At 40.0% G+C, this 576,716-nt stretch overlaps 3 long non-coding RNA genes across 5 annotated transcripts; 2 read left to right on the forward strand and 1 right to left on the reverse strand.

The window, feature by feature from the left end:
* Positions 1-13,757: 13,757 nt before the first annotated feature.
* On the reverse strand, positions 13,758-48,351 carry LOC142829589 (uncharacterized). The gene is made up of 2 exons (XR_012904138.1): positions 48,256-48,351; positions 13,758-18,110 (listed from the first exon to the last, which is right to left on the reverse strand). It is a non-coding gene; the product is annotated as an uncharacterized LOC142829589 (long non-coding RNA).
* Positions 48,352-117,012: 68,661 nt separating this feature from the next.
* LOC102456034 (uncharacterized) lies at positions 117,013-349,777 on the forward strand. 3 transcript variants are annotated; one of them, XR_012903832.1, is made up of 4 exons: positions 117,013-117,343; positions 170,941-171,031; positions 176,252-176,347; positions 349,672-349,777. It is a non-coding gene; the product is annotated as an uncharacterized LOC102456034 (long non-coding RNA). The 3 variants fall into 3 exon arrangements; XR_331882.4 differs by lacking the exon at positions 349,672-349,777 and adding an exon at positions 337,039-337,694; XR_012903831.1 differs by lacking the exon at positions 349,672-349,777 and adding an exon at positions 178,105-180,277.
* On the forward strand, positions 199,213-259,398 carry LOC142829429 (uncharacterized). The gene is made up of 3 exons (XR_012903833.1): positions 199,213-199,321; positions 244,959-245,027; positions 259,171-259,398. It is a non-coding gene; the product is annotated as an uncharacterized LOC142829429 (long non-coding RNA).
* Positions 349,778-576,716: the final 226,939 nt, after the last annotated feature.

Consider the following 576,716-nt stretch of genomic DNA (forward strand, 5'->3'; position numbering starts at 1 on the left):
TAGAGACTTTACATTTGTTTCAAATAAAGCTTTGAAACAAAAGTTGGGGATACAAACACATTCCAATCAAAACCCCCAAAAAAGTTTGTTTCAGAAATCACTGCAAAGCCAAAACATACTGTTTTGAACATCTCTGTTACTGAGCAAAAGCATGTAGTCAACCAATCGTCTTGATTCTTTTGTAGAGAGACCTATTGCGACATTGCAGCCTACCATTACTGAAAATTACTATCTAGCATCCACAGCAAGCTGTGGGGAAGGAAAAAGTGAAAACAGAAATAACTTGATTGCATTCATTACACTGCATGTAGTTGGTCCTTGATTTGTCAGTAATTTTCATGGTGTATTCTATTCAGTTTCTTATCGCAGCTAGTCTATTAATGTGGCTTTAAAAGGCATCTTGTATAGTTCTATATTTTTAATCTCTTTCTGTATAGGTTTATTGGCCTTTCCGTATTTATAATTTTATCACATTTTCAGTTATTTGTAAAGCTTTTTGCTTCTGATACAAAGGTATATTTTTTTCTCAGGGAATATAAACTCTAGTTATTTGTCACTGTTGAAGGAATAAATATATTACTGTGACTATAGTATATGCTATGCAATTTAATCTCCATTCTGGTTCAGTACTGAGTCCTGGGAAGTAGACCAAAAATGTGTGGCAAATCCCAGTAAAACTCTAAATGGTTACTTTTATGGTCTATTTTCATTTGGTACATTTAATTGCTTTTTCCTTATTGTACAGGTTCCAAGAGAGGCAAAACTGATAGTTTGAATGAAGTTAAAGCTGCACTTAGAAGGTCAATTTAGAAAAAGAAATACAGGCCCCACTTATCTGTACTACTGGGAGTTTAAAACTGGCAGGGTGTTTACAAAGACTGTACATACAGTGTAGGTGATTACATGTACTAAAGGCCATTTCAAAGCTGAAACAATTATTTTCACATCCATATATCGGATTTGCATGAGCCATCATGGTAAGTGTGCACACATTGCAGTACAATCAGCTCAAATATATTTTGATTACAGCGCAAGCAGCCTAGCTTAACAGCCTATAATTAAAACATGAGAATGAAATCATAGGCCCAGTGAAGTCAATAACAAAACTGCCTGTGATTTCCAGAGGGCCAGGATTTTTAAACTAAATTTCAGTGCTGATTTGGTGCCTCTCTTGAATAATTATACTGAATCCTGAGCAGATGTATGGGGAAGAGGGGAAGAATCTTCCTGCTCCCGTGCTGTAGAGTGGTTTCACAAGAACTACAAGGACTTTTACAGGACCACCCACTCTTACATGAGATAAAGTCGATTCATGCAGGGACATGCATCCCAACCATGCCCCACAACATACTGGAGTGCTCCCATTTTTTTGGCTCCATGGTGTGATTGGGGTTTGTACTCCAGGGGTAATTTCCCACTGCTGCTTTGAATAACTGAACTATATTGGTTTCCTTGGGGAGTTTCTGCACCATAGAACAAGTAGCTGTATTTGTCCCTACCTGTTCACATTAGTGAGATATTGTTGGAACCATTCAGTTCAACTGAAAATCAGTTAAACTCTCTGGCAGTATCTCATCTCACTTTTCAATGTGGCGTGTAAAAATTCAAGATACTTTTGTTTTAAGTTTTCATAGCCTCAGTTGTGGCAAAATATTATTAGTCCAGAATAAGGGGGAAAAAATTAAGGAGATTATTAGAATAACAGTAGCTTCGGAGCCCACAAATCTGCAGATTCTGTGAAGTCAATCAAAGCTGAGTAAAAGTCCTTCTGTTTGACAATATAATTAACTCAGGGTATGTCTACACTACCCCGCTAGTTCGAACTAGCGGGGTAATGTAGGCATACCGCAATTGCAAATGAAGCCTGGGATTTGAATTTCCCGGGCTTCATTTGCATAAGCGGGGCGCCGCCATTTTTAAATCCCCGCTCGTTCGAACCCCGAGGAGTAACAGTAGTTCGAACTAGGAAGCCTAGTTCGAACTGCCTAGTTCGTGCTGCGTGTAGCCGCACGGCACGGGGTTCGAACAAGCGGGGATTTAAAAATGGCGGCGCCCCGCTTATGCAAATGAAGCCCGGGAAATTCAAAGCCCGGGCTTCATTTGCAATTGCGGTATGCCTACATTACCCCACTAGTTCGAACTAGCGGGGTAGTGTAGACATACCCTCAGTGAACAACTGAATGTTCTCCCCCTTGTCTCCTACTTTCCTAAGAAAACTTTTTAAATATACAAAAAAAGGTTTTAGAAGTACTATAATAGAACACCTTGCAGATGTTATGCATTAAGGTAATAAGAACTTGTGTTAACATACTAATCAAATTCTAACCAATATTCTCTCCTACTAAGTAAGTTGTACAGTAGGTCAAAAATATTTGACAGTGACACAGTTGTGTGCAAGGGTTTATAAATGACACCTCAGGCAGCAAGCCTTTAGAATCAAGAAAATCTTACTAAGAGCAAGGGCTGCCCTAAGATGTATGTTTTTCACATAACTGTATGCCAGATACGTTGTGTGTGTGCCATGAATCCATCTTCAGTTGATGTGTCATGCCACCTGCCTTAATATGAATGAATTGGAAACAGTAGGAGATCTATTGAAAGAGAATGAATATTATAAAGATGAGAAGTCCTGGTTTGTTTTATTTTTGTTTTGGTCACATATCTGGAAATCTCTGATCTTTACTACCTGACATTTTTCTCAGATGTTTGCAGTGAGTCGAAATACTGATGCAGCAACATCTGTTCCAACCCCAGGCAGATTATGGTTTCAGTAAGTGTGTGAAGGGGGGTGGGGGAGTGGGAATGGGGGGAAGTTGGGAAGGGTAATTTATTTCGCTACCAATGCATCCAAAGCAGTTAGTCAATTACTAAAGTTGCATGCTTAATTTTGATGTCCTTCTGGGTCCCAGTGACTCTGTTTAATCTCTCATTTTTATAATGTTGCCTTGTATGTACAAGCACCTGAAATTATTCACCAAGCATAAAAACAAGATATAATTTTAATTAAGCACCTAATTCTCCACTCCTGCACAGCAACATTCTGCTAAAAGTTGAAGAAGACTAAAATGTTCCTGCCAAAAATGAGTCACTCAATCTTAGTGGCAGGTGTAGTATCTTTAGAACCACTTTGGGTCACTGGTAACATATAACAAGCCCTGTGCCATTCCAGAAAATTTTTGAAAGGAAAGGCATCATTGTTAAAGTTCTCACGTATCAGGTGATTTCAGACCAGAGGCAAGAAAGGAGGGAGAAAGGTAATAGTTCAGCTATCCCTTACTATCCCTAGAACATGCTGCATGTTTGAACAATTTATGAAAATCCATAGATGCTTGGAATATATTCTTTCTCTCTTTTCCCCACTATGGTGCTAAATCTTATGACACTAGGATAGGCATTTTGCAGTGAGAAACTGGAGATGAGTTTATTTATCCAAGATACCTTTTTCTCCTTCCTTCCTCACTGTGTCCTGAACACAAGCACTATCTCTTTTCCAGCGCATGTTTTCTCCTTCAAAATAAACAGAAATTCTCTCCATCCTACTTCCCCTCTTTTGTCATGCTGAAAAGCAGAATCTCCTTCCTTGAGAAATTAGAGAGCCTTATTGTTTCCTGCCTCCTTTTGACATGCTGCCAGCAATACGACCAGACATGGTACAGTTCTGGCTTCTTGATCCTGTTTTACTGTTCCTGGCTTTGCTTTTTTTCCCTGATGGGAATGTGCAGCTAGCAGCAGGATAGATGGCGGGAGAAGAAGGGCGAGTTCTCCACAGGGAGGCAAGGCCTCAGTATTCCCTGTTGTTTCCCTGACATATCATCCTACTGCCCTCCCTAGACACTTGTCCCTGGAAAACAGCCAGTCCTCAGATAGCCTCCACCTATGGATTAGATGACTTCCAAAGGCATAGGGTACTTACAGAATGATTCATCACTGATCTGCAAATCTTTATTAAAAACACCGTTTTCATTCCATGTACAGAGCTTCTATTGATATCAATAGGAGTCCCATGCACAAAGCAAGGGCAAAATATGTACTAAAGATCTACGGTGCTGATAAAAGATCTGCACTGTGGATTGCAGGGCAAGATATTGCCATTAATATACGTATTTGAGTTATGATGGTGCCTCTTCTTTGAGCTACTTGTTAGAGTGACATAGGATTTGTTAGATATTTCTATTGAATTTTAGAAAAGGCAAAATTATATTTCTATTTCTATCTGTTTTCAAAATGTAACTAATATTTCTGGTGAGAATTACTGACTATCTATATTTATGGCAAACCACCATACATGGATATTAATGGTCATGAAGTGCTTGTTTTCCATACACATACAATATTCAGTAATTCTAATTAGTGTTATCTTTTAAATTTTAAAAGTTTATTTCATTACTGCTCAAACATATACTTACAAGAATAATTTTAATAAATGTACAACAGCTGTACTAAAAATGTTACCTAGTTTCCTTCACAAGTCTATAATATTAGTACATTATTGTTTAAACCTGAGCATATTTTGCTTTGGGAATACCTAAGAAATTCTGAAAGTATGGAGGCATTGCTATTTAGTTACTTCAGGGAATTGAAATGATGCTAAGGGCAACAACCATAGTAAAATAATAAAACATGAAATTAAATCAATTAATTTAAAATCAATAAAAACGGTTTTAATTAAGTAAACAATAAAGGAAAAAAGGAGTGGTTTTCACTCAAAAGTATGTGTATATTCAAGGGAAAATTTAATTATTTTCCTTGAAATGAAACACACCTCTAACTGCTTATAGAAATAGCAATAATTTCACTTTCACAAAATTATCATAAACTGGCATTTTTAGGTCACAGGCTGGCCTGCAATAAAGTGGTAAACATTTTTATCAAATTCTGATTATATTTGTTTTGTCATTCTTTTACAGCACTATGTTATATTTAGAAAGTTCCTTAGGAGATGACTGAGGAGAAAGATTCCTTGCCTATGCATACTGTGACTGAGTGCTGTACATTATAATACCTATCTAAGCATATATGAGTCATCCAATTGACTTCATGCTTAATGTTACAAACATGCTTAAGTCCTTTGCTGGAATGGAGTCTTGAAGAGAACTGATGTTAAAGTAGACATTTTGACTTCAGTGAGAATAGGATTAGATCAATGTGGAGTACTCTGGAAAATCTCATGATTTATAAGTACAATTTTAATAGTAAATAATACTTTGTAGTTATGGCAACTTTTCTCTGAGGCTCTCATAGAGTTTTATAAACATTTATAAATTAAGCTTCATATCAACTATTGTGAGACAGAAGCATTACTACTGTGTCTACAATTTTAAGAAAGGGCAAATGAAACTAAGAAATCTATCTCATAGCAGGAAGAGATACCAGTTTATTATATTTCTTTCGTACTAGCCAAAAGACCAGCCTGCTCATAGGTTAAAAACCACACACGAAAAACAGCATGATAATTTTTCATATCCTCTAAGGCAAAACATGATAAAGAGACATCTTCTGTTGTTTGTTTTGGCATGTAAAGCAAAATCTAAATGAAAGAGTCCTGGGTTTGTTAAAGTATTTAAAATCTTGGAAAGAAGAATTTTACAGCAGTGGGCCACCTAATTCTGTAAGGGTGTGTCTACAACCGCTTTCAAGAGAGGGTTGCAAATGAAGACATTTGAAATTGCAAATGAAGCCGGGATTTAAATATCCTGTGCTTCATTTGCATATTCGGGTTATGGCGCTATTTCAAAATAGCTCTATTTCGAAATAACAGATGCTGTTAAGACGCGGTTATTTCGAGAGAAAACCCTTCTCTCTAAATAACTGGTAAACCTCGTTTTATATCTCTCGAAATTTACATCCCAGCTTCATTTGCAATTTTGAATGTCTTCATTTGCATCCCTCTCTCAAAAGAGACATACCCTAAGAAATCCATGCCACAGGTTAGAGCCTTATCCTGTGCAAATCAACAGAACTCCACTGAAATCAATGGAGTTATATTAGTGGTTAGTGGCAGGCAAGGATCTGGCTTTACACCTTCCTGATTCCAATCGATGAATAAGAGCAAAATAAAAACAAAAATTTTTAGTAAGCAAGATGACATTTTAAAAGAAGATTTGGAAGACAACATTCCAAGAAAAACTCTACCCAAAGCCATATGCCATACAATAGTGCCGCTAGAGATGCTTTAGGGAAGCAGAAGAGAAATTATGAAAAACTAGTGCCATTGTTTTCCAAATTCTATTTGGCAGGAGAACCAAGAAACCCATATCTGTGGTTAGGAATTTTTTCTCCTCTTCACAGCAAAAAAAGCCTTCTGAGGTTATTTGTTGTAGCTGCCACAAAATGACAAATCAGAGTAAAATAGAAATCTATCATTATGCATCCCTTTTGGAAGATTGCACCCCAAGTGATTGCAGGCTTCAGGAATAGAACAAACCTATTGCATACAATGGATAAAATAGAAAAATATACAAATCTTATCAAAGATGTATTGTTTCTTGAGTTTTCCAGAATATCAAAATGAGAGAACTTTCCTTCTTCCAGAAAGCCAGGATTAATTGGAATGGTATAATTGGGCCCTTTTCCAATATGCATTTAGTAAAATGAAGATAATGGGGTAAGTACCATTTTCTGTGCCCACATCTACATCAAAATTTTTCTTCTAATTAGCCAATGCTGGGCTATTGTCAGTTCAGCACCATCTGTGGTAACAATGATGGGGATGGTAGTGTAACCTGGCTGCTGTGGTTTTAGCTACCTTGTGATCTAACCCTGTTCAGAATCAGTCTGACTACACTAGCATGCCCACTATTGTGACAAGTGATGAACTTACAATAGGGGAAGACTGAAGAAAAATATTAGTACAGAAAAGTCCATTTACACCAGTCTGCCTCTGAACTAACTCCACTGAGTTACTTGGAAATTAATGTGTTCAGTGTGCAATTTAGGGAGTATATTGAGAAAGTTAGGAGAAGTCACCTATTGCCATTACTGCTTTTGGTCTTCATGCTGCTGGGAAGTAAGTGGTGTACCAGGTGACAGTGTTTTGAGCCATCAAAGCTCTCATTGAACAGTGTCTTCACTGTGAGGAATTCATGCACAACTGCAGCTCTCATATCCTATCTTATTCAGTGGCCAGTTCAAAATACAATAGCACTTAGCCCTGTTCAAACCAAGTGAAATTACTGTGGTGGCGTGAATGATTGTGCACAAGGACTTTTGTATATGCATGAGAGTGCTGTCAAACAGCATTTACACAGCCCAACTTTATGTATGCTATATTTATGCTAAGGGATTGCAATGGTTCTGACAATACAAAAATGATATGTTAGAGAATGAACCTATGATAAAGAAATACTGTTATGGTGGATGACCCACCAAAGCTGACATTAATATATCTGCATCTGTGCCAGAAAAGCATATAAGTCCTGCTGATTGTGTAACCTTTTCATGACTTCCTGACAGGTATCCTATAGATCAGTGGTGGCATGATCATCAATATCATCAAATAACTGCTAACACTCTTCTCATCTTACCCACAAGCTACACTTTGCAGAATTGGTTTTAGTAACTTTTAAAGAGAGCATCTGATATTCACTATATGAACAAACTTAATGCAATGTCTATACTGCAGCTGGGAGCATGTTTCCTAGACAGGCTAGACAGCCTCACACTAACTTCACTCAAGCTAGAAAACTAAACACAGCTTTTAGCATCCTGGCTGTGTCACTAAAAGTCAGGCAGTGTAAATGCTGTTTGTCAGCACCTTTGCCAACAAAATACTTCCATCCTCTATGATCAGGACAGGAGAGCACTCCTGCTGACAAGGAGCCATTTACACTGCCATTTGTTGAGGCAAAACTTTTTGTCTTTCAAGAGCAATGGGGGCGCTAAGTACCTGTGAATAGTGAAAGTTTAACTGTTCAAATGGCAATATAGACAAAACCTCAGTCTAAGTTTCCTTACACAACATCTTGTGTTTTCTTTTCCTCCTCAACTTACTTCTCATTCTGATCCCTCTCCTTTTTTCTCTAATAAAAGAGACTGGCTTAGCTGTCCAAGACTGTATATTTTGCAGCACTTCTGTAAGACTATGACTAGAAAGGCAGATACATTCAACTTCCAGAGTGGTTGATAAGACTGTGTACTGTGCCTGTGTTTTAACAGCAGCAGCAGATCCAGCCAGCCCACTTGTACCATCTTCTCTTTTCCTCAAAAGGAGAGTTATTAGCACCTTATTATCATATATGAGACTATCAAACAAGTTTCTTTACATTACGTTTTGTTTTGTTTTCCCTTCCAAAATCTCTCTTCAACTTAATGAAAAGAGAACAAAGGATGTTGTCAAAAAGGAAAATATTTCTTAATATTTTATATTTCAAATACTTTATTTTCCATTCTTTTCTAAATCTTTAATACAAGGTATAAAGGATTTTAGTGGCCGGCCATGTTATTAAGCAGACTAAGATCTCTGTAAACAAAATCCTGAACCTTATTTAAGACTGTTTCACATTTGAGGGTTATGGTTTTTTTTAACACCTTTGACTCTTTGGGCTTGTTTATGCCATACATTGTTCATGTGATGAATAAATAAATAAAATGTTAACACAATGCACTTGACAACAGAATATCTAATGCAAAACCTATTCAGAGTATGAGGCTACATCTACACTACAAGGTTTTGGCACAAGAAGCTTTTTGAGGAAGAGATCTTCCACAAAAACTTCTTGCACAAGAACATGTCCACTCTACAAAAGCGCATCGTAAAAGCGATGCGCTTTTGTGCAAGAGAGCATCCAGACTGCATGGACGCGTTCTCGAAAGAAAGCTTTGATGGCCATTCACAGAATGGCCGTCAGAGCACCTGTGCTTTTTTCAATTGCCTCTTTTTGCCAAAAAAATCCTGTTGCCAGTCTACACACACTATTTTGCACAAGAACTCTTGTGCAAAAGGGAATTATTCCTCATAGAAAGAGGAATACCTACACTGCAAAAACCCCTCTGTTCTTTTGATTTACTATAAATTTACTTGCGCAAAAACACACTTGAGCTGTGGAGGCTCCGCGGGTTTTTGCACACAAAACCCTGTAGTGTAGATGTAGCCTGGGTTTGTAGCTCATTGTAAAAATACGTTATCAGGTACCTACTGTGTGTGTGTGAAACTAGGGGTGACAAAGCTTTAGGCTACAGTTCTGGATAGAAATTTACCATTAAGTTAGGATCAAACCTTTAATTTCCCTCCTATACATATGGGCTACGTCTGGACCGGCATGATTCCATTAAAAGCATTTGCGGAAAAGAGCATCTAGATTGGCATGGACGCTTTTCCGCAAAAGCACTTTTTGCGGAAAAGCGTCCATGCCAATCTAGACGTGGTTTTGTGCAAGAAAGCCCTGATCGCCATTTTTGCGATGGGGGCTTTTTTGCGCAAAACAATACCGTGTTGTCTACACAGGCCCTCTTGCGCAAAGGCATTTGCACAAGAGGGCTTTTGCCCAAATGGGAGCAGCATAGTATTTCCGCAAGAACACTGACAATCTTACATGAGATCGTCAGTGTTCTTGCGGAAATTCAAGCAGCCAGTGTAGACAGCTGGCACATTTTTTCGCAAAAGCAGACGCTTTTGCGGAAAAACTTGCCAGTCTAGATGCAGCCATGGTGACTAGGACAAAAAAGATTATAAAACAAAGTCTAAGTAGTTCTCATCTCTCATCAATTTGTCTGTACTGTTTCAAAACTATCTAAAGGGCAGATTCACTTGGTTGTTAATACAGCTAAGGTCTCCATTGCCTCCCACTGTATTCTGTGGCCACTACTGTGCAGTTCTAAAAGAATCTGACCAATGGGAGTTTGGTCTCCTTCATGAGACTTGTTTCTGGGAGGAGGGGGGTAGGTGAACCAGAAGACATCCATGAAAGAAACATCTCTACATGAAAGTTTCTTGTAGTTTCTTTCTCTTCCTAGAAAGTTTAAAGTTTGCAGGTAGATCTTCCTCTGAAATTTTCACTACAGAGAATATTCTGCCATGGTCACTGACCATGAGTTTTTTCATGGAAGCAGGAGCCCTGACTCACTGCAAATAGTGAGCTATGGTGTAAGTGGACATAATAACAATCAGCCTCACATGGATGTTGTGATACTTAATCCATTCACATTTGCAAATCACTTTGAGATTCTCAGAGGAAAGATGCTGCATAAGGGGAACATTATTAATAATAATTGTAATAAACAAAGCAATAACCTAATTTAACTTCATTGCAATTAGACCAAATGATTTAAAGCACATCTGTTTTGACATACATTTTCTTTTAGCTCTACCCAGAATTATTGACAGTGTTTTATGTTTCCCCCTGGTTTTTTTCCCCTGTGGACCTGCCCCTGAGCCTGCCTATGTGTAATGAGAGAGTTCTGAATGCATAGGGATTGCAGGATTAGGTTCTTTTTTAGAGAATTTTACTCCTTCTTGTCTGTACTGTAGCCAAAGATTTCCCTCCCACTCTCTCTCCCGCTCATAATTGTTGGGCTTTGCAGAACAAGAAGCTCTATAGGCTTGCACAGCAGTTTTTGTAGCACATTTTAGTGTTTTTTGGCAAAGCAAGGCAATCATCTGTCCCATTGAATACAGAGGCCACAAGGTGATTTGCAGTCAACAGGATTTATTGGGATAATCAAAGCTAATCAATAGCAACCAGAAGAATACATATGAAAACAATGGAGTTTGCAGAAATGTAATAAGTTTACTGATTTAATATCCTCACCTATCAAATCACTTCACATCATATTATGCAGCCAGAGCAATACAAGTCACAGATTCTAAAGACAAACTGGTTCTTAGCCCCATATTTGATTGACTGAAACCTTGCTGAAGAATGCACATGATTAGAGGAAAAGACTATTAAAGGCAGAACAGTCACCTTCTTGGTAGAATATGGATTTCTTACTCAGGTCACTTTGTGCTATTTTTCAGCTGTTAGCAGAGTACAGAATTAAAAGTGAGATTTGGCAGACATTGGAAGGAAAAGATATTTAGGTTTTGTATATGTGCAATCAACTTCTGCTAATAAAAATGCAGTGAGGTACTGAGGTATAGAAGTTATATCTATGTATAAAATCTATGTGTTCAAAGAACTATAGGGTTATTATAGCAAACTCTGAAATATATTGTTTCAAAATATTATGTCTATATTTGAGATAAGTGAATAATTCACAGTGAGTAGTTCACTGACTAAATAGCTCATTGTGTTATCCTGGAGTATGTTTGTTATTTGAATTTGCTTGATAACCTTCTTATGAATTGTTCACAAACAATTCACTGTGACTGCTCAGTAAGCAGGTAAGTAAGCAATTTTAAAATTAAAATTGTCTAGTTATGAGAGATCATATAAGTAACATGGAATTACTAATGTTCTCTGACTAGACGATTATAACTCAGAGTCAGGCAGGAGGATTAAATAGAATTTAGGAGTTACAATCTCTCAGGCGAACGTGCCATAGCAGTTTAGGAAGAGGAAGCAGATAAGCAGGATTAGAGAAATTTAGAAAATGTTAAGTCTTTTCTTTTCTGAGACATGTAGGCCTTGAACAAAGCATCATTCTACAAGCTGGTGGGTGGAGGGGATGGCTATGAAGATTTCATCTTTAAATGAGCAGTTTAAAATTTAATTTTCTCTTGCAATTTTCACAAAGAATAATTGCATATGTATGTGCATCTTTAGGCCCTGATCCTGCAAAGACTTATTCATATACTTAACTTTGCACACTTTGACTGTTCCCATTGCCTTAAATAAGAATACTATAAATTTAGCACAATTTTTTCCCCATGATCGGAATCCTTTCAGAGAAGAATGGTTTGATATCCTTGTTTGGCTTGAATGATAACTTACATGTTAGGGATCCGTTTTGGAGACATTATTCACATGCCATGTTAAATGATGTCCACTTCTCATATAGTTCTTTTAGATATTTGTACATGAAAGTTTAAAAAATCATTATTCACAAATATTTACGTCCTCAAGCTAGAAAAAAATGAGATAATTCAATTAAGTCAAAATCGATCATGAAATATTTTTCAAAAGTGATCACAAATGTGTGTGTTTGGTGCAGGAAAATCATTTTTATCTAATACATTTAATTGAATAATCCAAGATCGTCTTAGTTTTATTCATCTAGTAATGTTACAGTAATTTTTAAAGTGCCAGATTAGCTTAGAAGCTTGGTGCTACCTAGCACTTTCTAAAATTCTGGCCACATCAAGATATTTCAAGTAGGGCATCCAAAATCACTAGACTCTTTTGAAAACTGACTATATTTATATATTTATTTCCCAGTCCATGCATATTCCTTTACAGGTTCAGCCATATACTGTAAATACCTATGGACACCAGTATAATTATTTGAGAATACTGTAAAATGTGGCTGAAATTTTTAAGGTTTATGTAGTTCTCAAAAATATTTTATAAATATTCTATAATATACTTTATAAATCCATGTGATATGAAAAATGGTACATTTTATCCTTGATTTTTTTTGTCAAAGCTGTTCATAAAAATGTGTCTTACCAACACAACAGGTATATTGCAAAGAAGAATGACAAGAACTCTAGACATTTTTAGGATTAAATCATTCCAAGCTGTATGTGCAAAAAAATGGCTTGCTTAAGCACACTTGGCATCATTTTTCTCAATATGACCTTTGCATTTATAATATGGCAGAAGCTTGGCACCTTCCAGTCTCTCAGTATAGACTTGAATGGTTGCCAGTTTGTGTGCCTTTTGATGTATAGTCATGTACACTAATAACATTGCTGAAAATGAAGACAAATTCATTGATCCATGTGAACCTTTTCAAGCTTTGGAAAACTAGTAATTGTTTGGGTTAAAATCTACAACCAACTTTTTCTTTTCTGTATCCCACTTGAAGTAATTTCTAATATTGAAATTGAATTATGTAACACCTTTTGTAGTTATTTTATTACAATTATGAAATGGACATGTTAAGTAAATCTAGCTTTTTTCTTTAATAATCCATTCTTACGAAGGGTAGAAGCCTCCTGAACCTCCAGGGCAGTGCATTGAGGCGTGAGACTGTGTCTGCATTAACTCTTTATTCAAAATGATACATAATAACAGAAATGGCAGTAGTGAAAAAAGGATTAAAAAGAGTCAACACTTTTCACGTATATGTGATTTTATTATTTATCCTCCCATGATTTTCTTTTTACTTTTCAAATCATTATTTGGCACAAATACTCTGTTTACACTCTACGTGACTTGAATGATAGAATGATAGAATCCTAGGGCAGGAAGAGACCTCAGGAGGTCATTGAGCCCAACCCCCTGGCCAAAACAGGACCAACTCCAACTAAATCATCCCAGCCATGGCTTTGTCAAGCCGGGACTTTAAAACCTTAAGGGATGGAGATTTTACTAACTCCCTAGATAACCCATTCTAGTGTTTCAGCCCCCTCCTAGTAAAGTAATTTTCCTATTATCCAACCTAGACCTCCCATACTGCAACTTAAGAACATTGCTCCTTGTACTGTCATCTGTCCCCATTGAGAACAGCCTTTCTCCATCCTCTTTGGAGCCTCTGTTCAAGTAGTTAAAGGCTGCTATCAAATCCCCCTCACTCTCCTCTTCTGTAGATTAAACAAGCTCAAATCCCTCAATCTCTTCTCATAGGTAATATGCTCCAGCCCCCTATCATTTTTGTTGCCCTTGGCTGGACCACCTCCAATGTGTCCACATCCTTTCTGCAACAGGGGTGGGAAGGGGGGGGGGGGGGGAGGGGATAATTGAATGCAGTACTCCAGAGGAGACCTCACTAGTGCCAGATAAAGGGGAATAATAACTTCTCTAGATCTTCTGGCATTGCTCCTCCTAATACACCCTAATATGCCATTAGCCTTTTTGGCTGCAAGGGCACATTGTTGACTCATATCCAGTTTCTCATCCACAGTAATCCCCAGCTCTTTTTCTGCCAAATTGCTGCTTAGCTAGTCACTCCTCTCCCCCAGCCAGTATCAGTGTTTCGGATTCTTCCGTTCCAAGTACAAGACTCTGCACTTGTCCTTGTTGAAACTCATTAGATTACTTTTGGCCCAATCATCCAATTTGTCTAGGTCACTCTGGACCCTATCCCTACCCTCCAACATATCTACCTTTTCTCCTAGTTTAGTATCATCTGTCATGGCCCGTTGTGCTCTTTGACCAGAGTACATGTGGGTATATTATACCCCCATTGTTGTCATTTTGTCAGGGTTTTTTTATTCCTCTTTGATTTCTCTCAAAAACTGTACTCAGTAACATTGTCTTGAATTGATCCAGTTAGTACACGGCTAATATTACATCTTGGGATTTGTGTCCATACAGATTTAACTGAGTGGACTGCTCTCTAGATTATGAAGAATTCTTTGAGTATAATACTATTACCTTACTGTACTTTTCTACATAGTATATACCCAGATATTATGTTTTTGTTATTTCACATTTTTGTAAAACCTATTAAACCATAATCCTCTTTAATTGCAAAGCACTTTAGATCACTTATTTTTCTTTTTAAGCTTCTTGTATTTTAAGCTTTTTTTCTTGATGCTGTTGTGATGTGATTTTGTTTGCTTTGTTTTTGTTTCCAGGTTCCTGTTTTTATTTAACACCTTAATATGACACTACAGATTTCACACAGTTGTTGCTCACTAGTTCTTAAACAACCATCCAAAGACTTATTAATGCTATAACCTGATTTAATTCAAGTCTTTTCCTGTGGTATCCCTTTCCTCTAAAGGTGCCCCAGTACCCAATAAACCTAAAATTTCCTTTTCTTTATAGCATCTTGTCAAACACGTATTGAGAACCATAAATTCCTTCTGCCTAACAAATTGTGAGAGAACCTGGAAGCATTTCTGAGAAAGTTAAAAGAGAGATTCTGGAACCTCAACCTTTTACCTCATAATCTAAATTTAGCTCCAGAACCATTTTCCTAACAGTTGCCATTATCACAGGCTCCTTGCTCACCAGAAGATCTTTTAGGTGTCTTTTTGACACTCACCACTTTTCCACTTTACCCAGCTGACTATATTTCTAATGATTGAATACCCCCATTAACACAGCGTATCTGTATCTCCCGCTGTAACTCCATCCCATGGAGTGATGTCCTTGTTGAAATAGAGTTTTTCACCTTCACCTGTATTCGCTAAAGGATGTTGCCTTACGTTCCAGCTTGCTCACTTTCCATTATGAAATTGACTCCCTTAACTGGAGGACTGCATAACTCATTTCTGAGGTGGCCCCTCTCTACAATGTACCATATTCCATCTGTACAAACAATTTAATTTCTTTCTGCTCCTCTTCTTCACTGACTTTCGCCTCAGCTGCTGTTCATGGATTCTGAGGGCCATGAGCTGCTTGAACTAGTTGAGTGTGTATGCCATGTAGCCACAATGGAAGTAGTCACACATTCTACACTTTCTCCAATAAACTAAGTAACAAATTGCAAAACCAGGCTTGTTTCTAATTAGATCGTCTTTCAGAAGGCCAACTAAAGCCGTCTGAGCCATAAACATAGGCTATGGGACACTAAAAGACAAAAAAATGAGGGGAGAAGTGTGGGCTTCAGTACAGCATTCCCCAGCAGCCTTACATGGGAATTTCAAACAGTTCTCTTTTAATTTAAAGCAGTTTAATTTAAAGCTCCATTACACTCTCAGAAATGTTCTGTCTCATTCAGGGTACAACTAGACTGCAGAGTTTTTCTGGGTTATACTCAGAGGTGTTCCAGAAAAGTTCTGCAGCATCCAAGGAATGAGTCTGTTTTCTGAAATTTTTTTTGGAAAAGTGGACACTTTTTTTGGCATCCCTGTAAATCTCGTTCTACGAGGAAGAAGGGATGTTCCAAAGGAGGCTTTTTTCTGACAATTCCGGAAAAGGGATGCAGATTAGACACTTCCGAATTGCAAATCTGTGGGGGATTTAAATATCCCCCGCGACATTTGTATTAACATGGCTGCCGCTTTTTTCCGGCTTGGAGATAAGCCGGAGAAAAGCGCCAGTCTAGACGTGATTCTCCGGAAAATAAAGCCTACTTGGAAGTAGGAATAAGAGATCCTCCGGAAAAGAGACCCTCCGGAAGGGATGCCAGTGTAGACACAGCCATTGTGTCTGTAGAAACATTGCTTTTCTTTAGTAATATGACTCTATAAAGATGAGATTTAATCTTTTATTCTATATAACCCAGGTTGGTGGCTGTGGTTGGGTTTTTTTCTTCTTCTTCATAAAAAGGATACTTTCCCCTGCTAAAATCTATTTTATAGCCAACTATAAAGGATATCACAAAAAACAGTAAGTGATAAGAGCCTGAGGTGTATCAAAGAAAAGTGTTTGAAATAACCTTCTGTGAGAAAAATATAGTCAACTACTCCATTTTTTGGTGGGAGTCCCTAGGACTTACATCTTATGGGACTTTGGCAAGTCCGAGGAATTTACACAAAAAATTGAAGGGTTGACTAAATTTTTCTGCCAAGCAGATGGCCAGTTGTTTAAACTACTTGTCCAATGGAAAACAACTTAGCAATTTATAATCATATAGGAAAGGAACCAATGTTGTCCATTATCATCTATAAACAGATGTGCTGAGGTTTGACTCATAAAAAGTGTATGATGAAAACTAAGGGGACTGTGATCTCCCTTGTATGTCTTAGGACAAAGAAAGAGAGTAGAAAAGACATTTGAAAAATACAGAATTTGTTGTCTCTGAAAATGCCTTGCAAAATATTATAAATAAATCACCAGCACCTTCATTATTCTTTCACTTTATGGGACCATCACCCTGACAGAAATATAAGAGCCAAATTTCAGCACACTGGGACAGTAAAAATAAGTAATCATCTGAGACATCAACCTTCCTTCATGTCTGCAGACAGTAGTTTCTGGGAATAGGCATTTCATCAACAGCTTATTGATGACAATTATGTGGTATTTATAATACAAAAACAATGCAGATAGAGCTCTCAGTATAAAACTTTAATGAGCAGCATGTTTTGTTGGAAGTGTCATAAAATTTTCATCAAAGTTCAAAATATTCCCATGAAAACAGCTCTGTCTTTGACAACAAGATCAGAAATTTACAGTTTAGATCAAATAGAAAGAGAAATGTTGTCTGTTATAATTATTAGGATACGATAATTATACCTTTACAAGCTCAGAAAATTTTAAACAAGCATCTTAATAAAAAATATTGCAAAGGTAGTTTTTAAAGCTGGCTTTGTTAGTTTTCTCTTATAAATCATGTAAATAAAAGTATTTCTTCGAAGTCTGATCATAAAAAAGTTTAATCTTGCAATCAGGATGCTGATCATAGGGCACAATCATCACTGAAAATTATGTAGCCTCATGTAGTTCATGTAGCCTCTTCCTGGAACACCCTTGATTCACTTGCTTCTCCCACCTCAGGGACCAACACTTGTTCATAGGGATTGGCTTCTATCCCTGCTCAGTGGTTTCAATAATCAGACTGTTTCAGGAACAGCTGCTTGGAGGGAAAAACCTGTGAAGTTGGTGCCTCTGAATGGCTGGACCCCTCTGGTGGGAGATAAAATGGATATCTTTCTCTTATACAGAAGAAAGCAACAGAAAGGCTGTGTCTCCCTCTGCTACTGGAGTCTGATGCCAACCTGATGATTCCTTTTCCCCGTCATTGCAGTTTCTTGGCAGTATCAGTCATATGGAGTCTGCAGTTGGTTGCCTTGGACTATCAAACCAGCTTTTTGATCAGTAACACTTCTTCATTTTCTATTCCACTGTGCTACACTGGGTCTCAAGCAGAGTCTAGTCATGCAATTTCAAATACCAGCCTCTACATCTGCTCTTAAGTGCTGTCAGATCCATAGGGCAAGAAAAGCTTCCATTAATCTTTCCCTTTACTTCATGAAGGATGGAAGAATAATTGCAGTTCTGTAACTATATGCTCTCATGAGTTCCTCAAATCTGCTCCTAGGACACATAATGGGGGGACTGGGTAGGTTGGATCCTTAAATAACTAACACGATTTGCTTGTACTTAAACCAGTGCACCTTCTTATCATTCCATGCAGCTGTTTAGTCCCCTTTATGCCATCTGAATGAGTATCATCTGAAAAATAAATGATATATTTTATGTCAACTCCTTGGATTAGACTTTCTGTTCATTCCTTGTTCTAGCTCTCTTGATCTTGTATGATTGTATTTAAATAAATTTAGTTCTTATGCCAGTCCTTAGACACCACTGATCCACATTTATTCTTTATGTATTTATGTAGTTAATATGTTCAAAATGTGTGGCTTAACAGACTTGGGCAAGCAGTGTAAATATCAGCTATCTTCAACACACAAATTAAAATAACTGAAGTTTTCTGAACAACCATAGGAAGAATAGCAATAGTAGATTTCCAATAAAAATTGAAAGGGTCATCAAGTTCAATGCTGTTGTAGAATTCTACTTGTTTAATCAATAGTGAGGTGCAAATATATGCAGTTAATTATGCACAGGAATATGTAAAAGAAGGTACAGAATACTTGTTTCAAGGAAGTTAAGATTTCATAGTTGGAAGTTTATCTTTATTTGCAGAAATCTCCTTACTTACAAATAACAAAGACATTGCAATAGTTTCTGAAAACATCTGGTTGAATAATATCTATAAAATCCACATAAAAGAATAAATTGTTCAGTGATTGACAGAAAATGTTAAATAGGTTATTTGTAAAACATTATCTCACAATCTAAAGAGCTGGTCAAATAATGGAAATATTTTTTAGGGAAAAATTTATTCATGGAGTAATGTGAAATTCTATAGGACACTTTACTATGAATGAATAATTTGAGCAAGTTAGCTATTAATTATGATTCATTGTTTAATGACAGACATACCAGTTTTCTAAATGTTTGTACTTTTAACACATTTTCTTTCCTATAATATTTCAGTTGAGATACACTGAAGCACTAAAATACATAATTTATAGTAAATTATTCCCCAAAGATATAACACTATTTCACCATTTCTATAAAATAAATTACCCGTATAACAGTATGTATAGTTGCTGGCATAGAGCTTCGTAAGTGTCTCAGGGGAAGAAGGAGTTTTTTGGGAATGGGAGACAGGCAGCAGCAACACAAATATGTCCCTCTAGAACATCTTGGCTGTGTCTACATTGGCATCCCTTTCCGGAAAAGGGATGCTAATGAGACACTTTGGAATAGCAAAATCCGCGGGGGATTTAAATATCCCCCGCGGTATTTGCATTAATATGGCTGCTGCTTTTTTCCAGCTTGGGGATAAGCCAGAGAAAAGCAGCAGTCTAGACGTGATTCTCTGGAAAATAAACCCTTTTCCAGAGGATCTTTTATTCCTACTTTCAAGTCTACACATCACTTATTTTGAAATAGCTATTTCAAATTTGGCGTTATTCCTCGTAGAATGAGATTACCAAATTCGAAATAAGTGCTCCACTATTTCAAATTTATTTTGAAATAGCAGTTTGGCTGTGTAGATGCTAGGAAAGTTATTTTGAAATAACTTTGCTATGTAGACATACCCAAGTAGAATTTAGAATCATCTTCAGCGTGCAACTCCTTTAAATGTTTTTTTACAGAATCATAGAAGATTAGGATTGGAAGAGACCTCAAGTGGTCATCTAGTCCAAACCCCTGCTCAGAGCAGAACCAACCAACTTACTCATTCCAGCCACAGCTTTATCAAGCCTGGCCTTAAAAACCTCTAAATATGCAGATTCTACCATCTCCCTTCTTAACTCATTCCAGCGCTTTACCACCTTCCTGATGAAATAATTTTTCCTGATGTCCAACCTAGACCTCCCCCACTGCAACTTTTCAAAAGATTCTGATCCAGTTTTCTCCATGATTTATAGGAATTAGCTGATTTTGAATGCAAAAATAACTTTTTGTTTTGTTATGTAGTTAGAATGCATGAACAACCAGCTGAGGATTAAGCAAGAAACAACCCTTCTTACACTGATACCAAAGGGCATCCTGCTTATTTCTGATCCTTCCCAGAAGCAAGCTATGATGAACAGGGATAGAATCATAGAGCAGCAGAGGGTCAGAATAGTCTATAGAGAGCTAACGTCCTCCTATGGGACTGTAACATCCCATGATTCCCCACAGAGGACTATGATTTAAAGCTACAATTTAGCATTGTGCAGGATACAGTTATAGGTTCAGGGTTTCTCCTGAAATTTCTCTCTTTTCCAGCAGATTACTACTGAGGAGTTGTGAGGCTGGATTGGGATCAGGACAAATTAGCATTCAGTTTCCTTCAGATATATATTTTCCTTTTTTCCTCCTGCCTTTTCTGGCTGCTGCTAAAATTCTCTCTTTTTGTAGGCTGTGTTGTTTGATAAAGCAGAGATTAGGATGCTTGTCCTGCTAATGTCTTCCCACCATTTTAACTCCTGATTCTTGAGGGCATTGGCTAGAACTAAATTAAGAGTTCTTTCTAACGAAGAAACTCTAGTGAGTGAGGATAGAATATTGTCCTTAGATATAGAAAAGGTCTAACAGGCTTTAATGAGCATAAGTTCTTAAAAAGGTTGTTGTTGGTTAAATGAAAAGCAGACGGAATGTATTCAGAATCTCAATGAGAGATCAAAAATCCATCTTGAATGCTAATGGTCAGCATCCTTCTTGTTACAAGGAGAGGTTTCAACTTCCCTCTTTATTATTTGTTCTCATGATTGAACTATGATAATAATTAGAAGAGACCAAGAAAGTTTTGTGATTGATTTCCAAAGAAAATAAAATGTTGTCATTGCAGATCATAGACTACAGTCATGTACATTTGTTCTAATACTGTTCTATGTGGTTTGCTCTGACCTTCTCCTGCCCTCTCATTCAGACTATCTGTACTGCCAGATTTACTCTGACATTCATACCCACCTCCATTGTCACTCCTACTTGTTTCTTCCCTTTGACCATCTACCCCTCATCTCGTTTATTTATTTATTTATAATTGCAAGAAGAAAAATTCACTGTAGATACCCAAAATCCAAGTATCATTTAAGTGATCATTTCAACAATGCTGCCAGCCAGACATCTACAGTCACCTTTTTTATGTTATCCTGTTCCTTTTAACTCTTTATCTTGTGCTACTTCTCTCTTCCCTGCTCACTACCATACTATTACAGACACGTCAGTGTCATCACCATGACCCACTTTGCTTGTATGTTGTATCTTTATCTCCCATCTGCTTTATTTTTGTCTTATATTGTAAGCTTGTTGGGGCTGAGATTTTGTCTCAAAAGTACCTCACACATTTGTAATCTTGATGGATACAAACAAAAAAAATCCTCACATATATTTCTTTGACAGGATAATAAGCCTTGTGGATCAAGGGGGTAGTGGTAGATGTGGGATATCTAATCTTTTAGTAAAACATTGCTTGGCCTCATCAACAAACTAGGGAAATACAACCTACAGTGAGCTACTACGAGGTGGTTACATAACTGACTGGATAACCATTCCCAGAGAGTATTATCAATGGTTTACAGTCATACAAGAAGGGCATAATGAGGGAGTTAAACAGGGATCATTCTGGGACCGGTTCTGTTCAATATCATATCATTGTCATCGTCATCAATTACTTAAATAATGATTTAGAGAGCACACTTACAAAATTGTGAATGATTCCAAGATGGGAGGGGTTGCAAGTGTCTTGGAAGAGAGAAATATAATAAAAAATGATCTGGACAAAATGGAGAATCATCTGAAATAAATAGGATGAAATTCAATAGGGACAAATGAACAGATTCCATTTAGGAAAGAATAATTAGTTGCACACCTATGAAAAGGGAAATGAGTACTTAAAAAGGAGTATTGCAGAAAGATCTCTGGGGTTCATAGTGGATTAAAAGCTAAATGTGAATCAAGGATGTGACACTGTTGCAAAAAAACAAACATCATTTGGGGATGTATTAACAAAGAGCAGTGGTTACCAACCAGTAAATCAGGATCCACCAATAGGTCTTGGAGCCTCTGACAGGGAACCCTGACTGGTTTGATGAGGAAGCTATCAATCAATGGCACTTCAGTTGCCCCTCCCCCCACTGTCATGCTGCTCCTGCCCTCTGCCTTGGAGGTGCTCCCTCAGGAATCTCTTGCTTGTTGTGCAGTGTGTGGGAGGGAAAAAAGGGGGTGTACTGATATCAGGGTGTCCCTCTTCTCCCTCCTCCTGTATCCTATCTCCACACAGAGAGAAGGGGATGGAGGAGCTTGGCAGTGCAAATCTCTGTCACTCTCACACACCGTGGGCTCGTCTACACTGGCCCCTTTTCCGGAAGGGGCATGTAAATTTCACTAGTCGTAGTAGGGAAATCCGTGGGGGATTTAAATATCCCCCGCGGCATTTAAATAAAAATGTCCGCCGCTTTTTTCCGGCTTTTAAAAAAGCCGGAAAAGAGCGTCTAGACTGGCCCCGATCCTCCGGAAAAAGTGCCCTTTTCCGGAGGATCGGGGCCAGTCTAGACGCTCTTTTCCGGCTTTTTTAAAAGCCGGAAAAAAGCAGCGGACATTTTTATTTAAATGCCGCGGGGGATATTTAAATCCCCCGCGGATTTCCCTACGACGACTAGTGAAATTTACATGCCCCTTCCGGAAAAGGGGCCAGTGTAGACGTAGCCTGTGTGTGTTTCTGTCATTCTCATAATACAAATTGTCCTTCGTTCTCATCTCCCAACCCAACACATACGTGTATGGGGGAGGGGAGGTTGTTGTTTCTTCTTTTGCTGCTCCCTGCCTTAACTCCACTGCTCCACCATCTGGAAGCCATCTCAGTTAAAAGGTGCCCAGCCAGAGTCTGCTTCCTGAAACCCTGTCCCAGCCCTGAACCTCCTCCTGCACTCAAACTCCTGCCCAGAAGTGAGTCCTCTTGCACTCAAACTCCTTCCCAGTGCTTGTGCCCTGAAACCCCTCATGGACCCCAATCCCCCACCCTGGGCTAAGCCTGGAGCTCTTCCCACACTCCAAAATCCTTGGCCTAAGACCAAAGCCTGCAACCAAACCCCTACCCCAGCCTGGTGAAAATGAGTGAGGATGGGGGAGGAAGGAGGATGGAGTGTTCAGGGTGAAGCCTCGAAGAAGGGGCAGAGCAGGAACAGGGCCTCAAAAAATGGGTGGGAAGGAAGTGGATCAAGGGTATTTGGGTTTGAGGTAGATCTTATGTTGCACTTATATTGAAAAAAGTGATCTTGTGGTTAAAAAGTTTAGAGACCACTGAACAAGAGTGTTGTAAAGAAGATACAAGGAGTAATTCTTCTGCTGTACTCTGCATTGATTAGGCATCAACTGGAGTATTGTGTCCAGTTCTGGCTGTCACATTTCAGAAAAGATGTGGACAATTTGGAGACAGTCCAGAGAAGAGCAACACAAATGATTAAATGTCTAGAAAACATGACCTATGAGGGAAAATGTAAATAATTTAGAAAGAGAAGACTAAAAGTAAAGACAGAGGGTACATTATAACATCTTTCAAGTATCTCAAAGGTTACAAAGAGGAGGGAGAAAATTATTTTCCTTAATCTCTGATGATAGAAGAAGAAGCAATTATTTTAAATTGCAGCAAGGGAGATTGAGGTTGGACATGAGGAAAAATTGTCACTGTAAAGCAGTGTAATAAATTGCCTAGGAAGGTTGTGGAATCACCATCATTGGAGATTTTTAAGAACAGATTAGATGTACACTTGTCAGAGATGATCTAGATGGTGATTGGTCCTGCCATGAGTGCAGGGGATGAACTTGATGATCTCTTGAGGTTTCTTCCAATTCTATGATTCTATCATTCTTTTCCAGTATGGAGAAAGCTCAGGCTACCATTTGTCTGTATCTCCATGGAACTTAAAGTACTTACCTGTTAACCAACACACACACAAAAATTATGTTAAGTGACAGAGCGGTAGCCATGTTAGTCTGAATCTGCAAAAACGACAAGGAGTCCTGTGGCACCTTATAGACTAACGGTACATCTACACTAGCCCCCAGATCAATTTAGGGAGGCTAATGAGGGTAACCGAAATTGCAAATCAAGCCCGGGATTTAAATATCCTGCGCTTGAGTTGCATGTTCCCAGCCGGTCGCCATTTTAGAAATTGACTAGCCCAAAGTAACTGCCCACATCTACACGCAGCAGTGAAACGGGATTCTGATTTAAAGCCCCTAAATCGAATTAGCAGGTAAACCTCATTGCAGGAGGAATACTAGCTAATTCAAGCTTATGCTCCAATAAATCTGTTAGTCTATAAGGTGCCACAGGACTCCACATCGCTTATGTTAAGTGAGTTCATATGCTCTTCACATATTTGTGTTAATCCATTTTGAGTACCCCACAACACTTTGGAAGTCTGAAATCAGCTTTGGTATTAGAAAATATTATTAAAGGCAAGATATATGAATAGTGTATCCTTGGATAGGGTGAAATGAGCCTCTACACACAATTGGTTTGGAATGCAGTATCCAAAACAGAAACAATAAATGTACAGAATATAAAAAAAAGGAACAGTTGCAAACTGATGGGTTGGATTTTAGTGATGTGCAACTTGTAAATTATGTTCTAAATATAGCTAGCTGAAAGGCAAATATTTGAAGCATACCTTCCGTGTAAGTTAAACAGGCTGTGAGAATTTCACAGATGGATGGTATGTGTGTCTCCTTTTTGAATTGTATTTCTTTGTCTTTAGACAATAAATTTGGCTAAGTGTGATTATTTGGTCTCAAAGTTTATAATAGTGAATTGCAGTGTTGTAAAACAATTGGCTATACAGTTGGGTCTAATAATATTCTATCTTGAGGTCAGATGGAGCAAATTGTCCCTGCTAGGATTTGAACTAACTATTGTTTGAAAAAAATGATAGGTTAGCTTCAGAATTATCCCTTTGATTTATCAGATATAACAATTTTTTTATTTGTTCCATTAAGATGATTCCGATAAAACTCTGAATTTTAAAGAATAAAATTAAGGTTTTTCCATGGAAATTGAAATATAAATATTATTCATTCTTTTTGCACCTCAGTTTTCTTCCCTAATTCTGTCACAGATGGCCCCATGAATATGTTCATGAAGTATTTAAAAATTAAGATATACCAGTATTGATGAAATTGCAATATAAAATAGAGGGGCACCATTTATCTACTTTTATCAGATGAAAAAATTACAAAGACACAAAACATCTTTGTGGTTACCATACAATTTTTCTTTTTCCAACTTCAGTACTGATATCTGAAAATATTTTATAAAAAATTAATAGTTTTTCAGATTTCCAAATAGACAAAGACATTTTTATAAAGTCTCTGGCAACTGTAAGTCTCTCTGATGCTAGAGATGTAAGAGAGTACATAAAGTGGGATTTTGGTGCTCAGTCACTGCTGCATTTTTGTTGTTTCTGCTCTTAAATTTTCTGTAAGCTTTAGAGAAAATAAATACCCAGTGGCAAAATCTATTCAGTCTTTCACTTGAATCTGTTACATCTCTCTAAAGTAAAAATTGACCCCTAGTCTCTACATAAATATGTAGGATTAATGTACAGGACCTGAAGTAGGATTAATGTACAGGACCATTGGGTGATATACTCAATTGTCATACCTGAACATGGCTGCAATGGAATGATGCATGAATTTAAGTTTAAGGCTTGTGTCATACTTAAAATGTTCCAGAGGCACAAATGCACCTGAGTTCTGCAGAAAAGACACTACCTCTACTGATGGGAGGGGTTCTTCTGTAGGTGTAGATACTCCACCTCACTGAAAGGCAGTAGATAAGTGAATGAGAGAATTATCCTACCAATTTGGTATTGATTTACACCTAGGGGTCAGGAAAAATCCACACCCTTGAAAGACACAGCTATACCAACCTAACCGAGGGTATGTCTACACTACCACCCTAGTTCGAACTAGGGTGGTAATGTAGGCAACCGGAGTTGCAAATGAAGCCCGGGATTTGAATTTCCCGGGCTTCATTTGCATAAAGCCAGGCGCTGCCATTTTAAAATGTCATGAGGAGTAACGGTAGTTCAGACTAGGCTTCCTAGTCCGAGCTACCTAGTCCGTGCCGCGTGTAGAACTACCGTTACTCCTCATAACATTTTAAAATGGCGGCGCCCGGCTTTATGCAAATGAAGCCCGGGAAATTCAAATCCCAGGCTTCATTTGCAACTCCGGTTGCCTACATTACCACCCTAGTTCGAACTAGGGTGGTAGTGTAGACACACCCCAAGTTAGAATTGTCATGCTCCTGGAAGATGCAGCAGTATTGAAGTAGATACCTAGTACAGACCAGGTCTTAGTTTAGTGTTTTCTATCCCTTTCTATTAATTCAGATTACATTCTTTATGTCCAAGTAAGTTATCCTCTGTATCCATCTCCATCTTTCTTCCTTTTGTTCTCCTCCAGTCTTTATCTCTATCACTGTCTCAACACTGCAATGTTCATATTGCATACTCATAGCAAGTGCTCTGTAAATGCTTGTTGTATAAAGCGAAATTCTAGCCAGAGAAAAGGAGATAATTGGTTCTCCATTTTTAAGACGCAACTAGTGTTTGTAAATATCAAGTGATGATTTTCCCTTCTTAAAAATTTCAATACCCGTCTCTATTTAGAGTTTGATTCTAATTTCAGTTCGATAGGCCAGGTGCATATTGACGCAGATCTTGTAAAAACAGCTATTATTCCATAGGCATTTAGGAAAACAGCTGCTGATTTTAGAGGATAGAGGAAATGTTTTATGTTGAACTTGGATATGCAGTAATGAAACCATTTATTATGAAGTAAAAATGAAAATGTCTGAATGAACCAGTCAGTTCACTGTAATTCCATTTACTGTGAAATTCTGAATAAAGTGATTTTTCCCATTTACACTTTGCCATACGTTCTCTGCTCACATAGCAAACATTAAATGATTTAGTTCAACTTCAACTCTTAAAAACAGAGACCTTTTGGTGGATTTAGTTGTTTAATCACTCTGTCTATTCCGATTTAAGACCTCATCTTGGGGATACATATTGTTAAATAAGGAGAAATTTTACACCAGAGATAAACTTTTAATTGAGAAGCTTCATTTCACTCTCAAATATTTAATATATTTTTTATTCATTTCTGAAAAAAACCCACCTCTGCATTCATGGATTCTGACTAATAATAAATTTGGCCAGAACCATCAAAACATTTTAAGAGATACTGCTTCTGTGATATATCTGCTGGGATCACAAGCAGAAATTCCTGATATTTTACCCAGCCTCATATAAATTGCCAAGTCATTTTTTGCAAATTCTAAAAATAAAGGATCAGAGAAGCATCTGTAATGGTGATTGGCTAACTCAATCACAATGAAGTCCACTTTTCTTTGCCAGATACCCAAATTCTAGCTGTTTCTTTTCATTGTATAAAAAAATGTATAGCTAGCTAATTCTGCCCCATTCTTGTATCACCTATAGGAATAAATGTGGTGTGATTCTTTGCTGAACAGAGTGAGTTTACAACTTATCTAGAGATTATAAATGCATATCTAAATTATAAATGAGTAATTCCTATAAGTGTTATTTTTCAGAAGGTCTTATGTGAATTAGGAGCATGAGTTCCAGTGAAAGCCAGTGGTCTTTGTGCTTTTAAGTCATTTGTGGTAAGTCTAGACTACAGGCTTTTGTCGATAGAAGTTTTGTCGACAGATACCGTCGACAAAACTTCTGTCGACAAAGAGCGTCTAGACTATATTCAGTTCTGTCAACAAAGCAAGCTGCTTTGTCGACAAAACCCTGTAGTCTAGACACAACCCTAGATGCAATAACACCTTCTGTCAACAGAACTCTGTCAACAAAAGTCGTTATGCCTCGTAAAATGAGGTTTACCAGCGTTGACAAAACTGCTGAGTTCTGTCGACGTTCTGTCGACAGAATTCAGCGATAGTGTAGACGCAGGTATAGTTTTGTCGACAAAAGTCCACTTTTGTTGACAAAACCCTGTAGTCTAGACACACCCTTAGGGTGAAGCTACACAGCAGGGTTTAACTCAAAATAAGCTACGCAAACTGAGCTACCTCAATTACATAGCTTATTTCAAAATTGGGAGCTTCTACATAGCACTTATTTAGAAATAGAGTGCTCCTCTTCAAACTTCCCTTACTCCTCGTACAATGAGGGTTACAGGAGTCGGAGCAAGAAGTCCTCCAGCTTGACAGTATTTCAACATTATTTTTAAATAACTGCCTGCTTGTAGCCAGACAGAGTTCCCCCCCTCCCATAAAATCCATCTTGCTTGCCTCTCTGAGGTGCCTGGAGCACACAGGGCACAGAAAGCAATACAATCAGTATAGTCTTTGATGCCTTAACAGAAGGCCCAGATATGCTGGCTCATCGTGACCCTGGACAACTGTAAACATAGATAAAAGGGCCATCAATCCAGTCGCCGACCAAGAGGCTGCAAAAACTGCCCTTGGCTAGCACCAATATTGATACGATCACACAACCGTCCCGGGAGAAGAATCTCCCTCAGAGTAAAGAATGTCCAGTACTCCCAATTTAGTTTTCTCTCTCTTACACATGTACATTACGTTCATAACTCCCTTGTAAGAACTGGCATCACAAAGATGAACCAGCAAAATTTGGCATCATAAATAAGAAAGAGAATACGTGAAACCACGGGTATAAAGATGGACCCAGCAGCACACTCACTTTGAGCATCAATCTCCCATCTACCTGATGGTTGGGTTATGTGATTGTCTCCCGAGGTCCACACGGGGATGCCCAGCCTTGTATTCGTCTTTCCGAGGAATTGAGAGACCAATCCTGGCCTGACTACACTGGAATAGAGACACAGAAGGGGGTAAAAATTGTACCCGTATGTGTCCTTTTGTCTTAGTGCATGCATAGAATTAGAGGTCTATAAAGATTAAGCTGTCACTTGGTACCATTATTTTATTTTATTTTATTTTATTTCCTTTGTAACCACTTTAAAGATCTGTATTTGTTAGCAGTTAAGAAGTAGAACACTGTAACTGAATGCTTTATAAGTTTTCTTAATAAACCTGTAACTGTTTAAGCTTTAACCTGACTCCTTCTGTTGCTGTAACAGAACCAGACACAATTAAAAGAACTATAGCCGGTCAGGGTAGACGCAGTGAGAGCTGGGCGTTGGGGCTCTGCTGCCTCCATGGGGCAAACCCTTGGGGCACCCGTCAGCCTTCCCGGCTGCCCGCTGGAAGGGGACCCTGTCCTAGCAGCTAAAGACTCGGGTGTAAAACTTTGGGGCACCCGTCATCTTCCTGGCTGCCCGCTGCGAAGGGACCCTGTCCTTGCAGTTGAAGACTTGAGTGTTTAATAGGGCTCACAGACCACTCACTGCCCCGACCACCAGCTGACACTGCTGTGTAGACGTGGACTACATTATTTCAAAATAATGTTGCTTGTAGACGTACCTTTAGGTATTTCAGAGAATGCATCCTATATCTACAACATTTGGTACATTGTCAAGCACTCAATTCATGTCTAATAAATAAAACTGTACATAGCAATAATTGTTCTATGTTTGTCCAAGGAGCTATAGCTAGAAGTTAAATGATGAAATAAAAGTTTTGATTTGATATCAGGAACAGTTTTTTAGCCACTAGGTGTATAGAACTTTTGACAATTTCAGACAGAACATGCTGGAAGTTCCATTATGACATAACTGGACTGGACAAAATTCTCTTGTAGGTGCCAATCTTGAGAATATGACCTAAGAAGTCTTTTCCATTTTTGTCATTCTCTGATAATTTTGCACATCATCCTCTGGCATCAATGCATAAAGATAAGCAACAATGTGATGACTAAATTATTTTATAAGGTCATTGAATTGTCATATGAATATTTTCATTTTACAAACTAAAAATAATAATTGCAGTAATATTATGAAACACATGATTATAATGCAGAATCAGAGCTGTCTCCTCTCATTTTTAGGCAAACTTCCTAAGAAATAAAATCATATCCTGAGTAAAAATTCCAGCATTCATGTAAGGAATGACACTATAAAAAGAGACATAAAATTTGATGGGTGTTAATGTTCTGGAAGCACATACTTTTCAAAGGTGATAAGTACACATAGCTCCATTTAAAGTTAGAGATCAGCACCTCTCAAAATCAAGACATGTATGAATTGTATTCACCTTACTAGCTTAAGCATTTTAATATGCAAATTCAAACCATTAGGTAAGGTACAGTATTTATGGACTAGCTCATCCTCTTGCTGTTTTGGATACTGACTAGCATTCATTAAAAGTATTTTATTTTTGCATCCACAGATGTCTATGAAGAACATGGGAATTGTTTCATCATTTTCAGAAATGCTTGCCTGCCAACCACAGCCAAGAAGGGAATTAAGCCATAATTTTAGTGTACAATGTCTAATAGCATAGCTTCAAAAGACTCTCCTTGATATGATAAATGGTAACGTCACCATCAGAAAAAAGAACAAAAAAGAAGAAAAAAATCACCATTTATCTTGTATAGTAATAGGAAGCATGTATGATACAACTACAATCTCTCCCCGACTTATGAACCGGTTACGGACCAAGCAATTGGTCGTAACTCAGTTTGGGTATGTCTACACTACTCTCCTAGTTTGAACTAGGAGGGTAATGTAGGCATACCGCACCTAGTTCGAACTACCTAGTTCGTGCCCCGTGTAGCCGCGCTGCACGGGGTTCGAACCAGCGGGGTTTTAAAAATGGCGGCTCCCCGCTTATGCAAATGAAGCCCGGGAAATTCAAATCCTGGGCTTCATTTGCAAGTGCGGTATGCCTACATTACCCCGCTAGTTCGAACTAGCGGGGTAGTGTAGACATACCCTTAGTTCATAAATTGGACCCCATAGAGTTACATGTGACTATGCTGTTTGTAAGCGTCGATTGCATTCATAACTCGGGGTCTGCCATTTACAACAGCTTCAGTCATAAATGTGAACTGTAGTAAGTTGACTGTTCACAATCCGGGGACCGGCTGTATTATTTCCCATGTCCATTATAATACGGTCCCACATGCCCATTCCACATACATAGTGGAGGTGGTCAAAGCAATGGGGGAGTAAAGGAATTCATTTTATTTTTAGTATTTTTCCTTGGATGTGAAGGCATGGGAAAATGTGTTTTTTCACCCAACATTCTCTCAAAAATTATAAAGGAAAACACTTTCAATCTGCTCTAAAGTAGATGAGGGGAAATCATGACAATTAAGACTAATCTTTGCCTAATATTTTAAAAGTGTTTCACTTTGAAATTTCATCAAAATATTGAAAAAAAAAGTTTGAGCTGCTCTGATATTTGGTGACTGCAAGAAAATACAGATTTTTAAAAAGAAAGACTTTGTGCTAGTGTCAGCCGACGGTCAGGGCAGTGTGTGTGTGTATGTTTCCGAGAAAAGGTTTAACGTCCGTGCCTTTACTGCTAGGACCGGGGTCCCATCGCAGAGGGTGGCCAGCAGGCCAACAGACGCCCCGTTATATAGGAAGAGCTTATTACATCTTAGATTTCAGCTGCTAGAATTTCATAATTCCTTCGCAGCGGGCAGCCTTGAGGAAAGACTGAAAGATGCCCCAGTGGGTCCTGTCACCTGGGAGTGACACAGATCCAAACGCCCAAGCTCTTCCTATAACTGTCCCTTTAGACCGGCTGAAGTTCTTTTAAATTGTGCTTGGTTCTGTTACAGCAACTGAAGGAGTCAGGTTAAAGCTTAAACAGTTACAGGTTTATTGAGGAAGCTTATAAATCATATGGTTGCAATGGCTATTGCTCTATTTCTTAACTATTAGCAAAATATAGATCTTAAAAATGGTTACAAAGAAGATAAAGATAGAAAAATAGAAACAATGGTACCAAGTAACAGCTTACTCTTTCTATGTGTACACTTAAGACAGAGGACCACATCCAGGTACCATTTTTACCCCCTTCTGTGCCTCTCGACTCCAGCATGTCAGGCCAGGGCCGGTCCCTCAATTCCTAGGAAAGACGAAAATACGAGGTGGGCGTCCCCATAGAACCTCGGGAGGTCAAACACCTAACCCGACCAGCAGGTAGAGGGTAGAATGACACTCAAAGTGAGTGTGTGCTGGGCCCAACTTTTATAATCATGGGGTCACGTATTTCTCTTTCTTATCTTAATTGCCAATTGATGCTGGTCTGTCTGCTGTGAGACCAGTTCTTACAAGGGAGTTGTGAACTTAATTTACACTTGTAAGAGAGATTTGAGATGATTAAATTTTGAAGTACAGGACATTGTTTTCTCAGTGGGAAATTCCTCTTCCTGGGACTGTGTGTGTTCGAATCAACATAGATGCCAGCCGCAGCCTCGAGGCCAGCTTATTGACTTAGCTACTCTCTATCCACATATCTGTGTTTCAGCTTCTCAGGATCAGATGAGCCAGCATAGACTATGCTGATATTATTGCTCCTTCTCTGCCCTGTGCTTCAGAGAGGCAAATAAGATGGATAATATGGAGGCAGGCTGTCTGGCCACATTCCACCCCCTGATACGACACACCACAACCCAGGAATGCAAGATGGTGGCTTGCCAGTGCCTCTTGCCCACCTTGGAGGAATTTAAAAGTACCCAATGGCCTGATTAGAGGGTTCAGGATCTAGGAATTGACTGGGGACCTTTCCTGGTGCTGTGTATCAAATGTGCACACAAGAGATAGCTACATTATCTAGGCATTGCACAATACATAGGGTTATGCAGAAAAGGAGTACAACAATCAAAACAATTAAAACAGTGGTCATCATAGGGTGTAGGAAAGGAGTTAAGGAAAGTTCTAGCTGTTGGGCTAACCAATTTAGCCATGAGTTATTTACATTCTTAGTTACAGCATGTCTTATCCCATTCCGTTCATTGCCACTTCCCTTGCCTCCCCCCAAAGTTATTTTGAGGACTGCGGTAGTCGTTGTCATCGAACCATACCGGTCCCCATCTGAAGATGTCACTCTTGTTTCACCAGTCATTTGGGTTGAGAGGGACAAACTCGATTCCCAGTCCAGTGGAGGAGTCAAGTAAGGTGTTCTGGTACAGCAGTAGCAGTTGGGATGAGGAAGAAGACCATGGCGAATTGGAGTGCCATGTCTCATTTCAATAGTCTGTACCTAACAACAGTGGTTGCAAGCGCTACAACAGCAAGCGGTATATATATATACAAAAGTTCATGGTGGTTTCCCGGATCCAACCAGCATTGGGAGGGATCCATCCCACTGGAGCACTGTTCAGGGTCATTGCCTCAGTTTCCTGTGATAAAACATAAGGTTCGCCGGTCTTGGATACAATCCAAGCCTCAGTAATGGTTATTGGTGTTAGCCCAGCGTCTGCAGTTGTCCAGACTCCTTTTCCCTTATAGGAGTGCAGTACATGGGTTTGTGTTCCCAAACTGGGGTGTTGGGACAGGGCTATTAAGCCGTTTAGTCCCATGACTGTAAACAACCCTGTTGCCACTGGGGTTGAGTAAGTAAAACCAATTCCTGAAACAATTTCCACTTCAGTTAAAACATACTTCCACCCTTGCTTACTGGTGGGTAGTGTACCAATATAATCTACTTGCCAGGTTGCCCATAGTGCTTTTCCATCTCTTAGTCTGGCAAACCATTGCCCTTCTGTTATATGTTTCCTTGAGTTCAGCACATAGGGTGCAAGCTTGTACCAGATCTATGGCTTGTTTGTGGGTGATAGGCCACCCCCTGGCATGTGCCTACCGCACTGGCTCATCGCTTTCTGTGTGTCCCAAGGTTTCATGTAGCCAAATGTACAGGCGTTCCCAATCCACCTGGGCAGCAAAAATTTGTATTGCTGCATCTGCTAGGTTATTTAATTGTGCAGCTAGAGTATTATTCTTTTGGACACATGACTTATGCTTAAGGCATGTGGGGTTGCATGCTGGTATATCCATTTCCAATATTCCAATCTATGGTACTGGCCCTTGCCTCACAAGCTAATTGATTGCTGCCAGCTCTGCAAACTGAGCTGTTCCTTCTATGTTTGTGGTCAGGGGTGCAGCAGATATGTCTGCTGAGACAGCAACAGCCTTCCCTGTCCACTTTCCTTTGAAATAGCCAGGCAGCCTGTATTCACATATAATGTTGAATTTAAAAGCAAGCCAAAAGTGTTATCAACTCAGCCTTGAAAGAGACAGTTAAGTTTCAAAGCTTGAGTTTCTAAACTAATAATTTGGTTTCTAGAAAGTTAAATGTCCTTAAGAGTTGAATGCCCAACAGAAGCACTAACCAATTTGTACCTTGTCTGTTTGCAATTTTAAGCAAGAGGACATTATCCAAAACAAAATAAAACTAGTTAATTTGAAATCCACAAAATAGTTACAATATATAGAGTTCATTCTTTTATGCAGTTAACCAATTAAGTTTCAGTAGAATCCCTAATTTTTCCTTTGCAGATTTAACAAAGGTGTTTATAGACAAAACAATTACATTTGATTGCTTCTTTGCATAGATCGTTTGCACAGTGCTTAAGGAAGAGGCTGCAAAGAAACAAGGTGTCATTTTTAAAACAAGATTTCCCTTCACATATTACAACCATCACTTAATTCCTTCCACACTTCCACAGAGTCCACCTTTTATCTTCACATTCCCTCAAATCACTTGCTTTGTCCTTTCAAAGAAAATGTTTCTTATTCCTAGTAACTTTCCAATGTTTGCTCTACTTTCCTTATTCCTGCTAAATGACTTTTCCCAATGAGACAGGTTTGGCTACTATTAATTTGGTAAGGAGGGTGAGCTTGTTTACTAAACCTCATACCTCCTGGTTCTTTTCTTAAGCATATTCCTGAGGGAAGAAAAATAAATAAATAAATCTGAGAGTTGCTTTAACTCTCAGCACCAATCCTTAAGGGAATCTAGCTTTCTCTGGGTACTGAGGGACATGCATTTCTACCTCTCTATGTCTGCAGCAGAGGTATTAGCCAATTTTGAAGAACACCTCTTTACAGGTTTTCCACAGAAGACAAAAGCTGCAGCTGTTTCCCTCTCCTTTGAAGTTGAGGGTTTACATATACACAGTAAGTTAGTCAATTTGTTTTCTAGGTCTGAAATTGTATGGACAGCAATTAACACTTGATCAGACCAAGGGCTATGCCCGAATCTTTGCAAGATTTTGTTCAAAAGGGGTAACATCTTTTACAAATGCCAATTTTCTCAGTCTTCTCTCTGCCTTCTCAAAAGACTGCTTACATTTAAACTTTTCCTAGTATACCCAACCTCCTATTGGGACTAAAACAGCAATACCAATACCTCCTTTTTTTTTTTTTCTGGAGGGTTACAATTTGAACTTTCTGTTCTCTATTACCTGCAAAGCTTCTTTGTGCTGCCAGCTAGGTCATTTACATCACAAAGGAAATCACAACCTGTTGTGGCTCTTGGAGCTTTCACAGCATTTTAGTTTGTTTGCAGTTTTTACTCATTCTATAGTTTACAGGAAAATGTGCAATCTTTGTTTACAACACTACTTAGCCACATTAAACTTTGCATATAGTGTAACTCTTTCTTTATGCTTACAGTTTTCCTGTACCTTCATTAAACAACTTGGACTAAAATGGTCTTACTGAAAGTAAACCAAACCAATCTGTTTTAAACCTACAAACAAACAAGATTACTGGACCTTAAAACTTCATTTATTTACACACTATATATATATCTACACACAGATACACATACATTCTCTCTGAACCTTTCTTACACTATTTCTACATAGCTGTACAACAATTACAATTACATTCCCTTTTATTCAATGGGGTAGTTCAGTTCCAATAGAACCCCCTCCTTTTAGAGTTCTTTTAGCAGTCTCTCTAATCAAATGTACAGATTTGAGTCAAATTTGCCTGGATTACTTACAGACATTCATTTGGAAAAAGGGCCCATTTTTCCTTCAGAATGACTGTAAAGAAACCACAGTTTTCTATCTACACCATTTTAGCATTTGCACAACTGCATTTGCTCTCTATTCTCTGCAGAGTTTAAATTCTCTGTGTTTCTCTTTTCTTAAAACACTTTCTTATCTCTAAAATAAAACTGGCCTTGTTTCAGATATTACTCTTGTAAGTATGCTTAAGGATTTAGATTTCCAGTACTTACAGCCTTTTTCTCAGTTCTACCACAAGGCTTTCAATCTTATCTGTTACCTGCCTGCTTGTCTGGGCCTGATCCTGTTTTCCTTTTTCTGCCTGCTTGCCTGGGCCTGATCCTGTTTTCCTTGCTAAATGGAAAGTGGCTCCTTTCCACAGACTCAGGCTTTGTCCCATTCTTTAGCTTGCACACAGTTCTATACTTACAGAAGTGCACCCACAACTCCAGGATTTTCCCCAATCCTTTTCTAACATTTCTCTATCCCATTTTGGGTTGCCCCAACCTTCCTGGGCAAACCCTTTCCCGATACCACTAAAATCCATGTCTATCATGACAGGCTTCATGTTGCTGTATGTGAACCAATAGCACAATCCTGCCGACTACGCCAATTCTGTCAGCCGACGGTCAGGGCAGTGTGTGTGTGTATGTTTCCGAGAAAAGGTTTAACGTCCGTGCCTTTACTGCTAGGACCGGGGTCCCATCGCAGAGGGTGGCCAGCAGGCCAACAGACGCCCCGTTATATAGGAAGAGCTTATTACATCTTAGATTTCAGCTGCTAGAATTTCATAATTCCTTCGCAGCGGGCAGCCTTGAGGAAAGACTGAAAGATGCCCCAGTGGGTCCTGTCACCTGGGAGTGACACAGATCCAAACGCCCAAGCTCTCCCTATATCTGTCCCTTTATGACCGGCTGAAGTTCTTTTAAATTGTGCTTGGTTCTGTTACAGCAACTGAAGGAGTCAGGTTAAAGCTTAAACAGTTACAGGTTTATTGAGGAAGCTTATAAATCATATGGTTGCAATGGCTATTGCTCTATTTCTTAACTATTAGCAAAATATAGATCTTAAAAATGGTTACAAAGAAGATAAAGATAGAAAAATAGAAATAATGGTACCAAGTAACAGCTTACTCTTTCTATGTGTACACTTAAGACAGAGGACCACATCCAGGTACCATTTTTACCCCCTTCTGTGCCTCTCGACTCCAGCATGTCAGGCCAGGGCCGGTCCCTCAATTCCTAGGAAAGACGAAAATACGAGGTGGGCGTCCCCATAGAACCTCGGGAGGTCAAACACCTAACCCGACCAGCAGGTAGAGGGTAGAATGACACTCAAAGTGAGTGTGTGCTGGGCCCAACTTTTATAATCATGGGGTCACGTATTTCTCTTTCTTATCTTAATTGCCAATTGATGCTGGTCTGTCTGCTGTGAGACCAGTTCTTACAAGGGAGTTGTGAACTTAATTTACACTTGTAAGAGAGATTTGAGATGATTAAATTTTGAAGTACAGGACATTGTTTTCTCAGTGGGAAATTCCTCTTCCTGGGACTGTGTGTGTTCGAATCAACATAGATGCCAGCCGCAGCCTCGAGGCCAGCTTATTGACTTAGCTACTCTCTATCCACATATCTGTGTTTCAGCTTCTCAGGATCAGATGAGCCAGCATAGACTATGCTGATATTATTGCTCCTTCTCTGCCCTGTGCTTCAGAGAGGCAAATAAGATGGATAATATGGAGGCAGGCTGTCTGGCCACAGCTAGCCTTCAGATAGAGTGCTTTTATGAATGAAGTTGTAACAGCAAATTCTGACTCTTTACTCAGTCAAAACTTCCTTTGAAACTTTTGGGAATTTTTCCTGAGAAGTGGCTGAGTTAAGAACTGAGGGCCAACTTGCACCAGTCTGCCCTTCTTTTATGGTGGGTAATACCTAACTCTACAGATACAGCAGTTACTGGTACATTGGTATTAAATTGGCTTTCTTATTTGACTCTAGTAGATTTTCCACATTGATACATTGAGATTAATCTATTCAATGGGCTGTTTCAGAGACATGTCTAGTTATAGCATCAAAAAAATAGGACAAGTTGAGAGAGAGAGGGAAAGAAAAAGAAAGTGGTCTGTTCAGGCCTAATCGGTACAAGCCTATGGAAAGGCACTATAATGGTTGTTATGGTAATATTTAATGTGGTTATTATTAGGTAATAGATTAGTTTTCAACGGGATTGCCTTTAATGGTTATCTTTTCTAGTGCAGGAAGCTATGCAAATATTTTGATAATCTTAGCAAATAAGATTTATAAAGGGAGGAAATGTTGCCTAATGGCTAGGATATGGGCCTAGTACTCACAAGACATGAGTTCAGTTCCTGGCTCTGTTGATGGACTTGGGCAAGTCAGTGTTGTGACTCTGTTTACCTGTCTGTAATGTGTGGTTAATGATACTGACTTCCTTCACAATGTGCTTTGAGATCTACATATATAAAGTATTATATACATATTGGCTTTACTATAATCTTAAAATGTATTAAGCACACATGAAGTTTTGTGGGTAGAAGAGCTAAAGTGTCAGTTCTAAATTTCTCTTTATTCTGGAAACATACTATTGCAGTCTTTAAAAGCCCAGGTCTATTCAAGGGGTGCCATAATAAGGATAAAGTCTAGCTAACCGCTTTAAATGAACGTAAAAAAACTATGTAGGCATCAGCATGAAAAAATAAATATTCTTTGATGTGTGTCGTCTTTTCATTTTAGCAATTAAAATGGCTTTTGAAGCTATTTGGCATTTAATTTAAGCCTACAGAGTATAAAATTATGCATTCCCTTGCAGATAGTCCCATATTTAGCACAAACAAGGTCACAAAGATCAATAGGATTCAGAAAAAAATGTTAATTCAAGTTTTAAAATATATAAACTTAATTCTATCTGTCCAAACACGCATTTGTCCTCAATCAAATTCTTTAATTTCATGATCAGGGTTTGCCTGTCATGTTGTAATATTATTTTTATGAAATACCAAGTGGAAGATATTATTGTCACACAATTTTATTGAGAAAATATGCACAAATAAGTCTAAGAATGTTAGTCCAAGACTCTATCCTTTCTCCTCCTGAAGATTTCTCTAGCACATATTATAATATACTAGCTTTTGAAGTAAGAAGCTATATTTCCAAAGTAGTCATACTAAATTTGGTCCAAAACAGAGTACCCAGCTTTTTATATACCTCTAATAAAAACTGTTCATTTAAAATTACAGTTATTCAGTGGTGCTGGAACAATTTTTAAGATGGTGGAGCTAAACTGAGCCTCCCACTTTATTCTATCCATACCCCTCACTTTATTCTATTGGCTGGGGCCAAAGGGAGTAGCTAAGGTGCCCTGGAGGGGTGGGGTCAATGGTCAGGGCCTTGGGACCTGTAGTGGAGCTGTTGGGACCCTAGGTGGCAGTGTAATCCCTGGAGTCTGAGACCCCAGGGCTGACCGTGGAGCCCAAGTAGCTGGGACCCCCAGAGGCATTGGGGCCATTAACCAGGACCCCTGGAGCTGGCATTCAGGAGCCCAGGTGTGGGCTTATGTTTTGGACCCTAGCACAGTGTGCAAAATCTGGGGGATGCTGTAGCACCTCCTGCACCCCTACTTCCCAGGTGAATGCAGTTATCCATTAGAATATCTAATCAACACGATTCACTAATCATGCAAATAATTTATAGGAATATTTGTCGGTATCATTCTTTTCTCATGCAATGGTAAGGTAGCAAAAATCATTCCTGGCTTATTTTATTTGAAGCAAGTAGCGTACCATTGGGGATATGTTTGCCTACACTATTTCATCATGGCAAATAAAGTTGTTTAGATTATGTATTGTAAACCATAGTGTCATTGAGCTAAGACTGACACTAAACCTCTTCTATATTTCTGGCAAAGGCACAACAATTAATAATAAAGTTGCTGAACATATATTGAAAGTACTTTTATTAGTATTTATATCTAGTAGTTATGATTATAAGGATATTTTACTACTTCTCATTCTTGGTGCATAGACAGTTATGAAACTGAGCTGCAATATTATAAATTGGACATAGAACAATATATTATTTTCATGATCTCTTTGTATAATAATTGAAAGCTTCATATGGAGAAAATAACATCATGAGCTACACTACTATTTTTTGTTGTAAAATCAAGTTCTTACTTTGTTTCTTAACTACTTTATTATACCATTCTATAGTTTCACAGAGGTAGAAGCACTGTACTAAATCAGATTTGGCTAACAGGTGTTCTCTAGGCTGTGAACAATTACATCATAAAAATGTATTACTGTGCTCACTCTTGGGAGCAAAGACTTTTGCTATTATAGTGAAATGTGTTATATGAAGTGGAATTGCTAATGGACTTCAACAGAGCTGCTGGCCAGAATGCAATAGTGATATATCAGGGGTATCTTCACAGATGAAAACCTCGTTGGAAGAGGATACTTCATTTAACAGAAAACTTATACGTTCCATTCCATGTATTTACACTAGTATATTGTTTAGACAATATGTTTCTACTTTGAATTTACAGAAAGCATTTTTAACTGTTATTCACATTGTGTAGATATAGTTTTAAAGGTTAATTGGCCACTCTTACTTTCAGAGCTGAGAAAATGGAGGAAAATATCAGAGCTGTCACATTGAAATGGATCTTGTGGATGTTCTATGACATAATGAACAATCAAGAACAAAGTGCTTTTAGATTTTTTTGCTTTCACCTAACTTCACCATTACATTTGATTTTGGAAAGAAAGAAAGAAAGAAAGAAAGAAAGAAAGAAAGAAAGAAAGAAAGAAAGAAAGAAAGAAAGAAAGAAAGAAAGAAAGAAAGAAAGAAAGAAAGAAAGAAAGAAAGAAAAGTACTTGAAAAGTAATTTTATGTTCAGAGATGCCTTGGTTTTAGCCTTGAATCAAAGTCATCATGTTGAGGACCACAGAGCTTTTAGATCCAAAGCCTTACAAATTAGTAATATAATACTTTAGGTAGATCAATACCGAAAGGCCCCAAGCTGAGATTGATTTTATTCCAGTGGGATTTTTCATCTAATTCATCAAAAATTATTGTGCTCCCATGCCATAATAGTCTATTTTTGCTGCAGCGAGCAGAGCACATAATTCTGAAATTAAATGGTCTTTAACATCTTTGTTGTTAAAGTTATACTGCACGTATTATTTCTTGACTAAAATCTCTCACCTCATGGGGAGCAATTGCATCTGCCATATCTGCTGTGATGTGGAGCTAAATTTATGTGCCTCCATCTGAACTGTAGAATGTATTTCTAGTCATTCTTTGTTATAAAATCATCCAGTATCATGCTTTCCATATATCAATGTAATATTAACCTACATCCACATAAATTTATTACTCTTAACCTGTTTCTAGTGCCCCTTTCATCCTCCTGACTATTACATTCACTTGTAAAATGTGTTAGAAACAGGACTATGCTAACACAAACTAGGTACCTTTCAGTTTGTGCCCTCAGGGTCCACACAGGACAACTACAACATCACACACAAGTGCACTCTACAATTCTCACGCCATAGTCCGAAATGCACATTAGATCTGCCATTCAGACATGGTAAGTAGCTTGTCTAGTAACAATGTTTGGCACAATAGCCCTGAATCTCTCTGCACTATATCTCTGGTAATCTCATCCACAAACACAAATTGAGCTACCACAGATCCACCTCTCTACTCCAGACCTGTCTCTTCTGAACAAACTACAATATTGGTCTGTCTCCGTGACAGTGCCTCATGGATATCTAGCCACCAGCTCAAGCTTCATATTGCTAAAACAGGATTCTTAATCTTTTTTCCACCTAAATCTTTTCTCCTACTTTCTTTCTCAATCCTTGTGGGCAACACCATCAGCTCTCTGGTTACTCTGTTTCATAATATGGGCATGATTTTGGATTTAGATCTTTCTATATGTCATAACAGCCAGAATATTTTTAAATTTTGTGATTCAGGCTACATAACATCTCTAAGATAATAATGTTAACTCAGGGTAAATTTACCAGTAGAGTAATGGATGAAATTTCCATCAATTACTTGACTAGTTGATAGGAAATTCCACATTCCTCCTTTGAAATGTAGCACATTGGGGCTCTTGTAGATTTCAAAGGAGAAATGCAGAACTTACCGTGCAACCTGGGGCTAGTGGGAAGTCCTGCTGACTCTGGGCTGCATGTGGGTCAGCTTTGAAATGTACAAGAGTCCCCAGCAGAGGCTCTTGTACATTTCAAAGCAGAAGCACCCTCATGGAGCCCGAGGTCAGCAGGGGACTCCTGGGGTCAGTCCCTTGCTGACCCCAGGCTCCATGCTGCACTGCTACTTTGAATTGTGACAAGGAGTCTGGGGTCAGCTGGAGAGTTCCTAGTTGATTCTGGGTTCAGCATGGCACTGATGCTTTGAAACGCTGAGGCAGCATTTCAAAGGGGCAATGCCACACAGCTGAGTTAGGGATCAGCTGTGCGGTACTGCCACTTTGAAATACTCCTTCCTACCTCCCTGCCCCTTTCCTGCCTCTATATGATAGAGGCAGTGAGGGGGAAGAATCGATTAGTCGACTAGTTGACTATCTGATAAGCATTTACTTATCAGATAGTCAACTAGTCGACTAGTCCTTAACATCCTTATTCTAAGATGAGCTTTCACCAACTACCCACACAGTTCAAACTCTTGTCCAGGCTCTTCTCATCATCCATCCTGTTAATGCAACATTTTGGCTTCTAGCCTTGACCAGTGCAACCTCATCCAGCTCATATCCCTTCAGAATACTGCTGCAAATGTCATTTTCCTAGTATTGTATGCAGTGTTGTCCATGTTGGTCTCAGAACCTTAGAGACACAGAGTGACATGCCTTTTATTGGACCAACTTCTGTTAGTGAGAGGGACTTTCTTATGAGTTTACACAGACCTCTTTTTCAGGTCTGGGAAACAAATGTACAGTGCCACAGCTCAGTACAAGGTTTATTTATTTATTTATTTGTATGTTGCACTGACACACACAGTTAGTTTCTGAGACCTGAAGAACTTTGTGTAAGCTCAAAATCGTGTCCCTCTCACCACAGAAATTGTATTCCAATATAAGTTATTACCTTGCCATCTTGTCTCTTTTATTTTCCTGTTCTATTGTTTTGGTCATGTTAAGCCTCTCTTTGAATCATTCCACTGGCTCCCTTTCTTTATCCCATCATCCATCAGCTATTTTACTTATCCCTGCACTACATATCATCTTTCATTTATTCATTCCTGAAATGTAAGCTCTGGCCTTTGATAAACCCATGATTCCAGCCTCCAGTGCTCACTTCTGACATTTTCATATAAGCATGTTCATTCTTTATCCCGTACTGTCCCTCACAACTGGGAGGAGCTGCCCACAAATATCTGGAAAACGAATGCACTATCCTGCCTCACGCCTCCTTTAAATATTTCCTGGCCCAGTTTTTGGCAAGTTCTTTTCTTGCAACAGTTTGATCAGGATTTTTCAGGCCATGACTTAATTGTCAACTGTTCTTTTGATTTAGTTTCTACCTATACCCACATTACACTTTCAGTGTTCGAGTAATCACTGATGTAGTCAATGATGAGCAAATTGAAACAACTAATTGAATATATTTCAATTACCGTACTTTATACTCTTTTGTCAGATACTGTACAATAATGCCACATCTAAAAGACTGGTCATTAAGACAGTGTCAGCAGTATTATAATTGTTTTCGTATATAACAAATAGCATTTTTCACAATCTATACAGAGGTGTTTTTTTTAATTGAGATATGTCTTCTGTGGCTCACAGGCCATTGACATTATGAATCTATTTTGATTCATACATCTGTCTCATCATTTGGAGATTAGGGCATCAATGATGGCATGAACATCCTGGTTAAAATGTGGAGGTGATATACAATGAAAAAACCACCATTAAGGATTGCATAGAAACATTCCACTTATGTTACATCCTCTTCTTGGTTACTACAACAGCCTCAGTCTTCAATCTCCATCGTTTGCAAATTACACTCACCTCCCAATATTTAATGTACATGACCAACCTATCAAAGACATCACTTTTAAGAAGAGATTAAAACTGGAAATTTTTAAACCACAAGGCAGAAAATGTCAAAACTACAAATGACCAAAAACAGGAGATAGACTGGAATTATAGTAGATCTTTAATTATATTTCCATTGCTCCTGCTGTGAGGCTTGAGTCTCCATGTGAGTGCTGAGTGGGAATTATGATCACACACTGTCTGTATTAGGACTCTCAGGTTTTATATGTGAACTTTGTTAGCAAGGGGACATTTCACCATATGGTATAATCTTATAATGTGTTGCAAACAAAAAATCAGTCATCCCTATAGTTGGTCACCTTAAAAACAATGCAAGAAATGGCATTGTCATGTAACCAGCACTTTCCCCCTGAATCTCTACTGAACTACTATTTCAGCTAGAACTCATTGAAATTTTTCTAATAAAACATTCAAAATCATGGTCAGTGGGAACTTGTCTATTTCATGACAAATTTCAGTAGAAACCAGGAATCTTGACTGGCTTGTCAGAAAGTTGGTTTCCTGTCAATTTACCAGCCACCTGGATGGCTGGCTCCCTGTCCAGAATTTTTTGGAAACTTCTGTCACACAGAAAACCTTGCATTTCTGACCTTTAGTTGTTATTCCAAGTGGAAAAAAATCACGCATGCAAAATTATCTGAAGAACAGAAATGCTGTTTCCTTAACAGTTCTAATCCCAGCATGGTGCTAAGAATGTTTTACTGAAAGTATTTTCTCAGATGAGATTAACAACCAATCTCCCAGACACTCCAGCAGAAGAGTCTGTCTTGTCCCGGGGTCTCTCTTTCTGCCCCACGTCCCCCACAAACTGGATACAATTTTGTGGTGACCTTGAGGCTTTTTTTCGCCGCCTCCGTCTCCAAGGGTATGTCTACACTACCCCGCTAGTTCGAACTAGCGGGGTAATGTATGCATACCGCACTTGCTAATGAAGCCCGGGATTTGAATTTCCCGGGCTTCATTAGCATAAGCGGGGAGCCGCCATTTTTAAATCCCCGCTGCTTCGAACCCCGTGTAGCGCGGCTACACGGGGCTCGAACTAGGTAGTTCGGACTAGGGTGCCTATTCCGAACTACCGGTACACCTCGTTTCACGAGGAGTAACGGTAGTTCGGAATAGGACCCTAGTCCGAACTACCTAGTTCGAGCCCCGTGTAGCCGCGCTACACGGGGTTCGAAGCAGCGGGGATTTAAAAATGGCGGCTCCCCGCTTATGCTAATGAAGCCCGGGAAATTCAAATCCCGGGCTTCATTAGCAAGTGCGGTATGCATACATTACCCCGCTAGTTCGAACTAGCGGGGTAGTGTAGACATACCCCAAGAATATTTCCAAACCACCACTGAACATCAGATCCCCCCTATCAACACCAAAGGAAAAATAATTCTATATGGACTCCCCCTGACGGTCGGAATTACAATCTGGATTTCTATATACACAGCTTCCGCAACAACGCACAGACTGACATTATTCGCAAACGACAACAAGCGACACACAATCTTAGCCGCGCTGAACACCATGCCATCCAGAGTCTCAAAAACAACCTGGACATTGTAATCAAACCAGCTGACAAAGGGGGTGCTGTGGTCATTATGAATAAGGCCGACTATAGCCAGGAGGTAACCAGACAACTCTCGAACACCACATTTTACAAACTTCTCCCCTCTGATCCCACCTTGGAATACCAAAAGAAACTACACTGTCTCCTTAAAAGCCTCCCCACAGCTACTCGGGAACAAATCCACACAGAATCACCTTCTGACCCCCGACCAGGATTGTTCTATCTACTTCCCAAGATCCATAAACCTGGGCACCCCGGACGTCCCATCATCTCTGGTATTGGCACGCTCACTACTGGTCTATCCAGCTATGTAGACACTCTTCTCAAACCCTTCGTAACCAATACCCCCAGCTATCTCCGAGACACTACTGACTTTCTAAGGAAACTACAAAACATCGATAACCTCCCCAATAATACCATCCTTGCCACCATGGATGTAGAAGCTCTATATACCAACATCCCACATGAAGACGGATTACAAGCAATTAGAAACACTATCCCAGAGGACACTACTGCCAACCTGATAGCAGACCTATGTAGCTTTGTTCTCACCCACAATTATTTCCAGTTTGAGAACAACTTATACCTCCAGATCAGCAGCACAGCCATGGGTACACGCATGGCTCCACAGTATGCTAACATCTTTATGGCTGACCTAGAACAACGTTTCCTCAACTCCCGTCCCCTTTCACCCGTCCTCTACCTATGGTACATCGATGACATCTTTATGATCTGGACGCATGGCCAAGAAACACTGGAGATATTCCACAGAGATTTCAACAACCTACACCCCACCATCAACCTCAGCCTCGACCATTCTACACGAGAGATCCACTTCCTGGACACCACCGTACAAATCAACAATGGAAAATTAGACACCACTCTCTACAGAAAACCCACCGACTCATACAGTTACCTACATGCTTCCAGCTCCCATCCAGAACACACCATACGATCCATCGTCTATAGCCAAGCCCTTCGATTCAACCGCATCTGCTCTAATCCCACTGACAGAGACCAGAAGCTTCAGGATCTCTACCAAGCATTTATAAACCTCAACTACCCACCCAGAGAAATAAAAAAGCAAATTGAAAGAGCCAGACGAATACCTAGAAACCATCTACTTCAAGACAGACCCAAGAAAACCAACAATAGAACACCACTTGTCATCACCTACAACCCCCAACTTAAACCTGTCCAACACATTATCAATAAACTACAGCCTATATTGGAACAGGATACCATACTCCAAGAGGCTCTGGGAGACAGACCCATAGTCTCCTATAGACAACCACCTAACCTCAAGATGATTCTTACCAACCACCACAGGACATACCACACTAATACCAACCCTGGTACCTTCCCTTGCAACAAACCCCGTTGCCAGCTTTGTCCACATATTCATTCTGCTGATACCATTATTGGACCTAACCAAGTGAGTTATAAGATCAAGAACACATATTCCTGCGCATCCAGAAATATAATCTATGCTATCATGTGCCGAAAGTGTCCGTCTGCTATGTACATTGGACAAACATCTCAGACACTTTGCCAAAGGATTAATGCCCACAAAACAGATATCAGACAAGATCACAAAGAGAAAACAGTTTCTTGCCATTTTAACCAGAAAGGACACTCTCTCAATGACTTAACCACCTGCATTCTGCTACAAAGACCTTTTACATCTGCACTTGAAAGGGAATCCTCTGAACTGTCATTCATGTTAAAATTCGACACTTTCCAAAAAGAACTCAACAAACATTTGAACTATCTCACCCATTACCAAGATAGTTTCCCCAATTATCACCTCTAATACCATTAACTCTCCCTACCTCTAATATCATCAATTCACAGACACTTACCTTCCTTCCTCCCCCCCCCCCCCGCATCACCCTCCTGTACTGCAATGTGATTTGTCCTTTTAATATTTGTTCATTTTTTTTAATTGTATCCTTTGGTATATATGGTTGTGACTACTTTCTTCCACTATTTGATCTGAGGAAGTGGGTCTGGCCCACGAAAGCTCATCATCTAATAAACCATCTGGTTAGTCTTTAAAGTGCTACATTGTCCTGCATTGTGGTCACTAAAGAACTTATAGTATTTTGCACAAGAGTGGATGTGTAATCTTAGTGTGCTAGCCAATTGATAACCTGTGTAATTGCGTTTACTATATATTTTGCTCTGATCTTTCAACTGCTGTTTTTAGTCTTCACTGCTTATCATGAAGTATTCACTATATTGATTATTAACTTTAAAACATTTGCTGTATTTCAAAGGTGGTCAATATCTTAATGTCATTTACACATCAGTTTTCCATGTACTGTGGAATCATTTCACATATGTATTACCACTAATATGTGTATATAAACAATTACCACTGCTAATGACAATAACGTTTTTTATTATTATTAACAGTGGTAATTATGTATATATTTTAGTTTATGATATTTTCTATCCGATTCAAATAACTTCAAATGAAGCACAAATATATTCTTTAAAGTTTCACTGGGATATTTGAAATGCTAATTGTTCCTGGGAGAGTCATATATATCAATTCCATATACAATACATTTCAGTACACTTCAGGAAAACCCTAAAATGAAAAATATTTCTTTATAGTCATGCTGCATTTATATGACCATGATTGAATAATAGCCTTCTTACGATTCAACAAGTGTACATACAAAAAGACACCAAGGATTTGACACATCAGTACCTTCTGTTGACTGAACCAATAATTCTCTGAAACTCTAGTTCTTTGTGAATATAATATTCAAGAGCAAGTTGCTTCCTGTATACCCTGTGCTCTACAGCTAGAACTGAAACTCAATGCCAGATGGTAGCTAAAGGTCATACAGTGGTCTGCATACTAAAAATAGAAAATTACATTTTAGTTAGGGAAAAAAAAGAAATGATTATGCAAAAGGTCACTGAATGCAGTCAGCTAGATACATACTATCTTTAAAAGGGGATATTACAATATATATATAATTTAGGAAGTGTCTTCATACTGAAGATGGTTACTTATGTGCTCTAGCAGTATCCTGCTTACATTTACTATATCTATATATCTTGAGTAAATGTTAGCAGGATGACTCTAAAACATAAGGTGTAAGCATGAGACACAATTAATTGGTTTAGATTCACTATAACTGCTTAAAGAACTTTTAAAACTTTGTGACAATTCCTGTTAGCTTTGGCACTTCTTGCAGGGAGGTTGGTGATCAAAAATGAATGAATGCTGGATTTGATCCAATTAACTACAGACTGGGTGAGAAAATTAATTTTGAAATAGAGGATCTTCTCCATCCCTCATTTCGATAACTCTAGTATTCTTTGATCATGTATCCCAGATAATCTCAACTACCAGGTTGCAGGATAACAGAACACTGGACTCTAATCATAAAAATATAGAATGCTAGACCTGGAAGGATCCTCAAGAGGTCATCCAGTGCAGTCCCCTGCTCTCATGGCAGAACCATGCACTGTCTATGTCTAGATCATCGCTGATAGATGTCTTTCCAACCTGCACTTAAATATCTCCAGTGATGGAGATTCCACAACCTCCGTAGGCAATTTATTCCAGTGTTTAAACACCCTGACAGTTAGGAAGTTTTCCTAGTTTCCAACCTAAACCTTCCTCGCTGCAGTTTAAGCCCATTGCTTCTTGTCCTAGCATTAGAGGCAAAGGAGAACAATTTTTCTCCCTCCTCCTTGCAACCCCCTTTTAGATACTTGAAAACTGCTATCATGTCCCCTCTTGGTCTTCTCTTTTCTAAACTAAACAAGCCCAGTTCATTCAGTCTTCCCTCATATGTCATGTTTTCTAGACCTTCAATAATTTTTGTTGCTCTTCTCTGGACCTTCTCTAATTTCTCCACATCTGTCTTGAAATGTAGTGCCAAGAACTGCACAGAGTACTCTAACTGAGGTCTAATCAGCACAGAGGAGAGAGGAAGAATGACTTCTCGTGTCTTGCTCACAGCACTCCTGTTAATGCATCCCAGAATTATGTTTGCTTTTTTTGCAACAGTGTCACACTGTAGACTCATATTTAGCTTGTGGTCCACTACGGCCCCTAAATCTCTTTCTGCTGTACTCCTTCCTAGACAGTCACTCCTCACTGTGGGTATGTCTACACTACAAAGTTAATTCGAATTAACAGTCGTTAGTTTGAATTAACTTTCATAGGTGCTACACATACAAACCGCTAGTTCGAACTTAATTCAAACTAGCATAGCGCTTAATTTGAACTAGGTAAACCTCATTATACAAGGACTAATGCCTAGTTCAAATTAACTAGTTCGAATTAAGGGCTGTGTAACCACTTAATTCGAACTAGTTGGAGGCTAGCCCTTCCCAGCTTGCTCTGGTGGCCACTCTGGGCACAACCAGGGAAACTCTTCTGCCCCCCTCCCAGCCCCGGAGCCCTTAAAGGGTCACGGTCTAGTTATGGTGCTCGTGCCAGTTGCAAACCTGCCAGCACCCAGCCAGCAGACCCTGCACCTGGCATGGCATGAGCCAGCCACCCGCTGCCACCCAGCCCTCCCCCTCTTCCCAGGACCAGGCTGGCAGCTCCCAGGAGACTGCCCGGGGCCACAAGAGGCAGGCGCCTGCCTGGTCTAGTGCGGAGATGGTGGACCTCATCGAGGTTTGGGGGGAAGCCTCCAACATCCACGATCTCCACACTAGCCACAGGAATGCGGTCATCTACAGCCGCATGGCTGACAGCCTGGCCACCAGAGGACACATGCGGACCCGGGAGCAGGTCCGCTGCAAGGTCAAGGACCCGCGGCAGTCCTACTCCAGAGCCTCCCAACCAGGGGCTGACCTGGAAGCCTGCCCCCACTTTGAGGCCCTGGACCACATCCTGGGGGCTCATGCCTTCCATGTCTCCCGGGTGGTGATCGACCCCAGGGCAGAGGGACCTGTCCTGGACATGGAGGAGGAGGATGCCGAGAGCCAGGAACCTGCGGGGAGCCTGCCCAGGACCCAGGACTCCCGAGGCACCCCATAGAGCACATCGGATGTGTCGTCCAAGGCTGGGGAGGGCTCCACATGTGAGTGCCATCATGCTCCCCTTATGTGTATGGGAGGGTGGGGGGAGAGGGAGCCCAGGGACCATGCGCCTGGGCCTTGCCCACCATGGAGCAGCAGCTGGGTATCATGCCCGAGCCCATTCCCCACATGCCGACCTCACCTTGCAGAGGGGGGCTGGGTTTCACCCACCGTGTCCCCAGGGAGAACTGACCACCGCTCTTGTTTCACCACAGCCAGAGCACCTGGGACTGCAGGGTGCACCATCACGCCTGCAACAGCCACCCGCACCCAGGCCAGCAAGCACACCAGGAACCTGGAGGACTACCAGTGACGGCACCTTGAAAGTAGGAATAAGAAATCCTCCGGAAAAGGGCTTATTTTCCAGAGAATCGCGTCTAGACTGGTGCTTTTCTCCGGCTTACCCCAAGCCGGAAAAAAGCGGCAGCCATGTAAATGCAAATGCCGTGGGGGATATTTAAATCCCCCGCAGATTTGCAATTCGGAAGTGTCTAATCTGCATCCCTTTTCCGGAAAAGGGGTGCAGAGTAGACACAGCCACCCTGTGTGTGTGTGTGTGTGAAACTGATTGTTCTTTCCTAAGTGGAGTATTTTGCATTTGTTCTTATTAAACTTCATCCTGTTTACTTCAAACCAGTTCATCCAGATCATTTTGAATTTTGACCCTATCCTCCAGAGCACTTACAATCCCTCCTAGCTTGGTATCATCTGCAAACTTAATAATCATACTCTCAATGCCATCATCTAAATCATTGATGAACAGAACCAGTCTTAAAACAGACCCTTGCGAAACCCCACTTGTTATGCCCACCCAGCATGATTGTGAACCATTAATAATTACTCTCTTAGAACAGTTATTCAGCCAGTTATGCACCCACCTTGTAGTAGCCCCTTTTAGGTTGTATTTCCCTAGTTTGCTGATAAGAAGGTCATGTGAGACTATATCAAAAGCTTTACTAAAGTCTAAGTATACCACATCCACTTCTTCTCTCTTATCCACAAAGCTTGATATCCCATCAAAGAAAGCTATCACATTGGTTTGACATGATTTGTTCTTTACCGATCCATACTGGTTGTTACCTATCACCTTATTGTCTTCAAGATGTTTGCAGATGAATTCCCAAAATATATAGATTAAAATCAACAACTTTAATTACATCCGGTAATGAATCAGAAGCTAATGTAGTTCATGGGATTTTTACCAAATCATAAGCTCTGTTAAGTAAATGAGCAGTGACAGTATCTGAAAATTCATGAGATTATCAAGCATAGCTCTGTGTAGAGCACAGGAGTCCAATCTGGAGGACATAAATATGTGGTGAAGTCTATATGTAAGAGGAGTGATTATAACCACGTGGACCAGGAAAGATGGAAAAATCACCTTGGTCATACATCTTATTAACAAAAAGTTAATGAACACCCTCAGAGTACCCATAATCACTTTCACCTTCTTTTGGATCTGCTTTGTATACAACTTCTCTCATTTCAGAAGGTAAGGCATATATGGGTTATTTGAAATAATGATATGACAACCCAAAACATATTACAGCCTCTCACTGTAGACTCATCTACACTCTGAAGCGGGCTGACGGACATAGGGTACCCTGCAAAATGAAGCTGAAAGACAATAATAAACTTAATGACCACTGATCTTGTATCAAATAGCATTACTTGATAAGTGGTATTCCAGTTAAACTTCTTGTAATGGCACGTGTTCCTTCCCAAAATGCACAAGTTTCTCACACTATTTTCTTATCCTATAACTGACTCTTATAACTGTAAATAAATTAAATTACATTAAATTAAATGCAAAAGCCATAGACAACAGAAGAAAAATAGTCTTTTATCCTGTTCATTCATATTCGTGCCACAAAGGAGTCCAATTTGTGGTGGAGGCATTGTTTCTGGCTCAGACGAATCTCTTTATGGACCAGACAGTGCAGACATCTAAGGAATTCAGTCTCCATGTATTTCCTAAGGAAATCGGATTAGATAGCATGACATCATCATTTTGTGCATGTCAGACCAAACAATTTCAACATGTTAAAATTGTAGCATGGGGGGAACAATAAACGTAGTATCTATTTGATATCTTTGCTGCTGGATTTCTAATGTCTGCTTTCATTATACTTTTTCTTAGTGGAAAAAAAATAATGAAAAGGAACAGTAACCCCATCTTGAGTTGAATATGAATCTCGGTTTATTTTTGGAGCTTAGGGACAAACAATATGATGGAATTTCTGTCACATTCAAGTACCAGAATTTGAAGGGTTTAGATTGGAAAGATTTGTTCCCTCTCTCTCTCTCTCTCTTTCTCTCTCTCTCTCTCTATATATATAACAAAAATGCAAGAATAGACAATAACAATCCAAAGACTGATTTTTATTTATTTTGGCATTTACTCTAAATATATCATTTAGCAGCCAAATATGCACATGCATACACATGCACGCACACACACATGCACATAAAGCTTCTCGCTATCCTAGTTCTTCAGTCTTCATAAGCATATATGATGTGTTATTTTGGAATAAGAGCATGAGGAATTTCAGGTATTTTAGAAACACACATGACATGATTACTTTGTTGCATTAAAAGGTATAAATACCCTCCTGTTTCAAATTCTTAATAATATATTAAATATCTAAAGCAAATGAAAAGCAGTAGACACAAAGCCAAACAGCCTAGAAAACAGAAAAGAGAAAACTAACACATAAATAAATTACTTGGGCAGGCAAAGAACAAATCCACAGAGAGAGGTGGTAACATATTGTCAGAAGACAGCTTCAGGCAAAATAGGTGAAAATCACAAAGAAAAGACATGAAGCGGAGAAAGGGAAACAAAATTGCAGAGGAGTAGAAAAAGCAAAGGCCTAATAGTTATTGTGACTGGGACAAGTTGACAGCATGCCAAAAGAATTAGGATCTAATCAGTCTGGAGGGCTGAAGACTGTTTGGAAGAGGGAGGAGCAGATGAATGGAATGTATGGAAAAAAAAAGACTAAGGAACAAACTGATTTTGAAGTGAATATTATGTTCCTGCCAAAAGTCTCTTGACACAGAAAGAGAGAGACAGACAATTTCTACTGGTACATGACAGTCAGGTCATAATCTCCTCTTTATGCTCAGATAAGGATGCCACTATTTTCAAGACAATCTGTTGAAGACATTGGACAGAGTCCCTCATTCTGAAGTAAACAAATTCAATAGTTCATTGCGGGAATACAGGTAACTATGAAAAGCGGTCAAATGCAAAATGGTCAGATTAATAGTGGGACTATTATAAACTGTATGTTATCTCTATCATAGGAGGTTAGGGCGAAGGAACATAGATACCAACACTCTTTAATTTATGAGATTAGTGGGTATTTTATCTAATGTTTTCTCCTAGATATTTCAATTTAAATCCTGGATACACTCACCAATTAAAATTATTTTGGTGGTGTTCTCCTAGGCTACGTCTAGACTGCAAGCAGTACTTTCGAAAAAGCAAGCTGCTTTTTTGAAAGAGCACCCAGGCAGTCTGGATGCTCTCTTTCGAAAAAGCCCTGTTTGCATTCAAGAATGCCTTTTTTCGAAAGAGCACTTTCGAAAAAAGGTGTTCTTCCTCATGAAATGAGGAGTACCGCCGTAGAAAGAAAAGGCTACTTTTTTCGAAAAAACCTTGCAGTCTAGACACAGCCCTAGAGTCTAGTGGTCACTCAGCACTATGTCCAAATCATCAAGATTCTAAATTTCTGCTCAAGGGAAATTCAGGACTCAATATTAAACTCGTTTCAGGATAGCCCAAAGCTGCACTGAAGTTTGAAGATAAGTCAGATGTAATTTATCTTGTTAACATAATCAATTGCACATTTTGTAAGCACTGCATAAACATAAAAGCACTATAAACTAGAAGTAAATCCATAGAAATACTTCAATTTATGCATAAAAGTAATGTGGTTCTAGGTCATTGGGCATATGAATATTAGAATCACCTCAGATGTTTATATAGGACTTACAGAGAGCTTCAGGAACACAACCCTTCTGAAAATCATGTCACTTTTGCTTTGTTATCTAACTTTAGGTAAATATTCATTTTAGCATTTTTATTAGAATACTTTAGAGATATAGAACCAGATTTTAAACTGTGCTTTAAGACACACAGATGCAAGGAAATAGGATAGAGATGAGGAAAGATTAAAGGGATTTAGTAGAAGAAAAAATGTGAACTCCTCCACACACAAAGCCCCACTCTAGCTTCCAAGCCACACCCCCAGCACGTTGGCTTATTCAGTCTAATGAATGCAACATAGTGCAAGCAGGAGGCATGGAGTGAAATCCTTTATACTGGATAAATGGGTCAAAGTGAGGAAAAGAATCATTTAGAATTCCTTCAGGCTGGGGCAGGATTTCCATGGCACAGGCACTTCAGAAGACAGTTATAATTTTGCCCTCCAGGGATCTCCTGTCAGGCCATGGTCCACAGAGTGTACAGAGGTAAGCGCTGGGCTGGAAGAAGAGTGCTTGTGTGGTTCTACCATGCTCAATACTGCATGAATTATGGTTAATATTGAAACGTATAGGAAACTAATACCAGGAAAGAAGTTGTAAATTAGATCGAAACAATTATAAAAGTGATCTGACAAAACACTTATTTTCTATTCTCGGGGCTTACCTATACTTATAACTAAATCAGCACTGCTGTGATCAATGCAACAGGTTCTGGGAATACAAGCTAAGTCAATGGTGGAGGTATAAAGCATTTTTCATCAAGACAGTGGTATAGATACCATTGTCAGTCAACCTAGCTTATGATTAATTCAGGTATGTAACTTATGCAACTGAAGTAGCATAACTTAGGTTGACTTACAGCTTTAGTGTGCCTTTTACTAAGTCACAAAATTCACTTTACTACATCTCAGATACCACCAGTGTGTGGTAACACTGAATAAATGTTAGCATTTTAATGACTACCAGTTCAGCAGCAGAGACAAGGCACCTTCCTATATTTAGTATCAGAGATCCAAATTTATAGTGTAATCTTTTTTCTGATTCAATATTACTGGGCTAGACATATTTCCTGAATGAAATAAGTAAATTTGATACAGGCTACAGACCAATGTGCTGTTTGTACCTTTTTTGTGTAATTAGCAATCTAGACATGTAACTGACTAAATGCAAATATTCGCCCTTATACTAAGTGCTCTATGTCACTGCAGCCTTGGTGTGCACAGAAACATTTAAAAGGAGGAGCGAATTGTTTGGGAACAGTACTTATATAGGTTTAACTGTTCTCTTTGTTTTAGTTTATGGAAGCTGGTATCCTAAATAACTACCCTTGAATGAGTTAATAAATAGGCACTTGAAAACATAAATGCAATAAGAGATGCTCATTTTATCCTGAAAGTTGCTGCTAGAGAGAGTTATCACGAGTACTGTGTTTGATTTATGAGAGAAGCTATACAGTGAACTAAGTTGGAACAGATGCCTGAGAGCCAGCAGTGAAAGAAACTTCTTGTGCAACCTACAATCCTAGAAAAAGTTCCAACAGATCTTAAAACAGGGTGCTTTTTTCAGGTTCATAATGCATGTAAGTCAAGGCACATTATGTTGGAGAAACATTATACACCACCTATTAATCTGTGCCATTTTGTGCAAATACGTTTTGTTTCACCTGTCTTCTTGGAAGTGACAATATTTTCTCTGCGACTTTTTTTAGGATCCAGCACCTTAACAAATCACTCCCATATGAATTTGTTTTCTGTGATCACTATTTGCTGCCTAGAACAACTTCCATTTGATTTATGCTTTTATTATATTTTCCCCTGATAAGAACAGTCTTTGAAATTCTAAAAATGATGTTGTGAAATCCTGGAATATTTAAGTTTAAATAGCTTTGATCTTTGGGTTTATTAGAGTCAGAGCTCATTTTTAAAGGTTACAATGTTTCTTTGTTCAAAGATAATTTCTCAGAGTAGGCTTGCCTAGAATGCTTAGCAGACGAAATTGCACTGTTAGGGTTCTGATTGTTATTCCACCTACATTGCATTTACACCACTGATGTTAATGGATTCACTTCTGATTGAAAGCATTGTAGGTAGAAGAATAAGGCAAAAAGAGTTTAGGCTCAAACAAGATGAAGGGAAAACATGCTTGCACAGCATTGTTGTTTTGATCATCATTTTCCATATAAATGAAACGATATGGGAAGCTTGGCAATTCCAGTGACTGGTAATGGGACACAGGTCCTTTCACCTGTAGGTCAATAGTTTGATCAATCTGGTATTTCTTGCTCTTTAGTAGATGAGTGAAAAGCTTATCTCCTCACAAACCATGTAAGGCTAAGGTGAGGGAGAGGGGATTGCACTGAAGTCACTAAATATAAATAAAAAAGATTTAATGAGTTTGCCTGTGATCACATCATATTATATATCTGAGCTGGTTACTAACCTGTATCCAAAGTGATTATTCTCATTGAATTGAAATTACTACACTGGTTTTAAAAAATGACTTTTGATATTTAAATCACAGGATATTTAAATCCACACTTCATTTGCACTTTCCATCTGCCTAATTTATATTCCTCTTTCGAAAGAGGGATGTTGTCTAGATGAGCCCTTAGACAGTTAAATGTTATCATTGAGAACTGGATTCCATCCCTGACCCTGGACAAGTGACCTTAATTCTGGCATTTCCTCATCTCTGAGTGGTAGAATTTGCAACCTGAGTGTTCTTTTAATTCATTGTTTTGTGTAACATGAACATATACAAAATCCTTATGGTCTTATATGCAATTTAAATAAAAATAATAGATACATACTTTTCTATGTGGGAAAAGGATATTCCTCCTTAATATAAATACCTTATTTTTCAAAACCACTTCTACTAGAAATATAGGATAAATATGTACTTCAAAACCTCCCATAATTCAGAAATATCTCAATTTGATGAAACAGAAAAGTTTTTTTCTAAATTTTAAATTTTCCCCAATTACCTTTTAATTATACATGATTTTTCTACTCATTTAGATATGAGCAAGCTCTTGTCATGCAACCAACAGACTGTCAAGGACTGGCCATCTGCTAAGAGCATCTAGACATGTGTATTTGGATTGGCAAAGAACTTTGATTCCTCCAGGTACATTATATTAACAAAGCTGAGAGGGAAATTGACATTTTCTTTAACATTGCATCTTGCAGAACTGTCAAGCTTTGTAAAGTGAACACAAGAAGATGTCATAGCTGGCTTATTGTGACAGAGCACTCATATTTTCACCCTGTATGGTAGATCATCCTGGGATCACATCCCAAAATCATGTACTGGGTTAAGATGCAGTGTGCAGACCTGCTGTGGTAAAGAATACACTTTGGCTAATGAGCTGAACAGGAGAAAGAAAACAAGGTCTGACATTTCCTTGATACTAAGTGGTGTGACCTAAGCCCATAGCCATCAAGGTTTTTGCACTGCCTGGAGGGAGCCTGAGGTTTGGGGGAGCTGAAACAAGAAAACAACTATAATGATTCAGGCTTAATCTCAATGGTATACTCTAGTTAAACATTTTGATAAGTGAGAGAAATACAAGATACTGACCCCAATTTTCCATTGTTCATTAAAAAAATAAGAACGTTATTGTCAAAATTGCATGAAAATGTACCTAAAGTGGTAACAGTACCTGCATATAATTATAATCTAGGTAACAAAAAGGGGGGAAGCACATATATAGTAAAAGTTGTGACAGGCTGCTAGATAATGCATCTTTATGGAAGAGCAGATATGTTTTTCTAACTTCTGCAGACCTATAGAAAATATGTCAGGGGGCAGGAGCTAATCAGCCTAACAGTGCATCCATGGCAATAGGGCAGCAAATGGCTAAAGGCGATACACAAATACTCCAAGAAAGCAAGTTTATAGCAAGGAGTACAGTCAAGATTGAGATGCTCACTTACGAGTGTTAGAAATAAAAATAAAGATTCTGATTAAGTGGAGAATGGGCTTGAGGTGCCCAAACAGAATCAGGAAAACAAGTAAGTCAGCACAGGAAATGCACCACATAATATATATGTTCCAAACCATAATGGGTATGTCCTGAACTGTTGTCTTTGTGATAAGCATTTGTTGTCTATAGCTTCAAGCCACAAATCTGGCTCTGTAACTGGGCAGTGGTGACGATCTGGCCATTCTGCATGACAGATCTCCCATAGTGAGCTTGCTTGTTGAATCAGGGGTATGTAGACCTGAATTTGTGGGCTAAGGATTATGGCTCCCAACTGTCCACATCTGACCCGCAGATGTTTACATTCTTATCCCAATTCAGGTTACAGAGAAAGAGAGAGAACCCAGAGCGTACTATCTTAGAAGGGGAGTTCCAGGGCACATGGCAAAAACTGAAGATAATACCAATTAATTAAAACCTTTATTAAAATGAACAAAAGAGTAACAAACATCAGAAAGCATAAAATTATCAGAACGTAATACAGTTCTAGAACTTCCTCTGGCAACACTCCTAAGACAAAGAATTACTTAGCCTAGCATACGCATACCCCTCCTGAAGACCCGATGTTAATAGACATAGGACCAGCGTCACTTCTGGAATGTCTGATGAAGTTAATGGTCCAAGCAAGTAGAGTGTTGAATGGCTAAGCTAAAAGCTGATAGAAGGTTTGAGATGCTCCCAGCATGCCCATAAGAGGAGCAGACAAAGAAAAGAACAAACGCATTATTTCCAAAAGCATCTATATTTTATAGAGCCTTGGTACTACTTGATTATGGCCCAATCTACCATGTCCAATTATTATTTTATGTATTGTTTGGTAAAGGAGGGACTCTGGATCAAGGAGACTATAGAAGTGACTACAGAGGAGGCGTTTACTCATTTCATCACTCAGAACTCAGCTCTGTGAGGGCCTTTTGCATAGCAGCTTACAAGGGAAAGGAGAATGCCATCGATGGGTCAGGGGAGAGGTAGATGAAGTGCCAAAATATTTGCTTCTGTACACATCTTCCCATCCTTCCCCACTGTAGAGAACAAAGGAAATGCTCACAAAGGCCACTGCAGCCAGGTGTCATCCACTAATACAAGCTACTGATGTCCTACCTGACTGCTCAGTTGGGCACAGCTCAAGAGACTGGCTCTTACACGCATCTATTTATATGTATGATAGCACCTGTTGTGACATCTTCTGTTAAATGAGGGAAAACACAATTTTCTGAAGCCCATTCTTTAGACAACATGTATTTAAGAAGAAAAAAAATCAATATTATACGCGTTAAAAAATAAAAGTTTCTGCACATAGAATATTTTCTACATTATTATAGCTATTTATATTCTTTTAGACATTACCTTATCTATTCATAGTTCAGCAGGTAGGCCATGCTCATCAGTTTCCAAATTATTTGCTGGCTTCCTGGCACACCTCTTAGCTATTTTTATCTGATATTTCAAATAAATTACAAAATGCTTTGAATTGCATGATTAGTCCATTATGTATTCTGTTTATTACAATTATATGCGCTTTTGATTAACCTCCATAAGTTTCATGAATAAATTACCTGGATCATGAGAAATTGCCAGTTAATGTTAGACTGTTCCAGCAGGGAGTTTCCAACAGATTAATCTACCTCTTTTAGAGACTGCTCCTTCAGCCTAGCTTCCTTTAAAAGCTGCTCTGAGTGATGACAAATGTGTGACTGTATTCCCAACCCACTCAGCCTGGGTGGGTGCAGAATTTACTCACAGAACCAATTCTTTGGAAAATGACTTTTAAGTATTGATGGCAAAGTCACTCCAATGTGATGAGGATAAATTGTAGTAATCATATTAAATGTCTTTCTAGTTGTACAATAAACCAAGCCCAAAATAAACCTTCCTTCACTCCTGTGAAAATCCTGAATGTTTGCATTAACTGCTTATGAGGGAATCTCAAAGTTCTTAATCATTCAACCTACAGAAGACCCAAATATCTGCCTGGCCATCAAGACTCTCTTACTGCTTTCTTCCGCACACAAATATCTTCCCAGCTAGTCCAGTCCTTTACTTTAATGACTAATTTATCTAACAGTAAGTGTAATTTAAGACATAAGTCAAACCCTCTATTTGAACAGGTAAGGGGTTGATGTATCTAATCAGCCTGCTCTCCTTCTTTAGTTGCTAGCAGGTGGGTGACATGTCTGAGGAATCATAGAATCATAGAATACTAGAACTGGAAGGGACCTCGAGAGGTCATCGAGTCCAGTCCTCTGCCCTCATTGCAGGACCCAGTACCCTCTAGACCATACCTAATAGACATTTATCTAACCTACTCTTAAATATCTCCAGAGATGGAGATTCCACCATCTCCCTAGGTAATTTATTCCAGTGTTTAACCACCTTGTCAGTTAGGTACTTTTTCTTAATGTCCTGCCTAAACCTTCCTTGCCACAATTTAAGCTCATTGCTTCTTGTTCTATCTCAGAGGCCAAGAAGAACAATTTTTCTCCCTCCTCCTTGTGACACCCTTATAGATACCTGAAAACCTCTATCATGTCCCCTCTCAATCTTCTCTTTTCCAAACTAAACAAGCCCAATTCTTTCAGTCTTCCTTCATAGGTAATGTTCACTAGACCTTTAATCATTCTTGTTGCTCTTCTCTGCACCCTCTCCAATTTCTCCACATCCTTCTTGAAATGCGGTGCCCAGAACTGTACACAATACTACAACTGAGTAGAGCGGAAGAATGACTTCTCCTGTCTTGCTCACAACACACCTGTTAATGCATCCTAGAATCATGTTTGCTTTTTTTGCAACAGCGTCACATTGTTGATTCATATTAAGCTTGTGGTCCATCATAACCTCTAGATCCCTTTCTGCTATACTCCTTCCTAGACAGTCACTTCCCATTCTGTATGTGTGAAACTGATTGTTCCTTCCTAAGTGGATCACTTTGCATTTGTTCGTATTAAACTTCATCCTATTTACCTCAGGCCATTTCTCAAATTTGTCCGGATCATTTTGAATTATGATCCTATCCTCCAAAGCAGTTGCAACCCCTCACAGTTTGGTATCATCTGCAAACTTAATAAGTATATTCTCTATGTTGATATCTAAATAGTTGATGAAGATTAGAACAGAACCAGTCCCAAAACAGACCCCTGTGGAGGCCCACTTATTATACCTTTCCAGCAGGATTGTGAACCATTAATAACTACTCTCTGAGGGTATGTCTACACTGCAAAGGGTACGTCTAGACTACCGGGTTTTGTCGACAGAAGTTTTGTCAACAGTATCTGTCAACAAAACTTCTGTCGACAAAGAGCGTCCAGACACATTGAGTTCTGTCGACAAAGCAAGCTGCTCTGTCGACAGAACCCTGTAGTCTAGACGCAACCCTACAGGCAATAACACCTTCTGTCGACAGAACTCTGTCGACAGAAGGTGTTATGCCTCATAAAATGAGGTATACCAGCGTCGACAAAACTGCTGAGTTCTGTCGACGTTATGTCGACAGAACTCAGCGGTAGTGTAGACGCTGGTATAGTTTTGTTGACAAAAGTCCACTTTTGTCGACAAAACTCAGTAGTCTAGACACACCCAAAGTTAATTCGAACTAACAGACGTTAGTTTGAATTAACTTTGATAGGCGCTACACTAGCGCTCCGCTAGTTCAAACTTAATTCGAACTAGCGGAGCGCTAAATTTGAAATAGGTAAACCTCATTCTATGAGGATTAACGCCTTGTTCGAATTAACTAGTTCGAATTAAGGGCTGTGTAGCCACTTAATTCGAACTAGTGGGAGGCTAGCCCTTCCCAGCTTGCCCTGGTGGCCACTCTGGCCAACACCAGGGAAACTTGTCTGCCCCCTCCCGGCTCCGGAGCCCTTAAAGGGGCATGGGCTGGCTACACAGTTTGTGCCAGTTGCAAGCCTACCAGCACCCAGACAGCAGACCCTGCACCTGGCACACCATGAGCCAGCCACCCAATGCCACCGAGCCCTCCGCCTCTTCCCGGGACCAGCCTGGCGGCTCCCAGGAGCCTGCTCGGGGCCACAAGAGGTGGGTGCCCACTTGGTCTAGTGCGGAGATCGTGGACCTCATCGAGGTTTGGGGGGAAGCCTCCAATGTCCATGATCTCTGCACTAGCCACAGGAACGCGGCTGTTTACGGCCGCATGGCTGCCAGCCTGGCCGCCAGAGGCCACCAGTGGACCCGGGAGCAGGTCCGCTGTAAAATAAAGGACCTGAGGCAGTCCTACTCCCGGGCCTGCCTGCCAGGGGCCAGCCCAGAGGCCTGCCCCCTCTTTCACGCCCTGGACCACATCCTGGGGGCTCACGCCATCCATGCCCCCCGGGTGGTCATCGACCCCAGGGCAGAGGGACCCGTACTGGACACCGAGGAGGAGGATCCAGAGGACGCTGCGAGCCAGGAACCTGCCGTGAGCCTGTCCAGGACCCAGGATCCCCGAGGAACCCCACAGACCACATCTCCTGTGTAGTCCGAGGTCGGGGAGGCCTCTGCCTGTGAGTACCATCATGCTCCCCTTATGTGTACGGGGGGTGGGGGGGAGAGGGAGCCCAGGGACCGTGCGCCTGGGCCTTGCCCACCATGGAGCAGCAGCTGGGTGTCATGCAGGGGCCTTGGCCTTGAAGAGGGGGGCTGGGTTTCACCCACCTTGTCCCCAGGGAGAACTGACCGCTGCTCTTGTTTCACCACAACTGCAGCACATGGGACTGCAGGGCGCACAACCCCACCTGCAACAGCCACCCGCACCCGGGCCAGTAGGCGTGCCAGGAATGAGGAGGACTACCAGCGGCGGCACCTCCGGTTCATGGAGCAGCTGCTCCGCAACCAGGAGCACTGGGTCCGGGAGGACCTTCGGCTTCGCCACCGGAGTGTGGATGCGCTGGAGGAGCAGGGCCGTGGCCTCAGAGGCCACCTCCAGACCCTGGTGGACCAGTTCCTGCCTCCTCCTGCTCCGGCTCCTGCGGCTGCCCCAGCTCTCGCTCCTCCTCCCACCCCTGCTGCCCCTGCTCCCTCTGCTGCCCCTGCTCTCTCTCCCACTTTCTCCACACCCCCTGTCCCTCCTGCCCCACCCTCCACACCCGCTCCCCCCCGAGGCCTCCGCACCCGCAGTGTTGTGAGACGGGAGAGCCAGCCGGACCTCCAAGCCTGAGCTTTCCCTTCCCTTCCTCCCCTTCCACCTCCTTCCAGCTCCATCCTCCCAGGTTTCCCTCTCCCCTTTCCCACCATCACTCCTCCCTCCCCCCACCCCAGTTATGTAAAATAAAGAGAGGTTTTTTTTGCCAAAACAGATGTCTTTATTTGACATTAGGAAGGGAGGTTAGGGAGGGGAAAGGGGAAGGGGGGAGGGTGGAAGAAGGCCTCAGTGGGGCGTGCAGGGAGAGTTCAGTCCTCCTCCTCCACCTGGAAGCTCTCCCGCAGGGCTTCCCGGATCCAGACGGCCCCCCGCTGGGCTTCCCGGATGGCGGCAGTGCAGGGCTGAGCGTACTGGCCAGCCATGCGGTCAGCCTCAGCCATCCAGGCTGGCAGGAAAGCCTCCCCCTCCCTATCACACAAATTGTGCTGCACACAACATGCTGCCACCACGGGAGGGATGTTGTGCTCGGCGAGGTCGAGGCGGGTGAGGAGGCACCTAAATCGGGCTTTTAGTTGCCCAAAGGCTCCCTCAATGATGATGTGGGCCTTGATCAGCCTCGCATTGAAGGCCTGGCGGGAGGGGTTGAGGTGCCCCGTGTAGGGCTTCATGAGCCAGGGTTGTAGGGGGTAGGCCGCATCCCCCACCAGGCACTCGGGCATGTCCACGTCCCCGACCCTGATGTGGCGGTCGGGGAAGAAGGTCCCGGCATGCAGCCTCTGGCACACGGAGGAATTCCAGTACACCCTAGCGTCATGTGCCTTGCCGGACCAGCCCACATTAATGTCCATGAACTGTCCCCGGTGGTCACACACGGCCTGCAGGAGGACGGAGAAGTACCCCTTGCGGTTCACGTACTGGGAGGCCTGGTGTTCCGGGGCATGGATGGGGATGTGTGTCCCATTGATGGCCCTCCAGCCATTGCTGGCAGGCTTGTAGCAACAAGTCCATAAACTGCACCAGAAAGTGCAGGATGAGCTCTGGCTCCATGTTGCCACCTGCGGCAGCGTCCCCGAAGGGAAGCACCGACACAGATGGGCGCAGAGAAAAACGCTTTCCGGCCCCCGGCGAGGTAGGCAAGCAAACGGAAAAGCTGAGAACTGGCTGTCCAGGGGGGTCTCTTTAAGCACGAGCCTCAGACAGCAGCCACACAAAGCAACTACTGACCTGATGCCCTGCCAGAACCGGTTTCAGCCGCCTTTAAATGCGCCCCTGCGTCCAATCAGTGTGGACACGCTAGTTCGAATTAGCAAAACGCTAATTCGAACTAGTTTTTAAGTCGAGATGCGCTAGTTCGAATTAGCTTAGTTCGAATTAGCGCTGTAGTGTAGAAATACCCTGAGAGCGGTTATCCAGCCAGTTAGGCACTCACCTTATAGTAGCCCCATCTAAGTTGTATTTGCCTAGTTTATTGATAAGAATATAATGAGAGACCGTATCAAATGCCTTACTAAAGTCTAGGTATACCACATCCACCACTTCTCCCTTATCCACAAGACTTGTTATCCTATCAAGGAAAGCTATCAGATTGGTTTGACATAATTTGTTCTGTACAAATCCATGCTGGCTGTTTCCTATCACTTATTATCTTCCAAGTGTTTGAAGATGATTTCCTTAATTACTTGCTCCATTATCTTTCCTGACACAGAAGTTAAACTGACTGATCTATAGTTTCCTGGGTTGTTTTTATTTCCCTTTTTATAGATGAGCATTATATTTGCCCTTTTTCAAACTTCTGGAATCTCTCCTGTCTTCCATGATTTTCCAAAGATGATAGTTAAAGGTTCAGATACCTCCTCTATCAGCTCATTGAGTATTCTAGGATGCATTTCATCAGGCCTTGGTAACTTGCAGACATCTAACTTTTCTAAGTGATTTTTTAACTTCTTCTTTTTTGATTTTATCTTCTAAACCTACACCCTTCCCACTAGCTTTCACTATGTTAGGCTTTCCTTCATCAGACTTCTCAGTGAAGACCGAAACAAAGAAGTCATTAAGCATCTCTGCCATTTCCAAGTCTCCTGTTACTGTTTCTCCCTCCTCACTGAGCAATGGGCCTACCATGTCTTTCGTCTTCCTCTTGTTTCTAATATGTTTATAGAATGTCTTCTTGTTTCCCTTTATGCCTGTAGCTAGTTTGAGCTCGTTTTGTGCCATAGCCTCTCTAATCTTGCTCCTGTATTCCTGTATTATTTGCCTATATTCATCCTTTGTAATTTGTCCTAGCTTCCATATTTACAGGACTCCTTTTTTATTTTTATATCACGCATGATCTCCTGTTTGATTCAAGACAGTCTTTTGCCATATTTTCTATCTTTCCTATGAAGTGGAATAGCTTGCTTTTGGGTCTTTAGTAATGTCCCTTTGAAAAAATGCCAACTCTCTTCAGTTGTTTTTCCCCTCAGTCTTGCTTCCCATGGGACCTTACCTACCAGCCCTCTGAGCTTACCAAAATCTGCTTATCTAAAATCCACTGTCTCTAATTTGCCGTTCTCCCTTCTACCATTCCTTAGAATCATGAACTCTATGATTTCATGATCACTTTCACCCAAGGTGCCTTCCACTTTCAGATTCTCAACTGGTTCCTCCCTATTCGTTAGAATCAAATCTGGAACAGCTTTTCCCCCTTGTAGCTTTTTCAACCTCCTGAAATAAAAAATCACTCCATTAGCTCCCAGCACTGCAGCGCTCTTCAGCTTTTCTCTGTATTTAGTATATTTACATCTAAGAACATCATCACTTGAGCTCTGCGGGGTAGCTCGGCAATACTCTCCTGAGTATAAGGTGGAATTAATTCCTCATAAAAATGGAAAGCATAATGATGGCAGGAGAAATACAATGGCATTTAAAATTGAAGAGTTTTCAGGAACCCATGACATAAAAGTGTCACAAAATGAACTGTTCAGTTATAACATACTGGCAATGAACAGTGGGAAGATTTTGTAACTGATTATGCTGGATCTTTTGGTTATTGTAGATGTTTTGTTGATACAATGTCAGCATCAGAGGAAATTTTCATTGAGTGATTCTGTTATTTTGTCTCAGAATGATCCTGGATGGTAACATCGAGTGACAGTTCCTCATCATCAAAGGACCATGCAAGGCTCATAATGGTCATGTCTTCTGTTCTATGTGAAACAACTGGGAATAATTGCCTCATGATACTAGGCTTTGGCATTATTATTAACATACCGATAACATCCTGCACAATTTTTCTCTCTCATCTAAGATGATGCCATATTCTGTCAAAGTCTGAAAACCAGCTGGTTCTAGATCAGCTTGAACAACATGGAAATGATGTTGTTCAACAGGCAGAAGGGCTGTGAGGGGAGTACACAGCAAAAAGATTGCCACATATATTTACAGTGAACTCTTTCTTGAAATTCAGGGGAATTCAGATAATCTGTTGACCTGGGATGGCTTGCCAATGGAGGAAGACTATCCAAAGCCCTCTAGGGCTGTTTGTGCTAGTAAATAAGTGTACGCACTGGGGCAGTGGCGGAGCGGAATCCTACGTCACCCCGACAAAGAGGTAAGGATCGCCGGCTTGGGCCCGGAAACCACGGATTCAAGGGCGGCTAGGAAGCAGCCCAGGGCAGGGCCCTTCTGGTGCATGTGGGCTGATGTGTTATGGGGTGGGACCCCGTCAGCCGGGTGAGGGTCAGCACCCAATAACTTAGGGCCCCGGGCTGGAACCCAGAGGAGAAGGTGGGCCCGGGTCCCCCTAACTCCCTGGATTCCTCCGTGCTGCATCCAACATGGGAGAAAAGGGAGTAAGAGGGAGACAGGAGGCCCCGCCACCCCAAGAACCACGGGGGAAGGACCGAGGTGCCCGGTAGGGGAACCAGGAATGCCAGGCTCCCTGGACCCTGCTTCGCCCCTCCAGGGGGTGATCGGGAGCTCACACCCATCAAAATACTGAAACTAAGAACCAGGCAGTGGGCTTGCTGGGCCGTGACCCTGCAGAGGGGGTTGTGCGCTCGCGCCCAGAACTAGATCCGTCATACTTGCTCTCCCCCTTCCTCCCTCACTTTCACCAGTCTGGGCAGGGAGTTGTGGTACAGCAGGGGGTGGATGTGTGGGCTGTGGGAGAGGGCAGGGTTTGGGAGGGGGTGAGATGATGGGCTCTTGGAGGAAGCTTGGATATGGGAGAGAGTGCAGATACTGTCCTACCCTCCCCTTCAACCCAAAGGGACAGTGTTGGCCACTTCTGGGAGTGGCACAGAATGAAAGCTGGCAAGGAAGCCTGCTTTTCCTCCACTACCACACCACACATTTAGTGCCTAAAATCTCCTGGTTTGGCTGAGGTCACCTCTGAAAGATAGGGTGTGAATCTGGGATACTCCCAGCAAAAGCTGTGAGGAGTGAAGTGGGGGTGGTTGGCAAGAACCTCCACACATGTGTTTGCTTCACACCTCTTTTCCACTGCGGGCTAGGATCTGCAGTTAGTAGGAACACCCTGCATGCAAGAGAGTAAAGGGGAAATAAGGAGGGGCTCAGAAAGAAATAAATTGAAAGCACCATCCCATCCGTAGCAAATGCCTCTATTGTGATGTTATAAACCAAGTAAGACAGACTAGGAAAGGAGACAATAGTAGGTTTTCGGAGTAGCATGTTCCTGAAAGTAAATCCTGAACCGTAGTTGGTAAAGTTTATAAGAGATATTATGTAGGAGATAATGTCAGATGAATTAGGAGTGTAACGAGGCAGGGATTTGAATAAAGGAGCTATTTTTATAAAAATTAACAATGCCTGTAGTTGAAATTGAATAGTATAACTTTAGAGTAATCTTGGAAAATGAGAGAAAATGTACAGAGTATGTACAGGCCTTTTGTTGGAATCCCCTACTGATTTCCAGAAACAATAAAATATAAGAAAACAGGAGTTTTCATTTACCTCAGTGCAGTGACATTTTGCAAATGGTAAAAGAGTGCAACGCCTTCCAACTTCTCTAGCTATTTACAATGGGAAATGTCATCAAGCATTCAAAATGTCACTACCCGCTGGGATGACGTCACACAGTCTGCCATAAAAATGCTATTTCCCCTTCCAAATAGTACTTTTTTGAGTAATATCCTATAATCTAATTATGATAATCTACTTTTGATAGGCAGGTAATAACGAAGATAATGCCTACAAAATGAAGTAAGGAGCAAACAAATTTCATAGGACTGAAGAGATTTTCCCAGGAGTGCAGACAAATGTGTGCCAACATTGTCTGTTTCTTAAGCCAATTATTATTGCAGTGCAGACAAAGGTGTGCTAAAACTGCCTGCTTTTTAAGCCTTCTTATTACAGTGCTTTAAAAAAGTGTTATGCACACATAAAGAAGCATATATGTAATCTTTATCCTAGGTACACTTCACCTTAATTTAATCACCTCACGGAATAATACAAACAAATGGTTTTTTTTATTTATACTAGGGATTTTCCTCAAACTACAGAGTTGGGGTGTGCTTAGAAAAACAAAAAACACTTCTGCATCTCTTAGGCTGCATGGAAGTAGCTTATCCCACTACAAAGACAGTATTTATTTACAAAATCCAGATTCTCTTCCATTTCTAGCATGCTCAGGTGGCGTTAGTTCATGCCTATTGTTCAGCACTTTAGTGACTTTTAATGAAAGTTACAGGTTGGACCTCTCTGGTCCAGCACTGTTGGGATCTGTGCTTTCCCAGTCCAGGGAGTTTCCTGGACCACGGGAGGCCAGTGCTCCCCTATCCACTGCTCTGCTCCTGGGCTCCTCTTTCTGGAGCTCCCTGCCCTGTCTCTGGCCCCGCTACAGCTGACCTGGCACAACTCCCCACACTGCTGCCTGCCCACTGCCCCAGCTGCTGTAGGATGTTCTCCGGGGTTCCCAGCATGGGCTACCCAGCTCCTGGCCTGCTGCTGCTGGGGGTTCCCCCGCCTGGGAAGCCCAGCCACCCTGGCCCACTGCTAGGTCCACCCTGTTGCCACTGGGGATTCCAGCCACCCACCTCCATTAGCCCTGCTTCATCCAGGGGTTCCCTGGCAGAGTTGCCTGGTCATTCTGGCTCTGCTGCCACTGCGGGTTTCCTGGGATTCTTGGCCAGGGCCACTCAGCCACAGGCAGCCCAGTTGCAGCCGGCGATTTTCTGGCTGAGGCCAGGACTCCCCAGCCACGTGGCCCCACTAATGTTGGGGGTTTCCTGACCCAGGCAAGAGTTCCCTGGACACCACCTGGCCCTGTTGATACCGGGGGTTCCATGGCTGGCGTGGGGGCTCCCTGGCCACCACCTGGATACATTAATGCTGGGGGTTCTGATGCCACCTGTTCCAGGCAGGACTTCCCAGCCCCTGTGATGCAATGGGGGCTCTTTGGTCCAGCAACATCCCTGGCCCTGCTGGACCACAGATGTTGAGTGTCCCAGATTTGGGAGGTTCTACCTGTGCAACAAAATATTGACAGTTCTCAGGCAGAGATGGTAGTTCCTGTTTCCATGTGCATGCCTGTCATATGTTGCAATATTTATTTACTGACATTTGTAGGCATGACTAAGTAGTATTGCTGGATTTTTAATACTCTGCTATTCAATCACATGGGGTTACTGTAGAGCTACACAAATCAATTCTTATAAGATAAGAATAAATTTAAATCTTTCCCCTGAAATTGAAAGGTACACAAATCTAAACATTTTGTGAGATTTAGAAGAAATACAGTTATATTAATTACTATTTTTCATTTTGTGAACTGCTGAATTTACTAGTTTAATCTAGGATCAACAAATACATAACTAAATACAGTATAGCAAGAAGGTTCTCCCCACAATATTCCTGACCTGACTGAACAAAAAAATATAAGAAAGCTAGTAAGAAAGGATGATGATCATTGATGGTAATACTAATCCATAGAGGCCTTATTCAGGACTATGGACCAATTGGACCATGCGCTCTAAAAATAGGGAGTCACAAATAATACTTTCCCCTTATAAAAACATTTTCATTTAAGAATCTTTATCACATTTAGACTTCTTATACTAGTTTTAACAATAGGAAAAATGAGCCACAGGATAGCTAAGTACATTGTCCCAGGTTACTTTGGGTATATCTACACTACACGATAAGATTGAATTAAGATATGAAACTTCAGCTACGTTAATTGCATTGCTGAAGTTGACGTACCTTATCTTTTAGCACTGTCCACAATGCAGGAAGTAGAAGAGAGAACACTCTCTCTTCGACTTCCCTTACTCATTGTGGAAGCAGGACTACCGACATTGACCGGAGTGTCCTCTCAGTTCAGATTAGCATGTCTTTACTATACCTGCTAATTCAAACTCTAAAAGATAGACAGCAGCAGCTTCGATCTTCTCTGTAGCATAGACATACCCTTACTGAATTAGTGACACAATTGGTACTAGTTCTGTCTCCTACTTGAGTGCTTCAGCTCACAGAAAATCTGTCCTGATCTTGTGAGATTTCCGTACAGATTTCTAGGACAGATGTCCAGATTAAACTTATCCAAATCTCCTAACTTTTTGAAGATAGCCTGACACTGAATTACACAGGGATTTTTGGTAGCTATCTAGCTATTCAATGTGAACGGCACACCAAAAGCTCAGCAAAGTTTAATTCAAATCCTGTGTAGCTCTCAAGTTCTTCAAATCTTAAATCATTTCTTCTAGTAGTAGTAATAACTGAGATGGATTTTATGGAGCTCCTTGAGTGCTCATTTCAGTTGTATAAAATTAAAAAGGTGACTTCTATAGCTAAATTAAGATTCATCCACATGTTCCAGAAAATAAATGAGGAAGCTGGGTCCACTGGATTATCTATGGAATATATAAAAATGACAATGTTACTATGGCTTGCTCAGGCTGTATCTTTAATAATTCTTTTCCTAAAATATCTCATTCTTGTGCTATTATAATTAAGGCAGTTCTAATAGTGGTAGAAATGGTGAGAAACTAATATAAACAAGTCACTAATAGTTGTTGGTGTTTCACCACCATATCATTTAGAGCTTCTTAGTGCAGGTTTAAATGATGGAGTGAAATCCTGGTCCCTTTCTGTATGTCTACACATCATTTTGAAGATTGAAGGAATGAGCCTCCAAGCCCCAGTAAATAGACTTGAAGTATTTACACACTATTGCTCTAGAATATCATCATAGGGACCAGGGCTGAAGGGAGACTTGTCAGGCCCTTAGGCAAGGTGGGAGAGAGCCCCGTTCAATGCCCCCATAAGCCATGGCCCCAGCTCCTTCCCAGCCAGTCCTTTAGGGACACGTGGACCATGCTACATGGCGCTCCAATGGCGATTTAAAAAGCCTAGGTCTCTGGCTGCTGCTACAATCGCAGTAGTCTGGAGCCCTTTTAAATTGCTGGACCCTGGGACAGCTGCTTTTTTTGTCCACCCATTGGCAGCCCTGATAGGGATAATATTTTGAAGTTGCCGCTTAGGCTAGAAGTCTGACTCTGAAGACTATGGAAGAGCAGTGGGCTTCAGTGCCTGAGGTCTAACCTGAAATGTAACGTCAAAGCACTGTCTATACGTCTGTTTCTATAACACTAGCACATTCCTTGATAGCTAGACTCTGTATACTCAAGCACACTGGGAATCACACTCCAAAATGTTGTCTAGACGTACCCACTGAAATCCATGACAAAACCCCCATTGACTCCCATTGGGTCAGGATTTCACCCTTGGTTTTGAAAAGCATCAGGCTTTACTGTTTCTGCTACAGGTGGTGCTAGACTGCTGTAACAATGGAGAATTTTAAAAAAATTCCAAAGACTGCCTCAGATCACAAACTCATGTTTTGACAGGCTTGTATTTGATTGTTTTAACTAGTGCAATCACCTTTTCAGCATATTCTGTGTAATTGCAATACTCTATATTACTGCAGATAATCCAAAAAAACACTCAAAAACCAAATCCACTACCAAGCCTCTCCCCTCCATCTACATTCATTCTTGCAGAAATTAATTCATGAAAAAACATGTTTAAAATCTAATCTGACTCACATGCTAAATCCAAATTTTAGACAATTAATCTTAGAAGGGCTTTATTTGCTTTTCTTATTTATATTTATATTATACTGCCTTCCATGCAGTCCAAAACTTCTGAAGAGGGTACATTTATTTTTTCTGGTGCCAGATATTGTTTCCTGGTATATTATATTCACTTTGTTCAAGGTGAACAAAAATAAACCACGAATAATCAGAAAGCACAAGTTGCAGCTAATGTGAGGCAAACCTGCAGCCAGACCAGGCTTCCTCACTCAGCTACAAAAAACTCACCTGTAGGGTTTTCCTCTTGGTGTCTCTCTTTGGATCCCTGCTTTTGACCCTGTGATCCTCACCTGACCGCGTTTTTCATTAGTTGTCCTTCAACCTCATTAGGGCTCTGGTTGGGAGCAAGGTTCTTTAGATGAGAACATACAACAGACTCCCTAAGCTTTCAACCTTGTCCTCCATCCTGCCCCAGTTCAAGCCTTAAAAGAGGCTGTTTCAGGCTCTTCCATACCTTGATTAAGTCCTGCCCCGCACTCACCTTCCAACCCCCAGACTATTGGACAAACTCCAACCAATCTTCCTTTCCTTCAGCCTAGTTTTGGACTCCAACTATGTTCCTGATTTGGCTTTAGCACTGCCCTTGAGCTGGGCCCAACTCTTGAAACCTGTTCTTGACTACAACTCAAACTATCAGGCTTGACTGCCTAGAACCTGATTGTTTCACTTTCAAGCCTCTAGGGTAAAAAAAAAAAATCTGGATTCAAGTTCCAGACTCTAAATTCAGTCTGTTTCTTCTCTGTAGTAATTAATCAACTAGGAGCTGAAAATTGTTCCTAGGTAGCTAACAGCCCAGATTGTCAAAAACAAACAATGCATTTGGCTACTTTATAGTCTTTCTTTTTGAAAATTAAAAATTAGTTTTTGGTATTTGAGGTTATTTAATTAATAATGCAAGTGAGCCTATTCCCACCCAGCTACCCTAGGCATGAGACCAGTGTACCCACTCTAAGGGTGTGTCTAGACTACATGCCTCCGTCGACGGAGGCATGTAGATTAGCCAGATCGGCAGAGGGAAATGAAGCCGCGATTAAAATAATCGCGGCTTCATTTAAATGTAAATGGCTGCCCCGCTCTGCCGATCAGCTGTTTGTCGGCAGATCGGGGCAGTCTGGACGCGACGCGCTGACAAAGAAGCCTTTCTTGATCGGCACAGGTGTCAGCCGACGGTCAGGGCAGTGTGTGTGTGTATGTTTCCGAGAAAAGGTTTAACGTCCGTGTCTTTACTGCTAGGACTGGGGTCCCATCGCAGAGGGTGGCCAGCAGGCCAACAGACGCCCCGAGTTTATAGGAAGAGCTTATTACGCTTCAGATTTTAGCTGCTAGAATTTCATAATTCCTTCGCAGCGGGCAGCCTCGGGGAGACTGAGAAGCGCCCCAACTGAATTTTGCCACCTGGGTGTGACACAAATCCAAACGCCCAAGCTCTCCCTATATCTGTCCCTTTATGACCGGCTGAAGTTCTTTTAAATTGTGCTTGGTTCTGTTACAGCAACTGAAGGAGTCAGGTTAAAGCTTAAACAGTTACAGGTTTATTGAGGAAGCTTATAAATCATATGGTTACAATGGCTATTGCTCTATTTCTTAACTATTAGCAAAATATAGGTCTTAAAAATGGTTACAAAGAAGATAAAGATAGAAAAATAGAAATAATGGTACCAAGTAACAGCTTACTCTTTCTATGTGTACACTTAAGACAGAGGACCACATCCAGGTACCATTTTTACCCCCTTCTGTGCCTCTCGACTCCAGCATGTCAGGCCAGGGCCGGTCCCTCAATTCCTAGGAAAGACGAAAATACGAGGTGGGCGTCCCCATAGAACCTCGGGAGGTCAAACACCTAACCCGACCAGCAGGTAGAGGGTAGAATGACACTCAAAGTGAGTGTGTGCTGGGCCCATCTTTTATAATCATGAGGTCACGTATTTCTCTTTCTTATCTGTCATGCCAATTGATGCTGGTCTGTCTGCTGTGAGACCAGTTCTTACAAGGGAGTTGTGAACTTAATTTACACTTGTAAGAGAGAATTGAGATGATTAAATTTTGAAGTACTGGACATTGTTTTCTCAGTGGGAAATTCCTCTTCCTGGGACTGTGTGTTCGAATCAACATAGGTGCCAGCCGCAGCCTCGAGGCCAGCTTATTGACTTAGCTGCTCTCTATCCACATATCTGTGTTTCAGCTTCTCAGGATCAGATGAGCCAGCATAGACTATGCTGATATTATTGCTCCTTCTCTGCCCTGTGCTTCAGAGGGGCAAATAAGATGGATGATATGGGGTTATAGTCTGTCTGGCCACATTAGGTATGCCTCGTGAAACCAGGTTTACCTGTGCCAATCAAGAAAGGCTTCTTTGTCGGCGCGTCGCGTCCAGACTGCCCCGATCTGCCGACAAACAGCTGATCGGCAGAGCGGGGCAGCCATTTAAATTTAAATGAAGCCGCGATTATTTTAATCGCGGCTTCATTTCCCTCTGCCGATCTGGCTAATCTACATGCCTCTGTCGACGGAGGCATGTAGTCTAGACGTACCCTAAGAGACTCTGCCACTGAGGTGGGCAGCCCCAGGCTGCGCCAGAGGTGGCCCTATAAAATCTGCAGTTGTCGGGAAGATTTTGATGTAATCAGTGCAGTCTCTGCCCATGTGATTTCAGTCACTGGGCAGATTATACCCATGTGACTGCCAGGGTTTCCCACCACCATGTGGAAAGTGCACGAAAAGGAGAAGGAAGAAGAGACACCAAGATGGATTCCAGATGTTGTTTTACAGTCCAAAATGGCATCTGTGGCTAAAATGGCAGCTGTCAACTTACACCATCCCTGATGGATTTGCCCCAGATCCTTAAATGGCCTCCTTAAGGATTGAATTTATAACCCTGGGTTGAACAGGACAATGCTCAAACCATTGAGCTATTTCTCCCCCCTTGTAAACTTGTTTTCCCTTTGTCCCCTGTGCCACTGTGTCAGCTAGACTACCCTGTATATTGAGTGACTGAAGGATCTATACTCAGTTTATGAAAGCAAACATATATTCTGTATGAGTTATTTTTTTGTATGTGTCATTATCAAATGGGTAAGTGCAAAGGCAATTAAATAGTGACCACATTTCTAAGTTCTTCATTTTGGGATGTAGAAAAAAAATCTGAAATGTGAAAGTTGAGCAGGTTCATAAACCACATGACATAAATCATATTAGATGCTTTACAGATACCTTTCTCTGTGACTTTTAATTAGAGATCCTTCTCCATTCTGGCAAATGAGAATCCGACAAGAATTTATGAGTCTGCAAGATCACTCTACCTCTTTGGGTTGGAACTCAGTCAACAAAAATTACCTTGTTACCCTAGTATGTATAAATAATAACTTATATTTCTGTAGTACCTCCCATTTCAAGATCTCAAAGCTCTTAACAAGCTTTAATCATTTCAGCTTCACTATAAAAAGGTAAAGTATTATTTTTTCTGATGTAGTAAGTATCTGATTTTCACAAATGTGCATGTTCATTTATTCATGCAATTTGTGTGCATAATTATAACAATTGTTGTCTATTTGCATACACAATTGGTCAATTAGATGCATAACCAGTTCTTTGGATCTGCAAATACCTCATTTATGTGCAGGGACACTATCATTATATCTACATGCACAAATTAGTCATGCAATTGTACACATAATTGTATCACACATTTACAAAAATCAGGCCCCTAAACTAAAGCAATATATTCCAGGTATACATGAAATCTATGTCAGAACTGGGACTAGAAAACACATTGTCAAACTCCCAATTCTATTGTTTAATCACAAAGTCATCCCTTTCCTCAACGGAGAAGAATGAGGAAGCTAGATGAGAGGCAAAGAAATCCCATCAGCTCCTAGAGGATGATAGTGATCCATCTCAGACTCTTTTTCAGCTTAATTAAATTGTTTAGGTTTGGCAGCAAGGATGGTTGTCCAGGAAAATAGCTCACAATAACAGACTGTAGCCTAAAAATGATCATGATGGTATAGCTAGTGTGGCAGAGATTCAATACCATTGTTTGTAAAAGCTGACCAATATGGGTTTATCTCCACTAGAGATTTTTAATTGGCAATCCATCAGATCAAGGTAGTTAATCCCTTGCCAAATCTAGTTTGTATGCTCCCCAACTGTTTGGCCCTGGCAAGAAACTTTTGTAGTTATCCTTTGCTGAACCAAAAGTTTAACCACAAAGATTTGTTGCCCCAAATAACATATTTATAAAGGTTTTAATTACCTTGAGTTAATTGACAATGAGATCCCTCGATGAAAAAACTCCAATGTAGCCACAGTAGACTGTATAGTATAATTTGTTGAAATGGAAAAGCAGAGTGAATACTGGAATAAGAACAGGGAAAGGCTAGGGACAATAGAATCAAAAGATTATAAAATCACATTAAGTTCAGTTCTAATGCAAAATCCCTGAAAACTGAAAAAATGAAAATTGTTGAGGACATAAAAGCAAAAGAGGCATTTGAGAAGAAGCAGTGCCAGCAGGGCATCAGATGAGGACTTAGAGCGTGGAGCTGCTGTGTCAGGCTAGCCGAGGGCTGTGCTTAAAGGGACCCGACCCCCACCCCGGACAGACAGTTCTCAGGGGTGCCCCGCTTGCAAAGCAGTCCTGGCTTAGAGTGCCCTGAGTGCCCACACTAGGCACATCACAGCACTCGGCCATCAGACCGGCTGCACTTGCTGCAGGCTGCCATCTGGGGAGAGCGGGCAATTGGGGGGCTGCAGGAGAGCTTCCACCCCCAGAGGCCCACAGAGCCAGCCCAGTCCTCCTCATCGGGGGGCTCGTACCCCATTCCTCCCTCACCTCCTTCCACTTACCCTTCTCTAGCCCCCCTTCCTGATGTACAAAATAAAGAAAACGTGTGGTCAAAAATAGAATCTCTCTTTATTGAACAAAATTCGGGGAGACTGGGAAAAGGAGGTAGGAGAGGGGAAGAGAGAGGGTGGGAGAGGGGAGGGCAACTAAAATGATCAGAGGTTTGGAACAGGTCCCGTATGAAGAGAGGCTAAATAGACTGGGACTTTTCAGCTTAGAAAAGAGGAGACTGAGGGGGGATAAGATAGAGGTCTATAAAAGCATGAGTGGGGTGGAGAGGGTGCATAAAGAAAAGTTCTTCATTAGTTCCCATAATAGAAGGACTAGAGGACAGCAAAGGAAAGGAATGGGTAGCAGGCTTCAAACTAGTAACAGAAAGTTGTTCTTCACAAAGCAGAATCAATCTGTGGAACTCCTTGCTGCAGGAGGCTGTGAAGGCTAGAACTAGAACAGAGTTTAAAGGGAAGTGAGATCAAGTCATGGAGGTTGGGTGCATGAGTGGTATTAGCCAGGGGGTAGGAGTGGTGTCCCTGCCCAAAGTTTGTGGAAGGCTGGAGAGGGATGGCACCAGACAAATGGCTTGGTCACTGTCTTCGGTCCATCCCCTCCAGGGTCCCTAAGGTTGGCCGCTGTCATCAGACAGGCTACTGGGCTAGATGGACCTTTGGTCTGACCCAGTACGGCCATTGTAAGCTCAGGGCTCAGGGTCGGGGGTCTTGGTGGACCCCCTTGGTTTTCATGCACACCTGCCCCTGGGTGGCCAGGCTGGCAGCTCTCCTGCCCTAGCCGGCCACTTTCCTGTGCCTAGTGCGGAGGTCGTGGACGAGGTCCACGATGTCCGCACTAGCCCAGGCGGGTGCCCGCCTCTTGCGGTCCCGGGCAAGCTCCCAGGAGCCACCAGCCTGGTCCCGGGAAGAGGGGGAGGGCTGGGGGGCACTGGGTGGCTGGCTCGATCCGTGCCAGGTGCAGGGTCTGCTGGCTGGGTGCTGACAGGCTTGCACCTGGCACGGGCACCGTAGCCAGCCCGTGCCCCTTTAAGAGGTCCGGGGCCGGGAGGGGGGCATAGAGTTTCCCTGGTATTGGCCAGAGTGGCCACCAGGGAACCCTGGGAAGCCTTAGCCTCCCACTAGTTCGAATTAAGGGTCTACACAGCCCTTAATTCGAACTAGCTAGTTCGAACTAGGCTTTATCCTCGTAAAATGAGGTTTACCTAGTTCGAACTAAGCGCTCCGCTAGTTTGAATTAAATTCGAACTAGCGGAGCGCTAGTGTAGCGCCTATTAAAGTTAGTTCGAACTAATGTCCGTTAGTTCGAACTAACTTTGTAGTGTAGACATACCCTAAGTGGTCAGATGATTGATATGTGACTGTTCATTTAGGTCTTCATGATCCTCTCTCCCCCTACTCACACTATTCTTATGGCATTATTAGTTCCTCTTTTTAATCATGGATAGGTTTTTTTAGAAGGGTTGGACATCTGAACCTGCCAATGACTTCAATCCAATTCTAATTATATACTTGAGGATGGAGGTAGTTACTTAAGCTTAATTACTTGAGATTAAAGACATGTTAATGTAATAATTATTTATGACAATTTTAAGTAATAATACATTGTAAAAGTTAACTGCTAGTCATTTCTTTAAATATATTGATCTTGCTTTTCCACTTAGTTACATTGGTGCCTCTCTAAGGACATCAGGGGTATGACCTTAGATTTATTCTGGTCTGAGGAAGAATAGGACCTAATTATTCAATTGCAGAGGATTTGTGAGGCATTATGGAAATGAGATAGAATTGAGTGTATTGGTGTCTTTTCAGTAGATAGTTTATTGCTTTTTAAAGGGTTTGGTCTCTGTCTTCCAATACAGCACCTCCTTGTTTTAAGTTATAACCCATGGGTGATCTTTGATGGATAAATAAGGTTGTAAAATACACCAGTGACTAGCGCTGGTGTCACTTATGATTATGATAGCCCACTAGAAATAAATCATTTTTAATGCCTGGATTGGGTAGCAGGTATGTCACTACCTATGCATCTCAAACGTGTATGTGATTCGTGTCTTTTTATCCCTGAGGGGAGTCTTGCCTCTTTTTATCAGTGCTGCCATTTACTGTGAATTTATGGAATCCTGCAGGCCTAGTCTGTTTGAAATAAATTCCAGCTGCCAAAAGACTATTCCAGGTTGAACTATCTAGTGTATTATTGCCAACAACATGCCTGCCTCTCTGTCTCCCAACCACTCTCACTCACACACACTGCAAAATATTCTTCCAGATAGTGGTTAGGATACCATATATGGTCACTTTCTGGTCATTGACCAAATTACCTTATCATCAAACCAAACTGGAACTTTTTTGCCTGACTATATAATCTGGAATGTCATCCCATCTCCATTACTGCATATATAAGTAATGGCTATGTTAGGTGAGTTTCCAATCTGTTACACAGATGTACATCTGGTGTAATTGGCTTCAGAATCTGATCAGAACATAGAACAGCATAATTAGAAGCCCTCAAGTTTGGTGAGTGCAACTTTAGCAACTAACATGAAGGATAACAATAAATTCACTATCTAAAAAGACCTAGGATGCACTATTAACAGGAAATAGAATTGAATGGAGCAGATGAACTTATTCCCAAACCCTGGTAATCAGGGTTTAACTATTTATAATATCAAACTCTTCACATGGAGATGGCTAAACAAAGTGGTAAGGTGAAGAGCCCTGACTTGTGTTACAGAAGGCATTGTTACTTCCTGGAGAAAGTATCATTAATAACTTCACTAATATGGACACATCATATAGATTTCTTTGCACACACATTTCAGATTCACAGAAAAATGCACATACACACATACATAAGCCAGATTGAAATAAAAGCATTAAGGTTGTAAAGTCAAGCAAATATAATCCACCCTCCATACACACATACCTTGTGCATAAGCATTGTGATGCAATCTTTAATTAGAGAAATACATACTATTTTTTTTCCTACAGGATGGATAGTGTTTATTTAAGGAGCAGATATTCAAAATATTTGCTTTTAATTTTTGTTGTCTTTCCTTATTTGCTACGCACTTAAACATTCTGAAAAAAAACCCTTTTGCTTTGTTCAAACAATTTTTCATTTTTTCTCATTCAAAGAAAAAAGCAATTTTGAGTTGAAAGTAGCAATTTTCTGTACTTGAAACATTTTTCTTTGTTTCACATTGGTTTTGAGATGGTTTACATTTTCTTTTTTGAATTAGCTACATTTCTAAACTAAGCACTCTTGTAAAAGACAAGATTAAGTGTTCAATTTTCAGCTGAAATTACATGCCACATTTAGGCAGTTCTTTAATAATTTTGTTGGCCTCCAAATATTACTGTTTGCAAAAAAAAAAAAATCATCCACCACTACTGAAAATTTTATAATGTACGTGCACAAAGAGGCTGAATTAAGTTTGAATAGATAAAGTTATTTTTGACACTTCCTAACCTCTGAGTGCTTAACACTATAACGTTTAACAATGTTCTTTTAATGTGTATGTGTGTATGTTTTCTTAAAAAGGAAAAACAATTAAACAAAAAAATCACCACATGGCATCCTAGTAACATCCCCATAAGTCACTGGCAGGATCCGAATTTTTCAGTCCATTGCATATGCCGCCACCTGAATCAACATAATAACTGATAGCGATAGTAAGTTCTCATCCTCTATGTGGCTCAGCAGTATACGGGAAAGGATACTTTACCCGTGGGTTTCACAGATATTTCCTGGCAGCCAAGGGATGGTAAGAGTTAGAATTGAGTTCTAGCATTGAAGAGTGTGCTAGTGGAGACACTCTTTTGCCCATTCCCCCCTGTCTGGATTCTGTCTGCCTTGTCTCATTCACCCTGTCTTTTTTCTCCTTATTTATTTAATCCCAGTTACCATGTCTCAACTTTTTGTTCCCCATTCGAAACTTCTTGCCTAGAAAGTCTTAGTCTCCTGACTCTCTATCCCCGTTCCAGTTCCCCCACTACCAGTCCCACTCTTTCCTTGCCCAGACAGTCCCAGTTACTCCTCCTGGCTCCTCATCCTATATGTCTCCCCTACTGTCCATATTCTCTATCCCACTTACTCAAAATCCCCAGCTCTCTTCTCTGTGCTCCTCATCCAGTGTCAATGTCCCACACAACTCCCTGCCTCAGGCATAGATTTCCTCTGGCTCTTCAGCAGATCTTTCTCCCCTCCACTTTCCTCGCACCACCTCTCTGGTTCCTACTCTTTTCACATTCCATTTCAGGGTGCATCTACAAGCACCCTACACTCAAAATAAGATACACAATTTGCACTGCTAAAGTTAAAATCGTTAAGGTTTAGCTAAATAAAAAGTAACCGGAAACAGGAATTTAAAATAGAAAGTGGCAGGCAATCTCAGATATAAGCTGCATTACCAGTCAGGCTAACCTTCAAAGATCCTTTTATTTTATATGTTTACTACATATTTAGACTCATGTGATCACTATTAAAATGTTATTATTTATCCACATTAAAATGATATACATCAGCATTGTTCTAGATTTAGAATAGGAAATAACTGGAATTTCAGATATCCTTTGTAGGGGATTTAAAAGTAAACTGAAACTTTTTAAAAGCGAAAGTTTAAAATAGAGCATGTGTCATCTTTTATTTGTGTGGTGGAAGTTTGAGTCCTTTAATGGCATAGTGTCAAACTGTCATTGAGTTTTCAGCATTGCACAAGTATTTGAAGGCGTTGATAAGCACATTTATAAATTAATAACAAAATAAAATACATACAAATGAATTATGCAAAAGGGTTCAGAAAGTTGCATCAGTCAATGCCATGGGTTCCTTTTCAGTAGCACACAAAAAAGAGAAGACACATCCCAATATTTACTTTGTAACATACTTGTGCATTTTTTATGCAAATCATTATTAGAAGCAATTTGTCATCTTTCTGAAAGAATTCTCTACCCTGAGCCTACAAAAAGAATGCATTGTTATGTGGAGAAATGAAAGAAATGATACAGGCCTTGAAAGAACCCCTTGCTTTATGCAACATTGCCCTTCAAAAAATGCCCATGTAGCTGAATAATAGAGTTCTGAGGGGGAAAACTAATACATCCCCAAGCAAGGATATTGTTGAACTTGTTTTAGACAGAAATAGTAGGTGCCAATGTAATTTTATTGGCATTCCCAATCTTCTCATAATCCTTGGTAGCACATTTTTTCTCCCCTCTCACAGTAAAAAACTGACCTAATGTAAGGATTTTTAGATTAAAGAATCATTTGGGGACTGTACAGGAGAAATTGTTTTGTATCAAACTGCTTACTTTTCCGTTCCAATTTGGAGGGTTGGAGGAAAAGTAATGCCAATATAATAATGTTAAAGTTTTATGACCACAGCAACTGTTTTCTCCTCTCTTGGTCCATCAAGGGCATTCACTTACTACCTGGCTTCACTTCTCTCTGGAATTTAAACTGATATTCCCCACAAAGCAGAGTCCCTAAGCAGTCCAGTGACTGTGTTTGTTTTCTCTCCAAGAGGTGTGGCCAGGGAACTGACTACTGTTTTAAGCTGTGGCAGAGTTCTGTCTAAATAAGCAAATTTATTCTTAAGATAAAAGCTTAGGAGAAAACATTTAAAATGAAATGAAAGTTTAGAATGAAAGTTCCTATATGCATTCTAAATGGCTTACTGGACGATACCCCTCAACTTCAGCCTCTAGGCTTTGGTAGGTTTTAGTCCTTCAAAGCACACAACTGGGTTTGGCATAACCAAAGTTTAGTAATTTGCATTAACTTCTTAGGGAATCCTCAGGAGATGCACATAATACCTATTGTCTAAAAGTCCATACTTGTCAGGAACATTTTCAAAAGTTTTTGAACTTTCAACTCTGACATTAGCACACCTCCCCTTGTAGAAAGGTTTCACAGAAACCTGACCGACATAATGCATAAATTGAATAAATAAGGCCTTTTAAGGATAGTGCAAGTAATTGCTGTATCTGTCAGGAACAGCATGAGACAAAAAAAAAAGTTTACTGAAAAATGTAAAAACAGAAAATGTTTAATTTTAACACATGTAGCATCCCAAAGGAAGATGTTCACCTAATTATGCAAGATTCATAGAAATCATTGTGTTTTTAACCCAAGAATCTGGACAAAGGAAAATATACTTGGACATTTCAATACACCAGGGCTACATCTAGACTGGCCCCTTCTCCGGAAGAGGCATGCTAATTTCAAACTTTGGAATAGGGAAATCCACGGGGGATTTAAATATCCCCCGCAGGATTTAAATAAACATGTCCGCCGCTTTTTTTCCGGCTTGGGAAAAAGCCGGAAAAAAGCATCTAGACTGGCGCGATCCTCCGGAATAAAGCCCTTTTCCGGAGGATCTCTTATTCCTACTTTCAGGTAGCAATAAGAGATCCTCCGGAAAAGGGCTTTATTCCTGAGGATCGCGCCAGTCTAGATGCTTTTTTCCGGCTTTTCCCCAAGCCGGAAAAAAAGCGGCAGACATGTTTATTTAAATCCTGCGGGGGATATTTAAATCCCGCGGGGGATATTTAAATCCCCCGTGGATTTCCCTATTCCAAAGTTTGAAATTAGCATGCCTCTTCCAGAGAAGGGGCCAGTCTAGACGTAGCCCAGTAGTTTGTTAATGGCTCAAGTTAGAAATACTCTGATCAAATCTGCTTTTCCCCAGTATTCTCCCTGTATTAGTCAATTGCGGAAAAACTTTGTACGTGATAGTTTAGGGGTGGTGAGGCCTGCATTGTTTCCCCCTTTTCCCTTTTCCCTATATCTGATGAGCCAGAAGCAAGTATTTGGGAACATATGCCTTTTAAGATAAGCATTGTTGCCAGTATAGCAAGAATAAGTATGAGATATGGGTAAAGGACAAGAACGCATAAACAATTCTGTTTACCCTAACATACTGATCACGTAAACAGGGCCAAAGGACAAGAAGATCCAGATCAGAACCAGATCGATAACTAACAGCTAAGCTCTATATCAGCACTAATGAGTAAACCCTGGAAATTTCCAAACTGCCAAACAAGGCAGGAAAAATGTATTTAAGGCTGCCTCAGAGCCTAGCAAGCCAGACCTCACCGATGGGCTTTGGGTACCGGCGCCTCGGAAGCTGAGACAACCTCCCACTTCATCCACACTCTACCCGGGGTCCCAGGCTTGCAGGAAGGGACGTAAGATATGCCACTTCTTTGTCATGTTGTTCTTCCATTTATGGGGCACAGCTGTTAGCTGTCAAGAAATAAACTGTCTGGCTATGTCTACACTTGTAGCTTCTTGTGCGAGAAATATGCAAATGAGGCTAAGCATGGAATATTGCCGAGACTCATTTGCATACCTAATGAGCCACCATTTTTTTCAGAAGAGGCTCTTGCTCAAGAAGGAGCATCTACACTGCCCCTTCTTGTGCAAGAAAAACCCTCTTGAGCAATGCCGTTACACTTATTACTTGACAGGAAGAACGGCATTGCTCAAGAGGGTTTTTCTTGCGCAAGAAGGGGCAGTGTAGACACTCCTTCTTGCGCAAGAGTCTCTTCTGAAAAAAATGGTGGCTCATTAGGTATGCAAATGAGGCTCAGCGATATTCCATGCTTAGCCTCATTTGCATATTACTCGCACAAGTAGCCACGAGTGTAGAAATAGCCTTTGTGTTTGACAGATACCTGTGTAGCATCCTTTGTACTTTGGGAACTCAGTGTTGGACTTGAGACTTACTCTTGCCAACTACACTCACTATATCAGAAAATGTGTAAAAGGGCACAAAATAAAATTATTTATGTTCACTTTTACATGGACATTCAGGAGAGATTCCAATGCCACCCTGCTGATTATCAAAGAACCACAGCTATGTTTGTGTTTCCACAACTGGTATACATTCACACATGCCTCATTGCACACAAAAATATTTATTCCAACCACGTATGGTAGAAATCCACACACAGATGGAAAAAAGATTAGACAAAACATTGGTTATGCCAGTCTTGAATCTATCAGGTACCACTTCACACTGAAGATACAGTTTGAACCTCCCTGGTCCAACACCCTCTGGACCTGACCAGTCCTGGATGAGGAATTTTGCCAAACCAGGGAAGGTCATTTCTGACCCCCCAACCCTGTCATAGCCCTGTTGCTGGCCCTCCACTAGGGCTCTCTGGTCCTCCAACATCCATGCCAGACCACGGATGTTGTTAGACAAGAGAATCCCAGTTTAGAGAAGTTTAACCTATACTTCTTAAGCTACATTGGCTATGAGATTGCTTTATATGAATAGTCCAGTTATAGCATGTGTAATTGTCCAGAATCTGCCCCCAGATTTGCAAGAGCTTGTATAATAGTCTCCCTTTAACACTTATCAGTTCTTTCTTTAAGTACATATGGTTACCTCAGTATTTTCAAGTATCCCTGTTGTGATGGTTCTTGGGACACAAAAGAAGGTGAAGGACAATTCAGTCTTGAGTTTTCACTGAGTTATGTAAAATACAATGTGATTTAGGTAACAACATCTCACAAATATAGTTGTTTAAAAACAACTCTGAATGAATAAACATTTTTCAAGGCTCCTAGAACAATATGAAATGAAAGCTAAGGAGCTTGTGCATAACATAAATCAAAACAGAAAACTAACTTCTGGATCACTGTAGTTTTGTTAATAGCTTCTCACTAAAAATTCTCCCAATAGATAAAATAACCTTAATTTAAACATTAAGTATGTATATTTTCACTTAATACAGGGTTCCCTCATTAAATTTACTTCAGGAATGGTCCTTCAAGCATTACTGTGGAGTATATAAGCGGTGGGACAAAATAGAATGTCTGTCCCTTCTAGAGTTTGCTCAATAAAACAAATCCTGAACATTCTCTTCCATAAAAGAGGTGAGTTCATTCCATTGTTATCTGTGGTCTCATTCATATTATTTATTATTCAGGAATACTTGGACCTCCAGTTTATATTCATGAAAATGTGCAGGAATATTTATAGGTGTGCATCACTTTCTGGTATTCATTTGCAAATATATTCCAACAGTGTGTTCATCATTCATTTTTTTCCCTTCTTTCAGACATTTCATTGAGCCAGTCAGGGAGAAAAAACAATACTACGTGACATAGGTGACTAAGTATATTTTATAAAAGTGTATAATTAAAGTCTAATTAGAAAGTAATTAAGAATAATAAAATACATTTATGTGATCAACAAACAGGAAAAAATAGTCTCAATTTCCCCAGAATATTGGAATATGTTGAAAATATCAAAGGGAAAAACAAGTAGACAGAACTGGCAATCTATAAGCATCTGAAGATTGGATAGTTAAAAGAAAGCAGATAAAGATCAAAGGATAGCAATAGATAGGAAGGGTATTAATGCAAGAATCTACACAAAGAGCTGTTGGCACATAAATGGAAGGTTAGGTTGATAATGTCCCAGCCATCCCTTATCTCGATTGAGAAGGCCATCAGTATGAGAATTCAACTTGTGGATGAATTGTAATTCCAACACCTCTCTGTGTATTAGACTAGTGCAACTGGTTTGTGACAATACAGCCACCTGGAAATCTTTTAAAAGAGTGATTAGGTAGATTGAAGTACTCTCCAACAGGTTCCTGTATGTTCCCTTTATGTATATCTGATTTGTGTCTATTGATTCTTTCCTGTAGGGACTGTCCAGTTTGTCTAATATATATAGCAGTGAAGCATTGCTGGCATTTGATGGCATAGATCAAATTATTGGATGTGCAGTTGAATGATCCTCTGATTTGGTAGCTTATGTTGTTGGCTCCAGTAATGAATTCACTTGTACAGATATGTTGGCAGAGTGGCACCGTGGCTGATTGGAGGACTGGGTTCCTGGATGCTTATGATGTGGTTGTGTAGCATGGTTACCAGAAATAATTCGTTTCAGGTTGGGGGGTTGTCTGTAAGTGAGAATAGACTTTCCCCCCAAGGCCTCTGAGAGTGAGGGTTCATTTCCCATGATGGGTTGCAGATTGTGTATAATGTGTTGGAGGGTTTTGAGTTGTGGACTCTAGGTAATAACAAGTAGAATTTTATTATTTTCCCTATTGGGTCTGTCTTGAAGTAGTTCGTGTCTGGGTACTTTTTTGAATTTTTTTTCCACTTCTCTAGGTAGGTATTTCAGTTTTAGAAATGGTCTATATGGATCCTGTAGGTGTTTGCTTCTGTCTGTGGGATCGGAGCAAATCCGGTTGTATCTTAGAGCTTGGCTGGGACATTATCAACCTAACATTCCATTTAGGTGCCAACAGGTCTTTGTGTAGATTCTTGCGTTAGTACCCTTCCTATCTATTGCTACCCTTTGATTCTTCTCTGCTTCCTTTTAACTATCCAATCTTCAGATGCTTATAGATTTTCAGTTCTGCCTACTTGTTTTTCCCTTTGATATTTTCATACCCTCTGATCTTTGCTTCCTGCCCCCCTCCTTTTTTTTCCTTTCCCCCTCTCCTTTCTCCCCTATTTATTTTGGGTCTGCACATCCTAAACTCAAAACTCCAGTCATCTGAAGAAGTGGACTGTGCCCACGAAAGCTCATGATACCATCTACATGTTTTATAAGTCTATAAAGTGCTACCAGACCATTAGTTGTTTTTTTTTAAGTTTGTCTTGTACAGACTAACTTGGCTACCCCCTGAAGCTTATAAATATATAGGACTATTTGTTTTCAAATTTATGTGTATAACTTACTGATCTGCTAAGATGCTATGCTAATGAATTTTATTCTATTTTTTTAGTAGTCTAATATTTCATTCACAATATGGTGTGTTCCCCTATGAATATGCCAAAACTCTTTAACGGAAAACATTTCCTTCCCTCACCTAAGTGTTTCTGCCTTTTGTTGTTCTGTGTTTGTTTCTACAAAATGTTGATTTTCACAGTGTCTGCTGAAGGCAAGCCTATTTATTTTTCTCCCACTGGAAGGGTTAACCATGTTGATCTTACCTAAGGCTACAGTGTGCAGGTTTTACTAAACTACCATCTACTGAGAAAGTAAGGCTGAGAAAATTACCTTTATTCAACATTTCTGCTTTTAAAAGGATAATGATTTCATCTGGTTAGAGCTGTCTGTGCCCACTTAGTTTATTGCAGGAAAGAAATTGCCTGCTCACTCATGATAAGATAATTTGTCGCCTTGGAAATTAAATTACCCATCCTAGCTTACCTTGAGGAGGAATACAATATAATACCTATTTGTTCCATTACACCATCTAAATCAGACATAAGCTCTACTTTACAAATATGTTCCATGTAATCAGAGACATTAAGGTGAGTTAAAATAGCCCATGACTACTACTTAATAAGGCATCAAGCTCCAAAGATGTCAATTGTATAAGACCTGAATCCAGTGGAACTAAAGAGATATTTGAATAAATAATATTAAATAAGAATAAACTCTGCTTAAAATATATGTAAACCAGCTTTTTTAATGTCTCAAGAAGACTTACTTCAGGAAATGATGGCCTAGATTCACACTCAAAATACCAACTCAGGATGAAATTCAATGAGGCTCCACATATGCACAAAGATCTATTCACGTGGAACCACTAGCAGAATCAAGCTTCGCTTTCTATTTAACATTTTGAACACCCCAATCCATCATAAAATCAGGTAATCACGCAAATAGAATTGGTTTTCTCTCTTTGCTGGAAATCTTACTTCTAAGTCAAAAAATTAAGAGCTGGCCCTGGTTTGCAAGAGAGTGCAGTGTGATTAGCAGAACCCCATCGATCATTTTTTTGACTCAACTTCAGTGCGAAGGTGAATGAAAAGATTTTAAAATTAAAAAGCCTCTGTTTGTTTTCAAGTTTCTTAGCAATCAGCCACAGTCTAGGTTTTAGGCCAAAACAAGCAACAGAAAGTTATACTTACACAAACCAACAGATAAACAACTATACTAAACTGGAAGGGCACTACCTTTGGGGTCCTATTTTAACAATAAAGCTTGGAAAATCAGAGAAGTTGGAAGATTAATGAAATCACATGTATGGAATTGAGAGGTCTCAAGCAACATCCTCTTCCCCATAAGCCAACTGATTTATTCACAGCTTTTCATTTTTTTAAGTTAATACAATTGTATTTCCTGGCCCACTTTTTCAGATCGTTGATCAGTAACACGGAATAACTTTTCTTGTGATGATGGTGCAGGAACAGGAATCAGGGATTACATTCCTGGTCTAGACCTAGACTTTGTGAGAATCACTTAATTCATATGTTCTTGTTTCTGCATTTGAAAAATAGAACAATAATTCTCGCCTACCACACAGAATTTTGTGAGGATTAATTAAAATTTGTATGATACTTTGATTATGAATTATTTTATTTCAGGCTTTAATACATTTTTAAACTGTGTATGCAACTCTTTCACTCAGGAATAGCACTACAGTTACTGGGTGGTGGCAATATTTGTTCTTTTATGTACAGGGTTGACCATTCTAGACTGGCACCCTCAGGATCTGACTGGTCCCAAAAGAGGGCTTTTGCTGGACTAGGGGAGGTCATTTCTAGCTCCTCTGGGCAGCCACGAGCCTCCCCGGTGGCTCCCCACTTCCCACCGCCCCACCAGCAGCCCACTGGCGTGCTGGGCTCTAGACTCACCAACTCTGTCATGGCAGCCTACAGTCCCACTGCAGGAGCTCCCAGCCCCGCCACAGCTGACCACTGCCCCAGTACCAGGGCTGGCAGACCACTGCCCCACTAGAAACCACTGGTCCCTCAGATATCTGCTGCCAGCTCAGTTGGACTCCTCTGGCAGGGCTCCAGGTCCCCCTGCAGCCAGCCCAACTGGACTGGATTCCCAGACCTAACAGGGCTCCTGCCTCTGGCCCTCCACCAGGACTTCCTGCCAGACCATGGATGTTGCTGGATCATGGAATCCCAGTTTAGAAAGTTTCAACCTGTATTTATGTTTCAAATGGACACATAAGTCAAAGGAGCATACCCTGTTCAGGATCCAGTTCTTCACTGGGACTGGCTAGTTGAGATCTCAGCATCTGTGAAGTTCCAGACTCTGCACAGATATAAAGGCCCAGACTAGTTGTTTCCATGATTAATGGATTACTTGGAGAGCCAAGGGATTTAAATTCAACACCTTGGTCCCCCGCAACCACAGTGCTATTGAAGTGATCTCTCTTTGCTTCAGTTCCCCCTTGTAGAAAATGGGGATAATATATCCCTGCCTCATTAGGAAGTTGTGCAGAGGAAATCATTAATGTTTATGAAGGGCTCAAATATTATTTATTATTATTATTACTACTAATATAATAATAACAATACTAATTAATAATAATATAGTGACTAACATTAGCATGGTCTGACCAAATAAGCCCCTGGATAGATTAATTTGGGCCATGGCATGCAGTAGTAATGATGTAATTTTCATAACATATGGATATATTCTGCAGTATGGAAGTGGTGAAAAAATCCATGCAAGGCAAATGTGGGAATAGAAGACTATCTGCTGGTAGGTAGGGATGTAAAATCCCAAATAACCAGTTAAATGACTAAGTAGGATTCTGGGTGAAGGACTGCCCCAGCAAGGGCTGGATGCTGGCTCCTAGCCTGCACCCTGGGGCTGGGGCCTGCTCCCAGTTAACCAGTTACCCCTTTACATGCCTACTGGTGGGAAGATCTGAAAGAGGAAAAAGTTTGATAATAGTCAGAAAAAAACTTGTCCCCATCTACTCTATTTTTGAAGCAAGTTACTAGTGAATGTGTTTAATATGATTTTGGTTCATTTCTATTCATAGATGTTGTCACACTTTAGGGCAATTATACCTGCATTTTCCCTCTGTGGTTCACCCAATCTCAGGCTTCCTGATCCCCTGCTCATGTTTCTATTTCACTTTCTCCTGACCACAGTATTTTTTAAGCTGCACATTTCCCTGCCTACCCTGTAAATCACCCTATCAAGTCAGTCTGCCTGAAAAAATCTTTTCTTCTCAAAGACTATAAACAATATAATTGCAGTTATAAGGTACCACACAGTTTTTCCTTATCATGCATGTGTGATCTTAAGGTGAAAGCATCACACTGAAAACATATTAAAACAATAAAGAAAATCTAAGGGCATGTTAACAAGACTGCAAGAGATCACCAACTCCAGGAAGGACTCCGGCTGGTCCTTCAAAATCCACTGTTTTTGTGTGGTTATAAGTTCATAACACCCTTGGCTTTGAACAAGTCTATTCATGAATTGTCCTTTATACTGTTTAAATCTCCAATCTTGTCCTCATGTAACATGAGATCAGCAGAGGTCTCCTCCTCAGGGTGAAGCTTCAAGGGGAGCATGGGGAAAAGTGAACAGAAAAATCATTTAGTCTCTAATGGCCTTCCAGACATGGAGGCAGCAGACTAGGTTTCTTAAATCAGTCTCTCCCCTTCTAGCACGGGTTTTCTTCTCTCTGACTTCTGGGCCTGAAGGGGCTGTCTGCCGTTTGCTTTTGTACTTGCAGGGTTCCCTCCTGCTACATGACAGCATCTCTACAGTTCCTGCTCTCCAGCAACAAGCGACCTCCCACCCCTTCCTGGCACACACCTAAGCTAACTAAAGAGGAAGCTTTTAACTAGATCCAGCCAGTCCTTGATTGGCTCCAGGTATCCATTTAAACCTACATTTCTCGACTGGTTCTAGCAGGTTCTAGATTGCCTCCAGGTGTCTTAAGCTGTCTCCACTGGTTAATACAGATTTTTTATTGACTCTGGAGCTATGCCTACACTGGCGGGTTCTTGCACAAGAACGGCCATTCTTCCACAGAGCATCCACACTGCCCGCCCACTCTTGCACAAGAAGTTTTACAGTAAACTGTAGTAAGAGAGGGCTTCTCGTGCAAGAGCTATGCTCTTTTCTAACAAATGTAAGGTCTCTTGCACAAGAGCTCCTGCACAAAAGGGCAGTGTGGACGGCCATCAGAGCTTTCTTACGCAAGAGAGCATCCACACTACCATGGATGTTCTTGCGCAAAAGCACATGGCAGTGTGGACGTATACTTGCACAAGAGTTCTTGCACAAGAATGCTTGTGCAAGATATTCTTGCGTAATAACTCGCTAGTGTAGACATAGCCCTGGGTGTCTTAATTAACCTGGGGTAGACCTTGTTTGGTTATTAGGGAAATAGGGACCTAATATACTTGGAGCTAATATACCTGCTTTCTATTACTTTCTTGTAACCAACTGGCCTCACACTATCACATCTCCCATAATCCATTCAGGATTTTCTGGGGAATCTAGTTTAAACATTCATTCCTGTCTGGCATGTTGTTTAGGAGAAATCTGCTACTTGCAAGACCCTTCTCAATGTATTGTCATGATAGGTAAGGTAAGGCTCCTAGCTAACAGTCCTAAAAAAAGTAATAACAGGCTGACTAGTGATAGGACTTTCTTAGGAAAGTGAAATAGACTTTTGAATCCTCCACTGGTTTGACACAGCTTAATTTTGTTGACTTTTAAGACATAGCACAGAGAACTCTCTCTCTTTTTCACATTTTTTTTCCTGGAAGGGAAAGAGGAAAAAGAGGCATTTATTTTGGAAGAGATTTGTTTTAAATTTAATTCTTTGTCTTAAAAGTCATCTGTGAAATTAGATACATGCACAGAGGGCTTTTGATAGTGCCAGGATTTCATAAGTAAAAATAAATGAATAGTATAAGGATATCAGAAATATAATCGCAGGCAAAGCAGCACTTTGGCAGAATCAGTACATTTGCTGTACCTGATCCTTAAAACTGAATTGCCTAGCCTGTAATCTCTTCTACGGTAAGCTAGTACACTTCATAATAATCACAAATTTGATTCACCCATGAGGGATTGGCATGGGGTGAGGAAGGAGGCGGGAGATCACAAGCTTTAACAAGAGAAAAATTGAAACCGTGGGTCATCACAACAGGAAATGAAAAATGGATGCAAAAGAGCTGATGAAATGGAGGGCAATGTTCAAAGCTGAGTTCAGGGAAACATTATTGGCTGGAGGAATGAGCACAGTTTGGGTATCAGGAAGCTCCAGACCACAAAGGGACTTAGGCGACTATCACAAAAGTCTCAGTTTTAGGCACCGCTACAAACCATAAAATTGCTACTTGGCTGCCACATGACCCTAAGGTCATCTAAATGTGCTCAGAGCCTATATTTTATTTTTTCTGTAAAAATTCTCTAAAGCCACATCTATTGTGTAGATCTGTGTAAAGTGCTGGCACTTACAGCACCACTCACAGAAAACAGCAGTGAAAATGCTATTGGCTGTCCAAACTGTCATCTGACACCCCAGTAGTGTTATCATTCTTGTGGCACATGCTATCCCACAAAGCATCTCTTCCTCTTCTGCTGCAGAGATTTGTGGGAAGGCCGAGGGAAGGGAATCTGGTTCCTCTTGCAATGCCCTGTGGTGCATCACTTTGCATCCCAGCAGCTCTTGCATTTCCATCCACATTTGTTGCCATCTTCTGATGACTTCTATGCTGCTCACTCTGCTTCCTCTGTCTGTGGGAATGAATCTGCAGCTGTTGACAAAAATGCTGATAGGACTCACTACACAGCACAAATGGCATTTGAGATATTTCTGTATCTGCAAAGTGACAATGAGGAGTCTATGCAGCATTCCTATGATACAGTATTTCTTGTGGCATTCACAAAGGTGCTGACCACAATAGAATGTCACTTTTGGACGTGGGAAACAAGCAGTGAGTGGTGGAATCACATCATCATGCAAGCCTGGGAGGATGAGCTTTGACTGCAGAACTTTGGAATGAGGAAAGCTATTTTTATGTGACTGCAGTCTGAGCTTGCCCCCACCTTGAAACACAAATACACATAAATGAGAGTGCTTTGCAGGTGGAGAGGCAGGTACAAAAAGGACAAGTGCAGAGTCCTGCACTTGGGACAGAAGAATCCCAAGAACTGTTACAGGCTGACTGTCCAAGAGTAAGCATACATAACATACAGGAACCCTACAATGGTGAATTCACCAAGAAGAACCTTGGTGCAGCTAGGCAGGGATTCTCATTTGTGTCCAGAAGCAGGGGTTTACATTCATGCATGACCTGGGGAGAGCACTGTGAGGTGGAGGGGGACCAAAAGTTATTAATGCCACTCATTTTCACTGGCTGTGTTCATCCAAAAATTCCTGTGACTCTGCCTGAAACTTGGGATTTAGGCTGCAGTCCCCCTGCAACTCACTGTGTTCACCCCAGCATATCTGAACTTTGTTCATATCTGCAGTTTCACTCTTTCACCAGCACTAAGCTAGTGGTTTATTTGAGACCAGATACTGTTCATAAAGCAAAGGACACCCACTCAATAAGCCAGGAACCCTACGAAAATACATACATCATTTGCTGATACCAAAGATGTGTCTGGGTTCATCATATCCTATGCAATATGTATGTTCTTTGCATTGGTTTTCAGAGGACTAGTTAGCTTATGTACTTATACTTTGGCTATTGTAACAGGGTCAATACCACTCCTTGGTCCCAGACCCCTGTTCAGTCCACAATCTGCAGGCTAGGTACTGCAACATTTTGCAGCATTTATAAGGGGCTGTCCCTTGGCAAAAATGGCTGTCAGGACAGATGCTTTTGGTCAGCCTGGGCTGGGTTACCAGTTCTCCCCAGTTACCAGCTGGACTTTCTGATTGCTTGGGGGAAGGGAGTCCAAATACTCCCTGTTCGAGTGCCTTACCTTTCCCCTCCATTGGCAATACTGCTATTCTCTTTATCAGCCTCTAACCTTATCAGTTGTGTCGTGTCGTGTCGTGTCGTGTCGTGTCGTGTCGCGTCGCGTCGCCACGCCACGCCACGCCACGCCACCTCCCTCAAGCTCCTCTTCCACTCTCCTTCTCACCCTACCCCATAGGGAAGGCTTTTAAAGAGGTCCCATGGCAGCCTGAAGTCAGATCAACTGCCCCTTATTTGCTTTAGAAACACTCTGTCTCAGCTGCCCCTAATTAACCAGGGCCATTGCTATTTTCCAGAGCTGCCTTTCTCCCCCTTCTGATCAAGCCATATATTGCCTGTCACACCATACAATGCATTATGTAGTAATAGCAATGATTTTTGATGGATGGTCAAGAATAGAAAGACACAGTAATCCCTATGCATGCTATGACAATACTCTACTATTTTTTGTTCTTGTTATTATTCATATTGAACTCTTATATAGTGCTTTTCATCCATACAACTCAAAACAATTTACAAAGTGTTGAAGCATTATGCCTATTCTACATACAGAGAAACTGAGGTGAAGTGTATAGTTAAAGGTCACATAGCCCTACATTATAACCAAAAATAAAACCCAGTTCTCGAGAATACAGCTTTTGAGCTGGACCCCCTCAGGCCACCCAGATTCCCTATAGTGGGCAATATAGCATGAAGAGCTGAAGTAATATCACTTAAATGAAGCCAAATCAATATCTACAAAGCCAGTAGTAACTAAGAGCCTGTGGCTGAGGAAAGATGTCAAAGCTGATGGCTTTGATTCAAGTTTTGAGAAAATTGTGGAGGGTTATTAATACCTGGGTGCAGGTGATTCTTGTTATTCAAGTCCAAAAAATACAAAACCAGCCCTCATCTGTGTCAGACGTATACAGTTTTATGCCAACTTTTAGAGCAGGGCAAAGTATTTGTAGCAAATAATTTATCTGAGTATTCGAGAGATTTTTGTTTTCCTTAAAATAGTCTTTGGAAGAAAACATCTCCTGTATGAATGTGAACAGAAAAAAAATAGGCTGGAGAATGACATTAAAGGAAATTAATGACAGTTATTTGATTTCCCCCCTCTCCCCCCAGTACTAAGCTTTACTATTCTCCTAACTTCTACTAATGCAGTGGCAGAATATGCCTTATTCCATTTCCTTTATTTAGGGTAGGTAATAACAACCATGTTTTCTCTTTCTGGCCTTTTCTCTTCTCAGTTCAATACAGTATTTATCGACTCTAATTAACTTTGCACTAGAATGGCAAATCTAATGATGATCTTGAATAACATTTAACAATAACAAACAGAAAAATGATCTTATTTGCCTGCTGGATGCATTTTAGCACATTCTCACACCTCTGGGATAGAGAAACAAACATGTAGTTTATACAGTCTCTAAGTATATGCAAAATAATGTTGGTGAAAATCATCAGTGCAGCTGTAGTGCTTCTGGGAAAACACTACCTATGTCAACAGTAGTGTTTCTCCCATCAGTCAAGGTAATCCACCTACCCAAGAGAAGATACTTAGGTTAATGGGAAAATTCTCCTGGTGACCTAGCTCTGGCTACACTAGAACAACTTTACCCCACATAAGGTATATTTATTGCTCCTGATGTAATAGATTCCAATTCACCACTAATAAATAGTTCTAGTTCAAGACATTCACAAAACATTGCATTCTGTTTCCATCAGATTCTCACGGAGACCAAGCCATTATCTGAATATTGAATCTCTTGTTTATTTTGTCATGTTCTCTTTCATTTAGGAGATGTTATTGTGTGGGGGAGCAGGGAAAAACTTAATAAAAATAAATGTTCTCTGTCTTTTTGTAATGTTTCTGTAAGTGAAATTGCAAACTCACAATGACAGTTTTATGACTACAAAAGGAAGTGTTTCATAGGCAGGTAATGTAAAACCATGTCAACATACAATTCTGGTATTTTATCAGAATCACATCATTGTTATGAAGTCACAACGCTTTATAAGATATTTTAATTTTTCCTCTCTTTAATAATTAAAAGACGCTTCTTGAATTTCCACAGGCAACTTTCCTATTTTATTTTATTTTATTTTATTTTATTTTATTTTATGAAAAGTTTAACATCCATAAATATATCTAAAAGGCACCTAACACACACACACATATTGGATATGCTATGGATGAATAGCAATGAATATATAGATATTGAAATCAATGGGATTATGTACTGCCTACTCAGGTGGTTAGTTTCACTAAGGTTTATATTATTCTTTAACCATAGAGAAGGCACTTTCAGATTGAGTACATATGGTGGGAGATGAATTGGAGAGACATTGTGTAAAAACTACTGTTGCCGTGTTTTTTATCTGTCTTGTAGAGTATGTCTAGACTACATGGCTCCGTCGACGGAGCCATGTAAACTAGTTTACCTGGCATAGGCAAAGAAGCGGGGATTTAAAAAATCCGCACTTCATTAAAATAAACATGGCCGCCGCACTGTGCCAACGATCAGCTGATCCGGCACAGCACAGCAGTCTAAACATGGATCTGTTGGCTGGGGAAGCCTTTGCCAACTGATCCTGTAAACCTCATTTCATTAGGCTTCTTTGCCTATGCCGGGTAAACTAGTTTACATGGCTCCGTTGATGGAGCCATGTAGTCTAGACATACCCGTAGAGAAGTGCAATACTTCATTATTAACTAGTGTTGACTATCTGGTGACACTTTTTAAAATATGTAAGTATTGAACTCATATAAAATGATTTTAAAGGTAGGGGGAAAGGAAGAAACATTCCCTATTGGTAAGCTATCCTAAAATAGTCCACTGCATGTTTGCTTGTACCTATGTTGATCATATGATACCAACCAGTGTCAGAAGTTAGCCATTGGTATGATACAGGATGGCATACTTCTATATAAAAACATCAGCAAGTAAACATAGCACCCTACTTGCACTCAAACAGGTTCAAACTCCACTTGCTATTTTGTGCATTAAAAAAAATAGCATTTTGGATCTTTGCTTTGCTTTCTTAAGAATCAACCAAAGATAGCATTTAACTCTTGACCCACCTCTGATACATCCCTTAATAGCAATTTGTCTTTGTCATATGATGAGTGTTAAGAAGAAAGTTATAGTGGTTCCACTTTACCATGGTTACAGTGATTAACATCAGACAAAATGTCACAGTGGAGCGGCAAGGTGTCTAACCATAATTCAGGAGACACTTAGCAGGTCACTTAAATGTCAAAAAAACGTAATTCTCTCTATTTACAGTTAGTTTTAGCAAAACAATTGCATGCATCTCTGTAAGGGGTCATGAAGAGTTTCTGACCCAGAAAAATGAAGCCACTATAACTTCTAACTATAAAAAGATGTGAGGAGTAGGTGTTTTTCTCCTTTTTCATTTTGCCAGATCTCAGCAGCATCACATCATTTATAGACTAAAGTCTATTTCTCATCTGAACAGAAAGAGGCACCAATATGGAAAGTCCTGGGTAGAATTAGACCAGAGAAGTCTGAGTTGAAATTACATCAACAGCTATAACAGGAAGTCTGAGTAAATGTTAAGCCTACTATCACTTCACTGCCCAGACACCACTGCATCCACAAACCACACTCCAAATTGTGAAATAGCCATGGCCATAGAAGAGTTCTTCTTCAGTGAGCTAGAACATTCTCCCCAAAATTACTCTTAGTAAAGTATTCCCCTTCCCTATTGCCCTAAGTGTCAGAATCCTTCAGACCCTCAGCCTCCTGACTTCAATGCACATTCACTCAAACGCTTATACTTCTTTGGACTATGCTCCCATCACATGCCTGCCTTTATATTTTTTGGTTTAATAATAAGCAAAAGTGATTTTGTATAAAGTATACAAGACTGAAGTGTAAAAAGTAGGATTTATGTGGTTATAAGCGATAACAGACAGCTCAAAGTAAACGTCAGGGGGTAGCCGAGTTAGTCTGTACAGTATAGTCTTAGAAAAACAACAAATAGCCTGGTAGCACTTTAAAGTCTAACAAAATATCTAGATGGTATCATGAGCTTTCTGAAGAAGTGGGCAGTGCCCAGGAAAGTTCATGATACCATCTACATGTTTTGTTAGACTTTAAAGTGCTCCAGGCTATTTGTTGTTTTTTTAAGTTAGATCAAAGTAAGATACTAATCAAAATAAAACAAAACACGCTAGTTACACCTAATAAACTAAAAGAACTTGGTATGAATCATAATTTCTCACCCAACTACTTATTTCAGGTAAAGTCCTTCTAAAGCCAGAGATGTCTTTTTCTAAGATGGGTCAAACAGTTCCCCATTACCCCTGTCATTTCAGTCCTTTTGTTTCTGGGTATTTTCTTGTATCCTCTTGAGGAAGAGAGGTAGTATATAACATCAACTGAAAACAATCAGTTTTACGTCCTTTTCCTTACACAGATTTCCACTGAGCGGTGTCTGTTGGCTTTCTTGAGACATTCGAGGGGCAGTGGGAGCTATCCAGGGTTCTCTGCTCAGTGTCTCCATCTGGCTCCCTTGTTTTGACCCTATGACCTCACACCCATCCCTGTTTTCTCTTTATTTTCTCCTAGTAATCCTTTTGGCATTCTAGGCTCTGTGGATCCTCCCCAGAGGCTGGGGGAAGGTCCTTTAGATATGGGTGGGCTAATGCCTGCCCACCTCCCGGAATCCAATAGGACCAAACTCCTGCAGCCCAATGTCATCGGTCTGCCACATCAGATGCAGAAATGGTATACGCATACAAATAGAATATACACATTCAGGTGATTACAAGCTTTCCAATGATAGGTAGCATGCAATATTTTGCATAAAGCATATTCCAGTTAAGCATATTCATATTCATAAGCATATTTCCATAAAAACTATGGGGATGCAATATTACACTACCTTTTAAGCTTTGTGTTATATTGCATCAGATGACAAAAGTATTGGTGGGACATTTTACAGTAGGTAGTATGCATCCATTCTTGAATTTTTTTTACAACTGCTTCATTTTCTCAATTAGTTTAGAAATGTGTTAAACTACACAGAAAGAATTCAAATTGACAATAAAGTGTTTATTCTTACATTTGCAGATAATGTAAGAGAAAAACCTCCCTCAGGGGTTACTTTCCAGCCAGATTGCACTTTGTGAACTGTTAACTTATTATGAGGCTAGAGGAGCAAATTAACAAAGCTTATCACATGGTTATCATTAAAGAGAAACGATGTCTCTTTGCTTGCTGATATCCACATTTGACACATTTTCTTCTCTTTGGGGGGTCTGTTTGCACAGTATCTGCATCTCCCATTAACACCAATGACAGTTGCATGCATGAACTGAACTGAGAAGAAAATAGTTTTTGTCTTAATGTGTTGCAGTTTGATTTGGGAAAATATAATAAATTAAGGAAGAGTTAACTGATTAGGAAGAAAACTCCCATCATCTGAAGAAGTGGACCCTGCTCACAAAAGCTCATGATACCATCTACATGTTTTGTTAGTCTATAAAGTGCTACCAGACTATTTGTTGTTTTTTTAAGTTTATCCTGCACAGACTAACTCGGCTACCGCCTGAAGCTAGAAGGATATAAACATCAAGCAGACTCTACATATAAAATCAAAGTGTCTTTGAACTTAATTTTTAGGGCTGTAACTATTATTCAGGATTCCAAAGTTTTTATAGTATAGGAGTGGTCTATTTTGGATACCTTTATTAGTTTATGCCTTGTCCTAGTACTCACAATGGGTGGGTTTGGAGCTGCAAACTATACCATGTTATAGTAGCATCTATATGGGAGGTTTGGTCATCTCTTCTGCAGGTCCATAATAGTGAAATGCTGTTCTTATATAACATATGATAGAGAAATCTATTTTCTTCAGCATTTGGGGTAGTGTCCATGCACTCCAGAAGCTGGTGATTAGAAGTCATAGATCATTTTCTTGTGTGGATGGATACTGAGTAACTTTAGGAGGTTTTGAAAAATGTTTAAAAATAATAGAAGTACTTCAGCTGGTAAGTATACAAAATAGTTTCAAATTTTTTAGAGGCAGCTCCAATGTATCAACTATTATAAAGAATGTGATTTAGCTGGTGTCCTTACAAGTACATTCTAGTATTTGCTTTTGAAAGAGAAAAACTGAAAACCAAGTAAGTGAAACAGGTCAGATATTTAATTTCATTTCTAAAGATCCTTTGTGTTTGGTGGAGAAAAAAAATTAAAAGTTTAAGAGCAGAGAGATTTTTACACAATGCAGGATATGAGTATTTACAAGATTGGAGAAAATGATATGTTTGTTTTTAATAGATATAACATATGAACCAAATGTGTTTCTTTACAAACACAGGATTAGAGAATGTCAAAGCTGTAAATGAGGAGTTGAAGGGACGGTGATTAATCTTAGCATGCACCCTGATGTGACATGTACCAAACTTGTGAATTTTTTTATTTTGTTTTATTTTTTAGCTGGCTTGTGCTTACAAATACTAGCGCTGCTGCTGAAAACTTTTAAGAACATAAGAATGGCCACACTGGGCCAGACCAAAGATTCGTCTAGCCCAGTATCCAGTCTGCCGATAGGGGCCAATACCAGATGTCCTAGAGGGAGGGAACAGAACAGGCAATCCTCATGTGATGCCTCCCGTGCACCCATCTCCAAAGAAACAGAGGCTAGGGACACCCACCCTGGCTAATGGCCATTGATGGACCTAACATCCCTGAATCTATCTAGCTCTTTTTTTAACCCTGTTAAAGTTCTAGTCTTCACTGCATCCTCTGGCAAGGAGGTTGGTTGTGCACTGAGTGAAGAAAAACTTCTTTTTGTTTGTTCTAAAGCTCCTGCCTATTAATTTCATTTGGTGATTCTTAGTTCTTATATTGTAGAAATAGGTAAATAACTTTTCCTTATTCACTTTTTCCATACCCGTCATGATTTTATAGACCCCTATCATATCCCCCTTAGGTATGTCTACACTACAGCACTATTTCGAATTAGTTAATTCAAAATAAGCTAATTTGAAATAACGCATCTAGACACAAAAACTAATTTGAAATAGCATTTTGCTATTTCGAAATAGTGCATCCACACTGATTGGATGCTGGATCTCATTTAAAGTCAGCTGAAACCAGTTCCAGCAGGGCATCAGATCAGTAGTTGCTTTGTGTGGCTGCTGTCTGAGGCTATCTGAGGCTCGTGCTTAAAGGGACCCTCCCTGGACAGCCGGTTCTCAGCTTTCTCACTTGCTTGCCTACCTTACTGAGGGACAGCAAAGCATTTTCCTCTCTGTCTGCTTTGGTCGCTCTCATTTGGGACACCAGAGCACCCCATGGGCACTCTGGTGCTCATGTTGAACCTCTTGCTGCAAGCCTGGCAGCAATTGCTGGAGGCTGCCTGGCACCTTCTGCTGCAGGCCAGCCCCTTGGCCCTCCCCCTACCTCTCCTTGGGGCCCTGGAGGAGCGGCGCCCAGATGCCAGCATGCCCCACCGCATCTGGAGTCTGGACACCAGCAGCCACTGGTGGGACCACATAGTCCTGGAGCACTGGGGAGACTAACAGTGGATCCAGAACTTCAGGATGAAGGAAGACACCTTCCTCGAGCTCTGCGAGTGGCTCGCCCCTGCTCTGCAGCGATGGGACACATGCATGAGGCCCACCATTCCCCTCAACAAGTGGGTGGCCATCGCCTTATGGAAGCTCTCTCTGCCGGATAGCTACCGATCCATTGGCAACCAGTTCGGCACGCAGAGATTCACCATTGGAGCGGGGTTCATGCAGGTACAGCACTCACCGGCCACTGGGCCAGTGGCGGGGGGCTGCAAGGAGGACATGGTCTGCCCCAGGAAAACTGGGGGGGGGGGCAGGTGGTGTAAGTGCCCTCCCCAGGAGGGTTTAGTCTGTCCCAGCCATGCTACAGACTGCCCACGGTGGCCAGGATTGCAGCAGGGGTTGCTCCTGGGAGTGGGGGGTGGGGCAGTGGCAGGGAACGAACACTCCCAGCCACCCGGGCATCCCAGTGACCCTCGGTTTTGTGTGTCTCTCTGCAGGTGGTCAAGGCCGCTCCGAAGAGTCATCCATCTCACCAACCTTGACGCGGTCATCCAGGGGTTTGGTGCCCTGGGCTTCCCCAACTGCGGGGAGGGGGAAATTGACGGGACGCACATCCATGGCCTAAACTGCCAGAACTCCCTCTACATCAACAGGAAGGGGTACTTCTCCATGATCCTGCAGGCCATGTCTGACCACCGGGGCCAGTTCACGGACATCAATGTGAGCTGGTCCAGCAAGGCACACGATGCGTGAGTGAACCTCAACTCCTCCGTGTGCCAGAGGCTGCACACTGGGACTTTCTTCCCCAACCGCCACATCAGGGTTGGAGACGTAGTCATGCCAGTGTGCCTGCTGGGGGGTGCCCTACACGGAATACCTCAACCCCTCCTGGCAGGCCTTCAATACCAGGCTCAGAAGGGCCCACATTGTGGTCGAGGGGGCCTTCAGCTAACTGAAAGTACGATTTAGATGCCTCTGCACCCACCTTTACCTCCCCCAGCACAATATTCTGCACATGGTGGCAGCATGCTATGTGCTCTACAATTTATGTGAGAGGAAGGGGAGGCTTTCCAGCCAGCCTGGATGGCAGAGACTGACCGTCTGGCTGGACAGTATACACAGCCCCTCACGGCTGCCAGCTGGGAGGCCCTTCAGGGGGCTGTCCGCATCCGAGAAGCCCTGCGGGAGAGCTTCCAGGAGGACGAGGACTCAAGTCCCCTGGCATGCCTCAATGGGGCCTTGTGCCTTACATTCCACCCCTATCTCCTTCTCCTTTCCCCTCCCTAACCTCCCTTCCTGATATACAATAAAAACACCTGTGTTGCCACAAAAAACTCTTTATTTAACATAACTGGGGTGGGGAGAAGAGGAGAATGAGGGAGGGAGAGGGGAGGGGGAAAACCTGGGAGGAGGGAGCTGGAAGGGGGAGGCAAAGGGAGGAAGGGGGAGGGAAAGCTCAGGAATGGGGGTCTTGCCGGCCCTCACATCTTGCAGCACTGTGGGTGCGGGGGCCTCAGCATTCCCGCGGGGGAATGGGTATGGAGGATGGGGCAGTAGGGTCAGGGAGGTGGATGAAGCGGGAGGGGGAACAGGGGTGGGAGGAGGAGCAATAGCTGGGGGAGCAGCAGGAGGCAGCAATCGGTCCGCCAGGGCCTGCAGCTGCTCGCGGAGGGCACGGTCCTCCTTCCGCAGCTTCTGCAAGCTCTCCTGCCGGAGCTGCAGATCTTCTTTCACTCACTGCTCCTGGCTGTGGACCTGCCATCCCTATAACTGCAGCTACTGCCTCTGGAACTCCTCCTGGTTGCAGGTGCGCCTGCTGGCTCGGGTGCGGGTGGATGTTCCAGGTGCGGTGGTACATCCTGCACTTGCAGGTGCTGCGGCTGCAGTTAAACAAGAGAAGTGGTCAGTTCTCCCTGGGGACACAGTGGGTGTGAAAGAACTCAAGCAGATTAGTAAGGCATGATTTCCCTTTACAGAAACTACGTTGACTTTCCCCCCCAAAATTATGTTCCTCTATGTGTCTGACAATTTTATTCTTTACTATGGTTTCAACTAACTTGCCCAGTACTGACATTAGACTTACTTACTGGTCTGTAATTCCCAGGATCACCTCTAGAGCTGTTTTTAAATATTGGCATCACATTAGCTATCTTCCAGTCATTAGGTATGGAAGCTTATTTAAAGGATAGGTTACAAACCACAGTTAATCATACTGCAATTTCCCATTTGAGTTCTTTCAAAACTCTTGAGTGAATGCTATCTGGACACAATGATTTGTTACTGTCAAGTTTTTCAATTTGTTCCAAAACCTCCTCTAATAACACCTCAATTTGTCACCTAAAAAGAATGGCTTGGATTTGGGAAACTCCCCAATATCCTCAGCTGTGAAGACTTAAGCAAAGAATTCCATTAGCTTCTCCTCAATGAAGCACTCTTTGAGTGCTCCTTTAATATCTGGATCATCCAAGGGCCCCACTGGTTGTTTAGCTGGCTTCCTACTTCTGATGTATTTAAAAAACGTTTTGCTACTATTTTTTGAATTTTTGGTTAGCTGTTCTTCAGACTACTTTTTGACTTTTCTTTTTATATTTTTACACTTAATTTGATAAAGTTATCTCCTTTCTATTTTCCTCACTAGGATTTGACTTTCACTTTTTAAAAAGATATCTTTTTATCTGTCACTGCTTCTTTTACTTGGTTGTTAAACTACAGACACCCATTTTTGGTTCTGTTACTGTGTTTTTTAATTTGGTTTATACATTTAAGTTGAGCCTCTATTAAACAAACAATGTTGTGCTTAGATGCCAAGGTAAATATATAGATCCTAATTTATCTGGTGTAAACCACTACCAGATTAGAATAGGTTACTCACACTGTTCAAGCATAAATGACTACAAGGTACAAGGCAACTTTGAACAGGGCTCCAAGTTTCTCAAGCTACAAAATGTAGCCAGATACCATATAAAAACAAAGAAAAACAATGTGAAAGTCTGGATCTTTTTTGCTGAGGTTAACATGTATAGGAACTGACATTCCTGTGTGTTTCTCTTTCTTTTAACTTTTTTTTCTTGTTTCTTGTAAGAGTTCTGGCAATTCTGATTTTTGTGGAATTTTTTAAATCTGTTATAGGTGTTTCTACTATTTTTTTTCTGGCTGTACAATGTTAATAGGATAGGGAGGGATGTAACCTAAAAGATCTGGAGGTTGGTTTCAAAGGAGTTCACAAGCATGTTACCCAGATATCCATATGATTTACATGGTATAAGAGTTCTGCTTAGGCATCGCAGAACACTTAGGCTACATTACATTTCATCCCTTTTGCACAAAAGCTTATGCAAATTAAGCACGGATTAGGATATTGCAGAACTTGCTTCATTTGCATAATTAATTAGGGGGCATTTTTGCACAAATGACTTTTGCTCAATAAGGAGCCATCTATACAGCTTCTTCGTGTGCAATACCCCCCTCTTGTGCAAAAGCCGTTCTTCCTCATTTTTTCAGGAAGAACATCTCTTGCGCAAGAAAGTTTTTGCACAAAAAGGAGCCATGTAGATGGCTTCTTTTTGCGCAAAAGACTCTTCTGCAAAAACGCTCCCTAATTAATTATGGAAATGAAGCACGGCAATACACTAATCCGTGCTTCATTTTCATAAGCTTTTGCGCAGGAGGGATGCAATGTAGACGTAGCCTTAGTCATTTCTACTACTGATATTAGGCACCATAATGAAGCTTTTACAGGTTTATCTTATCATCCCACTCTACGGGCCCACGCCCCTGCCCGGCGTTTGTGTCGACCCTGTCTTCCATAGCCTGCCAGTTCCCTGCCAGGGGCTCTTTCACCTGCGCTGGCTTGCTGTAGCCGCCCTCCCACTTGGGCGTCTCTCCTGTCTACCAGCAGCAGCCTGCTGGCTCCGGGCAGCTGCGAGTGAGGGGTTCAGGTCCCTCGCCACATGTCGCTCCCGGCTCTATGCTGCCGCCCACCGGCGCTGGGCAGCCAAGAGCGCGGGTTAAAATCCTCCGCTACTCTCTGCTCCCAGCCCCGTGCTGCAGGACACCAGCTCCAGGTTGCCATGAGTGCAGGGGTTGGGGCCCTCGTCACAGTTGTGTAGTCTTGCCTTAATCTTTGTATTCATGCCCATCAGTGTAAAAAGCTATTTGCATATATATTTGCATGTATATGCAACTACATTTAAGTTGTGGCCCTCCACATGTGCTGAGAGTATCATTGTGGCCCCCAAGGTTTCCAAAGTTGAGTAGTTCTGATGTGAAGTATATGGGCAATGTTAAGTTTTTAATGCAAAGGTGACATGTAGACTATAATTAGGATTCTGAACACAATTAATCTTTGTTTTCAAATCATGCTGTGTTTAGGATAATGTTAGTGGGAGAAGGGACTCCAGGATATGCATTTAGAGGAGACCTACCAATTGTATGCAGTTCTTCACTTCACAATGAAAAAAATTGCTTCATTTGCCTCTAGCACAGTGCACTCACCCAATTTTCCTGGATCCTTGGGATTCTCACATGGAGTAAAATGGATCCTGGAACATGCATTTTGCCTATTGAAACTATACAGGGAGTCTGACAAACATCTAATGAAGACTGAGGCTGCATTCTCCTTTACTCTGCCCCGCACTCATAAAAGGTACAAAAGGGCTGTCCTGGAAATCATTCACTTAAGTGCTGCTTTGCTGCCTAGATGCTAGAGGGCAATAAGCAGGCTTCAAAGCTGGCAGTGAGGTATATGGCCTGTTCATAGGGGTTACCCTCAGGCTGTGTCTATACTGCAGGAATTTGTCGGCAGAGGCAATGCAAATGAAGCGCTCATTAGCATTTCTCATGCTCTCATTTTCATAATCTCTTCTGATCCATTTTACGGAAGAGGTTTTTAGACGGGGGCCATTTTGCACACACAAAAAAACCCTTTTGTGCAAGATCTCTTATCCTTCAAAAAAGGAGGTATACAGGTTTTTGCGTAAAAGGGATTTATGCGCAAAATGGTCCCGTCTACCCTGCATTTTTTCCACAGAAAACTCTTCCGCAAAACACATCGAAAGAGACTATGCAAATGAAAGCACAAGAAATGCTAATGAGTGCTTCATTTGCATTGCCTCTGCCGACAAATTCCTGCAGTGCAGATGTAGTCTCAGATCTGTGCATTTCTTTTGCCCCCAACAAAATAATTATGAGGAAAAATGCTTAAGATCCCTTTTCCCCTCTTTTTATATGGTAGAGAGTATAAAAATGTATACATTCACTCTCATTCTCACACCACTTTACAGAGGTATTTTAATTTTACAATATCTTCTTTCAGATTTTTCTTTTAAGGTAAGTCACTTATTCATCAGAATTTTCCATAAGAAAATGGAGGAGATTATTCATTGTTGTTTGTTTGTTTTTCTTTACCATGGGCAAACATTCAGTGAGGAGGAATAATGTGCTTCCATGACTCAGCCTCACTTGATCGCACTCCTCAATCTGCATGTACATTGCCTAGATGCAGCATGCAGGCACCAACTGAGTTCCTCACAGGATTCCTTTGATAGCATCTGTAGCACAACATAAAGAATTCCATTAAACTGAACAGGCTTAAATTGTTTAATACAACAGTAAAGGGCTTAAAACGAAATAAACATGGCACTGGCAAGCTGATCTATTCATAATTAATGATGACATAAATAATTATTTTTCAAGTATTATATAGAACATAGGAATAAACTGTGCTGTACGTGTTTTGTTTTCTTATTCTGTAAATCAAATGATAAAAAAATAGGTCTATCACAAGAAGAGCTGCCATCAAAACGTGGTAGAACATTAAAAAAAAATACTTTAGTGCTTATGATGAGGACAATGTATTTGACATGATCCCTCATAATGAAACCTCAGCCATATAGCGAATAGAGGCTTCCTTGTAGCTCTAAAATAATATTCCAAATGCAAAATAAATGTATATCTATTTATAATTGTCTACCTGAGTCTGCAAGCAACGAAATACACCAGATCTGTGAGTAAAGTGACTCCAAGGATTTACATGATATTTTCATTTTGAAAATCTCAATATAAAACTCAATTCTGTAATTTATGAATAACCCTACCTTGGAACAAAGAAGAGCTGCACTACCCGAGAGATCTCTGGTGCAGGACAGTCAGCAACCAGGAAGTGTAAGACCAGAAGCAGCTAACAGGGAGTTTGGAGAGGGAGTTCTCCAGGTATAAGTGGAGTAAATACGGGACCTTTGTGGTAAGTGGCTGTCTATAGTGTGTGTTTGTGTGTGGGGGGGGGGTGCGGGCGGGGTTATTTGCTATGTGCTGAGCTTGTGTTTGGCTGTTTGGTTTGTTTGTTTGAAGGAGCTTCTAAAAGGTTTGAAATCTAGAAACTTCTGTTAATTGGCTGAGCCTCAGTCAGTGGGAGGGGCTACTAGGGCTTTATAAGCCTGTGAGTCAGTGACCAGGGAGCTTGCGAACAGGAGTTGCTAACAGGGAGTTTGGAGAGGGAGGTTAGAGGGCTCTAGTGACTTCTGACCTTCTTTAAACATAACTTTTATAATCTATATTCTAGACATTTAATAAGCCCAGGTTAGACTTAAACTTACTCATAAGAAAAATGGAGAAAGAAGCCCAGCAGCAGAGTGGGGGCTATCCTGTTTATTGCGTCGAGTATCACATGTATGATTACCTGCCGTGTGGGTGGGTGGTGTATGTGTGCACCCGGTACAAGGAGCTCCTGACCCTCAGAGACCGAGTTAGCGCTTTGAAGGCCAGGGTGGTTGAACTGGAGGTAGAGAGATATGTTGATGAGACTTTCCCGGACACTGTAGTACTGTCCCACCTCCAGTCTGAGAGCCCCAGTACTCTTAAAGAGGATGAAAGTCTCAAGGGAACAGAGCATTCAATGGGAACAGAGGGAAACCATCCCGTCGTTGGGACCCTCCTTCCAGAGGACGTTGCGGTATCCTCTCACACTGAGGATACCTCTGAGGGGGAAAGAATGCCAGTTGTTAGGAAGAGGCAGGTGTTACTAGTGGATGATTGGATCGTTAGAAACATAGATAGTTGGGTTTGTGATGACCGGGAGAACCGTATGGTCACTTGCCTGCCTGGTTCGAAGGTTGCGAATCTCTCGAGGCATCTAGATAGACGTATGTGTAGTGCTGGGGAGGAGCCGGTGGTCGTGGTACATGTAAGTACCAATGACGTAGGAAAGGGTAGGAGAGATGTCCTAGAGGCCAAATTTAGGTTGCTAGTAAAGAGACTGAAATTCAGGACCTCTATGGTGGCATTCTCAGAAATGCTTCCAGTTTTACGCGCAGGGCCAGGTAGGCAGGCAGAGCTTCAGTCTCGATGCATGGATGAGATGATGGTGTAGGGAAGAGGGGTTTGGCTTTATTAGGAACTGGGGACACTTTTGGGAGAGGGGGAGCCTATACAGGAAGGATGGGCTCCACCTAAACCAGGGTGGAACCAGACTGCTGGCACTAAACATTAAAAAGGCTGTAGAGCAGTTTTTAAACTAAGAGATGGGGGAAAGCCGAATGGTGTGGAGATGCAAGTTAATTGGATGGAGACTTCTCTTAGAGGAGAATCCGTTGATAGAGATTCTCTAAGCTGTTGTCAGAAAGAAAGGAGGGGAGAGGACAAACCATGGGCCAGAGCAGACAAACAACCGCATATAAAGTAATCCAATGTATCAGGGAAGGGCAGACAAATAAGCAGTGGCAAATTTTTAAAGTGCTTGTACACAAATGCTAGGAGTCTGACTAATAAGATGGGTGAACTAGAGTACCTTGTATTAAAGGAGGAGATTGACATAATAGGCATCACTGAAACCTGGTGGAACGAGGAAAATCTGTGGGACACAATCGTACCAGGATATAAAATATATTCTAACAATTTATACATCTAACCAAATACCACAAAATATATATTTATTGAATAAGTATTTTAAAAATAACAATGTTCACCCTATAGTGTATGTTAATATTGGTCAGCTGGCTTTATTCATCGTTGTGGAATGCAGAAGGAGATTTGGATAAAAGAAATGATCTGTTGTTTCCACAGGTTGCGACAACAAACATGTAGGAGCTTAAAATTCTTAAACTCAAGTCCCATCCAGCCTTGCCCACAAGATTAAAGTAAAGGTGAATATGGTTCTTCTCTGTTGCCTAGAACCCCAACTGCCAAAACCCTAAATGGCATCTCATGCTTCCCAAGTTACCAACATTAGAAATAGTCTTAATTGTCCAGGACCTCCAAGTTCTCTTGAGACTTTACAACATCTTCACTGCACTTGTGTTTTCAAACCTTCCCTCCCTCCCACCCCCTGCAATTGTGTAAAACAGACAATTAGGGCAGCATCAAATTAATTGTTGTAATGGATTATATTAAATATTGTAATATTTAATTAAATAATAACTGTATTACATCTGAACTAATTCTCCTTCAGTATAATCAGGATGCCATAGGACTCAGTTCAAAGTGATACCTGAAAAAACCCAAGTCTTGCTGCAGAATTTAGATTTAATTTGATGCAATGTTCACGGGGTGTTACTCATCAGAGTTGCTACATTACATGGTTGTGAGCCCATATTGATGCACACAATTTTCAAAGGACAGCATGCAATTTGAGAGTATGTAAAAAATATCATTATATACAGTCTGCCAGAAAAAAAGTAAATAGAACACCTGATTATATTTGGTTAAGAACTATATAAAAGAAATAGATTTCATGTCAGAGATGCAAAATAGCACAGCATCCAAACTTTTCCACAAAATGCAGTGGGAAAATAATTCTGGGTGTAGATGGTTAATATATTCCTCAGAAGAAAAAAATTTTTGATTCCATGCAGGAATCAGATAAACAAGGTACTCTAGTGATTAAACAAGGGACTTGAATCTGGGAACATCTAAATTTTAACTTCAACTCCCCCTTTGCATCTGATATGTTGAATGGAGGTTCTAGTAACACTTTCTCCATTTACCAAGCCAAGGCATGATTCAAGCTTGGCTTTCTAGTCTACAAAGCCTGTTACCGAAAGGAAGATCCATGTCCCTAACCCTAACCCTTGAGTTCTATGTTTTAAAGAGTTATGATACTTATTTCCTTGATTAACTAATGAGTTAAAGAAAATATGGTGGATTCTTGGTCTCCACAGTTAGGCTCAGTTAGTTCTGTAAGTATTACTTTCCTTACTTTACAATTAGGGAAATGGAGAAGTAAATATTAGTGCCCTGACTCTACAAAGTTTCAGTATAACTATGATTTTGGGTATGTCCAGCAAATTAAAACCCATGGCTAGCCTATGGCTGATGATTGAGGGGCTGTTTCATTCTATTGTTCATTGCTGCAACCCATGGTTTGGGACCGTCCCAACTTACAGAGTACTATTCACTGGGCTCCAGACTGAGCCCAGGCATCTACAGAGCAATGAAACAGCTCTGCAGCCTTAGCTTTGTGATCCTGAGTCTGCTGGCCATGTCTAGTTGCTGTATAGATATACCACAGGGCTACCGTCTACACTGCAGGCTTCTTGCGCAAGAACTGTTTTGCGCAAGAGTTCTTGTGCAAAAAGTCTTCCACAAGAGCGCATCCACACTGCCATGTGCTTTTGCACAAGATATGTGCTTTTGAGCAAGAGCGTCCATGGCAGTGTGGACGCTGTCTTGCGCAAGAAAGCTCTGACGGCCATTTTAGCCATAGGGCTTTCTTGAGCAACAAATTCATGTTGCCTGTCTACACTGCCTTCTTGTGGAAGATCTCTTGTGCAAGAGGGCTTATTCCTCATGGGGAGCGGAATAACTTTTCCAGAAGAAGCCCTGTTTTCCGACGATGTACTGTAAATTTACTTGTGCAAGAACGTGCATGCAGTGTAGACACTCTGCAAGTTTTTGCACAAGAACAGCCATTCTTGTGCAAAAAGCCTACAGTGTAGACGTTGCCCCAAATGAATAGAACTATTATAGTCATTGGGACTAATAGTATGTTTAAAATTAAGCACATGCATCAGCTTCTGCAGTCTCCAGACTAATAGCTATAAAAGTCAACTTGTTAAGAAAATTGGCTAGGAAACCAAACAGTAAAAGTTCAAGCAAAAAAAAAACGTAGTTAATTTTCTTTAACAGGGTGAAAAGAAACTCACCCTTTTAGTATAGCAAATAGTATCCCACCGAGTCCTTATTTTTAATCTTAATTAAAATGCATCTATGCTTATGGAAACACACTTTGAATGACAGGAGACTTCCCTTTTCTATACAAATCAGTTCTCCCAGCATGATAACTGAAACCTGATAATCATTGATGGTTAACTTCAGATGAGGCAGCTGGTCTAGACTTTCTAAGAGACAGTGTTTGGGTACAATGATCATATTTGAAAGCAAAAGCCTAGAGCACTGGTTTCACTGAGGGCCAAACTGTGGAAGTCTGTGAAGTTACTGCATCTAAGGAAACCTAATTTCTGATGAACAAAGCCTCTAGTTACTGCACTTTTTCCTAATATTTCAAAACAGATCTTAAAAGTCTGCTGCTCCATTTTGCTCTGTAGAAAAGCCTCAGTTCATAAGGTTAGGAATGCTTCTCACTGAGAATAGTATCAACTCTATTGTATTTGGATACAGAGTTTAGTTAAAGTTAGTTAAAACTGAAATTTCTTTATAGTGGCTAGTATGACACAGTAGAAAGGGGCAGCAGAAAAAGTGTAGAAGACATAATTTTATTTCTGTTTTACTACTGGACATCTAAATTCACAGTAAGCAATAACATTTCCTTCATATATTAAAGATTACACATTGACTCTGGTGAGAAGTTTGTAAAGTGCAAGAAAATTTTGAAAATATCTATCAGCTGGAGATCTGATCCTTCTAAAAGGAATGGAAATTTGCATACTTAGAAGCCTCCAGAATTAGCCTCTATTCTGGGATGCATTATGATTTCATTTAAAACACACCTAAAAAGTTGTAGGTAAAGTTATTGTGCTGTTTCAGAGTTATAGACATTCCTTAGACAAGCCTCAAACATTGTGTGGGTGTGTATCCTCTATTTTGAAGTCTTGAATTGAATCGAATTATAACTATATTTCATGCCTCTTTGTCAGAGGAGGTATTTTAGAAATATTGCATTCTGTATATTTCATTTGAAATCCTATTATCAACTTAATTCTGAAGAACAGTGTGTAGTTAGAACTGATTAGCAATGTTCTCAAACATCACCTGGCTTCCTGACTAATTAAAAAAGCTTGGTTTTGACCTGCTTTTCAGTTGGTAAGAACAGCAGGGTGGCTTCAGAACAAAAATAATGAACTTCAAACCACTGCATCTGATCATAACAGGCTGCCAAATCCATTATTTTAAGACTGAAATTAAAGTAATTCTATGGCTGTGTCTTTCTCATGGGAGAATATTTTCAACAATAAAATAAATACTGGATTAAATCTGATTTTTCCCCCAAGAATTTCCTTTGTTTAAGTTTTCTTCTGGTTTTGCAAAGGACATTTCACTAATTTACAGAGAAGAGAAGGAAAAAGAACATTCTTTAGTTTAAACAGGGAAAGTGCACTAAACCAAAGGGTTCTTTAACATTGCTTGATACTGGATACTCTTTTCATGTGTAGCCCCACAGAAACATGGTGCCACAGAAACTGTGGTGTCTCCCTCTCCAATCAAACTCTGTCATAATTTCAGTGCATGACCCTAGTAGAGATATGGGTTATGATTTACTTTGCACTTATACCACAGAAATCATTGGCTCCACTGGAATCAATAGTACTAAATCAGTGTCAAATTGGTGTGAGAAGTGAATCAGGCCCATAGTCTCTATTCTATTTATCTGAGATTCTATTCTACATATTTTGTCTTTTGTTTCAGAACACAGAATACACTCATCAGGTGGTTTGGGAGTACATACAAGTCAGAGAGATCAGTGAATCAGTAAAAGGCGGTATCACAAGTTAAAATGATTTGGTAGATTTCTAGTATATTTTCTTCCCTGGCTCCTATTAACTTAGATGCATTGCTGGGACTTAGTGGAGACACAGAATATAGTTTTAATTAACGTTATCTAAGACTCCTTTATTCACAAACAAAATTGCTTCTCCACTAAATGCTTTCTGACATATGCAGGAGGAATAAGAGGTAGATCGAATTAGGGCTTTAATTCGAACTTCCAGCTCCTTGCCACGTGTAGCCGCGGGCAGTTAGTCTGGACTAGTGAAATTTCAAAATAGCGACCGGACAGGAAGATGCAAATAAAGCCCGGGATATTTAAAACCCAGGCTTCATTTGCAACTTCAAATACCTACATTAGCTTCCCTAGTTCAAACTAGGGGGCTAGTGTAGATATACCCGTAGGCTGCGTCTAGACTGGCAAGTTTTTCTGCAAAAGCAACTGCTTTTGCGCAAAAACTTGCCAGCTGTCTACACTGGCCACTTGATTTTGCGCAAAAGCACTGACGTTCTACTGTCCGAAATCAGTGCTTCTTGCGCAAATGCTTTGACGTTCCCGTTCGGGCAAAAGCCCTTTTCCGGAAATGTTTTTGCACAAGAGGGCCAGTATAGACAGCTAAAAACTGTTTTGCTCAAAAAAGCCCAGATGGCAAAAATGGCGATCAGGGCTTTCTTGCAGAAAACCGCGTCTAGATTGGCACGGAAGCTTTTCCGCAAAAAGTGCTTTTGCGGAAAAGTGTCCATGCCAATCTAGATGCTTTTTTCCGCAAATGTTTTTAACGGAAAAACTTTTCCGTTAAAAGCATTTGCGGAAAATCATACCAGTCTAGGCATAGCCGTAGGGAGTAAAACAAAGGAAGCAACTAAGGAATGTAGTGATGAGGGACAAGACTACAGATCTTAACTGCTTGTTTTAGGGTCCCTGGGCTTAAACCCAGTACAATGGGTGTGCCTCAGCTCCTCTACCATCCACTATAGATGTGGCACAATTAAGGGACAAGGAAAAAGGAGACTGACTAGGGCAGAGTATTTTGAGAGACTTTGATATCTGTGATTTCCACAGAAGTGAAAAACCATATTGACCTGAAAGGAAACCCAAACCATGAAGTAGGAACAGTTAAGTCCTGAGACAGTGGTGAATTGCTACTTCAAGAAGGGGTTGTCCTCCAGGAAGAGGTGCTTAAGGAGGGAAGAGAGTACTCTGTGACAGAGGGAGAAAGGACTAGTACAGTCCCTGGGAAGTATTTTGAGTTCTGTGTGTAAATGTAGAGCAAAGCAAATATCTTGAGTCATGTGATGATGAAAAAGACTGACGATAACACATCTTGGGTAAGCTGTTTATGGCTAACACCTCCAAATCAACAAAGCACTGTGTACCTCAATAAGTAACTCTTCTGAGGGTTGACCTGCATAACCTCAAATAGCATTGTTGTCACTAGTCTGAAAGTTGCAAAGGCATGAATAACTTAAGAAGGGTTCAGATTTTTTGGCTATTACAGTGCCTCAAAGAGACATACACAAGTAATAAACATGGTAATGGATTACTGTACTTTCATCCAAGTTACGTATTTTGTATGTTTTTTCTCTACATACAGCTTCAGTGAAATCAGTCATGCCTAGGTGTTTCATTATATTGCATACATCTAAACACTCAGTATATTTCATGTGGCATAATTAGCTAGCTGTGAGATAACACCACAACATATTCAGTCTTTTTACAAGTTCCCACTTTAGAGTTATGACAAGTCAATAATGCTCATGTGTCATTCAGCATCTTTTCTGCTCTTTTAAAAAAATCTGTATGAAACCTGACAATTTCTGTCTTGCCTCATCACAGTAAATGGGTAAATGGCAAAGACACTTAAAGTGCATTATACTTAAAGTAATGGGAGACTGTCAGCAAGACATGTATTGGACAGCTTGTGCCTGCATGACCTTCTCTAGGGGAAATGTAACTTGCATAAGTTACCTTTACTAGACTTTGTTCCTATTTGCTATTACTTGAAAGTTCATATGTCAGTCTGAACAATGGGAATACCCAGGAAAGCTTAGTGTTGTATCAAGATACCTTAATCTATATCAACAGGAAGTAATTATGGTTCCAGGTGCTATGTTTTTAATCTTAACAAAAAAGGTTTTGATCACTGATAGGGTAACTGACATCTTTAATTGATTCTGAGTGACTGATTAGCTGTCTCCTACCTGAGGCTAAAGCACCTAATGAAGAGCAGCTTCCCTTTCTAGAGTCTAGCAAAAACACAGCTGAATTGGGGAGAGTTTCAAAGAGCAGTGAGATTTCTAAAGCAATTTCTGTATTAGGGAAAAAGAACAGAACTCAGGAATGGCTGAATGTTTTTGAAGAGAGACACCTTCATAAAGGAAGGCTGTGCCCAGATTGAGGCTCAAGTGGAAAACTGCTGAGTTTTATCTTGGCTTGGACTTTGATGTCTTGGAATAGATGAGATTTTTTTTCTTCTAATTTAGCTAAAGGATCAAGTCACTTCTGCTACTAAACTGTGTAGGAAGATTGGTTGTCTCAACTTGTGTGACAGGAAAGTGAGGCAGTGGTTAATCTGGAGCCAGCTCAGGTAGGTGATGCTCATACAATTACAAGCATGTAGTTTAAACTCTGGATAGCTGGATTAGTGATGAATAAATTTCTCTGCTCTGAGGAGGATGCTAGGCTTTTCTCATACTGGATTCTTCCTTCTCTACAACCCCCTGACTTTTTCACAGGGGGAAAGATTTTCAAAGGATCTCAGTATTCAAGATATGTGAATGCTGACTTTGTTTTTCTTCCTCCCCACCACCTCCATCTCCCCTCCCCATCCCAACTTCTATTTCAGAGGAGAATGTTATTGACCTAGTCCCTGGAAGGACATGTTTGCTACAATTTCTTATCCAGCAATCAGTGCTATCATTTGAATTACAGTAATGCCCAGGGGCTCTCATCAAATCAGACCAGTGTTGTACTATATTTGGTACACATATAGTATTGTGGTGTAAACAGATAAGATGCAAAAGGGCAGGTGTAACACAAGGAAGAAGAGGAAGTGAACTTGCTTAGGTAGAAAGATGTGCAGTTTTTCAGATTAAGTTTTTCTTTGAAGATATGAGTAAAGACTCTCACAAGTAGAACTGTGCAAATAGATGGTTTACTTTTAAACATGGGGTTTTCCCTTCCCCCTCTCACTCTTTAACACTTTTGGAGATCATTGACAAACAACTTAAAAATTTTCAGCAAATGGAAAAAGCTTTAAAAAGAGCTTGTATTTTGACTTGGCGCCTTAAAGCTTTATTTAAATACCATTGAAGGACAAATGCATTTTGAACAAACACTTTTTAAAAGCAATATTGACTCTTTGGTGGATGTTTAACTTGGCAAAAGCAACAGGAATTCACAAACTGGTTTAGTGTTGCTGAATCTGCTTAAAGTCAGAAAAATTCTGTTCAGCTCTACTTGCTACTTCTGCTTAACTGCCTTGTTGTTGTGAGCTGACCACTTCAGGCAGTGTACTAGATATAGTTCTTTGGGGGTGCAATATGAAGGAGGCCAGAGATGGTATTCAGAGTATAAGTGATAATGCAGGAAAAAAGGTGACTCAAAGAGAAGCTAATGAAAGGGTAATAAATCCACCTGGCAAATGTGAGTGATGGCTAAATAGGTATATTTTGATGAGGTATAATGGTAAGGACCAGAAGAAGGGGAAAAAGGGAAGGTAGTGGATAATTGAGGGGTCAGAAAGATGATCCTAGCAGCAATATTTTAGATGGACTCAGATCCACAGTTCTGAAGATTAGAGAAAAGTCTGTGATCATCCCAACCTGCTGTGCATGCAGAGGCCAAATCATGCAGATTATAGCAGAAAAATAGCATGAACTGGTTATAGCTAGATAGGTGGTGCTAGAGAAAGGGCAGAGTCAGCTGTCCCAGCAGCTCCCTGGAGGGCATTGCTGGAGTGTAGGGGGACATTCTGTCCTTAAACTAATTGCAGGTGAACATGCTGATTTTGCAGTCCTCCCAGAAATTACTGATTCGGGAGCAAAGGACCAGCCATAGGCATTGCCATCTATCTTTTAAAAAATAGATTTCATTTCATTAAAGTCCTTTTCCTGCTTGTTTCTGACTGTATCTACTGTATACTAGAGAGTATGTCTGTGAAAGACTGAGCAAATCTGTCTGGCCATCAGTTGAAGAACTCCTAAATGGTAAGAAGTAGGGCCACTAAATTTGATATGCAGCTTCCTCTTATCATAACATAAAGCAAGGCAAGGGTTTTTTTTTGGGGGGGGGGGTGTCTAAAACTCCCTCCATGCATATAGGGATGCATAAAACCATAAAGAAAAGAGACAATCACCAACTAAGAGAAAGGGGTTGGCTGGGGGGTATATCCCCTCCCAGTCCTGGAGAGCCTCCCCACCCCCCCAGGAATCCTTTGGGGTGGATGTGGCTCCCCCCCCCCCATTTGAATGGGAATATTGCTAGTTCCCCTTTATCAGTGATCAAGGGGAAAGTACATAGTTGACTCCATTCCACCATCTAGCTGAGGAGCACAGGGGGCAGATGAACCTGGACCTGCCCCACCCAGAGAACCTGCTCTCCTCCCCTGGCTGTTCACGATGGAAGTGGAGAGGCACTGTGTTGAGAGACAGCTGGAGAAGTCCTCTCTCCCTGGAGAAGCCTGAATATTGAATTGCTGATCTGCAGGTTCACCCCAGAACAATGATTTAAATGAAGGAAAAAAAAGAGTTGACCCCAGTAGTACCCGGTGAACCTTCTAGTACTTCTATAATTGTGACTAAATTGAAAGAACTTTCTTAAATGTTTATATACCATAGATGTTGCTGGACCAGAGATCCCTAGCCACAGAGGTGGCCAATGGCTGGGATTTCATCTGACAGGAAGTCTCCAGGGCCAGCATCTGGAGCAGGGCCAGAGGCAAGGGAGTGCTGCAAGTCCAGAATGGTTTAGCAGCTGGGAGTAGAGTCCTGCCAGTGAGCAGGGGCAGCACGTTGGCTAGGCTGGTGGCCAGGAGGAGAGCCTGAGGCTTGACCTCCCCTGGTCCTGCAAATTCACACCTTCGGGACCACTCGGGTTCATAATATTCCTCTGATAAAATATACCACAAGATGGTAAACATTCTGGCTACATCTACACTGGTGCGTTCTCACACAAAAGCTCTTTTGCGGAAGAGTTCTTCTTAAAAAAACTCTTCCAGAAGAGAGTGTGTACACTGGCATGTGCTTTTGAGCAAGAGCATCCATGCCAGTGTAGACTCTCTCTTGCGTAAGAAAGCTCTGATGGCCATTTTAACCATAGGGCTTTCGTGTGCAAGAAATTCATGTTGCCTGTCTACACTGGCTTCTTGCACAAGAACAGTTGCGCAAAAGAGCTTTTTCCTGAGTGGGATCATCAGAGTTCTGGCACAAGAAGCCCTGATTTCATACATTAGAACGTCAGTTTACTTGTGCAAGAACACGCCTCCAGTGTAGACAGGCAGCAAGTTTTTGTGCAAGAGTGGCTGTTTTTGTGCAAGATCACGCCAGTGTAGACACAGTCTCAGGTTCAAACACTCCCTTAGTCTGATGTGGAGTAGAGACTTAAAACCAGATCTCCTACATCCCAGATGTGTGCTCTATAGGGCATATAATTGCCAACAGAGTAAGATGTTTTCTAAAATTAGAAACCAGGCGTGGGGCTTCAAGCCATAGTTAGTTTGGTTGGTCTTCCTCCAACTCAATGTTTTCTAAATGGTGTTCTGCGGAACCCTGGGGTTCCGCAAAGTGAAACTAAGGGTTGCATGAGAAAATTCTACTCCCCTGCTCCCTGCAGAGCCCGTAGGCAGTTCCCATTGAAGCTTTGCCGGAGGGGGAGTGCTTCTGGTTGCTCCACCACCTTCTTAGGCTGCCCCACCACTGTGCATGGCGTGGCCCCTTCCTCAGGTGCCACACAGCTTCCTCTTCCTCATGTGCAGGTGGTAGCTTGTTACAGTGGCCACTGCTGCTAGGAGGGGTAGGGGTGGCTGGGTCAGAGATGCTGAGTAGCCATTCCCGGACCTCAGCATGTTTAAACTGCTGTCCGTACCTTGGCAGGGGCTGCGTAGAACTCGGATGGGGCTCTGCGGCACCCTGGGGTGTGCTCAGGCTCGCTGCCACCTCCCCCCTAGTGCTGCTGCTCTCTCTCCCGTGCCTCTCCCCACCCTGAAGGGGAAGCAGTAGAGTCTGGCAGGGAAGGTTGGGGTTTCTACACCCCTGCCCTGCCAGTGGGAAGCCTGACCTGGTGCTGCAGCTGTGCTGGGATCCCTGCTGGGAGAATGACAGCATGCTGCCTGGAGTCCTTCCCTGCTGTAGAAGGATGCCAAGCCAGATAAGCATCTTCCTCATGCCCAGACCCCGCACCCAAATCCCCCTCACTCACTCCCCCTGCCAAGACCCCACATTCCTTGCGTGCTCTGACATCCTGCTCTATATATGACTGATAAGGGGTTCTGTGAAATTCGGTTGAGTTTAAAAGGGTTCTGTAGCCAGATAAAATTGGGAAACACTGATCTAATCATTGATGCTGCAACTGAGGCCTGGCAGAAAAGTTACATGGGTTCTAATATTATTGAACTAATATACTCAGCTGAGAATCTGTTTGTACATCCCCAGAAAGCACGTTGTTTCTATCACATCCTCCGGTGCATGAAGGCCAAACTTCCAATAAACATCTCCAAAACTATCATTTATGTTCCTTCAAAACACTCTTTGGTGTTACCTAAAAAACCTAGGCAAAGGTTGGGATATTTTGCTGAGGCCACTTCCTCAGTTATCCTATCCTATCCTATCCTATCCTATCCTATCTATTTACCAGTATCCATCTGGGACCATCTTTTACTTCTGTTGTACCATGCCTCATGCAGTGGGAGGAGAGTGGGGGAGCTTGTCTATAACTAGACCTCCTAGTTGCTACTGCAATACTAATATGTGGAATTCTCAATGAGATTTGACAAATTAATACAAAAATTTCATACTAAAAAAGCTTTATTTTCCCACTACAGAGCTAACCTGCATCTGTAAAAGATACAAAAGGTACAATATATGTTTCCCCTTGTGTGTCCCCTATTCTATCTAGAACTGCTGGTTGGACATGCAGGAGAGGAACTATGGTTCTACATACTCTTTTCTCTACTCCTCTTAGAATGAGTTGCTTCAAGGTGTTGAGAGTGTGTTGTTCAGAATTCCCTTAAATGCTTTCAGTTCTAGTTAGCTGTTATACGCCCAGGGGGACAGGTAAGGGAAGCCCCATTCTTCCCCTTTGCCCCTATTCCATGCAGCCACGTGTCCCAGTTAAATTCAAAACTCACACCTGTAGTATCAAATCACAATCCCCTACAAAAAAAAGAAGCTTGTTAAAGAAAACCTGTGGAGGATTTGCTATACAGGATGTCCTATAGAACAGATGTCAGTTCAATTCTAGCTCCATACTTCAGACTGACACAGGGCATATGTAAAATGAATTAATTGATTCTAGTCCCGTTCCTGGTGTGCATATCAAACTACCCTCTTACGTGCATCAATGTGTGCACACCAAGAAACTGATTCATGTAGAAACTACGACACTTAAAGGTAGGGTTGAGGAATTTCAGCAAGGCAGTGTGAGGAAACTTTCTTGGTAGAATTTCTTAAGTTACATAACCACTCTTAGGCTACATCTACACTGCAGCACTATTTCTTGATACAGGAGATATCCTGAAATAGTTATTCTGCATCTTTTGAACACTCCAGTTATTTTGAATATAACAGGCTTGCTATTCCAACATTCCTTTAAAGTTCATTCCCCAAAGTCTAAGGGACATTTTGGAATAGTAATTTGTTTTGAAATAAGTGCTATGTAGACAACACCACATTTCAAAATAAGCTATGTAGTGTAGATGTATCCTTAGAGTGGAGAAATTCCTCTAAGGCTGTCAACATGCCGTATAGAAGCATTACAGTACAAGAGGGGAAAAGGAATTGCACAGAGATGTGGGCTCATCTCTATAAATGGAACTGATAAAAATTCTGATGGAGTAAGATTTAGCCATCAAGATGAAACGTCATTAAAAAGCTACATGAAAATCAAATACATTATTTTTGGCCATTTTCATGGAACTTTAATGTCCTTTTAATAATTAAGAAAAAACGAGAGCTTATTCTTTTGTTGTCCTTTCACTGAATGTTTTTCAACATTTCTCCCACGGTGACAGGTAAACTTTGCTTACTGTCTGAAGTTGGTGATTAAAAAAAAACAGTTTCTAGAGCTTTAAAAGTTGTGTAACTAGATGAAGGCCAATTAGATAACTTTGAACTTCTGCATTTAGCATGGTGCAAAGGAATATACTACAGGTTGAACCTCTGTTGTTTAGAACTCTCTGATCTGGCAACATCCATGGTCCAGAAGGACCATGAATGGTGCTGGACTATAGAATCCCAGCCACAGAGGTTGCTGGGAGCTTATCTGAGCTGGATGCAGGCAGGGAGCCAGCCAGGAGGTGAGCCCCAACAGCTCTGAATCTACCACCAGAGCCCCAACAGCTCTGAATCTACCGCCAGCCAGAGCTGCTCATCTCTATAGTATAGACCAGGGCTGCAAAGGCCTGGCAGTAGGGACGGAGCTCTGCCAGCTGGGGGCAGGGAGACTTAGCAGCTGGGGACATGGAACCATTGCCATCCAGGGGCAGGGAGCCCATGTGTCCAGGAGTGGAGCTCTGCCATCCAAGGACAAAAAGGCCTTCTGGGTGGGGGTGTAGAGCTGCAGCCAGCTGGGGGCCAGGAGCTCCCTGTTTAAGCATGGCTGCAGCCCTGAGTAGAGCTCCACCAGTGGGTCGGGATCAGGGCACTGGCCAGCCAGTGGCCAGAAGGGAAGCCCTGGGACAGCCCAAGGCCTGATCCAGCAAACTCCCTCTTTTGGATGACTCAGGTCCCAAGGGTGTTGGACCAGGGAGGTCCAACCTGCAATGTACTTGTAGCTCTAGGATTACAGGTTTATATTTTAAACACAAGTTTTTCTTCATCACCTTCCTGCATTTACTTTCACTAAGACTGAGCTTATTTAGCTATTTAAACATTCATGTTTTGGATTTTAACACCCTTCCAGAAAAGTAATTCCTCATAATACATTATAGCACATGTACACCTCTCTTTGAATGCAGGAAAGATCCCAAATGTATTAACACATCCTAGCTCCCTGAATTTATTATATAGAGGCTATTTTTGCTGAGTTAGGTGTGAAAGTACTGCATCCATTAACAATTTCCAACCGTAAAAACATTAAGTAAAGTCCATCCAGGAATGTTATGAGCAGTCAGTGCCTTTAAATAACAAGCCACAAGAACAGTTTCTTCAAATGTTTGGATACAGCTGTTTTGTATATTTGGGCACTGTGGAAATATTTTTAATGGATTCAGGCAGATATAACAATAGTCAAAAATAGGGGATAGGCATTGTGGGAAGGTGATCACTCTTTGCTATTTGGGGTGCTTATGCTTGAAAGTGGATAGTTGAGTGAGTGTCCAAGCCAGACTACAAAGGCAAGCAAAAAAAATACTCCCATACAAAGTGACTAGATAATACTACCCAGCAATGAGAGTTAACAGGAGTAAAATGCAGTTAATTATATTTTTTTGTGATTAAGCAAGTAGTTATCACAGTTTGTATGATCAGCTTTGAGAAAGAAGATGTCATTGTTTACATAGCCATTTTGTAGAGCAGAGAGACTCCTTAATATCGTACTTCATGACAGACCATTAAACTCAATGTTAAAGTTAATCAAACCGACAGGAATTATGCTGTTTGCCCCTTTTGAGCTATGTTGAGTGGATGTTAAACTCCGTGGGTGCCCCTCTCAAAACCTATGGGCTTTCATGTCTCAACTCCCACAAATTCTGATCTTCACTTACACAGTGCAGAGGGCATTGGATCTTGTCTGTTAGATGAAGTCTAGTTCCTCATTATTTAAAGGCGAAATTATGCATGTTGTATTATCTGTGATATCGTTTAGTTCCCTCATTACGATCTCTTTATGAATGCTTTTCCTGGAAGCTCATTGTTAATAATCTGAGGCTAATGCCAGTAACAGTGTTTAAAGAATAAGACCCTGAGATTTCCCACATAAATTAGTTCTTTGACACTACAGTATGTAAAACCTCTCAGATGCCTGGCAAAGTAGACTTGAAAGTACACTATTAGAATAGATATTTGCAGGATATTTTTTCTTTTAGAAACACATCTTTCATGTTAGCTTTTTCACTAGAACGAATGATATTTAAGATGGGAATAATGTGTTCAAGTAAAATTTCATACCCTCTCTGTCTTGAGTAACACTTTACCAACTCAGTGAAAATTCTGATTTGATGGCAAGGCTTTGGTAAAAAGCTGCATCAGTTTTCCAAGGTGACTATAAAATGTCCTAGGGCAATCAAAACATATTCTAACAGATCCAACTGAGTCCTGACTCTTTTGTCACCGATGTCAATAGGAGTCACACTATGCCAATGAAGCTCATGGTAATAGGATTGCATCCAATTGAGGATAAATAATATTGGATTGTATTATAAGACTGAAAGGAAAAGCAAAATATTGAAGCTAGAAATCATGTTGGAAATATTGATTAAAAAAGGGCAAAAGCTAATGAGGACCAATTTCTTAATTTCTTGAACCTCAGTGTTCCTTCCATTGGTTTGTTGCCGCCAAGTGACAAGGATTCTCATCCTTACCCTTGATTCCTGTATGCTTACTACACTCTGCAGTACTCCTCCTAAAGGTCTTTAGACAAATGTGGTGCATGACTACCTCAGAGGCAGACACCTTAGTCTGATCATGTGATGGACAGGAGAAGTGCTGGTCAGCACCCAGTGACTAAGAGGTTAAACTCAGGTAGCTATTAAGGATGTTGGCAGGGAGCCAGAAGAACCCATGGGAAAATGGTACTGAAATCTGAATCACATAAGATACCTTATCTGCTTTCTTTGTGTGAGGAGTGCTAATCCAGGAGTTGAGAGACACAATGATTCAAACCCAGGTAGGATTACCATGCCTCCAAGGAATTTGAGACATGGAAGTGGACTGAACCAAGAACAGATTGTGAGTAAATAAAGGGGAAAAGTGTAACTAGTCATGATCAGGTTATTTTTCATTTTGTGGTTTGTTATGAACTGCTCTGTGTGAATCTATGCCTCCCCTTCAACATTCACTAAGAGCTCTTCCTAGAGCATTTGTGTTTTAATTTGTTTTACGTAGTTGCTCTGTTACACTCAGCAATCAAGTATGCTTAATCAAGTAGATCTTTTGTTTTGTTATAAAAAAAATCACTTTTTTACAGTGATGAATTGCTTTCTAGGTTGTATTTATACAGCATTTTAAAATGTACCACTTTTTTTTTAGAAGTTTCCTTGATTTAAAATGGTGTTTTTCAAGAAATAAAAATTCCCTAAAGTATTCCAACACTAACATGAAAAAATATAATTAAAGTGAACACATCAAAAGCAAAACACAAAATAAGAACCAAAGAAAACTTCTATTTTTCCAATGGAATTATAAATCAGAAAAAGAGGAAGAAAACTATTGACATTGAAGTAGAACCAAGGAGAAGTAATGATATAAAATATCTAGTAAAAATCAGCATAAAAGAAACCTCCTGATATTAACACCACTTTTTTTGTTGTTTTCAGCTTAGTTTTCTAAGTATTTGATTATTACACTACTCAAGGTTAAAAATAGATTGCTATTTTGTGCATTTGTTTTGCATACATATGTTAGTACTCTGGAAAAACCTATCCGCACTGCTTTTCTTCAACCATGATTAGTTTGACCTTTTACCTAAAACATTACATACTTAGAGTTCTGTTCACTACAAATTACATCTTCTAGTGTCTATGCATTTTCCTCTATATTTCAAACTACAGATCTTTTAAATTTAAAACAGCCAGGTCAGTATCCTGCATAAACATTCTCTAAAACCATCTACATGTGTGTGTTCTAAATTGGTTCCTGACATTCTTGTTAACAGGACATAAATGCCAGAACTAGATTTAAAAAAAAAAATGTTTTAAAGCCTGTCTAGGACATTCTAAAGGTCATATTGTAGGTTGCAGCTGAGACTGCTTAGGAAGGATGTTCAATGTTAGCCGCCAGCCTGCTTTTTGCCACCTGACCCTGGGCCTTCAGATTCTGGATTAGTCTTCAGAGAAAATTAGTGTAGATTGAAGGGTATTTTAACTCCTGACCACGAGTGAGCCCTGACCATGGTCTTATGCTGACAACCACATGTGTAGATAGGGGAAGGTTATAAGATAAAATCGATTATGGTGGTGCTATGCCACAGGCAGGTTTCCTTGTAGAGAATTAATCCTCCATAGCCAGATTTATGATAATGGAGTGATGCTAACAAACCCTGAAAAAAAAAGTTATTGAAGTTTCACACAATACATTTCACTGTCATCTGTACAGGCAGAGGTGTGTGGTGGCATGGGGGAGTGAGGTTTAGAGGAAATACTATTTCATAGATTTCAAAGAATCACCAACACAGACTGCTTCAGTAAAATAACATACTTCCTATCAATTACCTAAGTAGTCCTACCAAAAGGATTGAACTAGTTAAATTGACTTTAATTATCTATATGATGGCTGGCAAGGCCTCTAATATAATCACTTCAGTTGCAACTTGAAAACCTCTTGCTGTTTGTAGTAAAGACTTTTTCTTCAAGTATAAGGCAAAGATGCTGCCACCCCCCAGGTTGTTCAATGTGTAAAGTAACCAAATACTTAGACTGCTAGACATTTTTAGCTAACTATTTTTAAATATAGCTTAGCATCTTCTATCTAGCTTCCAAGATCTGAATTCAGAGTAAGATAGCTATTCCTTTCAAAAACTGAGTCTTGAAATTTAATTTTAAGAATCAAAATAAACACGTAAAGACAGGCAACTTTTGAGTGACATCAACTGCAGATCCTAGACCAGATGCCCAAGAAAGGTACCTACATCAGCCAGTCAGATTTAATCTTTAATCATTTTTTATTATATGAAAAATATATAGGGTCTTATACGCAGCTGTAATTGATTAGGGGTTTGGAATGGGTCCCATATGAGGAGAGGTTAAAGCGACTGGGACTTGCCTCTTTTTTCTAAACTGAAGACTGAGGGGGGATATGATAGAGGTATATAAAATCATGAGTGGTGTGGAGAGGGCCGATAAAGAAAAGTTATTAGTTCCCTAAATAGAAGAACTAGAGGACACCAAATGAAATTAATGGGGAGCAGGTTTAAAACTAATAAAAGAAAGTTCTTCTTTACACAGCGTGTAGTCAACCTGTGGAACTCCTTGTCAGAGGAGGCTGTGAAGGCTAGGACTATAATAGAGTTTATAGAGAAGCTAGATAATTTCATGGAGGTTAGGTCCATAAAAGGCTATTAGCTGGGGGATAAAATGGTGTCCTTGGCCTCTGTCTGTCAGAGGCTGGAGAGGGATGGCAGGAGACAAATCGCTTGATCATTGTCTTCGGTCCACCCTTTCTGGGGTACCTAGTGCTGGCCACTGTCGGTAGACTGGATACTGGGCTAGATGGACCTTTGGTCTGACCCAGTACGGCCGTTCTCATGTTCTTATTTGAACCAGTTTTTCTGTATCATTTTGTGTGACAAGATGAATGTAGACCACAAATAGCTATGTAATTATAGGCTAAGTTGGAGTTGGTGAACCATGAGTATGCAGGCCCATGGATAGCAATTCCAGGGCAGAAAAATCAACAGGCCGCCATGCCTCCTTCTTTGGATAGGGCAACAAGCCTTCCCCCACTGCTCCAGGAAGCCCCAAGAACCCCCCACCAGAGGAGCCCTGGGCTGGTCCAGGCTTGTCCCAGACCTGCTTGGAGGAGCCATAGGGCAGCTGTGCCATGGCATGCCTCAGATCCCTTCCCCAGAGCAGACAAATTGAGTCTGCGGCAAAGCCACAATGTCTTTTGATTTAAAGAGACTTTTGATATGCCCCAAATAGGTTCTGGGGCTGGGTAACCCCACCCTGAAACCTATATGGGTCATATCAAAAGTCTCTTTAAATCAAGAGATAATTTTCCTTGGAGCTGGCAGAGCTAAGTATCACCAGAGCCTTTTAAATCACCCAGGCTTTTTGGCAATTGTCTCCTTTATTCCCCCACCCACTGTCAGTTGGCCTGCAGGTAAGTTAAGAGGAACAACAAGGCTAAAGTTTTATACCTACTTTTTTTTCAGCTACAGTTATTGGGAGTATATTAAGAATCATACTCCAAGATCTCTTTCCTGATTTGTCATAGCCAAATTAGCCCCCATCATACTGTACGTATAGTTGGGGTTATTTTTCCCGACGTGAATTACTTTACACTTACCCACGTTAAATTTCATTTGCCATTTAGTTGCCCAATCACTCAGTTTGGTGAGATTTTTTTGGAGTCCCTCACAGTCTGCTTCTGTCTTGACTATCCTAAACAGTTTGGTATCATCCGCAGACTTTACTACCTCACTGCTTACCTCTTTCTCCAGATCATTTATGAATACGTTGAAAAGGATTGGTCCCAGGACTGATATTTGGGGGACACCACTAGTTACCCCTCTCCATTTGCCATTTATTCCTACCCTTTGTTTCCTGTCTTTTAACCAGTTCGCAATCCAAGAAAGGACCTTCCCTCTTAGCCCATGGCCATGTAATTTACACAAGAGCCTTTAGTGAGGGACCTTGTCAAAGGCTTTTTGAAAATCTAAGTATACTATATCTACTGGATCCCCCTTGTCCGCATGTTTGTTAACCCCTTCAAAGAACTCTAACAGATTAGTAAGACCTTTACAGAAACCATGTTGACTTTTGTCCAACAAATTATGTTCTTCTACATGCTTCACAATTTTATTCTTTACTATTGTTTCGACTAATTTGCCCGGTACTGAAGTTAGACTTACGGTCTGTAATTGCCAGGATCGCCTCTGGAGCCCTTTCTAATATTGGTGTCACGTTGGCTACATTCCAGTCATTAGGTATGGAAGCCGATTTAAAGAATAGGTTACAAACCACAGATTATAGCTCAGCAATTTCCCATTTGAGTTCTTTTAGAACGCTTGGATGAATGCCATCCGGTCCCGGAGATTTGTTAACATTAAGTGTTTCTATTTGTTCCAAAACCTCCTCTAATGACACTTCAATCCGGGACAGTTCCTCAGATTCATCACCCACAAAGGATGGTGCAGATTCAGGAATCTCCCCAACGTCCTCAGCCGTGAAGACTGAAGCAAAGAAATCATTTAGTTTCTCTGCAATGGCTTTATTGTCCTTGATTGCTCCTTTTATAGCTTGATCATCTAGGGGACCCACAGGTTTTTTAGCAGGCTTCCTGCTTCTAATGTACTTAAAAAACATTTTGTTATTTCTTTTTGAGTTTTTGGCTAGCTGTTCCTCAAAATCTCTTTTGCTTTTCTTATTACATTTTTACACTTGATTTGACAGTATTTATGTTCTTTTCTATTTATCTCACTAGGATTGGACTTCCACTTCTTAAAAGATACCTTTTAGTCCCTCCCTGCTTCTTTTATATGGTGGTTAAGCCACGGTGACTCTTTTTTAGGTCTCTTGCTATGCTTTTTAATTTGGGGTATACATATAAGTTGGGCCTCTATTATGGTGTCTTTAAAAAGTTTCCATGCAGCTTTCAGGGATTTGTCTCTAGTCACTGTGCCTTTTAATTTCTGTTTAACTAACCTCCTCATTTTTGTGTAATTCCCCTTTTTGAAATTAAATGCCAGGGTGTTGGATTGCTGAGGTGTTCTTCCCACCACAGGAATGTTGAATGTTATTATATTATGGTCACTATTCCCAAGCGGTCCTGTAACGGTTATATCCTGGACCTGATCCTGTACTCCACTCAGGACTAAATCGAGAATTGCCTCTCCCTTTGTGGGTTCCTGCATCAGCTGCTCCAAGAAGCAGTCATTTAAGCCATTGAGAAATTTTATCTCCACTTTTCTTCCTGAGGTGACATGGATCCAGTCAATAAGGGGGTAATTAAAATCCCCCATTATTACAGAGTTCTTTACTTTGGTAGCCTCTCTTATCTCCCGTAGCATTTCAATGTCAGTATCGCTGTCCTGGTCAGGTGGTCGGTAATATATCCCTACTGCTATTTTCTTATTATTGGAGCATGGAATTACTATCCATAGCGATTCTATTGAACATGTTGATTCACTTAATATTTTTATTTCATTTGATTCTACATTATCTTTCACATACAGTGCCACTCCGCCACCCATCCGGCCTGCTCTATCCTTTCTATATATTTTATATCCCGGTATGATTGTGTCCCACAGATTTTCCTCATTCCACCAAGTTTCGGTGATTCCTATTATGTCAATCTCCTCCTTTAATACGAGGTACTCTAGTGCACCCATCTTATTAGTCAGACTCCTAGCATTTGTGTACAAGCACTTTAAAATTTGCCACTGCTTATTTGTCTGCCCTTCCCTGATGCATTGGATTCCTTTGTATGCGTTTGTTTGTCTGCTCTGGCTCATGGTTTGTCCTCTCCCTTCCTCTCTTTATGACTACAGCTTAGACAATCTCTATCAATGGATTCTCCTCTAAGAGAAGTCTCCCTCCGATTTACGTGCATCTCCATACCAATTGGCTTTCCCCCATCTCTTAGTTTAAAAACTGCTCTATGGCCTTTTTAATGTTTAGTGCCAGCAGTCTGGTTCCACCCTTGTTTAGGTGGAGCCCATCCTTCCTGTGTAGGCTCCCCCTCTCCCAAAAGTGTCCCCAGTTCCTAATAAATCTAAACCCCTCTTCCCTACACCATTGTCTCATCCACGCATTGAGACTCTGAAGCTCCGCCTGCCTACCTGGCCCTGCGCGTGGAACTGGAAGCATTTCCGAAAATGCCACCGTAGAGGTCCTAGATTTCAGTCTCTTTCCTAGCAGCCTAAATTTGGCCTCCAGGACATCTCTCCTACCCTTTCCTACGTCATTGGTACCTACATGTACCACGACCACCGGCTCCTCCCCAGCACTACACATAAGTCTGTCTAGATGCCTCAAGAGATCCACAACCTTCGCACCAGGCAGGCAAGTGACCATTCGGTTCTCCCGGTCATCACAAACCCAACTATCTATGTTTCTAACGATCAAATCACTCACTACTAATACCTGGCTCTTCCTAACTGGCATTCCCCTCCCCCCCCAGAGGTATCTTCAATGTGAGAGGATACCGCAACATCCTGTGGGAGGAGGGTCCCAACTACGGGATGGTTTCCCTCTGTTCCCATTGAATGCTCTGTTCCCTTGAGACTTTCATCCTCCTTAAGAGCACTGGGGTTCTCAGACTGGAGGTGGGACAGTACTACAGTGTCCCGGAAAGTCTCATCAACATAGCTCTCTACCTCCCTTAGCTCCTCCAGTTCAGTCACCCTGGCCTCCAAAGCCCGAACTCAGTTTCTGAGGGTCAGGAGCTCCTTGCAATGGGTGCACACGCACGCCACCTGCCCACAGGGCAGGTGATCATACATGTTACACTCGCCACAATAAACAGGATAGCCCCGACTCTGCTGCTGGGCTTCTGTCTCCATTTTTCTAATGAATAAGTTTAAGTATAAACTGGGATTCTTTTTAAACCTCTGGAATATAGATTATTCTAAGAGTCATGTTTTAAAGAAGGTCAGAAGTCACTAGTGCCCTCTAAACTCCCTCTCCAAACTCTCCTGTTAGCTGTTCCTGGTCACGCTCTCCCTGGTCGCTGAGTCACAGGCTTATATAGCTCGGGTAGTCCCTCCCCCTGACTGAGGCTCAGCCATTTTAACAGAGGCTTCTAGATTTCAAACCTTTTAGAAGCTCCTTCAAGCAAACAAACAAACCAAACAGACAAACACAAGCTCAGCACACTGCAAATAACTCCCCCACCCCCACACACAAACACACACTCCAGACAGCCACTTACCACAAGGGTCCTGTTTTTACTCCTCTTTTACCTGGAGAACTCCCTCTCCAAACTCTCCTGTTAGCTGTTCCTTATGTTCTTATGTTATGTTCCGGAAAGGGATGCCAATGTAGACGTAGCCTGTATGTTACAAAAACAGGGATAATATTTAACCAATATCTTTTGTGTATTGGTTTGAGGCACACTGGATAAAAAGATTTAACTAGGAACTGGACATCGTTGGAAACTCTACCAGTAAATCTGCTTCATCTAACTTATTTTCAGAATACCAGCTTTGTGACTAGGGCTAGTAGTACAATCAACATTACTTGAATAGGTTTCTGCAGTTCTGTAGCATTATTTCATAATACTGCAATGTTTGCAGCATAGCACATGTTCAGTTTTTAAATGGGGTCCAGTACATGTAAACTTAATTTGTTTATAGGCATATATGGTCTGAATGAACCCATTCAACATCTAATGAGTAGCTATGAGAGGGGAGGAAAGACTGCAGGACCAGAGCGTATATGTATAAAGACATTTCCTCTGCCTAATACTTAGCAAGTGAAATTTCATTGCCAAAAGTGATCAATTTTGGCTGGGGTATGGTTAAAATGATTTTTGTTCTGGGGTAATAAATTGTTACCCTTATTGTATCAATAAAGGACAACTGAACTTTTGTTTGAACTGCTTATTTTCCATTACCTGATGATATTATCAGACTTTTAGTACTAGATGTACACACACATTCCTTTTTATGAATTCCTAAGTGCTGGGAGGTGAAAAAATGGGAAAAAGCTTCAGCAAATTGTCCACTAGTCTTGGGTTGGTTGATAATTGCATTTTTCAGCAAATTATTTGTCAGCTGTACTTGAAAGTGGAATTTCTAGGTTATAGTTTCATAACATACCCTTAAATTCTACACTGTTTCTGGTATAAGCTAGGAGTAGCTAGATAACTTTTATGTACCTTCAGTAGTGTATAAGCAGAATTTGTCCCTTTATTTGTAACGTGTATCCATTGCTGTGAAATGGTGAAGATTGGATATTTGATCTTCTTCTTACCTGTGTTATCTTAGATTAATACTTAAGATAACTTCAATTTTAGTGAGGGCTAGGGAATACTCCATCTGGAGAATTTTAAATACAGATGTAGCCTGATTATTTTTTTAAGGCACCTGGCAAGTCTTTAAGTTGATCGCTTTGATTGCCAAAAACAATATAGTTGGGCTTAAGGCATGCCTCATGTCATTGTTCTGTGCACAAATTTTATTTTGGGTGGAACTTTTTTATTAACTATATGCTTAAAATGTGCATGAATACCAGATGAGTTAACAATGAAATAATTTGAGTCAGACAGAATGAAAGTTGATACTTAAATGTTAAATTTTATATCCACATGTATTGACTTTCCATTTAAAAAAAATAGTAATTTGTTTATCATGAATTCTACATTTTAGACTTAGTAATGTATATTGATATTAAGAAAATTAAGTATGCAGATTCATAAGAATGAAGAAATTACCATTACTTTGTTGTGAGGAAAATAATCTATCATTAGATCTGACACTAGACAACTAAATGTAATGTGGTAGAATTAATTCATTCCTAATAAATTTAAAAAGATAAATGCTATTTTATCTTTTTCTAGCATGTTTACAGAAATGCCATGTGGTGCAAATCTAAGAGTCTTTTAAGACCAGAGACTGATTAACTTTGCCTGCGGGGCTTCTGGCCCATAGAAGCTAAAAAGACCTCATGAATGATTCTATTAATTTTTTTTTCCAAGGGTGAGCTTTTTGTAGGTTCTCCAGAGCTAACTGGGATGCATACTCAACAAGGAGTTCTCTGGCACATTATAGACTAACAGATGTATTGGAGCATAAGCTTTCGTGGGCAATGACCCACTTCGTCAGATGCATCTGACAAAGTGGGTCTTTGCCCACGAAAGCTTATGCTCCAATACATCTGTTAGTCTATAAGGTGCCACAGGACTCCTTGTCGCTTTTGCAGATCCAGACTAACACAGCTACCCCTCTGATACTTGGATTGCATACTGTGTTCCTGGGAGTAAAGTGGCTTGTGATGGGGTGGACAAGGCCTGACCTCCCTGCTGGAGGCCTTTGAGCACCTTGGCCAGCAGCAGGACCAGTAGAGAGGTCCCCCGAGCAGGATAGAGTGCAGCAGACTGATATAAAAGGAGCTGCTAGGCCAGGGCCTGTCAATTCTTTCCTGGAGCTCAGTCCAGGCAGACCTCAGGGCTGACTGGAGAACACAAGTACTCTGGACAGCTCCAAGTGGGGGCTGGGACATCATATCTGGTTTGAGCCAGGTTCTGCAGCTGAATGTTAGTCCAAAAGCCAAAGACAACCCTGAAGAGCCCTGGACAAGGGGAACTCAACTACAAGGCCCTAGAGAAGGGCTGGATGGTAGAGCATCCAGGGGAAGTAGCCCAGGCATGTGACAGAAACTAAGTACTTTGAAACTCAGCAGGTAACAGCTACTTATAGGGTCCCTGATCTGGGACCCAGAGGATTGGGTGGCCTGGGTCCCACTCCCCTGCAAGCCACTCCCAGGGGGTGTAAAAGAAGAGGCCTGACTTCTGGACAGTTACTGTATGCTGCCTCACCTGTATATTGGTGAGTAGAGACTGTAGGACTCCCCTCAGCCACTAAAGATCACTCAACTCACCCAAAGGGTGGAACCCTTTACATGGTTCTTGAAAATTGGTCGGGGGTCTCCACAACATCACTGGAATCTAATAATGTTTTTTTCTTCCCCAGTTGACTTGCATTCACCTACCTTTTAAAGGAGCTGGGGAAGTAAGAAATTAGCAAATGGTCTCAAGTAGTAGTAATAATTAACTGGATGGAGTGGAGATATCTTGCAGGAATTTGGGGTAACTTGTACCGGAAATGTACATTCAACATTAAGATGAGACCTTACCTTACATCTTCTCCATTATCTTCACTCACGAAAGGCTATAAAGAAATACTATTGGTGGACTTGAAGTGACCATTGTGGTATTTTGTCTGACTTTCTTTACTTTTCAGCCCATCCACTCCCAAAATAGATCAATAGGCATTATTGCACTTTGTATCTGAAGTCAACAGGAAAAGCAAATTTAATAAGAGATGAGAAAATTTGACATGTTCCCAGCACTGAATGGAAAAAATAACAAGAACACCCTTTTCAGTGACTTACTAGATTTTAAGAAAAGGGAAGGAGGCCTGGGAGGGATCATGATTTTTCTAACACTTAAAAATCAACTGAGAGTGGTCTGCCTTTTTGTATCTATAGATAATGGATTCCCAGCCATCTGTAATGTTTTGTGGTTTTCAGTCAGGAAATGTCTTTGGCAAGGATTGCATGCTATTACTTTTTGGTAACTAGAAAGTGCTTTTTTATTGCAATTTGTCTGTTCTCTTTTAACATTCTTGATTTTACTACATTAAAGAACAAATTTAAGTTCAATATATGGAAGTGTGACTCCTCCGCTCATCTAACAAGAAGGGTTTATAGTGTCTCTCTGGAGACAGTGTATTTCGTAAGTGTCCAGTGATAGACTGAGAGCTGTTAAAGAACACATTCTCAGGAGGTACAGGGATTGCCCCTGCAAGGCAAAGTAAAGGTGGGTAAAGCTTTCATGGAGATTGTCAAGGAGAGAGTCAGGGAGCTAACACAAGACCCTCTCACTAAGCCAGAGGGGGGAACAAGGAGACTCACTCCTGAATTTCTCAAGAAAGCATCAGTCTGGCTGAGTTTCTATAGAGAAAATGGTTTCACCATTTCTATGTAAGTGTAAACTCATGCAGATATCAGTTATACAACTGGTGGTAGCAACCAGAGGGTATTGTTAGCATAGCATGTTCTGAAAGTCACCCAAGAGGCTGGTAGGTATAACAGACTACGCTGGTATTAACCAACCTTAACTGCCTTCAGTTCTTCCAAGCCATAAAACTGGCATAACTCAGAAGCTCATTGTAAGAGTCCTAGCTGTCCACCTATTCACCACAAATCCTATTTTCTCTCAATCTTTCTATTTCCACGATGTAAGAAATTATGGACACAGATATTTGTATTAGATTTATTCAGCATTCTTTTGAATATTTTGAATGAAAACCTCTAATTTTCATTGTCTGCAAAATTATGTATTTAATATGTAGTGAGACTGGCTTGGATGGAAGAGGTATTTTTTAAGCTATGCTTTATGGCAAATCAGATACAGTAACAATAAACAGCCCTATCACCTGTTTAGAGACAAGCTACTCTTAAATTAAAATATTGTAACTTCAATTTGTTGTAAAGAGTTTTTCAGGTCTTACTACCATTGCATATTCAAGACTGACTTTATCAGCCATATCTGGGGTGAATCATGCCTGCTGGTGGTAATATATACAGGCAGTCCCCGAGTTACATGGATCCGACTTATGTCAGATCTGCAGTTACAAACGGGGCCGTCTCCCTGGTCTCCAGCAGACCACGGAGAGGAAGCAAAGCAGCGGAGCACGCGGGCGGCGGACAGCCCAGACACGTCTGGGCTGTCCGCTGCCCGCGTGCTCTGCCGCTTTGCTCTGCTTTGCTCTCCATCTCCCTGGTCTGCAGGCCAGGGAGACGGGGAGCAAAGCAGAGCAAAGCTGCGGAGCCTGAGGGCAGCAGCGGACAGCCCAGACCAGGGAGACGGGGAGCAAAGCCGCGGAGCCCGAGGGCAGCAGCGGACAGCCCAGACCAGGGAGACGGGGAGCAAAGCCGCGGAGCCCGAGGGCAGCAGCGGACAGCCCAGACCAGGGAGACGGGGAGCAAAGCCGCGGAGCCCGAGGGCAGCAGCGGACAGCCCAGACCAGGGAGACGGGGAGCAAAGCCGTGGAGCCCGAGGGCAGCAGGACAGCCACGGCGTGTCTGGGCTGTCTTGCTGCCCCCGTGCTCTGCAGCTTTGCTCCAGACGCCTGTGGTACAGCAGCTGGGGCGCTGCCGGTTAGTCCCGTAGCGCCGCTCTGGGCGCTACTGGACCAACCCGGCAGCACCCCAGCTGCTCTGCCCCAGGTGTCCTGATTCAGCCACTGCTGGTCAGTTTCAGCAGCGGCTGAATCAGGACGCCTGGGACAGAGCAGCTTGGGTGCTGCTGGGTTGGTCCAATAGCGCCGAGGAGCGGCGGTGCTACTGGACCAACCCAGCAGCACCCCAGTTGCTCTGCCCCAGGCGTCCCCAAGTCAGCCGCTGCTGAAACTGACCAGTGGATGACTACAGGAAGCCCCTGCCCCGGGCTTCCTGGAATCAGCCGCTGATCAGTTTCAGCAGCAGCTGACTTGGGGATGCCTGGGGTTCTTAAGTTGAATCTGTATGTAAGTCAGAACTGGCATCCAGATTCAGCCGCTGTTGAAACTGATCAGTTTCAGCAGCGGCTGAATCTGGATGCCAGTTCCGACTTACATACAGATTCAACTTAAGAACAAACCTACAGTCCCTATCTTGTACGTAACCCAGGGACTGCCTGTACACAACAGTGTAGTGAAGAAGAACCACCTATCCGGTTGAAAAGATAGGGGACACTCAATTTGGTAGAGCCATTGTGCCAGAGTTATCAGAAGTATATGTAATAAGTCTTCAGGTGTGTCTTAATTTTGTAGGATTTTAGCTCTTTCTTCAATGACTTTTTTTTTTCCTATAGTAATTCAGATTCAAGGCTGCTGAAACCTGTTCGCACAAGGGACACCAAGTATATCTTAGTCACTTTGCAGCAGTGGGTTTAAAAATACTAAATCAGAGTTGAAGAATGTCGGTAACTTTGACATTGATGTGAACAACATCAAAATATATTCTGTGAAGAGCCAAAACAGGTCATTAGCAGGAGAACAGCATTCCACTGAACTCTACCCTTAACCCAAGTGCCAGAATACCACACTTTGTGCAAGCAGGTATCTTGTGTCATAGGAATGATGTTCCTGCAATAAAAGGAGCTGTGTAAATGCCCTAGGCTTACACCTGCATGACCCTGCCATGGGCATATTTCAAAAAAGTGTAGAAAGTAAGAACCATTGCCATTTCTAGCAGTGTTATCCTCTATGCCCTCCCTCTGAAAATAATACTGTTAGAGGCAATTGTAAGCAGATGCTGATTCTACTTCAGGACCCGTATGTGGGTCTTCCTAAGTTAGTAAATGGAGAAAGTAGGTGGAAATGTTTCTCTTTCAACCATGTATCCTTTCTCCCATGTGAAGTGTTTGAAACATTAATTTTGTCTGCTCTGAGCAAGCAACGTGTGTGGAGGGTTTTTTTTGTGGTGTTTTTTTTTTTTTTTTTTTCCTGGCTCACTAGTGAACTACTCTCAATAGCTTTGACATTGATCCATAAAAAGTCTGACCTTACTTGACAAACATATTATCTAAGTCTGATGCAGTGAAGACTTAATTAAGAGGGCACTTAGAGTCAACAGCTATCTTGAAAGACAGTAGGATCATGCTAACCTGGGTCTGGCTTAAGACAATCATGTATGTAACACATACACTAATGTCAACATTTGGTTATTTATACAGATTAACAGATGTATTATAAAAACTCGTCCCTTCTATGAGCTTTCTGTGTGGCATACTTTTCGTCATCTCTTTACAAGCTAAGACAATATAGTTAGAGACTATGGAGTGCGAGTGATCAGTAGGATGACTGTAGATGCTGAATATTCAAATGAGTAGTGCTTATGTACAAAAAATATGCCCAACAAGGAAATGCTGACATCTCCATTTGCATGAACAAATAGGCATTTATGCACATATTGTGAGTGAGTCTCTTACCTATGAAATAGAATAAAGAAGGCAGTATTTCCATGATTGCAATAGAGGTTCTATGAACATATTAAGGCCATATGCTTGGAAACTTGTCCTGGATTGTCAAACTGGGCCTTTATTCTTCAGTATTCATCATTTTAAATTCTTTTGATGTGTGGCATCAGGTGAGACATCAACTATATTTATAAGAGATGGATACGGTTTGGTTTAAGAAATAACTCTGACAAAGCAATTCTTATAATCTAGCATCATATGTGCACTTGTTAATAGTTGAACCTCTTCTTTCAGATGATTGATGAAGCTATTAAATAAATCTCGATCTAAGATGTAACCTTACTGTACAGACTCAGTAAATTATAGTGACGTGTAGATACATGAGGGATTGCGGGGCTAGGGTGAAGGTAGGAAACATTGTTCTTCTACTAAATGTATTGATAAAGTATATAACACTGGTTTAAAAAAGAGACACTGTAGACTGCTTATTTCTACCCTTCCCCATCCATCTTCCATCTTTCTGCTTACTGCAATCAGACCTCATTTGGAAGGCTGTTGAGCCCTTTCCAAACTGGTTTTCTTTTAAAGAAGCTACATATTTGTAAATATAAGTCACTTGCACAAGCAGACTCTGTCAAACACCAGTTTAATACTCCAACTTGGCTTATTAAAATTGAAACTAAAATCTAAAGCAGATGCAGCTACTTAAGGCTACCAACATAGTGACTGTATAAGTACTTCAAAGGAAGCAGCACACAATTTGAGTTGCTGCCTGCTCGCCGTCTTGCAATTGGCTTTACAGTGTATTTGGGGCACCAGCACCACTTTAATCTAATCTTTTATCTGATGAGAGAATAAATCAGGGCTATTAAACACTGTGGATCTCAATTTCTATTATTTAGTAGAAAATAATGAGAGCAGCAGAGGTGCTGCTGAACAGAAGCTGGACCCAGTTAAATCAGAAACAATGAAGAGCAGAAAAGTTCATAGGGTGTTGTATACAGAACAGTTTACCCACAATTTACAGAACAGTTTACGCACAATTTACAGTTGGGAGAGGGGGCACAATTTAAAGATTCTGGTGATGATAATGCAGTAGGTTCCAGGGCAGAGTCTGTAAACTCTGAGGGTGCGTCTAGACTTTTGCGCAAAAACTTGCCAGGTGTCTACACTGGCTGCTTGAATTTGCGCAAGAGCATTGACTTTGTAATGTACAAAATCAGTGCTTCTTGCGCAAATATTTTGACGCTCCCGCTCAGGGATAAGCCCTCTTACGCAAGAATACGTGCACAAGAGGGCCAGTGTAGACAGGCACCTTAATTTTTTGCGCAAGAAAGCCCGATGGTTAAATGGCCATCAGAGCTTTCTTGCGCAAAAGTGCGTCTACACTGGGCACAGATGCTTTTACGCAAAAGCACTTTCTGCGCAAAAGCATCCATGCCAATCTAGACACTCTTTTGTGGAAATACTTTTAACAGAAAAACGTTTCTGTTAAAAGTATTTCCGCAAAATCATGCCAGTCTAGACGCAGCCTGACAGAAATAGAGAGTGGGGCAAGTTATCTCATGTCTCCTTTTTCCCCTTCTCATACATCACCTCTAACACAGAAGAAGAAAATCTAAGTGCGCACATGAAATTGGAACCTCATCTGGTAAACTGTCATAATTTCATTGAATTCAGCTGAACCACAAATATTTTCAGATAAAAATATAAGCCCCTTTATTTGTCTGTACCCCAATGTACTAATAACTCTTTAAATTTTATATTTATTCGTCTATAAAATACTTCTAAATGGAAGGAGCATATTATAATACAGTAGTGACTGTTCTACAAGGCGTAGCTTGGACAGATGAATGTGTGGCAGTACCTGAGGAGTGCATTCATAAATACTGCTCCGCCCCATCTTCCCCATTCATACACCCAACCATGCCACGTGTAACTGTTTAATTCCTGGCTTTTGGAACATAGTCCAAAACCACTAATTACATGATAAGCTCTAGCAGTATTCCCTTTAACCTTCATAAACATACACAGTAGTAAATTTTTATGTGTGTGGAATAGAGAAGTGGCGAAAATGTTCTGAGCTCCACTGAATATTTGAGGGTCTTCTGCACTAAGTTGCATTCAGGTAAAAGGAGAGGCTCTGCAAATATTTCATAGAGCTCAAGCACTAATAGAATATGTTTTTGTTTACACTAGTTTCACAATCACACACAGATACTGATACTGACTGACTTTGAGGAAAAATGCTTTATTTTTTCCCAGTTGCCTTAAGAGTTCTTGACACAGTAATAAGCTGTATAAAAGAGGTAACTTTTTACAAGAATATTTTTCCTTCTAATTGCCTTTGAAGTCATTTAGTGTATTTTATTATCACTTATCTTTTACCCGTGGCCTATTTGTTATAAGTCTCCTACTTTATGGTACTGTCTTCCTTTGTTGCAGGGAAGACACCCCAAAGATGTTAGGGTCTTTATTCCACCACCAGAGAGGGTAGTTTTTCAGGGAGAAGGGAAGATGTGTCTGCACACCAGCTGAAATACAATCTTGAGATATCACTGGCCCCAGCCAAAAGCAAATTTTGGGGGAGGGCCTGTCTGTTCTCCAGCCAAAGAACTGTGCAGAGACAAATGCATGATGCCGTACTTCCACCATTCTTTACTCTTGTGCTCCTTCATTTGGGAAGGTAGAGCTAGAATATTAAAGTTGCTCTTGAGATTAGTGCTGGAGGACTTCACTGCACGAAACACCCCACAGTGGTCCTGGCTTCCTGATAAGTGAGTTTCTGTGTGGGATCCTGGAGAACTGAAAATTTATGTTGTTTAAATATCCCATGTGGTGCCAGTCTGGTATCTCCACACTATTGGTATAGAAGTTTCTTGGCTGCTATTCAGAGCAGATTCCCAGGTGTTCGATTTTTCCCTGCTTGTGTGGACCAACTATAGGTGTGTGGTACAGACAAACATAAAAGCTCTCACATTTTTTTTCTTATTTTATCTTATCTAGCTACTTACAGCTAAGTAGACTGATTTTTTTTTTTAAACCAGATGGAACTCTTTCAGGATGCGTGGCTTCATTCCTAGGTACAGTAATGTACACTATTGAAAGTGTGGGTCACCACAGTCATGTCTAAATACTGGTCTGATGGCATGATGTGTAATCTTTTCTCTAGCTGTGGATAGAAGTGGGTGGTGTTTACTGCCATGATTATTTGGGCATCCAGTACTGAAGAGTCCAAAAGAACAGTCTGTGGTTTGATTTAACAAACTGAGGGCAGATGAGATCAGATATAGAAGATGCTAGGAAGGAGTCAAGCTTTCTGAACAGCTTCACTCTCTCAGAATCACAGCATTCTTGCAAGGTTCAGCTTCTCTCAGATTCAATTCACTTATTGATTTTTTGCTTGGACAGCTGAGATGTTTGATATAAAAGATCAGGCATGTCTTTATGTTGCTGTCATGGCAACTTACATTGTCTCGTTTGCTCTCTTAACTGCTTCCTATGTATGGGTTTTTTTTTTTAAATCTGCAAATTGGAGCATGGCTCTCTAACAGTTATTGGGTTCAGCCTGGGATATGAGTGATGTCAGGGCATCCATATGCATTTCACCAGTGTTTTATAGGTGTAATGGCACTAAAACTCATAAGGAGGAAAGATTTAGTAAGAGGCTTATGAATATCTATAGCTAAGTCATTAACTGGAATATTAAATGCTTTCTCTGTACTCAGAACTGGTAAGCGTTCCAGGGTTCAGAGTGGTGGTTAGCAACTGTATTTTGCTACCCCCTTTATTAGCCTTCTCAGAAAGGGGAAGCTAGTCAATAAATGGAAACGTTTGGAGTAAATTTTTTACATCTTCATATTTATAATTCATCTGCATAGTAAAGGCTGCCTGCTGAAATTTTTCTCATGCTGAACAGTGGGGTTCTTTACTAATGATCGGACTGTTTGTGTGTTACTGTGGATGGTGAATTCCTCTTGCCATATTTGTTCGGTTTTTACTTGCTGTGAAGAGCAGGATATCCTGTTTCCATAATTTTGTGTATGATACTGAATTCTTGAAAGGACAGTGTTGTGTTTCTGGTCTTACTTGCATTCTTGGTGTAGTTGGTGCTTTGAGGAGGCATTCCTCCTGGCTACTGTTCCACAGTGGGAGGAGAAAGGCCTGGAAACTGTCAGATGCCCTGATCGTGTATTTTTGGGTCTAGTGAGGTAGGGATAGAAGACTGTAAGTGTCTCCACCCAGATGCTAGTTGATTTGAGTAATGCTATTCCTTATCAAGCTAAATTATGTCCCCCAGAGCTACTTCTGCACAAAATATCACAACATTTCCCCCTGTAATACTGAATAATAAATGCACAGCAGGCCACCTTAACTCATATAACTACTACAGAGTTGAAGGATAAAGAGAAGAGAATGTAAAAAATTCACAAAAATTGGGGAAATTAGCATGCTCTCAGCCAGCTGCTGTTGTATTTCAGTAACTCGTTATTACGGTTTTGTTCTAAACAATTAACCTCGCTGTGACCATTATCTCTTGTTTTCAAGCAAAACATCATTTTTAATAAAGAAATTCTGTGTGTGCAATTCTATTTTTATGTAAGAATGAATACTGCTTTTGAGACCACACTACCGTGGGAAGCCTCTCAAACACACAATGGGGAAAACAATATGCAGCTCTACCAAGAGAAGTGATGATGATCTCTGATTTGGATGAGGCTGGGACTAGGAGAGGCTTAGGTGAAGAAAAAGAATAAGCAGTGATCACACTAGAAATAACTATCAAGTACAGCAATGGCTGGGAGAGCTTGCTGTTATCAACAGTTTATCACATTTAACTTTTCAGGAACCTGTTAGCACATGCTGCACTAAGCATACACTGAAAAGAAATCAGAGAGACAGCACTAGTACGTAGAAGATTGGAAAGGAGGTGGAAATACTAAAACTTTTTTGTTAACAGGTCTATGAAGGTGTAAAAGTTACTCCAAACTTTAAGGGCATGGACTGTATGACAAGTGTACTGCTATCTGTTGATCAATCTAAAGAGCAGTAGTTCAAGAATGACTGGTAAGTGTGCCTCAGGTGGGTTCAGTTCCTGAAGCCCATTGTAGGAGCAGGACCTGTGTTGTGTACTTTTTTTATTAGTCCCAGTTATAGATATAATGAATTCATGGCCTCCTCTTAGGTGAGTGTATAGTATGGACATAAGTTTCCTTTGGGATTTTTTTGTGAAATATTACATAATACTTTAATATTAAGACTCGTAACTTGATTACACAAAACAATAATTCAATTGGGTCTATTCATCTGACTTTACTCAAATACCAAAACACTCTTGAGATTTGCTGTTAAGAAAGATATAAAAGACTTCCCTTGGAAGATATCTAGTGGTTAGAATCCTTTTGTCCATTCAAACACTTCCTAAAACTTATGAAGCATATACAACTGATATTTCAGATGTTCTCATCTGTTCCCTTCAATTACATCTAATTGTGCTCATTAAAGTAATCTAGAAATCATTTTACTTGTCTACCTAAAGACCAAAGGGCATAATTATAAAAGCAACTTTCACTTCATTTCCATTAGAAAAGATTTGCTTAAACCCATTGAGGCAGACATATTTTTCAAGAAAAATGTAATAAGAAAAATAAAAGAACAAGAAATTATTTAATGAATATACAAAATGTTACCAAACCATAGGAATTCAAAGTTCTGTGACAAGGTGAAATTAATACATTATGTTGAATAAGGCAAAGATTCCAGGAAAATCGTAGTCCTGCTGAGTTTACTTTAAGCTGCCTGCTGTTAAGGGTAAAAAAGACCTTAGAGGGAGAAAATGGAATATCTTAAATAAGAATGCAAAATAGTGCATCACTCATAAATGGTGGCCAATTGTTTTAGAATGTGTAAATAGAAATTGCTAGATATTTGCACTCTGTGTGTGTGTGTGTGTGTGTGTGTGTGTGGGTGTGTGTGTAAGATACATCCAGTGTAAATCGTGAAAAGTCAATGTTAGTGACAGGGGAGGAGGAAGGAAGATGTTGTATTTCATCTTGTTATACCTGGATCAAAGTCAGCAAAATAATGTACAGTTTGTATGAGATAGTAGGAAAAAGTATTTTGAAGAGGGAATATAAAGTGGTGAGTGTCTGGGATTATAAGCGTGAGACTCAATTAAAGTGAAGAGGTGTGTTACTGAACCAGGGAGCTATCAAACTGAAGGAGAAAAGAGTGAATATGCAGGAGATGTGGCCCTAAGAGCATCTCAGGACTGGAAAGTGGCAGGTTCTCTGGTATCAGGTAATTAGCTTCAGCTGGCCTGATCAACTTAGTGTTCTCCCAACCCACTATGCTTATAATCTGTATTTAAAAGGAGTCAATGGGACAATGATTGTCTATTTGATTCTCCAACCAGCCCAGTCATCAAACAGAGACAATGAAGGTCCATGTTTACATATCAGGTAAACAAAGCAATCGGGCAAACAAATGAGGGAGGAGAGAACATGGTGTCTACAAGAGAGAAGCTTGGTTTGTATTGTACATTTTAAAAAATAGATTGCAAAGATGTATGAGTTTATAAGGACAGAAGGTTGAACCTCAAGTGATGAGAATTGAATCAATGGATTGCATAAAATATTACTGTATTCTACAAGTGCATTGAGAGGTCTTTTATGACAGATAAGAAACTGGTAAATATCATTATGAAATGTATGTATTAACACTCCAAATGAGGAAATGTGGATACTTGATATCATGCTTTGAAATCTATGCCCAAAGAGGGTAACAGATTCCACCCCACACAGAAAAGAAAGCTGCCATTTACTTGTCTCCTGTACAAATTAAGCATAGTTTAATCAAAACATTAGAAGCTCTATTTACATACTGAATGATGGGAAGCCCACAGAAAAGGAAACACAACATGGTCAGCCTGCCTTTTGAAACATTATTTGAAAAAGTTCAAGAAGAATATAACAAAGGATCAGAGCTCTAGCAAATTGAGAGATCAGTCTTTCAACTAGCTGAAAATTGAAGTCTCTGGGAACTGAATGGAGGTAAGAAACCTGTTTAGGAAAAAAAATCTTTCCCCTAAGATGACCAGGGAAGTCAGCATCTTGTACTTGTGCAGAAGGTGCCAACTGAGGGGAATCAGCCATAACTGGAAATAAAATGGATGTTCAGTGTGCTTTTTCACTAAAACCTGTTTTTTCTGAGATTCAGTTTAGACTTGTAGATATGTGTTCTCACTTTTCTTTGCTTATAAATCTTTCCAATTTTATCCCTTTTACTTGCATAACTTCATCTGTGTTCTATAAGTAAAAATAAACGGATTCACTGTTGTGTTTGAAGGAAAGTGCGTCTTTACCACAGTTGGATTGAAAGTTTAATACTCTTTAGAGAAGAAACAAACTATTTCTCTGAGCTGTCCAGGGGAGAGATGGACATCATAGACCACCCAGTTTAGGAAAAATATGTACATGAAGGTTGTTGGAGTCCTCCAGCTAGTACCGCAAAGCTGGTGGGAGACCAAATGAACCTGTAGACAGGCTGCTGGGATCAGAGCTGCAGAATAAGTTCTGTCTAGTTCACCAATGCTGAATGTGACCTACGTACTTGTAGGCCAATTGTGAGAATTGTATCTTAGGAGCTATGGCAGCAAATGATTGTGAGGGACCTGCAGTTGCTGGGCAAGAGGTGACACAACCTCTCACTTTTCAATATTGCTTCGCAAATCCTCTGACCATAAGAAAAGACTTTCTTCATAGGGGTGCAGTAACAGAAATGGAGGCAGCAATAGGGAATTAGTCAGTATTGAGGATTGAACCCCTATGGTGGGGGAAAGTCATGGTAGACATGGAAGAGGTTGACACTTGATTATGGCTAGGACACTTGTGTTTAATTCCCGGCTGTGCTTCATACCTCTTATGTGAATCGTTTACCTTGCATACTCCAAATAGGGGAAGATGAGAGAATGGAAGTTTTGTTGCATATGGTAACCAGTTCAGTCTGAACATATGATTCCATTTCTCAAAATGATTTTGGTATAAAAGTAGTGTTTGTGATTTTATAGTTTATAAAATTGTGCTCACATCGTATTATTGGTCTATTTCTTTGGCAAGATACACCAAGAGTGGGTGCCAAACAGCAGGAACTATAAAGTTCAGAGTGAAAACAGTTGAGATTTAATGCTGTTTTAGGTCCCATTGGAATCTGTTCCCCAATGAAAGTATATAATATCCATACGCATGGGTATTTAGGACATCAGGAGAAATCTATAAATCCATTTTTACTACCTAATTTTTTTTGGGGGGGGGGGTTACTTGGGAAAAATTGTGGAAAAAAATAAATTAGTTCTAGAATATAGCCTGGTACTCATCCAATTTCAGGGAAGATTGAGTTGAAATCTTTGACAGAAAACCTGATTTACACATCTTTTTAATCCTCATTTAATGCCATATTATGGAATATATATTGACTATGTGCTAGATTATTTTATTGTTCAGCAAGAGTAGTGAAAAATGTAAATTGACTGACCTTGTCATTTGAAAAATGCTGGAAATGCACTTCTGATATCATAACTTCAAAGTAATATTTTTTTCAAATGGATAGTCTAAGCTGATTAACCACATGATGATATTGTATTCTCTCTGATTCCTCTAAAAATGTGTGCTCTTAAAATGAGCTTTAGAGCTGTAATTTATAACTTGCAGATATAACCTGCCACATCTTCAAAACTATGAAATCAATCAGATTCTAGATTCAGGTTTCAGTCCCACTGTTACAACAAGTTATTGTTCTGTACAAAGGATGACTGATTGGTGCTGACTTTGGTGTGATCTTTCTTCTAAATGCCAGGCCGGATTTTCAGCCTGATTTTCTGTCTGTTTGTTTTTTCCAAGTCTCGCAATATTCACTTTCCCATTCCTTTTGGTCATGCCTCTCTATCCCACTAACCAATCTGCTAGATTCTCTTCATTCACCTCACTTCCAGCAGCTACTAGCAGTCTGACCACCATTTTCACAACTAAGTGAAACCAATACTGCAGTCTTCACAGCTGTGACTAGGGACAATATGTCATGGACGGACTACAGATTTTTTTTTTTTCCAGAGAACCCAGCACATGGCAGAAGGGGAGGGATAGCTCAGTGGTTTGAGCATTGGCCTGCTAAACACAAGGTTGTGAGTTCAATCCTTCAGGGGGCCATTTAGGGATCTGTGACTGACCTGAAAAATACAGGCAGGGAGATCTATGAGTGGCAGTGTCCAGCGATGATACACTTTCAACTGGCCACAGGATTAGGGGATCAAAAAGGCAATTTCTATACTCTTAAACTTTTCTGGATCAAGTACACCTCAGCCAGCTTGATGGCCTCCATCAGTTTCAGTATTTCTTTAGTTGTAAAGTATGATTTAATTTTAAAAAGTCACTTTTTAACTTATTTCCAAGTAGTTGAAATGTAAAATTTTGGAAACTTATGTAGAATCTAGTATGCATATACTATTGGCCAGTATAAGATTTATCCTTCTACAAGTCCTTCCTCTCTCCTGTGTCCTATGTCTTCCCATAGTTTCTAATGAGAAAAAGGACAATGCAATTGATTTAGTGTGAGCTCCACACAGGCCATGGAACATCCCCCAAATAATTTTAGGAGCATATATTTTTAGAAAAACACCTAATTTATTTTTTCCAGTGGTTATTTAACTTCCCTGTGAACTTCAACTTATTTCCAGACATAACTTGTTTAGTTTCAACTTCCAATATTGCATTAACATTTTTGTTAGTTTGAAAACATTTTTATTAGTTCATCATCAAATATTTGTTTCCCCTCCTATGCTAACACTTGTATGACTATATCCTTTTTCTTAAATACAGAAAGATATTTTTTGGACATTGTACATTTTATTGCATTATTATTGGTAATATAACATAGGGCAAGAGGCTGTCAGTAGGCCAGATTTGGCCCACCTTGCACTTTGATCTGGCCCATGGCATCTCTCGGCCCCATCACTAACGTTGTCTGAAAGATGCTGGGAAGGTGTGAGACCTTTCAACTGCTGCTACTTAAAGGGTTCCTGCATTCCTGGTGGCTGCCAGGCAATGCATTAACAGGAGGGTAGGGAGCTGAGAGTCCTTTCAATAGCTTCTATTAAAAGGGCTTGTGCCTGCAGGATGGCTGCTAATGCATTGCCTTGTAGCCACCTGGTGACAGGAGCTGGGAACCCCTTAAATAGCAACAATTGAGGGGTCAGGTGCTGGGGGCCAGGAGCTGTGAGCCCTTTAACAACTGTGGGAGGAGACTAGCCCCCAGCACTGTCCCATTTGCTCCAGGTACTGCTGCTTCCATTCCCCGCGAATCTGGGGGCAGGAAACCCAGCCAATCAAAACTCAGGGTAGGTACTCCCAACTTTGCCCTTTCCGAGATGGCCTGCAACCACTTTCAAAAATTGTGAAGTGCCCCCCCTTCAAAAATTATTGCCCACCCTGACTTAGTGTGTGTAGCAGAAAATATATACACGTATGACTCTCATCCTTGCCATGTTGCTACAGTCATTTTTCTAACTTTGTTTTGAGTTTCCCGAATTTGTATTAGCATTTTTATAGACTTAGTTGCACTCAAAAGTATAATTCTGCCTGTCTACGATATATGTGCTGCCAATGGCTTTCTGATAGTGTACACTTAAATTATATTAATTCACTCGTGTTAATATACACATGAATGTGTTAATCTTGAGACTAGCATTTCCATGTTTTTGGTTGGTTAGATTTCCATATACAGTTCTTAAAGCATTTACAACATGAGTGCCTCAGGATTTATTCATTTTAAGCACAGATTTTCTGACTTAAAACCATTTTTTGGTGACATGCATCTGTTGCATAAAGAAATAGGCAACACACTTAATTAACTGCTAGTTATGAGTTCTAGTGTCAATGATGTTTTAAGAGTAAAATTTCCGATTATTTAGTTGTTGACTACCTTTATATTTGTGAAGCTTCTTACTCAAGGTATATTCCATCTAGAATGTGCTATTTCTAAATCCAGAGTACATTGTAATGTATAAATTGCTTTAGATGAATATAAAGCATGTGTGGGGGAGAGAGAAGGCAAGTGAGGTAATATATTTTATTAGACCAATTTCTATTGATGAAAGGGAAGGTTTTGAGCTATGGTGCTTCAGATCTGGAAAAGGTTCTCAGTGTCACAGTTAAACACAAGATGGAACATTATAGTTTAGCATAAGTTATCAATTAACACCTCTGCAGTAAAAGAACTAAAAATGGTTATTGGGTTACAGATTGTACTGAGCCATACATTCTTGATTAAGGTGATGATGACTAGTGTCTAGCAAAGTTTTATGAATTTAACTTCCAAGGATTGTCTTTTGGGAGTGTTCTGCAAGTTTTGTTTGAGGACAAGGATCGAGAAGTCTGACATGTAGAGCCCTGCAGATTGGCAGATATTCACAAGTATCCTCATCCATGAATGTAAATGTGGATATTCATGACTTGTTTTTGCAGATACACATGAGTATATCAATCTTGTATCTAGAACTCTGCAAATTTAGGATATATGCTTTATATTCCTGGGTATCCACATGTGTGAATAGCTGCAGATAATTTTTTGCAGATGCAGACATGGATTTCATATCTGTGCAGGGTTTTACTGATATGGAGTGATTAGATGTAATAAACAACCTTCTTATCAGTGTCTCCTGTTGGTTAGATTAGATGGGGGGGAGTCTTTACTGGATAGCATTCTTGGCCACCTATCTCTCCAAATTCATTATATAGGAGATATAGGAATCTAACTCAACTTTGTGAATTACAGTGGCATTCTTGTGACTTCTTATTTTTCTAGGTGTTGCAGTAAGTTTCAGTATTGCAATACATATGTTCCTTGCTGAATTCTGCCCGGATCACCTCTGGAACTCCTTGCCAGAGGAGATTGTGAAGACCAGGACTTTAACAGGGTTCAAGAAAGAACTAGATACATCCATACTTATTAGCCAAAATGAGTAGGAATGGTGTTCCTAGCCTCTGATTGTCAAAGGCTGGAAATGGATGACAGGAGAGGGACCACTTGATGATTACCTGTTTCTGTTCACTCCCTCTGGGGCATCTGGCATTCACCACTGTCAGAAGACAGGATACTGGGTTAGAAGGACCTTTCGTCTGACCCAGTATGGCTGCTCTGATGTTTTTATGATAGCCTAACCACCCTGCTGCTATACTCTGAAGACTGAGCAGACATAGACACCATATATCTTTTAATTCACTCTGTGTTGATCTTTCATTCTTAATGGTTGAATGTTGTTTGCATTCACCAATTCATTTTTTTTTCAATTTCCTGGGAGCAAAATGACAACACTCCACTTATAATCAAACTTGTTGCTCAGCAAAAGTAGAATTGTTAATAATTTTGAGTTTCTTCTGTGCTGCAGGTGACTTAGTGATTTCTGAAATAACTCATCTCATGTTGAAATTGGAGTGCAACACTTTTTTAAAAAGAAGATGTTCTTTGACTAATGTCTGTCTTGCTCTAACATTTTCTTTCATCAGTAAGCTGAAAGTTATAGGTAGGTAGAAAAATGAAAATTTGAGCTGTGTCTCTTGCAGTTCTCACACTTGCTGTGAGGTGATCAAATCATGCAATTTTGCTGCTGTTGGATTACATAAATAATAGTGAAAGCTAGATAACTTAGATCCTATAACAATCTGTCACTCTTTATACTAAGCCCAATCTTTTGTTAAGTTATGAGTGGGCTGTGGCTCTATGACAGAAGCCTTAAACGGAAGCTTTTTTTCACTTGGTGTTGGTAGTTATCCTTCATTACCTGTCTGGCAGTTCATATTACAGTACCATGCGATGCTGTAACATCCACAGAAACGACACTGGAGAAAGAATAAATCTTAAATTAATCTGTCCAGAGTTAATGTTTTGGAACTCCTACTATTAATTCAGCTGCTGAGAACTTCTAAACCCAACTTCTAAAACCAATTTATAGATGCTACAATCAGGATTAAAATGCTAAAAAGTTCTATGGCCTTTCCCTGATGTGCTTAGTGTTCTCAGCTTGACTTGAATTAATGGGTTTTGAAGACACCCTGCATGTTACAGAATCAGGCCTGGAACTGACAATCAAATAACCACTGACTGAGCCAAATGAAAGTCAGTTAAGTTACAGTTCTTATTAGTAGCACTCCTTCATATCTTTTTAAAGACACCATAAATGAGGCTGAAATCCATACCTCACATTAAAATAAAAACAAACTACTATGGCTCAACAAAAAAGTATAAGAATCAGTGAGAGGCAAAAAGGCATCATTTAAAAAGTGGAAATTAATTCCAAGTTACAAAAATAGAAAGAAGCATAAATTTTGTCCAGTGAAGGGTAAACATAATTAGGACAACTTTTTTGGAAGATTTGTAAGTCAAAGACTTCTTTAAGAACATCAGATGCAGGAAGCCAACTACACACTCATGGGGCCACTGGATGATTGAGATGCTAATGGAGCACTTAATGATAAAACCATTGTAGTGAAACTAAAATTATTCTTTGCATCAGTCTTCACGGCTAAGGATGTGAGAGATTTCCAAACAGGAGCCATTCTTTTTCCATGACAAATCTGAGGAATTGTCCTAGTTTGAGGTGTCCACTAGAACCAATTAATTAATTCAACAGTAATAAGTCACCAGGACCTGATGGTATTCACCTAAGGGCTCTGAAGGAACTCAAATGAGAAACTGCAAAACTGCTAACTGTGGTATGAATCTATCATTTAAATCAGCTTCTGTACCCATGACTCACTATGGCATGATGTATTTTCCTTGTTATATAGACATTAATTTTCAAGGCATCTGAAAATATGTAGTTTTCACTGTGCACAGAACTTTTGATTTAAAACTCTTGAAAAATCCATCTACTAATGAAAAGGACTATTTTTCTTTATTAGTTGCTCTCTAAAACACTTAATTTGAAATGTCTTGCATAACTAAAGGCAAAACAAAAAGCAAACATTAATTTATCTCAATGAAATAAAATCAGCTTTATCTAAAATGTTGGTGGAAACACCACCAGTGTAAACCCAAATAATCTCAGGATTTAAAAGTACCCACAGGATGGTACAGAGTCATGAGAGAGATCAACAAAGAAATCCATCACCAATCAAAAAATATAGAATTTAAAGATTATAGAAATTTTCAAGTCTCTAGTTCTGATAGTCCATCACTTTGTATCCTACAGCATATTGTGTACATGTGTAGTCTTGAAAAAGGCCTTATCTTTTTAGGCATGTGCCAAGTGGTGTTGCATTCAAAACCTAGACACAAGACTCCATCATCATGAAACCTCTCCACTGTATGTGTTCACTTACGCTTGTCTGTGAAGGAATACTCCTTAAACCTAGATGGAAGGACAGAATTGATGGGTTATGCAGATAAGTCCCGGCCTCATTGAAGTCAATGACAATGCTTCTATTTTAGGACTTCACTGAGAATCTTTTTTTATCATAACTGCTCTTTCATTTGTAATAAACGATAATCTTTCTGGCTTGCGTGTCAAACATAACATTAAACTTAACTCAAAATTATGCAGAATGCCATTGTCTGTAAATTGTACCCAGTCAAGCCATGATAACTGAACAGTTTTGTCTTAAACCCATTTACCATAATTAAAATGATAAACAGAAACAAAATAAATCACTTAGGCCGAATGTGATGATCTTTTTAAAAGCAATTTATCTATTTCATCATACCATGAACTCAGAAAGTGCTCTCACAGATTCTTGCAACAAGTCTTTGAGGCGACTTAGTCATTTATCTCTTAGGTCAGGGTAGGTTGGTTGTCAAAGAAAGGCAATGTAAATCCCCTCTAAATTCCTTTGCAACTAGTAATGCACTAACTTTAAAAGATTCTATGGGTAAAGTACTAATATTAGTATCTTGCAAGAATAGAGAACTCCTAATATCCAAGTACTTTTACTGTGGATGTTAACTATTTTTGGTGCTACATCTGGAAAACTGTATTTGACCTAAATAGTATAACAGAGCAAAACAAGGGCAAGTCCAGGAATTAGTACCACACTTTGGTATTCCCACTGTTTTATGTGGTATATAAGATACTACCTCAGATTCTTCTGCCCCGCTCCCCCAGAAATGTACAAGAAAATGTGAAACTTGCCCAAATGAATTGTATTCATGGATTTCCAAATGCTATGAAAAGTTACAAGAAGTATTCTAGAGAGACTTCTAGTGGTTGTTACTTTTCTGTAAGGCCAAAGATACACTAAAAATCTTTTGAGGGGGAGGGGCAGGGAAGAGGTGATATTTTGGCACTGACATTCCACTTCCTGATGGAGACATGAAGTCCATTTAAATAGGAAGACAAGTATTATTGAGACTGTTATGGGTGTGTAAAACACTTCACCTGGGGGCTTGTGCAGAAATTCAAATTTTCTTTTTTTAAAACTGAAAAGAGTGCCTATTGTGGTTCTTTTTTATTGCTATGTAAACAGATGTCCGATACCTACAAAAAGGAAAATGAACCCACTTTTATTTAATGTGTCAAAAACCTCTGGGCACTACTAGTGCCTTTATTTCCATATAGGAGAGGGATATGACTGCTAGCAGAATTAAAAACAGAAAGAAATAGCACATGTTAAAGACGATCTACAAGTTCATAGGACAAATCAGCTCAGTTGATTTGCACAGCTTATAGAAGTTCATATACCTATGCCTAGCTAATGTGAAATGTATCGATAAGCAGCTGAGAGCTATTAGAGTAAAATACATGAAGTAACATTGACCCCTGCTGAAGTCACTGGAAGTTTTTTCCATCAACTTCAGTGGGCCCAGAATTTCATCCAATGTATCCAAGGGGATGTAAAGCAGAGTAAAAAGTTCCCCGGGTGGAACCTGCTATTTACCTGCTATTTTTTAAAAGCAATGGAGTAGTTAGTTTTATGTTTGAATTGCAGGGTAGACCAACAAAAATTGAGAGGTTAGGGTCAGGTATAATTTCAGCATGAGCATAAGGCCTGTTAATTAGCTTCCATTATCTGAGGCACAGTGTTCTGCCTTGATATCACTGATGGGATCTCATACTTTTTTTTTTTAAACTCTGAAATGTATGTTTTCTCTCATGCTAACAGTGACAATATATTGTATTGAAAAAAACCACACTGCATATTGAGGAGTTAGGGGGGGGAGAGAGTTTAATTTAATAGGTTGTAAATCAGATATTGTTTCCATTCATGTTATAAGCTAGTATGTATCATCCTATAAAAACTGACCAGCTGTCTATGAATAGGGTAACCAGATATGCTGATTTTATAGCAATAGTCCCTAATATTTTCATTTCATATAAGGGCCTATTATCGGCTGTCCTGATTTTTTTTTTTTTTTTTTTTTTACTCTCGCTGTCTGCTCACCTTAAGTATGAATAACTTTACAAACTGGTTAATCCATTAACAAATTTCTGTTCCATTTTAAACCTCAGAAGGGAATTTTAAAGTTACATACTGTAAGGGTTTAAAATTTGCATGCCATTACTTTTCTGGAAGCACATAAGTCCTACTTCAGTTTCGCTAAGTTTGGAACATTATGTGTAGGTAGAACAATTAGTAATAGTGGCCTGCCTTTTAAGCAGCTAAGGCCAGCCAACCCTGTTCGCTAAGGCTATGAGTCTGTCACTGAAGTCATGGATTCTGTGTCTTTTCCAGAATCTCTGTGATTTCTTCAGTGAGGACTGTGATTGGCTCCAAGGCTGACTAAGCAACTTTAGCAACCTGTGGAGCAACAACCCTGTCAGCTTCTGGGGCAGTCCTTGCCTGCTGCCATTCTTCCCCTCCCTTCCCTTCTCTCTTCCCCCCCCCCACCCCCCCACCCCCCCCCCCGCAACACTGGGCAGCATGGCATTTCTAGGCCATAGCCTAGCTGCTTCACATACTCTTACAGAACCAGTTGGGGGTCCTGGTCAGCACCCCCCAGCAACCAAGATTTAGTCATGGGTAATAGTACAAGTAATGGACAGGTCACAGGCATGGATTTTTTTTTTTTAAACTACCTGTCCAAGACCACTTGCCAGACTTGCGCTGTTGCCCCCTGCAGGGCACCCTGAGATGGACAACAGGGGTTATGGCTGGGGAATCCATCTCACTAACCTGTTGAAAAGACCCCTTTTCAAAAATGATGTAATGAAGTTATTTGCCCTTTACTGAGGTGTGAACCAGAAACTAGATTTATGGCTTTAACAGTGTTGCTGATTTCAAGATGCCATCTATATTGTCTCCCGAGGGAGAAAAAAATGTTTCTGCTTGAAAGGAAAAGTGCAACTAATGCCTATGTGATATTGGAAATCTTTCTTTCCCTCTTGCTTCCTCTCATATGTATCCTGAAAAGCATATGTCTACACTACAGACCTTTTCCATGATACTATAAAGCCTCTGTGATCTGACTTACCAACCCAGTATTTTGGGAGCAATTAATAAGTGTGAAAATGACTTCTGCAAATGTCCTTATGCAAAAAATACCCTTATGTTTTCATTCTCTTTAGAATGGTACCTAGTTGGTGGTGGTTGTCTCAAAAGATATACAAGAAGTACTAAAATGCTGCTACAGAGCAGCCTTTTCAAATAAACATCAAGAGCAATAAAAATGCAAGCAGGGTCTGAATGAACTCTCTTCTGACAGCTAGTTAGAGAGGGGGAGAGACTTCAAAAGCAAAGTGTATTTACATCAGAACACCTAATGTGCCAAATCCGGCAGATAGCACTGTGCTGCTCAAAGTGATCAACTTTGGCTGGTGTTGGGTTACAAGTCACTTTTGCTGATTGCAGGGATAGTGAAACTATATGACTGATAGGGAGGATGACTCTGCTGCTGAGTGTGTCCAGATTGAGGGATTTAGTAAAAGGAACTCACTAAACTAGGGGCTAGAATGTCAGAATCCTGTTAAAATGAGATGGATGGAGGACAGGGGTTCCAGTCAGGAGGTGTGGATTCCACTGAATGGTCCCCGGTCTGGTATAATCTCTTCCACACCATTGTTCAAAATTGTGCTAAATAGGATTTATTAGGAGTTTTTTGTTGTTTAAATAGTTAATAAGATCTGAAATAACTTGTTGCACAGTATTTTTGTCCCTCCTGGTGAGACCTGAAAATCACTAAGGCTGACCTACAGAGGTCACAGTGGAGAAGACAGGTGGATGGCAGTCATGGCCAGCAAAAGTGGCAAGCGGTTGGCTTGTGGGGAACTGTGTTTGGCGGGGCAGTCAGGCAGTGAGGAACTGTGGTGGTGTGGCAGTTGGGCAGAGCAAGTGTCATGAGAGGGTGGATCAAACAAAGATCCTTCTTCTTTGGGTGTGAGGTAAGCTGTCACAGATGCATCTCTGAACCCTGGGTCCTCACTGACCAAGGACAACCATTGAGTGGGGTATGGTAAGGGAGCAGAGAGGGGCAGAGTAAAGGAACTTTTTTGTTGTGTAGCTCAAGAACATTAGGCAGAAAGCTCTACCCCACACACTCTGGAGTGGATGTCCTGTTCACAGCTTGTGAATCCTGCTTGCAGCATTTTCTGTAATTAATGTCAGATGACTTCTCTCCTTTTTTGCACTTAGATTCTGTGTCCATGAAGGGGAAGGAGAAGATTGTTTTTTAGAGGCACCTAGGGATGGTGTATTATTTTCCTGGATTACTAAATGAGGGCTCAAGCCAATTCTTTGTTGTATTGTATTGTTGAAAAAGGAATCCCTAGATCCTGAACCCAGCACTGGTTTCTGCTGCCTCTATCTGGCAGAAGGGTTACACAAATATGTAGAGTTCTTCAGTATGGAACAAGAGTACATTTTTTGAATATTTTATTTTTAAAAAGGAATATCTTCCAATTAGTTTCCTTCTTAGTAAATGGAGTTTAGCATAGTTTGTTGTTTTTTTTTTTTTTTTTTTTTTTTTAAAAGGCTACTTCTCTTGCATATTCTCCTATCTCTCTGAAGGGATAATTTAAAAAAAAACACTAGGCACACTATATGATTGCCAACATAAGATCCAGGAGAATTTCAAGTCCTCTGTGACATGTCTGGTATTAACGAACATATCCTCAAGAGAACATCAAACCCAAAGACACTGTATGAAGATAAATATCAATCTTTCAGTCTTCATGAATGTATTGATCCTACAAAGTTAATTTTTAAATCCATACATACCTCATTTGGAACATCTGTCCAAATGCACTGTAGGAGAAAATACACTGTCCTAGAACCCTAATGAGAGAAGAGGAACTAGGCTTTTCTACTCTTCTACACAAGCTATCCACATTGCATATCCTGTCCCATTCTTCTAGATGGGCAGGCTAGGACAGAGAATGGCTGGAACTCTGGGGCTTTGCCATCTTCCTGTAAATGCCCTTTTGCCCCCAGTCCTTCCACCCCCACACAGCACACATGTACAAGCTTAGTCCTGCTAGACTGACATAATAGCATGTTACTTGAAGCAAGGACAGAACCAGGGAATGAATTCTAACCAAATTTCAGTTTATCCCCACATCTTTTCCTGGGGCAATGTAGCTAAGTGCTGCTCTTTTACTCAGGGCAAATTGTAAAGTTACCAACCAGTGCGTAATATTTGTTACCATTTATATTCATGTTACATGCATATTACATAAATGGATTTGAAATTTGTTTCAGGTTAATTTTTGTAATGGATTGAACAATTAGAACTTTACAAATCAGATGCAAATCCATATATTGCATTCTCATACAGGCACAATTTATCCAGAGTTTTTCTTCATGCACTAAGGTTTGGTATTGGTAAGCCCTTGAGCCAATATTATTGTTTATGGAACTTTCTGAAAGAGTCATTTTTTTCCCCTGGGAGGGTAGGGAGCAGTCAGGGGGGAGGAAGGCTCCGATTCCTCAAGTAGCTCCAGGAAGCAATTTATGTAAAGTACTATTTCCTGGAGAATCTCCGCAGTCAAGTCTGGTTGGACAGTTTGGATTGAGAACTAAGTATAATCAATCAATCATACTGTTGAGAACCATGTAAAACACACTGTAATATGCTTCTCTGATTACCTGAGACCAAGGTCAGGTTGCAGTCTGATCTGGATGCAAAGAAAAGGGAATAAAGTTAGTTCCACATGAAATAAACTCACCTGGAAAAGTAGCATAAAATACACAACATGAGGTAGTAAAGTAGTTCAGTTAAGGTGCCTAGTTGCTACAGAGATTGGAAATTAGATAAGGTCCAGTAAAATTAGAGAAGGAATATGGTGGGGCTATGCTTGTTCCTCCTAATGTAGGAGGTGCCATCTTGAAAAAAATACAAGATGAATGATAAATCAGAAATTAATTTGTTATGCAAAACACAAAACCTATGTAGTCATAATGGACGATAGTTCTTAGAAAGTGAATGAGTAAAGAATAGAGCAAAAGAGAAAATTGTGTAAAGACCCTAATCTTCTTCTGAATTTTTTAAAGATGCTAGTAATGTTACAACTTAGCAACAAAGAACATTCATTATAGATTTTTATCTTTTTATAATGAATTCTTAACAATGTTTCATGGTTTATTTTAAATGTTGATCAAATAAGTTTGATTAACTTTCAGTTGATTGCTTGAGCATAAGATGTCTACTTGGAATATTCAGTATTTCATGTGATTAGTCTTCTAAGTCACATGGCATTGTTTGTTTCCTGAGTAGAGGACTGAATAACAAAGAATAGTTTGTACTGAAAGTGGAGACACTTGCATTATTTTGTGTACTATTTTAATGAATATAGGTACCTGAACATTCAAGAACATATAACATGACACAATGAATCAGTTATAACAAAACAAACTCCAGTGTTCTTAGTGGTGAAAATATTTTAAAGTTAGCTTCTATCCCCAAACACAAACAACTTCGGTTTTGAGGCTTTACAGTAACAATTGGTAATACTTGAAAATCTGAAGAGGAGAAGAGGGGGTTTAAGTTACAGTGTAATGGAAGTAGTCTGACATTTCAAATAACTGTGGGGAATGTTGTAAGTGAGAGAGTTTTGTGAGGATTGTTTCTTACGAGAAGTCCTGATATGACTACATCATAGGACCACTTAGATGGACAGCAGCAACCAGTTCTCTGAACAAGGTATCCTTGAGGAAGAATATTAGTAAGTCCATTGTGTAAATGGAAATGGAAGGTTAGCGCTTCACCTTGTGTAAATTGATGTAGTTTCCGCTTTAATGGAGCTGAACCAGCATAGAACTACTATAAGCCCATGATTCTTCCACCGTATGTGTGTGCCTCCAATGACTTACCTGGACTTGCAGAAACTAGAAACAAAATAAAGAAAATGTGGGTAACACACAATGAATATACATCTATAAATGTAAAATACATTACTATGAATGGAAGGTAAATAGTAGTGCTTGATTTGTAACATTTTTAGGTAGCTCCTCTGTATAATTCTGTTATTTTAAAACAAACAACCTTATGTTAACAAATTGTTTCCTGTGTATCTTTCCTTTCCTGAATACCTGTTCAAAAAGGTAGACAAACCTGTGTGTACAGGTTGAGTATGTCAGACTTTAGCTTTTTCTTTATGTTCTTTGCAACTCTGTCTGACCTTCCAAATATCTCTACAGATCATGCTTCCAACTCAGAAAACATTGGTGTGTTTTTTTTAAATATATAGGGACAGATTGTTAAAAGGGGAACATGAGATCCTTGTGTATGCCTGCATACCAGTTTTCATACCTACTTTTGTGTGTGCATTTGCTTGTACAAACTGAGTACATGTGACTATGAACTATAATATATTATTGATGCAGATAATTGTTTTGAGCATACACTTACAGCAATTGCTTGCTCAAAAGACATTGCACAAATGCAGTCCTTAAAATCATGCATGTAACTCTTTAGCTTCCCTTTGTGAGCATGAGCTTTACAATGACCTACTTATAAGAATGACAGGGTTCTAATGAGGCGAGGATAACAAATTGTTGTTGCTTTCATTCCATCGATTCTTACTGGAAGTGTGGGAGACCATCACTCAAACAGTTCATCAGCTGCCATTGGCCTGTCCTTTCCATTTTAATGAGCTACTAACTATTGTACAAGGATTGGAAGCCAAATCTGTATTCCCCTGCTGTGGCAAAGGGGATAGTCAGCAGGAAGCTGTTTTGGTAAGTGCTGTTGTTCTCCCCAACATATTTTGAGTAGCACTAATTTGGTAGGTATGTGAAGTCAAACAGTGAAAAGAGATGAAGACAACAGCATGGACAACATGAGGAAGAGAGTGCAAAGGTTAAAGATGATGTATTAGTATCCAGGGTTATGTCAACACTATAGCAGAGATATCCCAAAATAGCTATTTTGCATCGGAAAAGCAATTTATTTCAAAATAAGTGCTGTGTATACAGCACCAAATTTTGAAATAAGGGGGAGAGGTAGATACATTGGAGGGCAGAGATAGGGTCCACAGTGACCTAGACAGATTAGAGGATTGGGCTCTAATCGAAGGAGGTTCAACAAAGACAAGTGTAGAGTCCTGCACTTGGGATGGAGGAATCCCAAGCATTGTTATAGGCTGGGGACTGAATGGCTAAGAAGCAGTTCTGCAGAAAAGGATCTGGGGATTAAAAGCTCTATATGAGTCAACAGGGTGCCCTTGGAGCAGGAAAGCAAATGGAATATTAAATTGCGTTAGGAGGAGCATTGACGACAGGTCTAGAAAAGTGGTTATTCTCCTTTATTTGGTTCTGGTGAGGCCACATCTGGAGTATTGTGTTCAGTTCTGAGCCCCCCACTATAGAAAAGATGTGGACACACTGGAGAGGGTCCAGCAGAGGGCAACCAAAATAATTAGGGGACTAGAACACATGACCTATGAGGAAAGGCTGAGGGATTTGGGCTTACTTAATCTGCAGAAGAGAAGAATAAGGGGAGATTTGATAGCAGCCTTCAACTTCCTGAAGGGCGTTCCAAAGAGGATGGAGAGAGGCTGTTCTCAGTAGTGACAGATGGCAGAACAAAGAGCAATAGTCTGAAGTTCTAGTGGTGGAGGTCTAGGTCGGATATTAGGAAAAACTATTTCACTAGGAGAGTGGTAAAGTACTGGAATGGGTTACCTAAGGAGGTGGTGGAATCTCCATCCCTACAGGTTTTTAAGTCTCTTCTTGGCAAAGGCCTGGCTGGGTTGATTTTAGTTGTGATTGGTCCTGCTTTGGGCAGGGGACTGGATTCGATGACCTACTGAGGTCTCTTCCAGCCCTATAATTCTATGATTTTGAAATAACTATCAAAATATGATATGCAATTTGTGTAGCTCAAGTTCAGTATTGTATTTTGACCTACAGTGCAGTGTAGATGCATCCCAGGTGATTGAGCAATAGAGGTGGGAAAGGTCAAGATACCGAGGCAAGTGGTTGGGTCTCGGGATAAAAGATGAATAATGGAAGTTGAATAACGAAGAGGAATTAAGAGGAGACACACTGGGAATAAGGTTCTTTGGGTGGGAATGTGAGAAGGATTACTAAGTGGGGAGAAGAATGGCAAATGTCAGGCTTTGTGTTACATAACCTGTTCAAATCACTCATTTCTAAATTGGCATATAAGATTGGGAGACTTCTTTTTGTGTTAATATTTATCAGCATATTTACTTACAGAAGAGCAATAAAATCATAACTCTACTCACCCCTCCCCAAAAAAACAACCCTTCTTCATGTCCGTCCCCCTCATACAGATTTTTGCTAATACCTTCCAGTAAGAAGAAAAACTTTAAGGAGATCTATTTCAGGCATGTAAGGACCACTATACTGTGGGAAATCAGGACCAATGTAACAATGGATATTTGCATGTGATGTAAAAACAACAACAAAACTATTTTCTCCCCTCCTACCCCCCGCTTTCTGCTTCCACCACCACTGAACCAAGATATGTTTAAATTAGAATTGCAGAATGAACAAGCCTGCAGTGCATCTAGAACAGTGTCTGAGTCTGACCCATTTTTTTACCCTTTAGGCTCAAGTGCCTGTTCATGTTGCTGTTTCTTATTAAGTTCATCTTGCTGCTAGGTTTGAATGTGAGGAGATTGGTGATGACATTAGTACTGACTTCTCTCTGGTGTCATTCTGCAGCAGTCAAATGGATACAAAGAAGCTTCAGCTTGTTTACCAGCAACACAGGGAAAGATTGTACTTGAAGAAAATATATATTTTTGCCCTATATAGATGGGACAACATAGATCATTATGATTAAAATAGTGTCCAACAATGCATAAAACTGAAGCTAGGAGGGAGTGGAACCATTCCTGTGACTTCACGGGGCTTTGGATGAGGCTCACAGTTAGGACTGTACAAAATAAGGGCAATAAAGTGTGGGTGGATGGGAGGGGGAGAGGGAATAGAGACACAACCTTAAGATTTTGGGCAGAATCATAAGAAATGGTTGAGCTTTCTGTGGCAGACTTGAGGAGAAGGCATAGGTAAAGTAGCTTCAAAGCCTTTTGTAAATTGTACCCATCAGGGATCAAATAAACACAGTAACATCCTGTGCACACCAGAGTGTAAATTCCCAACTGGTTGCTTTAAGCAATTTAATTGGACAGCTTTTACAATGGTCTGAAAAGTTCAACATGGGTATACTGTGGTGATGAGTCAAACTATAGCCCCCTGAATTTTGTTCTGAAATCATAGAAATAGGACTATTTGACTGAAAACAGTCTTCCTTGGAAACTTTTAAAAACAAAAACACTTTTAGAAACTGTTGTTCAGCAAAAATGACTTCCTTTGAATCTTTATGGCTTCCACAAGTGTTTTGAGGCAAAATGTACCAGTTCGTAAACTAATAATAAAAAGCAAAATTTCTTTTAAAAGGAGAATCAATGAGCTGAATTTAAATGGATTTTTTTTCTAACAAAACCTGGTGAATAAATGTAAACAGTCACATCCATTGCTAGAATAGCTAAATTTAAAAGGCAACAATACAATGTTGCCATCAGGAGTTTACTGGTAACCCAAACTATAATTTGGTGGCAGTCTTACATGTTTCCACAGATTTCTATTTTACTTTTTAAATCCCTTCTATAGTGCTCAAGATAACGACCTGAATGTGAATGAAAGCCATGTTTTGAAGTCTGCAGAAAGACATACAGAATAAAATAAGTGAGTAGTTTGAAAGGGCATGACCTATCAATAGCAGTTATAATTATCTCAGTTGGTTTTGTACTCATCTGCTAATCAATAGCAAAAGGGGGCACAGTGCAAAGCATTAAAAGAAAACCAATATTTTTCAATCATTATAGCAGTTACCAGAGATACCTTCTATAAGAAAAAATAGCACTAATCTCTTCAACTACAGTGTATTAACTGTAGGCAGATGCTGGCTTCAGTTTTTCCATTCTACTGGTGCAGTTTTCTCAATGGCATAAATGCTTGAAACTTCAGCTAATAGGCCTTCTCTGGAATTTTGAAATGATGCAACATCTTGAGCAATATATCTCCAAATAAACAACTCTTGTACTATTCATTTTCATTCAAGGAAGTTCTGTACCTCAGTGATCCTAGGCTGGAGAAATAGTCTTGTAGAGTCAGGCTTCTGACTCAAGTGAGAACAGGCTAGAGCTGCCTCCTCTTATGTTGAAGGGGAGGAAAATGGTTTAGCCTCTTTAAGTCCTATTCTAAATATACACCAGACAGATCAAAAAAATCTAATTATCAGTTTTCTTACTGATGACAGTTTGATTCGTCATAATAAGTTCACTGACTTTCTCCCTTTGCACATGAACTGTAATAAGACTATATCACAACATGAACAAAATGCTGTTTTCTTACATTGTGACTTAACTTCGTCCTCCCCCCCCCCAAAAAAAAAAAATCTGAATTCTAAACATTTTTCTATAATACTTTGGAAAGTGAAAACAGTTTCTAGGGATAACGGAACATAGGCTTTCTGTAAATACTGAAGGCAGCCAATTTCTGCTTGATACATACATACTCTCAATCAAATTTCTATAAATATAGATATTAAGCATTTACTACATGGAGATTAGTTAAAATTTGTGTTCTGTACCATATAAGGAATATTATAGTCCTTGCCTCAGAATGCTAAATGCCATTTCATGTAATGGACCAAATTCTCCAGTGGGTTGGATGTACATAGTACCCATTAAAATCAATTATTACTGTACGAGTGATTGCAGATACCATGATCACAGAAGCTTTACAAATGGGGAGAATGAACAAGAATATTTAATTTAAAGGCTTATTTTTCTGAGATGCTGAGCATTTCATTTGGAGATCAAAATACTCAGCAGCTCTGAAAATCAGACCCTAAATATGGGGGGAAACAAAATACTATTTACACTAAGTGTAAAGATAGAGCTGTACAAATGCTGCAGGGTTCATTTTGTTACAAAACTAACAAACTGAATTAGTAGGCCCAGCTGAGTGTCATAGGGAATTCAGACACATGGTGGGATAGCATGTATGACCAGAATATAGGTGGCAAAGGTCATGTGCTGTGTGTGAGAGAGAAGTAAAGGTGGCAGGGCAGTTGTGTACATCAGTGATTCCTTAAAGGGTAAAGAAACAGTGATAGATGCACACCAGGATTTGTTTGTGTCAAAATCACTTTGAGGAAGAATTTAACATATTTCACTGGGATAGAATTCGAGGTCAACTATAGATACTCTCAGGCCTGCTGACAGGGGAAGGAGGGAGGGGACAAAAGGGGCAATGTGCCCCAGGGCCCAGTGATTCAAAAGGACCCTGAATTCCTGGCCACTGCTACTGCATGACAGCCAGGCTTTTTAAATTGCTACTGGAGTGTCATGAAGAGTGTTCCAGAGCCTTGGTCGGCACGCTCTGGGTGGCACTGAAAGGATGGAGGAGGGGCGGCCCCCCAAGCCTGTTGTTTTCCTCCCATAGCTTTGCTCCTTAAAGGAACTTGAAGCCTACTCCCCCATCACCACCTGGCTCAGGGTCTGACAATTCTTCTGGCCCCTCTGGATGCTCCAGTTCAGATATGAATAGGTCTCTCTAATATTAGACTATTAGATATTAAATTAATGTTATATGTAAAATTACTACTGATGATTGTATAATAATGGGAGACCATAACCCCTCAGATATATATTGGAGAATAAATGTTACGATTGATATAGCCCAATTTTTTTTCAAATGAGACAAAAGTATCCTGAATAAAAATAATTACTGAATTAATAAAAACTGTTTTTGGTAAGTACAGAGGCTATCAGAAAAAAAAAAGGCCCAGTAGTGGGAAATAAATTTGTACTAAGTTATCATGAATCAATTGATTTTTTTTTTTTTTAAAGGATAATCAAATAATATCGTCAACTGTGGTTTTTGATTGCAAAAGGATAGCCTTTGGTTAATAATATGCAGGGAAAGGTTCCAGACTCAACTGAAAGACTAGCCCCCTCAAAAAGGGAGTAAGTAGCTTATAAGGAAGGAAAAGGGGATTGATCGGCAAAGAAATCTATAACTTGGAGGTAGGAATAAAGTGAGAAATGCTGTAAATCAAGTGGAATTAATGTATACCAAGGACATTAAAATAAGTGACTTTAGAGTTTTAAAAATAAGAAAGGAAAAGGGTGGGTCTGCTATGCAGTGCATCTAGAGGGAAGAAGAATAAATATAATCTTGGTATTGCCCCCAAACTAAATTTATACTATGCCTCATTTTTTTTTTTATAAGAATGGGAGGGATGCTGCAACAATTTGTAGTGGGGAGTGCTGGAAGCCACTGAAACAATCTATAAATGCTGTAGATAATGGAAACGACTTCAAGTTGAGGGTGTGGAAGCACTCCAACTTTCAGCACCTGTGAAGGATAGATAATGTAGAACATAGAGTTAAAGACGGGATGGCTGATGAAAATGAGAGGACAGACATTACCACACCTTAGAGTAGGAGAAAAACAAAGACATTAATATTTTCAAATTGGGGGACTGAATGATTTCTATACCAGAGTACTGGCAAAACTGGTACATTGTACATCAGTCCAGAATCTCATAAGAATGGCTCTACTGGGTCAGACCAAAGGTCCATCTAGCCCAGTATCCTGTCTACTGATAGTGGCCAGCACCAGGTGCCCCAGAGAGGGTAGGCCAAAGACAATGATCAAGCAATTTGTCTCCTGCCATCCCTCTCAAATTAATGGAGATTGCCTATTTCCTAGAACTGGAAGGGACCTTGAAAGGTCATTGAGTCCAGTCCCCTGCCTTCACAGCAGGATCAAGTACTATCCCTGACAAATATTTACCCCAAATGGCCTCTGTAAGGATTGAACTCACAACCCTGGGTTTAGCAGGCCAATGCTCAAACCACTGAACTATCCCTCCCCCAGAATCTCATCCCTCCTCTACTAGCCAAGAGATAAGAAAGTTGATGAATAGCACATTTTCCCCTTCCACTTTCCTTGGAATAGATCAGGGAATCTCAAAGATGACTTATTTCTCCCCCAACAAATCTGCTGGATGCTGGTAGCTCCCAGAATCCAAGGGAAAGGGAGATGATGCTCCTTTCCAGTGCTTTACTTGTGCTTTTTTAAAACTCATGAAAGAATGAAAGAATTTGTATCTACAGTCCCCTCCAGGGGTAGTTTTGATGAATGCCAGTTATCATACAAATATCCTTTTTCTGCTTGACCTTGTCTTGTTAATCAGAGTAGTTTACTGACTAATCAACTCTCTGTAAGTAGCTTATTTCCTTCATGAGTTCAAATGCTCTTCCTTCAGCTGGACCTTCAAATCCGCACTCTATATAAGCACCATTCACCCCTCTCAGCTACCACATCATCACTGTTAAAAATGCTGAACTTCCACAGCCCAATGCATAAGTAAGGAGGTTCAGGGCAGGATGCAAAGGTAGTCTGCAATAACATCAGTTCTCCCCAATTCTTGTCCTGTTCTGCCACTAAACTACCAGTCATGCCATCAAGTAATGCCAGTCTGGCTATTCATCTTACAGTATAAGCCACGATAGCAAAAATAGCCCAAAAATAAGTGAGACAAATCATAATGCCTCTTTGAGGAAACAGTACTTGGGGGCTCTGGGAATTTCCCACATTCATTCTTCCCCTTTCTCTCTTGTTCTTCGCCACCAGTAGGAGGAAGACTTCAGCAACAAGTGATCAGGCGATTTGTGTCATAGGTAGGACGTCTGGCTTTTATTGCTTCCCCCATTTGGAAAATAGGTCTTGGCACTGAAACTCAATGGTGAGCAATCAAGCTGTTCTCACTGTAATAGAAGGAACAGCTTTCATTACCATCCCCTTGCCATAATATTGGTTCATTTCATTATCTGAAGGGTACTTGCACTTTTTGGTTCTCTCTTCTGGAGTGGAGTAGGTCACAATAGTGAGATGCTATAAAATCTCACTATCTTCCTACTTCCAAGTTGAAGCATTTTCAAGTTATGGTAGGCACTCTTGAACCATTCTTAGATTGCTCTCTCTTTGTCATAGTGGCCTGCCAAGACCATACCATGTGATAATGGAAACTAAGCTAAATTTTGATCTTCCTTCACTGCTGTGAGCCTCCGGGAACTGCAGTTACGCCACTAGAGGAACTTTGGATTTAAACTAGTTCAACTCAGAATTTAGCCCTCTCATCTCAACTAGTTTACTTAATTAGCAGAATATAGAATTTGGTAGCTACATTTTTATTAAACATATGTTGGGATATATTATACTCTTTTTGAAAATGTTTCAGATGCACAATTACGTTTTACAGATCTGTGTAGCAGGAACAGATATGCCTTCCCTTTGAAATGATGTTACGTAAAACCTCTCTCTTCTCTAAATTATCACAAACAAGATTAAAAGCATTTGCAAAGCTAGGAATGTTTACACAGCTGTCATTTTTATAGCAGGTACTGTGTTAACTCCATCTTCAGTGTAATAATTATGCCCATTTTAAACTTTTTGACATGAATCCACTTACCAGGAATAAAAATTAACTCATAAAAAATATTACAGCAGCCTTGTACCATGGCATATAATAGGAGTGGTCCCCAAGTGGCTCTCTGACTATATTATTGATGTTCTTTGCTGTTTGTGGAAGAGGACAGAATGGCTACTGATTCAGAATTAATTGCAACTCAGTGACAGATATGCATTACATGCACTAATACAGTACCAGCTGAAATGTCAACAATAGAATGGACTACTTCCATTCTACCCTTTTAAATATGATTCAACCTTTGTATCTATGCTTTCCAAATCCTCAAAAGAGAGATTCATCTGAAGACTTTTTTACTTGGCAGGATATATTTGGTATAAATCCTCTCTTTTCCCCCAACAGTTTGGACTACCAGAACATTTATTACTAAAACCCCTACTACCAGTGGGCTACATGGCAGGGGCCAAAACTTAATGTCAAAATCCTTAGATCAAAATCTCACCAGGGTAGAAATCACTGTACAAAAAGTGCTATAGATCAGAGAAGCTCAAATTCCATTACATGTTCCTTCCTTAGTGTTAAAACCTTAATTTGGGTAATCACAGTGGCATGTTCTCCATGACTCCTAACAGGGACTTCAGTCCAGGCCAATGTTTCTTGTTATTGATTACAGCCAGGAACTGTTTCTTCCTACTGATTTCTTTTAGAGGTTGGGGAGGAGCCAGTATGCATATTGCCAGGGAGGAAACATCCCATTGCCTCTGTGAATGTTTTACTTCAAATCTAACTGTAAGGATCTACTTAAATCCTAATGACTTCAAGCCAGCTTTAAGAGTATACTTAAATTTTGTTTACTTAATGTAATAACCTAGTCCTCACAAGTGGGTTATTGAATAGGAATTGACTTAAATGGTTAAAGTTAAGCCTGTGCTAAAGTGTCTTTCTGAATTAGGACATTGTATGCTATATGTGCTTTGACTTGGAAAATGTTTTATCTGTTTTGTTTTTATTTGAAAGTTTTCCCTTGTAGAGATGTTATCTAAAGTAGAATCTAAACAAGCATATAATGGACTTTTAATAGTGGAATCCCAGTCTCATAATGTTGTCATAACCACCTCACTCTTTTTTTCAATGAAACCAGGATTTCACCATATGTTTGATTAAAAACTATTTTGATTATAATCCGGTAATTCCACCACTTTGTTTTTTTCCTTTGATCTCTCACCTTGAAATGATGTGATTCACCAATATTTTCTTGTTTTAAGGAAAATGCTTGTGAAATGTTGAAGTGGATCATTACATTACCCTTTGTAAAATGCCCTTTTCATCTGCTACTAATTCCTTTGACATTCACAAGCAGCCCATAAATGCTTTTCATTATCGATTATACAATAGTGCAATACTACTGAGATGATCCTCTTGTTAAAATGTCCTGGGATTAAATCAAAATGAACCAGACAATTTTTAGTCATAGAAATCTGACTTTGCAGTTCTTCTGTTGGTGAAACAAATGTAATAGTAGAATACGATGAGGAAACTTTGATCTCACCTCTCTTTCATGTGTAATTGGCAGTGGTAATTTGGACTCTGAGATGACAGCGAGTTGAGAAATTATTTGAGATTCCATGTGGAAAGAAGCAATAGATGCCCAGTACAGTTTTCAGGTAAGGCATAAGATTTTTCAGAAGATTCAGCACGGATTCATTGAGGTTACATAGAGTAATAGTTCTATAGGAAATACAGAGGACTTAGATTCCCTCTCTGTACCTCAGTTCCCCAAAGGTTATACAGGAAAGAATGAGCAGATCCAGGAATAGAATGTATGTTTCTTGAGTCCCATTCCTGTTGCCTGACAGGCAGACCATGCTGCCTTCATCTAGATGATGGCTGTTGATGGACCTCAGAACTTTCATGTACAGGCAGTCCCTGGGATCTTACATCGGATCCCTACTTACAAACGGGGTGAGGCAACCCCGCACTAGCTGCTTTCCCCCAGCAGACCAGGGAGACGCGAAGCTAGCGCCCACTCCCCCCAGCAGACCAGGGAGACACAGAGTGGCTTTTCTCAGCAGAGACCTCAGCTTGAGAATAAAGGACTGAGGGAAGTGAGGTGTGGGAGAATAAAACTGAGCTCTGGAGAAATGTTTGGCTAGAGTTTCCCCTACAATATGTACCAGTTCCGACTTGCATACAAATTCAACTTAAGAACAAACCTACAGTCCCTATCTTGTACGTAACCCGGGGACTACCTGTAATTAATTCCATAAAAATACAGCACATAGACCAAGTTAGTGTTATAGCAGCTGGGAAAATATTCAGGTACATTGGAAGTGCTGATTGTTTCTTATGTATGAAAAAGAGGACAGTATATCCAAACACCACACTGGGTCAGACCAAAGGCCCATGTAGCCCAGTATTCTGTCTTCTAATTATGATCAATGCCAGGTGCCCCAGAGGGAATGAACTGAAGAGGTAATGATCAAGACACCCGTTCTCTATCACCATTCCCAACTTCTGGCAAAAAGGGGCAAGGGACAGCAACAAAGTAATACAAAGAAAGAGATGAGAAAGGGACTGTACTGGATAGCAGCAATTTCTTTTTTAAAATCAATTTTGTTTCAGTGGACTCAAGGCCCAAATTTTATGATTTGGGGCATTTTGCCAAAACACTATTCAGCTTTGGTTTATTCTTAGTCTTGTTCTTACTAGTAGTGACAGGACAGGTACACAGTCTAAGGTTGCCAGATGGTTTCAACAAAAATACCAGACACACTTGACATTACATCACAATCTACATTCCAGTATTTTCTAAATAAGATGTACATTTTTATTTTCTCATTTTATATTTTCTCAATTTGTTTCCTGAACAGAAAGCTCAAATACTGGACTGTCCAGTTCAAAACCAGACACCTTGCAACCCTAACGCAGTCAGAAGAGAAAATAGGGTTGGAATATGAGGTTCCCATGGGAGTGTCATTGCTGGAGACAGTGATTTGAAAAGACAAATATCTTTTTTTTTTTTCTTTTGGTCTGGCCCTTTTTCCTAAACCAGTCCTGCAAAATGTCTTTTGGGCAGCCCACACTCTTTCAAGCATTTGAACTGAGGGAAATGGCTATAGTGTCACTGGTGTGAAAGGCAAAACTTCAGGTATTGCTGAACACAAGCTTTATTTTATGTATTTATCCTTGACAAAAGGCTAAGATAAAGTTGATGGAAATGTTATCTGTGCTATGTGGGATGTTTTGTTACTGCTAACTTATCTTTGACAGTTCTTTGCAGCTTTGATAAAGGTTCCAATCTTACTAGCCTTACTCATTGAAGTAGCCCTGTTGAAATCACTGGAGCTAGTTTTATATATGATAGTTAAAGATCAAGCCCCCAACTAAGGCCTCAGGTGCTTTTATGCTAATCTCAGGTACTAAGGTGCTTTTGTTAATCTAGCAATATATAAATGGACTTTAAAGTTGGTGCAAATATAACTTATGCTCACACCCAACCCCCTTCAATCTTAATGTGGCCTTAGTATACAGGAGCCTCAATATAAATGTGAAGGCCCTTGTACTTACTTACATGACTTGATCTAATATGTCTGTTGCTTTTCAATGCAAATTTTTCATACAAAGTTTTATGTCTAAGTGCATCATCTTTAAGCTAAAAATCAATCTCAGTACAACTCCTGTGATGCTCCCATGCAACTGTGAGAAGATTCATGCAAACAAAAAAGATACATAAAATAAATATTACTATTGCTCTTTTTTCTGGGGTGTGTATGGTCCTTAATATTTCCCAAACTCTCTACTTCTGTGTCTAAATATGAACACTTGTGTAATAAAATAGGACACACCCTACTATTTGTTCACCATTTCACTTCCTTGGCTCACAATGAGGGGAATTATTGGCCTTATTGGAGTCAATAACAAAGTTTCCCTTGAACTCAGTAGAGCCAGGTCATCCTAAATATCTGGGATATAATTCTCCAGTCTATTGCACTCGTCTTGCAGGCTTAAATGACTATACAACTGAAATTAAATATTACAATTTTCATCTGATGTTCTGTATCCATCTTGCACATGTGTAGATGACTGGATAACGATGAGCCATTTAAGAATCTGACCTAGTCCTTTCTTAACTGGCAATATGAATGATTCTCTGCAACAGGATTCCAGAAAAGTGCAGGTTACAAAATGTATTTCAATGTCTTCAAAAAAACTAGTTAAATAGCCAGCTAGTATGAAATGTTCACTGTCAAACTAAAAAAAAAGCATATAGATTTTTTTTTAATGAATTTATATAATATTAGAGGGGGACAGATAGTGACCAGTGTGTTAATATATTTAGAATATTTCCTTGAATTATGTTTTTATGCTGGCTGTGGTGAATGTCTGATGTACTTGTGCCATCATTAGCTCAATATTTGGCGAAATGATGTAGATGACATATTAGCTTCTTATAGACTTGAATACTGCCAGAAAGTCAGATGTCAAAATTATCCATACCTAAGAGATTATTTTAATTCCAAGCCATCTTTACTCGCCAGCAAATTTCTAACATGTCTATCTACACAGCACTAATGAAACTCCACCAACTGAAGTACTATAAAATGGACAAAGAAAATTAAACCCTTACATAGTGATCAATGTGTTTTCAGTGTGTGCCCTACGTATGTGATGAAAGTGGTAATGTAGGCATGAGGGCCCAATTTTACTACTTGGCTCTTGGAGTAGCAGCCAGGCTTAAAAAAAGATAAAGCCCATCTAGAGAAGGAGGTGGTTGGTAACTCTTAGGAATGGGCATACAGATTGAAGGGGGCTGTTGTGTGGGGAGGGGGGGGGGAGGGAAACCCAACTCTGCAATCATTTTCCAGAGCTAAAATGTGGTGATCAGGAGGCTCAAGCAGGAAACTCAGCGGGATCCTCTCATGAATGGAGAACTCTGGCAAGAAGCCAGGAGAAACATGCACCAGCTACTGTGTGAAGCAGGCACCACTGGTAATCCCTAATATTAGGGCAGGATCAGAATTTCCATGGACAGGCCTTAGGTAACTGTTATTCCCAATAACAAAGCTATTACAGTAGAATCTCGATTATCCGACCTAAACAGGACTGGAGGATGGTCAGCAGAAATGTCGGCTAATACGGTTAATTATTTTAATTTTATAAATTTGCCCTTTGTAATACCTTGCAGGCTCCAGTTCTAAACCACCTGAATCTGCTGCCTTGACCCGCCCTTGTATTTCTCCCAAAACGGGAGTAAAATCCGGAGCTCTGCCTTACAGCGGGAGTGCAGACCTCACCCTGTGCCACTCCACAGCCCCCGGTGATGATTTTCCAGAGCTGTGTGTGGATTGCCTGAGCCATGATGCAGGGCAAGGCGCTTGCTGCTTTCCCCAGAAACAGGAAAAAAGCGACTTTGCCAACAGCAAATTCTTCAACCACAAGAGGGCACTGCAAACCTCCCAGCCAGAGCTCCCACCCAGCCCTGAAAAAAGGAAAAGAGAAGGCAAGGCCATTGTGGTGTCCCTGGAGCCCCTTGCCATAATGCCACTGGTGGCACGTCAGATAAAATTGAATGTCGGAAAATCGAGACACTTCTGTATGTCACAGCATTTCATGCAAGGAAAACATGGCGGAGTCTAGAGGCGTATGAGGTTAAGACTGAAGGGCTGCATCTAGACTGGCATGATTTTGCGGAAATACTTTTAATGGAAAAGTTTTTCTGTTAAAAGTATTGCCACAAAAGAGCATCTAGATTGGCACGGATGCTTTTGTGCAAAAAGTGCTTTTGTGCAAAAGCGTCCATGCCCAGTATAGATGTGCTTTTGCGCAAGGAAGCGCCGATGGCCATTTTAGCCATCGGGCTTTCTTGTGCAAAAAATTAAGGTGCCTATCTACACTGACCCTCTTGCGCAAGTATTCTTGCGCAAGAGGGCTTATCCCTGAGTGGGAGCATCAAAGTATTTGCACAAGAAGCACTGATTTTGTACATTACAAAGTCAGTGCTCTTGCGCAAATTCAAGCGGCCAGTGTAGACAGCTGGCAAGTTTTTGCGCAAAAGCTTTTGTGCAAAATCTTGTCAGTCTAGACACACAAGTAGTTTTACCCTCTAGAATATGAGTTTCAATTGTGTGCTATATTTTATGGAATTATTTACATGGTCTACCAAGAGCCATATACTATATGGAGGCAGTGTGGCCTACTTGATAGGGAACTGGAGTGGAACTCAAAAGATATGAGTTCTTTTCCTGGATCTGCTCATTCCTTCCTGCATAACATTTGGGAAACTGAGGTAGAGAAGCAGGTGTAAAATGGGAATAGTGATACTGATCTACTCTGTAAAGAGCTTTGAAATCTGTGGGTGGAAGTGTTTGTCGCCGTAACAAAAAGAAACTGACTTTATGGGTATAGTACACTTACCTGGTCCTAATAAACGACCCTACTCAACAGTTCAAGAAGAAAAGGCCAAAGATCCTTGCCAATAAAACGAAGAGGAAATTTTCTTTTGGACCCTATCTTCAGTGAGGTCAAACTCAACTACATCCTTTTCTCTCCATAGTCCCGGAAAACACTGATTCCTCCTATGAAACCTACCCAAGATATAGTAAATGGAACTTGTTTTGTTTTACCATTTGTCTCCTCTGATTTACATGCTGACTGGGGGAGGGGTGTAGGAGAAGCAATCAGTTCTCTTAGGCATTCTTAAGAAAAAAACCTCTATGTTTAAAAGCAACAGATATCCTCCCTAGACAGACATCATTAAATACCCAGGGCATTTGATTGTCAGTTACCTATATTTCTTCCTATGGTTGTGCTTTGAATACATGGTGCTGATTCAGAGTCTGGGTTGGCTGATCATACTAGAACTGCCCTTTCCATTTTTTTCTCAGATTGTAGATAAGGACAGCATCCACATTACTAATGAGGACATTCAACTGCAATGCATTTTCCCAGCCACTCCCATTTCTCTACACTGTACACCTGGGGTAAGGTATTGTTTTGTTGAAAGATTTATTTATATTTTACACTATATAGTAACACTGAAAGACTTTACTTTCTGAATATTTGTAGTATTATCATTTTAAAGAAACTTTTATGACTGAAATTTTATTTTATTTTTTTTCTAAAATAGTAAAAATGTCTTTTTTATGTATTTAAATTGTTTCTCATCTCACCTCCAGCTATTTCAGTAGAGGAGAAAATGCAAGAATCTTCAAGAATGCAACATTAAACAGCTTGCTTGTGCATACTGTGATATTTTGTATTTCTTTAAATGTCATTATACATTTCCTTTAATGCCAAACATATAATGTTGCTTCAGCATGGTTGCTGTGGGAACCAACAATATTGAATTTCTAGACTGCTGTGGGTGAAAATTCCACTTCGTAACATAGGCATAACCAAGCTATCTTTGATCTGTCTAGTTCCGGTATCAATAGTAGTGAAGCCACACAGATTACAGAATCCTGAGAGGTGTATTCAAGGGAATGTCCTGTGCTATGATTTCATTGCATTTGTGGTTCACTGCTTTGGCTAACTAATTTAAAACTAGCTTGGGTATGGCTACATGTACTGAAATCACTCTCTCTGATGGCAGTGTATACATGCCTGGGTCTGTGAAGAGAGGGAATAATTTACTCAAAAAAAAAAAAAAAGAGGCAATGTATCTTACTGTCCCCTCTTGACAAGCTTGGCCAACTTGCTATGATTAGTGTAGGAATGTAATGGGGAAGATCAACCTCTGAGTCCAGAAAGGGCCATAGAGAAGTCTTCTAGGAGGTTAGAGTGGGATAGAAGAAACTAGCCAATCAGGGGCCAAGCAAGCTTACAAAAGGAGTTGGAATGTTCAACAGAAGCTCAATGCCTCTGAAGCCTTGAAAAAGTGACTAGCTGGCTACAGGATCAGCAGCTATATGGGAAACTTCATATGGTGAGCTAGTGTGGATTAAAGTGAACTAGTTTTTGAGACAGAATACATCTAGGCCGCAAGCTTCTTTCAGAAGAGATCATCCATAAAAAACTTCTTCTGAAAGAGATCATCCACCTTGCCAAAGTGCATCGAAAAATCAATCTGCTTTTTTCAAAGATAGCATCCATTTAGTGTAGATGTTCTCTCATTTAAGCTGTGATTACTATGGTTGAAGTGGTCACCGTGGCCCTTGTGCTTTTTCCTGGAGGCCTCTTCTTTCGAAAAAACTCCTTCCTCATCCACACACTCCTTTTTCTGAGAGAGCTTTCAGAAAATGCGTTCTTCCTCGTAGAATGAGGTTTACCAATGTAAGATGAAACTTCTGTGTTCTTTTGATTTTCTTTCAAAAGAATGCAATAGCAGTGTGGATGCAAGTGAATTTTTTTGGAAAAAATGTCTGTTTTTCTGGGGAAAAAACCCTGCACTCAAGATGCATCCTCATGAGATAAAGCCCTGAGGTAAGAGCAAAGTTGTCTCCAGGAGAATAAGACCTAGAGGCACCATTCTCATCCGGAGTGGGGCAACAGACTGAGAGACTGACTCTGAGAAACTCTACAGGGGGCACTACTAAAGGTGTGCCCTGAAAGTGGGGTGTGACATGCAGGAGTGTGACTCAGCTGAAGGAGTAAGTTGCCAAAGAGGCTTTCTGCATCAGGCAGTGCAGGAACCCATGCTTGGCCGGATGGGAGTGCTTGCATAAGGTGACTGCCACCCTGTTACAGGGAAGCAATGTAATGGCTCTTGTTTCCTACCTCTCTCCCCACTTCTCTGCAGTTCCAGTCACAATTTGAACAGTCTTCTCTGAGGAAAGGGAGTGGTCGGTGATGAACAATCTATTAATTCCTACTGTGGCTGATAAAGGACTGTTACTCCACTGGGAATTGTGTGAGGGAGCATAGATAAGACTTATGTAACCTTTTTCATTGTAAGTTGATGGCATTAAAAAAGGTCATGTGAAAGTGGACAGCTTACAGCAGTGAGTAAAGATTATACTATATCTGACACAACGCTTATGCTATGTACCCTGTACTGTCTCCAGTGGGGTCCATCTTACCTCACAGTAAATATAAGGATAATTGTCTGCTTGGAAAAATACTTTAGGGTACAATCTCTAATCAATTTACTCAAAGATTTGGGTGAAGCATATGCCTAAAGAAACAAAAAGGCACTGCTGAATTGGGATAACGGATGGATAGGTACACAATTTTGACAGAAAATAGGAATGATAGGATTCCCGATTGCTAATTCTCAGAGCAATAAAAAATGTTGTGCATAACATTCAGGACTTCCTGAAATGTGTAAAACATGCAGACCTTTAAAAACTATCACTTACACGTTCTGTATGCAAAAAGTGTGTTTGTGTCTGTGGCAGATGAGAGCAGAGCAGAGCCTGTCCTTAAACTGAGTTGATAATACTGAGAGACATGTACTAATAATGATCATGAGGGGATTGTTCAAATCTAATCTCTTTGACAATACTTAAAAATATTGTATTCTGAACAAAATTGAAAATATCTCCAGGTGTGAATAAGATCATTTATTATCTCAGTACTTGGTATATAAGTGTAGTTACAGCATCCCATTGCTCAGCCTGCCCTTTAATGTCACAGAAGTCCCAGAAATATTTTTTTATTCTGTAAAAACACCTTAGATCAGAGGCAGACAGAAAAATGAAAACAATTAATTCAGAAACATCAAAGCTAGCTGATGTTCACTGTTCACTGATCAGTGATCAGACTTTTATACCTTTGCCTGTTCCTCCAGCTTTTTGTTTTAAAAGTGCTAGAATTGAAGCCCACAGGTATTAACCACAATTATTAGAACTAAGTTTATGAATAGGGCCAAGTGGTGTAAATGTAAGGGATAAAGAAACATAGTTTCTGTGTATAGTCAAGAATGCCATTTAATTGGTGGTGTGTAAAAAGAAATGATATATAAAATAGGAAAAAGAAAATTTCAAAATATTTGTTTCATAAAGAGAGAGAATTTACTTTTTATTGTTGTCATAATTTCAGATTCTGTTTCATGTATGTTAAAATAGACGAAGCAGTTACATTATTCATCAAAAGTGAAAGGAATAACATTAAAATTAATAAGCAGTAATGCTCCTGATTGGCTTCAGAAGTTTAACACAATAGCAAATGGGTTTCTGTATAAATGAAGGCACTGAGTTATTATGGAAAATTGTTCCAGGAATAATGTTAAGGCTAAGTTCTATACATTTTATTAAGTGCATAGAACTTGAGATGCCATTTTAATAGTAATTTCTTGTAGAATGATATCTTACTTCCATCCTCTGAAATTCAAATCACTAATGAGAACAAAAATCAATATAGTTCCTACTATGAAAAAAGTTGATTCCACTTGTGTACACTTTTATACTTCTGCCAGTTTCTCCAGCTTTTCAAAGCTATTCTTCTGTGGCTATAATTCCCTTTTGACCTTGCAGCTTAAGCAATACTGGTGCAGATCTGTTCTTAGGTTGAGCTCAGAAGTCTATTTTCTAAGTGCTGATAGATTTGGTTTTGCTAATTTAGTAGTACATGGCAGGGTTCTTTTCCTCTCTCCAAGTCAATAGAGAATCAATGTCCCAGCAAAGTTTTGGGAGCACTGCGTAACTGTCAGAGGTACCAAATCTTGGATGAGATACAAAGTTGTGCCTATTCAATGCAATCAGAGAAGTAAAAAAAAATTACAAATGTAAGTGTGTTGGATGAACAGTGTAACAAATCAGCAGCTGTTTATTTAGAGGCAAATAATTATTTCCTGGTTCCAGTCAGATGGCAAGTGTAGCCATGTGTAACCCTGATATTCAAGTTACATAATGGGTTAGTATACAATGACTATTGTCTAAGTCATCCCCTTTCAATTCCTGGCAGTAACTTTCCACCTGCCCAGATATCATAAAAATCTAATTTAAATGATATTTTACATAACTTCCTATTCTGTATGCTGCTACGGTCGGTTACACTTGTATTTGGAATAAAACTCAAATGTTATTTCAGTGGTTTGGAGTAATAAGCCTTAAATATTTTGTTACTCAAAATTAAGTCCATTCTCTCTGCATCTTGTGCCATATCAAGCTTTTTTATTATTTATTTTATTTTAAATGTTGCCTTGAGGAGTGGCTCAATCCTTTCTGGAATAGTTTGAATAGTTTCTAGCATGTGTTGGGTTTAGTGATAAGTACTAGATATTAACAATTCATCAAATTCCCCAAAATCATAATGGTTTCCAACACCCAGTTCTTTCCTTGACACCACCTCAGGCAGATGGTGCACTGAGAATACAACAAGAGTTGAGAGCTGCAGCACTGTGGCCAGCTTAAGCAACAAAGTTCTTATAGTTTCTTCACCGTCTGGAGAAGACAGGGTCCTCTCCTGATTCCCTAGTCTGGAATCCAACAGATGTCTTGTCTGGCTCTTGGTACCTGCTAGGGGATCAGACTTCTTCCCTTCTGGATGCTGTCCTCTGCAGAGATGGACTCCCTGATCTTAACCAGATCAGACTCACATTAGTGAGTGGCTATGAATTAATTCTAGACTCCCAGAGCCATTGTGCTCCTTTCTCAGTGCCCAAACTCAGGCCTCATCTAAATTTACCAGGAGATACGTGCTGTGGGGTTCAATTGCCACCAGAGGTCGATTTAGTGCATCTAGTAGGGACCTGCTAAATTGACCATGCTGTTTGCACACTCATTGACCTAGTTACTCCATTGGATCAAGAAGCATCAGGGCAGTTAACAGGACAGTTTCTCACATTGAGACCCCCACAATGCAAACACCATAAAAACTCAATCTAAGGTACATCGACTCCAGCTACAGTATTATCATAGATGGAGTTGTGTTCCTTAGTTGGACATTGCCATATAGTGTAGACCAGGCCTTAGTACCAGCACTGAAACCTAAATTAGTCTGTCTCTGGTAGGCTGTCCCCTGCCAAAGAAGGTCTAAGCAGCCTTTGTTCATCATTGGACCAGCAAATTGCTTGACCACATAGCTCCATTCAGAAGCTTCCCCTCCCCTCCAGTTGTCCTCAGATGTTTCTAGTCCATTTGATTCCCCACTCCTGAATTCACACATGCAGGAACATGGTGTCTGAGGGAATCTATGGACTACAATGCCTGCCAAATGAGGGTTACATTTTATTACAAATTTTAGTTTAAATAAGCACACATAGGAATCTTATACTCTAGTTACTGTCACGCTGTTGCCAAAATAGTCACTTGCTAATTAAGATATGTTTTAGAGTGATTGAGCTATAAACTGCTTTTTCACATGTTAAATGGACATTCTTGCACTAATCACCTGCAATTAAGTCAATCAATCAGGAAGGAGGTATTTTTGGAGGCTTCTCTGGTATCATAGATGCAATCTATTTAATCACTCACTTTCTGTGAGGAGGTATGGTAATTGCACACCACATTCACAGCTGAACAGGAACAATACTGCAGTGGAACAATGTGCTTCTAAAATCTTTAACTCAAAAATAGCCAATATGGTCACCTATTTCTCTGGTTTCCAAAATGTGTACACATAGCTCTTCCCCATAATCCTGGGAATATCAATTATTTTTTTATCAAAGTCCATATTTTTTGGTCAAGATATACTCAAGGCCCAGATTCCAGAGAGTGAAATTAAAAAGTCCATTCAGAAGTGTCTGGTGGTCCAGGTTTGATCTACTGTGTGTCTATTGACTACTCCTTTAAGCCATGAGGTACTGGTCTTCTGGGAGGGAAGATCCTTGTATGATAAACCTCAGGCACAGCTGTCTGCTGAATAGGGGAGCAGGAGAAATGCTTTCATACTGGCAGCAAAAGAAGCAAGCAAATTATATTGGGAAAAGGCTATAAAAGTCTCACCTGGATCTTTGTATAATTTCTAGGTTTCTTTTTGATGTTTTTCAGAAATATATTGTATGTTATTAATCTACCTAAACCCTCTCTCTCATGCACTCACCCAAACACTGTGAAATATCAATTACATTTTGCAGAACATTCTAATAGGTAGCAAAATGTTAAAATCTACTGGCTTCATTTTATGTTCAAAACTTGTCAACATCACTAATGCTTAGCTTTTATGTTATGTTTTTAGAAAACTCAATGCATGATTTTGCTGTAAAGAATGTAAAACAGGCATTTAACAAACTGAATTTTGCTTTCTATATCAGGAGATTTGTCTGGTATGACCATAATTTATGCAGGAAAAAGGAGCAAGTATTAAAACAGCATCAATGCTGGTATAAGCAGTTGCTTATGGTTTTTCCTAGGTTTAGAACCATAGGCAACCTTCATATATGCCAGCAATATCCATTGTGTTCAGTTAAAGGTAACTAGTCTTAACTGCGTGATCTGGAAGCTTTCTGATCAGTGTGTACTTTTTCCATGAAAAAAGTGTATACTTGAAGACACAATTTTATAGTGTATTTTTATCCTCAACATTTTTATTCACTCCTGATTAGTCTCTTTATGTGCTTTTATTGTCAATGGAATAGTAGTTAAGCTTTAGAATCAACAAAGTTGTGATGAGCATCTGTCATTCACAACTTGAGACTCAATAATTGTTTCAGGTTTAAGCAGACATCAATTTACACATGATTTACCCTTTGAAGGATTGTTTTGCAGCCTTAAGAGCTGAGCCATTTAAGTTTTCTTTTGCAAAATTTCTCAAACATAAAAAGCCTTAAAAATCTGATTGCCCTGTTAAGCCAGGTCTACACTAGGCCTGGAAGGTTGGGTTAAGATATGCAACCACATATGCAAGTCCGATAAATAGCTGGAGTCTGATTACCTTAAGTTGAGCTTGGCGTCTTCATCACAGAGGGAGGTTGATCAGAACAAAAGGTCCCATCAGCTTCCCTTACTCCTTACCACTGCAAGGAGTACTGGCACTGATTAGAGCTGCCTTCAGTGTTTGATTTAGTGGTTCTTAAAACTGGACTTACTAAATCAAACGCCAGAAGATTGATCTCTTGCATGGCAAGTGAAGACGTGGCCTTACTTACACTACTTGATATCAGACTGAATGTCACTAAAATCTCTGGAGTTGTCACTGCTCTAAAATCAGTGTAAGAGGAGAATTGGGTCTGAAATTCTAGGACTTCATTGTAATCCAGAACGCGGAGTCACTTCATGGAAGTACAACTGGAAAGTCATATAGGAGAGAGGCACTAGAAGGAAATACATTTATGAAATCTTACTGCCAAGGTAAGGGGGAACTTTCTTCAGTTCTTCAATTAGAAATAACACTTTTTCTTGTTATACTTAGGTAAATAAATCTGCTATATTAGAAAATAAGTAAAGAAATCAGCTAAGAAATGTCATCAGGGAAAAAAGATGATTTATAGATGAAAATTGATATCCATTAATCATTGGAACTAGACCATACACCTGGAGTCATTCCTTCCTGGCCCAATGACCACTGAAGTATTTTATGCAAAGAACTTCAACAGGAGAAACCGAGAGGCATGATCTTGCATGTCATCTTACCCCTGGCTGGGACACTCTTCTGAAATGCAAGAGACTCAAGTTTAAATCCCTTCTTTAACTCAGACAAGGGAATTGAACCTAGGTCTCTCCTATTTCAGGTAAATGCCTTAACTAATAACCTTCTGACCACTTGTTAAGTGCCATCAGCAATTCTTGCCACTTGTGGTACGTCTAGACTGGTGAGTCTTTCCCAGATACTGGAGGTATCCCGGAAAAATGTCAGTGCTCCACCGAAAGAGGAGGCTTCTCCGCCATTTGGCCCTGTCTAGATGGGGCCAAATGGCAGAAAAACCTCTTCCAAAAAAGCAATCAGAAAAAGCTACGCAAATTGCATAGTGCAATTTGCGTAGCTTTTTCCGATAAGAGTGCAGTCTAGACCTAGTGAATAATGCTAAATCAGGGTTGGGGAGGTAGAAACTAGTCGTAAGTATTTGGTAAGTGATCAAACTTGCAAATATTTTCCACTTGACCCAAAATTGTATTTTCTGAGGAATAAACTATTCATTTGAAAAACCTCTCATAACGAGGCTAGTTAAAACACAGGGAGGACTACCTGCATGGAGTATGCCCACTTTGAGGAAGTGCAAAAGAGAGTTTTAACAAACTTTAGTTGTGTGCTGTGCACTTAGGCCATACCTAAGAATCTGGTTCTTTATTTTGAAGTTGGGAATATTGAACCAAAGTGGATGGTGAATATTTGCACTTTATTTTACAGAAGTTGACAAAGGATTTGAATTTTGAAAGCATACTTGGACCCACATGGCAAAGTTTAGATTTGGATTCATTTGAACATTGCAAAGATCACATTTTGGCTCTGGTGTTTTGTTTCTGGATTATGTCTAGCTAACATTTATTTTATACTCAAATTATAAGTATGTATTAGGAATTTAGAAAGTTTAGAAAATGGGAAAAGCACTAAGCCTTGGAAAATATCTTTGCCTTGGTACTATAGCAAGAGTTAGTGAAAAGTCTTTGATGGAGATTTCTACTATCTGCACAAAAGGGAAGCTGCAGAGAACTGGAAGGCAGTTAGATTAGTAAGTATTTAAGGAAGACCCAAGAGGCTAAAGACCCATAAGCCTAATTTTATGAACAAGTGACTGGAAACATGAAAAGGTTATACAGCATTAGGAAAGAAGTAGATAAGTTGGTAGCTATAGGCACCATTCACCTCTAGGACCTGAATTTTATTCTGTCCTACCTAGGCTATATGATGAATAGTAAATGAGTTTCCAGATTAGTCTCACCCTAGCCTCTAAAATAGAAAGAATAAATGTTTCATCCCTTCTTCTTTTCATAAAATGAAGAAGGGAGAATATTGGATAACACTGCATAAAATTGTGTATGGTATGCTAGCTCCAGATGAAAGTTAAGTCCCATTTGATTGCATAATCATTGGATATGGAATTAAGAAAGTTTATTGCCATAATAGGATAGAAAATTACTTCATTAGTATAATTACATTAATTCAGAAATGGGTAACTTGATAAAATATGGGTGTATAGGCTTTAAAAAAGTATGACTTCTGCATTTCAAAATGTATTGCAAACAATCAGAATATACAGTTAGTAAATCCAGTACAGGCAGTCCCCGACTTACGCGGATCCGACTTATGTCGGATCCGCACTTATGAACGGGGCTTTCTCACCCCGGAGGTCGAGGTGGCGGATTGCTACCTGCGAGCTCCGGGGCAAGAGAGCCCCATTCGTAAGCTGCTCCGGTGCCCCTGGTCTGCTGGAGACCGTCTCAGGCAGACCAGGGGCACCGGGCGGATTCCCGCGCTTCTGAGGCTTTGCCAGAGCAAAGCCTCAGAAGCGCAAGAACCCGCCGCGGCTGCGGCTTCAGTCCCAGTGCCTGTGGTCTGCTGGGGACGGTCCCCAGCAGACCACAGGCACCGGGACTGAAGCCGCAGCAGCGGCGGGGTCCCGTGCCTCTGAGACTTTGCTAGAGCAAAGCCTCAGAGGCGCGGCACCCCGCTGCCGCTGCGGCTCTGCTCCCGTGTCCCTGGTCTGCTGGGGGGGCGGAAGGGCGCAGCTAGTGTCCCCCCCCCCCCCCGAGCAGACCAGGCTTTTGTTTTGGACTCTGGGGCAGAGCAGCTGGGGTGCTGCCGATTGGTCCTGCAGCACCGCTCTGGGCACTACTGGACCAACCCGGCAGCACCCCAGCTGCTCTGCCCCAGGTTCTGATTCAGCCGCTGCTGGTCAGTTTCAGCAGTGGCTGAATCAGGACGCCTGGGGCAGAGCAGCTGGGGTGCTGCTGGGTTGGTCCAGTAGCGCTGAGGAGCGGTGCTACTGGAGCAACCCAGCAGCACCCCAGCTGCTCTGCCCTAGGCGTCCCCAAGTCAGCCGCTGCTGAAACTGACCAGCGCTGACTACAGGAAGCCCGAGGCAGAGTTGCTCTGCCCCAGGCTTCCTGGAATTAGCCGCTGATCAGTTTCAGCAGCAGCTGACTTGGGGAAGCTTGGGGTTCTTAAGTTGAATCTTTATGTAAGTCAGAACTGGCGGTCAGTTTCAGCAGCGGCTGAATCTGGACACCAGTTCCGACTTACATACAGATTCAACTTAAGAACAAACCTACAGTCCCTTGTACGTAACCCGGGGACTGCCTGTATAGAGGGAGTGATTGAGATGGATTATAAATTGTGCTAGCAATAGAAAGGAAACAGAATTTCAGTTCAACATAGAAGTTCAGGGACACAATTATCACTTTTTATATATAAATATAGGTGAAGGAATAAAAATAGATGCATTATTTGCTCATGACACAAAAGGGGGAAGCAGAGATGGAAGAAAGAAAAGAAAAAATGAAATTACCTGATTATCTTATGCTTTTGAATGGGCAAATATTTAATTCAGCATCACAAACTAGAAATATAGCTAGTCCCTATGATAACATTTTATGCACATAATGCAGTTCTGTACAGAATATACACCTTTATGAAGAGACCAAAAGTTGATCCTCCCTATGCAATTGAGTGCTAGGGAGAAACTATAAATAAGTACTGCAAAAAGCTCTGTTAGTTCACATTTGTAGTACTAGTTGTAATTCTGTTCATTATATCCTATATATCTTTATTATTCTAAAGATTTGCAAGGTACAAAAGTGTAAAGCCCCTTTGGCTGTATTTTTATGACAAGGATAATGCAGTATAATGGGATTTAATGTAATTGTAAGCCACAGCATAGCCTCTTTATATCATCAAGAGTATTAAAAAAGGTTTGAACAAAGTTTTATATATCATTTTCTATTTTTATTGTGCTATTCAAAGTGTTCCTGTGAAATTGTTTTAGATATACACTTACGGGCATGCGTATAATATCCATTTCATATTTCCAATGCATGAGTATAAGCATAAGAAAATCACCTAAAATGTGAACGTTCTGTTACTGAATCTTGTGGACATCCCTACTAGACATAAGGGACATGTATGTTGCAAGTGTTGCCCATACGGCCAGATTACGTGCTACCATATTATAAATAAATAAGAATAATAAACCTACCAGCAGTTAGGGACAGACTCTCAAAACCATAAAAATGTACAGCATCAACTGATATGATCACTTAAATTTAGATGTTAAACATAGAGAATATGCTATTCTGAACAATTGTAGTGTGCTGTAGAGAAACTCAGCTATACACAAATACTTAATCATCAAATATTTGGCTTGTTATTGACCAAGTCAAAAGAACCTGACCTGATGATGGTCATTCGTAATAGTAGGTTAAGGATAAATTTACAGTGGTTTAATATCTTGCGATGGTGCTTAGACAGTAAAAGAGTGGAATTATACATTCAGACATTTGCTGATAAACAATTTGATTGCTTTGTACTCTGGTTTCTCGACTGGTATACAGTTATTAAATTGCTGTGTGCTTATTAGGGTTATGTTCAGAAAATGTGCTTTTGTACTATGAAAAGAAACAAATGGTATTTTGACATTAAACTATGCAAACAAGAGAGTGGAACATAGAGCCCTTAAGCACATTGCATATCACTTTTATTCTGCTGTTTATCCTGTTCACTAAAGTTTAAAGAATGCTGTCTGATTTCTGGAAAAAAAAATAGAAACCATAATCTGTTTTAAATATCCTTTTCTCCTGGGGTGTGTGGGGTGTGTGTGTGTGTGTGTGTGTGTGTGTGTGTGTGTGTGTGTGGTTTTGTTTTGTTTTGTTTGTTTTGTTTAAATACATCAGTTCCTATTTTCAACTCACTTTCAACTGACATTATAATTAGTGATCTGTACATGTTGCTCCTTACTGAAGGAACCAGTTTTGCAGTTCTGGAAGGTTTACATTTCAGAATGTCTCTAGAAGTGTAGATAAGTTCTACAATCCTAAAGGAGATAATTTAATTATTTACTCTTTATTATTGAAATGGATCAACAATTTTTTTACCTTAGAAGCTGCAAAAGATGCATGAGCTAAGGAAAAAAAGAAGCAAGGGTTTTTGTTTTGTTTTTTTGTTTCCTTCTTTACTACCTGTATTGTAGTGTCTCAAAAGAATTTAAAAAAAATCAAAATTGAAGTTAATTTTGATGCGATATTTGTGGAAGAATGTTTAGACTTTGAACAGATTATTTACAGTGACATTTAGAGACAAGTGGTTGTTATATTTGTTTTCTGGGGAAGCTGGAGTCTTGCTCTTGTTCTGATGTTGGCCATAAATGTTTGAGAGGGGCAGGAGTTGAAGTACAGTACCATTTAACATGACCTACCTCCTCAACAAATGTGTGGGTCAGGTGTTTCATTCCATGTGTGGGCCTGAGCTAAAGGCTAATGTTTCATCATCTTCAGAAATATTGCCATGTCCTTCAGAGACACATGTCAGCAATGTGAAAAAGAAGAGTTCCTGTTTGGGCGGGGGGGGGGGAACAGTTGTGGTTTGTTTTGGATTTTATGGAGGTGATAACAATTTTGCTTACTCCCCAGTCTAGAAGAATACTTACATTTTTGCGTAACTCTAAGCAATGGGCAATCCCATTCAAGTGAATGGCACTAATTATGTGTTTAAAGTTAGTCATGTGCTTAAATGAGTTTTTGGACCAAAACTTTATATAGACTTTTATACCAGTAACTATTGTGAGACCAGAATCAGGGTTTCTCTTTCTAGTGGATCTCATTCTCAATATGAAATAAGAAAGAATGGCTAGTGAACAAATTTCTAACATGCCTATTATTATAGTGTTCAGGCACCATACAAAAAGCTTATTAGAAGAATTATTGTAGCTCTATTAACCAGTACTCTCTGGCCCTGTGTAAAATCCTGAACACTTCTCTAGCCTCCTTGGACATGTCTACATTGCAATTAGACAAAGTAATCCTAATATAATAAATTTAACATCCATCTGGTAGGAAAAACATTGCAGCAGCCCAACACTGTGGTATATAATTTCAGAAAGGGAAAACTACACACAGTGAGGAGGTCAGTTAAACAGAAATTAAAAGGTACAGTGCCAAAAGTGAAATCGCTGCTAACTTCATGGAAACTATTTAATGACACCATAATAGAGACCCAGCTGAAATGTATATCCCTTATTAAAAAACAAAAACAGAAAAGTGTCACCATGGCTAACCACCAAATTAAAAGAAGCTGTGAGAGGCAAAAGGCATCCTTTAAAAAGTGGAAGTTAAATGCTAGTGAGGAAAATAAAAAGGAGTATAAACTCTGGCAAATGATGTATAAAAATATAATTAGGAAGGCCAAAAAAGAGTTTGAGAACTGCTAGTGAAAGATTTGAAAACTAGTAATAAAGGAATTTTGAGGTTTTTAAGTAAATCACAAGCAGGAAGACTCCTAAACAACCAGTGGGGCCTGTGGACAATTGAAATGTTAAAGGAGAATTGAAGAATGATAAGGCCATTGCAGAGAAACAACATGAATTGTTTGCAACTTTCTTCATGGCTGAAGATATGAGGGAGATTCTCAAACATAAGCCATTCTTTTCATTGAAAAATCTGAGGAACTGTCCCAGGCTAAGATGTCATTGGAGGAGGTTTTTGAACAAAATGATAACTTAAACATTAAGAAGTCACCAAGACCAGATAGAACTCTTGGGTGAATATTAAAGGAATTCAAAGGTGAAATTGCAGAACTATTAACTGTAGTCTGTAACGTATAATTTAAAATCAGCTTCTGTACCAAATGACTGGAATATAGCAAACATGAAACCAATGTTTTAAAAAGGGTTTGGCAGGCAATCCTGGCAATTACAGGCTGGCACACCTGACTTCAGTACCAGGCAGAGTGTTTAGAAATATAGTAAAAAATATAGAGAAAAAATATTCTCACATACAGATGAGCATAATTTGATGGGGGAAAGAATCAACATGTTTTTATAAAGGGAAATCCATGCCTCATCAATCTTTTGGGTAGTCAACAAGCATGTTGACAAGGGAAGAATCCAGTGAACATAGGGTACAAAGATTTTTCAGAAAGTCTTTGATAAGGTGCCTCATCAAAGGCTTTTAATTATAGTATGCTGCCATGGGAGAAGAGGAAAGGTCCTCCCATGGCTTGGTAACTGACTAAAAGGTAGGAAAGAAAGAGCAGGACTAAATTGTCAGTGTTTGGAATGGTAAATAGTGCTGTCCTCAGGGTTCTGTATCAGGACCAATTCTATTCAACATGTTCATAAATGTTCAGGAAAAAGGTGGCAAAATTTTCAGATGACACAAAACTCAAGATAGTTAAGTCCCAAGTAGACTGTGGAAAAACTACAAAAGGATCGGTTAAAATTGGATGACTCGGCAAAAATATCAGATAAATTTTAATTTTGATAAATGCAAAGTAATGCACATTGGAAAACCTCTAAACTATCCATATAAAATGAGGGCATCAAAATTAGATGTTACCACTCAAGAAAGAGTCCTTGGAATAATCGACTCAATGTGCAGTAGGCAAAATTGAATAGACTGTTGGGAATGAAGACAGGATAATATCACATTGCTGCTATATAAATCCTTAATATGCCCTCATTTTGAATACTGTGTGAAGACATGGTCATCCCACCTCAAAAAGATGTATTGGAATTAGAAAAGGTTTAGAAAAAGGCTGGAGAAATTATTAAGGTTATTGAATGTCTTCTTCATGAGGAGAGATTAATACGACTTTGACTTTTCGGCTTGGAAGACACATCTAATGGGGGATATGATTTAGGGTCTATAAAATCATGAGGTGTGTGGAGAAAATAGATAAAGTGCTATTTACTCCTTCACATAATACAAGAACTAAAGAGTGTGAATTGAAGTTAATAGACAGCATGATTAAAACAAATTCAAGGAAATATTAGTTCACACAATGCAGTCAACTTGTGAAACTCTTGCCAGAGGATTCTGTGAAGGCCAAGACTATATTGAGGTTTAAAAAGAAAAACTAGACACATTTATGAGCAGTAGGTTTAAAACTGGTAATTTCCCAGGATGTTTAGGAATGGTATTCCCTGCTCCTGGCAAACACAAGGTAGGAGACAAGTTACAGGGAATGGGTCACTTGATTATTACTATTCTGTGGATTCCCTCTGTGGCATCTGGCATTGGCCACTGCTGGAAGACAGCATGGCTTATACCACCCAGTATAGCAATGGTGGGTAAATACCAGCCGGTCGACCTTATCTGGTTTGCCAGGGGTTAGCGCTGGTGGGCTGTAATCGCTGTATTCACCTGCACTTCTACAGGTATGAGTGACGGCAGCTGCCATTGACTGTGGATCGCTATTGCCATCCAATGGGAGCTGTGGGAAGCAGTGTCCCAAAACACGGCCAACTAGAACTACAATTTCCTGTATCTGCGGTGGCACAGATACATATAGCAGCTGTGGCACACCAGGGACTAGCCCTGATGAAGCACCACCTTCTTGCCCAACCCGCAGTATAACTATTCTTATGTTTACTGAGAGCACAAGAGGTATCCATGTTCTCCATTCAGGTGCCCAGAACCAGATCTGCAACCGTCTGCAGCAGCCCAGATTGGCAACTGCTGATCTAAGTGTCCTGCATATTGCTTGACTTGAATATGCTCAGTGTAGTTTGAATCTTTGGGGAATCTTCTTGTTAAAATCTAAATTTCTTCTGAGAATACTTGATCTGCAATTATAAATGGGCCAAGCATGGGCAGGATTTCGAAGGACAGTAAAAGGCAAAATCACTGATGCAAAGGTTCATCACTTGCCAGATTTCAATTTCCTGCTTCAAAGCATGGGGGAGCTAGAGCTTTTCAGAGAGGTCACCAGAATTTTTTAACAGGGACAGAGCAGTGTATTTTTATCCTAGTCTGTCTTGGCAACAACAGGTCAGTTCTGGCTGAAACTTTACAGGTAAGCTCAGCCTGAATCAGACGGCTAGCATGAAGGGGCACTGGGGCTGAGAGATTCTGCTTTCTACCCCACAGAGACCAGGCACAGCCTCACTGTCCTTCTCTGCTCACAGACACAGTGCTCTCTGAGGGTATGTCTACACTACAAAGTTAGTTCGAACTAACGTCCGTTAGTTCGAACTAACTTTAATAGGCGCTACACTAGTGCTCCGCTAGTTCAAATTTAATTCGAACTAGCGGAGCGCTTAGTTCGAACTAGGTAAACCTCATTTTACGAGGATTAAGCCTAGTTTGAACTAGCTAGTTCGAATTAAGGGCTGTGTAGACCCTTAATTCGAACTAGTGGGAGGCTAAGGCTTCCCAGGTTTCCCTGGTGGCCACTCTGGCCAACACCAGGGAAACTCTATCCCCCCTCCCGGCCCCGGACCCCTTAAAGGGGCAAGGGCTGGCTACGGAGCCCGTGCCAGGTGCAAGCCTGCCAGCACCCAGCCAGCAGACCCTGCACCTGGCACGGATCGAGCCACCCACCCGATGCCCCCCAGCCCTCCCCCTCTTCCTGGGACCAGGCTGGCGGCTCCCGGAAGCTTGCCCAGGACCGCAAGAGGCGGGCACCCGCCTGGGCTAGTGCGGACATCATGGACCTTGTCCATGATCTCCTCACTAGGCACAGGAAAGTGGCCGTCTAGGGCAGGAGAGCTGCCAGCCTGGCCACCCAGGAGCAGGAGTGCATGAAAATCAAGGTGGTCCACTGAGACCCCCGACCCTGAGCCCTGAGCTTACAATGGCCATCCTGGGTCAGAACAAAGGTCCATCTAGCCCAGTAGCCTGTCTGCCAACAGCGGCCAACCCTAGGGACCCTGGAGGGGATGGACCGGAGACAGTGACCAAGCCATTTGTCTGGTGCCATCCCTCTCCAGCCTTCCACAAACTTTGGGCAGGGACACCACTCCTACCCCCTGGCTAATAGCACTCCATGGACCCAGCCTCCATGACTTGATCTCACTTCCATTTAAACTCTGTTCTAGTTCTAGCCTTCACAACCTCCTGCAGCAAGGAGTTCCACAGGTTGACTCTTTGCTTTGTGAAGAACAACTTTCTGTTACTAGTTTGAAGCCTGCTACCCATTCCTTTCCTTTGGTGTCCTCTAGTCCTTCTTTATGGGAACTAATGAAGAACTTTTCTGTATGCACCCTCTCCACCCAACTCCTGCTTTTAGAGACCTCTATCCTGTTCCCCCTCCGTCTCCTCTTTTCTAAGCTGAGAAGTCCCAGTCTCTTTAGCCTCTCTTCATATGGGACCTGTTCCCAACCCCTGATCATTTTAGTTGCCCTCCCCTCTCCCAACCTCTCTCTTCCCCTCTCCCACCTCCTTTTCCCAGTCTCCCCCAGTTTTGTTCAATAAAGACAGATTCCATTTTGGAATCATAGAATCATAGAATAATAGGACTGGAAGGGACCTCGAGAGGTCATCGAGTCCAGCCCCCCGCCCTCAAGGCAGGACCAAGCTCCACCTACACCATCCCTGACAGATGTCTATCTAACCTGTTCTTAAATATCTCCAGAGAGGGAGATTTCACCACCTCCCTTGGCAATTTATTCCAATATTTGACCACCCTGACAGTTAGGAATTTTTTCCTAATGTCCAATCTAAACCTCCCCTGCTGCACTTTAAGCCCATTACTCCTTGTCCTGTCCTCAGAAACCAAGAGGAACAAATTTTCGCCTTCCTCCTTGTGACACCCTTTTAGATATTTGAAAACCGCTATCATGTCCCCCCTTAATCTTCTTTTTTCCAAACTAAACAAGCCCAGTTCATGAAGCCTGGCTTCATAGGTCATGTTCTCTAGACCTTTAATCATTCTTGTCGCTCTTCTCTGTACCCTTTCCAATTTCTCCACATCTTTCTTGAAATGTGGCGCCCAGAACTGGACACAGTACTCCAGCTGAGGCCTAACTAGTGCAGAGTAGAGCGGCAGAATGACTTCACGAGTTTTGCTTACAACACACCTGTTGATACAACCTAGAATCATATTTGCTTTTTTTGCAACAGCATCACACTGTTGACTCATATTCAACTTGTGGTCCACTATGACCCCTAGATCCCTTTCCGCCATGCTCCTTCCTAGACAGTCGCTTCCCATCTTGTATGTATGGAACTGATTGTTCCTTCCTAAGTGGAGCACTTTGCATTTCTCTTTATTAAAGAGAAATGTTATCTTTATTTTGTACATCAAGAAGAGGGGCTAGGGAAGGGTAAGTGGAAGGAGGTGAGGGAGGAATGGGGTACGAGCCCCCGATGGGGAGGACTGGGCTGGCTCTGTGGGCTTCTGGGGGTGGAAGCTCTCCTGCAGCCCCGCAATTGCCCCCTCTCCCCAGATGGCAGCCTGCGGCAAGTGCAGCCGGGCTGATGGCCGAGTGGTGTGATGTGCCCAGTGTGGGCACTCAGGGCACTCCAAGCCAGGACTGCTTTGCAAGCGGGGCACCCCTGAGAACTGTCTGTCCGGGGTGGGGGTCGGGACCCTTTAAGCACAGCCCTAGGCTAGCCTGAGACAGCATCTCCACGCTCTAAGTCCTCCTCTGATTCCCTGCCGGCACTGCTTCCGGCCATCCTTAAGCCCTGTTCAGGGTCCACTTAATGTGGACATGCTAGTTCGAATTAGCAAAACGCTAATTCGAACTAGTTTTTAGTTCTAGACGCGTTAGTTCGAATTAGCTTAGTTCGAATTAACTAATTCGAACTAAGTTAGTTCGAATTAGCGCTGTAGTGTAGACATACCCTGAGGGAGTGGGGGTGTCTGCTTCAGAAGTGTTTGAGCATGCTTTCAGTAGAAGGAAAGCCACACACCAGGGGTACCGCTCCACATGCGTGTCAGAAGCTCCTCTGAGCCCTTATTTTTAATGGCTAATAGACAAGTGAAATATTAATGAAACATGGTGCAACTCAGACAGATTTTCAGTAGATTATTTCTTTTTAAATCATCCTCACAAGAAAGAAATACAGTAAATGAATGTTTCATTTCTGAAGCCCAAATATTTCATCTGCAGTACTGGCTCCTTTTGATGAGGGATGTTTAGATGGTCATTATGACAACCATTATGCTAAAGACCTAGGGAATAAACAATGTGTAGACTTGTTCACAGTAATCTAAGGGAACTGAAAAACTTACATGTGGAAATACAGTATCCTTTATATACTGTATCCATTACACGAGGATTAATTTAGGTGATTTAAGAGCTAAAATGTAAATAATTTTTCAAGATCAGCATTGTAATAAAATAATTAAATGTGTCTGACAATAAGGATACGGATATTCCATTTGCAGATAGCATTCTAAGACATTAGCAGAGAAGAATAAAATATAACAAATGTTCTTCACCGAAAAGCTAATTTTCTACTGTTGCTGTCAGTCCAAGCTAGAATTAAACTACACTCTCGAGTACAATTTTTTTCTCTCAAAAAACCACCCACTTCTGTATGCCGAATAAACTCTCATGACCTGAATCTGCTATAGCTGCTAGAAGGCAGCAAGTGCTGAAAGGCATTGGAATAGAATTATTGAAGAAGCTAGCAGAAAAGAGTTAGACTTGTCTCAAATGTCATGCAAGATGTTTTCTCATTTATAACATGCAAAACGTAGGAAATATTTTAAACTTAAGAATAAGGGAGAAAATTGAAATCTAATTCATGTCCATTTTTATATCCATGATAGAACTCCTGAGAGTAGCTTTGGAACGTCTTTGAAAAACTTTTTACTGTGTTTCTCTATCCTAACCTCCCCCATTTTGAAATTCAGAATGTTTACCATTCTCACCTAAAGGGAGAAGAGATGAAGTTGCAGCTTTCTTTGTTTTCATGATTAAGGGAACAGTTTTATCCAGGAAAGAGGATGGCTGCTTTAAGATAAAATTTAAAGAACTGTATATGGTTCTATGTTATAAATTACATATTTTACCATTTCCACTAGTGCAATTGTTTCTCTCCCTTTCAGTAGTCACTAGTTTAAAGACGAATCCTCTTTCAGAGTGTTTTACTGCTGAAACAGGCCACCTAAGATGAAATGAACTAAAAGGCTGTAGGGGGAGGGAATGTTAATCTTTTCCTTAACTTAGCCAACAGAAACTATCTGAAATCCTAGTCAAGTTGTTAGGAGTTATGGAATGCTGCTTCCACATAGCACTGAAACACATTTGCCAATAGCTATGCTCTATGTAAGCACAAGAAAGCAATATAAGGTATAAGACTGACAAAGATTTGGTGCCCTTCTTTCACAACAAATATCTCAGAGCTGTCATATAGCTATATACATCTAAAGGTCAGGTATAAAGGATTTATTAATAGTGGAATAAATCTGATGGCTCATTGCTTTATTAACTCCCAGTTTGTTAGTGTCTCATTGATAATATGCATGGAACTATGGAAGACAAACAAAAGCTGCAGGAAGCAAGAGTTTGGAGGACACTCAAGGGAAGTAAATCTATCTGTGTATGACTAGATTGCAATCTGCAGTTGCATCACTCTAAATTGCTCTCTTAAAGAGCTAGTTTACTTTTAGAGGCCTGGAGGCCTTTCATGTTACCACAATTTACCCAGTATGCAGTACCTGAAACAACAGAGAGAGCTCCATACATTTTGAAAGACAGAAAAGGCAAGCAATATTGTCAGGGCACAGGGGACTGGGCTTTAAGAGGAGCAAATGAGTGGGAGTGTCCATACCTGAGAGATGACTGTGGGAATAAGGCTAAGATCTTAAGTGGAAACTAAAAAAATGAAAGCAGGAAAGCAGTCTGTTGTTGGCAAGGGCTACCAGTAGTTGTGCCAGGTGGACACCTGGGAGCATCTTGGGGGAGCGGGGGAAGGAGTTAAAGTTGGTGAGGGAGACAAGGAGAAAGGACAAATACAAAAGAACCAACAAAAGAACTGAAGTTGGGCTGAGGGATTTACAGACTACTGTGTGGTTCCTTTCCTGGATGCCTATCTTCAGGTAGTGTGCATTTGTGTCCCTAGGGGTTTGTTAACTTGATTTTTTTTAAACCTCATTAAAACCAGGTTCTATGTAATTTAACAAAACTTAATGGCTGTAGTAGGACAAGGAAAAGTTAAAATGCCCAAAGGAGAGAAAACAATCAATTTTTTTTAGTTTGAAATCTGGTAATTAGTTTGGAGGATAGATAAGAAAAAAATTGGCCTCTGTATACACAACACTGAGATGTTGATGGGAATGAAAATATTTGTCAAGTCAATCAGTGAACAGCACAATTCAGAAAGTCATCACTAAAGGCTGTCATCACAGATGGTGGAAGGAAGTGCTAGTATGCAAATGCTCTTCTGTTACTCAGTCATAGTTTATAGAAGGTGATGAAAAAGATTTATGTTGAGAAAACATTTCCTTGCTTAGTTTAACAATGGAACAAGTACCTGAAGATGCCACTTAAATGAGTAGTATGAGCTGGGGTTGGTATTTTCTTATGAAAATTAACTTATTTTGAAGAGTTCATGAAAACTTCTATTTACTGTAAGCAATCCTGGATATCTACCAGACTATGGTTGATTTAGAGTACAGGTAGCTCTAAAAGTCTTCTTGGCTGAGTTGAGGAAGGGGAGAAAAGGAGACACATGAGAAGGGTCTACTGAAATCAGCATTAAGGCTCATAGTATTGTTTCTTTTCACATTGTTGTAGATAGATATTTTTCTTTGTGACCAATATGTGTAATTTATTCCTGCATATATCATAGCAAGACTATTTGTGGCATAGTTGCATTTGTGCCCGTGCTTCTGTATCCTATTGGAGAAATGGAGAGCTTACTTATTCTGGTAAATTTGCTCTGGAGTCCACACTTTTTCAGCCCTATAATTAATGTACCTTATCTCTTATCTACACTCTGTGAACAAACTATTTCTCAATACAAAGAACCCTCCACTTGGTCTCAGGGTAACCAGATGTGTAGATATTACTGGGGTCATTCCAATATAAGGGATGTTGATTTATATAGGCAACTATACCTCCTCCTCCACCCACACCTGAAAATAGATGTTCAATTTTCCATACTTGCTATCTGATCACACTATTTGATCTCCTTGAGCATTATAATTTCCCTTAATTACATTGTCCTCTAGACACTGACAGAACACAGGATATTATTCAGTACCAAACTTTTTTTTTTTTTTTTTAAAGCTAAATCTTCTTTAAGGCTCCAGTGCCCTGGAGAAACAGCCAGTGTATGTTTAGTGACCTTCTATACCAGCAGCTCCATCTCTGGGAGTGAAATTATTGTTTGTGCTCCTGACGAGTGAGATTCTGTATAGTCCATCACTATTGGAGAGGCACCAGCAGCAAGCAGATACTTTTATTATTATTTTTTGTAAGGGGAATCCGCATCAGTGGCAAGCATTGCAAAAAACCCTATTACAGAACAGAAAGCCACAGACATTTATGGTCCATGATCTTAATGTTGTGGTATCTCAGTGGAGTTCCATATGTATCTTTGTTGAAGTGTAAGTGCTCAGTTGCACTCCTGACCACCTAAGTGATTAGAGATCACTGATTCAGAACCTGTGCCTCATAGCCTGTAGGTGCATTCCTTATCTCGAACAAACTCTGCAAACAATTATGCATAAATAAATCTCAGAGTTAAAAGTTTTAGGTAGGGTGGAATTCTCTGCTTGGGAAAAGGCAGCTCTCACTAGCATCATTTACATTCATTATAATACCCAAAGTTCCACAATCTCTGTTTTATTGCTTTACTTGGAATGTGTCTTAGGTTCTGAAATATAAATGACAATATGTTGTTGTTGCAACTGTACTCATGAAAGGGCATTGCACAAGATATGCCCTGGAGTAAATGGAGGGCAATTGCTTGGTAATGGAGTTTAAACTCAAGCAAAGGACAGAGAGCTCTGTCTTAGATACTATACGCTATGTATCAGGGATCACAGACTATGTCCCAGAGTCCTCTTTTGCTTTAGATTCCTCCCTGGCGATTCTGAGCCATAGGTGGATCCTGATAGGTTGGGCTGCTGCTTACTTCACAAAGGGACCTGGTCAGAGTAACAATTTGCATAGCTGATCTCCCAGAAGAGGATCTAGGTGGCTGCTTATCTGAGAGGGACTTAGTGGCATGGATTTCTGTGGACTGCAGCAGACAGGCAGAGAAGAATCAGCCCCTGGCTGCCAACAAGTCTAACTGGACCTATAAGTGAGTTTGGGGCAGGTGGGGACTTACTGTGATATTGGGGAATTGCCTATGCAAATACTTTGTTCCCAATAAATCAGAGCATGGATCCACCTCATATCAGCACTCTGTGCATTTAGGTGGAAGTGTGTAAAAAACCTAATTAAATAAATCTCAGCCGTAGCTGGCAAAACATCAAAGACTCTTGTGATGAAAACAGCTGGTGTGTATAAATAAGTTCTTTAGCCAATCCATACCACACTACAACTTATGAAATGTTTGTTTAGAGAACTCCTAAGAATTCTGCTCCAAGTGAGTTAAAAAAACATATTTGAGACTGTGGTGCTGGCTGTACAATTGATACACACCTGTTTTTCGAATATTGTTGAGTGTATATATACTGGATTATCTTGTGGTGTTTCCCTATTCAACTCCTCCCATGTCCTTTCCACATTTAAAAAAAAAAGTATTTGTGGTAATCTATATTGCCAAGCTCTCCCAACTGCTTGAGAGTGTAGAAGAACCACCCAAAAAGGAGGTTATATATTAATTTCCCACAGTGAGGTTCTGGATGAATATTCAGGTAAAAAAGAAACCAAATGTTGATAGGTATCCTAGACAGCCTGAATCGGGCCCATATTGCTATCACAGGCAGCAATGAAAACAGAAGTACTCTGACACCTTTTGCAGTCATCTGCTGGCACCTTTGATTTTAGTTCTAGCTGCAAGCTAAAAGTGAAAAGCACAAAACCATAAATGCAAAAGTGGGAAATATTCACAACTGGCTGTACTTTTTAAACTTTTTTTCCCTTTCAAAATCTGAGAACAGGGCTTTTCACAGAGATAAATGAGTAATCTCTTTGTACATGGGCCAACAAAAATTTAGGGATATATTTTTACATCTTGTTTACATTGAGTACTTTACCAGTAGCAAGGATCTATTAATAAATACTACTCAGCCAGAGTAACAATATCAGAATCTGACCCTTAAACTTTAGTGAATTCAAAGAATTTTTTTTTTCCATTTTTCTGGGAACTTAGTTTTCTCTCTTTTTGCAGAAAGGGGTCACTTTTTGTGGGACCTAAATTTAGCATTTTAGAACACAATTGGTTTTCTATTTCACATACAGTAATACACACTTTTTTTTTCTTTATGGTTTCATATGTGGTGGTGAATATTTGCCACTTTGTTCAGACTCAGACATGAATCTCTAATTTGATGCCAAGAAAGAATGATTTCTAAAAGGGAAAACTCAGTTGCTTTTCACAATCTGACATTCAGTTCCAATTTTTAAATATGAGACCTTAATGAGTAATAATGAGCACTCGAGGAGGCTCAAGGAGAATTCTTGATGAAAGAGCAGATGTATCCCTGAAAATCAAGGACACAAAGCTAGAATTTACCAATTAAGAAATGAGCTATATTTTTGGGTGTCTTGACTATCTTATAGTTTAGGTTACTTTGGACTCTTGTGAAAATTAAAAGCAAATTTGTCTTTGTTCAGAGAAATATTTAATGTACACAAGTTTTTCAAATTTTATTTTATGTATATCAGCATAAAGAATGAAATAGCAGCTTCTCAGCTGATAGAAATTTGTTCCGTCTTTGAAGTTGATGGAGTTACACCCATTTACATCAAGTAAGGATCTGATCTAAAAATGCCCAAAATTACTCTTGCTTATTGGATTCATTAAAATTTTAAAATATTATTTAACATTTGTTTTACTTTAAACTTAATGGAAAAATCACATACATTGAATAAGTAAAGGAAAAGGCAGAAAATTGCAATAACTGCTTTCAAAATGTAGAAACATAGTCCAGTGTTTTGTTCTTTTTTTTATTTTTTTTAATTTTCTTTTGGAAACTCTGCTAAGGTGGTTGCTGTGTTTCCCATTCACAATAAAAAAAAAATCTGCAATTAAGTTTCTGCAGGAGAGCATTGAACAAAGTCATAGCTGGAGTCTAGTCATTCTGTGCACCTTTCAGTAGTGCAGTCTGAAAGCTTGAAAGAGTATGGAAGCTGATTAAAGTTCTATGGATATGTAGACACAGTTCACCTTTAAAAAAAATATTCTATGATTAGTAGAATTACTGTATAAACTGAAGAGCCTCAGTAGACAGGCTGTGCTTTGTTTGATTCAGTGATTTGATTTAACACCTGCCGTGTTAAGCTGAAGGACAAAATTGTTGAAAGATTTGCTGAAGGGCTTCATACACAGTAATACAGCCACTATATTTGTGTGCTGGAGTCATAAAAAATGACTGTATAAGAATCTGGCTGAAATTAAACAGTGGTCTTTATATCCCTATTTGTACAATCAATAACCAAACACTGAAGATGTGTTCTTCATTGAATAGTGTCTCTATGGGTGCTCCGCTTGAATCGATCTCCATGTGCCCCAAGTGCCTTGATGGAGAGACTTTTGAAGCAGTGCTTATTTGGTCCATGAATACTCTCTAGCTATGTTTTTGATCCAGAACAATTACACAAAACACAAACTGCCCTCAGTTCGTTCTCTACCACGCTACCAGTTAAGGAGCATTTGCCAGAGATTGCTTGCATAAATACCAAGTTCATTATTGTATTTTGGTTCATTTCCCCCCACTAATTATCCATCCAAGGTTTTTACCTCCCACTACAAATCCTCACCCATTTTTCAACAAAGCCTATTTTATTCCCCAGGCTTCAAACATTGCCTCACTTGCATTGTACCACCTGCTTTGGGAATACATTTGCCCACACAGTGCAAAACAGTCACTGATTTTATGTCCTTATGTTTTTCTCTCTCTAGTAATTGATAGAGGATACGCCCCTCAATGACTGTTAGCCATGATGGGTAGAGATGGTGACCTAGCTGATATTTTCCAGAAGCTGGGAATGAGCAATAGGGAATGGATCACTTGGTGATTACCTGTCATGTTCATTCCCTCTGGAGCCCCATGGCATCGTCCACTGCAAGAAGTTGGCATACCCAGCTAGATGGACATAGTACGGCTTTTTTTATTCTCTTATAACGTATGAAGAGAGGCTGAGGGAACCAGACTTATTTGGTCTGTAGAAGAGAAGAATGAGGGGAGATTTGATAGCCTTCAGTTACCTGAAGGGGAGTTCCAAAGAATATAGAGCTAGACTGTTCTCATCTGTGGCAGATGACAGAAGAAGGAACATTGGTCTCAAGTTAAAAAGGGGGAGAGTTAGATTAGATACTAGGGAAAGGAATTTCACTAAGAGTGTGGTGAAGTATTTGAATAGATTGCTTATGGAGTTGGTGGAATTTCCATCCTTAGAGCTTTTTAAGGCTCAGCTTGGGAAAGCTCTGACTATCATCATTTAGTTGGGGTTGGTTCTGCTTTGAGCAGGCAGTTGGACTAGATGACCTTCTGAGGTCTCTTCCAACTCTAATCCTCTACAATTCTATACTCATTGCCCTTCTGAAAGATATTCCTCTGTAGCATCTTTACAGATTTCTTGAAGTCACTCTGCCTCAGTGTACACCTCTAGAGCAGATAGCTTCAGTTCTTCAAATAATTCTAGACAGAGCTGTGTAGCTTCCATCTTCTTCGTTTAAGATGACACAAACAATATACCTGAAGTATCCATAGGTATGCTACACAAAGTAGAGATTATTTACCTTGTACAGTAATGAGTTCCAAGAGTATATCTTGGTGGGTGCTGCTCTGCCTGCCCTCCTTCCCCTCTGCTTTAGTATCTTGTTGCTATGGGAATTTAGCAGTAGAGAAGAAACGGAAGCTGATTCTTCTATTACTGCCCTATGTACCCTTGGTTTCTGGCATGGGATAGCTAGGTCACATGTGCAGTCTCAATGAGCACTGCTGCTAAAAATCTCCAAACAAAGGCCTTCTTTATGCACCAATCAAGTGGAGTACCAGTAGCAAGAGACCTCTCAACAAACTCTAGTTATTGACCAAGGTAAGTAACTTTATCCTTTTCCCTTTATATCCACTTTTTAAAATAAAAATAATCCTAGTTAGAACTCACTTTGTTGTCAAGATGTTGGTGAATTCAAAATAAACAAAGTGACTGCCATCCCTTGTTCAAATCTACAGTAAACTCCTACTTAATAATCAGTAGAACAATTGCTTGATCCTGCAAGATGCTGCATTGCTTCAACAGAAAGGAAGTCTTGAAAAAGCTGAAGGGAATGGGTACTCTGGACATTGAAGAACTGAGCTATGTGAGACATTTAGATTCCTTTAAGGTCTTTACAGATGCTCATCACTATCTTGTTAAAAGTTTCTTAGGGAACATATGTGATTGTTCTGTAATAGAGATGATTGTGTTTTCAAGACTATCTATCAGGTTTACACTGCCACAGTAGTCTTTTTAAACAGAGGATAACTTCATTCACAATTGAATATTTGATTTATCTTGCTACCTCAGATGTTGAGATTGTGGTACAATTAGACCTGCCATACATATAGATTGAACCTCTCTAGTGCAGCACCCTGGGGATCTGACCAGTGCTGAACCAGAAAATTTGCTGAACCACGTGAGGTCACTATTGTCTAGTAGCATTACCAACGCTTCCACTGCTTACTGAGGTCTTAGAAGACATTTAGGGGTAAATTAGAGCTAAATGGTAGCACAGAACACTGAGAGCTAGGACTGGTGGCTGTAAACAAACTTTATGGAACTGGGAGAAACTTGGCTACACCCATAAGTGGACATCTGGCTAAATAAAATCATGCCAGATCACGGATATTGCCAGACTAGAGAGGCTTAACCTGGACTTTCTGTAAGTCACTAACTCTTAGCCTAAGGCCAGCCCCTTATTCATAATAGAAGCTGTGTGTATTTCCATTCCTTTAAATTGGAGCAGGATGAGGTCCTAGTTAAGGATGTTAAATATTTATTAATTTACTAGTTGAGTAGTTGATGGAATTTCCATCAACTACTCAACTAGTCAATAGGCACGTCAGCATTCCTCCTTTGAAATGTACTCAGAGTCCCCCGCTGATCCCGACTCTATACAACTCTACCATTTGAAATTCTGTGCAGAGCTGGGGTCAGCTGAGGAGTCCCCGGGGCTCTGTGTGCTTTGAAATGCCACATGGATCCTGGGATCAGCTGACTCCGGGTTCTGCGGAAATCCTGCACAGAGCCCAGGGTCAGTTAGGGAGTCCCTAGCTGACCCCGGGGTCCACATGGCGCTGCCACTTTGAAACGTTGCTGCGGCATTTGAAAGGAGTAGCGCCGGACAGCTGATCCTGGGCTCTGTGCAGCACTGCCCCCTTTGAAACAGCATGGTACTGTCTCTCCCTCCCCCCACCCCCTTTGCTACCTTCATCTCATAGAGGCAGCAAGGGGACGGGGGGAATCAATAAGCATTTGCTTTATCTGATAATCGACTAGTCCTTAACATCCTTAGTCCAAATATCAGTTAACAAATAGGCAATGGCTGATGTCACAATATTACTCCAAAGACACTTTTTTTTTTTTTTTTTTTTTTTTTAAGTTTAGTCCATATGATGACAAAGGTGATTTCTCAGACACAGGCTTAGCAGAATATTACTTTTACTCTGAAGATCAAAATCATGCCCCATTTTGCCCTAGAATCGCACAATTCATCAAACATTTGCTAAACACATGCATTTCTATAACACAAGCATTTAGTGTTCTGTTTCCTTTTGCAGTTTTCTGGTTTCTTACTTATTTACTACTTGAATCCCCATAATACAAAATTGAAGTCTGAGAATAAAGAGGAAAAAAATGCAAGCAGTTAAACTGTTTCCAAACACATAATATAAGGAATGGGCAAAGTAAAGTTTAACAGAATAGGTTAAAAGAGGGAGGGGAGAGACTGAGACAAGCATTTTATTCTATTTGTGTCTGTTTAAGCAATCTGGGCATGCAACTAGAGTTATCCATCATAGTTATTGCCTGGGATATGCCCTGTTCATGGTCAGCTCTTCCTTAGGTCAGTCCTCTGAGAGTCTTTAAAATGGGACAGTTTGGCTGGATGAGGAAGTGGCCAAAATAATTCTCCAACATTAACAGGTACAATTGCTTCTGGGATATGTCAAGATTGTGAGTCTGACCTTTCCTCCTCTGTAACGGATTTCATTTCCAGCTAAAACATTGCTAACGAAAGTGAAAAAAGATGAGCTGGCAGGTGAAGTACTTAAACAGTAACATGATGTTGGTCATTTCACAAGACAATGATCTTGACAGGTTTGGTATGGAAGGATACAGCAATATTTCTTTGAGAGTCCAATATTAACAATTGTTCTAGTTACTATACCATATATATAAATATGCAATGCTCCATTGAGGGATAGAGGAAGGTACCACTATTCTATTAAATGCAATAGAAATCATATTCCTGGTCCACACTATGGTTTACTAACCAGTGTAGGAATGTATAACTGAAGGTCAAAAATTCACAGTGCAAGCCTAAAGAACTGTCTGAAGTTATATAAAACACATGAAAGGGGGCTGCTTTTAATGTGGAATTTTAAAAAGAAACATCACAGCAGTCTCCTTTATTAAAGCTTCAAAAAGTGCCCAGTCACATGCAATCTTATTACTTTGAGAGACTGTAAAGCTTTGTTCAGGCAAGGCCAAACTACATGCACATATAGACCTGTTGCATGAAGTGAAAAAGAAGCAGATCTAAAATAAAGACCAATATAAAAATAAAGAGAATATTAAGAAAATTAGTGAATTCAGGTAATGTGGCTTCAATGGAAAATTTGTTTTGTGGGAGGATCAGTGCCTGATGTCTGATATGCTGGCAGGAAAATTCTCTTTCCTTTAAAACAATGTAAATATTTTAAATACATGGACAACTTAATTCCTGGTATTTAATTTGAGAATGAAAAATGGCACTGTTGCTTTTTCTTTGCTTTTTTTGTACCTCCTAGCTAATAACTGAATGTATTCACTTCACTTTTTTATTTTCTTTGAAGATTAAAGACATGCCTGGCTTTGTACTGAAGCTGTCTGGACAGTTGACAGCCCATTAAACTAAAGTACTACAAGCCGTACATTTTAAGGTGCTGATTTCCAAAGTGCAACCAAAATGACTTGCTATAATATATGTACAAGGGCAATGCATTTTGGAGACACTTTGAAATCGATTCATCTGTGTTTCTTAACACTCATGGCAAAAGAGTGAAATTGTGATTAAAATCCCTTTGGGGTTGAGGCCTTTACAGAAGCAAGTTCGGATGTGTATTTTTAGGTTAATGCTATTGCACTCAAACACCACCCCCAACTTTGGAGCCGTCTTTTTAAAAGATATGCAGACTATATACATTTAGTTCATACTGATTTGCTCTCATATAAGGACCTGGACACAGTTGTCATTTATTCAGATTAGGTTTTGTGTTGATCAAAAAGGACAGTGGAAATATTTTCAACGGGCTGGACTTCTTTTATATTGCACTCTTCTCTCTGCCATTTTTCCAGAAGGAAATTTGTGTGTCTGTCCCTCCCGATAACTCACCTGGAGCCTGATATTCCCATTTCTGATGTTGAGTGTAATTTGAATCCTTTCCAGCATCTTAAAAAAAGATATTTATTAAGAAAACAAAAACACAACAAAAATTGTATGACAGCTATCCTGGTGACACTGTTAAACTGTTTAAGATAGTGGTGAACAGTTCTCAAAATGATAAACTTTTATGGCTTGAGGACATTGATTTTCTTTGTAATCAGGGGCTGTTCTATTTCTAGATGACCCTCCTTCCAGGTGATTTAAATGTCAAATTAATGCTCTAGAAGTAAAGATTGAAGCAGACAAAATAATGGACTGCTCTACTCAAGCCCCATGCAGCGCAAAGAACTAGCTCTTTCTTTCCCACTTAGAAAGAAACAAAAAACAGTGACAAGAAATGGACCCAGAACATAAAACCTCTTAACTAAGGGCCACATCTCCACTTGGGGGAAGATCAACACTGCAGCAGTTGATCTTCCAGCATTTGATTTAGTGGGTCTAGTAAAGGCCCGCTAAATTGAACACTGAGGGTGCCCCCATTGGCACCGGTATTCTTTCTCATGAGGAATAAGAGAAATCATCCTCCCATGGTGAGGATGGTGCCAAACCTCGGCTTAAGATATGTTGATTCCAGATACTATTTTACGTAGCTGGAACTGCTTACCTGGGTCTGGTCCACACTAAGCCGACGTTTTTCTCAGAAGGTATCTTTACCAAGTGTGAGTCAATCATAGACTCATAATCATTGCTGTCCTCATGGAAGGTATGGTCCACCTTCTATTAAATAACTTCCTATTCTGTTTATAGTTGTTGAACACGAATAAAGATCACCTTATTCCATCATAGCTGAATTCATCAGAATTAACTTCAGAAAATGCAATATTTTAGTTCAGGGGGCTTTCACTCTTTTCAGTCTACTGTTTCTCTTTCTGGAATCTGATTATTCCAAACTAGATAATTTCATGGAGGTTAGGTCCATAAAAGGCTAATAGCCAGGGGATAAAATGGTGTCCTTGGCCTCTGTTTGTCAGAGGCTGGAGAGGGATGGCAAGAGACTAATCGCTTGATCATAGTCTTTGATCCACCCTCTCTGGGGCACCTGGTGCTGGCCACTGTCAGCAGACAGGATACTGGGCTAGATGGACCTTGGGTCTGACACAGTACGGCTGTTCTTATGTTCTTATTATTTTGTCAAACCCCAAGTTACACCTCACTTACTAGCTTACAAAAGCAGACAAAAATATAGAAGTGTCACAACACACTATTACTGAATAAATGCTTGTTTTCTCATTTTGCCAAATAATTACAAAATAAATCAAATGGGATATACATATTGTACTTGTACTTCAGTGTACAGGCAGTCCCTGAGTTACGCGGATCCGACTTATGTCGGATCCGCAGATACGAACAGGGATTTTCTCGCCCCGGAGGACTGGAGCAGCAGGACACCTGGTCCCGCCGCCCGCCTCCTCCGGGGCGAGAAAAGCTGCTCCCCGTCTCCCTGGTCTGCTGCGGGAGCCAGCAGACCAGGGAGACGGGGAGCAAAGTGGCACAGGACCTCTCTGGTCTGAAGATCTGGAAGCGCCGGGGGTCCGGCCCCGGGTCCTGCGCTGCTTTGCTCAGCATCTCTCTGGTCTGAAGACCAGGGAGACGCTGAACAAAGCCACACAGGACCCGGGGCCAGACCCCCGGCGCTTCCAGCTGATCTGGATGCGCCGGGGGTCCGGCCCCAGGTCCTCCGCTGCTTTGCCCCACGTATCTCTGGTCTGCTGGGGGGGACGCAGCCAGTGTCCCCCTCAGCAGACCAGGGAAATGTGGAGCAAAGCCCGGGGCCTGTGGTAGAGCAGGTGGGGCGCTGCCGGTTGGTCCCACAGCACCACTCCTTGGCGCTACTGGACCAACCTGGCAGCACCCCAGCTACTCTGCCCCAGGAGTCCTGATTCAGCCGCTGCTGATCAGTTTCAGCAGTGGCTGAATCAGGACGCCTGGGGCAGAGCAGCTGGGGTGCTGCTGGGTTGGTCCAGTAGCGCCGAGGAGCGGCCACGCTACTGGACCAACCCAGCAGCACCCGAGCTGCTCTGCCCCAGGTGTCCCCAAGTTAGCCACTGCTGAAACTGACCAGCGGCTGACTACAGGAAGTCCGAGGCAGAGTTGCTCTTCCCCGGGCTTCCTGGAATCAGCTGCTGATCAGCTTCAGCAGCAGCTGACTTGGGGACGCCTGGGGTTCTTAAGTTGAATCTGTATGTAAGTCAGAACTGGTGTCCAGATTCAGCGGCTGAATCTGGATGCCAGTTCCGACTTACATACAGATTCAACTTAAGAACAAACCTACAGTCCCTATCTTGTACGTAACCCAGGGACTGCCTGTATAGTGTATATAGAGCACTATAAACAAGTTATTGTCCATATGCAATTTTAATTTCTACTGATTTTGCTAGAGCTTTTCAGGTAGCCGGTTGTGAAACTAGGCAAATATGTAGATGAGTTGATGAAAGACGCTTGTGTACCTATAGTGTATGAGTGCCTCTGATTGAGACCCACTGTTCTACTCTAGCTGAAGAATGCGCTATGCCAGTTCTGCTGAAACCCACATTCTTTCCAAGTTACTATGTGCAACTTAATACATTGTTTTCAACTTCTGTTTCTGGACAAAATCACAAAGAGAGCTACCGGGGAAGGAAAATTCAGAAGGAACTATGCTCTATCGGTAGCCTAGGTTTTTTAACTGGGCTTCAGACAGAGATGGGTCTGCTGCTGAGAGATGCACTCTTTTCCTTGGATGGAAAACAAATGATTACATTCATAGCAGTATGATTATACTTATAATCAGTACTGCAGCCTTCGATCATTTTGACAGTATATCCTTATCTTACATAATGTGAGACCCAGCAGAAATAAATGAAACAACAGTGAAATAGATCTGTTTATTGATCTCAGAAAATACCGATGCTGTTCCCTTACACGGTGTCATCAGGAGCCCTAGTTCTACCTATGCACTGCCAGAAAGAACACTGGAGAAATAGCTTTAAAAAACAAGCACTTTTGAAACAGTCTCTACGCTCTTCGGTGGAGCTGATTGCACTCTTTGAGCCAGGGTCTGAGATTTTTTTTCTTATGTTGAGGAATATATGACTCTTTAAGTACTCCCATTGATTTCAGTGGACGCACTTGAGAAAGAAGGAGCTTCTCAACATGAATAGAGGTATACTAATCTGACCCTTACCTAGTGCGGTGATGGGTATTATATAAAACTCTCTAGATAAACACTGAAAATAGGAAACAGCACAATATATATGTTGTTTATCTTTTGCAACATTGATTTCCTTTGCACAGGCATAGTATCTATTCTATTTTCTTTTTAAATGTGGAGGGTAATATATTGCTGTTTGTGTGCATAGTGTAGGCAAGCTAGTCAAATGAATCTCACTTTCAAATTTTAACTTTTGTGCATCAACTTCTTGTGATTTTTTTTTTTTAATTCAGCAGTATTAACCTTTGGGCCAATAGGGCTGTGCATTTTTTTTGGTTTTACTTTTAATTTAGTTTTAGTAAAATATTGAACATTTTACTGGATATATGTTGTATATCAATTAGTCAAGATTTAGAGGAACAATGTCAGTTTGAGTGAAATAGATGTAATTTAATTTAGTTCAGGTTGAACTTCCCTAGTCCAGCACTCTTGAGACCTGACCAGTACCGAATCAGAAAATTTGCTGAACCATGGGAGTGAATACTGTCTAGCAGAATTACCAACATTTTCACTGCTTACTAGGCTCTTGGAAGACTTTGAGGGATAAATTAAAACTAAATAACAGCACAGAAGACTGAAAATATGTCTACCTTAGAAAGCTATTTCAAAATAAGTTATTTATCGTCTTCACAAACATGAGTGATTTCGAAATAACAGGTTTGGTAGTGTGGACATGCCCTAAGAGCCAGAACTGGTTGCTATAAACAAACTTTATGAAACTGCAGGAAACTTGGCCTGCAGGACCAGAAAGTGCAGGACTAAAGAGGTTAATCCTGTAATAGAGTCTTAGTGTCCCCTTGTAAAGTAGCTAACATTTTAGACCCAGATGTCTATATGGCCAGCTGGCAAAATTGTGGAATATTATGCTGTTAGTAATAAATATAATTTAACTTCAACTGTAAGCCCATTTAACAATTTTCTGTTATGAACTTACTATTTATTTTGTTTCAGGGTGGACAGGCTTTCATTTCATTATGACAGCATCATCTATTCTCTAACATTTTGTTTTTTCTCTTTTGCAAACTCTGACTTTTCTTACGTGTTCTTCTCCATGGAAGGCAGGGGATTATAATTTCAAATGAATCTGTGGAATAGTATAGTATTTTTATGGAGTCTACATGTTTACCTTTTACATATTCTAAAGACCAGAAGTGATCATTATGACAATCTAATGTGACATATATAACATAGTTCAAAGAATATTACCAATAATTTTAGGTATCAAGTCCACAATTTCTCTGTCATTTATAGCATAGCTTTTAAAAACACATCCAGCATTAACTACATGAACAAGGCAAAGTCTTCATTATTTGGCTCAATTAAATTAACTATAATCATTTAAAAATCTGCACACTACTTCTAGGCTGGCATTTTGGATTCCAACCATTTGATATTATGTCTTTTAATGTTAGTTAAAAGAGAAATCTCTTTCCCATATAGATGCTTCTGGATCGTGATCAAGTCACCAATGAACATTTTCATAAAATAAATAGATTAAGCTTTTGTAGTTCCTCACTGTAATGCACAGTGTAATTTTCCAGACATTGAATCATTCTTACAACTTTTTTTCCTGATATATTTTAAGAAATTCTTTTTTATTGAAACTGCTGACTATAGATCATTTACTGATGCCTTTAACTTTCTTTATCAATTGTCTGTATTTCCTGACACCAATTTGTATTCATCGTTATCAACTTCCTCATTTTTCTATGTGTATTTCATTGTATGCAACATGTATAGCTTTTACCAGCTGTCTTTGTAATACATACCTTTTGAGAATAGTGTAATGTCCCATCTAGTGGCACTGAGACCACTTACAGAGAGAATAATGAGTCTGCTCCACAGCCTTTGCTGAGATTCAGCCAACAGTCAGCTCATTTAGTAGAAGCTCAGGCACTAAGTTCCAAAGGTCCCAGATTTGATTCTTCCTCTCTTTTACCAGGATGATACTTTACTCAAAGGAGTTTTTTTTCTTGATTAGAGAATTGTGGTACCCAATAAACAATTCTGGAAGAATTTGCAATTATTGTTCATTGTTATTTTTAAATGATTCCTCCAGTTAAATGTTGCTCAGTTGTTTCAGCTTTGGGGCACTGGCCCTTTTTAAAAATCTGTGTATTCCATATTATCTAAATATAATCAATAAAACCTAGTGAGAAGCATGACAACTATGGCTAATGGTTCTGAAAAAGAAAGAGCAGAGGAGAGGTACAGACACTTTTAGGGGGGCATAGCATGTCAGAACATTTTAGATAAAATTCAGTTGCAACAAAACTGAAATGTTAGATCAGTTTCCACTAAAATTTCATTTGAAATTGTCAGAAGGGGACAGAGTGGGTATGTCTACACTACAAAGTTAATTCGAACTAGCGGAGCGCTTAGTTCGAACTAGGTAAACCTCATTGCACGAGGACTAACGCCTAGTTCGAATTAACTAGTTCGAATTAAGGGGTGTGTAGCCCCTAAATTCGAACTAGTGGGAGGCTAGCCCTCCCCAACTTTCCATGGTGGCCACTCTGGGCACCACCAGGGAAACTCGTATGCCCCCCTCCCAGCCCCGGAGCCCTTAAAGCCCGTGCCAGTGCCCGTGCCAGGTACAGTGCCCGTGCCAGGTATAAGCCTGCCAGCACTCAGCCAGCAGACCCTGCACCTGGCACACCATGAGCCAGCCACCCGATGCCCCCCAGCCCTCCGCCTCTTCCCGGGACCAGGCTGGCGGCTCTCGGGAGCCTGGCCAGGACCGCAAGAGGCGGACACCCACCTGGTCTAGTGCAGACATCGTGGACCTTGTCCACGAGCTCCGCACTAGGCACAGGAAAGTGGCCATCTAGGGCAGGAGAGCTGCTAGCCTGGCCACCCAGGAGCAGGTTTGCATGAAAATCAGGGTGGTCCACTGAGACCCCCGACCCTGAGCCCTGAGCTTAGAATGGCCGTACTGGGTCAGACCAAAGTCCAGTAGCCTGTCTGCCGACAGCAGCCAACCTGAAGTACCCTGGAGCGGATGGACCAAAGACAGTGACCAAACCATTTGTCTCGTGCCATCCATCTCCAGCCTTCCACAAACTTTGGGCAGGGACACCATTTCTACCCCCTGGCTAATACCACTCCATGGACCCAACCTCCATGACTTGATCTAACTTCTCTTTAAACTCTGTTCTAGTTCTAGCCTTCACAGCCTCTTGATGAAAGGAGTTCCACAGGTTGACTTTTTGCTTTGTGAAGAAGAACTTTCTGTTACTAGAATCATAGAATCATGGAAGGGACCTCAAGAGGTCATCGAGTCCAGCCCCCCGCCCTCAAGGCAGGACCAAGCTCCACCTACACCATCCCTGACAGATGTCTATCTAACCTGTTCTTAAATATCTCCAGAGAGGGAGATTCCACCACCTCCCTTGGCAATTTATTCCAATATTTGACCACCCTGACAGTTAGGAATTTTTTCCTAATGTCCAATCTAAACCTCCCCTGCTGCACTTTAAGCCCATTACTCCTTGTCCTGTCCTCAGAAACCAAGAGGAACAAATTTTCTCCTTCCTCCTTGTGACACCCTTTTAGATATTTGAAAACCGCTATCATGTCCCCCCTTAATCTTCTTTTTTCCAAACTAAACAAGCCCAGTTTGAAGCCTGCTACCCATTCCTTTCCTTTGGTGTCCTCTAGTCCTTCTATTATGGGAACTAATGGAGAACTTTTCTTTATGCACCCTCTCCACACCACTCTTGCTTTTATAGACCTCTATCATATCCCCCATCCGTCTCCTCTTCTCTAAGCTGAAAAGTCCCAGTCTCTTTAGCCTCTCTTCATATGGGACCTGTTCCAAACCCCTGATCATTTTAGTTGCCCTCCCCTCTCCCAGCCTCTCTCTTCCCCTCTCCCACCTCTTTTTCCCAGTCTCCCCCAGTTTTGTTCAATAAAGAAAGATTCTATTTTTGAACACACATTTTCTTTATTTTGAAGGGGGGCTAGGAAAGGGTAAGTGGAAGGAGGTGAGGGAGGAATGGGGTACCAGCCCCCGATGGGGAGGACTGGGCTGGCTCTGCGGGCTTCTGGGGGTGGAAGCTCTCCTGCAGCCCCCCGATTGTGTCCTCCCCCCGGATGGCAGCCTGTGGCAAGTGCAGCCGGGGTGATGGCCGAGTGCTGTGATGTTCCGCGTTTGGGCACTCAGGGCACTCCAAGCCAGGACTGCTTTGCAAGCGGGGAACCCTGAGAACTGTCTGTCCGGGGTGGGGGTCGGGTCCCTTTAAGCACAGCCCTCGGCTAGCCTGAGACAGCAGCTCCACGCTCTAAGTCCTCCTCTGATGCCCTGCCGGTACTGCTTCCGGCCATCCTTAACCTCTGTTCAGGGTCCACTCTGTGTGGACATGCTAGTTCGAATTAGCAAAACGCTAATTCAAACTAGTTTTTAAGTCTAGCTGCGCTAATTTGAATTAGCTTAGTTCGAATTAACTAATTCGAACTAAGTTAGTTCAAATTAGCGCTGTAGTGTAGACATACCCAGAGAGACTGTCTGACTTGTGTAGTTGGTCGACCTTCAGGATGGACTTGGACAAAGCCTCTTTGACTATGTTTATACTGGAGTTAGACACACCTGGCTGGCCTGTACCAGCTCGCATGTTCCTCCAGGGCTCAGTGTGATATCCCTTTTCATTGCAATGTAGAAGTTTGGCTTCAGGCTGTAGTCCAGATCTGGGACCCTCCCACCTTACAGGGCTCAAGAAGTCAAATTATAGTACTCCTGCCTCTAAGCCCCACTAATAACAGGCTCCCACAATCTCTCCTCTATTGGAACAGACTGATATTATGAACCTAAGTGGAGTGGAGGGAAGGAAAGAGGAGGAAGGGATTGTTTCAGGTTCAGCTCTTCTTGTTCCTGGTGTTCACTAGCAGTCCTCCTTCATGCTCTCGGAGCAAGCCTCATCCTTTTAAGATCCACCTCTCCAGGTAGAACTTATTCTGCAGGTGTACCTAAATGAGACTTTCTTATTATAGGGAATGTTCATTAGCGTCTCTATCGTTTGGATGGGGAATGTCCCATAACAACCTGGAAGGTGGCTGTAGTCCCTGCTGTGGGCTGAACAACTGCTCTGAATTACTCAGACATACATTTGGAAAGTAATGTTTTTGCTTCATTGTGGAAGGAAAACAAATTCTGAAAGCTGCTGACAAAACAGAATTGTCATCTTCCAATCAATCAGCTCTACTGGGAATAGAGAAAGAGACTAGGAATGAGACAGAAGATCCAAAAGAAAATACAAAGAATTTTCACCAGCTATTCAACATTATAGGACTGCATCGTCTATACTGAAAACAAATGCAAGCCAATGAAATGAAATCTGACCATGTGGGGGATAAACAAGAGATGCAAAATTGTATATTTTAATGGTATTAATGTATAGTCCCCCGTTTCTCCTCTAGCATGTAGATAATGAATACAGAGGCAAAAAGGAAAGGGCACCTTGGGAAGGAGTATGTCAAAGAAAACTTACAAGCATCCAATTTGGAGAGGTCATAACATAGCTGGAGCAACCAAATTCTAAAGGTTTCTCAGCCAAGTGTGTGCAAAATGTGTTATTCTATGGGATGAGAAGTAATCTGTTTGGATGCAGAGTATATTTTCACTGAGAGGTTGGTTTTAATCTCACATATCAGAAGTCAGAATGTTTTACCTCTTGGCAGATAGCTCTTCTAAATTTATATCCGAATAGACTGTATATCTGTTTTCAAGCTTCCTCTGAGATTTTGGACAGCCAGGTATTTTTATTTCCTTTATTCAGTGGTTTCCACCAATAGACTCAATTTCAAATAATAAAATTGTATTAAGTTTATATTTTTTGAGAGGGGAATGAGAAGATTCAGAAATTCCTGAATCCCATTAATTACTACTTTTATTCGGGGTCAAACTAAAGTGGGGTCAAACAGTTCTGTATTTACTTTATACCATATTGAATAGTTTAAGCATTTCTTAGCAAATTGAGCTGTGATGTTTGGGTTTGTTCTCAATTAGCTGAAAGCTGACCTTAGGAGATAAGATTTTCCTTCCCTTACTTTATATCCATTGAAAAAAATTAAAAAACAACAAATAGTTCTGCGGTACCTTAGAGACTAACAAAATATGTAGAGGGTGATATGAGCTTTTGTGGGCACAACCTACTTCTTCAGATGGTTCTTAATATCTTTGCTTGTCATGTAGCATCAGAGCATTCTAACATGTGATGGAATAAGTTACCAAATATACACGAGAGAAACCTGAACACGATACAAAATTGTGCTATTTTCAACTGCTACATTTCAAATTCAAATTCTTCACCATACTTCAATAATCTTGGTCAGATCCCAGCTTTACAAGGGGTGCCTGCTTATGTTTTAGTATCACAGAAGCATGTAATTTTGTTCACAATTGTATTTTTAGAAGACTTTGTACAAGTAGCACTTTAATGTAAAACGTATTACATTTACTGAAGAGAGGATTTTTTAATAAGGGCTTCTGTCCACATAAGTCTCCATATGCTGTTTGTTTAAAAACACTGTAATGGGAGGGAGTGTTTTGTTGGTAATTTATAATGAAAAAATATATTAATCAGGGAAAATACATAAAAAATGCAGTTTTTTTCCCAAGGCCCTGATTGTTCAAAGTACAGGTATTTGTACTGAAAGTTTAAAAACCTGTGTGTGTGTGTGTGTGTGTGTGTGTGTTCTGACTTGGAGCTATAAAAAGTACGGTATCTTTGGAAATACAGTTTCCTATAAAACTTATGTATAAGACTCTACTTGTTTACCTGTAGGAACATCTTTTAGGATTAAGTTCTGCCACATTTGTTTCATTTACTTGTATTGTTCCCAGAAGAAATAATTAGAGTACAGGTTAAACCTCTCTCAACCGGGACCAGAGACACCCATTGGAGGGGCAGAGGCAGAAGCCCTGCAGAGACTGGGAACCCAGCTAGCTTGACTGCGGTGAAGCCAGTGGCTGGAAGCTCTGCTGTGTGAGTGTGACTGAGCTGTTGGCAGGGTAGCCAGAACACCAGCTGGCTCTGGTGGGGCAGCAGTCTGCTGTGGCAGGACCAGAAGCCTTGGTGGTGGGACTGCAGGCTGTTACCAGAGGGCTGACAGGGCCAGGAGCCCTGACAGTGGGGCTGGTGCTGCCCCACTAGGGCTAGCAGATTTGGGAACCCCGGCAGCTGAATCATGGTCTGCTCTAGGGGGCAGAGGAAGTCCTGGTGGCAGAACAGCAGGCTGGCGGGGCTAGGGCTGCGGAGGCAGGGCTGGTGGAGCCCCAGCAATAGGAGTGTGGGTTGTCATGACAGGGAAGTGTGGCCCATCATGATAGGGCAGTGGGATTGTTGTTAGGTGAGCAGCTGCCCCAGAGGCCAGGCCAGAGGTGGAGCTGAGCTGGGGGGCCTGAAATGACCCTCCCTGGTATGGCAAAATCCCTCCTTTGTGGCCACTCAGGTCCTGAGGTTAACAGAGCAGGGAGGTGCAACCTGTTCTTCTGAAAGCTACAGTGTAAAAACATTGAGGTGGCATGCAAAGATCCCTTGCCTGTGGTAACACGCAAAACCAGAAACTGCAGATTCCTCCTTCAGGACACATCTTTACTTGCCATAGCAGAAACTGACATTCTGGAATTCAGTTTAGCTGGTCCAGTAAGGACCCCTAAATCGAACGCTGTCGGCAGCTCCAGCTTGTGTCTATACTCCTTGCAGTGGCTAGGAGTAAAGAAAGCCAACGGAAGCATTTGCTCCTGTCGGCCTCCCACAGTGGGGATGATGCCAAGCTCAGCTTAAAGTAAGCCAATTCCAGTTATATATCGTACGTAGCTAGAGTGTATACCTTAAGCTGACCTTCCAGGTCTGGTGTAGACCTTGCCTCGGAGTGTTTGGAGGTGAAGGGAGATAGTATAGTGGGAGGAGACAGATGGGGTCAAGAATTAGGATTGGTTTTTGTTTTTGTTTTTTGAAGATAGGGAAAATGAGTATTTGTAATGTGAAGATATCAGAGTGAGGTGTTAAGGAGAAAGATGAGACAATGGGCTAATGGAGGTCAGGAGGTGGAAGGAGATGGGCTCACCAGGAGAGGAGGAGGGGAGCTGGTACAGAAAAGCAGATGTGAAACTCTAGTGTCAATTATAGGTGATGAGAAGATGCTAAACTGAGGAGGAAAACCGTGTCAGGAAGAGCATTAGTTGTTGTGTTTGAGAACAAAACAGTGGAAAAAATAATTTAACCAGAGCTTTATTTTAACATTGTAATTTTCAGTATGCTCGGACTACTATATTTAGCTTAGAATGGCAGCAATTAATTCATCACATAATGAAATTCTGTGGTGCTCAATAAATAAATAAAGGGAACACAAAAAGAATCCTAATGGTAATTGAGCACAATCTTAATGTAGTGTAAGTGCTTCTCCCACAGTGTGATTTAAAAGCTAGAGGGAAATCATGTGTTTACTATTTTAAAAAGGCTGTGGTTTGATTCCTGGACTACTGATTCCATGAAGGTTCATAATGATGATGTAGGGTGAACTTTTCTACTTGGAAGAGACAGTCATAACACTTATTATTAGGTATCAGGCGCACCTTAACAGCATACAAATATACATCTAGTAGACAACATCTGACTTTGGACTTCTGTGATGGTGACCAATGGACTTTAACAGCAATGTGTTTATGCAGTTTTTGTCACATGGAGACTGTCTAGACTACATGCCTCTGGCGACAGAGGCATGTAGATTAGGGTACCGGACATAGTAAAATGAAGCTGCGATTATTTAAATCGCCGCTTCATTTTACTATGTCCGGTACCCTAATCTACATGCCACTGTCGCCAGAGGCATGTAGTCTAGACGGACCCTTAGTAAGTTAAGTAACCATAAAGAAAAAAAGATACAGGTTGGACCTCCCTTGTCCAGCATCCTCGCAACCTGACCCATCCGAAAGGAGGGAATTTGCTGGATATGGGGACATCCTTCCCACCAGCCTCCCAGCACCCTGGCTCTGCGCTGGCCCCACTGCCACCAGGCTCCAGCCTGCAGGGCTTGGACTTGGGCTGCAACCCTTGGGGGCTCCCTGGGTATGGAGCTGCCCCAGCTTGTAGCAGCCCCACTTCTCCCTTGCTTGACGAGGAATCTCCAGGTACAGAGCTTGCCAGCTGCCCCACTTCTGCCGTGCTCCACTGGGGATCTCTGCGGATGAGACTTACCTTCTGTCCTGCTTTTGCCTCTGGCTTGACCCACTGCTGCCCTGCCCAGTTGAGGCTGCCTGGGGATGGGACTCACCGATCCTGCTGCTGCTCCACCCAGCGAGGGCTCCTCAGGGAAGGGGCTCACCTGTTCAACTGCTGCTTTGCTGGGCTGGGCTCCCCAGGGTGAGGGCTTGCATTCCTGGGCACAGAGGCTCCTTTATCCAGCAAAATCCATGGTCCTGCCAGACCACAGATGTTGCCGACCAGTGAGTCCTAAATTTCGGAGGTTCAACCTGTCCCACATATAATATTATCTATCTACACAACCAAACTTTTTACTTATTGTAGCTAAAATTAATATCAGCAATGGCGCCAGTGAAAATGTTTTAGTATGGTATAGTTTCTTTAAATCTATGAAAATTGAAAGGAAATCACAGATTTAATGGGAAATATTATGATAATTCCCAGATCACTTCAGATAACTATTTCATCAGGGCAGAAATTGATAATGGTGTTGTTTGAATACAGAAGCAGCCCAAGTGTTAATGCAGATGTTTCTTATTCCTTGTCATTCATAGTACAGTCATAAAAGATTAGGATTGGAAGAGTCCTCAGGAGGTCATCTAGTCCAGACCCCTTCTGTAACCAGGAGCAATGCCAAATAAAGCACTCTAACCAGGATTTTGACAAGTCTGGCCTTAAAAACCAACAAGGATGGAGATTCCACCACCTTCCTAGGCAACCCATTCCAGTGCTTCTCTACCCACTATCACATCCAGGAAAATTTTGACCCTATCATTATTAATTTTCAATCTGAATACAGCTGATCAAGCATCAGGCAGAAAGTGAAGGGAAGTTGCCAGGGTACCCAGTACTCTTTGACCAGCTTTGCTTTAGCTTGTGTAGCTCACTGTAGCACAAAAAGACAAGCCAATATCTTTTTTTAAGTATCTTTATGAATGTTGGTTTTGCTTCTGTACTTATTCCCCCTCAAAAAAATGAAAAAAATTCAGTCACAAAGTAAGTTAAAAATGTATTCTATACTAATTTTTAGAGGTCTGAAGTCAGTTTCTCTCTCTCTTTCTCTCTCTCTCTCTCATATTCTCTTTCTTGCACTCAACAATTAATATGCAAACCAACACACTCCAGGATGTTCCTTTATCAGTCAATATATGCTTCCTTTTATGCCTCAGCCAATGTTTCACATAAAAAAGACTCAAAGTACTCACTTGTTGCACATTAATCTTTGATTTATGTTAATGTAATTTTTTGTGAGTATGACTATTGCTGTGTCAGTTTTTTATGTATTTTCTTTCAATGCAACCCATTCTGGAATGCCATGATAGTAACAAGTTACCTCTATTTTTGTTCTCTGAATTCAGCATGGGTTGAGAGTTGTGAGGAAGACAATGGTGTTTCAGAGCATTCAGAAATGACAGCTGTGATTGACTGTGATGAAGGAATTATACTGTTAATGCTTTTGTGCTGGACGTTGCCAAATGGGGGTCAGGGAGGATGCATTCAATGCTGTGAGCAGCCATTACCAAGGATCTTTCCCTGGATATTCCCTAGGATTGTACAAGACATTGAGGCTAGATAAAACAGAATTAAGGCCTGATTCTTTCAACCTACATGGGACAACTCATGTGAATCATGATTACGCTAACACAGCTTGTGTGAGTCTAGGATTCCAGGGCTGACTCCTTACTGTAAATGCCTATCCTGAATTAGTGCTGTGAATGAATTAGGTCCTCTGGGTATACAAGAAAAAAGTGTCAAGCACAGTAGGAAAACAAACTAAATATATACTGAATATCATCATCATGTAAGAAGGGTGGGAATCTTCATCAAAATACAACCAGGCCAGATGGTGGGACTCATTAAGATCCTGCTGTAAGCATTATAGCAATGAAAATGGTCCATAAGGGTATGTCCTGAAGAGGCAACTGAAGATGTTTCTCTTATTATAAATCTTCAAATATAGAGACCCCATGAATAATTACAATAGCTACACTGGTTTTTATCTGTCCTCTTGCTACCCTGGAAATCAGAAGAATATAAGGCTAGAATCCACTTTATCTTTTGCTACCACCGACCCAGCTTCACCAAGTAGAGTTCAGCTGCAGGATATTGGCATGTCTTGGTGCAAAAAACAAATTGTCATGTGCTCTACCAACGTCAAATTCCTGTAATTATCTGTAGATGCTCCAGTACTACAACTCAGAAACACTTTTATACTTGGAAGAGATAATCATAACACTTATAATTGGGTATCAGGTGCACCTTAACAGTGAAAGAAAGTGGATTTAGTAGACAGCATCTGATTTTGCTGTAAAAGTCCATTGGTCAGCCTCACAGAACTTTAGTTCATGCAATTTTTGGCACATGACGAATCAGTGAGTTCAGAAACTGTGAAGTAGGGAGATTCTGCATATAATCTAATATATAAAGGAAAATGTTTGAATGTTTGTGTGCGAATAACTTGGGCACTATAAGAGCGCCCGCAACCAAACTTTGCATGGGGGTAACCTTTCCTCCAGGAGAAGGTTTTAAGGTACTTTTGGCAGTGCAGGTAGAAGTGGCTTCCTGGGGAAAACAGTGGGGACAGTACCTCACTAAGGCTGGTGGTGGAGCCATGAGGGAGAGGCAGCGCTTCGAGTGGCAGCTGCCCCACTCGCCTCTACGAGGCCTTTCCACTGCAAAGGCGTGTCTGGAGTGGGGGAGTCCCCTCTTCTCTCCCACCCATGATGTCACTCAGCTCATGCCCCTCCCCTCCAGTGGCAACCGAGTGTTGCTGAGCGGTGGGCTGGAGTTTGCGGCCGCTGCTAGGGGACGGTTGCGGACGTAGCGGGGCGAGCCCAGAAGGGAGGTGGCAGTGGCAGTGCTGGGAGCAGCCCGGGGTCTGGCCCAGCTTCCTGGTCATGTGGCGGGGAGCCTGGCACCTGCTTGCCACAGCCCGTGGGAGAAGGAAGCCCCCAGTGTGACCACATGGTGCGGCAGGTAGCGGAGCGAAAGTTTTGGAGCGGGAGGTGGGGTCGTTGCCCCCTGTGGCATCAGCAGCCCCAGGCACAAGCTGGGCCACCCCGCCCACCCTAGGTCCGGTGCTCGCCCCCTTCCACCCACCTCTCACATTGGGCACACCCGGCAGGACCCCACCACCCACCCCAAGCAATGCTGGGTAACTCCAGCTAGTATTATCTATTACGATAATATTATTATCATGAAGAATACAAATGAGCATGGTTAAAGTACACTGTAGTTTAAAGAAGCAACTGAGATTCTTCTTTGTTGCTGGCTAGAGTTGGGCAGATTTTTTGGATGAATAGTTCATTCACTGAACAATGTAGTCTTGGTCAATTTGTGAATGTGTCAGATTTACTACTCTGTGTTGTCTAGTCCAGGAGTGTTGTAGATTCACAAAAACACTGAGGTACCTAGGCTCTGTTAGTGGAGGTTGCATCCCTCCCTATCCCTGAAACATAGCCTTTAATTCTCAATACCTTTGCCACATTGGAGTGGTATGGGGGACAGAGAGAAATGAAAGGCATAGATCTGGGTCTACCACACTTTTTCTCAACAGCATTCCCTCATGTCAGAGGAATTCTCTAAAGCATATTTTAGCTTAGTTGGTCCACTTTTTACTGACTAAATGTCAGGAAATAACTAGAAAATCTATCCAAATATGCTCATTGTTTGTAGTTTTCCACATGCAGTTCAAATTAGCTCCACATTCAGTCTCCAGTCCTTCCATCCAAGCATTAGAATAAACCTGACTTTTGGCACCCGTTCACTAAAGTACTAAAATGTATTGGGCTTTTTAAAGATTTTTCCTAGGGTATGCTGAAGAAAGCATAGAAATCTGGGATTTTAATCTCCAAATGGTTATCTTGATAACTAATAAATCTAACCTTTCCAAGCAGACATATTAAGTTAAGGGGACTAATTGATCATGTTGGCACAAAGGTGTTGTTCATTCTGCAAAGGCCAAGTTAATTCACATTGATGTGATTCAAATTAACCTTAATCAGCTACTAGGCTGTCTGTGATTTCATTACTGGGTATGCTACAATTAGACATCTTCTGTCTTTAAATGCCCCTCAGCCTTATCCTTGCGTATGTGTGCATTTGTGTGTTTTTAATAATAAACACACAATTACACATCAGATCCCATTAGTGTAATTGGCTTTAAGATTGACTTTTTTGTGTAGTCACTTTTTGGTTCTGTTTATTTTGAAAAGGTCAAGTAATACAGATTGATGTGATCTAAATTAACCTCAAACAGTAACTCTGTCTTTAGAAAGATATGCTTTCATTGCGGGAAAGGCTCAGTTTCCTTTACACTCTTTTCCCTTAGGCACCAATGTGATATTAATACATCATATGTACTTAATTTCTTGTAATAGGTGTGTAACCCTTCTGCTGGGTAGGCCCAGCAGCAACCAGGGTCGGGGGTCAATATCTACGGGTCCATCTAACACAGAACCGGCTTGAGCCCCCATCCAGTAGCCGGGGAAATTCACACAGCCCGGGCGTCTCTGAGAGGAAATGCTTCCCCATTCGCAAGCAGAGAGTCTGAGTGTAGAAAAGAAACTTTTAATGAAAGAGAGAGACGTCACATGTTATTATCTTGGGAAAATACCACAAACAGAGTTCGTAGCTCCCCCATGAGTAACTGTCCCAGTTCAAAAGGATTGAGCAATGTCTTTTGCCTCTCAGGCTCACCAGTCCAACAAGGTAAGAGTTCCATTCACGTACCCAAACTTTCTCCGTACCCCACATCAAATGCCCCACTTCAGCTCTGTCCAGTCAGTGCAGACCCTGACACATCATCCTGATGACTCTACTCCTTGAGCCTGAGGCAATGCCATATTTGTGCTGCTCCCACTAGCTGCCAGTCGGTCATTCCCACCCACCGCTCCGCTGGCTGCCCTCCACTGGCCACCTACCGCCACTCCTACTGGCCACCCGCCTGTCGTTTCCACCAGCCACTCCTGGCCTAACCAATGATTTCAGCTCCTAGTGATTTCAACTCTTTAGCCACCACCTAGGCTGGCCAAAGATTCCACCTTCTACTGGACTAGCAAAAAGACTCCTCGTGGAGTCTGCTTTAGGTCTGTCATTAAAACCAGGGGGAAAGGGGCAGGTTGAGCCAGTCTTACAGCTCACACCTGGTAGGCATGAAGCAGGCTGACTCAAGCCCTCCTGCCTCCCCCCCTCTCCCCCCCAAAAAACCTCAGTTCATTCAACTCTGGCAGAGGGAGGCTTGTTCCTCTGAGAACTCTTACAATCATGGTGTGTCTCCTGCAAGCACTGGTGTTATATTGTATAGTTCCCACATTTAGGGGTAGCATGATTTGTGACCCCCACAACAGCTCCAAATTAGTTACAATACACCACATTCCATTCCAACATTGATCCTCCATCAGCCCTGGCTGAATTGGATTTACATAGCCACACCTTGGATTCCTTCCCCCTCCTGGCATGAACTGTATTTACATATCAACAGTTAACAGTTACTTATCTTGCAGAGCTAAACAATTGGGCTGTGTCTACATTGGCACCCTTTTCCAGAAAAGGGATGCTAATGAGACAAATCGGAATTGCAAATGCCGCGGGGGATTTAAATATCCCCCTTGGCATTTGCACGAATATGGCTGCCGCTTTTTTCCTGCTCGGGGCTTAGCTGGAGAAAAGCACCAGTCTAGACGGGATCTTTTGGAAAATAAAGCCTTTTCTGGAAGATCCCTTAGTCCTGATTTTAAGAGGAATAAGGGATCTTCCAGAAAAGGCTTTATTTTCCGAAAGATCCCATCTAGACTGGCGCTTTTCTCCGGCAAAGCCCCAAGCTGGAAAAAAGTGGCAGCCATGTTTGTGCAAATGCCAAGGGGGATATTTAAATCCCCCGCGGCATTTGCAATTCCGACTTGTCTCATTACATTGGCACCCTTTTCCGGAAAAGGGATGCTACACACAGCCTTGGAGTGAGCACATCCACCCCCCAGAGCAGTTCTCTCCTTTTAGCTGGCTGATAGCAAGCAGTAATTCAGCGCTGGCTAACAGGTCCAAAACATTCAGAATCCAATTAATAGTTTAGTATTTTATTTTAAATATTAACTTATTGTCCTCTAGAAAATGTTTCCCCATGTTGAAATAAACTGGATGTGCTATATGCTAAAGTATTTAAAAGTTATAATTTTGAAAAATGGATTTTATTTTCCAAATTATTAAACTACAGCCTCATCTAAAGTCCACTGAAGTCAATAAGAGTCTTACCGTTGATTGCCATGGGCTTTGGGTCAGGCTCCTGATGACCAAGTTTTACAGACAACTAGTAATAAGGATTTCTTACCAGAAATGCAATTAGTTTACTTGGTGTAACATGCCTCAGAACAAATTTCATTAGCAAAGCCATAGATAGTGTGTCTGCCAGAGGCAGTTAGTAACTAGCAAGTGGAACAGTTCCCTCACTTTTAGTTTTTTGGAGTGGAACAGGGGTGGGGTTTTTCCCCTACAATTACATTAAACTAAGAATAACAAATAATTTCTAATTCAGCACTAATGAAGTGAAAAGATACAAGAAGTAAAATGCACAAGTGCTCTTATCTGGACATGAATATGTGGAAATATGACTTGACATGGAAAATAACCACAAATGGCACATGACTTATTGATTGCAATAAATGTTTAATTTTGCATTTAGTTGAAGGCCTGCCTACAATGCAGTACAATCAATAATTAATGTGTTTATTTTATATTTCAAGTCATATTTCTACATGCAAAGGAAACCACAACTGCCATTTTATGGGTTTAAATGCCATCAAGCAGACTGCATCTAATTATATATCAGTGTATGTTACTTGTGGTGGTATTGGCTCAATTACTGGACTAGATGGACTTCTGTCTCCTCTTTGAGTGGACTTCCTGAATTTCAGTCCTTGTGCCTTTATCAGGGGGTGGGAAGGGGATTCCCATATTACTCCTACTTATAAACCAGCCAGCCCTGTGCTCTTGGGGAGCCAGGGAGTGACATTTATGGAAAACCATCCCTCTCCCTCCCCCTAGGCCTCTGCTAGAATCAGACAAAGCAAGGGAAAGGCTAGGGAAAACACACCTAAACTAATTAAGGAAACACCCCAGCCTCATCTACATTAAAAATAGAACAGAGGGACATCTCATTACCATACAGAATGGAGACCATCTCTTCCAAGGCAGGAACCGCAGTGAACTATGGGATACTGAAAGCAGAGAAGCACTGCCTGATGGGAAATCTCTACTCCAGATGCTAATGAACTCAGGCCTGCTCATACCCAAATTATTCATTATCAGACCAATTCTAGCAATGATCCTATTGACATACAAAATTACTGAAACTGCCCAGTTGCATTGTGAGCTCCTTCAAGGAACATCACCCATAACCAGGTGTGATCAGTCTCTGTTGTCTCGCCTCTTTCTCTTTGAACTGTTGTCCTATTCCTATAAAAACACCTACCTTTGCCCAAGAAAAACTGTTCTGATACCTAGTTTTAAACTTAGTGGCTGTGTCTACATTGGCATCTCTTTCCAGAAAAGGGATGATAATGAGACACATCGCAATTGCAAATCCGCGGGGGATATTTAAATTCCTTGAAAGTAGGAATAAGAGATCCTCCGGAAAAGGGCTTATTTTCCGGAGAATCACATCTAGACTGGCGCTTTTCTCTGGCTTATCCCCAAGCCGGAAAAAAGCAGCAGCCATGTAAATGCAAATGCCGCGGGGGATATTTAAATCCCCCGCGGATTTGCAATTGCGATGTGTCTCATTAGCATCCCTTTTCCGGAAAGGGATGCCAATGTAGACACAGCCCATCGGTTCCATTGAGATGTCTTTATCGCCTGTCTGATTGTGCTGGGGGCTCTGCTCTGCTTGTCTCCTGCCCTCTGGACCCCTGGGCTACTATCATCATCTGGGAACCCCGAACAGTGCAGAGCTCCACAGAGTGGTGAGGTCTCTCTCTCTCTCCCACCAACTACCTATCTCTAAGCCTAGCCTCCTGACTCTGCCCTATGTAAACTGTTATATGGTTAGCTTGCCCTAACATTTGTAATCCGTTCCAATTTAGGTTGCTTCTCTCTCTTTCTTTCTCTTTTGATCACTCTTCCTCAAGGGCTGTTTTGGTTTCCCCATTAGCTCTGCAACAACGCTTCTTGTACCCAAGCTAAAGATCCCTGTAGTACCCAAAATCCTGTAGAGTTTGCTCATTGTGTGGTTTACTAGTGAATGATTGTGGTGTGAAAGTGGGGATATGGGGTGCTGTACCTGGGGGCATATGAGGATGGCATCTTAAAGGTATGTTTAATTCAGCCCACTGAGTCCAAAGGCACATGAGGGTGCAGTGTGGCATTGCTGTTAAACCCAGCCTGATGAGTACAGGGATATATGAGGGGTCATCTTGTGAGTGCTGATTACCCAGTCCTCTCAGACATGCTCTGTTAGTCGGTGTGAGTGTCTGTGTGTGTTGCTAAGGTGGTAAGAACCCCATCCTGAGGAACCTAGTTCCTGCAGGAAAGCTCCAGTGGGAGGGGGAATTGGCAGCAGAGAGAATTCAACTCCATATGAGAGCACATGTAAGCACAAGCAGCACACTCATAGAATTGTTAACTTCCCCCCCAGTCCCATAAGAATAACACTAACAAATGAGCATACCCCAGAGTATTGGGCAAATCTGGTAACATCATACCCTGAGCTATAGTACCTCATTAATCAAATATGCCTCCAAGAAGATCTACTGTTCTTCTCTTTGGGAGTCTGAATATAGTGACCCAATAACTTTCTTAAACAAAGGCATAGTTTTATTTTAAGTAGGAGGAGTAAAGTATTGAGAGAAGGATTTTAAAATAAGAATTTACAGCAGTGTCTATTTCCCCCAAAGACCAGCCTTTCTGGGATATCTTTCAGAGGATGCTAGAGTCTGAGCAATTCCCCTACATCAACCATACTGGAGAAAAAAATCACTTTTATCCAGACAGTCTACTTTTCTCTTGTCGTTTGATAGACTTTTTTGACCCTGTCAAAAAATAGTTCTGTAAGTTGGGTCAGGAGGGGGAGTTTTCAGACTAATAGTTCAGGCTAATTGTAGGGTGTTTATTTTGTTTTTTTTTTAAACTAACTTTTAAGTATTGACTGTGAGATGGCTTATCTGAAGTGATTTTTTTTTCTGGCTTGTTTTCCTAGAGTCTGCTGCTAAATTAAACCAATAGTTTCATACAGTGAACACCCCAATCGTTTATTCACATATAATATTCAGAAATTATTATAGAACAATCCAAGGTGCATCAGAAGTATATCAGTAGTAAGGATATAACTTAATGTTGTTGAATAAGTATGTATACCTGGCTCTGGAATTAATGTATGAACTTAACTATTCCTGTTAGATTTGTTAGGACTGCCACAGAAATATTTCATCTTTAAGTAGATGTTTTGCCTGGGAGCCATAGGACTGATCACTCTGCAAACCTTGAACTCTTCCCCTGCAATTCACAGAAGGGCTATTCCTCCTAGCTTTCTGGGCAATGGGGCACACAGAGAGCAATCTCCATGCTTACCAGAGTGCAGGGGCTGACATTTCCCATTCTTTTCTATAGGAGTACAAGGCAGAGGGAGCAGGCTCTTTGTGACCTCACATCTGTTCCGCACATAGGGATTGCAATCACTATTAGACTCATCGCATCTGTAAAACAGAGATACAGGGAAAGCGAAAATTGTGTATGAAGCCAATAGTGTTAACAACTCATTGCATGTGAAAAACTTTACTAAAGTGTATGCATAATACCTGGAAGCTAATTATGAAAACTACAAGGAAAGTCTATTGTGCGGGTAGTAAGTACAATCATAGCAGCTATTTATGCAACTGAAATATCATACATATTCTTATTATGTAAAGGCGGCAGAAATGACTGACACCACTAAGAAAGGATGACAATGTATAAGAAATGTCTTTAAACATACAAGTAATATTTTATCACTAGGGCTGAGTTGAAGGGTTCAGTAAAAAAAAAAAAAAAAAAAAAAAAGCTAGGCTGAAACTTCATTCAAAGTCAAAGTGAATCTGATATGAATCTTTGAAGATTGAAAAAGTTTAGTTCACTTTATTTTTTTCTCTAGACTCTGTACTTCCTCTTATCAGCTGTAAGTAGGAGTAGGAAATACCCACAGAAAGATATTTCTATGCATTGCGTTTTTAAGTCTTTTTGGTTTATATATCTTATACTTTCCTGAATAAAGGAAATATTGGTAATCTTTCAAAATATCTAAAATTTAAATATTTCTAGGCCACACAGTTTCGGAGAAAATGAATGTATGGATAAACACCAGATCCTGAGCTGGCAAAAACTGGCATAACTCCAACTTGATATGTATTCATTTAAATCAGTTAGGTTAGGGGTCATGCACTTAATTTATCAGGGTGAGATCCAACTCCAGTCTCTCCTTCTAAGATTTTTATGACCACAGTGTACATTTTATTTGACAAGGAAATACTCCTCATCCTGGAGTGCATCGATAAACCGGGAAAAACGATGCCACAGTCACCAATCTAACTGCTCACTGTCTCTGGGTACACCTTCTCATGTGTCTTAGGCCAACACATCTCTCAGGGTAAGATCTTTGATTCTCTCAGCTCCCAAGAGGTGAGCTAGAGTGCCCTGGTACACAAACATCCCACACATAGATGGAATACAAGCTGTCAGGAACAGTATCACTGATGATGCCACAGCACAACTGGTGGCTGAGCTCTGTGACTTTATCCTCACACGCAACTATTTCAGATTCGGTGACAATATGTATCTCCATTCCAGTGGCACCTCTATGGGCACCCACATGGCCCCACAATATGCCAACATTTTTATGGTTGACCTGGAACAACACTTCCTCAGTTCTCATCCACTAATACCCCTTCTCTACCTATGCTACATTGATGACATCTTCATCATCTGGACCCATAGGAAGGAGACTCTGGAAGAATTCCACCACGATTTCAACAGCTTCCACCCCACCATCAATCTCAGCCTGGACTAGTCTACACAAGAGATCATTTCCTGGACATCATGGTGCAAAAAAGTGATGGTCACATAAACACCACCCTATACCGAAAACCTACCGACCAGCTTCCATCCCAGACACACCACACAATCAATTGTCTACAGCTAAACACTAAGGGTATGTCTAGACTACATGCCTCTGACAACAGAGGCATGTAGATTAGGCTACCTGGCATAGGAAAATGAAGTAGTGATTTAAATAATCACCGCTTCTTTTAAATTTAAATGGGTGCCGCGCTGAGCCGGTCAGCTGTTTGTCAGCTCAGCACGGTAGTCTGGAAGCTCCATGGTCGACATCAAAGGCATTTGTTGACCTCCCCGGTATGCCTCGTGGGATGAGGTTTACTGGGGAGGTCGACAAATGCTTTTGATGTCGACCACGGAGCGTCCAGACTACCGCGCTGAGCCGACAAACAGCTGATCGGCTCAGCACAGCAGCCATTTAAATGTAAATGAAGCGGCAATTATTTAAATTGCTGCTTCATTTTCCTATGCCGGGTAGCCTAATCTACATGCCTCTGTCGTTAGAGGCATGTAGTCTGGACATACTCTAGGGTAAACCACCTTCGCTCCAACCCCTCAGACAGAGACCAACACCTACAAGATGTTCACCAAGCATTCCTGAAACTACGATACCCGCATGAGGAAATGAGGAAACAGATTAACAGAATCAGACATGTATCCAGAAGCCTCCTACCACAAGACAAGCCCAAGAAAGAAACCAGCAGAACACCACTGGCCATCACCTACAGTCTTCAGCTAAAACCTCTCCAACACATTATCAGTGATCTACAACCCATCCTGGACAATGATCCCTCACTTTCACAGGCCTTGGGAGGCTGTAGTACATTGTCACTTCTGTAGATTTGAAGATGGTAGCTGTCTCTTAGGAAAGTGTGTAGGACTTTCACTAATATTGTAAACTCTGGGTCAACACCATAACCCTTGCATGTGGTCCCATGATCACCTTTCTGCAAAATCTAACCCTTGAATAGTAAAAAGGTATACAAGTAAGGTAAGAGGATGTCATGTTGTAATCAATGGTTGTATTTTGAAAAGGATGACTAAAACATGCCTAGATTTGCATTTAGCTCAGAAAAAAATGCTTCCACTCTCTTGGTTAAAATAGCCAAGTTTTGGCTGTGGTTGATAGATACTATTTGCAGGCCAGGAGAGGACACATGGATACGTAAACACTGTGCATGATGGCAAAACTCTTATTAATGGACTGGTTGCATGAGGGCCTGGTAATTATTTGGCAGCTGTCTTCTAAGGCTTCATTCAGTTGGACTACTAGAAGGACCTTGTATTGAACAATTAGATAAGTCTGGCTTAGAGCCGTGATGTAATTATTCTTGTGTATTGGTAAAACTGAACCAATATACAAAGTGCTGCTAAATTCATAAAGTGTGAGTTTTACATAACTCACTTTTGGTGTTTGTGATTATACAGTAGTTATTTGCAAATATTTTACAAGAGAGAAAAAATGATTCTGAAGTAATTTGTTACAGAAAAGCACTGGTGGTAATATTGTTCTAGTTCCTTACATTAAACTTAGTAAAACAAAATCTTCCTTCTAACTATATCAGTTTTAAGTGACCCAGCCATTTTTAACAAGAAGACTAGAAGTTACCCCATGGCATATGTCCTCAGACAGTATCTCAATTGTAGCCTGATTGATATTATATTGACTATGTAAAAATTCCCAGTTATCACTTTGAACATTGATAGCATTTTTCCTGTGATCAGGCCCTATAATTCAAATTATTATATAGTTGGTAACTCTGTGTTCACCATAGCAACACTCTCACACTATAAGAACTTTTCTCTGTTTACAAAGAGTTTATTAATTCATTTGGGAGTCCTGAACACAGCAATTCTGTAAGATAGAGCTACAGGTTGAACCTCTCTAGTCTAACAATCTCTGGCCTAGCAACATCTGTGGTCCTAAATGATTTTAGTTAACCAATTGTCCACTTATTATAGATATTGCCAAATTTTCCACCGTCCCAATAAAGTTTGTTTACAGCCACCAGTCCTGGCTCTCGGTGTTCTGTGCTGTTGTTTAGTTCTAATTTACCACTAAATGTCTTCTAAGAACCCAGAAAACAGTGGAAGTGTTGGTAATGCTGCTAAACAATATTGACCTCCCATGATCTGGAAAATTATCTGCTTCAGCACTGGTTAGTCCCAAGGTTGCTGAACTAGAGATGTTCAACCTATGCTACAGAATGTACATGTGTACACCCATATACTTACAGCATCCCTTGCAAAACAATCTGAAGTGTAGCCATCTTCCTCATCACCATTAGTTTCCTAGTGGTTGTCATTCTGGCACCTCCCAAATCCTACATCTTTTTCTTGCTCCTCATAGACTAGGATTGAATTTTTAAAATGTTATGCTGGCACCACTATGTCTGATACATGTTCAGTAGGAATTTTGCCCCTTTCCCTTATCTTTACTTCATCATCTTACTGTTATTAAAGTGTCCTTCTCTTCTAGGTTACTATATCAATTATATTAAATGATTGTCATATACATCAATTAATTGCCAAGGCCCTCTTCTGGGTAGGTATCTGCAGAGGTAGCTGATGAGATATTAGGGAGCATGGTAATAGTACTTCAAGATTTGACTTGAATAAATCCAGAAGAGATTGCTACACTGAATTGTTTTCATAAACATATTTGTGTTTTAACCTTTAAATGAAAACAAAGCATTTGAAATGGCCTCAAGATACTTCTCTAAGAGCTAATCTGATATTTATTAAATTGCACTGTTACTTTTTAAAAAACAAAAAAGCTTTTTGAAGGCCAGATTCACAAGGCTCACCTGGCAGATGGGGCCAAAAGATTGTGGGTCCCCAGTGCTAAGTCTGGTTTTGTGCTGCCTGGCTGTGACTGCGAACAAATAATCTAGAAGCTAAAGTTGTCCAAACTCTTGCATAGATGTCTTCTATGCAACTTTCCAACTAAACCCAAATATATGCTCAGTTGCATCTTTCCTTGCAGCTTTGGTGCAGAGTAAATATAGCATCCCTGACTTTTGCAGCAGAAAAAAATTAATGGCTCCTTTCTGTATAATGTGTTCCTTGACATCCAAATTCTCATTCATATGTGTTTGGGCATTTCAAATATAAATGTGCATCTTCATCTCTTGATGTCCTGCTTTTTGTTCTTCTGGTCCTTCAAGCAACCTGTGGCTGCATTTATCTAGTAATAGATCTAGTGATAGAAAAGTAATTAACTGTATAACTCTGATTATTGACAATGGAAATTAACTATATGAATTCCCAAGGCGTCCGTGTGATATGAAACCCTTATGTTATAAATTTAAATTATACCAGGCAACCGCTGACATTAGGCCTAATTATTTCCCTCCTATTCATGTAGAACAGTACCTTATTGTGTGAATAATCGCATTGAGCTCTCCTTTTGTGGAACTTACAGAGCAAGGGGGTTGCATTTAATTTAGCATTTTTTTTCTTCTTTTGACCATGGTAAAAGGTAATATTTTCTGGCTAGAGACCTCATTAGGAAATATGTTCTGTAAAACTGGAGACTGTATTGTTTACCTTTTATGTAATAAATGAAACCAAAAATCTTGGACTATATAAAGAGGGTTTTTGTTGTTGTCCTCAGCCGCATATAGATAAAGTAATATGTAGAAAATTCATATAAGTTTTGATCGCTAATTTATTTTAACCAAATATAGCTCATTCACATTAGTTGATATCAGCTACTATAATCGTATGTCTGACTATTTTCATTATTTGACTTCACATTATTTGCTCCTCCTCTTCCCCCCCCCCCCCCCCCCCCCGCATTTCATTCCCTTTTTTTTTTACTGGATGTACATGATAATGAGCAACTTAAGAAAGCCCCTAAAAGAGATTTGAGGTCAGGCTGTTCTTTCTCATGGATACTTAGACTAACTTAAGGCCAGATTCTGACACTATTATTCAGACTGAATAGTATTTCACTCCACACACATTCTCGCTGAAACCAGCAGAACTATATGTGGTGTAATGTACTATTCAACATGAGTAATAGCAGCTCTGTGATTTGACTTAGCATGCTTTGACAATGAATGTGTTAGAGTAGAAGTGATCAGGAGTTTTTGAATTCAGCATTTTTCCAGTGGGAAATGTTGATTTGTTAAACCGATACCCCTCTCCCAAATATCCATTTTGTCAAAACATTCATTGGGAAGGTGTGTGGTGGTTTTTTTTTTTTTTTTTTTTTTTTGTGCAAGATAAAATTTCTGGTCAAAACAAGGGCAAACAAAAGATCAGTGGTCAGATCATCTGGGATGTGGAAGACTTAACTACACATTCTTAGTCTGAATTAGGAAGAACAATGACACATCCTAAGTGAATAGCATGTCTCCCTACTGGGATATTGGCTATTCTGAGTAGGTAAGTCTCCTGTGTTTTTCACAAAAATATTGCGAGTATTTTATTTATTTGCCATGCAGAATAAGTGTTTGAAATCACAATTTTGTTTGTTAAAAATGCAATTTTCTTGGTATATCTAGTTAGGACATAAGGATGAGCTGAACTGCTTTTACAACCATTCAGCAGAAGGGAATGCTGGAGAGCCCGCCAAACAATGAGAAATGTGCAGCAAAGCAGAATATTATCAAGCAAATACATTGCTCCCAAATCAATGCAAGTTCAGATTGAATCTGTTGATATAGCCAGTTCCTGTAGGTGACCCTCCAAACCATTTATGTAGGTTCGTCGCTTTTCTGAATCGTTTTATGGTTTTTTTCTGTGTAGCCTTAATATGGGTATAATGGATGTAGTACCTTCCCTTATGTCCCAAGCTTGGAGCATCTGGCAACAGACAATTGAACCCTGAATGTAGAATTCCAGCTGTTTGATTCATTCTCATCTGTGTCTGGGCCCTTGCCAAAGTGTTACTGGTCCCCAGTAATACCCATCTCATTCAAGATATTTTTTATTGTCCTTAGTGCGCACTTCATGGACACTTATACATGAATGATGACATTCTTTCAAAGTAAGAATCAGCATTTCCTCTAAGGCAATGTATAGCTGGATGCTGTTGCATTACTGAATCCTGCATGTAAGCATGAAGGGGACTCTCAGACTCTCACATTACATCAACAGTTGATCAAATCTTCTGGGCTTATCAATGAAAGGTGTAAGTCAACGTCTTCATTAAATAAGTCAACATCCCTCTTATCTTTCAGTGACTTTGATATTTGTAGATAAAGGTGTATAACTTCTCCTTCAAGTAACTAAAAAGGAATAATTTATTTCATAACGTGGTTTCTATCAAAATGCGTTTCAAGTTTGAAATAAGGGTAACTGCTTATTATAGCATTCCATTTTCCAGTCCATCTGCTCATATAATGAGTTTGATTTCATGTATTTTTTTAACAAAGTCACTCAAGTATTTTAACAGTTAACCCTCCATCTACCAAACTTCTTACTGCCAAAAAGCCATGAGGCAATTAAATCACATACAGCTCTCTCTCTTTTCCATTCTGTCTCTTGCATACTGGAGAATCGCAAGACCCTCCCCAAAATTTGTAGAATACTATCAATTTCATAATGTGTTTTGTACCTCTAGCTGAATTCTGGATGCCATATCTGTGCAGGTACTTTTTTGCCTAATGTTTCTTTCCAATTGCAGCTGTTTACATCAGAATAAGGTGATCTCCATGATGCATTCTTGGCTTTCCTAAACTGCATCCTACCCATCTCACAATATCCATCTTCAGTGCCATGCTGATAAAAATGTTGGCACCTATTTTACTAGTATTCTCATGTGCTTAGTTGGAGAGGGGGAAAACAGTATTTACCAAAGTCAGCTTTCAGGCCACTGCCAATATATTTAGGCCCACTGAGTCATTTTGGAATGAGGAAACACCGATGACCGGCATTATTGCAGTAACATCTACTATGTATTATGCCGCAAGGGCAGTTTCCACATAATCTGTTGTACAAAGGCTACGTCTAGATTGGAAGCTTCTTTCAGAAGAACTTTTTCTGGAAGAAATCTTCCGGAAAAGCTTATTTTGAAAGAAAGCATCCACACAGAAAAAGAGCAAAGAAAAAGTGATGTGCTTTTTTGAAAGATAGTGTCCAATCAATGTGGGCTCTATCTCTGCATTTAAGTTGTGATTAGTCTGGATGGATTGGCCACCAGAGTGCCCGTGTTATTTTTGGAGGCCTCTTCTTTCGAAAGAACTCCCTGTTCTGCATCCACACACACCTTTTTTCCGAAAAAAGCTTTTTCCTCATAGAATGATGTTTACCGCCGTCAGAAAAACCCCTCTGTTCTTTTGACTTTCTGTTGAAAGAACTCAATGGTAGTGTGGATACACATATTGTTTTTTTCCAGAAAAAAATCTTTTTTTCTGGAAAAATGCTGCGGTGTGGATGTACCCAAATTGAGAGAGGCAGCTCGATAAATGTGATTGACAACCAACTTGGAGTCTTGCAACCTGACCCAAGTCTTCAGTTCAAATCAGATACGGTCTGAAAACATCCTGACATTCTGGGCCTTAGTCATCTGCATCATCTCTTTTCACCTCCTCATCCTAATGCAGTTGGCATTGAAGTGGTAAGACCTACTCCTGCCAGCTACCACCAGCTTGCTACACTGTGGAGTGAGTGTGCCAGTGAATCTCAGTGCCTTTCATTCTATAGCACACACAGGTCAGTGAGGCAGTAGTCACCTGCAGGAGGGGCAAGTCACCCCACCATCTCCATGGATAAGAGATGTCTGGAAACAGATTGTAAACATAGGACATGGAAATGGGAAGCACCCTCAAGCCTAAGTCCCAATAACAAGGTGGAAGTAATGTCTCTGACACAAGCTCAGGGGGAAGTGTTGGGTCTGAAGATGACTTGACACTAAGAATCAGGTCAGTTTGGGATCAGCTTATGATCTGCTCTGGGTTTGGGTCAGGCTTTAAATTTAGCCTGAGCAAACCTAAACACCAACTCCATTAAATAGAGAGACTGTTTCTGTCTTATGACAAAGTGTTGTTTTAGTTTTAAAATGTACTATTTTTATTAGTCTCAAGGTAAAAAATAACCAGACCTCCTCTGGAAATTTCAAAAGTGCAAAATCACCCCAAATTCCTTAAAGCTCGGGCACCTTCTGTTTCTTAATAAAATCATCAGTAGGAAAGGTGGTCTAAGATTCGGCAATGTTTTGGCCCCTTTCCACTTTCGATATGTGTTAGATATCATGTGATTGAATAGCTCTCGCCCCTCACCCCTTGCTGCCTCTAACATCCCTAGAAACTAATCTCTGTTTTACAGGTGGTGTCAATAAATAAATCAGTAGCAGACATAGCTCATCCACCTGATAAATACTTGGCACACACAAAAGTACTTCCATTCAAAAATTCTTTGTTTTATTGCATACAAAGCACACATTAAAACTCACCTGTCTAGACAGTGATGGGCAGTGATGTTTGAAACAAACCCTATTAAGTTTAGGAGTAAATGTATTGTTTTGTTTCTAAATGTACTTACTAGTCACTCAGTTAATTCTGTCCCTTATCCTCCCCTTTCTAGTTATTGCTCCTTTATTTTTGCTGAAATCTAGCCAAAGAGTGGAAAATCCCACTACTAGGTGGGAGGAAAATAATGAACTCCAGTAAGCCTAATTTTTCAGAGATCAGTTCCAATTATTTTCAGAACTTACATACCCCCAAATTTTACCTCTTTAAAAACGTCAGCCTATATGTTTTATATAATTGGATTTTGTTATGAGTCTCAGCAAATGTTTGTTTTTATGACAAAATATGAAAAAGCATAAATCTGATTGTAAATCTGATTATTGCGGTAGGTTTACATTTCAAAAAGCATATAGCTATCTGGTTTTGTGAGATGGCCAAGCCTTCTAACTCATTTTTATTTATGAAATGTGGATAATGCCCATTAGCAGAGTTGTCACATTGATACCAATATTTTGAGATATATCTTGCAGCCTCATGTAAAATATCTGGAGATTTCTGAAGCATTTGATACAAGAAATTAAAGATAAATTGATGTAGACACTATGGAATCTTAAGCTATTTGGAGATCAACTTGATACTGATTTCCATTACATTTGGGTTAATGAAAAAATATATATTTTTTCTGTACTGTATGTCTGTCTCTGGAGGAAACTGGTTAGAAAGTTTCTATAAAAAAATCAGCCATTTCTGAGAAGAGGATCAGTGAAAATTTTGTTTGAGTTAAAAAGAAGTCTTGAGATTTTTTGTTGAGATGTTCTAGCACTTCTGTACTTTTAACAAGGGCTTGCGATCACCCTAATCTCAAGCATGTGTTTTTGCTGTTCCCATTAAAAACGCCACCCAAACTTGGCTAAGTAATAAGCCTTTAAAAAAATCTCACTTTGTACATATTCTTTAGAGACTTGCTCAGATTCTCCAGAGAGTCTGTCTGTACTGAGCATACTCCTACTCAGGTCTTCAAGGGCTTTCCTTGCAATTGCTGCCCTTGGTTACTACAGACCACTGTGGCACCAAAAACTAAAAACGATAGTAGGAAGTGTGTCTCTCCTATTCTCTCAAGGCTTTTCCTGTTGGTGTACAGGCGGTGAGAATGAAGGAATAACTTGACTCAAATGCAGAGGTGATAAGTGCTGGAACTGGGGCCAGCAGAGGAAGTACAGTAGATTGGGTCATGACATAGCAATTGGAGACTGGGACTGGAAGCTGATAAAGCATGTAGGGAGACTTGGACTATTTAGACAAGGAAGGAAGATAGAGACAGTGGGAAGGTCTGAACAGGAATTGGGTGCTAAAGCTGGGGGGTAGGGGGAAGCGGAATGAGATCAGAGAAGGAGTCAGGAGAGGGAAGACACTGACACTAGCTGGAAAAGAAGTCTGAAGGAGAGCCTGAGGAGGGAGACTGGACTGAGAGATGGATGAGGGGAAGACAAGGGCATGGAAAGGAAGACAGAGGATGAGAGAATATAGGCACCGAATGTGCCATAGATCCCATGATTAGTGGGCAGACGTTATTTGATCATGTACTTAATGCATATACACAAGAAGGTGGAATTAAAAGTATGTGAACAACCTTAACTTTGGTATTTCCTAATTTTGGAATGCTTGATCTTTCAACCTTCATTTTTGCTTTGTGTTTATGGGTGTATATTTTTTAGTTTAAATTAAAAAAAATCAGAGATCTTAGTCAGAAGGGACCATCATGATCATCCCGTCTGATCACCTGTGCATTACAAGCCACTGACCCTCACCCACTCCTGAAATAGATCCCTAATGTTTGGGAGAATTACTGAAATCCTCAAATAATTTGTGTCTAGTAAATGAGATCACAATCCAAGGTGTGTTATCATATGGGATTCTGTTCACAAGTACCTAACTAAAGTGGTAAAACCTTATTTAACCAGCAAGAGCATAATTAATAAAAAGTGCCTTATAATAAGTAAACAAATAAATGAATCAAAACAAAAACAAAATTAAAAATAGAATAAGACAATAGAAGGCTGTATGTTTTTTATTCAATTCTTATATTTGCTGGTGTAAATCAGGGATATCTCTGTTGAAACAAGTGGACATACACTGGTATAAATCAGGGCAACACTGTTGCACAGAGCACTGTGGTCAGCACAACTGTTGTTTCACCCTGTGTGTGCACCCCTTCATGGAGAGACAAATGTACAGTCCCACAGTACCCCTTTCAAAGAAGCAAGATTCCTGGGGGCATTCGCCCTGAGGTGCCCATCCAATAGAAGGAGTACAATGAGTGCAGCTGTAATTGAACTGTGCTCCAAGAGGGCAAGAAGGGGTCAGGCTTCCTGCTTCAACCAGCTCAGTTTAGATGCCAGAGCCAACCAGTCTTGTCTGCAGTTATTAAAAGCAAGCACAGAAAAGTACATTCTTTGAGACAGCAAAGAACTCCAAATTTGGTGTATCTGTGATGAATGAAAGCGAGTTAGGCTTGGGAAATAATCTGGTTGGAAGTAGGTTAACTGTCTATTTCAACTATAGGAAATATAAGCTTTTGCTTACAACTTTTTTGTTGTTACAAAAGCCATCATTTGAAGGGTAGAAGGGAAAAAAGAGCCGTTAGCAGCTATTTACATAGTGAAAATGAGAACAGACACAGTATGAGAGGGAATGTGCACCATACTGAGGACTTAAATGTATTATTTGAAAACGCAGCTCTCTGTGGTTAGATCATCTTGGCAGTTGAAGAAATACTCTGTGCATTTATCCATATTTGGTGAAAAGCAAAAATTAATAATGTCTCTGTTTATAGCTCCAATTTCCTATGCTTACATTTCAGCAGCCACAGTCACACTCGCTATTATTTCAAAGACCACCCCAACTGAAGCAACAGATTGACAGAGATTCCAAAAAGTTTTATCAGTATTTATATATTATAAATGACTATGTTAAAACCAAACATTAATAACTAACTCTTTTGAAAACCTTTTATGGGTATTAAGCTTGTTTTTAAAAGTGCCTGTCATTTTTTTCTTCTTTTATGATTGTATGTAATGATATGTGGATGAATCTAGGATAAACAACTGTAGTTGCTTTCATAACTGTCTGTGTGTGTGAGGGGGAGGGGAGTAAAGCTAGCCAGAACACATCTTTTACAGTCATTGAATTCAGCTGAATGTTGTATTATGTGAGTTTTTCAGATAAATGTGAAACTTTCGAGATTTAAATTACATTGGATCTGTTCTACTGTGTGAAGCCACAGCTCAGAATAAAAGATGTTTGAGTCAAGCTGTGCATGCAACTAAGATGCCACTGTAATGAGCTTATAGGCCATGGTGATAGGCATAAAAGAAATGCATATAGATTGACAGATATAGATTAATTGAGTAATCCTAAATAGATACAGATTAGATGAGTTAGGCAATTATGCTCTAGCAATAGGTGGAAAATGGAAGATAAATATCAGAGGTATAGCTTTTGCTGTTCAGATTAGTGTAAAAACAGTAGATCAAAGCAGCTGTAACATCTGGCTCACTGAAGAATCAAAATGAGGAAAAAAAGTGTAGTATCACTACTGTAGGTTGAAGAGAGCTGATAACGATTAAAATCAAATCCATGGCTCTACATCTCTTCGGGGATGGTGCAGCTATCTGCTGACAGTTGATCCTGGAGGCATGGGGCCAAATTCATCCTTAGAATGTGCTGAACTTATTAACCAGAGTGGAGAGAAAAGATGGTATTATACCACCTACCAATTTCCTATATACTGGCGTGGATAGAGGTCCTTAAGGGTCCAGTGCAGGTTTAAGTAGCATCAGCACCCGGCCTAAATGGCACCCATCTGCCCAGAAATCCCATGAGAATTTCTGCTCCCATGCTCCTTTCACTGAAGGCTCTCATAAGTGTTGGTGTAGAACTGGCTACACCAACTATGGCAAAGTTCTGGCTGTGCCCTGTGGGTCCCGAACATCTTTGGCAGTTATGTGTCTCATAGGCTCACTGTGACCCTCCACGCTGCATCTTATATGTTTCTAGTGCTCAGGGTTACAGCTTACTGAGCCAATTTCTTCTTTGGAAAAGTCAATGATTGAGGAGATCCCTCTGTAATTCTGAACCTCCTTTTCCCAGAATCAGGTCTTTCTATGATGCAGGGAGGTTTGGGGGAACCCAGGCCCACCCACTACTCCAGCTTCTGTCCCAGGGACCTAAGCAGAGGCAACTGATCAGGTTTTCTCCTCTAGCCCCAGACAATAGCCTTTTCCCTTCTCTCTGGTACTTGAATGAATCTTTCCCTTTTCAGTTCTCCTCAAACATACTCCCTCCTCTCAGTCCATCCCTCTTTTCCTTTTCCCTTCCTTACCTGGGGGAAACCTTTTAAACCCGCTTCCCCCCATCTTAATTGTATGCAGATGTCTGATTAGCCTGTTTCTTCAGGCCAGTTATTAACTAGCCTCAGCTGTCAGCCTGCCTTAATTATGTGGCAGCAGCCTCTGCGAGTTTATTCAGGGAACAGAAAACTGTTTATCCAGCACCTTGCATATCTGCCCTCCATTAGTGTGAGGCAGTCAGCTGATCTGGCTCTATCATACATCACTTCAGCTTATGGAGATTCCTCTTTTATTGAGGAAATTTCACAGAGGGCCTTCACCATAATTTGAGTGCATTGTGCTTCAGGCAGGAAACTATCTTGTTTGGACCTGGTATACCCTGAGTGAAAGGTATGGACTACTTCTAAGCTAATTATTTTATTTCAGGGTAGAACAAACAGGAAAGTCCCCACCACATTGGAGAGTAGTCCATCATTCAGAATGTTGTCTCCAATAATGACCAGTAATAGCTGCTTTTGCAGGAAGTTATCTAGGAAATGAATATTTACAAACATATTATACAATCTCTATATACCATTATCTTTATGTCTGTAAAAAAACAAGGAGTCCTGTGGCATCTTAAAAACTAATCTTAGCTTCATTAACACAAGCAACTTCTTCCTTATATATACCCTTGCATTGGTAACTTCCACTCCAATTTATTGGATGAAGTGGGTTTTACCCATGAAAGCTCATGCCCTAATAAGTCTGTTAGTCTTTAAGGTGCCACAGGACTCCTCGTTGTTTTTGCATGTACAGACTTACCCATTTGAGACTTTTTTTGCCTGTGACGCTATTTGTCCAGTAACAGCTGGTTCTGTAAACAGCAAATTGGGGATTATGGAATTTATACCACTGATAATGAGATCTCTTGATGTGGTGTTCATGTCCCTGAAATGGTGTTAGTCTTACACATCCTTCCATACTCTGTTCACTACAGGTAAATCTGTTGTTTTCCAGGTTAGTTTCCAGACATGGAAATCTCCCATGGATCCAGTCTCTTAAATTTTTCATACAAGCAGAAAATTCCATTGCTGTTGTCTTTAGGATCTGAGATAAAATATCTCATTAGTCCTATGAATCTTCTTGTCTGCATGACTGGTTATAGTGCTAACATATAACACAACAAAATGGTATGACTGCTGTGAGGAACCATCAACCTCCTGGTGTACAATACTGCTAGCACAATTCCCACTGTATATAGAATGGGACTATCCTCTTTAGATACTGATAGGATTTTTTGTTTGTTTTTCTTTCCCTACTCTACATACAGTAACTCCTTTTAGCTACAGCTACTCTTGAACTAAGATTGAAAATTAGAAACTACATACATACAAAATGTATTAATTTTCTCCTTGCTTCTAGATATGAACTTTTTCTAATGTTTCTTAATACTTGTGAAACTCATACTATATGAAGAGGTATCAACATACCCGTGAATTCATATTAAAATATAATGATTGCTTAATATTAGCATGTGTTTAATTATAATAGAATATATCTTGTTCTTGCTCACACATGCATCCACTGCTGAATGGAGAACTACTTTATCTCAGAAGCATTCTAGAGGTAGGTCTAGGTCCAGGAAATCTCAGAAGTAATGAGTCAAAGGAACAACAAAGTAAATGTGCTACCAGTTCTTTCATGTGGTTGCAAGACAGAGGGAAGAGAGCAATTCTTTTGGCTTCTCTCATCAACCATGAGTTGAAAAGAGATTAGACCTGCTATCCCCCCTTGCCAACTTTGTGCTTGCTAAAGCCTGCTCTTTTGTGCCCCCAGAAATGGCAGCAGCCTTTCCCAAGGTGGAGAAAACTAAAGGATTTCTAGTTAGAAACAGAGAGACTGGGCATAAAGGGGAAAGCCAAAAAACTAAAAGGAAAAAGGAAAGGAGGGATTCACAGGCAAAGAAACGGAGAAAGCTGAGAGGAAGAACATGAGGTGATTGGAAAGGACAAAAACAGTGAAAGAGGCCCATTTTAGGGAAGACAAAAGATAGGTATTTTAAAGGGGGAGGGGAAGAGGGAGAGTAAGGTGGAGTAGGGAAACTGTACAAGAAATGAAGTAAAAAGAGGTTCCCAGAGAGAGAATTTCAGTGGGCAAGAGGAAAAAGGGATGTCAGAACCTGAGGAGGATGGAGAAGAGAGAGCCATGTCTGCAGAGAAGGGTGGTTGGTCATATTCCCAATATTAGGGTAAGCCTGGCAGTATGCTTGAGATGTGGTGGGGAGGGCAAGTTGGCACATTCTCCCAGCAGTTTTATAAATGCAGAACACAGAGTAAAATAGATTTGCCAAACTGCAGTGGGCTTGTGGTAAATGATCATACCTAAATAACATTAGCGAGGGTAGTACACAATCAGGCCTACCGCAAAGAAGACATTGTTTCATGAATATTAGTTGATTAAATGTCCGATTAGCTAACTACATGATATGTAGACTCCGTCTAGTCATGTGCAGGAAGAAAATAATCTATTATCTTGATGAAAGAAATAACTTCTATTTGTTTTAAGAACCGTGCATTCTGGTCATAAAAGTAGGGAAGCTTAGGTGGGGTGAATCACTGCATCCAGAATAGTCAGTGTGGTCCTTTTAGACAATAGATTTTACCATCCCAAAGGAACGTGTTACTTGATGATAGTGTCATTACTAGAGCTAGTCAGAAATTTTCCAGCACAACATTTTTAATTGGAAAATGTCAATTCATGCAATATTTTAGAAGAACACTGATTTTATAAAAATTTTGATTTTTTTTGAATGGCGGACCAGAAGTGTCATAGTATTTTAAACTTGAAATTAGAACAGAGAGGTCAGATTTTATTGAGACAATGTTTTGATGGACCCTACAAATAACTAATAATTCCTTTCAGGAACTCCATTCACACACACTGATGAAGCCAGTCTAGAGAGACCTGCTATTAGCATTCTCAGGAGGAGAGGTAATTATCGAACTCCATTAACATGGTGCTCAACATCACATAACAAGAATATGGGGGAGAGGGACACAGAATTGAGTTATTCCTTGTGACATTTATTTACTTTAATAACACACTAGCTATTTGAATGAGCACCTTTCATGCCGTGAGACTCCATAAAAATTGTGATACATCAAAGTAATCAAACTAGGAGCTCTTTGATTTAAAATGGACGGGAATAGTGGAAGTGTTCTTGGCTTAGCAATTGACTTCCTTTATTTTTAGAACTTGTGAGAAGTGTCTGTATGCCCAAACTTTTTCTGGTTGGGGAGGGATGTGTTTGTGTGGGATCATAGGATTATGTTGTGGTTACTCTGTTGTACCAATAAAAGCAAGCAGGATCTTATGAGGGGGATAAGGCAAAAAGCCACATTTATTGTAAAGATAATAATAAAAAAATAAAAGATAGAAGCAAACAACGTTGTTTAACTACTTAACCCTTATACATATAAACATTCATTCATCCATTCATTCAGGTACTGTGTATTTGTTATAGTTACCAGCCTGGAAGTTGCTTGTGACAGAATACTGGCCAGGTATTCTGTACACAAGTGATGGTAGTGGAGAGCGAAGTCCTGATCAGAGGCGCATCTGAAGCTCCTGATAGGCTGGCAGCAGAACCTTGGACTCCAACGCCATAGTCTTTTAGTCCAGTTCTTACAGGAATTTCTTCCTATGCCAGTCTATGGGAATTGCTGCATCATGCTGATGTCTTCAGGGTGGCTGCCAGGTGCTCGTCAGTGATCTCATCGGGTGGACCTCCAGTACTTGGTTTTCTCCACTTCACACCTTTTGGTTGCACTGACACCTGACACCTTCTTCAGCCCTTTGTTGCTGTATTCTCAGTCTGGGACCTCTCAGAACCATTCATCCATCATCCAAGCACTCTCTCTCTTACATACATTCCCTAATTCTGAGTTACAGTTGCTTTGAAGAGAACAGGCGTCAATTATGTAACAATGCCCTTAGTCAATTACAGGGCTTGATTTAGTGGCTTGACAATGCATCTCTTCAATGTCAATTTCAAGTAGCCCCTTGCACAAGCCTGAGCTTGCCCTGGGACACAGAGGGGGGGAAAGCTATTTCTGGCTACATAGTCCTAATGTTATATTCCTAACAAGTTATATTCTAGAGGGGCAATAATTATAAATCTAAACATTTAACAATCTTAACTAATAATAATAATAATAATAATAATAATAAATCTAAATAATAATAATAAATCTAAACACTTTAAGTTGTGAGGAACAAATTATGGGGAGTCACTTCCACTTGGGGGAATCATTTTGAATACATTAATATGTTATCCCTACAACTCTGTTCCCAAAATCAGTACAATTTGACTACGAATATCCATGAATGATACATGCACTTTACAATACTTGACGCACAGGAAATAAACAAGCATTTTGAGAGTGAATAGGTCTTTGTAACTTTGTAGTAATCAGAACATTTGTGCAAGTTGGGAATATGAAGTGATTTTGAAGGGACATGCTCTTGCTAGGGTTCAGCCGGTCTTTTTGGCCTTTTGAAAGAAGTTTTAATGTGATTATCTGTATTAAAATTGTGTAAACATGGAGCTCAGTAGGTAATGAATAATAATAGATAAAGTAGTCCACACTACTTAAATGTAAAAAATTAGCTCAATTAGCGTAGTGAGATATTGTCTGAAATAATGTCTGTAGCACAATTAAAGTGGGTTGGAAATTCTCAGATGGAACAGTTTTGTCAGAGAATGCAGATTCGTCAAAATCAATGTTTTTCATGGGAAGAATTCAATTTCAAAAAGGTTCAAAAGGATTCTGGTAAGGATCATTTCCAAATTAGAAGAAAGTCAAATTTCAAAATCCTACTTCCCTTCTGTGAAAGAGAATTACCATTCACTGCACAGCTCTAATCATTATATATTTTTTAAATGCCACTTTGGTATCATGTGAGAAAAACACAGTTAAAAGGAGGGAGTGATGGTGACTTCCATTAAGACATTTTGTTAATTACACATTTATAATTATTGTGATAAGCCCAAAGGAACCACTTTCTTCAAATGTTTATTGGAGAGGGGGAGGAGAATAAAAGTACAGCTGCAAGAACATATGGTTAGGTAATAATATTGTAAAATATCAAAAAGAGAGAGCAGTGTCTGACATGTCATAAAACCAATAAAATGACAAGCACGGTGAAGTTTTAAGTGACTGAGAGGAAATAGTTCTAAAGTCACATTAATGGGTGACATGTTGATTTCCTTTGGAAATACATTCCAGTGAAAGATAAAATCTAAAATAAAAGATCAACCCATACAAAAAAGACAATCTAAACTAAGATTTACAAGAGATGCTTCAGTATAGGCACAACCAACATTGACACTAAAGACTTTCAGTCTATGACTGTTTGCTTTTTGCTGTTGACATATTTGTGGCTTCAATAACATGATTATTTGTATAAGTGCTTTGTGTACCTGGTACCAACTTACCTGAACATCATATTGGAGTTGTTTTGCTTTAAACTTTGCACATCTGTTAACAGGTTATGCCATCACTTTGTAAACCATCTCTGTCAGATTTTTTTTTCAGTTCCAAGCAGAGTTGTTTTGTTGTATTTATATATATATATATATATATATATATATATATATATTCAGTATTTGGCCCTCGAGGCATTTCTGTCTATTCATCTCTTTGTCCAAATACACCAAGGACTTGTCAGTCTGACTATTGCCTTTACTGTCTAGAAACAGGTGTAGAAAGATAGTAAATCTAACCCAGCAGCAGCATTCATGAGCAATTTTCATTCTAAGCAAAAAGTATTTTCCGATTGTTGAACATGAGTTGGAAGGCATCAGAAGTATGTTAAAATGTGAACACTCTGGAGACAAATGTCAGTGCCCGAAGTAGTCTCCTAAGCCAAACCAAGCCTTTTTGATTTAAAAATCATCTAAAAATTGCATGTTTTGCCCTACTTATTAGTTATATTTTAACAGTTTCCCCCGTCCACCCAAAATAAGAGTTCTTTTATTGTTTGCTCCAGTAGCAGTGTCTCCACTGAATAGACTTTGTATTATGCATTCAGCCAATGCATTTATTGGCATATAAAGCTTATAAGTATTTAAAAGGCAGATATTTTATAACTTGGCAGGCATTTTTATATTCTGTGCATGATGAGCAAACATGCTGTTTTGGGAGCTTCAGAGAGTGTAAATCAGAACAACAGTAAATAATCTGAACCTGAGTCAATTTACGGTCAATATATTTTTTGGCTAGTTCCAGATTCATGAACTTTAAGCACTTCCTATCATGTTGAGACTTGCCATCATCACAAATTCAGAAGGAAATAAAACAGGGGATATGAGAGGCTTTTAAAAACATTTTCTCTTGGGTATTCCAGAACAATGAATGAGTATTTTGGTTTGTGAATGAACTGTTTCATATAACACTAGCAGAGTGTAGAAACAGGATAGGATTTGGATAATTTAACAGTTGCCAAATAAAATGATTAAAAATATGTTTGGCTGGAGACATTTCCAATTAAAGATTCTAAATGTATTTATCCTTGCTCGTAGTTTCCATAGAAGACATCTATTTGAGCCGAAAAAAAGGATTTTAAAAAAAGCCAAATGAGTTCAAAGTGGTGTGAAATATGGGAAGAAGATATCTTGTTACAGGGGAAAATGCTAGTTGTAAAATACATGATCTAAAAAAAAATCTTAAATTAGTGGATGTTTGTGATACCCAAGCCAATTCACTGTAGCTACACTGGCATGACATAGATTATTTTGTTACAGAATGTCATTAATTCTTTAGAGGTAGACACGTTAGTACGTATCTGTAAAAAACAATGAGGAGTCCTATGGCACAGATTTATTAGGGCATAAACTTTCGTGGGTAAAACTTATTTTGTCAGATGAACTGGAGTGATGTTACAAAGCAAGGAGTATATATAAAGAAGAAGTTGCTTGTTTTAATGAGGCTAATCAAGTTAGGGTGGAAGTGGCTCACTCACAACAAGGGATTTAAAATTTTGATTATTTCGCTAATCAAATAGTCTATGCAATTTGCATAAACTATTCAATTAGTCGATAAGGGCACTTCTACCTGTGATACATAGCAACAGCACCAGGACTGTGGCCAGCGAGGGAATCAAAAGGTCCCTCACTGGCCTCATGCTCCCTTTTGGTATGTAAAAGCTGCATGATGCTCGGGGTCATAGTGGGAGCCCTCAGCTGACCCCAAGCTCCATGTAGCACTGCCACTTTGAAATGCCATGGGGAGACTGGTATCAGGCTCCCTGTGGCATTTCAAAGCAGCAGCGCTGTATGGAGCCCAGGGTTAGCGAGGTAGTCCCCAGATGACTGCGGGCTCCACGTGTGCTGCCACTTTGAAATGCCACCTGCAGCCTGGGGCCAGCTGGGTAACCTGGGCTGCATGTGGCATTTCAAAGTGGCAGCACCACGTGGAGCCCGGGATCTGGCACTGACACTTTGCAGCACTCCCTCACCTCTTTCTGATAGAGGCAGCAAGGAGGGAAAAGCGACTAGTCAACTAGCCTGTTGACTCTCTGATAAGCATTTACTTATCAGATAGCTGACTAGTAGTTCACTTCCCTACTGACAACATTTCATGTAAAGATATGAATATACAGAGAGAGGAAATTGCCTTTGTAGTGCATTAACCAGTTAGGATTGAATAAGGATCTCAAGTGGATAGTGTTGAATTTGCAAATGATTTTCAACTCAGCTGTCACCTGCACATCCACTAACATTATATATACAGCCTCTTCCCGAGTTGCGAATGGTTGAGTTACGATCATTCGCACTTACGACCAAAGCTCCCATGGAGCGGTCGTAAAGGTGGTCCCTGAGTTATGAATGCGACCCACGCTTACGAACAGCGCGGTTGCGTGTAACTCAATGGAGTCCGAGTTACAAACAGCTTGAGTTACGGCCAAGTGTTTGGTCCGTAACTCATTCGTAACTCGGAGAGAGGCTGTACCACCAAGTACCAACAATACTCACCTGCCATGTGTATTGGCCAAACCAGTCTCTGTGCCAAAGGATAAGTGGATGAGATCTCAGAAACAGTAACACACACAAACCTGTGAAGGAAAACTTTAACCTCCCTGGACATCCAATAATGGATTTGAAAGTAGCCATCTTTCTACAAAAGAATTTCAAAACCTGATATCAGGGAGATAGCTGAACTAGAATTCATTTGGAAATTCAACATGATCAATTTAGGATTGACTAAGGATCTCAACTGGTTAATGCACTACAAATGCATTTTTCTCTCTGGATATTCACATCGCCACACCAAATGCTGTGAATGAGCCACAACCACCCTGACTTGATTAACTTCATTAACACAAGCAATTTCTTCCTCATATATACCCCTGTAACTTCCACTCCAATTCATCTGATGAATTGGGTTTTATACAAGAGAGTTTATGCCCTAATAAATCTGTTAATCTGTAAGGTGCCACGAGACTCCTCATTATTTCTTTACTTTGTCTGTTGCAATCCAGAACTAGAAGGCTGAGTGAATATGTTTAGAACGGTGAGCACTTACACGCTGACAAAATCAAATTTGATGAGAATTGTCCAATGATTTTTAACCTTTTAAGCATGGCTTTTTTTCTATACTGTGCTCAAGAGAGGGGTTATGCATTCTCCTTATGTAAAATATGTGTTACTAGTGGTTTGATTAGGTTAATACATGTGCTAGAGATTAAGTACTTATATTTGTAGCAAATGTTTGTTTTGAAATATATAGCTAATCCCTTGGCAGGAATCATCATGTGGTCAAGGGTTGGTCTATATTACTGTGGTGAGTCAATCTAAGCTGTGCTACTTCAATTATATGCATAACATAACTGAAGTTGATATAGCTCAATACACTTACCATGGTGCCTGCACTGTGCCATGTCAATGGGAGACACTCTCCCACCAACTTCCCTTAGTCTTCTATGAGATATGGAGTACACAAATTGAGGAGAGAGTACATTCTCATTGATTTAGCCTGTCTTCACCAGACCTGCTAAATCGACAACCACTGTATCAATTGCAGCTCTACCTATCTACAAATAAGCATAGATATGCCCTTCCACGCTGATCTTGAATCTAAGAAACCCATGTTCTCTTCCTGCCTTTGACACTGAATTATCTTTGTCAGATTGTGGCCTATGCCTTGCTCAGTTATAGAAGAAAAGGGAGAGCCCTACATACACTCCCTTGTGTGACCTTCCCATATCTCTACTTCACACACACAAGTCAAACGTGATATGCACTTAGTTCACAGGGATGTTATGAGGATACATTTGTTTATGCTATGGCACTCTGATATTAGTGATGAGGGCCACAGATAAAGCCCACAGAGCAGATTAACACCACCATTTCTGCTGCTGGAGTGGGGAGGGGGGAAGGGAGAGTATCCTTTTTCTGTTCACCTCATCTTTATTTGCAGAACTGCTCAGGGGTCCAATATCACTCCAAGGTCTGTGATAGCCCTCTACCTCTACCCCTCACCTGAACCTCCCTTATATTCTTTAACAAAAGACATGTTAATGGGATACAGTGCAGTCTAGGACACACACAATCCCCCTAAAAGGGATTTTCAAATTGCAAAAACTCAGACTTGTTATCCAAGCGCCTTCATATCCTGTGATTGCAGTATAAGAACATCCTGTATGTGGTGTCCCGTCCAAAAGAAGTTGAGAATGCTCTAATTCATTTGCTGAAAATACTTTGAAGGTGCAGCACATTTTAAAGTATGTTCTTTTAATTTTTTCCTCCTGTTCATAAGAATCTACCCTGCTGAAAAAAAAAACCCATTAACTTACTTTAAAATAGCATCACCCTGATCCTACTCCTTAATGTGTTCCCCCTGATTTTACCCAGTGTGGTCCCTTCCCCCATTTTACAGGGCATTAAATGACTTTCCAGTGGAGGTTCCCAATCCTCATTTAATCTACATTATATATAGTAATTATCTCCAGGTCAAATTGGGTATAAATACTTCAAAAGCAGAATAGTAGCATTTTTACACCATTTTGCACTGATGTCAATAAATGACGACAAAAAAGCAAGGCAGCTGTGAATGGAGTTTATATTGCCTCATGTTTATGCCATTTCCAACTGATAATTTCAGGGGAAGGCAAACCCAGTAAAGACATGCATGAAGATGACCATCTTCCTCCTCCTCTTCATTAGTGTCTTTAGCTCACGAACTTGGAAGGATTGGTTTGCCTCAACTAAAATAAATAGAAAAAAATACTGACTGACAGGAGCTATGCTTTTCTTTAATTTACAGCATTTGAGCACAAACTGTGTATAACCTGATGTTTAGAAAGTGGGATGCAAAAGAAAGGATGATATAATAGAACACTTCTTTTTAGTAAGAGTATTTGGAAATATGTTAAGGAAAAATCATTTAGCACTTGGACCCCTCTGAAGAGTCACAGGTTGTCTGCAAACATTTACTGACTCTACCTATTCTATAATAATAACTATGCAGCTGATGTTACCCAGGCAAATGGAAACATTCTGTAGCCTTTGTAACTCAGACTGAGCTTCAACATCCTTGATCCTGAACCCACTAATCTGGCCATTTATTATAATATTACTAGTTATTGCTTCTTCTTTTGAACAAACTGAAAAAATTAGGTCTGCAAGAGCACTATAGGATAGCTCATAATAGAGATGCTTTCCTATATTTGTATTTTGATCATGCTTAACTACACAAGGGTAATAGTCAAGTTAGCTTAATAATAGCCAGAAGAAATGCCTCTAATCCAATTGGTCACAGGGCACATATCACGAAAACCAATTTCTTTATAATTAAAAGGTTCTTGCGGGCACAGTGACAGCTTGGAAGTTGCCCAGGGATTTGGGGGTGATGTGTGGGGATTTTTTTTCCTATAGACAGCAACCACACTGAAGCAATTTCTGAAACACACTGATAAGCTTTGCCTTTGAATTTACATTAAAGAGCTCAATAGTTGCTACCTGTGAGAACAGCTCATGCTTCTAAACTGACTCATGTCCTGTAGAGATTAAGGACACAAGCCTCCAGGAGATTAGAACGTCACTTGGTTTAAGTGACACCCAATCCATTTTATTGACATGGACTCCATCCTGCAAAACAAGCATTTTTTGAGTGAAACATAATGAAAATTTTGTGTGGCTTTATGGGCAAGTGTATAATGGCTTTTCACAAGCTATTGCTAGCCGCTGTTATCAGGGTCTGTAAACAAGACCAACTGCACACATTATAGATGCCATGTTGTTACATGTCACTGCATACTAATACAACATAACATCCCCATAAAAGCATTACACCACTTTTTAATTTTACTAAAGCCTTGGCATGGCCAAAAAACATGAAGCCTCATTCATTGCATTGGGCAGACTATACTTTGTATTGTTACAATTTATATTTTAGCGTGATATTCAATCACAAGGCCATCTAGCTCTTTGATTTGATTTCTAATTGTTTGTTTTCAGCAACGTGAACCTGGGTCTGTGCTACAGAAAAAATACCAGTGTGTAGGTGAAGAGTTCTCTCTGATTTCTTTTTAATGCCATTCTAATCAGAGTGTGGTTTGAGAGTCCCACTTGCCACTGTGGAGCGGCATAGTGGTGCTGGGAAGAATGACTAAATTGAAACTGGGCCAGCATTGGAGAGCTGAAGTTTTGCAAGCATGTCTGCCAGCTACCCTGGACTCCATTATTCTGGGGAAATACATGTTAGCTAACACCTAGGAAAATATATTTGCCATTCTTTTCTCTTGTTTTTGATCTGCAGCATAAAGACTCCACATGTAGTGAAGTTGTTACAAAGCAGGAAGCTATGCTACATTGGCATAGAATGAAAGCTGCATTAAGAACACCTTAAAATACAACAAATAGAATCATTTCACCAACTGTAGATACAACTAAAACACAGGAAAATGTGGTCCATCCAAAGCAAAAGAAAATATACATCATGCTGCTTTTTATGTTTTCACTTGGTTTGAAAAAAAACCTCACAAACTTTATAAAAAAAAAATGAGGCTAAGAACTGAATTTTGATTGAGGACACCTTTAAGCCTTTATTATTACTCTAGGGTAATTTTGATTTTGATTTATTGCTCTTGTTTCACAAAAACACCTTTTTTGGTTTTTGCTCACCCACCTCACCATTTGGTATTAACCATATCTTAAATAGAAAATATGCAAGCCAAATATTTTCCTGATGGTTTCTCTTAGATGGACATTTCAGAATCTTACATGTACACTGGATGCAACAGTGAGAAGATTCTAAATCATTCCCATCAACAGTAAAAAGTTGTGCTTTTGAGATTTACATTACCACATCTGCTAAGTGAAAGGTCAATTGGTGATTGGATACAACAAGAAGTGATCAAATGTTTACCAAATATTTAAAGTTTTTTATTGGTTTGATTCAATAATTGTGTTAATAACTTTAACATGCATATGTGGGGGCAGCTCTTCATGTTCTGGTTTTGGCCTGTCATGGAAAGCATACATGTAGTAATATTGCAAGAAAACCTTTTCTCAGGGTATTTCCATTTTGACCTGAAGCAGTAAATCTTCATGAGTTGTGACATTTCCAGCTTGGTCTTGCAGACCAAGTCCAATATCTGTAGTTGAACTAGAGCATTCCCTTTAAAAGAAATCAATCTTGATTTTAAAATATCCAGTAATGGAGGTTCAACCACAGCCTTTGGACAAAAGATTAATTGGTATATTTTCCCCACAGTGTCAAAAATGTGCTCCTTACTTTTAGTCTGAATTTGCTTAGTTTAATTTTCTACCATTGGATCTTGTAATACCTCTGTCTACAGAACTTGAAGAACTTGCTATTATCAGATTTCTCTTCCTAATGTACATGTAATGTATAGTTGTAGCTCAGTCAATCTCAGGATATTAGAGGTGGGTGAGGTAGTATCCTGAATTGAACCAACCAACCAACCAACCAACCAAAGAAATTACTTCTTCCTCACATAGGCTCTTAGCTATTGGGAATAAAATCACTTATTAACTTTATTGTATCATGTATTTTTCTTGTGCCCAAGTTACAGTAATCCAGGAGAATATGTATTATTCCCAGTCCTTTTCAATGACCTCTTCCCTAAACTTTGCATCCTCTGCAAACTTAATCAATAAAGATTGTCATGTTTTCTTCCAGGTCATTGATTACAAAATATTAACTAGAATAGAGGCAGGAACCAATCCCTGCAGAAGCCCACTCATTCAGTCATTATTCCCCATTAACCATTCTATTTTGAGACCTGTCAGTCAGGTTTTTTTAACTGCTTAATGAGTGTTTGGTGTAAATAGTTCTTTCCATTGGGAATTCTATGGGAAATAAACAGGCACAGAACCTGTTGTTCAACCAGGTTGCTTAACATTCCAGTCCTTACTTAGATTTCTTCCTCTGTCTTTCTTAATAGAATGAATGGCAATCAGTACCCCACTGAAAAAACAAAACAATGTTGTAAATAAATAGAAACAGGTACCCAGGCAGGGTACATGTGAACAAATTCTCAATATAGCAGTTTAGGGTGCTTCTAGGCTGCAGGGTTTTTTTTTTTTTGAAAAATGGCAATTTTTCTGAAAAAAACTTCACTTACGTCCACACTGCTATTGTGTTCTTTCAAAAGAAAATTGAAAGAACACGGGTTTTTCTGACATTAGCAAACCTCATTCTAAAAGGAAGAAAGACTTTTCTGAAAGCGCTCTTTTGGAAAAAGGTGTGTATGGAAGCGGAAAAAGAAGGTTTTTTGAAAGAGGAGGCCTCCAGGAAAAAGCACAGGTGTCCTGCTGGACACTTCATCGTCACTAATCACAGCTCTATAGTTCCTGACTCCTGCCAGCTCTTAAAACTGCAGGCTGGAATAGCTTTGAGGCAGAAAGTCGGCCTTGCAGCAGCATCTTGACCATGTGGCTCTCAGTGCTAGAGGCCATGGCACAGCCACAAGCCACCCAAGACCCTCCTAGCCAGCACAGGGAGCAGCACCAGGACTCTGAGGACCCACCTAAAGACACCAAATGCTTCTCTGAAAATGAAATCCACAAAGAGACTTGTTCCTTTTTCTAAACCTTACGGCTGTGTCTACACTGCACCCCTTTTCCGGAAAAGGGATGCAGATGAGACAAGTCGGAATTGCAAATGAAGTGGGGTATTTAAATATCCCCCGCTTCATTTGTATAAACATGGCTGCCGCTTTTTTCCGGCTCGGGGCTTTGCCGGAGAAAAGCGCCAGTCTAGATGGGATCTTTCGGAAAATAAACCCTTTTCCGAAAGATCCCTTATTCCTATTAAAATCAGGAATAAAAGATACTGTACATATAGGTACACAACTCTGTGAAGAAAGCCCTTCATCCATCCCTGAAATCTCCACAAGTAGGATGTGTCTACACTGAACCCCTTTTCCAGAAAAAGGATGCAGATGAGACAAGTCGGAATGGCAAATGAAGCAGGGGATTTAAATGAAATCTACACAAGTAGGATGTGTCTACACTGAACCCCTTTTCCGGAAAAGGGATGTAGATGAGACAAGTTGGAATTGCAAATGAAGTGGGGTATTTAAATATCCCCCGCTTCATTTGTATAAACATGGCTGCCGCTTTTTTCCGGCTCGGGGCTTTGCCAGAGAAAAGCGCCAGTCTAGACGGGATCTTTCGGAAAATAAACCCTTTTCCAAAAAATCTCTTATTCCTGATTTTAATAGGAATAAGGGATCTTTTGGAAAAGGGTTTATTTTCCGAAAGATCCTGTCTAGACTGGAGCTTTTCTCCGGCAAAGCCCCGAGCCGGAAAAAAGCGGCAGCCATGTTTATACAAATGAAGTGGGGGATATTTAAATACCCCACTTCATTTGCAATTCTGACTTGTCTCATCTACATCCCTTTTCTGGAAAAGGGGTTCAGTGTAGACACAGCCTACTTGTGTAGATTTCAGTGATGGATGAAGGGCTTTCTTCACAGAGTTGTGTACCTATATGTACAGTATCTTTTATTTACACTAAATAACAAAGGAAATTATGGTGGTCAGAAGATATTGAAAATTCAGCTCTGTTTTGCCTTCCCCCTTCCCTCCCTCCATAAAGAGTCACTGAGCTGTGGGAGAGTGCTTGGCTGGCCTTGATTTGCTGTGTGTTTCCCAGGATACTTGTTGCAGGGTGTTTCCCATCTTGAGTAATGACAGTCCATCTTAGTGCTAGGTCATGCCTTTGATGACTCCTCTAGCTCTAAGGAGACCTTGTAAGAGCTGGGGGGGATGGACCCTCTTATAAATAGTACCTATAAATAGTAAGCTGAGATAGAAGAAGAGCAAAAGGGCCATTTAGGCTCATCTACTATAAAGAGGTTTTCCATTTGTGTGCTGTGGGCAGGGGCTCAGGGGAAGTAGTCAGTCCATTTTCTTGGACTATTATTTTGGCAGCCAAAGTGTTGTATATTATGTTGATTAATGTGTTTCCTTTATGTCTGGGTCAAGCCAGAATTGCATTCAGGTTTTCTTATTAATGTTCCAGTGCAAAAGGCCTATGTGTTCTTTGCAGAGAGTAAATATTTTCATCTGTTTGGTGTATTATATTAGGTAGGAAATGGTATATATACATCTTAGAACTGTAGCATTAAATATATGACTACGATCAAGAGACACAGTAATATTGGCTGCATAGAATCTGGCTTAGTGATATCTCTAGCCTTCTTTATGGTTGTGGAACATGTAGCCTGTACAGATTGCACCTCTGAAAACTGGCACTCTCTGGTCTGGCAACATCCGTGATTTGGCAGAACCACAGATGTTCCTAGAATAGAGCGCCTAGGAGCCTAATGGCAGGAGGGCCTCCTGGGGCCAGGGACAGCAGGGTGGGCAGCGGGGCCAGCAGCCCAGGCAGGGGATAGTGCCAGAGCCTTGTGGCAGTGCACAAGACCAGAGCTCCAAGGACCCTTTAGCAGCCCACAGCAAGTGAGGGAGATGGCTGGAGTCCCTGGCAGCCCATTGCAGTGTGGAACTGCGGCCAGAGTCAGAGCCCTGTGGCAGCAGCCCCCAGCACCCTGCAGCACTGCAGGAGTAGGGCCAGAGTCTCTGGCCACCCATGTCAGCGTGGGGCCAGGGCTAGAGCCCTATGTTAGTAGCCCCCAGCAGCACACGGCTACATGGGACCAGGGCTGGAGTCCTAGACAGCCCATAGCAGCAGGAAGCCAGAGCCTCAGAAACCCACAGCAGCCTGCAGCTGCAGTACTGGAGCCAGAGTCAGTGGCAGCTGGGTGAGCAATCTGGCCAAAGTAGCAGGTTGGGGGTGGCGAGGTGCTGTAGGCAAGGTGCCAGCTCAGACAAAAGAGCATTGGCAGTGCTGATCAGGTGGAGAGTTTGAGGGTAAGTGGCAGGGGACCTCTCCTGGTTAAGCAAATTCTCTTGTTTGGGACTGGTCAAGTCTGAAGGGAGCCAGATCAGAGAGGTCCAACCTATAGTACAAACTATATACCCAGGCTTAGCTGGGCCTGATGATTTATCACAATCTGTACTGGCCCTTGGTTCTACCAGATCAGGACAAATCAGGATGGCTCATTGCTGGGACAAGTGACTATGGCTGTAAAATTTACATTGATTCCCTCTTGTTTGTTACTGTTCTTATTTAAGCAGTATCTAGTTAGGAACTCACTGGACAATGAGCTTCATGCTTTAAATAGATGTAAGAACTACAAATGCTTTTTTTTTTAATTGTAGTATAAGTTCCTCCTCTGTTTTGTCTTCCACCCAACACTAAACATTATGCACTACTTTGGGTTCTTTGCCATAAGCTATGGAGAAGAGCTCATCATTTCTGGTTGGCTAGTATGTATCCTTATATCTGTTTCACCATTGTTATACTGTTTGTCCTATATAAATGTGCCGCCATGGCTGTAGTTCTGACTTAGAATGCAACATCTTTCAAATACTACATCAGAGCATCTGTCTGATGCATTGCTCAAAAAGATAACATCATAGGATCATTTACAGACTGTGGATTCAAAATAAAATTCAGTTTAATGTCAGAACACAATATGTTTAAGTCAGAAATGCTTTCAAGCACAGAACTGACAGCATCCTGTGTGCTTTTTGAAGCTTGAACTCACAAAGGAAAACCTCCCCTGATGATGTTTGACAGTCTCCAAAGGAAAGAGAGAGCGTTCGTGCAAAAGAGGAGGAATGAGAGTCTCCCAAGACATTACTGGAATATATCTAGGAGGACCATTACAAACAGTAAAATGAATTTTTAATTGTGTTCCTGCTTTATTCTAGATTTACGATTTCTCTAAGAGTAAAACATTCTTCCATGGAATGATAACTAAAGCCTTCTGTCACATCTGTAAGTCCACAGAACCATAATACTAGTTAGAAAGTTTTGTATCACCTCAGGTGCTAATCTTTCAGTCTTTTGAGTGACAGTGTGCATGATCAATTGCCTTTAGCAACATAGACTAACTCTGGAAAACTTCTCAAATTCTTGTGTGTTACTTGGTGAGATCATGGAGAATTACGTTTATTAGTAAAAATTGGGGTATGCTTCTCATGCCTTGTTTACACTGGCATGTTTTGTCACCAAAATATCCCCCATGGCATTTGCATTTACATGGCTGCCGCTTTTTTCCGGCTTGGGGATAAGCCGGAGAAAAGCGCCAGTCTAGATGCGATTCTCAAGTAGGAATAAGAAATCCTCTGGAAAAGGGCTTATTTTCTGGAGAATCACGTCTAGACTGGCACTTTTCTTCGGCTTATCTCCAAGCCGGAAAAAAGCGACAGCCATGTAAATGCAAATGCCACGGGGGATATTTAAATCCCCCGTGGATTCGCAATTCCCAAGTGTCTAATCTGCATCCCTTTTCCGGAAAAGGGGTGCAGTGTAGACACAGCCTAGAAGTTTAGTATTGGAAAGGGGACAAATCACATTTATTTCTAGTTATAACCTATATATTTTTAAATGTGTAAATTGCATTACATGCTGTTTATATATAATCTTTGAATTTTATTAGATGTATAATTTAAAACTAAACCCAATAATTTGTTTCCTTTCTCTGTTTTGTTATAGTCTGGTAAGGTATGGCTAGTTAAGGAAGAGGCTGAAGTCATTTTCTATAGTGCACTGCCATTTCCTTCTCTAATTAAAGGTGATAAAAATGATAAACAGTTCATAGAATTAAATAAACATATGAGAATCCTTTATATGAAAAAGAAGAAACAAACTTTATATTGGACATAAGAGATAATACAGTGTAATGAATTTGCACATTCATGATCCTTAAAGGCTAAGACTAATACTGCCATACTGGTCTCACATATCTGAAACATCACATGCTATTCTTTCAAAAGAATGAATAATTACATTCTCTGCAAAAAATGTGCACATCTCCCTCTCTTGAGGGATAATGGGAGAGGGAGAGACAGAAAAGGGAGAGTTGGGTAGCCTCCTTTGGATTTTTATTTGCCCCAAGTCCTAATTATATGTAGCCCTTCTGCCAGGTAGTGCCAGCAGGAGCCAGGGCTGTGTTCGATATGTAGGGGTATCTTTTCATCCACCCTACGTAAAACTGGCTCGAGCCCCCACCCAGTACACCTGGGAAATTCACATACACCCCTGAGCCACCTCTGAGGCTATGTCTAGATTGCAAGCTGCTTTTGGAAGAGATCTTCTGGAAAAGCTTATTTCAAAAGAGAGCGTCCACACAGCAAAAGTGCGATGAAAAAGTGATGTGCTTTTTCAAAAGATAGCACCCAATCTATGTGGACACTATCTCGCATTTAAGTTGTGATTAGTATGGACAGAGTGCCCACTAGGGCACCCGTGTTATTCCCTGGAGGCCTCTTCTTTCAAAAGAACTTCTTCTTCTGCATCCACACATGGCTTTTCCCGAAAGGTTTTTTGGAAAAAGGCTGCTTCTTCGTAAAGGTTTACCACTGTTGGAAAAACACCTCAGTTCTTTCAACTTTCTGTCAAAAGAATGCAATAGCAGTGTGGAAGTAAGTATCGTTTTTCCGGAAAAATGCTGCAGTGTAGACATACCTACTCACAAGCACAGAGTCTGAGCATAGAAAAGAAACTTTTAATAAGAGGGAGAGAAGTAACGTGGCATTACTTTAGAAAAACACCACAGACCACAAACGTCCCAGCTCAAGTGGATTGAGCAATGTCCTTTGCCTCTCAGGCTCACAAGTCTAGCAATGTAAGTGTTCCATTCACATGGCCAACCTTTTTCTGTACCCCACTCACAGTTGTTGCCTATAGTCAGAGCAGAGCTCAGAAATGATTTGCAGAGCATTCCTCCCATTCTGGAGGGGTAGAGGTAGAAGGTGTCTCACCCACTCCACTGGCAACTCACCACGGCTCCTGCCAGCTGCTTGCTCCTGCCAGCCGCCCTGCTGCCACTCCCACTGGCCACTCCTGCCAGCTGCCCTCCTGTTGCTGAGGAATTCCTACATAAAGGGCATGTCTAGAGTAGTTTTTTTAAGGAGTTATGCAAATTTGGCACTAATTTGCATATCTTGTTCAGATCGCATTTTTAAAAGTGAAAGTAGTCTGGATGCAGGTTTTTTTGGGGGGGAAAAAACCCTTTTTTGAAAAAACACTCTTCCTAAAAAAAAGGAGGTTTACGTGGTTCTTTGAAAAAGTTTTTTTCCCCGAAAAAGCGTGCAGACAACTTTCATTTTCGAAAGACCAGCTTTCAAAAATGTAATTGGAAGAAGATATGCAAATTAGCACTGAATTTGCATATCTCCTTTTGGGGAAAAAAAACTAGTTTAGATGTGCCCTTAGAGTTTGTGACCCCACAACAGCCAAATTAGTTACAATAGGCAAAATACCATTCTAACAATTGACTATCCGTCCTATAACACTGACCTAACTGTATTTACATAGCCACACCCAGGATTTCTTTCCCATTCCAGCATGAATCGTATTTACAAAACAACAGTTAAATACCTTACAGGGCTGAACAACTGAGTGAGCATAACCACACCCAGGATTCCTTTCCCCTTCCAGCTGGCTGCATTGGAAGCATTGATTCAGACACCGCTTACATATATTTTCTTGTGATTTGCTTTCATGTTTACATGTACTCTAAATCAAGATAATTTTACAGGATACCTGATTGAAAGGGCACGATTAGTCTAAATCCAGAGCACCTCAGTAAGCTTCTCTGTGATTACTGATATAGAAACAAAATGAAAACCTGCTTTCTATTGGCTTAAAATAAAGGGATTTTGTAAAATTAATACTACTTTAATCTCTTCAAATTCTCTATTATTCCAAATACATGCATTGCCTTCATAAATAAGAAGCTTAAGAACAATGAATATTTTAAATCTATAAAAAACTTAAAGCTAATACTGGTAAAATTTACATGACAATTTAAAATCTGTTTCCATAGTTATGTTGTTTTGTCATATATTTGAAAAGCAGGATCTGGTTAGAATTTTGAATTAAAAGTGAGGTAATAATGGCCATGGGAAGGTTTGAAAATATCAGCTTTGCAAAGAATTAGAGGGGCAGAAACCTGACTTTGTTATGTTAATTGAAGTGGAGAAAAGTATTAGAAGCTTTATTCATCCACCTACGCAATCAGCCTGGCTGTGTCTTCCAAAAAGATAAGCAGTGGTAAAATATAGATATATGGGACTCTTATTTAAGGGACAAAATACATACTGCCATAAGGAAGGGAATTGTTTTGAAAAACATGAACAGTTGCACATGTCTGGCAGGTATTTATATTACAAATTTATAAACTGTTCTAGATGACCTCTTAGGAAATTAGAAAGTGATCTTGCACTGAATACAAGACCAAATAGCAAAAGTATTAGCTCATCAATAGGTAAATAATCTGTAGGATAATTCCTTTTCTACTTCAGTTACAGGTGAACCTCAGTACGGTTCATAACCAAAGTATTAAGTGACCATATCTGTAATTTATTTTTCCTCCAAAAATGTAATCCTTTTAAAAATGTAAAAACCCACTTGTTTATCCTCTTATACAACAATAATGAATAGGTTTTTTTTTTTTTTTTTTTTTTTTTTTGGTCCAATCTTGTCTTTTCATAAAGTAACTCCCATTTGTTTGATTGTTTAAGTAAAATAGATTCAGACTAATAATGTTGAACACAACACAAATTGTCAAAGCACCCTCTAATTGTGTGTGCCAAATTCATCATCTATTCATAAATAAAAATCTGGAAGTCACTTCATATGGGCCCACTTTTGCCAGGGTTGACTTTGCTCTAAAAGTGGTTAAGTCTTGCATTTTATTTTCACAGTCTGGCACCAGTAAGTATCTTGGTCCATTTGTAAAAGGTTTATATTAGTTTCTCCTAGCTGGTTCTTCATATTTTATCCTAAAAAGGAAAGCTTTAGCAAAGCTTGAATTCAGAAGGAGATAAGTTAAACAGTTAACCTTTGATTTTAAGGTCAGTTCTCATACCCATGACCAAACATAATTCAAAACATTATCCATGTGACCTGCATTCTGCACAAATCTACAAGTGAGACAACTGGTTTAGAGCTTCTTTAGTTTTCTGCTACTCACTGGTGCGTACTTCATTTGGGTCTTTTGACATTATTTTTACACATGATCTGGATGCCTATATTTTAGTCTTTTAATTTGGCTTGAGAAAATTGCACAGGTACTTGATACTTGGTAATCTACTGAACAGTTTCAAAAGAATATTTATTAAAAGGAAGTTGGACAAGGGAAATAGTATGTAAATTAAACTGAGAAGATATTGTTATTCAATGCATTAAAAATAGGCTGAAAATACTTATCTTAAATGCAGAGAGCAGAACACCCCAAACAACAAGGATGAAAATCTGGAACATTTCACTTGTTGATCCAACCTTTTGTTCAGAGTTCCTTTTCATCCAGTGCCAAATGGCACATATTCTTATCTAAAGTCCTATCTGAATTCCATCAGGAATCTGTTCTACAACTCCAATTCAATTATTCTTGAAGAAACCCTGAGGAAGGGAAAACAAAAAGAGGAGAGTAAGAGGTATTGAGAAAGGGAGAAATTAAGCAGTAATCTTATCAGTGAGTAGATGTGAACACCAAAAGAAGAGGTCTCTATCGCTGGAAGTAGGAATTAGTTAACTCTGTTAGTTTATCCCAATTGCAGGCACTTATCCTTTGAGTGGATTTTAGCCACTTGGAGGTGGACGGTGATCCAGCGTGTGCACTTAGTCACAGACATAGGTTATTCCCATCTTCCTACTCACTAATCCTGCCAAAACTTGGATACTAAATTAATTGGAGATTGAAAGTAGTTTCCCCACTTCAGTGCATTCTCTCCAAATCCCAGTTTTCACTATAAATATGCAATAAACTCTTAACATTAATTTGCTAAACTAAATAAAAATGCAGTCTCCTTTCCTATATGTGTCTTCAGTGGCTCTGTTATAATAAAGCTCAAATCTAACCATTGTACACTGATGCTCCTCTACTATGGGGGCCAGATAGTTTTTTTTCCCCATGTTGAAAACTGGAAGAGGATAGGTTTTTTTGGAGGAAATTTCTCTGACTTTCTCTATTTTGGGTTTCAAGTTCTCTCCCGCCTTCCCTGTACCCTTTTAAATGGTAAGTATTAGGACCATGCTCCTTTGACGGCTCTTCCTCATCATGAGATTTTCCCCAGTTTTCTGGCAGACAGGCCCACTGAAAGCAATGCTCGGATCCTGGGCAGAATAGACGAGTGTCCCCCTCTGACATGATCCACCTAACATTTGGGTAGATCTGTGCCAGCACAGCTGGCATATTCCCTCTTAATTTTTTTCATCCATATGATCACTACATTTTGTTATGTGCACTGAGGCATGTGCAGACCATGTACCACCACTAGAAACAAAACCAAAACCCTAGATATAATATATACATATTTTTTAAGAATTACCAATGGGATAATTACGCTAGCCAGGACAAGTTAGGCATTTCAGAACTCATTCAAAAATTAAATGCAAGTGTAAGAGAAATAAAAATTACATTAGATGCATTAACCAGTCAAGTCACTAACATATCACACTTTGAAAGACTAAAATTACAGAGAATATGTGTTTTGCAGGAAGTACCAAGAACGAACAATAATATTATTATAGGAGATGTGTGTTGGGAGTTGATTGTGACAGAGATGGGAGTGCATGGGGGTGTGTGTTGGGTTCTGGGGAAATCTGAGAGATGCCTGATCTGTATCTATAAGGCATGTCTCCTTTCTCCTGTTCTGTGGAAATGGGTTACATGGGTAGCGGTAGGGAGAGAGAGAGAGTGCATGTGAGCTGGCTGCTAGGAAAATAACAGAAACAAGTCCTCCTGAGCCAGAGTCTCCTGTCCCCTGCTCTGCACAGGTGGTGTACAGGGGCAAGGGAACACCCTGACTATGACCTCAGTACCAGGAGCCCTTGCTCTACACAGTTAGTAGGAGTAACCTAGGAGCACTGAGCTGCAGCAGGATGGAGCTACATTGATGGGAGGGGTACCTGCTATATCTCAGCTAGGATCCTCCTGTGTGGCAATGAAATTGCCTGGGCCACCAGGCAATTGCTCCCTTTGTTCTCCCCTCGCCCCACAGAATCATAGAGAGGGAAGAGACCTCAGGAGGCCAGCTAGTCCAGCCCATTGCCCAAAGCAGGACCAATCCCAACTAAATCAACCCAGCCAGGGCTTTGTCAAGCCGAGACTTAAAAACCTCAGGGAAGGAGATTCTACCATCTTTCTAGGTAACCCATTCCAGTACTTCACCACCCTTTAATTTAAAAAATCAAAAATTAATACGGTCCCTAGCTGACTTCTTACTCCAGAAAGGGAGAAGAGCGAGAGGTCTCTTGAGCTTATGTGGAAAGCAATTAGCTATTACAGTGATGGGCAACAGTATAATGCCCTATGACAGACACACAGCTCTGCCACTAACCTACTGAATGGCCCTGGGGAAATCACTTTACCTCCCCAAGCCTTTTCCCTTCCTTCTTTGTCTGCCTTCCCTGTTTAGACTGTAGGCTCCTCAGGACAGATGCTGACAGTAATTAGGCAGCTGGATTTCAGTGATTGCTGCTGTTCATACCAACCAATATTGCCTCTGTGTGCTACCTCTGCCTATTTGCTGCAGTCGTCTGCCATCTCATCTTATACTTGGATATTAGTGCTCAGCGGGGTAAGGGGCAGGGATCATTTTTGTAATGGTGTCTGTACAGTGCCTAGCACAACAGGGCCTATCATTAGTTGAGGGCACTAGCTGCAGTGTACATAAGTGAGCGAAATAGTTTTTCCTAATATCCAACATAGACCTCCCCCACTGGAACTTGAGACCATTGCTCCTTGTTCTGCCATCTGTCACTACTGAGAACAGCCTTTCCCCCTCCTCTTTGGAACCTCCCTTCAGAAAGTTGAAGGCTGCTATCAAATTCCCCCTCACTCTTTTCTTCTACAGACTAAACAAACCCAAATCCCTCAGCCTCTCCTCATAGACCATGTGCTCCATCCGCCTAATTACTCTGGTCACCCTCTGCTGGACCCTCTCCAATGTGTCCACATCCTTTCTATAGTGTGGGGCCCAGAACTGGACACAATACTCCAGATGTTGCCTCACCAGAGCTGTATAAAGGGGAATAATCACTTCTCTAGATCTGCTGGCAATGCTCCTCCTAATGCAACCTAATATGCCATTACCCTTTTTGGTACAAGGGCACACTGACTCATATCTAGCTTTTCATCCACTGTAATCCCCAGATCATTTTCTGCAGAACTGCTACTTAGCCTGTTGGTCCCCAGCCTGTAACAATGCTTGGGATTCTTCCATCCCAAGTGCAGGACTCTACACTTGTCCTTGTTGAACCTCATCATATTTCTTTTGGCCCAATCCTCTAATCTGTCTCGGTCACTCCGGACCCTATCCCTTCCCTCCAGCATATCTACCTCTTCCCCTAGCTTAGTGTCATCTGCAAACTTTCTAAGGGTGCAATCTATCCTCTCATCCAGGTCATTAATAAAGATGTTGAATAAAACTCGTCCTAGAACCGATTCTTGGGGCACTCCGCTAAAAACTGGCCACCAACCTGACATTGAGCCTGTATTCACTACCCATTGGGCCCAACAGTCTAGCCAGCTTTCTATCCATTTTACAGTCCATTTATCTAATCCCTACTTCCTTAACTTGTTGGCAAGAATATTGTGGGAGTCCATATCAAAACCTTTGCTAAAGTCAAGGTATATCACATACACTGACTTTCCCATGTCCACAGAGCCGGTTAGCTCATCTTAGAAGAGAATCAGATTGGTCAGGCATGACTTGCCCATCAGTGGGCCTGGTGGCAGTGTGCCTCCACAGCAACCATACCAAAACACAGAGGGTATGTCTACACTACCCTCCTAGTTCGAACTAGGAGGGTAATGTATGCATACCGCACTTGCTAATGAAGCCCGGGATTTGAATTTCCCGGGCTTCATTAGCATAAGCGGGGAGCCGCCATTTTTAAATCCCCGCTGCTTCGAACCCCGTGTAGCGCGGCTACACGGGGCTCGAACTAGGTAGTTCGGACTAGGGTGCCTATTCCGAACTACCGGTACTCCTCGTGAAACGAGGTGTACCGGTAGTTCGGAATAGGCACCCTAGTCCGAACTACCTAGTTCGAGCCCCGTGTAGCCACGCTACATGGGGTTCGAAGCAGCGGGGATTTAAAAATGGCGGCTCCCCGCTTATGCTAATGAAGCCCGGGAAATTCAAATCCCGGGCTTCATTAGCAAGTGCGGTATGCATACATTACCCTCCTAGTTCGAACTAGGAGGGTAGTGTAGACATACCCAGAGTCCTTTAGGACACCCAGGAGGGCTATGAATAAAAAAACAAAAACAAAAAAAAGGCGCCTTGCAATTGCATTCTTTTCTGTTTTGGTCCTTGGAGCGCTACCTCTGAATTATACAGTCTCCCTTACTTTGCATATTGACTTCAGATGATGCAGAGCTGCTCTCTGCAGAGTTCTCTGTAGAGCAATATTGGCTACATATTGCAAAAGTTGATCATCCCTTTGAAATCTATGTCTTAATACTGTTTAGCACAGTGTTATTTTGCTGTGAGGAGAAAATCCCTCAAAACCTGAAAAAGGAGACGAGATTAAAGAGAGAGCTTTGAAAATACATTTAAGTGTAGAAACTATGTGCTATGAACTTCCTCACTAATGGTTCTCCTTTTACAATCCCAACCCACCCTCAAATCAGCAATCCATCCAGATGGATCAGCAGGGGCACAAACACAGCTGTACATCTCTGGCACACACAGGTTTCAGCTTGTGTTTTCCAGCTAGCAAGCCAATTCTTATTCTTTGTCTCTTTTAAGCAGTTGCTTCATTGGAAAAGGAAGGACATTCCATGATGTTTCAAAACAATGATGTTTTATTTTAAAATAGAAGGTAAAATAGTAAGAATATGCTTGCTTTAGATTGTGCGTGAAATGCTATTTTGAGTCCAACCTTGGTACCAGCTATCTTATTTCAAGCACTGGACAGTAAAAAACTTCAGATGTACTGTTATACATAAGGAAGGAAGACTAGATGATTTGGATAAGTAATGACTCTTCAATCTTCAAATATGCAAAATAGCTCAATTCTCTTTATATGGTGTTCATTGCTGCTTCGTTGATTTCAAACAGGGCAGAAATTGGGAATATCAGAATTCCTATTATGTATCCAGTGAGTCAAAAGCATAAAATGCTTTCCCTCCACCCCCCCCCCCCCCCCCAAAAAAGGCTATTCTCAGATTAAGAATTAATCCTTTCTGTTTGGTACCTCTCCAGTGACACATCGGGGCTATAAATCTGGTCTAATCATCCAGCTGAGGAATCTCTTGGCAAGGGGGAATTTCCAAGTTTCATAGGGATGGGGAAACAGACAATATAGAGAGGGGCTACAGGAAAGGATATGTACTGGAGGTATACTGCACCCTGGTTACCCCATTTCTGAATGATTCTTCAGAGGCCTTTGCAGCGGGGGTCAATTTAAAGCAGCCCTAAGTCTGTTCTAATATGAACCATGGTCCAAACTGACTTTCAAGCAATCCATCAGTGAGGGAAGGAAGTGGACAGGGAAATGACTTTAGCAATTCTGTACTACCTCTTGTCTTGTGAGCTCCATTTCAGCACAAATAAAGGATTTAACCCCAGTGTGACTTCAAGAGATGTTTAATGTTCAAAATGAGCATCTAAAATCCCTGGATGCAACTGAATTGAAACCAGCCTCTGAATGTGTGACTGTCACTAGTCCCAAATTATTGTAGTTATATTGAGGTGGTGGTGGACGCTTGAAAATTTGAAATAAAATTGAACTATAAATATGAACTAGAACCTGAGAGTCAAATTGGGGGCAGGTTAAATTACAATATTATTCATGCATTTGTAATTTTACTTGTCTTTGAACATCTTGGTTTTAGCCAGCGCAAGAAATGTTCTTAACCATGAGAAAACGTTGTCTTATGGCAGAGTCGTATAGGTATGGATGGTATTAAAAGGGATGGTATTAATCCAGATTGGTTCTACTAGAATGCAATAGAACTACTGGAAATTTACTCTAAAACTATAGAAGTTAATAGCCAGTTGCACTGTTTCTATAGTATTTTTGTTTGGTGGTGTAACAGGGCTGTACTCGCCTCTCCTGAATGCCCCCGGGTGCGTGTATGTGTCTGCATTCTCTTTCTACTTATTTGTGGTGGGAATTTTTGACTCAGCCTTCCCGCCATGTCATACACAGTTTGTGCGATAAAAACAAAGCAAATCCCTTTTAGGGAACAAGTCCAACTGGGGCCTCTTTCATTGTACTCTAAAATGTCTCCTTTCAGTTTGCACAAGCTTTGGAATAGAGCAGTGCCTTAAAACTCAATCACTGAAGGGAATATCTTTGCTCTCTCAGGAACTTTCAGGCCCCAGCTCTTCAGCTGGACCTCTACATTTCAGTGATTCTTCTGGGATCCTCAAAGTTCAAGACACTTGCCTAGGCTCATACAGAGGGACCCACTATTTACTCTGAGTCCAAGCCTGGAGACCCTATAAGTAGCAGCCATTCAGAATGTCCCTAAAATTAAACTGTTCTGTGCTATAATTCCCTGGGCCACTTCCCTGTGGTTCCCACATATTCTTCACTTTATCTCCACTATCCACACTCCAGCAGCTCAAGCAAAGAACCAAAATCACACTGGCCTTTCAATTCTTCTTATACTAGCCTGATGGCCCTTGATTAGCTGATTCCCATGCAGCTTAAAGGTCTTCTCTACTCCCCTTTTCTGGGTGCAAGGCCACAAGATGTCCAGCAAGAGGGCCTTAGAGTCTAGTCCACCCCATCACTGTTTATAAAAAAAATCAATAGACTTTGCCATAGAATTCTATATGATGATATTTTTTAAAAAATGCATTGAAAGAATTTAATATTCCATTAAGTTCCACAGACTTTTCCCTTGAATTATTGGAAAAAATGCCTCTGTTGATAGTACTAGCAAAAGCCACATTAACATCACTTTAAGTCGCAGTGTTTTGAGCTTTGTTTTGAACTTTACTGTATCATTTTGTACTGTAGAATTTTGTAATCTCCCTTCTCCAGGGGAAGGCTATTTTCACTGAAATTCTGACCAAAGCAGTCCTATTAATATTAAACTCTCACAGTAAAGAAAATCAGAATCTGACTCTTGCCTGTTAGCAAGAGCAGTGCAATGAAGAAAATGAGTTCAGGTGCTCATGCTGAGAGCACACAAACTTCTGATGTTATTGATATCATGCAGTGTGTGTGTCTAAAACCAATTATCTAAGCTGATGTATAGTTTTGTGCAAAGGAAGGAGAAGTGGCAGAGAGTGATTGAAAGCTGTGAGAAATAAAAGATAGAAACCTCTGAAGGCTCACACAGAGGGTTTCATATCCTCACCATAAGTGGGACTGCACTATGAAGAGAAGAAATGGTCATGTATTACATGTAGAAAGAATTGAAGGGAGACAGTTCACCAAACTGAATATTCAAATAGCAATTAGAGATGACTTGTGGTAGCACTTGGGAGGTGCACCAGAACTTATGCCCCCACCAAAATCTTAAATGGGGTGCCCCTTCATGGCTTCTCTGCTCCTCTCAGTGACCCTCTCTGACTTTTCCCCCTGCTGGTACCAGTTGCCTATGAATTGTCAATTTAAGCAGATTATTCATATGCTAGTAACAAGGTGAAGAGCAAAAACAGGAATATGGGTTAGTATAGGAAAATGAGAGGAACTAATTTCCAATAGTAAGCTATAACCATATTATATAAAGGTTTTCTGAAGACTGACAAAGAAGACACTAATTTATAGTAACAATGGTATGAAGATAAACTAGAATCATGAATCTTTGGAAACAATGAAAGACCATACTTGCAATTACCAAGAACAGAGGTCAAATCCTGCTCATTTATATTGAGCTGACTTTAATTGTACTAAGTATGTAAGGCAAGTAGGTATCCACTCACACTTCTGGCATATCCAAATGTCCTTACCCAAGGTTGTTATTTGGATGATTTTGTACTTTAGCTCTCGTGTAATAAAACTGTTGTGTGTTGGGGGAGAAGTGATTAGTCGCATCACTAATTGACTATCCAATACGCGTCTGCTTATCGGCTAGTTGATGAGTCGAATAGTCTCTTGCATCCCTAATGGTGGCAGTGGATGGAAGTTCGCAGCCCCTGTGGATCACCAGGCCCAGGAGTAGTTGCCTCTTGTGCCCCCATCAGCAGGCCTAATGTTGTTAGCTCTATGGGGCCAGGGCCTCCAATGGAGGTGAAGGGGCAAAAGTGGTACCTGCTCTAGGACCCAGCAATTCAAAAAGGCCCAGGGCTCTGGGCTGCTGCCACTTCTACTGCACAAGCAGTGGCTGCCAGAGCACTGGGCCTTTTAAATCACTGCTGGAGCCTCATGTGGAATTGTCTGGATACCGCTGGGGGAGGCGTGGTGCGGTCTGAGTGGTACCGAGGGCTAGCTACCCCGTAGGCCCCAGCCCTTTCTCCCAAGGCCCTGCCTCTTCTGGGGGGTGATCCTGAGCTGACCTTCCACTCATTGCCCAGGGCCAAGCAAAGTCTGTTGCCTGCCCTCAGTGGAGTACAGTTTTTCCTTCTCTTTGAAAACTTTCTTAGTTTTTTACTCCATGAATCATGCTTACATAAATGTAAATAGGTCAATGGAGGGATGATAGGAGTTACTATAGAGAACATTCTGGGTGTCTGGCTGGTGAGTCTTGCCCACATGCTCAGGGTTTAGCTGATCGCCATATTTGGGGTCAGGAAGGAATTTTCCTCCAGGGTAGATTGGCAGAGGCCCTGGAGGTTTTTCGCCTTCCTCTGTAGCATGGGGTACAGATCACAGCTGGAGGGTTCTCTTCATCTTGGGGTCTTCAAAGTATTTGAAGGCTTCAGTATCTGAGAGATAGGTGAGAGGATTATTCTAGGAGGGGATGGGTGAGATTCTGTGGCCTGCACTGTGCAGGGGGTCAGACTAGATGATCATAATGGTCCCTTCTGACCTTAAAGTCTATGAGTCTATAAATGTCACCATGACTGCAATAAGACTAGTCTTCTGAGACAATTCTTAGTTTGACTAGTGCAATGAAGCAAAAAAGGTAATTGAAATTCATGTTATTTCTGTAATTTCCCAACACCAATCTGTAGAGAACTTCTAGATCGGTTAAATGCAGTAATACTGTACACAAAACACCTTAAATATGAACACCTCCAATCTTTGTTTGAAAGAAAAAAGTCATGGATGATCCCTTTCCTCTACAGATTGTCACTGCAAGATTCTATAAGGTATTCTTGGCACACTGAAGTGCAGACTGGTCATGAGTGAGGATGTGGTAGAAAGTCATTTACCTCTGTTTCTGGGTTTGCTGAGGGGAGACCACAGCATAATCTTCAGATGTACCACTCTCCAGTATATGTGTGTGCTGTGGAGGGGAAGGAGGGGGAGCTGACTATACTGGTTTATGTCACCTAGATATTTGCTTTGACAAGGGAAAGTCTAAATTGTGCTTTAGGGCAGTTTTCCACCTGAAAGGTACTCCTCACACTAATCAGAAAGCAGATTATGAATCTACGCTCAGATCTGAACAACACAGAAATTTCTTAATACAATCTGTGTTGCGCAGACTTCTCCCTTTCCCCCCAGTTGGAGGCTCCTTTTTGGTTTTAAGTGAAGTTCATGAACCAGATTGATTTTTCTCTTTTGAAGACTGAAACAAATTGGGGATGCTCAGTTCTATTGGAGGTCATGTTACTTACCAATATTCAGGAATCCAGTGAGTATTTGTGACAGTGTTTGCATACTCAGAAGTTTCACACAGTTTAACATTAAATATTTTGTGCAAAACTTTTTTATTCATTGTTTGTTCTGTTGAAAACACTTCAGTGCAGGTCCAGCCAAAGAGTTTGCGGGGCCCAAGACAGCATGGCTGAGCCGCACATCTCCCAGTCAGGGCAGCCAAGTGAGCAGCAAGGTGGACGGGGCCAGGAGCTGGGCAGCATAGTCCTTGAATATGCAGGGCCCAAGGCAACTGCTTCACTTACCTTGCCCAAAGGCCTGGCCTGCTTCAATGACCCAATATGAGAGAGGAAGCAATACTAGGGTGCCACTGAACTCAGGCAAAGCTCACATTGACTTCCATGGTGAAGGATTAAGTCCAAGGTGACTTGGTTTGCCAATCGTACAGTGAGTGAAAGTCGTCTCTGTGCAGAAAGCCGTTACTATATCACTTAGACCTTTCTGAGGCCTTGGTCTTCATTCTCTACATAGTACCTTGCAGGACAAACTCAATTTGAGGGCTTAGATGAGACTTAAGTGTTGTTGGTTGTTTTTCACTGAAAATAATAATAATAATAATATGCTGGCTTAGTACTGGGGGCAAGCTCTGGGGACTGTTTAATTGCTGTGTAGACATCAGACCTTGAGCTGCAGCCTGAGTTCTGTGAACCTCCCACCTCAGAGTTCTATATCCCAGGCTCCAGCCCAAGCCCAGGGTTTACTGAGCAATAATTAGCCATGGGGTTCTAGTTTGTGTAGACATACCCATGTAGGCCATAACCTGGCCATCTGAACTGGCACAAATTTCATCCAATATAAATATTGAATGCAGTAGCTGAAGCCAACAATCATAGTGTAAAAATTTTGCTCAACCTGCTCACTGATGAATATTTGAAAATAAAGAATATATTTAGATAATTATTCATTTAATGTTCCTGATTTTCTTTAATCAAAAAAGGGTCTAAACAATAATAGTGAAAGGCAGCAGTTTTCAAAGCTTATGGTGAGGTCTAGTTGGGTCAACCTAGCACTGACAATTTGTTTCTCATCTCACTGGTTCTATTTCTCCCTCCTTTTTACCCTCCCCTTTGATGTGAACTGAGGTGGATTGGATGAATGAATGGCTGCCTTTTTCTAGTCCATTAGGCTCAGATCTGTTATAATTATTGTCAAACTTTGTGAGATTCCCAGACATACTGTGATGAGTAAATAAACATGTAAGTAAACATAAAGTTTAAAAAAAAGTTTTAAAAATAGGTACTACTCTATAACAGTCCCTTAAACAGTTACTGGCAATTGTAGGGCTACTCTGCAGGAACTCTAAGTTTGAGATGAGATCATTTTATCAGAAAATATTATTTTAGACTACTATAATCTAGGCACTCTGTATCTATGTACATTTTTACAACAAGGCACATAGAGATGGTCCATAGTGCACTTGTAACAACCTGGTAATGTAAAAAGGAACAAAAATGCTGTTTTAAGTCTTTGGACACAAACAATTTCTGGCTCTTTTCCCCCTTCACATTTACAATTTTGTGCTGTAATGTAATTCCATTTTTTATTCTTCACTTAATCTGAGTTTTAATCTGAGATGTTTTTGGTGGGTATGAAGTTATGAACCTCTGAATGTTGGAAATAATTTTTCAGTCTTTGCTAACACACAACTACAACTGACTTCAGGATGAGCTTGTGTAGTACCGGGTAAAGAACTGAGCTTTAATTCCAAGTGAGGGTTTGAATTTTTTACTGTTTAAATTGTGATGATATAAACCTTTAATTCTGGCATTATCAAACTTTTGTTTGCTTGAATTTGTAAACTTAGTGTTCTTTTAAAATGTGTAGCATTTAAATATATTACATTTTCAAATACAAAGTAGATGATCAAAAACACAATATACAAAATCTCATATTTTCTTTATTTGCATGTCGTGGAGAGGAGGAATAGCTGTATTCCCCTCACTGTTGTACATGATTATGGTTCAGGCATTTAAAATGCCCTTTAAATGCCTTACAATAGTTCTGTCTAGTTATGACATTACAATTGCAAATCACTGGTAAGTCCTTTGCTTTTATATGTATAATCTCACTGAAAGGTCTGTAGATTGGAAATGAATTAAAATGTTTGTCTTGTAATGTATCCTTATTTCCTGAGAACAATGGTCTAATTTTTGTGGGTTTAGTTATTTATTACGTGTGCTATTCTGTATGAGTTGTGGATTTAAAGAATTTATTATTAGCACTGTGTTAGTTTTTGCTCATGGTCATGCCTTATCTTAGAGTGCACAGAATGCTGTTAGCTAAATTGAAGCCCCATTGAGTGAAACAATTGGATTCATCGAAGAAGAGAAGAAAAATGATCCTCTTAGTGGCAATCCTTACTACAGTAGAAAATGCTTATCTTCTGATGGTTATTGGCAGTTTGTACAAATGATACTGCACAGAATTTTAAGCTAACATGTTTAGTTTTACATGACCTGAGATATTAAAATATCTTCATTTTGAAGGGCTGCCAGGAGGGAACTCGGCATCACATCAATTTTTGAAAGCAATGTCGCTGAAATGTTACGTGTATTTATTGAATTTTTAGCATTCAGTGAATATAAGTCATGATTTATTATAAGTTTGAAAAATCAGCATTTGCAATGGGATTTTCTTATCTCTGTAAAGCATATCTGACATGAAGTAGCACATCACAGTTTTGATTTACACTTCTTTCCTCTTTTACTTTTTGGTACATATGCCAGCTGCATAACAATATACTGAGATTCTGAGATGAAGCCAATCCTTGCTCTCTAAAGGAGAAGAAAATGCTGCTTTTTTAAAAAATAATGCCTAGAAAACAGACAGTCCTTGCTGATCTAAGAAAAAAAAAACACTCATACAAATAAAACTCGGATGCCTCAGTCATAAACAGCACAACTTAATTGTATGGTGGGGGAGGTAGGGTGGGAGCAGGTGGATTGTGTACTTAAAGGGTAGGGACTTAGAAGTGGCATTTTAGATTTCACCATTAAAACTCTCAAATACATGATATAGAGCTTTTACGTTTTCAAAGTGACCAGCAGGCCCCATCTCATGTTTCACTTTCAGCTTTTGTGTTAACAAAGTGGCTTATAATTCTTCATCACTCTTTATTTTACTACTGGATTGTAAAGTTGATTTTCAAACATGGGAAAATTGTTTTTTGATCCTATCTGCTGATCCTATCCTCAAGCTCATTCTGTGGTGTGAGACAGAAAACACTTAAGAGGCTGAGTATCCGCATCGCTGCATGTGAGGTAGTCCTTTATGCCTGAGCCGGGGGGCTGTTGGGTAGAAGACAGCTTTTTCCTCTGTACATATTTGGTTGTTCATTAAAAGTAAGGAAATCTTCTTCAATTCATCAGGTTTAATTGTAGTACTTTTTTACTGTTAATTGTTTGTGAACTCGTGTTTGCCTTTTTGTGGACCAATGTTGTATGCCACTTCACTGATTGTCAATTAGGAATGAGAAGGAATTTTTCATAGGCAGTAGTTAGCATTTTCTACCTGTTTCTCATCTTCCAGAAACCATGTCACATGACATTACACAAAAAGCCATGACTATGGCTGTTTAAATAATGCTGGTTAGCCATGGAATCGAACTAGTATGCAAGAGCTCTGGAGAAATACATTACTATAATAAACTAAATAAGGAAACTAAAATATGCAAGGTCACTTAAAATAATACAATAGGCAACATAAATTCTATAGACAGGTATAGAAAATTCCATTGAGTCAGCTCAAAATTACAAAAATTAAAAGTTAGATATGCCACAGAAAAACAGGCAAAATTTCTAATTTGAATAGCTCAGTCTTCTGTGGATTGATATTAATGTCAAGTCTCCCAGGGTATGTCTAGTTCGAACTAGGAGGGTAATGTAGGCATACCGCACTTGCAAATGAAGCCCGGGATTTGAATTTCCCAGGCTTCATTTGCATAAGCGGGGAGCCGCCATTTTTAAATCCCTGCTGGTTCGAACCCCGTGCAGCGCGGCTACACGGGGCTCGAACTAAGTAGTTCGGACTAGGTTCCTATTCCGACCTACCGTTACTCCTCGTGAAACAGGGTTCGAACCAGCGGGGATTTAAAAATGGCGGCTCCCCACTTATGCAAATGAAGCCCGGGAAATTCAAATCCCGGGCTTCATTTGCAAGTGCAGTATGCCTACATTACCCCGCTAGTTCGAACTAGCGGGGTAGTGTAGATATACCCTCACTGACTTCAATGGGAGTATCATTGAGGATAGGCCAATTACTAAAAATAAAGACCATTCTTGAGGGCTCTCTTTCCAGTCTATGTTCTAGAGAAATCAATATATTAGTGCTTATAAACAGCCTAATGTGAATCATGTTCTTTTTTGAAAGCTTTCCAAAATTTGACAAATTTTATTGATAAGTTTTATAAGGGAAACTTACTTAGAAAAAAATGTGCTTAGATTTTAATAATGAGTTATGTCTTTAATTCTGAAATTTAGTTTGGTATCAATATGTCAAAAATGAACTGAAGTTTGCTGCTTCTTTCATTTTTGTATTTAAAATTTGCAAGCGTATTTTAAGGTGTATGATGTATTGTTGTGACATTTGATCAGTTTACTTTAAAAGCTGCAAGATACCCACAGAGACCTCCTCAAGAAATGTAGAAATTTTGGCATGTTTGTTTTTTTCAGTGACTAACTGTAAAAGGTAATGAAATTATTTATTTAAAAACAACATGTTTTCTTTTATGCAATTACTGGTAAAGGAATCATTAGCCACAACATAAGTTCTATGTCTTATTGTATAATTCATCCTAGTTTTAAGGATCTATGCTCTCATGAGTTAATATTACTTTATGAAACACAAAAAGGATACAGAAAACTAAATAACATAAAATGGACACACAAATTTACTTGGTCTTAATTAGTAGCTTTGCATAATGACCCAGAATCTCTTTAGGTCTTTATCTAGCTCTAAGGGTGTGTCTAGACCACATTTTTTTCAAAAAAAGTGGCCTTTTTCAAAAAAAATTCACCAGTGTCTAGACTGCTGCCATATTCTTTCGAAATTAAATCAAAAGAATGCAGCAGTTTTTTTGACCGTGGAAAACCTCATTTTATGAGGAATAATGTCTTTTTTCAAAAGCGCTCTTTCAAAAAAAGGCATTATTGAATGCAAACAGTGCTTTTTGAAAGAGAGCATCCAGACTTCCTGCGTGCTCTCTTTTGAAAAAGTGGCTCTCTTTTTTGAAAACACTGGTTGCTGTCTAGAAGCTCTCTTTCGAAAGAGGCTTGTAGTCTAGATGTAGACCCCAAAAAATGCTTTGTGAATATTTCTCAGGTGCTAATCATGTTCTAAATCTAGCAGAATTGTGTTGTTAGAAATAAATGGGTAACTTAGAGCACTCTTCTAGCTAGGTTCCATGTGTGCATTATTTTCTATTCAATTCTGAATATATAATGCTGTTTGAGTTGGAGATATATCTATCTAGTTCTAGCAAAGTTAATGACAATTTAGATTGAGAAAAGAGCATGGGATTTGAGTATTGTAAGCAGAGCTATGCAAATCTCTTTATTTTTAGCAGCAATTCTGGAAAATCAAAATAAATAAATACATTTTGAATCATCGCAAAATAATTTAAAAATGATAAAAAATAATTTAGTTTTGCATTTTTTAAAAGAAATGTAAGGAAATTTTGACAATAAAGGTTACATGAATAGAAAAATTAAAATATTTAATTTAAAATGTCAAAGAATTTTGATATTTTTGTAATGTTTTTTCTAGGACAATGCTTTGAATTCTATATAAATCCAGAAAATGTTTGTCAACCTGAATTTACAATTTTTGGTGCTAAGAGGCTTGAGCTAAAATTTTCACCCATCTGTAATTATGATGAAAAGAGAATATTGTTTTATTAAACTGTTTATTTACAACTAATATTCATATTATTATATTAATCATGAATAAAAAACTTCAAGACATTCTTGCTTTTAAAAATTATTTACATTTTTTCTAATTACATCATTTTAGTTAAAATACTTGAATGTGATCCAGTGAAAAAGTTTGGGTGATTCTAGGATAAGAAAAAGCTGAAAGGTCTGTGATATTATTTACAAAGCTCATTTATTAGAAGCCCTTTTACAACTAATTACATTCTCATTTTTTTAAAATTTCTGTGATAATTTCTATTTAATGTTCATTACAGTGTTAATGTTATTGTCTTGCATCAACTCTATCACGTGAGATTCAGTGATAATGTTCTTCCCCCCCATTAATTGATCTATTTGGAGCAATATATGATTTCTGCATTTATAACATGTTACCAGCCTACAAATGGTCATATTAATATATATTTAATTCTGATGAATTCATGGAATATCCCATTCAAGTATGGATTCTGCAGACTTCAAAGGACAGGAGTTGAATATGATCAAGTTCAGTTGACATTTGAGTTCAGGCATGTGTTAACCACAGGCAAGTTCAAGTACATTAAAACTTGAAATCTCTGAATTTATGTACAAGAAAGTCATGTTCAGTCATCCAACTAATCTCTCTACAAATACAGGATTGTTCACTACATACTGTGATCTAATGGTTTTTCCCAGTATCATAAATAACATGACTTTTATTAGTTCCCTTGGCTTATGGTTTCCACAGCCTTATAGATTTCATCCACCATAAGTTTTTCCTAAATCATTGTAAGTATTTCAATTCCTAACATCATACAAATATTCCTAGGTATACCTATGTATTTCATGATAATTAATCTCCCACTTTAAGTATTAATAGATTTGAAATATGTGCAGACCACTCTCATCAAAATGATACTCCTTTGAGAAATCAAAGCTTCCAACTATTTTTCAAATTAGTCCATATTACAAAGGTAATGGAATGTGTACGTGATTGTCAATTGGCTATGTTGTTTTACCCTGTTGAAAGTAAGTTATTCAAGAACATTTGTGGAAACAGTTTTTCTTGTCAAAATTAATATTTAAATTATGATATTGTAAGCATTATGGCAGGGATTATAGGATAGTTCTTATACTTAGACTTAGCAGAGGTGTCCTGGTGACCACTCCGTCCATAGTAATCATAGTTTAAATATGAGAGAGCATCCATTCAGTGCAGATCACTTTTTTTATGCGCTTTCGCAGTACGGCCGTGCTCTTTCAGTAGAAGTTTTTTTGGAAGATCTCTTCCTGAAAACTTCTTCCAAAAGAAGCCTGCAGTCTAGATGTAGTCTCAGAAATTATTTTCTTAGTGTACTGTTGGTTTTGTAAAGTAGTCCTTTGCAGGAGATATGGCAACCAGAAAATGATTTTGCTCTCTGCTTTCATATTCTTGACTCTTGTATTTCTTGAATTAGAGTTGCTTCTTAGAAATCAGGCATTGTTTTTTGGGAGAAGATCATTCAGAGGATTGTTTTTGTGCTGTTGGTGATCAAAGCTGTTCAAGATTGGTGTTGTGGTGGAGCTCTAGTTGTGTCCCCTGGATCCTGTGTTTCTTGGCAGATTTTTAGTATTCCTCAGAGGTTCATGGTGACCCTCCCACTGCCTCTTGTTTCTCTCAGAGGCAAGGGATCTCCACTTAATGAGCCATTTTCATCATAGGTCAGTCACTAGCTTGGAGGGGAAAACCATTCCACAGTCCAAAGCTCCTCTTTTCCCTGGTGGAGGTCCATCAGGCATGGGGAGGGTTGGAGCTAACTCAGTCCCACCCACTGACTCCAGGTGCTAGCCCAGGGCCCTCAGTAACAGCCACTACTGGGGCTATTGCTCTTATCCTCACCAAACATTAGTCTCTCTCTGGGCCACTTCCCCAACTCCTCCCACAGTACCTTCTCCCTGGCATCTTGTAAAAAACCTTTCCTGATTGCCTCCACTATGCTCTTCCTTCTCTCCAGTCCATCCCTCTTCTCCTTTCCCCGCCTTACCTCCACTTTTATAGTGGACCAGCAGGCCTTAACTGGCTGTTCCATTAAGCTGCTGCTGCAAGTTGACTCTTAATAAATCTCATGTTCCCCCATCTTGGTTGCTGAGTCATAGTCTCTGGTAGCCTATGCCGGGAACAGAAACCCACTCACCCAGCTACCCATGCACCTGCCCTCCACCAAACTCCTGCAGCCGCCCACTGCCTTCAGTCTACCACAGTGTGTAAAAAGCAAGTGGCACTCAGAATATATCAGTGTTCCTTGTCACTTATTTCTCCATCAACAAGTTTCTAACCTGTATTGCTACTGCTTGGCTGAGGAGCAATATATGAATACCTATATGCATATGTGAAAAAGAGTATAAATTTGGGGATAAAACTATTTCCTTGTCAATATGTTTTAATTCTCCTTTTTAAAATATTTGTCATAAATTCAAGGAGCAGAAACAATGTTATATATCTTAGTTGATTACGCAAACACCACAAAGCATCAAAGGGATCAGAGCATGAATACTTAGTAAAGTTGAGATTTATTCATAATAACTAATCAGTGAATATTTTGTTCTATGTCTGCTGTTTCCATTATCACCATCCATTTATAGATTCTGGGAATGGTGGAAATATGATTAGGCAGCTCCACTAAGCATTACTTCTTGCATGGGGCAGGAGATGGTCCAAGATTTGATTAAAGCCATATAGTTCTAGTAGGAGTTCTGAGATAGGTTTTCTGATTTTTGTGAATGGGTAGGGCCTCCATCCCATCCTGTTTAACTAAGTAGTGGTGTGAGGGTGAGATTTTGTAATTACATTTTTCTTATTAAAAATGTTTAACTCCCTGTTTTAAAATCATTCACCCATTTCTCCACTATCTAGAATGAATCATAGCAAAAGTGTAGCAGAATGTCTTTCCTTGTGCCCTTGTCCTCTATAAAACCTTACAGTATTTTTAGTGAGTGTGTGTAAAGCACTAAGGAGAAGAGTGCCATTGCCACAGGACTCTAAAAGCAAATTTCCTTTTTTTGTGAGAAATCTTCACAAGAGATGCATGGTGATGTGTTCCAGGTAGTAAGGCAGCTGTTTCCCCAGTGGTTTGTTCTCTAATGCTTCCCTTGATAAATTAAAGACTATGATAACTGAACTGAAATGTACTAAAGAGTTTAATGCGTTATGACTGTTTTGAAATGAGCCAGGGACAGAAAGTTTTCTGGTAAGTTTTCCAAGTGTTGATAAATTGTGTCTTGTAAATAAAAAGTCACAAGTGAATCTAAAAGGAGTTAATCTTGTTTAGACTTCTTTCTGTCAGTCATTCTCTGAATTTCATGCTAACTTAGGACCAAATTCAGAGGTGAGTCAATGGTAGAATACATGCCATCATTGGTACGTAGACACCAAACAAGTGGTACACTTGTTGCTTTAAAACTGATTTAGCCTAATGATGCTTAATAATGACAATGATTAAAATTATAATGGTGATATAGGAAACGTTTTTGAGATTAAGAAGTGTATGACAGGTTTTAAAGACTGAAAAATGCTCATCTAAATGGACTAATGGAGTCTCTGCTGCTTAAGGCTGATGCTGAAAAGACTGGTATTGGCTGTCAAATGAACGACAAATTATAAAAAATATTATAAATTAAAATTATAAAAAATTATAAAAATGTGTGTGAGTCGTGAAACCAACTACCTTAAACAATGATCCCACCAACAATGCACTTCCAGAAAAGAAAAATCTGAGTAGTTTTTGCCATCTATTTTTAAGCACAGCTGCCACTGGAATTCATTAGTTACACCACGGATAAATGTAACCCTGTAATTCTAAGTGAGTATGCTATTTTAGAGCCTTTCTTTTGTTATGTTTCTGAAGTTCAACTGTAAAATTAGTTAGTACCAGTTTGAACTGGTGGAATTTAATTAATGCATAACTCACTACAGTTCATGAACTGTTATTTCAACACTTCAATTTACCTTTTGTATTAATCATCAAAGCAGACAAGTTAATTCTAATTTCATGCAAATCAAAACATTTCTGAGTATTGTAAAAGTCTTTGTTTAGAGATTATACAAAATGAAAGAATACATGAAATTATTGACTTGTCACACTTAACAAATTCATTCCCGACCCACCACTTCTTTTACCCTTAACTTAAACTTTATTTAGGCCATTTTTATTAAACTAAGTAATTCAAAATTCTCAGGATATGCATAAAATAATCTTTCACTTGTCTCTTACTGTTCCAACATAATAGGTTTGTCTTTATGAAGTTAAGTGTTTTCTCAACTTCTTGTCTTGTTGGAGAAGTTTCTTCCTTTGTCTTTCATGAGTCATCTCTTTTTAGTATTCACCAGTATATCATTCAGAAAGAAAGACAAGCTCTAACATATTCTGCTCCCTCTCCCTTAAATGAGTATAAATGAATTATTTCGTTCATATCTAGTAAATGTGCAGTACCAATACTACTAATTTCTATATTGCATCCCTCTTTTGGTTTATGATATCACTAGCTTCATGGATTATTCCTCCATTCTGACAGATTTTTTTTGCATGTGTTTTGTCATTTAGGGATTTAACACCCACGTCAATATCCTTTAAATCAATGGGTGTTTTGTCACTGATTTAAATGGGAGTAAAACTGGCCCCAGCTATCCAAATTATTTCCCATGGGCACTCATTATTAGCTTGATAGTATTTTATTGCATATTTTTTCTCTACATATTTTATAGTCACTGTGAATCTATTACTTCCCTTGAAAGCCACTTCTTCTTATGTCCATAATCTGACTCCACAAGTTCTCATCTTTACCTGGGGTCATGGGATAGGGAGTACAAATGACAAATACAGGTTGTACATGTCTAATTGGGCAGCCTGGTGACCCAAACAGTGCAAAACCAGAGAATTTGCTAAACCATGGGAAGTCAGAATTGTCTAGCCGCATTGCTTGCTGGGCTCTTAGAAAACATTTAGGGGTAAATTAGAGCTAAATAACAACACAGAACACTGAGAACCAGGACTGGTAGGCAAATAGAAACTTTATAGGATCACAGAAACTTGGCTGCACCCCTAATAAGTGGACATTGGGCTAACTAAAATCATTCCAGACCATGGATGTTGACAGATCAGAGACTGCCAGACTAGAGAGGTTCAACCTGTGATAATAACATATTACACTTATGCTAAATTAATATTCCTGATTCAATCTGTGACCAAAAGAGAATGTACCAAAATATTGTAACGTGTCACTGCAATCCTTTCTAATCCATCTGGAATCAGAAATTCTGAGATTTCATGAGATCTGTCCAATTTATAAACTAAAGAGACTCAGGTAAACATTAAAAAATGTGAATCCATTACTGAGCCCAAACAAACAAACAAAACCCAATGGCTACGTCTAGACTGGCATGATTTTCTGCAAATTCTTTTAACGGAAAAGAGTGTCTAGATTGGCACGGACGCTTTTCCACAAAAGCACTTTTTGCGGAAAAGCATCCGTGCCAATTTAGACGCGCTTTTGTGCAAAATAAATCTGAGCTGTGTACACTGGCCCTTTTGCGCAAAAGCTTTTGCACAAAAGGACTTTTGCCCGAATGGGAGCAGCATAGTATTTCAGCAAGAAGCACTGATTTCTTCCATGAGATTGTCAGTGTTCTTGCGGAAATTCAAACGGCCAGTGTAGACAGCTGGCAAGTAAAACTTGCCAGTCCAGACGCAGCCAATCATGAACAGAAAAACAGAATCTTTTGGAGATTTTCTTTCATCGTAAAGTGTGTAATATTGTATTGCAATAATTTAAGATGATTTGCATTTCATATACAGCTGAAAAATTATAACTCAGATACAATAAACATACATTTTACAGATATTGTACATTGTGAAATACTTTATGATATTAGATGGCTATGCTACTCTAAAAGATCATTTTAATTTGTTCAATAGAAAGGAAAACTTTGGTTAATTAACCTTTATGCACTCTGCTGAAATATTTCACTTCTTTATTTCAGTGAAGATGAAAGCAGCCGACAAATCAAGAGTGAAATTATAGTTTAAATTGGTTGAGCTTAGGAAGGGATAGCAAAAGAGTCAAAAGATCTGCTTGAATGTAGTGTGCCTTTCCATTCAAGGTCAGATGAATGATCTGACTGACAAAAAAATACCTTCCTAACTTACTAGGACTGCTCTAACTATCATGCATCACATGTGCTGCCTGTTGTATAGCTCTGGTTATCTTCACAGCAAGAACTTTTGACCTCATCAACCTTTTGTATTTAAACAAGGAAGAGAAGAAATACAGTGCACTCTTGGAGTTACTCATTGATATGGTTAGTTTTGTTCTGTTTATTTTTGCTTGGCAGCCCTCTTTAATTAAGTATGCAGGGCTTATGTTAACTTACATTAAGGCTCCTTAGTGTAAAGGTTTTAAGGGATGTAAATTAACTTTAAAACTACTTTAACATTATACTATCAAAATGCTGTAAACGAGAATCAGGCCTAACATCTAACCTTCCATCTTAAATTTCTCTCTACAGCTATCAGAGAACTGATGCTATTAATCTCAATGGGACATATAAAGTATCAATATTAACTTTTCCAATTGTTGAGCTATGAACTAGACTTTTTTTAAGGTCTATGACTGCCTATTTGCCAGACTTCCACATGATGCTTTGTGAGTCATGCTTATAGAAAATGCTGGCTTGCTCAGAATTACCAGACCAATATAACCATTGCAGGAATTGTTAAGCAAGGAATATTATTTTGGCGATATCCTAACAAAAAAGTACAGTTGTTTAATTTGTAAAATTGGTTGAATTTAACCAAAAATGATATACATAAATAACACCAGTCCATGTATAAAAAAGAGGAAATAGAACAAACAAATAAGTAGGCTAGCTATAAGAAAATCAATTTCAGAACCAGACTGAATGTAAACCATTTATAGCATTATATAATTATCCAGTCAAGATGGCTGATCCTTTCATTACTAAATGAAATCCTTATTCTTAACAGGATGCTTACCATTCTAGGAGAAGCATCTAAGGCTATTATTCTTATGCTATCATCCCAGATTCCCTCCAATGTTTTCCCAGGTACCAAAAGTCCAAACTGCTGCTTCAGCTTCCATTCAGTAGTTAAGAATGGTTAATACAGGAAAGTGCGGCATATGGAAAATGAGGGGAAGCAATAGCATAAATTGAATTGAATGTCACAATAAACAAATTATTGTTTGGATTATTATTATATTTCACATTTATTAAAACCATGTTTTTTTAATGTTAAGGTTATTGCTTCAAATTTTCCACTCTTCTGACAAAGAATCCAGTGACCTCCTCCCTCCCCCAGCAGAATTTGGGCTCATCTCCTCACAAGGCCTGAATTATTTTTTAGACAGAGATTTTTCTTTTTTGGTTACAATTATTACCAGTTGTTTATTATTTCATAACTATTCAAGTGATCTTTTGATTTGTTGCCACAGCAGTGCCCTTTAGCTTTAATTGCTTTTTCTACCACAGGTACTCATTCTTTGGTTTAAATTTAGACAGCTCTGGCAAACAGTGACCTCTGTAGTGAGAGATAAGATAAGTAAATCCATAAGAGTACTTGATGACGCTGACTTCTGAAAAGCAGGTGCATTGTACAGCTACACAAACATGCTCAAATGGAGACCATCTCTCACCTTCATAAACTGAAACGCAAGCCAATAAATGAATTCAATTATATGTAAGGTTGGAACCTTGGTCTTTAATTTACCAAGCAAGTGACCTGCCACTGAGCTAGATGAACACTTCCATCAAATCAAGCCCTGCTAATCAGAAAAGATGTGCTCTTCTGGAAAAAGCTTCCTATTGAGACAGACTCAAGTAGTACCAATCAGAGCAACTTTAGCCCCAGATGTGCAGTACCTAGAAGGCTCACTAAAACTGTTTAAAGTTCTGTTATTGTAAAATATGAGGAATGTATTAAATTAGCTTCATGCCAAAAGAATACCTGCATGTAGCAAGGTTTGTACAATATTTTTTGAAAGATAGCACACCATACAGCAAGAGATGTAGAATCTTTTCCTAAGTGTGTACAGTAACAGTTTTCATAGTGCCATTCCCATTGACATCTCTAATAATAAAGTCTAATAACTTTATAGTATGTGAAAGATGTGTGTGACTAATTATCATTAGCAAAATACAGTGAGTTCCAATTCTGTGGATCTAATTCTGATAACTTGCACAAAGCCTGAGGGTAAGAATCTTGATGTTAAGAGGAAGAGGAGTAGAGCATGAATGAACCATTTACATCTCCCTGATTCTATAACCTGATCTGCAGTCTGGGGGCTGCTGTAACTTGTAGTTATCAAGTTTTAAGGGACTATCCAGCATACCTATACCATCATGTTTTGCACAACCCAATCTTATGACCCTATTAGCAGAAGCTAATTGGAGGATGGGTTAGTAGTTGGTTTAGCTGGGAATTGGGCTATACTGCTTCTTCATGACCAGAGTATCTCTGCAGGGGTGATGGGAACAGGATCTTGCTCTCACTACATCCAGTGCCAAAAATTCTGAGAGATTATCTGAAATGGTGTTATTGAACTAAATGTGACCCAGAAAAGTTGAAATGCACCTCACTTTGCTGAAATCAAAGAAAACATCAATACAGATACATTTTTGTGTTGAAAGATTATACTACAATTCAAATCTTTCCCCAGCTTTGCTTTTATTACAATTATCTCAACAAAAAAACAGTAAACAAAATACTACATTAAATAAGCGTTTTACAAAGTCATGGCAAATAATTAACTCTGTAAAATCCACAGAAGTAATTTAATATTTAATTTAATTATTCATCATCTACTATCCATCACTGAGGGAGAATATTGCCTCCTTGTTCATTTTTTTAAAAGACTTCATCTTTGAATACAACCCACATTATCACTTCAAAGATTTTCCCTTTCCTCTTATTTCTGGTATTTTTAAAATTCAAACACTGTTCTTTCTTTCTTTCTTTCTTTCTTTCTTTCTTTCTTTCTTTCTTTCTTTCTTTCTTTCTTTCTTTCTTTCTTTCTTTCTTTCTTTCTTTCTTTCTTTCTTTCTTTCTTTCTTTCTTTCTTTCTTTCTTTCTTATCCCATAATATGTAAGACTTGTGTTTGAGGTTGTTTTTTCTCATCAGATGGATGGGGGAAAGTAAACCTGGATCTCCCATATCCCATGGGAGGATCCCACCTCTGTTTTTGAAGGTTTTGTGATATTTAGTGTGTTTGGTCTGTGGAGTGAACAATAATATTTCAAAAAAAATGTCCTTTATGTTTCTGAAAAAAACTAAAGGTCAGAGTTATGGACTATCTCCTTTTCAAGGGTGATAGTAGAAATTGATGGCAATTAGCAAAAGTGCTCCTGAGCAGGTTCACAAATGCCTTTTATCTTATGTGGGGGCTTATGCTTAGAGTTCTTACTTAACGGGTGAGTTAACACTTACCAATATCAGTGGGCTTTAACTCAACTCAAAAGAAGGTTTCACTCAGCTCATAATATCATAATTATATATACATATGCAAATTTATGGGCCTTCTTGAAAATGGTTTAACTGATATATAATTTATTGGGATAGGAATCGTAATTATTGTATGTTTTTACAGCACTACAGTCACTACAGGTTGGATCTCCTTGTTCTGGCCCCTTTGGGACCAGTGAGTCTGCTGGATCAGGGGAGGCTAAGCATGGCCTCTCCTGTGGCTCCCCTCCTGACCACTGACCCATCCAATGCACTACCCTCAGCCAGAGGCAGGCCTCCAATCCCAGCTGCCGCTCCTCTCTAGTTCGTAGGGTTCTTGATCCCAGTCAGCAGAGGCTCTGCGCTCCCAGCCAGTGGAGGCTTCTCTGTCCCCATCCGGTTGGAGGTTTCTCTGCTGGTGGCAGCTTTGCTGCCTCTGGACAGTATCAGATCCACACCCCTGGCCGTCAGGGCTCTGTTTGATCGGTTCCCTTAGATTTGATGCCTATATGCATATCTGTATGATGTTAAAGGAAAGACACACTGTAGTCATTGTCTTTAGACAACAAATAATTTCTACTGTTAAGAACACAATTCAAAGACCCTCCCTTTTTATGTATAAATATATAAATTTCTGAACTAGTTTTCAATTTCATTCCTAACCCTTACTCACCATTCATTCAACAAGAAGAAGAAATTCAAGTGACAATAGTAATTGAAACTTTGTGGGGCTCAGTTTGACTTTCCCCATTATCCAGTCTTAACGGCTTTCCTCGGACCACTGATTTGTGATAAAGAAGCCATGATAACATGAAAAATACTGTGTTTTGCAGAGTTAGCTATGCTTTGCAGGATCGCTCCAAAAGTTTTCTCTCTTAGCTGCTAAAGTGAAAGTCCTTATTTAATACCATGCTACAGATATATCCTTTTTCTGTAATATGAATTTCAGAAACTGAGTGTTATAATTTATAAGAATTTTGCCAAATAACTTTAAGTGTAAATGATCATAATCCTCTTTAAATTGAGATAAAAAAATTATAATATTCACCCAATATGCTCTTAAGAAGGAGAATATCAGCAACATAGTTAAACCAAAATATGTGCGCACAGAAAATCCTGAGCAATAGTGCTGTCATATCAGAAATAAGGAGTGCCTTTTTCATATTCTCAGCAACAAAACCCAAGGGCAAATTACCCTCTACACTTGATAATTTATTTCATGTGGTCTGCTGCATAAATATTCTGAGCTCAGGACACATGCGTTGCATCCTGATCCAAAACAAACCAGGTCAATATATATATATATATTTGTGCTCCATGCCCCCTATTACTATCTGTTGGTGTTTATTGGATTTTTTGTTTTATTGTGTTTAAACTCACGTGGCTTTGAAAACCCATATTGTTTTCTAAAGCTATGTGATTTTCAACATATCCGTTTACCATTTATCATTATTTTGTCAGAAATGTTTAAATAATTAACTTAATTGGATAAATGCACTTCCTGATATCATATTATATTCCAGGTCAGCTCCCACATGTCATGTTTATCACCTCAAGAAGTTCTTCTGGCAAAAGAAAGAAAAGATAAGGTCCTTTTAATTAAATGAGTTTGGAAATCTATATACCAAAAAGTTTCTTTTTTTTTTTTTTTAAGAACATTTTTTCTATTACTCCCTTATGATCACCTTGCTACTCCAGAGAGTCATGGCTTCTTTTGTCCATCTCACATATGACATTGCTGAATAAAGCACTTATGTATATCCTTAATTGCACTTATGTACATGCTTAATTGAGTAGCTCCCCAAGAAAACAAAGCTAGTCATCAGGTGTGGCAATAATCACGTGCATATTAAGTCTATGTAGAATTGGGGCCAAAAAAGATTGTTATATTGTCAAATATAAGTTGACAAATATAAGTTGACAGAATAAGTTGGTGGGAGAAAACAAATTTCATATTGTTTGTTTCCACCTTTTACAGATAATGCCTACTGGATATTATACGGTGGATGGACGATGAGAAATACAAACATATTAAAATAGATATATAATGTAAATGAGTAAGTCCAAGAGGCTGAGAATATTTTTGCCACAGATGTCAACATCAGTGTTTAGTCTAACTTCCCTCTTGTTTCCTTTCATCAACTCAAAGATAAAATGTTTCAAAAGCTGCAAGGAAAAACATTTACAAATGTTTGTACAGTATAAGCCTTTTTAATTTAAAATGAGTTTTGGTTCCTCTCACTACCTTCTGCCCCACAATAATGTAGTTTAATAGTGAAATTTTACTCTCTTCTGTTACTTGTGTATTAACTTAGGGCATGTCTACAGGAGGAAATAATAACTCCCAAAATAACTATTTCAAAATAAGCTTATTCCCCAGGAAAGCAGGAGTACAGATTTTGAAATAACCAACCTGTTATTTCGAAATAACAGCTTTGGTAGTGTGGACACTCTGCTTATTATTTCAAAACAAAGGGGGTTATTTCAAAATAACTCCCTACTATAGATCAGGGCTTATTGGAAGGATTAGTAGGATACACACATTTTGTACTGGGGAAAAAAGAAACCTCTAATTGCCTAGAGTAGTTAGAGAACCAGGTGCCATAACCATAACATTATTTTAACTGTATAGAATGCTTTAGAGTGGAGTTTAGGTGAGATGGTAAAGGCAGTTGAGACTGACTATGTTCGAAACTTCCTGGGCAAAAAGGTATATATGAGAAACCACTTTACAGCAGAAGAGGAACAGACTATATGAGTACATATACATAGCAGGGCTAAATCCAAAACAGGCTACACAACTTGAGCTATGTCAATTGCGTAGCTTAAGTCGAAATTCGTAGCTTATTTTGAAACGTAGCTTTTTCAGATTTAGGCGCTGTCTACGCAGCAGGAAATCTGAGAGACAGCTCTCTTCTCTGACTTCCCTTACTTGTCATAAAATGAGGGTTACAGGAGTCGGAGTAAGAAGTCCTCCAGCTTACGTTATTTTGACATAACGTCAAAGTAGTATAGATGCATACTATGTTATTTCAGAATAATGCCAGTTATTCTGAAATAACACAGCTGTGTCGATGTACTCTTTCTGACCTAGAACAGGAGAAGTAAAGCCCTGCCTTGTGGAGATCCTTCTGGATATATAGAAAAAACTCTGAGCAGTCATGTGGTTATAAGATTCGCGCTCTGGACTAATTACGACAGAAGAAGAAAATGGTAGTTGGGTGAAGTGTAAGAAGATGTCAGATTTAGGATCCTACATAGTGGTTTAGGGCTCTTTTTGTCAGGTGCTGGACCCATTATAGAATATTTTCTGCTGACTCTCAGTGACCACTTACCACTTGTTAATTCCAAGTCGGGAGTAAGAATGAGAGGGGGAAACTGTTGACTAGATCAGAAACACCATCTGAGAGGAAACTCTGGGAGCAAGCCAAAGCAAGCTTAGCTTTGTGATGTTACTTAAGATAGTAATAGAGCAAACATCAGGAAGGGTTCAGTTCCAGTCACTAAACTGCTGCGTGTGTCTTGGACAGGCCAAGAAAGTGAGGTGGAGACTCAGCCCATTCACACAAGACTTTTAGAGAGATTGTGCCAAAACACTACATTAAATTAGCCACCTGTGGAGATCACTAAACTTTGACATTTGTTGAGATGGAGTGAGTATCTTCCCTTACAGCCATCATGTGATTCTACATTATGTTAAGATTGTTGCATGTTTTGAATATCTAAGAAGTTTAAGTTTATCACATTCTGATTCAGTATTTAGATGGGTTTATATTTTTGTCTCAGCTTCCTAGATTGCAGATCATCTGTCTTTTATATTTAGTGTCAGTAGGCTAAAGACCCCTACTCCCCAAAACTCACATATGAATACACATTTTCATTATTTTCTCCATCAAGGAAAATACAAAGCCTATGTATAACATACATACTATGCAAAGGTATTAACATAATCATACTGATAAGAAAAGAAAAAGGGAAGAAGATTAAACATGAGTGTCAAGTGTATCCCTCTTGCAACTGCACTGTTACGTTACATCATGAATGAATTTAACTTGGAGACTAAACATTCTAAACACGATTTCTCAAAACAGAAAAATACAAGGATTGAAAGGACACTTGTTTTGATGAGGTAAGAACACCCTAGAAGTGTACTCTCATGAGTAAATATAGCATCAACTTGAATATAAACTTTGCTTTATTTCTTTCTCACTCAAAGAATAAGAAGAGGAGAAGTCTGTAAGGTTTGTATGTTGCTAAGCTGTTACTCAGAGTAGACTGGAGGTGAATTTTTGCTACAGAAGGAAGAGAAGCTGAGGCCTAGTCTACACTCTGTCCCCCTCTCATGTCGATCTGAGTTAGGCACTTAAGCTACACCAATAGCGTAGCTGAAGTCAACATATTTACCTCTGTGTCTTCGATGTGGTAAGGTCAGCAGGGGCCAGTATGAGCTGTGTGCTTGTGCAGCCACTCAGGAGTAAAAATACTGCCCATCTGATTAGCAGAGCACCCACAGCTAGGTTTTTTTGTTTTCGCTAGTGGTGCGCAGTCATACCATGCTTCAGTGCACATAAAAAGTGTACTCTGCACATGGATAGAACAGATTAGAGGGAACCTTGGTGGGGGCTCCTATCAACTCTGCCTACTCTTCTCTTCCTAATGGACTACCAGAGTCAACGGGTAGTTCCCAAGGTCAATTCATTATGTCTAAGCAGATGCGATAAATTGACCACCTGTGTATCAATCACTGTATCATCAATCACCCATGTAGTGAAGATAAGCCCTGAGATAAAAGGTTTCTAGAGGTAAAGTTGCCGTGAAGCTACTTGTGGGCAGAATCCTTTATCATAGTTTTTCTTTCCTGACCTAGCTAGAAAACTAACAGAATCCAGACTCAGTGCATATATAATATAAGATTAGTGACTGTAAAGAAACAGAACCACAAGAGAACGCACAACCTTCAGGGGAAACAGCTGTAGCTAGAAGCCATCATGTGCCTTGCCCATGAACTATCAGAAGTAGGAAGGATTTTTTTTCTTAGGGATAGAATTGCACAATTGATAGGGTATATATTATGGAATGTGTACTAGGATGAGGGTTGGGGAATGAAGATTTTGACTAGGGCAGCTTAAGGTATCAGCCACTCTGGAGACTTAAGACTGCTCTTGACAAATCAATTATTCAGTACAGAAGAACAAATAATATGACCAAGCATTGTGGACACAATCTTGTCTGTCTAAGACTGAGAAACAGTATTTTTGAAAACAGATACCAAAATGTACCATCATTTCATAAGGAAAATACTTCAATATTGTTCATTAGCAATTTTTGACTGTTACAATATTAAATGGATATTGATATTTGATGTTATTCATCTGTGTAAACATCCAGAAACACTACATTTAAGAAATAATAAAAGGGATGTTTGAAAATATGGTTATGCTCTGGAAACTCCTGCAAAATTCAACTTGGGATTTGAAGGTTAAGCTCGGTTCCTTCCTGAATCAAAAGCAGCAGTAAAGGGTCTTCAGAGTAAATTATGTCCTTAGTAAAATGAGTGTTATCTCCCTTTTCTCCATTGCTTTTACACAAGTCAAATTGTTTGGCCCTGTATTTGAAACATAATGATTTTGCTGAAGCAGAGCTACCAACTCCCTACCATAAATATGTTGGCCTCAGTGTACATGGTGGAGATGGGGGAGAAATAAAGTATTTTTTCCCTAAATAAGCAGATATATTTAAGTTATATGGAGGAATCAGGATAACTGAGTAACTATACTTCAAAGAATCTTATTCTAAATAAGTAGAACATTGCCAGACATGGTCAGATTGAGGAATGGGACTACAGGTTGGACCCTCCTGGTCCAGCATAGTCAAGGCCTGGCCAGTCCCAAATGAGAGAATTTGCTGGACCAGGAGAGGTCTGATGCCAATGTCCCCCAACCTCATCACTTACTGCCAGAATCAGCCGCTGGTCAGTTTTAGCAGCGGCTGACTTGGGAACGCCTAGGGCAGAGCAGCTGGGGTGCTGCTGGGTTGCTCCCATAGTGCCGCCGCTCGGCGCTGCGGGACCAACCCGGCAGCACTTCAGCTGCTCTTCCCCGGCTTCCCCGATTCAGCTGCTGGTCAATTTCAGGAGTGGCTGAATCAGGAAGCTGGGTGTAGAGCAGCTCCAATTGTCTGACAGCCAGAACACTTCCGGGTTCCTGATGGTGCCGGACCATCAGGGGTGCCGGACCAATGGAGTTTTACTGTATTTGGAATATGACCAAATGTGGAAGTCCTTTTACACAAACTTCCCAGTTCATCCAATGAAAATTTCCCTTAAATAAGAACAAAAGCCCAGATTCTAAAGTAAAAGTTGGAAGTACAGAGAGCCCCAATGAAACCTGGAGCTCATTGCAAGACTGGAACCAAAATAGGAATTTCAGAAATGTAGGGTTAAATTCCATAAATGAAAAAGAAAGAGTAGAATCCTAGCCTCAGTGAAGTCATTGAAACTATGATGTAACTTAAGAATTCTCTGTACTTAAGATACAGTATTTCATTATATATCGTCTTTGGTGGGAGGCTGAAAACTGTTGATGTTAGCAACATTTATTGCTTTCTTTTCTTAAGGATACTCTACCTTTTCAGTATATTCATATTAAAATTAAACAGCACTAATTATAGATAGGATTCTTACTACCAGGCCTCAATATTGTATTGCTTCTTTAGAAAGCCGTTCTTTGCTCACATCTTGAATAATGGGTGGTGATGTGGTCACTACATCTCCGAGATATATTGGAATTGGAAAAGATTCAGAAAAGGGCAACAAAAATGAGTAGAGGTATGGAATGGCTTCTACGAGGAGAGTTTAATAAGACTGGTACTTCTGACATGGAAAAGAGACAACTGAATTCTGGGGGGGGGAGGTGCAATATGATAGAGGTTTATAAAATCATGACTGGTGTTGAGAAAATAAATAAAGAATAGGTATGTATTTCTTCTCATAATATAAGAACTAAGGATTACCAAATGAAATGTATAGAGAGCATGTTTAAAACAAACATAAGCAATTATTTATTCACACAACACTGTCAACCTGTAGAACTCTCTGCCAGAAGATGCTGTGAAGGCCAAGATGATAGGGTTCAAAAAAAGAACTAAATACATTTATGGAGTGCAGGTTCATTGATGGCTTTTAGCCAAGATGAGCCCTCTGGGGTACCTGGTATTGGCCACTGCCACAAGATAGGATACTGGACTAGATAGACCTTTGGTATGACTAAGTATACTCATTCTTATGTTCTTAAGCTGACCTTAATTCTTGACTGTAAACCCAAGCCTGTTCATATACAACCAGTTCAATACCTTGCCGATTATAATTGTTTAGGCACAAAATAACATCAACGCAGCAGTATAGGGAAGCTATCCTCATGGCTAGAGCCTATCTCAGTACAAAATTGGTATCTGCATCTGAAAAAAATCTTTAGATACCCGCATCCAGATCCACAGATGAAGATATCTGCAGATATAAAGCAGATATCCACAAATTTGTATGTTGCTAGATACAAAATTTGTATCCACATACGCTTCCACATTGGCAAAAATGAGCTGGAGATATCTGTGAATATGTAGAACTCTACTAATGCCCCTTCATGGATGTCATCTAAAATCCAGAGATTTGTTTTCAGAACTTAGCCATATAAATCTTGAGAAACAGAACTATAAACCTATTTGAGAGTGTTTCCATCTTCCACAGGAAAGCTTATTTGCAGCTTTGTGCATAACAATACTGATGACCCACCAATTTTTCTTATATCTTACTGTACTCTTAGTGCAATATCTTTTACTATTTCAGAGGTAGATGGGAAATCACTTTTCTGTTTCTTCTAATTACCTCAAATACTCCTCTTATGCAAGTAAAAAGTTGGATATTGTTACAATCCTGGAGTCAAACAGGTGACCGGGCAAGGATTTTTTTTAATCTTGTAGCATTCCTCCCTACCCCCATTTTTCTGATGTATGAAAAAATAAGAGTGGTGTTTTGTCTCCCTTCCCACATACATTTTTCTTCTTTTCCCCATGTTAGGAATAACTACAATATTGAATCTTTAATAGAAGTCATTTATCCAAAATGTTGATTAGAAACTGAAATTAAGTATTAAGAAAAAAATGAAAGCAAAACCAAACCAAACCAAAACAAGAGCCTCCATACTTTGTTGTTCCCTTCAGGTGGATCTGAGTGCATTTTCTCAAAATGGAGGTCACAATGGTATGTCAGAACCTATTTTTGTCCAGCCAGATTATTTTCTTATGTAAAACTCATGAAAAGTAATTAAGGAAAATTATATAAGGTGCCTATCTCTAATATTAGGTACCTAAATTCTTTTTAAAAATTAGGACTAAATATTTCAGGTAGCCCAAGAAGAAACATTGGAGTCTATAAGTGTGATCTCAATAATTACCAGATAGGAAAAATGTATGTACACTTGTGCATGCAACACCAGAGCAAGAAAGAGATTGCACCTTTGCTCAATTCTATAATAGCATCAACAGCAGATGGAACACTTTGTTTAAAATTATATATTCTGTGAAATAGTTAGTCATCTTTATAGTCCCAGTTATGGGGTTCTCATGAGATAATTATACAATATGAGCAGTACTCCATTTGATCACAACCTTGCTTTCATCTAAGTCATTGTTTAAACTGAGTTTGGGTATTTTACATATTTTTAATATGCATCCATATGTGCCTGGATGCATGCACATAAACACATGTAAATTGAAAAGCATTTCGATAATATCAACTAAATAAAAATGAATTACAAATTTTGATTAGAATATGTTGAAATACTGGTGTGAGATGTGTTATTAAATTAGTGCTTTGGATTAAAATTTGTAAAGCTACGGAGAGAGATGTCCACAAAACTGTGAGAGATTCAAATAGTTTATTCACCTTGGCTGTGTCTACACTGGCCACATAACCCGTAATAGCTATGGAAATGAGAGAAGTCAGAATAGGGAAATGCGCGGGGGATTTAAATATCCCCCGCGAGATTTAAATAAGCATGGCCGCCGCTTTTTTCCGGGTTGGGTAAAAGCCGGAAAAGAGCGTCCAGACTGGCGCGATCCTCCGGAATAAAGCCCTATTCCGGAGGATCTCTTATTCCTACTTGCAAATTGGGTAGCTTATTTTGAGTGTATTTCGAAATAGCTTATTTTGTAATTTGGTATTATCCACACAGCACCAAATTTTGAAATAAACCGCTATTCTGAAATGGCCCTTAATCCTTATAGAATGAGATTTATAGGGAAGTCAGAATAGCACGCCCATTACTTCGAAAAATATTTTGAAATAACAGGTGTGCTGTCAAGACGTGGAATAGCTATTTGGGGATACCTTATTATGGAAATTTGTATCTGAATTCAAACATCCAGGGCCAGAGCACCTTCCCACTTCACTTTCTAGCTCTACAAAACACACACATACAATTCAGTTCACAAACTCCTTGCCAAAATATACCTTAGGGATTCATATTGTTCTTGCTATATGATAAGCTGTCTGTGGAATGAGTGAATATGTCCCTCCCACTCAGACAGCTTCAGACTGAAACTTCATTAATTAGCATTTGAAGCTTAAAAAGTTGATCTGTCAAGTAGTTTCAAATTGGTGATACTCAAACTGGTTCGGATTCCCCCAATTGCAGCCCTATTCCTCATTTTCACATTGTATTCTTCATACAAGTGTTAATTATGTAGATGAAAGCCAACTTTTCTTAATTCAGCTGTTCTTACATAAACAAAAGGAAGGGGAGAGAGGGAGGAATATGTGTGAAAATTGCCAAAAGGGAAATGTGTGACTTTGAGGGAAATAAAACAAAGCAATGGTTGATGTAGTACAGATAATAAAAATTAAAAAAAGTTCTAATGTAAATGGATTTTGTTATGCAAATTGTATCATCAGAATATGTTTAAAATCAGATTTCAAGTCATGCCAGATTGTCTGTTGTGACTGGTAAAGTTGATGAGAAAAGCCTCTTTATTTCCATAGTTTATAGTGACTTTAGAAAAATTGTATCTTTTGTACTAACAAGATGTAGTCAGTGTTTAGGTTAATGGGCAAGGACTTAAGGAAAACTCATTAAGATGAATCTGTACTGCTGTGGGACTCCCTCAGATGGGTGACAGCTTAATTACAAATAATGTGATTTATGTAATCAATAGACAAATATTAAAAAACAGTGTGTGTCCCTTTTAAAACCTAGTTTATATAATGTATGGTGTATTCACATGTGCCTACATGCATAGTAGGAATGTTAATGGATTGTTGTTACCTCAGATAGGTAGTAAACAGACCTACAATATGAATATCCAAAACCATTTGGTAATTAATTCTTGTTGTTATTTTAAATGATAAAAAATCATGAAATGGGGAAATGAAAGTACTGACAGTAACACTAATTTAGACACGTTGCCCATTCTGTATGATGGTCATTCTCTGGTCAAAGTTGAAGTTCAACTGTCTTCCTATATAAGCCCAATTTTCCAACTCTCCTTCAAATACTGCAAAACACACTTTAACCAATAACATATCAACTGCTACATTTCATCCTGGGAGATAATGTTTTTGTATGTGTACTTTTGTTTTGTTTCTTCTTGGACACTTGGTAAAATCATTAAACATAGTTTTCAATGTATGGGTTTTTTTCAGAATGTACCCATCTGTGTTTTAAAATTGTTCCTAATTTTTTGGTTTCTCATTATAACTCTAATATGGATTGATCTGTATTCTCCACATTTGTTTAGATGTCCTTATAAACGAGAAGTGCAATTTAGGGAGCAAGTATTGTTTCTCTTTTGGGGAACAGGTGAGATGGTAATTGTGAAGTTATATAGAAAAAAATATTAATTTGATGCTCATAGGATTGGGTTGTAAGTAACTGAACAAGGAAGCTGGGGAAGGGATTGAGAGTGGAACAGGAGGTGTTCTTACTCTACAGGTCAAACAGGTGAAAAGACTGTGCAGAAAATTGTTCCATGGCTCAACCGTGTTATGAGGTAGACAATGGAATGGAGAGGAATGCATCCCACAATGGGTAGCAGAAGCTGACAAGTGACTTGTGATCACTTAATACTCCAAGAGGCATTATGCTTGTAAGTGCCTTTCACAGTTCTAGACCACCTAGTACGTCATTGGTGTCTAAATGTCCTGGTCTAACCCCTGTATGTATTATACAGGACCAACACTACCTGATGTAATAAGATGAGGGCCTGAAATATAAGTCCATGTATAACAGACCTAGCGTGACACCTGAAGCCTAGCCAGTATTGATCAAGAGTTTGCTAATATAAAGTAAAGTTGAGCTGTGAGCAAGAGGTAGGCCTCTATTCATGGAACGTGGTATGAACAGAGCTAATAGTATTTTACATCTGTGCTTATTACCAATTAGTGTAAAGCACTAATTGGTACTAGGCACATGTTGAAAGCACATTCCACAGGGATGGTAACAACACTTCATTAAGAAGCACCTTGGTATCCACACACTCCCCACAGACAATGGGGACATAATGACCCAGGTTCAGGATAGGGTTTTAAATGACAGCATGATGGATAGCAATGTTCTGATCAAACCACCAAGTGTTGTAAGGTGATGGGTGGTAACTAAGTAACATCAGAAGATGGCAGAAATGACTTATAGATTTTTTTTTTGAACCTGTTGTATAAAACTGTCTTTGTCCAGCCTAGGGGGGTAGTGAGATCTCGGTCAGGGGGTTACATATGCAAAGTGGTTTGGTAGAATCTACTGACAAATATTCCTATACTTTGTTGGACAATAAACCTAGATGGTGCGTCTGATCATTATCTGATTTTTGGAACTTTGGGGACTCTCTGACGGTAGGTCTACACTACAGTGCTAATTCGAACTAACTTAGTTCGAATTAGTTAATTCAAACTAAGCTAATTCGAACTAACGCATCCAGACTAAAATACTAGTTCGAATTAGCGTTTTGCTAATTCGAAATAGCTTGTCCACACAGAGTGGACCCTGAACTGGGGTTAAGGATGGCCGGAAGCAGTGCTGGCAGGGCATCAGATGAGGACTTAGAGCATGGAGCTGCTGTCTCAGGCTAGCCGAGGGCTGTGCTTAAAGGGACCCGACCCCCACCCTGGACAGACAGTTCTCAGGGGTGTCCCGCTTGCAAAGCAGTCCTGGCTTGGATTGCCTGGAGTACCCACATTGGGCATATCACAGCACTCGACCATCAGACCGGCTGCACTTGCCGCAGGCTGCCATCTGGGGAGAGTGGGCAATTGGGGGGCTGCAGTAGAGGTTCCACCCCCAGAAGCCCACAGAGCCAGTCCAGTCCTCCCCATCGGGGGCTTGTACCCCATTCCTCCCTCACTTCCTTCCTCTTACCCCTCCCTAGCCCTCCTTCCTGATGTACAAAATAAAGGAGAATTGTGTTCAAAAATAGAATCTCTCTTTATTGAACAAAACTGGGGGAGACTGGGAAAATGAGGTGGGAGAGGGGAAGAGAGAGGGTGGGAGAGGGGGGGCAACTACAATGATGAGGGGTTTGGAACAGGTCCCATATGAAGAGAGGCTAAAGAGACTGGGACTTTTCAGCTTAGAAAAGAGGAGATGGAGGGGGGATAGACTAGAGGTCTAATAAAGCATGAGTGGGCTGGAGAGGGTGCATACAGAAAAGTTCTTCATTAGTTCCCATAACAGAAGGACTAGAGGACACCAAAGGAAAGGAATGGGTAGCAGGCTTCAAACTAATAACAGAAAGTTCTTCTTCACAAAGCAAATAGTCAACCTGTGGAACTCCTTGCTGCAGGAGGCTGTGAAGGCTAGAACTAGAACAGAGTTTAAAGGGAAGTGAGATCAAGTCATGGAGGTTGGGTCCATGGAGTGGTATTAGCCAGGGGGTAGGAGTGGTGTCCCTGCCTGAAGTTTGTGGAAGGCTAGAGAGGGATGGCATGAGACAAATGGCTTGGTCACTGTCTTTGGTCCATCCCCCTCCAGGGTCCCTAGGGTTGGCCGCTGTTGGCAGACAGGCTACTGGGCTAGATGGACCTTTGGTCTGACCCAGTACGGCCATTCTAAGCTCAGGGCTCAGGGTCGGGGGTCTCAGTGGACCACCTTAATTTTCATGCACACCTGCTCCTGGGTGGCCAGGCTGGCAGCTCTCCTGCCCTAGATGGCCACTTTCCTGCGCCTAGTGCGGAGGTCGTGGACGAGGTCCACGATGTCTGCACTGGACCAGGCGGGTGCCCACCTCTTGCGGTCCTGGGCAAGCTTCCGGGAGCCGCCAGCCTGGTCCTGGGAAGAGGGGGAGAGCTGGGGGGCATCGGGTGGCTGGCTCGAGCCGTGCCAGGTACAGGGTCTGCTGGCTGGGTGCTGGCAGGCTTGCACCTGGCACTGGCACCGTAGCCAGCCCGTGCCCCTTTAAGCGGTCCGGGGCCGGGAGGGGGGCAATAGAGTTTCCCTGCTGTTGGCCAGAGTGGCCACCAGAGAAACCTGGGGAGGGCTAGCCTCCCACTAGTTCGAATTAAGGGGCTACACACCCCTTAATTTGAACTAGTAAGTTCGAACTAGACTTAGTCCTCGTAAAATGAGGTTTACCTAGTTCGAACTAAGTGCTCTGCTAGTTCGAATTAAGTTTGAAGTAGCGGAGTGCTAGTGTAGCGCCTATCAAAGTTAATTTGAACTAACGTCCGTTAGTTCGAATTAACTTTGTCATGTAGACATACCCTGAGTCTGCTGTGCTGTCTATTTGAGCAAAGTCAACACAACACACGGGGAGCATGCATGCAGCTGAATAGTTATCATCATTGGACAAAGCAAGAGACCTGTCAGGACACCACACCGATGAGTTCTGACAACCACATAGGAAATACTCTGATCCAAGGATTTCCACAAAAATGTTTGGAGAAAAGTGAAATTAAAAAGGATAGAAATACAAGGCAAATTCCCTTTATCACAGACAATCTGCATGCCCTTAATAGATTCCAGTTTGATTATTTAGTCTTTTTTTTAATGTTTAAAAGTCAGTGAACTATCCTTAGTAGTTGATTAAAGATTAAGTCATGTCATTAATCTTCAGGAATACATGGCATCTCTAATTATTCCACCATTGTCAGTGAATATTCACAGATGGTACTTTAGGCAGAAGTTGGACTTCAAGTCCAACCTTTTTATGTACTTTATATGCAACATATCCTAAATGCTTTACTCTTTGTTTTAGAGGATGTATCAGTAGAAAAACCAGGTACTAACTGTGCTTACTGGAATGGGTGGGTGTGGGACCAGGCTGAGGTAACAGAGATCATGCATTATAGCTTTGCATTGATGAGTTCCTTTCTTCTTCCACAAAGCTGATCGCTAATGAAAAGGTTCCTTTGAACATTCTGCTGTGATGTGCAATGTGTTAGCTCTGCATGAGTCATCAAGCTAAAGATAATTTAAAAAAAATATTTTTAGTAAATCAAAGCAAGGAAAATCTATTTATTTTAGTTCAAGAAAAACTTGTAGTCCAATCCTGCACTTATATTCTGTTCTACCTAACTGAACTCAATGGCTACGTCTACACTGGCCCCTCTTCCGGAAGGGGCATGTAAATTTCACGAGTCGTCGTAGGGAAATCCGCGGGGGATTTAAATATCCCCCGCGGCATTTAAATAAAAATGTCCGCCGCTTTTTTCCGGCTTTTAAAAAAGCCGGAAAAGAGCGTCTAGACTGGCCCCGATCCTCCGGAAAAAGTGCCCTTTTCCGGAGGCTCTTATTCCTACTTTGAATAGGAATAAGAGGAATAGGAATAAGAGCCTCCGGAAAAGGGCACTTTTTCCGGAGGATCGGGGCCAGTCTAGACGCTCTTTTCCGGCTTTTTTAAAAGCCGGAAAAAAGCGGCGGACATTTTTATTTAAATGCCGCGGGGGATATTTAAATCCCCCGCGGATTTCCCTACGACGACTCGTGAAATTTACATGCCCCTTCCGGAAGAGGGGCCAGTGTAGACGTAGCCCACGGGTCTATGTGGGGTTTAGGTTCAGAATTGAATTTCATTCTTAATAGTAAAAATATGGTAGATTTGATTATGTTCTTTTTTTGCTTCTCATTGAGCGTATGTAGAGGGGTACCACAAAATGTTTCTATACATAATTTGGCACATTATAATGACCTGACTTTTAGAAATCAGTGGGAGCAGAGGGTGCACAGTGTGACATGTTCCCCCTGGAGTGCCATCTGAAGCTGGGGTACCACTGAGCCCTCAAATCCACCAGCCTAACTGATGGTAGAGGAAGTCTGACAGATTCTTTAGACACAAGTTGCATTTACTTCATAGCTAGAGTTTCTCAGGTCTCTAAGCAGAAGCTAGAAATCCCATTAGCCTTGGTTTTTCACTTTTCCCAGTTCAGCCTTTATTGCTTGGGTGTTTCCAGGAGTCGTCTTGTGGATATAGCTTTATCACATGGTGAGAACCCTTTATTCCAAAACTCAGTTTGTGGGAAAACACTGATATTCCGAGATAGGTTTCAGAGACATATGGCCTGGTCTCATGATCTTGTGGAGTCATAGTGAGCATTACTTATAGGCTGTCTGGAGCATTCTCAGGAAGGCTCATCAGCTGTAAGATAAGCTTCTCCTAAGGCATATTGTTTTTCCTGATGTCTCTTATACTGAATGTCCTTCCCCACCTACTATCTAGACTTGAAAGCATTTTGCCTAGTGGGTGTCATCCAGATGTAACTACATTTGAAACACAGATACATAGTCAATATTCATAACTTCATATACAAAAACAATACTTCTATATAAATAGGATAATTGCACCGAACAAATCATAACTTTTCCAATGACAGCTCACATGACACATCTTGTACAAAATGCACCATATGTATGCCATCAGTGTAGAATTATAAAATGACTGTGATGATCATGGGGTACAGTGGCACATGCAGCATCTTTCAAAATTATTCCCAAGTGTTCTATTTCTGGAACAACTGGTACCTCTTCAAGAAATGCAGTGGTGCAGTGCAAACATTGATCTGTAGCCAACATACCCCACTTTTTTTTTCTCCATAAGATGAATAGCTGATGGATCCATGGGCTGACCCATGCCCTTTACATAATTGTAAACTCCTCTGTTTATCTCTAAATGCTCTTGGAACAACATGGGTTGTTTTGACCCATGCATTGGCACCATAAATTCTTTTCCTTGCCTTGCAAAGTAGAATGACAGTAGCACTGCTGCATCCTTGACACAGTTCCATAGTAATGGGGCCACAATAAGTACTTACATTGATTTTGGTCTGTCATCTTTACACAAAATCAATGTGTGAGATCTACCCTTCTTTTTCAATACAGATTACTCTGGTAGCTTCTAATCAGCTAGAGGCTGCTTGTCAAAACAATTTTCTCTGAAGCGCCAGGGTTTCACTGTGAATCTAGCATTTCCAAGCTTATGAATCTCTACTATTACTCCCAGGGTTTCCAAAACAAATGTTTCTGAAACAACTCTTATTGTATCCAAGAATTTACTGTGCTAACCAGATATAAGATGTCATGTGTTGACATTTTATATATATAACAGTAAGATTTTATCGCTCATTAATTCTCACAGGCCACATTCATCTGAATTCAGATTACTACTCTCAAAATATGAGATGAGGCCCAGAGAGTATGTACAACATATTTCTTCAGGGGTATCCATAAGGAATGTCCAACTAGATAATTTTTTTTAACTTTATAAGCCATGTTACTTCAGCTAGAAAAGCTGCTATCAGAGCTAATAGGAATAAAATATTGCTTAAATATTTTATTTAATAATAAAATAAAAGATCTAATAGGAATAAAATAGGAATAAAATATTGCTTAAATAATGATAAATTAGTTCCACAATGAACATTTGAGGTGGCATAAATGTATTTATTTTTTTACCTGGAAGAGCTGCTGTTAGCTTATGTAGGAGATTTCCTAGCTGACTTTGTATAGCAAATGAGTAAAATGTGAATACAGATATGTGGGAAGGGTTTACAGACTGCTGATTTTGCTGAATATTGAGGAATAGCCTTTGTGCATTTCCTTAGTGGATCCTTAACAGCCTAGAAGGGAAGCAAGACTTTGGCTAGGACAGAGCTGTGATTTTTAGATTGGACAGTTTTTGCTGTATGCTTTGTGTGTGGCTTTATGCAGATTCATGACCAATGGGTGACACACTATACCATTAAAACAGAAGCTCAATTTCTTATATGAAATATGGCACCAACTGCAGGCTTTTCCTGAAAGCCTAACTGCTCTTTCGCTTCCAGCTTGCCCTGAATGGATGGTGGAATTTTTAGTAAATGTTTGAATTATTGCTTTTAAGATGGAACAATTCGCATGACTATACCAACTGCCACTTTTTTGACAAATTACACTAATGCAAGCCATTAGTAAACTGTGCCCTAGGTTTTTCACTGGTCCCTGGTAGCCCTCAGGAAATCATTATAAATAAGTGGAGAAGAATATGACATGAGAGGGATTTATGAGTAGCTGAAGTAAAGAAAAACAACCGTCTGCTCTGAAATCAGGAAGCATCCAAGGAGAAAGGAAATTTTGTATTTTTAAAAAAGAGGGATTATAATACAAAATGGCAATTTTTAATATGCTTCCTGAACATTTACTTTGGTCATTTGCCAATAGACTTGTCAAGATCTTCCCCTTTATCTGCACTTTAAACAAATACTAGGACCAGATGGAGGTAACACTCAGGTCATAACAGTAACTTAACCAGCGTCTCAAAGGAAGATACTTCCATTTAGACAATCCAGACATGTTTCACTTGACTTCAAGGGTTGCGCTTAAACATCCCTAGTGAGATTCTAATATGCAGCTTGATCCTTAAGAGATATTGTTCAGATACATAGTACTTACAAAGAGAAAAGCAATACTAGTATCTGACCTTTGTTTTCTTTAAGGTGAATAAAAATGAAAAGTAGATTACATGAGTGGAGGTTTTGTTTTAAAGTTCAATAGGCTGCAGATATTGATAGAATGGATAAGCTCATGAGACTGCAGGAAATATTTTTTTCATTCTGAAATGAAATATTTATTTTGACTTTTGCACTCTGTACTATAGAATTCAAAAGTAAATGTACTTTATCTGGCTATTTAAAGTTTATTAACAGGAGACCAAAACCAATGATGTTCTGGGTCACCTCCCTCACCTATGTATTTTCTCCCACTATGGGTTATGAAGATTGTCAGGTGAGATTTTAAAGTGTGATTGTTCCAATCTTGGCTTCTTGGCTGGGGTGAGACTCAGACACAGATTGGGATATGCATAATGGAAGCGAGATTCCTTTCCCCTTAAACTTTCTGACTGAGTGGTGGAGGCTGCCTCTGAGGTCATGAAGTTGCCCCACAGAGCAAGAAGTAGAATGGAACATCCCGATTAAGAAGGTGGATTGTCAAGCTTGCTTCATGCGGGAAGACTTGAAGAGCTTTGGACGAAGAAGTCCTATGTTTTTTAAGGAAACTAATCTTTGCAGAGCTGGGGACAGCTTATCTAATTTACCATATAAAAGATTTTAATTGATTACAATTATAGCTTTACTAAATGACAAACAATGTGTTTGTTTATAACCATTGCTATAGTGTTTATTAACCAAAATCTGAGTGGCTCACACTGATTAATGGATTAAGCTTCATGATAATTTGGGAGGAAAGGAAATATTATTATTGCCATTTCATAAATGTTGAAAGTAAAAGGCTTCTCTACAGTAAGGGTGATATGAACTGCAAAAATGTGATTTATAAAGTGCATTGTCACAGATTAACTAATCCATGAAGAGCCTGCTGGTGTGGAATAAAAGTTTTAGAGCATTTTAATTTAGTACTATTGTTTCACACTAACTATGTTAAAGTACACCGGAATACTTTTAGTGTGGACTAATAAGGTCTACACAGACCAATTAATACATAATAAGTTAGTGTGCTTTGCAAATCATACCTCTGTAATATGCAGAACCCCTGTGCAGATATGCCCCTGTCAATTAAATGATTTACTTAAGGTCACATGGGCCAGAGTTTTCAAGTAGACTTAATTACCCATAATGCATCATGCCCCCAGAACTCTCATAAGCCAATAGCGCTTCTAACCCATGGAATTGTGTTTAACATGGCAAAGGTAATCTGCCAGGATACCTAATTTACCAAGAAAAATGAGAACATGAGGTACTTAAACTAGAACTTCAGTGAGACACAAAAGTGATATTTTACAACTGAAATATCTGGATTTGGGCCAAACTTATTTTATTTATTTATGTATTTATTTTAATTAAAAATGTGCTCTGAGAAGTGGGGAGCATTTTCCAAACAGTTCTAAGTGGAGATTTCATTGAATTCCAATCTTGGGCTCTAACCTTGGGTCGTGCTTTCTCTATGTGTTTGTCCACTCTTACTCAGATACAGAGGGGCATGTTTCCAGCAAATCCACTGTAATAGATTTTTTTTTCCACTGGAAGGTGATAGCTAGGATACCGGGAGCATGACATGCAAAACCTGGACACCACAGAGCACATCTCAGGTGGGTTTGGTAGATGTGAAGTGGTGGCCTAAGGAAGAGACAGTGCCATGAGTACATTAATCAGTGGTGTGTTTATTCTGAGAAGGAGAGTAGTGTGTGGCAGTATCCACAGAGCTCAACTGCTATAACTTCTGTTTGAAGTAGCAGAAGGATGCTATTCACTTCTGTTTCTGAAGTTTATTGGTGTACAGCCCCAGGGCTTGGCTTGTTTGCTGAGGAAAAGTTTAATAATCTGTATTTGGGAATTACATAAACTTTGGGGACTCAGAAAAAAAAAAAAAAAAGTATTCTGAGCAATTTGTATTTTTTGCTTGTTTGTTTACCAGTACCATCAAAGCTTTTTCATAAGGCTTCCCTCCTTTAAGACTGAAATATAACAAAATCTCACAAGCATTATATTTCTCTTAAGGAGCATTATCTTCATTTTATTTGAAAAGGGAAAGCACTTCATTTTAGGTAATAGATGATTTAGGGTTTAAGCGATTGATCTATGATCATGCATTGATCTTTATTATGCAGCTGCAGCATATACAGTATGGCTACGTCTACACTGGCCCCTTTTCCGGAAGGGGCATGTAAATTTCACCAGTCGTCGTAGGGAAATCCGCGGGGGATTTAAATATCCCCCGCGGCATTTAAATAAAAATGTCCGCCGCTTTTTTCCGGCTTTTAAAAAAGCCGGAAAAGAGCGTCTACACTGGCCCCGATCCTCCGGAAAAAGTGCCCTTTTCCGGAGGGTCTTATTCAAAGTAGGAATAAGACCCTCTGGAAAAGGGCACTTTTTCCGGAGGATCGGGGCCAGTGTAGACGCTCTTTTCCGGCTTTTTTAAAAGCCGGAAAAAAGCGGCGGACATTTTTATTTAAATGCCGCGGGGGATATTTAAATCCCCCGTGGATTTCCCTATGACGACTGGTGAAATTTGCATGCCCCTTCCGGAAAAGGGGCCAGTGTAGACGTAGCCTATGTGAAATTTGTTGTCCAGGGAGGTTATCAAGTCAAGTCAAATCAAGTGGTTGGGTTTTATGAAAATTAGATAACTTTATGATAATAAATAACATTGTTAGCATTGCAAGCCAAGTAAAAGTGATATCATGCTACATGACTTCTCTGTTTCGGTCTTCACTGAGAAGTCTGGAGGTGTGCCTAACATAGTGAATACAAGCAGAGAGAGGGTAAGTTTAGAAGATAGGATACACAAAGAACAAGTTAAAAATCACTTAGGAAAGTTAGATGTCAGCAAGTCACCAGGTCCTGATGAAATGCATCGCAGGATACTCAAGGAGTTGATAGAGGAGGTATCTGAGCATTTAGCTATGATCTTTGAAAAATCATGGAAGACGGGAGATTCCAGAAGACTGGAAAAGGGCAAATATTGTGCCCATCTATAAAAAGGGGAATAAGAACAAACCAGGAAACTACAGACCGGTCAGTTTAACATCTGTCCCAGGGAAGATAATGGAGCAGATAATTAAGGAAATCATATGCAAACACTTGGAAGGTAATAAAGTGATAGGGAATAGCCAGCATGGGTTTGTGAAGAACAAGTCATGCCAAACTAATCTGATAGCTTTCTTTGATAGGATAATGAGCCTTGTGGATAAGGGAGAAGCAGTGGATGTCATATACCTAGACTTTAGTAAGGCATTTGATACGGTCTCGCATGATATTCTTATTGATAAACTAGGCAAATCTAACTTAGATAGGACCACGATAAGGTGGGTGCATAATTGGCTGGATAACCGTAGTCAGAGAGTTGTTGTTAACAGTGCTAAATCCTGCTGGAAAGGGATAACAAGTGGAGTTCCGCAAGGGTCTGTTTTGGGACCTGTACTGTTCAATATCTTCATCAATGATGTAGATATTGGGATAGAGAGTACGCTTATTAAGTTTGCAGATGATACCAAACTGGTGGGGTTGCAACTTCTTTGGAGGATAGGGACATAATTCAAAATGACCTTAGCATGTTAGAGAAATGCTCAGAGGTAAACAGGATGAAATTTAATAAAGAGAAATGCAAAGTGCTCCACTTAGGAAGGAACAATCAGTTCCATACATACAAGATGGGAAGCGACTGTCTAGGAAGGAGCATGGCGGAAAGGGATCTAGGGGTCATAGTGGACCACAAGTTGAATATCAGTCAACAGTGTGATGCTGCTTCAAAAAAAGCAAATATGATTCTAGGTTGTATCAACAGGTGTGTTATAAGCAAAACTCGTGAAGTCATTCTGCCGCTCTACTCTGCACTAGTTAGGCCTAGTGTCCAGTACTGTGTCCAGTTCTGGGTGCCACATTTCAAGAAAGATGTGGAGAAATTGGAAAGGGTACAGAGAAGAGCGACAAGAATGATTAAAGGTCTAGAGAACATGACCTATGAAGCCAGGCTTCATGAACTGGGCTTGTTTAGTTTGGAAAAAAGAAGATTAAGGGGGGACATGATAGCGGTTTTCAAATATCTAAAAGGGTGTCACAAGGAGGAAGGAGAAAATTTGTTCCTCTTGGTTTCTGAGGACAGAACAAGGAGTAATGGGCTTAAAGTGCAGCAAGGGAGGTTTAGACTGGACATTAGGAAAAAATTCCTAACTGTCAGGGTGGTCAAATATTGGAATAAATTGCCAAGGGAGGTGGTGGAATCTCCCTCTCTGGAGATATTTAAGAACAGGTTAGATAGACATCTGTCATGGATGGTGTAGACAGAGCTTGGTCCTGCCTTGAGGGTGGGGGGCTGGACTCGATGACCTCTCGAGGTCCCTTCCAGTCCTATAATTCTATGATTCTATGACATAAGCTCCATTGAAGATCAAAGAAGGATTTTTTCCTTCCCTAAATACATTATGAGGGCAGATTTTTCCCCACATTTCTCTGTAAAGTAAATTTTTTGCTATTTACTGTACCTGTTTGAATAGTTAGCAGCAATGTTTATGTTACAGTGTAGGTGATAAGATACAATATTTGTGATGCTCTTCCCTGGATGCATTCATTTCAGCTGCATAACAACACATTAGTGGGTGTGTTTTTATGCAATAGTATGAAACAGTAATAGCACTCCAAGGATGAATAGTATAATGCAGACAATTTTTCCAGCAATATAAACAAGAAGTATTTATTGAAACCTACCATAAAATGGAAAAGAAAATGCAAAGCCTGTGATCACTGACCATTCTTTGCACAGGCAGACAAATCTATAAGCATTCTGCTCCCTCCTGGGGCATCCCTGATACTCAAAATGGTACACTCCATGATTCTTCACTCCTCAAGGACTTAGTGACCCACATGCGGACCAGTAGGTCCTCCGTTCTTTGTGCTCACTGCCTCCATGTAGTGATTGTGTACATAACATAATACACTGCCCCTATGGCATTACATACAATAATTGCAGGAAAACAAAGACCAACATATTAGAAAGATAAACTAACATTTATTCCAGGAAAGATAGAGATAACCTAAGGAAGGTAAAAGGGCGGCAAGAAATAGGGATAAAAGGAGAGCACAGGGGAATCAGGAAGGTTGATTAGAGGCTAAACTGAATCCTTTCTTTAATATAAAGGGTCCAAGCCCTGCCCATGTCCTGGATCACAGGGGAGTTCTACTGGGCTCAGCTAGGTGTGGGGATATGGGAGAAGGGAGAGAATAGAGTTTTGGGCCCGTTGGGGCAGAAAGCATTTCAGAAACTGTTTCTTTTTCTGGTGCTCTGCATGAATACCATCCTTCTTGGACTCAGCAAACATGTTGTATGGTCCCAGATGTGTGTGTGGTATTCTGAGCCAGGACTTGGTTGCTCTGCTTGTCATTCAGGCCCTTGGTTCAACAATCCCCTCTTCCCCGCCAGATAATTTGTGTGTCTGAAATCCAGACTAAGCTGGCAGGCTCCATTTCCCAGTCTCATTTGCTGCTGTCTGTGGAAGCTGCTTATCTCAAGCCTCCAGAATGGCAATGGATTAGGTCCAATTTTCTTTGACATATTTAATGATCTAGAGAGAAGGGTACAAAACATCTTAATTATATCCATGGATGATATGAAGATTAAGTAGAATTGCAAACATCAGTGAAGGCAGAGAAATCATTTTAAAAAATCAGGAATATGAACAGAAAATAATCTCAGGAGACTCAGTAGGGCTAAAAGGATGATAATTCATCCATGGAGGAAAAGCCATCAACAATCTAAATATTCACTGGGAGGAAGATTCCACAGAATCCTACTTAGCCACATTTTTGTTCTCTAAAGGTTTATAATTTCCTCAGGATTTTCCCTTGTGTTCCAAGGAAGCTATTTGGCTTCCTCATGACTGGCTGGTGGCTTCAGTTGAGAGAGCACTGTCCAGCATTCTTAACCCATCCTTACTTCTTCACATCCATTTAACATACTAGGAGAGATTCTCTTTTTCACCTATTATCTGTGTGCTATTTCAGTAGTATATATGGGTCAGAACTGCAAAAGGTCAGGAGAGAATTCATTCCCCCATGTAGGCACAATTTGGTCTGACATTAAGTATCTGTTTTCATGTTGTTTCCCTCAATTCCACCATATGGGGCATGCTTGAGATGGGTGTCTGTGAGTAGATTGGAAATGATAGGAAGGACCCATGCAGCTTAATTCTTCCTCTGCTTTTCCTTCCTTCTCTGGGAGCTGTGCCTTCTGATGTACCCTTCTGGAAACACTGAACAGAATTTCAAACACTAAGTGTGCAGTGTGGACAGTAATATTTTCACTGATGGGATTTATTGTGCACTACTGGCAATTGGTGCCTGTGTATGCCATTAACAAAAAGGTCTAACTGATCCATCAGAATGTGGTTCTGTTGCTGAGTATCCACAGCTACATTGTAATATGCAGTAGGGTGCAAACTTGCATTCACAGGGATATGATTGCTCTCAAAATAGTGAAGATCTTTACCATTACTAATTTCTATTTTTATACAATTGTTTATCAGATATGTTAAATATTCAGGGCTGATTTGCATTTCTATTTTCATTTACCATGAAAAGGTTTTTGGTTTTCCCTTCCGCCCCCCCCCCCCCCCCCCCCCCAACAACATTTAATGTTTTTTCCATCTCACAGTGTGAGCTGTTTGCCTTTCCTGAGGCAGTTGTCAGATGCAGGAAAGACAGGCAAGCTAGGAAATCATTAGGAAGCTGAAGTTGTGCACTGCTTTACTGTGTCAAGTTGCTTGCCTTTTTTCTTGTAATCATACAGACTCTAGGTTCTGCAAAGACCTGCATATGGAGAAGGTAGCAGGACACAGTTCTCCATTCTTTTAGCTGTATTGCTGTTTTATTAAATGAAATAATAAAATAGTACAGTTGGAACCTCTCTAGTCCGGCTCTCTCTGGTCTGGCAACATCCCTGGTCCAGCATGATTTTAGTTAACTAGATGTCCATTTATCAAAGATGTGCCAATAAAATGTGTTTACAGCCACCAGTCCTGGCTCTCGGTGTTCTGTGCTGTTATTTAGCTCTAATATACCGGTAAATATTTTCTAAGAGCCCACTAAGCCGTGGAAGTGTTGGTAATGCTGCTAGACAATATTGTCCTATGGACTGGCAAATTCTCCAGTTCGGCACCAGTCAGTCCCAATGGTGCCAGACTAGAGAGGTTTAACCTGTACAAGAAAGGACAGGAGTCAATGTGCATTTAACTGCTAGATGGTAAAGACAGGCACTTTTCACAGCCGATGTATGCAGCCCTTGCAAGCCTGCTCCCTGAATTCCTTTCCCTGAATTCCTTTACCTGAATTCTCTGACAGCAGCACTCCACTGGGTTTAGAAGGTGTTCATATTCCACAGAATGATTTAGCACCTTGATCAGTGTTCAAAGAGTACTGAGGAAGGGACTAGATTTCCACTGGTCCTTCCCTCACTCCTAGCACAATCTTAAAAACTCAGCTTCCTAAGGTGACCAGATCTCAATAGTAAAATATCAGGACCCCTCGGCCCTGTGACTCTGTACCTGGTTACAGCCTCCAAGCCTGAGGCTGAAATTGGTGCTCCCCTCATAGTTAAAGCCCTAAGCACTGGCATTCCCAAGAGGGCTGAGGACATGCACAGAACTGAGGGGCCCTGGCAGCCCTGAGCACCACCTGTGAAGTTGAAACCACGAGCAGACCCATGGAGCTAAAGCTTCAAGCCCCGGTACTCCTCCCCAGATCCATAGCTCTGGTGCTCCAAAGGGTCAGGAGCCTGGAGTGCTGACCCTTCTCCCACCTCCCCCAAAAAACCCCTTTCCCATATCTTCAGACCCCCCTAGTGTTTACAGTTCATAACATCTTGTTTAGATTTATGGTCATTTCAGAGTTAAGAGCAACCTGCATTCCCAAAGGGTCCATAACTCTAAGGTTCTACTCTTACCTAGTTTTAAATTTAACCTGAGTATCAGGACAAATGACAAACTGATTGTACATTGACTGTGATGTAGGACAACAGGTTAAACATCTGGATAGTCACAATCTTGGGGGGGCTGTCTAGTCATCATTGCTGCATCCATGAGTTTCAGAGGCAAAGGTAATACACCAAATTCTGCACTAAATTGCAACACTATAAACACGGCATAACTCCATAATACCCATTTGGGCTAGGGTAGTGGACTGAGGAATTTGTCTCTGCTTTGCTATTTGCACTTTACTCCTCCAAAGCTCCATGTTTTTCATGTGAACGAGCACTTATATAGTAAGATTACTTACCTCCATCCCAAGCCCCCTACTCCTTGGCTACTTTAAAATAAATTATCTACAAATAAATAAGTCATTTTAAGTCCCAGAAACCAAAACAAACTAAATTTGCAGCCTTCCTCAGTGCTTTTCTTTAGAAAAATGGTCATTTTTATGTTTCCAAAAGATGTTTGGGTGTATCCTGTAACATTCCACACTCACTGTGGGATTTTCAGAAGTCCACCACTTTGACCTATCTTTGCTCCTATTGAAGCCTAACGGAAGTCTTACTATTCATTTTAATAGGGACAGCGTTAGACCAAGCTCAGTCACATCTGAAAACCTCATTCTAACTGTGGTGAGTTGGCATTTTGCCTATTAAGCTACCAAAGAGTAAATGGTGCCTTTGGCTCTGTACATCTGCAAGCAATCCAATCACAGAGCTTTTCTTTTGTTCTTAGTATAACTATGCCAATAAAATATATATCCTGCTGTCTTGCAAATGGGGAGCTTTGCCAGGCACTGCTCAGCTGACTTCATTTCCAGATCCCGTAGTGAGTGCTGGTTAGGTACTCTCAGGAAAGTTGCTTTCTCCTATGAGAACTGCTAAACATGCTTCCTCCTCCATTCAGTAAAGCTGTGAGCAGGAAGTTGAGAGTGGCAGTGACTATTTCTCAGAGATCCTACTACAAGTCATATCACATAAATTTGGGTTGCTCTAGTACTAGTAGTTCAGCAAAATGTATTTACCTCAGCTGAAATTCTGACCTTAGTAAAATCAAAGGAAGTTTTGCCATTGATATCAGCAGGGCTAGAATTTCTTGCTACTTATACTCTCATAAAAATGGACAAAATTGTAATGGAAGCCTTTAGACTTACGTATAGCAACTTTCCAAGCCAGCAGTATCCTATAGATAGCAACCAGAAGTGACCAAGACATTCATGTAGCAGGAGGGCAAAGTAGGATTCTGGTAGAAGTTTAACTTCCAATAGACAATTCTTTTTCACCAGGAAACTCTGAAGGCTATTGTTATGTAAAGCATAGGAAAATTGGATTGAAGTTCGTTTCATTCTGCATAAATTGGCTGTACATATAGCCTTCTTCCTTCATACTTCTAGCAGTAATTTTGGTGTTTTCCCCAATTGTAATAAAATTTAGCAAGATGTGCAGAATAGCATGTGATTTTTACCTGAGCAAAAATAAACCTCAATCAAATCATTTTGAAAACTAAAAGCTAATTAGAAGATTCTCTTTTCAAACTTACTTCAGGAAAGAAAAAATTAGTATAAAAAAAGAGGTGTCGGCTGACAAGCAAGTAGGTTATTAGCATCAGAATCAGAAACACTCATGATAAAAAAGAAAGAAGGTAAATTAAACATTCATATTTTATCTCAATTTCTGAAATATATGTTCTTAAGCTTACTTTGAAGTACGTGATTAAATCCTCCAAAGCCTTTTTTATCTTTCCTTGATTGCTAAAGTTTTCTATCAGTGCAGAACGTGTAGTTGATATTGTATATCATCAGAATTGTTTCTTTATCTTCAAAAGTAACATCTAAACTTGTTATGAATAAACATAAACAGGGAGCCTGTTCCTCGTTCATTAAATATAAGCTGTAATAGAGAAAGAGTACACCTTGTAGCATGAAAAAACTGGAGAATGCTGTGCTCTGGGCTCAAGAAGAAACCTGGGTTCCTGACCTTTGGGCATGTAGAAAGATATGAAGTATCATATCTGAGGTAGAGAGGAAATAAGTATGTGCAAAGGGGAAATGTTAATTGAATTGTCTTGCCAATAACTCTTATGGCAATTAAGTAGAATAATGGCATTTTTGTGACTCCCCTCATCAAAGCATGAAACACATTGCATAAAAACGTGGATGTGGGTAAGCATGAGATAAGTGCAGGAAAAATTTTAAATAAAATATCCCAGCCAACCCCCTCCAAAATAACATACTGACCAAACCCTAGATTGTTGGGTCAGTGTAATTTAGTGTTGTCATACAATCATACAGTATCTCTAGACTACATGCTTCTTTTGAAAGAAGCTTTTTCGAAAGAAGCTTTTGAAAAAACTTCTTTTGAAAGAGATAATCTATTCTAGACAGCCAAAACTTTTTCGAAAAAGCAATTCGCTTTTTCAAAAGAGAACTTCCAGGCAATCTGGATACTGTCTTTCGAAAAAGCCCTGTTTGCAGTCAAGAACACCTTTTTTTGAAAGAGCTCCTTCAAAAAAAGGCATTCTTCCTCATAAAATGAGGTTTCCCACTGTCGAAAAAACTGCCGCGTTCTTTCAATTTAATTTCCAAAGAACATGGTGGCGGGCTAGATGCAGGTGAAGTTTTTTTGAAAAAAAGGCCATTTTTTCTAAAAAACCCTGCAGTTTAGACATAGCTTAGGCTTGACATGTCTGTCAAAACACTGGCAATTTGCCCATAATTGTCAAAAATGCTATTCCATTAACTTGATAAATTTTTTCTTTTTCATGTGATAGTTATTGGACAGTTGCATGGGTTTTCATGCTCAGATGTACTTAATATAACTATGACCAGGGGATAGATACATGCTTCTTACTGAACAGTTTTATATTCATGCACAAAGTTACTTCTCCCCTCCCTGATTTCTCTCCCTAAATATCCAGTCCTCCATTTCTGATTTGGGATAGCAGAAATCTTGTGTACATTCATTTGAACTAGAGCTGATATTGGGATTGTACAGAATTTAGATATCTAGTATCTGGAGCAAATTCTGATATTAATTCATTGTGTGGCATTGGTGAATGTACATTAGTGCTGCAAAGCAAAGTTAATTTAGAATTGTATTCTGACTCAGATATACGGTATGGAGGCTTTCCTTCTCTGTTTAAGCACCACATAGATTGCTTGGGAAAGGAGTCAGCTCTGCAAGTTGTGGGGAGTCAGATCAGGGAACATCAGAGCTAAAAGACTTTGATCACTATGTTACTTGAACCCAAGTTCAAATCTGGCAATATATTTCACATTGTGGCAGCAGAAAACTTGCAGAATATGTGCTTTGTGAGTTTTGTGGGAACCCAAATTTGAAAGCAACAAATACACCATACTTGGCAATTTCCTTTCTTGTGGGTAAAAGGCATTTTGAATTTGGCTCGCAGACCAGAGAGGGACAATGTTTTTATCTGTTATAAATTAATCTGGTGCCTGGTGAGATTTTCCATTACATTTCAGAGATATATTGTGATTTCTTTATTTTATCATGTGGAAAATTAAGTTTCTTTTAATAAATCTCCTAGATCTAGCAGTGTGACTGCAATACTTGTTTGTCACCAGTGCAGTTTAAAATTATATTGAGCTATTCTCTATACTATATCTACAGCTAATCATATTTATTGCAATGTATAAAACATTTTCAATTTAAAGGTGACAAGATAACATTTTCTATAATTATCTACATATTTTCTGATGGGTGTAGATCTTCTGTCACCATCAAATTGCCAGGTAAGATTTCAGATTATTTGCAGTGATAAAATGAAATATATGTGCCCCTTTTATGGCTAAAACAAAATAATCTTATTTTAAATGTATTTGTATTTAAGTTTTTAAGAACTCTACAGAAAATACACCATTCAGCCTCTTGATTCTGAAAACAGCATTATTGTTTGAATGCATATTCTCTATAACTGTGTATGCAAATATGAAAATGGCAACTGCAAATAGTTTGCTGGGTGGCTTGGTACCTTCTGTGAACATGTTTTCTTAACTGAATTTAATACCACCAAGTGTACATATAAATAAGTATGCACCTTTGCTTATGTATTTTTAATGTATAAAATTCAGACATTAAGTTTTTAAATATGCTTTATGGTGCACAGTAGTTTAGTTTACAAACATAACAGACATAGATCTTCTTTAGTTGACTTCCCTGAGTATTTACAATGTCCCCAAATGATACACTTGCAGAATTTCCTATAAAGGACGGAGATACAAAGGCAGTCATGTATAAGGCTTTATTTAACTGTCTGTTTTAGTCAATTTTCCCCAAAGCATAATTCATTTGACATTCGCAGACAGCAATGTCAATGAGATTATGCTTCTGAATCTGCAGATAAAAAGGTGCAAACACTTACACTGTGTACAAATACACAGGCTTCAGTCTAGTAGGGTATCAGTAACCTTTGGCTGACAGGCCCCACAAAATATGACCATAGAGTACTTTTGTAGTTACCAGAAAAGTGCAGTGCAAATACATAGCATCTCAAATAAATCTTACAGTGCAGCGTAGGATGATTCTCAAAAAACTTGTGGATATGAGCTGCAGAAAAGGTCAAGCCTCACGCTGTCCTTTTAAGATGAGCTGAACATTGGCTCTGAATGGAAAGATTTAATACCAGTGTGGGCATCCAACTAGATAAAACTACAGGGAGTAAACTGCTTTGAAAATATAATCCTTTCCTCTTTCATCAAGGCTTCACCTTTATTTAGTATTCTTCTTCCAGCACGTGTGAGAGAGAGGGAGAGAGGGAGAAGAAAGAAACCTGGCCTCATTGAAATTATCTTATTGTACAATATTTCTTTCATAAGCAATATGGCTATGATCAGCAAGCTCAGCAATGTGCTTTAATACATTGAGTGTAACTTGGACTGTGTCCTTTAATCTATCGTTTATTGCACATCTGCTAAAAAGGAAAAATTCAGTGGCACAGCTGTGTATGATATGTATGAACTCATTTTTCCAGAGGGAAAGTATATCCTACCTCACTGTGATGGTTTACCTTCCCTCCCCCATGCTCTATGAAATGGACTTATGGACACAAATACATATCATTCAAAGATGGTTGGGACAAATTGCCTTGTATTACCTGTCAATTTTAGGGTAAATCTACACAGCAGTGTTCTTTTTGAATAACTGATGTTATTCCGAAATAACATAGTCCGCGTCTACACTACGAGCAGTTATTTCAACATAATGTAAAATAATGTCGAGCTAGAGGATTTCTTACTCTGACTCCTGTAACTTTCATTTTACAAGGAGTAAGGGAAGTCGGAGGAAGAGTGTTCTTCCCTTGACTTCCTGCCATGTAGGTGGCACCAACAGCCAAAATAAGCTATTTCTACTTAAACCACGATAATTGCATAGTTTAAGTTGCATAAATTATTTTGGCTTTAGTCCTGCTGTGTAGATGTGCCCTTAATGTCTTAATCATAGAATATTAGGACTGGAAGGGACCTCAAGAGGTCATCGAGTCCAGTGCCCTGCCCTCATGGCAGGACCAAATACTGCCTAGACCATCCCCGAGAGACATTTATCTAACCTACTCTTAAATATCTCCAGAGATAGAGATTCCACAACCTCCCTGGGCAATTTATTCCAGTGTTTGACTACCCTGACAGTTAGGAACTTTTTCCTAATGTCCAACCTAAGCCTCCCTTGCTGCAGTTTAAGCCCATTGCTTCTTGCACTATACTCAGAGGCCAAAATGAACAAGTTTTCTCCCTCCTCCTTATGACACCCTTTTCGATATCTGAAAACTGCTATCATGTCCCCCCTCAATCTTCTCTTTTCTAAACTAAACAAACCCAGTTCATTCAGCCTTCCCTCATAGGTCATGTTCTCTAGACCTTTAGTCATTCTTGTTGCTCTTCTCTGGACTCGCTCCAATTTCTCCACATCTTTCTTGAAATGTGGTGCCCAGAACTGAACACAATACTCCAATTGAGGCCTAACCAGCGCAAAGTAGAGTGGAAGAATGACTTCTCGTGTCTTGCTCACAACACACCTGTTAATGCATCCCAGAATCATGTTTGCTTTCTTTGCAACAGCATCACAGCGCTGACTCATATTCAACTTGTGGTCCACTATAACCCCTAGATCCCTTTCTGCCGTACTTCTTCCCAGACTGTTGCTTCCCATTCTGTATGTGTGAAACTGATTGTTCCTTCCTAAGTGGAGCACTTTGCATTTGTCTTTATTAAACTTCATCCTATTTACCTCAGACTATTTCTCCAATTTGTCCAGGGCATTTTGAATTATGACCCTATCCTCCAGATTAGTCGCAACCCCTCCCAGCTTGGTATCATCTACAAACTTAATAAGCATACTTTCTATACCAATATCTAAATCGTTGATGAAGATATTGAACAGAGCCGGTCCCAAAATAGACCCCTGCGGAACCCCACTTGTTATGCCTTTCCAGCAGGATTGTGAACCATTAATAACTACTCTCTAATAACTAATCCACTGGGTCTTTATATCTTATTTGTATATGTGTCATTCTTGTGTGTAAAGTTAGATATATGGAGTATGGAATGTTTTATGGTTTTAAATGTGCAAATGAAAACCATGAAGGGTGTTACCCTGTAGCCGGCCAGAGTAAGTCTCAGGTCCGACACTGGGCTCTCAAGGTACAAAATACGCCACACAGATATCTGTCAAATACAAGTAGTTTATATCCTGACAGCTAACAGCTGTGCCCTATAAATGGAAGAACAATATAACACAGAAGTGTCATATCTTACGTCCCTTCCTGCAAGCCTGGGACCCCGGGTAGGCTGCGGATGAAGTGGGAGGTTGTCTCAGCTTCTGAGTCACTGGTACCCAAAGCCCATCAGTGAAGTCCAATTTGCTAGGCTTTGAAGCAGCCTTAAAAACAGTTTTCCTGCCTTGTTTGGCAGTTTGGAAATTTCCAGGGCTTACTCATTACATGCTGAGGTAGGGTTTAGCTGTTAGTTATCAATCTGGTTCTGATCTGGATCTTCTTGTTCTTTGGCCTTTTTTACATGATCAGTACATTAGGGTAAACAGAATTTTTTATGCGTCCTTGTCCTTTACCCTTATCTCGTACTTGTTCTTGCTATACTGGCAACAATGCTTATCTTAAGTGGCATATGTTCCCAAAGACTTGCTTCTGGCTCATCAGATATAGGGAAAAGGGAAAGGGGGGAAAGAATGCAGGCCTCACCACCCCTAAAGTAACACATACAAAGTTCTTCTGCAATTGACCACTACATACCCTCCAAGTCTAGATGACCAACTGTAAACAGTCTCCTTTGTCCTTCAAGTCTTAGCAGTGGTTGGTCTTAGGAAGTCACGAGTCCACCCCAACTGGTAGGAACGGACCAAGTAATTGTTCATGGAAAGATGGTATCTAAAAAGCAATAGGAAGCCAGGAGCTTCTTTGCCTTTGGCTAGCATAGCACACCCAAGAGGATAACTAAAGACCCCAGGGAAAAGGAGACAGCCTTGGTTTGGAGGCTTAGTTGAAATAAGAACAAATTTAGGGAGAGTTTGTAATAAGTTGATATTGTGGTTTTAATGTTAGAATTAGCTAAGCGTTTTACAAAAAAACAAGACTATGTAGCACTTTAAAGACTAACAAGATGGTTTATTAGGTGATGAGCTTTTGTGAGCCAGACCCACTTCCTCAGATCAAATAGTGGAAGAAAATTGTCACAACCATATATACCAAAGAATACAGTTAAAAAAAATGAACACATATGAAAAGGACAAATCAAATTTCAGAATAGAAGGAGGATGGGAGGGGAGGAAGGTAAATGTCTGTGAGCTAATGATATTAGAGGTGATAATTGGGGAAGCTATCTTTGTAATGGATAAGATAATTAAAGTCTTTGTTTAAACTTAGGCGTAAAGTGTTGAATTTAAGCATGAATGACAGTTCAGAGGATTCTCTTTCAAGTGTGGTCTGAAAAGGTCTTTGAAGCAGGATGCAGGTAATCAAGTCATCGATAAAATGTCCTTTCTGGTTGAAATGGCAAGAAACTGTTTTTTCCTTGTGATCCTGTCTAATATCTGTTTTGTGGGCATTGATTCTTTGGCGAAGTGTAAATATATTTTGGATATATTAGTATCAACAAGCTAGCTATTTGCTGCCATAATTAAGAAAGGTATTTTATCTGTCCTTCCAAAAACATTGGGCAGACATCTGAATTCTAACCACGCTAGCAAACAACACTGCTTTTTTCCCAATTTTATTGGATTTGCATTGTAAATATTTTACTAATATTACTAGAGTAGAGTGAAATAAAGTCTTTGTTATTGTAATACCACTGTGCTTAATGGCAGTTCTAGATATTTGATCATAAAGAAAGCGAAACACTATTTTATACAACACTATGAGAAGAATTACATAGGACACTATTTACACAATTTTGAAAACCTCACCTTTATATTTTTTTTTTACCAGGAAAGCATGGAAATGATGCCCCTGTAATACCATAAACATTATCAATTACTGTCCATATTCTCTAAAAATTTGTTCCTAGCAGTCCTATAGATGATTCCTTCCATCCTATTTTGGAAGAGAGGGTGCAACGTAAGCAAGTTAAACAGCAAAGTAAGCTGTGGTGGCAAAGAGAATCTCTGACAGAAAGTTTCCTATAAAATATTCATAAGCTAGAACTGATGTTTTATCAGTAGTCAAAGATCAGCTGAAATGGTTTTAAAATATTAATAAAAGGATTGTGATGAGAGTGAGAGCCTTCAATGTTGCAATAAAAGGGCTATTGAGTCTAGAAAGAATGTCTGTGAAGAAGGAAAATATTCTGACACAGGGAGATAATAGCAAGCAACAGTGTGGCTCTGACAAGTTAGAGGAGATGCTTGTTACAGAGTATGTTGCTGCTCAAAAAAAAAAAAGCAGTCTGTTGAAGTCAGAACTGGAAGAAGATAAGGGTAAGGACACCTTTGGTGATGCCTGACTGCTGTAAAAGTAAAGGGCAAATCTCCAGGAGAACCCTGAGTAAAGGAAGGGTGCCAAATTCAAGTATGTAGAGTAGTATTTGAATCCAAAAGGTAACAATCACTTATAACATGAATTGGACAATGATAGGATTGTTTTCTTGGTACCACAGTAATGTAATAGATTCTAACATTTGTATCTGTAGAGGGGTTAAAGGTAAAACCCTGTGTTTCTACTACTTGCGTGATCCATCATATAGTAGCTAAATTGTTCCTAGCAGTCAAATAAGAAATAAATAATTGTTTTTATTAATACAAGAAAAGACTAGAAAGAATAGTTGTGTAAGGTCCTCTTATCTTTGAGAAGCATGTGAGGCCCAAGACTGAGAACTGGTACAGTATTAAACTCAGCGATTAAACCCTATGGCTGTGTCTAGACTGAGACTGCTCCCTCTTGTGCAAAAAAATGCAAATGAGGTGAAGCGTGGAATATCGCCACCTCATTTGCATAATTAAAGAGGCTCCATTTTTGCGCAAGTGTCTTTTGTGAAAAAACCCTCTCTCGCACAAGAGCCGTTCTTCCGCATTTTTTTCAGGAAGAACGGCCCTTGCACAAGAGGTGTTTGTGCAAAAATGAGCTGTGTAGACGGCTTCTTTTTGAGCAAAAGACTCTTGCACAAAAACGGAGCCTCATTAATTATGCAAATGAGGTGTGGCAATATTCCATTCTTTACCTCATTTGTATATTTTTTGCACAAGAAGGAGCAGTCTAGACATAGCCTATTAGTTCAGGGCACTGCATTTGATGACCACTTGAAGTCCCTTCCAGTTCTAGTATTCTACAGAGCTGCCATAAGGTCTGGGCAGAAGTGATAGCTATATTACAAAACAATGACTGTGATGTGACAGAGCTTTAAGTAGTGATGCTTTTTGCAGTTTATAATATAAGTCAAAGAAATCTGGTGCGCGGAAACTATTGTTTGTTGTTGATGTGATGAGGGGATGGATAAAACGTAAACAGCATTAGCATGATCAAAAAGAGAGAAGGTGGGTCTTTCTTACGCACTATCTAGCATGGTGATTAGGGCACTGGCATGTAAGATAGGAGACCAAGATTCAAGTCTGTTTAGCCTTATTTACAGTGATCTAGGAACAAAAACTGTGTTCTGCTTTGTAGTGACCCATCTCTGCTCTGAAAGCTAAAATTGATCCTTAATTTAAGTAGTAAGAAAGAAAATAACACAAGACAGGTATTACATGGGGTGGGGATTAAATGCCTGATGTTGCTAGATTTTAGCAACAAGCTGAAAAATGAAGATCTATTTTCATTTTCAAATGTAGAAATGTAGAAGTTTTCATTTCAAAGTGTTTGTAAAGGACCCAATTTTTAACTTTTTCATTAAAACTGGAAAAGTTTGTAGTAACTTAGGTATCACTAGGGGTTCTTGGTGTTGTGGAAATACCAAAAAAAAAAATGTATATTTGTGGATAATTGAGCAAAGAATCTGTTGCATTAATCTCCCATCAGGAGAGATTCATTATAGTGCTTTAGTGGATATGTAATTAAACTGGAATTTTATGTACTTTAAAAATTATGACAGTTTATCAAAAATAAATAAGAATCCAATATTGAACCAGAGGTCAGGGGTATAGAAAGAGGTATTATTTGAGGATATTAAAGGGAAGCAATGTCAGGGTGTATCTGAGGGGGCAATCAAAAGGAAAAAAATATTATTTCTGCTTTGTATGTAACAAAAGATTAGCGTGCATCTAGTTAGAGATGATTCAGATAGAGAGAAATAAAAAAGGCAAAATCAGAGAATACCAACAGGAATTATAGATTTGTATGTCATCTGTGTATAAGTGATAACATAAGCCATAGGAAGAAGTAGTGCATGAAGATATCAGGCAAAATGAAACCAATCTGAAGAAAAAAAAGAGCAACAAACAAAATCCAATTGCCCCCTCCTACTGGAGTAAATCACCTGAAATGCATGTTCAGAAAGATATGACTAAAACCGAGAAAGTGCACTGCCTTGGACATGGAAATACCTATGATAGCCAAGGTTTTGTAAATGCAATTTCTATCTATGATCCAATATGTTTGTTGATACTGACAGATCATATAGAAGCAGAATAACTTAAACCCACTTGAATTAGCTAAATCAAGGTCATTATAAGCCTTTAATAACACAAGTCAGAGTGCCCTATTCTAATCCCTTTGAATTGAAATGAGTTGAAATGCAGTTACAAATGTAGCAGAAGATTGTTCAGGAGAATGTGTTCTAAAGAGTTAAAAATGGACTAGAATGTAAAGCAGTATCAGAATTAGATTTCTTTAATAGCACACTGTTTAATTATTGCTTCTTAAAAACCCATTTTTATATTCTCATAGTTTACCATGAAACCTGAGGACATTCTGATTAGGCTACTTCCTCCTCTCTTGAAGCTATCTCAGCTGTTTTCCAGTTCTGGGGCTTTCCTTATTGTAAATTAGAATAGTCTGAAGGTTATTTCTACATATATCAGATGGAATAGCTCCTACATGCCAAGAGAACAACAAGGTATTCTCAGGATGTGGAAAGAACCTGGCTAAAGAACTTTCTTCCGGTGTCTGAGTCCTTTTTCCACAGGCTGTGATCTTATGTCAGTTTCAGCAAGAGGACCATGTAGGGTCAGTTACACTGTTAGAGGATCTCCATAATTTAAGTTGAACTTTCTAGGTCTGGAGAGACTAACTTTCCAAGTTAGAGAAAGACATAAGAGACCCAAAACAACCCTGGGTTAGGGTATATGACTTTGTATGGGGAACAATTAGGGAAACTTATGAATTAAGGAAAAAAAAATTGTTTTAAGCAACTACATTTATGGTTAACAAAATACAACATATGCAGTCCATAAACAGCATTATTTTTAAATTGAATTTTTGCAGCGTTTCCCATTCAGTGTCAGCATCTCTATAAGTGCTATTGAACCACATCTTAAGGGAAATGAAAACTGAATGTCAGACTGAAGAGGAAAGTGAAGGAACAATTTGAAGGTCATGGTGATAGAAGTCACAAAATAACCCTCGTATTGAAATAATTCCAAACCTTATATAATCAACAAGCTATCGTTTTAATAAAAACAGCGTACAGCCACAGCCCTATTATGAAATAAATTATGACTCATGAGGCAAATTTTAATGAAAATGGTCACAGAACTAGTATACATCAACAGTATGTTAGTGTTAGTTTCTGGAAACTGCCTTTAACATGTTATGGCTGTTTGTTATAGCATATAGGAGTAGATTAGGATATTATTATGAAATTAAGGTGAAGCCCTATGAGGTATTTTAAGGGGTACATACAATTGGACTACTAGTACAGTATTTTGATTCCCTCCCACTGTATTACACGTATCTGTTCTGATTCTACCCCTTTCCTTTGTACCAGACATGAGACTCAGGACAGTATCCTATCTTCCAATGAACAGTATAGGCGGGGGGGGGGGGGGAGGGGTGATCCCTTAAATTCCATGCAAAATGGGTTGGAAGAAGCTACAGGGCATCTTCATATCCCACATGTGACTAAAATCTGCCAAATTAAGAAGCAAAGTCATTAATTTCATAGGTTGTGCCCCAGGTCTTGTTGCTTGGTCTGATTTTGTGGCAGTGGGGGGAAGAGAATGTAAATGAGAGAAGAAATAGATCTGAAAGCCATTAGACTGGGATCCTGAAAGTGTTTAGGCATCTAACTCCTGGTTAAATAGGTGGAAATTAGGTATCTGCATGCTATTCAGAACCTGGGACTTTGTGCTTTCAAGCAAGGAGCCTATAACCATCCATGGGAAGCTGTATATATACAATGTGGGGTGGGGTTTGGGGCCCCCCTCTCCTCCATTTCTATTAATTTGACTTTTTAAGCCCTATTTCCTGGAGGCAAAAAACTCCACTCACATGGAGGAATTCTCAGAAACACGTGGACAAAGATGATAAATTTCAAGCAGACAGGTGTTTGGAGAGGTTAGAGCACCAGAAATCAAGCTGCAGTTTTCCACAATGTTAATCAGAAAGGTTAAGAAAAACTTGAAGCAGTATTTCTGGATGCTCTTGCTTTTTCAACCTATATTAAATGACTTACCACGCATCCAGTCCTGCAAGTTCACATATGCAGGAGACATTTGATTAGGCATCCAAGAAGGCTCTTTTCCAGAACCTGAAGATGCCTTAAATGCTGATTCAACTTGAGATGGTCAAATACTGTTGTCAATGGCCTTGCCTACCCCGTGTGACTAAATGCAATTGAGTTCCATCTTTACAGTGCCAGAGCAGAACAAAAATTGAATATCTATCTTAATATATGCCACTTGAAAAGAGATGTCCACCCAGTTTGTCAGAATAACCTTAGACAGATTTCTTGCATAACTTAACCCCTTCAGGAAACTGCAGTTAAGATGAGATAAGTAACAACTTGTAAATAAATTGGCTGGAACTTTGATGGGGGCAAATGTTCAATCTCTCCAATAATAAAGCTTAGCTCTTCATTGTTTTGCAGCAGATTGCTGTGTTCCAATCTGGCTCCATTTGTTACAAGCAACTATACTGAATTATGTGCATCATAACTTGGATGATTTGACCCATATCAGTACTATCATTCCCTAAATGAGACAACATCCCTTCTCCACATATCTATCATGAGGAAGCTATAGCCAAAATGATTAAAACGACCTGAGCCTATCACTGTATATAGACCTCTCTGACCATCCAAAACTACACTGGTCATTAAAGCTCACATTGTGAGTTGTACTGGGTGGTCTATATTGCTCCTGCAGAGAAGGGTTTAAAGCAGGCTAGAGGGATCCCCAGCCAATCATTGAGAGGCTTATCTGGAGCTAACCAGAGAGCAGCTTGCTGGGGCAGCCCTGCTATAAGAAGCAGCTCAGCAATGCAGTGGGAACTTAGGTCTTGACCAGCAAGGGTGCAGGACCGCTCTCAGTGAAGTAGAAGCACCTTCAATAGAGCAGTGTAGGCAGGTTCGGGGGGGCTAAAGAGGGAGGCTCCGGCTTTATACTCCCCAGACTCTGGCCAAGGAGGTGCAAGGGGTCACACTCAGGTGGTGCAGGGGATCATGGGAAAGTGGCCCAGGGAAAAAAAGCAAGCAGTAAAGGGAGAGTGAAGAAGGGTAGGACAAGGCTAATGCTAGAGAGTCTCTGGTTCAGGACCCAGAGTAGTGGGTGGGCTTGGATCCTCCCCATTACTGCTTTAAACCATATCTTGTCATTAGGGAGAGTGGTCTTCAGAAACTGTGACTTGCCCCTTAGACCAGAAGCTAGACTTTGGGGATGCAGTTGGCCTCCGGAAGGGGGCAAGAAACAGGAGTAGTAGACACTGCTAGAGGGCAAGTGTCCTGAGGAGGACGCCATGGTCTGGAGTGCAATGTGAGTCCAAAGAGAGACAAGCAGAGTGGAGAGTGACGACAGGCAGGACACTGGCCAAAAGATGGCACTCTGTTGAGAGTCAGGGCGATTCCCAGTGAGACCTGCAGGAGACACCACAGCAGTGAGTAAAACCCAATACATGGGCCCATTTGACTTGCCCAGATTTCTTTGTAACATTGATGTGGCATGAAGAATGGCCTGCATCTGATGTCAGAAACCAGTCTCTTATAAGTGGTTTCTCTGTGCATATACTTGACTTTGACTCTGCTTCATTCAAAAATGGTTCTTAATGGTTTATGACCAGTGTGGTAAATCAATGTGCAGCCAGTTTTCACACGTGGGGCCAACCACAGGATCCAAAGACTTACAATAGCATATCCCTCTGATGGCTGTCCTCTGACTAGCTTTGATGGTGGTCTGAAGGCTTTGTGCCTTTCTGATGAGGCTACCTCAAATTGGAATGTAAAGCTTCACATCCAGTAAGAAGTCACCTGGATGGTCAGAGAGGCAACACACTATGGTGTGCATGTCCCTAAGCCTCTGACTGACAGAAGCTGGAACTGGTAACAGGGAATGCCTCACTTCATAATTGCACTGTTCTTTTCATTCTCTGTAGTAATTGACATCTATCATTATCAGACAACAGGATATTAGGTTCAATAGATCCAGTATGGCTAAAAAAGATGGAGGAAAAATAACTACATGATTTTTTAAATGAACGGTTTGTCAATATATGTGTCCCTATAAGTCAAATTATACATAAAATTGTAACCCAGCAACTTAAATGTTGGGAAGGGCCATTTACTGAGCTCCTCAGAATGGAAAACCTTTATTTGTATGTGTTTTTGTCTCAGTACCTACATTTTAAAATACCATGCTGTAATATCTAGGTATTCAACTTAGGGAACTATTAAAATTGAAAGAGTTTACTGAACCAAACAGAAATGAATAACAAAGAACTAAAGATAGTAAAAAGCATGACTGGGGCAGCAGCTTTTTATATTTTTAACTTCCATCTCTTATATTATATGGGATTAGTCACAAAAGGATCCTTATGCACTTGGTTTGGTATCAACCTTCTCTTCTACATTTGGAACTGGCACAATATGCTACAACAAGCATATTGGTTCTTTTAGCACTGTGCTTCTCTCTGTGTATTAACTACTGAGCATTGGAAGCTTTTGTATAGTGAGGAGTTTCCTTGCTCATGCAAAGATTTTTTTGCCACTTTCAAGTTATGAATTTCATAGCTGTAAAATACTTAAACACTGAAAATTGCCACCTGATGGGCAATTTACTAATGTGTTCACTTGCTTGGGGAAGCTGCCCCTATCACAGTGATTACACTGTGAATGCCACTCTTAGATTGAGGAGTGGGAGTGAGTACCTGGGAGAGCGATAATAGAGGTCATGCCATTCAGTGGGATGTCAATCTATGCTCTACTTATCCTGATCTAGCTCCCATCTCTCTATTCCTCCCATCTCTTTTCTATTGCCGTCTTGGTGGTCTGCTGCATACTGAGTAGCAGATGTTGCTCCTTTCGTAAGGCGTGCATATTTTTCAAAAAGCTCCTTAGAGCAGATTTTTCATATGGGAAACTTCATTCCTTCTACTTTTGTTGCTGTCACTAATTTGCCTTGCCTGCTGTTCTCTTGATCCACAGGGGTAGAAATCCTTAGAATTGATTCTTCTGTTTGATAGTAGGGCACATGGGCATTTCTGGTCTTTTCCCCTCATCTCAAACACTGATTCTCTTTAGGCCTGTCTTTTTAAGTTCCTCCTTTCTTCGGTGACTTGGAGTCCCTTCCTCCTCTGGGCCTGATTCTATAAGCCTTTGGGAGTGGAACTCCTGTGAAATAAATTAGTTGGGGGATTAGGCTTTCTCTCAAAGGCATAACTATTCAACACAACAGAGACATCATCTAATTCACTTGATAATTTATTTAGACTAGCAACTAGAGCAATGAGAAACCTGGTTGTTTGATTTTGCATGGAAATGCTGCACACGTTTGCTTTGTTTTGTTTTACAGGAATTAACAAACCCTGATTGCCTATCTAAATTGTAGTTCAAACGAACCCTAAATCTGCAGTGAAATTCATTGAAAACCACCAAATTTCATCTGGTATCTCAATCTTCCTTTTGTTAATGGCCTATTCTCTCAAAAGTTCATAATATATGTTCATTTTGGAACTGTTCACATAGACTTCCTGACATTTTAGAATTCATGCTAAAAATGGCCCCATAGTTCCTCAGAAGAGAACACATACGCTGTTATAGCTATCCACGTTTTGTTGCAAGCATTTTACTGTACCAAAGAGAAGTTTTCTGATGTCAAAGGAGAACTGAAGTACATATGATCTGGCAGTTTTCTTTTGTGCTTTGTGTCCACATGATTGCTCGTTTAGGTGGTGGGGGGGAACCCCAATGAATGTGCAATGTTCTTTCTCTATATAATGCTTCTCTAAAAAAGTAGGGATTCACAGCAGTTGAAGTAATAAGATAAGGCTTTGTTTCTATTTCTGCCCAGATTTCCCCTAAAAATAAGTAAAAACAAGACTGTCACTGTGAGCAAACTGTGTTATGTTTCCCAAATTACAAGCTCAGCATGGTAAAAGCAATACACACTAAAGAGACAAACCTTTTGTTTTCAGGAATAAGGATCATAATTGCTTCCATCAATGTCTTAAGATCACCTCATCTCTATGCATATACAAATGGGGAGCTGAGTAAACAGAACCAGGAAAGACAAACATTGTTTCTCCAGTTTCCTAAATAAATGTAATAAGCAAACATATTATATTAATAGTTAAACCTGGGGAGAATTGGGTTTTTTTTATTTGCTCCCAGTTGTCCAGTACTCAATGTTTGGTAGCTATTCTAGCCCTACACTGATATATAGATATGAAAAATACTAATGGTTAAAATCTTGCAATCTTCTCATTGCTGCTCAGATGAGCAAACTACTGTATGTGTGCCATTAATCAAGCTCGTGACTTTGGAAAGACAGTAGAATTCATGGAAAACTAGTGATGTGGACTCTAAGTCAATCTCATCAAATGGAGTTCTTGTGCACTGAAGGAAGTGATGCAGGTGTGTGTCTTTCTACCACAAATTTGATTTTTGAATGACAAACTGGTATCATTCTAGCTTTGCATCACCTATTTGGTAGAGTGTGTAATCTACAAAGCACATCCTTATGGTGGTACAGCATATGTATATTTCATAGGTAATAGTGGATGTGAAGAAAAAGGCCTTATTCCTTATTTCCAGAGTACAATATATACAGAGTGAGAGAGAGAGAATTATGTTTTCACAATGGCTGTATTTTCTTCTGGGGAAAAAATATAGTACTCTTACCAGCTTTCCTTAATTAAGCATTAAAATATGGAAATAAGGAATAAAACCTTTTTCTTCACATTGTTGCCAGGAAGAGTAAATCTGAGGTCTGACACTGGGTTCTCAAAGTACAAAAAACGCTACACAGGTATCTGTCAAACACAAGTAGTGTATTTTCTGACAGCTATCAACTGTGCCCCTTAATTAAAAGAACAACATAATAGGAAAAGTGGCATTTCTTACATCCTTTCGGCTAGCCGGGAACCCCATTTCGGCTGCGGATGAAGTGGGAGACTGTCTCAGCTTCTGAAGTGCCGGTACCCAAAGCCCATCAGTGAGGTCCAAATTGGTGTGCTTTGGTGTAGCTTTAAATACAATGTCTCTGCCTTGTTTGTGGCAGTTTGGAAATTTCAGGGAGTTACTCATTGCTTGTTACAGTATGGCTCAGCTGTACTGCTTGTCCTTTGATTTTGTTTACATGATCAGTACATTTAGGTAAACAAGATTGTTATGTTCTCGCTCCTATCTACAATTTTTTCTTGCTACAATGGCATATGTTCCTAGAGGCTTGCTTCTGGCTCATCAGTAGTGGGGAAAAAGGGGAGAGGAAGGGGAAAGGAGGGAGAATTCAGGCCACACCACCCCTATACTTCACAGGTACAGAGTGCTTCTGCAATTGAGCCCTATACACATCCACTATATATATACAGAGAGAGAGACAGACAGACAGATACACACACACATTTACAAAAAGCTATTAAGATGTTGCTTGCCAGGCAACTTTTCAACTAAATCTTCAAGATTGATAAATGTTAGCATTTTCCCCCAAAACGTATTTACACTGTCACTACTTTTTTTTGTCACTACTTCAATTGTAAAAATTTTACAAGGGGGACTTGCTTTCCCTTCTGATTTCTACCTATCTTTATTTTTACATTTAGTAGGGGAAGTTGTTTCCTAAATATCTTCCAGGAATTAAAACCTAGATTGAACTGATGTTTGGTAGTAATGGAATGGACTTCTAAAGCCTGAGTTAATACTGCAGCTGTGAAATCGTAAATGTGTATGATGATTAATTCAAATGGGTTTTGATAGGCCTCAGAAATTTCCATATAATTAAGATAAACTGGTCAGCTCAGCCCTAGTGTAAGAGCATATAACTGATTCCAATGGTGCTGCATCAACTTATGCTCAGGACCTGCCCAGTACCAGATGAGGGATTTTGCCTGACCAGGAAGGTTATTTCTGGTGCCCCTGCCACAGATCAGCCCTCACCCAGCCACAGACCAGACCTGCCACAGACCCAGCCCCTCTGCCAGCCCCGCTCCCCTAACAGCTGGGGCTCTACTTTGGCCCCACTGCCACTGGGGGCTTGGATTTAGGCTCTTATCTGCTGGGGATCCTTGGGGATGAAGCTTCCCAGCTATCACAGCTCTGCTTCTCCCTGCCTGACCAGGAATCCCCAGAGATGGAGCATGCTAACTGCCTCACTTTTGCCACTAGCTGTCCCGCTGCTGCCACACCCATCCAGGGCTCCCGGAGAAGGGGCTCACCAGTCCCACTGCTGCCCCACCCAGTTGGGCTCCCTGAAGTCTGTGTTTGTACTCCAGGGTGCTGAAGCTCTCTGATCCAACAACAGCCGTGGTTCTGCTGCACCACAGATGTGGCTGGACCAGCAAGTCCTGGATTTCAGAGGTTCAACCTGTATTGCCACTGAATCTCATACGGGTTGAACCTACCAAGTCTGGCACCGTTGGGACCTGTCCTGTCCCAAATGAGCTAGATCAGGGAAGATTCCCTGCCATTGGCCTCCAAGCCCACTGTCCCTCCCTGTGGCTGCCTCTGCTCAGTCCCCACTGCCAATGGGCTCAGGCTCCACAGCTGCAGGGCTTGAGCTTTGGCTCCAGCCCTGCTTCTACCTCATCCAGCCGGGGCTCACTAGGGATCGAGCTCACCAGCCGCTGCTGTCCTGCCCAGCTGGGTCTCCGCAGAGACTGAGCTTGCTGGTCTCTGATGGCCCAGGCTGGGGGTCCCCTTGGTACCCCCACCTGCCTACTCCCCAGGGACAGGGCTCCCTGGCCCTGCTGCTGCCAGCACACAAGAGCTCCCAGCTTCTGGACTTCTGGCTGGCTTGAACTCCTGGCCACTGGGGTCTCAGGTCCAGCAATGTCTGTAGTCCTGCTGGATCACGGGTATTGCTGGACTTTAGGGTCCTGGATTTAGTAGGTCCAACTTGAATATTCAATCAAATGCTATTACCTACTTTAGGAGAGGCCTACAACAAAAACCTAATAACCAAATGTGACTGAACTTCAATGAATTCAAGAAATGAATCAGAATTTTTCCCAAGGTCCAAATACCATGAACTCTGAAGGTCATATCTAGATTCAAGTATTGTAGCTCAGTCCTATCTCTAATAATATATTGTTGCTAGATTCTGCTTTCTTCATGTGCACTTTTCCAACAAGGTATTTTGACTGCCAACTGTTGGAGAAGAAAGCCTCTGCATTGTTTGGGTTGCTCAGGAACAGTGGAGGAGTTCCCATTTTCCAAGCCAATAACCCCCTGCTCCCTAACAACCAAAAACCAAAACAACTGTAAACAGTCACTTAAAAAATAAAGGTGAACAGAAAAAAAACCCTACTTACAATATTTTATTCTGGATACATAATAGATCTTCTGACCTCGTAAAAAAGTGACAGATGTGAAACATTTCGCTCTTTAAAAAGATCCCTGATAATTTTTGGAGAAGTTATAAATAAACTATGAAATTGTTTTACCTTTAGAGGCCTGGCTACTTTCAAAGTATTTCACGTGCCTCTATTTTCTGGACACTTTCTAGGATGATTTCTGGCCAATGGAAAATGAGTCCAGAGAACTCTTGTCAGGAGGGATTATGGACTGCTCCTATTCCCTTTCCCCCTAATTTAATTCTTCCTCATGGTACATCCCTCTATTCTGTTCACTGAAATAGGCCAGGAACTCAGAATACAGTGTATATCAGAATGTCAGGCCAGGATGAAGAAGGAAAATTAACCAGGAAGTCTAAGACACAGGACTATGTGTCATGGGGCTGTTTTGTCTACTGGGAGAAGATCCTCTTTCAGGGTATGTCTACACTACCACCCTAGTTCAAATAGGGTGGTAATGTAGGCAACCGGAGTTGTAAATGAAGCCTGGGATTTTAATTTCCCGGGTTTCATTTGCAGAAAGCCGGGCGCCGCTATTTTTAAATGTCCGCTAGTGCGGACTCCGTGTCGCGCGGCTACACGCGGCACAGAGTAGGTAGTTTGGACTAGGCTTCCTAGTCCGAACTACCATTACTCCTCGTAGGAAGCCTAGTCCAAACTACCTAGTCTGTGCCGTGTGTAGCCACGCGGCACGGAGTCCGCACTAGCAGACATTAAACATGGCAGCGCCCGGCTTTATGCAAATGAAGCCCGGGAAATTCAAATCCCAGGCTTCATTTGCAACTCCGGTTGCCTACATTACCACCCTAGTTCGAACTAGGGTGGTAGTGTAGACATACCCTCAGAGCTAACCCAAAGGCAGGTAACATTTTTAGTCTACTCATCTTTGCAGCATCCCTTGTTAACTCACTGGAGATATCCTCAAGAACAGATAAAGTGGTTAATGTGCTCATTTTCATATATGTTTTCAGATACCATTTTTTAAGCTTGGAGAGTTACTAAAATGCATAATTTTTTACAGAAATGTAATCCTACTGACTTAAGGAGTTATTCCTCATTCACAGCAGTGTAGATACCTACACATGGTTGGATTTTTTTTCTGTTTAAAAAGTAAATCAATAACTCGAGTTAAAGAAAGGGGGTGACTATCAATTACTGTATTTTCTTTGTTCTAAAAAAAGAAAAGTAAAATATAAGACTGAAGATCTGTTCCCCCACCTTAGCCCCTACAAAAGAGGGTGGATAGAGCTTCACTCATATGATTGGATAGAAAATACTGAGGAGAAATAGGTAATGAAACCAGCTGGCACTTCCTGAAATGCTCCTGGTCCCAGAGTGAACATGTCTTGTGAGGCAGGGTTCTTCTCATGGCTGCGTGTAGCTAGAAGATGCAGATGTGGAAGGAAAGGCAAGGTGGGGGAAAACATGTTCAGAATGAAATCCTAATCCTTCTGAATGTTGCATTATGATTTCAGGAAAGAGCTCCCTTGGCTCTGGTGCTAAGAGCAATTTGAATTTCTCTGGCAAGGCAACAATATTTTTTTGCCATAATGCAGGCTTGCTTTTCATTCTGGGCCTAATGGGAATAGCACCAGTAAGTTCAGGAGCTTTTATAATTACACTTGGAGGTGCCAGGTCTGCTTGTTAGAAGTTGAATTTCTGGTAAGCAGCTGCAGCACTAATACATATGTCTGAAGCATAGTTTTGCTTAAATAAGTATGTGCCTTGCCACTGCAAGGGTTTTCATTGCACGCTCTTATGGAGTTCAGCAGGATAAGGAAGAAGTACCATAAAAAAAACAACCCAAAACATACTAAAGCTGACAAGAATTTAATGGGAAAAGGAAACATAGTGAAGCTTGTGGGGAATGTAGGTTGTTTTATTAAAAGGAGTTTGCAGTTTAAAAAGGAAGCCCTCTTCATTATATAACCTGCACAGATTGTTCTCTCTCTCTTTCAGGAGAAAAACACACAGGACAGGTCCCTGCAGGTAGAAAAGGCTCTGAACAAGACAGTGATGATGATTTCCCAACAAATTCCAATGTAAAGCGTTTTGGCTGAAAAATGGGGAGGCTTCATCCCAAAACTATGGCTCCAAAAGATGTGCAAGTCAAAACATGACTGGGTCCATAAAGACAGGCACCATCATCCTGACACTGTGTTGCATTAATGAAGGTTCATGCTCTAATCACCTGAGCCCCACCATGGCTTCTTCAATGGGAGATATGTGGAATTTTAATAGCACTTTTGCCCTCTTTATTTCTTTCCTGGATTTCTGTATAGAAATCCAAGGGCCTTCCAGTGAAATTATTTACTTGGAGAAGATGAACACGATTTGGTCTATTATTAACATTTATTGTGCTGGTCTGATCCAACCCTACAAAATCCATCCTATGAAAATTACCCCTGTTTATGGTCTCATGTCTACCTAGCAAGCCAGTGCATGGGCCAGAATTCAGATTTGCGGTACGTTGATTATTGAATGTACACTAATGTATAACAGAAGGTAAAGAAAGAAAGATGCTTGGGGAACAGACTGGTTATAATATGATGTCTCTGACTTCAGTAGCTACATCAAAATAAATAAACTTTTTTCTTAAAGTTCTATGATGTCTTTTTGTCATTGCTCTACATTGTGGATCTGTGCAGTTCTGGTGGGCCTATTAAGAGTGGTCATGAATGCTGCTACATTACTTGGAATGGCATAGCAAACCCTCCTCACTTCCTTCTTACCCAGCTTTCCAATTTTTGGTGTGGCTGAAGTCCCATGGAGATGGGGATTATGGGTACGCCTATCCTTTGTGCTCTCTCTGCACAAAGGATAGGGACACCTCTTTTAATAGACCCACCAGTCTGCCCCTTATTTAGCAACCTATTTTGAGTTTGAAAGGATGATTTAAAAAAAAGAAAACTAGGAAGACTTGGAATAACTTAGTTACTAGGAAAAACATCTGAGTTTACACAGCATATTTTCATTTTGTTGCATGATGATCTTCCCATAGTCAGATGAGACTCCATCCCTAAATGTGTGCAGAAAAATGTTCCAGCACCTGGTAATATTTTGCATTTTATTTTTACTAATTACCTCATTTTTCACTGCTGCAGATAAGCTTTAAGACAGACACATCACTGTGATTCATCATTAGAGGCTTTATCACTGTATTTAAAAAAAATACAAATAACTTTTTGTAACGCTTTATACCTTAGTGATTTTAAGAGATCAGCATTCATCATTCTGTATCTTGTTGGGCAATGCTTCTCTGAGAAAAGCTAGAAATTGAATTGATCTTCCAACTTCATTTAAAGTATTGGTACAGAGGTGAAGTGTTATTGGTCATGCTTGTCTTGCTGTCTGCTTTCAATTGTGGTTCTTATTGTTGATGGACACATAAGGCAACTAAGTGTAAACAATATAGTAAGGAGAATGACAATCACTTTAGGGAACATGGAATGTTACATCCGGGGCCTTTGAGATTTTGCTCTGAAATTATGACTGTAACTTCAATTATTTCTAACTGTGTTTTCTTGTTATTACTGAAACACAGAAGTGTTCCTCTACAGGAAAGATTGTTCACAACACAGTTAAACTTTGATTACTAGGATTTTCTAAATTATGCAACACATAGGGAAGAAATCACACACATCCATCATAGCCCCAGTTTGCTAAATCATGCTGTGTATGTGTATGGGAACAGGTGTGTTCAGTGTGTAGGAACAGTTGTCTGTTGTATTCCTTGCTGATGGTTTTAACTGGAGACATTAACAACTGTGTGACCTCTTTTTAAAATTAAATAAAACATATATTAAACACTGAATTCTGCCACTTTGATGCTGACATAGCAGCACAATGAGTACAGACACATACATGGAATTAAGCAACAGTATGTAACTTTCATTAAACTTTAATATAGGAAGGGGATCTAGTCACCCGAGCTTTCTTTTACCACACATTTAACTGAGTCCAGTTAAGGGGTTTTCAGGACTCCTTACTATATAATCCACAGAATGAGAAGAAGGATAAGGACCTTATCCCCTGAGGGCTGCAAAGTCTGACCTTGATTCTCAAAGATCCCTCCCTAGACGTAGGCCTAAAGCCCATCACCACATCTCAGAACATTTGCCTTTTAACTACACTGGAAGATAGCTACATATAGTGATGAATTAACTACTCTACCTCCAGTAGCTCTCTAAGGGTACGTCTAGACTACACCTCTCTGTCTACAGAGAGATGTAGATTAGGCACATTGAAATTTCTAATGGGGCAGGGATTTAAATATCCCGTGCTTCATTAGCATAAACATGGCCGCTGCTTTTTTTGAAAATGGAGCTTTTCAGGAAAAAAGGCAGTCTAGATGCGGATCTTTTGAAAAATAAACCCTTTTTCGAAAGATCCTGTAAACATAATTTTGTGAGGAATACAGGATCTTTTGAAAAAGGGTTTATTTTTCGAAAGATCTGCATCTAGATTGCCGTTTTTTTTAAAGCTCCATTTTGAAAAAAAGCGGCAGCCATGTTTATGCTAATGAAGCACAGGATATTTAAATCCTTGCCTCATTAGCAGTTTCAACGTGCCTAATCTACATCTCTGTTGACCGAGAGGTATAGTCTAGACACAGCTTTCGATACTAACCTCATTCCTTCTTACCCCCTACTCGGTTGAAGGAGAAAGAGGAAAATGCTGCCCATTGGTCTGTTGGAGAAAAAAAATCCTTTCTGCCCTCAAACAGATGGTATGTGAGATCTATAACATCTGTCAGGCTTGGTTCCCAAACCTAGTATGGTGCAGCTCATGGAAGAGAGCTGAACAAATCTCCCCTTGGCCCCTGCTGATCATCATCAGCCCCACAAATGGCCAGTGTGTACCAGAGTCTTGCATACAGTTGTGGAGAGACAATCCAGTGACCCCTAGGCAAGTGTTTCCCTCCCTCGCTGCTGAGACTGTCATCTTTCTTTATTAACCCCATCAAATTCTTCCATTCACTGGGGCAGGTGTGGAATGAGAACAGATACATGCAGATTGCAACTTCTATTAAACATAAAAACGGGGAAAAACTCCTCTCACCCTACACTTCAGGACTCAGAGATTAGTCCTAACATTGTTTCTTCCCCTTCATGAGGATGACAGAATTTGCAGAAGGATGGGGACTGCTCATGAGGACCATGTGGTCTCACACCACCATATGAATCTAAGGCCCCTCAACCAAATCTCTAAGTTTTTTTTCAATTTTTTTTTCTGGAAAACAAAAATGTTATTCTTTTAACCACACTGGAAACTGGCATCAGGGGGTGCCAGCCACTAACGTGGTCACTTCCAACCCAAAACTCTCCACTGGTGTCTGACCTCCTACCCAATAGTTTCCCTCACATTTTTTAGACAAAGACATTTCTTAGCCATTTGATACATTTACACCATCATCCCTGAAAAATTCAGGCTGATTGTAATAGTTATTCCTATGCTATATCACTGATCCTCCTTTCTTCATAAATGAACAACCTTTTTTGGGTCAGGACTGCAGTCGTTCGTGTGTTGGTTTTTTTTTCTCAGAACATTGCTGAATTAATACTTTGTGAAGAAGCTGCCTATATTGTTTGTGAACAACATGCCTGGCTATGGTTCCCCAGACTTTTAGTAAGGCTCAGAGTGTCTTCATGATGTGCAAGCTTTTGTCTGAACATTTCTTCACCTATACATAAGCCTCTTTCCCCCCATTCCTTTCTAGTCTGTTCTTGACTACCTGGAAGTCAGGGACATGACTCCTGTAGATAGCTGCACATATGTTAAATTTAACTCATTCTGGGTCCTGTCTGCACCAGATCATTCACTCTAAAAACTTTCAAAAAATGCAACAATGAATGCCTTAAAATGGCTTGCTTCATACAATTACAGACCATGGTATTCTATAAATAATTATCAGGCTTTCCATTGTTAAGGTTAACTGTCATCTCTCCACTGCCTGATCCTCCTACAGCACCTTCAATGACTTTCCATATTTCAAAATGTCTGTGTGGGTCAGGAAAATCTGCCAATATATTCCAGAAGGCTAGGTCCACTAGACAGCCAGAGATAGTAGAGGGAACCAACTATGGTAGGTCAAAGACAGAACACATTGCACTCAGTGGTGCATTGATCACTAAGCCCTTCCTGAGACCTAAATTCCACGAATTCTGAAAGGCTGGCTTTATACTCTCTCCAAGTCTGTAAGGAAACTGAATCCTTGACTAGTTTTACAGCTGTCATGAGATAAAGTTTCAGAGTTGTTGGGGCATAAACTGCAGATTTCTGCTAGCAAATGGGAAAAGTTCCCAGAATCTGTAATCCTGAATTTGGCAACACCATTTCCACTTCTGTGACACGCACTTCATGAAAAAAGATGTTAAACCACAGGAAGTATAAAACAAGGCCCTCACCAGCCCCAAAACCTGAGCACTCATAGCTGACTGTCTGGCCACAATGTGGACCTCAGATTGGTTTCCTCACTGTGAGGGTTTTGGGGTGCGATCACCCCCTCCCGGTCTGGGAAGGGGGTCTGCAGACCCCTTTTGGTCCTCCTTTTGCCCTGTGTTGTCCCCGGGCCGCCGCTTATTCCTACTTTCAAGAGATCCTCCGGAAAAGGGCTTTATTCCGGAGGATCGCGCCAGTCTAGACGCTTTTTTCCGGCTTTTCCCCAAGCCGGAAAAAAAGTGGCGGACATGTTTATTTAAATCCCCCGCGCATTTCCCTATTCTGACTTACCTGCTTTGCATGACTTTTCCGGAATTAGGAGCCAGTCTAGACGTAGCCATTATGGGAATATGTGACTGACATGATCTGTACCTCCCTCCCACAGAGACTAAAGACATGTGACCTTTTGGTTTACAAATGCCAGATATCACACTTTTGGCTGGATGTTTATTTATTATTATTTTACTGACCATCCTGTCTCTGTTACTGTACCTCTTTTTCTTTCTGACAATAAAGGCTTTAAGAAAATTGCTTTTTGATGCATAACAGTGAAGGACCTGGGAGATAAGGGGAGAGCTGAAGAATTAGAAGACCGGCTAGTTCAAATGCTTATGAAAATAGTTCAGCAATAAAAATTTGTAATAGGAAGCCCCCTTCTCCCTTATGTGAGAGGTCCATGGGGAAAGGGAGGAGGGAAGCATTTTATACACAGCCTGTGTTTATAGATGTTTTGACAACCACAGTCTAAGTGTGAGTTGTCCAAAGGAACAGGGATCCTTGAGCTATTTCTGAATAAAGGAATTTTGGGAGGCAGAATGCAAGTGTCACAGCCAAACAAATTTTAAACGAACATGGTACAAGTAGATGGGCTGTTCAGCTTTCAGCTGGGCCTTTTGTGTATTGGGAACATTAATGATTTATGTTTATAAATACCTCACTTTCCAGAGCATGTGCATCTCAAATCTTCCTATTAATTTGAATCAATTTGGATTTAAAAAGAAATGATATAATGTAATTATAAAGAAGTTTAGTGCTATTGAAAGGATTCATGGGCTGATGCTTAGGGCTTCAGCTGCATTATCAAAATGTAGTGCCTGGCCTGTGAATTTTCAGAGCAGTAAGAGATCTCTGAAGGACAACAAAGAAATGGGAAAGTAGGGGATTTGCTGCTACTGGAATGAATGCAAATGGCATCTCCATTCATTTCATTCACAGCAATCTGTCACCTTTTCATTTCTGTTTCACACTAAAAGGAGGGGATAATATGAGAAATAGTAATGATATAAGTGGACAGAGTCTGACCATTAAAATGTTTACCATTCCAGCATGGTGCCTGCAGATGTTACAAAATTGAAACTGGAAAGGTGTTAAAATTGCTGCCGGTTTCTATTCATTTGAATGGCAGCAACCCAGAACTCTGTTTTATGGTTTCATGTAGAGGGTCAATCCATTATCTTTTTTTCCCTGGGATCAAATAGCATTTTTGTGAGGATTATGTCTCTGTGGTATGCTGAAGTGGAACTGATGTGAAGAGGTTTGATTGCTGAACTTATTTCAGAATTGAATTACTTTATAAACACTGAATGGACATAGAAATTGAACATTAGATTTTAAGAAATTTACAAATAGATTTCCCTGCAGAATTAGTTGTATACAAACACCACTATAATCTGGAAAAATCACAAAATTAGACCAACTGTTATGAATGCTGGAGCTAAATGAAGTTACTAAACATTACACAACTATTATATTTTTTTCTGTTCATAAACAGGCAAATATGTAGAAATCAAATAAAGTATATTTGAAGAAAAAATATTTCATAATCTCCGGTTTTACAAATTACAAAAGATATAACATCACTGATATTAAATATGAAAAAAGATGCAATATTCAGTCCATTTTATTTTCAGTACAAAAGTTATATTTCTTTTCTCTAAATCAAGGACAAAGACACAGTACATCAGATTTAGAACTAAAAATATGGAGTACTTCCTAAACGACACTTAAGGAAAGAGGATAGAAACTACAGCCGGAATGCAATTTTCTTTAAGCAAAACAAAACCAAAAAAGCTTATTTAAAAGCAAGATCCTTTTTCTTCATCAAAGTTCTAAGCAATTATGAATATAATCAAAGGAACTAATAGTTGAGCACATTGAATTACAGACATTTCAGGTTTGGTAAGAAACATAAATATTCACTACTGTCTGACTTCAGAAGTCCACCAAAAGGATATCAGACTATGTTAATGAAAGAAACTAAAGGACCATTTTGCACAATAAATGGAAAATCTTAAAGTGAGCTTAACGGGCTAACTCTGGCACAAGAACATGTCTGGATTTTTTTCTCTTTTTTTGTTTCAGTTTTCTTTCTGTTATTTTTATTTGCCATTCCTGCAAGCTGGTCCATGAAAATGAACCATTTTCCTAAATCCCACTGAAGTTAATGGGGCTTTTTGTGGATGCTCGGGCCACTTATGCAGGGGAAAAAAAATGTAGGTCTGGGATCTTAATGTGTTCAAGACTGTGGCTATAAATAGCGCAGAACTCTTTTGTACAGTTGGTCCAGTACTGCAAATTTCATATTCATAACTTTGTTTCTACGTAGTTGCATGTGAGAATTTTTTGTATTACAATTACATGACAATATTTCAGGAGACATTTTCATTTAGTTATGGTGATGAAGTAATATTTTGTGAGGTAAGATCTGTTTTCCATGATCCTATTCAATTTGGAAGTGGTTGGTTTGAATTATTTTGAACACTTTTGTCTCCTAGTATGGACAATTTCTCCATTCTGGCTCAATTGCAAAGTTGTATGTGCATTAAATGGTAGGACACAGTATTCTATTTATCCTCTCACCCATTCCTGCTGCTTTCAGCTATAGCGTAAGTCATACTACACAGAACAACATTTAAAAAAAAATGAAATAAAATTAACCTTTTACTGACTTTTATTGAGTCTTTGATGGAGGGTAAAAATTGGTGTAAGTATGAAGGGGCGGAAGTTTGACGCAAGCAGGTAGTGAACTAGGAGGGAATATGAAGAAGAGACAGGATGTTCTGTACCATGGAATTGCCCAATATGGGCTTTGAGGTAAGGGTTTGGAAAGCAGATAAATAGAGCAGATGCATTGTTTGACAGATAAAGTCAGGATATGGTGGGGAGGTTGAGGGGATTTGCGTACATGAAAAGAGATTTTTAGATTGGGAAAGACATAGAAAATAAATATAGGAGACTGAGGATGAAAGATACAGGTATTGGGCCATCTATCTACCTCAAGCTCTAAATGCTTAAAATTGTCTAAATTGAAAATTTTAATCATTTGCTATGTGCTTGCGGTTGTAATTCCCACTCTAACTTCTTTATGGTGCATAAAAATTCCCTAAAACACCAGATTTAGGTAAGAGAGAATGTCACTGGCTCAGGAACAGAGGAAGACAACCACAACTGAAAAGGTCCTTGGAGAAGTCCTGGTGCAGGAAGTGTTAAACTTTAAGAAATTCTCTCTCTCCTACACTCACTTTTGATAAGAAAAGCGTTGAGGATGAAAGTTTTTCAGATAAATCCAATTAAACACTAAAGCAATATTTTACTCCCTTTAAAAGTATTCTACAACCTAAACCAAACAAAAAGCAGACAACCCCATTACCATGCTCATCCCTAAAAAACGTCAAACCCTATTCTGAAATGATTACATAATTATTTATTTCCAGGTACTCCTATTTCAGCGTGAATGCAAATGTTCTTTGTATTACAAGTAGCTGGACATAAGAGAATCAAAACGTTCCACATTTTGGATATCTTCCTGGCCCAAGAAATGTACCTATTTAGTATGGTGAGTTAAGTCTTTAAAAATAAAAAGGAAGAATAAAATATCTGCTTCCTAAAGTAGAGGTTTGTGAAGCTTGAAAGCTTGTCTTTTCACCAACAGAAGTTGGTCCCATAAAATATATTCCACCCTTTCTCTCCAAAAGTCTTCACAGAAATTCATTTCAATGTTATCTGTTCAATTCTTCCATAGCCTCTTCAGCATAGTTCTGAATCTCATATAATAAACTTAAAAAGCAAGTTCAGAATAATATAAATCCCATTAAAATGTGTTGTTAGATAAAACATGGAATTAGAAAATAAATGAGCATACATCTGTACATTAGACTACCTTTTCTAGTCATTATTTCAAAGAAATACCACTGTTCCTATATTTGGACACTTAGAATTAATAATGAATGTGGGTTTTAAATTGCCACTTTGCATCCATAGAGTTAACAAAATATGCAGCTTTTCTTGTTAATTATATAAATACTAGCCAATATCCCGTCATAAGACAGGATTTCCGGGTCTCTCCTCCACATCCTAATCCCTTTCTATCTCACTCTCTTCTGAGCCTCCGGTCTCTCACTCTGTCTTTCTCTCTCTCTTGCTTTCCTACCGCCTTCCCACCACCCCGCCCCTCAGCTCTCCTCTGCCTCCTGCCTCTCTCTCCATCTCTCTCTTTCTCTTCTCCCCCTCCTGCCTCTCACTCTCTCTCCTCCGCATCCTCTCTGTCTCTTCCGCTCTCCTCTGTCTCCCTTGGGGATGCACACTCGTCCAGGCCCCGTCCCCGGCCATGTACATCACTGCCCCGCCCCCCTTCCTCTCCTGCCACGGTGCTCGGCTTACTTCTGTGCCACTCGGCCGGGCCGCTGTGGGGGAGCAAGTGGTGCATGCAGCCATTTGGGCCCCGCACTCCCCATGCAGCACGGGCTGCCCAAAGGGAACAGCCAGCATTTCAGGCAACAGTGCCCCCCAGAGGGAACAGCCAGCATTTTGGGCAACACCGCCGCCCAGAGGGAACAGCCAGCATTTCAGTGTTACAGACTCACAGATATTGGGCTACTATATATATGATATTACTCCTCCATAATAAATTGTCTAAGATTAAAATAGTGATAAAGTGAACAATGACACAATTTATATTGTTTTCAAATTAGTTCATAAGACATGACACTCTCCTTGTTAATAATCTGGGGAATTAAAAACAGAAATAATAGAAGTTACTTGTTAGGAGAAAGCTGAGACAACAGAGAAAAAATGATTAAGAATGTTAGATACTTCCCCTAATCTTTAAGTGAGTGATATATGAGCTGTCCATTTGAAACAAAGCAAAGTCTTCCTTATAAGTAAATAGGATATATCAATATGTGATTGTTGGGAGAATTCTGTTTCAGACCCCTTGCTGTTAAGAAAGACATTAACATTTATTTAATAAAGTATATAACTGACTAAAAAGCATATATAATGGGGGAAAACAAGTCTACTGTGCTGGTTTCTGAGGAACAGAAATACTTTGAACATTTTAAGGAATTTCTTTGGCCAGATAAGTTTCACAATCTGTAGTTAGTAGCTTATGCGAAACATTTTGATTATACATATTTGAGTCAAGTTATCAAGGATTTTCTCTTACAAGTGATTTCAGTGAGTAGTTCAGTGCTTGTAATATGAAACCTTGCTGAAAAGAGAGGGGACCAAAAAAAAATGTTTCAAAGGGTTGTGTTAAGTATTGGTAGGATTACTATTCCTACTAAAATCTTCCAGGTTAATAGCAGGTCATCAGCACACATTCACAAGTTCAGCTGCTGAAATCCCAAAGAGATACTTTTATGTATTTGTTATGTCCTAATAACTGTTTGAGAAATTTGTTAAGGACAAAAAGAAAGACAAAAGGTATCCATACTAAGATCCCATCTGCAAATTACTGTTAAACATTGATGAAATTCAACTATCTTTGATGTAAACAGAAATTCTGATTGACTGCATTCAAATGACAGAGCCCTTACCAAATACTAGGATTTGTAAATTTTTATTTAGAGAAGACAATAGTGTACTGTCTGCTATTACACATTTCTATGGTTTGTATTTTTTCTTCTGTGTTTATGTGGCTGAAAAGAATGTGAGCATGCATTTGGCAGATAATTGGAACTAAAGTTTCTCTCCTATCTGTGCTGATAATGTAAGTTCTAGAAATACGTAACCAATTAAGTCTTAAGTTTTGGTCTTTCTGTGCTGACCTCCTTTGTTTTTTCTTTCCTCTGACTTTTTCTTAGCTGGAACCTCTATTTAGTTTCACGTGACACAAGCTACTAATGGACATAGATGAACCTCACTGTATAATTGCAGTTTCATCATTTCACACAGCCACTGACCACTTTTAATGATGTTTTGTAAAATAAAGTTCAGGTGATTTAAAACTATAGAGTATAGCAAGGGCCAGACATGATATTCCATAAGTGGGGGAAACTTAAATGGACATTAAACCTAAAAGATTTTATAAAGCTCTGAGATGAAAACAGTGGTTGACAATTATCATTCTCTAGCACAATGAACCTTTGAACAAAAGAGTACATTTAATATGTGTGAAAGATGGAACTTTTGGGGGATGGACTAGCCTAAAAATGAGAGGCTCACTTAGATGGTTTCTTCTATCTGAAACATTTTATTTTTCAGTTCATTTTGTTTCTGTTCATTTTGGGGTGATTTTCACTCTTGGAAAAGAATTAAGTAAAATTCAAAATAAAACACCATTTTGTAAGAGAAAGTTAGAGTGAATTCATTTTGAACTGTTTGAACTAAATTTTTGGTAATGGACATAATGAATCTCTTCTATTTTTCCATGCTTGTTTTGTTTCTTTTTTCAGCCAAAATTATTCATCTAATTTGACTTGAATTCACAAATAATTTGAAGTGTCCTCCAAAATGCATATCTTGACAAATTTACTGAAAAAAACTACCTAGCACAAGTATGGAATGACCTTCCTCAAGGAAAGCTTATCATCTCAGATCCAACTACAAGGAGCATTTCTTTGCCTTTGCCACTATACAGCTGTGTCTACACTGGGCCACTTATTCTGGAAAAGCAGCCGCTTTTCCGGAATAAGATGTGAGCTGTCTACACTGGCCGCTTGCTTTTCCGGAAAAGCAATGATGATCTAATGTAAAATCGTCATAGTTTTTCTGGAAAAAACTATGCTGCTCCTGTTCGGACAAAAGTCCTTTTCCGGAAAAACTGTTCCGGAAAAGGGCCAGTGTAGACAGCACAGTAGTCTTTTCTGCTAAAACGCCCCGATCGCGAAAATGGCGATCGGGGCTTTTTTGTGGAAAAGCGCGTCTACATTGGCACGGATGCTTTTCCGGAAAAAGTGCTTTTCTGGAAAAACATCCTGCCAATGTAGACGCGCTTTTACGGAAATACTTATAACAGAAAAACTGTTCCGTTTTAAGCATTTCCGGAAAAGGGTGCCAGTGTAGACGCAGCCTACATGTATAACAGCAAGTTTATAAAAAACAAAAACCCCACCAACCTAAAACAGGACACTCCAATCACTGCACATCCTTTTCTGCTGGTGACAGGACAAGAGAACAAATAATATTTGAAAGATGGTTAATTATGTTACTTAACTCTTTCCTTAGAAAGTCCTCAGATACTATGGCTATGAACACAGTATAAGAGTCTTGAGGGAATAGAATAATAAGGATTTTCAGTATAACATCCCAGCTTTCGAGTTATATATACCTGTTTGTCTTTTTTTTTTAATTTAATCTCTTTCTGAGTCTGTCAAATGCCTCTCCAGACAGCAAGCTGTATTGTAATTTTTACCTCATAAGAAATTTACAGTTTCATATCTTTCCTAATGGGATTACCTGAATCATTTACATTTCAGGAAATAACTTCAGTATCAATCACTCTGACTCAGAGGTAATATAATGTATTAAGGATCAAAATGAATCCAAAATTGTTTTATTATTAGGAATTCATTTTTAAAGGTCCTGACATTTATTTGCTTGAAAACTAAATTCAATATTTAAAGAGACTTGTTTGCTGTGGAAAGTTCAGTTTGTTATTATATAAATGATTTTTTTTTAATTCTGTGGTCAAAAACATTCTAGTTTTTGTATATTTGTCTAGGACTTAAAGTATTGAAATCTACCATTTTAGTAAATATGTGTCCTGTGTTTCAATAAAATGTTTGCACATTAGCTTTTAGATTTCAGATGAATTTAGTGTTCATGAATGGTGATGATTGACTGATAGCATTGCAGTCTCACACCCCTTTATCTATAGCACAGTTAAAGCAAGGGCAGCAGCTGTGTCTAATAGTCAGTGCTCCTCAACAGAGACCCAAAGTGTTCGCCAAGAAACGTTGGCCGCAAGGAATCTCAACATTCAGGCCCATCTCCACACCTGCATCTATCATCGGGTTGTTAATAGCTGTCTCTAAAGGTAAGAAGACAGACCAAGAGTGGTAAACTAAAGGGAATTTATTAACAGGAAAAGGGAGATAAACAAGGTATGACAGGTAAGTATTAACTATACAACTAATGGACATACAGATCTATAAGGACCCCACTATTACAAAGGAATATAGGAAACAGAATGCATTGAACTAAACTGTGACACAAGATAGACCCAAAAGGACAGGAAGGTGGCTAGACAGAGAGCCACCAACACTGTACGATGTCCTGCAGCTTTCTTCCTTGGTCTTATGACACAGCTCCGGATGGTCAGGAGGGGTTAGAACCAGCAACCAGGAACAGCAGCAGCTGGAACGGTGGCAGTGTCTAACCACTGCAGGCAATAACAAGCCTTAATTTTTCCTACCATCCCCTGCATCATCATGGCTACAAGTATGCAGATGATAATAAGGAGCAGTGGATAGCCACCCACTCCTTGCATGCAAGTGAGCTTATTCCCACCCACCTACCCTAGGCGTGAGACCGGTGTACCCACTCTGAGACAGCAGCAACACTCTGCCACTCAGGTGGGCAGCCCCAGGCTATGCTAGAGGTGGCCCTATAAAATCTGCAGTTGTCGGGCAGATTTTGATGTAACCAGTGTAGCCCCTGCCCATGTGATTTCAGTCACTGGGCAGATTATACCCGTATGACTGCCAGGGTTTCCTGCCACCAGGTAGAAAGTGTGGGAAAGGAGGGGGCAGAAGAGACACCAAGATGAATTCCTAGTTGTTGCTTTATGATCCAAAATGGTGGCTGTGACCAAAATGGTGATTGCTAACTTACAATTGTGGCTCACCTGTGAGGGTAAGAAGTAGCGCTGTCTCCAGGAACTATTTAGCTGATGTTTCTACTATATCATTGTTTCTTTATATAGTTGTTGTTATATTTAAATGTTGATGTTCAGCTATTTTAAGTGCAGTAACATAGAATCCCAGAAAGGTAGGGCTGAAATGGCTCTCAGGAGGTCCATCCAGCCACCTCAACTGACGCAGGACCAAGTAGACTCAGACTATTCCTTACAGGAATAGTATAACCTGTCCTTAAAAAACGCCAATGATGGGGACTCCTCACCCTCCTTTGTAAGCTTATTCAAGAGTGTTCCTCTGCTTATAGTTAGAAAGTTCTTCCTAATATCTAATCGGAATCCCTCTTGCTGCAAATGAAGCTCTTTACTTCTTGTCCTACCTTTAGGTAATAGATTATGAACAATTAGATAAAGAGGGCCATAATCAATTTCCTCAAAAATTAGGATTTGTCTCATTACTTTTTGTTGTTCTCTTCTAGACTGACCCCCAATTTGGCCACAACTTACTAAATATATGGCATCCAGGATTAGTCGCAGTACTCGTGCTAAGACCTCACCAGTGCTGAGTAAACTGGGAAAATTACCTTCCATTTATCTTAGATACAACACTTTGTACACTGAAGCTGTTCTATATTCTTAGTCTTTTTTGTTCCCTTTAGAGATGGGATGACCAGAACTGGATACAGTAAACAATATGTGGGTGCACGATGGATCTATATAATGATATTTTGATATATTTTTTTTGTTTTCTTTCCCTTTCCTAAAAGATCCTTATGTACTGTTAGACTTTTCGACTCCTGTCACACATTGACAGCAACTTTCAGAGAACTAAGGAAGTAGAACTTAGTTTACAAGAATATGCAGCTCTGCTATAGCTGATGACAGAAATTTTAATATCCTTTTGGAAGGGATATTAATCATCTCGCTTCAACCACAATCAGAGACCAGGATAAAGTGGGCAACAGATTACCCGACATCTGCATACTTGCATGCATGTGTTCCTGCTTTGCGTTCCTCTTTTGTTTCTTCTGCCTATGCTCAGAGTTCCTGTTTAAGGTTGTGTAGATGTGCACAGCATTGGGTGTGTGCAGCTACTCATGTCCCACTGCTACATATCTGTTATTCAGGTGTTTGTTTTGTTTTGTTGAGATTGTTGCGGAGCTAATAAATTGATGGTTGTTTCATGCTTTGATTGGCAACTCACCTGTGAGTCTTGCTTCCTTTTTGTGTGTGTTTTTGATTGCTATTCCAGGCTTTATGAGTGCATAATACTACTGTTGAGTTCTTGCAACTTCCTCGGATGCACCTGGTACTGGCCATTGTCATAGACAGCATAGTGGACAAGGTGGACCTTGGGCCAGATCTAATATAGCAAGTCTGTAATTAGACTTTTTTTCAGCCATTACACCTGAAGCAATCTGATATTTATGTGGACTTACACTGAGGAAGGTAAGGCAGGAGAAAAGGATGAACCTTTCTTTGCAAAAAAATATATTCTTTAGAAATTTGAATAGGAGGATGCATTGCAATTCTAGTAATAGTTTAATTTCTCCCTCTCTGCATTTTATTCAGTATTTCGCTATTTCCCCCTTTAGCTATAAAAAGGTTATATATTTTTGGCTATTAGAAGTAAAATTCTGTTATTGGTATTTGTTTGACCTTCTTTTTAATAGGTCTGGATTATAGCTGAAAATCCTGTATTCTGGACTAAAAAGTACATATATTTGTAAGGTAATTTCTGTAGCTTAATTAGTTTTCACATGGTGGATTACATTACTGCCAATTCTTTAGAGTTAAGAGGAAATTTAAAGAACCAACAAAATGTAAGATTTGTGCAAAATAAAAGGTGACTACATTTCTGTCAGGGGGCTACAAAATGGAGTGGGATAACAGGTCAGGAGGAAAAATTGAACTGACTTTGGAACAAATAACTTTGGGAATGAAAGGAGATTAATGACAAATATAAATGAATGGGAAGCTCTTTTTTCTGATTAAGTGCATTGCATTTCATGAGAACCTCATTTTTTTAAATAAGAACCCATGTTTATCAAATAACATTTACAAAACATGCAACAGTAGCATGTAAGCAAAGCATGTACTTTACATTAAAATGATGTGTGTATATAATATAATATAATATATAGGTTCATTTTATGAACCTAAGTCTAAACCCTTTGCCCATCAGTGATTTACTATTAATGTGTATGTCTTTTGCCTTCTTTCTCTCCCCCCCCCCCGCCTTTCTCAAGATTAACTGTCAGCACCTATTCAAGTATGCATAATCATCCTCTAGAAATAATAGACTAAAGGAAGAGAAAAAGGAAGTTGGAAAAAGATGGGGAAGAACAAAAGGGGGTGGGAGAGAGAGAAAAAGAGGAAAAATTGAGAGGAAGAAGGGAAAAATGATGAGGGGAAAAAAAGAAGAGAAACTAACACTAGCGTAGAGCTGGGTTTGAATTTTGTATTGGAAAATGCCAACTGTTGAAACTGTACATTTTTGAGGAAACAGATGTTTCAACAAAACTTCTATCATGAAAGATTTTCATGATCAGGATAGAATATCACAAGGCAGAAACAGAAAAAGACCCAACCTAAATGGCCAGAAGCCAGGATATTTACCTGGGGTATGGGAAACCTAAATTCAGGTTCCTGGTTCAAATCAGGCTGGACAGAGTCTTGCTTATATCTACCACATCGCAGGTGAATGTTCTACCCAGTGGGATATGGAATGTTTATCTCACTCTCCTTGTCTGCTTATTTTGCAAGAGGGATAAGAAACAGTGGATGTGGTTTAATTAGTCTGCATCTTCATTTTTAAATATCTGGAAGCACCCAGACTGTAAAAGTGTATCATGCGGACAATTCCATAACCATTTCCCTATTAATCTGGGGGCCTTCCATTACCCTCCCCCTTACCCATCCTGGTCCCAGTCAACCCATTACTGGGACCTCATCATCTGGCACCTCTAAACGATAATTAAGGGAGAGCTATAAAAGAGAAATGGTTGGCTCCCTGCTGTACCAGTCATGGGAGCGCCTAATCTCCCTTTTGTCCTCTTCTTTAAAGAATACCTCCCTTAAATCCTTAACTAATCCATCTCATCTAGGAACTGCATCTCTTGCCTGTGGTGTACCTGCACTGGACATCCACCCCACGTTTTCATGAGTTGTGACATCATAGCCTAACTTCAGTTTCATAGTCTCCCTTACAATGCCCCATTGATCTCATGGCAGGGAAAACTAAAAACTCCCCCTCTTCACCTTACGCAATCTGGTGGCAAGGGGGCCTTCTAGTCTCCCAAGAAAGGAACTATCGGAGCAATATCCACAGCAGATCCTAGCAAACCCCAGTATTTCACCATTTTCTGCTGCTCTTCCTGGTCCAAGTAAAAGAGGGCTTTTCCTGCACCAGAATAGTCCCTTCTCTCTTCTAGTCACCTTGGGCAGGAGAGGTTGGATAGGACAGTATCCCAGTGCTGATCTGCTCTACCAGTGTATCAAGAAATCACTCCCTCATTCTCTTGCCCTTAAAGAGGCATGCCCCTTTTCCAACAAGTCAGAAAATAGTCTCCACTGCTTAATTGCAGTGAGATCACTCATTTTGTTTGTGTGTGTTTGTGTGTGTGTGTGTGTGTGTGTGTGTGTGTGTGACAAATTTTAAACATGTCTCAAATATGTTCTAAAGTGGAATGAAAGTCAGTGGGGAAATATTATGTAGAGGATTACATGAAACACTGACTTCGCTAGCGTTGACATTGCTATGTGATGGGCTGTATGATGTGCGGGAACAGCAAACTGACAACATGAATTGAGAAATACAGATTAGCATCTACAATGGCTAATTAAAATTCCTTAGATGCCAGATATTTTATGGAGATCAATCACTCAATATCATGGTGGAACTTGACATTTACTGGTATACAATAGAACAAGTGAAGGACCAGCAAAGGTGAGGAAGGTTTGTAGTGAATATTTATTACACAAGATACTTGGAATATTTACATTATAAATCATGGGACAAAGGGGTGCAAATAAAGAAATGAACTTCAACCTTTCCTCCCTTTGCCAATATAGGTTTATGGTGTTTATTTTACAGAAAATTCTTTGTGTCTTGTGATGAAGGTATATATGGGAAAGGGACAATTTTTGTGGCAATAATTAATTTAGTATACTAATGACTTTCAGATCCTTCTGTTCAGAACACATCATATAAATGTAAGGTCATAATTAATGTAAGTGTTGGACACATTTATCATCTCAAACTAATTGATCAAAATAACTCAGAAATGGTTTCCTCACCTCATCCATCTCCACCTTGCCAATAGTGGGATGAAATTATATACGGTCTTGGGATGTAGACCTTTGTGAAGATGATAAACAAAACAGATGTTTGGAATCATTGATTGCTGTGACTCCTTCCTTATCCACTGTCTCCATGATTTCACTTGCTTTCTTATAATGCCATGAGTGTCATTCCTCTGGAGATGAGTGTCATCTGTGATAGCTCTCTTTCCAGCTGACAAATACACACTGACAGAATTTTGAATCTTGTGAACTTTTTGTTGTTGTTATTAAGTTTGTCAATTGTCAGCATTTGTATTTCATTCTGATGATGAATAGAGGCATTACATTTTGGCATTAAAATGCAGTTAAGGTTGTAATGAGCATCATTAGGAAGTATAATGGGAATCAGCACAAGATCTCATTTTAGGGTGAGGTTTGTTTTTTATTCTGTTTTTAAGATTATTTGCTTCTTCTTCCCTACCAGGCAGGTAGGAGCTGCACAATGCCTGTAAATTTGAAATTTAACAAGACCATGTTCCTGCTGTCCAAGACTACTCCATTCTTTACAAATCACAGCTAGTTTATCCAAGTCACAGCAAGGAAGTCCTTGTAAGAGCATCATTACAATCTATCCCATCTAACACACATACTTGGCTTCTAAATTCTGCCTTATAACTCAACTACATGTCCTTACTGCATATAAATTTTTAAATGAATATGAGCCTTCTTGCACATAAATCTGAATAGATCCAATTACCTTTACTGAAATGAATAGGTTATTGCTCTGAGGTTGGACCTGTAAGAAATAATTGTAAAATGAAAGTCTTCTATAATCCAGCAGAATGATCAGTGCATATTTTTATTTACAAAAGTGTGCTCTACCACAACTCAGGCTGCTGTACAATACAATATAATATTAGTACTCCCCAATTTATCCCTCAGAGAAGCTGGTTATATATCTGGAGATGAGATTACAGATTAAATATGAATTAAAATCTGTGGTCTCTGGATTTTCATTTGAAATTGTATTACATTTTTGTCTATATTCTTTATCTTTGTTGAAGACATTTAAAAATTAAGGGATCTAATCCTAAAAAGAAAAGAATTACTTCTGTGGTCAGGTTATACTCCATGTTCTTATTTTATCAATTTTCTGCTGAAGATCACAGGCAAAATCAATTTAAACCATTACTCATGTGTTATGTCACAGAGTCAGAAAATTACATGGAGAAAGTAAGTAGGGTTGAATTTCATTTACTGTGTATGTATCTCCTAAAGTATGGAATTAGAATTAGATTTAGGAAAAACTAAGAACACTGTAAATATAATCCCAAATCTCTAGGAAATAGATGTCTGTAATAAACAGAGCAATGATGTGAAGAATCCCAAAAGAGAGAGAACACTCAATGTAGACATCCTAAGTCCTACTGCTGTATTTGGAACATGAAAGTGAAAATCAATGCCTATAAAGTGCCAAATGCAAGTTACAGATTGCAAGACACACATTGCTAGGGGTGCCATAGGAACACAATACATAGACAATACCTGAAACATGGCAGCCCTATAAAAGATACTAAATTAGGTTGTCTTTAGAGACTTGAAACCCGAGAAAGTAACAATAATGAAACTGGAGATTCAATCTTCTGCCTTCGTCTTTCCAGACATGAATACTACACTGATTCCTAGTGGGAAAATAACTAAGCATATAGAAAAAAGGGGGTAAAACAAAGCTGACACACAAATCTATTATCAGAAAATACCCTGGCCAAACCTCAGCTATTTGTACTTTTTCAGACCTTCCATCACTTGTCTGCCTACTACCTCGTCCTTTACCTAGTTTTCAGTATCTATCTTTTCTTTTGCTACTCAGAATGATCTTTGGTTTTGTACAGATCCCAGGTTCATGATCTGTGCTTGTGAATGGAAGTGTCAGTCTATACTGAAAAAGATAGTGGCTGGCTCTTAAGACACCAAAATGATTTTGGCTTAGGATGGCACCTTTGAAATAAGTTGTTTCCTCTAACTGTACAACAGAAATACTCCATATAAAAGCGATGCTTGATTTAGCATTGTATACTTTTTAGATATTTGGCTTAATTCTCGGCTTTCTTGTTTCTTGTATAGTCATGTATATCTGTACAAACTGAGTGTGAAACAATACCAAATCAAAATGAGCATCCATTTGTGCTCATTTGGAACGGGCATGATTGGATGTCCATGGTACAAGGAAGTGGAAAATTAGATCTGCGAGTATCTTAGGAATTTTGTCATCTTCTATTTACAGCATAGTACACTGTGAGCACACAACAATGAATAAGTAAAATAATAATAAAATATGGGGCCTTTTATCTGTAGAGAGCAGCTGAGGGATATAATAATATGTTGAAAAAAATAGGTAAACTGGGGGTTGAGAAGTGTTACATTTGTCTTCCTTAATAAATAACAATGCCTATCTCTTACAAAGCAAGTTTCTTCATTAGATCTCAAAGCAATTTACAAAGGAGGACAGTACCAATCCCCCTTCTGTTCCTCCATTTATTCATCGATAAAATAGGGAAGTGACCTGTCCAAAGTCACCCACAGGCCTACAGCAGAGATGATAACCAGAGAAAATTCTCCCAGAGTCATGGTCCAACACGCTAGTCATGAGACAACAATTATATGATTCATGGTAATATTATTAAATCATCATTGTCTACTGTCCTTCTTTTTCTGAACTAAGAAATAGTCTGTTACATGCACACATGTGATTAACACATAAATACTTCATTTAAGTGAATGTGGAAATACTTCATTTAAGTGAATTTGGAAATCATTTATTCCATGTTCATGGCATAAAAGGGCATATTTTGCCTGTAGATGTTCCATAGAACTAGATCTTCCTCCCTCCTTTGCGCTTTCGCAGAGGGATCCATCAGAATCTTTCCATCTATGATAATGGGAAAAGAGAAAACAGTGAGACTTTGTCTATGCTTCAGGGTTTTTGCACAAGTCTTGTGCAAAAACTTCTTCCGAAAAGTGCATCAAGACTTCAAAGCACATCGCAAAAGCAATGTACTTCTGTGCAAGAGAGCATCCACACTGCATGGACACTCTTGTGCAAGAAAGCTCTGATGGCCAGTAACAGAATATCCATCAGAGAACCTGTGCTTTTTCCAATAGGGGTTTCTTGCGTAAAAACTCCTCCAGAGTGTTGACACCTGTCCTTTTTGTGTAAGAGATGTAGCGCAAAATGAAGTTATTCCTCGTGGATAATTCTACCAGCAAAAGCCCTCTGTTCTGTTGATTGTCTTGTGCAAAAACACACTTGAGGTGTGGACTCTCCACTGCTTTTTGTGCAAAAATGGCTGGTTTTGCACAAAAATCTTGTAGTGTAGACATAGCCTGAGGGAAACAGTTGGGGAATGGGAATGGGGAATATGAAGTGTGAACCTGTCAGTACTGAGAGGTGAGTCTGTGGCCTTGCCCCTCTGGCAGACCATGGCTGATGCTGAGGGATAACACATCTTTAGGAAATAATACCTATCTTTTTATATATATGTGTGGCAGTATTTGGTCTTTATTTTGTTGTAATTTTCATGAATGATATCATTGATTATTTTAAGCATTTTTATTAGTATCTGTTTAAATTTTCACAGTTGTGGGTAATTATGACAATATGAAGCATAGAAAATAATTATTCAATGATAGGAGATGTTGAGATTCAAAAAGTAAAACTTTATAAATATTTTAGGAAAAAATATTCTGCATTACATGTCAAAATATACAAAGTAAATATCCTTAAATAAAACTAAGTTTTCAAGCAGATTTTTATACTATGCCCACCTGTATATTTCAATTATTGTCAATGGAAATATTTTATTCCGCTTATTGGAATATGGAGAAATTGGTGTTTACTGATACTTGCCAATAAAAAGCTATTCTTCCAATCATATTGATATAATGCTTTTTATGCAGGTGCTTTATAAAGGAGGTCTATAATGTAATAAGAGCTACTGGTATCATGTTGTTTTGCATCTCTTCTTAAGTGGCTTTACACATTACATTATATCTCAAAATTAAGTACTGTAAAGAAAGGAATATTTTTAATTGTGTAATTCTGTCAGTCTAAAATTAAAAAATGTGATATTTCTTTAAAGACAAGAAAATAGTTATCTTGCTGGCCAAAACTTTTAAAGAAGCTACATTGCCTCCAACATAGGCAGATAGCTAATATGTTTAGATTACAATCAGCATCTTTCTTTTTTTGTTGTTTTCTTGCACCTCACATGCATAGTTTACTCACCAATTTCCACCATTTAGTTTGGTTTTTGGATGATCTTCACAGGCAGCTGGAAGTCACATTGGTTATTTTGTCAGCGTTTACCATTGTTTGGTGTAATATTTGTCTAGGGTTTTTTTTTCCCTCCCCAGTTTTTATCCATATTATGACTTGTTGGGGAAATCATGTTTGTGCCTTCCTTGTCCTAGATGTGTCCATTATCAAAGTCTAACCACATTTGTTGATTTATGTTAATTATACTTAATTTTTTGATGTTATAAGAAACTTTCCAATATTCTCTGGGGCTACGTCTACACTGCAGGGTTCTTGCGCAAGAAATGTTTTGTGCAAGAGTTCTTGTGCAAAAGGTCTTGCACAAGAGCATGTTAACGCTGCCATGTGCTTTTGCACAGGAGCATCCATGGCAGTGTGGACGCTCTCTTGTGCAAGAACTCTTTGATGGCTATTTTAGCCATCTGTGATGGACAGGGGCAGATAAGAGTGCCGCGGGGCCCTGGGCAGTGCCGCAGGGCAGCACAATTTTGTGGTGCCTCCTTCCTTTGATATGGTGCATGCGCCATGGCACCCTGGCACATGCACAGGGCTTCTGCAAGCGTGGGGCCTGGGGCAGCCGCCCTGCCCCAAATCCGCCACTGGTGATGGCCATTTAGCCTGTTGCCTGTCCACACTAGCCTTTTTGCACAAGAGCTCTTGTGCAACAGAGCTTATTCCTCATGGGGAGAGGAATAACTCTTGCACAAAAAGCCCTCTGTTCAGACGCTTTACTTTAAATTTACTTGCAGAAGAACGCATATGCAGTGTAGACGCTCCACAAGTTTTTGCACAAGAACTGCCATTCTTGAGCAAGAAGCCTGCAGTGTAGATGTAGCATGGATGTCTTTGCCAGGCATTTAATTTAGAATTAGTTGATTTTGTAGATTTCCATGACTATGGTTCATAAAGGCAGACAAACATTGTGCCAGTGCTAAAAAATTTTATTTGTATACCAGTGGCAATTAGTCATATTATTTTTCCATATTTCTTCAAGTTTATTATCAACAGAAATGTTAGTTCAAAATGCAAGGAAACATCAAAAATGTGTAGGGATAGTGCAACTGTAGAAAAAAAAAGAACAATCCCAAGTGTTTTAAAGCAATTTTTTCCAGTCTGCCCATCAAAGACTTTATTGTTTGTCTGTTCTTCTTCAATAACGCCACACACTTGTTAGCCTTACTGTTCTGAGAACCTGTCACTGATATAAAAACCAAAAACAGGGTTCAAAATAATAAAAACTTGCCTCATATTAGAGCATGAACACAGTTTTAAAAACACTTTTGAAAACCTTTAAGTGTTATAATTGCTAGGTGTTTTGTGGAACGGATCCCAACTAGGAAGATTAGAAAAATGTTCCATACTAAAAAGAGAATATTCATGCATGGTTAAACTAGCACAGTTAGAAACAGCAGTAGAAGAATTTTAAATGCTGCAGTCTATCCCCATGTTTAAAATTGAGCCTATAATCTTTAGACCACAATTTGTATTTGCCTGTCACTGACTGACTTTGGCCTTTATTTTATCACAGTTTAACAGCTATGCATAATTCCATTTTTTAAGACACTGACCAACTTAGCCTACTGCTACCAACCTTCTAATGTCTTTCAGTTCTAGAAAAACAGCATGCAACATTGTGGTTACAATGGTTTGATTTCTGGTTTCAAGAGCTTTTTTTTTAAATTGATCTCTCTAGACACATTGAACATGACATATCACCAGATGATGTTAGTCAGAAAGAATACCAAACCTTTTCTTTCATTTTTATAAACATATTTTAGTGCTTATTTATGAATACACCACTGAAGATGTCATGCTTTGATTGCTAAAATGTGATCAAATGTGTGTGGCTTTGTGTAAGAAACAATCTCACCTTGTTTTAGATTTTAAAGAGATATCCCTTCATTAAAACCAATTCGACAAAAGAGAATAGAAAAGAAATTAACTTGATGAAGCTTTAGGACTGATCCTGTAGTACATAATGCGAGAGAACTGTTTATTTACCCATGTAGCGCCATTGACTTACAGAAAATGATGATTAATCACATGAGTAATGATTGCTGGATCAACCATTTTCTGTATTGCTTTTTCAGATATTTCCTTTGGTATTTCCCTTCCTGTGATGGCGTGAAATAGGTCCAATGGCCTTGTCTCACCCTGCCCCTCGGGGAAAAAAGCAAGGGAGAAATCCTTCAGGCAGTCTAGTGTGGCTGCAGGAGAGCATCCAATCAGAGGGGCTGTTAGAATGACAAATCTGTAACCAGAAGGACCGTACATAATGATGCCATAGGATCAAACTAGCCAGTTACTGCCTAGAGCTAGAGGAGAGAGAACTGAATTCCTGACTGGGTGACTGAAAGACAAGCAGGGCCATGGGTGTAAGAAGGGACTATAGTTGTTAAGAGGGAGCTCCTGGCTGGCTGCTGCAACTAAGTATGCATGGTAAACAGGGAGGACTGCAAGAAAACATTGTCTCCAGAAGGAAGGCCTAAGGGGCAAGACAAGTGAAAGACTTTATACCTCAAAATGGGTTTGGTTTTTTTTCATATACAGTTTTTATGACTCAGCCGGAGAGCTGATTCACTGAAAGCTGCCTGAGAAACCACTGACAGATACATGGAGAGATTGCTTGTATGCTTGATCAGGAGGTGGTGCACTTGCGAGATTGGTGCTGCTCCATTAAACTTCCTTCAACCCAGCTTGAAACAATAGTAAAGTCAAAATCCTGTGTTCATTTGGCATCACAGCAAAACAGCATACTTCTGTGGAAATGAATTTGATGATACAAATTCACTTATAAAGTATGAAAATAATATTGGCCAAGAACAAGCATGCTCTCAGTCTATTCTATAATTAGTTCATGTACAAGAAAGAAATTATGACAAAAATTGAATAGTGAATAGATTTTCACAGTACTATTAATATAATAGATAACCGCAAACTGTGTACCATACATAAAAGGCCAAATCCAGAAGCTCTTGTGCATTCCAAATATTAAAGATCTCAATGTCCATTATGAAATTTTAAAGACTGAAAGACAGAGACTCAATTAATAAAGATAAAAAGTTGTTAGTTGAATTGAGTTTAAAAATCCTATTCACAAAACTAATGACGAATGCTTTTTTTTTTTATCTTTAGAGAGAAAATAAAGTAAATTAGTACTTTTGAGCTCTAAATCACATTTGTTAGGTAAAAGAAACCCTGCATTTTAGGATACTGAAGAGTAATGTTTTCATTGTTGAGACCAACTATCTGCTGTTAACATTAGCATAAATTTTAACCTTTCACCCCCATATAGAAAATGGTCTTCAATTTGAGAAAAGGGCAAATGTGGCCATTAATCACAAACTTTCATAACAACCTCTGAAAATACTATGTTGTAAGTCTCTGGAAATAAATTCCAACTGCTATGATAACTAGTGCCTACAGCTATAGGTAAAAAATATACATCCAGATATAAATGAGAGCAATAGAGAAGAAGATGTACGAAACAGAAAAGATATCTGACAATACACCCATTCTAAACAATATTAATACATTTGTGTTATAACACTCAGGCTACATCTAGACTGGCCCCTTCTCCGGAATAGTCATGCAAAGCAGGTAAGTCAGAATAGGGAAATCCACGGGGGATTTAAATATCCCCCGCAGGATTTAAATAAACATGTCTGCCGCTTTTTTTCCGGCTTGGGGAAAAGCCGGAAAAGAGCGTCTAGACTGGCGCGATCCTCTGGAATAAAGCCCTTCAAAGTAGGAATAAGAGATCCTCCGGAAAAGGGCTTTATTCTGGAGGATTGCGCCAGTCTAGACACTTTTTTCCGGCTTTCCCCAAGCCGGAAAAAAAGCGGCAGACATGTTTATTTAAATCCCGCAGGGGATATTTAAATCCCCGCGGATTTCCCTATTCTGACTTACCATGCATTCCTGAGTCAGTATCAATATAAGACAGAAAAGAAAAGATACGGTGGTTCCTAGAGGAGTGTAATCTGAATTATCCACTTCAAAATTTGTTTCCAGAGGTACGTCTAAACTACATGCCTCTGTCGGCAGAGGCATGTAGATTTGTTTGTTCAGCAAAGGCAAATGAAGCCGCGATTTAAATGATCGCGGCTTCATTTACATTTACATGGTTGCCGCGCTGAGTCGACAAACAGCTGATCAGCTGTTTGTCGGCTCGCGCGCTAGTCTGGACGTTCCCCCTGTCGACATCAAAGCCCTTTGTCAGCAGCCCTGGTAAACCTCATTCCACGAGGAATAACGGGGCTGCCGACAAAGGGCTTTGATGTCGACAGGGGGAACATCCAGACTAGCGCGCGAGCCGACAAACAGCTGATCAGCTGTTTGTCGACTCAGCGCGGCAGCCATGTAAGTGTAAATGAAGCCGCGATCATTTAAATCTTAAATCGTGGCTTCATTTGCCTTTGCTGATCTGTCTAATCTACATGCCTCTGCCGACAGAGGCATGTAGTCTAGACACAGCCCAGGAGAGAACCAAAGGGAACTGATTCTGAATGAACATATCAGAAAACAAATATTTGTTGCTCTATCTATGTTAACTACAGTTACACAAGAATCTTAAGCAATCTCATCCCCCAGAAGTCTCACTGAACACATGATCATATGTCATCCTCCCCCCCCCCCCAAGGAAAATCAGCCTACACATTTATTTGATCTTTCAATATATAATGACAACAGTGAGCGAAATCTACAGATTCAGACCATGATTTTAGTTTTACATTAATTGTAGCAACTGTAGTGTATTAGGAAGTCTCCAGATGATGATCCTGCTGAGATAAGAACTTCATTTCTTACCCTGCAGATATGAAGAGAGAGAAAAGCAAAACTTCATTTTACCATATTAGGGTCAATTTAGGATCTTATCCTTATTTATTTTGTTTTTTTATTGAATTTTTTCCTTTCCTTCACGTACTTGGCTTTCTGTTTCCTAAAACTTTTCTCCTGTGCATTGTTTTCTACTGTGAAATAAATGAATAGTATGATATATCAATAAACTGTAAATCTGAACCAAAGGCTTAATGAATCAAAATGTATTTTTTATATAACATCCCTGTCTCAAAACACAAAATCTGAAAAGCCTATTGATACATGTGCATTCTACACAGACACACATGGATCTTTGGGTAGCAGATTCAGCCCAGTTGAGGAAGAAAGCATGCCTCTCATGGCTGTCGTTTGCAAGGAAAACTAAGAATTTGAAGTATCCAGTTAATTATAAAATGTCCACTGTCTGTTACACAGGAACACAGACCACACAATTAGTTCTGAGTATGATATGTGAGATAAAAAATCAGAACTGACAATACTATAAAATGGAGCCTTCGTTTGCCTTCTTACAGTGACAGCACCAAGCACCCTTATGTCAGAAGTAGAGAGAGAAATCGTGTCAGTTGCATTCTCTGATGACCACTTTTTTCCCCATCCAAGAGACATTCCAATTTCTTCCTGTGCTAAACTTTAGCCTCCAAAAGCTACAACTGCCAAATTAGACTTCCTTCCATATTATGGATCTGTTCCCTTAGGAAAGGTGGTGGTTTTTTATTTCACATTTGACCTTTTCCTGTTACTGGTATGAAAGGACGTTAATTGACCCCATCGTAGCTGAAGACCAAAGCATGGCAGGGAATGGCAATGTTATGGAATACATAATAATCTCTTCACTGTAATTCCCTACTTTCTTCCAGAACAGAAGCACTCCTGTACCTCCAGACTCATAAAAGAAAAACCTAGAAACTGTAGTCCTTGTTTACTTTCTTATGTCTCATAACGGAGATTGCAAGGCAATAATACTATTTCAAACAAATGTGCCTGTGGCCAGGTCTGCCGGGTAGTGTGATGGCTTAGTGGTTAGGTCCTGGAGTTAACTGGCAACAAAGGGGTGTAGACCCCTGTCACTGGGGCTATGGGCCTAGGAATTCCAGCTTCTTATCTGAGTCTAGTTCTTAAGTTTGGAGCATGGCCCCAATTCCAATTTCCCCTTCCTCAGTGAGGGTTACTTGTAGGTTCTACCCCTTTGTGCCAGAGGGAGGGGTTGAAGGGTTACGTGCTCCTGTGGCTGACCCAATAGATAGCTCTGTCTCAGGTCCTGCAAACAACAGAACCAGCTCCTCTCTCTTCACTGGTAGCCCCTAACTGAGCCAGGCTCCTCTCTTATCCCTTCCAGATCTGGCATTGGCTGCAGGTAAAACAGGGCAGGGTTCACCGGGGGGGAGGGGGGAGGAAGGCTTTGTTTAGCCCCTGCACTGCCACTCTCACTGCCTCATAGTGCCTGTGTTTGGAAATATTTTTTTATTATTCCTCTGGATCAGACAGAGCTCTCTGCTCCTTTTTTATCAAGTTATTTTTTGTTTGCACACACTTTATTTGCATGTAAGTGGTCATATGTCAATTAACTTGGGATATTTGTAAGTGCCTTCTTTTCCATCACAGTTCTGTCTTTGGTGGATTTACTTATCAGAAAGAATAACTCCATCTGATCTCTCAGCAAAGGGCAATCAGATAAACTTCTTCATTGCTTCTGTGTATTTTAGAGCTCAAATATAATTTAATTTGAGATTATTATTTTTCAAACATACACACTGGAGATTTTTATCCCAATTTGCTATGGGTCCTATCATGAATCTCTCAACTAGGTAATTTAAACACTGGCACTTAGGATTAGCAGATGTCCCCATTTTATAGGGACAGTCATAATATTTGAGACTTTGTCTTATACTTGCACCTACTCTTACCTACTTCCATCCTAGTTTTTCACACTTGCTATCTGGTCACCCTACTGTTGCTGCATGGACATCTAGGCTCCTGGCAAGTCACTTTCCCACCATATGAACGTGTCTGCTGTTACCTGTGGATTTTAATGAAGTGGCCCTGGAAAAATGTTTAGGGCAGGGTTGTTTAGCTGTGCTCCTTTCCCCTTATCCATGTCCCTCACTGCCCCATGCTGGGGCTACAACTGGGAGTGACTGTGAAGCCCTGGGTGAGGGGGCCAATGGTCAGTGCCCTGGACCTGGTGGTTGGGACTCCAGGAAATAGAAGAGCCCCTGGTGGCTGGGACCCCAGGACTGACAGTGGAGCCTGCAGGGCCAGTGTCCAGGATCCTCAGAGCCAGCAAGACCAGAGGCTGGGACATCCTGGAGCTGGCAGCTGAGCTATCAACACAGGCTCAAAATGTAGGGGGTGCCACTGCACTCCTTCCCCCTCCTTTCCATGCCTATGGTTACTTCTGATTTACACCAATACAAAGTGAGAGGAAAAAATAGCCTGTAATGTGAATTTCTCCTGAGTTGCTGTGTACTACACTGTGAAATATAAATGAATGTGACTAGAATATTAACTATTATTTAATATTCTTGGAAAATGTGACCCTTCAAGTCAGCAAGTATAGACAGGCTTTAATGTTAAGGAGTTGCTTGCTCTCATACAGACAGAGTTTAAACTTGAATCATTCTTTGTGATCAGTAGTTAAATCCATCCCCTGCTCCCCAGTTAGAAGCAGACACCATCCAGGATTGAGTTACTGGTGATTTAATACATTTTAGAGGAAACCTGCATTCTGGCTATATTATTGCAAACTTCTGTAGAAAACAAAGTGGTTGTCAGGTCCCAACTGAACAAGTTGTTTATATTTCTATGATTCGATGAGTGTAAAGCTGGAAAGGACCTCAGGAGTTCATCTACTCCTTCGTACTTGGATTAATAGATTAATCCTCTTCTCCAGATCTGTGATCAGCTTGAGAGGCCTGATTCTCATTCATGCTACAGCTGTTTTATTCTTCTCTAGCAATGTAAGGAGGCTTTAGAGTGGATGTAAATTGGAACTTACACTATTGTAAGGTCACTTTTTACTGCCAGAATGATTTAAGAAGTGATGTTAAGTATAAATAAGAATCACACCTGAAAAGTTTACTCCCATCCAAATGGACTTTAACTTACTCATGTTTCAACAGAAAACAAACACATTACATTTTTTTTTGCAGAGTTTGAATTGAATATGTGCACAAATGGGATGAGGGCAACCTGCTAGAATTGTTATTCATCAAATTCCAAACCTGCATGCCATATTCTGGATGCATAAGGCTGCTGAGGATGTATTTAAATATAAAATATGTCCACTGTTTCATTAAAAACAGTTTTGGTAGGGAATAGAGTTTTGTTGTTGCTGTTTTGTTGGGGTTGTTTATTTGCTTTTTTTTATAGTTTTAGTAACCATACACTAAAATGAGATATTTTCTTTGTTCTGGAAAAGCTATAAAATAACATCATACAGTGGCAATCTGGCTAAATTTCCAACATAGAATTCTGCTGCTTCAGTTCTTCTCTGGCTGTGTCATTAGCAGAAAATAATTCCACACAGCTTATTTACATTCTAAAGATTCTTTTCAGTGCTTAAAAAGAACATAAAAAGAGTAATCAACTTATTTTAATTTGCGTTGCTTGCATTTATTTATCTAAAACACTCTGCTCAGGGTGCAGTGAATGTAAAGATAAAGTCCTCAGTCCTGCACCCATCCCAACACATAGCAATAATATTGACGATATGTGTTCAGTTATTAATTAAAATTATCTAAAAAAAATTGGCAGTTTGTGAATGAGCATATGCTGGGTTTTAGAACCAGTTTTGACATTTCTTTCGCTATTTGTATCATGCTCTAGGAATTTAGAACACAAATTGGGAGCATAATGGAAACACGCTTGTAAAACAGAGGATTTTGGAATCCCTGTGGAATTACACTAGGCTACTTATGTTATCTCACTTTATCTTGTATCATATATGACATAATGTCACAAACTGAAATGTGACATTGTCCTTAACTACTCTATAATCTGACCTTTCTTTAAAACACAGGCCAAAGAATCTAACCTACTGGATACTGCATCAAAATGATACATTTTTTTCGAGCTATAGGTTATATTTTAAAAAGGCATCCAGTTTAGATGCAGATTTCCATATCAATTCATTAAGAAGCTTCTCTTAGTGAAAAGCTTGTTGAGGTCTGTGAAGACAGTGCCAATAGAAATGTTGGCAGGTCTAAAAGTTCTGGGGAAAACAATTTATGGTGAAAACAGCAAGTCAAACTAGGGGATGAGATTTTTGGTTTTGGTTGTGGAGCTCTCACTATCCATAATTGCTGCAAACAGCAGCTGACTCTCTTCCTGGCCTCCTCCCTTCCCTGCTGCTCCCAAGGGCAGGGAGGCTCAAGCTGTGTAGACTTTTCCCTCCCCACTCATTCTGAGGGTGGGGGAGGGGGGTTAGGAACATGCATCTTCTTCTGTCCCCACTTCTTGATGCTGGGATGCATGCACTTTTCCCCTCCATGTGGTGGGGAGATATTCACATGTGGCCTCCTCCTTCCCTGCTCCTTGCAGGGCTGGGGAGGTTTGGGCCATGGGGACTTTCACCCTCCCTGCTGCTCCAGGGATGCAGCAGTGCACGCATGCTGCTCCTCCTCCTCCTCCCCTCCGTGTGGAAGGGATGGGTCCTCAGCGGAGGGGGTGGGGCTGTAGCTGGGGCTGGGGGCCTTCCTCCCCCTAAAAACTTCTCAAATCTTCTCAAATGTTCTATGTGACAGACGGTGTGATGGATACCTCTCCTTTTATAATAGAATAGATTATCACATACAATGTAAAATAATTATTAATTTATAATTAATTCATAATTTATATTAAGTATTGCATACACACATTAGTATAATTTATATTAGGTAATAATAGGTATTATACTACCTTAATATAACAGTAATCTATTAGCAGAGTGTAAAACAATATAAATAAAGAGCTATTAATGCTATTAGAAACGTTAGACAATCTTGATTGCAATCCCATCACCCAACATATTACTGAATGGTATGAATGGTATGATATCATTCTGAGCCATGTGGTTGAGGGGCAAGGAGCTCTCAATATCTTGTCCAAAAGAAATGTCCTTCTGTGGCTATTAATATAGATACTTGTTTAGGACCCTTTAAGAGTCCATAGACATAACTCCCAATTCTAGGAAACAGCACAATTTACTTTTTTGCAATTGTACCAGCAAGTTTCTTTTCGAGGCTCAGTCTCCAACTTCCTTTGGCTCCTTTGGGATGATTCATTTAGATGTTGGTATGACAACTCTGTCTAGCCTAATATTTCTAAAGTATTAGCTAAAGTTAAAAAGGTTTGCAAATAAAGATATTAGGAAGGTTTTGGATGCCTACATGCCCCAAAATGTACTTTCAACTTCAGCTACACGATTAATGTAGTTCAAGTTGTGTAGCTTATTTCAGCTTATCATATTGATATGTAGAATAATACTTGTAGAAACAGCAGTTCATATACCTTGCCTACAAACTGCATTACACATAGGGTAGAGTCATTTTGGAATAAGTGATATTATTTCAAAATAACAGAGTGAGCATCTACACAGCAAGTCCGTTATTTCAAAATAATACTCTGATTCCTGTAACCCTCAGTTCACGAGAAGTAAGGGAAGTTGAGGAAAGAATGTTCTTTCTTCGACTTCCTGCTGTGTAGATAGCGCTAAAATCCAAGCTCAGCTATTTTGACATAAGCCACCTAATTGATGTAGTTCAAGTTGCGTAGTTTAATTTGACTTTAGCCCTGCTGTATAGATGTACCGTATTTTCTGGCGTATAAGATGACTTTTTATGCTAAAAAACATCTCCCAAAAATCGGGGATCGTCTTATACGCCGGGTATACAGGCAGTCCCCGACTTGCAGGTAGGAACGGGGCTTTTCTCGCCCTGGAGGACACAGACTGCGGGACCTCACGGTCCTGCCGCCCGTGTACTCCAGGGCGAGAAAAGCTGCTCCGCGTCTCCCTGGTCTGCAGACCAGGAAGATGTGGAGTAAAGCCGTGGAGGGGCTCCGGCAGCGGGGCAGCCCAGACGCGCCGTGGCTGTCCCGCTGCCGGCGTCCTCAGAGGCTTTGCTCCCGGTGTCCCTGGTCTGCTGGAGACGGTCCCCAGCAGACCAGAGGCACCGGGAGCAAAGCCGGGGAGGCGGAGGGGCGCTGGGGCGCTGCCGGTTGGCCTCTTAAGGGGGGGTAGTCTTATATGGCGAGTATAAGACGAAAACCTATCTTTTAACTAGAAAATTAGGGGGTCGTCTTATATGCCCAGTCGCCTTATACGCCGGAAAATACGGTACCCATACTTTCTGTATCTTCCTCTGTACATGTATATACATATAGGAGGGAAATAAATATATAGGTCTAGCTATGTTGTGTAACTACATTAAAGTGCATTGTCCAGATGCCAAAAGTCTGGAAGAGAAGAAAAGGTCTGACACAAACTCCACGGGTGGAAGAAGAACCGATTTCCAGTTCTTGTTCAGATATGTTCATCTTCAGGATGGGAGAAAAGTATTTGAAGCCTCACTTCCTGATGAGGTTCCAAGTGATCTCTTCTGGCACCCATTCTCTGTTTTCTCAACAGCTCTGGCTAGGACACCAGTCATTTGTCAGAGAAAGAGAATGAAAAAAACTCTACCCATTTTGCCTGTCCCCAGGAATTCCCTCGCAGTACCAAAGGAGAGTTGAAGAGCTTCCCCAGGATTCAGGGCCAGATAAAGACATGCTGAGGCCCTAAGCTGTGTCAAGTTTAAGAGGCACCATAGCACTTTCAAAAATGTGTATTATTGTAACAGAAAGAAAAATTAAAATAGAAAGAATAAAGTGTTATATTTGCATACATACTGGTACACAGGTAAGGATGCAACTAAAAACTAGGTTATTTTAAAATTTAGCAGCCCCTCATTATTTGAAGCCCTAAAATGTAATGTACTTAGTTTGTACATAAACCAGCACTGCTATCATCACATTGTATTCTCCATGTCCACCGTGCTGCCACTCATGCTCCATAACCAGGCTGCTATTTTAAGTCTCACAGTTTGATCAGAGCTAGTGCAATTTGATCTATGCAAGCTGGGAAGCATATACTACAACTCCAGCTATAGTAGTATCCTTAATCAAATGTACAGACACACCTCATAAAAAATTACATATTCTTAAAACATGGTTTGTAACAGCATTGTTAATTTGCCTTACTGAATCTAGTTTAATAAATTCAGTCTCCAAAGAATACATAAAGTCAGTCAGTCTCTTCTGCTTCCTTCATTCCATTACACTCTGGCATATGTCACAGCACAAACTTTGACCTTTTTGCTGTGACACAGAGTTTATTGGTCTTTTATTTAAAGACAGAGTAACCAATTATTGAAATAAAGAATCTATTATGCTGTAACTAGATGGGAAGAAAGCTGTAGAATAGTATAGCAGGGAAAAATAAAATATTCATTTTTCTGGGGATGGGCCAGCATTTTTTTTATGTGCAACGTTGGAGACATATTAGAAAATTTCCATTTTATCACATCATGTCAGAACTTGTTTCTGTTAAGCTAATCAAAAAGTGTAATCAGGCCAATGAGTGTCATGTTATATAAGTGAAAAATGAATATTAATCCAATCTAATAGAAAGTTGGCTTATAAGGTTTTTTATTAGAAATATGTGCCTCTGGAGTTATCTGTGGATGTAAACTCCTTGTGAGTCAACTAGAAATTACCATAAATGACACTGTAAATTATGATGTCCTGTTCCTTTAAGTGTTAGATCACTCCCTGGTTCAAATCCTCACTTTTGTGTTGTTTTCAGTTTTGCAGCCAGAACAATAAAGTGGGCACAAAAGACATCTGTGTTCCTATGAGCTCCTTCTGTGTCTATCTCCTTCCCCACAGGGTCCAAACAGAACATCAGTGACTGATGATCAAGCTATCAAACATCCACACTTTATCCTATATCAAGGGCTTGATTTTTTAAAGAGAAAGGCATGGATTATGTGCTTATCTTTTCAATATACATTTAAGCTCTGATCCAAAGCCTGAAGCTAGCATAAAATTAATGGAAAGACTCCAATTGCCTTCAATGAGCTTTGGATCAGACCCATAGCTTGCTGATATTTAGTTAGATGGTTAATTGCAAGCAGTCATCTGCATGTATAAAAACTAGGTTTGCTTGCTCAATTGCAATAAATATGTTTGTAAATATAGGCAGGCAAGTGAACCTCCAACTGTTACAATACAAGCACTTACTACGTGAATGCAAATCAAATACATTATCTGAAAGCTATTTAATGTCAACTGTAATGTACTGTACAGGGTAAAATTGTGTTATCCCATCACTTCAGCTCAGTCTGTCAAATTATAGTGAGGAATGGCATGAAGGAGCCAAATACAAGAGAGATGGTTACAACATTAAAATATTCACTGTTAACACTAAAACCTATACTATAATATTTCACATATTGTAGTACAAACCCATTATATCAAAGAGTTTGTGAGTGAAATTTTAGTATATCCATCCACAGCCTCACTGTGCCTAGACATATTAGCTTATATGCTCCTTTCTTTCACCTTGGTAATATTTAAATCAGCATCTTTCAGAACTATTACACACAACTTGTATTTCTATTGAAAGTAATAATGTATAGTGTATTAATATAGACTTTGGCAATATTAAGGTTGCCAATTTAAGCCTTATTTTGCAAGCAATTTAAGATAGGAAAAGGCTGCTCTATGTGGCATTTTCCACATGAACTAAATTCCTCGTGAAATCTGGGAATTAGTTAACATTTTGTGATTTGGGACTGACTTTTTTTTTCTGTCACTGATTCCCATGAAAGATGTCACAGAACATAGCCAGGAGCTGATTGTTCCACTTTTTCTTGATGAGAAGTTTCCTGGAAATTATATAGAACCAAACAAACGATAGAAAATGCTGACCTTAACTACAGTGATAGTTGGCTCCTGCTAATTTGGGTAGATCCCCTCACAGGTCCCTAGTTCTGCTGCCAATTCCATTGAATAGCTGAGCATCCTCAATTCCATGGTCTCAATGGGAGCTAACACAGCTCAGCAGCTCTCAGAAAAAGAAAAAAGCGTCTTCCAGGCTCACACCCCTGCTGCAGGGGAATCATACTGCAAAATAGCTATGCTTAAAAAGCGGAGTGGTTTATGGAATATTTCCCCCTCCAAGTCTTTATGATGGAGGAGAGCATATGGCTCTTAGTTGTTTTCCTAAAACTTGAACAATAAAACCCCCTGTTGGTTTAGCTTTTTTTCTTTCTTGTCGGGATATACTTAAGCAGCTGCTATTTTTATATATCATTACAATGGCCATTAAACTAAATATCTTTTGTGAAGCAAACCACCTACTGTAACCTGCATCTCCTTTTATAAGTATTGAGGTACAAAAAAATCAAATATACCTTGCTGGTTGGTGTCACGTTGCTGGATCTTGAGGGGAGCAGCCAGATCACTGATGCACCCATAGGTGGGGGTGTTGGCCCCAAAAATGATATAAGAGGGGGCCATGTGAGTTATTGAATAGAAGCTTATTATCTGATAATCCTATGTATGCTGTTCTGGTGTTTGTATAATGTCTGTGTGTGCAATTATTAGCATGTACTTGTATGGACACTGAAGATTTCCCTGCATGTGGTTAAGCATTGGGCAGGGCCGAGCCTGTGGACATGCTAATTACCGAGGCCCTGTGGAACAATGGTTCTCAATGGGCTATGGACACACCTAAAGAATGGGGGCTGTCACCTGAGAGCAGCCAGCAGGAAACACAGGGATTGGCCTCTATCCAGGTGACCTGCTACATACTAGAAGAGGCCAGGAAGGAGGTATAAAGAGGCCATGCGGTTGATGCCATTTTGTTCTCAGCTCAGCACTTCATCCCAGAGGCAGCATTGCAGGGGTCGAAGAGCCCGGAAGACCTGTGAACCCATCCTGATGATAGGATGTGCACCAAGAACTTTTAAACCAGCAGCTGTAACATCTCTGCTAGAGCCTGCATCGAGTACTGGGAGATTCGGTGCATGTAACGTATTAATCTTTAACAACCTTACTCTCATGCTTTTCTTTATTGTAATAATAAACCTTTAAAGAATTCTAAAGAATTGGCCCAGCGTGATTTGTGGGTAAGATCCAGAGGGTACATTGACCAAGGATCTGTGGCTGGTTTCTTGGAACTGGACAGAACTTGTTCGGGGTAGGTGGGATTGGGTGCTAGGACCCCCCCACCTGTGTACAGGCCCGGAGCCATCTGAGGCATGGATATTGCTGGGGTTTCGGAGGGGTTTTGCTCGGGAGGCTTCAGGCAGGTTGCTGAAGCACTCTGTGGGACTGGTTTGTGGCCTGTTTGGAGAGGTCACCAGTCTGGGGGCTGTAAGGAGCCCCGAAGTTGAGCAATTCGCCCTGAGCGGACGCCCTCAGCTGTGCCCAGACAGGGCCCGGTCCGTCACAGTTGGACTCCCATATGCTAAGGGAAATGGAAAACATTTATGTACTCTTATCCAAAATCCTCACTTAAATGATTCATTAACCAAATCTAGGCAGTCATTTAGTGTCGCATCTCTTCAATAAATCACCAGAACATTATGATGTTTGTCTGTCTTTGTTACCAAATCACTTCTTCCCCATTATTTTCTAAATGGTCTTTACATTGTTCCCAGGTTTCTACTAATTCAATACAGCCATAAGTGGTTTGCTTTTGTTTTTTGGTGACTATTCCTTCAGTTGGTCTCTTCCAAAATGTTAACAGCGAATTACAGTTATAATTCAGTATTCATCATACATTTAGATAACAGTACAGTACTATACATAATATAGTCTGTAAATACCTTTGACTTTTTATTTAAACTTATATTGGTACAGGCAGTCCCCGACTTACGTGGATCTGACTTACGTCGGATCCCTAGATACGAACGGGGGTGAGGCAACTGCCGCACATGCGCAGCAGCATCCCCGGGGCTCGCTCACGTGGATCCTGGGATCCATCTCCTCCTCCTGCTGGCTCTGACTGGTCTCCGCCTGCAGCAGCAGCTGGCCTAGGGAATGGGGTCCCGCAGAGCTGCTGGGCGGAGGAAACGTGCCTCCCCAAGTCCGCTGCCAGCCGCGGTCTCGCAGCCTGCTCCCCGGTCGCCGGCCAGCCTCAGCCCGTCTTCCCCCTCCACCCCCTTCTTCCCCCCCCACCACTCTATACATGCCGGGGCTCGCTCACACGTGGAGCCTAGGTGCAGCAGCAGCAACTGGCCGTAGGGAATGGGGTCCTGCAAAGCGGAGGAAACGTGCCTCCCCAAGTCCGCTGCCAGCCGCGGTCTCGCAGCCTGCCCCCCGGTCGCCGGCCAGCCTCAGCCCGTCTTCCCCCTCCACCCCCTTTCTTCCCCCCCCACCGCTCTATACATGCCGGGGCTCGCTCACACGTGGAGCCTAGGTGCAGCAGCAGCAACTGGCCGTAGGGAATGGGGTCCTGCAAAGCGGAGGAAACGTGCCTCCCCAAGTCCGCTGCCAGCCGCGGTCTTGCAGCCTGCCCCCCGGTCGCTGGCCAGCCTCAGCCCGTCTTCCCCCTCCACCCCCCTTTTTCCCCCTCCACCCCACTTCTTCCCTCTCCAACCCCCCTCTATACATCCCAGAGGCTCACTCACCTGGATCCTAGGATCCACCTCCTCCTCCTCGGGCTGGCTCCTCCGGCTCTGGCTTCTGCCTGCAGCAGCAACTGGCCACTGGGAAAGGTGTCCCGCAGAGCTGCCAGCGGAGGAAAAGTGCCTCCCCATGCCTGCTGCGGCCTCGCAGCCTGCACGCCCTCCTTCCCCCAGCAACAAGGTGCCCTCCTCCCCCAACTAACAAGCTGCCTCCCTCCCCCCAGCAACCTGGCTGCCCCCGGCAACAGGCTGCCAAATCAGCGGACAAAAGCAGCCTCTCCGCCCCCTATTATTCCCACCTTTCCCCTCCTCCCCCTATACATGCTGGGCTCCCTGGGCAAACAAAGACTCCACCAAAACAAACAAAGTGCTGGCCTCATTGTGTTAGCAAAAAAAGGACCCTCCTCCTAGAACCCTGGGTGGTGTGTGGAAATAAAGCTATTAGCTCAAAGCATGGTGCAGAGCTGTTTGGTATTTGATGAGTTACTCCTTTAGTCCTGAGTTTGTCACAGGGACAGAAATAGATGTGAAATCTTCTGAACAGGGGAACAGACAGCAAAACAAACATTAGAGGGGAGTTAACCTTTCCCTATGCTATCCAAAACTAAAAAAAATGTTTGGCTAGAGTTTCCCCTACAATATGTACCAGTTCCGACTTACATACAAATTCAACTTAAGAACAAACCTACAGTCCCTATCTTGTACGTAACCCGGGGACTGCCTGTAATTAGCACTAAAATAGATTTATCTCATTTAGTATTTTAAGATCAGTAGATTTAGCAACTAATTTAAGTGGCCTAATAGTCAGAATTGCCAAGTCATGGCTATGCACCAAATCCTTGGGTGACTGAAATTAGAAAACAGAACAGATGATTTCCAGTCCTATATAGTACATGAAATAAGTTTTAAAACAGCAAGATATACATGAAGCCAGTAATGGGGTTCACTACTTGTTTTGTGCTTGTTTTTGCCTAAAAATATTGCTCTGTTTGAATATGGTTGTGAAGAACACATTTATCTGGAAAGTTTGACCATGGTTACCTGACATAATGAATGTATTATTTATTGTTTGCATTACCATATCAGCTATGAGCTCTAATCATGGACCAGGACCATAGACACTCAATGAATATAGAACAAAAAGAGGCAAAGTAGGTGGTAAGAAAAGCTGAATACTGACACATAGATAAGGGAATACAAGGAAACCAATAATGAGAAAATAGTAGTTAGCAAGCAAGAGGGGAAATGGTCTTGACACATGATCAGTCTGCCATGATGTCTACAAAACATTTGACAACTGTTAAAGGAGAGTTTTAGGTGAATATTGGAGGATGAAGCAACTTTGTGGATGTTTGCAGGGAGCAAATCCCAAGCATGAGGTGCAGCATGAGGATAAAGTATTTTGAAAATGAAACAAGTGGGTGATAGAAACTGGCATCATGATACAATTGGAGGCAGGTGCTGAGATTTGGATACAAATGAGAAAGGATGGTCAGGCTGGAGATATGTTATAAGGGCATTGAACATGAAGACTAATGGACACAGTAGAGAGATTCCGTTAGAAAGATGACCTGGTATAAGCAATAGGCAACAGTAATGTTCTTTTCAGCATTTTGAAAGGATATAAGCGGGGATTAGATTTGTCCAGCCACAGAAAAGGATGTTACGTAACCAAGACATGAGATGACAAAAGTTTTATCAGTGGCTAGATAGAAAAGGCAGCCAGCATACGTGATTTTAACTAGAAGGAATCTGCAAGAGTAAGACACTGTGTGGATGTGTGGACCTAGAAAAACTTGACGATGACATCCTGATTACAGACCACTGTGATAGGTAGGATGGTGAAGTTGTCCACATTGATTGAGAAAGAAAGACTTTGGGGAGATGTAGTAAAAATGTGATTGGTATTGCAAATGTGGGATTTAGTTCAGCTGAAGTAGGGTTGTTTAGCCAGGTAGAACTAAAGGGAAAGGGAACAAATTTTGCCTAGTCACAAAATTTCTGCTATAGATAATCCACAGCATGAGATGAATAGTAGAAATATCAGAAGTTGGGCTTGGTTCTGGCAGGGTGAAGGAAAGTGAAGGATTGATGATACAAAGGCAGAGCTGCTCAATGCCAACTTTGTTACAGTATTTTCACAAAAAATGTTTCCGGTTGATTAGCCATGTTATCATAAATAACAAAAGGGTCAGGGATGTACATCAGAGATCTTCTGACCTATCTGAATGAATTCAAATTAGAGGGTTCAAATGCTGTTCACTTGATGGTACGGAAGGAATTAGCTGAGGAAATCTCAGAGCCACTGATATTACAAACTCATGGGGTTACAGGAGAAGTTCCAGAACACTAGAAAAGGGCTAACATAATGTCTATCCTTAAAAAGGGGAAAAGGAGAAACTCTATATAGTAGTCAGCCTGATTTTGATACCTGAGGAACTACTAGAGCAAGCTATACAACATGCAATTGGAGAATATCTGGAGGATGAAGGGGTAATCACAAGCAGCCAGCAGGTATTTACCAAGAGCACATCATGGCAAACCAGCTTAATTTCTTTCTTTGACAAGATAACTGGATGGATGGGGGAATGCAGAGTATATAATATATCTGTACTTCAACAAGGCTTTTAACACAGTCCCACATGACATTCTGATAATTTGGCTGGAAAAATGCAAGCTTGACAAAAATACCATTAGGTATATTCAAGATTAGTTAAACAACTACAAACAAAGGTTATCTATTACCGGTAATGGCACTTGAAGCTCAAGAGGATGGTCAGTAAAAGAATCATGGAGGAGAGAGACAGATGCAGGGCTGTTTAAAACAGGAAAGAGAGTGGGAAGGGAGAAAGTTTGGACAGAACAGGCGAGGTAGAAGAAAAGCTCAACTCCCCCAATCCCCTATGGTTAGATGCAACCAGATCCACATCATTTATTATAATTATTATTATTAAGTATTAATTGCAGTAACACATTGGAACATCAGTCATCAACCAGTGCTAAGTGCTGTATAAATACAGAACTAAATGACAGTTTCTACCCCAAAGCATGAGCAATGTTTCTTGAAACCAGCCAGAGTTCTGTAGTTCAGCCTAATTTGGCAGTTGTGATGTGCAAGTAGGTATTCCCTTCCTTTGATGTCTATGGGAATGATACAAATTTCAGGTAGTAGCAGAGATATTTAAGGGGCTGCATATCCCAAACAGCACAGCTGAGTGATAGTTCTGAAGTAGAACTATCAGACAAACTAAAGGACACCAGAAAAGAAATGGGAAGGCAAAACACAGTCATCTCTCCATGGGTGTGTCTAGACTACAGGGTTTTGTTGACAAAAGTGGACTTTTGTTGACAAAACTATACCTGTGTCTACTCTGCCGCTAAGTTCTGTCAATATAATGTTGACAGAACGCAGAAGTTTTGTCAACGGTGGTAAACCTCATTCGACGAGGAATAACGCCTTTTGTTGACAGGGTTCTGTCGACAGAAGGTGTTGTTGCATCTACACTGTCCTTTGCATTTATACTCTCATGTCGACAAAGCGGCTTGCTTTGTCGACAGAACTGGATGTAGTCTAGATGCTCTTTGTCAACAGAAGCTTTGTGGACAGTATCTGTCGACAAAACTTCTGTCAACAAAAGCCTGTAGTCTAGACGTACCCCATGTATCCTGACACCACCAACACTCTGTCTTCCCATGCTTTCACAATAGTTCTTAATTAGTCATTACAGCCATATTCTGCCAGAATCGACTACATGATCTCTCTGTGAGCTAGAGAAGAGCACGGTTCAGGTGGTAAGATCATGGGTATAAGCATTCTATCCCCTTTGTTATCTACCCATAAATTGTTCACAGATTGCCATGGTGCACTTTACACCCTTTCTGCATTTCCGAGGAGTGATGAGAAATGTTCCCTCATAAATAGCTAAAGAGGGTTTTTTTACCACGACTCTTGTGGAAATCTGGATCAAGATTTGTCTATTTACATGGATCTTAAATAGAGGTTATATGTGGAGAACACTGCCTTAACATGCTTCAATTATGTGAACATCAAGTATTGTGGATAACTATTATCACATTCTTTCACAATTTCAGAATGAAAAGCATCAATTCAAGAATATTATATTCAGATCTAATTTTTCTTCTTCCAGTCTTAGTTTGTCATCAGTAGTTTCCAAAAAGGATTTCTTCTTGGAAACTTTAGGCATAGCAAAGCAGCAAAATGGTTATTATTTTACTGGCCATGGTTTTAATCATTTAAATATAGAGTGCATTGTTTGCTAATTTCCTGATGGTAGCCATCAATAAAAATTAGCATTTAGGGCTCTTGGAGTCTGATGCTACTTAGTTTGGGAATCAGTGTAAAGGGAGCTGGGGAATATCTAATATAAATTGATGATGTTTTTACTATGCATCTCATTAAAGTCATAAAGAGACTTGGAATTTATGTCAAGGGTAAATAACACAATGGTGTTTGGACAGCTCATTAAAATCTAAAGGTGAAGGACTCTGTGTAGTAAGCCATTAGGTAACTGTACAAAGTATACTCTTTAATAATGTCTAAGCGGTAAGTAAATAGAATGTAAATGAAGTACACTCTTAACACACTTCTCAAATAAGGGTTTAATATTCTGCAAGTACTGAACATCACATATTATATGCTTCCCTATTTTAAGTGAGTACAAGGAGCAAAAAATGTAGAAAAGATGGAATAAAAGTAAATTTGCTTAGTACAATTGGGGCAACATATGGTCTGATAGAATGACATTTTATTAATTAAAAATTACTACTAATGAATAATAATAATAGTTAATAAATAAATATCATAAGGCCTGGTTTTGTTGTCAATTATACATTAAAATTTAACCTGAATTTAAGGCCAGTAAACTTTTGATTGTGTTTAATCTATTTTGTTAATTAAGGAATATAGTAAATTGGGGTTTCTTTGCTCAGATTATGTAAAATATATTTGTGATGGGGCGGACAGGCCCCGCACTGACAGCGGGTAGCTCAGGCCCAGCTGGCGGAGAAAGCCCCGTCCCTCCGGCCCTGCTGGGCATGTTCCCAGCAGAGCCTGGGTATAAAAGCAGAGGGAGCCCTGCAGCCGGGGAGGCTGCAGGATGAGGGACTAGACCAGGCCGTGCCGGTGATTCTGCAGCAGCTAGGACCGGAGTCGCCGCCCGTGCCTGACCCGAAGACAGAGCCAGCAGCCACCAACCCCAGGGAGGCAGGAGCACGTCCACAGCCCCGGCAGGTACTGACTCGGAGGCGAATGGGCCCCAGGGGGACCACGGCAGGAAGCAGCCCAGGGCAAAGGATACAAAGCGCGGCTCGGGGTATATGGGCCGGATTCCCCGCCGAACGGGCAGGAGCCATGGGCCCTGCCTAAAGGGCCCTGGGCTGGGACCCAGTGGAGAGGGAGGGCCCAGGTCCCCCTAACCCCCCCCCCCCCCCCCCCCGTTTTCCCTTCCTTGGATATTCAGCCCCCAGGCCAGGAGAGGCTTCCAAAGCCGTATTTACCCTTATAGAGGAGCATGGACTTTGTAGTGAGACTGGTAATGGCGTATTTACCCTGATAGAGGGACACAGACTTTTATGTTGGGACTACTAGGGTTGTATTCACCTTGATAAAGCAGGCAATGGGCCCGTAAGAGGGGGGTCGCACCCCACGTACCCCCTGACAATATTAAATGGAGATTACCATACAAATAAACACAAGATAGTGATAAAGTTTACTTAAGTGACTTCTTAAAGCAATTTGTGGCAATCATCAAAGTAAAGTATTTATGGCTAAGTCTTATTTATTTATATCTTTATTTGTAATTTTGATGAATTTCTATTGTAAAACGTACATGTTTATCTATATACTTATCCTATACACAAATACAAAAATAAATAAATGAAAAATAAATAGCTCCATATTATTCACTGCCAGTAGACCCCCAACTCTACCAATCACAAAATTAAAGTGGAATCATAAACTAGAACTGTTTAAAGTTAATAGGTTTGTATAATGTATATAGACTCAAATTCTCCCCCCATTATCAAACCCAGATTTTTTCATATTTGTAAAAAAGGTTTGGTTAATTTTTAACAATTATTGTGCTGTTCATCACTTCCTAATTTTGATAGGGTTGATGGGAGACTGCATTAGTGTATGCTTTATAATTAAAGAGATCACTTCCCACGATAGGATTATCCAAAATCAGGTACAAGAAATTTCACGTTAGTTTGAATTTATGAGATATCCTACACTATTTCATGAGCAAAAATTCAGAAAAGCAGTTACATTTGTGCATCTTTATTTTAACAAAAAATAACTTCTTTTTTTTACTTTCCAACACTCATGAAAATATGTGACTTTTAGTCAAGACATAAAAATGTAATTTTTTATTTAGAAAGAAAGGCAAAATATTCAATGAGATATCTTCTGAGCCTTGAAACATGAAATATTACATGTTGTACCATAAGATGTATAATACAATGTAAAATTATTGTGAGACAGTTAGGGCTAACTGCTAGTTTTTAAGTAGATAGCCCCACCAAAGGAACTAAAATAAAACATTTTTTATACACTCAAACCTCTTTAATGCAGCAACCCTAGGAAACTGCAGCTTTTTATTGATTTGAGGTAGAAGAAAGAAAAAAGCACAGCAGATAGACAAAATTCTGATGGGTACAGCTTTCAATCTTTGTAAGATATCTAACCCCTTTGGTGAGCCTAGGTATCATTTTTATATACATAAGAATCATGCGAATCATTTTCCTAATTTTCTATTTTCTCATTTATGAATAGTGTTTTGTTTAGATAAATCTATAATTTAGAGTTGACTAATCAAGAGAACTTCTTATTAAAAGCTTTAGGTGGTAGCCGAGTTAGACTGTTACAGAAAAAAAACAACAAATGGTCTGGTAGTACTTTATAGACTAACAAAACATGAAGCTGGTATCATGAGCTTTCATGGGCTGTGCTCATGATACCAGATACATGTTTTGTTAGTCTATAAAGTGCTACCAGACCATTTGTTGTTTTTTTAGTATTAACAGTTCACCAGCTTGGGAGATCAGAGAATGTGTTACTGAGGAGAGGAAGAGAAAATGGGTAGAGTACACCATCCCGGGAAGAGAAAGGCAATAGAAAAAAGTTTTGCGAGGACAAGAAATGGGATTACTACAAGAGCAGGGCATGTACTCATCATAACTAAAAGTGGATGATAAAACTATCTCGGAAATATTTTTTCCCTTGTGGAAATGTTCAAATAAGACATTTTTGTTTTCCTCAAAAATTGTAATTCGGGTTTTCATCAAAACTAGAATGCAAACAGATTTTTTTTTTTTTTTTTTTTTGCAAAACATTATTTTGTTGAAAAAGCCATTTTGGTCTTAAAAAAAGAATAACAAAACCAGTGATAGTTTTGATAGATGATAGATTTGAACTTGAAAACTAATTAAAGCCAGTTTGGAATACATGATTGCACAGGGAAGCAGTGCACAGTCTAACTGCACCTTGGCTGTTGACATTGCTCCAGGGCACTTGATGGTGAGTAATGAGGTATGTAGACTTCTGGGCTCATGCTGGTTCCAAGTTCTAGAACCCTCCATAGTTCCAGAACTCAGACTCCAGCCTGAGATGGGAAGTCTACACAGTAATGAAGCAGCCATGTACCCTAAACCCTGAAAGCATGGGCCAGCCACAATGTCTACATACTATGTAGACATACTTTATGTATGTAGGAGAACTTGCAAAGCTGAGAAGAGACAAGAGCAGAGGGAAAGATAGATGCAAAATAGGCAAAAAATCCAAACAGTTGCCAGTGAAAACAATAGCTATGTCTAGACTGCAAGCCTCTTTCGAAAGAGGCTCTTTCGAAAGATATTTTCGAAAGAGCCTCTTTCGAAAGAGAGCGTCTAGACTGCACGCGGAATTTCGAAAAAGCAAGCCGCTTTTCCGAAAGAAAGCACCCAGTGAGTCTGGATGCTCTCTTTCTAAAAAGCCTGTTTGCTTTCAAGAACGCCTTCTTTCGAAAGAACACTTTTGAAAGAAGGCGTTCTTCCTCGTGGAATTAGGTTTACCGCCGTCGAAAGAAAAGCCGCTTTCTTTCGATTTAATTTCGAAAGAACGTGGCTGCAGTCTAGACGCAGGGAAAGTTTTTTCGAAAAAAGCCTACTTTTTTCGAAAAAACCCCTGAGTCTGGAAACAGCCAATGTGACTCTGAGGAAAAATAGAGATGGAAGCTTCAGGTCTATCAGAGAAAGAGGGTTAGGGAGCTGTACTCTGAATATCTGCTCCTTCTGTATTCAGAGAAAGCAGGACTTTGTACTTTCCTTGTAAATAAACAAGATTGAACCAAAAAGAATACCAGATACCATCAATTTCTCTTTCTAAGGGCTCATCTAGACTACGCTAGAGTGTCGAAAGAGGATATGCAAAAAATGAGATTTATGTGGCTTTTTGACAAGGGGTGGGGGGGGGGTTCGCTGAAAAAGCCATATCTAAACTACTTTCACTTTCGAAAGCTCTTCTTTCAACACTCTAGTGTAGTCTAGATAAGTCCTAAGTGGAAAATTCTCAGGAACCTTTGATAAGCTGCTTGGGATGAAAAGGGACAACCACAAGAATAGCTTTTCACAACTATTCTTGGAGTGTTGCAGCTTGCCCAGTATGATGCCCTTTATCTAAAGCATAATCTAGCCCTTACTAATTCTAGACAAAATCTTCCTAGAACCTTTAGATACCATTTGAGCAATTGCCTTACTTAAAAATCTATTAGTCTTTAATAGCATCCCTGGAATAATCATAAAATGATTACAGGTGCAGGTAAAATTGTATTTGATTAAGCCCTGCATTCTGCTCTTACTGTACAAAACTGTCTTTGCAGACATTTTAAACTGGTCTCAATGTAGCATCTTCCACATCAAAGTATCTTTCTTTAGTAATATTTCAGTAGTGTAAAATCATTTTAAGTAAGTAAGGCTGACTAATAAGCATGTAAAATATACACTTCTGACAACAAACAGTATGTTAAAATATAGACACTATTACATTTTTATATCTCTGTTAAAAATTAGCAATGGTTAAACTGGTTTGAAGTAAATGAGATCCAGCGAAGGGGTTTTATTTGTTGTTTATTTTCTTCACTAAAAGATCAAGCTGATGCTGTTATGAAGTTCCAAAATTTGGCTAGAGCATAGACACTTAAACAAAATTCACAGATTTATATGAAACTCTACAACTTAGATGGTTTAATCTTCAGTGTTTGTAGTGGATACTCCTGTGAAGTGCCAGTAGCTTTAAAGGGGTCACACTCTAAATAGAACAACCTCTTCAAAACTAAGTGGTCTACAGAGTTAACAATCCGCCTATCTTCCTGTCCATCCTTCTTGATGTCCCTTGAGCCATCTGGACAGTTCCCTAGATTATTAGTGGGTGCAATGTTTCTCCTATCTTGTATTTTGGGAAGAGATCCAGGGCACTGCTTTTTACATTCTTATGTGCTATGCTCTTAACAGCATTCAAGCACAGCATGCTAAGCCTTCATAGCATTTGTGGGTAAAGTCCCTATCATAGACATCTGAAGAGCAGTGCTGATGTCCGCATTTCATGTTTGCTGGATACTATGTGTTAGACAGGGTCTCTCTGCCCCATGCAGCTGCTTCTGTTACTATTTCTTTGTAATCTCTCCAAATCTCCCCAGCTTTCCTCCTCATCTGCACATTGGTTTAAATTGCTCCAGGTGGTCTGAAGTTAATTCTGTTTTTTTGTGTTGTATTGGCATTGGCAACTCCCAGCCAATCAGATTTCTACAGAGTAGCAGTTGGAAGAAGTGGAGGGAAAAAGGAAAGGTCTCTTTTCAGTTCCACATTATGCAATTTCTATGGCATTAAGGCAAAAAGTGGTCCCACAGAGACCCACTTTTGATGAGACACTTAGGTCCACCTATGTCAGAAACAGTTTGGGATTCACCTACAGGGTCATGAACATATGTGATTATTTGAAGAAAAATCAGTTATCCTCTCCTAACTGTTGTTCTTCAAAATCTTTTGCATATATCGATTACGCAATCCACCGTCCATCTCCAATATATCAGAGTCTATCATCTAGACTCCGGTAAGACAGTACTGAAGGTTAAACTGTATGTCTTTATACCCTTGGCACAGTACATGAGGGAAGACAGTACCCTTGGTGGCCACCCATATGGTTACTATGAAGGAAAGACATGAACTCACCTTCAATGTGGTAGATACATGCAACCCATCTTGAAGAACAGCTGTTTCAGAAAGATAAATTACCATTTTTTTGTGAATCCTGCAGAGTTTGAAGTGTGAATTAGGTACTGGGCTACTGGGCAGTGTCAGCTCTTAGGCATCATGCCCATGCCTAGATGCCTTTGCACTCTAAAAATGGAAACTTAGATGCCTAAGGCTTTTAGGAAACTACAAGGTTAAGCAGCAGCTAAGCAGAGAGTTGGAGAATATTCTTGGGGCCTAAATATTAGACTTAGTTATCCTTGTGAATGCCACCCATTACTCCCCATTGCTCACATTTTTGGGTAGATTGGGAGAGGGTTTGTGTAGCACATTGTAATTTTGGGAGCAATAATAATATTTGGCTTTATAAGAGAGGATTTTTTTTCTATCTGTATGTCTTAAAATTTTTTGCAAAGGAGGTAAATATCATTATTCCCATTTTACAGATTAGAACGCTAAGGCACAGAGAGGTACAGTGACTTGCCCAACTCAAAACAGTTTGTTTCAAGAATATTGATGAAATCTTCTAAACTTTCTTCATTTGAATCTAGTATTTTGAATATTTTAATGACTTTTTTCCCCATTGTAATTCTGTTATCTCCATGAGAGTGGAAAAAAGCTATAAAGTATTTAATTTAAGAATTTAATTTCAAACAGATAGATGAACAGGAGTGCATGCTAAATTATGAATAGGAAAACTGAATGATAAGAAATATGCTTTCATTATTTTATAAGTACAGTAATAACACTTGCTACCTTGAGCCTGAAGCTTATTGGCAACTGAAGTTTTAATCATCGAAATGGAAAGATTTTGTGTATCTGGGAGATAGTTGTTTCTCTACTACAATACACTTCTTGATATTTTGAGCTATAGCTAATAAACATTTAATAATGATTATATTAAAATTTATTTTCCTTTGGGTTTGCTTTTGATATGTACTATATAAAACAGGTGCCTCGTATTATTTTACTGACACAAGGGCTTTCCGGTTTGCACTGAGCTCAGAATTATTAGTTCAGAATCAAGTTGCCTATCTTTGTTATTGCTTTGTAAAGTTCTAATTAGAATTCTGGGTATCTAAAGAAGTAATAAGCTTTGAGGATAACACTGTATCTTTTAGATGCATGATTGCTGTTCACTTTGATTCACTTGTTTTATTAAGCGGAGAACAGTGAAGAAGCAGTCGAATAATCTTGTGTATTTGATCTTTGTGTATTAGAAAGAATTTATTAACAATAAAAAAGGGATGACTATGAATCAGTGTTCACTTTTATTGGGCTGGCTCTGGTTAAGGAATTTGATAGAGCCAAATCTCTGATTTGTAAATCTCATTTGTCCATTTATGACTATCAAATGTACCTCAGGCAGGAAGGGACCTTTTATGTCATCTAGCCTAGCTGCCTGAACAATTGCAACTGTAACTGTAACCGACTAATCTAAATGTTACATTAATTTTTTTCTTGAACAACCATAGTGCTAATGCCCTACAGACTACAATAGGTAAATCATCCAATTGACTGACTGACTTCAAAGATAAGTATTTTTTTGTAATACAGGCAGTCCCTGACTTACGAACGGGACTTTCTCGCCCTGGAGCTCACAGGCAGCAGTCAGCCACCTCAACCTCTGGGGCGAGAAAAGCTGCTCCCGGTGTCCCTGGTCTGCTGGGGACCGTCTCCAGCAGACCAGGGGCATCGGGAGCAAAGCCACAGCCCCGGCGGGTTTGCTCGCGGTGTCCCTGGTCTGCTGGAGACGGTCCCCAGCAGACCAGGGGCCCCGGGAGCAAATCCGCAGCCACGGCAGGGTCCCCGCGCTTCTGAGGCTTTGCTTCTGAGGCTGCTGCGGGTTTGCTCGTGGTGCCCCTGGTCCGCGGTGACCGTCTCCAGCAAACCAGGGGCACTGGGAGCAAAGCGTTCCCGCGCCAGAGCAAAGCCTCAGAGGCGAGGCACCCCCCGCTGCTGCTTTGCTCCCTGTGTCCCTGGTCTGCTGGGGGGGGGGGCACAGCTAGTGTGCCCCCCCCCCCAGCAGACCAGGCTTTTGTTGTGGACCCTGGGGCAGAGCAGCTGGGGCACTGCCAGTTGGTCCCGCAGCGCCGCTCTGGGCACTACTGGACCAACCCGGCAGCACCCCAGCTGCTCTGCCCCAGGCGTCCTGATTCAGCCCTTGCTGGTCAGTTTCAGCAGTGGCTGAATCAGGACTCCTGGGGCAGAGCAGCTGGGGTACTGCTGGGTTGCTCCAGTAGCGCCGAGGAGCGGTGCTACTGGAGCAACCCAGCAGCACCCCAGCTGCTCTGCCCCAGATGTCCCCAAGTCAGCCGTTGCTGAAACTGAACAGCGCTGACTACAGGAAGCCCGAGGCACAGTTGCTCTGCCCCAGGCTACCTGGAATCAGCTGCTGATCAGTTTCAGCAGCAGCTGACTTGGGGTTCTTAAGTTGAATCTGTATGTAAGTCAGAACTGGCGGTCAGTTTCAGCAGCGGCTGAATCTGGACGCCAGTTCCGACTTACATACAGATTCAACTTAAGAACAAACCTACAGTCCCTATCTTGTACGTAACCCGGGGACTGCCTGTATATAAATTGACCTTTCCTTTTGCTGTAATCAGCCATTGCAACTCTTCTTCTCACAGTGTAAACTTCTGAATTTCATCGATTAGACTGCGAAAAAAAAAGTTACTCATCTATTGTGCTCCACTTATTTCTAGCTTTCTGTTGGCCCTCAGGCTTTTACAACAGTTGTCCATGGTTGTTCTTAAAGCCCTCATGCTGGAAATATTCTCTCATAGGATAGAAAAATGCAGGGATTGATTCCAACCCATTCTGGGACCCTTTCATGCCATTCTAGTAGCATAAATAAGTTATGGCCAATTGAGGAACATTGTAGTGCTAATATATGTCCTTCTTGTCCTTAGCCATTCCCAATCTAGGAGTTTGGCTCGAGTGAGATGGGATGAAACGTATCCTGTTTAAGAGGGGGAGTAACTGAAATGCTCTGCATTTCATTGAGTCTGGTATATATGATAGAGATTTGGCTCTATCAAATTCCTTAACCAGAGCCAGCCCAATAAAAGTGAACTTTGATTCATAGTCATCCCTTTTTTATTGTTAATAAAAAATTAACAATAAAATGTATTTGAAATGTGTGTTTCTAATACACAAAGATCAAATTCTTTCTAATACACAAAGAGGTCCAAATCCACAGAAGGAATTAGTGCTGTGATGCCTAACTTTTAAGTGCCTAGCCAGGCAAGACAATCTACAAATCCTGAGTTAGCTGCCAGAGTATATGCAAAGCATGGGGAAAGAAATGGAATTCTAGGAAGCTGCCTAATTGCAGAAGTTCTAAAAGATTGCTCTTGAGGGAGTTAGGTTTCTAAGTGTGCTCAGGTTGCACATACTGTATCTCCTCTTGGGATCCACAACTTGTAGCCTTCTCCTGGAGTCAAGTAACTGAGTGATTTCTAGCAAGAACAGCAGCTTTGTACATGAAAGTCTACACAAAATTTGGGGTTGGAGAAAATTTGGGATTGCTGGTCATGCCAACTTCTTGTTATCTTTAGCCTAGCAATTAAAGAACTCACCCAGGATGTGGGAAAACTGGGTTTAGATCCCTTCCAGCTGCTATGACTAGAATTTGAACTAGTTTCTCACTTCTTAGGAAAGTGTGCTAAGCACTAGGCTGGATGGTATTGTGGGGAGGGTTACAGAGTTTAAGGCTAGATTATCTAGCCTGACCATCACATCACAGGCCACCAGCACCACCTGTAAGATAAAGCCAACAAATTAGATCCTGTTAAAGCTGCTCCATTGTGCTTAAAATGGTTAAATATTCATTGGGCCAGTCGCAGAGGCATACTGAATGATTCTATAGCCTTGCAGTGAGGGCAGTTACCGATGACACGGGAGTTCCAATACCTGCTCCACCTCAGGAAGAGGAGAAACTTACATCTCCTTGGACTAATCTTATTTAGGTGCCTAACTCCTAGATAGTTGTCACAGCTGTGAATCCCCAAGTGAAAGAGATACTTCCCTTTGGCCTCCACGGGTGAAATTGGCAGGAAAAAATGCCTAATTTCACATGGTATGAAAATCATAGACTAAGTGCCTAGTTGCCTCTGTCATGCCTAAGGGAGCAGTGCACATATCCAGTGGCAGAAACTAAGATGCTGAGGGGACATTAATGGTGGGAATAGATGTATATCATTAGGTCTTACTGATCTGATTATGTCCCACTTTGAGTATATTTTAAAAAAGTTACTTATCTAGCATTAAGCTAGAGGTACAGTAGTTACGTAGGAGATTCACTTTTTATTTTATGTTAAAGTCTGGGGAAGAGTATTTAAGTACAGTACTCAATCCACCATGGCATCCTCTTTAGGATTTCCTCCTCTTTTAGAAAAGAACCTTCCTTTTTCCTTGTCCTCCCCTTACTTTGCATGGTGTTCATAAAATGTCTCTACTCCTTTTTGTAAGAATTTTTCATTTTGCCTCTTTAATGCAATTACTATGTGTTTTCTTTGAGAGGTATCCATCGTTGCATTCAGGCTCTGAAACCATAATTTATAAAACTCTAAAAGGAAACTTTCTCAATCAATTCAAATGATAAGATATTCAAAATCCACCATTTGCCCTATTTTCAAGATTGCTGAAGAAAATGTTAGGATGTATGTTCTATATTTTAAATACATTTCTAATCTGTTCATACTATCAACTGGATTCAAATCCATAGCTCAATGAGAGATCCTAGATGTTGCCCCCTTCAATTCTCATGTTGCTTGTGGAGAATGTAGACTAATGGGCACATTTTTAAATGTTAATTGACCTAAAGATGAAGACAGTCATCCAATGAGATTTAAAATACCTTTAGAAATCTAGCAGTAAGCAACCCAACACATCAAATAATTTTTAAGACTCTTGATAGAATGTTAAAAAATAGCTTAATATTGTTGAAATATTAAGAGCACATTCTTATTTTGAGGTTTACTCTTTCAGCAAGTACAGTATATTAATGTTGCTTAATTAATAAGGAAGCTGACTATAGAACTATTTTGATTACAAATGTATAATGAATTATTTTAGGATGTATTTATACTTCCAATGTTATTTTACTTCTTTCAAGGACGCATAGTGATCTTAAACATGGTATTCAGAGGTTGTGTCCTATTTTTTGTTTATAACTACAATTATAGTTTGCTTCCAACAGGTATCTGTACTGATAGAGTGTTTTAATGTAGAACAAAGAGAAAAAATGTATGTTAAAAAAAAAACCCTCCAAATGTAATATATTCCCCATATTATCTATTAAATGCAAAACTGTCAGAGTGGTGGCTGAAATTTCTCAGATTAATAATAGTAATTTTAGATAAAATTGTCCTCTTTTGACCAATTCTAGTGTCAATGCATTGGGTATGTTTGATAAAGTATGCACTAAACACAGGACATTCCAACAGTTCAAGGAACTCCGCTGTGGTTTGATTACTTTTTCCCAAGGCATCACAAAAGAGAACCTTTTCAATTTTGTCCCTAAGTTTAAAATCTTTCAAGGAAAACAGGAACAGGAGAACTATTTTTATGCACCATGACCAAATTAATAGTAAAGAAGGAACCTTAGCTGTTGCAATTAGGAGACTTCAGAATGCTTGATTTCTCAAACTTAATGAGTGGCTCTTTTTGTACTTAATATCCCTATTTTTAGAAGTGGGTTGGCAAATGGAAGGGGGGGGGGTGAAGAAATGTAGAGATCTTAAGTTTTAATGGTTTTGATCTAAAGCAAAGATACAGTTGATGCCACAAAGCTTTTTTTGGAAAGTGCCCTGAAATTAAGCCACTTTCCTGAACTTTCAGCTTAAGGATGCTCTTAAGTTAATACACGGCCTAGGGCCATCAATATTTTGTTTTAATTATGTGCTATGAAAAATAAACCTTAAGTCTCTTTCACACATGATATTTTTAAGAATGTTTAAGATGCTCATAACATTAAATCTATTCAATTGCTTTTTTTCAACTTGACCTAAGTTTTAACTCTTAAGATCTGTAAAACAAGACAAGGCTGCAATAAATGGCTTGTTTTTACAAGGAGAAATTTTGAAAAGCACAAATGAAGTATAGGTGTCTGGCTAACTTCAGTTATGTACCCTGCTTTTAAAAAACTCCTTCACAAGCCTTACTCAGACAAAAACTCACAGGATCAAGGGAGAGGATTATGGGATCAGACCCAAAGGATGTTTTTCTAAGCAGCTATGTCTAAGAGAGCAGGAGGGACAGGAAGAAAAGAAGGCGTTAAGTGGGGCACTGCCCAAGATGACAATGCTGTTGATAAAGGCAGTTTCCAAAATATATGCCTGTGTGTATTTAAAAACATTTTTCCTATGTTTTGCTTATACCACAAGACCAAGATGATTTGTCCATTGAAATTAATGGGAGCTCCTCTCAGGTTCATCCAGGATGTGAATTTGGCTCTGTGTATATAAAGAACATGTTTTAATACCTATTTAGTATTCTTTTCAGACAGTAAGGTAGCAATGAATTTACCAGCTAACAGGAAACTGTAACTATTCACAACCCTGCCTAATGCATGAATGTTTTATTTCAGACTGTATTGATTATGCTAGTATTTGGCATATTCTAGAGTGGCATAGAACCACTTTTATTACCCACTGACTTTCCTTTGCATATACATGTTAATTATAGTATTGTTGTAGCCATCCTGACACCAAAGTGGGTGAGGTAATATGTTTTATACAACCAGCTTCTCTCATTCCCATTGGTGAATGAGAGAATCTTTTAATTCATCTCTTTCGGATGTTGATTCAATAAAAGATATTACCCCAGCCACCTTGCATGTTAATGACAGGCAATACAGTACAAATGTGTGAACCAAGTTCTTCTACTAATGTTGAGTTTTCCTTTTCAGGGCCAACTAGCCTCTCATAAAATTTAGTAGCTAGAATCATGCAACTCTGTAATCCAAAAACCAATGGGTGTGTTTCCATTGATTAAATGGACTTTGGAATAGTCACTAATTTTGATTATGCCTCACCAAATCAAGAGGGTGAATTGCCTTATAAGGCAATGTGGTATATTTGTTTTTCATTATAACAATACATTTGGAATAAGTTGTCCAAATAAGACTAAAAAAACCCATTCATTGATTCTGTTGAAATATTCAATAAGGCTAAAATAAATGTCAAGTGCTCGGGGTGGTGGAGCTGACAGACTTGCTGGGGCCCTGGGAAAGGCGGTGGGGACCAACACCATACTCCCAGTGACTTGGATGGATGGGACTGAAGGTGCTGGCCCTCAAAACAATCTAGAGCACACTGCACCTCTTCCTTTAAGGCAGCCCTTGGCACTCCAGCAACAATGTAAAGGCCCAAGGCTCTGACCTCCACTACTCCTGTGATAGTGGTGACAATGGCTAGGTGCCCTGGGACCATTTGAATGACTGAGCCCCAAAGCAACTGTCCCCTTTGCTCCCTCTCCCTCTTGGGCCTGCTAATGTCAAATTCTATATTCTGAAGAAAGACTAAGACAAACTTAAAAGGTAGCAGGTGTGACAAGGTTCTGCTGCATAGATAATACCCTTCTCTGTGCCTCATGGAGTCACTAGACAAAATCTCTAAAGAAGAAAGAGCACAGGAAATAGGGATACATACACCCCACAGGCTGCAGAACTTGTAGTAGTGTTCCACAGCTCTAGGGAAGATTTGGTTCTTCTCAAATCCTGGACAAATTCCAATCACTAAAGTTTTGTTCGCAGCTTATGAGTTAACTGTTAGGGCATAATTCAAAGCTTTTTGAAATTGGTGGAGGACTTCTACTGACTTCAATTGACTTTGGATCAAGCCCTTAGTGATATGATCTAAGAGTGGGAAAGGAATTGCAGTAATAGGGGGACTTAACAAGTTTGTTTATGTCCTTCAAAACTCTTGCAAACAGCAAAATAAATGTTTAACGTATCCCAGAGGCATGTATTAGGAGTGAATTTCCTAAACTGAATACTGAATTCTCCACTCAAAGGGCTGTTGTTATTATGCATATTCAGACATTTAAGGAACAACAAGCTCACCTTAAATGCATTAGGGGGTTAATTATATTTTCAGTAAGCACTTCTTCCCTAATTCCTCCTCCATGCATAACATTTATACTGGACTATTGGGAGATAGTTGGCAGCTGTAAACATGAATCATGACAACTACTAGTAATATTGGTAGCATAGATATTTGAGGTTAAGGTCATCTAAAATTGGTGTCTTTCCTTCACTAATCTGTCACATAGGATACATGTGGCTGAGGAAGGAATTTTCTTTTGTCACCTAATGAGGATATTTCCAAGCATGCCTCCACATTTTTTTACATTGTCTATTTTTACACTGTTTATTTTTCGTATTTTGTTCAACAGCTTTATTTATATGTTCGGTTTTTCACTTTTAAAATTTTGAGGAAAGGGCCGAACTGTCACCATTTGCTGTAGAAATTAAAGTTCTGGAGGGTTTTCCGGAATGAGAGTTTCATTACAAATGGGTAAATATCCAGAGCCACTTTGGGGTGGTGCTGGATAGCTCAACTCCTTCCCATAACGCAACATTTAAATTCAATCAATAGCAATAACAAGTTTGTTTCCACTGAAGGTGCGTGTGTAACCATTTCCAATTGCTGCTATGCTACTACTGATTGTATAACTCTCTATTATAGAAATCCTCCTAGAATTATACTGCCTTAGCTCATTGTTTCCTGTAGGAAAAAAATGCACATTATTACTCTTAATACAATTTTGACATGATTAATTTGGGATTAAATGTTTTATTATGCATTTTATTATGCATTCCATACAAATAGTATTTGCCTGCCTCTTTAATTGCAATTGAGAATGAAAATAATTCAAATGTATATTACATTTTATATTAAAATTTGTATGAGAGGTTATTAAGCTCCAAATATTGCCCCTGATCCTGCAATGTAGTTTGGACTCTCACTAGTGGGATAATATTTTGGGATTTGGTCCCTTATGTTTCTTTTTTCTTGCAAAAACTTATGAATCCAAATAAATTTATACAGACTAAAATTAGATTCACACAAATATTTTAAGGGTCAGGCCTTAGCACATAAATTAGCACCTAAATGTGTTTGTCCTTAGTTACAGCACAATATGGTGTTTATAGTTTATTTTTGTAAAGCACTGTGTCAAATTCTTGACTTAGTGGAGCTGCATCAATGTGAGAGAAAAATTTAACTGATTATCTTTATGCTGGTGTTAAAGTGTTCCCCATCCTTATAACATGAGAACATAGTGTCTTATTTGAAGTGAGAGCCATTGTTACATTAGTATTGTTGCATTAAAATAACTGAATATATTGCAGATGTTCAGTGAAGCCCCTTTTAAATGAATATTTGAAAAATAATGCACTCACAGTACAACCAGAAGGAAAATAAAATAGTCTATTTAGCTGATAAAGAGATACGGCTGATAGAAGAAGAGATCTATTAAATTACATTTTTCTGTGCACTAGAAAACAATATATTTTGTTAAACAACAACCTTTTTACTTAAATAAATGTATGTTCAAAGAAATAGAGGATACAACTGTGGTGCAACAGGTTATCAGTTGATCAGTTTTCCATAATCCTTGCAGCACACACTTTTATTAAAATATGCACTGTTAGCTATGCCTTCAAAATATGCCTGCAGGTACTGTAGGAGCAATTATTTATATTTCATGTCATGCTTTCTGTCTTTAAACTCAGATGTGGGTCTTTCAATCCTAGGCTGTTCGTAATTTTTTATCTTGTTTGTAAAAATTCTCGTGACTGCTGTTAACACTCTTGGAGCCAGAAAGTCTAGCAGGAATAAACAGGGGAAAAATAGAACCAAAAAGTGAATGAAACTTACTCCTTATCAAACCTATTCAAAGAAAATTCAATAGTAAATCAGGAGACCAATGCTTCTATTTCTATAGACATCAGTGTTAGATTTGCCTGAGTAAACAATGCAGGATGGGACATAGAAGGAAAAAATGTGTGGTATTAGACTTTCTCTTCAGCCTTCTAAATGTGAAAATCCTGGCCATCAATTTTACATTTTTGTTGACCTTGATTATTATATTGACATAATATGCATTTCTGAAACTAACCAGCAATCATAAGACTTCCTTTTTTTCAAAACTGTATTAAATCATTTGATTATCTGGTTTAGAATAAAATCAAGAGATTAGATACTATTGTAATCTCTGAAACAGCGAGTCAAGTCTTCACTCGCTCATATTAAAATCATTAATTTGGTTTGTTTGCATTTGGAGTTTGGTGTTTATTTTGTTTTAAACAGTTAGGCTAAACGATTGAATTTACTGGGGATTTTCTTAAAGTGGATTGCAATATAGAAATATAACTTTTGCAAGTGTAGAAACAGAAGCCAGCATGTGAAAATCTTATTAAATGCATCTCTACCTTTCAAGTTTTAGAAATAACTCAGTATACCATTTTTTATAGTTTTGTCAGGGAAATTAAACTAAAAAGTATATGCAATGTTTTCCTATAAGCACTTAAAAAAAATACTGCTATGATACTTTGTATTTCCAAAATGTGCATATAGCTCTTTACATGGTGCTTTTGAAAACATAGGTTAAATGCATTTCCTGTCCTTGAGACTGAATCAGAAAGCCCTGAGTGCTTTCAGACACCCAGGATCAGTACCTAAAGAAATATGAACAGGCTACATCTAGACTGCCATGATTTTCTGCAAATGCTTTTAAAGGAAAAGTTTTTCCGTTAAAAGCATTTGCGGAAAAGAGCGTCTAGATTGGCATGGATGATTTTCCGCAAAAGCACTTTGCCAATCTAGATGCGGTTTTGCGCAAGAAAGCCCCAATCGCCATTTTCGCCATCGGGGCTTTTTTGCGCAAAACAGATTTTAGCTGTCTACACTGGCCCTCCTGTGCAAAAACATTTCCAGAAAAGGGCTTTTGCCTGAACAGGAACGTCAAAGCGTTTGCACAAGAAGCACTGATTTCGGACAGTAGAACATCAGTGCTTTTGCGCAAAATCAAGCGGCCAGTGTAGACAGCTGGCAAGTTTTTGTGCAAAAGCAGGCACTTTTGCAGAAAAACTTGCCAGTCTAGATGCAGCCACATAGTACAACTGTGGAAGGAATGGGACATATGGAATTATTGATGAGAAGAAGAAAAGAGTGACTATATTTAAAGGGCGATTTAAAGGAAGAGAGTTTTCATTATTAATTACCATAATTTTCACAATTTTGATAGGGTACTTTGTGTAGTAAATGTGTTTGTTTATCTTGTTCTTGCTTGTGGTGCAGATCACTAAATATAGTAACTCACCTAAATTACATAAAGAAGTCAATTGGGGTCCACTCTTTCTGTAGTAACTATTTGTGGTAGGGAACTCTCTAGCCTCAATCTTTTCAGTATATTAATATTAAATTGCAGATATTCATGCTTCTCGTACATTGTTGAATTTTTTTCTGGTAATATTTAACATTTATGTAGCTCTAGATCATAAATTGTTTTAAATACAGAGATTATTTTTTCACTTATTCTTTGTACTACAGTAACACTTGGATATCCAACAGATTGCAGTGTGATTGGTGCCCTAGTGTGCTGTACAAACTGTAGGAAGAACTTTGTGGAAGAACTTTGTACGTGCTAGTTTAGGGGTGGTGAGGCCTGCATTCTTTCCCTCCCCTTTTCCCTATATCTGATGAGCCAGAAGCAAGTCTTTGGGAACATACGCCTCTTAAGATAAGCATTGTTGCCAGTATAGCAAGAACAAGTATGAGATAGGGGTAAAGGGCAAGGACACATAAACAATTCTGTTTACCCTAATGTACTGATCATGTAAACAGGGCGAAGGAACAAGAAGATCCAGATCAGATAGTAGCAGCGGCACAGGAGCCAAGCAAACAGAGCTGTAAACAGGGGAGTTTGAGTGGGAGTTTGTAAGGGGAGTTTGGATAGTGGGACTTGTTTGGAGTTTGTTTTTGCTGTGGAGGGGGTGTTTTGGTTTGTTTTTGTGTTCACCGGACTAATAGGATTTTGGTGAGAAAGTAGATAAAACACAGAGGCATTAGTGGCCATGGCCCAAGTAGTAGAGAACACAAGGAGGATGATTGGATGTGGTAGCTGCGGTATGTACATGATTCTGGAGGCGGTACCTGAAAGGAGTTTTGTTTGCATGAAGTGCCGCCTGATAGAGCTGATGGAAGAAAAGATCCGAGGACTGGAGATGCAGGTGGAAACTCTGGTCGAGTTTAGAAGGGGGTTTGAGCAGATGATGAGGCAAAGGCATGACGTGGCTAAAGGGGAAAGCTTAGATATGCAGATGGAAGCAGGATCAAGGGCCTCAGAGGGGGGACTGGTGGGCAAAGAAAATGGACAGTGGAAGCATGTGACTCAGAGAACCAGGCAGAGGAAAAGATGGGTAAGTGAAGGAAAAATAGAGCTCAAGAACAGGTATGTGGAGCTGGAGAATGAAGAAGTGGTACAGCAAGTAGATAATGAAGATGGAAGGGTAAGGAAGAAGAGAAGAGTGGCTAGTCCCATAGATAAAGGGGAAGACTTAATAGAGACAACACCAATAATGAGCATTAGGAGGATACAGGATGGGTTAAAGAGAATTACAAGGGAAAATAGGAATGGCAAGGACTTGCAGCCAGAGGAAGTTAGAGATAGACTAGAGAATTTCACTGTCACTAGGAAAAGGCAGGTCTATGTGATTGGGGACTCCTTATTGAGAAAAATAGAATAGACAGGCCTGTAACCAGAGCTGATCCAGAGAATAGAAGGGTGTGCTGTCTGCCAGGTGCTAAGATACGAGATGTGGAACTGAGGTTGAAGAGGATTATTAAGGGAGCAGGAAGGAATCCACTGATCATCCTTCATGTAGGCACAAATGATACGGCTAGATTCTCGCTGGAACGAATTAAAGGGAGACTATGATAGGCTGGGGAGGATGCTCAAGGAAATTGAGGCTCAGGTGATTTTTAGTGGGATTCTGCCTGTTCCTAGAGAAGGGCAACTAAGATGTGACAGGATTATGATGATCAATAGATGGCTTTGGCAATGGTGCTATAAGGAGGGCTTTGGGATGCATGGTCACTGGGAGGCATTTATGGACAGAGAACTGTTCTCTAGGGATGGACTTCACCTAAGTAGGGAGGGAAATATACTTCTAGGATGGAGGCTGGCTCAATTAATTAAGAGAGCTTTAAACTAGGAATTTGGGGGAGACGGTTGGGAGATGCCCAGGTAATCTCTACGCCAGCTTTTAACACTGAGAGGGAGGAAAACGAAGTAAGAAAGGATATAGCTGGGGGTAGGAGAATGAACATGAGGAAGGGTGGGGTGGATACTAGTCGAATAGGTCATATTGGAGGTATAACGTCCGTGCCAAATTGGGTAAAGAATGTGAATGAGGTCAAACAGCAAAAATTAAGATGTTTGTACACCAATGCGAGGAGCCTAGGTAACAAAAAGGAGGAACTAGAGCTATTGGTCCAGGAAGTGAAACCAGATATTATAGGAATAACAGAAACATGGTGGAATACTAGGCATGACTGGAGTACAGGTATTGAAGGGTATGTGCTGTTTAGGAAAGACAAAAATAAGGGTAAAGGCGGTGGAGTCGCATTGTATATCAACGATGAGGTAGATTGTAAAGAAATAAAAAGTGATGGAATGGAGAAGACAGAGTCTGTTTGGGCAAAAATCACACTGGGAAAGAAAAATATCAGATCTTCCCCTGGGATAGTGCTTGGGGTGTGTTATAGACCACCAGGATCCAATTTGGATATGGATAGAGACCTCTTTAATGTTTTTAATGAAGTAAATACTCATGGAAACTGCGTAATCATGGGAGATTTCAACTTTCCAAATATAGACTGGAGAACAAGTTCTAGTAATAATAATAGGGCTCAGATTTTCCTAGATGTGATAGCTGATGAATTCCTTCATCAAGTAGTTGCTGAACCAACACGGGGGGATGCTATTTTAGATTTGGTTTTGGTGAGTAGCGAGGACCTCATAGATGAAATGGTTGTAGGAGACAACCTTGGCTCGAGTGATCATGAGCTAATTCAGTTCAAATTAAATGGAAGGATAAACAAAAATAAATCTGAGACTAGGGTTTTTGATTTCAAAAGGGCTAACTTTAATAAATTAAGGAAATTAGTTAGGGAACTTGATTGGACTAAAGAAATTATGGACCTTAAAGTGGAGGAGGCCTGGAATTATTTTAAGTTAAAGTTGCAGAAGCTGTCAGAAGCCTGTATCCCTAGAAAAGGGAAAAAGTTTATAGGCAGGAGTGTTAGACCAAGCTGGATGAGCAAGCATCTCAGAGAGGTGATTAAGAAAAAGCAGAAAGCATATAAGGAGTGGAAAATGGGAGGGATCAGTAAAGAAAGCTACCTTATTGAGGTACTATGCCATCTAATCTTTAAAGACATGCCACTCTGCCATCTAATCTAAGGCTTCTCCTCTCGCCTTATCCCTAAAAACAGACAGGAGGATAGACACACAGACATATCTATTAAAATCCAGCCATGCCTCAGACCAGCATTCAAATGCTATGTGCCAAAATGAAAAGAACGATTTTTTTCCCAGTATTGTAGAATTATATGGCAGAAAAACAACAAAACAAATTAAATGTGCTATATCTCCTGCTCATTCGTGGTTTTCACCTGAAAATGAAATATACAGCCACAGAGATTGCTTGAAATGTTTCACTCTTTAAAAATTAAAATGCAGCACCACAACTGCAAGACTATTATGTGTTCAAACAAGTATTCTCTAGTCATATATTAATGATAAAACCTTAAATATTAAAAACAGCAGATGGTCCAGAATTCCAAAATCTACCTTGATAACAGAGTCTAATTCTGAACTGCCCCAATATCCAGACAGTTCAGGTTTCCAGGATGAATCCATTATAAAAACAAGCACCATCAACATTTGTCAGTGAACAGATATGGGTTTTTGTTTTAGGCTTATTAGGAGCCAGCTGAAAAATTTGGATACAGGACATCATTTGAAGTTCCCCAATGTGTACTTTGCAGGTATTTTGATTTAGTCTTATCTTCCTTAATCTATCCTGTTTAACCGGGATGCTTTTTTTCAAATGTATGAGTTGGAAACAAGAGCAAGACATAGCTACGAAAAGCCATCTTTTTTTTCTCCTTCCCTTTCCTTTAATGACATCTACAATTTTTTTTCATTAAACAAATGGAAGAAACCATTGATGTTAGTACCTTACAAACCTCTGAGGGTGTAGGTGTTTTTTTTTCTCTTTGAGTAATACAAACATTCAAATTCCAGCACTTACAATGATGAGTATATTGAGATATAAATTAGAAAGATGGATAAGCTAGCAAGGGGCTGATTAAAGGATGGTTTGTAACAGATCTTCATTCCAGTGTACCTGCCTTTTGTCAGGATTAACAAAGAACCATGGAGATATGACATTTAGTTTTTTACCATCTTTAAAATTAAAAGACAATGTAAATATGATCCCATTTGTCTTAACCTATTGTTATTTAAAAATAAAATGTGTTGTATTTTAAAACACAAGCATAAAGCCTGTGCTAGGAAGGACCTTTTTAACCAATGCTTCTCTGAAACTGACAGCAATAGTTTTGATGAACCATTATGGTACTTTACTGCTGCAAATGGCACTCCCCCCCTCATTGTTGAATTTAATTATCTTTTTAAATGTTAATTGCTCACTGTCTCTTTGCATAAAATTAAAGCATTATTTCACAATTTAGTTGGGGGAAAAAGCCCTTACCTTTCATGTATTTTCCTTTGATTATTTTATATACCATTTTTGCAGAACTGAATGGAAAGTGGAGAAAGAAAAGCTTCCATAAATTAATTTTATTAAATCAAAAGCTCCTCACATAACAAGAACATGTGGTGTATTGTATAACAGATGGTCCCCAGCAGCATGTTAGGAGCATAGATGATGCAAAACTGAAACCAGTAGCTGCTAAATTTATGAGTTACTGAATAACATGATCAGTCAGTCTCTGCAACCGTTCAGGTCACAAGTTTAGTATCAACTAGCTGTGGAAGAGGCAGACTGAAAGAGGAGGGAGACCTTTCATGGAAAAGCCTAGAAGGAGGGGGAGGCTGTCTGGGAGAAAGCCTTGTTTATCTAACGAAGACAGATCTGTCTGTCTGGGCTTGTTCACACCTACAACAGTGCAGCTGTGCTGCTGTAGAAGTTAGAGAAGAAGCTACCTATACGAACAGAAGCACTTCTCCCGTCAGCATAGGTACTCTACCTCTCCAAGAAGCAGTAGCTATGACACTACTGTTGACATAGATCTATCTACACCAAGGATTAGGTTGACAGAGCTACCTCACTCTGGGGTGTGGACTGACCACCCCCTATGCCATGTAGGTATAGTGAAGTAAGTTCCTAGTGTAGACTGAGGAGGAGAAGCAGCTGTGCTACCTTCCCCAACATGCTACTATAATTTAAAGTAGTACAACCTCCCTCCCCCCAGGTGTGGACATAGAGACACCTATATAAATGTGCTCAGAAATGTATTTTATTACCAGTGCAGCTCATTCACATACAAGAAGATGGATAAGCTACTTTAGTAAAGGACATATTTCTGTAGGTATAATGGCATCCAGACTAGGAGATGTACTGGTATAATTATATTATCACACCTCTAACTGACAGGGTTATACCAGTGCAAAACTGTGTGTAGACCAGACCTAACTGTGATCTATAATCATAGAATTGTGGAAGTATAGGGCAAGAAGGAATCTTAATAGGTCACCTATTCCAGTGCCATCCCCTTAAAACAGGACTACAGAATAATCCGACCATCCTGGACAGATTTTTGTATAGCCTGTTCTTAAAAACCTGTAATTATGGAGATCCCTCAATCCAGCTTCCTTTCAATTCCAGAAATCAAAAAGCATCTTAAGAATGGGTAATAGAAGTTTCTAGCACCATGAAATCAGATTTGCTTTGACTGCCAGGAGTTCAACTTCCAGTCAGTCTTGTTGCTTTGTTATACTTAAAACCCCAAAGTCTTATATTTTCTTGATGAAACATTCTAATTATAGTTTTGTAAATAAGACTTAGGGTATGCCTACACTGCAGAGGTTTTTTTTTTTTTTTTTTTTTTTTAAAACGGCCGTTTTTCTAAAAAAAAGTCAATTATGTCCACACTGCAATCGTATTCTTTCGAAAAAAATTGAGAGAACAGAGGGAGTTTTCTCATGTTGGTAAACCTCTTTCTATGAGGAAGAAGCCTTTTACCAAAAGAGCTCTTTCGGAAAAAGGCATGTGTGAACAGGGAAGAGGGAGTTTCGAAAGAAGAGGAAAAAGGAAAAAGCAAAGGTGTCCTGGTGGCCATTCCATACATAGTAATCAGAGTTTAAATGCAAGATAATGTCCATTCAGTGTGGATGCTATCTTTCAAAAAAACAGATCGCTTTTTTGATGTGCTTTTGCTGTGTAAACGCTCTCTTTTGGAAGAAGTTTTTTTGGAAGATCTCTTTCAGACAAGCTTCTTCCCAAAGAAGCCTGTAGTCTAGACATAGCCTAAATCATATATTCCCAAAAGTGGGATAAATTTTGCTTTTTTTCTATGACACTAAAGAATTGCATAACATCAAGAGTGTTAGTAGGCCTAGAAGACTATCTAAGACAGTTCATAACTTCAACACCATTTCAGAACATTTCTTATAAAGTGATTTCCACTGAAACCTTAAAAGGATCAGTCATGCTCGCCCTTTGTATAATTTATCTTTGAATATTTACTTGCCATTCAAGTATTAAGTTAAATCACTTCTCCGCCTCCTCCCCTCCCCGTCAGACTGGAAGAAGAGGTAATCATCCTTCCATTCAAGCCCTGACCTTATACAACATATTTAAGATTTGGAAATGTGCTATCCTATGAGTATTTTGTATTCATGTAAAAAACTGTGGATAAGAATTTCAAAAGCACCAAAATCACTTAGGAAGGCAAATCATATTGAAAGTCAAAGGAATGTGTGTTCATAGGTCACTCTTGAGGCTTTTGAAAATCCACCCATATAATTTGTTTTTAATGTGAAAATATGAATTGTGGTATCTGACAGGATGCTGATACAAAGCATGTCACTTCAGTGTTACAGAACTTTAAAATATTCTTCAGGGGTTACTAGACCCAATATCCATGTGTTTTCTGTAGGAGCAATTTTACCTGCTGATGAAAAGGGGATTGAGAATAAAATAGGCATATTTAGGGATTGTAAAATCCTATATGAATTGTGGATAAAAATACTCCATGTAAGATGGCTAACTGAATGCTTTTCTTCCCTGTCCACAACCACACAAGTATGAAAAATAATCAGTGTGTGAGAGAGAGACACACAATAATTGTAGGCCCTAAACCTGAAAACACCTTCATGTTTAATTATAGAGACAAAAATAGTATATTAAAGTCAATTAAAGTTTTGTGTGTAAAGTTGACAATGACCACTCTGAACCTTTACGTATAAGTGTGTGAGTGTGTGTGTGTGTGTGTGTGTGTGTGTGTGTGTGTGTGTGAGAGAGAGAGAGAGAGAGAGAGAGAGCTAAAATAATCTGGCTTGGGTGTAGTTGATTTTTTTTTTCACCTTCCCCACAGTGGGTTTCAGAAAGGGCTTTGTTCATGCATGGTGTGATGTACAGTAGGTCATAGATCACAACTTAAATGCAGGGTAGATGTCTGGTGCACATACTCCATAACATGGATTGGAAAAGGACTTAAAAATACATTAATTAAAGGAACCAATGGGGGGACATTTAGGGACTCCTATAATTGATAAGGAAGAGAGCCAATCCCACATTCTTATAGCCCAGTTTAACCCCTCCTACAAGGTGGAGATGGACAGTAAGGTCCCAGCAATAGATTTGCTCGAGAGACAGGGATAGAAAAGAAGGGAAGCTGGTCAAAAGTCCCCCCCCCCCTTAAGTTATTATGGAATAAATATGGGGTTGCTTGCACTGTACACTTATCTGCCTAGTAGTTCCAGACATCTAATAATAAACGTGAGGCCTGATTAAAACCATGCCAATGTTTCTTGTCCTTCTTTTGTTATGGACAGATAATGTTTGTGTTTGCAGGAGGGGGAATTTCATGGAGTAAAGAATATAGTGATCCCATTCAGTACAGCTCAATTTTAATTCCAGAGAGTTCTAACTGGTACCATTATATATAATATTTTCAGAGAAAATTAGAAATATACTTGAGTTCCTTCTGTATTCCTTATAAAGTGGTACCATTTAAAGTCTTGAATAGGAGAATTAATAATGGTTCAGTGTTGAAAATTATATTAAGTCCTTTCATTATTTCATATTTTGATTAATGATTTGGAGGATAAAGAGAGACTGCACTAATTAATTTGCTATTACAGATTTGTTAGTGCCAAATCCTGCCATCGTTACTCAGTCCTTACTCATGCAAAACTCAACAATGTCCCCTAATAATATAATATCTGAGTCCCTCTTCCTAGTAAAAGCAAAGCACCTTATTCAGATTTGATTAAACTTTTGTTTGGACAGTTTCTCAAATCCAAGAGCATTCTCCTGATACTCAACTTGATGTGAGAGATCAAATTTCAAGTTGCTGCTTTGAATCAGGATGATAGAGAAAAAGGATACCCACGTTAGTTCAATAGAAAAATGTAAGTTAGAAGGAATAAGGGCATAATAAGGAGGGTCAAAATATGGCTCCTTGAGCCTACAATATTATATTAATGTTGTGTGAGCCACCGGGCTAAAATGATACAGTGTGTCTCAGAGTCAGAATTCTTAAAAAGCAGTATTACTGGGATCTAAAGCACTGCCAACATCAAAAGTGCCCAATAAAAACCAGGAAATTTGAGGGTTCCCTTGCTGGAAATGTTTTCTGATACTTAGTTTCCTTCCCAGTGGCATGTAGGTTAAAATCTTTGTTTTTCAGTTGTGTGGGTTTTTTTGGTTTTTTGGATGGGGAGGGGGGTTACATATGCTTAAAGAAACAGAAAAAGAGTGAATAATTCATTACTATTGACTAGTGACAATGATCAATTTCTCTAAAAATGTACTTTAATCTTGGAAGGATATATGTAAATGTCTTATAAATAAACTGTGTATATGTGAACCTGGAGGTAAACATCTATCACCAGATATAGATGAATGACCATCTATCTACAATCCTACCTCTGGTCATTTAGATAGCACATCTGTAGCTTGTGCTGTGAAATCAAGCAACATAAAGAAAGGGAATCTTAAGAATGGAAAAGGGAAGGTACTTTAAATATTAAAGGCAATCCCCCTATAATGGAGAATCACTCCATTTGCAGATATATAGTGCCTTGATCTTGGGAGATAATGAGCAATGTAATTCTAATTTAATTCATTTGGTATTTGAGCACCTTAAAGAATTAGACTCATAATGGCCATGTGCACTAGAGACATTTTTGAAAAAATTAAAATAAAAATTAAAATAAGAAGTCTGTCAAAATGATTAATTATAATCATGATTAATCACATGATTATAAAATTAATTGCAATTAATCACACTGTTAATGAATAATATAATACCATTATTTAAATATTTTGAATATTTTCTAGCTTTCAAGTGTATGGATTTCAATTGCAACATGAAAAACAAAGTGAGCACGGTATACTTTGTAGTCTATTACAAACATTTGCACTGTAAAAAACAAAATAAACATTATTTTTCAATTCTCCCTTTACATGCACTACAGTACAATATCTTTATCATTAAAGTTGAACTTTCAAATGCCATTATTTTTGTACATCATTCTACATTAAAAAATAATATAAAATTAGGACTGAGTAGGTCCACTAAGACTGAGTAGGTCCACTCAGACCTACTTCTTGTTCAGTCAGTAGCTTAGACAGACAAGTTTATTTACATTTGAAGGAGATAATGCTGCCCACTTCTTGTACAGACCAGTACAATTCGGCATCTTAGATAAGAAAGAGGATACGAGCTCCCAAGAGTATATAGATAGGTCCAGCAGCACATTTTCTCTGAGTGTCAATCTACCATCTATCTGCTGGTCGGGTTAGGTGTTTGATCTCCCGAGGTTCCAGAGGAGACGCCCACCTCATATTCATCTTTCCTAGGAATTAAGAGACCGGCTCTGACCTGACACGCTAGAATCGAGAGGCACAGAAAGGGGTAAAAATTGTACCTGGATGTAGTCCTTTGTTTAAATATATGTATACATAGTGTTAGAGCTCTTTAAAGATTAAGCTGTCACTTAGTACCATTATTTCTATTTTCTATCTTTACCTTTTTCCTGTAATCATTTTTAAGACATATATATATATATGCTAGCATTTAAAAAATAGAGCAATAGCCATTGTAACCATATGATTTATAAGCTTCTTTAATAAACCTGTAACTGTTAAAGCTTTAATCTGACACCTTCAGTTGCTGTAATAGAACCAAGCACAATTTAAAAGAACTTCAGCCAGTCATAAAGAGACAGACATAGAGAGAGCTTAGGCGTTTGGATCTGTGTCACTCCCAGGTGACAAGATCCGTTGGGGCACCTTTTCAGCCTTTTCCTAGGCTGCCCGCTGAGAAGGAACCCCTGTGTTCTAGCAGCTAAAATCAAAGGTGTAATAAGCTCTTCCTATATAACGGGGCGTCTGTTGGCCTGCTAGCCACCCTCTGCGACGGGACCCCAGTCCTAGCAGTAAAGACACGGACGTTAAACCTTTTCTCAGAAACATACACACACACACTACCCTAACCGTCGGCTGACACACCTTCAAATGAAAACATGACACCATCACATCACATCATACTTATAAGCTAGATTCATGGAAGATTCATATGTTTCTTCATGTTTCAACCGCCGTTTTAGGGAATATACGTTCATGCTGATGATGGGTTGTGCTTGATAGTGATCCAAGCTGTGCAGATGAACACATATTCCTTTTTCATCAGATGTCACTAGCAGAAAGTTGATTTTCTTTTTTGATGGTTTGGGTTCTGTAGTTTGTGTCTTGGAGTGTTGCTTTTAAGGCTTCTAAAAGCATGTTCCATAACTCATTCCTCTCATGCTGGGTCATCATCCAACATTATGAAAGTATAAAATATATGTCAGAATGAGAGTAAAACAGAGTAGAAGATACACAATTCTCCTCAAGGAGTTCAATCACAAATTTAATAAACACATTTTTTTCCATAATCTTCATGGAAGCATGTCCTCTGAAATGTGGCTGAAGCTTGAAGGGACATAAGAATGCTTAACATATTTGGCAAGTACATAACTTGCAATTCAGGACACAAGTTCTCACTTTCACCTGAAATTGTGAATAAGAAGAGGGCAGCATTTTCTTTTATAAATGAAAACAAACTTGTTTGTCTAACCAATTGGCTGAACAAGAAATAGTACTGAATGGAATAGTAGATTCTAAAGTTTTACACAGGTTTATTTTGGGGTGCAGTTATGCAAAAAAATCTACCTTTTTTAAGTTACACTGTCACAAAAAATCAAATTGTACTGTAGTACTTGAAATGGGGGAATTGAAAATATTATTTCTCTTGTTTTTACATTGCAAATATGTATAATAAAAATAAATATAAAGTGAGCACTGTACACTTTGTAGTCAGTGTTTTCATTGAAATCAATATATTTGAAAATGTAGAAAAACATCCAAAAATATTTAATAAATCTCAATTGATCTTCTAATATTTAATAGTTAGATTAAAACAGTAATTAATTGACAGCCCTATCATCAAGCATTTTGGGAACGAAAAAATGAATGAATGAGATGTGGAAGATGACAAACAGATGGTATCACAGTACTCCACTCAGGAAGGTAAGATTATATGTGCATAGAGGGAGCTTGGAATACTTCTTGTCAAAAAAGGCAGCATAAACTCTACAGAAATGGGAACAATTCATCAATGAATGATAAGAATATGTTTTCTCATAAATCCTGCTGAACTATTATCTATTGTTATTTCCTTACCAATGACCAATTAAGCAAAAGATACATTCTATAACAAGTTGCAAGATAAACTAAAGCTAGGTCATGGTTATATCATTCTGGTTATGGTTGATTCAAATGCCAAAGTTGGTAACAACGACCTTAGATATGAGCATTTCATGAGTATACATTCAATAGTGCATGTGTAACCTGTGTATTGGAAGGTGGGGGAGGGGCCCTCTTCCCTTCTCACAGAAAAATCAAGCTAACATGGAAATCAAATGATGGGATTATGGAAAAACAATTGCCATAAACGGTGCAGAAAATAACTGTGGGACACATTGTCTTTTTTGAAGTGCTGATATAAGAAGGGACTGCAAACTTGCCATTGGAATAGTTAGAATAAAGTTTAAAAAGACAAGCTAGCAAGTGAGGGAAAGATATTTGATGTGAGGAAACTGACCTGGGAATCAGGGGGGATTTTAAAATTCAGTTATCAGGAGATAAAAGCAACAAGTAATGAATGAAAACAGAGAGAAGCAATGAGTTTGCTTTAGATAAGCACTTCTCACCTGGCCCCAAGCTGATACAGTGACAGAGGTCCAAGGTTGTCTTCTCTCTCAGGGGCAGCCTGCATACTGAACTGCTCATCCTCAGTCCCAACCCAGAGGAAAGATTTAAATGAAGAAAAAAAAAGATTTAAATTAAGGACCTGAGCAAGGCTGGGTAAATCCTCTAGTCATAAAAAAAGTAATATTCAGTTCTTGAATTTCAGAGAAAATAACTTTTGTACAGTGTAATACAAATTGTAGATTTGTGTCATTCCATTTCATAGACCTTTAAGTTCCTAAATTGTGTCTCTATTTCTAACATAGCAAGGGACTATTAAAACAAAATAAAACAAATAAAAAAATTCTTTGTAGTCATGTAGAAATATTTAGATAATTATCCCTTTATTCAGTGAATCTTTCTTTGAGGTCTTAAATAAAAAGTTCCCCGTTAAGATTTTGTCTATTATTTTCTTTTGCTAAAGGAAACAACAAAAACCATCCCATTCAACATCTATCTTCTTTACAGCACTGTAGAATGATGTAATAAATTGGATGCTTACCAGAAGATTAAATTATTAACTAGCATTAATAAATTATCTAAATTGCAGTAATAAAGAACATCACTATGATATCATATACCAAGCAGGAATTGTTATGAAAGTACTGTAGGAAATATCATGGGTTAAGTTTTGGGGATCTATTACTGATTAAGGCCCAGCCTGATGCAGTGAAATGGCTGATGCAATGTGCTGATCATATATATCAATTACACTCTCTGGAGGACCTGACCTTTGTTGTAAAATTATTCCTCTAAAAACAAATAAACAGAATTATGGGACAAAATCTTTGAAATACCATTATGCCACTGGAAGTTGAAATCTAAGAAAATAAAAACACTGAACATTTAAGCTGGTATTAAGAATGTTGTTTATAGACTGTTATATCTAATAGGTGAGTTGATTTACGTGATCTGTGTATTACATGTAGAACTGACAGTTCTCCATCAATGTACCAGTGGCATTGAAATTTTAAGGACATTGTTTGTCCTTTGATGCAAAATAAAATGTATCATTTCACTTCTCTCACCATATCCTTCAGAGTATATATGTAACATCCTTTAAGTGCATTTGATAGGTTTGCTTTCATATAATGCAAAATGTAATTTAAAATGCATACACTCAACAGTGGAGCAGTAATGTTAAAATCATTGCTTCTTGTAGTCATGTGTTTTCACATACTCTCTCTGTATTGATAGAAAGTGACTGTATCTTAAACACTCATATAGAGACGAGAAAGATGATAGATAATATACAAATAGTAGATAGAGAACATTACAATATGCTAACCCTGATCAATATATTCAAAATGTAAAATTTCACTAGAGGGAAAAAAAGAGATGTGGCTGATAGTGGTACCTGTTATTAAAGATGCCTGATCCTTCACACAATAAGCCCCTGAATTCCGTTGTTTTTAACGTATCCAATGTTTAACCATTTGGGTTAAAAATGTCTATGAAAAGTGACTGATGCAAAGTGATTTTTTCTCCTTTTAAAAAAAAATTTTTTTTTGACCCAAAAAAAGGGTTCAGTTATTTCCAGAAATGAGAATATGTAAAATACATTGCTTTGTCGACCAGAAAAAAATTCTGAAGACCTTTAATTTGAATAGCTGTAATGTTCTACTCTTTGGAGCAAGGAACAAGAGTGTGAAACTAGTAAAGAAGATGGTATTCTTTGTGTCAAAGATGTACCTTTTGCTGTCCCCGTAAAAATCTGTTCTAATTTGCCATAAGTCTTTGAAAAATCACCTGTCTTTAATAACAGGTACCATAAGAACATAAGAATGTCCAAAGGTTCATCTAGCCCAGTGTCCTGTCTTCCAACAGTGACCAATACCATGTGCCCCAGAGAGATGGAACACAAAAGGTAATCCTCATGTGATCCCTCCCTGTCACCCACCTCCAGAAAAACAGAGGCTAGGGATACCATTTCTACCCATCCTAGCTAGTAGCCATTGATGGACTTAACCTCCATGAATCTATCTAGCTATCTTTTTTTAACCCTGTTAAAGTTCTAGCCTTCACAGCATCCTCTGGCAAGAAGTTCCACAGGTTCACGTATGCTCAGTGGAGATGTCTTCCATTTTAGCAGATAAAATCTCCAAAGATTCCATACTCACGGAACATGATTGAGCCAATTACAGCTGCTAGTGTTGATCAGACTTGCATATCAATCATCTCAGGATAGGAAGTGAGAATTGTTCCTCCAGCCCATGGTTACAGAGGTGAAGCCAGTCTTTCCCTGTATTAACAGTTCTGGGATAACATGCAGAGGAAGAACTGAAAGCAAGCAGCTTGTGTCTCTGGGCACATCTACATAGCAAGACAAAAGTCGAATTAAACTACACACCTTCAGATACATCAATTGCATAGCTGAAGTTGAAATAGCTTAACTCATTTTTTGGCACTGTCTACACAGCGGGAAGCTGAAGGAAGAACACTCTTCCTTCGACTTCCCTTAGTCCTAGTGAAAAGAGGGTTACAGGAATCGGAGTAAGAAGTCCTTCAGCTTGCCATTATTTTGAAATAATGGCTTGCTGTGTAGATATACTCTTTGCTCTTTCAGAATAATATAAGGGTATGTCTACACTACAGCGTTATTTCAAAATAAGCTATTTCGAAATAGTTAATTCGAAATAGCTTACTTTGAAATAACACGTCTACACACAAAATGCATTTCGAAATAGCATTTTGCTATTTCGAAATAGTGCGTCCACACTGAGTGAATGATGAATCACATTTAAGGATGGCCGGAACCAGGTCCAGCAGGGCATCAGGTCAGGATTCACTTTGCGTGGCTGCTGCCTGAGGCTATCTGAAGCCTGTGCTTAAAGGAACCCCCCCCCCCCCCCGGACAGCTGGTTCTCAGCATTAACTGCTTGCTTTCCTACCTCGATGAGGGACAGCAAAGCATTTTGTCTCTGCGTGCTCTGATTGACCTCACTCGGGATACCACAGCACTCTGCAACGTGGAGCCAGAGCCACCCCTGGGCACTCTGATGCTTCTCTTGGATGTGTTGCTGCGAGCCTGGCTGCACTTTCTGCAGGCTGCCATCTGGGAGGTCCATCGGGGGACTGTCAGTATCCAGGAGGCCTGCGGGAGAGCTTCCACCCTGAGGAGCACTAATAGTCTCCCTGGTCCACCCCACTGGGGGCTCCCTCACATCCTTCCACTTACCTCCTCAGCCCCCCTTCCTGATGTAAAATAAAATACACGTTTTTTCATAACCACAAACTGTCATTATTTAACAAAACTGGGGGGGGGGGTTAGGGATGGGAAATGAAACTCTGGTGAGAAGAAGGGGAAACCTGGAGGAGGGAGCTGGAAGGGGGAAGCAAGGGGAAGAAGGGGGAGGGGAAACTCAGGGGTGAGGATTGGGGATCTTGCCAGACCAACTTGATTTTCATGTGAACCTGCTCCTGGGTTCGCATGTGGCCTTTCAGGCTAGCAGCTATCCTTCCATAGATGGCCACGTTCCTCCATCTAGTGTGGAGATCATGGACATTGGGGGCATCCCCCCAAACCTGAATAAGATCCATGATCTCCTCCCTGGACCAGGAAGGCTCCCACCTTCTTTAGTCCCTGGCAGGCTCCTGGGAGCTGGCAGACTGCTCCTGGGGAGTGGTGGAGGTCTGGCTGCCAGCGGCTTGCTGGCTCATGTTTTGAGGCCACTGAGTCAGGGACAGTGACTACTGGCTCTGGGCTGGCAGGCTTGGAGCTGGCACAGGCACTGTGGCCAGAGTCTACCCCTTTAAGGGCTCTGGGGAGGGCAGGAGGGAGAGGAGTGTTCTTATTTGAGGCTATTGTGGCCACCAGGGCACCCTGGGAAGCCTGGATGCCCCCTGTTTCAAAATAAGTGTCTACAGAGCACTTATTTTGAAATAACTTTTTTGAATTTGGCATTATTCCTCGTAGAATGAGGTTTACCAAATTTGAAATGAGTGCTCCATTATTTCGAATTTATTTTGACATAGTGGTTTGGCTGTGTAGATGCTAGGAAAGTTATTTTGAAATAAGGGCTGTTATTTGGAAATAACTTTGCTGTGTAGACATACTCTCTGGCTACGTCTAGATTGGCAAGATTTTCCGCAAATGCTTTTAACAGAAAAGTTTTTCCATTAAAAGCATTTGCGGAAAAGAGTGTCTAGATTGGCACGGACGCTTTTCCACAAAAGCACTTTTTGTGGAAAAGCGTCCGTGCCAATCTAGACGTGGTTTTGCGCAAGAAATCCCCGATCGCCATTTTTGTGATCGGGGCTTTTTTGCACAAAACAATACCGCGTTGTCTACACTGGCCCTCTTGCGCAAAAGCATTTGCGCAAGAGGGCTTTTGCCCGAATGGGAGCAGCATAGCATTTCCGCAAGAACACTGACAATCTTACATGAGATCGTCAGTGTTCTTGCGGAAATTCAAGCGGCCAGTGTAGACAGCTGGCAAGCTTTTCCACAAGAGCAGCTGCTTTTGAGGAAAAACTTGCCAGTCTAGACGCAGCCTCTGTTTTTCAATGACCCGCCTCATTGAGCCCAAGCACCGTGGAGGAAGAATCTATTAATTTTGAATGAAGACAGGTCAGAAGCTAGAGTAAAGGAAGAGAAAGGTGAACACTAAAGCTATGTCTACACTGCAGGCTTTTTGCACAAGAATGGCTGTTCTTGCGCAAAAACTTGCAGAGTCCACACTGCACGTGTGTTCTTGCACAAGTGATTTTATAGTAAAGCATCAGAAAAGAGGGCTTCTTGTGCAAGAGTTATTCCTTGCCCATGAGGAATAAGCTCTCTTACACAAGAGCTCTTGCACAAGAAGGCAGTGTGGACAGGCAACAGGTGTTTCCTACTCAAGAAACCCCTATGGCTAAAATGTCCATCAGAGCTTTCTTGCGTAAGAGAGCATCCATGCTGCCATGGACGCTCTTGCTCAAAAGCAGATCTCTTGCGAAAAAGCACATGGCAGTGTGGACGTGCTCTTGTGAAAGACCTTTTGTGCAAGAGTTCTTGCACAAAACAGTTTTTGCGCAAAAAGCCTGCTGTGTAGACGTAGCCTGGGACAAAAAATCTGGTGAGATTGGGAGTAAAGTGTGTCAGTGAAAGATGTGAATAGAAACAGGAGAAGAGAGAAGGATATGGCTAGGAACTGGAGAGAGAAACAAGTGGGGAGAGCAGGGAATGGTTTGGATATGGAGGCTGGGATTGGGAGCAATAGTGAGTGCACAAATATGGACTTCTCTTCATCCAGATAGACTAACCCTGTTGTGCCTAACCCTGTTGTGCCTATCTGGATGAAAAGGTTGTGTAAATTGCTTGATGGATCTCATGCTAGGGTTAAAGGATTGGGGGTACAGCACTGGGCCATGTGATGAGGTTGATAGACCACAATCTAAGGTTAAATGAGTTGGGATCCACAGGCCCCACCTCTCAGTAGCTGCTAGGAATGATCTCTATGGAGGAACTGCTTACAAGAGAGCTCTGGTTGTCAGGTAGGGCGAAAGGAAAGGAAAGGCTGGCTGCAAGAGGACAAGCAGTAGTTGCTGAAGCAAAAAGGTCTACATGGAAAGGAACAGAACAGTGAATAAGACTCTTCCAGGGTCTGGTGCCCCATTCCTTTTTTCCCCTTTCTCCTAGACTTGGGGAAATTACTGAACTCTAAGGCTGGGTCTAGACTGGCATGATTTTGTGGAAATACTTTTAACAGAAAAGTTTTTCTGTTAAAAGTATTTCCGCAAAAGCGCATCTAGATTGGCATGGATGCTTTTGCACAAAAAGTGCTTTTGCGCAAAAGCATCCATGGCCAGTCTAGACGCAATTTTGCACAAGAAAGCCCTGATCGCCATTTTAGCCATCGGGGCTTTTTTGCGCAAAACAGTTCTTCACTGTCTACACTGGCCTTCTTGAGCAAGTATTCTTGCACAAGAGGGCTTTTTCCCGAGCGAGAGCATGAAAGTATTTGCACAAAAAGCACTGATTTTGTACATTACAAAGTCAGTGCTCTTGCGCAAATTCAAGTGGCCAGTGTAGACTGCTGGCAAGTTTTTGCGCAAAAGCAGTCACTTTTGCGCAAAATCTGCCAGTCTAGATGCACCCTAGAGTGAGGGGAAGCTCCACTTCCCTCCAGCCAAAGCTCTGAATTATTGAGTCTGTGCAAGAAGTCTGGGGCCAAATGGAAGGGAAAATGGGGATGTAGTAAGCAGCTCAGGGGAATGATCTGAAATAGCAGCCAGAAGGCATTAATCCACCCCTCCTTGCTTTTGTCCCTTTAGACTCTGGGCTGGTACTTAGGTCCTCCGTCACTACTTGAGAGATCCCAGAGGACTCTGAAGGCATGTGTATACTAAGAAGTTATTTCGAAATATTAACTCCTGAAATAACTATTTTGAAATAGTGGGTCCATGCTACAGGGAAGCGTCAAAATTAGTCCGAAGTAAAGCTGCCTTAATATGGACATGCTCCCTCAATTTAGAGCTGCAAGAAGCATTGGGGAGTAATTACTTTGAATGACTCTGTAAAGTAGTTATTTTGAAATAGCAGCAGTGGACTGAAATAAGTTATTCCTCATGGAAAGCAGGAATGATAATTTCAAAATAAACAGCCTCTTATTTCGAAGTAACAGACTTAGTAGTGTGAACATTCTTCTTGTTATTTCAAAACAAGGGGAGTTATTTCAAATTAACTCCCTAGTGTAAACCAGGGCCCCATGGAATGTGAGGGGGAGGGACTGTGCCTTGGCTGCTGGGCCTCTGGATTATGCAGAAGAGCTATCCCAAGACTGCTAGCCTCAGACTGACTATGCTCCCCCACCACAGGAGCATGATCGGGGCTATTTATCTGCATTGTCACACTGTTGTGTCACTAACCTTTTTCTTAATAATACAGACACAGCTCCTGAGGAGCATTTCTCTGCAACATTCTGCAGACTGTGCAGTATCTCCATGGTCTGCCCTGCTTCACAGCCACAATTACCCTTTCATTATTGATTATGTATATGTGGAATAAGGAAGGGGAGGGGGAATTGGCTTTATGCATGTATGTGCACATCACTCAGGATGCTTTGGCTTTTGAGAATGGGAGCTGTGGGTGTAATTTAAGTAGCAATAACATGGAGAGTGAAATCTGAAGGGTGGATAAGAAGGATAATGATTCTTGCATGACATGCTTACCACCTATCAATATTTTAAATTGAAAAGCTCTGCCATGTTCTGGTAATTATACGGACTAAACATTGACCACATAACTTGCATTCAGCACTACCCCTACATTACATCAGTTGTCATGCAGCATTTACTGATTAGCAGTGTAGATAAAGCATTATATGGGAGTAGAAGAGCAGCACACACTGAATTAGTATCCATCAAGAAGCAATAAGCTGCCAATTGATATTATGCTGACATTTTGTTATCCTGAAAAGTATGCTTGCAGGAAAGAAAAAATATCCCACAGCATATGCCACATTAGAAGAAGATGCTGCAGTTTGTGAGTGGGAGGAGGAACAAATTAATCCTAACAAATAATATTTTCTTATAGCTGCTAAAAAAGACTAATTCGGCAATTAGGGTCGTTGCTGAAATGATACCACTGTGGGCTGTGTGAAGAAACAGAGACATTTGACATTGCCTGCACTATTTGAAGGCTTCCAGTAGTTCTGAGTGCCATACTGCTATATTTGTTTTAAATAGCTATGATGAACTACATGGAGAGAAATATATTTAAAAAAATCCAAACTCTTAAACAGTAATATCAGATTTGCATTTATTGTCAGTCAAAACCATGATTTCTTCGATTTCTTTAGAGAAAAAAACTGATGATCATGACATCTGATTTAAATAAAGTATCCCATTGATTGAAGTATCTTTCTAGTATGAATTGAAGATATTGACCATGATATTTATTTTCATAAGTAAAATATTATTTTAACAGAATGAGACTAGGACAGTATAATCCAAAATCCAAAGTCTATAGCAAGAAGGGACATTGTTCTATTGTAGTTATAGAAAACTTGAAATTACCACAAATTGTTTTTTTTTAAAGATAAGCAATTAATATAACATATGAATAAATTAACTCTAATTTTAGGAAAGTAACTAATAAAATATTTCTCTTAATCTTTATGACTTTTCTGTATCATCAAATGTGTTGTCCTTATTCTGCATCTTGCATACTGTTTAATATATTTTCATAAAACATTACTTCCCATGACTGATATGCAAACCTGGGCATATAACAAAAATGTTAAAATTCAATGTCGTTATTAGTCATAGATTATTAGGAATTAACATAGGCTGCAGCACTATTTTCTCTGCAACAAAATATGTGAAATGTTTTGTATGATCATAGATCTTATAACATATTTTAAATATAGTGTTTTATAGTGTTTTATTTGTATTCTCACAAATACAGTGATTTTCCACCTTTGGCCCACAGGGCCCTAAGGACATGTCTGCAGTACATGGAAGATTGACATTACCACAGTCAATCTTCTGGGGTTCAATTTAGTGGGAGTAGTATAGAGCCGTTAGACTGAACTGAAAGGATTCCTCGCGAGGAGTATGGGAAGCTGACGGGGAGCATTTGCTTCTATTGACCTCCCACTGTGTGGACAGGGATTGAAGATACAGCGACTTCAGCTACAGAGCCCACAAAAATGTTATGGGTCCACAAAAATGTTGTTATTATCATAGAAGAGTGATTTTCAAAGCATCAATTATGGACCTCTTGGGTCTGCAGACTATGTCTGTGTAAATGGAAAAAAAAGGGTGAAAACAATTTCAGACCCCTACACAATTGCTCCAGTACAAATAGAGAAGCCTCACCAGGAGGGTATTTTCAGGTAGATTACTGAAGTTTTGAAGTTTCCTCAGGAAGTCAGTGTTGTCGTTTAGATAGCTAGGAGTGCTGATAGCATGGGATCTGAGGAGGGAGTAAATATAGCCAGATAATCCGGTTGTAAGTGTGCCAATGCTTGAGATGATGGGTTATCCAGGATTTCCAGGTTTATGTATTTTGGGTAGCAGATAAAGAGCTCGTGGTTGGGGATTTGAGGGGGCGGGGTGTTGGTGTAAATTTGGTCTTGAACAGCATCAGGGAGCTTCATGAGCAATTGTTTCAGGATTTTTTGGTATTCCTTAGTGAGATCACAGGAAAGAGGTCTGTAGAATCTAGTACTGGTGAGTTGTCTGGTTGCCTCCTGTTCATAATCTGTTCTGTTCATGATGACTACAGCATCTCCTTTGTCGGCCTCTTTTATTATGATGTTAGGATTGTTTTTGAGGCTGTGTATAGCTTTTGTGTTCTGCATGACTCAGGTTATATGTTATATGTTGTTGTTTGCTGACTATGTCAGTTTGAGCACGTTTTCAGAAGCAGATGATGCAGAAATTCAGACTCTCATTATGACCGTTGGTGGGGGTCCACATAGAAGCCTTCCTCTTGTGGAATTGGTGGGGGGGAATAGAGGGGATCAGCAAGGTCAGTGTGATGTATATCGGTGTGTTGGAAATATTCTTCCGGTGGAGGTGGCGAAAATAGGATTCCAGATCTCCACAAAACTAAATCATATTCATAGAGGTAGTGGGGCAGAAGGAGAGTCCTCCAGATAGGACAGATTCCTCTGTTGAGCTAAGAGAGCAGTTAGAGAGGTTGATAATGTTGCTTGGTGAGTTTAAAATATCTGGAGCGAGAGCTCCTGAGGTATGAAGCAATTTGGATAGTTTATTGTCCTTTTTCTTCTGAAGGGATATAAAGTGGCCCTTGTAGCTGTTTTGTTGAATTGTAGTAAAGTCTGGAAAAGAAGAAGTGTGTGTGGAGGCTTGGTTTTTTATGATAGTTTGTAATGTTGAGAGCTCCTCCTTGATTTTTTTTCTTTTTGTTATATAGAATGCTAATAAGGTGATTCCTGAGGGTTTTTTTGCGAGAGTGTGGCATTATCTCTGGCTGTAGTCTGTGGGCTATGTAGATTTTCATGGGTTTTTCATCCGTAGACCCTTAGGTATGATGTTCATCTGTTTGCACATGGAAAGAAAGATGATATCTGTTTAGATCTGTGTGAGTTTCTTTGTGTAGTTGATGGATTTCCTCTCCATATGGCTGAATGCAGGGCCTTGCATGTTCAAAAGCTTCAGTGGGGTAGCCGAGTTTTAAAAAGAATGAATAGTCTGGTGGCACTTTAAAGACTAACAAAACATGTTGATGGTATCATGAGCTTTCGTGGGCACAGCCCACTTCTTCAGATGACCAGAGTGTTGGATATCTAGAAGCAAAAATAAATAAGGGAAGGAGCGGGGGAAGGGAGAAGGAAAAACTTGGAAGGAGGGGGTTATTTGTAGTAGAATGAGTTTTACAGAAGTTGGAATATATATTTTCAATATATTTCAAAATAATGGAATTGTTGAGTAGATGCTCACATCGTTATTTCTAAATATCGCTAGTTATCTCGAAATAACTTCAGTGTAGACATCCCCCTATAGATGGAAGAAAATGCATACGCCTATTTCTGAAGTAGCAAGTATCTTCTGGGATGCATTAACTGCCCTCATCTTCTACTCAACTTAGTAAGTACTCAACATCTCCAAGGTTTTGACCCAAATTGAAATTATTAAAATTATTATAAAATCTCTGATCAGAGATTTTTTGCCTAAACTGATTTTCCCATATGAAATGCTGATTCAAAAAAACCTAATGCATGAATGTATCAGTTTAGGCTGAAGTTTCTCAGGTTCAGGAAACTGCTTCTCCCTCATCCCAGAGAAATATCATAACTACTGGAATATTAGCTGCTGTTGGGTCTCTCTCTTTTTTTTTTTTGTGGACATGTTTTTAAAGTTCTGGTTTTTGTCCTGATATGTAACATGGAACATCTTAGAAATCTCAAAAATATTTGAAGAATGGGGGGAAAGTCCAAGGTCTAATTTAATGTAGAAAAATGCTTTCGAAAATCATTACAGTACTCTTATGACAAGAATGTGCAACATTGCTGTTTGATTGCTGTGTAAAATGTTTACCACTGGAAAGAACTAAAAACAGCCCATTTTCTAGGAAATGCAGGTTTGTCTTCGTAATTAGCAATTATAATTATTTATTATTTTGCTTCAGTCAGAAAATAGAGGTCATTTGTGATATTCTTTTGTATAGACAGCCAAAACTATCTAAATTAGTCTATGAACTAATAATTGATCATTTGTACTCAGAGTTAAAGTGTCTGTTTTCCAGGCAAAGAATGCAAATTATTTTATATATTCTGTATTGTTTTGCATATTCAGAAAGTGCTATTCTGTGGGGTATTATAAATATTTTATAATTTTTAGGATGAGCTAATTAATTTACAGATGGCTTCACTACTCAAGGATTATAATTATTTCAAGCATGTATCTATACCACTTTCTCATGGTACTTCACCAGCATGCTATTTGATTTCTGATATATTGCAGAAATGACCATTTTTTGAAATGTTTTATTGGAATTATTTAGATATAAAGGCAATGTTTGTGTCCTCTAAGATGGCAATTTGGGATAAAATATGGAGCAGTTTTTGTTAGATTCTGCTTTGATCCTACATCACCAACATAAAAAATTCACATCACAAATTTAGTTTGTTGCAAGACATTAACAGAGGATTGTATCAGAGCAGGATTGATGTACATTGACAGCAGCATTTTGGAAGCTTATACGGTAAAACTCTAATTGTCCAGCATCCAGTGGTCCAGCACTCCTGATAGTCTGGCACCAACTGGAACCTGGAAGTGCTCCAGACAGACAGACAATTGGAGCTGCTCTACCCCAGCTTCCCCAAGTCAGCTGCTCGTCAGTTTCAGCAGTAGTGGACTTGGGGAAGCCCTGGGGCAGAGCAGCTGGGGTGCTTCCGGGTTGGTCCCGCAGCACTGCCCTCTCCCAAGCTGTGCAGTTCCCCACCGACCCCCACTCCCCACCCTAGGCCCCTCATAGCCCCCCTTCCAGTACTCCGTCATATCTGATAATATGGCACCCCCTGGGTCCTAAAGGTGCCAGATTATCAGAAGTTTACTGTAATATATTTTTGTATATGTGATTCAATCCCTGGCCAACTGACTCTCACCTGATAAGCATTAACACAACTTTTATCAATTTTAATAGAAAAGTAAACTCACTAACAATACCAAATAAATAAAATATTGAGATTTTATTTCAGAAATATTGCTTAAATGAAATTTAATTTAAACATTATAGTTTTTTACTTGAATAAGTTTTTAGAAATTAACACGATATATATTTTTTCTTACTGGAAAAGCATTGAAATGTTTCCCTCACCCCAGAATTCATGCTAATATGTCTTTCTTCCTCTAGATCAGTTCTAATAAATTATCATGAGGTAACATTATTACAATTCTTCTGAATAACACTAAATGGAAGTATTATGCTTCAGGGTAGGCCTTTTTTTTTGTTCTTGATAAATATGCAGTATTAGCAACTACAAAGTCATTACATGTTTTATTGTTTTTGAAAGCTAAGGTTTGAAAAGAACAGCAATATGACAGAGGAATCTGTTGGAAATCTTTCAAAGAGTGAAAATAATATCAGATGCCCCTATCCATCGTGCAGTTGACAATGATAGAATTACACCATGATTTGTGAGTTAGACCTCAGAGAAATTTGTAGTCTATTAGAATCTTGACCCTAAGAGGAAATTAAGGAAAGTAAGAAGAAATTGAATTTTAGGTGTAAGGGTATGTCTACGCTACCCCGCTAGTTCGAACTAGTGGGGGTAATGTAGTCATCCGCAGTTGCAAATGAAGCCCGGGATTTGAATTTCCCGGGCTTCATTTGCATGAAGCCGGCCGGCGCCATTTTTAAATGCTGGCTAGTTCGGACCCCGTACTGTGTGGCTACACGCGGCACGGACTAGCTAGTTCGGATTAGGCTTCTAATCCGAACTAGCTGTACACCTCATTCCACAAGGCGTGGGTCCGAACTAGCCGGCATTTAAAAATGGCGCCGGCCGGCCTGCTTCATGCAAATGAAGCCCGGGAAATTCAAATCCCGGGCTTCATTTGCAACTGCGGATGACTACCTTACCCCCACTAGTTCTAACTAGCCGGGTAGTGTAGACATACCCTAATAGAGTAGGGATCCATATGGGGTCAAGTGGACTAAATGAGGGTATGTCTACACTACAACGTTAATTCGAACTAACTTAGTTCGAATTAGTTAATTCGAACTAAGCTAATTCGAACTAACGGATCCAGACTAAAAACCTAGTTCGAATTAGCGTTTTGCTAATTTGAACTAGCTTGTCCACATTAAGCGGACCCTGAACCGGGCTTAAGGATGGCCGGAAGCAGTGCCGGCAGGGCATCAGAGGAGGACTTAGAGCGTGGAGATGCTGTCTCAGGCTAGCCAAGGGCTGTGGTTAAAGAGTCCCGACCCCCACCCCGGACAGACAGTTCTCAGGGGTGCCCCGCTTGCAAAGCAGTCCTGGCTTTGAGTGCCCGGAGTACCCACACTGGGCACATCACACCACTCGGCCATCAGACCGGCTGCACTTGCCGCAGGCTGCCATCTGGGGAGAGGGGCCAATTGGGGGGCTGCAGGAGAGCTTCCACCCCCAGAAGCCCACAGAGCCAGCCCAGTCCTCCCCATCAGGGGCTCGTGACCCATTCCTCCCTCATCTCCTTCCACTTACCCTTCCCTAGCCCCTCTTCTTGATGTACAAAATAAAGATAACATGTCTTCCAAAATGGAATCTCTCTTTATTGAACAAAACTGGGGGAGACTGGGAAAATGAGGTGGGAGAGGGGAAGAGAGAGGCTGGGAGAGGGGAGGGCAACTAAAACGATCAGGGGTTGGGAACAGGTCCCATATGAAGAGAGGCTAAAGAGACTGGGACTTTTCAGCTTAGAAAAGAGGAGACGGAGGGGGGACAGGATAGAGGTCTCTAAAAGCAGGAGCTGGGTGGAGAGGGTGCATACAGAAAAGTTCTTCATGAGTTCCCATAAAGAAGGACTAGAGGACACCAAAGGAAAGGAATGGGTAGCAGGCTTCAAACTAGTAACAGAAAGTTGTTCTTCACAAAGCAAAGAGTCAACCTGTGGAACTCCTTGCTGCAGGAGGCTGTGAAGGCTACAACTAGAACAGAGTTTAAAGGGAAGTGAGATAAAGTGATGGAGGTTGGGTCCATGGAGTGCTATTAGCCAGGGGGTAGGAGTGGTGTCCCTGGCAAGGTTTGTGGAAGGCTGGAGATGGATGGCACGAGACAAATGGCTTGGTCACTGTTTTCGGTCCATCCCCTCCAGGGTCCCTAGGGTTGGCCGCTGTCGGCAGACAGGCTACTGGGCTAGATGGACCTTTGGTCTGACCCAGGACGGCCATTGTAAGCTCAGGGCTCAGGGTCGGGGGTCTCAGTGGACCACCTTGATTCTCTTGCAGATCTGCTCCTGAGTGGCCAGGCTGGCAACTCTCCTGCCTTAAATGGCCACTTTCCTGTGCCTAGTGCGGAGATCGTGGACAAGGTCCACGATGTCTGCACTAGCCCAGGCGGGTGCCCGCCTGTTGCGGTCCCGGGCAAGCTCCCGGGAGCCGCCAGCCTGGTCCCGGGAAGAGGGGGAGGGCTGGGGGGCATCAGGTGGGTGGCTCGATCCATGCCAGGTGCAGGGTCTGCTGGCTTGGTGCTTGCTGCTTGCACCTGGCACGGGCACCGTAGCCAGCCCGTGCCCCTTTAAGGGGTCCGGGGCCGGGAGGGGGGCAGACGAGTTTCCCTGGTGTTGGCCAGAGTGGCCACCAGGGAAACCTGGGGAGAGCTAGCCTCCCACTAGTTCGAATTAAGGGGCTACACACCCCTTAATTCGAACTATCTAGTTCGAACTAGGCTTAATCCTCGTAAAATGAGGTTTTCCTAGTTCGAACTAAGCGCTCCGCTAGTTCGAATTAAGTTCGAACTAGCGGAACGCTAGTGTAGCGCCTATCAAAGTTAATTCGAACTAACGTCCGTTAGTTCGAATTAACTTTGTAGTGTAGACATACCCTGAAGGATCATGGCCTTAGATTTTTTTAAAAATAAGGGTTGTATTTTGACTCTTTATACCTTGTTCCAATGCTAATTCGCATGCATTTTTTCTTTTTTTAAAGAAGCAAGACCATGATGTTCAGTGTGGATTTCACTACTGAAAGTTTTTTTAAAAAGAGGTAAGGAATATTGGCCTTAGACTCAGTAGAAGTTATCTAGCCTATCTATCAATATACTCATCACTGTTATATGTGACTGTCTTCAGTATAAATCAATAGCAATAGGAAAGTCCTTATAGAAGTCCATGGAAGTCTTTGGCAGTTTCCTTTCGGGAGATTAATCTTTGCTTGGGCAGTGATGTTTTGTTTTTGGAAGATACTTTAACTTCTTGCTGAAAATCACATAGACAGCTGCACTTGAGGAGTATTTACTGGCTGATGAACCTCAGGGTGTGTCTATACTTCAGAGTAGACATTTTTCCAACAAAACTTGAGTTACTGCCACTCTGCTCTCATGTTCTTTTGAAAGAAAATCGAAAGAACAGAGGTTTTTTTCTAACAGCGGCACTCCTCTTTTTACGAGGAAGAACGCCTTTTCTGAAAGAGCTCTTTCAGAAAAAGGTATGTGTGGACAGTGAGGAGGGTTTTCTTTCAAAATAAGAGGCCTCTAGGAAATAACACAGGTGCCCTGGGGGACTCTCCATCCAAAGTAATCACAACTCTATAGTTCCAGTCTCTGGACACAGCTTAAACTTGCAGGCACCATGGACAAGCCTTGTGGCAGGAAGCTGGCCTGGGAGCAGCACCTGACTGCACAGCTCTCCCTGCCAGAGGCCTGCTCACCCATGCTGGAGCCACAAGCCCTTCAAGACCCTCCCTTGGCCTCATAGGGAGCAACCCCAGGGGTCCCAGGACCCACCCAAGTGGACCAAGAGGCGGGCACCCTCCTGGTCTGGAGTGAAGATCCTGTCCCTCCTTGAGCTGTGGGGTGAGGAGGAGACATTTGATTCCACTCCTATTGCCTAAACACAGACAACCTTGAACACATGGCCAAGTGCGAACACCCACGCTAGACCTTAGAACAGGTCCGGAGTAAGGTGAAAGAGTTCTGTCAGGGATAAGTCAGGGCCAAAGAGTGAAGCTTGCCCTCAGACAGGGCCTCACACCTGCCCCTACTATCAGGAGCTCCACCAGATCCTGGGAGGTAGAGAAGCCATTTTCCCACCCATCGTGGTAGACTCCAGCCACAATACCCCCGTTGTCGCCTGGCCGGAGGTCATGGCAGAGGAGGAGGATGACCAGGGACAGCAGGAGGAGGCGGCGGACACCATCACCCTGTCCCTGGAGCCAGTTCCTGTCGGACAGGATGTCTCCCAGTCCTCGTCTAATGCCGGGGAGGGATCTTCAGGTGAGTGCTCTCAGTTTGTCACATACACAGGGTGGGGAGGCGGGCACAGAGGGGATGGGGTACGAGCATTGCTCAGGCTGCTTGGACTGGACATAATGCTGCAGCCCCTGAGAACGGGTGGGATCCTGCTGCCAGGCTCAGGGGAGGCCACACACATCCAGTCTCAGCACACAACCAGTGAAACCCTCCCAGCATCTGCCACAGCTTGAAGCAGGCTAGCCACAAGGGTGCAGGCTCAACCCCAGACACACAGAGGAGTGCCACACACAGCATAGTGGCATGCCTGGATGTGCGAGGCACCACCCACTCCTGCAGACAGTGCTGAGAGCTGCAGGTATGTGCGTGGACCTGGCCACAGGGACAGCGTCTGTGTGGAAGACTGACCACCTCTCCCTCTTTGTGTTCTCTCCAGCAGGACCAATCGGGACCACACCACCAGAGCCAGCCGCCAGAGCCCAAGTTACCCACAAGCACACCAGGGTTCAGGAAGACCTGATGCCACAGCATGTTGGCGACCTGCATGACATGCAGCAGATCCTGGCCCAGAAGATCCATGAGGACGCAGAGTGGCAGAACCACGCATGGGACCAGCTCATGCAGTGGTGCAATAGCACGTGTGCCATCATGCGTGATATGATGTCACAGTCGCCTGTTGTCGCTGCTCCTGCCTACCACCCTACTGCCCCCCTGCTATGCCCATTTCCCCTCCACCTGCCCCCCAGGTGATTCCTCTGCTCCTTCCCCAAGCAATGTCCATGCCCCCTCCCAAAATGAGACCCATGCCCCCTTCCCAAGCGATTCCTATGCCCCTCCTCTGGACCCACCCAACCCCAAGTCTGAGGAGGTTTCTGCACCTGAGATGGCATATCCACCTGCCCCCTATGCCACTCTGAACCCTTATCACCCTCCAGGTTATGAGCCCCCCACTCACCAGGTTATGAGCTCCCGTCACTCTGCCCACCATTTTTTTTTAATGTAAGTGGGTTGTGGTGAGGAAGGAATAGGGCAGCAAGCCAGAGGCCCCGAGGGGGGAGGTTCTGGGAAGAGTTACTGGGGTCCTTGAGAGAACCTCTCCCTCAGGGCCTCCCAGATGCACACCCACACCTGATGAGCCTAGCGGATGGCAGCTGTCCGCGGCTGCTCAAAGAGTCACCGCTCGTGGCCGGTGTCTGCCCCTCACCCCGGGAGGAAGGCCTCCCCCTTCCTCTCCACAATGTTATGGAGGATACAACATGCTCGTTCCATGAGGAGTAACGGTAGTTCGGAATAGGAAGCCTAATCCGAACTACCTAGTTTGTGCCGCGTGTACCCGTGGGCACGGAGTCCGAACTAGCGGACATTTAAAAATGGCGGCGCCCGGCAACATGCAAATGAAATCCCGAGCTTCATTTGCAACTCCGGTTGCTTACATTAACCACCATATTTCTAACTAGGGTTGTAGTGTAGACATACCCCACATGAATAGTGGCCTGGTTCTGGACAGCATTAAATTGAGCCCTGCTGGGGTCCAAGTGGCTGGTGTACAGCTTCATTAACCATTGCATCAGGGGATAGGCTGAGTCCCCCATGATGCACAGTAGCATCTGTACATCCCCAACAGCAGGGGAATGAATGTGCCCACCTGAAAGACTGGGGCGTTTCTGACCACCCGACAAAAATGCCCATGAAGTGTCCACAGTGGTCAACCAGGACCTGCAGCACCATGGAGAAGTAGCCCTTCCTATTAATATACTGGGCCACTTGCTGCTTGAGTTCATGGATCGGTATGTGTGTCCCATCAGTCACTCCAGCGCAGTTTGGGAACCCCAAGGCAGCAAATCTGGGTACAACTGGGTCCAGGTCTCCCAGGCGGATGACCCTCCACAGCAGAATCAAATTGATGGCCCTCACAACCTGTAGAAGGAGACAAACAAACACACAAAATGGATAATGAGAGGGGGGAGGCCTGAGCCTTTGGGGGTGCCTGTCCCCTCCCATCTCCTCCTACCCCAAACACCCCAGGAGCCAACCCCTATGAGCCCTCCCCCCAGCAACAGGGCTGTGTGAGGGTGGGTTGGCACAATCCTCCAGGGATGGGGCTTTCTCCCCTCCACTCCACCACCCTACACTCAACCCCCCCACACCCTTTCCAGGACTCCCCCTCCCCTCCTCATGCAGGGACTGCAGCCTGAGAGAGCCTTACCTCCATGAGTTAGGCCCTGATGGTGGACTTCCCTATGTCAAACTGGTTGCACACCGACTAGTAACTGTCTGGGGTGGTGAGCTTCCAGATGGCTATTGTGACCTGCTTCTCCAGGAGGATGGCGGGCCACAGGTGGGGGTCACATTGTTGGAAGGTGGTGGAGGCGGGTGTCAAAAAGGTGGCCTTCTGCATTCAGAAGTTTTGGAGCCACTGTTGGTTGTCCCACCACCCCATGACCAGCTGGTCCCACCAGTCAGAACTGGTGTTGAGCCTCCAAAAATGCCTCTCTACTTGGGGCGCAGTTGCAAGAGTGTAGCCCCTGCACCCAGAGAGAGGGTCCCAAGAATGAGCTAGGGGTCAAATTCATGCAGGACCAGGAAGGCAGATGGCAGAAAGTGCTGCAGAAACTGCAGTATGGCCGTGTGGAGCCATCACATGCTCAGGGGCAGCTCCAGCTCCATGGCTCAAAGAAAAAAGCTGTGGCATCCAAAAAAGCAGGGCAACCACAGCAGACACTGCAAGAGCATTGATGTTCCTTGAAGAGATAGCAAGCATGCAGCAGAAGCAGAGAAACATTTGTCGAGGAGGGATCCCTTTAAGCACGTGTCTCTGCAAGGCTCCAGCACCAGCACTCGGAAGCAACTAGTGACCTAAAGCCCTGCCTGAAGTGGTTCCGGGTGGCCTTTTATGCGAGATAGCATCCAATCAGTGTGGATACTATCTTTCAAAAAAGCTTTCGCATTGTGGACGCTCTCTTTTCAAAGAAGTTTTTTCAGAAGATCAAAAAAAACATCTTCTGAAAGAAGCCTGCGGTCTAGATGTAGCCTCATAGTGAAGGACTTGGTAGCAGGTGACACAATAAAAGATGTATGGCTGTGGAAGTGCTTGACGTAAAAGATCAAAATGAACCGAGACCCAGAAATTTACAGAGCTAGAAGATGCAAAATCTTTTTTTTTTCCACGGAGATGTTTTCCCAATAACAAAGACTAAAGAATTATCCAGTATATTATGTGTATGTTCTTCACATATGAGGTCATCTATCTAGTTTTTAACCAGAAAACATACATTGTTTTTTATACTCCAGAGTGGTAAGTTTCAATTTAGCATTCACAAGTTTTTTAATTTTCAATAAATATATACAAGGTTCGCTCTTGAAATCCTTACTCACACAGGCAGTACCAATTAACTGAAACTAAGGACTGCTTGTGTGGGGAAGGGTGGCAGGACTGGAGTTCTCCAGGATATGCAGCTGCAGCAAATGTATTCAATATTAAAATGTTTGTTTTAGAAAATTACTTAACACCACTGTGAAATCATAATGTAAGTGTCAAATCTGAATTCATGAAAAGAGAAAAACAAGACAGCCTTTAACTCTCTTGCTATATTTCCATTGTAATATAAGTCTACAACTAATCCATAGTATGAGGCTTAAAGGTAGTTATCTCCCATCTACGTTCTATTTCTTCAATTACATTTCTTCACATACTTCCCAAATGTTGTTTGATTTATGTAAATCCCAAATTATTGGCTTTTTTCAAATCACCTGCTTTGTAAATCATATTTTTGACTGTTACTTGTGTTTAAAATTATTTTTCTACTTAATAATGAAAATATATGTACTTTTTTAGTATAGTTTTATTCTATTATGCTAGGGTGAGCAACACAAATATGGCAGCATACCAGGATTACTCCCTGGTAAGATGCTGCTGCTATGTTTACCTGAGTTTCATCAGATATCAGATGATCGCAGCTCAGGTTGGCCATGGATCGCCATTCATGGCCAATGGGAAATGGTGGAAAGTGACACAGACTGGGACACTGTTTCCAACCGCTCACGTTGGCCACAAATGGCGATTCATGGCCAACAAGAGCTGCAGTCGTTCAATATCTGCAAAGACACTGGTAAACATAGAGGTGGGGGCCCACCAGGATTAACCCTGCGGATTGGATGCGGACTATGGGTTGGAATTTGACATCTCTGTGCTACAACAATGTAAATGTATAAGGAATTAAGACTTTATTCAGCACGCTGTTATACAGTACTTGGTTTATGGAAGGATTCTGGTTCCATAGCCAGCCATGTGTAATTCAGGGCAACCATCCAGCTCTTCTAGTCTATTCTGGGAAAATAACAAGTTCCTAAAACCTCACTTGTAGGCTACGTCTACACTGCAGAGTTTTTGCACAAAGACTCACGGACTGTCCACACTACAAGCGCTTTTTTGCAAGAAAAAGTACAGTAGATCATCAGAAGACAGGGATTTTTGTGCAAGAGTTATTCCTCTTTCTACAAGGAACAAGCCTTTTTGCATAAGAGCTCTTGTGCAAAAAGGCATGTGTGGACAGACAACAGGGTTTCTTGCGCAAGAAACCCCTATCGGAAAAAGCACAGGTGGTCTGATGTCCATTCTATTAATGGCCATTAGAGCCTTCTTGCACAAGAGCACCCATGGCAGTGTGGACGCTCTCTTGCGCAAAAGCACCTCTTGCGCAAAAACACGCGGCAGTGTGGATGTGCTCTTGCACAGGAACTTTTTACAGAAGATCTCTTCCACAAAAAGTTCTTGCGCAAGAAGTCTGCAGTGTAGCTGTAGGGAGTCACAAATGATTCCTTCCCCACCTAGCTCTAACTAGTAGATGCTGGTTATTATTGAGGATTGAGTCCATGAGTCCCATTGTTCCCATCTTGATGGGATCTTGGGGACTCTACGGGTGTGTCTAGACTACCTAGTTTTGTCGACAAAAGTGGACTTTTGTCGACAAAACAATACCAGCGTCTACACTACCGTGGAGTTCTGTCTACATAACGTCGACAGAACTCCGCGGTTTTGTCGACGCTGGTATACCTCATTTTACGAGGCATAACACTTTCTGTCGACAGAACTCCGTTGACAGAAGGTGTTATTGCCTGTAACACTGTGTCCAGACTACGGAGTTCTGTCGACAAAGCGGCTTGCGTTGTCGACAGAACTCCATGTGTCTGGACGCAAATTGTTGACGGAAGTTTTGTCAACAGTATCTGTCGACAAAACTTCCGTCGACAAAACGCGGTAGTCTAGACGTACCCTATGTTCAGATTGAGCTGTAACAATTTTTTCCCTAAGGTCCAAAGATTCCTACCTGAATTTCTGGTGTGATGAGGATCATGAATGAACACATTTTGGTGGGAAGAGTAGATGATATAATTGTTCCTTCTGATCTAAACTGAAGCTATGATTATGTGTTTCTCCCTCAAATCTGAAAATGACCAAATAACAGGACCATCAAATGCTAGTATCATCTGCACCCAAATCTCTTATTTACTCATCCTTAACAGGCATGATGTTCTGTAACCCTTCCTGCATTCCAAACTGAAATTATTACTAATCATACCATAAATATTTATTAATTTTTAAACAAACAAATAAATAGAGTGCTGTAAAACAGTGTTGCTCTCTATTTAACCAAAAAGAGCCTGCCTTATCAGCTGCAAACCTGGTCCCTAGTGCCATCTTTAGGTCATATAATATCAAAGGTTAGAGCCTGCTTCTAGATTAGTGATTGGCATGTTCTACTACTTGAGGGACCACTAGAGCTGCAAATAAAGAATTGCCCCTAAGTTATGTTATACCTTATGAAATCATATGTTATTGACTTACTGCTTTAAGCCAATAGTACCGTACCATTTACATTGAAATGGATTGCATTTCAAATGGATTGCTTTGCTTCTCCTTTGGCAACACTTTACTTCATATTTCTGCTACACTATGTTTGCTTAGCATTTCTTATTAGTGCTTATTTATGGATTTCTGTATTCATGGCTTATTAATAAACATTAGCTACTGAGACCATCAGTAAGCACATTATGATGATTCATTTAGAAAGCATATGTACTTAAAATCATTCCTCCAGTTGCCAGTAGCCAATAATATAAAGTTGATACATTTCATGAGGGCCAAAGACCAGATATAGTATATCCTAAAAGTTATCAAAGTTTGTCAACACTATAATTGACAACGTCTTTTCTGTAATGTTCTGTCACTAGGGGTTACACAGCAGTGCATTTTTAATGTCCAGGTTATTGCAAGGTCTGACAAATTGCATAATTTATGAAGGAGAATAACAGTGGTGAATACAGGACTTGGGAGGCTACAACTTTCTACACTTACCCTTGGAAAGCTCAGTGTTCAGATTGTATTTGTGTTAGCTTCTAAAGGTTTTTCTGGGTTTTATATATAATTTTGAGCAGAATTTAATATAGAATTTTTTGAGGCCATAGATACTGCTGTTTAAAATTTTCCTGATTCAAAGCTGGTAGAAAGCCAAATAAAATAAATGTGTTTACTTGGGATTCAAATTGTGAGAACTAAATGTCTGTATTACCCACCTTATATAAATTGTCTTTATACATTGGCAGAACTCACTAACCTCTGTCCATAATAATGAACATATAGCAACTAAATGCAAGCCAAAGTAGAAAGACCAGCAGGAGACACCCCACTGTCTCTGCCCATTAAAACTGAGCAAAATGTGTAGCATAACCAAAATATGTGATGAGGTGAGGTTCTATAAAAATGTTTCCAGTCTACCATGTGTAAGTAATCACATAATCTGAAACTATAAACATATAATCATTGAATTATTTTATCATCCCACACCCAGCATACAGGGTGGCCTGGGTTCCCCTGCGAACCTCTAAAGGGTTCCCATGGCAGATACAGTACATGATATGTGGAGTCTAGAGGAGAAAAGGTCTTGAAGAACAATACACTGAAATCTCAACCCAAGGGGAGCCCCAGAGACATTCAACTAACCCAAAAGGGTACCCCTGTTGCACTTTTTGTATACCCCAAAAGGGCCGGGTGGCGGAGAGGGGAGAGAGAAACATATGACCTGGCTTGAGGGCTGAGATACAGAAGCAACAGATCAGTGGTTATCAAACTTATTTTTTGTGCACGACTTGAAAAATTGCTGAGGGTCTCAGAGTACTACTCAATGATGTTTCTATATGTTGTTTGTGCTATTATCTAACTATCACAAAGCACTCTGTAAAAAAGAGCTATATAAAAAATTAACTTTTTTGTTCTACAAATAAAAGCACACTATTCATACTTTAATTTCAGAAGTCATACCTTTCTAAAGCTGTGGATGTGCCTGTTTTGGTGAGCAAAGTTCAGGGAAATCAAATGTAGTGTTTGTCAGCTTTAGCCTTAGGTCAGATCCATCCTTCATCCTACTTCCGTATTTGGAATTGAGGAAAATCCTGTCTCCCACAGGTACATAGTAACAAATGTCATCAGAAGATGCACTGCTTTGTCTGCAAGTTCTTGGTACTCTGCCAGTTCTTTGAATCCAAAACTCAATTAGGGAACAATTTATAAATTCTAACCACGGACCTTCAACACAAATTTGAAGAGTGTTCTCTTGTATGGATGAGTGATCTTGTGTACTAAAAAGTCTTTAAATCACAAGCTATAGACATTCATAAACAGATGTCTGAGGTACATTCTTTGCATCAAATGGCAAGACTTAGTCACAAATAAGGAGCTTTGGAACAGAGCAGGACAAGAACCACTTGACGTTCAAATCAAGACAAGAAAGTGGGGGTAGCTAGGCCACATTTTCAGAAAGCTATCTTCCAGTATAGTCCGTCAAGCTCTCACGTGGAACCCGCAAGGGAAATGCAAAAGAGGTTGAGATTGAAGGACAACAAATGCGGTACTATGGAGTCAGCTAGATGTTTTGTCTTGAGAGTGGAAGAGACTTGTAGATGACCTATGCTCAACTTGAAGTACAAAGGTTTAATAGTAGTAGTAGTAATGTTTCATAGTAAGAAGCTTCAACAGCCACTCTTGTGCCTACTTGGATAAGCCAAAGGAAAGATCGCTTATTTCAGTTCTGAAAAGATTATGTATCTAGCGGTTCTAGCTTCTACTAGAAAGTAACCTTCAAACCGTTGCTTATGAGTGACAAGATGTTATTTGGTGTCTTTTTTTTTGTTGGTTCTAGCTTCTACTAGAAAGTAACCTTCAAACTGTTGCTTATGAGTGACAAGATGTTATTTGGTGTCTTTTTTTTTTATTGAGAATCAGTTCATTTTCAGACAGAAATATTTCTAGTTTCGGAACCTTAGAGGGAAATAGCTGAGGAGCATCCAAATGATGCTCATGGACTACAGTTTGAGAACCCCTTACAGAAATTAACAAGGTGGATGGTTGATTTTGGATGTAGCTAGACACTGTTAAAGACCAATTAGTGGGATCCAGGATATTCCCAAAGAGACCATTCTTCTCAAATGTGCAAATGGGGGATTTACATCCTACCCCACTAGAGAAATAAATTGAACAGCTTAATTTTTCTCAGTGTATATCACACACAGGTTTTCCTGTGCTAACTAAATCATTTTCTTAGGCCACATTTGAAAAGGCACTGAGAGTGAGTTTAAAAGGAAGGCAAATATTCATTTTATAAAATTTAAAGTTTCTGATATCACAAATGCCTCACATATTATCCAACACTTATTTCCACTTGCTGGTTAGAAGATGGCATTCTCCAAGCGCTTATATAGACTACGCGGAACAGTCGAAAGAGGATATGCAAATTCCATAGGAATTTGCATATCTTCTTCTGTTCGCACTTCAAAAGTGGAGCTTTCAAAAGTGAAAGTAGTTCAGATGTGGCTTTTTCAGCAAACCCCGCCCCTTGTTGAAAAGCCGCTCTTCCTCAAAAAGTGAGGCTTTACCATCATAATAGATAGCTGAATCAACATTCTCCACATTTTTTTAAATAAGTCAATAAAATAGAAGGTGTATGTGTGTGTGGCTTTGTTTGTTTTTAATCTTTCTTTTTTTCTTTCATCACAAATGTCTGTATTACTAAAATTATTGCTGAGAGACCTAACAGCCCTGTGAAATATGATAAAGAGATTAATGCTAATGGAGGGAGAGAAAATAAAAAGCTAACTTTGAAACTGTAAATCAAATATACAAAAACACCCAGTTGTGTGTTTTTAAAAATTCTGTAAGTATTTACTTTTTATGCATAGAATCCTTGTAATAGCCACAGGTTTTTATGCCTTATTTCCACCCAATTAATGTAAGAAAGGGAAATACAGCCATGCAAATATGCTTTATTAAATATCAGAGGGGTATGCTTTATTAAAGTACAATTACAAATCCTAATGACAGAAATAAAAGCTAATCTAGACACTCACATCACTGTACCTACAAATGTTTTATCTATGCGGTATGTACATTCTACTGTTCTCAAACTGATTATTGGATGATTTAGGAGATTGATGGTTTACTATAGTGTCTCTCATCTCCAGGTTATGAATTTCAATCTGATCCAAGATATTAGACACAGATCAATGAAGGAATTTAGATAATGCAATGCTGAGTAGTGCTGTTCCTCATTTTTAGGTGCCTAGAAAAATCACAGGAGTAAGATTGCAATTCAAAAGCCCAAGTTAAGTGCCTTAACTTCCTATACATAGAATAGGGAGAGACAGGTGTCTTAACTTGTAATCCAAAAAGTTAGCACACTTGGTGAAGCTGATCAGAGTGGTATATGTTAAGCCCTGCCTCCTCACAGAAAGGTGTCTAGCTCTGCTTGTGATCCATGCACTGAGGGGAAGAAAGGCATTCAGCTGCCTGAAAATGATGGAGGTGACCCTCCCTCGTAACTTTTAACTTAGTGGTTAGCATACTCACCAAAATATGGGAGAGTCCATTTCATGTCTCCCTTCCTCAGAGAGCGCCACCTATTTTATCCTGGATTGTAAATTGCTCTGAGGCTTAAGCATTTGGATGCCTGGCATGGGGCTTTAGTATAGATGCCAGGCAGAAACTTAGGCACCTGGGGAAATGCCTATTTCACCTGTGATCTAGATAAGAAAAGTGGCTGTTAAGTGTGCAGACCTTTTATGATTCTGGTCCTTAGCCTTTATTTAATAGCATGATGGTGTTTTTGTTTGTTTGTATGCACATACGTATTGCAAGCTTTAATCAATGTACCAAATTGTTCCTGATACTTCCTACTTACAGGTTCTATGGATGTAATATCATGTTCTTGCCTATTAATAAATCGGTTTCAGACAAAGAGAAATTACCTTTCTGGCATGGCTTATGAAGCAATAGATATTTGTTTCCCAATTAGGAATGGGCAATTAGTTAACCTGCAAAGTTAAAGATGTTTTACCTCAGGCTCTGCATGCTGAAAACTAAATTAACTTGCCAGTATTTACATTCAGTCTTTACTCAAATATGTAATTGTGCTGATTTCTTACACCTAGCAGCAAGTGATTACTCTACATACCTACCTATGACGTGTAATTGAAGTTATTGAGGATTAAATTACTTGTTTAGTGGTTAGGTCTCCTAATGTGTTAGTTTAAAAGTTAAAAACGTAAGATGCCTGTTCTTTTTTACTAGTTCATTCAAAACGCAGGCTTGAAAAATGTTTATTACATTTTTTATTGGGTGAGGGCGAAGCACTTTTTAAATACAGGTTTTTGATGTATGGGTTAAAACAGCCCGCAGCAAAAGATACCAAATCTTGAAATTTATTATTGTCAATAGTCTGCATGACCTTTACTTTAACTGCATCTTGGTTGTCAGTAATAATCCAAGGCTGCACTTTCAATGATAGAATGAGAGATTTTGCATATTGAGTCTCTAGGTCTCCTTGAAAATGTTCAGAAATCACAGTCATTTATTCCTATTGTCAGGGCAAGGTCCATTATGAAAGCCCATTCATCTTTACTTGAAGATGAAGAGTGAAGAAACTCCATTTTTTTGCTTTGAAGCAACTACTAACTACTGTAGTTTTCTCAAATAAATCAACAAGCTGGCTTCTAGATCCAGGGTCTGAAATCTTTCCTCATTCAGGGCACCTGTTTTCTAATGGTTGCCTTTACCTTTCTAATGTACAATTTTGGTGGTAGATAAAACAGCACTTTAAAACAGACCTGTGAATTTTACATTCTAACCTTTCTTCATTTGTGGTTTGTTTTACCTGACAGGTTAGAGTGCTTGAGAGTTCAGAAAGAGTCTAGCCAGGACAGGCCTTGCAAGGGGAATAATGATAAATAATAGCAATGCACTGGGCATTTCTCTTTCAAGCTTGCATTCTGAAAGCCGAGAATAGCTTAAGATAACATGACATATATAGTTGTGTAGTAAAATATATTTAGAAGGTTCCTAGCACAGCATACATTAAAGTTAATTACTAGAACATTATATATGCCCTAAAAGACTGCAGTACATTTCTAAGGAGCAGAGTGGAGAAATAATCCTACAGAGCTGTTTTGAAGAATACTCTGTGCACATGAATCTTATTTTCTTGGCAACAATGCTTGTTGCTCACATATCTTTGGTACCATATGGGTCCGGTTCCTGGACTGCCTGGGGAGATCTTCACGAACATGGGGATATGTTAAAGGTAGGGTTGCAGCCTGTCAGGCCTACCGATGGGGAAGGGAAGGAGGATTAAGGGAACAATTGCCCCAGGGCTCAATGAGTCAAAGGAACCTGGAACTCCTGTTCACTGCTACTGCCTTTCTCCCCACCCCTCTTTTCTCACTTCCTTTTAATCAACACTGGGAGCACCATGCTGCGTGCTCTGAACACTGCTAAGGACCTTGGGTACGCTGCACTCCAGGCAGCTGTGAGGGCTGCCTGGGGCCCAACATGATGCACTCAAAGTGCCACTGAAGACTGGTTGCCCTGGCCCTGCCACTTCTAGCCGTGCTAATTCCCCCCCACACCAATTTGCCCAGGGGCCCACAGAAGCTATCAGCTTCCCTGCAGCCTGTTTCCCAGGTTTTGAGGCAGCTGTCTTGGGAAATTGTTAGAGTGTTCAGGAAACACTGCCAGCTGTCCAGTTTTATGAGCTCAAAGATCATCCTGGATATGCAATTTGTTTGTATCTCAAAGTCAGTGAGGCCAAGGAAGGCTGTTCATCCTCCTTCATTAAGATCCAGTAGAGATTCTGCTGTAGGTGGATGTAGTCTAAGTTCCTAATCTGCATGGGCAGGTAGCTCTGCTTATGTAAAGCACAGCTGAAGATAGTGGGGTTCTCAGTGGTAGCAACAGTCTGCAATCTATAAATTGCAAGATGGGAGGGGAGGAGGGCTTAACTTAGGAGAAGTAAAGAGTTTTTAAAATTCAGTGTTGCAGAACTTCTGTTGTGAGAATTTCCCATGGTAGTAGTGGGCGGGGATGGCAAAAGGGAAAAAACCTTAACAAAATGGTTCTATTAGAACCAGTGATCAGAAACAGGGTACCCAGCAACTTCTGCATAGATGCAGATTTCTATTTATTTTTCTACAGGGCATAGTGATGGTTGATAAATTCATGACAATGATTTACAATTCATTCACCTCAGTGACATGTGAGCATCCTATACTAATTTGCATCATTTACATTAATTTTCCTTTTGTTTCTTGAAGTGACCTTTTATGCATGAAAGTACAAATGCAATATTGATGTTGGACAATTTTTAAAAATTATGAATGCAAAATGATAATGCCTAGCTTTAAATAACACTTTTTGTCATTGTTCCTTTAGAAATATTGATATTGGATATGTTGCATATGCCATATATTTGAATATGCATTCTATCATATAAACAATGAAAGATCAAACTGGTACAGCCTCACCCCAAATGAGTAGTTCTTATTCACTAAAATCACAGGCATCTAGGACTGAAAGGGATCTCATCTAGCCCAGTCCTTCTGCACGGAAGCAGGACCAAGGATATTCAAACCATCCCTTACATGAGTTTGTCTTAACATGTTTTTAAAAACTTCCAATGATGGGTGTCAAGCTGTCCTGCATTGACTCTAGATCATGAGTATCAAACTCAGGGCACACTGCTAAGAACCAGAAAACAAATACCAAATTGACTAAGTTCTATACCTGGATTTAAGCAACCAGTTTTCAAGTATAAACATCTCAGGTACAGTCAGTGGATGCTGTGAAGGCCAAGAATATAGGAGCATCCAAAAAAGACTAGATAAATACATGGAGGATAGGTACATCAATGGCTATTATAAGGGATTGGAAAGATGCGCGACAATGATCAAAAGTGTCCCTAGCCTCGGTTTTCCAGAAGCTGGGAATGAGTGGTCACTTAAGGATTGCCTGTTCTGTTCAAACCACCTGGCATTGACCATGTCAGAAGGCAGGATATGTTCTAGATGGACCATTGATCTGACTCAGTATGGCTGTTCTTATGTGTCTCTGCCTAAACATGGAGGCACAAATAGTCCCCTTGGATACTCTGATGACACCTAGGTAAGTGTACCTTTGTAATAGATGTTCCTTTATACCACAAATCACAGCAATATTCAGGTTACTTTCAGGCCCAAAGGACTAATAATTTACTCCATGTCAATGGCACATTAGCTCTCACAACAAAGGCAATCTGAAAATAGACTGGATATGGATTTACCAAAAAAGAATAAGACAAAAAGGCAGTAGTTTACAAGGTTAAAGCAAGCAAACATACATACATTACAATCTTAATTTTCAGAAGATAATAGAAGCTTCTAAAATAAGCAAGCTCTATATGTCTTTTAGGGTTAACCCAGACTAAGCAATTGGGAATCTCTTGCTCATAATTTGCTCCCAGAATCTCAAGCAGCATTGAGTTACTCGTTTTCACTTATTACAGATTGTATTCTCTATCTTTCTTTTTTGTTTTTAGTTGCAAACTCAGCTGATGAGGAAGGGTAGAGGGAGGAGGGGTTCTCCTGTAATATTCATGGGGAGGTGGGAATAAACATCATTTTTTAAATGTGCCACTCTCTTTGTCTGCTGTCAACCAACCTTCCTCATTGGACAGGACACATACTTTATATGTCATGTAACCACACTCTTGTTAATATACCCCAGAATGATATTCACCTCTTTCACAACAGCATCATCTTATTGTCTTGTATTCAGTTTATAATGCCCTAAAGCTCCCAGACTTTTCAACGGTTCTATTGCCTAACCCAGGGATTCTGAAACTTTGTGATACCACCACCCCCTAAAATGCTAAATGAATTTGTGAGTGCTCCCCCCCCCCCCATGCTCACTGCTGTGGGTTGTTTCCTTCCCCCTTCTCACCAGACTCCTTGCCCTCCTGGGGTTCTTTCAAGGCATTTGCGGTCCTCAACACTCTTCCCCACTGCAGGCTCCTTCCCTCCCCCCATCTCTTTCCCCTCTGTGCCTTTTTTCCACTCCGTGTCCCTTTGGTTTGGTTTGGTCCCGTCCCGTCCCGTCCCGTCCCGTCCTGTCCATTCTCTTCTCTCCCGTGTCTCCTCTGCCTCCTCCTCTGACCCCCACATGCCCTTATTTACCTCCGGGTCCTCAGCCCAACCCAGTCCCCCAGCCTGCTGCTTGAGGGACCCCTCCCTTTCCCAGCTGCAGAAGCACTCGGTCGCCAGGCAACCATGCCTCAGCTGGCTCCTCGCACGTCCGCTCCTACGCCAGCCTCACTCTCCCACCGCCTTGCCTCCTCCTGCAGCTGAGCCACGCTCCTGGGAGTCCCACGGCCCGGCCATGCTGCGCAGCTTGCCGGCAGCTGCCTTCCACTGCCCCACCACTCTTTTCGGCCCGGGAGAGAGGGCTTGCAAGTGAAAATCCAAATCCAGCTGCGACCCCCCTCTAAGTTGCTCATGACCTCCCTGGGGGTCACGACCCACAATTTTAGAAACACTGGCCTAGCCAGTTATTCCCTATTTTGCATTTGTGTATTTGATTTTTCTTTCCTATGTGTATCATTTTATATTTGTCTCTATGGAACTTCATCTTGTTGATTTCACACCAATTTTCTAACTTGTCAAGGTTGTTTTGAATTTCAATCCTGTCCTCTAAAGTACTAGAAGCTTGTCTCAACTTGGAATCATCCAGAGTTTTTATAAGCATACCCTCCACTTCATTATCCAAAGGATGAAAATAATTAAATAGTACAGGGCAGACCTCTGTTGGATCAGACTGTACACATCTGTCTAAACTGGCAGCCAACAATTGATAACTATACTTTGTGACTGGTTTTTAAACCAGTTTTGCACCCACTTAATCGTAATCTAATCTAAATCATATTTCAAGTTTTTTTAAATGAGAACGTCACCATTTAATATGAGCCTAATCCTGCAAATCCTCACACATGTGAATGCTCTGCTTAAAATCAAAGGGACTACACTCATTATTTAAAAAGGTTTGCCTGATCATGCCTAAATTTTTGCATTTCCTGACTTTTATTATTTTATCTTTTCATCTTAACATTATATTAACATATGGCCATATCACATCACTCACGCTTCCCACCTCCTATAGCATAAACCCTACAACTGGTGGCTAAAAAGGAGACACTCCATTATGGTCTTCCTAATAGCATTCCCCTCACATAATATTTTCATGTGGGGGCTAACTCCTAATGAGACAGATGGTGTGAAGTGAGTAAATGTCCATAAAGGACAAATGATCTGGATCATGTTTAATTACAGAAGTCTCATATAGACTTTTATCTCTAGTCCACTGGTAACCCTTTCAAGCTTCAAAAGTTCCCAGTTCCAACCCCCTCTGTTTCCTACTTTTAAATCTTTACAACTTTCTTTTTAGCACCCTATTTCACACCAGTTCTGTGATTCTTTAGCTTAGCAATTAATCTCTGATGAGATGTGGAACCTTGTCAAATGCTTTTCAAAAATGTGAGAAAACTACAGCCAATGAATTTTCCTTATCTACCACCACATTAATATCTTCAAAGAACTTCATCAAATTATTTAAGCGTGTCCTCCCCTGCTTGAATCCATGCTTGTTATTTTTAATCAAACAGTGAAATTTCAGGTGCTTTATTAACACATTATTTAAAGGGCCCTTTACTACTCTCAGTAAAATCAATGACAGTTCTTTTGAGCAGGAGTGGACCTTTCAAGTTCTTGTTTATTTTTCTACCCTCACCTCCCCTGCTTCCTAGTTTTTCTTTTGACCCGCATAAAAGCTTCCCTGCAAAAAAGAGAAAACATGTTTGCTGCTTTGAAAATTTCAAAGTTCTCTCACAAATCTATTGAACTTTAAAAAACGTCAGTGAAGGTTCACTGCCTTTTTTTGCCCACTTCCTTTAAAATTCATGGATGCATGTCATTGAGACTTGCTGTTTCATGGTCTTTCTATGCACTTTTTATAACCAATTTTGTTTTTATCTGTAGCTGTCTGCTGCCTCCTCTGACATCCTAGATAAGTTGTCACCAGTTTGGGTAGTTAACTATAATTTTCTTTCATAAAGATAGATGCTAATGAAATGAGTTTAATTATTCTGCTCTTTACTTATTTGACACTTTTTTTCATGGCATCCACTACCTTACCTGCTACTCATGATTCCATCTTATTCTTTAATACACACAACAATTCCTTACAAGAGAAAGCAAAATAAGGAAACTATCATGTATTTTCGTTATCTTTTTAAGGCAATTTAATAATGGCAATGTGGACTCCCAGCAAATACTCTAGAATGAGTGATCAACAGATTGTAGTTTGGGAACCTCTGTCCTAAATTTAAGACTCTGCTGTCCTAATATAAAATCTTTGCTGACATTTTAAAGTGGTATAATTATTTATGTTTGTATGCTCTCTTGTTTATAGATGGCTACAGGTTTCATTGAAATCAGTCATCCTGGTAGAGATTACTGGCACTTGCAGATCTCATGGGGCAATTGTCTCAGTAATAGGGAGTTATACATTTGGAAGGAAGAGATATAAGGGTCAGAATTTGACGTTGGGGAGTAGAGAAAGTGGAGGAAGATGCTGTTTGTATATACCTCTTTCTGTGTTTGGAAACTGCAGATTAAAGGTTCATGTGGAGAAAAAAGAAACAGGATCATTGTATTTGTGAGTAAGAGACCCTGAGAAAAGGTTATTACTATTGTTACTTGGGTGGTTGAAGAAGAGCCTGGGAAAATATGACACCGGGCTGACTACACTGAAGAACAATATCACAGATTCCTTTTCCTACTCCCAAAACTGGTAACAGGAGTGCCTGTATCCTTGGGAGATGTACTGGTGGCAGCAGAGAGAGGCAGAGGCTGTAGCAGCAGACACAAACCATGTTTATATGATTGGGAGGATTTCTGGGCCTGCTGCACACAAAGACCTTTGTTGGGATGGTCTTAGTGGAGCTTCTGTAATGGGTCTTAATTTTAACACTCTAGTGTATGAAATGCATGGGGCAGTCTGCACATCTCAGATTGTTTTCAGGCTTAGGCAAACATGACCTTAAACAGCTCCTCCCTTGTGATACTTTTAAGCTCTCCTTCACAGCTCAGAGGGAGAGATGGGGTGGTAGAAATTTCCTTTGATTTAAATAAAAACTGAGATTCTGATCTCATCACATGTGACTTAGTGCCTGGGTTTCTGGGCATAAACCTCAGACTACCACCCTGTCTCCATTATATATGGTGCATTTATATGCAGGTGGAAGGAGTTATGAATTAGAATATAAAATTATTGCCTTAGACTATGCAATGGAACCTCTAAACCCCTATTGAAAATATGCTATAGAATAGATGCATTTTCTCAGGTCACAAATCATATCCAGCTGCTACAGCTCTGATGCAGCCCTATCCTGAGAGTTACAAAGGAGCACTGACAGTGAGGCAAGATTAGTGCAAATGTTTTAAAAAGTGAAAGGAGAAAGGGAGGGGGATAGGATAGAGAGAGATGGGATGGAGGGAAGGAAGTAGCTCTGCAGCAAGCATATGGCCCAGCAAGGATCAATTTTTTTTCTTTTTTTTTTTTCCGGTACATACAGTCTCAGGCTACTTAGGATATACAAGAGGCTATGTTCTGATTTCAGCTTTCTTGCCTACTGTGGTGTAATTCTGACCCCTGCATTTTTTTTAAAACAATTGAAACTATTGCTTACAGAATTTGAGGAGATGAGAAACCAACAGAAGAGAAGTTCATTTAAGGACATCAACCATTTCTAAATACATGACACCATTTTTTTAACCTTTCCTTTTTTTGATACCCTTTAGAATAAATGTTTCTTTCCCATTCTGTATACCTTGCATATAAGCCTAGAACATTCACACAGCTGAGTTCCCCGCTGGGAGTCATGATTTACTCATATATGTATCTTCACCCAACATCCAGTTTGGCTTCTGTCGTTTCATGTGTCCCAAGACTGAGGCCAGATCCTTGGAATTGGTAAACTGGGTTCCTCTGCTAGAAAATCACATCTGGGATGGCTGCCATTATAGCATCTTCTACCTTTCCCAAGTGAAACAAGGTATATCACCAAAAGTACATTTACAGGCTTTCCAGCACAGTTATCCCAGTCACACCACTGACTGTGTCAGCAGAAGCGAGAAGCATAGATCTGGCCTGTGATTTAATCACTTTTTAGGACTTGTTTTCATGAGAAGAAAGGGTAGAACAGTGTTTTTAATCTAAGTCAGTTAACTTGAGGTAAAATTCTAAGGATTTGTTTGGTTTATTTGTTTTTTTTTGTTTGTTTAAGGTTTTATCTTTTTTAGCCACCTTACCAGCTAGTGGATCCCTAACCCCAAAGTTAGGTTTCCCAGGCACCCCATAAACTGTATGGGGAGAATTAGATGCCTAAGGATGATGTTCACAGAAGCCAGCAAGCCCAGCAGAGAGTTGCCTAAGCTAACCAATTAGTAATGCTTAGGTGGGGATTGAAATGTAGGTGCCTACAGGGCTAAGTGCCAGCTGAGCAAGGATTTTGTGACTGCCAATAGTATTCAAGTGTTGGACTTAGGTGCCTAAATTCCCTATGTGAATCCCACACAGAATGTTTTAGGATTTTTTCTTAAATCCTATGTCCTAAATCCTCTTATCAGTTATCTAAACTGGGCTTCAGTAGTCTATGAAAGTAACACAGATTTTCCATTATAATACAAAAGATTTCTTGATGCAAGTTATATTTTTGAGGTTTGTTTTGCAAATTCTGTGTAAATTCTGCAGATGTCTACAGAGAATATGGAGCAATAACTTTAAGAGGTATGAACTGGCTCAATCATCTCTGTGAAGTGTTTACTATCGTCACATAGCATTTGAGCTAAGTGAGGAATTGGATTTTAAAATGTCAACATCAGTTAGAGAGGAGTTGGAGGATCACTAATCTGTACAATTTACATTGAATGAGACCTCATTTGGATAGTTTCAGAGGGGTAGCCGAGTTTGTCTAACAGGAAAAACTTAAAAAACAACAAACAGTCTGGTAGAACTTTAAAGACCAACAAAACATGTAGATGGTATTATGAGCTTTCATGGGCACTGCCCACTTCTTCAGATGTGTCATGACTGGAGTGTTATCTTATTTTGATGACATGGGAGAGGTAACATTTGAGAGAGCTACATGTAATTGTTGGAGAAAACAATTCCACCTTTTTATAACAGTTCTTGCCCTAATTACCTCCTCCCCCGGACCTTCAACAACAAAGAAACAATTTAAGGAGTGTAGCAAAAAAGATAACATTTTGACCATCTGTGCAGTTTAGCATGAGCAGTGTCTCGTTCTGGCAAATATTGATGGTGGTTGAAAGAATACCATGACCATTGTATTCCAATTTGACCCCGAGACAATTTACTATGCCATATATGGCAAACCTTAATTTGGAAATTTTAATGACTAAACATGTCCTAAGAAGGTTAGGTTTTTTTTAAATAGACTTTGTATTTGTTATCCTTAGTAATACTTCCATTGTTTTACAAGTGAAATGTTAAACAGGATTTTTTTTTCTTTCTTTTCTTAAAATTGTTAAGAATGTATGGTCTCCTAGGAGAGGAAAAAAAGTTTAATTGCATAAGCAAACAAAATTTAGATTTAAAATGTTATTGAATACAGGAAGTACAACTATTAAAGAAGGGAGCTCAGGTTTTTGTTTTTGTTTTGTTGGTTTTTTTAATCAATGACGTATGTAACCTCTGAAAGAATAACAAAAGTGTTTGGCCTGATAATTTAGTAGGCAAGATCCCAAGAGCTTTACTACATGAATTGTGGAACAGCCATGAAAACCCTTTTTAACTTTCTTTTAAATCAAGTAGAGATTAATGGGAGGAAGGCTTGTGCTTAAGGCATTGAATTTGGCCTCAGAAGGCTTCAACTGGATTCAGTTCTAGTCTTCTGTTTAAATTTAGGCAAATTGTTGAAGGGTTTTGTGCCTCAGTTTTATAGTTGAACTATAGAAGGGAGAGAAGAACTATGCTACAGCTTCCATTTCATTAAATTTTAATCAGCCAGGTTGAGTCAGTTTAAAGGTGGATCTCAGTGTGAGAATATGATGGATTGGATCACAGAAATCCTCCAGGGGTTGTCTTTCAATATGCTGATCAAGCTAGTGATTCCTGCCCTCTTGGGCTCCCCAAAATGCTGTCCTGCTCAGCCAGAAGTTCTGGTACTACTGCCCAGTAGCAGAGCAACATTAACACTGGGAGGGTTCGGCTATAAGATCTTTGACAACACCCAGGAAATCAACCCCCCCAAAAAGGACCCAAACCTAAATAAATCTTTCTTACTCCATGTATAAATTTTACACAGATAAAGCTCATAAAGTTGGCTGTCCCCTTTATCAATGAGAGCAATGTGAGCAGTGGTTGTTCCCCATACCGCAGGTAACAATTATTTAGACTGGGTCTGATAATAAACAAGAGTGTTTTTATTAAGTATAAAATAGTAACATATTTTCATCTGTTTTCACTTGCAATTGCTGAAATCCTGAATTAAAATAAAGAAAAGATACCAGCTAATTCTAATCTACTAAGAAAATTGTTGCATGCAAATTCTTGCCCTAAAAACAGTTCTTATCTCAGAGTTTCTTTTTTCTTACCTGTGCTCAATTACTTTGCCTTCACCCTTTCACTCTAATTCCTTGTTTACAGGTTTCTTCACGTGCATCCTCTTAGAATAGGCAAGATAGTTTCAAAGGCCAGTGGAAGACAAAGACTTGATTGCTTTCCATTCCTTAAATAGACTTTTCCCCAGGGTGGGAATCCTTCGTTTAGTCTCTCCAACTCCATGTAAAAATACAGGCTTCCAGATGAATTCCAGAAGCAGGAGGTATGGTCCCCTGTCTTTCTAGAACCAACCACAGTTTGGGCACAGGACAAACAAAACCATTCACAGTTCATTGGCTTGCGTACTGAGAAATTAAATTCCTAAAGTATTACTAATTGCCCTCATTAGCATATTTAGAATTAAAATCAGATTCACACTTCACATTTGTAATTTCACATAAAATTATGATACACACACAAAAATGGAATATACATGTTCAGCCAATTGTAACTTAAAAATTGATATGTGACGTGATACAGTTTGCATAAGCATTTTTGAATTATGCATATGCACATACATAAGCCAATTTTTTTATAAAGCATAGGAAGGTATGACAGAGAGCTAAAAACCCAGAGAAGGACTATATCATACCAACATTCTGGATTCCTTTTTGTTGTCTGGACTTTCAACTTTTCATATTCATTGGTATCATGATATCTTTTTAGATCTTATGAGGCTCATCTAGACTGTATTCCTCTCTTGAAAGAGGAATGCAAATGAAGCAGATCGAAAATTCAAATGAAGCACAGATTTGCAAATCTTGCACTTCATTTGCATAATCGCTTGAGAATGCTTTTTCAAAAAAGGGCTTTTTGAAAAAAAACTCGCAGTCTAGATGGGGTTCTTTCAGGGAAAAAAAAACTTTTTTGAAATAACCCCTATTCCTGAAAAAATGAGTATGGGTTCTTTCAGAAAAGTTTTTTTTTTTTTTTCCTGAAAGAACCCCATCTACAGTGCAGGGTTTATTTCGAAAAACCCTTTTTCGAAAAAGCACTCATACAATTATGCAAATGAAGCGTAAGATTTGCAAATCCGCGCTTCATTTGAATTTTCGATCTGATTCATTTGCACTCCTCTTTTGAGAGAGGAATGCAGTCTAGACAAACCCCGTATGGACAGTTGTCAATAGGAATAGGCTTTTCTCATAGGTTTGATAAACCTTATTCCTAAAATAATACACAGACTTTTAGATAAAAGCTCTGTATTATAAATGCACAAAGCATTCTATCAGAGATTATAATAAATCTATATTCAGCAATCGCTCTGATGTATAATGGATAACAAAAAAGGATAGAATCACTTTTTAAAAAATAAGTACTTACTGAGATACACCTTTATAATTGTTCCTAACCCTTCAGAATGTGGATGACTAGTTCCCAATCAGACACAGGATAAGATGCAAGTAATGCACTTGACTTCTTAATTTTTATTTTAATAGAAGAATTTTTAAAGATCACAGATAGCATCTCTTAGGATAAATGAGGGAATTGCAATCCTTCTGAGCACAATGACTATACTCATTTCATGGTGAAAAAGCCATCACTTTATATGATAGTTCACGCCCTGCCATTCCTTTCCAAATGTCAGTTAAATTTATAAACTTAAAAAAAAACCCACTGAGGAGATCCCATTATGATTTTAGATATTATACTTTGAGCACAGTAGCTGGAAAAATATAAAACATATCTCAATATATTTTCAAAGATAATTTTCAAGCAACTTTATTTCTCATTCTAGAACAGAAAAGCTGATTTAATTAGATCAATGGGATAATGAGGTATTGGTAAGATTTGTTATAGTATAATATTATTGATCTAATTAAAAGAAATTGAAAGAGCGGTTTGTCTTTAAAAAACATACATACACGTGTATGTGTTTGAACAAGAAATATATTAGAATAACGAGTGTTATTGAATTGTTTACTTCATCACAAACAGCTTTCTTTACATTAGTTGTATAGTTAGGATTTAGGGTGAATTTTAAATGCAATTTAAGACTTGTAAATATTCAAGACTATATCCATAAAATAGTTAGGCATCTATAGCACTTCGCGGATCCAACACAAAATCAAAAATTACATGGAGCCCCCTTGCTCAGCTGCCATATAACCCTGTAGTGTTTAAGGTGCTTAGGTACCTAAGCATCCACCAGTAACTTCCCCTAACCACCTGACTTTTTGCTGGCAGCCATGTGTACACATCCACCCAAATCCTCACTTCCCCAAATAGCTCAGTGCCTAATATCAGTTGGAATATTCAAGTTGGATGTTCTGCTGTACAGTTCACTTGCAGGGATTGATCCTGAAGATGTGCTGAGACCATGGCTGACATGCACAAAAAACAGAGGAGGTGTTGATTAGAGCAGACTTGTTCCCTTATTCCAGGGAACCTCCCTAGCTACTGTATTATTGAGTTACATAAACATTCACTGGGCTAGAAATTATTTATACAAAATGGAACAGCATGAACAGGTCAGGCTGCAAGAGCTCCACCTCAGAATACTTAATAGTTGCTTGGAGCCCTTTCTGAAGCCAAAGCCCTTCTAGCTATGGGTATGTCTACACTATCCCCCTAGTTCGAACTAGGGGGGGTAATGTAGTCATCTGGAGTTGCAAATGAAGCCCAGGATTTGAATTTCCCGGGCTTCGTTTGCATAAAGCCAGCCAGCACCAGTTTTAAATGCCGGCTAGGTCGGACCCCGTGCCGCGCAGCTACACGCGGCATGAACTAGCTAGTTCGGATTAGGCTTCCTAATCCGAACTAGCTGTACACCTCGTTCCACTGTACTGCCTCAGCCCTGCCCCTTTGACCCAAAGCCCCACCTTTTCTGTGAGGGCAGCCCCTCCAACCTTTTTGGGGAGGGGCATGTAATCATCACCCCCCTGATCATGGTCCTATTTATAACAGCTCTTAACCTATTTCATCACCATTATCAGCTTCCCCCTCAGTTTTCTTTTCTCAAGTCTGAACAGGCCTGTTTTTTTCTCAGGGGGTCATATTTTCTAAACCTTTTATCATTTCTATAATTCTCCTCTGGACTCTCTCTCCAGTTTGTCTACATCTTTCTTAAAGTGTATTGCACACATTGGACACAGTATTTCAAGATAGGCTTCAACAGTGCTGAGGAGAGTGAACAATTGCCTCCTGTGTCTCATAAACTACCCTTCAAATGACATTAGCCTTTTTTGCAGCTTCATCATTTTATTGCCTCATACTATATTTGTAATCCCCCTAATACCCACAAATCCTTTTCAGTAGTACTATTACCTAGACTTTTATTCCCCATTTTATATTTGTGTGTTCAGTTTTTCCTTCTTAATTATAGTACTTACATTTGTCTGTATTGAATTTCTTATTGTTGATTTCAGACCAATTCTCTAACTTTCCAGAGTTGTGTTGAATTTTAATCTTGTCCTACGGAGTGCTTGTAACCCTCTCCAGTGCAGTATCATCCACAGATTTTACGAGCATATTCTCCCCTCTTTTATCCAAGTCAGAAATGAAATGATTGACTAGTGCTGTATCTAGGACTAACTGTTGTGGGACTTCCCAATAGATATGACTTCCTAGTTTAGCAACAAACAATTGGTAACTACTCTGAGTATGGTCCTCAGCTAATTGTACACACATCTTATAATAAATTAATCTAGACCACACCCACTTTGTTTATGAACATGGCGTGTGGGACTGAGTGAAAAGTCTTACTTAGGCCAAGGTATATTACATCTATTTCTTCCACCTTTTCTACTAGGCCAGTAACACTATCAAAGTTGGTAGACTATCAAATTAACACTACCAAAGTTGACAGCTAGAGAGTCAGTTAGTATTTTTTGTGGATCTATACCTCAAAGCTTATTGCATTTCAGTAGGAGTTTGCATCTAATTCCTTTAGACTTAGCAAACCTTTTGATGTATTCTTACCACAGTAATCTTGCCAGGAAGTTAAGGAAGTATGGATTAGATAAATGGATGGTAAGGTGGATAAAAAGCTAGCTAGATTCTTGGGCTCAATGGGTAGTAATCAATGGCTCAATCTCTGGTTGGCAGTCAGTATCAAGCAGAGTGCCCCAAGGGGTCGGTTCTAAAGCTGGTTTTGTTCAACATCTTTCTTAATAACCTGGATGAGGGGATGGATTGCACCCTCGGCAAGTTCACAGATGATATTAAGCTAGGCGGAGAGGTAGATATGTTGGAGGGTAGGGATAGAATCCAGAGTGACCTAGACAAATTGGAGCATTGGGCCAAAATGGTCTCAAGCTGCAGTGGGGTATATCTAGTTTGGATATTAGGAAAAACTATTTCACTAGGAGGGTGATGAAGCACTGGAATGGGTTATCTAGGGAGGCGGTGAAATCTCCATCCCTAGAAGTTTTTAAGTCTTGGCTTGACAAAGCCCTAGCTGGGATGATTTAGTTAGGGTTGGTCCTGCTTTGGGCAGGAGGTTGAACTCAATGACCTCTTGAGGTCTCTCCCAGCCCTATGATAAAAATATTCTTGTTGAATGATGTGTCTGCACCACTTATGAGAATTTGTTACTACACTGCTTCTGAGAGAGCTTTTAAGACATACTGTGAAATCTTTAATTTCATTTTATAAGAGAAAATAATAAAAAAGAAATTTATACTTCTATAAAGCATCCTCATACAAGGATCAAAATATTCTTTACAAACTAGAACTAATGAAGTTTGTTTCTCTGGTGAAATAGTTTAACAGGGATGTTAAGGACACAGAAAAATAATGGACATGGTTCAAATACCTTTATATAAGCAATAATTACATCAGTATTCCCCTTGAAATGGAGGGAATTTCTTGTGTGAATTGCAAGCTAGGGTTGAAGAATTGTATCTTGTATAGGTCACCTAAATGTGAAGTCTGTGCGTAAGTCTAGACTACAGGGTTTTGTCGACGGAAGTTTTGTCGACAGATACTGTCGACAAAACTTCTGTCGACATAGAGCGTCTAGACACATTCAGTTTTGTCGACAAAGCAAGCTGCTTTGTCGACAAAACCCTGTAGTCTAGACGCAACCCTACAGGCAATAACACCTTCTGTTGACAGAACTCTGTCGACAGAAGGTGTTATGCCTCGTAAAATGAGGTTTACCAGCGTCGACAAAACTGCTGAGTTCTGTCGATGTTATGTCGACAGAACTCAGCGGTAGTGTAGACGCAGTTATAGTTTTGCCGACAAAAGTCCACTTTTGTCAACAAAACTCAGTAGTCTAGACACACCCTGTTACAGAGCTAGGAAAAGAACCATGTTTCCTAAGATCTCATTTCTGTGCTTTAATTACAAAACTAAAATTCCTTTCTTATGATAAAAAAAGAAGTACGAAAATACACAATATTGAGGAGTGAGACAGCAATCTCTTAATCACATGATACATTACTTAAGTAACTAGTCCCACTGCAGTTAGTGGGACTAGTTGCATTAAGAGGGATTACTTATAAAGTAACTTGAAGTGAGTTGTGCCCATGAAAGCTCATGGTACCATCTACATTTTTTGTTAATCTCCAAGATGCTGCAGGGCCATTTATTGTTTAATTTTTTTTCAGTTACGGACTAACACAGCTATACCTCTGGAGCTTGCTTATGTGAGTGAAAGTTTCAAGACTAGACCCTTAACACATTTGGATTAAGAAGATAATCTTGTTTTAATTCTTGAACTGCCGTTGTTTGCCTATTTGGTTAACAATACACATAGCTAATCATATAATTGTACCTTCTCAAAAATCTGTGAAGCAGCAATTGATTGCCATCTTTTCACTATCCTGCTCTCTCTCTCATACCCACACCTGAAACTTTCTCCCTCCAGCTGTGTTGTATCATTCTCTGGGGGTATGTCTACACTACCCCGCTAGTTCGAACTAGCGGGGTAATGTAGGCATACCGCCCTTGCAAATGAAGCCCGGGATTTGAATTTCCCGGGCTTCATTTGCATAATTCGGGTGCCGCCATTTTTAAATCCCGGCTGGTTCGAACCCCGTGCCGCGCGACTATATGCGGCACGAACTAGGTAGTTCGGACTAGGCTTCCTAGTTCGAAATATCGTTACTCCTCGATAGTTGCTGTTCCTTGTCCCTATTCTGCTCATTCCCTTCAATCCTTGAGACTAGGGAAGAATCACCCTTCTTCCAGGTCTCTGCTCTTTCAGCAGCACACCACCAAACTCCCCTCCTTTCTAATCCCACCCAGTCTGCCTTGGGTAAGAGTTTCCTGACAAGGCCTTAACTGGCTACAGGTGCTTCAATTAACCTGTACTAACCTTCCCTAGTTTACAGGGAACCACACCATAATTAGCCTAGAATTTAAATCTCCCCTCTCCCACTGCTCTCTGGCCCTTAATTAACATGTTGTATCACATTAGGCTTTAATTGACTATAGTACTTCAATTAGCCTTTAGTAGTCTTCCCTAATTTACAGGCAACCACACCCTAATTAGCTTAGGGTTTATATATCTCTTATTGTTCTCTGGCCCTTCTGTATGGTGATATGCATTATGAAACAGTCTTTAATTACATGATCGCTTACTATTTTTTCCATGTCATTGCCTCATTGGTTACACAACATGGATGGACTCACTTAATGAGTAACTATTCCATATTTTTAATGAGTAACTATTCCATATTTTAATTATCATAGTTATTCAATATAAGCCTCTATGCCTTATGTATTACATGCAATGCAGGCTGTGCATTGAAAAAAAACTATTCATTTTCTCATGGGATTTTTTTATAGCACTTAGTATAGTATCTGAAATTTCAGAGGGGTAGCTGAGTTAGTCTGTAACATGAAAAACTTAAAAAACAACAAATAGTCTGGTAGCACTTTAAAGACTAACAAAACACATAGATGGTATCATGAACTTTCGTGGGCACAGCCCACTTCTTTAGATGACCGGAGTGTTGGAAGTCCAGAACCAAGAATAAATAAGGGCGAGGGAGGGCGGGAGGAGAGAGAGAGAGGACACTGGGTAGGTACGTTTCAAAGGGATAGCCCAGTCAGTCTGTAACAGGAAAAACTTAAAAAACAACAAATAGTCTATTAGCAACTTAAAGACTATAGTATATGAGTGATTCACAAATATTAGTCACACTTTACATCATTCCTGCAAGATGATGGTTGATATCTATATTTTACAGAAGAGGAACTGAAATGCAGAGCTAACGTAAAAAGTATCCATTAATTCTAGGAGCTAAATGTGAGACATTTAGAACTTGTTTCGCCCCCTCCCCCCAAATTCTGAGCATTTTATGGATCTTTTTGTTCAGACCAGAGTTCTTAATGACATCAGTTTTAGTTGTGAGCACTTCTTTAAGTGACACCCTCAGGTATCAAAGTGGGTACCCAAAAATTAAGTACACACAATTTAAATGATTGCCTTAAGCACATGACTATCCTTTCCCTCCCTGTTTCCCCTGTCTCATTCACTACATACCTTAAAATTTTTTAAACAAATTACATAGAGGTCTTACAGAATAATCTCTACTACATAACTCTGATACATCCCTGGAGCAATTGTAGCCTATGCATTCAACAAGAGACCTGATCAAAGTCTTGTAACTTGGCCATATATGGGTGGATTTTCATGGTGACTGTGAAAAGTCACATTCCTGACCCAAAAAAAACACCCATTTTCTTTAAAGTCACTACTCTTCACCCGACTTTTTTAACATTGACAATGGCAAAATAGTGTACTTTCCCCTTTAGTTTTGTCCTTGGATAAATTAATTATATGTATTTTAATCATATACATGTCAGGGGTATACAGAGTAGCATCTATTTGAGGGTAGGTCTTCACTGCCACGGAGATTGACACTGAGGTGGTCAATCTTCTGGCATTCGATTTAGTGGGTCTAGTAAAGACCCACTAAATCAAATACTGAGGTTGCCCGCATCCACCATGGTACTCGTCGTGGTTGTGAGAAGTAAAGTTACATATCTGGATTACATCAGATTAAGTAGATCTTTGGCTGTCGTGTAGACCTGCCCTACACACTCTGTAGTCTAATTTTAGCTGATGGATTTCTTTGTCCTAGTAATATCATTTTGATTTACTTTTCAGAACTTTCTGTGTGATACTGATGCCTAAAATAAAAAAAGGGACATCTGAAAATATGGCTTATGAGGGGAAACATTGGACAAATGTAATGATGGACATCACATCCCGCTCGCCTCTGCTATAATATTCAGAATGAATATTCCAGTCAGTCTTCACAATATAGTACTTGTAGGAAAACATCACTGTATTAATGATGAAACATTAATGCTGAACATTTGTATATTCCTGCTAATATTACTTTCTAGAATGATTTTGTATTCCATGTCTTAACACAGTAGTCAGAGATAAAATTGTAACTAAATTAAAATCAGCTATATGGATGTGTTACATATAATACGCAAAGAGTATTATCAGTGTTTTTCTTCTATAAATTCTGTATAAATACAAATAGCAATAGTGTTGATTACAACACTTAAGCAATTTTCTAACTTCTCATTTGAAGCTCTTTATTCTGTCTATCCCTCCACTTGTTAATAGAAATACATTATAACATATGGATATATGCAACACAGTATATTCAATATAGATGTTCAGAAATTGTTTTGAGGAACCTGTAATCTGTGTTGTTTTTTTATTACATATAATGTGGGGGGGTTCAAATACATTTATCATAAACCTATAATAAGTCACAAGAAATTGAGGGCACTCTCTATCTGGTGCTTGCTAACGAAGGAACCCCATGAATTGCAGAGACAGGTGCAACTAATATTTTAATCTTGGATAAAATAAATGTAACCATGTGATAGTTACAGGAATAGATTTGAACTAATTCAGCGCCTGCCACACAAATGCTGGTAATTTTAAAGAATAACAGCTCTTTTCCTAATTATTTTTTGCAGTATTCAGCCTTGTTTTTTATCTGACATTTATCTGCAAAATAAGGATTCTGACCTCACCAAGCAAGTTTTCGTACTTAATTGGTAAGACTTGTTATTGAAATTAATGGTAAAAAAAATCCACTTTGCTTTATGTAGATGCTATGAGAAAGCTGCTAATACTGCAGAATACAGATTATATTATATATAATTAGTTACATTGCTACCTATTTGCTAAATGTCCTCTATTAATACACTTTATATTTCCTATATAGAGACATCAAAGACGAATAAACGGGTAAGTGAATTATAGGTGTGTTAATCATATACATGTTTGAGGCTACATAGAATAAAATGCATATCGTTGTATGCTGTAGTCTAATTGTAGTCAATGAATTCCTGTAAAAGCATTTGCTGACGTTAATTTTGCCTTATGGTATTTTACTTGTAATCTTAGCAAAGAAAATCAATGTATGTTGCTGTTTAATTCTAATAATACTCCTTGCTCTATATGTTTTGGGGAAATTTATCACATCAAAATGTCTTAGACCAAATATATGTCACTGAGTAAATTAAGATGCATTTCCTTTTGTAAATGAGTAGAATTTGCACTTTAGATATTACCAAATTTGGTTAAAGTTTTAAAGGAACTATTATATATGTCAATACTTGTTACTCAAATTGTTACAAAATGTCAGTGTTCTGGTCACATCAGTTATATGGGCACTTTTTCCACTATCACTGTTAGAGTTCAGGCTTACAGCCCAGATTCACATCTGTAGCTCTTACCATTGTGAATGAGTAGTCACATTGAGTTAAGATTTCCAGGACTTGCTTCCTGGATCTGGACATATTTATTAAGTTGGGGCTAATGGATTTGCATCTCATTTATAGTAAGGCCCATTCACATAGCTCTAGTTCCATAAAGGTCTTATTTACACTGACAGAGAGAGATTTGATCCATGAGGCAACTCATAAGGGGATGGAGTCTCTGCTCTACTGGGTAAGCTTGAAGCAGAAGGGTGAGTTGGCATCAGGTATTAGACGTGGCTCCATGACTTTCATGACCATTATAGGCTCCAGCGTAATCTAAAGTTGCTGCAGGCATCTTTAAATTCCACCACTGACAAGTCCTGGGATTTAAACCAGTGAATGGTTGCCATATCAGATCACTGTTTGACGCTTTTTTGTTGAATTTATTAATTATGGAAAAGTAATAGCGAAATTGGGCAAATTTATCAAATTTGTTTCTATTTAATTCACCATTCAGTTGCTTCTATATAGGATCTTGGGGGGAAATGATTTTGTAATCCCTTGAGAGTTTTTCAGTATTCAATAAATGTTCCTATCCTGACGCTAAAGACAATATTTCAAATTTTCCTAAATTATAAAAAAGACATTTCAGAGGAGATTGATCAAAATGTTTCACTGAGGATTGTGAAACATCATTTTAGTGTCAACTTTTTTCATTTATTTTATTTGGCATTTTTAATATAAATTAACATTTTGGAACAAAAAGTCAGTTTGACTTGAAAAATAGAACACTTTCATTTTGAAAGTGTTGAACAGAGACATTGCAACAATTTCAAGACTACTAATTTGGAAAAAAAACTTAGAATAAGACATTTGTCAAAACTGTCCCTTTCTTTCAAATAATTTTAGCTGTGACCAACCGGCATCTTTTTATGTAAAAATATTCAGTCAAAAAATTCCTGGGAAGCTTGACTTTTAAATCAGTGAGTCATTATTGTATTTGAACTCCTTTTGTGTTCATTTTTTTTTCAAATACTGTAGCAAATTAATTTACTTGCATAAATGCTTGTGGAAACAGAACATGATAGATTAATTTTGGAGAATATTTATAACACTGAAATTTCAAATTTAGAATAATAAATAATTACATTGGAGAACTGATTCATAGAAATATGCTCATCAAGTTAGGTAAATACATAAGGCAAGTGATCTAAATACCTATGTAAAACAACTTGAATTTCATTTAATCAGTACTCACCTGAAATTGTTCATGAGCAAGTTACAGCCTTAGAATCATTTGCCAAAATAATTTGGAACAGCTGAATTGGGGGAAGCTCTATTTTTATTTTTTGCAGAAAATTCATAAGCCAAAAAATATTTGTCATAAACACAGTTTATGAAGTATTTGCCCATTTCTCACCAACAGTGTTCCCATTAAACTTAGGATAAAAAAAGAAGAATAGGAAGTCAACATAGCCTCCTTGCAATATCATAAGGTTTTATGGGGAATTTTACATGCTATGTACTCTAGTTTGCATGTTCATTCATGTGTTCCTTCCCACAGACAATCCAAATTAATGTCAGGAAGAGTTGAGAGCACAACATATGGGTTGTAAAACTGATCATAAAATATTATGGCACCTTGTGGAAGGTTACTGGCTAGGCATCATACTTGTTATTTAGAGTAATTATAAAATGTATCTTTGGACATGGTCATAGAAATTGTAAACTCATGATGTCAGACTTGCCTTTTTTCTTGAACAATTTGTGTAGTCCTGGGATCAGCCTTCCAGCTGAACATACATCTCACATCTCTAGAAAGAGAAAACAACTGATCTGCATTTACAGACGTTTTTGTAGTTTTGTCTAATTGTGCATAAGCACACAGTATTTTCATATTGTGGATATTAAAAGGTTGCCCTCATTTTTAATACTGAATTTCAGTTTTCATTACTAATAATTTTAAGTGCATATAAACATATGAATATCATGAAGGCAAATGGCACATTATAAAATATATAACAAAAGATAGTAGCCTATCCGACGAGCTTACCACCTAAAAGGGCTCAAACAAAATATGGGACAAGAGCTGAGGAGGATCTTGAAGAGAGATCTGAAGAAAGAGAGAAAAGCTGATTGACCAACAAGAAGTGAGACTGTCTCTGAAGTAAGGGATAGTGTGAAAGAAGAAACTAATGCAAAAATGGAAGAGAAAGAACTGGAAGATTGAGAAGATCATAGGATTAAAGAAGAAGAGTGATAGGAAATGAGTCTTGTGTTTTCAATGCTCAAAGAATCCCCCCTTTCAGAATAAGTAACTTATTTTTCATTATGAGGGCATTGCCATGAGTATGGGGAGCATGGTTGTTCCCAAGCTCCAGCAAATTCCAGCTGTCATAACAGTTGTGTAGGCCCAGGTCACAGGTACAATTCAGAGCTTCTGCAAGTTGTGCTAGGTGACCCAGGATCATGTCAGGAGTCATGTTTTCTTGTGCTCACTGGAGCTGCACTCAAGTGCTCCTTGCCCATAGCACTAACATATAAGACTCATTGATCTACTGGTGAAAAGTAGTGAGGCTACTCTACATGTTTTATGTTCATTGCTCTAACTCCCTTTTATGAGATTTGATACCACAAGGGAAATGTATTGTTCGCAATACATATAAGATAAGAGAACTTCAGGCCAGATGTATAAAGGTGTTTATGGAAAAAAATGCAAATAAATGTCTAATTGGTGTGCTGATTTGGGGACACTCTATGTACAAATTGTATATTCTTGATGTGATTATTAACTCTCTACATGTATTTTTACTAAGCTGCAAACTCCATTCTAAACGTTCAGCTCTTTTCTTGTTTTGCTTCCATGAAGGACTAGAAATTTCAAGGTATAGTGGTTTACCTGGAAGGTAATAAAGTGATAGGGAATAGCCAGCATGGGTTTTTGAAGAACAAGTAATGCCAGACTAATCTGATAGCTTTCTTTGATAGGATAACGAGCCTTGTGGATAAGGGAGAAGCGGTGGATGTCATATACCTAGACTTTAGTAAGGCATTTGATAGGGTCTCGCATGATATTCTTATTGATAAACTAGGCAAATATAACTTAGATAGGGCCACGATAAGGTGGGTGCATAATTGGCTGGATAACCGTAGTCAGAGAGTTGTTGTTAACGGTGCTAAATTCTGCTGGAAAGGGATAACAAGTGGAGTTCCGCAAGGGTCTGTTTTGGGACCTGTACTGTTCAATATCTTCATCAATGATGTAGATATTGGGATAGAGAGTACGCTTATTAAGTTTGCAGATGATACCAAACTGGGTGGGGTTGCAACTTCTTTGGAGGATAGGGACATAATTCAAAATGACCTTAGCAAGTTAGAGAAATGGTCAGAGGTAAACAGGATGAGGTTTAATAAAGAGAAATGCAAAGTGCTCCACTTAGGAAGGAACAATCAGTTCCATACATACAAGATGGGAAGCCACTGTCTAGGAAGGAGCATGGCGGAAAGGGATCTAGGGGTCATAGTGGACCACAAGTTGAATATGAGTCAACAGTGTGATGCTGCTTCAAAAAAAGCAAATATGATTCTAGGTTGTATCAAGAGGTGTGTTGTAAGCAAAACTCGTGAAGTCATTCTGCCGCTCTACTCTGCACTAGTTAGGCCTCAGCTGGAGTACTGTGTCCAGTTCTGGGCGCTACATTTCAAGAAACATGTGGAGAAATTGGAAAGGGTACAGAGAAGAGCGACAAGAATGATTAAAGATTTAGAGAACATGACCTATGAAGCCAGGCTTCATGAACTGGGCTTGTTTAGTTTGGAAAAAAGAAGATTAAGGGGGGACATGATAGCGGTTTTCAAATATCTAAAAGGGTGTCACAAGGAGGAAGGAGAAAATTTGTTCCTCTTGGTTACTGAGGACAGGACAAGGAGTAATGGGCTTAAAGTGCAGCAGGGGAGGTTTAGATTGGACATTAGGAAAAAATTCCTAACTGTCAGGGTGGTCAAATATTGGAATAAATTGCCAAGGGAGGTGGTGGAATCTCCCTCTCTGGAGATATTTAAGAACAGGTTAGACAGACATCTGTCAGGGGTGGTGTAGACGAAGCTTGGTCCTGCCTTGAGGGTGGGTGGCTGGACTCGATGACCTCTTGAGGTCCCTTCCAGTCCTATGATTCTATGATTTATGGCTACAAGTAGACTACTAGGGGAGGTCTTCTTAACTCATACACACATCTTATACAGTAGGCTGGTTCCTACCCAGGAGAACTAGTTTGTTGGGGAGAAGTTGTCTGTCAATAAATTTACTTGGTACGAGTCTAAGGTTGCCTGAAGAGGCTGATCTGAGAGTGGGATGAGAATGTAATCAATGGGCAAGAACTGATTTATTTGAGGTCTCCGCCCAATTTCACCAGTTGAGGAAGTGGGAAGCTGCTGCAGGAATCTGATGAGACAAGGGAGAACCTTACCTATCCGGACATAGATGGTCATCCAAGGATTGATGAGGGAAGGTTGAGCTGAAGTGACAGGCATTGCATTCAGAGTGTTTACTATATTATCTGTACTTTCAGTGCTTTGTCTCCTAAATTAAGAATGTTGGTATTGTGCAAAGGCCGTCCAAACCTCTGATGTAGAGAGCATTTTCCGGATAGGTAAATTGTTTTCTGTGTGTAATATGTTACACCTAACTCATATTGTATAGAATTAAACTGCAAGCTGAAAGCACATACACACCTGGAGCTCTGTGGAAGGATATAATGAACACCTGAAGAGCCTGGTGGATCCATCACTGGTTATAGGAGCTAGGCAGTTGATGATGGAAGTCTCAGCCCTCAGGAGCAGATGCTTGATAAAAGAACTGAGTCCCAGGAGTGTGCCTTTAAGAACCCAAATTAGGGTCAGTGCCAGGATTTTCTTCAGACTCTGGACGCTTAAAGAAAACAGGGATTCAGCATTTGGATTCCTCATATAAGTTTGGTGAATGTCCAGTATTTGCATGAGGGAAGTCAAATGGATCTGCAAAAGTGGGATTTTCAAAAAATTTATAACTGTCTAATGCCATTGGAGTTGGGCACCTGTGTGATTCTGACGCTCCCACTAAGTCTCGGTCTGAATCTTTAGGCATTCTTTACTTTTACAAATCTGTTCTTCAGTCCCGGGATAAATGAAAGACACAAATATAGGTTCACACATCTTATGTTCTGACCTTTTTTTCCTGGTATTTCTCTCTCTCTCTCTCTCTAAATAAGTTTTTCCTGCCACATGACAGAATAACGTCAGCAGCCTACTTGAAAATGGAGTCTCGCTGTCTCGCTTATTTGCGTTTCAACCAGAAGCAAAACAGATCAGTCTGTAGATCAGTCTGTAACATGTAGTACATGAACAGTAGACCAATTAACATTTTTTTCTATACAGCTTCATATGTTCACTTTTCTATATAATCAGTAGAAAATTAACTGTGAAAGCAGCCAGAGAGAGGGGGATTGGCTAGTGTAGTGAGCACAGGGCACAGCCCCCTGGTCTATGTAAACAAACTTTTTTTTAGAATCCAAAAAAACTTGGATTATAATTGTATTGTGCTCTTGTCCTATTACAATACATTCTAGTGAACAGCTCCCTGATATGCTTTAACTTGCAAGCACTGATGCATAAGAAATGATGATTGACTGGTTAAGAAGAAACTTGTCTCTTAAAATAAAGACTGACAAGATATCCAGGCTGATAACCATACTGAACAGTTTGTTTTGGAGAAAAATACTTATTTGTTTGCATTTGGCAAGCACATTGTGTTGGAGCAAAGGAAGAAGAAATAGAGCACTTCGTGGTATTAAACATGATCAGATGCTGCTCTTGAATAATGTATTTAGTAAATTTATTTCCAGTTTAATGGCTGAAAAATGAAATCTAGTGCATAATTATTAACATATTATATTTATAATCCTAAATTAATTTAATGTCAGTTAAACCTTTTTAGCTTTTTTTAATTGGGAGAACCCCATATCATTAGCAGTTAAGAACTTGGACTGTTAAGGAATAAGGCAAAACAAAAGAGAACATAAGGGAGAAATCAAATCCGTATCTGAGATGTTTACATACTAATGCAAGAAATATGGGGAATAAACAGGAAGAACTTGAAATGATAGTTAACGAATACAAACATTTTGGGCATCACAGAGACTTGGTGGGATAATACACATGACTGGAATATTGGCAGAGGATAGTACAGCTTGCTCAGGGGAAACAAGCAGGAAGAAAGGGGGAAGGTGTTTCTTTATATGTTAAAAATGCACACATTTTGAGGTTGAGATGGAAATAGGAGATAGACTTGTTAACTCTTTGGGTAAGGAAAACAGTGTTAAAAAACAAAGGGAGATGTCATGACAAGGGTTTATTACAGGTCACCTAACCAGGAATAAGAGATGAATGAATTAACAAAATTATCCAAAACAAAGAACTTGACGGTGATGGGAGACTTCAGTTAGCCAGATGTTTGTTGAGAAAATAACTCAGACTTGCTTCCTACTGATAACCTGTGCCCTGCTAAGGGGAAAAACAGTTCAAGAGAGTTGGCAGTTTTTCAAAGAAAAATTATTAAGGGCACAAACGAAAATTATGGTGAGAGACCACCCTGGGTTTACCAGGAAATCTTCAATTGTCTGAAACTCAAAAAGAGTCCTATGTAAACTGGAAGTTAAGTCAAATTACAAAAGGATTAATATAAATAAACATTGCAAATATGTAGGGACAAAATTAGGAATGCCAAGGCACAACATATTAAATTAGCTAGACTCAACCATATCTTACCTTCTATCAATACATTAGAAGCAAGAGGAAGACCAAGGAAAGGGTAGGCCAGTTATACAAGGGAAATTGGGGGAGGACTAACAACAGAAAAGTGGAATTGGCAAAAGTGCTAAATGCCTTTTTTGTTTTAGTTTTCACCAAAAATGCTAGTAGCAATTGGACATCTCACTAAATGCAAAGCAATTAAAATGAGGTGGGGTCAAAGGTAAAAATAGGGAAAGAGTAAATTAAAAATATGTAAACAAGTAAGATGTCTTCAAATCAGTATGGATAATGAAATACATCCTAGAATACTTAAATAGTTGACTATGGAAATATCTGAACTATTAGCGATTATAGTAAAAGCTTTGTTACCCTGCATAACAGAGAACGGCAGATACTGTTGAACTGAAAGTTATACTTTACCAATGGAATACCCATTTTCAAAGATTTACAATATAGGTTGAACCTCTCTGAGTCTGGCACCCTTGGGACCTGACTAGTGATGAACCCCAGAGAATTTGCCAGACAACAGGAGGTCAATATTGTATAGTAGCATTACCAAGATTTACACTGCTTACTGGGTTCTAGAAGACATTTAGGGGCAAATTAGAGCACAGTAACATCACAAAACACTAGAAGCCAGAATTGGTAGCTATAAACAGACTTTATAGGAAACTTGGCCACAACCATGACAAATGGACCTCCAGTTAACTAAAATCATGCCAGACCACGAGTGGTACTGGACTAGAGGGGTTCAACCTGTACAATAAAATGAATAAAATATAAACTACTATTCAGGTACTCACCAATCTACTAATACTATTGCATGGCAGAGTGGTTAGTTTCTTGAAGAATGTAGGTATATACAGGTACAATTTTCTATATAATAAGTTATCTTATGACACTATACATCAGTATGGGCAGAGCATGGCGAGCACCCAGATCACTAAAACTATACTGAACATAATTTAATCTCTCTTTGATAATTCAGAAGACACTTCAGGATCTTGCCATGCCTCAGGATCATCATTATCACCATCAATTATCATTCTAGATGTAGAAGTTATAGGACAGAGGTCTGCCACCCCTGGTATGTGTGCAACAAGCGGCACGCAAGGAGATTTTACTGGCATGTGAGGTGCGAGCTCAGCTCTGCTCCTCTCCCCCACACAGCAGGGAACAAGTGCTGTGACTCCAGCCTCAGCTGCACAGCTGCAGGCTGGATTACCAGCTCCATATTCCTGTTTGGGGGTGGTGGGGAATGGGAGAGGCACATGCACATATGTTCCTAACTCTGCCTCTTGCTTTGGGAGGGGGAGGATCTGGGCCTGCTCTGAAGAGCTAGGGCTGGGAGGCCAGAAAATGTGGCATGCTGGGGCCCAGGCTATACCACATTGCTCCCTATGGGCTATGTGTAGGGGCAGGAAGCCTCTTCTCCAGTGCACCGCTGCACCTAGCTGGGCTGAACCCAGCCCTGGCCTCTGCCTGCCTCAGCCTTGGCGCTTCAGCTTTCAGGCATAGGACTGGGATAGACAGGGGAAAAGACTCTGCCCCCCCCCACCACCTCTACTCACCCTGGGGTTGCTCCTGGGGGTGGGGGGCTATAAGTTGCAACACTGCTACACACTCATGCCCCTACATTCCTATGTCCCCAGCATGCTCACTGATGGTGAGCATGCTGGGGACATAGGAATGTAGGGGCATGAGGGAGGGTAAAAGAAGATGCAGGGGTGGGATGGGAAGGGGCAGAGGTTGCACTGAAAGCCATGGGATTAGGCTGGGGGATCATGGGGTTGAGGGGAGTGAGGCTGGAGCAGAGGGAAGATGTGAGGGGGATACAATTTTACTCTGCAGAAGCTGCACTTTCTTTTACTTGCAACTTCTTTGCCTCCCTCCCCAGCTAGCTATTTGGCTGCATTTTCGCCCTTTCGCCTTTTCTGTGTTACTCCCCCAAACCCCTCCTGCTCCCATACTCCCTCTCATACCCCCAACCCACACCCTCTCCTGCTGCCAAACTCTCTTCCAGATCTTGCCCTCTTTACCTCATCCCGTACCTCATCACCTGCCCATATCCTGCATCCCTATCTCACTCACTGGCAGCCCAGTCCTGCACATTGAACCCCTAATTTTTGTTCCCACCCCAGAATCTAAGGGAGTCCACAAAATCCACTAACTCTGGAATCCCAGAAAAGTAAATTTGGCCTCTGGGAAGCCCTGAACTTCAGTCCTCCCTGTCCCTTACCCTCACTTTGTGGGGACTGAAGTGCAAGATTAGTGAAGTATCTCAGATAGGGGCCACATCAGTGAGGAGTTTTTTTTGCTTCTCACTTGTGTGGTCCCCAACTGATTTTTCTGTGTGTCAGTGACGTTGGACCCAAAAAGGATCCCCACTCATGCCATAAATAAAAAAAAACATTGAAACCTTTTATGTTGGACATCTTATTTTACTTTATTTAAAATGAAGTTTGATAAACTAACAGGAGAAAGTTAAAACACGTAATCTGTTTAATAATTTATTTTTTTGCTGTTCTTCTCTGTTGCAGCACTAGCAAAATGTCTCAGGAATAATTATGTAATTAACGATGAGTTTCCATTAGCAACTGGTTGTCTTCAGAAAGGTTTGCATTGACCTAGGTGGTCCACAGAGTGCGCAGTGGGAAAGCTCCTCTCCCCCTCCAGAGATAGCGGCATGGCCAAGGGCAGGAGGATTAAAACTAGGCATGCCCCTTCTGAAAGGTTGCATACCCCTGTTGTAGGAGATTGAGCTGAATCTATAATGAGTCTATGATACACCCTGGAAACTGCTTTTCTGAGTAAATCCCTTGCTGTACCCATGTGTATTTTGGAGCATTTAAAACAGTTGTGTTTTAAACAGAAAGCTGCTTTTAACTATAGCAGAGCTGTCACTATTCTGTAATGTGGCAAAGTCAAGTTTGAGTTACAGGCATAGAAATTCTGGAATGTTGTTTTAGCCTTGAGATTTAATTTTATGAATATAAGAGTGATTTTATGTTTCTTTTTTAAAATGAATGTTCCAACATATACATCCACAAGGAAGTATCGCTTAACCTTATCAGGTACCTGACTATTTTCTATTTGTTCTAGCAAGGAACAGAGCTATATTCAAAATCAATACTACAGTTTCGCTTTAGTACAGAAATGACAAACACAGATTCCTAGTGGTCATTTCTTTTATTTCATGTAACTGAGGTAGTTCTCTGACATCATGGCAATCACATGATTGCATTCAAATTGGCTGATCTGTACAAGCCCTATAGTCATGATGGATTGATGCACACTCAAAAAAGAGAAATGTTTCAAAATTCCTACTATACAGATTTGCCTCAAACTGTATTTTGAGAAAAATCTATAGTTGCAATTATATTGGTATATTTAAAGAATTTAACACGGAATACAGAATGCAGATCATCTCTTGTTTATATGCCCATTTAAGTGTTGTTATGTTGCAGAAGAGTAAGGTATAACAAAAAACTTTTCATAAGAATGTCCTCCACACAATTTCTCCTGTCCTGGATGGATGGATGGATGGATGGATGGATGGATGGATGGATGGATGGATGGAAGAAAGAAAGGCAGGAAGCTTTGGTGATTAAAGGAAACTGATGATAGGGTAGAGTCTGTCATTTGAATGCCATTACATTAACTGGTTCTTTGTTTATTTTAAAATAATGTCAGATGGAAAGGAGTCACATTTTATAAAAGTTCTCGAAGTAAGTTAAAACATCTGCCTTTGTTCCTCAGAGAAATCTATGTTATGATTGCTGATTATTTTTAAATCAAGTAGTAAGCATTTCCATAGACTCTCATAGTCATACTCAGAAATACAGTAAGCTTGTTCTTATGCTGGGGTAAATTCCCACATTGCTTTGACAGGTAAAATACTCTGACCTTGTTTACACTCAGGAATAGCCTTGATTCAAGAAGTGATACAAGTCCAGATATGCTGTACTCTAAGCATAGACAAAGGCAAACTGGAGTGCAGCCATAACAACTACTTATCACAAAATAGAAAAGATGTGCAGTGGATACGAGTTAAGGCTAATCTTCAGACCTTAAAGTTATCATTTTCTTGATTTATCAATCTAAAAATTGTACTAATGAAACCTTTGTGCATTCACATATGTAGTTACTAAACTAATTAAAATGGGAGCATTTGTCCTAAATATAAAACCTGTTATCTTACAAATTTCAAAATTTGCTTTCTTATATTTGTTTATAGATGTTTGTTGACATGAATATATTTTAAATTTGACTTTATTTTTCATGTCCTTTCTCCTCCTCCTTCTAGGATTAGCCCACTTATTGTCACTTTCTTATTACAGGCAGTCCCCAGGTTACATGGATCCGACTTACTTCAGATCCCTACTTACAAACGGGGTGAGGCAACTCCGCACTAGCTGCTTCCCCCCAGCAGACCAGGGAGACGCGGAGCGGCTTTTCTCAGCAGACACCTCAGCTTGAGAATAAAGGACTGAGGGAAGTGAGGTGTGGGAGAATAAAACTGAGCTCTGGAGAAATGTTTGGCTAGAGTTCCCCCTACAATATGTACCAGTTCCGACTTACATACAAATTCAACTTAAGAACAAACCCACAGTCCCTATCTTGTACGTAACCCGGGGACTGCCTGTATTTTCATATTATTTGAAGCCACTCCATTAATATTTAAATGGTTTTTTCTAATCTTTTGTATTCAAAATCATAGTTACAGTATTTCATTTCATTTCCCAGTTCTTCTGTTGTTGCTTTTCATGGCTTTGTCTCTGTTGCTGCTGCCAGAGAGTAGGACTTAAAGTGACAGATAACACAGCACTCAGATCAATTACTTTTCTGCCCATGTTTCAAACACACATTTTTTTCTTAAGTGGTTCAAATCTGCTCTAATTCCTAAGAAATAGAGTTAAGCATAACAAGTTTTTTAAAACCATGATATGTTATGATGTCTTCTTCAAATTCTGTTCCTTTGTTGTGAAGATACTGGAATGTGTGGGGAACAATTAACATAACTCAGATAATTTCCTGTGGTTCTCTGAGTCAGAATTTATGGCTTTCAGAAGAGTGAATCTGGACTCTGAGGATTAGTACTGTCTATAAATTATAGATCTCTTACTTTTTTTCTTTTAACAAATTAAGATGAGGAAAACTTGTTAGAGGCCACAAACTACAGCCAGTGTTCACTGTGGGCTTGTGCAGTTTTTATTCATTCAGGAAAAACAACAAAACTTACATAAGTGTTTCTCAAAATGCATCTGGTGGCTTGCCTTGGCTGCAAATGGTGAACCAGAGCCAATGGGAGCTATGAGACTCCATGGCAGAGGAGCCATTAAGTAAACAAACGGAAGCAGCCCATTAGCAGCTTTCTCAAAGTGGGCCTAGAAATAAAGTGCATTTTTCCAGGATAATTAATTTTTGGAACTTATCTAGGAGTCTGGTATTTCTTTGCCATTTTAAGTCTTTAAATCAAGATTTGACATTTTTCTAAAAGATAGGCTGTAGCTCAACCTAAACTTATAGGTTTGCTGCAGGAGTCACTTGGTGAAATTTTGGGAGGTTTGTTAGTAGGACATTATAATGGGGGACTTCTGACCTTAAAATCTCTTTAAAATGTATGAAATGCTATAACTTCAACAACCGTCACACCACCATCAAATTCTGTCTGGGACACACCGCCAACTTCCTGGACCCCAAAATTAACTTAAACAATGGCATCCTAGGAACGACTATATATAAGAAACCCAATGATTACTATAGAGGGGCATTTTAGCAACCAGCCAGGTGTCCAAACTATAATAAGTTATTGGAATGAACTGTCAGTTATTCTACCTGTTGCATTTAGCAGGCCACTGCATGAACTTAGCATAATTAAGGCAAATTGGGGAGAGGGGGGCAGGGAGAATAACTATCACTTGAAGTGATCTTGACTTCTTATCCTCTCTGATATACTGGGGTAAGCATCTGTGAAAAGCAGAAAGTCAGGATATATTTCAGGACTGCTGTTAGAGGGAACTATGAATGCCAGACTAACTGCTCAGAAATTGCTTGCTTAACAATTATTTTTTCTCAGTGATATATTTTTGTAATTCCTGCTTCTTGCCTAGTGACTGATTTTGTTTGGTCAGCTATGTAACAGTGTTTTGATTGACAGGTCTCTAACTTTTTGAGCATAAGAGGAGAACTGTGGGTTTGAGTCAATCCCAGAGTTGCTTCAGGGACACATCAAGAATATCTCCGGCTACAGACAGAAGGCCAGCCACTGGAACTCTGTAATAGAGTCACCCAAACACTGGTCCAACCCCATTAGGGATAATTATCTGTTGGAGTACTCTATTGAAATGGGTGGCATCACAGAGGTCCCCTTGAGACTGTCATCTGATATGCTGATCATACTACTGTGCTCTTGGGGGCATCTGGTCATCCTGTGCTGCTGGGCCAGATGCTCTGGCCTCCCCTAGCAAAAGCACAAAGTTACACAGATGCTGATGACCGCTTAGCTATAGGGACTTGTCAACACCAAGAAGCATGGCTCCAAATAGAACCAAACCCACAAATAAAATTGTCTTACTCTATTTAAAAGTTTACACAGAGAAAGATTATATAGTTCACTCTCTTTATCTATGAGAGATGCACAGCTGTTGATTCCCCCAGGTAACAGTTATTTACACTGATAATAAACAATGTTTTATTAAGTATAAAAAGTAGCACTTAAGTGATTGCAAGTGAAAATAGACAGATCAAAATAAGTTACTAAACAAAAAATAAACAAAACATGCCAGCTAAGCCTAAAACACGAATAAGAGTAATTGTTATTATAAGACATAACTCCTCACCCAAGTTCTTATTTCAGGTAAAATTCTTCAAGTCAGAGCTGATCTTCTTTCTGACCTGGGTTTAAAAGCTTTTCTCCTAGTTAGTGTTCCTTTATTTCCAGATATCTTTGTGTGTCTTCTCTTGTAGTACAGCAGTTTCTAATGCCAGCTAAAGACAATTCTTGTTTGCTCCCTCTCCCTTAAGTAAAATTTCCACAGGGTGGGAATCCTATCTTCAGTTCTCCCCCTCCTCTGGAAAAATACCAAATTCAAGATAGGGATGTTAAACTTAGTTTAATCAACTAATCGACTAGTCAATGGCATTTCCATTGACTAGTCGATTAGTTGATAAGCAGGGGAAGCTGCAGGAGGGTTAGCTCCCTGTCCTTGGAGCTAACCCTGCTGTGACTCTGCCTTTTAAATGTATTAAGAGCCAATAGGCTCTTAATACATTTAAAAGGCAGAAGTTCAGTGGGGGGACCTAGTGTGACCCGGGAATCAGCTGTCCCAGCTCACGCAAGTTCCCCCCTCCCCTGTGCTTCTGCTTTTTAAATATATTAAAAGTCTGCTACCTCTTTAAAAAGCAAAGGTGCAGTATCTGGGACTGGGCATGAGCTGGAAATCAGCTGATTCCTGGCTCGCACTCCGTCCCAGTACCTTCCTGCCTCTCCTAACCCGCCCCACAATGACAGTGCTGGGCGCACCGACTTTTAAGCTGGCTCCCCCCCAGTACCAGCTCCTGCTCCCCCCCTTGCTGCCTCTAACAGAGTCAGCAAAGGCGGGGGAAGTGAATAGTCGAGGGACTAGTCAATTATCCAATAAGTATATGCTTTCATCCCTAATTTAAGATGAATTCCACCACCAGCTGGTATGGTCAGAAGTCTTTGTAGGACAAACCTCAATTTGGGTTTATAGGAAAAACAAAACCATTTACAGATCATTGTCTTGAGCACTGGTTCATTAACTTCCTTAAATATCACTAATGGCTTCACTAGATGACCTAGAATTAATACAACAGGTTTCCACTTAATATGCACATAAATAGAATATGCACATTTAGGGAATTACAGGCTCTTGAATGATAGGTTACTTGCCCTGTTTTGTATAACGAATATTCAAGTTATGCATATTCATATTCCAAAACATATTTCCATAATAATATAGTGGTGTGGCATCACACTCCAAACATCTGAGGGGATAATTATCAGTTTGGGATGCTCCATTGTCTATTAGGTTTGGGTATGCTTAAGAGTAAGCAAAGCTGCGACTTTGAGTAAAAGTATTCCAATGGCAATGCTGGAGACTAAATAAAGTACTAAGTTTAACGTCAAAGCGCATGGTTTTGATTTGTTTGTGTCAGCCATATAATAGATGAAAGCTTAGTATCTCCTTCTTTTGTCTTGAAACCATCTCACAAAGTTTAAAGTTACCAAGAGGTTTGAGTTTGTTGTTACCATACAACTCCATAGATCAAAAACCAATCCAGACACAGCAAAAAATCTGTTATCTAGAGCCAGGCACTCTCAAAGCACAGAATTTGATACAAAAAGCAAATCAAAGATATGCTGCTAAACACGATTAAAACCACTGTCACTAAACAAAGACATTACATTAGAAAAGCAGATTGCATAAAGGAAAGGACCACTCATATAACTTTAATACAGAAAACAAAAACACTGACTACACCAACCTAGTTGTCACCTACTACTCCATACTGGCACCCATATGGGGTACCATCAAATATGGGATAATAATAGAGATGTGGCCATGTTAGTCTGATCTTGCTGAAACAAACGAGAGGACTATGCAGCACTTTAAAGACTAACAAGATAGTTTATTAGGTGATGAGCTTTTGTGGGTCAGACCCTCTTCCTCAGATCAAATTCTGGAAGAGAATTGGCATGACCATATACACCAAAGGAATATGATGAAAAAAAGTGAACACATTATAAAACTGACAAATCAGATTTAGAACAGAAAGGGGGGGGAGGTGAGGTGGAGGGCTAGTATCTATGAGATAATGATACTAGGGGTGACAATTGAGGAAGCTATCTTTGTAATGGGTAAGGTAATTAGCCATCTTTGTTAAGGCCCATTCGTAAAGTGTCACATATAAGCATGAATGACAGTTCTGATGTTTCTCTTTGTAGTCTGGTGTTAAAGTCTCAAATATGGAATGCAACTGATTGATGGGGACCACATCCTGAAAGAAATCTTTCACAAATTCTCTTTACTGGCCTTCAATCAAGACTCCACCCTCCCTAATCTTATCTTCGAAAGCAATCTCCTCACACATTAGCAGATACCAACTCAAACTGGCATCATACTGTGCTAGCACAGATGCAAAACTTGCAGACTTGTTCTCCACTGTTATGATGATCAATACCTTCCACAATGCATGTTGCAAGATTCATATGTCCTACCATGCTTACCATAATATGTGATGTGCCATGGGGAATTGACAGAAATATCGGGCCCTTGGCAATGTGGAGGAAAATGGGTCCACACTCTCAGAAGGGGCAGGGCCACAGGCAGCCATCCTTCAGTGCCACCCAGACTATGGTGCCCCCTCCATCGCTGTCTTGAGAGAGCTGTGGGGCACCCCTGCCTCTAAGAGTCACTTGGAATGTGTTGTATGATGCTCCATTGGTGATTTAAAGGGCTTGGGGCTTCTGGCGTTGTTTCTGCCATTGTTGGACAGAGCCCTGGGCCCCTTTAAATCATCAGGGCCTGGGGCATTTGTCCTTTTTGTCTCCCCTCCCCCAATCCATGAGCCTTCATGTGCTTTATTTAGAGCCTCAAATGCCTCGGTAATAACTGTGTGGGTGCAACAACATGGTCACTGTACACTGAAGTGAACTCAAGCAGAGAAAATGGTAACAGACAAAAACACCATGTCACCCAGGGGCAGCACTTTTCAGAAAGTGAGCTTTCTGCATCTCATATTTCAATACTTGCCTTTTAAAAAACACACCACCACCAAAAAAAACCCTGCACTACACTTTCAAAAGGTGAGCCTAGGAACTTAAATTCATAACTTTGCTAGACACTAAACGCAGGCTCATTACAAGTTATAAGCAGACCACATTGCATGCTAGCCTTAATTGTGCATTTCAAACTCTTTGTGCTTAACAATCTAACCCCACAATTGCCTGCTTCATTTCAAATGGCTACCTTCAACATTCATTATCTCTTCTGCTTAATGATCAGTCTCAACTGATATTTAACTCAGACTCTGGTTCCTTCCACAGAACTGAAGAATTCAGTATACTTGTAACTTCTACCCACAGAAGTCTGCTCAATAAGAGAGGTGCCATCACCTCTGTTGTCTGTCTATATTCACCAGTATAATTATAATATTTCAGATAACTTTTCCACTATAGTGTATTATAAGTTTGGGCACAATGTAGGTCTGTTTGCTGGAATTTTTTTGTTGCAAAAGGAAAAAGGGGGATTGTGGAATGGGGTCAGCAATCCTGCCTCCAAAGCTACCCCAAGTAGATAATCACAACCCTGTAGTTGCTGAAGTCACCTGAGGTTATTATACAGAATAGGCATCTGAAGTCCCTCTGGGGAATAATTTGCAGAGTGGCAGATCTTTAAGCCCATGGCCTCCTTACTACAAGTCCAGGCTGTGCGGGGAGCTTGCTTTGAGTCAGACTTGATGGTGTGTGGGAGTTCCATGTTTTCTATTCTAGAGCATACCATTTCTTCTGCAAAAGGTCTCCTGTGCAGTTTTGCCTTTTTCTTCTCAATAAACTTACTTTTGTTGTACCTATAATACATGTCTTTTCAACCACTGTACCTAACACATTTTATGTATTACACCTTATGCAATTCTGTACATGATCCAGAAGTTTGGAGAATTTAAGTAGATTAGTTCCCAGATGGTTAAAATCCATAGATAATTCAATGTCTTTTTATCACTAAAATAACTCGAAGCTCTGGTAATTAATGTCCTATGAGATTTGAGGAGGCATATGCACACATTTGTAGCTACATTAGTATTTGCTGTCAGTGTTCAAACATTTCCAGTAAAGTGAAGTGTGATTTGGAGCATATGTTTCCTGTTCCCTAATTGGTAATCATTCCCACTGAGGGCAAGATTTACACATTGATAGCAAGGTAAAACACTGATTAAGGGTTATATTAAAAGGTGGTGTGTGCCTAAATAGTGAATGTGTCTATATCTACTCTTCAAGTCTTAGTTTTAAGACTCTTCTATATTGTCTGTTTTTACACCTCAAGCACTTAACAAGCAAAGTAATTGAATCTTACTATAACTTGCATGAAACTACCCATCTAATGAGCTGATTTTGCACTCCTTGTACAAGCAAATTTCACTCTAACAATTTCAAACAGAGCGTTAAAAATATCAGAACTGCTCAACTATAATCAGTATTAATATAATTAATCTAAATTGTATTAACTGGCAAGTTATTGCACTTCACTGACAGATATAGGTGTGACTGTATGGAGGGTGGGATGGGAGTGCCTCACAGTGCTACCAAAGAATTAAGTTAAGGAGTCTTAGATTTTTTTCCCTCTGATTACCAACCCCAATTCAGCCACTGTTTCTTATTAGGACCCAGATCTCAGATCTTTTGCAGTCACAGATTCCTGATGGTTCAGAACAGAATGGTACAATAGCAAGTTATACTCACTGCAGAACAACTCACAGCAACAACATTACAAAATAGGGCAAGCCTCAGACAGATTTTCACAAATGGATGGTAGCTCTAAAAACTCTAAACAGCATTATATGGAAGTCACATGCAGTTTCGGTTCAGAACCCTTGTTTGCTTTTAATATTGTGCCACCAACTGAGAAGGACTGTTCCATAAAGCCATGTTGCTAGGGTTGAACATTCCAGGTCTCATCCCATTTAAAACTGGTAAGTCTGATTTCCACATTAGAGCCATAGCAGCAGTTCTGCCAAAAAATTACTGATGTGGGTCAAATCAGGCTTTCATTTTATATTATATTGAGAAAGTCAGTAACAAAAGCATAGCTCTTAATGTGAACTGTATCCTGAATCATTTATTTTTTCATACCGTAAAAGTAGATGGCAATCATATGTGCCCTGATTATAAGCTATTTCCTTATCTCTGACTTTTTCATCATAATATCATATGAAAGTGGCAAATACAATCTATAAGTAATAAGCATGGGATGAAATTTCAAAATGTCCTTATCATCTTATGTGGTTATTCTTGATTTTATTTCTCCATCTTTCTTGTTCTTTAATATAGAAATTTTCTTATTAAGAGTCAGATTTTTTTCTTTATCTTTTCTTATTCTCTTTGAAGACTGAAACATTTTCTGCTTTCTAAAATATAATAGTTGATGGTCCCTTAAAAAATAGTAATGTAAACCAAAACTAACTTTTAGTTACACTTACACACACACACACACACGTTTCCCTGTTTTGTTTTTGAATCAATAAAGTGCTGGAGACTTGAGGATCAGATATACACATGTGAAATAAATATAACTGAATAGAGTTTGATCTGTGTGCATGAACTACAATATGTTCTATGTTGGTGACATACAGAAGCATATCTCTACCTCTTCATCTCTGAGTATTATTTGGGACTATTGTCTCTAAAATGTAAGGGTACTCATGTATATTTTTGGGAAGAGCTGTATGGGAAAAGGTCATTTCATTTTATGGAGGATATCAATATTTGAACATTTGGTTTAATTACAGTTTGGAATGGAGACACACATTTTGAAATTTTCTGCAAAAAGAAAATCTCTGGAGACCACAATTCAAAAGTATTCAGTCTGGTTGGTAGACCCAGAGGCATGGATGCTTGGAGCTCAGAAGTATCCAGCTTGGGCCAGTAAGCCCAGGGAGTTCCCTGGGAACTGTAGACCTGGAAGCCACGGGTCCCCAGTGCAGGGACGATGTATTTAGAAGTGAGCTGGAGCTATGGAGCCTAGAAACCCAAGTTGCTGAGGACCCATGTGCCTGGGAGCTTCAATTTGGTTCTCCCAGGGCTTCCAGACTCATGGTCCTCCATTAGACAACTAGTCAAGCTGAAATAAAGCTTGGAGCCTGTTTGGTACTCCGTGACTTGCAGGCTCCCCATTACCTGCCTGGCAAGTTGCAAAGAAGATGGTGCCTGGAAACCTGGATTACTGAGGAAGTGTCACGATATTGATTACATTGACTGTTGCGCCCATTGAGAAACTGTTTGGCAATGTCCCACGTTAGCCAGTAAACTGATGCATGTGCTCATGGTGATGACACACAATACTAACACAAGGAGTACAGTATGGACGTGTAAAACTATTTCAATTACTTCAGTGATTGTAAGTTGGTATAACTTGGGCTGACTTAATTTTGTAGTGTAGCCTTGTCTTAGCTTTGTGTGTGGAGCGAAGGATTTCCTTTGCTGATTGATTGGTGAGAAATGTGTAGTATAAGCCGATTGGCTCCTGAACTCTCAAGGGAAAGCTTATATGCCAGTCATTTTACTTCAGGAATCATTCTACGGTAAACAACCTCCCATTCTTTCTTGGATTTGGAAGCCTTGCTATGGACATTATACTATGTGCTTTGTGAGGAGTGAGAAGGACATTTTCCTTCACTGACAGATTGGCCTGGGTGAATTGAATTGTTTTTTTCACCTTCTTCTCAGAAGCCCCGTGAATCAGTGCATAGATTAACCTGAATAATTCATTTTGTCACAGTGCAGCACAGTTAAACAATAGGTGATCTAGTTATCTGTTAACTGCATTTGTAAATGCATCAGGAGAAGATGGCTCAGGACAGATCTCTCCTGGTTGATTTGGATTCCATAGGGAAGGATAGCCTGTAATCTATAAAGTAGTGCTGGATAGTTTGCAGATGTACTGTTTAATGAAGTTACAGCCTAGTTTAATCACATTCAGGGTGTATTGTTTGTCTTACTGAAGTCTCTGGAACAATGAGATTTGGGCATTTTTGAATATATTACCCTTTATTGTTACTACACTTGATCCTAGCGCTTTGAATCATACCTTTTAATGACATTTTATTTTCTTTCGACACAAATTGTATGGATTATGAAATTTTTATGGAGAATGAATGATTGAATGAATAAAAAAACAAAAATAAAAATATTATATTATGATAGTGCTCTCAAATAATAAATACAATGTGTTGACTGTGCTCATCTTGTTCATCTATTTGACTTTAATAGAACAAATCACATAAAGGATTTGGTGCAAGAGTTAATCTTTGCTGGTTTTATTAGCACAGGAACCCGTATCCAACCAAAATAAATCTTAATATCTTCAAATTGAGAGTGCTATTTCAAATTAAAATGTAGTAGACTAAGAAAGGATAGTATAAAAAGCATCTTTACTGAAGGACTAAATTGGGATCCAGAAAATGAGACAATTTTCCAATACATTAGGTAGTATTTGACTGTTAATTAAAGTTTAACTCTACCCTTTGGGGGGGGTGTGATGGGCTCCCAGGATCCTGCACTAAGCGTGGAGGGACCTCGGCTGTTCGGCCAGCAAGCTGGCGGAGTGGCAAAAGGACCCGGGGAGAGGGCAGGACAGTGGATCACAGGAGTCACCAAACACCTTGCTGGGGGGGCTTTACCCCACCCCGGTGGAGGATAGGTCAGGGTTCCCCAGGAGAAGGCATCGGACTGGTGAGCTTCCGGGAAGAACCCAGAGGGGTTACAGGACGGGAGATGGATTGGAAGCAGCCCGGGGTAGAGTGCTTTTGGCACCTGTGGGCTGACGTGCTTCAGGGTGGAACCCCGTCAGCCGGGTAAGGGTCAAACACCCTGAACCCTTAGGGCCCTGGGCTAGGACCTGGTGGAGAGGGAGGGCCTGGGCATCCCTAAATCCCCTCCTCCCATGCACTGTACTGTAGTTGTGTATGGCGAATGACTGGCCAATTGGCCTCGAGAGTAAATACTGTCACTGTTGTGCCCCAAAGTAGGGGCAGGACTTAGGGGCCGAGGGACTCCAGGGATTCTCCTTCCCCCCCCACCAGACCTTTGGAGACGGTGGGTTTGCAGGGCCCCGCCCTCGTGCAGGAGAGTGGGAGCTCGCACCCTTAAATCCTTTGCATGGGGGTAAACTGAGGCAGTGAGCTCGCAGGGCCCTGTCCTCCGGCCAGAGGGCGGGAGCTCACGCCTGAAAACCCACCACAGGGAAAAACCTGTTTTGTTTTGTTTTTTGCCTTATATTTTTGTGCTGTCATTTAAATTTATACATCTTTTAATCAGATAATGAAAGTGTCAGTCATCTTAACAAGGAATTTCCTTCCACTCCTATTCACCAACTGCCCTGTTATTAGAACTTGTCGCTTTTCTACCTCTTAAGAATTTTTTGCTATCCCACAAAGAGGACACCACCTATGGACATATTTCTCAAATATCCCCAATTTTAATCTCAAAGTTCCTATGTTCCAAGCACATTTTATTTGTTCTATTTCTGAAGTTAATTATTTTCAACAATAAACATTAAAGTATCAAGAATAGGAAGCCCTGGACTGTTATTCACACCAAAAGAAATAACTCCCATGACCCTTTACTTTTCCTGCATGGATATATGTTTGTGTTCCTCATTTTGAGCTTTTCTCCTCGATTGTGTCTCAACTTTGGGCTACAGCAGATTGATAGATGAGGTGTTTCTGTGGCAGATCAGTGTTATTTTTTAGTAACATTAACTTCTATCCTGGAAATGGCAAAATGAACCTGTCATAACTGGCAGAACATAAAGAGCATCGAAAAGACATACTGGATGCTATCGATATAATTCAGTAGTGACAAAATTCTATGGCATGCTACATTTTTAGTTACCCGAATGACCCCTAGAACTACGTTTATGTATATATGTATGTATTTATTTAAATACAATGAAAAACAATCATTCATTTCAGAAATGTGAATTTTATTGAGATTTATTCCACGGTCAATTTAAATAGAGGAGATTAAATAAAAAGACTTGTCACGTGAGACTCTATGAAAGTAAGTTCCAGTCACTGAGCAGTATCTGATGGAATTGCTAATTAAATCAAATATTTTTGTTTAAATGATGATTCCATTTTTTATTTGAAGAAATAAGTTTTCAGTGCCTTCTGTGAGTAGAAAGTACAGTACAAAATAGAAATTCTTACTGATGCTGAACAGAAACACTTATGTATTTATAAGTTAATGGATGTCTAGGGAAAAAAAGCCTCCAACTTCTATTTTTCCAATATTTATCTGTCTATTCAAAAACAGATGGTGGGAGGTAAGCCAGGATATCTCCGACTTCTTGTGATGTGCTCAGAGTGGCAGAGACCCAAATAGCCTGGTATGCAGCAGCATAGCTATCCCACTGACAGCTAGTCTTTTCCACTCAAGTCTTTTTCTCCTTGGAGTCAAGCCAACCCAGTTCAGCTCTTTTGTAGGGAATGGAGGAACCAGTATTGATTTCCCATTTACACCAATCTTGTGTGAGCCCACTACTGCCTCCTCTGCTATGAATCAGGGGAGCACTGGAGGAAACCAGCTGCAGCACTTCCAACGCAGAATTGCTTCTTCCAGCTGGATGTGAGCTGAATTGCAAATAAGGAAAATAAAAGGAGAAAATGGCAGAGCAGATAGGCTTTCCTTTCAAGGCAGTTACACATACAGCACTCCCTTTCTGTAAGAGTGTTCTTGGGAAACAGGGAATTTACTTGTTAGAGCAAGTGAAGAGAATTCTTATTATGGGTTTCAGTGCAGTTGTCAGCTGAGATAACGAATGCCAAAGTGGCCTTAGAACAGCCAGGCAGTGATGTTGTTTTCCTTAGTTTGAAAATTGTATAGTGGGTGCATTATGGAAATCTATAGAGCTCTCTAGTAGCTGTATTTTTATATGATGTCTATCTAGATAGTCTAGTAATATATGAAGATTTACGGACTTCACGCTATAACATGAAATCTTTGAATGGTCAGCAGACATCTATAGATGGTGGATTTCATAAGGGGAAAAATATCTCCTGTGTTGATATTAACACTCTATATTTAAGTACTGGCAATAATTCTTGCCACATGCTTCAACTGCCCTATTAATATGTTTAATAGCACCAATACAAACTTCCCAAATATAATAGAAATTCATGAAACAATGTGGAGTCAGTGAGGTGCAATTCCTACTAATTTGAATATACTTATGTTCAGTATAAAGATAGCAAATGTAGAAAAATTTAATAAAACCTAGTTATGGGGTCACTGGATCATCATCAAAGGCATGTGGAGTATGATTGCACTTCAGCGTGATGACTAAAGAAAAATAAATATAGCTGCTAAGCCTGTAAGTCAAAATGATTTAGTAGATAGCTAAACCTCATCCACCTAACATTCTTTTCTTATTTTGTTCACACTCTCTTAAAATATTTTAGTATTCTCATAGAAGTAAATAAAACCCCAAAAGACTAATAATTTGAGGCCAATGTGTGAGAGACCTTTGTGTAAGCTCAAGGGAGTGCTCAAGAAACTTCCCTTGCCCCTTGCATGGTTTGTAAGTACCACTCACAATAGCAGTCCCTCTGCTTTAGAAAGGCCAGAGGCTGCTTGTTTCTACTTATTCTGAGGGAACAAGTAACTAAAAAGTTTCAGGGAACACATGGGATTTTATCCCTGCCCCACCTCCACACTGACCTGTGTACTGAGTGGTGGGCAGGAAGACCATGGGGCAATCTGCTTCATCCTAGTGGATCGAGGGATCTATTCACTCCACGTAAAATGACCAGCACCATTGGAGATTTGTGCCTGCTGGAGATACAATCTCTTCATTCCTCCCTCTGAGCTAGCATGGCTTTGCATTGCCTATTTACACAGAGATGAGATGTAATTCCATAAACTCACATGAAACAATCATAGATTTTTCTCAACTGTCTAGTGGAAACAGACAACAATAAGGGAGACTGGAGTCTGTTATGAAGTTTAGTGGGCAGATACCATAGATCGTTTTGCTGACTGTGTATTAGTTGTCAAGGAACTTGTATGAAAGACAATTCCCGAGGGACAGAAAAAAGTCAATTAAATTAGTTTGGGTGGATTATTTGTTTGCAGTAAAATCCCAGATTTTTTCTGGTGAGTAGTCAGAAGAGCCAATACTAAACTCAGCTATCTCTCTCAGGGATTGAAAAATAGGTTATGCTGAGGCCAGTGTCACCATTTCTCAGTGAGACAGGAAGTAAAATATACTTATTATGTTGAGGTATAAATGACAACCATCTGAAGTAATACAATTTTAGTTTGGTATTCATGTAACTTACAGGAAAGCTTCAAACCATCCTAAATGAGATTCTGGAATAGTCTTTCAATAGGAACAGTACAAGCAAACAACCTCTCTAGTTTTAAAATGGGTCTTAATAAGTTTATGACTGGAATTATATAATGGGGTTCCCCAAAACAGCCAAGGACTGGGACTGAGGAAAATCCCTTCCAAACCCATGTCCCCCAGTGCTTGAGGAACAGACTAAACCAGCTTGAAAAAACTACCAGAAAACAGATAAGTGTCTAAAAGAATCTCCCTATAAAGTGAGAAGTCCAAGTTTGAGATAATCAAGAACAGATCTCGCATTTACACTGTGAAAAGGAAAAGAATTTGGTGTGCGCTGAACATGTGGTTCAGATGAAACAGAAAGGAGTTTAATGATAGGGTCTACTTAGCAGAGAGAAAAAGAGAAGGAGGAGTGGGTAATGATGTACAATATATTTTGAAGGGAGAAAGCAGAATGAACATTTGGGGTTAATTTAGAATGTGATGCTCAGCAAGGGAGAGAAATAAGAACAAATGTCAACAGCTACAAACCATTCTTAAGCTTTTTAACATGTAGTCCTAAAGACTTAATGCTCAGATGAGAAATACACAAAGTGTGCTTTAGATCTAAAATGCCATAGAGTTCAATGAAAAAAGTTTGTTGCCTAGGACTATGCTAATTCTTTAATATGATTTCATTCCCGTTATAAGAGCACAGCAAGCTTTCCAAGCTGCCAAGCATGGATGGTATCCATGTCTTTAAGCAATATTCCCTGCAAGGCTCTTGGGTACATTTTCATTTTAATGGGTTCTTAAGTCAAGCATCTCTGGCAAAGTTGCTCTTCTGAAAAATGAGTGAGATCTCATGCCAGGGACAGTGACTTTCTTCAATATTTACTGCACCAAAAATAGCATTTTAAAAACAACACAAAGTATATAAAATGGCTTCCTAGTTCAAATGCAGCCATTTTTAACAGCATTTGATGAATGCAGTGGGCTGCTGGTAAGTACAATTAATGTATTCTCTCTCTATATTCTTTCACCACTAAAGAGTAAATTGTTTAATATGTAATTTTGAGTAAATATTTCCCTAGTTACATTCAGTTTCTCTTGCTGTTGTGCTTCATTCCTGCCTGAGTATTATTCCTGCCTGAGTATTATTTCCTCTTTTAATATTCTCAGCAGGCTGAATTTATGAGCCTATGAAGGCAAAGAACAGGAAACATCTTCTCCTGAAGCCAGATGCACTGGTGAACATATTGAATAGCTGACTGGCTACTGAATGATAATCATACAAAGGGAAGAAAAGCAAAGAAACAATAACAGACAAAATCACCTTCATCTTCTGAAAAAATTAAGAGCGCGTGAGCTAGAGAGAGAGAGAGAGAACCCTGAGTTTTTCATTTTTCATTCTAACACTGTTTCAACCACAATAAAATGACAATATAAATGATCAAACAACTGTTTGCTAATGCATTATAGATAGCCATACACAACATGGCAGCTTTATACTTGTATATTTACTCACTATGAATACAAAATTTACTAAGAGTGACAGGTAATGTAGCCAACGCTTCTCCTCTCTGTAAGCATCTGTGTACTATGAATTATAAATGAGAGTCTTGTGTCCAAAGGTAGCAAGTAATGTAGATAATGCCATCTGAGTAAATGAATAAATGTGAAACAGATGCTTTTTGCATTCAGGGCACACAGGTACTGCCAGGAAGCCACCAGTGCAGATTATGGATGCTGGTAAAACAGCTGTTGTCTGAATCTAGTGCCAGGTGCAGTTCTACCTGAGCTATGTTGTGCTAGTAAGAAAGGTCTTTGTCTTGTTAGTTTTTGACAAGTTTCCAGAAGAGATTAGATACTTTCACATCTAGGTTTTTAAGCTGACCTGAATTCCATCTGTTGTCCTGAAGGCTTTTCTGAAACATCAAATCAGTGTCCCTGTTAAAACACTGTTCCTTGAAAAGCCATCATGTTAGAGGAAGTGAAACAACATTACAGGAATATTACTATTTTTGGTTCCTATAACACTTGCCTTCATTTTGTGTGTGTGTGTGTGTGTGTGTGTGTGAGAGAGAGAGAGAGAGAGGGTATGTCTACACTACAACGTTAATTCGACCTAACTTAGTTCGAATTAGTTAATTCGAACTAAGCTAACTTGAACTAACGGATCCAGACAAAAAAACTAGTTCAAATTAGCATTTTGCTAATTCGAACTAGCATGTCCACATTAAGTGGACCCTGAACCAGGCTTAAGGATGGCCGGAAGCAGTGCCGGCAGGGCATCAGAGGAGGACTTAGAGCATGGAGATGCTGTCTCAGGCTAGCCGAGGGCTGTGCTTAAAGGGTCCCGACCCCCACCCCGGACAGACAGTTCTCAGGGGTGCCCCGCTTGCAAAGCAGTCCTGGCTTGGATTGCCCGGAGTACCCACACTGGGCACATCACAGCACTCAGCCATCAGCCCGGCTGCACTTGCCGCAGGCTGCCATCTGGGGAGAGGGGGCAATTGGGGGACTGCAGGAGAGCTTCCACCCCCAGAAGCCCACAGAGCCAGCCCAGTCCTCCCCATCGGGGGCACGTACCCCATTCCTCCCTCACCTCTTTCCACTTACCTTTCCCTAGCCCCTCTTCTTGATGTACAAAATAAAGGACAATTGTGTTCAAAAATGGAATTTGTCTTTATTGAACAAAACTGGGGGAGACTGGGAAGAGGAGGTGGGAGAGGGGAAGAAAGAGGGTGGGAGAGCGGAGGGCAACTAAAATGATCAGGGGTTGGGAACAGGTCCCATATGAAGAGAGGCTAAAGAGACTGGGATTTTTCAGCTTAGAAAAGAGGAGACGGAGGGGGGACAGGATAGAGGTCTCTAAAATCAGGAGTTGGGTGGAGAGGATGCATACAGAAAAGTTCTTCATTAGTTCCCAAAGAAGGACTAGAGGACACCAAAGGAAAGGAATGGGTAGCAGGCTTCAAACTAGTAACAGAAAGTTGTTCTTCACAAAGCAAAGAGTCAACCTGTGGAACTCCTTACTGCAGGAGGCTGTGAAGGCTAGAACTGGAACAGAGTTTAAAGGGAAGTGAGATCAAGTCATGGAGGTTGGGTCCATGGAGTGGTATTAGCCAGGGGGTAGGAGTGGTGTCCCTGCCTGAAGTTTGTGGAAGGCTGGAGAGGGATGGCACAAGACAAATGGCTTGGTCACTGTCTTTGGTCCATCCCCTCCAGGGTCTCTAGAGTTGGCCGCTGTCGGCAGACAGGCTACTGGGCTAGATGGACCTTTGGTCTGACCCAGGATGGCCATTGTAAGTTCAGGGCTCAGGGTCGGGGGTCTCACTGGACCCCCTTGATTCTCTTGCACACCTGCTTCTGGGTGGCCGGGCTGGCAGCTCTCCTGCCCAAGCCAGCCACTTTCCTGTGCCTAGTGCGGAGATCATGGACGAGGTCCACGATGTCCGCACTAGCCCAGGCGGGTGCCCGCCTCTTGCGGTCCCGGGCAAGCTCCCGGGAGCCGCCAGCCTGGTCCCGGGAAGAGGGGGAGGGCTGGGGGGCATCGAGTGGGTGGCTCGATCTGTGCCAGGTGCAGGGTCTGCTGGCTGGGTGCTGGCAGGCTTGCACCTGGCATGGGCATCGTAGCCAGCCCGTGCCCCTTTAAGGGGTCCGGGGCCGGGAGGGGGCCAGACGAGTTTCCCTGGTGTTGACCAGAGTGGCTAGCCTCCCACTAGTTCGAATTAAGGGGCTACACGGCCCTTAATTCGAACTAGTAAGTTCGAACTAGGCTTAATCCTTGTGGAATGAGGATTACCTAGTTCGAACTAGGCGCTCCGTGAGTTCGAATTAAATTCGAACTAATGGAGCATTAGTGTAGCACCTATGAAAGTTAGTTCGAACTAACGTCCGTTAGTTTGAATTAACTTTGTAGTGTAGACATACCCTGAGAGACTCTCTTCTGGGTTGCTCTGTCTTCCATCTGAGTAAATATTTTGCTTGAAAGCTCAGTGCTATAAGAAATGGCTGCCACACAGGCAATAAGAGGTTGTATTGGGTTTTGCTTACAATGACTTCTAGTACAAATTTTCTCATTTGACAAGCAAAAATATATTTACACAGTTCTTATTTTGAATTAGAAACTTTAAAGACTGAGTTCAAAAGGTAGAATTTTAAGACCCAGAATATTTATATTACTTAGAAGGAAAACTGATATTGTTAGCACAAATAAGACCAGAGATAGTCAGTAAAATTCAGATGAGTCTGTAATAAAAATCTGGTCATATATTGCTATTTGAAGTGGAAGTGTCTTAGATCCTGTGTACCATGTTATTGTAGATGTGTTAATTCCAGAATATTAGCGAGACAAGATGAGACCGGTTATATCTTTTATTGGACCCACTTCTGTTGGTGAGAGAGACAAGCTTTTAAGCTACACAGAACTTTTCTGCAAGTCTGGGAAAGTTGTGATACTCTCAGTACCTTTCGCAGACTTGAAGTAGCTAGAAATCTTCTGTCTCTCACCAAGAGAAGCTAGTCCAATAAAAGATGTTGCCTCATCCTCCTGGCCTCTCTATTTTAGATCCTACCCCTCTCTGTTGCTTTCCTGTATGTCTTTCTCTGGCTCTATGCATGCGCAGACAGCTTTTTTTAGGGCAGCTATGACATAAACAGGGGGACTTTTCTATTTAAGAGTTCTATCTAAATACACAATGTTCCTGTTGTACCTAACCGTGGATTTGCAATGTGTCTGTTTACCCATGGACACCCAAATTCCTGTATTTCTGCAAATTTCACTTGGAAAAAGGGAAGTCTGGGTTTGATTCTCCACTGCCTCATACCTTGCAAACTAGATGAAAAACACTACTCTCTGAATCTGGGAACATTGTATGGCAAACCCATTCTTTAATACAACTGCTTAGAAATGAACAACACTTTAATTCAATTTAAATGCATTTTATTTTATCCACTTATTTTGAAGTTCTTGATATTGCTATATTGAAAGGTACACAATTCTGGTGAAAGGTTCTGTGGAGGGAGGGGAAAAGTACATACCTATAACATAGTTTCATTGCCTCTTGCATATCTTGACATTTCAAAGATAAACACAGTTTGATCAGGGACACGGAAGTAAAGTTTCAGAAAAGCCTTGAGGATAGCAGATGGAATTCAGGTCAGCTCAAGAACCCAGATGTGAAGGGAAATGTATCAAAAACTAACAAGAGGACTCTCTCAGGAATGAAAACTTACTTTGCCCTCAGCCTCATGTACTGGATTGAATGCCCCCTGCTCTCAGAAAGTCATACTCTCTAGTGGGATAGAAATAGATTATTTAAAGAGATATGCTCTTAGAGGAACACTTGCTGGTACGGATTGTGATCTTAGACTGGTGTGAGTGGAAAATAACTCAATAAATTCTAAGGGGAAACTCTGGATTTATCCTGGTGTAACAGGAATCAGACTATGACCCATAATCTACTATATATTTGATGTATGTCTGGCTGTCTCTTTGTTCAAGAACTCCTAAATACTAAGAGCTAGGGCCATCAAATTCAATATACAGCTTCCTCTTATCATAACTTAAAAGTGAGGGAAGGGTTTGGTTGTGCCAGGAAAATGGGATGTGCCTAGAATGGGATTGCTTTTTGTAAAACCATACAGAAAAGACAGAATCACTGGGCAGGTAAAAGGGGATAGTTAGGGGTGCTTCTCCCTCCCAGCTTCCCACTCCCAGGTGCCCTTTAGGGCATGGGGGCTGAAGCTTCCCTCCTCCCAATTCATACAAGAACTTTGCTGGCTGTTCCCCTTCCTCAAGGAGTGAGAGGAAAATGAACAGTTAGCTGCATTCCTCAATCTGGCTAAAGAGCCAGGAGGCAGACAAACCTGGACCTTTCCCAGACAGGGACACGAACTCTCCCCAGGCTATGCCTGCTAAAACTGCATCTGCTATGGAGAGGTGCTTCTCACCTGGTCTCAAGCTGTTGTGGTGAGAGAGGTCTGGGGCTGTCCTCTCTCTCCAAGCAGCCTGCATACTGAACCTCTCAGACCCAGCCCCACTCCAGAGCAATGATTCAAATGAAGCATGTACATTTTCATTTATTTTCCAAAAAATATTTTAAAAAATTAATGGAGGTAAGGGTCTATAGTATCCTATAAACAAAGAGTGAAATCCTTAAGCCAAATCAGTGCTGGCTTGATTCTTCACTGTCTCGCTTTTTGTGTAGTCATTTACACCTGTGCCAAGTGGATGTGAATGTTATCAGCATTCTAGTTAGTGTTTAACACCAATCTTTCACTGCTTTTGCACAAGTGTAAATGGCAATATAAGGTGCAAAGTAATGGAAAATTGCCATCAGCAGGGCACAATGGCTACGTCTAGACTGGCATGATTTTCCGCAAATGCTTTTAACAGAAAAGTTTTCTGTTAAAAGCATTTGTAGAAAAGAGTGTCTAGATTGGCATGGACACTTTTCTGCAAAAGCACTTTTTGCAGAAAAGTGTCCATTCCAATCTACACGCGCTTTTGCGCAAAAAAGGCCCGATCGCCATTTTAGCCTTCGGGGCTTTTTTGCGCAAAACAGTACTGTGCTGTCTACACTAGCCCTCTCGTGCAAATGATTTACGCAAGAGGGCCTTTACCCGAACAGGAGCAGCATAGTATTTCCGTATGAAGCACTGATTTCTTACAGTAGGAAGTCAGTGTTCTTGCGGAAATTCATGCGGCCAGTGTAGACAGCTGGCAAGTTTTTCTGCAAAAGCAGCTGATTTTGCGGAAAAACTTGCCAGACTAGACACAGCCAATCTGTACATGTGCTATCCTTCTGATGTACAGCAAGTGTTTGGGTCAGCTTCCTCCCTCCACATGCTATTTCACAATATCTCAGAGAAGAATACTACCCCAACTGTGCAGCTAGCAAAGAAAGAACTTCTTTCTGAGTACCCAATATTAACTGCTTACAAATCTCAGGATGAAAATAGCAAAACTTGGAAAGCTATATGACTTGCTTTTCTAACCCACACAATCAAAGATTCCCAGATATCAGAGGAAGTTCCATACTGGCCTTTAGCTTCTTTACTGACTGCTCTGCCCTTATTAAATCTCTGGCTGCCTGTGAATACAGCTCTTATCCAAGTCTTCAGATGGAACTAACCTACTGAGGGAGATTTTACAGTGAAAACTGAGGAAGCCTCTAAAGGAATGAGGCTTCAGTATGCATTCATCCTGGTTTTCTCTGTGTGTCTAGGGAGAGGGATGATATTGCAGGGAGCACCAATAGAGAAACTTCTGAGAAGTTGAAGGAAAGGGAACAGTAGCTCTAGAAATAGCATTTTTTTCTCATGCAGCACCACTGCCAGTCTCTGAAATTTTGTTCCCTGGCTCAGGTAAACATCCATATCATAAGAAAAATATTGACTATGGAAAATATGCCATTGGGAAAGCAGATGAGCCTTGTTTGTGGTTTGAAGGTCAATATACTTTTGCTGTGGCTGGCTCATAGAGGGAGCCACAAGTACCCTCTGCAAGAACCCAACCAAGGATTCAGGTTCCCCTGTCTAGAACTTTCCACCAAGAATACCTTACCTACAGAATTCTCAGAAGCATCTTTGCTGGTTGTGGTTATTAGGATCAGCTTTAATAGCAAATGACACTCTGTAGGAAGTTTAAGCAGATCATTAGCAACTGATTGTCACTTCAGCAAATACTCTTGGATGCATTCCAAAATCGAGATCCTACAGTCTTCTCTGTGGAGAAATTGGATGCAGGCATCAGTGCTGTGCAAACAGGAAAACACCTGTTTAGGAAGACACCTAAACTGAGCAGATCCAAAATGTCACTTAACCCTTATAGAAAGCTGTCTGATCCAGCTCAAGATACCAAAAAAATCTACCAAGAATCGAGGATAAAGATGGCCCTTTTGAGTCATCAGACCCCAAACAGTTTTGATCTATCTCATTCCTGTGTGATATGTCAAAATTGCTTGAGCAGCCATTATTATGTTTGCTTACACAAGTTATTGAACTGCTTCTTATCAACAAACAGGCTGGCTTTCACCTGAATCTGTCATGCATTGGACAGCTTCTGAATTTGACACAACATATCAAAGATGGATATGAAAAGGGACTGATTGTGGCAGCAGTGTTTCTTGCTTTGTTGGCGAGTTACAACAGGCATTCTGAGCCTTTTATTTTCTGAGCCCTTCTCCCTCAATATGCTATAAAAATTCCTTGGCCCATCAGTGCCACATCAACTCTTTTGCATATAAAATCCAGGGGGCCAGCATTATAGAGTAGCAAGCAGGGCAATTGCCATACCACAGGGTGCCCTGAAAAGCTAAGTTGCTCAGGTTTCAGCTTTAGCCCTGGGCCCCCCCACATGGTGGTACTCAGGGCCCCAGGCTCTACACCACACTCAGCAGGACTTTATCTTTCTGTTCTGGGCACCAGCAAGTGTAACATTGCTTGGTGGACTCCCTGAAACCTGCTCATGGTCTTTGAAGGGTCCTAGACTCCTGGTTGAAAACTGCTGACCTACAATACTGTCAATCACTATGGGCTCCCCACCAAGACACTAATGGTAACAAAGAACTGCCACTTCACAAAACTAATACGGACTATTTGAGGCCAGAAGATTATTTGTGAACTTTTGAACCAAATGGAGCTGATGGCAATGACAGAAGAAGATCATTCTACAAGAGAGTGCTTCAGTACCCACGTTATTCTTCATTTACACAAATGACCAACCAAGCTATACTGATGAAGGTTCTTCATCTACACAAATGATCTCTGCATCACTTTACAGCGCAAGAAGTTTGGCACGTTATCCTGCTGAATGTACTTAATATTCTAGAGAAGCCCTATGCAGTCAACCAAAGGCATGCAAATCTAGCAAAGACACAAGTAAATGCATTCCACCTCAAATAATGAGAGGCCAAATGCAAAGTTAACATCGCCTGGCTTGCGACCAATCTTACTCATTCCATAGATCCATTATACCTCACTGTTACTCTTGACCTCACACTCTCTTTTTAGAGTCCACATTGAGAAAAGTAGAGCCACGATTAGCATACAACAGACTTGGTAAGCTGGTTACAACAAAGTGGGATGCAGACTCATTCATTTTGTCGTCAATGGCACTGACATTTTCCTGTGTCTCTGTTGAATACTCCTGTGCAGCATGAGCATGATCCCTTCCTGGAAAGATGATAGACCTTGCACTTAACACTGTCTGCAGCTATATTACAGGAAGCCTTAAGCCTACCCATGTTGAAAGCTTCTACATCCTTGCAGGTATTGCTCTTCCTGATAGACACTGGGAAGTTACTAGTAGGGTTGAGTGCACTAGGGAATGCACTTAGCTAAGACAACCTTTCTATGATAGAACACCAATCCTGAGTTAACAGAAGTCACAACAAACTTTTCTTGTCACTGTTAAATCCTTAACATTGTCTCCAGAACCCAGACAAAGGTTCTTGGCAAACATCTACTACCTCATGTAGATCAGCCTTTGTAATTGACTTTGCACTAGAGTTGCCTAGAGAACTAGAGACACAATGTTGAAGTAGAGGTGCTTCACTGTTCTAATACTCAGCCCTGTGGCAAGCAGCCTCAAAATATGAAAAAGCTCCTGTGATGCCAGTAGCATGCGTACAAATACTTTTCCAGTGGTCTGTTACAGTAAAGTGATTGGACAATTGCATCTGTGGCATGCAATTGTAGGAAGACATGACAAGAAGATCTTTCAGATGGTATAGGAAGTCAAATGATCCCTGAAGTAACTTAGATTATGGCCAGAATTGACAAGCCTGCAAAGTCCTCTCAAAACAGTTATTTTTCTTTGGAAATTATTTCTCATCCTATTAGACATAATATCACACTGGATCTCATTTAATATGCAAAATTAGTAAATGGGTAATTACTCTGGGTTATTTTGCTTTGTGCTTTCTTCTAACTGGGAGCTGGCATTTAATGACCTGGATAGAACAATCGTTTGACAAAATGCACCTATAATAATCAGTGTGCCATGATTCAATCCAGCATTAAGTGAGAAGGAAACATTAATTCAAAAAATCTGTCTCTAGATAAAAGCATGTCATGAAACTATGGAATAGGAATGAGGAGAAACACAGGGAGAAAAATAGGCTTACACACAATGTTAGCTATCAGGGTACTTATGTCCCTATCATCTCTCATCCCTCCCAACATGTTCCTTCTATATTTACTTGTATGGTAAATTGAAAAATGTATCATGCAAAGTTGTGGGGGTTTTAAAGAAGTTTTGGAATAACTGAGCAAAGTATAGTATTAGTTCCTGATAAAGTTTTTATCTTTGCCAAGGCCTCTCAGTATAATAAATGTTGGTTCAGAATGTTAATTATTGAATAATCAGATTGCCTTGAAACCATAATTTCAGGTTTACTACAAAAAGTATTCCTAATATATAACAGAGCCATGGCACAGTTATGTTAACAGTAACTCTGAAGAGGCTTATGCAGATTTTGTATATTTTTTCCAGAATGAAACTGTTAGCACAAAAAGTATTAAAAATGCATGTACAATACATAGCCAATAGGCAGTAATTCTTCCTATTGTCCTCTACTACCTGGATGTAAATGAGAAAATAGTTCTATGATGTTCTGCAGTGATGCCTCTCCCTTTTTACATCAATACACTATGTCTCTAACGGTATTACATTGTGTGTGTATGTGTGTGTGTGTGTGTGTGCGTGTGTGTGTGTGCGCGCAAAAATGACCTTTTGCTATTCGTGCTGATGAAATGCATGCTGAGGAAGATGATGTGAGGAAAGGCAAAAGAACTACAGACAGATTTCTATTGTCTAGTGACTACGAGCAGAATAACCTGTAGAACAAGGCTTGATGAAGTCTGTTACCACATATTAAAAATATATTATTGCTTCCTGAATTGCAGGGTAGGCTCCCCCCTTTCTCCAACAATTAAAGTGAGATTGATGTTCAAGCCACAGAACAACATTACCAAGGCTCAACTTTCAAAGTGACTCTTGGCTTGAATAGGAACATAGTCCTCTCTTTTGGCATGTCACGTGTCTACATATAACAGGTTCAAAACCCTCCTGGAAAGGAACTTAAAATCACATTGATTCATAGAAGAGAGGGCAACACAGGGGCACTCTGCTCTCAAAAAAAGGCTTTAGAAGATATACTTTGAAACCGGTGAAATAATCTCCTGAATAAACGACCAGTGGGGAATACCCATAATCACTGAGGAAAACATGCTGTTCATTATATCAATAAAAATACACTTGGCCTGAGGCAAAGCTGAGGGCAAACACATCCCAGATGAACTGGAGAAACCTAAATACCTTCAAAGATGAACATTTAATTAGAGAAAATGTCACCACAGGGAACAAAAGCATTTTAATGATATTTGTTATCATTATTTACTACTAGTGCGGTCCATTTTGAATAGGTGGGACATTTTAAATGCATTGGTGGTGTTAGAAATGGGAAAAGATGAAAGGAAGGGATCCAGAAGGCTGGGAACCCACAACTAATAGATGATCAAAAGCAGTAATGTTCAAATATTGTAGGCAGCAATATTTAATTGCTTCATCAATGTCAAAATAAAGGTGACCCAGTGAAGTAACAAAAAGAAAACACTGAATTGTATCACATACTGTCCTTGTGCAATTCCACAATTTGGGATTAGACTTGGGATTCCTAGATGTACACAGGCAAAGTGATATGTTCTGCCTGAGTGCCTCATGACCACCTTTCTTTCTCTGATGCCCTGCTAGGTAATACTAATATTAATACTAGCACAAGTCAGAAGTGAAAGTGCAGAAAAAATAATACAGGAATTATTCCAGTGCAGTTCCCTTAAATCAGAACATTCACGCTTCAGAAAACATGCTGCAAATTGGGACTGAGTCAGAACTAGGATCTGTCAATCTTTACGGAAAGGTAATCAGAATACAGTATGTGTGGTTCATTCATTTTTGAATTTTCTGCTTTGTACCTCCAGAATGTATGTGTGGATTTGGGATTTTTATTTGAATCCTTATTCTTTTCTTCTAGTGTGGATTAAAAACACGCATCCGCTATTTTCCTGCTTGTTGAAAGGTTCTCTGGTTGTTATATTTGGACAACATTTATCCTTATCACAAGGAAACTGAAATTAAAGATTTGCCAATATGATGCCTATGAGATAACATTTATAATATCAGAAAAATGCAGTTGCACTGAGGTACATGCTACATCCTGGAGTTCAGATGCAGTCAATAGGTGTTTACCTATAAGCAGTGTACAAAAGCTAAGAACTCTGGGTATGTCTACACTACAAAGTTAATTCGAACTAACGGACGTTAGTTCGAATTACCTTTGATAGATGCTACACAAGCGCTCCGCTAGTTCGAACTTAATTCGAACTAGCGGAGCGCTTAGTTCGAACTAGGTAAACCTCATTCTATGAGGACTAAGCCTAGTTCGAACTTACTAGTTCGAATTAAGGGGTGTGTAGCCCCTTAATTCAAACTAGTGGGAGGCTAGCCCTCCCCAGCTTTCCCTAGTGGCCACTCTGGCCAACACCAGGGAAACTCGTCTGCCCCCCTCCTGGCCCCGGACCCCTTAAAGGGGCACAGTCTGGCTACGGTGCCCATGCCAGGTGCAAGCCTGCCAGCACCTAGCTAGCAGACCCTGACCTGGCATGGCTCAAGCCAGCCACCCGATGCCCCCCAGCCCTCCCCCTCTTCCCGGGACCAAGCTGGCGGCTCCCGGGAGCTTGCCCGGGACCGCAAGAGGCAGACACCCGCCTGGTCTAGTGCAGACATCGTGGACCTCGTCCACGACCTCCACATTAGGCACAGGAAAGTGGCCGTCTAGGGCACGAGAGCTGCCAGCCTGGCCACCCAGGAGCAGGTTGGCATGAAAATCAAGGTAGTCCACTGAGACCCCCGACCCTGAGCCCTGAGCTTACAATGGCCATACTGGGTCAGACCAAAGGTCCTTCTAGCCCAGTAGCCTGTCTGCTGACAGTGGCCAACCCTAGGGACCCTGGAGGGGATGGACCGAAGACAGTGATCAAGCCATTTGTCTCGTGTCATCCCTCTCCAGCCTTTCACAAACTTTGGGCAGGGACATCACTCCTACCCCCTGGCTAATACCACTCCATGGACCCAACCTCCACGACTTTATCTCACTTCTCTTTAAACTCTGTTCTAGTTCTAGCCTTTACAGCCTCCTGAGGCAAGGAGTTCCACAGGTTGACTCTTTGCTTTGTGAAGAACAACTTTCTGTTACTAGTTTGAAGCCTGCTACCCATTCCTTTCCTTTGGTGTCCTCTAGTCCTTCTATTATGGGAACTAATGAAGAACTTTTCCGTATGCGCTCTCTCTACCTCACTCATGCTTTTATAGACCTCTATCATATCCCCCCTCCATCTCCTCTTTTCTAAGCTGAAAAGTCCCAGTCTCTTTAGCCTCTCTTCATATGGGACCTGTTCCAAACCCCTCATCATTGTAGTTGCCCTCCCCTCTCTCTTCCCCGCTCCCACCTCCTTTTCCCAGTCTCCCCCAGTTTTGTTCAATAAAGAGAGATTCTATTTTTGAACACAAATGTCCTTTATTTTGTACATCAGGAAGGGGGCTAGGAAGGGGTAAGTGGAAGGAGGTGAGGGAGGAATGGGGTACGAGCTCCCGATGGGGAGGACTGGGCTGGCTCTGCGGGCTTCTGGGGGTGGAAGCTCTCCTGCAGCCCCCCAATTGCCCCCTCTCCCCAGATGGCAGCCTGCGGCTAGTGTAGCCGTTCTGATGGCCGAGTGCTGTGATGTGCCCAGTGTGGATACTCTGGACAATTCAAGCCAGGACTGCTTTGCAAGCGGGGCACCGCTGAGAACTGTCTGTCCGGGGTGGGGGTCGGGTCCCTTTAAGCACAGCCCTCGGCTAGCCTGAGACAACAGCTCCACGCTCTAACTCCTCATCTGATGCCCTGCCGGCACTGCTTCCGGCCATCCTTAACCCCAGTTCAGGGTCCACTCTGTGTGAACAAGCTAGTTTGAAGTAGCAAAACGCTAATTTGTACTAGTTTTTTAGTCTGGATGCGTTAGTTCGAATTAGCTTAGTTCGAATTAACTAATTCGAACTAAGTTAATTCGCATTAGCGCTGTAATATAGACATACCCTCTGTGATTAGTTAGAAGGATCCACTGGCCAGATGTGAAGTCAAGACAGCATCACACAACAGATTATTTGTATGGCCAGTTAATTTTGAAATAATATTCAGGTTTTAGATTTTTTTATTTGGAAGATTTAGATCAATTTCCTGATTTTAGCGCGTGTGTGTGTGTGTGTGTGTGTGTGTGTGTGTGTGTGTGTGCTGGACACACAGTAAAATTATAAAGTGCAGTGAAGTGCTAAATCTTTTTTTGCAATTGTCATATATGCCCTGTTGTGTCTTGGCTAAAGATTTATTCATTTTACACTGATGCAAAGCCCATTAAAGTGAAAAAGGCCTTTGGGGCAGGCCCCCTCGGCACATTAGCTGTTTCTTAAGTTTAATGTGTAACATTCATCTTAGGTTCAGCTGATTGATTGTTTCCATATTGATTATCTTGATGCTGTTTATTGTTTCCTATTACCCACATTTTGATATCCTGGCCCAAATAATCTTCCTGAATTTTTCCAGGATCTGAGGCAGTTTGCTTTTGTTAGCAGTCAGAAATGTCTGTGTCCAAGTCTTTCTTTCCTACACTGATACATTAGTTGTCATCATTGTCTTCTTTTTATAACATATATTTGTGAATTGCAACAAAACGTTTAATCAAGTGTGGGTGCATTTGTTATATGAATGCTGCATGAGTTGCCTAGAAGAAAGAGCTAAGTATATTACAATCTGGACAATAGGACCTGGTGGGATTCCAATAGAGAAAGAGTTCAGCCACATTATGGGTATGTCTACATTGTATTCTTCTGAAAGAAAATCGAAAGAACATTGGTAATCCTCATTCCACGAGGGAGAAGCCTTTTTCTGAAAGAGCTCTTTCGGAAAAAGGCATGTGTGGATGGGTAAGAGGGAGTTCTTCTGAAAGAAGAGCAAAAAGCACAGGTGCCCTTGTGGCCACTTCGTCTATAGTAATCACAGCTGAAATGCAAGATAGCATCCATTCAGTGTGAACGCTATCTTTTGAAAAAGCAGAATGCTTTTTCGATGCACTTTTGCTGTGTGGACACTCTCTTGTACAAGAAGTTTTTCCAGAAGTTCTCTTCTGGAAAAGCTTCTTCCAAAAGAAGCCTGCAGCCTAGACATAGCCTCTGATTAGGCACCATTCCATATTAGCAGATATTCATGAATCTTGCCAGCTAAAGCAGATATCAGGAATCAGAATTTCTTCATCATACCTCTTCTGTTTCAGCTGGAATCTGGAATATCGATTCTCCAAACAACACAAACATATCATATGTAAAACAAAATCTCTTTTATGTTCAACTTCATACACTGCCAGGTTAAAATTTCCACCATTTACAGGATTCACAATTGAAAGATGAACAAATATAGTAACCTAATCATGTGTCTAATTACAAATGAATAAGGAAAAAAGAGAGCAAGTTTTACAATGCTGTGCTGAGACTATGCCATTCCTGCTACGTGTTTCCTGCTGACATAGACATAGACATCCCTTAAAGTTATACATGTCCAAAGGGCCTATTTGTACACTACTAACTATAGGCATCCATCAAATTAAGATGCTGAGGCCAAAAATCCCAGTTGGGATTATTCAAACAGCTATGTAAAGAAATATATCATTGCTTAACTAGCACTGAGCTAGATTAAAAAATGAATTAAACCATACAGGAAACAGACAATAAAGGCACTCTAATGACACATTCACCACTATTTTACTGCCTAAAGAAGGCTCCCGATGCTAAAACTCTTTACCACAGTGACCAGTTTAGAACATGCTTCTCAGCCAGTTAATAGTAGAGCAGACTATCCAAGAGTATGTCTTCATTGCAATAAAGAACCCATAACTGGCCCACAGCATCACAGGGCTTAGTCTGCAGGGCTCTAAAATTGCAGTACAAACATTCAGTCTTGGGCTGGAGTCTGGGCTCTGATACCACACAAGGGGGAAGTACAAGAGCCTGGGATTCCAGACTGAGCTTGAGCATCTGTACTGCAATTTTATAGTTTCACTGCCTGAGCCCTGAAAATCTGAATCTGCTGACCCAGGCCAGCTGCCACTCTGCTGCAGGTCATTTATCACTGAATAGCTATACCCTAACTTGACAACAATAGACTAAGAGCAGATAAGATTTCAAGAGTCTGAGGGTCAGGCAAGCCAGGAGGGATTTAGCTGAGAGTAAATTTTTGAAGATACTATCAAGAACTGCAGTTCTATCTACACAATGGGCCACATCAGCAGAGCCCAGACACAGGAGTTGTACAGCAGTTGAAAAACTAATGTACTACTAGAGGGCTGTGCCCCCAGCTAGCTATGCTCACCAACTCCCCCCTCTCTCTGGCTGCAGGGTGTCTAGCTAGCGGGGAGGGTACAGGAGCAGGCTGTGGAGGCAAGGTCCTGGTGGAGGGGGTGTGTGAGGAGGCTGGAGATACAGGGTCTTGGCAGGGTGGGGAGTGAGGGGGATGGAGGTGTGGAGTCTAGGTGGAGCAGGTGAATGAAGGGACTGGGGTTGCTGGGTCTCGGTGGAGGAATGAGTAGGGGTGGGGGTCTCTGCAGGACAGTGTATGAGATGTCTGGGGGGTATGAGGTCTCAGCAGGGCAGTGAGTGAGGGTACAGGGTCTCAGTGGAAAGGATGAGTGAGGGGGCTTGGAGTGCAGGGTCTCAGCTTGGAGGGATATGGGCCACTTGCTTTCACATGGCTCCCAGCACCATAGCTCAGGCAATACCTACGACTGCTTTTTAAAATCTAGCTAAATTGTTTTGCATTAATCATTTGAGTTAACTACAGTTAATTTAAAACCTTAATTTTCATGCCATTCTGTAAGTGGAGAGTTTGCCCTCACCTGCCGTGCTATCTGTGTTCACCCTTTGGTCACCCTACCTCCAAAGAGATGTAGCAGACATAGAGATTTTCAAGGCAGGCAGTGAAAATGATTAGAGACCTAGAAAGGTTATGTGTGAAGAGAGACTGAATAGATTGGGACTGCATTGTACTGCTAGCAGACGGCTCCCTGGGGCATGCCAATGTTACACATACGAATAAGTAAGCGGGCACACATTGGTGTGTTTCTCATACACTCAATCCATCCTGCTGCAGACATGTTTAAAATTTCCCCTCTGGATACCTAAGGCAGGCACAGATTTGTTGCTGCCCCAAGGCTTTGGTGAATGGGGTCAGGGTGCAGAGTGCACCAAATACAGCAGGGGCACACATAGACTTTCACCTTCTCTGGGCAGCCAGGCTCCAGGTACCCTCCACCTTGCATATGGCCCCACCCTCCCTCATTTCCAAAAGCTACTGAGGCTCCACACCTCCCCATTCTGGAAGCTTGTCAACGGCTCTCTAGCTGGAGTTTCGAGAGAGAGCTGACAGGATCTAGCTCTTCCCCTCCTCTCATATCCCTGGCTGCTTTTGCCACCACCTCCCCACTGTGGATGCCCTGAGACAATGCCCAAGTAGCTCTAAGGAATGCGTCTGCTTTTCTGAAAAAAAAATTCAAAAAAGCAGACGTGTTTTTTTGGCATCCTTGTAAACCTTGTTCTGTGAGGAAGAAGAGATGTTCCGAAAAAAGCTTTTTTTCTGACATTTGGACCAGTGTAGAAAAGCGAAATTTGCGTATCTTTTTCCAATAGAACTTTGTAGTCTAGGCACTGTCATCCTGCATGGGGGGAAAAAACCTATATATATAGATACATAGATAGATAGAGAGAAAGAGAGAGATAATTATTATCGTTTGAGTAAAAATTTTTTTCTGGGTTGCTTCCTAAGTAACAAGAATAACAATAGAATAAAATAAGCTTTAATGAAAAGGAGCAGAGAGATGTCATTATAATAAATAGGGAGGGATGAAGGAGAGTGAAAAAAGGCAATATAAAAAGACAAGGGAAAATATATTCTTTATATATTCCTGGTATGTATGGACAGAATGAAATACAATTAACCTTCACAACATTCTTGTGGGGGTATGTACTTTATTGGACATGTTCTGATACTCTTGTATCTTGTATCTTACTCCATAAATAGACAAGTCGACTTCAGTGAGAGAGCATATGGTGTAAAATATTATTTAACAGGAGCAAAGGTATCTCAATCTGAAGCTTAATTAGTGTTATTTCTCAAGTTGTGATAAAATTGAGTAAAGTTAAAAGCCACAGGCCTTTTGCATTAGGACCCAGAATTTGATAATCTCACTCACACTGAATAGTGAACCTTCCTTCAAGGTATCAGTGTCAGAGGAGTAATGAAGATATACAAGTACTATGTGGAGTCCACTGAACCTAGGTGGCTCTCTAAAAAAAAGAATACTAGCTCATTCTCATTTCTGTTCCCCTAAATCCCCATCATAATCTTCATAAACATTAATAAGGAAAACTATGATATCAGAAATATGTAATTTAGTATTTTTTATCTTGAACTTTAATTTTTTGTAAGAATCATCCTCAGCATTTCAAGGCTTAATATGTCTACCAGTTTCTAGTACTTTTGCAAGAAAAAATATATCTACAATGACAGCTGGTTAGTGATCTATTCTTTCAGCTCATTTAGATTTTCATCTGAACGGTGGTAACAGAAGTTTCTTGTCATTAGATAATGCCAGGGAACAGAAATTTGCATTCCTCCAGTAAAAAGATTTTGTTAGATCTAGTTGAACATCAAGGCTATGTCTAGACTGCAGGCTTCTTTCGAAAGTGGCTCTTTCGAAAGCATCTTTCGAAAGAGCCTCTTTCGAAAGAGAGCGTCTAGACTGCACGGAGAAATTTCTAAAAAGCGGCTTGCTTTTTCGAAAGAAAGCATCCAGTGAGTCTGGATGCTCTCTTTCGAAGACGCCCTATTTACATTGAAGAACGCCTTCTTTCGAAAGAGGAACTTTCGAAAGAAGGCGTTCTTCCTCGTAAATTGAGGTTTACCGCCATCGAAAGAAAAGCTGCGTTCTTTCGAATTAATTTCAAAAGAACGCGGCTTGAGTCTGGACGCAGGGGAAGTTTTTTCAGGGAAAACCCTGAGTCTGGACACAGCCCAAGAGAAGATTATTCCACGAGTTTAACTAATTTTGCCAGAAAAAAAAAGGCAAATTAAGAAAAAATGTGTTTTTCTTGATCAGGAGCTAGGCATTTGTCTTTGTGACCAGTTCAAGGTGTAGTAACAGGCCTCACATGTGATTGAAATAGAGTATGTAATAGTGCCACTTGTTTACTTACTTTTTTTTTGGTATGCATTGGTGCACAAAATATCACAAATTCTGTTAAATTCCTTAAATTATAGTTATTCAGTATGGGCTATGTTTGTGTCCTTTCTCTGCAAATATAACATATGGAATAAATATTAATATTCAAATTAAAACCGGCAATAAAAACAGGATTATTTTAAAGTGAAGAGACACAGGCACTGCCAATGCAAATTAGCATTGCCCATGAATATTTTCAGCATTACATCTATTGCTTACTCCAAGTTGCATGATGGGTTGTGCTTACTTTAGCTTCATTTAATCAGTAATGGGGCCTAAAAAGGATGGCTTGTTTGGGAACTGAGGTTTTCTCAGTAAAGAAAGCAGCATTATGCTGAAGATTTCTAAGAAATCTGTGCAAATTACCCAGTCTACTCCAATTCAAATTAAATGGATTTTGGGCACCTAACTCCTTTAGTTCTCTTGGTAATTTCACCCCAAGGATATTTGGCATGGAAGTACAAGAGCTTTCTCTACTGAATAATCTAAGAAAAGAAGCCAGGTTTGGCTTTTTTTGCCATTTCCAGTATGCTACTTTTCCTCTAATTAGTGCTTCTTATAGGAGGGTCATCCAAGTTTTAACACTGGGTTTCTCTGATTCTTTGCTTGGCATGTGTCTATATTGTGTAGCATATTTTGAAGCCACAATGAGATGGGAAATCAGTTTACCTCTTCTAATACTGCTTTCAGTCTCAGCAAGCAGTCTGAGCAGTGAGACTTCAAACTCCCAGAGGAGAGTTAATACCACTAGTCTACTTTTATGTCTGGAAAGGAACTATGGTGTCATGACTAGCGCACAAGACTGGGAGTAAGGGTCTGGATGCAATTTCACTGTGACTTCTGTATGTTTCGTTCTTAACTGATCCACAGAAAAGAAACACTGCCTCAGATGCATCATGAAGATTAATTAGTGTTTGCAAAGCATTTTGAGATCTTCCAGTGGAAGGTACTAACACATGGCACATTATTATTATTACTAGTATTATATATCAAATAAACATACCTTGTCATAGGCATAAGCAGAATATAGCCTATAATTTGAGACTAATGAACACCTAGCAGACACGGCTAGGTAATTTCTCATGTACGTTCACAATCAAAGCCACCCTGGGAAGAAAGTCTTTAAAATTAAGATTTATTAGAGCAAATAGTGTGTAAAGTCAAACCACCCACCGAGGAGACATATTATTTTGTCAGGAGATGTGATACAGAGTGTTACTCGTCCTATCATCTTGGACTCTAGTAACTGGAGGCTATTATAATAAAGGACACAAAATTAACTAGAAGTGATTGTTCAAAAGGTGCATCTCCCACTGACAATACTGTGCGTCATACTACAAAACAAAGCAGAATGAAATATTGTTAAGGATATATAGAGAAAAAAATCATAGAAACAAATAAGAAAATGTCTGTATTAGTATAACTGGTTATACATGATACTTCTTGGAGAATACTTTCAGAAAACGATACTCTTATATTTGATAACCAAGAGAATTAATTGATCACAAATTAGTTATCAACAATTAAACACTTGCTAGTTTGTTTTTTGTTTTTTTTAATTACTGAGGATGGTTAATAAAAGGGCACAAAGAAAACCTTTTTGAAAACATTTAAAAAGCTATTTATTCAATGTATTATTGTACATTTTCCAAGTGGCATACCTAATATCCTGCCTGATGTCTGAGATAACTACAAGCAGCAGGCTGAACTCACTTTGCTATATTTTTCCTCACTAATATAAATATGTACATTACCGTCTTCACAAACAAGGCTTCTGAAGCCATTATAACCTTTTTGTAAGATGTCCTGGGTAGTAATACTGGCCTGACTGAAGTAACACAATAATATTCTGGGTCATCCACAAATGATACTGCCTATGTAGAACTGCTTGAAACCCCACCTAGAAATATATAGCCAGTGCTCTCCTGTAGGAAGATTACATTTTTTTAAAAAGCATGGGTTACTGATTTGGTGATTTTCATTTTGTAAGTAAAGGACGATAATCTATTTGTGATTTATATTGGAATCAGAAGGTGAAGTCTAGGTAACAGATTTGTTTAAATGCTTGTATTGATTTTTAAAAATAAAATGTCATTTACAAGAAACTCCCCACAGTTGTTCCTTAAAACGGAAACATTGTTGACTACTTCTGCAGGAAAATGTAGTACCTGTTTTATATTTAAAAAAAAATTACCAATATGATCACTGAAATTTTGAAAAAAAAAAAGAAACATTTTTAAAAATGAAATGTAAATTAAATCTATTTTCAACAAAATCAAAAGCAACTTCAACCGTGCAAGAAAAAGAGGCTTTTGTTTTTTGCTTATTTACATTGCATGAGTCTGTCACAATTACAGTACTTTTTGTTGGTATTAATTATATTTTTCATATTTGGCAGGAGAAAAATACCTTTTCCCCCTAATTTCAAAGCTGAATTACCTAAATCACAGATAGACAAAGATGGGAGGGGAAACTTTGCTTTACAAACAAACAAACAACAACCCTTACATGCCAAACAGTAGGACAAACTTTCTTGAGATGACAAATATCCCTAATAAAACACAATAGGACAACTATCACTGAGAGCCCTATTTGACTTTTCTAGGAGAATCAGATTGTAACCTGAGGGGGAAAAAGATAGATAAAGGATAGAAGAGGGAGGGGAGTGAGGGTTCTGAATTTGACTATCTCACTCGGAAATATGGACATCCACGCCTTGTCTTGATTTGGTTTTGGCTTCTTAGGTACTCCCCTAGAGTTTACCTTGTTCTACTAACATATCTAAAACCTGCCAACTGGCTTGTCTACACTAAGATTTTACAACGTGGCAGTTACTAAGTGCTCACATTTTCCTCCTAGTTGCATTGTCTTGTCCAGACTGGTCTATTTAACACTTTAGCTAACATTCAAAATTCTAATCTAGAAAATGCCACAGACTTCAACCAATTTTTGGAAAGATTAGCTACTAGGTAGTTGACAAGATGGTCAGACCTTCGAGTTTTCCCTCCGAAAAAGATTAGGGTTGATTTTTTTATATTTTGTAATTTAAGATGTAATAGACTTTTCTAGCCAATGTTTAAATCTGTATATGTTAAAGCCACTAACATTTGTTCTATTTTCCTTTATGTTTTCTCTGATTGTTTATAAAACAAAAATGTATTCAGACTTAAGCTGTTTGAATGGGAAGTTCTGTCTTTAAATGGATACCTAAACAGAGGTAGCCTTTAAAGTAGGAGTGGGGATGTGACCTTCGGCTTGTCAGGATCTGTTCCTCAAGGCTCAGGGCCCCTTCCTTCTCCCTCCCCCAGGATTGGTAGTCCTTACTGGTGCTCCAGTGCTCCTGCCACCTCATAGCACACAGAATCTACTAGCCTTGTCCTCCTACCCCCGCCAGGCTCTGGTGTATGAGGGAAATGTGAGGAATGTCTTTCTCCCTAATCCTAACCCTTCTCAGTCAGGGTTTTTTTCTCTTGTGCTTTTCACCTGTGTGTGGCCCCCAGCTGATTTTTCTCTGGATCAGCGCCTCCTTACCCAAAAAAGTTCCCTACTCCTGCTTTAAAAGGTAATCAATAAAGAAAAGTGTTCTGAAGTTCCTTGTTTCAGTGTAAAAGTACAAATGGAAAATTCCTCTCGTAGGGTGCATCTACACTGCACTGTTATTTTGAGATAACTAGCATTATTTTGAATTAACAATGTGAGTGTCTACACAGCATTCTGTTATTTTGAGATAATTTCAGAATAATGGATGGCTTTTTCCAAAATCTGTAAACCTCATGCTATGAGGTGTAATGCGTATTCTGAAATAGCTATTTCGAAATAAAGCATGTGTAGATGCTCCACTGCTGCTATTTCAAAAGAGCACTTTATCAGGGCCTCTCTAAGTTATTCCCAAATCAAGATAAAATGTCTAAATTAGGGAATCCTGCCTCAGACTAATTTTGAGGCTTGCCTGCAGTGCAGATGTGCTATTTTGAAGTAATTATACCAGAATAGCTTATTTCGGAATAGCGGTGCAGTGTAGACACAACGGCCAGGGAAAGGAAAGGAAAGGAGAAACAGCAGAATGAGAGAGGTAAACACTTTCAGTAATAGCACCAGATGAAGTTCGGTCTATGACATACATAGACAAAAAAATAAAATGAGGTACACTATTGCCTACCCCTAAAATAAAAGAAAACCCTTACATACTAATTGACTAATGAAAAGAATGATCCTTCTTGAAGAGCAGCCCTGTAGTTTAGAATAAAATGCTACGGTTGATCGTACCCAGAATCCATTGGCTGACCATCTTAACTACCTCAAACGACAATGATGGATGTGAATAAACACATAGGCAGTTAGGCTATGTCTATACTATTGGGTTATTTCGGGAGTATTATTTCAAAATTAGTTATTTTGAAATAAGTTTATTCCTCTTCACAAGCAGGAATTATTATTTTCAAATAACAAGCTCATTATTTTGAAATAACAGACTTGGTAGTGTGGATGCTCGCCTTGTTATTTCAGGGCATATCGACTCTGCAGGGCAAAAGTTGAATTAAGATACGCAATTTCAGCTACATCAATTACGTAGCTGAAGTTGAAATAACTTAACTCAGCTTCTGGCGCTGTTTAAGCAGAAGGAAGTCAAAAGAAGGACACTCTTCCTTTGACTCCCCTTACTCCTCATGAAATGAGGGCTACAGGAGTTAGAGTAAGAAGTCCCCCATCTTGACATTATTTCAAAATAATGGCTCACTGTGTAGACACACATTTTGTTATTTTGAAATAATGTCAGTTGGTCCAAAATCATGCTGATTTGTAGACGTACCCTGAGAAAGCGTGTGGGTTGTGATAATTTGCATTTTGGGTGCTGTAATGAAAGGATCGAATTATTTGTATGACTCAGACGTTGCCTCCTGCACAAACAGGAGTGTACAAACCTACATTGTCACAGAGTTCCCTTTTCTTTATCATAGTCCTCTGCCGCAGTTATGGGGAATAAAAAATGGATACTGGTTAAGCACACATTCATACACACTCATTGCCTCTCTTTACCCTCTCTTTTCCTGTCCCCTGAATCTCCCCCTGATTCCATGTGCTGCGTGAAGCATGACCTACCTAGGTGGGGATAGGATGAAAAAGCCTATTTGTGATGACTTGGCTGTTTGCAGTCCAGCCCAGCAGGGAAAAAAATGTTTACTCTTCACATCTACTGAAGCAGAGAGAGGACCATTTACTGGCTGAATAACCTTAGAGTGGCTCCAATTTGGAACAGAGCTACATAGCTTATGACTAAAGCTGGGTGACATTTTTTTGACAGAAGAGTTTCCTGGCATAAAATGCTATTTTGTCAGAATCGAAATATTTCATGGGATTGATTTTGAATACATTTTCAATGGAAAAAGACTCAAAATTATTAGAAATTGAAATGTTTTTCTTTTTTGCTTTCTTGGTTCATTTGGACTCATTTATTTTTATTGTAAGAGTTTTGACATTATTAAAAAGAAATAATTGTATATTATTTAAAATGTCATGATAAGGTTAGACTAAAGTTTCCAAATCAATCCCCCTCCCCCATTTCCATTATGTGAAAAAAATCAAAACTTGCTTTTGATTCTAATTTACAAAGAAAACAAATTTAGAAATGTCCAAATTTCATGGAAAATTTTGTTTTCCTCTGATCTCTTCTTAGGCATGAGAAAATATAGGCATGCATTGGCAAAATATATATTTGTAATTATTTTGTGTAATTGGCAGAATGACATAACAGACACCTAATTCTTATTGGAATGCTCCACACTTGTTCAATTGTCACAGACAATTAAACCTAACCAACAATCAAAGAATAATGCAGATTATGCAGCAGTATTGTCATACAATGTCTACATTTTCCTTGCAATACATGATTATCCAGACATTAGTAATTAGAGAATCCATGTAGCAGAATTTCATAGCCACTTGAATGTGTAAGTTCAACATTTAGAGATAGAATAGGATCTTTATCCTACTGACACATTGTGCATGCCACAAATAGACTTACACTGCTGCTGTCTTTTGGCTTTAAAAAAGAAAAACTTATACCAATTACGTTGCTTTTAGGATGTTTACTTGCTATTAGTGAAGATGGATCTTGGACCTCTTTCTTTCCTTCTAGCATTGCTTTCAGATCCTTTCATCTTTGTTTCCTTTTGGTCTCTTTTACCCTTTCTACTAATTTAGATAACTTTCCTCTGAGTTACTTCTGTACATTTCTCTCTCGACTCACAATGGTATATAGAAAGCCATTTCCATCAGCCTAATCTCTTCCTAATTCTTGTGTAAGACCTGCTCAAATGGTAATAAGAACACCACTGTTTTTCCTTTTTATTCTTTCTGACTTCTAGTGCTATTCAGAAATGGAAAATGAAAATAAATATTTTAAAATGTTCATGACAAGCACACTATAGACTGCTGCATACATTTCTTAGGATCTGTTTTACCTTTTCGGTGTGTGGTCTCACTGTAGGATTTCTCTGTGATAAGTCTAACTTCTTTATCTCATACAATAATTACATTAATATAAAGAGGAACAATAGCTAGCATTTTGGAGGTAACATCACTGGGACTATATGAAACCTTGCTTTTATTTCTTAGGGCTGCTTATAAAGGTTTCCTTTGGTTTTAATCAGCATGATAGTACACATATCCCTCATATATTGTTTCATTTTCAATATTGTTTTGATTCAATCCAATAACATAGAGTCAGTTGTAGTTGCTAAATTTCAGCTGGTTTTATAATGTCATTATCGAAGATCATAAATTTTTCAATTTATGTGCAGAAACATAATTTTGCCCAGGCTTTCTTGAAACTGAGACAAGACAAAGAAAGTTTTGCAACCTGTAGGGAATATTTTGATTAACCTGGACAAAGTTTCAAGTGTCTAACCAAACTAACTAATGTTTATGACCAGCTGGGATTCATCCTCAATTTCTCCTTTTTCTCCCTACACTGAAATAACACTGGTTATGTCTACACAGCAAAGTTATTTCTAAATAACTTTCCTAGCATCTACACAGCCAAACCGCTATTTCAAAATAAATTCAAAATAGCGGAGCACTTATTTTGAATTTGGTAAACCTCATTCTACGAGGAATAATGCCAAATTCAAAATAGCTATTTTGAAATAAGTGCTTTCTAGACACTTATTTCAAAATGGGGGCCTCCAGTTTTCCCAGGGTGCCATGGTGGCCACTCCAGCCTCAACCATGAACACTTCTCTCCCTACCCCCCTCCCTGGATCTCTTAAAGGGGTAGACTCTGGCCATAGTGCCTGTGCCAGCTCCAAGCCTGCCAGCCCAGAGCCAGCAGTCACTGCCCCTGACCCAGAGATTCCAAAACATGAGCCAGCAAGCCACTGGCAGCCAGCCCTTCACCGCTCCCCAGGAGCAGTCTGCCAGCTCCCAGGAGCCTGCCAGGGCCAGAGAAGGTGGGTGCCTTCTTAGTCCAGGGTAGAGATCATAGACCTTATTCAGGTTTGAGGGGGATGTCCCCAATGTCCATAATCTCCGCACTAGACAGAGGCACGCGACCGTCTATGGCAGGATAGCTGCCAGCCTGGCCACCAAAGGCCACATGTGAACACAGGAGCAGGTTTGCATGAAAATCATGTTGGTCTGGCAAAACCCCAACCCTGAGCCATGAACTTCCCCTCCCCCTTCTTCCCCTTGCTTCCCCCTACCAGCTCCCTCCTCTCAGGTTTTCCCCTTCCCTCCCACTCTCTCTTCTCCCCTCTCCCACCTCCTTTCCCTAGTCTCACCAGAGTTTCATTCCGCCCCCCTCCAGTTTTGTTAAATAAAGAGTTTGTGTTAATGAAAATACATGTATTTTATTTGACATCAGGAAGGGGGGTTAGGGAGGGGTAAGTGGAAGGACGTGAGAGAGGAATGAGGCACAAGCCTTCAGTGGGACACAACAGTGCTCCTCAGGCTGGAAGCTCTCCTGCAGGGTCTCCTGGATACTGACAGCCCTCTGATGGACCTCCCAGATGGCAGCCTGCTTAATGTGCAGCCAGGCTCACAGCTACACGTCCAAGAAAAGCACCAGAGTGCCCAGGGGCAGCTCTGGCTCCATGCTGCAGAGTGCTGTGGTATCCCGAGTGAGGGCAACCAGAGCACACAGAGACAAAATGATTTGCTGTCCCTCATCGAGGTAGGCAAGCAAGCAGAGAAATCTGAGAACTGGCTGTCCGGGGAAAGGGGGGGAATGTCCCTTTAAGCACAGACATCAGATAGCCTCAGGCAGCAGCCCCACACAGAAAGTCCTGACCTGGTGCCCTGCTGGAACTGGTTCTGGCCAGCCTTAAATGCGATTCAGAGTCCACTCAGTGTGGACGCACTATTTCGAAATAGCAAAATGATATTTCAAAATGTATTTTGCGTGCAGACGCATTATTTTGAAATAACACTGTAGTGTATACATGCCCTCTAGGTTTTTGGGTCTCCTTCAATCTTTTGGACTCAGCTATCTGACCTAGGCTTGCGAATTTTGGTTGGAATGCCAATTTTGGTTGGGAATATTCCTGGAGATTTATCATATGACATAATCCTTAATTAAAGAGTGATCTTGAATTCCCAGAGGCTCCAGGACAATCCCAGAGGGTTGGCAACCAATCCTAGTTTGACTGCTGCCTCTCTGAGGATTTTCAGAAGTCAGCCAGCCACTCAGCTCCTCTCACCCACGGTCTTTGGAGGCCAGCTAATAGGAGAAGTGTGCTCTTAGGAAAGAAAAGTCTGGGCTTGTGAGGCAAAGAGGAGGTCACAGTAGCCAAAGCCATTTAAAACTTATTTGAGACATTCATATAACAGGTATGGCAAAACTTTCAAGAAATTCTTATGTCCTCTTTCTTCTAAAACATCAAAAAGTGTGAAGATTTTCTCATTTAGCTTTTGAATTTTTTTCTATTAATCTACTACTTTTTATCAAAAAAGGATTAGAGGAATTTGTAGAAAGTACAGGGAAATTAGACAAAATTTCAGATCATTTATCATGTCACTTACAAATCCAATTTCAGGCAATGAGACAATAACTACTAAATAAAGTTATCCTTTAAATTTATCTAATAAATTAAAAGCAAAAAAAGCACTTCAAGCTCATTGCAACTTGCCAGCTCATGTTTTAATCATTGTCATATCAGCTCACACTATTTAAGTAGCACCACTAATGTCACCTTATGCACTAATGCTGCTTAACACCATTTGCCATTTTATGCAACTTTTTAGCACTTATTAACACATATCTATAGCCTTATGAGTCAGCAACAACTTCTATCAAGACATAACACAGGAGCAAATGGTACACTGAATTTCTGTTACCATATTGATGCCAATCACATGTGTTTTGTTGGTTTGTTTGTTGTTTTTTAGGTTTTTTTTTTTTACACAGCCAACGGAGGGGTAAATAATGCTTGGGTACCTTTATCTCCCCTATTACGTTGTTTACATTCTCTATTCCTGTTTTTCTTTTTCTTAGACTTCTATGTTCTTCCCTGTTATTTCCCTCTTCAGAGTGACCTACTTACCCTTTACAATGGATTTGAAGGAAGAGAGCTAAAGGCCTAGATTAATGATAAGATAACTCTGAGTATGTTTCAAAAAACAGTAATTATTCTATAGCAATTAAATTTCTTGTGTGCTGCTTCACCCATTTTACTGTGGAACAGTGGAAATTGGATGTTTGAGTTGTTTTTTTAGCTCAATAGTTGAGGTGACGTAACGTGAATCACACGATCCATATGATGTTAACGTCTACATTATCCTGCCAAATTAACATCAGCATATTGGCAATTTATGTAATTTAATATTGTTTCCTGTTAAAGTTTACAATGTCAAAATCTATGCGAGGAATGGATTGTGCCGAAGAGAATAACGAGTCCGACGACTCTGGTGAATTATCATCTGATGAAGAGCCAGTTTCTAAGAAATCAAAAGGTAGAGCACTTCCACTTCTACATGGAACTACAGAAGTGGAACACATTTTCTCAATTGTTAATCTTATCAAAACAAATATAAGAAATAAACTCTCCACTCCTATGCTTAAAGGAATAATAACTGTCAGAAATGTATCTGGGACAATTATTTCAGCTATGGTTAACAGCATCAGTGTTTGGACGTACGATCACAAAATGGAAAACTTCCAGGACCATGACTAACTAAATGAAAGTGAGTTAAATAGCACATTATTCTTGATGTATGAATGACAATGATTACTTTTCACTTTTGGCCATTTATGTCGTCTTAATATAGTATAAACATTATGTCCGTACATTTTTTTTCCCATTTTGTCGGTAAATGAAATTTCTGTGGGTTGGCAACCCCGGGCTGAAGACATGTTTGAGATGGAAAATGTAGTCCCTAGGCTACATCGGGACTGCAGGCTTCTTTTGGAAGCATTTTTTTTTGGAAGAGATCTTCCAAAAAAACTTCTTTCGAAAGAGCTCGTCTACACACAAAAGTGAATAAAAAAGTGATTTGTTTTTTTTGAAAGAGAGCATCCAGACTGATTGGACACTCTCTCACATAAAAGGCCAACTGGAACCACTTCAGCCAGGGCATTAGGCCAGCAGTTGCTTCTGGGTGCTGTTGCCTAATGCTATCTGAGACGCGTGCTTAAAGGGACCCCTCTGAACAGCCATTTCTCAGGTTCTGCTGTGTGCTTGCCTACCTCTCTGAGGGACAGCAAAGTTGTGCAGTGTGTGCTTTGGTTGCCTAGCTTTTGGACACCACAGCATTCTTTTTGCTATAGAGCCAGAGCTGCCTCTGGGCATGTGATAGCTCCACACAGGTTCTGCAGCAGTTTGTATAGACAGTCTTGATGATCCTGCTGCAGCTCGACTCCAAGCTCATCTGTAAGTCTCTCTGCCTGGATGCAGGAACAATGTCCTTGCACCCACACCCCACAGTAGAGAGATGATTCTGGAGGCTAGACACCAGTTCCCACTGGTGGGATCGGCTGGTGATGGAGCGGTGGGATGACCAAAAATGGCTCAACAACTTCCACATGCAGAAGGCCACCTTTATGGAGCTATGTGCCTGGCTCACCCTTGCCCTCCGATGACACGACACCCACCTGTGGCCCACCATCCCCCTGAGAAGCGGGTCGCCATCACCATCTGAAAGCGTACCACCCCAGACAGCTAACAGTCGGTGGCCAACCAGTTCAGTGTGGCAACGTCCACCATTGGGGCCCACTTCATGGAGGTAAGGCACTCTCAGGCTACAGTTCCTGAAGGTGGGGTGGGGGGAGAAGAGGAGTACTAGAAAGAGGGGACCCTAGGGAAAAGGGAAGGGGGTGCAGGGATGGCCTGGGGGTTGGAGGGGAAGTCCCATCCCTGTGGAGTTGTTCCATCCTGCCCCCACACAACCCTGCTGCTGGGGGGGGGAGTTGCCTGGGTCCTGAGGTGTTTGCAGGGGGACAAAAAGGGGGCTGAACACCTCCCAAGGGCTCAGGCACTCCCTCTCATTCTCTATTTTGTTTGTTTCTTTGTCCTTCTATAGGTTCTGAGGGCCATCAACTCCATCCTTGCTGAGCAGGGTCATCCGCCTTGAAGACCTGGACCCCATCATCACAGGATTCATCACTTTGGGGTTCCCCAACTGCAGGGGAACCATAAATGGAATCTACATCTCAATCTGTGCACCATATCATCAAGCAGCCCAACACATCAATAGGAAGAGCTAGTTCTCCATGGTGATGCAGGCCCTGGTCGACCACCGTGGATAGATTTTGGACATTTTTGTTGCGTTGTTGGGCAAGGGACATGATGCCCACATTTTCAGAAACTCCAGCCTCTACCACAAGCACATTCTTCCCCAGCAGGACTTTTCCATGGGGGACATTCAGATGCCACTGTGCATCATTGGAGACGCAGCCTATCTACTCATGCCATGGCTCATAAAGCCCTACTCTGGCCACTTGGACCCCAGCAAAGAATTCAATGCGCATCTCAACTGGGCCCACATGCAGCTGGAATGCACCTTCAGATGCCTCAAGTCACAGTTCAAGTGCCTCCTGACCCGCCTCAACATAGGGGAGCACAACATCCCTGAAGTGGTCATGGCGTGTTGTGTTCTCCACAACATTGTAGAGAGCAAGGGGAAGGCCTTCCTCCCGGGATAGGGGGCAGAGGATGGTCACAAAGGGAGGGCCTTCAAGCAGCCACGGACAGCGGCCATCCACCAGGCACACCAGGCCAGGGTGCACATCCAGGAGGCCCTGAGGGAAAGTTTCTCTAAAGGACCCCAGTAACTCCTCAGGGCCTTCCCAGTAGGGGCCTCTACTTTGCCCCCTATCCCTTTCCAACCACAACCCCTTCCTTCTCCCCTTCCCTGTACTCCCAATAAACACAGTAGTTTTGAGTGGAACCACACTAACTTTGTTTTTTTCCCCAAAGAACAGTAACTGGGGATGAGGGGGCAGAGAACCTGGAGGGGAAAGGGAACAGGGGAGTTTAGGACTGGGAGTGCTGTGTGGGGTGGTTGGTGGAGCCACATTGGGTTCAGGGATCTTGGTGAATTTGAGGGTAGCTGGGGTCTAGGACCACAGGGGGGTGGGCAGGATGGGGGGCTGCAGCATAGTCAGGGTGGCTGGGGAAGCTGGGGTAGGAGGCATAGGTGGGGCATAGGGGGAGCTGGAGTGGGGACAGGGGCTGGAGTGGGGACAGCTGGAGTGGGAACAAGAACCGGGTGTGCCATCACCCTGCCACACAAGCAGGTCCCACATTCGATTGCACCACTCAGCATCATCCCAGACCTTTTGGGCCAGGGTTCGTTGTATGACACACAGGATGGCCACATGCTCCCTCATGAGGTCCTCATGGACCCTTCTACGCTTCTGACTTCCCTGGGGTCAGGTGGCTGCGTGTGATGGCATGGATTGTCCCTCAGAAATGGCAGGTCCAGCTGTGGAGGTAAAGAGGGAGAGGTGGTCAGTCATCCATGCAGACACTATGCAGGAGACTGTGCCTTCCTGTGTGAGCGGTGACCAACAATCCTCGGCCCAGAGGACAGTGATGTCTCGTGAGCCAGGCAATGTGTGCTGCTCTACCGCTGGCTTCCTGCCGCAAAGCTTGTGCCTGCAGCTTTAAGAGCTGGCAGGAGACAGGAACTATAGAGTTATGATTAGTATGGACGAAATGTTCACCAGGGTGCCTGTGTTATTGCAAAACAAAACCCTCCTCCCCATCCACACGCCTTTTTCCAAAAGAGCTCTTTTGCAAAAGGTTATCTTCCTCATAGAAAGGGGTTTACCACGGTCAGAAAAAAACCTCTGTTCTTTCAATTTACTTTCAAAAGAATGTGATTGCAGTATGGACATAACTCAAGTTTTGTTGGAAAAACGGCTGTTTTTCCAGCAAAACTCTTAGTGTAGACATACTCGTAGAGACCACATGAATAACTTGATAAGCACCTTGCCTTTTGAAGGAGTGAACATTCTGTTCCTGTATCTTGCTTATTAAGATATGGTGAATGAACTAAAGTACACAGTCTATATTACAGAGGACAGATGGGAAATTAGCATGTCATAAAATCCATGCAAAACTGGCTGTTGATACTGTCTGTCTCAAGAAAATAATTACATAATGATTAGCTCTCTTGAGAATATTAATGGACTGGGAAGTGATAGTGACTCACAGTTCTAGTATCCAGTGGTATTTTTCCAAGGAGCCCTTTGGTGGAAGCAATGCATAATTCTATTAGCCTCTTTCATTAACTCTTTATTTCCTCAGCAATAAGGAAAAAAACCCACTCCTTTGTTGCACTTATTCGTCAATAAAATCCAGGAAGTGTTTACTGATTAAAATACTTCCTCTTATTCTAATACTGTCTTTCTTATGAAGATTAGAGAGCAGCACAGTGACATTTTTTGTTATAAATCTCTTCTTGTCACTGTTTTACTGCCACTAAAGAGCATGGCAAATCTATCAGTGACTTCAAGAGAAGCCACTTGACTTTTAACCTAATGCAGGATATTTAGAGTAAATGATATGATGAGTACTGACTATGTGAATTGAACAAACATGAACTAGGTATCTCTTTACTCACAAAAAATACATTTGTGAAATTAATTAAGGGCACTAAACACAATTACATGCTTTGAACATTGCAATTAGTTGCTTAATTCCAAAACTATAGCCCACATTACTGTGAATTCCAATTTTATCCCGATATAATTCCAGTAAAATTGTTGAAATTGCAATGGGTGTAAATGCAGTAATTCAGTACAGGACAGCCTGTACTTCAGATTATTCAAGTTTTAAAGGAGAGTGGGTTGGTGGGACTTCAGCCACACATTAGAATGCTCTGCGATCATCAGTTTCTTGTGCACAAAGGCCTGATAAATATTATTAAAATACATGGAAATAATGCAAATACCTAACAATGAAAAATCAGATGCCACCTGTGGATGCCTTTATACAAAGGGTTCTATAGAACAAGGCCAACATAGATGAATTTCGTCTTGTTACCAAAGTAAAACTTATGAATGGAGCTTGTCATTTATTAAAAACTTTTTCTATTTTGTGTTGTTTTTCTACAAAAACAACCATCTATTTTAGAGCACCAAAGATGATCATTTTGCTGTTCACTCTGATGGCACTTTTCATCTTCTCCATAAAGCTAAATAACATAACACAAAAAAGACAATGCAGCTGACACCTCTTTTGTATCAGTAAGACAATGTTAAAAGCTCTGATGAATTGAACAACTCACTTGGGAGTGATAGTGTTAGCCCATGAAAATATTGAGGGTTTCTGTTAAAGAAGTATGTTCACAATGGAGTAAATTTAGAAAAAGTGAAAAAAAAGACAAGAACAAATAGTGTAGTAGCACCTTAAAGACTAACGAAACATGTAGATGGTATCATGAGCTTTAGTGGGCACAACCCACTTCTTCAGATCCAAGAATAAATAAGGGAGGAAAAGAGGGGGATGAGAAGAGAGAGAAAAAAAGGAGGGGAGAAAGGAAAAATAGGGAGACAGTGAGTAGATAAGCTGCAGGGGGTCACTGAGTCTACCCACTGTCTCTCTTTTTTCCTTCCTTTTTTCTCTTTTTCTCCTCTCTCCTCACCTCTTCTTCCTTTATATATTCTTGGATCTGGATTTCTAACACTTCTGTCAACTGAAGAAGTGGGTTGTTCCCACGAAAGCTCATGACACATCTACATATTTTGTTAGTCTATAAAGTGCTACCAGAGCATTTATTGTTTTTTAAAGTTTTTTCTGTTACAGACCAACTCGGCTACCTTTCTGAAGCTTAGGAAAAATGTTTATATTAATAATATAAAAATACTTTTACTTGGGGCCATATCATTCCTTAAGATGATTATTTTTTGTGTATGGGACAGGAAGTTTGTCCTTCACATTTCCCTGCTGGGAAGGGAAGGTTTGCTGATGCTCAGAAGAAACAAAGTGTGTGGACACAACACACAGGTGTCGGGATCAAAGAGAATGTGAGCAGATCTCAGAAACTATGTAATAATTACATTTCTATTCACAGTCATATGGTCTCTCCGGCCTCTGTCAGCATTATTATTGCAATAGAGCTCCAGCCAGAGCTATTTGCATGATTGTGACAATGATAATAATTAACATGTAGCTCTTATATATATTTTAATGTATCTGCAAGTGTTATTATCTGTGCAAGAAATAAAGAACACATAATGAACTATTTTATATTCGTAAAACAGCAGGACAGATCAAATATGGACTATAGTCAATAGTATTCTGGGAAAGCTGAAAAATAAGTATGATGCTGATACTCATCCACCCCCAAAGGGAGAGACCTTTGCTAATTAAATGCCTAAGTAAGAAACACATTAAGCCTAACAATGCTGATCTGCTCAGGAACTGCCATTCACATGAATGCAGTGTATTTTATCAGTCTACAAAGGGTTAATTATCAGAGGGGTAGCCATGTTAATCTGAATCTGCAAAAGCGACGAGGAGTCCTGTGGCACCTTATAGACTAACTGAAGTGTAGGAGCATAAGCTTTCGTGGGCAAAGACCCACTTCGTCAGATGCATGTAGTGGAAATTTCCAGAGGCAGGTATAAATATGCAGGCCAGGATCAGGCTGGAGATGACGAGGTGGATCCAATAAAGGAGGATGAGGCCCACTTCTAGCAGCTGATCTGGAGGTGTGAATTCCAAGAGAGCAGAAGCTGCTTTTGAAGTTAGCGAGCCATTCACAGTCTTTGTTTAATCCAGAGTTGATTGTGTCAAACTTAAAGATGAACTGTAGCTCAGCAGTTTCTCTTTGAAGTCTGGTCCTGAAGTTTTTTTGCTGCAGGATGGCTACTTTTAGATCTGCAATTGTGTGTCCAGGAAGATTGAAGTGTTCCCCTACAGGTTTTTGTATGTTGCCATTCCTAATATCAGATTTGTGTCCATTGATTCTTTTACATAGAGACTGTCCAGTTTGGCCGATGTATATAGCAGTGGGGCATTGTTGGCACATGATGGCATATATTACATTGGTAGATGTGCCCACAGAAAGTCTGAGAAAATGTGGTCCTTAATAAAATGTACTATGTTTCCTATCCAGTAGAGAATAGGTTTATTTCAGTTGCATAGCTTTATTGCATATTCAGGGTTTGATTCTGTTTTATACAGATACCCCATTATACCATACTGACAGCCTTAAAGTGAGAGTAAATAATAAAGCCTTAGTGTAAATGAAAATCAAGCCTTTTGCTCCTTAGTGTTCTTAGGAAATGAAGGGGCTTGAGATATCACTTAGAAAACACATCTTGGTTTAAAAAAAAATACTTCACAGAAACAAAGGATTTTTTTTTGAGGCCGTATAGTTGCCTCTGGTATTAGTAATATACCAAGCCCATTTCTGACTCCCTTTGTTAGGATCCAGTCCAGCTCTGTACAGAAAGACAATACATCCACTGTTTCAGCAAGACTTAAGCATGTTATTATTTTTGTGCTGCCTCTCTGAATGGATATGAAGCGCGTCATCTAAGGCCAGTGTCAGAAAATGTGTTGTGTAGCTAGCTGCTTTTGTGTGGGCCTGATCCTTATTTACACTTTGGATGCTTTATCTCACTGTAAGGGACTGGGAGTATGTCTACACTAGCCCTCTAGTTCGAACTAGGGAGGCTAATGTAGGCATTCGAAGCTGTAAATGAAGTCCGGGATTTAAATATCCTGGGCTTTATTTTCATCTTCCCGTCCAGGCACCCTAGTCTGAACTAACTGCCTGTGGCTACATGCGTCAGTCAAACGTTAACTCAAACTAAGTCCTTAGTTCAAGTTAACTGTTACACTTCATTCCATGAGGTATAACAGTTAACTCAAACTCAGGACTTAGTTCGAGTTAACGTTTGACTGCCGTGTGTAGCTATGGGCAGTCAGTTCAGACTAGGGGGATTGAAAAATGGCGCCCGGACGGGAAGATGCAAATAAAGCCCGGGATATTTAAATTCCTGGCTTCATTTGCAACTTCGAATGCCTACATTAGCCTCCGTAGTTCAAACTAGGGGGCTAGTGTAGACATACCCTTAGAGAGGGTTAAATGTAATTTACTCCCATATCATGGCTCCTTTTCACTTCTCAAGATGTATAAAATGACCATAGTATAAGTGGAAATTGGGGTCCAAAAATTGAGAACCTTATGAGTTTTGCATATTTATTTCATATGTTAATCTTTTAAAAAGTCTTTAGACACTTTTTTTGATTTAAAATAGTTTTCCAAAACATATATGGCTACATCTACACTCGCACGTTTTCATGTAAAAACTCTTTTGCGGAAGAGTTCTACTGCAAAAACTCTTCCAGAAGAGAGCCTCTATGCTGGCATGTGCTTTCGTGCAAGAGATGTGCTTTTGCACAAGAGCATCTATGCCAGCATAGACGCTCTCTTGTGCAAGAAATCTCTGATAGCTGGGTGCAAAGAACTGCTGGTGTGTAAGTCCAGCTCATCACTATCTCTTTGAGTCAAAAAATTTGGCTGCCTCAAAGCCTTCACAGTATGAAAATTTGCAATGAGTTTGTTCTGTGTTATGTGCTGCTATTGACTGCTGCAGAGCCCATGTAGATGAGCAAAGAAAGGGATTTTTTTTATGCTAGTGTATTGAAGTCCAGTTCTGTTGCCCAAATAGTGCCATGGGAAAGAAGGTTATAGTTAAATTAAAAACAACAAGAAAAGCATCCTCAAAACAACAAATAAAATATTACATACTCTTCACCTAGCCTAGGACAAGGTGGCTTCCATGCAACATCACTCATACAAATATCCTCTTTTCAAGAAACAGACTGCAATTGCTGCAAGTTTTCCAGTTCCATTTTGAGGTCCCACAGGTCCTTTTTACAGGATTTCATAGAATCATAGAATACTAGAAATGGAATGGACATTGAGAAGTCATCGCGTCCTCTCACAGCAGAACCAAGCACTATCTAGACCATCCCTGATGAATGTCTATCAAGCCAGCTCTTAAATATCTTCAGTGTTGGAGATTCCAAAACCTCCCTAACCTATTTATTCCAGTGTTTAACAGCCTCACAAATAGGACGTTTTTCCTAATGTCCAACCTACATCTCCCATGCTTCAATATAAGCCCATTGCATCTTGTCCTGTCATCATTGGCAAAGGGAAACAATTTTTCTCCCTCCTCCTTGTAACGCTATTTAGATAGCAGTTTTCAAGTATCACATCCCCTCTCAGCCTTCTCTTTTCTAAGTTAAACAAGCTCAGTTTTTTTAGTCTTCCCTCATAGGTCAAGTGTGAAACTAATTGTTCCTTCCTGAGTGGAGTACTTTGCATTTGTCCTTATTAAATGTCATTCTATTTATCTCAGACCATTTCTCTAGTTTGTCCAGATCACTTTGAATTATAACTCTATCCTCCGAAGCACTTGCAACTTTTCCCAGCTTGTTATTATCTGCAAACTTAATAAGCGTACACTCCGTGCCAATATCTAAATTGTTGGTGAAGATATTGAACAGAACCATTCTCAAAACAGACCCCTGAGGAACCCCACTTGTTATGCAATTCCAGCATGACTGTGAACCATTAATAACTACTCTCTGAGGGTACATCTACACAGTAGGGCTATTTTGGGATACCTGAGGTATCCTGAAATACCTACCCCGCATCTTTGAAATGTGCCCATTATTTCAAAATATTTTTCAAAATATCGGTGTGCTATTTTAGCATCCCTGTAATACTCATTCCATGAAGGTTAAGGGTTTGTCTCAAAATAGCACATTGCGTATCATATTTCAAGTTTAGGGTGCTGTGTAGATGCACCCTGAGAATGGTTATCCAGCTAGTTATGCACCCATCTTATTGTAGTCCCATCTAGGTTGTATTTGCCTAGTTTATTGATAAGAAGGTCATGTCAGACTGTATCAAATGCTTTACTAAAGTCTAGGTATATCACATCCACCACTTCTACCTTATCCATAAGACTTGTTCTACTATCAAAGAAAGCTATCAGATTGATTTGACATGATTAGTTCTTTACAAATCCATGCTGGCTGTTTCCTCTCACCTTATTATCTTTCAGATATTTGCAGATGAATTCTTTAATGGAGAAAGTAATTATCTTCCCTAGAACAGAAGTTAAACTGACTGGTCTGTAGTTTCCTGGGTTGTTCTTATTTCCCTTTTTATAGAGGTACTATAAATGCCCTTTTCCAGTCTTCTGGAATCTCTCGCAACTTCCATGACTTTTCAGAAATGATAGCTAAAAGCCGAGTTACATCCTCTATCAGCTGCTTGAATTTTCTAGGATGCATTTCATCAGGCCCTAGTGATTTGAGACTTCTAACTTTTCTAAGTACTTTGTAACTTGTTCTTTTTTTGTTGTTGTAACTTCAATATCTACCCCATTTCCACTAGCATCCACTATGTTAGGTATGCTATCATCATCAATCTTATTGATGAAAATTGAAACTAAGAAATCATTAAGCACCTCTGCCATTTCCAAGTTTCCTGTTATTGTTTCTCCCTCTTCACTGAGCAATGGGCCTACCCTGTCCTTATTCTTTCTCTCGCTTCTAATATATTTGTAGATTGCTTTCTTCTTATCCTTTATGTCTCTAGCTAGATTGAGCTCATTTTGTACCTTTGCCTTTCTAATCTCTCACCTACATAGTTGCATTGTTTGCTTATATTAATCCTTTGTAATTTGACTTAGTTTCCACTTTTTATTACAACTTCTTTTTGATTTTTAGATCATGTAAGATCTCCTGGTTAAGCAAAGGTGGTCTTTAGCCATACTTTCTATCTTTCTTATGAAGTGGAATAGTTTGCTTTTGGGCCCTTAATAATGTCTCTTTGAAAAACTGCCAACTGTCTTCAGTTGTTTTTCCTCTTAGTCTTCCCTCTCGTGGCATCTTACCTACCAGCTCCCTGAGTTTACTAAAATCTCCCTTCCTGAAATCCATTTCTTTATTTTGCTAGTCTCCCTCTACCATTCCTTAAAATCATGAATTCTATGATTGCATGATCACTTTCACCAAAGCTGCCTTTCACTTTCAAATTTTCAACCAGTTCTTCCCTATTTGTTAAAATCAAATCTAGGACAGCCTCCACCCTAGTAGCTTTCTCAACCTTCTGAAATAAGAAATTATCCAGTAAATTCCTGGACTGCATTGGAGACAATCTGTGCCCTGTTAGTTTCCTAACATTAACCTGGATATCTGAAGTCTCCCATCACCACCAAATACTGCGCTTTGGATGATTTTGTTAGTCATTCTAAAAAAGCCTCATCCACCTATTCTGGCTGGGTAGTCGATCTGTAGTAGACCTCTGTTATGATATCACCCGTGTTTTTTCCCCTTTTAGCCCAACTCAGACACTCTCAACAAGTTTACTTGGTGTTGATTGAATGAAGGATTGTGTTTCACTCTAATTTTCACATTTCTCTTTCTCTTCCGTTGTCCCCTGCCATTTAGATCTCTCTACCTCAAGCTCCCTCTCTCAACATATCTAAGAGCATGGTTCAAATGTTTTCTTTACCACTCAGCACAAGACTGACGCCTGTTGTTTTTGCTTGTTTTCTTCAATTTCATCCTGATTCTGCTGATTGTATGCTTTTCATTGTGTAATATGAGAATTAAATGACTATTTTGCTAGGTAAATGCTTTGACTTACAATAGTCTTGCTGAGATCTTCTTCAAGATTTAATTTAATTAGACCATCAAGTAATCTTTGTATTAATCTCCATTTACTAGTGGGACACTAATGTTCTTTGCATTTAATGTTACAACAATTTGGAACACAGTGAAGTCCTAGAAATAATAATTCTACAATACTTGGTCTTCACTCAGTGAAAATATTTCTGTACAGAACAGATCATATCCCAGTAAAATCGCATGGGGGGAAAAGACCATAGATAATGTTATTATTTCCAAGATTATTATTTGGGCAGACACGATAACTTTTTAACAGTGTCCCTAGTATTTTGCAAGAAGAAAAACAATAGACCAAATATGTCAATCAACTCTACAGATAAATGGAGTCAGACTGAAACCATTCAAATGAACTTGCTGAATCTTGTAGCATGATTATCTCCTACACTGAAACATAAAGCTGTGAAATGTCTCCATAGCTCAATTTTAAAAAAGGATTCACAATTGTGTATGATCTAGTTTGCATAGGTTCAGAGAACATGACATTTGAAAACATTTAAATGGATCCTGCTTTTCCATGCTGAAATAGATTGTGAATACATGCACTAAATTTGGCTTTGCACTACTTTTTTGATGCACTTAAAGTTGGACTAGTCCCAGTTCTGATCTTGGAGAAACAATTTTTCTATGTAAAAGTAGGTTATAATTATTGTGAACAAAATATAAAATGATGATCAGAGGGTGCCGAGATACAGGGTTGATCTCAGAAATACCACGGATTGATAGAAAGATTCCTAGGACTGAAGCTAAATGTTTAATTGAACTTTAGTTTCATGTCATGTGTTATAACTTTTTCTGACATCTCCCATTGTCTTGGAGTTGAGTGAATACTGTCCCTCTGTAATAGTCTGTACTCCTATATTTACCCCTTTTATGAACTATGATAATACTGGTACAAAATATGCCTTGTGAGATATCATTTGAAAATTCATAATGTGTTTTTTATTATTGTCCTGGTAAAAGATATGTGAAAATATTGTATGTGAAGTCATAAGACCCTATATTACTAAGAAATGTTCCACGTCTGAATTGCAGTCTAAAACCATATCCCCAGAGATAAAAGACTAGTTGATGCTTCAGATAGATGTCAACAAAATCAAATGAGCCATCATTTGAGAAAGTGGCCATTTCTTGGCAGAAAAGAGGACGCATGATTATTCTCAAAGAAAAGAAAGAACTATAAAAAGGACAGCAGACAACCAAAATTATCTCTCCACCCACAGCATCCACAACACTTGAAGAACAAAGGAAATAGCATTGGACTGGGTGAGGGATATTGACTAAGGAAGATATCTAAAAGGATGTTACAAGGAGGCAGAAGAACAATTGTTCTCCTTGGCCTCTGATCCAAGGCAAGAAGCAATGGGCTTAAATTACAGCAAGGGAGGTTTAGGTTGGACATTAGGAAAAACTTCATAACTGTCAGGGTGTTTAAGCACTGGAATTAATTGCCTAGGGGGGTTGTGGAATCTCCATCACTGAAGATATTCAAGAGCAGGTTAGACAGACAACTGTCAAGGGGGATCTACACAGTGCTTGGTCCTACCATGAGGGCAGGGGACTGGACTCAATGACCTCTTGAGCGCCCTTCCAGTTCTATGATTCAGCCCAATTTAATGCATTATTTCTTGTACAGATTGAACCTCTCTAGTCTGGCATCCTTAGGACCTGATTGGTGCCAAACCAAAGCATTTCCCAAACTATAGGAGGACAATATTGTCTAGCAGCATTGCCAACACTTCCACTGCTTACTAATCTCTTAGAAGACATTTATGTGTAAATTAGAACAGAACACTGAGCTGTAAATAAACTTTATAGGACCATGGGAAACTTGGCCTCATCCATGGTAAGTGGCTAACTAAAATCATGCTGGGCCATGGATATGCCGGACCACAGGGTGCTAGATTAGAGACGTTCAATCTGTAGTCACTTAAGATATATTTTTGCATGGATGACAGGTAAAGGAAGGCATTGCCTTCCCAAAATAATAGGGGTCATAGCCAGTGATTACAATGGGAGCTATGAGCTGGTGGGCATGTAAGGGGTGGGGTCTTTGGTGGCAGATGCAGGGCTGAAGTTTGCCTCCCTAAGTCTGCCATTCACCCATGATCTTTTGTCATTTACAAACTTGTTTTACTGTTTTATCTAAACTAGTGTGTTCAGATTTCAGTAGTTGGGAAACTCCATTTTGCATAACATTTTCTATTAATGCAATTTATTTATATGAGATTGTATTGTGCAGGAGAGATTTGGGTAGTAAATACATACACTTCTGGGACTGGGAATTTGCTGGTGTTGTTCTGAAGTGTAATTCAAGAGTGGCTGGCTATGCAATATAGCTGGGAATAACTTACATGCTGGAGGCGATGTGTGAGCAAAGCAATGTAAAAGGCACCCCAGGTTGGAGGACTGAGGAGACAGCTGTTCGTCAATCCAGATTACACCCTGGGTAATGTCACTCCTTCCTTTTCAGAAAGCAATTTATTCCTCATCTCTTCACCTGTGGTTTGATTCAGAACTATGGTTTTGTACATTCCTTGTCTCTTTTATGTACACTTGCTTACACAGCAGTAATAGTTATGCAGACCCTACTTTTCACCTGGCATGGCCATCCCTACCAATACACAAAATATGTAGCTGCATAAAGCATGACAATATTTGGGGCACTTGCGTGCTGTTTACGCTGTGGCTCTGCCTCTGGTGGCCATCCCCATATTCAAGCCAGGCTTCCCATCCCCTAGGGGCTGTGCCCAGTCGCTACTCAACAGCTGTTTCCCTGTTGGAGGGGAAAATCTACCAGCAAAAGCAGGTGGTTTATTGAAATGAAGAAACATAAGTAAATTACTGGTGGTGGTGAGCACAAGTCTGAATTTAGTCCATGTGTATCCTGGAGTCGTTTTGCAAATGAATCCAACAGTTTGCACAGCTCTCTCAGTTGCCATGATTCTCATCTGCAACACTCAATATGAATTACTGAGTTGCTCAAAACAACTACAGTTAACTCTTCCCTGGGGCAGAAACAGAGTTCTTGAGGTGGGTGGCAATGCACATGCTGCACAGGTGTTGCGCCCAATGACTTACATTCCGCTGGAAGTGTAATTGATGCGACGGCATGGTAACATATGTTCTTGTTTCTAAGGGCTCTGTTCATTCTTCAGACTTGTTTGTGTTATAACTTTTTAAACAGTATGGTACTCCTGATTAGGAGAGCTTTTGAATTACTGAAAGGCGGTGTAACATTTAATTAGCCTTTATCTTTACAAGTAATAAAACGAGTACCTTTTGCTAAAAGAAGGCAGCCTCGAGAGTGCGGCTGAAAAACAGCACGTTTTTGATTTTCTATTCAAACAGCTATCAAACAGATTGTAATTTTAGCTTCATTATTTGGCTAATTCACATTTCTTTAAAAGACACATGAGAGGAGGCTTATAAATATTGCAACAAAGAAACTTGGAGTCAACTACTAAAAGGGGTTTCTAAGCTGAAAGAATGGGATAATGCTTAAAAAAATACAGTTTGTATCAGCTGCAAACTGTTCAGTGTTAGCTAGTTTTCATTTAAATAAAATAGAATGGGGGTTCTGAATTTTAACTTATAATACTGTTTATTGACAGGTCACCAGGGTCTGATGAGAGCACACCCAAATAACTGAAATGGCAAAAGGCTGAAACAAAGTGTCTATCAAGGTACAAATTATTATAAAGCAACTTACATCTCACTGCAACCAGGGTAAATAAAGTCAGATAGTAGTCCTCCCAATTCTTAAATCCTAAACCTGGGACTCTCAAGCATCAGCTTGTTCATATAACCATCAGTCTTATTGGAAACCCAGGTCTGTCATTCCACACCTGACTGGAGTCACTTGATTACACAATTCACACAATAAGAAACAACATAGCAACAATTAAGAATAATTCATTGTCAGTTCAACTAGAGTGAAAAAGACTGGATGCTCCCAGAGGTAGCATAGAGGCATGATTGTAAAACCAATGTGAAATCTGAATCAAATCCAGGTGGATAAGTTTTACAAAGTAACTTCACTGACTTCACTAAAGGTATTCTGGATTTAAACTGGTGCAAGCAAGGTCTGAATGAGACTTTTCCCAACTCTTTTCTCTAGCCCAGTACTAAGATATAAAAGGGTACAAGTTATTTCCCATTTATCTATGAACTGCTAGTCACTCCTAGCAAAATCTATTTTTCTGGCAGAGTATAAGTTGCAAACTTGTATGCATAAAGGCAGGGTGGGAAGGAAAAATAGGAGGTTACACAAAGAGTTTTCTGAGAAAAAATAAACGTATTACTTATGCATATTAAGAAATAGTGACCAACATCATTCAAACAGTTTTCAAACACCACAACATTACCATTAGAAAGTATAATGATACATTTGATGTATATATGTCACACATACAAGAATATGGCAAGTGAGAAAGTTTAAGGGACAAATAGACCTTGATTTAAAGTCCAGAGAAGTCTATGGGAGTCTTTCAAGTGATTTTAATTGCTGTTAGATCAGATTCAACCAGTAAAGGTATTCAGATTCAAACAGTAGTCTCATGGCTACTTTTAAAAACTTAACCACTCTGTGTTTACCAGCCTGTCATCAATGAGGGACTCTGTAAGGGTACATCTACACAGCAACATTATTTCAAAATAACTAATGTTATTTCAAAATAACTTTGTCCGAGTCTACACAGCAGTCAGTTTTTTTGAAATATCATCAAAATACTGTTAAGCTGGAGTCCTTCTTACTCCGACTCCTGTAACTCTCATTGTATGAAGAGTAAGGGAACTCAGAGGAAGAGTTCTCTGTTTCAACATAAGTGCCGTGTAGATGCTCCCAATTTCAATTTCAAAATAAGCTATGCAATTGATGTAGCTCAATTTGCATAGCTTACTTTGCATTAAGTCCTGCTGAGTAAACACAACCTAAATGTCCTTCATGAAGGGGGTTATCTTGGTCATTATACTGCAAGCAATAAACCTATACACATAGATCTCATTAAATAATTTAATAGTTTGATCATCTGATGCTGTTAGAGCGATGTCTCAAATCTCAGTATACTTCATACTTTCTGGGTGAATAGGTGTAGATACGTCTATTTTAGAAGTGTAAGGTGATTTGGTTTCATCCTTACATTCTGTAATTCAAAGGGCAAAGACCCTCATTTAAAAGAATAAACTGAATTCAGAGGCAGGGAGTATTGCTTGCTTTCAAATAATTATTTTAATCAAATGACATCCTATTTTTTTAAAACCAAAGTTCTCTGTTTTCATCTGTTAGCATCTACTTTGAGACCATCAGAACAAGTATACTAGAGTACATAATTATTAAAATAAATCCCTTAGGCTATGTCTAGACTGCAAGCCTCTTTCGAAAGAGGCTCTTTCGAAAGATACTTTCGAAAGAGCCTCTTTTGAAAGAGCGCGTCTAGACTGCACGCGGAATTTCGAAAAAGCAAGCCGCTTTTTCGAAAGAAAGCACCCAGTGAGTCTGGATGCTCTCTTTCTAAAAAGCCTGTTTGCTGTCAAGAACGCCTTCTTTCGAAAGAGCACTTTTGAAAGAAGGCGTTCTTCCTTGTGGAATTAGGTTTACCACCGTCGAAAGAAAAGCCGCATTCTTTCGATTTAATTTCGAAAGAATGCGGCTGCAGTCTAGACACAGGTGAAGTTTTTTCGAAAAAAGGCTACTTTTTTCGAAAAAAACCCTGAGTCTGGACACAGCCTTAGGGACACTTTCTATGGGATGAAAAGAAAATAAACTTTCTATAATAATTTTAATCATTTTTATGTACCAGAAAAGAAAACAAAATCCTAGTTATCAGTAGTATAAGTATTCATACATGTGTTTTATGCCGAATTTTATTGTAACAACATATTCTGTTAACATAATAAACAATGTATTTAAAGATTATCTACTACTGAAACAAAAACTGGAGACAAAATTCTTTCTTGTTCTGCTTACTTGTTGCAATCAGGCACAGAAAGGGGAGAGAAACTTCTCGTAGCTGGGTATTACACAGGTATCGATGGGTTACAGACAGATTGCTACCAATATGTCTGGCTATATAACACCATCTTCCTAAAAGTCTCTGGTGCAAAGAATATGTTGAGGTAATGTAGGACTGGAAAGACAGGGGCTACATCTAAACTATGATCCTCTTGTGGAAGAGCAAATGAAAATGGAGCACTCATTTGCATATGTCACACTCTCATTTGCATTTCCTCTTCCTTTCCCTTTTGTGCAAGAGGTTTTTTGTGCAAAAAAGTGCTGTGTAGATGGTGCCTTTTTGCACAAAAATCCCCTTTTCACAAGAGCCATTTATCCTCATTTTTTGATTACAAAAGGCACAAAGATTCCAAGAAGTCTTCATTTATGAGGGGAAATATTTGCACAAGGTCCTCATGTGAAGGATATATAAAATATTTTAGTTTAAAGGATACTTTGTAATCAATGGATTATATAATTCGAGTTTTAGTTGTCTCCTCAAACCACGTTCAACTCCCAATAAAGTCAATGGAAACCTTTCCAATGGCATGTCTTTCATTAATTTTAGTGGGATTTGAATCAGGTCCTTGGTTCATGTTTGTGGTAGCAGATTCAGCACCATATCTTCATCTTTTTGAAAACTGCATTCAAACTGCAAATTAATGTGGGTATTTGCTCCTGAAGCATAGCACCTTATAGTTGAATTTAAAAAAAAATTAAGGAACAGATTGCATCCTTTCATAGTACAGTTCAGATTGGGTCAGCAATAAGGAAAACTCTAAGGTTCCTGCCAGGAAGTCTTCTCCAAATTGTCTGGAAGAGGCAGAAGGTCCACAATAGATTTCTTTACTGCATGGATGATTTAGCATGGAGGAACCTAAAGGTGGTACCATCTATGGTGGCATTTCCTTTTGGCATAGGTTTTTTTTTTTTTTTCTGGAGGCACATACTTCTTTGGAGAACTCACTTATTTTAAAACCAAACATTCTGCTAAAAGGACTTTCATCAGGAGGTTTTGAAATACTAAATTTCACTGTCAGAAATAACAATTAATTTGTTGTTCACTCAGCTTTGCTCTGACTCTACATTCTTTGTTATATGGAATTTGAAATAGAGCCACAACCAGAGGATGAATGTACAAAAGAGAGAATCTTTTCTTCCTCCTACAGCCTAAAGAATCATGCATGTCTCACTTAGGGTCTATTTCTAATGCTTGTGAAACTTGTGCAGCTCTTATGGGCTCTGTGTGGCTGTCTACCCTGCTGACTGCTAGATAATCTTTGAGCAATGCTTCACAGATTATTATCACTATCTCTGCATGTGAACGTCACTACAAACAGTCTACATGTATTTATTCTGTGAGCAGATTGACTCTATAATTGTAAACAGAGATGCCTCAATCTCCACATTAGCTATATATATATATATATATATATATATATATATATATATATATATATATATATATATATATTAAAAAACACAAGTTCACGTGTTGAGCAGCTCTGTAAGCCTTTCAGGTGTTAACCACAGCTGGGAGCAGGACAGAAGAAAGAGGAGGCACAGACTAACCTGTAATTTGAAGACACTAACTGAAAATGTTTACATAGCTCTTCCTGATGCTCCACAGGGTACAGTTATGAATACTCACTGAAATTTCACGCATGTGTATGTGACCTGTCAAATCAAGTAATTCAAGAATACCTAATTTTTTATAGAATAAATAGAATTTTGGTCTGTACAGCAATGTGCTGGTACTAGTAAGAGGGAATGGAAACTTACTTACTTTTCAAGTCCCTTCTTTTGAACTATTTTTCTAGGGAAAAATTAAAAAGATGTTTCAATCTTCTCTGTTCATCTACTAAAGTCCCTGCTGGAACAATAGAGATGTTGTGATACACACTGTTTCTACCTAGACTAATGGATAGCTGTATCACCCCTGAACTCTAACCTGGGATGCCTTTTGCAGTGCTTTATTGCTGTATTCTTCAGCCTGGACTGTTCACAAACAGCCTTCAGCACACAAGTTACTCTCAGTTATGCCTGTGAGGGAGCACCTGCACCTTTATCTTGAAATAAGCTACGCAATTTGAGTTATGCAAATTGAGTAGCTTATTTTGAGTTAGTTCCAAAACAGCTTATTTTGTAATTTGGTGCTATCTACACAGCACCAAATTTCAAAATAAGTCACTATTCTGAAATGTCCTTTAATCCTCATGGAATGAGGTTTACAGGAATGTCAGAAAAGCGAGCCCATTATATTTTGAAATAACGGGCTTGTTTCAAAGATGTGGAATAGCTATTTCGGGATACTGGAAATATCCCGAAATAGCACCACAGGGTAGACGTACCCTGAGTGTACTTCACATCTCAGCTCTTTGGCTATACAGCATGGAGACCCCAAAATACACCGGCTACGTCTAGACTACATCCCTTTTTCAGAAATAAGGGATAAGAGATCTTTCAGAAAAGGCTTTATTTTTCAAAAGATCAGCGTCTAGACTGGCGCTTTTCTCTGACAAAGCTTCATGCCGAAAAAAGCGGCAGCCATTTTTATGCTAATGAAGCACAGGAGATTGAAATCCCCGCTTCATTAGCAATTGCGATACATCTAATTTACATCCCTTTTCCGAAAAAGGGATGTAGTCAAGACGTAGCCACCTAGTTTTAGATTTTCCACCTGAAATGTATGTTGCGTGCTACCCAGCTCTCTCCTGGACAGTACGGCTGTGTCTACACTGGGCCACTTATTCCGGAAAATTAGCCGCTTTTCCGGAATAAGCTGAGAGCTGTCTACACTGGCCCTTGAATTTCCGGAAAACCAACGATGCTCTACTGTACAAAATCAGCCGCTATTCCGGAAAAACTATTCTGCTCCCGCTTGGGCATAAGTCCTTATTCCGGAACACTGTTCCGGAAAAGGGCCAGTGTAGACAGCCCAGTAGTCTTTTCCGGAAAAGCGCGTCTACAATGGCTACAGACGCTTTTCCGGAAAAGGGGCTTTTCCAGAAAAGCAGCCTGCCAATGTAGATGCTCCTTTTCCGGAAAAACTAAAAACGGAATAGTATTCCGTTTTAAGCATTTCCGGAAATTCATGTCAGTGTAGACAAAGCCTACAAGTTTATACAAAGGTTGTTGTTTCTGTATGGGGCTACAAATTGAGTAGCTATGCAAATTGAGTAGCTTATTTTGAGTTAGTTCCAAAACAGCTTATTTTGTAACCTTTTGAGCAAGAGGTTTTGTGCAAAAACTTCTTGTGCAAGAGCACATCCACACCTCAAAAACTTTTTGTGCAAGAGCACATCCACACTGTGTGGACGCTCTTTCACAAGAAAGCTCTGATGGCCATTCACAGAATGTGCTCTTTTGGATAGGCTCTTTTTGTGCAAGAAACCCCCGTAGAGTGTCCAACTTGCCTTTTTGTGCAATAACTGTAGCGCAAAAAGAAGTTATGCCTCTTAAAAGCCCTCTGTTCTGTCATTTTACTGCTGATTTACTTGCACAAAAGTGCATTTGAGGTGTGGATGCTCCACAGATATTTGCCCCAAAACAGCCGTTTTTGCGCAAAAATCTTGCAGCGTAGATGTAGCCTCAGAAATAGTACTCATAGAATTTGCTATCCTAAATAGAATTTCCCAGAAATTTCAGTTTAAACACAGTGGACTAGATACAACAATAAAACAAGTTTGTTGAGTATGAGATAGATTTTAAGTTACTAGACATAGTGAGGCATAAAGTCAGAAATGGTTAGACGAAAACTATACCTAACTTAAACAATAGCAGATTCAAGCAAAATTACTCACCTTACGCTTTTAGCTATCTTTTTGACCAAATCTTCTAGGTCAAGACCCCTTTGCCTAGAGATCAGGAAATGCTTCCTTTGACACATCTGGTGCAGTGAAGGCAAGCGGTAGGACGAGTGTGTGTGTGTGTGTATGTTCAGGGTGCTTTTGCCTTCTTTGCATAGTGTCAGACCTCCCACTTAAAAATATTTCCAGCTGAAATTCAAGAGACAACGTCTATATGGAAGGATGTTCCCTGCTCCCTTTTTCTCACCTGATATATTCCTTTGTTTGAGACAGACCTGATTGCCAACCTCAGTTTACTACATATATTACAGGTTGAGCCACCCTGGCCAGCAACCTTGGGAACTGACTGGTCTCAAATGAGGGGATTTGCCAGACCAGGGGAGGTCTTTTGTCATTGGCCTCCTTGCCTACCATTCCTCCCTGCTATGGGCTCCTTGTAGCCCATGCCTGCCTCTGCTGCCCCCAGGCTCAGGCTCCAGCCCAGTCCTGCTGCCACCAGCCCAGCCAGAGCTCTCCAGGGCCATAGTTCCCTAGCTTCCACTGGGGCTGGAACTCCCTGGCCAGAGCCAGGGCCAGGGCCCAGGCCCAGGCTGGAGCTCCATGGCTATGGCTGGAGCACCACAGCTAGAGCCAGAGCTCCCTGGCTGCTACTGGGGCCCCAAGCTCCACAGCCACCAAGGCCAGAGCTTCCCAGTACTCCACCTGCCCCCACCCTACCACGGAGTCATGAGCTCCCTCTGCAGTCCTCCCAGCCCTGCTGCCAGACCTCCTTGTCCCTAGGCTCTGTGGTCCAGGAACATTTGTGGTTCTGCTGGATGTTGCTGGACCATTGAGTCCCAGGTTGAAGGAGATACAAACTGTAATAATATCATTTAGTGGGATCTTATAATTTACATGAAATGTTGTCACATGCATTTTATCTTGGCAATAGTGACCAGCAAAATAGGAGCTTTCAAATGATATTTCAGAATGCATATGTTATACAAAAAATTATTACAGTGTGAGTGTGTGTACAAAAGGATACATTCTGCTACAGAAAGTCAAGAAATACTCCTACAAAAGATAAAGTACACCTCATTTTAAGAATGAGTTATTGCTGTTATTGTCAGAGTGTTGGACTCAAAAGTGATATATGCATATTTTTCAGAGTGGGGGAGTTCTTTTCAGTAACTTAAAACTCAGAATAATTTTATCATGAAATGCTAGATAAATTTTATTAGCTTTCACTTTCAACAAGAGAACAATTTGATATCTAAATGCATGTGCACCTCTTCTCTTTGTTTCAAACTTGTTCATGACACTAAGCACTTTTTCTGCTGGGAGATTTGTGCTGGGTACACAGTGTAAATTCTACTTTCTATGGTAATTTACTTTGAACAAACATTTTGTAGTTATTAAAAAAAAGACCTATTTGATTGGTTAAATTTGAACCTAGGGTATTTCAAGTGTCCCACAAGGAATTCCCTGAACAGCAGGATACCATAAGAAAAACAAGGGCTGTTCCAGTACAAACAGAAAATATCAGGTGAAATCCTGAAATCCTGGTTCCAGTGAAGTCTATGGAGTTTTGCCTTTGACTGTAATAGAGCCGGGGATTCATGTATAGTCTCTTTATCCATGATATTTTTAGCAAAATTGATTAATTATATTCAGTTATCGGTGAGGGTGCCTTTGGGTGATTGTGACCATATTTTAAATGTAGTAAGCATGTTCATTATTTAATTTATTTGTAAGCTCTTAGTAAAAGTTATCCCTTTTCATTTTAAATTGCTCATGTGGCAAGTGTCTATTCTACTATACTGCTGGCTGGAATGCAGGCAATAAATTTTAGGAACTGGGCTGCAATTGCATTGTTTTATACTGTAATCTCCTATTGTCCTTTAGACAACTCTTCAAATGACTCCAATTCCCTCTTAACAACAATTGAACTCCCCTTCCTGCTGTCTACAATATTCCAGGGCCACATTAAAGTGTCTGACCTTACTTCAGTACATTTAAGAGGATTCTCTCAAGGTATCAGGTGTCCTTGCAAGTTAAATTACCAACTGGTTTCAAGAGAAAAAACAGCTTCATTCGTGTTATGATTTCATACAGAAGCTATTGCAGTTCTCTTGAAGTGAAAGTCTTCAACATTACCATCATTTCAGATTTCTTCATTCTGTATCCAAAAACTTCTCCTTAAGCTATATCTACTGACAGTAGAGTAATAAGTGAGACCTATGAGGAACTTCTTTCTGAGAAGGAAGAGGCCTGAAACATGTGACAGCAGCCTGAAGTATAATTTAAGAAGATGTTAGAACATGATATAAGAAAAAGCATTCATTTTACCAAAGTCAAAATACTGTCTACAATCTGACATTTATCTACTGTGGACTTACAGAAGAAAAAGATAATGATAATCAATCAACTGATCTAGACTTGTGGGCTGTGTCTACACTGCACCCCTTTTCCAGAAAAGGGATGCATATGAGACAAGTCGGAATTGCAAATGAAGCAGGGGATTTAAATATCCCGCACTTCATTTGTATAAACATGGCTGCCGCTTTTTTCCGGCTCGGGGCTTTGCCGGAAAAAAGCGCCAGTCTAGATGGGGATTTTTTGGAAAATAAAGCCTTTTCTGAAAGGTCCCTTATTCCTCTTAAAATCAGGAATAAGGGACCTTTCGGAAAAGGCTTTATTTTCCGAAAAATCCCCGTCTAGAATGGCGCTTTTTTCCGGTAAAGTCCTGAGCCGGAAAAAAGCGGCAGCCATGTTTATACAAATGAAGCGGGGGATATTTAAATCCCCTGCTTCATTTGCAATTCCGACTTGTCTCATCTGCATCCCTTTTCCGGAAAAGGGGTGCAGTGTAGACACAGCCGTGGAGTTAGAGCCACCAACAGAGGTAGCAATGTAAATTATAAAAATATTAAGGCTTCAGTCTCTTCTCAGATGGTGGTACTTAACTTCAATATGTTTCTCTCATCATTGACATCAAGAAGTACGTACATATAGGCAGAGCAGAATACCAATGTTAAGTATTCCCGTGTAGATCTGAAAGAAGAATTGTGCCATTAACCACTGAACCTGACATTCAGAGAGAGCTCAAAGAAAAAATAAAAGTCAATAAGCTATAGACAGCATGATGGTATAGAACAAAAGTTTCAAATAGAATACAAAAGAAGAAAAAAATAAAAGTCACTATGTTTTGTCCTACAGACAAATACGCATCTCTAGGAAAACACTGAGAATAACAGGTAGAAAAGCTCAATGCTTCCATCAGTAAAAATATAAAAGGTTATAAATGATCTAATTAAATTGCCTTTTAAAACCGTACCAAGCGGAGATTTTAAATTGAATGACTTCTCAAAACAAAAAGCAAGTAATTATGGTATAATGTCTTCCTGACCAAGAAGAAGTGAGTGGTGGTAATAATGGGCAAGAGGACAGAAACAATGCCTACGTTGATAGCTCCAACATTTATTCATTGTTTGATAAAATGTGTTCACATACTAAATTATGATGTCTGTATTTTCTTTTGTTTACCATGGAGTGACTGACAAAATGCAACAATGAGATGAGAAATCAAACAATCCGGATGAGAACAAATTCTGTATAATTGCCTCAAAGTATTTAATGAAGCAGCCTACACTATTATTCTTTTTTCCCTCTGGATTCTTCATTTACAGATGAGTTTAGCGTCTTTGTAATTAATGGATTACTCCATTGTGAAAAGATCACTTAAAGAGGTCATAGGAACATAAGAATGGCCATCCTGGTTCAGACCAAAGGTCCATCTAGCCCAGTAGCCTGTCTGCCGACAGTGCCCAGTACTAGGTGCCCCAGAGGGGGTGGACTGAAGGCAATGATCAAGCAATTTGTCTCCTGCCATCCATCTCATCTTTCACAAATAAAGTCCAGGGATACCATTCCTTACCCATACTGGCTAATAGCCTTTTATGGACCTAACCTCCATGAATTTATCTCTCTCTTTTTTAAATTCTGTTCTAGTCCTAGCCTTTACAGCCTTCTCTGGCAAAGAGTTCCACGGGTTGACTTTGCGCTGTGTGAAGAAGAACTTTCTTTTATTAGTTTTAAACCTGCTATCCATTAATTTCATTTGGTGTCCTCTAGTTCTTATATTATGGGAACAAATAAATAACTTTTTTTTATTCATCCTCTCCACATCACTCATGAGTGTATATACCTCTATCCTATCCCCCCCTCCCCCCCCCCCCAGGCTCTTCTTTTCTAAACTGAAAAGTCCCTGTCTCTTTAGCCTCTCCTCATATGGGACCTGTTCCAAACCCCTAATCATTTTAGTTGTGCTTTTCTGAATCTTTTCTAATGTCAAAATATCTTTTTTGGGGTGAGGAGACCACATCTGTACACAGTATTCAAGATGTGTATGTACCATAGTTTTAAATAGGGGCAGTAAGATGTTCTTTATCTTATATTCTATCCCTTTTAACATAATTGCTAACATCCTATTTGCTTTTTTTGACTGCTGCTGCACATTGTGTGGATGTTTTCAGAGAACTTTCCACGGTAACTCCAAGATCTCTTTCCTGATTAGCTGTAGCTAAATTAGCCCTCATCATAGTGTATGTATAGTTGGGGTTATTTTTTCCAATGTGCATTACTTTACACTTATCCACAGTAAATTTCATTTGCCACTTTGTTGCCCAATCACTCAGTTTGGTGAGATCCTTTTAAAGTTCTTCACAGACTGCTTTCATCTTGGCTATCTTGAACAGTTTAGTATCATCCGCAAACTTTGCCACCTTACAATTTACCCCTTTCTCTAGATCATTTATGAATAAGTTGAATAGGATTGGTCCTAGGATTGACCCTTGGGGAACACCACTAGTTACTGCTCTCCATTCTGAAAATTTACCATTTATTCCTACCACTTGTTTCCTGTCTTTTAACCAGTTCTCAATCCATGAAAGGATCTTCCCTCTTATCCCATGACAATTTAATTTACACAAGAGCCTTTGGTGAGAGACCTTGTCAAAGGCTTTCTGGAAAACTAAGTACATTTATCTACTGGATCCCCCTTGTCCATATGTTTGTTAAACCCTTCAAAGAACTCAAAGGGTATGTTTACACAGCAAAGTTATTTCAAAATAACTTTCCTAGCATCTACACAAGCCAACCACTATTTTGAAATTGAATCAAAAAAGCAGAGGGCTTATTTTGAAAGTGGTAAACCTCATTCCATGAGGAATAACGCCAATTTCAATCACTATTTCAAAATAAGTGCTGTGTAGATGCTTATTTCAAAATAGATGTCCTCCAGCCCTTCCCAGGGTGTCCTGCTGGCCACTCTGGCCTCAACCAAGAACACTCTTCTTCCTCCCTCACTCCCTGGAGCCCTTAAATAGGTAGACTCTGGCCACAGTGCCTGTGCCAGCTTCAAGCCTACCAGCCCAGAGCCAGCAGTCACTGCCATTGACCCAGTGGCCCCAAAACATGAGCCAACAAGCCACTGTCAGCCAGCCCTCCACCACTCCCCAGGAGCAGTCTGCCAGCTCCCAGGAGCCTGCCAGGGCCTAGGGAAATTGGGTGCCTTCCTGGTCCAGAGTAGAGATCATGGACCTTATTCAGTTTTGGGGGGATGCCCCCAATGTCCATGATCTCTGCACTAGACGAAGGAATGCAGCCATCTATAGCAGGATAGCTGCCAGCCTGGCCACCAAAGGCCACATGCAAACCCAGGAGCAGGTTCACATGAAAATCAAGGAGGAGTGGCAGGCATATGCCAGGGCCACAGGCGCAGCTCCCAAACAGGGGATACCTGCCCCTATTTTGGTGCCCTGGACCACATCCGGGGCTGGGACAGTCTGGTCCCCCAGGTGGTCATCAACCCTGAGGCAAAGGGCCTGCCCAGGGCAAGGAGGAGGAGGAGGGCTAGGAGCCTCAGGAGAGCAGAGGGACCATGCTGCACACCCAGGACCCCCGAGCTGTCCCAGCAGGCATGTCGCCAGTGTCATCCAAGGCCAGGGAGGCATCAACATGTGAGTGCCATCACTGTCCCATTATGTGGGGGAGGAGGGCGGGCGGGTGAGATGGAACAGAAACCAGGGACTGAGCATGTGGGCCTTGCTGTCCATGGATCATGCAGCAACCTGTGCATGTGCAAGCATGTGCAAGCATGTGCTGTGCCACCCCTGTGCTTGTGGCTCCAAAGTGGCTGACACACATGGGCCTTAGCCTGTTAGCCACATGCGTTTATGTATGAAGAGGCATGACAGTCTCTTGACTCCAGCGTGGGACACAACAGGATACCCTCCCTCCACAAAGCCACTCTACGTACACTATATACAGTACAGGGGCATGGGTGTGGTCTCGAGGTAGCTCCCACTCCCAGGGATAATAGGACATTCTGAACATGACCTCTGTGCAAGCATATCGGCTCTGATGGTGCAGGGCACAGTCATCCTCGCCTTGCAGAGTGCGGCTGGGTTTCACCCACTGTGTCCCAGGGATAACTGACCAGTTCTCTTGTTTCTCCACAGCTGTACCAGCTGTGCGGGCAGGGTGTACTACCCCACCTGAGACATCCTCTCACACCCAAGGGCGCCACAGGACCACCCCAGCAGGAGTACCTGGTGGCACTGTGAGCCCTGCACCGTACCGTCCAGCATTGGGTGCAAGAAGACCTTCAGCTCTGGTGGGAGCAACTTGCCCAGGGCCGTGCCATCTGCCAGCACCTGCAGACCCTGATGCAGAGTGTGCTGCCTCCTGCCGCTCCAGTGCCTGCTGCCTTCCCAGCTACTGCTTCTCCTCCCACTTCTTCTCCCCCTCCTGCTTCTCCCTCCACACCTTCACCACCCTCCACCCCTTCCCTATCTCCCCCAGGGACACCAAGGCCCCCACACCCAAGGTTCTGGGGGATAGTTGGTCCGGCAAGACTCCCAACCCTTAGCCCTGAGCTTCCCCTCCCCCTTGCTTCCCCCTTCCAGCTCCCTCCTCCCAGGTTTCCCCTCCCCTCTCCCAATGTCTCTCCTTCCTTCTCCCGCCTCCTTTCCCCAGTCTCACCAGAGTTTTCCTCCCTCCTCCCCAGTTTTGTTAAATAAAAAGAGTTTGTGTTCATGAAAATACATGTATTTTATTTAATATCAGCAAGCGGGGTTAGGGAGGGGTAAGTGTAAGGACGTGATGGAGGAATGAGGCACAAGCCCCCAGTGGGGCACACCAGGGAGGCTGTACATGCTCCTCAAGGTAGAAGCTCTCCCGCAGGGCCTCCTGGATACTGACAGCCCCCCGATGGACCTCCCAGATGGCAGCCAGCAGAAAGAGCAATCAGGCTCTCAGCAATGCGTCCACGAGAAGCACCAGAGTGCTCAGGGGCAACTCTGGCTCCATGTTGCAGAGTGCTGTGGTATCCCGAGTGAGGGCAATCAGAGGACACAGAGACAAAATGCTTTGCTGTCCCTCAGCAAGGTAGGCAATAAGCAGGAAACCTGAGAACCAGCTGTCTGGGGCTGGGCAGGGGAGAGGGGGTGCTTTTAAGCACTGGCCTCCTGACCTGATGCCCTGCCGGAACTGGATCCAGCCGGCATTAAATGCGATTCAGCATCTACTCAGTGTGGACACACTATTTCAAAATAGCGAAATGCTATTTTGAAAGGCATTTTGTGTGTAGACACGTTATTTCAAAACAACTATTTTGAAATTAGATATTTCAAAATAATGCTGTAGTGTAGATGATTAGTAAGACATGATTTCTCTTTACAGAAACCATGTTGACTTTTTCCCAACAAATTATGTTCTTCTACGTGTCTGACAATTTTATTCTTTACTATTGTTTTAGTTAATTTGCCCGGTACTGACATTAGACGTACCAGTCTGTAATTGCCAGGGTTGCCTCTAGAGCTCTTTTTAAATATTGGCATTATGTTAGCTGTCTTCCAGTCCTTGGGTACAGGAGAAACAGAGGCTAGAGACACCTGGCTGAAAGCCATCCATGGACCTAACCTCCATGAACCTATCTATTTTTTTTAACCCTGTTAAAGTCCTAGCCTTGACTACATCCTCTAACAAGGAGTTCCAGAGGCTGACTGTGCGCTGAGTGAATAAAAACTTCTTTTTGTTTGTTTTAAACCTGCTGCCCATTCACTTCATTTGATGACCCCTAGTTCTTATATTGTGAGAATGAGTAAATAACTTTTCTTTGTTCACTTTTTCCACACCAGTCATGATTTTATAGACCTCTATCTTATCCTTCCTTAGTCTCCTCTTTTCTAAGCTAAAAAGTCCAAGTCTTTTTAATTTCTTTTCAAATGGGACCCGTTCCAAACCCCTAATAATTGTTGTTGCCCTTTTCTGAAACTTTTCCAATGCCAATATATCTTTTTTGAGATGAGTGACCATATCTGTACACAGTAGTCAAGATGTGGGCATACCATCATTGTATATAGAGGCAATAAGATATTTTCTGTCTTATTATCTACCCCTTTTTAAATTATTCCTAACATTCTATTTGTTTTTTTGACTGCCGCTGCACACTAAGGCTATGTCTAGACTACATTCCTCTTTCAAAAGAGGAATGTAAACAAGCCCAATCGAAAGTGCAAATGAAGCGCGGATTTAAATATCCCATGCTCTATTTGCATATTTGTGTCCAATCGCTGTTTCGAAAAAGGGTTTTTTGAAAGTGAAAACTAGGTCTAGATGCAGTTCTTTCAGAAAAAAATGAGGAGTACGGGTTCTTTAGAAAAAGGTGATTTTTTTTTCAAAAGAACCATGTCTAGACTACAGTTTCATTTTCGAAAAAACTTTTTTTGAAACAGCACTTGGACAAAAATATGCAAATGAAGAGTGGGATATTTAAATCCACACATTTTCACTTTTGATCGGACTCATTTGCATTCCTATTTCGACAGAGAAATGTAGTCTAGATGAGCCCTGAATGGATGTTTTCAGAGAACTATCCACAACAACTCCAAGATCTCTCTCTTGAGTAGTTGTAGCCAGATTAGTCCCCATCATATTGTATGTATAGTTGGGGTTATTTTTTTAAATGTGCATTACTTTACATCAGGGGCAGACTGGCCCAGTGGGACACCGGGAATTTCCTGGTGGACCATCCTCTGAAGGGCCGGCAGAAGGGCTGACTGGTTGCTGCTGAAGGAGGAGGGGGATTGTGACAGGGCACCACAGCCCCACACTTTAAATTCCCCAGCGCCATGTGCCAGCCATGTACGGAGCACGGTGGGGCTGAGGGAGTGTATGCACCACGTACTCAAACACCGCTCAACAGGTGAGAGGGGAGATGCCCGGGCGTGGCATGACATCATGTCCCAGGACTTTAAAAGCACACGGCCCAGAGTTACACTGTACGGCCCAGCTCGAGGCCCGGCACATGGTCTGGAGCCCCAGAAGCAGCTGGGGCCTGATCACAGACTCCAGCCCCACAAACTAGAAGGCAGAACTGGAAGGTAGGTGGAGGGGGGGAGGAAATAGGAGGAAAGGGCTTGTGCTGAGGGGAAGGTGGCAGGTCAGGAGAAGAAAGGGGAAGGAACCAAGGGACAGGACAGAGGAGAGACAAATGCCAGGGGGCCAAGGGAAGACAATGAGGTAAAGGGCAGGTGGGGAGATGTCAGTGGGAGGGGGGACAGGGCAATGCTAGGAGAGGAGAGGACATTGGGGGCTGGAGGGAGAGGTGCTGGGATAAGGATTGAAAGAAGGAGTGGACATGAGGAAGGCAGGGATGGAGGAAGTCATGTATGAGGGCACAGGGGCATGAGGGGAACAGACGGCAGAGGGTGGTGAGGGGGTGGGCATCAGGGAAAAAGAGGGCAAAGGGGCAAGGGCAGTAAGGGAAGGGGGAGGCACCAGGAGGGTACAGGCATAAGGGAAGGTGCAGGTGCCAGGGAATTCTGGGGGTTTAACAGAAGGGCAGACACCTGCAGGGGAGGGACCAGCACCAGAGGAGAGAGGCAGGGCAGGTGTGTACAAGAAGGGGATGAGAAGGGATAGCTCACATGATCAGAGTGGGGCTACTGGAGGAGTGGGCACGGGGGGGGCGAGAAGGGCTGGTAAAGGGGGGCAGGTCTCAGGAGGGCTGAGGGCAGTGAGAAGGGCAGAAGTCCGAGTCAGGACAGCAGAGAAGGGTGAGGAGTTGGGGGGACAGCAGACACCAGGGGAGCTAATGGAGCAAGGGGAAGAGACATGGCAGCAGAGGGAAAAGGTAGAGGTTTATAAGATATTTATTAATAACTTGGGTGCCACAGTGGCACATCCAAACAAGCCACATGAACTCAATACTGGTGCACAACACAAAATTCATTCTGCTCATGGGAGGAAACTCTTAGAGAGAGCACTTCCCCCAGCCTCTCCGCCCCTGAGTTAATGTCACACACATTGGGTCAATGCAATTGCAGGATAGTTGCATGAGGGGGGTTTGGTGGTGGCCAAACTAATCCCTATTGGTAGGAGGATGGTGGGAAAAGTCCTTAGAGAGATCACATGACACTTTTTACTTCTGGTCATGTGTCCATCTTGCCCCAAGAGTGTTACCTCCAGAGGCCTGGCTAATGTGAGTCAGGGGGTGTGGCTAATGGGGGTCAAAGAGTAAATTTTTAAAAAATTATTTGACGTGAAAATGTGGGCCGTTTTCAACCCATTTCCCGGGCCTATTTTGATTGCCAGTCTGCCTCTGCTTTACATTATCAACATTAAGTTTAATTTGCCATTTTGTTGCCCGATCACTTAGTTTGGTGAGATCTTATTGACGCTCTTCACAGTGTGCCTTGGTCTTAACTATCTTGAGAAGTTTGGTATCATCTGCAAATTTTGCCACCTCACTGTTTACCCCTTTCTATAGATCAGTTATACATAAGTTGAATAGGATTGGTCCCAAGACCATGTTTCCAGTTTGAATATATATATAATCTTGAATAAAGGTTTGCTTTGTGTAGGACCTAATTAATATGAACAATAAACAATGCCTCATAGATTCCTGATAGACTGATAGACATGGTTTGCTCCATTTTTCTGGTTCTTGATGGACACCTTTTTTGAACTTTTGTCTTTAATGAGGTATTTTGTTACTAGGAAAGACCCATCCAAGAATTTTCCTTCTTGAGTGGACTTTATTAAAATGTGTCAGAGGGAAACTTAGTGTTTTAGATTTTCCTTTAATTTATTAGGAGTTTGACCACTGACTTCAATGAAATCAGGATCAATCCCTTGATATTAAATTCAGTTTGCTATTTTACTTCTGATCCAACCAGGGCTGACTGAAGTCAATGGTCACATATTTTACTTCACCAGAGTTTAGGCCAGATTAAAAGAAAATCCCCAAAAAGGTAATAAAAAGATAAAAGATGTAATAACACATGACAACCTGACATTATTGATTATTTTTATTATTTTAAATAAATTTATTTATGTGAAAGTTATAGGCACTTTGTTTCAAGTGGTATTCTTTTTAAAGCTGCTTACAGCTTTTTATAAATTAGAACGTTATTACTGTTTCCACATTACAGAAAGCAAATAAAGTAAAAGAGAAAAATTAATGAAAAAGAAAAACATGTCTGGCAAGGCAATTTACAGCAGAAAAATACATCAGAGTGTTGGCTTAATAGGTACTGAGCAAGTATGCACAAAAGGCTTTAGTAATCTACCTTTTTACATATTAGTCTTTAAATCATAGTCCAATGTGGACCATAAGGTAAAAATACTCAAAACCAGAAAAGCCACCGTTTAATTTAACAAGTAATTATAATTAAAAAAAATAAAATAAAAAGACACTGGTAGAAATATGATTACTTCCTAGTTTCACCTTAGCACCATTACTGCCAAGATAGATTAATAATGTAATTACTTTTAGAAGAGAGTCCTATTTTGCTGAATTAACAGAAACTCATGGGTAAACCATTTAATATGTAAAGTGAAAAGAGTATGCACTGAGTACCGACAGGGATTAGCTTTTTATTTTATTCGGGAAAGTTCAATTATTAAGAGGAATCAAGATTCTTTTTTTCTTTCATTCATTCTTTCTTTTCCTTTCTTTTTTTCTATTCTTTCTATCTATCTATCTATCTATCTATCTATCTATCTATCTATCTATCTATCTATCTATCTATCTATCTATCTATCTATCTATCTATCTATCTGATATAAACACCAAAAGTGGGTTATTTGTTCAAGTTTTATGGAAAGTTAATGGGAGGTGGGCACTGTAGGTGCTTTTGAAAAACTCTGCAACTGTCAATAATGAAATAAATAACACTTAGATTTTATATAGCATTTTTATCAGAAGCTCTCTAAACCCTTGATAAAAGTAAATCCCAATACCTCCATTTTACAGCTGGAGAAACAAATCACAGAGCAGGTCAGTGGCAGAGGTAGTAATGGAATCCAGGTGTTCTGACACCTTATCCACTAACAGCCAGAATCAGGTGATGAGCTCAAAATAATAATAATAAAAACAGTATTTAAGAGTCAGGATCATTATATTTTCCTCCAAACATGCAAATAAGATATTCTGATTCTCTATATACACAGATGATTGCCAAGTAGATTATGATGTGCTTTCTGTACTTCAATGCTATTTGACAAGTGCTAACTCTACAATATAAATATAGGAGATTTTATTATAGATACAACCTATACAGGTACAACTAGGGCTGACTGGACAATGATAATTCCATTTCACTCTTATCTTGAGGTTTCAGAATTTGTTATTATCCCACATTGGCTTATAAACAAATAGCAATCTGGGATATGAAACTCAGCTCTGAATTGGGCAGAGAAAGAACCTGAACCTGAAAATTCCGCAGCTCGGGCCACAGATATAACAACCAGATTATTAAACATAAAAATGTATTTTCCCCACATAGATCCTGACATCCTACAAAGGCAGCTCCTGCTTTCCAAAGTTTTTCCTCTGCAAGTGATCCTTCTACTGCTCCGTGCTGATCCGTGAGCTGAATGTGTGAGAAGAACATCACCAGTTTCAGCTCATTCCATCTCATCCATTTCCTACACAATTATATGTACCACTTGATAGAGCACCAAGAGGTCCAAGCCAAGGAAGAGAGACCTTTATTACTGTCATGGGAGAGTTTAGTCACCTGGAGTATGTCTAGACTACATGGCTCCGTCGACTAGTTTACCTAGCATAAGCAAAGAAGAGGGGATTTAAATAATCCCCGCTTCATTAAAATAAACATGGCCTCCATGCTATGCCGACGAGGCATAAGGGATCAGTGGGCAAAGGCTTCCCCAGCTGACAGATCTACATCTAGACTGTTGTGCTGTGCCAGATCAGCTGATCGTCGGCACAGCGTGGCGGCCATGTTTATTTTAATGAAGAGGGGATTATTTAAATTCCCACTTCTTTGCCTATGCTGAGTTAACTAGTTTACATGGCTCCGTCGACGGAGCCATGTAGTCTAGACATACCCCTGATGAGCTCTTTTAATTCTCTGGATGTAGACTACTATAAGGAGGAGTAAGATGAAGAAAGCCAGAATGTGATGCCACAAGAGCTTTTCCAAAATTCCAATTAATCTATCAGTTTGTAGCTGAGGCAATGACAGCCCCCTCCAAAATTTCATAAATGAACTCAAGAGGGAATTTTTTTTCCGGTAAGAGCCTTCCAGCCAAAGAAGAGAGAAACCTGAATGGTTCTGGAATCAAAACCTTCCAGCTAGAGCCAGGTCCTGTGCTTCATTAGTGCCAGCTGCCATCTAGTAATAAATATAACCTTCTCCTTCCTTCTCTGTCATTTTGTTAAAAATATCTAACCAGCTATAATAGTGACAGCACAAGAAATGAAGGAATCTTATAACAAAATTCTAAACCTCTGTGGTTTTAAGGTTTCCACTTTGATAGATGATTTAGACACTTAATAGTGAGGCTACATCTACAATGCTATTTTGGGATACTTGCAGTATCCTGAAATAGCCATCCCACATCTTTACAGAAAGTCCATTATTTTAGGTTTGCTATTCCAACAACCCTGTAAACCTCATTCTATGAGAAGTAAGGGATGTTTCAGAATAGTGCTTTATTTCAAAATTTAGCACTGTGTAGACAGTGCCAAATGACTAAATAAGGGTATGTCTACACTACAGCGCTAATTCGAACTAACTTAGTTCGAATTAGTTAATTCGAACTAAGCTAATTCAAACTAACGGATCCAGACTAAAAAACTAGCTCGAATTAGCATTTTGCTAATTCGAACTAGCATGTCCACATTAAGTGGACCCTGAACCAGGCTTAAGGATGGCCGGAAGCAGTGCCGGCAGGGCATCAGATGAGGACTTAGAGCATGGAGCTGCTGCCTCAGGCTAGCCGAGGGTTGTGCTTAAAGGGACCCAACCCCCACCCCGGACAGACAGTTCTCAGGGGTTCCCCGCTTGCAAAGCAGTCCTGGCTTGGATTGCCCGGAGTGCCCACACTGGGCACATCACAGCACTCGGCCATCTGACCGGCTGCACTTGCCGCAGGCTGCCATCTGCGGAGAGGGCGTAATTGGGGGGCTGCAGGAGAGCTTCCACCCCCAGAAGCCCACAGAGCCAGCCCAGTCCTCCCCATCAGGGGCTCGTGCCCCATTCCTCCCTCACCTCCTTCCACTTACCCTTCCCTAGCCCCCCTTCCTGATATACAAAATAAAGAAAACGTGTGGTCAAAAATAGAATCTGTCTTTATTGAACAAAACTCAGGGAGACTGGGAAAAGGAGGTGGGAGAGGGGAAGAGAGAGGGTGGGAGAGGGGAGGGCAACTACAATGATCAGAGGTTTGGAAGAGGTCCCATATGAAGAGATGCTAAAGAGACTGGGACTTTCAGTTTAGAAAAGAGACTGGGGGGGGGGGGGGGGATAGGACAGAGGTCTATAAAAGCATGTGTGGGGTGGAGAGGGTGCATCAAGAAAAGTTCTTCATTAGTTCCCATAATAGAAGGACTAGAGGACACCAAAGGAAAGGAATGGGTAGCAAGCTTCAAACTAGTACCAGAAAGTTCTTCTTCACAAAGCAAAGAGTTAACCTGTGGAACTCCTTGCTGCAGGAGGCTGTGAAGGCTAGAACTAGAACAGAGTTTAAAGATAAGTGAGATAAAGTCATGGAGGTTGGGTCCATGGAGTGGTATTAGCCAGAGGGTAGGAGTGGTGTCCCTGCCCAAAGTTTGTGAAAGGCTGGAGAGGGATGGTACGAGACAAATGGCTTGGTCACTGTTTTCAGTCCATCCCCTCCAGGGTCCCTAGGGTTGGCCGCTGTCAGCAGACAAGCTACTGGGCTAGATGGACCTTTGGTCTGACCCAGTACAGCCATTGTAAGCTCAGGGCTCAGGGTCGGGGGTCTCAGTGGACCACCTTGATTTTCATGCACACCTGTTCCTGAGTGGCCAGGCTGGCAGCTCTCCTGCCCTAGACAGCCACTTTCCTGTGCCTAGTGTGGAGTTCGTGGACGAGGTCCACAATGTCCGCACTAGACCAGGTGGATGCCTGCCTCTTGCGGTCCCGGACAAGCTCCCGGGAGCCGCCAGCCTGGTCCCGGGAAGAGGGGGAGGGTTGGGGGGCATCGGGTGGCTGGCTCAAGCTGTGCCAGGTGCAGGGTCTGCCAGCTGGGTGCTGGCAGGCTTGCACCTGGCACGGGCACCGTAGCCAGCCCGTGCCCCTTTAAGGGGTCCGGTGCCAGGAGGGGGGCATACGAGTTTCCCTGGTGTTGGCCAGAGTGGCCACCAGGGAAAGCTGGGGAGGGCTAGCCTCCCACTAGTTCGAATTAAGGGGCTACACACCCCTTAATTCGAACTAGTAAGTTCGAACTAGGCTTAGTCCTCGTAGAATGAGGTTTACCTAGTTCGAACTAAGCGCTCCGCTATTTCAAATTAAGTTCGAACTAGCGGAGCGCTAGTGTAGCGCCTATCAAAGTGAATTCGGACTAACGTCCGTTAGTTCGAATTAGCTTTGTAGTGTAGACACACCCTAAGCTATTTCAAAATGGCATTGAAATAAGTGATGCAATTTGCGTAGCTCTTATTTCGAGTTATGATGCTGATTAGACACACCCTGAGTGATTACATTTTTCTAACTCCATACTGCAGTCCAAAACTACAAGGTGTAAATAGTTGTATGTATTCTGTTGGAATAGACTAAGGCACATATAATATTACAGTAATTAGCTTAAAAAGGGAATGTGGTAGCCAAGCTTTGCTGCCATTAGTCTATTTTGAAATGTGAATATCCTGGGTTTTCCACACTCTAGACCATTCCAAATAGAAACAGGGAAAACAGATGAACATTAGAGAATGAAATAAATTTGTGATCACAGGTATCAGAACACATATTTAAAGTATTTAGCAACAAGTTGCTTTGCACGCTATCAAAGAGACAGTAAAAGAATATGGCAGATTTTGTGTAGTTGATTTTTTTCCCAATGTAATAGATAAGTATTCCAGCACTTCAGCTTTTTCACGAGTTAATGTCCTTGGCTCTTCCTTCTTTATCCAATTTGACATGAAGGCTGAAACTGCACACGAGCGAGCTATTTTTTAACAGTTGTAGGTATTTCATGCTTATATGCACATGAATGGGCCTGATTCTCTCAAATTGAAGTTAATGGGAGTTTAACCAGTGAGGTAGACTATAAAAGGAATAATATGCATTTGTTTACAAAACTCCCATTGAAAGTCAGCAAGAATTGTGCACCTAATGCTCATTGAAAAATTTCCTCCATTATCTTCAGAGAGAGAAAAATTGGATCAAAAGAATAATATGGAGAAACATTTTCAAAATTGCCTAAGTGACTTAGAATCAAGTCAATTTGGATTTAGGCTCCTAAGGTACTTAAACACTTATGAAAAATGTCATGAATCACAAGAATAGGTGTTTATTCAATCTGCCTCGACTGTTCCTTTCATGTCTGGGTCTTTCCATTCAGGTTATGATCCTCTATGTAGATTATATCCATCATGGAAAAGAATTAGGATGTGCCAGCTACCAGTAGTATTTGTGTATAAGTAGGAAACTGAGAAGTAATGTTCTTGCCAGCAGGAAAAGCAGCTCAATTCATCTTGCTGTGTGCATTCTCAGCCTTGTATAACAATGTTGTGCTCCCCCAGAGAGGAACAGAATGTTTCCTCTTCTCTGTACTTAGTGTTTGCCATTTGCCCTTTATAAATAATCTACTGCCCTTAGGACTTTTCATACTGCTAAAATTAAAACACAGATTTATTTTTGCCGCCTAGGGGTCTGTGAAGCAACATGAGAAATTAGTACATATTTGAGTTTATGACCCTTTTCATCATGATGAAACAGATACATTTTGGGGGGTGGCTCCTAATTAGTTCTCAACACAAATAATAGATTTGTCTCTTAAACACACACTGTATTACGTGCTTTGTTGAAATCCTTACTACATCTGTGGGGGACCGTTGTACAGAGGAAGAAAGCACCTTAGCCAGTGTAATATATCTTCCAGTGAGTACCCCTTGTTACAGAGTGAAGTTGATGTAAACCTGGCAATCTCCAAGGAAATATTATTCATTATGTATTTATAGTTATTGGATTAAAACTTTGTAATGTGCTCTGTTCAATTAATAATAATACCAAGCAAGCTATGAAATGCATTGTGTCTTTTAAAAGCTCTAATATAGGAAAAGACAAGCAGTTTGTCCTAATGAATGCATCTAATTGGTACACTTTATTATAAAACACTGGAACAGCATTTTTCACTAGGCAGTTCTATTTGTAACAGGCTGTCTTCAACATGTCAGGGTGTAATAAATGTGCCGCAGACTAGAACTGCTGATTAGCATTTCTGGAATCTTAGGAAGTTATTGGAAGTTGTTTGCCATTACAAAAAGATCTTTTGAACAGCCATTAGAAAGGAATACTATACTGTTGTGTTAAACCTATGGGATTAACTTCGCAGAACCCCTTGCTATTAGACCAGTATGCATATGCAGACATGCGAGTAAAAGAAAGTAGAATTGATTCCACCGTACTGTAAATCTAGAGCCTTGCATGGACACAAAGCTGTGTCCACATTCTCATCTGTAAAATTGATCCATGGATATCCACATCCATGGATACAGAAACCTGCAGATATAAAGTGGATATTCACAAATTTGCAAGGTTCTAGATACATAATTTTTATCTGCATCCTCATCCATAGTCACAAAAATTACGCAAGGATATCTGCATCCACATCCATGGATGTGGTTACCAATGAATCTAAAGCAGATATCTGTGGATTTGCAGAACTCCATGTATACCTAATATGTTACTTGGTATGTATATATAAAACTTTGATACGCGCTGAATGCAGTAAACCACAATCTCTTCAATATAATAATTTGAGTTAACATTACTATTCTATTATTTACATATGATAGTAAATTGCTGTCCAAAGCATCCTGTATTTACACAATGTCTTATGAGCTATGAGAAGAAACAGAACACCTAAAGGGATCTTTGAAAACAACTTTGAGTCCCAGAACAAAAAGTGATAGTGATCAACATTCTTCCTGGTGGAACACAAAAGATATTAATTGGCAGCAATCAAATGAAGTAGCTTTGGTGAGCTAATAACCAAAAATATACTGAAAGATACTTATTTGATTTTTGTATATATTCTCTCAGAAACAAGGAGGTTGTTTTGGTCCCTTCTTTCTAAAAATACTAACAGAAAGCACATCTGATTGTTTTATTGGTTTGAAATATGTGCACACAGGAAGAGGGCTTCTTGGCTACATCTAGTCTACATCCCTCTGTCGGCAGAGGGATGTAAATGAAGCACTTTGAAAGTGCAAATGAAGCGAGGATTTAAATATCCCACACTTCATTTCCATAATTGCGTCATGGTGCTCTTTCAAACAAGCACCATTTCAAAAGTAAAACTGTGGTCTAGACAATGACGTGATTGGTAGAACTTATCCAAACTTTGTGTTAAACAATAACATATAGCAGGAACAAAATGACAATACAAAACAAGAATTAACAGCCCTAGGAAGGATAAGATATTGAAATTCCAACTTCGTATTAGGGATTCAACCCCCATCCCTTAAGATATTTGGCTACTACTTTTCTGATTCTCATAAATTCTTAAAATCTTAAAATCCTCCAAGAATGCAGAAGGCCATTGGTCTCTAGCTGGATATTTCTTTCCAAGAGCAGATCTAAAGGGTACACTAGAAGTTTTATGGGATGGATAGCATGTTGTTTTCAGATTCAACATCAAAGTAACAACCCAGGTCTATTGGAGGTCTGTCTGGCAACACATCAAGATGATGGGAGTTCCAACAAATGAGGTCTTCTTGAATCCTAACAAGGTTGGACTACAGTGTCTTTGTACTTCCTAAACTATCCTCTTTTCTTTAGAATTATACATCTTTCACCTAGTTCCAGTACTCCTGAGGATTTGACACTCTGGTGTATGTCAAAATTCAACTTCTGTCTGGTTTTATATTGATCTTCCTTAGACCTCAGTTGGAGCATTGTGTCCATTCTGGGTAGCACATTTCAAGAAAGAAGTGGAGAAAAAAGAGAAAATCCAAAGAAGAGCAAAAAAATGATTAAAGGTCTAGAAAACATGACCTATGAGGGAAGATAGAAGAAATTGAGCTTGTTTAGTTTGGAAAATAGAAGGCTGAGGGGATACGATAGCAATTTTCAAATATCTAAAAGGATGTGACAAGCAGGAGAGACAATAATTGTTCTCCTTGGCCTCTGATGCTAGGACAAGAAGCAATGGGCTTAAATTGCAGCAAGAGAGGTTTAGGTTGAACATTAGGAAAAACTTCCTAACTGTCAGGGTAGTTAAAACACTGGAATAAATTGCCTAGTGTGGTTGTGGAAACTCCATCACTGGAGATATTTAAGAGCAGGTTAGACAGACACTTGTCAGGGATCATCTAGACAGTGTTTCATCCTGCCGTTAGAACAGGGGACTGGACTTGATGACTTCTGAAGGTCCCTTCCAATTCTAGTATTCTATGATTCTATTTTAAACTCATGAAAAGTCTAGTTGGGAAGGATGGTTGGGATAGTAGGCATCAACTTCCTTCCTATCATCAAGTCCATTGAGCTTTATCCATTGGCTAGAGTATTTGAAGGCTTAGACAGAAGTTCACTTCATATTCTGCTTCACCATGTTGTTGATGATGCATACACCACTGCACGCTGCAGTGAAAAAGACAGTTTCTGAAAGAAAAGTGCCAAAACCCAGAAGACAAGGCATCAGTAGAAACTGTGGAGAAATTATTTGCTTGCATAAGTCCCAAACAATGGAATACTCAGGTCTTGCTTCACTTGCCTGACTTTGTTCAGTTCCTCAGTACTGAGTACTTTGCAGATTCAAGAGCTCTCTCAGGCTTTGGCTACACTACCAGGATATTTCAAAATAGTTATTTTGAGAGTTATTATTTCATTTCTAAATAAGCTTATTTTTGTTCACAAGCAGGAGTTATTATTTAGAAATAACCAGCCCTTAATGTGGATGCTCTGCTTGTTATTTTGAAACTTGCCAATTAGTCTGTCATAAGACAGGATTTTCGGGTCTCTCCTCCATGTCCATCTTCTCTCCTGAGCCTCCAGTCTCTTACTCCATCTCTCTCTCTCTCTCTCTCTCTCTCTCTCTCTCCCCTCCTCCTACTGCTTCCCCCCCCTCAGATCTCCTCCGCCTTCTGCCTCTCTCTCCATCTCTCTCTTTCTCTTCTCCTCCTCCTCCTGCCTCTTTCTCTCTGCTCAGTCTCTCTCTTTCTCTTCTCCCCCTCCTGCCTCTCACTCTCTCTCCACTCTCCTCTGTCTCCATCGGGGATGCACGCTCATCCAGGCCCTGCCCCCTGGGGGTGTACGTCACCACACCACCATTCTTCGCTTCCCGCCATGGCGCTTGGCAATGGGGGGGCAGGGCAGTGACATTCACAGCCAGGGGGCAGGGCCTGAATGAGCGTGCATCCCCGATGGAGACAGAGGAGAGTCAGTGTAGACATGCCCTAAATGGTGCTGACTTCCACCAGATCTGACTGACATTTCCTAGTTATGTAACTGTTTTCATTACTCAATGTATTTCACTGGTGCTCTGTCATTTGGGTAAATGATTACACTATCTGTAGAATTGGTCTGGCTTCTGTTATCTGGCCTAGAAACTTAATTCTTCTTTTAAGAATTTTCACTTGTCATGAAGTGTTAGGCCTGCTTTCTCAAGTCTTTTAAAGACTGCAGAGAGACATTGGTTTTGTTGGGTCTCAGTTGATCCATAGATAAATATGTCATTCATTTTGAGATCCTATGGGATTTGTAGCCTTTTTCTCTGGAAGTGTTCATCACTTAGGCCTGGTCTACACTAGGGAGCTATTTTGAAATAACTCCCCTTAGTTTGAAATAACAAGCGAAGTGTTCACACTACCAAGCCCGTTATTTTAAAATAATGGGATGATTATTTTGAAATAATAGCTTCTGATTTCCATGAGGAATAAATCTTATTTCAAAATATTTATTTTGAAATAGTGGTAGTGTGGATGTCCCACTGCTGCTATTTTGAAATAACTATTCCCCACAGTCATTCAAAGTAATAACTTTCCTGTTTTTTCTGGGGCTCTAAGTCGAGGTAGTGTGTCCACATTAAGGGAGACTACCTTCAACTAATTTTGAGTCTTCCATTTAGTGTGGACACACTATTTCAAAATTGTTCTTTCAGGAGTCATCATTTCAAAATAAGTTATTTTGAAGTAATTTCCTAGTGCAGCCATGCCCTTAGTGATATGGGACATATCAGAGACTATTTGAAACAAAGCCTTTCAAAATAAGTGATAAAGGTCCTTCATAGTGCAGATTGTATAGCAGTTGTTATCTGACAGAATGCAGAATGGACATCAACTTTTCAGACTTTTGCTTCACTAAGTTCTCCAAAGGTTTGTTCAATACATTACAGTACATGTTGCTCTCTATGGGCATTCTCATTGTGGTGGTAAAATCTACAAAGATTCAAATCTCATAATTTGGTTTTGAGTGCTTACTGTTCTTTTGACGTATCTCATCTGAAAATGACACCAACCTGCTCTTTGAAGCAGAGCTCTGCTTTCACACTGGGCAGGAAAGGGAAAGAAGACTATCTGAGTTCTCATCAATGCATATGTCTTTGCATTGGGTAGAAGTTTAATCTGTTGTTCTGCCTGTAAATTCTATAGCCTTGGAGTAATTCTAGGAACTTCTTGCTTGATCTCACGTTCTAAGTCAAAGTTGACTAGTTCTCTTCTGAAAATCAGGTCTAGTTGTCTGATGATGACCAGGTAGAGAGAGCAGTTTGTCAGACATTGATAATGTAATTATTTTTCCAAATTTTAGAGCAGCAGAGTTTTTATTTTCACAGTTAATGGGAACTGTTCTGATTTTCCAATACCTTTTTGGAGTCTGTACATATTGATGCTTTCATCCCCCTGCAAGGTGATTCTGGAATTACTGTTACATTAGCACTTCTGTCTATTTTATACTTTCCTTAGGTGATTGTGGAGATTCATGGAGAATATTTTTGGTCATCTCCTATGGTGCCAATGTGTGCAAGCTGAATGTCCTTTGGATCTTCTTAAAAGATAGCTACTACATGCATTTTGAGTAGCAGACAGCTGCATAATATCTCCTTTTTAGGTAAAACAAACCAGTTTGCTGTGAGGTGTATATCTCTGACCCTAAACAGTGTTTCATGTTCTTGTATTCCTTTTCTTGAATAATGTTAGCATAGACTAACACTCTCTGGATCTCTTTGTTTGTACTGGTCTGGGTATTTTTTGTGGGCATCCTGACTTGGCTGCTGGCTTTTATAGTAGGTTCCCCAAATTTAGTCCTGGCAAGAATCTGCAGCTTTTAGACTAAGTTTGGAAGACTACTTTTGGCTGTGTTTAGTATGAAAATAGAATAATTCTGGAGTCTATCAGACAGCAAGTTGTCCCTCATATCTACAAGACTATCTCTGAAAAATTCTTCAATTATCTTCTTGCACCTACTGTGTCAGATTCAGATGTGCAGGGCTGTTATGAAATAATTCACTGATTCACCTGTCTCTTTTGCTTGCACAAATGAAACTCTGCCTGCACAGAAATTCATGGCATGAAATGCTTATTCAGCTCTTCTCTAACTGTATTGAACTGTTTCACTGAGCAACTCTGATACTTATCATAGAATCATAGAATAATAGGACTGGAAGGGACCTCGAGAGGTCATCGAGTCCAGCCCCCCGCCCTCAAGGCAGGACCAAGCTCCGTCTACACAATCCCTGACAGATGTCTATCTAACCTGTTCTTAAATATCTCCAGAGAGGGAGATTCCACCACCTCCCTTGGCAATTTATTCCAATATTTGACTTCTAGAAAGGATAATGTTTTTCATTGTAGATCCCATTGCATAGAGCAGGGTATTAACCTATTTATCCACAGATTGTCAATCTAAACCTAAAGACTGATGAAACTTTTGAAATGTATCTACCTGGAGTGGCCATCTCTTAGGGCACTGGAAGTGAAATTCTTCAGGGGCAGTATTTGGAAAAAGGATGGGCCAGGTATAGAATCTCTCCTGTTTTACCAAAATACAGATTTCCTTCTCACTGCCCTTTTTCTTTGCTGCCTCTGTGTGAAGTAAAGATCTGTGTTAGCATAAAGAAGCAAATTATTTTTTCATGTGTCTACCCTCAATTTCAATGTTCCTTACTTTCCCATCCTCACTTTCTATTGCAGGCCTCCCTGGACTTGTTGTCTTGTGTATCTCTTCTCTGTTGGCTCTGCTATTAAGTTTGTGTAGCTTTCTGGCTAATTTGTTTGGGTTGGAGAGTTTGTCTGTTTACCTTTTTCCTCTTTGCAGGGGTGACCCGTAATCTCTTGGGGGTATGTCTACACTGCCACCCTAGTTCAACTAGGGTGGCTAATGTAGGCATTCGAACTTGCAAATGAAGCCTGGGATTTAAATATCCCAGGCTTCATTTGCATGTTCCCAGGAGCTGCCATTTTTAAATGCCCCGTAGTTCGAACTACCTGCCCATGGCTACACGCGGCACAGACTAGGTAGTTTGAATTAAAGCTCCTAATTCGAACTACTGTTACTCCTCATTGCAGGAGAAGTAATAGTAGTTCGAATTAGGAGCTTTAATTTGAACTACCTAGTCCTTGCCGCGTGTAGCCGCGGGCAGGTAGTTCGAACTATGGGGCATTTAAAAATGGCGGTGCCCGGGATATTTAAATCCCAGGCTTCATTTGCAAGTTCAAATGCCTACATTAGCCACCCTAGTTCGAACTAGGGTGGCAGTGTAGACATACCCTTCGTTCCTTATTCAATCCCCCTCTATCATGGTACACGGATTACCAGAAGAGCTGACAGACTTGCTGGGTCCCTGGCAAGGTGAGGAGGGTGACCCATGCTCTCAGAAAGTACAGGGCTATGGGATGAAGAGCAAGGTATGGGGGCAAGTCCCCCTCTCCCTTCAGCCCTTCAGTGCCACCTGGAGTCTACCATCCAGGTGTTGCTGTTGCTGGAGGTCTGTCACTGGGCCTGGATCTTAGAGACACCTAATATACCATAGCTGGGTAGAATGCAAGACTGATTTTATTTCTTATCTACATAGACTCTTGCGTCCTTATTCTGTGCTCTCTGGGGGGGTCACTCTAAATGATTATCACTGGCAACATGTCCACACCACCTAGAGGCTCCAGTTCCATTATAAGGCACACTTTGGCTATGTCTACACTGCTGGCTTTTGCCATCAGACAGTATGCAAATGATGAGTTAATTAGCATTTTGCATGCTTCACTTGCATAATCTATTCAAGCCGATTTTTCACAAGGGGTTTTTGTGCAAAAATAAGCAGTGTGGATGTTTCCTTTTTGTGCAAGGATCTTGTGCGAAAAGGGGTTTTTGAGCAAAAAGGAAACATCCACACTGCATGTTTTTGTGCAAAAACCCCTTGTGAAAAATCGGCTTGAATAGATTATGTTAATTAGTGTTTCATTTGCATACTCTCTGCCTGACAAAGTCAGCCATGTAGACAAAGCCTTTCAGTAATAGCAATGTTCTTCATTTCTTCTCTCACCCAATATTGAAAGTGAAAGCCCAGCTCCACATTTTTCATTGGAGTTTGAAGATCACGTTTATCATTAGCTCTGGAGACAGAGAACCCTATATCTCATCTTTTTGATCAATTGTATTATTCTGCTTTTATTAATATTCAGTTTGTTAACTATAGTGGGAATAACCTAGTCCATTGCAGCTATATACCTGTATGGGGAAAAGGAGGCAGCCATCATGTGTACAACTGCTGTGAATTGTTCTGTGGATCTCCAGAATCCATAGAGTTAAAAAACTTCAGGTTGTCTGCAGCTGGAGCATAGAGGAGGGGGTTGCATGGTAGTGTGAGATCAGTATCTTTTCATAGACTCTGAATGTCTTGCACTCTCATTACTACTCCTATTCCTGGGCAGAATAACCCACAAAAGGCTCAGAATGGGAACAAGTACAAATGTAGGCTTGAATAACTGCTGCACATCATAATCAGCAGCATGTTATTTTGTGCCTTCCTCTGGCACCAAACATAACATTTGATTTGGCTCATTCTTGTTTCTATTTTAATTTATAATGCATTGTTATTTCAAATACGAGTTTGGCGTGGGTGTATATGCTAGGTCCTGTTGAGCAGAAAATCAAGTGTGGATGAGAAGTGCACAGTGTAGCTCAGGTGTTTGGGGAGAGGCCACACGTGCACCTGCCCAAAGTGGTTGATTCCCTATTATTTTGGTCCCAAGTTGTGAATGAGCATCTGCTTGCTATAAATTATGCTTGCTGTTACTGACCCCAAGTTCCTGAGGGAGCAGCCAAGGATAAGTGGGTGATAGGCATCCCTCAACCATAACCTTGACTGTGACATCAGATGGGAGATTGTCATGGAACCACTGATGCACTAATGTGCTGACTAAACACATCCAAATAATTCTTTCATGGCCTGCTATGCTGTCCTTAGGACAACTATGCACAGAATCTGAGACTCTGGTCTCATCTTATTTATATGTATCTTATATCAGTTTATTATCTTTTGATTTTGTTCATTCTAGTTTACCATCCTAGTGCTACATACTAGTGATTTAGGTCCTGATACAATGAAGTTCTGAGCACTATAGTTCCCTTTGAATTCATTTTTTCCAGTCAGCTGAAAGGCCACATGCAGAGTCAAGATTCTCTTGGCCAAGAGGTTGAACGGCTGAGTGGAGAGGAGCCAGAGCTAGGGGGATTGCTGTGCATCATAGCATTGTCTCATCTTGAAGCTGTGGAGCATAAAATAATAGTAACCCTCATACAATTACTGTATGCTGCTTCCCCATGCTTGGGAAAGCTCCTGAGGGAGTGCTGGTTGGACAACAGCCATCATGGATGTCAAGACAGCACAGCCCCCTTTTAGGAGTCATGGTATTTTGAAGGAAATAAGTGTGCTGTAAACTAGTGCATCTGTGGGCATTCTGAGATATGGGGTCTTTCCAAGGGGATCTCAGTTTACCTTTAGAATAGGGAGGTCAAGCCTCTGGTCTGGTCTGGTCAGGTCTGTGGAGAGCATTAAAAAAAGCCTTTGTCTCCTCCACTGCCTATCTCCCCCCCCCCCCCCCCCCCCGGATTGTAGGAGAGGAAGGAAGCTGTGATATTATAAACTCATAGAATTCCCTGTCCCTTATGATTCTTCCCATACTGGGATAATAGACCCAATGGATAGTTACTACATGACAATTATTCTCCTTAGCCAAACAGAAGAAAACAGATCTGTGTTATTGGCTCAGCTTGTTGAAAAGTGCATGTCTCTTTGTGTGTTTCTTGAAATACAAACTGTGTCATCTGAAAATATCTTTTGCCCTGCATTTCCTGTATTTTCAATTGATTAAACTTCAACTGAAATATTCCCTTTTGGGTCAGAGGCTGGTATTGCCCTTTTTAACTTGATCTGAAGAGCTTCTAGGCCTCAACTTTCTCAAGCATAAATGTCAATCCAGTAGTCAAAATGGGTGTCTTATTTATATTAAGTCTTCCTTTGGAATATATCCATATACAGTGCAAGAATATTAATATTACTCAAAAATTACCATAAGCTATGTCTGCCGCATACCATGTATGTATTGGCAGACCAATATATAATCTGTATAATATAAATACATACATATATATTATACATATCTAGGATCACTAATGCCTAACATTGTTAATAAAATGAGATATAAAAATATGTTTGCAACAAAAAAGTAAATAACAGAAAGTCAAAGATACTGTATAGGAAAAATACATGTTTATATTGGATACTAGCTTTAACATAGAAAGTTGTGGTTCCATTTGAAAAATAAATTAAAACTGAAGATTTATTGTCATTTTAGTAAATGGACTTGAAGGACTTGTTGATAGCTGCATATATTATATATATGCTTCTGTTTCAGTGAAGAAAACTGAATTATAGCGAATTCATTTAAAAACTGGTAGATATTAAAGGAAAACTGTGGAAATATAATTGTGATCTCTTCATTAAAGGTGTTCAAGGAAATATTAGATACATATTGGGGATAATATTTTAGGGGTCCTTCAATGTGATACAGACTACATAATATTAGGCATATTGTTGCATTCAACATGATCTCATTTAAGATTTACTTGTGATAAATCATGCATAACTAAATTTAAAAGATAATGTTTAACTGTTAATTTTGGTAGAGTAGTTCCAGAACTTTTAAAAATATATTTGGGATAATTTTTTTCTCTGAAGTGCACATTACTTCTACTGTATCTATAATCATTTTCTCAACTAGTTGAGAATTAAATTGTCATATAACTGATACATACAGGTGACCAGATTATGATGATGATGATTAAATCCCTGTTTATAAACTGTTAATGAAATGATGCTGGCTTCTGAAAATATGTTTCTTTGTCATAAATATTTAATGAATAGTTTTTAAAAAAAATTAATTGTGAGCTTTTCATTTTCACTATTCACTGCTTTGGTGTGTGGTTGATCACATGATTCAGGTTATATTGTTGTAAGACTAGATGTCTAAAATGTTATAAACAAGAGAACAGCAAATGCTCAATAATGAATAATGTACCTTCATGGGCATGTACAACCAGCCTTATTTGTACATGAAAATACAAGAACGTCATTGTATAAACATTTGTGTGAAAGAGAGACTGAATAGCAAACACACGGTTTAACATGGCAAAGCTAGGCAGATGTTCAGTACAAACAAATGGAAACCAAATGCAAACAACTGTTCATAAATATTGGCTTACAGTGTTTGACCAGGTCTATGTGAAGCATCTGTGCCTATGCAGGTGAACAACCTTTATAGCCTGTCTAACTAACATTTTCTTTTCAAAAGAAATAAGCATGTGTCAGATGTCATAATTTTCTGCATTCAGTGTCAACTCTATATACACAATTCGTACATACAACACAAATCTACGGGCTAAACAATTAATACAGGGGAGATGTAGCTTGTCCACACGTGCACACGCACATACACATACACACATGCACAGACAGTTTTTGCATTTATAGCTCATAACATTTATGATTCTTTCTAAGCATTGTAAGGCATTAAGATCTATATTGGAACTAGTTATTTGCATAGAAGGGTAGAGAGAGGGCAGGGAGAACAGAGTCTCATTCTTCATTGTCTTTGAATGCAAACATCTTAAGTGTCTAGTACATGCAGCTAGAGACTTCAATGGGATTAATATATCAACAGTATTAACAGTGCTATGTCCCTATACATGAATTGCTCTTAAATATAAAGTATAGTTTGGTGCCTTGAAATGTCTAATGATCTCACAAGTTTTCCTCAGGAGCTCAGAAAGTAATATCATCATACTGTCATGTTCAATTATTTATTTTTCATAAACAATCCCTTTCTAGCTTTATGTATGAATGTGATATTGCTCAAACCATTTTACCGTACTTATTTATAACAAATCATCATAAAACCTCTAACAGGTTTATTAAAACAAATCATTACACATTTTTACAGTCTTCTTATTTGGTGTTCTTAAAATCATAAAAATTCACAAAAGAGTAAACATTTTATTATATGCTATCAGAAATGTAAATAGATGTACACGTTAAACTGCCAGACTTTTGGAAGACTCAGAGGATGGTTCTGGGGAAACTTCTTGTCAAAATGAGGAAAACCATTAATTAGTTAATCAGCATAGTTTATTTGTGTTCAGTGGAATTATGCCAATTTACATCAGTTTGCATTCAAGCCTAATCTGTACATGTAGGTTTTATATATTTGACCTACAATAGAAATGTTATAATTTAATAAATGTGTGTTCGGAAATGCCCAAAACTGTCCTAGAACAATCAGAGAAATACTATGGGTTGTTGCTCCTTTAAAGAGTCAGTATCTAACATTTTGCTACTTTAACTTTCTCAAACACTTCAGTTCAAGCACAATGCTGGATTGATTTAGATTAATACTAAAACAAGCTTGCTTAGTGATAAAGGAATAGATTTTAAGTGAGTACAAGTGCACAGATTAAAATCAGAAATGCTTACAAGAGAAATAAAGATAACATTTTCTAGTAACTAAAACTTTACCTGAAACCAATTTTAACTTAAGTCCTTACCACATTCCCATTAAGATGGCTGACCAAATTCCTAGGTCAGGATTTATTCCCCAAAGTCAAAGACCTGGTACTTGTGTCGTCTTAGGTAAAAGATTGATAAGTGGGAGGATTTTTTTGCCCCTCTCTTTTATAAGCCAAAGAAACTCTGAAATGTATTCTTCTGAAGGTTATCCCTACATTAAGTTCATTCAAGCTATGAACAAGGCAACATGGAATCATCTAGTGATGGATATTTCCTGTAAGTTGTTTGCTAAAGTACAAATTATTTAGTTCCTGACCGCTTCACTTTAGCCATGTGATTGTCATTCTTCTTCTAGAGTGTGGTTTGCCTTCACCTTTTGTTAACTTTGTGGGTTTGCTTATGTGATATATAAATGCATTCTCATTGTCTTAAAAGTTACTTCACTCTCAACAGAAGAATGTAATTCTTGCACCTGGGCGTTACACCCAGTAACTCAATGTACTTTGGGTAACTTTTCAAGAGTATTTTCACTGTGGCTGGCAAATTCTTAAATGAGAATTCTTAAATTCATTTCCAAAATACAATTTCAGTTCATGTCTATATATTTTCATAGTTGCTTTCATGTACATTACACAATGATGTTAATAACCAGTGATTCATGATCTTTCCATTTACACTTTGCATGACACTTACCAGATGCATTTCATGATATTTCAGAAATGGGCTATATTTGAACCGGTTAAACTAGCTGCTGCAATTTAGTAAAAGCTATCTCGGTACCCCTTTTCTTCTACCCTTAGTCTGTTCTTAGTGTCATCAGTACTCTAATTCAGGTTACTCAAACAAGTGACATGACATTGTTTTATTCTGGAGTTTTATCAGTATGAATGAGAATATGTATTTTTCATAAGAATATAAAATTCTGTTTCTGAGAATACTCTTAAAGGGGTCTCAACTCACTCAAACTGAGTGCACAAGACCAGCATAATTTTCAACATTTATTTTTTGTGAGAAACTTTGGATAAATTAATCAAAATCATCTAAGTGATGTAGGAATTTAAGTCTGATAAGAGTCTAAGACTCATTGATTTCTAAGTCACTTGGGGTATGTCTACACTAGCCACCCTAGTTTGAACTAGGGTGGCTAATGTAGTCATTCGAACTTGCAAATGAAGCCTGGGATTAAAATATCCTGGGCTTTATTTGCATGTTCCTGGGTGCCACCATTTTTAAATGCCCAGTAGTTCGGACTCCCTACATGTGGCACGGGCTAGGTAGTTCGAACTAAAGCCCCTAATTCAGACTACCATTACTCCTCATTGCAGGAGGAGTAACGGTAGTCCGAATTAGGGGCTTTAATTCGAACTACCTAGCCCGTGCCTCGTGTAGCTGCTGGCAGGGAGTCCGAACTACCGGACATTTAAAAATGGCAACACCCGGGAACATGCAAATAAAGCCCGGGATATTTTAATCCCGGGCTTCATTTGCAAGTTCGAATGACTACATTAGCCACTCTAGTTTAAACTAGTGTGGCTCGTGTAAACATACCCTTGGGCACTTTGAAAAAAATATCATTTACATCTGAGAATAGAAAAAAACCAAATACTTCTTAGTTTTCCTTTCTCTGCAAAAAGATTTGCAGTTAATTTGTAATACTATTTACTGTGCTTTTAACAAGGAGTCAAGGTTTGCTAAGAATTGAAAGGGAGAAGGAAGAGGTAGATAAGTCCCTAATATAATTATTGGGACATAGAGATAGTCATTCATATATGATATTAATTGAGACAGACTCAGTGGACAGAAGATTTGGCTTGTGATCTAAGGTTGGTGGCCAGGTCTCAGTGGCTTTGTATCTAGCTTGACAACTTTCAAATGGTCTGGATCTGTAGACTGGGGCAAACAAGAGGGGCGGGCAGGCTTATAGTTGAAGTAACTGTCTGAAGTCTCCATGTGCTGTAAAATCTCTCTGTTCCTCTTTGTGTTTGAGTGATCTGAGTGATTGTTATTCATTTGCAAAAGTTGCATTCTTGTTTCATAATGCTCTTTAGGCTGTGACTTTTTTTTCTCTGTTTAAAGTGCTAGGAATCTTTTTAGGTCTTCCTACTATAAAGAACTTTTCTGGTCACAGAGTTATAGGCTAGACAGGTGTTTGCATCCCTCTCAAAGCATTTAGCTTGATTCAAGACAGTTTGGGATGATGCAGGCAGATCCCTGCTACATTAACAAGAGATGTCTTCTGGAGATTTATAGCTAAGCAAAAGCTTGTTGGTCCTGGGAGCTTTGAAGAAAGGCTTTAAGTTTCTAGATTTTTAAGTCAGGTATTGAAAGATAAATTTAAGGCTGGAATGGAGAAAATTCTCGTCATATTTATAGTGTGTTCATCCTACGAGTATCAGAGGATTCTGCCTGCAGATTTTTTCCATTACCCAGCACCTTGTTTAATCTTTTATACACCAATGCAAACTAAATGTAAAGTACTGTGATTTTATTTGCTAATATTTTACATTCACTTTGCCTTAGTCTATAAATAACTGCATACGGTGCAAGTCAACAGGGAAATAGGACCGTAAGTATGTTACAGATGTCAGCTCTGCCAACAATATTAACATAACATTTGAATTATCTGTTTTCTGACTGCCTGGTGAATGGAGCTAGATGAAACTATTTTTGCTTTGCAGACGTCCACATGTCCAAACTGAGTTTTGTAGGAATTCACTAATTGTGATTGAGGGGAAAATAACCTCATTTCAGCCAGTGAACATCATAATTTGTGGTAGAGTGGAGACACAATTTCTGCCTCCCATCTGAATTTTAAAATGTCACATTAATGACAGACGGAATTGTGACAAGTTGTGTGGAAAGTGTCATTTTTTTCAGCAAAGCCAGCTTTTTATAATAAATAGATGCTTCTTTCTAGCTGTGCTACCATCTTTTAATGTCCACCTTTTTAGTGCTAGTAATTCCACCTTCCTCCAATGCAAGTATTCAGCTCTGATTTGTTCAGATTATGTCTTTCTTAATTTAGAATGTTTTGTATTAACACAACTAAATGCTAAGGACCAAATTCTATAAGGAGCTGAGCACCTACTGAAGATTGATGAATGTCCTCAAATCCTTTTAAATGTCCCTGCTACTAAACAGGTTGTTTTCAAATCAGTACTGAGTCCCTTTTCCTTGTTCTATGCTGCTCAAAAGAGGAAATATTAACATATTATTAAATGCTTGTGGATGCATTCTTGACCCACAGGTGCTAGATATGGTGTAGTAGTGGTGAGGCAGTTACTTAAACATCAACCTTTACAACATGGGAGTTAAAGGAACATTTTTAGCACTATGGGGATTCAGCACTGTGCAGGGTTTGTCTCTTACCTGATGTGCCAACTTAAGCAAATATCCATTCTAAACTTTCCATTTTAACCACAAGTAAGCATTCAAAAATTGGTGATTAATCTGATATACTTTTAGTGTGATTTAAATATCATGATATTAATTAATAAAAGTGCATGTAACATTGAGATAAATTGGGTTTTTTGTTTGTTCATTTTGATTTGTTTGGGTTTTTTTGGTGACCTGGGCTTTGGAAATATTGGAAAACCATTTTTCTGACTACTACTAGCCCTTTGTATGATGTTTGTGAATATTAAAAAGAAAGTTCAAAGACAATTATATCCATTTAATTGATTGTATTTATTGAAAGATTTAAAAAAAAAACATACAACACAACAAGTAAACCTTTTTATAGTAATTTAAACAACACTTTGTAGTATCTTCTCTATTGGTTTGTCCCTATATCGATGACATATTATTAACAAAAACAGGAATATTGAACATGTACTTACAAGAGACTACATACTACTCTGTTTACCACACAGTTACTTAAAACAATAAGGCATATGCAGACATATTTAAGCCAGGAAGCTAAAAAAATCTTTCACAATTTTTAATATGTAACTCAATATATTGCAATTTTAGTATGTCCTGTGCTTTTAAAATATACTATCTGTAGAAGTAAGAGAAATGCTTTTGCAAGGAATGGAATTGCACATTCAAAAAGTGACTCTATATATCATGAAATGTTTGTATGTATAGCAGGTTGTGTAATATTTTGTGAAAATGATTTTTGACAAAATAATGTATAATCAGAATCTTCTGCAGGAAAATCTTAATTTTTTGCTGAAAATTTTTGATTTTTTTTCTAACTAGCATCTTGTAAACTCAGCCCAGGCTTTGACAGACAAGCTAGGATATCAGAGATTCATGAAGCCCAAGCAGTATGAGTTTTACAATAGAAAATTAATTAAGAATGAGATTAATGATAATGTAGGCAGACTGGGACCTAGCTAACTGTTCCATATTAGCTAAAAAATACAAAAAATGGTAAAACCAATGTGATTATAAACAAAACAGTGCCATGATTATAAAGCCACTTCTCAGAGTAACATCACTTTTTGATTAAATATTGTAAATATCAATAGTCTAAAAGGATAATATTTTATGAACATTGTGCAGGAAAATCAATGGACAGAGATCTACTCTAATCTGTTTATTTGCCTCTAAATAATTTTTTACTACTAATAATTAATAGTAATTTAATACCTTAGCCTTTTCATAAGCAGTTAAGCATCAATTCATACCGTATTTTCAGTGGCTGCAAAAAAGAGTCATACATATGTGTATTGTAGGGTTGTGGTCTGACTGTTGGATTTTTAGCACTCCCAGATCAAAGCTCCACACACTCTGTAACAGAAAGCATTCTAGCCAGAATAAAAACCTCACTCTGTCTTTCTGTCATCATGTTGGGTAGTTGGATTCTTTTAGAAAGGTGGCTGGAAGCAACACAATGAGAGCTGCTGGGTTCTGAGTTCCTTTGGAAATCTTGCCCTTATTTTCATATCTGAGAACTGATTATGCTTTTTTTGGAAGTTTGGACCTAAGAGCTCTCAGCACTGAACCCCTCCTTGTTGGGGTGCAGAAAATTGTTTATTGTTGGGTCCATTTTCCATCTATGATGCCAATTTATTTTTCTCTTCCTCATTTTTATTAGAAACGGATTTATTACAGCAAAGCCCAGTTAAGTAACAATAATAAAATACAACAATACATTCAATATAAAAATTTGGTATTTTCTACCAAGCAATTTAAAATTACATTTTTTTTAATTGTGGCATAGTAAAATATGCCTTTTCTTTTTCTTTTTTTCATTTCTCTCCTCCTCCCATAAATTATATCTTTTAAGAAAGGGCAATTCGGGGAAAAGTAGACTGGAAGCACAAAACGTATTATCAAAAATTATGACCAGGGAACAGAATTTGTTGTCACTCTCATTGTGGTCCATACATATTACTATTCTGTTCCTAAGGTTATACAATCTTCCAAAATGGATTTTTTCCCCCTGAATCTGAATTTATAATTTTTTCTTTCATCTTAATTGTGTATTTTATGTAATGCAGGTCATTATTTCCCAACTAAATTTATAAAATTCAAACTTTATAATCTCAATGGATCTTTTATTGAGAGAGATTATTGTGATAATTTGGTAGAGTCACAACTATACATGAAAAGCATGAAATCCCTACCGGGAATGCGGATTAAATATAATATAGTCCCACTTATTCTTTGCCTATACTACAAGCTTCTGTTGATATAACTATGCCTTTCAGAAGAATGGAAAATTCACAGTCCTGAATGACACAGTTATACCAATTTAACTTCCACTGTAGACAGCACTATGTCGATGTCAGGGCTTCACAGGGAAGTGAAGTACTTTGCCTGTGGGAAAAGCTCTTCTAATTGCATAGGTAGCATCTTCAGTAGGTGCAGCAGCATAGTTGTGGATGTACAGATGTGAATAAAGCCATTAAAACCATGAATGCAACTGCCTTTGGAAGAAGTATTAAGCACAAATTGCTTTGTAACTGTTCTTCTATCCTCTAAGACTACTGTGTAAAGCCTCACAAACAGAAAGGAAAGGAAAAGAGAGAGAGAGAAGCAGATGTGGCTATAACAGAAGGGTTTTTTTTTTTTTTTTTTTGTAAGGAATACCTGGCCATAACCAGAAGGCAGTCTGCAGAGATAAATCCAGCATATCTCAATCCTGGGTCATTATTGATTATTGGAATCACAAGTGTTTCCGTAAACCCCATTCAGGAATGGGACCCCACGTGCTAAGCTCTGTACCAACACTTAGGAAGATGAATTTGCTACCCTCAAGCAGTTTACAATCTAAAATCAATTCTTATTCTTTATGTTCTTCTCTCTGTTACTCTTACTTCTCTAACGTCTGTCATTAGACATAGGATTATGAGGATAAACAGACAGCAGATTGATGTTTCCTTCCAAATTCATCTTTCTTGTTCATCTGCAGTTTCTTTTGTATCTGCCTCTCCGTCTGTAATTTCTTTTCTGCCCCATGCTGTGTTTCATAATGAAGACTAATTTATATTTTAAAAGTTTGATATCGTCTCTGCGTTGAGAGAGAACCTTGAATCACATGGACATTTATGATAATATTGAAATGCTGGCCTCATGTCTTCTGGTCTTTATACAAAGGCTCAGCCATCTAAAAAGTTGGTTTAAGTTACAAGTGTCCAAATTTTGCCTGTGGCTGTGTCCAGACTCAGGGTTTTTTTTGAAAATAGTAGCCTTTTTTTTTCCGAAAAAAGTAGCCTTTTTTCAAAAAAACTTCACCTGCGTCTAGACTGCAGCCGTGTTCTTTCGAAATTAAATCGAAAGAACGCGGCTTTTCTTTCGACGGCGGTAAACCTAATTTCACGAGGAAGAACGCCTTTTTTCGAAAGTGCTCTTTCAAAAAAAAGCGTTCTTGAATGCAAACAGGGGTTTTTCGAAAGAGAGCATCCAGACTGCCTGGGTACTCTCTTTTGAAAAAGCGGCTTGCTTTTTCGAAAGTTCCGCTTGCAGTCTAGATGCTCTCTTTCGAAAGAGGCTTTTTCGAAAGTATCTTTCAAAAAAGCCTCTTTCGAAAGAGGCTTTCAGTCTAGACATAGCCTGTGTGAGCACCCAACTTTTCACAAGATTCATTATAAAGAATATAAAGATGCAGGAGAGTGAAATGTGTAACATTTTTATTCAAATGGCTGACATTGCATACTGAATGTCTTAGCGGGGTAGCCATGTTAGTCTGTATGGCTGTGTCTACATTGGCATCCCTTTCCGGAAAAGGGATGCTAATGAGACACTTTGGAATTGCAAATCCACGGGGGATTTAAATATCCCCCGCGGCATTTTCATTTACATGGCTGCCACTTTTTTCCGGCTCGGGGTTTTTGCCAGAGGAAAGCGCCAGTGTAGACGCTATTTTCCGGAAAATAAGCCCTTTTCCAGAAGATCCCTTATTCCTACTTTCAAGGATCTTCAGGAAAAGGGCTTATTTTCCGGAAAATCGCGTCTACACTGGCGCTTTTCTCCGGCAAAAACCCCGAGCCCGAAAAAAGCGGCAGCCATGTAAATGCAAATGCCGCGGGGGATATTTAAATCCCCCACGGATTTGCAATTCCGAAGTGTCTCATTAGCATCCCTTTTCCAGAAAGGGATGCCAATATAGACACAGCCTGTATGTTTAAAAGCAAAGGGTAGTCCTGTTGCATCTAAGGGTATGTATACACAGTGGGGCTATTTCCGGATACCAGAGATATCCTGAAATATCAACCCTGCATCTTTGAAATACGCCCATTATTTCAAAATATTTTTCAAAATAACAGGTGTGCTATTTTGGCATCCCTGTAATCCTCATTCTACAAGGTTTAAGGGATGCCTCAAAATAACATGTTATTTTAAAATTTGGCACTGTGTAGACACGCCAAATTCCAAAATAAGATATTTCAAAATACAAGCAAAATAATTTATATAATTTGCATAGCACAAATTGCATATCTTATTTTGAGTTTAGGGTTCTGTGTAGATGCACCCTTAAAGACTAACAATTAACTTTGATCATGAGCTTTTACAGGTAACACCCACTTCATGAGATGAGATAAAATGGGTTTTACTCACAAAAGCTATTGTACATTGAGTCACTAAAGCTAGAACAAGTGTTTTTTCTATGGTCATATTAAATGTTCATATGCACCAGCATAGCGGGCAAATTGTGCCCAAATAGAAATGACCACAACTTCTTTTTCAACTATATGCATGGTTGAAGAGCAGTGAGCCATTTTCAAAAGCTGCTACTAAAGACAATGTGAGTTTTCATACAGACATCAGGAGGGGTATGTCTGCACTACCACCCTAGTTCGAACTAGGGTGGTTAATGTAGTCATACTGACTTGCAAATGAAGCCCGGGATTTGAATTTCCCGGGCTTCATTTGCATGTTGCCGGGTGCCATCATTTTTAAATGTCCACTAGTGTCATTTAATGTCGTGCCAGCAGCTACATGTGGCACGAACTAGATAGTTCATACCCTAGGAGAGGAAACCAGCCAATGCTGAGAGCTTATAAAAAAATCTTATAAAATGTACAATTTTAGATAGGGGATTTGGTAGATTTGCATAAAATTATCCTCAGGATGTACATACTATTTGTACTAAAATGTGTTGTATTTACTAATATATGACCATAAAAATTAGTACATTTGGAGTTATTTTGATACCGTTGTTATGTTCCTGTGGACATTTTTTCCACTACAAAATGGCTCGTTGAGATGCTTGCAAACTTGTACCTGAGAATGTACTACAGCCATAACTGTATAGTTTAAAGAATTTGGGGGCAGAGGCTCACCACAGTTTTCTGCAGTTGACTTGAATCTGTCTTAAAGAGCCAGTAGGGGAATCCTGATATCATAAAGTCACCTTCTCCTGGTCACCATCACATCATAAGTACTCCCAGGATAGTGAGAACATGATCAGAGCATGTGAGTAGCCTTGAGGTTGCACTAATTTGCATCAGGGACTCAACACCCTTTGGTAGCTCCCAAGGTCATCAGAGCAAAGAAGTTCCAGAGAGTCAATTTCCTCTCTCCTGCTCTTCCTTGGGAAAACCTGGAGATTTTTATTTCATTGTGAGATTTTCTAGTGTTCACCAACAGATGATAGGATACTTGTGTACTATCATTTTTCTTTGGAAATTCATCCACGACTGTAGTATTGTCTAGTTTGACCCACATAACTGATATTAGGGCATATTTCATATTAGGGCACCGGGTGAGAGCACCCCAGGTTTTATTATCTCACTCACTTTGATTCTCTCTGTTTGTCTGAGACAAAGATCTTGAGGATTTTTCTATTAAAAAACAGCTATGCGAAAGGGCTGATGTTTAGACTCAGCTCTGAGCTTTGGCTATTTAGTCCAGAAAGCAAAGCTTAGGAGTTGAGATAGTAAGATAACTTCCCTCCCTCTCAGATTTTAGATGTGTTTGAAGCCTAAGAGAGAGACAGACAACCATGGCAAGATATTGTACCTGAGGTTTCTGGAAGTAGGAAATATGTGTCCAGTTTCTTACAATTTGTGCTCAAGGAAGCAGGACTTGTGTACATTTAGTATATAAACAAATTACACAAAAATATATCCAAACTCCATGTCACTGGTCTTTTCTCTAAATTGGGTATTGACCAACATGGCCCTGAATTATGCTATAGCTTTACACAAAGGCAATGATATTTTATGTCTCGACAGTTGTTTTCATTGCAAAGTATCTTATGAGTATGTTCACTTAATCAAATAACAATCCTGTTAAAACCAGTGAGACTACACTCTTGAATAAATATTCAGCAGAATGTGTAAGGGATTGACAGTCTGTTTATTTATATAGACTGTAATCATTTTCTCTACCACTGAAATACAGCCACATTTCAACTGGAGCATGGGAGCTGTTTAACAGTGTACATCAATACAACATTTTAGAACAGGAAGTAATGAAATTCCATGGGGAATATATGTAAACAGAAATTAATAGCTAACGGTGGAATAAGTCCAAAACATGAGGGCTAATGTCCATGAAGCAAGACATCCTGAATAAGCTGTCTCATAAGGATTTGACTTTACAATATTACTGGCCTATAAGTAAAGATAAATCATTATATGCAATACTCTCGCCTTTTATCACAGCAGCTACATTTTTCCGTTTGTTCACATTCCTCTAAAGCAGAATCCACTGTAATTTAGCTATGTAAATGCTTATAAACACATCTCCACTTGTACTAGTGAAGAGGAAGAAACCTGCTGCTGCACACCATGGCTATGTATACACTGGTGGGTTCTTGCATAAGAACCCGCAGAGCATTCTCACTGCTCCTGCCCACTCTTGCGCAAGATTTACAGTACAGCATTGGAAGACAGGGCTTCTTGCGCAAGAGCTATGCTCTTTTCTAACAGTTGTAAGCCGTTTTGCGGAAGAGCTCTTGCGCAGGAGGACAGTGTGGACACGCGGCAAGGGTTTCTTGCACAAGAAAGCCCTATGGTTAAAATGGGCATCAAAGCTTTCTTGCGCAAGAGAGCGTCCACACTACCATGGATGCTCTTGCGCAAAAGCACATGGCAGTGTGGATGTGTTCTTGCTCAAGAGTTCTTGCACAAGAACCCTTGCACAAGATATTCTTGTATAAGAACCCGCCAGTGTAGACATAGCCATGCATGAGTTTATCTGATTATTTCAATCTAGGATTTTGGGCAAGTTCTACCTTGTGAGCACTGTAAGTTTGGATTTCAAAAATATTAGACAGAATTGGCAGAGGAGAGAGTGGAAATGAAGATTAGCTTGTTTCCATGGTGTGCTTCCCTCTAGGTTCCAAGGCAATCTGAGCACAAATCCAAGTGTAGCAAACTCTGTGCAGACAAGTATTATCTCCTTACATATATCCTTCAGTGACACTTCTGCACAGTTTCAAGGGAAGCAACCAATGCAGCATGTCAAAAGGAGTCATTCCAATTAGGACAGTGGAGGTAGCAGGTCAACATAGAAGGCAAAGTAATGTCACAAAAGTGCTAAGATACATGAAGCCGGGAATAAAATTCTGCAGGGTCAAAGAGTTCAGATGCCCTTCTGCATATATCCTTTCTGGCTACTTAACTCCTCCCTCCCTTGAGAAGTTATTGCTATGTACATTCTGCCTAATGCACCTGGAGTCTCTACCCACCTTCGTAGCGTCTATTTAATATTAGTGATGTGACCCAAATTCCCACAACCCTAATATATGTTCTGGGCAAAAATTGAGTTTCTGGTGTCTTTGCCACTTCTGTGCCAACAGTTTCTAACTCTTCTTTTAGCCAATTCCGTAAAACAAATATTTTATAAAATAAAGAAGAGCTGGACAAAATATTGAAGTGCTGATCTGATACAAAACATTGATTTTTGAGACAGAAACTTAATTATAACATATGTGAGATATATGGCTCAGAACTATGAGTTAATTTTTGATATTGGTTCTAGGCTTTATAAGACTGTCTTCATAATATATACATATACTGTACAGGCAGAGAGCCACATTATTTATAGATCCGTCTGAATTTATTTCACCATGTACAACTCATTGCTTTTAGCTAAATGGAAAGTAAATACAATATTAGAATGAACGTTCACTTTGAGTATGTTTTCTGAGGTCTCTGACTCAAAGGTGACCATTCATATTCTTGCTTCTTATATGCCTGTTTTAATTGAAATCCCTATAGTGCTTGTCATTGACTTAAATGAAAATAGAATCAGGTCCTTTTACTTTACCCTTACTGCACTCTCCCCTCCCGATCCCCAATTTTCTTGCACTTCTTATGTTCTTATGTTCCAATTGTTTGTAATTGATATACGTTTCATCAAACAGGGCTTTTGGCTACATTTTCCTATTCTAGCCTTTCATAAGTACACCAAAAACCATTTGTACAATTCTTGTTGTGCCAACTAACTTTAAGGTGACTGAATGAAAACTATTTTCACTGCTCTTCAATGCAAGCACACTGAAATGAAAATATTTAAAAAGAGAATCTACCCTCCACCAATTTTACATTTTTCCCCCCTCAGCCATACTCATAAGGCCAAATTCTTCCCAGACAAGGTTATAACAGAGTAGAATTTATCACAGAGCCAGGAAATCCAATGAAATACTTTATCTACTTACACAATGCTACAGAGAAAATACGTCATGGCTCTGCCAGATAAGGAAATACACAAGGTAGACTTACTGCAGGGTATGATACACCTTTCCTTTAGGAGCAATAACAACATGAGAGAGTTTGCTGAGTATGAGATTTATGGGATGGGCTGGTAGGGCTTTCTGTAGTTTTAAATACATGAAATACCCCAATGTAAGATTTGTGCCAGAATGAATGAATACTCCTGCTATGAGTAATATCTCCCCCACTTCAGAAAGAAAGATATTAGTATTCAGTTGGGATTTTGTTGGATGGCCATTTTTGATGTAGTGCTTAGAAGCCAAACTGGTAACTTAATTCTTTGCTAACTGTATAACCAATTCCCATTACTTTGTCAGCAGTTTCAGTTATGGGTTTTTCTTAAAGTGCTATCTCCTACAATCACTTTAGCATAAGACAATCTAAGCTTTTATTAATAGCTAGGTATCTAACTAGATATTTCTATTCCTCTAAGTTGTGGGCAAAAGCTTGGAAATATGAACATGTATGGCTCAAACACCAGCTAAAAAGATCCCTAGATATATTTTTCAAAACAAAATCTCTTGTTTTTTAAAGCCAATCTCATGATTATTTTGTAGCCTAGCTCATAATTGTTGGATGACAATAAAAAATAAACATATCATGAGATTATTTTGGGATATTTTATAATAAATGTTGGAATCCTTTTACATACTGTGTTTTTGAGCTTTTAGAGTGCTCCTGCTTGAAACCTTTGTTCTTTTCTCTGAGGTCATGAAGGCTAGAAATAGAAAGAACGAAAGAACGAAAGAACGAAAGAACGAAAGAAAGAAAGAAAGAAAAATCTGGTAATCATGAAAATCTGGGAGCTGGTGGATAACAACAAGCATTTAATATTCTCAGACTCATGATAAAATATATGAGAGCTGCAATTTTGAAGACATATGTAGGGAGAGTCCATTTGACTATATTTTTCATGTTGTCTCTCTCTAACAGATCCTAACCTATATGGGTATGTCTACACTACAGAGTTTTTTTCAATTACGTCCACACTGCAATCATGTTCTTTCGAAAGAACAGAGGGGTTTTTCTGACATTGGCAAACCTCTTTCTATGAGGAAGAAGCTTTTTTCTGAAAGAGCTCTTTTGGAAAAAGGCATGTGTGGATGGGGAAGAGGGAGTTCTTTCATAAGAAAGGGAAAAAGCACAAATGCCCTGGTGGCCATTCTGTCCATAGTAATCACAGTTTACATGCAAGATAGTGTCCATTCAGTATAGATGCCATCTTTTGAAAAAGCATCTTTCGATGCGCTTTGGCAGTGTGGACACTATCTTTCAGAAGAAGTTTTTTGGAAGATTTATTCTGGAAAAGCTTGTTCCAAAAGAAGCCTGTAGTCTAGACATAGCCATATGTGTGACTGTAGCAAATAGGCAGTGCCTTTGGAGAAGGAATGAGATGATTTTTTTGTGTTGAATGCACATTAACAAGTATGTTCTTTTAACACCAGAGTAAACCTACGAATGTATGGACAAATGTATGAGTTCATTGGACGACATCAATTATTTCCCCCCTAAGTATGTGTAAGTTAAAAAGGAAAATGGGACCTGTCTAGAGAGTGAGGGATTGGCAATATTCAATCCCCTCTGTACACCAGCACCACGGAGTGATGCCAAAGACTGGGGCTGGTGTGGATCAGGTCCCTGAAAGTGTTCTTCCAGCTATTGATTGTAAAGATGAGATCTCAGAACTGTATTTGATCACAGGTTATTTTTCATTATCCCCCCTGAGGCTATGTCTATACTACGGAGTTTTTTTCATAAAAATGGCCATTTTTCCAAAAAACGTGTGAAGCATCCACTCCTCAAGTGCATTTTTGCACAAAAAAACTGAAAGAATAGAGGGGGGCTTCTGGCATAGGTATTCCTCATTCTACGAGGAAGAACGTCTTTTTGTGAAATTGCTCTTTTGCAAAAAGGTGTGTGTGGACAGGAAAGAGGGGTTTTTTTCACAAAAAGAGGAAAGAGGAAAAAGTACAAGTGCTCTGGTGGCCATTCTGTGCATGGCAATCACAGCTAACTTTTGAGAGAGTGTCCATGCAGTCTGGATGCTCTCTTTCGCAAAAGCGCATCACATTTTTGATGCGCTTTTGCAGTGGGGATGCAGTCTTGCGCAAGAAATTTTTGCAGAAGATCTCTTCCTATAAAAGCTTCTTGTTCAAGAAGCCTGTAATGTAGACATAACCTGCGACTAAAACACTTTAGCCCCAAAGAGACCAAGCAGTCTTTGTGCAGATCTGCAAGCCTGTCTCACAGGCAGGGAAAGCTGAGGCACAAGGAAAGTGGAGCTGGCAACCAGTGTTTTCAAGAAGATAGCTTGTGAAGGCTTGTGGATCAGGAGGAAAAGAGGAAAAAAAGGGAGGCCTGTGACCTGGGCAGAGAGATTATGGGACCCTGTGGTTACCAAAAAAAAAGGGGGGGGGGATAGGAAGTAGAAAACAATGGGGCTTCCCACACAATTTCAGGCAACAAGAGAGCAGAGGTGGGAGTATGGCAGAATGTAGAGCAAGAGATATAGATTAGATGCTGATATTATCTGGGAGTTAAGAAATTATGAGCATGGGATCAGAAATAAATGTTGTTAAGGTGGATGATAATCAGTGTTTCCTCTAAGCCTATGTCTAGATTACATGCCTCTTTCAAAAGAGAGATGTAAATTAGACAGATAGAAATGGCAAATGAAGCCAGGATTTGAATTTTTAGCACTTCATTGGATAATGGTGGCCGCACATTATTTTGAAAAGGGGCTTTTCAAAAGTGAAATTGCCATCTAGAAACGAGGAGTACAGGATCTTTAGAAAAATGTTTTTTCCCCCCAAAAGAACCACGCCTAGACAGCAGTTTCACTTCTGAAAAACCCTTTTTCGAAAGAACGTGCGACTGCCATTACGCAAATGAAGCATGGGAAATTCAAATATCGGCTTCATTTGCAATTTTGATCTGTCTAATTTACCTCCCTCTTTCAAAAAAGAGATGTAATTTAGACATGCCCTTTGATTTTCTATCCATGAGTGGAGTGAGTTTTGTTTTGTGCACCAATATTGAGGTCATGTGCACTTGCTTGGATATGTGCAATCGTGACACCCAAGTTAACAAATACCTGTATACATATATTTTTTAAATGTTATGGAAAAAAGATTACTAAAACAAGAGATAATTAACAAGAATACTAAAACAAGGTGCATGACTTTAAATGTTTTTATATTAAGTCAAATAAAAAGAAAATTAATACTGCAAAATTTGCAGTACCCAACTTCCTCTGTTTATAGCCATCTCCCAGACTTCCCCCAGCTGGACTAGATGACCTCTCAGAATCCCTTATGAGAAAACATGCCTGGACTTTGTGCTGAGATGACAAGTTATTTAAAAGATATAGGGTAT

Source organism: Pelodiscus sinensis, chromosome 5, assembly GCF_049634645.1.
Source record: "Pelodiscus sinensis isolate JC-2024 chromosome 5, ASM4963464v1, whole genome shotgun sequence".
NCBI classification, from domain to species: Eukaryota; Metazoa; Chordata; order Testudines; family Trionychidae; genus Pelodiscus; species Pelodiscus sinensis.